The sequence below is a fragment of the Melozone crissalis genome, unplaced genomic scaffold, assembly GCF_028551555.1.
Source record: "Melozone crissalis strain CALT ecotype California unplaced genomic scaffold, PUWL_Pcris_2 ptg000023l_1, whole genome shotgun sequence".
Taxonomy (NCBI): Eukaryota; Metazoa; Chordata; class Aves; order Passeriformes; family Passerellidae; genus Melozone; species Melozone crissalis.
Window position 1 is genome coordinate 39,227,507 of NW_026535801.1, and position 576,716 is coordinate 39,804,222.

Here is a 576,716-nt window from a genome sequence, read left to right on the forward strand (position 1 = left end):
AAATCATAAAAAAAAAATTACGGACACTGGGTGAATTTAATGTTGGGAAGTGTTGGGACACGACAGAGAAACACCAAGGTTGTCTTTTGATTAAGAACTCAAGCAGACATCTCAAAGTAAAAAAACTGAACTAGATCCATTTCTTGGATCCTGGTGGATCACCAGATCTGTGAGTTGGAGCTTGGCAGTGTTGCTAATCTTTGACTTGGCTGTATATTCATATATGTGAAATACAGATAATTTTCCTTCCAGTCTAGTACCACCAACCATTCCCATCCCAAAAAACCCTCTTAGTCCATGCTACCAAACAGCTGGAAAAGGAATCTGGAAGCACTTAATGCCTATCTGGGCTTGGTGAACAGCATAACCAGTTCTCAGAGAACTTGGCACTTGTTGCTTGTGCAACCACAGGTCTTTATAGAACACAGAAATCAAAGGCCAGCACCAAGGCTCTTGTGCTTTCCCACATGGGTCTCCAGATCTAAGAGCCATGTCTTCCCTTTTATCCAGAAACAAATATGTATTTTATGGCACCCATTAAAAAAAAAAAAAAAAAAAAAAAAAGGTGTAAGGAGTGACACCAAACTCATGAAGGAGCAGAGGTAATTAATTAATTACCTGGACAGGACACACTGGGCAGCTGTTAATGGTGCATCTCACCTGGAGCTGAGGCCACAAACACACTCCAGGTGCCCCCAGCACCTGGGGGAGCCCACCAGAAGCACAGAGAGAACTGCTTAGAGTCACAGGGCAACTGGAATGGATTCCAGCTTAAAAGAGGGCAGGTTTCAATCAGATGGGATACTGGGAAGGAATCGGTCCCTGTGAGGGTGGGGAGGCCCCAGCACAGGGTGCCCAGAGAAGCTGGGGCTGTCCATGGATCCCTGGAAGTGTCCAAGGCCAGGCTGGACAGGGCTGGGAGCAGCCTGGGATGGTGGAAGGTGTCCCTGCACGTGGCAGGGGGTTGGAAATTAATGACTTTTAAAGGTCCTTTTCAACCCAGACCCTTCTGTGACTCTGATTCTGGGCTGCAGCAGCAGTGATGCTCCTGAGCAACGTGAGACCACCACAGCCGTAGCTCTCACCTGGACTACCCGCAGGACATTTTCAGGGACGTTTTTAGGCTGGGCTGGGGATGAGGCGGAAGACCAGGCCGACATTTGACCCCAGAGGCAGCGCCCCCAGCCCCACACCGTGGTGTACACGTTACACCGCTGCGACCCCTCCCAGCCAGGTCCCACCGCGTGGCTGCCGGCAGCGCTTTGCCTCCATCACCCGAGCCTGGGAGCACAGCACAGCCCCCCAACACCTCGAAGGAGCCCCCCGAAATTGAATTACGGACACCGTGGGGGGTCGGGGCGGAGCGGGGCGAGGGCGCCGGAGGGGCCGCGCCCTGAGGGGCGGGAAGGGCGGGCAGGAGCGCGCCCGTGAGGCGGCGCGCGCGGGCCGGGAGGGGCGGGGCCAGCGTGGGGGAGCGCGCTCCGCCCCGCCGCCGATAGGAGGGGCGAGCGGAGGTGGGCGGGGCTAAGAGGCCAAACCCGCCTTGTGATTGGATGGTGTGGCTGTCAATCCGGGGCGGCCGCCGCGGCCGTGGGGAAGGAGGGGGAGGCGGAGAGGAAACAAAAACAATCGCCCGGGCGCCGCCATCTTGGGCCGGTTCTCCACACGCCACACGGGTGAATGGGTAGATATGAGATTACCACGGGGGAGCAGCGGCAGCAGGGCACCGAGGGCTGTTCCGCGCTGCCAGCGACACTCGGCGGGCTCTAGGCACGGCCGCCGCCGCCCGGAGAGAATCCCCCGGCTCGGCCTTTTCGCCTCGCCAGCCCCTAAGCTGCACTGCTGGAGGGACAAAGTTGGGCTGAGCCGCGCTGCCTCCGCCGCCCGGGAGACCGGAGAGTTGAGCCGGGGTCAGAGTTAGGGGAGAGGGTGACGAGGGGATCGCTCCCCGCTCCGCCGTGTGGGAGGCGCGGGGAGAAGGCTCTGCCTCCCCGCCCCTGCCGTCTCCTGCTGCTCGCTCCTAGGAGGAAAAGAAAAAAGAGGAAAAAAAAAAAAGAAAAAGGCAAGAACTGGATTGAGCTCGGAGGAGTGGATTTGGTGGAATCTCCGTGTGAGCAGCGGCGGGGCGAGGAGGAGATGTGTCCGTGAGGAGGGAGAGGAGCGAGGATCCATCCAGGACCCGTGAGGAGCCGGAGGAGCCTGGATCCATCCAGCCCCAGCCCGCCGTGAGGCACAGCCGCCGCCTCCCTTCCAAAGAAACCTGGTTCTCCTGGAAGCACGGCGAGGATTTGCCACAAAGAATATATACCACCCTCCTCCCCAGCGCCTGGATACTGCATTTTAATTTTTAAATTTTTTTTCTTTTTTTTTTTTTTTTGGTACCCCCCCCCCCCCCTCCCCAGCCACTCTTGTGTGTTAAATACCAAATATAGCCTCTCGCGGGGGGAGGGGATGGAAATCTCCTAGAAGAATTGGAAATCTTGCTGGGATTCGGGAGTGCTGGTGCTGGAGAAGGGCGGCGAAGACTGGGGGGATGCACTGCTCTCGCTGCCTGCCCAAGGACTAGAGATTTGCCACTTCTCGGGGAGCCCGAAGGTTTGTTTGTCGCCAGACTGTTGTTTCCCCCCTTCCCCTCTCCTGGGCTACGCTGAACCCCTCAGCATTTATTAAAGAAAACCCACGTGTAGCTGGTGGCTGGTTTTTTAAAGGTAGTTTTTCATCGACAAACTGACAAAAAAAAAAAACCCAACAAAACTTCCTCTCTTCGCCTCGAGGTTTGGAACTGGAATGGAGCTGCTCTTCTCCCGAACACTACACGGGGTGTGAAGGGGGCAGGCAGGACGAAAACATCGCCTCGGACTGATCCCCATCCGACCCCCGACACTCGCACCCACCAGGGATGATCCTTCACGGCGCCTGATGTGGAAAACACTTGGAGACTCAGAGACTTCGTCGTGCTCAGCAGCTTGATCGTTGACTTATTTTGTTTTGGTTTTTGATTATTTTTTTTTTTAAGTGGATTCGTAGCATTACTTTTATGAGTTGAATTTTGCCACCGTTTGTACAGAAGCCAAATGACACGTGTGTTTTGAAACACGGTTCCAAATATATTTATCCCTCCCTCAACCCGGATTCTCTCTAGAAAGAGCCGGGGAGGTCGTCAGTGTCTAAACAAACCTGATTTTTAGTGTTTTATGAACACTACCTGCTGCAGAAATGTTGCTATAAATCGCTTTATAACGGTTCAGCAAGAAGGGAGATTTTTCCAGCTTGCGGGACCCAGAAAACTGGATACTTAAAGTCACTTAAATGTTTTAACAGCATTGGAAAATGGGAGCTGCTACTAAGTTGGCGTTCGCTGTTTTTCTTATCTCTTGCTCATCAGGTAAGTGAATGTTCCTGGATTTGTCACTTGGGCTTTGGGGTCAGCACTTGGGAACTTGGGCTGGCTCTGTATGAATGGGAAACGATTTATTTTTTTTTTTCAGGTGGCAAATGTTTGTGGATGGCAGCAACTGTAAAGGCAGAAGCTGCTTTCGTGTTTATTCTTAAAAATATATATATATAGCGTGAGCACTTGAAACGCTCCCAGCGCTTGGATTTCAGCTCAATTGTGCGGAATAAATGTGGAGACATAACCACCTAGTGTCACACAAGTAACCTGGCAGCGCAGTTACGGGTGTTGGATGCTGCTTTTAAATAAGAATTACCCAGCTGGAATTGCTCTTTGCTCCAGTTTGATGTCTCTTTCCCCGGACTGTTCACTGGCGAATAGCGACCTTGCTGAATGCTTCATTAATTTGGAAAAGGTGCCGCTCTGAAAGGCTGAGCTCGTCCTTTGCTGGTGGTGGCGAGGGGTGTGTGCGTGTGGAGATGTACCAACAGAATCGGGGTGAATTGGGCTTTGCGTTTCTAAAGAATCATTTGCAACCCTTTGCATTTTCCTAAAAAAAAAAAAAATCTACTGATTTTTCAGGGTTTGAGGTTCAAACGCCAGCTCTGGGAAGCGAGCGGGGTGTGAGGACTCCCCACGCTTCTCCAGCAGGAAAATTGTGATGGCAGCAACCAGTGGTTGGGCAGCTGTTGGTCCACTGGTGCTCGGGGCTCCATCAGTCTCACCAAAACCCTCTCGGGAGCTGTGCGAGGATCTCCTGCGAGTTCCCGAGCCCGCCTGGCGCTCCGTGCCCGTGTGTTGGGTGCTCTGTGCGGGTTTTTAGCATCCTTGCAGGGTGTGCTTGTTTACCAGGCTGAAAGCTCCCAGGCTGCCCGTGTGACCGGGAGAAGGGAGTAATGGCATCCCTGTAAGGATGCCTTTTACATTTCCAGCCTTAGGAGCGGCAGGGTTTTGCTGAAGAGGCCGTTTTGCTGTGGTTAGTAAATGGATAAGTCTCGTCTTGTGTCTGTAGTGCTATCGATCCGCGCTGGGTGCGCTAAATGTGCTGTGAAATGGCGAGCGCTGCCAGCAGAAACCCAAAATCCCTGCCTGTGCCCACCAGAGGGTTAAGGACAGCCAGATCCTTGTTCGGGATGTTTAATTTTTATTCTCCTTCCGAAACCCAACCTGATTTCTGACAGCTTTTGCCTTGCAGTAACGACGTGTGTGTCGGCTTTTCCCAAAGGCTGATTTTTCAGCTCAGCAGCATTCCCTCAATCCAGCAATGTGTTTGGTAGGGAAACTTTTCCCCCTCTCTGCAACAGTTTCTGAAAGAGTTGCTGCCATCTGCTCTCCGTGCCTCTCTTTCCACGTCCACCTCCAAGATCCTTTTGCCCAGAGCACAGAATAGTGGTTTTTGTTGACGTTACCTATCAGACTTCATAAAAAAGAACAGCTAAGCAATAAGGAACGTCTTTTCTTGAACGTTGCTCGCTCGGGTTGTCCTTGGTAAGGTGAAAAGAATGTTCCTCCTGCCTGTGAAGAATTAATCTTGGCTAAATGAGCAGGAAACTGCCTGCAATCCGGGCTGCTTCTCATGTTAATGACATTGTTTTGGTGGTTATTCCAGTATTGCACATTAAGTGTTCCGGTACTTAACAATTATTATACTATTTTCTACTCACACCAGGGCTGCAGACGCTCTACAATTTTAGGCGAGTCTAAAAATAAATAAATTCAACAGTAAACTGTTGGCTTTATGATCAGAACTACAAGATTATGTAAGATTTTAAGCTTGAAGTGCAGGCGTTTTTATGAGTAGTGTTTCTTAAGTGACTTATTTCAGTTTAAAACCCTACCTGATGGATTGATTCTAACGTCATCACCACCAGAATTTTCTTTTTTCCAGTCTTTTGTGTGAAAATCAGTTTGCCCAGGTCTTACATTTTGAAATATTGGCAGTGGTTGAGAAAATCCTGGAGCTCAGGTGTGGAGGTGCCTCTCTGTGTGCAGCTCCAGCTCCGCTCTTTCAGCAATTGGGGGTTTGCTTTGCTCTATTTGTTCATTTATTTTTAAATACAGCTATTTTCTGCAGATGTTTACATGGCCAATTAATACCGGGGTTCTTTTAATAGGTGAAAATGTTGTGGTTTTTTTTTCCTGCGTGGTGGGTGTGGAAGTGCTATTTAGGTTCAAAGCGATTTATTTTATTATCTGTAAACTGCACTATGAAATCCTGGAAATGTACTGCAAATGGACAGGAATTTCCAGTGAGTTTGTTAAGAGAGTGAAAATATTTCCCTGTTCTGACTAAGATATTTGAGAAAGAGCATCTGTGTTGTTATTGGGCTTTAAAATATTTGTGGATGCCTGGATGGAAGTGGGTGTAGGTTTGCACCCATCTGTAGGAGCCCCAGAGGCTGAGATGAATGCACATTAACTAAACAAGAAAGCAAAGTGCCCGGGTCAAGGTTCTCAATAAACTCCTGAGATAAACCTGTGGCCATGTTTCATTTCAGAGGAGCAGAAAATCCTGAATTAACAATAAAATATCTCAGAACGAGCTGCCTGTGCTGTAGGTGAGGCAAGACTGGAGGGAGCTTCACAGGAAAACTTGTGACTGAAGCAGCTTGTTCATCAAAGCCGGCTCTCTGCAGATACGATCTGGGTGCTCCCCTGCCCAGGGAAGTGTGCTTGTGTTCTGCTGCTTTTGTGATTGCAGGAGCAGAGAATGGGCACTTTCAGCATTTTCTGAGATTTATGAAACGTACACCCCGTGCAGCTCGAAGTGTGGGACATGCTGGAGGAGTTTTGAGGGTTTTCCTCACCCATAATCTTAGTTTAAAATCTCATCGTTCCTTTTGTTACTCATGAACTCCTCATTTCCCAGCCCATCATCTCACCGAGATACCTGCCCTGCCTTTGGTGCCGGGGTGGTCCCAAATCAGAGCAGCTCTGCAGTCTCCTACAGGGAGCAAGACCTGGAGTTTTTAGAACTGAAGCTAAAATCAAGCTCAAAATCACCTAAGCAGAAAGAACCTGAGCAAAATCACCTAAACAAAAGGAACCACATCAGAAAAGTGTTGATTCTCTATTTCCCCTAATGCCAGCTCACTCCCCTGCCCCCCAGATGATCTTGAGTAATTTAGCTGAAGGTACTGGCGTGTCAAAGACACCTCTGTAGTTCAAGTTGTCTTTTCACTGCATGGAGGGTGTTTTATTCTCTGATTTTTAATTAATCATTCTCTTCTGTCACAGCGATTATTACCTGAGAAATTATTTTTTAAATGGTATCTTTCCCCCCCTAAAAAAAATCTATTGAGAACTGTAAAACCTGCTTTGCATGGTGTGACTTTACAAGCTGAATGGTTGGGTGTCCTGAAGGAATTGAGGGGGAACATGAGACTTTTTCTTTGATTTTCTTGTGTAATGTCTCTTCTTTTACTGTCCTTTCATTATTCACTTGGTAACCCTTGAAAATCCTGCCACAGGTCTGGCAATGTTTGGAATTGTTTCTGCTGCTGTGTTCCCTGTGAGCTGTCCATGAGTGTGGTTGGACTCTAATCACTTTATTCACTTTATTGTGGGGTAATAAACTACTTCAGAATTAGTGCTGCTTTTAAAGTCAAGATTCCTTTATGTTATCAGTGTACAAGTTCTTTATTAAATGTATTACCACTGGGCACTCCTATTGTTGCTGTTAAGAGCAGGATTTGTTTCATTAAATAAAACTCTTTAATACTGTTTCCAACCATAGACTGAGTTATGGAGAGCTTGATGTTACAAATGACTACAGCTCAAAAATCTGTTAACTATTTCTAAGGAATCTGTTAATACTTAACAGTTTGAAAGCCCAAATCTCTCTGAGAAGAGCTGAAATTGTGCAAATGCAACATCAGAACATCGTTTGGTGGAGCTCTGCTTTCCAAACATTCCCGGAGAGATGCTGCTCTCATGAGTTTAATTGCATCTCTGCCCTGCACACACGAGAAGAAAAAGCTTCAATAAGTTTGTCTGCATGTGCTGGGTGTAAGTTGAGGGCAGGAAAAGATGATCTCTGCAAGAAGAGAATCGCTGTTTGCAGGAACAATAGTTTTCAGCTGGGTTTCATGGAGGATATTTGAATGGTTTTTGTATTTTTCCCATTCTCACCTTTCTGGAATTTGAGGGTAAAATTCCTTAGGTGATGAGTTTGGCTGATCAGCACACGAGGACAGACTCAGACTCAAAAAAACCCCTTTTTTCTTCTCTGTTTAACCACAGACATTAATTTTTGTCATACCATTACTTCTAGGGAAGGGGAAAAATGACAGCACCTCCAGTGGTTTTCATTACTAATGTTGTTCATTCATTCCACCTTTTCTTCCAACCTTCTCCACTTGTAGTTTTTCCAGGCTGTAAAAAGGGAGAGGTTGACAAGGAGTTTTATTGTGGAAGTGGTTTCTTGGTGTAGGAGAGATGCATTTCCACCACTTAATTAACTAAAATCAGCTTAATGCAAATGCCTGCTCGAGCTGGTTGGTAGCATCCATGAGCTGTTAGCTCTCTGATGTTCCTGAAAATGAAAACTCCCTAAAAAGATCAAGAAAATTACGGATTTTACAGCCAAGTTCTTGTGTGATGAAATCTTAATGTGTTTTTGTTGCCTTGGTGCTTCAAATTCGGCACATCTTATTTCCTGTTATTTCCATATGGGATTGAAGTGCTATTGGATGCCAGTGACTTTCTGTGGCATCTCTTGTCTTCTCTCCCTGCGCTGTCTGTGGTGGTGGAGGGGTTTTTTCTTAGAAACAGTTTGTGACTACAGTGCCAAACAGCAGAGCATATTTAGGTTTAATCCCACAGAAAATGAATATTTACTGCCATGTTGTTTACGTTGCATGTCTCTGCGGCCAGGAATCCCAAATGTGGGTTAGATACATCAAATCCTTCAGCTCTGGGTGCAAAGAGAGCAGGGAAGCGTTTTTCCATTGCATGGTTATCATCATGGTTTCACAATAATTTAATTCCTGATGAGGAAAGTCAACATTTATGGTTTTCTTCAAAATGTCCTAGTTAAAGCTGTAACTGGAAGCAAGAAAAGCAGACAATTCACATATTAACTGGAGCAATGAATCTTTGGTCTCACCCCAAATCCTGGGGACTTCACTGCGAGGCCCTATAGCAAGTAGGGAAATTCAGTGTTTCCAAATTCTAAAAACACCTTGTGAAAGGCTTGGTCATTTTGTGTTCTTGCTGGTGTTTCTGGTTAAAGTGGTGCAGGATGATCTGTTTGACTCAAAATGCAAAATTGTAATTAATGTTGGTGTTGTTCCTGAGTTGGCACAGTGCTGGTTGTGGCAACAGGGCCACAAGTTCTTCAATTAATCTAAATATCGCCTTTGGACGTTCCTCACTTTGTTAAAGCATAACTTCTTGTTTTAAAGGATTTCTATGGATGTGTAATGAGGTGGTAATTCAATACAAAATGCTGAAATGACAATGTAATTAAAAGCAAACCCCTATGTACTCTTAACTGTGATGGGCATGTAAGAAATGCCAAGATGCATTTCTCTGCTTTTATAACTCTTTAATTACATGAGGGAAACATTGTCTGCAGCTAGTGAATAGATAATGAAGATGAATGCAATATCTTGGCCAAAAAGAGTATTTCTCAAATTCTTTTGCTTTCTGAACTTTGAGATATCGATCTGCCTCATTAAAACTAAGAATTAAGATTGCATTTTGCATTTACAGCAAAATTGTGTATTGTAATTACAATTTAGGCGTTGCTGGCTGATCTGGTTTTGGGTTTTCCCTAAATGAGGCTGTTGTCACACTTGGGAAGATTTCCACTTTCTCCAATGATGGCAGCAAACGAGTTAAGTTTTGCTGGTTTAATTCTGAACATTGGCGCTGTTAAAGCTGATACCTGAAAAGTTACTGAGGATGTTTCATCTGAAGGTTCTGTTAGAAAGTATCTGTATCATTTTTTTGAAAATGCTAAGGATCTGTATAGCTCAGAATTGCGTTACTTTTTTAATAGCTTCGACTCTTCACGTGTAAATGGGATACACGTAAGAAAGCAAATTCGTTTTTCTAACAAATTGCAGAAGTTCTTGTGGCAGATTGACTTATAAAGTTGGAGGGAGACAGTGTTCAAAACCATTTAGGACATGACTTGTGTATTTTCTGAAAGATACAAAACTTCTTATGAGGGCAAAACATGCAGTTTTCATTTTGTTTCTGCTTGTTTGGTTTGGGATTTTCTTGTTTGTTTTTTCTGGGGGAAGAAGTGGACGTGGGTAAAGTAACTCGGTGTTGTTTAATTTTTGGTATGGTTGACTGTGGATGTGAAGAATGTTTTGGAGCAATCCGTGGCTGGTCTCTCTTGGCTGTTTCTGGAGTTGCCAGTGGAAGGAGGCTGCGGGGGGAGCGGCAGCCCCGAGAGTGCTGGAGCCGGTGCCAAGCGGTGTCTAATGAGGTGGCACAAAGCACGGCGTGAGGGCAGTGCCAGGAGGCAGCGCAGGCAGGGCTGAACCACAATTCCTGCAGCTTCAGAGCTCCCTCATCTCCTGCCCGAGAGCGTGGAGTGTGTGCCATCGGTGTGCTGCGACAACATTGGCATCATTTACTGCCTTCAGCTGGGAGCTGTCCCACTGAGAGAGCAGCAGCAGCCCCTGCTCCGGGACAGGGCAGCACTCCATGGGCCCTGGGCACAGAGCTGTGCTCTGGGGGCACTGGGGTGAGGGCTCTGAGGGCAGGCAGCAGCCCCTGGGCCAGCTGAGATCTGAAATCTAGATAAATACATTCCTTTCCTTCAATTATTGATTCAGTTTTTTCTTCAAGTTATCAATTTCGCAATTAAAGATGATTCCTGAGATGATCTATTTCATATTTAAGAGTGATTCCTGAGATGATCTATTTCATATTTAAGAGTGATTCCTGAGATTATCTATTTCATATTTAACAGTGATTCCTGAGATGATCCATTTCATATTTAAGAGTGATTCCTGAGATGATCCATTTCATGTTTAAAGGTGATTCCTGAGATGATCCATTTCATATTTAAGAGTGATTCCTGAGATGATCTACTTCATATTTAAAGGTGTTATTCCTGTCTGAGGTGAGCATTGGCACTTTGGATGCAGGCCCCATGCAGTTGATTTCTGTCATCTGCTCCCTGCCTGGTTTTAATGTCACTTCTTAAATGTCACCTCATCCTAACGGCTCTGAGTAGAAATGGTCATTTCCTCTTTGAAATCACCTTTTGTTGTGGTGCCCACCTGCAGGAATCCGTGGGTTTCTGGGCTTTAGACTCACCCACCAACCTCTAGGTTGTTTCCACACCCATCCTGGCAGTCCCCATTGCACTGTGCAGTGTCCCAGGGCTCAGGACACCACGTTTGTCCCTGTGCAGTTCCATGAAATCCCCGTGTGCCCACCCTGCAGTGCCACCCTGGCACTGAGTGCAGCCCCCTGAGCTGTTCCTCATTGCACTGTGCAGTGTCCCAGGGCTCAGGACCCCCGTGTGCCCACCCTGCAGTGCCACCCTGGCACTGAGTGCAGCCCCCTGAGCTGTCCCCACCTCAGCAGGGTCTGAGCCAGGGTGGCTCCAGGGCAGCCCTGGAGGGTCCCTGTGCTGCTCCTCATCCTCTCCCCGCCGAGCAGCTCTGTCCCATCCCATCCCAGGCTGCTTTATCTCCAGATCTCTCACTCACAGAGCTGATTTAGTGCTTTCAGCAGCTTCCTGCCTTTTGGTGCCTCACCAACTTGTGATTTAGAGGTGGCTTTTATTTGTAACTGAAGCCTGGCCTTATTTTTTCAGGTTGAGAGCTCTTATCTCACCTAGATAACACTAATCTCCATTCCTTAAATGCTGCCTAAAGATTGGAGTGGTCTTCATTCTTTCAGCTGGGTTTTGAATTCTTGGATTTCATTATCATCTCCTAAGTTCAAATTTGATCTGTTTTTCAAAGCTATTTTTAAATACGACCAATCAGTTTATCAAGCCTTCTAGCACGAAAAACTGTTTCCTTCTAGGAATTTCCACATAAACAGGGAAGTGGTTTAATTTTGTTGTTGAGTTACAGTGTTGAGTGTACAAGACAAAATTAAACTTTGCAGTAACTGTTAATTTTAGCAATTTTTGCTGGTGTTTGTCAGTAGAGGGTACAGATAGTTCTCTTTAGCTCACAGCAATTACACGATGGAAGAGTTTTCTTTAAATATTTCTGTGTTTCAGGGTTGAAAAACATTTAGGCTGTGAAAGTTGCACAATGGCACACAATTGTTTGAATTACTGTACTTTTTATAAAGGATTTGGTTATTTATTTGTCATCATTTGTTTATAAAGCTGCTTTAAAAGCAGCATAGAAAACACTACTAGTTAAATATTTTCATTTAAACTCTGATCTTAAATTTTGGAAAGGATCTGTTTTGCAAGTTGTCCCTGGGGATAAATGAATTTTTTAAAATTTACACAAAACCCGTCAAAAAGAAAAAGTGTAACAGCTTGGTTACATTTTATTTAACTTCAGACCCCAACGCGTGAGGGCTCCTCTGACCTCGCCCATTTGGGGTGATAGAGATCAGCAGAGAGCTCCTGGTGGGTTTTTGTGCTGTGCTTGTGCTAAAGCCCAGCTGTGAAACCCTGATTCATTTGTGAGGAGGTGATTTCAAACCACAAGATGCTTTTGCTTCCATTCCTGCCCCAAACTCAGCATTTAGCACTTCTCTGAGACAGCACCCATGAAACAGAGCTTTCAGGTGAAAGTTTTTTGCTGTTGAGCTGAAAAATTCTGACTCATCCTCTTGGGTAGAGGCTTGCAGGGAAGCCAGGAGAGCACAGATCCCACTTTCCATTCCAGTGGGAATGGACTGGATCCCTCCTGAAAAATCCTGATGCTCCAGAGTGCTGCTGGACTTTTCCAGTGGCTTGAAAGTATTCAGATGGATGGCAAATCAAGCAAAATTAATTTCCTAGAATCCCCTTTGCAAAAATATTGTTCTGAAATTTAATTATCCCAGAATTTTTCCTCTCAACGCTACAAATACTTTGGTGTTGGAAGCTCTTTCATTCAAAGTGAAGATGGGAGAGAGGAGGTAAATGATGAGTTCCTATTTCTCTCATGTGTAAAAAATGTGTTGAATTTGGTTTTGATGAATTGGAGATGTTTACATGCTGACACAGTGTGTTCTGAGGGATCTTCTGTTGCCCATCTGAGCTTTTCTCCCCATTGTCTTCCTTCTTTCTGAACCAGAGGTTCAGTAATGCAAAAATTTTAGAAGCAAGCCCTCAACATCCACAATTTTTAGTTGTTCCTCCAGCAATTCAGCCAGCTTCAAAAACCTCTTAATCACCTTCTACTTGTCCAAAAGGTTGTGTTGGTTGTGGGGTATTTGACAAAAACTGCTGGGAGAACAGAGAGAGGAGAGTTCCTCCTCTTTGTATCTGATTCCTCCCCCACACCCCCATTTTGTGCTGCTGTCACTCCCCGCTGGCTCAGCCCTCGTGGCTGCTGCCTTTGGGCTGGGCTGGTCCAATCTGCTACAGCAGCAGCAGTGACTGGAAAACAGCACAGAGATTTCTGCACTCAGGATCTGCTGGATTTGGGGTTTTTCTGACTCAGAGATGGGGTAACTCAGAGGTGTTCTAAAAACTTTTATTCCATTTTCAGTCTTATGAGAAGGATGAGATGATACAGATGTTAGAATTCACACCGTCACAATCAGAAGCCAAATATTTCCCAATTACAATACATTATAAGTGCTTCTTGGCCTATCAGCTTTTGCCACACCATGCTGTAAATGCTTAAAACAATTAATCTAAAATTACCCCTCGTGGCTTCTACTACAATTCATCTTTCACAGTTTTATTCCTCCAAAGTATCCAGTCCTATTTACAAAACCATCCTTTAAAACTTGTTTCTAGTTCCATTTCTCTCTCAGCAATGTCTCTCCTATTCCGTGACATTTCTAAGTCAGCATTTCTTATCTCAAACAGTTACACACAGATACACACTCTGTGAGCCTTCTGTCAAGCTTTAAGAACTTTCTACAAATCCATTTCCCACAAGGATCAGAGGCAGGGGCTGGGTGAGAGATGATGGAGCAGGGGATGGATGGATGGATGGATGGATGGATGGATGGATGGATGGATGGAATAAGGGCTGCCAGGGAGGCTGCCTGCATTGTCCTGGGAAGGGAATTGTCAAGGGAAAGCACCTCAGTGTTGGTGAGTGGAGCTGTTCTGTGGGTGGGAAAGGGAAAATGGCACAGTTCAGTATCATTTTTAATAACCTCCCTCTTCAGAAAGAATTTGCTTCTCTTTTTCAGGATCTCAGTTCAGGCCTCTTTTCACAGGGTTTTTTCCCTCTTCCCTTGCCTTTTAAATATCTCATATCAGATTTTTCTCCAGGGGCTCTAGACTCAAGATTTCCAGGCAGAGCAGCAGAGGGGCCTGGCACAGGTGCCCAGAGCAGCTGTGGCTGCCCCTGGATCCCTGGCAGTGCCCGAGGCCAGGCTGGAGCACCCTGGGATAGTGGGAGGTGTCCCTGCCCATGGAATGAGATGAGCTTTAAAGTCCTCTCTGACTCAAACTCTTCTGTGATTCTGTCATTCCAAGGAATAGGTGATAAAATTCACTCCTGTCTTGCAGGTTCTGTGGTAACAATGAGGTGGGAACTAAATAAAAGATTCAGACTGACACAATCACAGAAGGGGTGATACAGTGATCAGTGAAATCCAGTTACATCCCAGGTTTAAGAAAACTTTGGAAAGACTATTTGCAACATAATCTTAGCCGTATCTAATTTATGTTACTTGGATTTTGGCTGGAGATGTCCTTAAAAGTTTATTCTGAGCAGGTGGGCAGAAAACTTTGTGCTAAATCAGATCCAAGAAGAAAACAGCCAGCACTAACAGGTCTGGAAATGATGAGGGGAGAATGTCCTTTAAATGGGGATGTCCTTTAAATGTAGAACCCTAACTGGTAAGGCCTGAATGCACTGAATCAAAACTCAGCATCAGGAATCCCATGTCCAACCAGGGGCTGGTGAATTTTGGATATCAGCTGAGCAGCCATGAGACCTGAGGGGACTCAATCCCAGGAGCATCTTCAGTTGCCAGGGGAGTGTGGAAGAGCCAGGACACTTGTAAGCCATGCAGCAGGAATATCTTCAGCCAGCAGGGCACACTCCTGGAGAGAACAGCTGTGGGTGAGTTTGTGGTGCTGAGGGTTCAGCTGAGAGCCAGGTCCTTGGGGCAGCCCCTGAGCTCATCCCCTTTGTTGCCCTGCAGGGTGAGGCAGCCTCGGCTGTTGTTGGGCTCTCTGCAGACATCCTGTTACTGTTAATCTGCCCTGAAACTCTGCATGGGGACAACTGTGCTGAGATCCAGGCATGGGCACTGAAATGGAGATAAACTGGTCTCTGGTAGCTGTGGTTTGAAATGCTGCATGGAGCGTGACTGGAAATAAAATCAGTTTAAAAACACAGGGGAATCTTACCTGAGGTGTTATCCCAGCCATGGTCTCTCCCAGCTCAGCCTCCCTGGCAGGGAAGAGAGAAGCCAGTGTTCCATGGCCCAGGCTGCTCTTTCCATCATCATCTTCCTTTTTCACTTAGCTGTGATATTCAAGTTGCTTTTTACTTAAAGCAGGATTTTTAAACCCTTTTTTTGAAGTGGTGGCTTCTGTGGAGGTACAGTGCCACCACAGAAGTTAGGGTTCTACATTTAAAGGACATTCCCATTTAAAGGACATTCCCCCCTCATCATTTCCAGACCTGTTAGTGCTGGCTGTTTTCTTCTTCGATCTGATTTAGCACAAAGTTTTCTGCCCACCTGCTCAGAATAAACTTTTAAGGACATCTGCAGCTAAAATCCAAGTACCATAAATTAGATACTGCTAAGATTATGTTACAAATAGTCTTTCCAAAGTTTTCTTAAACCTGGGATGTAACTGGATTTCACTGATCACTGTATCAGGGGAGCAGAGGCCTGAATGTACATTGGTTTGTTGTGTGCCCACCTTCCCTCCAGCAAGGCTGATCATTCTTGGCATCCATGAGGATAATGTTCAATAAATGATTCTTGGCATCCTGGGAGGATCATGTTAAAGCTTTTCTGTGGAATTTCCAGCAGGTACCTTAAAAGATTCCTTAAAGTTATTGGTGATCTAAGCAGATGGCCTCAGTCCTGGGAAGGACTTGTATAGATAAGTAATGTAATAGTTGGCTCCCACAATTAAGAGGTAGATATTATATATCTGTATAGTAATATTGTTATAATATGTAATTCCAGAGTCCTCTTTCCCTTCCCCTGTAACTTTGAGAGGGCTAAGGGTATAAAAGGCAGAGCAACCATTTTATAGATGATCCACCTGGCTGGTAGTCACAGGGGACTCCCAGCACTGTAATTTTTCTTTATTTAGTCCTCTGTTGTAGTTTTGTTAAAGTTTAATAAAATTAAACTTTAACAGTTTGGCTTAAACTGTTAACATGAAACTTAAAATGAAACTTTAAAATGAAACACAGGCTCAATCCTGGGAAGGGGTTGTATAGATAAGTAATGTAATAGTTGGCTCCCACAATTAAGAGGTAGATATTATATAGATGTATAGTGATGTTATTAGAATATGTAATTCCAGAGTCCTCTTTCCCTCCCCCTGTAACTTTGAGGAGGGCTAAGGGTATAAAAGGCAGAGCATCCATTTTGTAGACGAGCCACCTCATAGGGGAGTCCCAGCGCTGTAATTTTTCTTTATTTAGTCCTCTGTTGTAGTTTTGTTAAAGTTTGATAAAATTAAACTGTAACAGTTGAGCTTAAACTGTTAACATGAAACTTAAAATGGAACTTTAGCAGTCATTTCTCACAGGCTGGAGGCATCGAGCCCAGCAGTGCTGTGGGCAGAGTTGGTGTGTGTGCTCTGTGCTCCCTGCTGGGGTGCCCAGGGCAGCTCTGTGGCCAGGAGTGCTGGATGGCAGAGTTCAGGGCATTGCAGCCTCGGTATCTGTGCATAAATAATGCTTAAATAAACATCCCAGGAGGAGAAGCTGCAGTGGGACACCCGCCTGAGCTGTGGGACACCCAGCTGAGCTGTGGGACACCCGCCTGAGCTGTGGGACACCCAGCTGAGCTGTGGGACACCCGCCTGAGCTGTGGGACACCCAGCTGAGCTGTGGGACACCCGCCTGAGCTGTGGGACACCCAGCTGAGCTGTGGGACACCCGCCTGAGCTGTGGGACACCCAGCTGAGCTGTGGGACACCCAGCTGAGCTGTGGGACACCCGCCTGAGCTGTGGGACACCCAGCTGAGCTGTGGGACACCCGCCTGAGCTGCGGGACACCCAGCTGAGCTGTGGGACACCCGCCTGAGCTGTGGGACACCCGCCTGAGCTGCGGGACACCCGCCTGAGCTGTGGGACACCCGCCTGAGCTGCGGGACACCCAGCTGAGCTGTGGGACACCCGCCTGAGCTGTGGGACACCCAGCTGAGCTGTGGGACACCCGCCTGAGCTGTGGGACACCCGCCTGAGCTGCGGGACACCCAGCTGAGCTGCGGGACACCCGCCTGAGCTGCGGGACACCCAGCTGAGCTGTGGCACACCCAGCTGAGCTGTGGGACACCCGCCTGAGCTGTGGGACACCCAGCTGAGCTGTGGGACACCCGCCTGAGCTGCGGGACACCCAGCTGAGCTGTGGGACACCCGCCTGAGCTGTGGGACACCCGCCTGAGCTGCGGGACACCCAGCTGAGCTGTGGGACACCCGCCTGAGCTGTGGGACACCCAGCTGAGCTGTGGGACACCCGCCTGAGCTGTGGGACACCCGCCTGAGCTGCGGGACACCCGCCTGAGCTGTGGGACACCCGCCTGAGCTGCGGGACACCCAGCTGAGCTGCGGGACACCCAGCTGAGCTGCGGGACACCCGCCTGAGCTGCGGGACACCCAGCTGAGCTGTGGCACACCCAGCTGAGCTGTGGGACACCCGCCTGAGCTGTGGGACACACTGACTGCTCCAGGCCCTGCCCCAGCCGGGTTCTCAAGGCAGGGAGCTCAGGAGGGCCTGGCATTCCTGCTGTGGGCTCCATGACCCCAGCTGCTCCTGATAGCACACAGTGAGCACTCCTGAGGCTGCCACACCGAAAGTTGAGTCATTGTTGCTGTTTGGTCAGTGATTTATTAAATATCTGTTCCTGTGCCGGCTGTCTGGAGGTAATCGTTGTCCTGGGGGAAAAACCCAAACAACAAAAGCCAGCCAAGCGAACAACAAACAAATCCAAGTGAAAAACCAGACAATTTTTCTTCTCCTTGCAAAGGGAAATTCTCCTTATTGATCTTGCTGATAGAAGTGTTTGTGTTCTCGTTCAAACGCTCATCGACTACCACAGGATAAACACCTGCAGAGGCAAGACAGCAGAATCCTCCCATAAATTTTTTTGTTGCGTTTGTGAAGCTTTGGTGTTCCTCTGGCCCGCCAGGAGGATTTATTGCTGAGTGAATTCCTCAGCTGTGACAGGAGGAACACCTGTTTCTGTGTGAGCACGAGCTCCATCAAACACAACATCTGGCACTGGGAGCCCTTAAACTTGTGCTTATGACTACTCCAAATACAACTGAGGAATTCTCTGGAGAAAGTCAGCAATCCCCATGACACCAATGCTTCCTATCTTAAGGAAAATAAACCTCTAAAAATATATTATTCTGTCCCTTAATACCTGGAAAATTTTCGTTTTGCTACTAATGAAATGCATTCTTTTGGATGTAGATATTTCTTTCTCCCCAATAGCTAAGAATAAAGGTTCCATATGAGCACATCTATAACTTAACTAAATATAAACAACTTGAAATCTGCTGAGTTATTTTCTGTTATAAAAATTCCCAGCACCAGACTTGAAGGATTTCCTTTTAACCATCATTCTGGTGAGAATTGGAAGTGAATAACCCAGATACTGCTAAATACCTGTAATTTCTCCATCCCAATCCATGCCAACATCCCACCTCTGTGTGATAACCATGCAAATGCATTTCAGCATGCTTTGGGGGCTGAGTCCTTTGCTAACTTGTCTTTTCTTCCTGCTCAGCCTGCTGGCCAGCTGCTTCACATCAAATCCACCCAAATGATTGATGAAGGTACTTTAAACAGAAAAAGTACATCTGCTAATGATGGGTAATTAAACTGGAGAACTCAGTGTTTCAGAACATGTGGAAATAAAAAATGATCTCACAGATGGACAAATTCAGGAAGGAATAGTTTGTTCAGAGGTGATTAAACTTGGGGCTGGATGGAATTTCCAGATCAAATAATTGCTGAACGCTGCTGCCAAAAGCCTTTAGTTCACCCTGCAGTTCGTATTGTCTGAGGCTTTCAAAATTCTCCCCAAAAGGAGAATCCACATTAAAATTAGGCCAACCTTCTGTTGTGCTTTGTGCGTTCGGATACATTTGTTTCCTCATCTCTTACAAGCTGCAAGTTGTAGCGTGAGTTTGTGCTGAGGAACTTTCCTGTGTCTTGAAGCAGTGTCTTGCTCTGGAGATTCCCTGCTCCCTCTCTGTCACTGGATTTCTGTGGAAGGGAGAGGTCCTTCCCCTCCCCGGGATTGTCCTTCCCCTCCCTGGGATGGTCCTTCCCCTCCCGGTCTGGTCCTTCCCCTCCCTGGATTGTCCTTCCCCTCCCTGGGATTGTCCTTCCCCTCCCTGGATTGTCCTTCCCCTCCCCGGGATTGTCCTTCCCCTCCCTGGATTGTCCTTCCCCTCCCGGTCTGGTCCTTCCCCTCCCTGGATTGTCCTTCCCCTCCCTGGATTGTCCTTCCCCTCCCTGGGATTGTCCTTTCCCTCCCTGGGATTGTCCTTCCCCTCCCTGGATTGTCCTTCCCCTCCCGGTCTGGTCCTTCCCCTCCCTGGATTGTCCTTCCCCTCCCTGGATTGTCCTTCCCCTCCCCGGGATTGTCCTTCCCCTCCCTGGGATGGTCCTTCCCCTCCCTGGATTGTCCTTCCCCTCCCTGGGATTGTCCTTCCCCTCCCTGGATTGTCCTTCCCCTCCCTGGGATTGTCCTTCCCCTCCCTGGATTGTCCTTTCCCTCCCCGGGATTGTCCTTCCCCTCCCTGGATTGTCCTTCCCCTCCCTGGGATTGTCCTTCCCCTCCCTGGATTGTCCTTTCCCTCCCCGGGATTGTCCTTCCCCTCCCTGGATTGTCCTTCCCCTCCCTGGGATTGTCCTTCCCCTCCCTGGATTGTCCTTCCCCTCCCGGTCTGGTCCTTCCCCTCCCTGGATTGTCCTTTCCCTCCCTGGGATTGTCCTTCCCCTCCCTGGGATTGTCCTTCCCCTCCCTGGATTGTCCTTCCCCTCCCTGGGATTGTCCTTCCCCTCCCTGGGATTGTCCTTCCCCTCCCTGGATTGTCCTTCCCCTCCCAGGGATTGTCCTTCCCCTCCCTGGGATTGTCCTTCCCCTCCCGGTCCGGTCCTTCCCCTCCCCGGTCCGGTCCTTCCCCTCCCCGGTCCGGTCCTTCCCCTCCCTGGATTGTCCTTCCCCTCCCGGTCCGGTCCTTCCCCTCCCCGGTGTTTTCCTGGGGCTGGAGCCGGTGTGGCAGCAGGGAGGGAGGGGTGGATCAGCCCTGCTGAGCCCGTGCAAAGTTCACTCAGCCCAGTCACCGTCTGTTCTGTGGGGTTCAGTCCTGTGTTTGTGGCATTCAGTGCTGGTGATTCCCTGCTCCTTCCCTGGGCACTGTCCTGGGGAGGCTCCTGCAGGGGTGAGCAGTGCTGTCTGTCTGTCTGTCTGTCTGGCAGTTTGTGAGATCCCTGCCAGCCTGGGCTCATGGCTGGGTTCCCTTCACTCTCAGCGAGCCCCAAACTCCGCTGTCAGCAGATTCAGTGGCTCTGGGTGACTTCAGGCACACTGAGACATTGCAGTGATAGGGGCTAATCCAAGCTGAGTGTCCTGGGCTCTGCTCTCTTGCTTTCATCTCTGTGCCTCTGCTTCTTTATCAGCACTGCTGCTTGAGCAAAACTGATCAAAATTACTTGATGTGATTTGGACTCCTGGACTCAAATCCAGGTTTATTTACCCTGGTGTTAACACTCATGCATTGATAACTTTGAAGGTAAAATTCTGAATTTCTAGTTTCCACACCCTGGCTTGAAAAGTTTCTTCATATTTTTATTCATTCTTCATCTTTTTACTTATTCTTCATTATTTTTGCTTATTCTTCATTTTTTTACTTAAGAACTCCTCAAATAGCTGCTTTCTCAAGCCTCGCTTAACACAGGCTACTCCAGGCTGCTCTGATCTTCCCAAACGCTGTGAAATCCCAAATTTATCGTGTTCAGTGAGTGTTAGCCCATGGGAGGTTCCATGCAGAGATCCTTCTTTGCCTCTCACTCACCTGCCTCCACGTGCAGTGGGTGGAATGCTATTTCTAGGGAATCCTGCATGCTGCAAGCACCACTGCACTTCTGGGGAATTCGTGCTTACCAGAGAATGGCATTCATAGACAGAATTGTAGCTGAAATGGCTTTTTTGTAATCTTTCATGCAGCATAGCTTCAAAATTGTCATTTTCTTCTCTCACTGATGTTCTGGTAATTTCCTAGGAGTGTTTTTGGAGATGTGTTAGCAGCTCACCTGTCTGGCAGGTCCCTCCCAAATAAACTCATGCAATATATCCACAACCATCTTTGTCCTCTTATCTTTGAGAGGCAGGAGAGATTCACCCATTGCCTCTGGGCACGGGAGTACCTTTAGAAAACGTGTTTAGGGAGCCCTCTTGAGCCTTTTATTGCTGTGGAACTTGGAGTTTCAATCAGCAAATTTAAGGCTGTTACTCTGTCAAAGTGTCAAGAGGCTTTAAATGGAGTAACAGCATTCATCTTCTGGCTTTGAATGTGTTCTTGAATAAGAACTAGAAGGTCAAAACCATATCCTAAAGTGCCTTCCAGATTTCAGGTCACTAGATAACATTTTCTTAATTGTTATCTAAATTTAGAAGACACATTATCTCGTAGCAGCAAGTGCAGCGCTTTTGCCCTAAAGCTTTTGTTTGTGGTGTTGTTTTCTGGGGTCACGTACCCTGATTCATCCCCGGACTTTGGAATTCTGCTTTCCTCTGAGAGTTCAGTGAGAGCTGTCAGAACCTGCCTTGCCTTTAAATAGCCACAGTGTTATTTCTCCTAGGCCATGTGGTTCAGTCCATGAGATGAGATAATAAAAATTGAAGTTCATCTCGCTGGAGTTAGGAGTGAAACTAAATTTTATTTGCCATTTTAAAAGCAGCTGTCTAGTTCTAGTTATTCTGTCAAATTTGCTTCATTAGAATTTTGCAGCCCAAACCAATCCCAGGGTTTTGAAGATAAATAGCCAAGCTCTGAGAAATCCTCTGCATTATCCTACAGCACTTTAAAATTTCCTGCTCTACCTGAATACTTGTAATTTGTTTTAACTTAAAGAATTGTGGTGGAATTGATCAGATAAGCAAATTAAAAATTGGCCAGAAAATAGATTGCCTTGGTGTGGCTCTATGAGGTGCTCAGTTAAATGAGAAAATAACACCAAGAAATGAACTTAAATATATATTATGTATATACCTCTCATAGTATATATTATATTATATAAATTAGTATATATATTATTATATATAGTATATATATTATATATACTATATATTTTATGTATTATATAATATATATTATATATACTATATATAATATAGTATATTATATATATACTATATATATTATATTATATTATATTATATTATATTATATTATATTTTATTATATTATATATATATAGTATATATATTATTATATATAGTATATATAGTATATATATTATTTATATTAGTATATATATATTATATAAATACCCCTCATAGCATATGAGGGTATTTCTCCAAGCATTCCAATTTCCACAGGTGTAGGAGTTTCAGAAGGTGTGCAGAGCCTCCCTTTGTTCAACTGCTTTTTGTGGGAGGTTAAAGTTACATTAAAAAATAAGAAAAGTGTTGTCAGTAGGCCTAAAGATAGGAAATTCTTAAAATAGCTGAGGCAGATGAACTCCAGCACTCCAGGAACGCTGCAGAGCTCCAGGAGATGCTGCAGCCTGAGCAGGGAGAACAACCCAGGTGCTTTTGCACAGAAATTCAGTGAAATCTCCTCTCCTCAGGGTGGGATGAGTGACTGGGGCTTTGCTGCTGCAAAACCTGAGAGCTGCACCAGACTGGGGAGGATTTGGGGAAAAAGGCATTCAGAATTCTCTCTTTGTCTATGAATTTGTGGGGACACCGAGGAATGTCACCCAGGAGCAGCAGCATGGCCAGCAGTGCCTGCAGGGAGATCTCCAGAAGGGAGCTGCAAAGGGATCTCCAGCTGAAAGGTATCAGTAGAAATCCTAAAACTCCTAAAAATCCTAAAAATCCCCTTTTTCAGTGAATGCTGCTGCAGGGGAGGCTGCACACTCTGCCTGCTCTGAGCTGAGGAATTTAACACCCAGGTTTTTGAGTAAGACTCATAAATTTTGGATTTGCTGCTGCGTTTCACGAGCTCTCCTGTGGGATGTGGGGCTGCTGGAGAAGCTGAGTTCAGTGCAGAAATTCCCAGTTTTGTTCTGTGCCTCTGTGGGTTTATAATGTTGTAAATTGTCACAGCTGTTGCCTCAGGGTTGGAAGATGATGGATTTTTTTTTTTGTGGATTTGTCTCTGCCAGGCTCTTGTTGAAGGGTAGATTGTATGAAAACCTTGGCAGAAGGGAAAACTTTAATGCAAGACACTTTAAATAAAATAAATTAAATTATTGCTAGTGAGTAGGCAAAATCATAAGGGAGAATGGACCAGAATATAAGCAAAATAAAGCAAGGTAAACAAGGAATAAATTGCTTTCGTATAGAAAGATGTGCATTATCACATAAACATTCTATATGTAGATATGCACCATCTCTCCAATTTTTAATTCCCCTCTAAAGTGCAGGAGCGAGATAAACTTTTTATAGAAAGAAAATTAAGGAAAGCTGATTATTTATATTCTCAAGTTATTTTCTAAAGCTAAAGAAAACTGTACAGAAAATCTTTCACTTTATTGCTGTCTGCTGAGTTATGGTCTGAAATGCAGAAGAGCAAATCAGAACTTAATCCAATATTTTGAGAATTCCCACTCTGTAGCAGTGATGTAAAATAATTGTTACTGTTCACCAGGCTTCCTTACCAATACTTTATTCCATTTTTTTGTCCGGGGAGCTCTGCAAATATATTTCAAATTACATCAGCTTATTTCAAAGTGCAGAGAACAGCTTTGTAATCAGTGATAAATATCTAATTTAAAGATAATTAAAAACGCTTGTCACATAGAAGCATATGACTTTTAAGTAAAAGTTGTTTCTGCTTGCTTGGGAGGTGATAAGATTGTGGACTAAATGTGATTAATGTTCTTTGCAGATGTTGCTTTATATGCTTAGGCTTTCAAAGTAAAGCAGTCTAGACTGTCTGTCTGCATTCTCCTGCAGCTTTGATCTTGATTAAAACTGGTTCTATTACATTTATCATCTTCCTTTCTCCAATGCCAGAAACTCTCTTAACTGCTTTTTTCTATCTGTATTTGTTTGGAGAGAAAAGGCTGAGTATCATCTCTAACTGCTGGAAAAATGGCACATTTGGATACCTTCAGCAAGAGCAGAAATGGGGATTTTCTATCTGGAAAGGCTTTAAGGAGTGCTTTGGGTTATTCAGATGCAGCAATGTGGTGCTGAGCAGGGAGGGAGCCAGGTGAGCCCTGGGTGGGTTTTCCTGCTCTGGATGCAGATCTGAGGGCAGGTGCTGCAGCTTTGATCTGATCTGTGGCGCTCTGGCACTGCTGATGTGCCGATATCGCTGCTCAGGGGAGATTTCTGTGCCCCATTTCCACCTGCCAGCCCTGGCCATGGAGCTGCATTGCTTCAGGCTCCTGGCCAGGGTCAAACACAGCCAAGTGCCCAAATAAAGCACATTTTCTGGGGTACAGTTTCAGTTCTGTGTGGCAGCAGAGGAGCTGAAGGGGGGGAGTTCCTCACATCTCTGTCAGGGGTTAAATCTGTGCCTGTGCCTTTAATGAAGTAAATTCTGTCAAATTTACTTCATTAAAATTTTGCAGCCCAAACCAGTCCCAGGGTTTTGAAGATAAATAGCAGATTTAACCCCTCACATCTCTGTCAGGGGTTAAATCTGTGCCTGCTCAGGGACGTGAGCTGCTCCTCATTTGTGTGCACCACTTACAGCTGATTTCTCCAAGAGCTGAAATATTCACATTTGTTCCCTTCTTTATTCATTAGGATTGTTTAGGGCCCATTTGAGATCTTGATGTAAAGTGTTTTCTTAAGAAGAACACCCAACATGGAAATTTAAACCATTTTTAAGTGCTTTAGGCAGGTAAGAGAAATAAACCCCACTGTCCTGGATTATTTTTGTATTGATTTGATTCTCATGTTAGGTCAGAGCTGATTTGTTTAAAGCAGCTGTTACAGGAGTGGCTGAATTTAATGTTTTAATGACAATAAATGTGCTGGGTGGCCAATATTTATGGGCAAGTTTGAAATGAAGGTAAACCTTTAATACCCAAACAATTTGTTGGTCGGTCAGTAAAACATTTTGGGTAGTTCTGTTAAATAAATATTCAAGCTGCATGGGGTTTGTTTTGTATTTCAATTCTTGTTGGTGCCTCCACTGAGTGCTTTATTCCAGTCTGTTGGTTAGATTTGAAAAAACATTTGTAGCTTCTAGACCACAGTGGTGTCTTAAATCCAAGTTTGGGAACATGAGCTCATCCAATACACAAAACAATGAAGAAGTAAGCAGACAATAAGTTAAATAATATTTAGCTGTCAAAAACCACTTGGAAATCCATTATAGGAGGCACTGAGTTGTGCATTGCTCTGTATTTGGTCATTACTTAATTTTTTCCCCTTGATCTTTATGAATTCTAAAATTGTTGTGGCTTTGTTGTGACTTAGCAGTGATTTAAAATTTATTTTTCTTCAGTTCTGTAGCAAAAAAATAATATTTCTGTGTTGCAGCAGGGTTATCATCGTGGAGATCTGTAATCTTGCCTGAGTGTTGATGCAGCATGGGGGGGAAATAATTTAAAAGAAAATATTTTAATGCAAGTCTCAGCCAGCAGATGTGGATTGCCCCTGATTTAAAAGCATCACCCAGTACAGAAGTGATGAACTGGTTAAACTGGAGCTGCTGTTCTAAACATAGATCCTGGTTGGGATCTGTGAGGGACTCCTGAAGTCATTCCTACCAAAATTCCTGTAAATGATCTCAATATTCCAAATCAGCAATTGGGAAGTTACCACTGCAGGGCTGGTACAAGGGGTTTGTAACAAATGGGGCTTTTTAGGGTTTCTTGCCAAGGGAAATGAAGCAGAACTGGCTCAGCTGAACACTCGGAGGCAAATTTTGTATTGAAACTGAAACAGTTTGGGATTATTGTGCTGTGTCAGGTGTGGGCTGTAGGATCAGGGGGTGTTTTACCAAAATTCAAATATCCAGTAACACTTTTTGGTTCTGGATACTTTTCCTAACAAACAGTGATGCTCTGTTGGCTTGCATTCCCCATAGCTTGTGTGAATGGTTCCTAAATGAATTTCATTTAATTAATTAATTTTTAAATGTTTAGATGCTTAAAACCTTTAAAATGTGACTCAATTTTTCATACTTAGAGATATTCCAGGAATAACCTTGAGTTTCTACAAGGTATTTTTGTGCTGTTTAATGAGATTGACATCAAATTTATTGTTACTCATAGAGAACTAGAAAGAAAAATATTTTGGTCTTTTTTCTTTAGTTGGATTTTTCCTTGATGTTAGTAGGTTATTAGATATTTCCTTGATGTTAGTAGGTTAATAATATATAAATTACTTGATGTTAGTAGGATATATATATGTGTGTATATATATATGTGTGTGTGTGTGTATACATATATATATATGCGTATATATGTGTGTATATATATGTATATACATATATATATATATAATTTTTTTAAGTCCTCTAAATTTGTATTTTAAGGAATAGGGAGATCATTTACAGATTGTTAGAATTGATTGAACTACAATTCTTTCTAATGAGATGTTTTCTTAAGAAGAACACCCAACATGGAAATTTAAACCATTTTTAAGTGCTTTAGGCAGGTAAGAGAAATAAACCCCACTGTCCTGGATTATTTTTGTATTGATTTGATTCTCATGTTAGGTCAGAGCTGATTTGTTTAAAGGAGCTGTTGCAGGAGTGGCTGAATTTAATGTTTTAATGACAATAAATGTGCTGGATGGCCAATATGTAGCACATTTTAAAGTCCCTACTACAGATTTATGCTCTGAAAAGAGTTTTAAAATGGTAATTTTAAATTTCTCCCCTTTCCAGTCACTTGTTCCTAAAGTTCTGATAAAAAATACAAAAAGAGTTAAGTTTTAATATTAATTTGTTGACTTCAATAACCTCTTTTTGATCTTGAAATGCTTCTTTTTTGGATTTGTTCTTTTGGGTGTCAATCTGGGTACAATTAGTATTAGTAGTAACATTACTATTAGTTTAGTAGTAACATTAGTATTAGTAGTAACATTAGTATTAGTTTAGTAGTAACATTTTTAAGAAGAGGATGAGTGGATAGCAAAATCAGCTTCATGAGAATCCATAAAGACTTGAGAAATTGAACAGAAAAATAGTTTTTTATTGAGGTGCATGAGGAACTTGCTTTGCCGTTCCATTGCTGTTTTCTTCTTCTGAATCTTAAATAAATTATATTTTCTCTAGTTTACTGGTCACTTAGATCCAAATTTGTTGTCTGTAAAACCAGTTCTGATAGTGACTTGTAGTGAAATCTGTCAGTTCTCATTCCTGAGGGGAGCTCACTTGGAGTGGCTTTGGAGCGTGGCAAGGTGATGATGGGGTTTAAAAATGCTGAATATTTAAATTAGGAGTGAAAACATTTGCTTAACGAAGCCTCCATAAGGAAGTTGCACTGAGTTTCCCTTAACCCATTGAAAACAAGTCCAGAATAAGAAACTTGAGGCAGAAAAGTCTCATTCCTGTTTTGTTCCCTCCTCAGGTGCCGGGAGCTGCTGCTGGGGCTGAGCCCTGAGCTGTGTTTGGAGGGGCTCTGAGGGGCTGTGCTGGCCGTGGCAGCAGGCTCTGCCTGTAAACAGGGCTGTGGCCACCTCCAGAAATGGGATTTTTCACTTAATCTGCAGATTACAGTCTGGCAAAATGAGGCAGCCTCAGAGGGGACAAAGAAAATCCATTTCAAGTGACAAGTGACAGCCACTTTAGCTGGAGGTAAAGAGGCAGTTGTGCTGGGTTCTTACATGTGATCAACACTGATTTCAGAGCATGAGGACACAAATTTTAAAACTCTTCCAGTGGAGACAAGGTTTGGAGTTTGATCTCAACAGGACTGGGCAGTAGAAATGGAATTAAACAGGCCCAGTGAAGTTTGGGGTTGTGTAGATGTTTTTACTTTAGGAGCAGAGCTCAGCAGTCACAAACAGATCAGTATTTTTGTGCTGATAGGTGTTTACTCACATGTGTAGTGCTGCAGCTGACATTTATTGAAGGAATTACTTGCACTCATTTGTGCCACTCCAGCTGTTTGAGGCTGCACAGCCCAGTTGGGTTTTTGGTTGTGCTGCAGCTCCAAATGCTTTTCAGACAGGGCTCGTGCACCAGGGCAGACACCACGAGCTGCCAGTGCCATCCTTTAGTGATGCAGTGATCCCAGAGTGCTTCTGTGGGAATGTTTCCCACAAACAAACCCAATATCCATCCTGAGAAATCCTTGGAAATGGCTGAGTCCTGCCTGGAGTTCTGGCCAAGCGTGAGCAGGATGAGCTTGGGAAGTCCTGGTGGGATGAGGTGGGGAAATGGAAATGAAAATGGAAATGGAAATACAAAACCCCCAGGACCATGGGCTGTGTGGAGTCAGGACTGAAGCTCAGTGGGACAGTTCTCCATCAATCATTTGGAGAGTTGGAAGAGGAGGGGTGAGCAAAGTTCCCAGCTCAGTGGAGCAGGAACATGGAAAGGTTGGAGTTTCCCAGCACTGAGTTCTGCCTTTTCCCCTGCACTTACCCTGTTTGCCTGCAGCTCCCAGGTAATCCCTGTGTGTGTTTACACAAATGTGGGACCTGTCTCTCCTCCTTTGAGCTGCCATCTGGACAAGGGCAGCTGGAGCTTGTCTGGCTGGGCACTGACCATCCAGCTCCTGCCCATGAGCTCAGCACTTGGGAAAAAGGAAAAACATACAGCTGATGCTTTAAAAAGTAAAAAAAACCAACAAAACAAACAACAAAACTGGTTGTAAGTATGTTTAGGCTGGGGTTTTGGTTGTAACCACAGAAAAAAAAGAGAAGTATAATGATGGCTAAAGAATTAAAATGTAAATAAGAAGCTTGATCAGCACATGGAGGAGAACTGGGTGGTGTTTTTGCTTGCAATAGCACCGAGTGGGACACGACACCCACAGAGAGATTTGCTGGAGAGCTGAGTTGAAGGCAGCATCACACTGGTCCTGTTGTCTTTTAAATAGTTACATAAGGTCCTGTAAGACAGAAAAAGAAGTGGGGGTTGGATATATCATGTGGAGGAAACATCAAATGTGGAGTTGGATGCTTGCCTCTTAGATGTCTTGACTGTGTTTTTGTTTGACTTGGTGTGTGGTTCTGTTTGCTTTGCAGTCAAACTGGTATATTTGCATTGTGCTTGGCTGATTTGGGAGGCAAAAGGTAGAATATTTTCTTGTAATTAGCCTGAATGAACTCTCCTGGGTGTGTCTTTGAGGGGTCAGGAGGGAGTCTGTGGAGAGGAGACTCCTTCTTTGTGTTTATAAATGCAGGTGAAATATTGACACTGATCCTGTTGAGCCCCTGGAAGGTGGGTGAAACAAACAGTGCATGAGGAGAGCTGGAGAAAATGTTATTTCCTGATCCTCTCTGTCAGCCTAAGCAGGGAATGAAATTTGAAGACAGCTAAAATTGACAGCTAAAATGAAGCTTTCCCAATGCTTTTAATGAAGTGATTAATATGTCCGAATTTCCCATCTCCATGAGGCTGCAGGAATTTCAACCCTCCATTGGAGAAAATTCCAAATGTTTCATAGCTCACAAGTTCTCAGGAAGTTTTGTAGCTCAGAGAAGAACCTCCACAAACAGCAACCCCAAAAAGGATCATTTTGATCCCAAACCCTTTGGGGTTCCCAGCTGGCTGTCACTGAGAGGAGCTCCCATCTCTGCTGAGCTGCAGGATCGTGTGGGACTCTCAGATCAGAGCACAGCTCTGACAGGTATCTGAGATCATTCCTGGGAAACTCCCTGGCAGCTCCCAAAATAGAACTGCTGCTCTTGCCACCAGCATGAGAGTCAGCCCTGGGAGGGATTCATCCTTCCTGATGCAGCCTGTGTGTCCCTGGGTGGTTTATTTAGTGCTTAATTGGTGCCTCTTTTTGGGTTTAATAACAGCATTCCAGGACTCTGGGTGGGAATGGTGGCACTCCTGGCTGCACTGGGACAGAATCCCTGGCTCCTTCCTGGGCAGGAGGAGGTGATCCCTCCTGGATAATCAGGGTGCAGGTTTTAATGTCAAATTAATCAAGGTTTCTCATTATTATTATTCTTTATGTTTGGGTTTTGCACTGAGGAGAGGAGGATAATCCAAACTGGGAACTGGGTATTTCTGTTCTGCCTGTTTGATTATTCTTAGTTTTTTAGAGATGGGGCAGCTGAGAGGCATTTTAAAAGATTTTATTCTATTATCAGATGAAGAGTGAGACATAAGAGATGTAAAACTCTGTGACAATGGTCACAAGGGTTGCAGGGTGAAGAGAGAGGCGAGAATGTTGACCTCATGTTCAGAAGGCTTGATTTATTATTTTAGGATATATATTACATTATAGCTATACTAAAAAGAAATAGGAAAAGTTCTCAGAAGCTGGCTAAGCTAAGAATAGAAAAGAATGAATAACCAAGGTTTGTGTCTCAGCAGAGAGTGAGAGCAGCTGTGCCATGAGTGGTCAGTAAATCCAAACATCCACATGAGCCCAGTCCCAGGTGCACCTGTAGCATCCCACAGCAGCAGATAACCATTGGTTACATCTTGTTCCTGAGGCCTCCCAGCTTCTCAGCAGGGAGAAAAATCCCAAGAAAGGAATTTTCACAAAAGATGTCTGTGACAAAACTCAATGCCATTCTATCAAAAGCCAACCTATTTCTTGGTTACTCTTTGTCCCTATTCTCTTTTTTCCACCATCTGAATCTTGTAAAATTTAAACTTTTCAGTTTTGAGCCCTGTGTTACTGATATTGGAATATTTTAACCATCTGGAAATCGTGCCAGGAAGGGGACATTGGCCCAGCAGTGACCAAAAGCCACCTGAGATGAGAGCAGCCCCAGGCTGTGCCTCAAAGCCAAGCATTTCTGGGAGTTTTGGAATATGAATCCCAATATTACCAGTTACATGGTGCCTGGGCCAGTCTGACCCTTGCTGCTGGGCCAAAGGCAGCAGCTGTGGTGTGTCACCCCAGAGATACCTTTGGCTTGCTGGAGATTGCAGCTGGGCACTGAACAAGTCCAGGCTTGGTAGGAACTCCGTTTACCTCAGGAGAGCTTCAGGCGAATGGTGAGGAGGAAAGGAGATGGATTCTGCTGGAGGGTTTAATGTCCAGAGGTTTATTCCATGGTCACAGAGGTCTGAACGTGGGCAACTGCTCCAACAGAATCGTGACTGCACGCTCTGATTCACCTTTTAAGCTCGGGGACAGGGGGAGGGGAGGGACAGCTGAGCACCAACCAGGTGAGAGGGGCAGGGTCTCAGGGGACGAGGGACACCCAGACAGGCCAATGACCCCCAGGCCTGAGGAGCATCCTTTGAACTTGACCAACCACACGACGCCTTGCTGGAATGTTCAGCCTGATTGACAGGACTCACTCAGCAAGGGGGGCGAGGGGGAAGAGGTACAGGCACACCTGGGAGGTGACCTGGAAGTCTAAAATGGGACATTACAACACACCGCAACGTGGGAGCTTTGGAGCTTTTCCCTGCAGAGCTCAGCAGGCAGTGGCTGGGAGGTGTTTGTGCTGTGCTGCTCACACCTCACTCTGACAGCAGCGGCGTGTTTGAACTTGAAAACATCAGCCTGTGTTTTGCTGTGTTCCCTTGAAGTCAGCGAGTGTGAGAAATAACACTTAACTCCAAGGCTCTGGAGATTCCCAAAGGATGGCAATCTTTATCTCAGGCTGACAGCTCTTGGTGGCGCTTTAATTTCTGCCTAAAGAACAGAGGTGGCCACTGAGGCTTTTTCTCCATTTTCTGCCACGTGCTTTGCTCTGAAAGCATCCTGGAAAACTTGGCCGCAGAGATCTGGGGGTTTCCCACTTCCTGAAATCCAGGCTTAAATAAGGTATTTGGAAGTAGAAGGCAGAAAATGGAAGTTCTTTACAAAACCCCATTACAGCATTATTAATTTCTTCTATCAGCGGCACAAACTGCTGGGAGGGAACAAATTGGAAAAATAATCCCAGCTTTTTTTTTTGTTTTTCCTTCAGCAAGAGCACCATGCAAATAAACCCAAGATATATCTATATATGTAAAATAACATCATCAAGTGGTTAGAGCAGCTGATTTACTTTCCATACTGTAAGTCCAGAAGACTCAGAGTAAAAAAAAATGTTGGTTTTTTTTGGTTACTGACCACCAAGCAAAGTGCAAGGGGTTTTTAACCATACAGATATTATTCCTCTCACCTTCCCCCTCCTCACTCTCAGTTCTGGTCCCTGTTTTAGGTGACATCATCCTCCATGGTTTCCACTCTGCTGTAGAGCCTTTGGCTTGATCATCCTTCAGTTTTCCAGCACTTTATTCTTCTCTCCTTCTTTTTCAGAAGTGTTATCTCAGCTACAGAATTTCATACTTCCATGGCAGGCTCATCCTTACAAATTTTCCATTTTGAAAAGGTGTGAACTGCAAAAAAAATTGAAATATTTTCCAAGTATATGATGAGATATCTTAGCAAATACAGATTTCCTGTTGCTCCCCCCACTCCAATCCTGCAGAAAAATGCAGCTCTTGCTATACAAAACTACACTAAAACTTACCAAGTTTTCCTTTGTTCAAGTTGCAAACTCATTTATTTTTAAGGACTATTTTAGAAAAAGAAAGCAGCTTTGTGGACCATCAGGTTAATCTTTAAATTTGGAATATTCCCGGGCAGGGTGGCAGCAGTGCAGGTGATTTGTTACCTCACTGCCTTGTTTATCTTTTTTGCAGTTCTTGCCTTGCCTGAGTTAATTGCTGCTGTGTTTGGATTTAATGAATGTACTTTGGCTCAGCTCATCTGAAGTACAGTCCTTGTGTGACCTGGGAGCATTGAGAACAGTGATAATGGCACTAATATTAGTCTAAAAATCAACAAAATCAGTTTGGGGACACCGTGGCATGGAAAAGGAGGACAGAATCCTTTCTCTTGGAACTCACTTTGCTTTATTAGGTTGGAAATAACTTCTTTCTTCTTCCTTTGAGAAACATTCCCCTGGGTGTTATCAGAAAAAATAAGGAATGATAAAACCCTGCTTCCTGCTGCAGGAACATCAAAGCTGGGCTTTTTTAGTCTATATTTGTAGTCTGTTCTTAGATATATTTGTGGGGCTAGGAAGTGTTTGAGATCACTGTGGAAACAAATAGAATAACACACATGGGCAAGCACTTGCAAAAGGTACCTGTGCAGCAGCGAAGGTTTTTTGTGTGAGGTGTTAATTCTATTTATGCTGCATTTTCTGTTCCTTTCTGCTCCTCTGGAACAGCGTGTTACAATGCTGGTATTTTGGTGAACGGGCCATTCTATCTATAAGCTACTCAGTCCCTGTGGTGCTCTGCTGGTTCATTCTAATAAACTGCTCCATTCCTTGTATTTCAGTACTTAAAGAGTTCAAATTCATCTCCAATATAACACAATTTAAGTAACCTTTTGTTACAGGCAGAGCTATCTGCCAGACTGAACCTCACCCTCCAGTTCTTTTATATATTGTACATTTTCTAGGGAATAGCAAAAAAAAAAAGTGTCCTTGGCACCATTAAACTAATCTTTGCAGGCTTTTCATCAATTTTCATGACTTCAGCTTGAAAATGTTGTTACATTTCATAAAGCAGTGAGAGATCACAGATTGAGCTCCCTTTGCCCTTTGTGTCTTTCCGTGGTGTCACCAACTAATCACGCAGCAGAGCAGGGTTTGGAGCGAGGGGAGGACGTGGGAAGTGTTGAAGTCTTCCCTGGGAAGGGAGGGACATGATCATTCTCACATCTCAGATGAAGACTCAGGAAACATTCCTGCAGCACAGACCATGGGCTTGTGCTGCTCAGTGTTGGGTTTGGTGGGTAAAGCTGGATGATGAACTCCCAGGAGGTTCTGTCCTGTTTTTGGGGATACCTGTAGGAGACAATTCCCATTCCATCCAGCCCCTTTTCCCAGTGATCCTTCCTGAATTAAGGCCGTGTCAGTCCGTAGGAGCTGTGCACTGTTTGCCCCTTTTTAATTAAAAACTGGTGGATTTTTTCAGTCATTCAGTCTCTCTGTTTGGGAAATGGCAGGCAGTGCTTCCAGCTCCTCCTGGGGTGAGGTTTTCCAGGCTGCTCTTGAGCTGTCTGATGGAATTGCTCCCAGTTCTGCTGTTTCCTGTATTAAGAGTGGTTCAGAAGTTCAAATGTTGGTTTTGTTCCCCCAGTGCAGCTGTGGTGGATGGACAGAGTGTGAGGGATGGAGCAGCACTGGGATGGGATTACACAGATACCCAGTGGGATCCAATGTGCCCAAACTAAACTCAATCCTGTATTTAATGCCCTTTGCTTTCCCAATGTGTTTTCCCCCCAAGCTTTCAGACCTCATGTTCCATCCCCTGCTGGAGTTTGGTTTCTTTCAGCAGCACCATTTTGCTTTTTGAGATTCAGGGATTGGTTTCTGAGGACCTGGCAGTTCCCTGTGCACTCAGAATGGACACAGCAGTTCCATTAGAGACCTGCTCTGCCTGATAAATTCACTTTATTGTAAATGCCAGCTGCCCTTGTCCCCTGGGAGCTCCATCCCTGTGGAGGGGGTGGCAGAGCTGCTGGGAAGCAGATGGGCTCAGGGCTGCCTTCTTTGTGTGCTTCCCCTTCTCCTCTTGCCTTTCTTCCCGCACATCCCTGCTTTTCTGCTTTGAAGGATTAATCCAGGACTGTCCTGCTCTGCCCAAGCCTGGCCAGACCCATTGCAGGTGCCTGCTCAGGTGAGAAACCCCAACCAGATCCAAGGTCATTAAACCAACGGTGACTGCTGCCAGTCACTGACTGCAGCATTAATGGATGAAAAAATAGATGGGTAAGAAAACCTGAAAGAAAGAAGACAGGAACAAAGAGAATATTTATGCAAAGTTAGTTTTACTGCAGTTGCTGAATTTTATAAATTTCAGCTTGTCTGTGGTCCTTCAAAGCTGGGCTTGGCAGCAGGAGAAAAGCAATGGCACGTGTGAGAGAAATCCAGGACTTCTGCTTTATTGCACTGACAGAACCAAATTGTTCAATCTGTTGCCTCATCTGTTTCTTGCCATAGCTGAGAGCTGTAAAGGTCAGGCCGTGGCAGCACAAGGAATTTAATGGTTCCCAGGCCGCCCCTCACGGCGTTCCCAGCTGGCTCCTGCCCCTCTCCCATTGATCCTCCAGCTCCTGCCTATTTTGGGAACACGGGCAGAGCAAGGTGGGGCGCTCAGGATGGGCAGTGCTGGGCTCAGCTCTGGCTCCCTGTGCTGCTCTCCCAAGGCTCAGGTGGGAATAATCCTCATTCTGCTCAGGGATGGCTGCTGGCTCACACTTGTTGTGGTGTAGGACGTAGTGAGTGATGCAATAAATACGTCAAAAACTGCTGAGGGAAACCTTTTCTCTCCAGTCTGGTCTTCAGTGTGCTGGGCAATTAATGTCTTAAAAATTCTGAGTGTACAGATAAATACAGGCAAAGTGCTGTGGCATCCTCCTGAGCCTTCCTCAGTGAACCCTCTGGTTCTCCAGCTCCTCCATCTCCGTGTTCCCATGGCTTTAATACATGTGAAGTGGTGGGGCTCCCATGGAGACTGATGGCACGCTCTGGGCAGTGTCTGACCAGAGAAAAAAACAGAAATAAAAGGCAGTTCTTACTCCCTGCCTCTCTTGCTTCCCAACAACCCTTCACCTTTACAGAAGCACCTAATGGGTGCTTCACATCCCATTAGCTCTGAAGGGATCCCCACCAGAATCCCAGAAAGTTCCTAGATGGACCCTAAATGCTCTTTAAGGTCCTTTCCAACCCACACCATTCTGGGATTCTGTACCACTTGCCCCCAAACTTTTCTTGGCTTTTTTGGGGTTTCAGAGATGAGCTCCCTGCTCTTTTGGCTCCTGTAACAAGATAAGAAGCACAAATGCCTTTTGGTGAATTTTCCTGGCTAAAGCTCCTGGTTTGGTGAATATTTTAATTAAATCTTCCCTGCTCAGCATTCTAAATTTTCTCTGCTATTGCTATTCAGGGAGAAGTATTGCCATGACTTGTTCTTCATTTCTGCAAATCTTGCTAAGTTATGCAAGTCACTGTTTGACTTCACAGAAGATCTTTGTTTTACGTTTCAACACTTGGAATGCTGCTGAACTTTTGCGTGTTTTCTCTCTTTATTAAAACGGGGGGAGAGAGGGCACATTGCTACGTGCAGTAAATGATATTTTTATACAACCTGTGCCTGATCCTGCAGAATTCCATTGAGTTGTGCTTCCCATCCCTCCAGGTGCCATCCTGGGCAGGTCAGAAACACAGGAGTGCATTTACTACAACGCTAACTGGGAGAAGGACAAGACCAACCGCAGCGGGATCGAGCCCTGCTATGGTGACAAAGATAAAAGGAGACACTGCTTTGCCACATGGAAAAATATTTCTGGATCAATTGAAATCGTGAAGCAAGGCTGCTGGCTGGATGACATCAATTGTTATGACAGGTGAGTTTTCCTAGGAATTTTTGCAATTGATTTGTCACTGTAAACTCTTTTGCCTCTCCATAATTTCTACGTCATCCCCTCCACAACCAGTGAGTCTGGGAATAATTATTTAATTTTCAGATGCTCAGTTGTATTTAAGGACCAGATTCCATGTGAGTACATTGTTTTGTGTGCAGAATAACATGTTTTACCTTTTTGAATGTACCCAGGTATTTCATTTATTCTTTTTTAGTCCATTAATAATAGATTCTGTAGTGCCTTGTTATTGCCAAACAGTGCAAATGTAATTATTGCAACCAGGATGCAAAATCCTCTCGTTGATTTTTCCAAAGTCTTTAGAGTTGGAAAGTCAGCACTTTGTGTCTGCAATTTACCAGATCATGGAAGTATTTTGGCAGTTTATTAATAAGCTCAATGGCAGCTCTAAGAATATTCTAAATTTCCAGTTATTTTGTTGATAACAGATGGTCCAGAAAGAACCCACAAGCAGTAACAGCAGGACTTGGGGTTTGTTAGATGCTGCCTGAATAAAGGTTATGACTCTCTTAAGCAATGGTGTTGCAGCTTTTTTAATACTCTACTGGGTTTTATTGGCCCAAAACATTTATTATTTGGGAAGGCAGAGAATTAAGAAATAGATCCATTAAAAAGTATTGAGGAATTATTTCAGTAATTTTTATAGAAGTCTTCTTTTGTATTTCTTTAAAGTTGAATTTTTAGAAGAAAGCCTTGCATTCCTTTCTCCCAAATCAAGTTGTCCCTCAGCCCAGGATGTTTTCTGCTTTAATGGCAGTTTAAAGCTCAGTCCCACAATCTAAAAAAAATCCTAAAATCATGAGAATAAATTCTCCCTTGAGCAAAGAAAAGAAATTGGAAGAAGAAATGAAGCGCAGGAAGGACAGTGAGGAAGGAGCTGGAAGCTGAGCGAGTCCTCATTAAGTGACTTGTGCTAATCACAGGCAGTGCTGTGTTTGTCCAGAGCAGCCCAAATCTTATCTCTGGGAGCTGTGGGGGTGACTGCAAACAGCAGCAGATTCAGCACATCAAAGAGAAAATGTTCCCTGGAAGTCACAGGGCAGGGTGGCAGCCAGGGCTGGCTCTGGGGAGTAACCCCAAGTTTTGAAGATGAGCCCAAAAGCTCCCTGACAATCTTCAGCTGTGTTTAAAATCCTGCAGTATTTCTTCAGCCTTTTCCAGTTCTGCTGTCAGGTCGGCTCCTGCTGTTTCTTTCCTGATGGGAATAGTTTCAGCTTGTTTGTTAGCAGAATATTAATGAAAGAGCCATTCCTGCAGTTAATTCAGGGAATGAAATAAGCCCTGTCCCTGAGCATAATGTAGGCAGAGGAGATTGTGAAAATTTTATCATTTCTTTCTACAAATACAATAAAATTTAGAAATTCTCCTTCTCACTTATCTCCAGCCTTGTTTGATCACTTGCCTGTCCTGTTTAAATCTAGATTGTGAACTGTTCCTCAATCTGTTGGTGGTGGTTTTCTTTAACTTTGTCTTTAAAATGACAAAAATGTGTTTCTGCTTTAATAAATTTTCATTGCAATGTCAAATATCAAAATTCAATTTATCTCATTAGGTTTAGCTGTTGCTTTGGTCACGGCCGATTTAACAAAGTTCACCTTGGAAATTTAAAAGCTGGGCACATTTTTTTTTTAAACAAAGATAACCTAGCGCAAAATAAATGAACTTTTCCCCCTTTTCTCCTGCAGGAATGACTGCATAGAGAAGAAGGACAGCCCTGAGGTGTTTTTCTGTTGCTGTGAGGGCAACATGTGCAACGAGCGCTTCTTCTACTTCCCGGAGATGGAGGTGACGCAGCGTAAGTTCCTCCTGACTGCAGTGTTCCACATCCTGCTGTTCCAGCAGCTCACACTGGCCAAAAGTGCTGCCTTTGCTGCCTTGCCACAGGGCTCTGGGAGAGCTCTGGGCAGTGCCACTGCATTTATTCCACTTGGAAAGGTGCTTTCCTGTAAATTCAATAAAATGTAAAAATATAAAATGGACTTCAGCTCTTTCCAAGGGTGGGAAGGAAGGATAATGTGAAATACTTGCCTGGTTTAAGATATAGAAGTTATTGTCAAATATTACCTTAATTACATGGTTAAGCTCCTTTAAGGGTGTAAATTTCTGGGCCAAAAGCTTTCTCATCCCTGTGCCATCCTTGGGATGCTCCTTTTCTTCAGAGAGGAGCATCTTTCCAAGGGTGGGAAGGAAGGATAATGTGAAATAATCGCTTGGTTTAAGATACAGAAGTTATTGTCAAATCTTAACCTTAATTACATCGTTAAGCTTCTTTAAGGATGTAAATTTTTGGGCCAAAAGCTTTCTTATCCCTGTATCCCTGTGCCAGCCTAGGGATGCTCCCTTTCTTCAAAAAAGAAGAAAAAGAACAGAAAAGGTTCCTTTTCTTTCTTGTCTGTATCCCAGCTGGACCTTTTGAATTTCTCTGTAAATGGACACAATAACCTCTAAAAAGGGGAAAAGAATTTCCTCCCAGATCACAGGATCCTTGTGGGTTCTTCCACTCAGCATATTCTGTGGTTCTGAAAGACAATCAAATCAGCCAGACTTAAGAAATAATTATTTTAAAAAACAACAGCTGAAAGGTGATTTGATTTTTCTTGCCCATCTTCTTCCAGTCAGGAATCTGCTGGAAAACCAAGGGATGTTAATAACTGAGCTGCAACCAGCAAATGTCTCATGTACCAAATAGCCAGAGGAAGTTGTTCATGAAATGAAAGAACATTTTCTGCAAGATGAAAACAGCCTTTGTTGACCCAGGAGATATTGTTGTCATTTGTGTCAGTGGTGCTGCTGAGGCAATAATTGACATTCCTCCCTCTCCTGAGCCCTCTCTTGCCCCAGGGGCTGTGGCTGCCTTGGGAGCAGCTCCTGCTCCTGCAGAGCCTTTTCCGAGCTCCTGTGGAAATGTCTTCACCTGGAGAGCTCCTCCCTGCAGCCAGGCACAGGAGTGCTGGAGTCTGTTGCCAAATCTCTGTATTGATTGGGTTTAGTTCATTAGGTGGTGAATTCCTGCAGTTCCTGGGAGTCCAAGCACCCTCTGTAAGCTACTGGAAGCCCAGAATTGCACCAGGATCTGAGCTATCCCCCTGCTCTCCAGAGTGCTGCCTTCTAACCAGGTGTTACTTTGTGCTGGCTGATCAGGTCCTGGCAGCAGCTGTTAGCAAACCAGGCTGCTGCACATTTCAAACACTGCCTGCTTTTGTTCCTTAAAAGCTTTGTCTTTTTGCTTTTCCCTTCAGCAACTTCCAATCCTGTCACCCCGAAGCCACCTCTGTTCAACACCTTGCTCTACTCCTTGGTGCCTATCATGGGGATTGCAGTGATCGTGCTCTTCTCCTTCTGGATGTACAGACACCACAAGCTGGCCTATCCTCCCGTGCTTGTTCCCACCCAGGTGAGCCCCTGCTGCAGGATTTGGGGTTTTTGAGGGGCCAAACCATTCCTGAAGGGGATCTGTCTCATGGCTGGTCTCTCTGTTCCCCTCCTGATTTCCAGGTCCTAACGCTTGCTCTCCCCCAAAGCAGAGAATTAAGCTTTACTTCAACAGCCTTATTAATTATTCTTTGGTGAATAGATGAGCAACTATATCGTAGGAAGGGGACCAGGACACCAGCTGGTTCATCACAGGTCCAGTTTATTGAAGAAAGCATCAAACACTTATACAGCAAATAATAAGCTTATGAATATTCTGTAAGCCAAGCAAACTATTGGTTAAACTATACCATGAACTCTTCCTCATTCCTTAGGGGTTACATCTCTCTTTTCTCAAGTCTCTTTCACTATTTGTTATTATACTACAGCTAGGCCCAAGGACACGCTATCTTTGCAGGTGTAGGATTTGGAATTAGCCACAGCTTTGTAATTTTCCAGTCTCTAGCAGCTAAATTCCCAACACAACTACTTCATGTTTTTATGCATCTCTTTGTTTGGGAGGAGAAAAACTGAACACACAGTGAAGGCATGCTGAGGGCTGAGCTGTAATGCTCAGCTGGAAACAAAAAAAGAGTTCCCAGTTCATCTTGGCCATTTGAGGGGTTCAGCAAACAGCAGCTAAGAGAGGATGAGCTGTTTTTAAGGAAAACTAGAACTGGGATACAGGTGTAGGGAATGTTAAGAAAACCTTCATAGCTCAGCTCATGCACTGTGATTCTTGTCATATTTTTCCTCTTGTTTGTGTATTTTCTGTTTTGTCTCGAAACATTTCAGTTTAGGGGTGTTTTTGTCAAAAGGATGAGGTTGTGGGCTCCACACCTGAGTGTAACCTGACCATTGTGCACCCAAACAAACCTTCTGGTGTTCTTGTGTGTGAGATTCCTGTTTTGTCCTGAAACATTTCAGTTTTAGGGGTGTTTTTGTCAAAAGGATGAGGTTGTGGGCTCCTCACTGAGTGTAACCTGGCCATTGTGCACCCAAACAAACCTTCTGGGGCTCTGTGTGTGATATTCCTGCTTTATCCTGAAACATTTCAGTTTTGGGGTGTTTGTGTTTCATGTCAATAGGATGAGGTTGTGGGCTCCACACTGAGTGTAACCTGACCATTGTGCACCCAAACAAACCTGGTGTTCTTGTGTGTATGGAATTCCTGCTTTATCCTGAAATGTTTCAGTTTTAGGGGTGTTTGTGTTTTATGTCACAGGATGAGGTTGTGGGCTCCACGCCTGAGTGTAACCTGACCATTGTGCACCCAGACCCTAACCTGCACCCAGACAAACCTTCTGGTGTTCTTGTGTGTGAGATTCCTGTTTTGTCCTGAAACATTTCAGTTTTAGGGGTGTTTTTGTCAAAAGGATGAGGTTGTGGGCTCCACACCCGAGTGTAACCTGGCTATTGCACCCAGACAAACCTTCTGGGACTCTGTGTGTGATATTCGTGCTTTGTCCTGAAATGTTTCAGTTTTAGGAGTGTTTGTGTTTCATTTCGAAAGGATGAGGTTGTGGGCTCCACACCTGAGTGTAACCTGGCCATTGTGCACCCAAACAAACCTTCTGGTGTTCTTGTGTGTGGGATTCCTGCTTTGTCCTGAAACATTTCAGTTTTAGGGGTGTTTTTGTTAAAAGGATGAGGTTGTGGGCTCCTCACCCGAGTGTAACCTGACCATTGTGCACCCAGACCTTCTGGGGCTCTGTGTGTGGGATTCCTGTTTTGTCCTGAAACATTTCAGTTTAGGGGTGTTTTTTGTCAAAAGGATGAGGTTGTGGGCTCCTCACCCGAGTGTAACCTGACCATTGTGCACCCAGACCTTCTGGGGCTCTGTGTGTGGGATTCCTGTTTTGTCCTGAAACATTTCAGTTTAGGGGTGTTTTTTGTCAAAAGGATGAGGTTGTGGGCTCCTCACCCGAGTGTAACCTGGCCATTGCACACAGACCTTCTGGGGCTCTGTGTGTGGGATTCCTGCTTTATCCTGAAACATTTCAGTTTTAGGGGTGTTTTTGTCAAAAGGATGAGGTTGTGGGCTCCTCACCTGAGTGTAACCTGGCCATTGTGCACCCAAACAAACCTTCTGGGGCTCTGTGTGTTGGATTCCTGCTTTATCCTGAAACATTTCAGTTTTGGGGTGTTTGTGTTTCATGTCAAAAGGATGAGGTTGTGGGCTCCACACTGAGTGTAACCTGACCATTGTGCACTCAAACAAACCTGGTGTTCTTGTGTGTGGAATTCCTGGTGTTGGGAGGCTCCAGCTGATCCTGGAGCTGTAATCGGTGCCGCCACTGGAACTCCTCTTCCTTCAGTTCTGTCTGGAGATCCAACTGAGATTAGGAGGCTTTTATGGAAAGAGTCAAAGCAGGAAATTCTAGAGACCAAAGCAGAAAAGATGGAGAAAATGTGGTTGTGGAAATGAAGAGAGAAATGATTTGGATTTTTGCAGTAGGATTAATTTGAGCTTCCAACTCAATGCAGTGACCACAATACACGACCTGTCCTACAGTGATGATATTGATGATAAAAATGAATTTTTTTATCCTGGGATTTTTCCAGTGCTGCTGCCTGACAGGAGGGTGCTGCAGGAAGCAGCTTTGCCTGGGGTTGATAGCTCAAGTGTTTTGGTTTCAGTTTCTCAGTAATAGATAAGAGGAATTTGGGGAGAGGCAGTGGCCATATGTTGTTGCCAAATGAAAAGAACATAATTTAGAGGAAAAAAGTCTGTTTGCTGTCCTTGCAGAGAGGATTGCAGCTCCTCAGACTCCCTGCAATCTGTCAGCATAATTAGTTCATCCAGCTCCCATTTTATGGGTTTGGGACTTTACATCGACCCAGTGGTCTTTGCTGGGAGATCAAATTCATAACTGCTAATTGTGGGGATAATTCCAGTGTGGGATTGACTTCCTGAAGAAATTAAGTCATGGATAAAGCTATGGAAAAGCAAGAGAATGTTAAATATGTGTGAGGTATCAAGAACTTGAATTCTGATTCTCTCCCTCCTTTTGCTGCAGTTTTTTCCTTGCATGGATTGTGTTTGGGGCAGGATTGCCACCTCAATTTTTAATAAATAGGATAATCAGCTGCTGTGTTCATGCTCAGATTGTATCTTTGGGATAAATGTACCTTGGTGCTTGTGGGGCAACAACATTTTCCTATCTTGTGGTGAGCAGGCATTAAGGCTCATGTGGAAAGTCAGGAAAAGCCACTTGTGCCTGAAAAACTCCCCAGAATTATTATGTAAATCCAATATAAACACTCTCCCTGATGCAGCAGAGCAGTGGTTCCCACTTGAAATTTAATTACAGCTGCTTGGAACAGGAGACAGGGGAAGCAGGAAGGGAGGGAAAGGATTGGGAACTTTATAACCACGAATAAACTCTGAAATATTTGTGCAATTAATCTGTTAATAGTGTATTTAATAATTGGGGCATGAGTGGAGTTTTAGGCAAATGGATTTGGTTTAATTCTTTGTGTAGCAGTGGTAGAATGGACAGGTTGGATGTACAGCAGGAAAAACAAAGATTGTTCCATTTGAGATCCAGATAAAAGTTATCCCTTTTTCCTTGCTTTAGTCCCAGAAACAATGGGAACACTGAGCTGGTACCAAACTTCCAGGAAAAAATGAAAGAATGGATGAGGAGTAAGCAAAAGATAAAAATGAAGAAAAATAAGCAAAAGATAAAAATGAAGAATGAGAAATGGTGGAAGAATTTGGTGATAAGTAAAAGATTAGAGAGCAAAGGGAAAGAAATAGTTTGGAATATTTAAAAAGGAAAAAAAAAAGGCAAGAAATACACAGTGAGAAATGTTTGAACCTGTGAAGAGACATAAAGGACAATTAGTCTTGGCTTGTTTGTGCTGCTCACTGTGCCTCAGTGCTGTGTGGGGAGGTATCCAGTGAAAGCTGTCCAATTCCATCAAATCTGTCACTGCTGTGCTCTGCACTGAGTTATCAACAATCCATGTTTGCTGAAGGCATCTGTGTGTATGGCAAACACTTAGGAACTGTTCTGTTCCTTATTTCTGTTTCCTTTAGCAAACATAAATTGATAAAATTCACCCAAAGAATCAGATTGCTGTTTGAAATGTTTGAATGTGTGCATTTTTCTGCAGGAAGAGGTGCTGGGACCTGGTTCCTTTTCACTGGGGGATGGAGTTGGGTGTGAGCAAACATTGCCAATCAATCTGGGCTGAGGCTGGCAGGGGCAGCTCTGTTGTGCTCTCTTGTGCTCCCTGGCTCCTGGCACACCAGAGCTGGCAGTGCAGGTTCTCCAAGGGGCTTTTGCCACCCTGCAGCTGATGGGTGCCACTGTCACCTCCCTCAGAGCTGCCACCATCCCCCTGAGCAGGGAACCATTCACCCCCTGGGTGCCCAGCTGGGCAGGTGTCACTGCATCACTGCTGCTTTTTGGGCTCTGGGTTGGTTCTCAGGTAATCATTGTGTTGAGAGGCTTGAGAAAAGGCTTTGCAGCTTCGCTTCTTTGTGTCTTTGTGACCTGTTTGGGGATTTCTTCTGAAATGGTTGAGCTCTCTGGGCTCAGAGATGCATCAGGGTTTGGATTTCTGACCACAGGAATTCCTAAATCTGCCTGAGGCATTTGAAATTTCTGGGATGATCTTTCCACCCAGTTTCCTGCTGGAGAATGAAGAACTAAATCAGCTGCTCGGGTTTTTCCCATTTTGGTCTTCCAAAATCCACATTTTTTGTTCTTGTTGTTGTTACAGATATTTTAGTAGAAACATTTCAACACTAGAAAAATGTAAGGGAGAGGTTTGGGTTTTTGGAGAGGTTTGGGTTTTTGGAGAGGTTTGGGTTTTTTTTTTTAAAGGATTGAATCCAAACCTGGGAAGATTAATGGCTACTTGAAAAACACACCCAGGGAGAAGCCAGGTGCTTGTAGAAAATAGGAAAAGAGATGGGAAAGTTACTACAAATCAAGATCCTTGAATGTGAGGATGCATCAGGGTTTGGATTTCTGACCACAGGAATTCCTAAATCTGCCTGAGGCATTTGAAATTTCTGGGATGATCTTTCCACCCAGTTTCCTGCTGGAGAATGAACTAAATCAGCAGCTCAGGTTTTTCCCATTTTGGTCTTCCAAAATCCACATTTTTTGTTCTTGTTGTTGTTACAGATATTTTAGTAGAAACATTTCAGCACTAGAAAAATGCAAGGGAGAGGTTTTGGTTTTTTTTTTTTTAAAGGATTGAATCCAAACCTGGGAAGATTAATGGCTACTTGAAAAACACACCCAGGGAGAAGACAGGTGCTTGTAGAAAATGGGAAAAGAGATGGGAAAGTTACTGCAAATCAAGATCCTTGAATGTGAGGAACTTGAAACTGGACCCTTTCTTTTTCCTAATAGAATCCATGGGCTGCTACAAGTTAAAATCTATAATAGAGGGAGAAATTTGTATGAAAACACCCAAAAGCCAAACGCAGCTTTTACAGATGAGGAAATGGTTGTGGGTAGCCCAAAATTTGGGAAAAACCCACACTGCTTAGGGTTTTATTGGTGTAATTGGTTCTAAATATTGTAATAGAGCCTTTAGAGTTGGTTTTTTAGCACAAAGAGCAGTGAGTGTGTTTGTGTACATTTGTGTGGGTGACAGGGGTTCTGAGGGGTTTAACTGCTCCCAGTTGTTGTTTATCAGAGCTCATTCCTGCCACCAATCTCACATTTGCATTTCTTTTGTAGCCTGATGCCCTTTAAGGGCTGGATTTCTGCTGGGAGCCCGGGGTGATGCTCTGTGGGCTGCAGGGGAGGACACTGGTTCATAACCCAGGGGTGTGAATGAGCACAAATCCACCCTGCAGAGTTTCCATGTGTGAGGAATTGGTCAGAGTTTGGGGGAGGCTGATCCCTCAGGGGAGGAGTGAGGGGTTTGGGACAGGGCTCACTCCTCAGAGCTTCATTTCTGCAGTTCCTCATTATGGTCAGAGCACAAAGGTTGAATTCATACATATTTCTGCTTATTGCTGAGGAATTTCCATCATTCTCCAGAGCTGGAGAACTTTAATAATGAATAAGCCTGGGAAAAAAAGGAGAATTTCAGCCCCTTGGGGTGGGTTTTGCTCTGCTCTGGATGGTGGAGGAGATTCTGGTGGATCCCAGTGCTCTGAGTTCTGTCACAGGTTTATGGAATGAATCCTCCTGGATTAATTCTTGGTGTTAATAATTCTTGGTGTTAATCTGGTATGAATTTGGAGAAAGGGAAGTGTGTGCTCATCACTGCCCAGGCACAGGGAAAGGCTCTGGTGGCTCCAGAGCATCCTGAGGCTGTGAAGGCTCAGGGGGAGAAGGGGCTTGAATCCCTCTCTTCCAACATCCATCCCATTATGAAGGACAAAGGAGATGGCTCAAGTGGAAGAGTCACAGAATTCTGGAATAGTTTGGGTTGGACTGAAACTCAAAACTCATCCCATCCATGGGCAGGGACACCTTCCACCACCTCAGGGACACTTGCACTGTCCCAGGCTGCTCCAAGGCTCATCCAGGCTGGCCTGGGACACTCCCAGGGATCCAGGGCAGCCCCAGCTGCTCTGGGAATGCTGTGCCAGGGCCTGCAGTCCAGAGTGCAGGAGGAGGAACAGAGGCATCTGCACCGGGGTTGTTCAGGAAAGGGATGAAAGCAGCACAAATGGGGGTCACTGAAATCCTGGGGTGTGCCTTTAGCCTGGGTTTTGTTCCACACTATGAACTCCTCCTGGGATTGTTGGAAGGAATCTTCACTATTGGGATTTATCAGTATCTGCTGCGTGCAGAGTGTGGGAGTTCCCCTCTGTTTGTGGATGTATTGATCAGGTTTGGTGCTGGAGCTCAGGTCCGAGGTGCCATTGGTTGATCAGGCCTGGTGGCGTGCATTGATCAGGCTTAGTTCTGTGCATTGATCAGGCCTGGTGCCGTGCATTGTTCGGGCTTGGTTCTATGCATTGATCAGGCCCGGTGCCATGCATTGATCAGGTTCAGTTCCGTTCACTGATCATGCCTGGTCCCATTGATTGATCAGGCCTGGTTCCATTCATTGGTCAGGCCCAGTGCCATTGATTGATCAGGTTCGATTCCCTTCATTGATCATGCCCGGTGCCATTGATTGATCAGGCCCGATCCCGTTCATTAATCAGGCCCGGTCCCATTCATTGATCAGATTCGATTCCATCGATCAGGTTCGATTCCATCGATCAGGTTCGATTCCATTGATCATTGCCGGTCCCAGCCGGATTTCCGTGGTGCGGCGCTGCCCCCTGGCGGACACCGGGAGCGCTGCAGGGAACAGGGCGGGTTCTTCTCCCGCCTCTGGAATTTCACCTTTGGAAGCTCCACGTGTCTCTGTGCTCTATACACCTCCAATGGACATTTCCCTATGTAATTAAAAAATTATCCTGTTCATTTTCTATAGAATAATCTTGTTTTCCTCATTTTCCTTTACTAACAACACTGGATTTCTTTGCTGTTTTAAATAACGTTCTGGTGTGGGAAAGTTTTGCTGTCCCCGTGAATATTCCTGTCATTAACTCACAAATAATTGACTTTGTCTCCTCTAAGCTGTTTTTGCATCCCATTCTGGTGTAAATAGTAATTTCTCTTGCCTGTGTTTTTTCCCTCTCTGCAAGCACGCCTTTCATATAATGATTGAGGTAAGAGGATGTTTGTTCCTGGCTCTGGGGCTTTCTGGGGATGTGGGAGACATTGTTTGCTCTGAATTGTGATTTCTCAGTATTTTGGACAAGCCATGTGTCAGCATGTGTGGTTTAAAATGCGGTTTTAGCCTGTGGTTTGTGGATCTCCTGACATTCCCTGGAGTTGCTGAGTGGGGTCAGGATGTGCAGGCTGGGATGGATCCTGGGCCAGAGGGCTCATCCCACCCACCTGTGCCCTGTCCCTGGCTCTCCCTTCCCATCTCCCCCTGTGACAAATCCATTGGAGCTCTGGGGTCTCCATGTGCTGATCTGGGATTTTGTGTGAGGCAGGAACTCCCAAAAATGGATCATCTGGAGAAAAATAAAAATACTCCTTCACCACTCAGTCTCTCCATTTTTCCCACTGACCACAAGATATTTATATTTGTTACAACTCCAAGTTACTGGAACCCCTTAATTCACAATTTGGGTCATTCCTGCTCAGCTTTTCAGTGGAATATTAAAACCATCAAGATTTGAGGTATAATAAAAATGCTCAATTCCTGTCATCATTAAAGTTCTCTAATTAACAGCTGAAATACCTTGGAAATACAGTTTAGGAGAAAATCTGATGGTTTCAGTGTATTAAAAATGTGAATATTTGAATATTTCCCTGACTGTGTGTCCATGAAGAGTTCCCAGAGTTGCTTGGAGCTCTGTCCATGTTTGGCCTCCTTATCCCAGGTCCTGCCTTCAGGGAGCTGCTGTCCATGGCTTTGGGTTCCACAGGGGCTGAGCAGCTCTCTGATCTCCAGACCCATTTTTGGGGACACCCAAGGAACCCCATTCCTGGAAGCCACCCTTCCCTAAGGAATATTTCCCCTGTGACTCACTTCTGTGGAAGGGCAGGAAAAGGGAATTGGGCCCTGGAGTTTTGGACATTTGGGAATTTGGGAGCCCTGCTGGCATTGTGGTCTTGGCACCACAGAGATCAGCCCAAAACCTCACAGGAACAATGGGGAACATTTCTGGAACATTAAACAATTTTCCTTGGAGCAGAGCGAGTTGGGAATATTGTCATGGAATGTTTCTGTGTAAAATCATCCCTGAGCTGCAGAGCCTGGAGTTAGATTGTAACCAAGGTGCTTAGAAAAAGTCAGAGGGGAAAAAAAAAAAGGAAAACTTTTATTTCCAGTGGTGTTAACAGCAGGAATTGTGGAATGGTGCTGGGAATGAGGTGAGGAGAGCCAGGGGTTTCTGGGAAATGGAATTTGGTGGATGGGAAGTGTTTGGACCAGTGGGGAATGAGGAAAGCACCAGCTTTGCCTGCCCACTTCCAGCTCCTGGCAGAGGGGCTGGAGCTGGGCTCAGCAAATCTTGGAGGTGTTTGGTTTTCCTGGTGCTTGGGACAGAATTCAGGCACCAAGGGCTTCCAAATGCCAGCAGTTATTGAGTTATTGGGAGGAGGCCGTGGGAAGGAAGGGGAGTCCAAGCCACCAGAGCAAAGGGGGATTTGGGATTATTTCCCACCAATTTCTCTGCTTCAGACAAGGCAGGAGGTTCTGAGCTGGAGCAGTTCATTCAATCAGGGTTGCCTTTGGGGGATAAATTCGAGCATCTTGTTCCCACTTCCTCTCCTAACGACAACAAACTGGATTTACAAATATTTATTTGGTACAGTTTGTATTTTACAAATTGAGGGCACTGCTTTCCCTGGTGCCTGCAATATTCCAAGAGGGCTCTGGCACGGAATGAAAGGCACCAGGGGAGGGAAATCTTTGCTCTCAAACTTGGTTTTCTGTGCTGCAAATGTTGATGTCACAACTCCAAGCTCCTGTCGCTGTCACACTGACAAAAGGATTTCCTCTTTTTGGGGACAGAGCTGCAGTGTGGCTCTGATTTGAATTTCAAATGCTGTTTATTCTTTGTCTTGTTATTAATTTGTGCAGTGGGGTTACTCTGCTCTGAATCTTTCTCTGGAACTTGTTCTTTTTAATTTATTTATTGTTGTAGAAGAAAGCAGAGAGGGGGTGTTGATTCCTGACACTACTCAGGACTTGCATTCTCAGCACTCGTCTCCATTCTCCCCTTAGCAAAGGGTTCTTAACCCCACAGTTGATCACAAAATGTGTCTTCAACCTGCACAGGATTTTGTGTTTTTGATGGAAGTTCTCAAACATTTAACTCTTTATTGAGCCCTCTCCTTTCTCTTGGAGAAGCAGCTCCTCTGGTGGTTTTCATTCTCTTGAAAACTGCTTTTCACTTTGGGGCAAACAGAGGAAAAGGGGGTGTTCTGGAGGGTTTTTAAAAACTTTGGGGTTGGCTGTTGGGGTTTTTATAGAGGGACAAGCTAATGCCACCTGGAGGGAGAGGCAGCCCAGAAGGAAGCAGAGCTTGGCAATAAAACTGAGAATCTGCTTGTTGTGTTCAGAGGATGTGGTGCAGCAAAGCAGAAAATGCAGGGTGGGCCATGAACTGTCCCTGCCCTGCATGGTCCCAGGGTGTAGTGTGGGATTGGGATTGGGGATGTGGGAATGGGGATGTGGGATTGGGGATGTGGGATTGGGGATTGGGAATGGGGATGTGGGATTGGAGATTTGGGAATGGGGATGTGGGATTGGGGATGTGGGAATGGGGATTTGGGGATGGGGATGTGGGATTGGGGATTGGGAATGGGGATGTGGGATTGGGGATGTGGGATTGGGGATCTGGGAATGGGGATGTGGGGTTGGAGATTTGGGAATGGGGATGTGGGATTGGGGATTGGGAATGGGGATGTGGGATTGGGGATGTGGGGATGGGGATGTGGGATTGGGGAACTGGGAATGGGGATGTGGGATTGGGGATTGGGAATGGGGATCTGGGATTGGGGATGTGGGATTGGGGATCTGGGATTGGGGATCTGGGAATGGGGATGTGGGGTTGGAGATTTGGGAATGGGGATCTGGGATTGGGGATGTGGGATTGGGGATGTGGGAATGGGGGTCTGGGAATGGGGATGTGGGATTGGGGATGTGGGAATGGGGATGTGGGATTGGGGATGTGGGGTTGTGGGTCCATGGAGTGCCCTGGGGGAGCTCTGTGTCACCTCCAGCTGTACCAACCCTGCAGGACAGGGCCAGATCCCCTCTGCAATGTGATCTCCTCATCTCTGGGAATTCAGGAGCTCCCTGGCAGAGCTGGGAGCAGGGAATGGGGCAGGAGGGGCTGGGCCAGGTGTGCATCTGCAGGGTTCAGAGATCCCACACTTCACATAAACACAGAAACCTTCAGTGCATCCCAGGGGCTCATTGCAATTCCAGCTTTAAAAATACAACAAGTAAAGCTTGATTATCTTTGGTCCTTAATTTCTGCTCTGCTTTCCCTCCTGGTTACAATATTCCTTAATTTTTGCTGAGCTTTCTTCCCACCTGATTAGACTCATCCTTAATTTCTGCTGTGCTTTCCCACCTCATTGCATTATTCCTTAATTTCTGCTGTGCTTTCCTAAGTAATCACATTATTCCTTAATTTTTGTCTTGCTTTTCCACCTGATTCTATTATTCCTTAATTTCAGCCTTGCTTTTCCACCTGATCACATTATTCCTCAATTTCTGCTGTCTTTTCCCACCTGATTTCATTATTCCTTAATTTCTGCTGTGCTTTCCTAAGTAGTCGCATTGTTCCTTAATTTCTGCCTTGCTTTTCCACCTGATTCCATTATTCCTTCATTTCTGCTGTGCTGTCCTAAGTAATCACATTATTCCCTAATTTCTGCTGTGCTTTCCTACCTGATTCCATTATTCCTTAATTTCTGCCTTGCTTTCCCACCTGATTCCATTATTCCCTAATTTCTTCTGTGCTTTCCCACCTGATTCCAGTATTCCTTAACTTCTGCCTTGCTTTCCCACCTGATTTCATTATTCCTTAATTTCTGCTGTGCTTTCCCACCTGATTCCATAATTCCCTAACCTCTGCTGTCCCTCCCTGCTGCTCAGGTGATTCCCTGGTTCCTGCTGTGCTGTCCCTGTTATCCAGGTGTGTCCCACCCTGCTGGGAATGTCTCAGTCCCATTTCCCACCCCTGCAGCAGGGCTGGGCTCTGTCCCTGCGTGTTTGGGATTTGCAGTGGGGCTTGGCTGGGTGGCCCCAGGCTCTCCCCAGCTGCCATCCTCTCTCTGTGGTGCTCTCAGGGGTGATGTGAATGGATGTCACTAATTAAAGCAGCATTAATTAATGGTCTCTCCTGATTGCAGGATCCTGGGCCTCCTCCACCATCTCCCCTGATGGGTCTGAAGCCGCTGCAGCTCCTGGAGATCAAGGCCAGGGGCAGGTTTGGGTGTGTGTGGAAAGCTCAGCTGCTCAATGAATACGTTGCAGTCAAAATATTCCCCATCCAGGTGAGCAGAACCCTTGGGGTCCTGGTTGTTCCTCACATTAAAGCAGCTTTTCTTGGCCCAATAATTCTGTAAATCCAAGTGGAAATGGACTTGAGGTGTAGAAGATACAGGCAGAATTTAGTGATTTAAAATAAGTGTTTTACTGCAGTAAACACATTACTGAAGCATAAACCCTGTGAAATGTGGGTTCCTAATCATAAAAATATTCAGCATTTGTAGTTTTAAGCAGCTCTAACCCATCTCTTGACCAGTTAATAATCAAATTAACTAGTGCTTAGAAGGAATGCCCTGAAATGCAGACCCTGGGGTGATTGTTCCAATTAACCATGCCTCAATTAATGCCACAGCACTCATTGCCCAGCAGGGCCCTCGCAGAGCCGTGGCTCTCATTAAAGGGACTGAGGAATTTGGAGAGCCCAGAGTGGGGCTGGATGCTGATGCTGGGATGGGTTTGCACTGATTGAAGCCCCCCTGCTGCTGGAGGTGCAGGGATTTGTTCCTCACACTGAGCCAGGGCTGCCTTGCACAGTCAGCGCTGCAGGCTCTCGTCATTGCACCAGAAACTGCAGGGATTTTCTGACAGAGCGTTCCCAAACCCTGCCAGAATTCAGGATGTCCCTCTGGCTGTCCTGGACTGCCAGGACCCTGCCAGGGGGCTCAGAGACCCTGGCACACAGCCCCAGGCCCCTGTGGTTTTGATTATGACCCATGGAGCAAATTACCAACCTTATATCAGCATCTGCAAAACACAAAAGTCTAAGTAGAATAATTGATTTGTCACAGGGTGAAAAACAGATTTTTTTGGGTTTTTAGAATGGGGGTTCAGGGGGCAAGATGGAGGAATCTGGGCGTGTCCAGCCTTTCTCCTTCTTTTTCTTGGCCTCCATCTCCTGCTGTGATGGTGGCACTTTGGGATTGGTTTAGAGCAGAAGCTCACTGTCTAACACGGGTGATGGGTATTGGGCAGTAATTGTAAATATTGCACACGTAGTTTTTAGTATAAAAAGATAACACATCCCCAGGGCAGACAGAGTGCCTTGGGCTGTCTTACTGAGGACAGGAGAAAGAATTTTATAGATAAGGAACAATGAACACCCTTGAGAGCGAGAACTGAAGAGCTCTGACTCCTTCTTGGAGCCAGGCTGGGAAAAGAGAATTTCTGACACCTCTGGGGGTCACTGTGAGCAGCAAAGCCCCAAGAGGTACCAAACTCCCCCAGGGCCAGCCCCTGCTGTGCCATGTTTTGGTGGCTAACCGTGTTTGGTGCTCTGTGCTCGCAGGACAAGCAGTCGTGGCAGAACGAGTACGAGATCTACAGCCTGCCCGGGATGAAGCACGACAACATCCTGCAGTTCATCGGCGCCGAGAAGCGCGGCTCCAGCATCGACGTGGACCTGTGGCTCATCACGGCCTTCCACGAGAAGGTGGGGCTGCCCAGGGAGGCTCACACACCTGGGCTGGGCCAGCACAGCAAGGAAACTGGGAGCAGCTTTCACTTTGCTGCTGCCTTTGCACTGGATGTGAATTGGTTGCAGTTGGTTTTCAGGCAGCTGAGAAAGTTGGCGTCGGGTTTTACTGACAGAGGAGTCGTTTTAGGAGACAAACAAAAATTGATTCTGCCTTTTTTTGGCTTTTTAGAAGATGTCTATTTTAACATCCCCACTCTAAACCTGCCTAAAATACATAACCTCCCATCTTGCAGAGATTTTTTTTGGGGGGTTATTTTTGGTTCACTTGTTGGTTGATAAGAATAAAGATGAAGTGATACAGATCGATTCTATTGTGACAGCAAAAGGAAAAAACACAAATACAATTAATAACACATTCCATTTTATGTTGGATCATTTTGATTTCTTTAGATTTGTTCAGAGTGTTTCACTCTGCAAACTCTTTAGATTTGTTCAGTTTCACTCTGAAACTGTGGTGTTGAATGATTTCATCTCTGTTTATTCAGAGTATTTCACTCTGAACCTGCTGTAGGTCCATAAGGAAGGACAAAGGTCCTACAGAAGTGAATTGCAGGCATTGCAGGTTTTTCCTGGAGCACTGAGGCTGAGCTGGGTGTGTTCCTGTTTTCTGCAGGGGTCCCTGACAGATTTCCTGAAGGCCAACGTGGTGTCGTGGAACGAGCTGTGCCACATTGCCCAGACCATGGCACGGGGCCTGGCCTACCTGCACGAGGACATCCCGGGGCTCAAGGATGGCCACAAGCCAGCCATCTCCCACAGGTACTGCCCTGGGCATGCAGGGACGTGGCAAAGCCAGCCATCTCCCACAGGTACTGCCCTGGGCATGCAGGCAAAGCCAGCCATCTCCCACAGGTACTGCCCTGGGCGTGCAGGGACGTGGCAATCCTGCAGGCAGCCCATCTCCCCCTCTTGGTCCTGCAGGATTCCTGCATCTCCCCTCCAAGGCACATTTTTTCCATTTTGTTCCGTTTCCGTTTCGTTTCCTGCTATTTAAACAAAGTTGCAGTCGCTGCACACTTGGATTGCAACATTCTCATTCCATCTCTATCCCACATGCATCATCCATATCTCCATATATCCCTACATCCCTATATCCATCATACATCTGTATTCATTTTAAAAACAAGAACAAAATTACAGTTCCCATTACTGTCTCATTTATTCCCATAAAAGTCTACAAGGGCACTCCGAGGTTTTATGATTATTATTTTGTTGTTTAACTTGCCTATTTCTTTATCATTTTCTTGCCTTTCATACCACAATGTTCCTGGTTTTATGCTCTTCCCTTTCCCTTAGTTCTTTGTGTATTTCATGTTCTAGATCTCTAATTTGTGTTTTTTTCTTGAACTCACAAGGGACATCAAAAGCAAGAACGTGCTGCTGAAAAACAACCTCACAGCTTGTATTGCTGATTTCGGTCTAGCTTTAAAGTTTGAGGCTGGAAAGTCTGCAGGAGACACCCATGGACAGGTAAATCCTGAGTTATTGCCAGGAATGATCCAGCTCTTACCTGGATGTGAATGGGAATCTCCCCTCAGGCTCTTTGCATGGCCTATCCCCCCTTTTATCCCGACTGGACAATTTGGACAAGAACTTTTGTAATATTTTATTAATTTACTTATTGTTCAGAAACTGAGGGATTAAACTTCCAAGATTTCGTCCTAAGGTGGGGGATTCTAGTTGTGGTTTCCCTGGGTCTGGATTGAAGGCACTTGGGACAGTAGTTCATGTTCACACTCAGGTGTTCATTATTTCTTATCACTAAAAGTCTCACTGCTGGGAGTTCAGCAGCTTTTCATTAGAAGGCACAAAATGGCCAAAAATCTCTTGGTACAAGGGCTTCTAAAGCTAAATTATCCAATTAAGAACTGACACATGGATTATTTTCCCTTTTAACCCAATAACTGATCCCAAAGAGGATCAATGGGGACTTTACTGTTCTGCCCAATTACAAAATGCCACCCAAACCCATGGAGAAGAAGGAGGAAGAAGAAACCCAGGACAACACCCTGTGCCCTCCATCTTGCTTCCATCCACAACAAACTAAAAATCCCAAAACCTAAATTTCTCACTTACACCTGCACTGCTCTCTATAATCTGTTTCACGCTTTCGTGGATTCTGGTCTATTCTGGAGTTTAGGAAACTTTCTCCATGGATGAGGGTGAAAGTCAGTGCTCTTCTGGGGGTCAGGGCACCCCAGAGCCGATGGAAAATGTTGTTGCATCGAGTTGTTCCATTGGGTTGTTCCATCCTTTGGTTGTTCCATCCTTAGGTTGTTCCATCCTTTGGTTGTTCCAACCGTGGCCGGTTTAACCTGGGACAGAGCAGGGGTTTCGTGTGGCAGCAGGGGGGGCAGTGCCCGTGCTGGGGGTGACTCTGGGCACAACCATGGGTGTTTTGTGCCCCTGCAGGTGGGCACCCGCAGGTACATGGCCCCCGAGGTGCTCGAAGGTGCTATCAACTTCCAGAGGGACGCGTTCCTGAGGATAGACATGTACGCCATGGGGCTGGTGCTCTGGGAGCTGGCCTCGCGCTGCACGGCCGCCGACGGTGAGAGAGGGACCTGCCCTGGGGGGGACTGCCCTGGGACTGCCCTGGGACTGCCCTGGGACTGCCCTGGGACTGCCCTGCTGCTGGGAGAGTGGGGCTGGGTGGGCTGGGAGCCCCTTCCAGCCCCAACCACTCCGGGTTCTGATTGCAGCCAACGTGGCAATCCTCCCTTTCCTGTGGCGGTGTCACAGCGGGCCCAGCACGAGGGAGGAGATGAGGATCTGACTCCATGTTTCAGCAGACTGATTGATTATTTAATTATATATATTATATTAAAACTATACTAAAAGAATAGAAGAAAGGATTTCATCAGAAGGCTTGCAAAGAATAGAATGATAACAAAAGCTCGTGACTGAGAGTCCAAGCTGACTGTGATTGTCCATTAATTAGAAGCAACCAACCTGGATCAATCCGAGATGCACCTGTTGCATTCCACAGCAGCAGATAATTATTGTTTTTCTTTTCCTTTGAGGCCTCTCAGCTTCTCAGGAGAAAAATCCTGGCAAAGGGATTTTTCAGAAAATATCATGGCTACGCTTTCCCTTTTCCCTTTCCCCTTTAACTGGAGTTTCCCCTGCAGGCCCTGTGGATGAGTACATGCTGCCTTTCGAGGAGGAGATTGGCCAGCACCCCTCCCTGGAGGACATGCAGGAGGTTGTGGTGCACAAAAAGAAGAGGCCTGTCCTAAGGGAGTGTTGGCAGAAACATTCTGTAAGTGTCACCCAACCGACTGAATGCCATGTTTTGTCCGTGCCGTGTTGTGTACATTGCACTGGGGTTTGGGAGGGGTTTCATAATTCCAGTAGGAGTTAAATGGGCTGTAAATGTTCCTCATCTTAGACTGCTTTTTCTTCAGAAAGTGAGGGATTTTTTGTTTTTTGGTGGAAGAAGAGATCCTGGAGTTACTTTGCAGTGAAATCCCAATTGGTGTGTGAGGGATTCGCCTTTTTAAAACACTGGGGGGCTCCAGCGGAGCAGGGAAGGATTTTCCCCCTGCAGTGCAGAGCAAAGCAGAGCTGAGGCCCCACGGGACGCTCCAGTTTCACACCAAACATGCTGTGGGACACAAAGGCTCCCATCTGGAGGTGTCCCTTGTCCCTTTTTGACGTGAGCCGTTTCCCCAGGGAATGGCGATGCTGTGCGAGACCATCGAGGAGTGCTGGGATCACGACGCCGAGGCGCGGCTGTCGGCGGGCTGCGTGGAGGAGAGGATCATCCAGATGCAAAAACTCACTAACATTATAACAACAGAGGACATCGTGACTGTGGTCACAATGGTGACAAACGTTGACTTTCCTCCCAAAGAATCCAGTCTATGATAGTTGCACTGGTCATGGAAGTGACCACAGGACTCTTCACTGGAGCTGCTACAGCGCACGGACTGCTGGCGTCACTGCTGTTCCGAGTGGCAAGAACGGATGGTAAGTCTCTCTGGAGCATCACCAAGAGGTGTTTTCCTTTGTTTTCCCCCTCCTCCTCCTCCCCAACGTGGATCCATGAGACTTTCTGCATTCCCTGCTTACACCTGAAGGACGTGACTGAGAACCCCTCACGTGCTGATAAGGAACTTACGATGAAGAATCCGGACCTGAACGGGCTAAGGAGCATTTTAAACACTGACATCCGATTTCTTAATCCCTGTCAGAAGAGACTAATTCCTTTAAATGAACTACTGTTATTTTTTTTAAATCAAAAACATTTCATTTCAGATTTAAAAACAACAAAAAAAAAAAGGGTAACTTGTTTTTATTGCATTCGTTGTTGTTTATAAAATGACTATTGTAATGCGACTACGACACAGCTTGTGAATGTTCCGTGTGCTGCTGTTCCGTGTACAGAAACAAGAGTAATCAATGGGATAGAGCAAAGAGGCTTCCAAGTATTACTTAACCTCCCTCAACCAGGTATACCTCAGTTCCACCTCGCTAAATTATGATTGACAACACTAATTGGAATAATAAACCGCTCCGTGTTTTGTAAATGATGTATTCCCAATTCCCTGTGTTATTTAAGAAGGGGAAAGCTTCATGCCCCCAGGAAGTGGCCATTCCTAGAGCCGTGTTTTTAGCCTTTTCTTGTACTCGCTTGTTGTGTATAAAAAAGAAAAAGTGCTGTTTATTGAAAGAAAATTTTCCCTCCTCTTTTAGTTGAAAGCTTTTCCCTCCATTTCCCAGAGTATCTCATCCATTTATTTAACTGAATACTATTTAGGTTTGCTGTGTCTGAGGAATATTTGAAACCTTAAGCATGACTTTTTTTTTCTTTTTTTTTTTTTTTTTAATTTCTCTGAGCTGTGACACTGGAAAGCTCTGAATTCTTGTTGTTTTTTTTTGAAAAAGAGTCTTTTTCCTATTTATGTTTGTGCCGAGGTCGCGGCGCGGTCCCCGTCCCGCCAGGCAGTGGGGGCTGTGTCGCTGTTTCAGGATCACCTCAGGAAGCTCAGTTCCCCCATTCCTCTCCCTCTGCTTGGAGATTTGCAGCTTCCCTCCACTCAAAGCTCGGTGCCATGGGAGGGGAGGGCAGCTCACTGCCTGTGAGCCACAGGTTGAGCCTGGAGTCACTCACAAAGTTCCAGCCACAGATTGCAGATCCTAAACGTTACAAATGTCAGGGATAACCCGGTTCTGCTCACAACATGCAATGACCATTCCGAGGTAACGAAAGGAATTTCGATGGCCAGAGCGCAGACTCACAGAAAACGAGGAAAACCATGGAAATTCCCAGCTCCAGCACTGGAGGTCAGGATGTCAGCCTTGTGCTGGAATTACAGTGACTGGGTGCCAAAGTGCTTCTCCCAAATGCTGTCCCACTGCATGGATTGGATCCTTCCCACCAAACTCCAAGGCCAATGAACGCTGGGAGCCCCTGGAGCAGAGGTGGCCGCGGTGTGCTGTGTGTCCGTGTGTCCGTGTGTCCCCCCCAGTGTCTCTGGAAGCAGCAGGTGGCAGCTCCTGAGGGCTGGGAGGAACCTGGATCTGGGAACTGCAGCCCTGGGAGCAGTGGGGTGTGAGGGATGAAGCAGAGCCAGCTCTGGGCAGGCAGGGAGTGAAGGGCTGATGTTCCAGCTGTGGCACTGCTGCTCACAGCTGTGCCCGAGGCTCCTGCTCCAAGGGGCCCGTGGAAAAGGGAAGGAAATGCAGTTTGGGGGGTCCTCTTGGCTGGACACTTCCCTTTGGCTTCCATTTCTGCTCCACTTTTAGTTCAACTTCACAGGGCAGGACTGGAGTTCTGAACAAATCCCAACCCTGGACGCTTTGGGGCTTTTGCTTGGAAATCCCGTGCAAGAACTGCAGCTAAATCCAAGTCCCTCCCACGCAGCTGCTGTGGGCTCGGGGCTGGCTCCTCCCTTTGGGAGATCCCTGCTCTGTTCAGTCCCAGCTTCCTGGCATTGCCAGCACCGTGTAGCTCCCTGAGGAAAGGCTGCTCCTCCCACAGCCTTCAATGGCTCAGAGTGATCTCCCCAGGCTGCTGTGCCCCAGGGCTTGGGAATGAATTCCTGTTTGACCTCAGAGCATTCAGTGAGAGCTGGGAGCAGCAGGGCAGGATCCAGGGGCACTAGGGAGAGCTCTGGCATTGTTTGGGCACTGCCCTTGGTCCCTTCCTGCCTGGCCTCACCAGCTGTGGCTGCTGAGGGTGACACGTTCCTGTCCCATGTCCCAGAGCTGCTGGAGGGGCTGAACCAGCACTGCCCTTCCTGGGGCATTCCCAAACTCTCCTGAGCATGGAATGAGCCAGGAACTGCAGGAGCGCAGTTCTCAAACCTCACCTGTACCCAGTGCTGATACTTGTCCTGCTCCATCAATACCCACAATCAGTCATCACCCCTCTCCTCTTTTCCAGCTTTTGTAACCTTTGTAAAGACATTTCTGTTGATCAGAACACTTGGTACAAAACACAGGAAGCTGCAATACACATCCCTGGGCAAAAGGACTCCAGTAGCATCCTTGATGGAACATCTGTTACCTCAGATACTCAACCAGCAGGACTGCTTTGCTTTCTCCCTCCAGTTTGTTTTTTTCAGTCCATCTCCTCTTCGTTACCTCTCGAGTTTGGTGAGCGATTACTTTAACTTTCCTCTTTGTATTTGTCAGTGTTTTGGGCACAGGTTGTTGTACTACTGTCAAAAGGCACTTGCTGCTTTTCTGCGAGTGCCACAAAACCAACCGACCCCCCCTCGCCCCCAATAAAGTGATTGTTAAATATTGTACAAATACAAATGTATACTCTGCCCTCTTCCCCAGTGGGAAAATAAAAAATGTGACTACTCTGACTTGCAAATGCTTCTTCAAAAACTTTATTTTAAAATAAACACATGGGGCTGGTCCTACAGCGGCTCTTGAGCCAAACTTCTGAGTTGCTCCAAAAAATTTGGTATGGAAAGATGTTACCTTGTACTTGGCACAAAACAGCCCTTGTGGCTGAAGCCTGTTGGATTAAACACTTAATGAAGTAAATTCGGTTGTGATTAAAGACTTAATTGGATAAATTTTCCATGTCAAGTCAGATTTGAGATGGAAAAGTGCAGTGTGAGCTGATGGGGCTGTAGAAGGGAGGCAGGAGGGCAGCATGGCCTGAGCCAGGACCAGAGCCCTCAGGCACAGGGAGAAACCCCAGAGCTTGGATTTGTCCAAGTGGGAAGCGAGTGTGAGAGCAGGAGTTGGCACCGAGCTGAGCTGAAGCACCTGGGAGTGAGTGAGGGAGTGAGTGAGGGAGTGAGGGAGGGAGGGAGTGAGGGAGTGAGGGAGGGAGGGAGTGAGGGAGGCAGGCACAGCTCTGGCTGCTGGGAGGGAACAGCAGCACCGCTCTCTAGAAAACCCCAAATGGCTCAGCAAAGAAATCTGACCCAAAACCTCACAGAGCTGAGCATGTTCCTGTGTGGGGTGGGGGGCTCAGAGCCAGCTCAGGGAGGAGGCTGCCCACTGCTTGACGTCCGTGGGGCAGTTGGGGTACACCTGCAGCGCGTCCATGATCTGGCTGCTGTCCAGCAGCAGCCGCAGCAGCAGGAACTCGCGCTGCGCCCGCGCCGACGGCCGCTCCAGCGGCTGCACCAGCTCCAGCTGCAGCAGGTGCTCAAAGGCCTTGGGGAGGAAAGGGGCACTGCAGGGGAGCAGCATCCCTGCCCCAAACACCCACTGACCACCCCCATCTGTGCTCAAAGGCCTTGGGGAGGAAAGGGCACTGCAGGGGAGCAGCATCCCTGCCCCAAACACCCACTGACCACCCCCATCTGTGCTCAAAGGCCTTGGGGAGGAAAGGGCACTGCATTCCTGCCCCAAACACCCGCTCCCTCCTAGGGCTCTGTCTGACCACCCCTGTCGCAGATATTTTTCACAGAAATCTTTTCTTGCAGATTTCTGCGTCTTCTGGGAGGCAGAGGCTCCAGAAGAGAATGTAAACAATTGTTATCAGCTGCTGTAGAATGCAATAAGATACACCTGTAATTAATTCGTGTTTCATGTGTACTATTAAGAGCCAATCCCAGAGCAAGCTCTCTAGAACACAAAAACAGAGAATTCTCTTATTTTTAAATTCTTTTCTATTCTTAGCTTAGCTTAGCAGCATCTACAATATCTCTCTTTATTCTATTTAGTATAGTTATAATGTATTATATATCATATATCAATAAATCCAACCTTCTAATCAAAAAACAAAATTCTCATCCTTCTCTCACCACCCCAGCGACCTCCTCAGGTCACTGTAATTCACCCCCATCTGTGCTCGGGAACTACAACCAAAGTACTTTATAACTCAAAAAAAACCAAATGCATTTCAGGCTCACCTTCATGACAACTGGCTTCTCAAAGTTGTACATAGAGTGTGCCTTCCTCTGGATGAACTTCTGGAATTCTGCAGCAGCAGGAGAAGAAAAGGGCAGTGAGAAGGAAGTGAGTGGGGCAGGGTTTGGGAAGCTCAGGCACTGCTCTCACCATTGTAAACCATCTGGAAGTTGAAGGGTTCTCCATCATAGACCTCATTCAGGTGTTTCATGGCTATGATGAGGCAGATCTCCAGCACAGACAGACCTGCAGGGAAAGACAGGAATCCTGAGTATTTCCCTTGAGCACATCACAGACACAGCCAGTTCACCCACTCTGTTTATTCCTCTATTTTAGATGCTCTGGGCCTCACACATTGGTGTTCTGTATCTTTGTTATGTAAAGAAATTCCAGAATTCCAAGTCTTAGAGAATTCACAGAATGACCAGGTTGGAAGAGACCTTCAAGATCATCGAGTCCAACCCAGCCCAAATACCTCAACTCACCCCTGGCACCCAGTGCCACATCCAGGCTTTGTTAAACACACGCAGGGATGGGGACTCCACCACCTCCCCAGGCAGCCATTCCAGAACTTTGTCACTCTTTCCATGAAAAACTTTTTCCTGATATCCAACCTATACTTCCCTTGACACAGCTTGAGACTGGAGAGGATTGGTAAGAGGACATTTGTTTGCTGTCTATTTGAAGCAGAAGCGTTCAGGATTGGGCTGTTCCCACCAAAAGGCAAGAACTGGAAGTATCCAAGTTGGCACTGCTGGACCCACGGGCAGGTGTGACCCGGAGCAGAGTCCCTGGGCAAGGCCTGTGCAGCTCAACAGGGAGCACTCCCTGCACCGCATCTCCTCCACCAGGAGAATTCCAGGGAGGGACTGGACACCCCCCTGCTTGCAGAGCAGCTCTGGGGAGCAGCTGGGCTTTACCGTGGACAATGTTGGCCTTGGAGTCGGTGCTGTGCTGCCTGCTGGCCTCCTGTAGGTCTGCAGCCGTCAGCAGGGGGTGGTGCACGGTCACGGCGCTGCTGGCCAGCATCTGTGAGAGAGAGAGAGAGAGAGATCACGGGGTGCCCTGCACAGAGCTCACGGTGTGCCTGCAGGGACAGGCACAGCTCACACACACACACAGAGCTCACGGTGTGCCTGCAGGGACAGGCACAGCTCACACACACACACAGAGCTCACGGTGTGCCTGCAGGGACAGGCACAGCTCACACACACAGGGCACAGCTCACACACACAGGGCACAGCTCACACACACACACACACACAGCTCACACACACACAGAGAGCTCATGGTGTGCCTGCTGGGATGGGCACAGCTCACACACACAGGGCACAGAGAGCTCACAGCTCACACACACACACAGAGAGCTCACTGCACTCCTGCTGGGATGGGCACAGCTCACACACACAGGGCACAGCTCACACACACACACACACACACACACACAGAGAGCTCACTGCACTCCTGCTGGGATGGGCACAGCTCACACACACAGGGCACAGCTCACACACACACACACACACACACACAGAGAGCTCACTGCACTCCTGCTGGGATGGGCACAGCTCACACACACAGGGCACAGCTCACACACACACACACACAGCTCACACACACACAGAGAGCTCATGGTGTGCCTGCTGGGATGGGCACAGCTCACACACACACACAGAGCACAGAGAGCTCACACCTCACACACACACAGGGCACAGAGAGCTCACAGCTCACACACACACACAGAGAGCTCACTGCACTCCTGCTGGGATGGGCACAGCTCACACACACAGGACACAGCTCACACACACACACACACACAGACACACACAGCTCACACACACACAGAGAGCTCATGGTGTGCCTGCTGGGATGGGCACAGCTCACACACACAGGGCACAGAGAGCTCACAGCTCACACACACACACAGAGAGCTCACTGCACTCCTGCTGGGATGGGCACAGCTCACACACACAGGACACAGAGAGCTCACAGCTCACACACACACACACACACAGAGAGCTCACGGTGTGCCTGCTGGGATGGGCACAGCTCACACACACAGGGCACAGCTCACACACACACACACACACAGAGAGCTCACGGTGTGCCTGCTGGGATGGGCACAGCTCACACACACAGGGCACAGCTCACACACACACACACACACACAGAGAGCTCATGGTGTGCCTGCTGGGATGGGCACAGCTCACACACACAGGGCACAGCTCACACACACACACACACACAGAGAGCTCACGGTGTGCCTGCTGGGATGGGCACAGCTCACACACACAGGGCACAGAGAGCTCACAGCTCACACACACACACACACAGAGCTCACTGCACTCCTGCTGGGATGGGCACAGCTCACACACACACACAGAGCACAGAGAGCTCACACCTCACACACACACAGGGCACAGAGAGCTCACTGTGTTCCTGCTGGGATGGGCACAGCTCACACACACTCACACACACACAGCTCCCTGCAGTGACTCTGCAAAGGGAATGGACAAACCCCACACACACACAGCTTCACACTGAAAACCCTGCAAATAGCTGGCATCTCAATGTCATCTTACCAGGAAGGTTTTCCAGGCTTAAAACCTCAAAGCCTCCTGATTCCAGGAGATAAATCCTCCTGAACCTGTTTATATCCATGTCAATGGATCAGCACCTCAGAGGCTGCTGCAGGAATGGCTTACAGCTGTTCTGCACCTGCTTTTGTGCCCAGGGACACCTCCCACTGCCCCAGGCTGCTCCAGCCTGGCCTTGGGCATTCCAGGGATCCAGGGGCAGCCCCAGCTGCTCTGGGAATCCCAGCCCAGCCAGGAATTCCCAATTCCCAATGTCCCATCCATCCCTGCCCTCTGCCATTCCCTGGCTCCTGTCCCTCCATCCCTTGTCCCCAGTCCCTCTCCAGCTCTCCTGGCTCCAAGGTCTCCCCAGATCCTTCTCTTCTCCACAGTTTGTCCAGGAACTCCTCACTCATCCCTCCAGCACCTGCATTATGTGCTTTTATTGGGAAGCTGACCTCAGAACAGGTCTCTTTCCAAAGGAAGAGCTCAGCACCTGCTGCAGACCACAAGGACAAAGCTGAGCCTCAGCTCTCACCTCTCTCAGGGAGGCTCTGGGCTGCCATCAGCTCCTTTCCTGATGGGGACAGATCTGGGTGCCCTGCACAGGAACCATCTGCAATCTTGTAACCAACTGCAGAGCCCAGAGCAGCACCAAGGGGGCTCTGCTGTGGCTCTCAGGGTGGCTCTGGGCCCTGCAGGAGGAGCTGGGAGCACTGCAGCCAGCCCAGCCCAGCCCAGCCCAGAGCAGGTCACACATCTGGGCTGGCACAGCCAGGGGGCTTTTCACACTGACACAAGCACAGGGGCACTTTAGGATGGTTAAATTACTGTTATTTAAATTGTTATTTATCCACTGTAAAAGTGTCAGTGCATTTGTATGAGCTCTGTTCCAAAGCAGAATTAGGGAGGCAGCTTAAATTTAAAAATGACCCTCCAAGAGAGCTGTAGCTCCTCTGTGGTGATGGAAGTTCAAGCAGAATAAACAAGTTTCAGTATGAGCAGATGTCAGGATTCACCAGGAAGCAAAAACAATCTCAGAAAGGAAAAAGGAGTTTCACAAGGTTTCACCTGCAGTTCTGCTTTATGAATGGAAAGGCTTGGAGCAAGTGAAATAGCAAAAGCTCAGCCCCACCTGAAGGGAACAGTCCATCCTCACAGGGTAACTGCTACAGACCTGACACAGCACAGGCTGACACAGCCTGCAGGGAGCTGAAGTTCAGTGAAATGCTGTTTCAGACAAAGCCCAGCTCAATGGCCTGAAAGCACCAGAGCTGCTCACAAATCACTGCAAGGAGGTTCCATAAACACCAAATACAGACCAGCAGCGAGTGCAGCGAGCGCAGGTCCTTGCTGTGCTGGAACAGGTTCTGCAGCACCCCCTGCACGGCTTTGTCCTCTGAGAGATGCTGCAAGAGACAGCACAGGGATGTTTCAGCCATCTCACATTAACTTTTAATCATTTCATACTCACCTGGAAAAATAACAGGGAAATGTGTTTTTTAAAGAGCTCAGCTTACACCTGACAATGATAGTGGAACCCTGGAAAAAGTTAAAGATAGAATCTAAAATGTTGGGCTTTGTGCTTTCCCAGATCAACTGCACCTGCGTAAGCAGTATGATAAATTATATAAGTGTTAGATGTGATGATTGTTTAGTAATTAAATGGAATTATTATATAACCATAAGAAGAATAGTGAGAAATTATGTTGGAAATTCAGAGAGGGGCTAAATTTATGTATACACTAGAACAATATAAGTTTAATAATTAACATGAAAGTTATGTAACGATAGAGTATAAAACATGATCATTTGGGATGTGTGGTCAGAGTCAGGTTTGGGTTGAATACACCCCGATTCCCAGAGCTCTTAATAAAAAGCACCGCATGTAATCCCCCGTGATTGTGTGGTTTTGAACACTAACACCAATACAATTTTCATGTCCAACCTCAAGTTTCTGATCTTTCCTGTGACAATTTTACCTTCAAATTTCAATAAGCAAAGATTCTCAATAATAATTTAATTTATTCCATGTCACACTCAGCCAGTGGAAGGAAATGCCAATCTTAGGTAAAAGCTTTACACACATATCCTTTACCAGTAAAAGTGTAAAGTAAACCAGCTTTACGTTGCTCTCACTTCAAAATTTTTCCTAAAATCAATTATAAAATGCTTTTAGTACCTGAACATTATTGTTCCATTTTTGTGCAAAAGACTCATCGGGAAATTCAGCAGGAAGAGAAAGCTGTTTCTTAAATATCTTCATGTATTGTTTAAAATCAAAGGAATTCATCAAATATATCTGTCTGTGGGAGAACCTTGACTTCACTCTCTTCTCCAAGAGCTCCAGGATATCCTTGATGAAAAAAAAAAAGGAAAAACAGTAATTAAAAAAACAGATGAATTTGGTGTGAGAAAAATCACTGAAGTGTGCTGAATAAAAAGAATTATTGAATTCTGAGGGTTAAAATGTTGTACCATAAGTTAAATGATGATTTGAATTGATGTGTCTGCAATGGCACCAAGCAGCCCAGGCCTCGTGGTGCTGCACACCAGCCAGGATCATTTGCTGCCAGGAAACCCAACAAAAAGTCTCCAGAGATTATTGGGAATATTTCAGCTCCTCAAGGCTGCATCAAACCCTGTAGCCTGTCAGGGCTCTGCACAAGCTGTGTGCTCACACTGGGGCTGTGCTTTCTGCCAGCCTGACAGAATACAGCTTCAAAATCCCAAAAAATACCTAAAAGCCAAAAAAACCCCTCAGAAACAGCAGCTGGCACTCTGGAGACACTTCCTTAACTCCACTCCAAGCTGGGGATAAAAGGTTCTCGATAATGGGTGAGGAGCACAGCAGACTCAGGACAGTGATGATGCAGAAGGAAACATTGTAATTTATTAAATCAACAAATTAACTTTTCTATTAACTTCCAGAAATTTGCCCAGCTAATCCCAGTCAAACCCAGAATCAGGCTTTGATAAGAAATTATAATTATTCTTCTTGTCACAACCCAACTGTCTCCAGCACCAACAGTTGTGAAAACAGAAGTTTTATCAAATTTCCATAGTTTTCCTCAGGAATTATTTCACAGAATTTGCCCACAATTCAACATAATGCAATTGTAAAATGAGAGCAAATTGAACAGGGATCCTGAACTCATTTTCTAGCAAAAGCTCACTTTTTCTAGAAAAGGGGATCCTGAACTCATTTTTTTTTAAGAAACCACCCTCCTGAAGTGGTTTCTTTAAAAAAAAAAAAGAGATTTAAACACATCTGTCCTTGCCAACTGCCAACCCAGAAATTCAGGAGCCCCTCCAAAGAGTGAACCACAGTCTAATATTGAATTTGTGTCCTTAGAAATGTTGGTTTGCTCCTTCAGCAGTGAGCCTGAAGGCTTTGGGCATCTTCAATTTGCTCTCAGCACAAATTATTTTTTTTTACATCCTCCTTCCCAATTCAAAAGTTAGAAAAATGGATAATTGAGCAAAGTCACTTAGGAAATGAAGGTTCCAGGGAAGGAGAAGTCATTCCAACTAAGACAAAAGTGACTTTGGAACAGCTGAAAAGGTGGAATGAGGAAATGGCATTTCTTACCTGCCTGCAGGTGAGCCCAATGACTGTCACTGGGGTCTGGGCAGACTGGGAGATGTCAAACAGGTTGTAGAGCAGGCTCTGATTCTTGTGGTGCACAAACAAATCAAACTCATCCAGGACAAACAGAACTGGGCAGCTGCTGGTTCTGTCTCCTGAGAGAAACGTGCAGAGTTAGCAGGGCCACTCCAGCATTAGAGATCCATTGCTGCAGCTTCCTTTATTAATGGGGATAAAAATGCACAATTTCCTTTCAGCTTTTCACTGAGCCCTCCCTTACAGGTGCAACAGCACAAAGGAAAATACATGGAAAAAATGGGAAGGTTTTGTAGTGTTCTTTCAAACAGCATTTCTGGCTGCAAGGAACACAGACTTGGCCAATTTTATTTTAAAAACAACATTTTTAATAGCATCAATCTGGATAAAAGAATCTGTCCTTCACAGCTAACATCACATGCAAGCCTTAGCAGTCCCAGCAGGTGTGTATATCAGTATCAGGTGTATACACTATATTCAGCGTAGTTATCAGTATTAACTATTCTTTACATTATTTTGTAACCATGACACATTTTTGGGCTAAGTTTCTTCATTCCACCTGTAAAGTAGAAGAAAAAACTCCACTTTCCAGCCAAGTGACCCAGAGTTTCACAACAGGGGTTTTAGTGTTTACCTTTCCTCAGAGCTTCAAGGAGGAAGGCAAGGTTCTCAGCAAAACTGCCCTAGACAGAATAAAGAAGTTTCAGAATGGATTTGCAGTGTCATTCTCAGAGCTGTTTAATTACAGCAAACTCAGAGATGCAATGGAGGCCATCAATTCCAAAACTCTGCTTTCAAAATGTCCACTGGTACTTCATGCTGTATAACCATAAACTCCTCAGGACAAGAACAAGGATGGATAACTCTGCATTCACCCACTTTTCCCAGTCTGAAATCCCCAAACTGCCCCAGACAGGCAACAATTAGTGATCAGAGAATGCTGCAATCAGCTAAACTCACAGGCAGCTCCATCCTTCCTGAAACAGCTGCTGCACCCTCCTTTTCCAGCCCCACACATGGAAAAAGTGGCACCCAAGTGTTCCACTGAGGGAGCAGGGTGCAGGGTTTCATTGGTAACTTTATTGAACAGATGGAAGCATCAAACACTCCTGAAAACAACACTGAGTGGCTCTGCCCACCCTGGTCCGGTTCCAGAACTCTCCCAGCCTGCAGCACCCCAGTGTGAGATGAGAAATAATGAACTGAAGAGCACCAGCCCTGTCAAAGGAGGCAGAAAAGCCGATTTAACCTCTGGATGTGAGTTACAGAAAATGAGGGAAATTCATTTGCAAGCACTTTGGTCACTCTCTTTAGGACTGTCCTCAGTACCCATGTAAATCAGTTTGTACAACTCTGTCCTTGCCAACTGCCAACCAAAAAGTTCAGAAGCCACTCCAAAGAGTGAACCACAGTCTAATATTTTAACAGAATATTTGAATATTTTAACAGAAAATTTTAAATTTTAATAGAAATATTTCAATAGAAATTGAATATTTTAACAGAAATTCCATGGAAAATGAGAGCTCTAGGAATCCTGCATAGGCTTCCTTTTTGGATAGACCAAAAAAGGGTTGATAATATATTAAAGATCCTGATTTTTGGTTGAATTCTTTGATTTGAAATGTTAAAAACAACATTTCCAAATTCCCCACATCTCTGAACAAAGTTTCTTTGGAACACTTCAGTTTGGAATACTATTAATAATAAATACTTAAGGAATACTATAAATACTTAATATTTTGGAATAACTTTGGAACACTTAAGTTTGGAATACTTAAGGACTACTATTAATAATAAACACTTAAGGAATACTAGAAATACTTTGGAAAAACTTAGGAATACTTAAGTTTGGAATACTATTAATAATTAATACTTAAGGAATACTATAAATACTTTGGAATACTTAAGTTTGGAATACTACTAATAATAAATACTTAAGGAATACTAGAAATACTTAATATTTTGGAATACTTAAAGAATAGTATTAATAATAAACACTTAAGGAATACTAGAAATACTTTGGAAAAACTGTGGAATACTTAAGTTTGGAATACTATTAATAATGAATACTTAAGGAATACTAGAAATACATAGTACTTTGGAATAACTTTGGAATACTGAAGTTTGGAATACTTAAGGAACACTATTGATAATAAATACTTAAGGAATACTATAAATATTTAATACTTTGGAAAAACTTTGGAATACTTTAAGTTTATTTTTCTGGGGCGTGTTAAGACAGATTTCCCTTTTTCCCTCCTGTAAGGCACAAGTTGGTGGGTGTTTAAAAAATGATAATTATGCATCAGTAGTGCTCCATCAGCAAAGGGAGCCCAAGCAGGCCCTGCAAGCCCCATCCCACACAGCCCCAGTGTCCCAGGACGGGGTTTGGAGGCTCAGTGAAGCCACTCACAAAAACTTTGTCCCCAACCGCATTTTCCAGCTGCAGCTGCCTGGTGATCTCCTTCAGGGCCACGTTGTCATTGGTCTGCAGAAGCCCTGAAGGAAAGAAAAGGGTTCTTCATGGAGAAGTGGCAGCTGTTCCTCACCCCCACTAAAACTCAACAGCAGCTCCTCTGCCTGGACAGCCTTGCAGAGCTTTTTGCATTTTCAAAAATCAGACTGGACAGGGGTTTCTGAACCTGACAAGTGATTAATTCTGTCACTAAGAGAACAGAAGTTCCCTTTATATAATAAATACAAAGAGAGGCATTTTGGAACTCACAGACAAACATGGCCATGATTTAGGCTGGACTGAATTGCTGAAAGCAAGAATTTCACTCAGTACATACAAATAGAGAAGTGAACATAACAGAACCCTGGATCAATGATGCTTTACTTGCCATTCAGGTGGACTTCCAAGAGGTTCTCTCTCACTTGTTCCATTTCCCTGAGGTCTTTTAAAACATGATTTAATAACTAGGAAAGAAAAAATACAGAATTTCTGTGAGAAGATTCATTTTTTATCAGCAAGGAACATGTTATTATAAGATAGGAAACTGTGTAAGGTTTCATCAGGGAACATGTTTGAGTAATTGCCAGACTAAATCCCTAAAATGACAACTTAGCATTCACCAGCCATGATTGTAGCATTGCATTTGCTCATTCTGCTGAACTGGGAGGGAAGGGAAAATAACTCTGCTATTTCAGTCACTTATTTTTGGGCTAATATCTGGGGCTTTTGCTTAATCAAAAAGCTTTATGAATTTGAGATGTGAGAGAATTTGACTCTTCAGTTGGTGCCATATTCAGTTTCATGGTTTCTTTGGCTGCTGTAGAAAGAAACTCTCTGCTTTAGATTGTAAAAGAAACTCTGCTTATTCTTTTCCTCTGGAAGACAAAATTAAAACTGCCCAATTACACCAACTGCTGCTTATAAAAGTCCCAAACTTGGTGTCCATCAAGAACTTGTTACTAGTAAAAACTTGTATTAGATATCTGTAAGTAGTGGAAATGTTAAATTTAAAAAGCCACTATTTGCTTTGGCTTCTTTAGAGAAGGATTTGTAGCTCCCACCTGTGTGCAAGTATAAATATATATAAATATATATAAAATATATAAAATATATATACTTTTCTATATTTTTCTATATATTTCTATATATAAATATATATAAAATATATAAAATATATAAATATACATATAAATATATATATTTCTATATATAAATATATATAAATATATACACACATTCTTTTCTTTACTCCAGCATCTTACACTTGATATATAAAAAGGAAGCAATTCATTCTGCATAGGTGATTTTGCTAAATTATATTCTGCCTGAAAGGACCACAAATTTTTCATCACATCTTTTACCGTAAATATTAAAGACTTGAGTGTCTGAATAATGTTGAAGTATTGAACATTCAATTTAGAGGTCATCTCTTCATGTGCCTCACTAAGGGGAATTCCCTTAAAATACAAAACCTACACTTATGAACCATAAGCACCAAAAATATTCTGCTCCACGGCAGGTAACAACATTCCTGACCATTCCCTGCACACACACCAATGGAGAAGCCATCAATTTTTATTGTTATCAATGACTTGAAAGTAAGAATAAAGTTGCAGGAGGCAGAATATGGTATAATTATAAAAAGGAGAAAAAGCAATTAAAATACATAAGAAATCACTGATCCAGGGATAACTCCTTGCAAGATGTGTTACACTTTTTAACCAGCAACTTTGGGAAAACAGGAGAATAAAGGTTTAAAAATAGCAAACAAACTAAGAAATAAAGGTTTAAAAAAACCAAACAAACTACAAACTGATTTGGCAGCTGCTGTCCTGCTGCTAAATAAAGTCACCTGGGTTCTGATTCACCCTACAAACTAGGAGATTTTTTAAAAAGCCTAAATGGATAAAAATAGATTGGCAATTTGGACGCCTTTTTGTCATTTTTACAGTGAGGCCCCAAAACCAGGTTAATTAAAGAGCAATCAGAACATGGCTTTAATTGCAAAGAGAAGTGTTAGGAGCAGATTTCTCCATGCTGTTCCTGAAGAGAATTTGCACAGAAAGTCCTGGATGGTTTGAATTTCTCTGCAAACCACTGGCAATTCTCTCTGCAAAGGCCCTGCTGGGCCCTCAGGGAGCTCCAGGGCTGCTCCTACCGCGGATTTCCCGGAGCCCCGGGGGCCGATCACCAGGGCGGAATTGCTCTCCCCGTGCACCGTGGTTCTCTTCAGCAGCTCCAGCAAATGTCTGTGTTGGAAACAGGAACAGGCTGAGACCCTCAAAGCTGACAGCATCCCCCAAACCCAGGGAAAACTCAAAGAATAAAATTCAATCCAGTTCAGCTCGCTCCGAGAGCCAACACTCAGGGCATGCAAAATGTAGTACAATAAAGTACAAAGGGCTCGGTGATCAGAGCTCTTAAAATACTTTAAAATATTAAAGCATGCTGAAGTTGAGAGTATCACTAATTCATAAAGCTCTGCAATTCTCAAGGACAGACCTCAATAATGATTTCTTTCTTTAAGAAATAGATTGCTTTCTGTGCTCCCACTGCTCCTCCCCAGCTGTGAATTACCTGCAGACAGACTCAGCACTTCAGACCACATTTACAGTGCTCACAGCAGCCAATGACACCTGCAATTCCCAAATGCCTGGGAAATGCTTACACCCCAATAATTCCCAACATTCCACATCAATAATGTGCTTTTGGAACATGGGATACTGACACCCTGCTGTTGCTTCTGAGGGGGTGAGGGAGCCAGCAGCACATCTGGGTTTGGTTCCTGTTGGAGAGCCAGCCCCAGCCAAGAGCCCTGGCACATCCTGGGAAGGGAAAATCAGAGCTGGGAGCTCACTGTGCTTTCCCTGCAGCATAATTCACTGCCAGGGGCACACTGAGCAGGACACAGCCTGGAAATTGCTTTTCAGAATTCCAGTATAAGTAGGGGAGGCTTGTTCTGTAAAGCTGACATGGCAGAAATGCATTTCCTCACAACAGCAATAAAATGCCCGTGTGAGCGCTGCAGGTACAGCACACTGTTCTCATAAATGGCTTTGTCCCTCTTGTAATGAAAACTTGTGCTCACATCAGGTGATTCCACTTACATAAAGTCAGCCTTGGAAAAATTAATTGTTTTAAACAAATTCTTAAAATACATGTTTGTTATCTGCAGAATCTGACCTGCATCTGAAAAATGATCAGTACTGGGACAGTGTTATTGTCCCACTAAATCCCTTATTCCTAACCCTAAATTTCCCCTCTGGATGGCTCCAGAGGTAGGTTTAAATTTGGATTTCTGCTTCAACAAACACAATGTTGGCACAGAAATGATAAGATTTACTTCTAACACAGTTCACCAACAAAGAGGAGAAAATCTGCAGTAAAAATGAAGTATCACAGCAAGAGAATTTAACTTCTTGCTTTGCCAGGCCACTACACAAAGTCTTAGGACATGCAGTGAGAGTATCAAAAAGAAAAGTGTTCCATGAATGAGAGATGCAGAACAAGGACAAGAAATCCAAAACTCAGAGCCTGACAAAACCAGAAGGGAACAGCTGAATAAAAACTGTCAAACTCTGAGACAAATAATTGTTAGAAGCACTGGGCTGGAAGTCATTTAAATCTGCATCATTTGGTAAAAGAGAGAGGCAGAAATTCTGACTGTAGCAGGTTATTTCACTGGTGCAGGTAAATCAGAAATCCCTGAACCCTGGAGCTGCTCCCTCACCTGTACTGCTGCTCCATCCCAAAGAGTTTCCCAGCAGCACAGTGGTGACAGAACCTTTCCCGAAGGATTTTCTGCACCTGTGGATGTAACACAGCACAGGAAAAATGTCTGGGGTGCAAACAGCAGAATTTACAATAATGTCACTACAGCAATCAAATAACAGCAAATTAGGCACTTCTGTGGTGTTACAAATATTCTATAATACATACATTTTTATTGTTATTAATGACTTGAAAGTAAGAATAAAGTTGCAGGAGGCAGAATATGGTATAAATATCATAAAAAGGAGAGCAAACAATTAAAACACATAAGAAATCATTGATCCAGTGTTAACTCCTTGCAAGATGAGTTGCAGTTTTTAACCAGCAATTTTGGGAAAACAGGAGAATAAAGGTTTAAAAATAGCAAACAAACTAAGAAATAAAGGTTTAAAAAAACCAAACAAACTACAAACTGATTTGGCAGCTGCTGTCCTGCTGCCAAAAAGAGTCACCTGGGTTCTGATTCACTCTACAAACTAGGAGATTAAAAAACTAAAATGGATAAAAATAGATTTGTGCAATTCTGGTGCTACAAACAGTTGCAAAAAGCATGAGACCATTCTTTAAATTTTTTACTACGTTATTACTGTAACATCTTTAGCAAGCAACAGGTGGGAAGCTGAAAGAAATACATATTCAAAAGCCATCTGGTGCCCTAACAATTGTATCCAGCATCTGTACAAGTTTTTCTAACTGGTCAAGGAAAAAAAAATACAATGACATGAATAAGGAGGGTGAAAAAGTTCCATAAGTTGAAAAGAATATAATAATAAAGGTGTAACTGACCTGGGAAATGCACTCAGCACTTTCTCCACTGCTCTCCCTCAGCTTTCGCTTGCTCATTGCAGAAGGTTTCATCTTTGGAGGAAATAAACATTTTATTAAATAGCATTGCTTTCCAAACAATCCCAATCAGAAACTGTACTTGGATGTTGGTTATTTTTAAGGACTGCAATGAACATCTGTTCTTAACTAATAAAGATGCAGCAGTCCATCTTCCTAGTAAAAAAGAGCCAAAACACTGAAATAATTTAAAATTTATTCCTGATAACATTAATGTTTACACACTTCTCCTAAACAGCACTGCCTTTAGGATGCCTTAGAGAGTTTAAAATTATGTCCTTATGTTTCTGCAGCTGCAACAAGCTACAAGCACACGATTAAGACAGGAATTAAGTTTTCACAGGAATAACTGGCCATCCTTATTTATAACAATAACCACGGCATCTCCCTGGACAAGTTGGTTCTGAAGGGGTCCTAAGGGGATTGGGGGGGTTTCTGAAGAGATTTGGGTAGATCCAGAGGGCGTTTGAGGGAAAACCTTTAGGGATTGGGTGACCTTGGGGGGAATCATGATTGAGAAGATTGAGTGGGTTCTGAGGGGGATTCAAGAGGGCCTGAGGGAGGCTCTAAGGGGAATTTGGGAGGAAATTACAGGTCTTGAGGGGGATTTAGGAGTGGTCCTGGGAAGGGTTTGGGGATGGTCCTGAAGGGTTTGGGGTGAAAAATTTATGGGGGCTAGGAGGGTCTGGGAATGCTGAAAAAGAACGGGGCACGGGTAAGTGTCTATTTGGCCAGGGATTTGGGGAAGGACTGTGGGAATGGGGAAGGTGGGGGGATTCATTTTTCGGGGCTGGGAGAGTCTGTGACAGATGAGGGAACGGAGAGGGCACAAAGAGTTCGGGAATGTCCATGAGGGGCTATGGGGATGCTGAGGGCGGGTTTTGGGAGGACCTTGAGAGGTTCCAGAAGGAAATGAGGGTGGGCTTACAGGGCTTGGAGAGTCTTAGGGTACTGTCCGGCCCCCCACCTCCCCTCACGACGTTTCCCGCCTCTTCTCCAACACCTGAGGGCGGCCACCGCCGCTCGCACGCTCCCCTCAGCCCTCACCTCACCCCGCACAGCACCCGCCACCCCTCCCAGCAGCCATTCCTCCCCTCAGGAACCGCTCCCCCGTTACCCTCCTCACAGGCTGCATCCGCGGCTCCCTCAGAGACGCCGGAGCCCGGGCAGATGAAGGGCGGGGAGGAGGGCGCATCCTCCGCAGCTGGGCACGTCCCTCCCGGCGGAGGCTGAGGCTGAAGCAGACACAAACACTGGCTCTCCCTCCGCCCGCCCCCGTCACCTGCCCGCGCTCCCCTCACGCCGCTTTCCCTCCCTCTCCTCCCACACCTGAGGGCGGGACCCGCCCCGCGCGCGCGCGCGCGCCCGCCCGCCCGCTCCCACCGGCCCCCGCGCGCACCGCCCCCTCACGTCACCGGGCGCTCCCCTCCCCGCCCCTTCCCCTTCCCTCCCCTCCGCTCCTCTCTCGTCACTTCCTCCCCGTCCATTTCCCCCCCTTCTTCCTCCCCCTCATCCACTTCCTTCCTCCCTGTCCCGGATCCGTTTCCGGGAGCGGCGCGCGCGGCGCTGTGGGAAGTCGTCGTCTCCCCCCCCCCCCCCCCCCCGTTTCCCCCCCCTTCCTCCCCGCGGCCTCCCGAGCTCCCCCGGGGCGCATGCGCGGTGGCGGCCGCCGCTGCTGCCTCCCCTCCTCTTCCTCCTCCTCCTCCTTCTCCTCCTCCTCCTCCTCCTCCTTCCCGACAGCGGCGGCGGCGATGAGGAGGAGCGCGGGGGGGGGCGGCGGCGGGACGGCCGGTTGTTCGCGCCGCTGAAGGGACACGAAGCAGCGCCGCGCCGAGGCGGGGGCGGGGGGCCCCGAGTCGCTGCCCCCCCCGCAGCCCCGCCGGGGAGTTTCTTCCACATCCCCCCTAAACACACCGAGAGCCCCCCTCGTCCCTCGGGGGCGGCCCCGCGGAGCGCCGCTCCCTCCTCCTCCTCCCCCTTTATTACCCTTTGTGTGCGTCTCCGCCTTCCTCCCTGCGCCCGGGGGCCCTGAGGTGAGTGCGGGGGGAGCGGCGGGGCGGGGGGGGCTGTTTGTTTACCCCGTGTTTACCCCCTGTTTACCCCGGGGGGGCACCGCCTGTCACTCCGGGCCCCTTCCCGGCGCCCCCCGCCCCAGCTTTGTTGTCGGGGGATGCTCCGGGGATGCTCCTTTGGGCCCCTCCGGAGCGGGAGGGGAGGCGGGTGACGGCGGCGGGGGCGCCGGGCAAAGTTCGGGGTGCTGCGGTGGGTGCCGAGCCCCGGCCGAGTGCCCCAAGTGTTGTTTTCCCGGGATATCAGGGAGCCCCGGCGTTGCCCCCCAGGTTCCAGGCCGTTGTTTGACTTATTGTTTGAGTTATTAAACCCCTGCGGTGGTGAAGGTACAAAGACCACTTGTACAAAGACCCTTTCCCGAGCTGAACTTCCAGGGGATAGACAGTCCAGGAGCTGGACTTGGTGTCTGCGGGTTGGGATGTGCTTTGGTGGCAGCCCCTGGTTTATCGGTGGTGCCCGGCTATATTTGGGCAATGGTTTGTTGGGATGTATATGTCGGGATGTGTTTTTCCATGGTTTCTGCTGGGAAGGCCAAGTGTCTCCATCCCCGCTCACCCTCTTGGCCAGGTGCTGCTGGTGGACTGGCCTGACCATGTTTGCTGCTGGTTCCAGGGAAACTTACGTGTTCAAACGTCTGAAATAGGTTAAAATGTAATGGCTTTAAATGTCAAACTAAATTGTGGACTCGAGGAAATATTGGGAGATGCCTCCTAGATGTTTGCAAGGATCCAGAAGGAAGAGTTGAGGTGTTAGCACCAAGTTGAGATGAGACAGTCCCCTACACAAGTAGGATGTTTATAGTGGAATTGCTGTTGTCTGCTTATTTCTGGAGCTTAATTATGTCCTCTGTAATTTCCAAAAGGCGGTTGGAGCGCTTTGGTTTATTCTGGGTTTATTATTTTTGGTTTATTAAGCGCTGGGTGCAGAACCATGGAGTAGGCCATGGGTGTGTGTTCCAGAGGGGCACCCCAGTTAAACGGTGAGCACAGAGTGTGTGTCACTGAAGGATGCCCACAAGAAAGAGCTCTCCTGGCATGCTGGGCTGTCTCCCATTCCTGGTTTGTATCTGGTGGGAAGCAGCAGGTTTGGGGTCGGGCTGGGATGAGTTTGTGAGAGCTGTAATTTGATGGAGTGGAAGGAACAGAAGAGCTTGATTGATACTGGACAATGTTGTGATGGAGAATTGGAGGCAGCAGCCATAACTGTAGCTCTTTCTCATAGTTTGCTGTTAGTTTTCTTTTTGCTTGTGATAACTTTGGGTTTAAACGTGTGGGGACAAAACCTCAATGGTGTCAATCCCCAAAATTACCAGATCTGTGTATAAACACCCATGATTTAAACATGCTTACCACAGGTGGGAGTTGGACAGCAAAAGCCTGTCCAGGAGGGAAGGACATAATTGGATTATTTTATTTCATGACACTGCTGCTTTTCTCAGCCTGAGATCCCATTGATCTGCATTGCTCTGTTATGGAAGCCTACAGTGGCTGCAGGATTACATTCCCCGTGTCTGTAGAGCTGCAGCTCTGCCCCCAACTTCCACATCCTCCAGTGGTGTGATACAGTGATTATTGCAGGGATTTCACCATCTCCTTGTGTTTGGGGCTTTGAAGTACCTATGGTTTGGTTTAATATGGTCACACAGTGAAATAGAACAGGATTCTGAAGCTGGGCAGAGTAAGTCAGGGTTTTTTCTTGCTGTAAACCCTAGAGATAAAATAACTGATAAACCTTCATTTCCATAGGCCTCCAGTCCTGCAGCCAGGTCTGTGCTGGAGGGAGAGCTGTGGGATTGGTGTGGGAAGGGCCCTCTGGAGGATTCTGGGTGGCAATTCCTGCATTTCTGCTTGGCACAAAGGGGTCTCAGGCTAATTTGGGCCTCCTGGCTGCCGTCACAACCTCCCTAGAGCTGAAGGAATTGAACCTTTCAACCTGTGCTGGGAAAGATTGGGAATTATCAACAGCTGTAACTGAAAGGCAACCCAGTTTCCTTTTAGTTGGGTTCCTAAGCTCTTTTTGTTGCTATTATTGAGATATTTACAGGTGCTGACTGCTTCTAGGAAAACTTGGTGTGGATTTTCCTGTTCTTTATCTTTGGGGACAGAATTAATAATTATTTTGCTGTATTCTGGGTCAGTGGCTTCTGGAGTTAGCAAGGAGCTGCCATGGCTGTGCTGAGCATGGAGATGCTGTTTAGGCCTGACTTTATTCATGTTTCTGTGGAGTTTCTGCCATCCCTTCCTTCCTCTGTGGCCAGATGAGTTGGTCTCTGTTTGGATTAGGGAGGCGGATGTTTGAGGAGAATCTTTATGATGCAATACCTTCAATAATTGAACTTTTCTTGCTGTCCTTTCATTGTTGGGCTGTGCAGGGATCAGTGTTTCTCCTTGTTCAAAGGCACAGGAGATCCTGGCATCATCACAGTCCTCTCCAGGATGCCTTGGGATTCAGCTGGGTCATTTAATTCGTTTTGTCAGTGGATTTATATTTTTTTTCCTGCTGTTCCTCGTGGTTGTTCCTTCTCTGTGGAAGATGAGTGTCTGGAATACCGTCTGTGAGCCCACCATGGGTTTGTGGCTGAGCAGGCAGTGCTCCCTGTGGAAAGCCCAGGCCAGGTGGGAGCCCCTGTGCCCATCTGGAGCCCCACTCATGTCCCAGGGTCTCTCCATGGGCTTAAGGGGCCACGGGCACAAAGCAGTTCAGGCTCAGCTGCTCATGGCCAGGGACGCTCAGTTTGAAAGTGGCCGAGCTCCCTTTGCAAAAATCCTGCCAGAACTTTGGGCAAGTGGGGAATTCTGTTTGTGCTTTCAGCCTTGTTGGGTTGTCTGAGGGTTTGGGTTTGTTTGGTTCTTGTTCTGTCCCAGTGAAATCAGAATTACCATTGATTTCAAAAATAAAAAGATACAGGATACATTTATTTCCTTTTTAATGCTCTTATGTCATTAAGGACCTGCTTATTCTTTTAAAGAGTTGCTTGAACGTTGGAAACCACAGGCTCTCATTGGCTTCTCTTTGTGTTTATTTTTGGAACTATTAGGTGCAATAATTCTGCTCAATCAGTTTCAAATGGGCCTGCACAGGAACCAGGGCTGGTATTAGGGATGAAATTTTGGGAGAGCATTGGAAATAGCTTTCAGGATGCTTTCATTTTTCTCTGTGTATCTGCAGCTAAACGAAGAGGGAATAAAACAAAAAGCAGCAGTTAAGAAATTGAGAAGTGCTGACTCTTCCCCTCTTTTGAATTCCAAGTTCTTTATTATAGCAATTTCTATTTCTTGATGAATCGTCTAGAAAGGAGTTCAGACTTGGTACTATTTTTAAATCAAGGTGAAATTTATCAAAATCACTTGGACTGCAATGTTCAAAAGTGTATGAGTACACATGCAAACGAGTCTAGCTGCGTACACAAATAGGTAAATATATAAATTAACATCTACAAGAAGCAGTAAAATCACTGATTGGAACTTTGCAGTGCTGCTTTGGGGTGCATTGCGAGCCCTGAGCTCCAGGCTGGCAGCAGCGATCACTGAGGGCCCTGCCATGGCTATTCACAGAGCTCTGTGCAATGGGCTGCTCAGCTGGGTTTGTGTGCAGCCTGACAGGTGTTCCCAGCCCCAGAATCCCCATCGCCTCCCATCCTTCCCCTGGGAGTGACCGAGGGACAAATCCTGCTCTGGGCTCCATTGGTGGTGGAGCTGGAGGTGCCCAAGATCCATTTCTTGTTTGTTTGAGGGTTTTTTTCTGAAATATTCTGTTTCGGGAGCTTTAAATGTGCTTTAAAATAAAGTGGTAAAGTGCTTGAAAATTCTTTTTATGTTTCTAAGCAAACCTTTATTCTTTCATTTATTATTCTAGTTAAATTAAATCTGCTGTTTATTTTGTATATTTTTATTTTCCAGAAAATGTTTTAAACTAAGCTAGCAATATTTTAAAAATTCTTATCTTGCCACAATATCTGATAACCAGATATTGATTATATATATAATATAACCAGAACACATAGAAGCAATATATTAATTCATTACTTTGCTATGAGGTAAAATTGAAAAAAAAAAAATTGTCATAATTTTTGCTTAGTGTACATTTTCAGTGGCATTAAATGCAGAATTATTTTGGTGTGTGAGCAATCTGAAATGTAAATAGCATGTGAAATATGAGGGCCCTTGCTCTGCAGCATCAGTGGCGTGGCCTCGCTCAGGAAAATTCCCAAGTGAGGGAAGCAGAACAGTTGTCAATTGTTTGCACAACAAATCCTGCTGGATCAAATGCTGATATTCCCAACGTTGAGATCAAGGAAGGCACGAGATAATGTTGCCTTGTACCCCCCTGCCAAAGGCAACAAACACAGCCTAAGGTAGGAGAAAATCTGGCCAGCTCCAACCTGGGCCTGCATATCACAAATACAGATAGGCACAATTTTCCATTCATGCTGCCTGATGGTGGAAAACATGGAAATTCAATTTCACTTGGCCAATTTTAGACTCGGTTTTAAGCTCTGGTAGATCATTGCCAATGTGTTATTTAGGATTATTTGTTGTGACAAATTAAAGGTTGATCAAAATCCGTGAAATGTTTGGGTTTGTCTTCATCCTTGAGGCTTTCACCTGTCTACCTCATGTATATTTATATATATCTCTATATATTTATATAGATATCTATGTATATTTTATATTGATATCTATATATATTTTATATATATCTATTATATATATTATATATGTATTATATATATTTTATATATTATATATTATATACTATATATTTATATAGATATCTGTATATATTTTATATACATCTATTATATATATATGTATTATGTATATTTTATATATTATATATTATATATATTTATATAGATATCTATATATATTTTATATATATCTATTATATATATTATATATGTATTATATATATTTTTTATATATCATATCTATTTTATATATATATATATAGAGGTGACTAGGCCCACCATAATGAGTACAAATTTCATATATTTTGCCAAGACTGACTCTGCAGCTCCCATCTAACCAAAACACATGAAATAATGAAAATAATAAACACAACTTTATATTTTTGGTCATGTTTCTCCCTAATCTATTTAATTTAATTTTTTTTGTTTTGAAGACTGCAATGAAGCTTTATGCATCTATTTAATTTTTTTATATAAGCACGCTGTCAATTTAAGGAGATAAATTTTATTTATTTTAACTGTGTGTAGAAGAGAAGCACAAAAAAAATATTGTGCTGGATCCTCTCATCCAAACTGTAGATAAGAAGAATTTTTTTAGTATCTGCTATTTTTGGAAGAAAACACTGCAAAAGTGAACAAATGAGATCATTGATTGAAGAAACAAAGTAATCAGGAATCTGTAGTGAGCTGGTTTTTTTAGAACAGAACTTCCTTTTGTCTTTTAGGGCTTGGGGGCAGGAGAGGGGTACGTTGTTCCCTGGTAATCTTTATGGGGAAGAGGCTTGGATCAGGTTTCAGAGGTGGATGTGTTGGTGATGCAATGTGCTGTTGTCTTGTTGTTCCTGAGCGTGCCTGCCTGGAATGGCAAATATTGTAAAGTTTGCTGGCTTTTGAGTTGTTTCTGGAAGGCTCATCCCATGTTTCTCAAGCAGCAGCTCCCTGTGAAAGCTCCGAAAATATGAATTTTCCCCATTTGTGCTATGCTAGGAAAGGTTTGGCTTTTGGAGGTGCTGTTTAAAATGACTTTTCCTCTGGATTTTGTCCCAAGGGGAGTGAATTGCTGGGTTGGGGAGCTGGAGGCAGGGGAAGGGTTTGGGGAAGGGTCTGTGGGAGTGTCTGTGGAAGGGTTTGTGGAAGGGCTTGGGGAAGGGTTTGGGGAAGGGCTTAGGGAAGGGCTTGGGGAAGGGTTTGGGGAAGGGTTTGGGGAAGGGTTTGTGGAAGGGCTTGGGGAAGGGCCTGTGGGAGGGTTTGGGGAAGGGTTTGGGGAAGGGCCTGGGGAAGGGCCTGTGGAAGGGTTTGTGGAAGGATTTGTGGAAGGGCTTGGGGAAGGGTTTGTTGGTGCTGATGGCATCAGAGCCCCAGTGAGAGCTGAACCTTGTGTGGCCTGAGACCAGCCTGGCCAGAGCTGCAGAGGGGATCACAGCCAAGCCCTGGCATCTCATTGCCCCCAGAAATTCCTCTCACTGCTCCCTTTCAAGTTCAAACTGGACACACTGGCATCTGGGTTTGGGATTGTGGCTCTCCAAGTGGAAGTTTTGTCCTAATTACCAGAGCAGGTACCAAAATCCTTTAGCACAACCCTTGAGTTGTCCAAACTCAATCAAAGTTGGCTTTTCCCTGCTAAGATTATTTAAACACTGAGGCTGGGAAATCCCACCTGCTCAGGGTAGCCAGAACAATAAAATAAACCAAAAAATAAACCCAAAATTCCATGTAATACCTGAAACTTGGGAATGATGTTGGAATTTAAGGACCATGTCCTTACAAACCTGTGAGTTTTGGAGCCTTTAAAAGCCACGTGGCTCCCTTGGAGCTGCCTGGGTGTTATTAAGTAATAAAGCAGGGCTGTGTCTGTGGGCCAGCTGAAGCAAACCATATCTGGGCTGGAGGCTATTGGTTCCTCACCTCTGGTTTAAAATTAGTGCAATCGTTTGCAGCGTGATTCATTTCTAAAAATGACTTGTCCATCTGTGCAGGGTGCCCTGGCTGGAGCCTGCCAGTGCTGCTGGGGCTCTGCTGGAACCTCTGTTACTCTCAGCACATCTTGGAGCTTTTGTAGCCCACTTTTCTTTGATAAATATGTTAATTCAGGCATTAAGCTGGGTATAAAAACTGTGGTGTGGGTGATTTAGATTTTTGGAAATATCTATCCAATGTTTCTACTCTTGAGACTCTACTAGTAAATATGTAGATATGAAATCTTCAAGGAAAAAAATATAATAATAATGTCTATTCTGTTTTCACTGCTAAAATGTTTATCATTTTAGCCCTAAATCTGAATTTTTATGAGTTGTAACTTCACAAAGGTATTGGGGAACAAAACTTGTAACCAAGTAATGCTTCCCCCAAAGTTGGGCAGCTCCTTCATCAGCTGCCCTGTGGGTTCCTGGGGGAATTCTGGGGGTTCCTGGGCTTTTCCCTGTGCTGCTTTCCCTAAAAACTGCACAGTTATAGATCAGTCCTTAATCATCTGCTGTAACTCAGCTCCTTGATGGAAGAGTCCTGCTAAGGGTCTGCAGGCATTGAGAATCTGCAGAATTTAGGAGCATGTCCCTGGAACTTAAAGTAAACAGAAAATCAAGACAATATTTGAAATTTTCATTTTTATGTTAAAGGAACTTACATGCCACTAAAATTATTCCCATGTGTAGGCAGCATCCTTTTTCTTAAATAATAATTATCAGACTAATAACTGTTGCTTTGTCAGAGAAGGAATATCTAAACTTTGCAGAGCCTGTTGTTACAGTTTTTTTAATTTTCAAAGAAAAAAAAATCAAAAAGAATTGATCAGTAGTTTCTCCAAGTATTGATCTATGCTAAATAAAACTAAGTTTAACTTTATTCAGGTTTTTTTTGATGTTACAGATGCAACAACCTGAGAGAGACTTATCCCATAGATGAACAGTTGGAAGTAGATTATTCTCATTTTTAATGTTATTGCAGTCAAAAAAACAGTAAAAAACTGTTAATATTTACCTTTTGCTAATTATTGCAAATAATTATAATACTTTGTGATGGTGTATGTGAGTCTGAAATGTTTCTGTGCAGTTATAGAAAAAATGAAATGCTTTTTAGTTTGTGTTTTGGTAGGTAGCAGTCAAAGGCATTTGTAATATAGGAAATGTTCAGTACAATGGTGGTGAATGTAAACTGAATTGTTGCTGATGGTGAACATTAAATTGAGGACATTTTAAGGCATTTCCAGTTGTTGTCTTGAAAGAAAATTCTTTATAGAGGTTTTATTGCCTGTCCCAGTGTTGGGAGTTGGTTGTCCTGTGCTCCAGAGGGCTTCACAGGCAGGTGGGATTTTGGGATTAGGCTCTGTGGACCTGGATGTTCATCAGAAATTCCCAAATAATTACTGTGTTTTTTTAATCTCTGCATTAATCCTGTCCAGTGTAATCCGTAATTATTCCGTCCTCAATTTGCACAGACTCTGCTGTTGTTTACTCCTGCTTTACTCACCTACTTTATTGAGCCCCAATAGACATTCCTGACAAGTTACTAACTCTGAGTTGCCTTGGGAATGGTCTATGTGTTTTTGGGGCAGCGAGTTTATCGCCCCACAAAAACCCCATCACACTTCAGGGAGTGCATCCAATAGGCTGAAATATTTTGATTTTTGTGCACAGGATGGTGAGGCTGCCTCGGGGCAGGGGCAGTTCCGTGGAGCTGCAAGGTGCAGCCTGTGGATAAAAGCCCTTCCTGCTGCTCTCTGTGGCTTTGGGGTTGGCTCCCCAAAAAGGAGCAGGGCTGTAACTGAAAGCTGCTGCAGGAGGAAGGAAGCGAGCGGGGAAACGCTCGGAACAGGCAGAGCCTGGGGAGGGGTTGGTGGTCAGGAGCTGTGAGGGGATGTGGGGGCAGCAGGGAGGGAAGGGGGTGAGGCACAGCTGGAGTTTGGGGCAGAGTTAGTCAGGGCTGTAAGGAAAATAGGGGAATGTGGGGAGCAGGGGCTGTGGGGGTGTGAGAATTGTTTGCCTTGACAGAGGGGAGCAGGTCAGAGAATCATGGAGTGGCTTGGTTGGAAGGGATCCCATCCCACCCCATTCCATGGTTGGGTCATCCAGCCTGGCCTTGGACTCTCCCAGGGATCCAGGGGCAGCCACAGCTGCTCTGGGAATTCCCAATTCCCAATGTCCCATCCATCCCTGCCCTCTGGCCCTGGGAGCCATTCCCTGGCTCCTGTCCCTCCATCCCTTGTCCCCAGTCCCTCTGCAGCTCTCCTGGAGCCCCTTCAGGCCCTGGAAAGGTCTCCTGGATCCTCCCTGGATCCTTCTCCTCTCCGGGTGAGCACCCTCAGCTCTCCCAGCCCTGGGATCCACAATATGATGGGAAGGGGAGCTGGTGACTCTTGATGGGAAAACCCCACCTGGCAGCCTGGCTGAAGCCACAAGTATCACGAATATTTTCACACAGTATCAACCAGAAAGTGCTGCTTAATCACAGCCTTTACATCCAGCAGCCTCAGAATGATTTGAAAAGGGAAGTAAACAGGCCTGTGAGTGTATAAATAATTCCATAATATTGCCACTGTTGCTGCCTCAACTTGGAAGAGCTGGGAGTTGCTGCTGAGCGGGCCTGGCTGCTCTCACACCAGTGGTGCCTTGTGGAGGCTGACCTGGAACAGAGACTTCACAGAGCTGAGGAATAAAGCAGGGATTCATTCACAGCATCTCCTCCATGGATCCACCTCGGGCAGCACCAGAGCCCAGCCAGGGCTGCACCCAAGATGAACCAAAATGGCCCCAAAATGCACGAGCGCTCCCGGGGTCTGTCCCTGGGATCAGTTCTGCTCCATTTGCACCTTGCAGTTCATTGTCCCATTCCAGCTTTAGCCCCTGCACTCCCACCCTGCTTGTTTTTCTCTCTCCAGCCCACGGGGTTTGTGCTCCTGGGCTGAGATTTGGGTCATTTGTCCTCGGTGCCCAGCTGGAGCAGGAATTGTTTTGTCTCCCTGCTCTGTGAAGAGAGCCCTAATATGAAGCCTAGACTTAGACACTAAAGCAGCACAGAATCTGAAAAATATAAAATCTAAACCTGAACCATCACCAGGAGCTGTACCAGTGCCCCAGAAATGCTTTCACACCTTGGAGGACGTTGGCCTGGCTGTTTGGGTTACAGGGGGGAAGTCTCCAGCAGTTCAGCCCATGCCTGGAGCTGGCTTCTCCTTTATCCCAGCTTGGTTCTGCTCTGCTCCAGCCCATCATCCATGGCTGATTTTTCCTAGGGAAGCATCCCAGAGTGGAGAGGGTGCCTGGAATGCTGTGCATGCCTTGCCTGTGTTGTGTTTACTTTGACTTTATTCTCCTTGCTCGTCCCCTGAGTAAACAATCCTGATCCAGTGCTGCACATCCAAGGCAGCTCTGTGGGTCTGTCACAGCCTCCCTGCCCGTCTGTGCCTCCTTTTGCCACCAAACTCACTATTCCTAGGCAGGGGAAACCTCTGATTTATATGGATTATTCTAATCCAACATCATGCAAGCAAAATCAAAAAATAGTTTGACTACCTAATGATTCAGAAATGCAGACGTGTTGCCAAAAATTTTAGCATTTGTTAGCTTTACACTTGAGCAAATGCATTCTGGTAGAGAATTGAACTTCTTTATTTTAACTCTTATCTGTGGAGTTTTAAGGCTTAGGAATTTATCCCACCAAAAAAAAATTATCGTTCTAACAAATACAAAAATTAGTCTTGAAATTTCTTGTATCTTCCTCTTTTTTGGAATAAATATTTCCGAATTTATTTCTGTATTCTAACAAATACAAAAATTAGTCTTGAAATTTCTTGTATCTTCCTCTTTTTTGGAATAAATATTTCCGAATTTATTTCTGTATTCTAACAAATACAAAAATTAGTCTTGAAATTTCTTGTCTCTTCCTCTTTTTTGGAAGAAATATTTCTGAATTTATTTCTGTATTTGTTCTAACAAATACAAAAATTAGTCTTGAAATTTCTTGTATCTTCCTCTTTTCTGGAAGAAATATTTCTGAATTTACAAATACGGGGACAAACATTTTTCCTTTAAATGCAGCCAGAAAAGTTTATTTTGTTGAACAGGAGCCCTAATATGATTTAGCATTTTCTACTTTGAGATAATGAGTTGAAGCAGGCCTTTAATGAAATAAATTCAGTGCAGCTTAGTGAGGAAAGGGGGTTTCTCTTGAATAACTCAGTTTCTTTCCAGTGCTTAAATATTTCAATAAAAACAGGAACTCAATTTTTGGAGGAATCCCAGCAGAAGAAGGAGCCAGATGTGTTGATTTTGTAAACATGAAACAATCTGCATTCTAAGAATTATTCTCTGATGCCTTTGAACTCAAGGAGTGACTGAAGGATTTTGTGTCTCTCTATTGGACATTGGTTTTTTTGTGCATTTGCCAGTCATAACCAGAGCCTTGATATTACTGTAATGTAGAAAATATCAGGAACAATGTGGGATTTTAATTTTTGTCACTGTCTTCTGGAAAAATTATTTTGGACCTAATACAGGAGGATAATTTTACATAGTTCCATGAAGAATAAAAAAATACAAGTGGTTATTTAGGACGAGCAGACTTCTTATCAGTGCAGAAACTTGATTTCTGAATTTAATTTCTATTGGATAATGTAAACTGAAAGTACTGATATTAATCTATGTTAGCTTCTGGTTAGCTGGAGCTTACTAAAAATTAACTTAATTTTAATGTTTTTTTTCCTGTTCTACCTGTAAACAAATCCAAAACCCAAACCTGTCCCAAAGTACTGGTTGATTTTCTTTAAATCACCCAGCTGTACATTTCAAATAAATATTGTCCTCTAGTTCTGTCACAGGCAAGGAAAAGGGATTTGTTCAATCAGCTGAAATGAAATTATCTGCAAACCAGTAATGATATTTCCTCGTGATTCACTGTCTGATGAAAAATATGTTAATATTTGTTATAATTTTTAAACCAGATTTGAGGGGATTTGGGGTTTTATTTAGGTTTTTATGTAGTAACACACAAGTCAGTTGAGCCTTTGACATCAGACAGACTGGAGGGACTTGGTTCAAGTGAAATTACCTGTTCAGAATCCTGCTCGTTAACAAGTTCTTCTCACTACTCTAAAACACTACATTTTAAATTTAAACTAAAATGTTTTGGATAAAAGTGAGGAAAAGAAAAAATTCCTGCAACATTCCAGCATACAATATTAAATGGGAAATTCATGGAGTTATTCAGTGTTTTAAAGAGCTGCTTTTGTTTTCACTCATAGCCAGGGAGCTTTGCATTACTTTTACATGATTTTTACTTTATTTTCCATTTTTATGTAGAAAAATGATAGTTTCTTTCATTTTTAAATATTTTGTTGTATTATTTTCCTGTGATTTGGTGCTGCCATAAATAATATTAAATATTTGGGTACATAATAATAATAATACTAATACTACTACTACTACTACTACTAATAATAATAATAATTTCATAAAATTAATTTTGTAATAATTTCATAATAATAATTTTATAATAATAATAAAATATAGTTAATTTTTTGGGTACAAAAAATTGTAATTAATGTCTGGGCAGAGCACTGTATATTTCTGGAGGGAAATATTTTCATGTTTAGGGGAGCAGTGACTTTTCCTGTGTGTTTTGTGGGGTTTTGGGGTTGTTGTCCCTGTGGGCTGGTGCCTCTCCCACAGGTCAGCTGCTGTTTCAGAGTGGATGTTTCACAGCAGATTTTTCTCTGTGCAATGTAAAAAAAAGAAATTTTATGACCTGAGCAAAACACTCTCCCCATTTCTGTAGAGACTTTTAGTGTCCAAAAGCTTTTCATAAATACAGCTATAGAATACCTAAGGCTATTCAATTCATCTTCTCAAGGGCAAAGGATTTTTTTTTTCCTTTTTTTGATTAAATTTTTGAGAGAAAGGAAGCTGTCAGAACAGACTTTATAGTTTTGCCTTTGTTGAATTGACACTCTATAAAATTTTATTTTAGCAGATTCGATACGAGGGGGAAGCAAAGGCTGGACTCCAGGTAGGGCAGGGAGGAAAGTTGTAGGTTATTAAATCTTTCCAAGGAGAAAAGGAAGCAGTTCAGTGTGCTCACAGAGGCTCCTGTGTCTGCACTTGGGGAGCCTGGCAGGGATTATCTCCAGCAGGCTGGGAAGGGGATGCTGAACTTCCAGCAAGAAGGAAATTGAGATATTTAACCTGGCTTTGCTTTAGATCTCGTTTTACTCTGCAGGCCTTGAGCTGCAGTGTGAGAGGGTTTGGAGCACGCAGGTTAAAATGGGAATTTCAGTGTGTTGAAGTAGACATCTTGATAGAATTGGTATTTTTTTTACAATGAATGTAGCATTAAGGAAAAATGATGGCAACACAGATAAATTGGAGTAATTTAACATTTAACACATTGAATGGGTTTTGGGGAGGGAGGGTTTCTATCCTGTCCTGCTCTCCATGGACATCCCCAGGGAAGGGTTTCCATCCCACCCTGCTCTCCATGGACATCCATCCATCCCCAGGGAAGGGTTTCCATCCCACCCTGCTCTCCATGGACATCCATCCATCCCCAGGGAAGGGTTTCCATCCCACCCTGCTCTTCATGGACATCCATCCATCCCCAGGGAAGGGTTTCCATCCCACCCTGCTCTCCATGGACATCCATCCATCCCCAGGGAAGGGTTTCCATCCCACCCTGCTCTCCATGGACATCCATCCATCCCCAGGGAAGGGTTTCCATCCCACCCTGCTCTCCATGGACATCCATCCATCCCCAGGGAAGGGTTTCCATCCCACCCTGCTCTCCATGGACATCCATCCATCCCCAGGGAAGGGTTTCCATCCCACCCTGCTCTCCATGGACATCCATCCATCCCCAGGGAAGGGTTTCCATCCCACCCTGCTCTCCATGGACATCCATCCATCCCCAGGGAAGGGTTTCCATCCCACCCTGCTCTCCATGGACATCCATCCATCCCCAGGGAAGGGTTTCCATCCCACCCTGCTCTCCATGGACACCCATGAAAGTTTTGCTGGGAGCTGCCCCTGTGCTAAGGACCCAGGCAGGATTGATGGGATTATTTTGGGGCAGGATTAATGGGATTATTTTGGGGTCCCTTGGCCCCGGGCTCCGTGCCACGCTGTGCCAGCTGAGTTGTGTGTTTGGGGTGAGCTCAGGGAGCCCCTGAGCTGCCTGTGTGCCCAGAGCCCAGCAGCATTCCCTCCAGCAGGACCCAGGGGCTGTGCTGCCATCCCTGGGGCTGGCACCGCCTCTGGAGCCGGCAGGGCGTGAGTGGAGGTGGGGCCAGGTGAGCCCTGGAGCTCTCGGAGCAGGAGCTGTCGTGTCCCTGCCCGTTGGGACTTGTGGGGGACTGGCAGGGATCAGCAGCACAGCCCTCACTGCAGGGTCATTCTACAGAAAACTGCTGCTGCTTTTAGGGCATTGGCCTGGCTTGACACTGTCTGGTAGGGAGGGGAAATCAGAGAGATAAAATCCTGGGGAAATGTTTGTATGGTCCTACATGGGACTGACTGGAGGATCCCTCCTGTCCTGTGTCGGGCAGGGCCATGAGGAATGTTCAGCAGGCTGACAGCAGGTGAATGCTATCCAGACTGCAGCATTTGGGAACCAGACCTTCTGTTTTGGGAAGTTGTCATTTCTGCAGTCATGGAGACGCTCATTAGACATCTCACATTCAATATGCAGCTTATTGAGCAGTTGGCTGAGAAATGATGAGCAGAACAATTGCATCTTGAGGGAAAGCTGCCTTTGGAGAGAATGGGCTTCCCTGACACATAATTGTTGAATTTTTTTAATTAATCTGAAGATGCTGCTGGATATGGATGCTTTTCTGATGGGATGGGGTCAGCCCAGGTGGTTTAGGGTCATGCTCTTGCTTTGTTTGAAGATCTAGAAGGAGCAAACCCAGTGTGGTGGCAAGGATGTGACCTGTAAGTTTATTTTTTATATGTTGGTGTTAGAAACCCTGAGACCCTTCAGTAATGAGGTGAGATGGGTGCAGTTCCCTGATTCTTCTTCCAAAACTTAAAATGACATTGCATTAAAACAGAAATGAATAACAAATCATGAAACAAAGCAGAAGTATACGGGATAACATTCTGGTTTCTTGTTCACTGATGAGTTCATAGTTAAAACAAGAAAAATTGATGTAAAATTGTACCCTTGGACACCTTCTGCTAAGGGTCTAGAATAGTCACTTTATGCACTGAGACTTCCACTAAATTCATATATTCTACAGCTTTCCTAGCACAGATAAAAGGGCCTGGATCAATGATATAATTTACCAATTTAGACCTTAGTTTCTATTTTTAAGTAAGTGACATCTAATATTTGGTAGGGGGTTGGGAGCATCCTGTGAAGAAACATTTATATCTCTAACCATTTTGGATTCTAAGGCCAGAATGAATATGGGAGAGGAAACCAAATTTACAAAATATCACTCTGAGCACAACAAAAGGACTGGGGCTTCTTTTCTTTGAGGTGGTTTTTTTTTTTGTTGTTTTTTTTTATCTCCTAACTGAAAAATACTCCAGATCTTCCCCACCCCCAAGTGAAAGAAGAACTGGGGAGAGAAGCAGAAAAGGTGAAAAGGCCCGAGCAGCAGGGCAGAGCAGAGGAGGCCATAAAGGGTTTGTTGTGTGGTGCACAGGTTGTTAATGCTGTTAATGATTGAGCTGTTTATGGGGGATTACAAAGGGATGGGAAACGACCGTGCTCAGGAATTCCACTGAACCCCAGAGACACCAACAAAAGTTTAGCAGGATGCTGCACTGGGACAGGCCTTTGCCAGCAGAAGCTCCAGAGCTGGTGAGGAGCACAAACACAAGTGGCTTCAGGGTCATCCTGCTTTAATGGGCCACCAGAGGTGTCCCCTGGGCTCCTGGGACACCGAGTGCCTGGCACTATTGAGTTACAGCATGGCAGGCTTACAGAGCTGGCAGTTCACACAAATATGCTGTCATACTTGCTAGACCTGTACGTCGAGTTTGGGGGTTGGGCATTTTGGGGGTTTGTTTTCTAGGGGGTTTTTATAAATGCAAACTTCCTAAACCCCACTGATAGGAAGATATTTGTTATTTACTCTGCTGGGAGTCCATTTTTGCTGTTAAAGATCAGGAACATGGTTTTACTGTTGGTTTTATGAATGCTTTGGACATCCAGCTTGTTTCCTCAGAAGTGCAATGTTATGGTTTATAAACTAGAAGTCCCTTCTCCTATTTTCCCACATCATAATCGAGTTTACAGCAGCTCTGGCTGGTTCTCTTCTGGTTGTGTTCCAGGCTCAATGACTCTTGGGCTGTGTCCCCACGGGTGGTGACCTTAGGGAGGCTCTGAGGAGTGCTGGGACTTGCCCTGTGTTGTGCTGAAATCATCCTGTGCTGCTCACAACCCATCCTGCAGAGTCTGATCACCAGGGCAGTGTTTAGAAATCCAGGAGGAGCCTTTCCAGCTCCTCGTAGCAGAGATGGGAAGAGGAGGAGCAGCCACTTTTCATTTCCCTGCAAAAGAGGCTCTCCAGCTTCCAGAAACATTTCTGGTGGTGTTGAGGGGTTTCATCAGCCTCTAGCTGTGTTTTCAGTAAAAAATTCATATTTTTGATGTTTCTCCCAAAGCCATAGACTTGTCTTTACCCTTATTAGTTCTTGGGCACGTTATGGTGATGGTTATAGATGGTGCAAAGTGCTGAAAATGCTCCTCTGAGCAGTGCCAGCTTTAGCATTAGAAGGTTCAGGGAATACTGAGCAGAGAGAAAAGCTGGAACATCCTGGCCATTGTAGTACTCTAACATATCAAATTCCACACACAACACCCCACTTGTGCAAAAATCATTAATCCAAACCACCTGTTTGTTGTACACAATTTTTACCTCACCTTTTGATGGTACCAGGTCTGAGCTGAGACAAAAATCATTAATCCAAACCACCTGTTTGTTGTACACAATTTTACCTCACCTTTTGATGGTACCAGGTCTGGGCTGAGACACCTGGGAGTGAAACTCCTGCCATATTCCAAAAGGGAATCCAGCTGTGAGCCATGGATCAGGTTAGCACCATTTACATGAATTAGCAAAAGCCATCAGCTGCCAGCCAAACTGTGCAAGCTGCACTTGTGGCTGGAGTTCAGTGCTCCTGGGGCTCAGCTGGGTGCAGCAGCTCGAGTGCAGTGGCTGCTGCAGCCGCTGGAGCTGGCTCTGCCTGGGATGGAAGGGGAGCACTGGCTTGCAAGGAAGCTCCAGTAATCCTTGGAAGTGTTTCCTGCAGCAAACTGTGACAGGGTTTGGTGTGCAGCCCCAGGAGCGCCGGCAGATTCACTGGGCAGGTCCCCTGGTCCTTCAGGCCCTGAGAGATCAGACTCCATTCCAGCATTGCTGGGAGGTGCAGAACTAGGTGAGGACACTTGTCCCGGTGCTGGGGCTCCTCCTGTTGCTGTTTCTGTTCCATCTCCAAGTGCTGATGGAGGGGAAAGTTCAGCAGGCACCACATCCCCGGTTTCTTCTGCTGGCTGCTCTCCAGTGTTGGTGAGGTCCTGCTGAGGGCTGACAGCTGAAGGACTTGTCTCCAAGTTGGGATTTCCACTCTCTGGGTTTTCTGCCTGTGCTACATCCCCTGCACTCTCAGCCCTCTGCACCAGACCAAGCCCTGGGCCAGTTTCACCTTCTGGAGAGGCTGGGGACAGACTGTCAGGGCCAGGGGCTGCAGGTGAGATGGGTTCTGCTTCATCACCCCTCTACACAGAAGGTCCTGTTGCCACATCACTGGGAGAGATAATACCAGATGGGGAACCAACACTGGGCACTTGATCCATCCCAGCTGCTGCTGCTCCACTGCCTGCAGTGGAGCTCAGGGATGGCTCAGACTCAATTCCACTGCCTGCTCCTTCCAGTGCTGGCTCTGCCATGCTGGCCCCTTGCTGTTCTGCTGCTGGCAGCCCCACATCTGTGCCAGGCTGGTCCCCAAGGCCAGGTGAGGGGGGTCCCACTGGTTCATGAGCTGCTGAGCTGGGGGTACCCTGCCATGCTGGCTCTTCACAACCTGTGAAATACAGAGTGCAGGAATCCATCACTTTGGGATAAATGTCACTGCTTTGGGGCTTTGCTCAGAAGTTGTGCAAAACTGGATGTAAAACGTTGCGTTAAAGCTTGGCAGGCAGCAATGTGCCGCTTTGCTATTTAAGTTTGGGTTCATCTGTGAAGGGGGTTTTGGAGAAATAATGCTCATCTTTTCCCTTCCTCCAGAGAAAACAGAAATGTGCTGCTAAAAAGCGGTGATTTTTTTCCAGCTGTTTTGGACACTGGGGAGGAGGGGCAGTGGATGTGTCTGAATTCTCTCTGGAGCGTTTCAGAGTATCATTTAGGAATATTTCACCGTTCAGTTGTGTTCTGCCAAAGTCACAGGATCCATACTCATAAATAATTTGTGCTTTTTGTGAAGTGCCCTCCTTTAGAGGCTGCTCTGCTCAGCAGCAAGTGCAGAATGAAGGCTCACGTGATGCACGTGGGTTCAGCAGGGATGAGCAGCTCATTAAAGGCTGCTCTGGGCTGGAGGGAGGTGCTGTGGAAGTGTGAGTGCAGGAAAACAGACCTTGGGCCACCCAAAACATCTCCTGCACTGCTGGGATGGAGCTGGAAAGGATTTCCCATTTGTCCCAGTCAAGGAATGAGTGATAGTATCACGTTTTCTATTTCATGTGTGGATTATTTACAGACAGATTATTCATCTCTGCCTTTTTCTCCCCAGTACAGGAAGTTTTGCTGGCATTTAAGTAGCTTGTCTCAATTCGGATTTTTTTTTGCTTCCTTCTAAAACCCAAAGCTTTTCATTGCAAAGAAACCTAAGGGAAAAGTTCTCTGAAACCAGGATGTGTGTGCAGAATGATGGCTGGGTGTCCACCCACAGATTAAAACATTCCTGCCAAGGGTAGCTCTGTTCAGATACAGCAGAATAGTTGTGTGGGGATTGCAAGTGGTAGAAAGTTGTTGTTGCCTGTTCTAAGAAAGTACAGAAGAGAACAAAAAGCTGACTTTAGTTTAGAACTTGAATTAAAAGCCACAGAGAAGCAGAGTGGAAATCCTGCAGCCTGCAGTGGCATTTATTGCCCAGGATAGAGATTTGTGTTATTGCCTTTAAGAAGCTCTGCAGGACTGTTTGTGTCTGAAGCTCTGTACCTGTTACAAGTTTTTGATGTTGCTGCTGGAGGATGAAGTGGGTTCTCCTGGAAGCTCCCAGCTGAAGCAGCCTGAGCTCTCCTTGGCACCTCCTGTGTCTGTCAGGCCTGGCAAAGGTGTTGGGAAAATCCTCTCAGCTGCAGGTTGGGAACTGCAGGCAGCTGCTGCTGGGCTGTGCTCCAGCAGAGGCAGGAGCAGGGCAGGGACTGTCACTGTGTGTGCCCTCAGGTGAGACCCCACCTGCAGAGCTGCCCCAGCGCAGCAGGGACCAGCTGGGAGCCCAGGTACAACCATGAGCTTCCAGCTCTGGGCTGTCCTGAGGGACCTGGAGCTGCTGGAGAGAGCCCAGAGGGATCCATGGAGCTGCTGCAGGGCTGGAGCCCCTCTGGAGCCAGGCTGGGAGAGCTGGGAATGTTCCCCTGGAGAAGGGAAGGCTCCAGGCAGAGCTCAGAGCCCCTGGCAGGGCCTGGAGGGGCTCCAGGAGAGCTGCAGAGGGGCTGGGGACAAGGGATGGAGGGACAGGAGCCAGGGAATGGCTCCCAGTGCCAGAGGGCAGGGATGGATGGGACATTGGGAACTGGGAATTCCCAGAGCAGCTGTGGCTGCCCCTGCATCCCTGGCAGTGCCCAAGATTGGAGCACCCTGGGGCAGTGGGAGATGTCCCTGCCCATGGCAGGGGGTGGATCTGGATGGGTTTAATGACCCTTCCAACCCAGAGCCCAACTTCCAACCCAGTTCCATGGCTTTTTACACCCTGGTGCTGCCCAGGGGCCTGCCCTTACCTGTGCAGGTGTCCCAGGGCTGGGGTGCAGCCTCCTCCTCCCCCCTCCCTTGGCCAGCAAAGCCCAGGTGCAGGAATGACACAGATTTTTTGAGGTTGGTGCAGAACCTGCCCTGTGAGCACCTCCAGTCAGAAATCAGTAATTCCTGGCAAGATCCATTTGGATCCTACCAAGACTTTTCGGTCACCAGTTGTGTGTTCAGTGCTCTGTAACACAGAAATGAGAATTTCTCACAACCCTCCAACAAATTGGGAAGGAAACAGACACTGCAGGTGTGTCAGGAAGCTGAGTTTGTAAACCCAGAGAAGCTTTGTGCCAGAACCTTTTCTGAAACTCAAGGTGTGGCAGCTGCTTTTTAATTCCTGGTGTGTCTGATCTGAAACCATCACCATACCATTAATTAAAGAACTAAAAAGGGGTGGTTGGTATCGTGTTGTAGTGCCTTTGGAAGCTGGAAAAGTGCCACTGGGTACAGGCTGGAGTCAGTGCAGCTGAGATGCAGAATCCCTGAGCAGGATGCTCTTGGCTCTGCAGTGGTGTCTCTGATGGACACAAGGGCTCATTTTGGGGTTTTTCAATTAAAATGACAGAACAAATAAACTGGGAGAGCTTTGTCCCAGTGATGTCTTCAGGAGCAGTGAAGTTTGCATTCTCAGTTTTCCCATATAAACTTCCCAAACTCTAAAGGGTGAAGAGTGTTTCATCCTTCCTTATCTTTCCCTCCCATTGCCTTTTCTGGCCCAGGAACTTTAATAAGAAAGGGCTTCAGCATTTTGGCATTTTTAAGGACACAATCCTTCAGTGGGAAATAGCACTTAGGTGTGGGAGCATTGCTGGGGATGGGAGAGGAGAAAATGAAGAAGCTGCCAGTCAGTTTGTGCTTTTCCATGGAGAGCAGAGCCAGGCCTCCAAAGGAAATGGGAAGAGAGGAGCTCTGCCTTGAGAAGAAGAAGAAAATGAAAAGAAGAAGAAAATGAGAAAGAAGAAGAAAGAAGAAGAAGAAAACGAAAAGAAGAAGAAAATGAAAAGAAGAAGAAAAAAGAAGAAGAAGCAAATGAAGAAGCTGCCAGAGACTTTGTGCTTTTCCATGGAGAGCAGAGCCAGGCCTCCAAAGGAAATGGGAAGAGAGGAGCTCTGCCATGAGAAGAAGAAGAAAATGAAAAGAAGAAGAAAATGAGAAAGAAGAAGAAAGACGAAGAAGAAAATGAAAATAAGAAGAAAATGAGAAAGAAGAAAAAAGAAGAAGCAAATGAAGAAGCTGCCAGTGACTTTGTGCTTTTCCATGGAGAGCAGAGCCAGGCCTCCAAAGGAAATGGGAGGAGAGGAGCTCTGCCATGAGAAGAAGAAGAAAATGAGAAGAAGAAGAAGATGAGAAAGAAGAAGCAAATGAAGAAGCTGCCAGAGACTTTGTGCTTTTCCATGGAGAGCAGAGCCAGGCCTCCAAAGGAAATGGGAGGAGAGGACTCTGCCTTGAGCCTTTAGGAGCCAGATCTCCTCATGTCAGTGCTCAGGTGGCTGTGCAAGGAGGGCTGGCCTGGAAATGGGCACAATTCACCTCAGCTGGGTTCCTGCAGTCTCTGGGGTTGCTGCAGTGTGCCTGGAGCAGGGTGAGGCACAGGGAGCCCCAGAGCTGTGCAGGGACAGGCTGGGATATGCTGCAGCCACTCTGGGGACAGGGAATCTGGGTCATGTCTGTCTGTGTCTGTCTGTCCATCCCTCACAACTGCAGCCTGGGCCCAGCCAGCCACACCTGGACAGAGAATTCCCTCCCCTGTCCCCCTGTTCTTCCCCAGCCACCCCAGAGCAGGGACGGCACAGGGGGACTCAGTGTTGAAGGCTCTTTGGCTGTGTTGGTAACACATGAGGGATTTATTGCTGTGCCTGCTCCTGACAGGCAGCACTTCCTGGGTTTAGGAACTGGAAAATGAGCGTGCACGCCTGTGTTCATCAAATATTTAATTACAGCATGCCATGGTGCCATTACCTGAGCACAGGTGAGTGTGTGAGAGCCTGAGCTGGGCTCTTTTCCGTGGCCAGCCCCTCACATCCCTGCCTGCCTCTCCCCACTGCAATTCCCAAGCAATTTCTCATGCCCACGTGTCTAATCCACAGTAATTCCAGCCTATGGTCACGATATCCTAAAAAGAGAAAACATTTCTAGCCCAAAATAACCAAGGTTTACTGAAGTCATTCATATTCACGCTGGCAAATATCCAAACATCTTTCTGTTTGCCTACTTCCTTTCCCATCCTCCAGCCTGCATGGGTGCTTCTCCTTAAAGAAAAGAAACTTTCACTTCTAGATTTCAATGCATTTTATTGCTGTAAATCTCAAAATAGGAAGGGAAAAGGCCTTCAGGTAAAAACCAGAATTTAAAAGCTAATTCTGTCCTGGCTGGGACATTCGTTCCTTATTTGTATCTTCAGTTTTAAATATGCAAATTTATTTATTTTTATCCTGCTGAAGCTGCTTCACAGAGGCAGTGTCAGAGTGGTGGTTTCTACCTGAAGAGGGGTTTTTGTGTGTGGAATTCCTGGAGCTGGGAGATATGCTGTAATCAGATAGGAATTTGGGAAATGTATAGGTCTTTCAGGAATGCATAGCTCATGTTGTCATCATTTTTCAGCTCTCCACCATCCAAACTTTGCTTTAGCTAATGCAAGCCAGATGGGTTATTGCTGTTTTATACACTAATATTTGTATTTAGGCTTTTTAAATGGTCTCTGCTAATAGTGCTGAGGCAGTAGGAATTGTATAATCATGATTAAGGAATTTTTTTTTACTTGAGTCGTTTTGTTTGTTTCTCGGTGCTGGTTATGGATCAGGTGTTGCAGAGATTTGATTATTTTATGTTTCACTAGGGGATAAAAAAGGTTGCTTAAAGATGGATTTCTGGTCTGCTTTGGGAGAAAGAACCAGAGTGGTTTATACAAATGCAATAAATAAATAAATAACTCTGGGAAAAAAAAAAAAACAACCCTGCTTGTGAGTACAATACTGCAGGAAACATGAGACAGCAGAAAAGCAGCCTTCCTTGCAGAAATACTTGATCAAGCATTCTTCTCCCCTCAAGTGAAATTCAGATTAATAATGGTGACAGTTGTCAACTTCAAACCACCATCAGTTTTAGAAGCTCAATTACAATCTATTTTCTTTGTAGATAATAATTCCAGATAAATATTGCTAAAAGCAAGCCCGAGCTGAGGAGACAAAGCAATTAAATCCCACATTAATTTGTTTACCAGTGTCACAGGGAATAAATCCACTGTAAGTTTTCCTCAATGATCTGGAGGTGCTGGGGAGAGATTTTTTGTGGAATATTGGAGAGGGGGAACGTGGATTCTTTGCTGGAGTCACGTGCTTAATTAGACATTATGTAAATGATACTTTACATGACAAAAATAATCTTGGCTGAGTTCTGTGGTGGTGCCAGGGCTGCCTTGGCCACGGGAAGGTAAAAAATGGGAGGAGGGAAGGAGACACAAGTGGGCAGAGCTCTGTGAACAGAATTTCAACGCCAGCACTTGCTCATTCTCTCTTTTTAAACAGTGCAACATCCGTGCAGGAGTACATTTTAGCTTGAAAAGATCAATTTTGAACTCTTTTGGTTTTAAAGATAACCTTTCAAATGTGTGCCAGAGCAGCCTGGAGTTCCAGGAATACAAACAGAATCAGTGCTTCTGCCTCCAACCTCCCTGAATGGCAAAGCAGCAGCAGGAAAAAAAAATTGTAAGGTTGTTTTTTTGGGTTTGATTTTCTTTTTTTTTCCTTCAGGCAATGTGAACATTAAGACAAACATCTCGATTTTTATACTGTTTGGAAAAAATCTGTGAGTAGGAAGGGAAGCTTCACTTCTGAATATCCTTAGGTTGTTATTCTTTGCTGTAATTATTTTATGATACCTTCAGAGTACCTGATTTGGTTTTTATCTTTTGTGGTACTTTGGTTTTTATTTTATTTTTTTCTTTAAATGGATTCAAGGCTATATGTATTGCTGTAGCCTCATTGTACTTAAGAGGCAAAGAAAAAAATATGTCATTTGCCAAGTGGCAGCTGAGAGAGAGATTAAATAACTTGCTCAAGTCAGTGGCAGAGTTGGGATTAGAAATCTGTTCCTGCTGTGGTCTCTGAAAATAAGATTATGTTACTTGTGCCCTGAATTATAGTGAAATAAAAGAGATTTTAGAGCCTTCTGTGGTAGGCATGTCCTGTTGCCATTTGTCATGTCTGGGTGATAAATAGGAACCTGTAGATGAATTTAGTGGGAATTTTGAAATGGATTCAGGAATAGCAGGATTATACCCATGCTGCTTTGTGGGTTCATCATATTTTTAAATCCTGGATGAAATGTTAAATTCACATGTGAAATTACTTGGTCAGAGCTAAAATTACAACCAGAGGTTGGTCTGATAAAGGGCAGGGGTATTATGATTTTAGGTAATAATTAAGCACCATCGTTATGCACATCACTGTAGTCATGAGAGGAATTAACAGCAAAAAATAATAAGGGAAACTTCTGCTGCCCTTTAGCATTTTTGTGCTACAATAGAGTAAGGAAGGACAATTCAGGAGACATTTTTAATGACTGGGATCTAAGTCTAAGGAAAAGACTTTGAAAGCAGAATGTTTTTCATGGTTGTCGCTATGCTGTCTAAATAATACCAGGTATCAACAGAGCATGAAAAAAATGAGTCTCAAATAAGATTATTTAGCATCTCTAGAAATTAATGTTTTAGTGAAAACTTGTTTGGTGCTCAGGATACTGAATTAGACTGATTTTTTTATTTTAATGTCTTTTAAATTTTGGTCTTTGAGTGAAAGTAAATTTTGGTCTTTGAGTGAAAGTAAAATACTTTGAGTGAAAGTATAGATATGTACAACTCAGTTTAAAGATGAAAATGGGAAGTCAACAGTCTCAAAATCCAGGTTTGTCAAAAAAATTGGCCTATATATCCCTTCACTTTTCCAATGGACAGAGAATTGGTAATTTTTTAGTGGACTTTGAGTTTGTCAGAAGAGTGAATGGTGCTCAGGTGAAGAATTTGAGTCGGCCCAGGTTTGAGAGCTAATTATTATCTTACAGGAGATCATAAAACACAGCTGGGCTTTAAAAAGGAAAAAAACTTATATTTTTCTGCCCCTTCTTCAAATCTTCAGTGTCAGCCCATCCTTTACAAATATCCCTTATTTGTGTTTCCCCTGGACAGATAACTATCATGCAATCTTATCTTAGTGTGAGAACAGCTTTTCTCAAAAAACAAAAAATCAGAATTTGTCATCAGAATCCTCAGTGCCTGTGCCTCACCTGGAGGGCTCTGGATCCCTGACACATCTCCAGGACTTTTTGAGAGTTGTGGAGCCTCTGGAGAAGGATGGAAGTTCTTTCTCTTTGTTTTTTATTATTTGCAAACAGCTTTTCCTTTCTTTTTGGTGCTTCCTGATGCCAGTGGGCAGGAGGAGTGAATGTTGGGGTCTCAGAGGAATGACTGGGAGAGATAAACCTGCAAACCCCTTCCCAGCATTGGAAAGAAGAAGAGGAACGTGGTAGAAGAACAGAATCAGGATCATTTAGGTTGGAAAACAGGATCAGGATCACTTAGGTTGGAAAACAGAATCAGGATCATTTGGGCTGGAAAACAGAATCAGGATCATTTAGGCTGGACTCAGACCATGAAGTCCAACCATTCTTTTTCTTTGTTTTTTATTATTTGCAAACATCTTTTCCTTTCTTTTTGGTGCTTCCTGATGCCATGAGCAGGAGGAGCTCTCTCAGAGGAATGACTGGGAGAGATAACCCTGCAAATCCCTTCCCAGCACTAGGAAGGTGAGGAACATGGTAGAAGAACATAATCAGGATCGTTTAGGTTGAAAAACAGGATCAGGATGAATTAGGTTGGAAAACAGAATCAGGATCATATGGGCTGGACTCAGACCATTCGAGTCCAACCATTCTTTGTCTGTGTTTTTATTATTTGCAAACATCTTTTCCTTTCTTTTTGGTGCTTCCTGATGCCAGTGAGCAGGAGGAGCGAATGTTGCAGTCTCAGAGGAATAATTGGGAGAGAAAACCCTGCAAATCCCTTTCCAGTATTGGGAAGATGAGGAAGAACACAGTAAAAGAACCGAATCAGGATCATTTAGATTGGAAAACAGAATCAGGATCATTTGGGCTGGAAAACAGAATCAGGATCATTTAGGCTGGACTCAGACCATCAAGTCCAGTCATTCTTTCTCTTTGTTTTTTTATTATTTGCAAACATCTTTTCCTTTCTTTTTGGTGCTTCCTGATGCCAGTGGGCAGGAGGAGCTCTCTCAGAAGAATGACTGGGAGAGATAACCCTGCACATCCCTTCCCAGCATTGGGAAGAAGAGGAAGAACATGGTAGAAGAACAGAACCCGGATCATTTAGGTTGGAAAACAGAATCAGGATCATTTAGGCTGGACTCAGACCATGGAGTTCTACCATTCCCAGCCAAAGCCATCCAGTGCCGCATCCCCACGGTTTTTAAATCCCACCAGGGTTGGGGCCTCCACCAGTGCCCTGGGCTGCTGTGCCAGGGCTGGATTGCTTTCAGTGGAGTTATTTTTGCTGATTCCCATTGCTGCTGCCCCGTGTTGGGGTGGCTGTGGCAGGAGTGGGAGCTGCCTTGGAGCTCACATTCCCCTTTCCCTCGGCGCGTCATTAACAGCACCGGGGGGCTGCGAGCCCCCTGCCACGTTTGCGTGGCTAATTGAAAAGAGGAGGTGTGTTTGGAGCAGTCTGGCTGCACAAAACGAGTGTGGGAAAAGGTTGTGTGCTTGTTAAGGACGTGTTGGGATGCCAGGGGAGCATATGGTCCGTGGTGAAAGGTCCGGGGCGCGCGCGGCTCAGCCGCGTTCCCAGCGCTCTCGCTTCCTTCCCCTGCGCTCCCCTCCCGAGCCCACCCTCCGCATCTGTGCCTGCAGGAGTGACTGATGGCAGCCCTGAATAGAATGTGAAATTTATTCCTGTTGGGAGAGGGCTCGGGATTACAGGAGCTGAGCACAGGCAGAGGCTGCGAGCGACTCTCCCTGACGAGGGTTTGTGGTGGTGTAATTTCCAAGCGGCTCGGTGAAATTTCAGCCATGTAAATGATGTCTGACTCACGCTCGCAAGGATTCAGAGTCAGCTTTTAAAAGACACTTTTTGAAGTTTTCAGTGTTGCAGACACACGGCTGAGGCAAAGAGCAGAACATGGGAGCAATAAACAGAAGATCAGCAGGCTCGGAGATTTCTTGGCACTTGGATAACACCAATATAAATTTGCATTCCTTTATTTTGTTTTGCTTTTAAGTGGCCTTTGCGTGATATCTTTACTTTTCCCATTTATAATGAGGAAAAAATTGACTGCTATCAGAGCTGAGACTTGCCAAAAAGGGTGGGAGCTTATCACTTGTGAACTTGCAGAATGATTTTCTGTCATACTCCCTGTGTATCACAGGAGTTCATCATTGCAAGTATTGAAAATGTCACAGGAGAAATTTCATGTTTGATTTTGTAATTAGAGAAGTTCCAACATGATTTGTTTGGGGTTTGTTGGGGCGGATTTTTTTTTTTTTAGATGAAAGGAAGACGAGGCTCAGCGCTACGTGCAGTGCCTTGTTTGACATGAACAGCTCAGATTTGTCTTCCAGCTCTGCATAACTTTGTAAGGAACAAAGTGTCTAAGTCATAGAATTATTGTAGGATCATGGGATGGTTTGGGTTGGAAGGGATCTTAGAGATCATCTTGTTCCAGCCCCCTCCAGGGATACTTTCCACTATCCCAGGTTGTTCCAAGCCCTGTCCAGCCTGGCCTTGGACATTCCAGGGATGGGGCAGCCATGGGCAGGGACCTGTGCCAGGAATTCCCAGTGTCCCATCCATCCCTGCCCTCTGGCTCCTGTCCCTCCATCCCTTGTCCCCAGTCCCTCTCAGCTCTCCTGGAGCCCCTTCAGGCCCTGCCAGGGGCTCTGAGCTCTGCCCGGAGCCTTCCCTTCTCCAGGGGAACATTCCCAGCTCTCCCAGCCTGGCTCCAGAGGGGCTCCAGCCCTGCAGCAGCTCCATGGATCCCTCTGGGCTCTCTCCAGCAGCTCCAGGTCCCTCAGGACAGCCCAGAGCTGGAAGCTCATGGTTGTACCTGGGCTCCCAGCTGGTCCCTGCTGCGCTGGGGCAGCTCTGCAGGTGGGGTCTCACCTGAGGGCACACACAGTGACAGTCCCTGCCCTGCTCCTGCCTCAGCTGGAGCACAGCCCAGCAGCAGCTGCCTGCAGTTCCCAACCTGCAGCTGAGAGGATTTTCCCAACACCTTTGCCAGGCCTGACAGACACAGGAGGTGCCAAGGAGAGCTCAGGCTGCTTCAGCTGGGAGCTTCCAGGAGAACCCACTTCATCCTCCAGCAGCAAAACTCCAGAGCAGAGGAGCTCCCCATGACCAGAGCCTGTGTCCCCTATCCTGGGAAGACCTCTGAGCCCAGCAGGGACATCCCTGTGCCCAGCACCCCCCTGTGTGCCCCTGGCCATGCCAGGTGGCCCCTGGCCCTGGTGACAGAGCCCAGGCCGGGCTGGCAGCCCCGGGGGCCGTTTGGTGCCGCGGCAGCAGCTGTGAGCAGAAAGGGCCTCGCTCGGGGCCATCTGGTTTGTGGGGACGGGGGTGCTGGGGGCTGGCAGCTGGTGGCAGCTCAGGGATTAATGCACAGCGCAGCTTTCACTGAATTCTCTGAGAAGCAGCGTGGAGAAAAACACGGCTGAGCCTTAAAAGTGACTGACCTGCCCAGGCAGCCCTGGTAGAGCACACAGGGAAATGCTCATTTCGACTTCCTTTCGTGCCATCTTGAAGAATTTTACTGCTGAATTTAAGGATTTTAGTGCTAAATTTAAGGATTTTAATGTTGTATTTAGAGATTTTAATGCCATATTTAGGCATTTTAATGCCATATTTAAGGATTTTAATACCATATTCAAGATTTCCCAGCGCTCGAACTTCTTCTCTAACTTAGCGTTCAGGACTTTGGCTAAGATGGCTCATTCTTGTTTTATATATTTTATATATATATATAAAATATATATATTTATATAAAATATATATTATATATTTTTATATAATAATGGATATTATATAAATATAGTGGTGGATTTAAAAAAAAAAGGAAAAACTAAGAATATCCTGAACTATGTGTTTGTAGTCAGCAATTGAGGAAATTGAGGAAAAACACTGAATTGAGAAAAAAACCCTTTTTTTTTCCTGATTTAAGAAACCAAACTACTACAGGTGAAAATATGTAGTAAAAAATGTTACACAATTAAGTGTGTAGCCCAAACAGTTATTTTTGTAGTTCTCTTTATCACTGATGATAAAGCATCATTAAAAATGGCTTTTTTTTCCCCTTCCATTTTGAGGCCACTCATCTTTCTATGCAGCTTTAATTGGGCAGCTCTAAAAGGGATGTGGGAATTTAGTATGGGAAATTGAAATGGGATCCTGTTTAGATTGAGTACAATTGGAACAGCTCTCAGAATTTAGAAAGCTTTTTTTCCTCTAATTAAGGGATAGATGATAAGTCAACATTCCCTAAAAAAAACCCCATCAGCTCTTCATGGAGGCAGCAGTTGTGGGACCAATACCAATTGAATGGTGTCTGGGATGGACCTCAAGTCTGAAACCAGATTTTTTCTATGATTTAAATTTTCAACCAACAGGATGGAGTAAAATAAAAATTACAGGGAGAGAGGAACAAAACACCCCCCAGTGGCATTGAGATGTTTTTTACTGTCATTTTTGCCCATGGTAAATGTAGAGACCCCACCCATCTCTGTGATGTGGTCCATAGCTGTGGAGCACAGGTTGAGTGATGGTTTTTGGGTTTTCACCTCCTCATTGTCCAGCAGGGAGTCCAGGATCGCTGTTGGGAAGGTGCTGCTGCAACCCAAAGGCAACAGCAGCAAAAATAATGTGCAAAAAATGATGTGCAGCCACTGGCCCTTCTTATCTTGAATTCTTCTTCCAGCTTCTCCCCAGCAAGCTTGGGCAAATTAAAATGGGGCATTTTCCAGGACTCCCTGATGATTTAATCCAACCTGTTGGGATCCACCTTCACAGGATGAGGATCCATCCCAGCTCAGGGCAGACAGCCCAGTCAGCACTCAGCAGGCCAAGAGAGATTTAGCCTACAGATATCACCTCAGTTCTGCTGCTCAACTGTCTGTTAAAAGTAATTAAAACACTCAGTGATAGAAGAAAAATCTGTGATTAAAATCCTAGGGTTTCATCCAGCCATCTCCAAGGCAGAGCCACTCGTGTCCTTCCATTGCCTCCTATAAAATCCTGTTCATTTGGGAGCAGGGAGTTCTGGACAGTGGTTGAGTTTTGACCCATAGTGTTGTGAGGGATAATTTTAGCTTCATCCTTTCCTAGATAAAAAATAAACTTTGAGATTTTGATGAAGGTTGCTCTGGTTCATAGAGCTGAATGATTTTAATTATGGTTTAATATCAAAATAAACGGTACATGATGCATCTGCATAAACATTTCCATTTTTATAGATCTGAATCAGTGTTTGGTGTCTAAAGTCAATGTGCCCTTAACTCCTCACATGGGATGACATTTGAAAAGTGGCAATGTTAGAGGATGTTGGAGCAATCTCATAAAAGGTGGGTGTTGGCCTCTCCTTCCAAGGAACGAGGGGGAATGGTCTTAAGTTGGTCCAGGGGAAGTTTAGGTTGGATAGTGAGGAGAATTCCTTCATGGAAGGGGTTGTCCAGCCCCATCCCTAGATTTAAAACCATGTGGATGTGGCACTTGGGGACATGGGGCAGTGGTGGCAGTGGTTGGACTGGATGATCTTTGAGCTCTTTTCCAACCCAAATAATTCTGGGATTATGCTCTCATGGCTTGGTCCATACTTTAAAAAATTATCAAAGCTCACAGAGCAAACAGGGAAACCCAACCCTTTCACTGCCAACTTTTGTATTCCAAACATTTGTGTTTGAAAGTTAAACTGAGTTTTGTGTTGATGGAATTGAAGGTGTGGTGGCGCAGAGCAGAGAATGTCCAGGGCAGCATCCTGCAAACTGACACCGTGTCTCAGTAGCTTTTGAAAAGAATTCCTGCAGAATGGAAATGAGGTTTTGCCAATCACAAATAGATTGCCAGATTTCAAATATTTGCTTAGAAGAAATCTAAGTTAATTTCATTAAATTTTTCATTGGCTAAAGTCAAGAATTCTTGGTTAACTGAAACATTTTTAGATTAATTTTTGAATTCTGCAATGTAATACTCTTTAGACACAAAGTAATTCCCAATATTGCATTATCTTTGCTGTTGGGCTACAGTGTGCTGATACAAATGAGTATATTCAGGTGTGAGAGGTTGCATTTAAATGAAGCACAATTTAAATCAAGTCCATCTGCTCTGGCTCTAGATTGACCTTCTCTCTCCCTTTATTTATCCCTCCACAAGTAAATGATGCCATGTGAGATTCCTGACAGATCCTTCAGAAACTCACCAGCAAATAAGGAATATTTGCTGAATATTACTATTATTAATCCTGAAATTTTTTTTAATGAAAATTTTCATATTTTTCTAAACAACTGCAGATTCTCAAGCTGCCTAGTTCAGGAATTCTGAGATGGTTTTGTGCAGGAAAAGGCTGAACTGGGAACAGTTGATGAGTGAGATTCTCCAGTGTCCTTCTGGAGGTGCCATTCCCAGCTGGGTGTTCCCTTTGTGCAGGGCTGGGTGAGGAGCTCAGCCTGGTTGGAGCTGTGATCATTAACCCCTCTGGCAGCCCTGATGTCTCCATGGGATCCCAACCATGGAATCTCCGGTGGCATCGCGGCCGCCCCGATGCGTTTGTGTCATCAGAGGGTCCCCAGTGGAAGCATCTCCACAACATCAAATTCCTCCTGTCCCATGAGCCATTCCTGGGGCTCTGCTGCATCCTTTGGGTGTCTCCTGCTGGAATGTCCATGGGGTGTGACCCAAGGATGGAACTCTCTGGAATGGTGGCAGAATAAATAATCTTATTTGATTTTCTTTTTGGTGCTTCCCGATGTCAGTGAGCAGGAGGAGCGAATGTTGTAGTCTCAGAGGAATGGCTGGGAGAGATAACCCTGCAAACCCCTTCCCAGAATTGGGAAGAAGAGGAAGAACATGGTAGAAGAACAGGATCAGGATCATTTAGGTTGGAAAACAGGATCAGGATCATTTAGGCTGCACTCAGACCATGGAGTCCAACCATTCCCAGCCAAAGCCACCAAGTGCCGTATCCCCACGGCTCCTGTCCCATGAGCCATTCCTGGGGCTCTGCTGCATCCTTTGGGTGTCTCCTGCTGGAATGTCCATGGGACCCAAGGATGGAACTCTCTGGAAGGGCAGCAGAAGTTGCGCGTTGTCATCTCTCGATGTTCTCCTTAAAGAAACTCCTTCCTGTGAGGTTGTTTGTCCCTGGAGCTCGTGGTTTGGAATTTCCTTAGTTCTTCTGAAGAACAATTCTGAGTTTTCAGCAGCTTTTTAGCAGCTGATGGATGACATGAATGATTGCTCAGGATTTAGGGAATGTTTGCCTTTTTTCTGGTGTTCCCTTTCCTGCCTCACCTGTTCTTGCAGCATTTTATGGAACTGCTTTGCTCACTTTGCTACAGTTTCTTCTTACTTAAAGCCCATTTTTGAGATACCTACAGAGAATCTGCTTTTAGTCTTTGGACCTTTTGTAAATATTCTAAATAGTTACTTTGTCTAGACTTGTAACTCATTTGGGTTTCTACTCTCAACTCAATATCCCTGCTAGATAATCTTTTTTGTTGCCTCTTTGTAACTTTTTCCTCATTTATTCAATGTCCTGCTCTCACTTTGTGCCCAAAGCCTTGACGTTGAACGCACTTGGCAATTTTTTCAACACTTCAGTTATTTTTACCTATTTTTTATATACCAATAAATATCTATTGTCTATATTTCCATTTATTTGCATGCACAAATTTACAATCTCCATATTCACATATTTTAAACAACCCTAAGATATATAATCACTCAAAATAGTAAATAATGCAATTATCAGTCCCCATAATTGCCCTAAAAGTTGTCACAAATAATTTCTTTGTCATCTTTAGACTTTATGGGCTCTAATTTATGTCTATACCAGACCTTACCTTAGGTTTACTACTCATGTTGATTTTGAATGCTCATGGAAAGGGAATTTCTTTTCCCAAATGCAGCAGCAGTTCGTGACTTCTTCAGCAAAGAAAACCCCAAAAAGAGGGATCGTGGAAATACTAAGTTTAAAATAGTCCCTGTGGGATCTAAACTTCATGTTGACTTTTCTCTGTTGTGCTTTGGGAATTTTTTTTTGTCCTCCTTAAAGGCTGTTGGAGTTTAACTGAGGACACAGTCCAGAATTTAAAATTTAGTGGGTCAAATACACTGAGGTTAAAGATTATGACTTCATCTCAAATCATGCTTTGAGTGAAACTTTGCAGAAGAATACTTTTGCCACACAAATATTTTACTTGAGTTGAATATTTTTTATGCTTCATACTTATACAATTGTAAAATTTAGATTGAACATTGTGTCCTGTTTGTTGCTCAGTTTCAGTGAGAGCCCAGTGCCTGTTTGATCCAAGCTTGCCCACAGTTCCATGGAAGGAAATAAATGTGCAGGAGTAGGGATGGAGCACATCTCAGCTTTTCCACCTGTGGCACAGCTGGGTCAGTGAGGGAAGATGAAAGCCAGAAGATCAAATCAGTTTGGGCAGGAGAGCTGGAGGTGCAGGAGGTCAGGAGGTTCCTCATGGGAGCAATTATTACCAGGCTAAAATGAGGGAGGTGTGTTTTTAGTTTGTAATATTCTTATTGACATAAATAAGAAAATAAGGGATGAGGAGAACTCACATTAATGGAGGGAATACAGAGGGGAAGATTATTGTGGTTTAATTTGGGGAATAAAGAAATTTCAGGAGCCCAAACTCTGGTCAGAGGGAAGAGATGGATTTGGGGCTGCAGAGCAAAGCTTGAAGAGGGAGGTGAGGGGGCGAAAAGTCAAAAAAATAAATTAATAAGACTTCAATTTTTAAAGATAAAAATCTGTCTCATGTTGTTGGGCTTTGTGTCTGGCACCTTCCACTATCCCAAGTTCTCCAAACCCTGTCCAGCCTGGCCTTGGACTCTTCCAGGGATGGGGAATCCACAACCACTCTGGGCAAGTCACTGAGGAAATACCTGATGGAAAAGGTTGGGAAAGGAGCTTGGGGGGGATTCAGAGAGCCTGGGTTATTCAGGGAGCCTGGAGTGGGTTATTCAGGGAGCCTGGAGTGGGTTATTCAGGAGCCTGGAGTGGGTTATTCAGGGAGCCTGGGGTGGGTTATTCAGGGAGCCTGGAGTGGGTTATTCAGGAGCCTGGAGTGGGTTATTCAGGGAGCCGGGAGTGGGTTATTCAAGAGCCTGGGTTATTCAGGGAGCCTGGGGTGGGTTATTCAGGAGCCTGGGGTGGGTTATTCAGGAGCCTGGAGTGGGTTATTCAGGGAGCCTGGGGGGGATTCAGGGAGCCTGGGGTGGGTTATTCAGGAGCCTGGAGTGGGTTATTCAGGAGCCTGGAGTGGGTTATTCAGGGAGCCTGGGGTGGGTTATTCAGGAGCCTGGGGTGGGTTATTCACGAGCCTGGAGTGGGTTATTCAGGAGCCTGGAGTGGGTTATTCAAGGAGCCTGGAGTGGGTTATTCAAGGAGCCTGGGGGGGATTCAGGGAGCCTGGGGTAGGTTATTCAGGAGCCTGGAGTGGGTTATTCAGGGAGCCTGGAGTGGGTTATTCAGGAGCCTGGAGTGGGTGTTTCAGGAGCCTGGAGTGGGTTATTCAGGAGCCTGGGTTATTCAGGAGCCTGGAGTGGGTTATTCAGGAGCCTGGGTTATTCAGGAGACTGGGGTGGGTTATTCAGGGAGCCTGGAGTGGGTTATTCAGGAGCCTGGGGTGGGTTATTCAGGAGCCTGGAGTGGGTTATTCAGGAGCCTGGGGTGGATTATTCAGGAGCCTGGGGTGGGTTATTCAGGAGCCTGGAGTGGGTTATTCAGGAGCCTGGAGTGGGTTATTCAGGGAGCCTGGAGTGGGTTATTCAGGGAGCCTGGGGTGGGTTATTCAGGAGCCTGGGTTATTCAGGAGCCTGGGGTGGGTTATTTAGGAGCCTGGAGTGGGTTATTCAGGGAGCCTGGGGTGGGTTATTCAGGAGCCTGGAGTGGGTGTTTCAGGAGCCTGGAGTGGGTTATTCAGGAGCCTGGGTTATTCAGGAGCCTGGGTTATTCAGGAGCCTGGAGTGGGTTATTCAGGAGCCTGGGTTATTCAGGAGCCTGGGGTGGGTTATTCAGGGAGCCTGGAGTGGGTTATTCAGGAGCCTGGGGTGGATTATTCAGGAGCCTGGGGTGGGTTATTCAGGAGCCTGGAGTGGGTTATTCAGGAGCCTGGGGTGGGTTATTCGGGAGCCTGGAGTGGGTTATTCAGGGAGCCTGCAGTGGGCTCAGTGCATGCTGGGGATGTGGAAGGAGGCAGCTGAGAGCAGCCAGGGAGACAGAGCAGAGATTTCCATCTTGGAGCTATTTTAGACTCCCTTGTTTTCCACGGGGAATTCCCATTCAGCAAGGAACAGTGCCATTCTTGTGGAGTAATTCAGTGAATCTTTGTGATAGAATCTTCCTTTAGAAACTTGTTAAACTGCAGAAAATACTCCAGGAATTATCCATCTCCTCAAAACTTTTAAAAATAAATGGATGTTGCAGAGAAGGGGAATTGTCCAGGTAGCACAAAGTTAACCCAGGAAGCAACTTTGCCTTCTAACCACATTAACCCCAAAGATGATGATGATTAAATTACAGCATTATTTATACTAAGTGATAGAATTCCTAAGAAATCCATGGAATCTGTGCCTTTTCCTAGCAGAAAGCAGTGACTCAACAACAAACTGACACTGTGACCTCAGCTGCCTAAAAGGACTCAACTCGCTTTGAAAAATATTTCCTTATGTTACAAAAGGAAGAAGGAAAATCTTGCTGAGGTATTAAGATTTGTTGGCAGTATCTCTTGCTCCTACAGTAGGCACAATTCAGAATATCTCAGGCCTTGACAACCAAGAAATGAAAAGTTATGGGACAAGAAAATCCAGATTTAAATCTTCCCCTGCTGAGCTGGCAGTTTGGCTGAAAATTGTTTGCATGCTAAGGTGGAGTTGCTGTGAGCAGGGGAAGGAGCAGTTGAAATGTCTAAATGGAGCTGTTGATTGGATTTAAGGAGATTTATTAAACTCCCCCTGCTCACCTCATGGACAGACTTTCTGCATGTTTATGTTTCATTTCCATGGTAAGTGGGGCCCGTTTTCTGTCAGGAAGATGAATGTGAGGGAGAGGTGTGGGTTTGGTGACACTCAGGGTACAGAGCTGCTTGTCATCCAGGGAGGGGCAATCACAAATTGCATTTCTTCCTGCAGGGTGTGGAGGAGGCAGGGACAGACCTGTCCTGGAGGTGCTCAGGGAGAGGCATGGGACAAAATGAGATTCCAGTTAGGCACAGGGAACATAAAAACTCTGCAGAAGATGTAAAATTGGTGTTTTTGTAGAATGTGAGACTGGATTGATAATGGCTTGCTCAAGGTGGACCTCCCTGCAGCAGGAGGTTGGGCAGGAGCCCTCCAGAGCTCCTTTCCAGCTGTGCATTCTGTCATCCCTGCCCATAGGAAATGAGATTTTCCATGGAATAAAGGAGTCACGAGGCTGTGGGGCAGGAGATCAGCACAGGGGGGTTGCTCTGGCCTGGGATCACTCCAGGGTTTACAGGGCCCCACCTCTGTCCTGCCTTTTGGCCTCGGTGTGTTAGCAAAATTAATTCAGGTTATATTAGTACAGCAAGAAAACAGGTGTAAGGCTCAGCTCCTGGTGAGGAGCAGGGCAGGAACAGGAGTGAAAATACACAAATCTGTGAAAATGCAAAAATCTGGGATCAGTTTCTAATCTATCATAAAGTTACATTTACTCTGTGCTAATTATTTTTTTCTTCATCTGACCATTGGATTTCTTGCCACCACACTGGTTTTGGATGGCAGGATTATCTGCAAACGCATAAACATTTATCTAGGTTGATTTCCTATGAAACCTTATCGTTCTGTATTAACTTTACACTGCAAAAAACATTTTAGACTTTCTGTGAAGAGGATTTTGAGATGAGATTTTTGTCCTGCTGATCTCCAATCTATATTTTCATATCTGATTATTCAGTGTCTATTCCTGCTTCCATTACTTGCTGTTCACAGGCTACCAAAATCAGAGATTTCAGGAAATACCTGGGTTTTTTCACAATTTCAGTACCAGAGGCTCATAGATCACAGGGTGAGTGCTGGACACACAAATATCCCATTTTAGGAGCTCAGTGCAGTGCCCTGGGAGGGATGTAACTGGTTTATGACTTATGGCCGTGTCTGCATGGACACTCACTCCAAGGGATTCCAGCCACATGATTTAGGATTCCTACTTCAGGGCTAAAATGCTGCTTTGCCTTATTTCTCAAAGCCACCTGAATGTGCTTTGTCTGGTCTCTTAAGGAATAATGGCATGGAAAGAGGAGGGGAGGGGAATTGCAGGACAAGGTTTAACAGCCTCCGTGGATCTGACATTGTAAACAGGGGGAGATATCAGGGAAATGCTCAGGCTGGAGAGCTGGAAATAAAGAGTGAAATGGAGAAAGGGAAGATTAAGACTAAATGTCATGGGAGAGCATTCAGCTGCACTCATGGCTTTTTAGGTGATTCTTCCAAGGAAGGCAAGGAGAAAACCCTTTTGGGACAAAGGCCCTTCTTTTTTCTTTTTTTCTTTTATTTGCTTTTTCATTTTTTCCTATTTCTTTCCTTCAGCTTAACCACTCAGTGTAAAAGAATCTCATCTGGGTATACAAAAGAATGCATCACATTTTTGAGGCGTGGCTGTGGATGTCAGCATCCCTGGGGTTGCTGTGCTGATGCCACTGAGCCAGTGGGGCTCTGGGGGTGTTGGACCTGCAGGAGCTCCAGGCTGGGGAGTTCCACAGGTATTGGTGCCTGGGGGACGTGTACAAATCACAAATGGGTCAGGAATGCTGAGGAACACATCTCAAGCTGTTTTATTTTTTAGTATCCTCTCATGACGTGGTGATGACAATGGGAAGGTGCCAGCACTCACATCCCAGGCTGCAGACAGAGAACTCAATGTTACAACTTACTCTAAAATTGTTTTTACCAATCACACAAAGGAAAAGCACATTGACAGTAGTTCTATTTAACTTAGAGTTCTGTTTTTGCTTGTATTAAGTATTGTTGTATTACAACAAGTTGTGAAAGTCTAGTGAGCTTAAAGGGCATAACTTACATTTGATAGCAATTACAAGTTATTGTTCGAAAAAGTCTCGCTGGTTTTAAGGTCTTAAGTCAAAATTTTAAAAGGATTGAATTGTGGGAGAATGAGGAATAGAAAAAATGTGATGGATTTGTAAGCCTTAAAAGGTTTGTAAACCTTTAAATACAATACACAAACCTCCATTAATTTGTAGTTCTGTTTTTGCCTGTATTAAGTCTTGTACAGTTGTACAATTTTAATGTTGTGAAAGTCTAGTGAGTTTAAAGGGCACAAATTCTGTTTGATAGCAATTACAAGTTATTGTCTGAAAAAAGTCTCACTGGTTTTAAGGTCTTAAGTCAAAATTTCAAAATGACTGAATTGTGGGAGTATGAGGAATATAAAAGATGTGATGGATTTGTAAACCTTAAAAATACAATACACAAACCTCCATTGACTTGTAGTTCTGTTTTTGCTTGCATTAAGTATTGTACAATTGTACAATTTTAATGTTGTGAAAGTCTAGTGAGTTTAAAGGACATAAGTTCTGTTTGATAGCAATTACAAGTTATTGTTCAAAAAACTCTCACTAGTTTTAAGGTCTTAAGTTAAAATTTCAAAATGACTGAATTGTGAGAGAATGAGGAATATGAAAGATGTGAGGGATTTGTAAACCTTAAAAGATTTGTAAACCTTTAAAGATTTCTAAACCTTAAAATACAATACACAAACCTCCATTATTAAGCTTAGAACTTATTGATATTTTGCCGAATATACTTTTCTGTAGCTTAGAGTTATTCTAAACAAATGTTAATACACAGACCAGTTTTCTAGTTGTCTTTACCTTTCTATTTCTTATATAATTTTTCTGTTAACAAATCATATGTTTAAGACTTAGCTCTAATCACGGTTCTGCTGTCTCTAAAGCTCTTACAGCTTTCTGAAAACTCTCTGATTTTAAATATTCCCACTCACAGGGAGGGATCTTAAATCCCACCCCATGCCATGGACACCTCCCACCGTTCCAGATTGCTCCAAGCCCATCCAGCCTGGCCTTGGCACTGCCAGGGATGCAGGGGCAGCCCCAGCCGCTCTGGGCACCTGTGCCAGGCCCTGCCCACCCTCCCGGGGAGGATTGATGTTCCAGAGTAAAGAATGCTGCTGGTTAATTCCCCATGGTAAAGAATTGTATTTATAGTGAAGAAATCTTTATTGTAGTGAAGAATTTCCTTCACTGATTTCAGTGGGACTTTGTAGGAACAGAGAGATTGGGGTAGTTCAGGGTTTAGTTTTAGATAAGTTGGGAAACATAAGAGTAGAAACTAAGCTGGGGTTGAGATGAAGAGAGGAAGATGGGAAGAAATGAAGCTTTTATATTTGTTTTTAATGCCTGTAAATGCTGATGCTTTATTTACCATGAGAAGGACCTGGATGACAACTCCAGCAGTGGAATTAATTAATTTGAGATTAGAATCATTCTGTAGGAGCAAAAAGAAGGTGTGTATTTATGGGTATATTTATTTACACCCAAACTTAAACTTTTAAATGGGTCAAATAGCTGAAAGTTTTGAACAATAACATTATTTTGACATGGATACTCCTTGGCTAAATTTTTGATGCCTTTCCTTGAAAACTTGTAGTATTATCTCAAAATTCTTGCAGATCAAAATTGCTTTGGTGTTTAAATGAGGAGTTAAGCTGGCCACACCTCCCTGAAAAGGATAATTTGGCTTTTTCTCCAGCAGCCAGACTGTTGGACAGAGTTCTGCCCACTTCCTCTTGCCCATTTATTCCCTCTCCACATCTCCTCTTTTTGTGGTGGTAAAAGATAAAAGAGATTTTTGTGTGTTTTTATTGGGAGGGATGATTTACATGGATTCTATAAAATCTCCAATAAGTTCAGGTTTTGGGGGAAGTTGTTTGTTTTGCATTTTTCTTTTTCCTACATGTACATTTCCAGTCTTCTACCTATCCCAAATAACCATTAGAAGCTAAAAGATTTTAAAACTAGAAGAACTTTGAAGAAACTTTTAAATTTAAACCACAATTTTATCTTTGGGCTCAAACTCCACCTTGCTGTCCTGAGATGTTTTATGGCAGTGCAGACACTCCAGATTTCCTTTTCTTGGAGAGCAGGCTGTGTTATCCATTAATTCCATAACCCAGCACTCACCCAAGCAGCTTTTCCACAAAAGAGGCAAAGTGGGAAGAGGCAAAAACTGGGAAGAGGCAAAAATCAGACAAATGCCCTGATCCATGAGGATCCTGAGGGAGCGAGGCCAGCACAGCCCTGCTGGTTCCTCCTGGTGACACAAACAGGGATGTGACAATTGTTGCTCTCCAGGGAAAAGCTGGAAAAATTAACAATGTCATTTTCTCCCCCCCAAAATAATTCCAGCCCTCATTTCAGGCAGGCAAGAGGGATTGTGCTGTTTTCTGCTGCTGCTTGAATTGTCCATGGGCTGTTGTGGAGATGCCTCAGTGGTGGTGGTGCCTCTCTGAGCCCCCAGAGGAGCAGGCAGTTCTCCTGCAGGGTTTTCTTTTTACTGAAGATAAGATGGAAAGAGTAATGATGGAGACAAAAGTGATGAGGGCAGGAATATCAGAAGGAATGGCAGAGTAAAGGCAGAGCTTTGAATGTGCCTTAAACAGGGATTGGTGCCACTGGGAATCCTGGTGGCTTCCTGAGCTTTGGAAAGCTCAGATTGCTGGGAAAGAAAATATGAAGTCCACCGGAATCATGTTTTTCCTTATTTTAATAAAAAATAAAGAGGGGCAAAAACCTATTTAGACTTTTTCTTTAATGTGCCTAAACCCTCTGCTTCTCCAGCAGGCAGCAGAGTGAGCTGTGAGGAAATGGGATTTTATCTTTATTTCACAAGGAAGGAATATGGGCATGGCTTCAAATAAATTTGCTATTAAGAAAAAGTCCATGATTGCATTTGAGGAGTGTTGTGAAGTTTCCAGGAGTGATTTGCAGGGGCTGATCTGTATGGGCTGCACATGCAGCTGAAAAGGGAGATAAATTCCTTTCTGCTAGTAACACAATCATCTCTCAAGGTATTTTTTGTTCAATTAGATTGGTGTAACTAAAGTGCTCCTGATGTCATTTGTGGATGCTCCTAAATCATCAGCTAAAGAGCAGCTGATCTAAGTTTGGCCAAAGGAAGGAATGAAGTTTTGCAAGATTATATTCCTTGTCTCTGATTTTAATCAATCAGAATTTGATATTTGTGTACGGGCTTGTTTTAAAAGCATTGTCATTATGGCACTGCTATAAATCTGATGTTAATGGAGAAGGAAAAATATTAAATGTGACCCAGACTTTAAACTTAAATATTCAGTGGCTGTTCCTTACAAAATGAGAATGAAGGGAGTAACAGGTCTGTGTGAATGTAGGCCTGGAAAAGTGGGATACATGGATTAAAAACATTTTAATCTTACATTAAGTCTTTTCCTAGATTTCAGTTTGATGCTGAACATGCCCTGATATATAAAGAAGTATTCCTCTGTTAAATCTTGGGGGATTTGGAGGCACTTATGAATTAATTTGTTTCCAGGAGTTCCATCAAAAGAGAAATCCTTTGTAAAACTGCAGGTGTTAAAATACACACCAAAAAACATTTCTTGCTCTGGGAAATTAGACACAGTTCTTACTGAATATTGAAATTAAAATGCAGAAAAGACCCCTGAATCTTATTAATTATTACTCTCAGATTTCAGAGAAATACTTTTCTAGAATTACTTTCAGGTTTATTCCCTTAAAAATAAACAAGATATTTGTGATTTCATGGAAACGCTTCCAATGACACCAAAATTTATTGTTTAAACATTGATAGCAATAAAATAAATTAAAATCTCCAGGAGAGGGAGCAGAGCAGGGGCAGCCCCAGCCATGGCAGTGCCCAAAACCAGGCAGAAACTGCTTGAAACGTGGTGTAAAACTCTGCATTTTGTGCTGAATAATTATAATTCAGTGAAAAGAACAGGAAAATACTGTTGAATGGAAATTGTCATAAGATCAGCCAATTAACACAATTTTTCTGTTGCATTTGATTGCCTTTTCTGTCCTTGGAAGAAGCCAGAAAATAAACCAAGAGATGTATCTGAAGAGATGCATTTTTTATTTTGGCTGCGTAACTACGGATTGATACATTCATAAATTTACAACATTTTGGGCTTCTGAATGTTTCTAATTTCATTTTGGAGGAGAAGAATATTTCTTCAAACAACTGAGGCTCAACACTGCCATTTCTTTTTTCGTGTTGAAAAGGAAGTCTCTGAAGAGATGTCAGTGTTTTATCTGCAGTGAAGTGTCCTCTTTTCAGGTTTTGATTCCATGTCGTCATTGCTGGTACCCAGTGTTGGAAAGCACAGGAGCATTAATTATTTTATAATAGTAAATGTCAGTGTGCAGTTGTCTCAAAACCCACCAAAACCAGAACTTTTAGCCCAACTTGCACCATCACTGCAGCTTTTAACCACATTTCCTGCTAGGAAATAACCATCCAGGAATGAAAGCTTTGCCTCCACAGTTGTTTAATTCATCCCCTTCAGTTTTGAGCTCTAAGTTTAGCAAAATGGGAGTGTGGCATCAGTTGCCTGTGCAGATTTGTTGCAGACACAGCCTGCCCTGGAGGCAGCGAACGCTGTCAGGGTGACAGCCACTGCCACAAACCAGAGGGGAATATTTTTGGAACCATCCAAACAGCAGAGGAAGAACATCCTGTTACAAACACACTGATACTAGCATGGCTGCAAAAATGTTATTCTCTTTTCTTCCTCAAACGCACAAAAAAATAAACAACAAGGGAGTGTTCTCACCCTTCCATTCATTTCTCTGGGTTTCACATTTTTGGGAGAAGCCTGGCTCTTGGAGCTGACAGGAATTTTGTGTTTCCCTTCCAAGTGTGTCACCAGCATAGCAGGGATCTGAGGAGGTCACCAAAACTCCGTGTGCCACCAGGGTTTTGTGGGAGTGGAGTGAGGCTCTGTCACCTCCACATGACTGGGGAGGAGAATTACTCTGGGGAGGAGAATTACTCTGGGGAGGAGAATTACTTTTGGGAGGAGAATTACTCTGGAGAGGAGAATTACTCTTGGGAGGAGAATTACTCTGGAGAGGAGAATTACTCTGGGAGGACAATTTACTCTGGGAGGACAATTTACTCTGGGGAGGAGAATTTACTCTGGGGAGGAGAATTACTTTTGGGAGGGTATTTTTGGATACAGAAGATGTTTGGGTGAGCAGCACTGGAGATGCAAAGGGGTTTTTTTTTATACCTAGAAATTATAAAAAGCCAAAATCCTTTTTTTTTATTTTTAATTTGGAGCTTGTTGAGTTTGCTGCTGTGTCCCTGAGGGGTGAGGGACGTGTGAGTGGTCACTCGGTGGTTATTTTAATGAGGCTGAGTGCAGAGAGCACTTGGGTGAAATATGAGTAAATCTCATTACTCTGACGGTGCTTGCCTGACTACAAAGAAAGTTTATATTTAGTAAACTACTCACTCCTGTGACCTAGTTTGCCGGGGATGATCATTTTCGTAGCGTGGCACTGAGCTGACTTTTCCCTGTTCAATTTCCATCAATGGGGGATTCTTCCATCTCTGCATTTCTCAGAGCAAGGAGGAGTCTGGGAAGTGAGATCAATCCAGGAACTCCTTCCCAAAATCCCACCCAAAGTGGCAGCCATTCCCTGGCTCCTGTCCCTCCATCCCTGTCCCAAATCCCTCTCCAGCTCTCCTGGAGCCCCTTTAGGTACTAGAAGGGTTCTGAGCTCTCCTGGAGCCTTCCCTTCTCCAGGGGAACATTCCCAACTCTCCCATTCCATGTGCTCCTTACTCTGTTCAGCTTTAAACAGAGATCAGCTGCTCAAAAAGCATTTAGGAGTGATGCAGAAAGGAAGGAAATTGGGATATTCATGTTTGGAAGATAAATGGGATTTCTTTCTAATGGCTCCTGTCCCTCCATCCCTTGTCCCCAGTCCCTCTGCAGCTCTCCTGGAGCCCCTTTAGGTCCTGGAAGGGCTCTGAGCTCTGCCTGGAGCCTTCCCTTCTCCTTTCTTCACCCCCAGCCCTCCATCACATGTGCTGCTTACTCTGTTCAGCTTTAAACAGAGATCAGCTCAAAAACCATTTAGGAGTGATGCAGAAAGGAAGGAAATGGAGATATCCATGTGTGGAAGATAAATGGGATTTCTTTCTAATGGAGTTTGTGTCTTGTTGAAGGCAGTGGCCGCCATTCCCTGGCTCCTGTCCCCCCATCCCTGTCCCAAATCCCTCTCCTGCTCTCCTGGAGCCCCTTCAGGCCCTGGAAGGGCTCTGTGAACTGTCTTGGATCCTTCCTTTCTCCAGGGGAACATCCCCAGCTCTTCCAGCCCATGTGCTGCTTACTCTGTTCAGCTTCAAAGAGAAATCAGCTGCTCAAAAAGCATTTAGGAGTGATGCAGAAAGGAAGGAAATGGAGATATTCATGTTTGGAAGATAAATGGGATTTCCTTCTAATGGCTCCTGTCCCTCCATCCCTGTCCCCAGCCCCTCTGCAGCTCTCCTGGAGCCCCTTTAGGTCCTGGAAGGGCTCTGAGCTCTCCTGGAGCCTTCCCTTCTCCAGGGGAACATTCCCATTCCATGTGCCCCTTACTCTGTTCAGCTTTAAACAGAGATCAGCTGCTCAAAAAGCATTTAGGAGTGATGCAGAAAGGAAGGAAATTGGGATATTCACGTTTGGAAGATAAATGGGATTTCTTTCTAATGGAGTTTGTGTCTTGTTGAAGGCTGGGGGATTTATTTCTTCCAGAAATATTTTGGTTCTCAGAAAGTTTGGTAGCGCTGGGATTTTGCCTGTAGTAAAAAAGAAAGTATCTGTTGTCTATTTACATGGAGAAAACAAAATTTTTTAAATTCTATATACTTACGTACGTATAATACTTATTTAGTATTATTTTGTGAGTTACACTTTTTTTTATTCTACATACTTATGTGCATATAATACCTATATATAATATGTGAGTTAGACATTTTTTAATACTTATATGTAATATGTGAGTTGGGCTTAAATTTATATGTGAAATTTTGGTAGTGCTGGGATTTTGCCTGAAGTAGAAAATTAAGTATCTGTTGTCTGTATACGTGGAGAAAACACATTTTTAAAAATTCTATGCACTTATACACATGTAATACTTACATGTAATATGTGAGTTAGACTTAAATATTAAATTTAATATATAAATTAGTAAATATATAAATATATATTGAGATGTATATATTTATATATATTTAATATATAAATTATATCTGTTGTCTATTTACAAGGAGAAAAGACATTTTTTTATTCTATACACTTATATACATATAATACTTATATATAATATGTGAGTTAGACATTTTTTTATTCTATATACTTATGTACATATAATACATATAATATGTCAGTTAGACTTAAATTTATTTATTAAATTTTGGTAGCACTGGGATTTTTCCTGTAGTAAAAATAAAATATCTGATTTCTATTTACATGGAGAAAACACATTTTTTTATTCTATATGCATATGTGCATATAATAATTAAACATAATATGTGAGTTAGACTTAGGTGGGATTTTGCCTGTAGTAGAAAATGAAGTATCTGTTGTCTGTTTACATGGAGAAAAAACATTTTTTTAAATTCTATATACTTATGTGCATATAATAGTTAAATATTATATGTGAGTTAGACTTAAATATTAAATTTATATATAAAATTTTGGTAGTGCTGGGATTTTGCTGTAGTAGAATGTTGTGTATTTACATGGAGAAAACACATTTTTTATTCTATATACTTATGTACATTGAATACTTACATATAATATGTAAGTTAGACTTAAATACTAAATTTATATATTAAATTTTGGTAGCACTGGGATTTTGCCTGTAGTAAAAATTAAAGTATCTGTTGTCTGTATACAGGGAGAAAACACATTTTTTATTCTATATACTCATGTACATATAATACTTAAACATTATATCTGAGTTAGACATTTTTATTCTATATACCTATGTACATATAATACTTAAATATAACATGTGAGTTACACTTAAGTATTAAATTTATATATTGAATTTTAGTAGCGCTGGGATTTTGCCTGTAGTAGAAAATAAACTATCTGTTGTCTATTTACATGGAGAAAACACATTTTTTTATTCTATATACTCATAGAATAAAATAGATATAATAATAATATATTATTATTATTATTAATATAATATATATAATACATATAATATGTGAGTTAGACTTAAATATTAAATTTATATATAAAATTTTGGTAGTGCTGGGATTTTGCTGTAGTAGAATGTTGTGTATTTACATGGAGAAAACACATTTTGTCTATTTACATGGAGAAAACACATTTTTTTATTCTATGTTCTTATGTACATATAATACTAACATATAATATGTGAGTTAGACTTAAATATGAAATATAGAGGCAAGTATCAAGTGTAGAGTACAGCACAGCACCCCCAATCTGCCCTTTACCAGAATACCATGAAATTTGTAAGATTAAAATTAAAATCCTACTTTCAGTTAAAATATCTTCTTGTTTCTAAAGTAATTAGGAAATTCCGTTCTCTTGGTGCCAGTAAATGGTAACTAACAGTGAAGAGCAGCGTGGAATTCTTCCTCAGGACAGTCCTGGAGCAGCCTCATGTGCCAGGTGATCTCATCTCTGACCAAACAATCTGACCTGCTTTATTTATTTCTCATTTCAGAGAAAGATTGGGGCAGCCTTTTCAGCCTGGCTGTGGAGTAAAAACGGGAACCACTGGTGTTTTGCTGCTGGTGCTCCTCCAGGGCTGCCCTTGGAGCTGAGCTGGGTTCTGAGCCCTGAGCAGAATCCAGCCCTGCCCATTGCTGCCTGCGCCTGCTCCCGTCCTGCTCCTCCTCAGGTGTGAAAATACAGAGATCCCTTCAGTGCTTTCCAATCTGCTGCTCCTTTGCATTTCCCACTGCAAAAAGAAAAAAGGAAATCTTTTCCTAACTGTGTGTGCAGATATTGTGTTATGCATCGAAAATTCTGCTGTTTCCTGCCTGCATTTATCGTGCTGTGGAATCATTTTCATGTGACTGGAAGGATTTTTTTTTGTCACAAACAAGAAAAACACCTCCCAGAGGCAACGACTGATGGAAATTGCAGAGGCTTTGGAGTGTTTCTGTGGTGGTGCATCCCAAATATTCCCTTATCTGACAGAAAATGATGTGAGATTTTGCACCTGTCTGAGCTGATGGGTTTCTTTTCGTTCCTAAACATCTCTGGGAAGCTCAGGCGTGTTTGTCACCCTGAGATTGAAGAATTCTCATGGAATCCTGGAATGGGTTGGGTTGGAAAGGGCTTTAAATCCCACCCAGTGCCACCCCTGCCATGGCAGGGACATTTCCACTGTCCCAGGTTGCTCCAAACCCTGTCCAGCCTGGCCTTGGACATTCCAGGGATCCAGGGGCAACCCCAGCTTCTCCATTCCAGCCCCTCTCCACCCTCCCAACCAGGAATTTCTAAATGAATTTTGATTTAGTAATGAATTTTTGAACATTTAATAATTCTTGTCACGTAATCAGACAGTTGAGCTTCTTCAAAGTTGTTGCATGGGAATAAATGAACAAAAATTTATAGGAAGTTTGATATCTCAGAAGATACTAAATGCTGAGTTGTATCTAAAGAAATGTTTTGTCCCCGGTCCAGGAAGAAATTTCAAAAAAAAAAAAAAAAAGAGAAATCAAAACAGTTTCTTCCATTTGAGCAGAGACATATGTTTGGTGGGTTGGCACCAGACTAGGATGCAGAATCCTGTAGAACCAACTCTTCATACTCTGGGATATTTAGAGCAACAACATTCAAAATAAAGTGCTGGAGAACAGAAGAAAAAGAGAAAAATTTAAAAAAAGAAGAACAGGGAGCACCTGAAGAGCAGCACAAAGGAATTCCAGGGTGTCCAGGGTCCACTGGGATCTGTTGGAGCACCCTGGGACAGTGGAGGTGCCCCTGCCCATGGCAGGGGTGGCACTGGATGGGCTTTGAGGTCCCTTCCAACCCAAACCATCCTGGGATTCCCTGTCTTCATTTGTGTATCAAATATCTTAGAGGAGTCAACACCATAAATCACAGAAAACATTTAATTCCATCCATAAATTCCCATTAATTGGAGGCGAGATCATAGTGACTCCTCCTGGTCTTGGGGTGATGGTCATAAAATCATATTTAAAAAAAAAAATGAAGCTCTGGGGTGTCATTCAGCCAAATGAACAAGTCCCAAGAAATTCAGCAGATTTCCCTTGAAAGATGTGGTTAAACACAGAAGAAATTTCTTCCCAGTGCTGTGATGCTCCAAGCCCTTGGAGAAGGCTTAGAGGTTTTGAGAACAAAATTAATGATACCCTTACAATTATTGCAGTTGTTCTGTTTGAGAGTGATGATTAAATCTGATCAGAAATAACATCTGCAGTGGGAGCAGAGTTTAAATATCTGGATTGTGGCTGTGCAGTTCACAAAGAAAACAGAAAATATCATCTATTAACACAAAAGGCAACGTGAGAATGATTTACTTGTCAGTGGAAAAAAATAAAATACAGATCTTTTCATGGCAATGGAAAAAATGTGGGGAGATTAAGAACTGAATGGGAAGTTTGAAGCACAGTTGATAGAAAACCTCAGCACCAAATTATGTGAACAAAGTCACTTAAAGGGAAGACTCAGAACCACTTTGGAGACTGCAAACAAAATCTGTTTAAAGTGGCACAATGAAACATTTCATCATCATCCCAGAGCTGCTCCGTGTTGTGTGTTCTTCCTTTAAAATGCCATTTTTCACTCCAATTCTCAATCCATTTCCCAGTTTTATGCATGTGGGCTTTCCTCTTTGGAGCCACTGATCCAAACTTCTGTTTGGAATCAGTTGTTGGGTCCTGCCTGGGCTTCTGTACCAGTTTATTCCTTGGACTTTGTTGGGTTGGGCTTAGGGATGGGATTGGGGTTGGGTTAGAGGCCAAACAAAGGACACCAAGCTGTCAAAAAGTGGTGCTGGTTGAACTTGGTGATCTCAGAGGCTTTTTCCAGCCTTAACTCCTCCTGATTCTGAGGGGTTGTAGGTTTTGGGTTTAAAGGTTTGGGTTTAGTGGATTTGGGGTTGGAAAAGCCCTCCAAGGTCATGGAATACAAACTTTGTCACCAGAGCCCTCAGTGCCACCTCCAGGCATTCCTGGCCCTCAGTGCACCAACATTTGGTGTCCAGGCTTGGGTTGTTCAGTGATGCTGAGCTCCTCACCAGATCCTTTTCACCTCCTGATTCACAGAAACTTTGTCATTTCCAGGTCCTCCCTGAGCCTTCAATTATGAGTAAAACCTTTCTCCATTCCTCTCCTGCCCCTCAGCCCCACCTTGAACCACATCTGGACGTTCCTCACTGATCTCTGGGTCATTCCAGGGCCTGCCCAGCAGCTCCTTCGGGGTTCATTTGGGGTCTGGGGTGTTCTCCCCAGGCTGTGGGTGCAGGCACAGCCAATTCCCGTCTCAGGTCTGCAGGGGAAGGAGAGGGAACAGAATTGTGGCAGTTTTATTCAGACACTGATGGGATTTATTTCCTCTGCGAGGATTTGGCATTTTTGGGAGCTCTAGAAGGAGCAGAGTGTCCATGTGGGGATTCCATAACTTGCTGGTTTGTGGCAGAAGTTCTGTTTGAGTGTGATGGTTAAATCTGATCAGAAACAACATCTGCAGTGGGAGCAGAGTTTAAATATTGGATTGAAAGGTGTTTTATCTCAGGAGGGTTTTCCTTTGCTCACACTTGGGTTCCTCCATGCTCTTAGAAGATCTAAACCAAGTGAAACTGAGTAAAAAACAAAAATTATTTACAAGACAAAAACTTTTGGGCCTGATGAGTTTTGTAGTGATTGAATTTTTTATATTTATCTTTCCATAGCTTCAGTGCTGAGATATGAGAGCAGCACTAACAAATTGTGCTCTGGGGTTATGTTGTTGAGTAATTTTATTTTTTAAAATCATAACTGGCATTTCTAGTGACCTTGTCTTAAAGTTACCTTTAATTTCAGCCTAGGGAGGTGGTTTAACTTTTCATAATCTATTAGTGCTTATAATATGTCACATTTCAATGCTGATTTGTAATTTTATTTAATTGAAATTTTAGCTCATGGGACTCTTGCTGTTGTTATTTTGGTATAAGAGTGAATTCCCCAACTGTTTTTTTAAATATATCAATGCAAAATAATCATCATATTCCTCAAGCAGACCAATCCCTTCCCATGTAGTGACTTTATTTTTAACAGGAGCTCCTAAATTCACGTGTTGCATGAAATTGTGCCTTTTGAATCAGTAAATGGAGCAGTGTTTAGCTCTCCTGGCTGATTTTGTGCTCTGGTGTTGCTGTGCAGATCCCTGCTGACGATGGTGGTCGCTGGAGGCAGCGCTGTTGAAGATTATATCATTTACAGACAAGATCTCTGAAATCTGTTTCCTTCACACAGCAAAGGTAACTCAAATAATCCACATTATGCATTTATCTCAAAGTAGTAAGTCTGGGTTTGACCTTCAAAATTGAACAGCAGCTGAAGTTTGGGGGTCTGGCCATTCTGCCAAGTTTTAACCCCTTTTTTAATAATGATTTTAATTTATTCTGAAGTGAAAAATCATAAATATCCATGGAAAGAGCTCAGTTTCTTTTCCTCCTTTAAGTTACAGGAATATCCATCCTTCCTTAGCTTCTCTTTTTTTCCTTCACTTAATATTTTTCTTTATTATTAATGTTTTCATTTATTCTTCTTTTCTCATGAGTGTTTTGACCTGCAGATCAGTTACAATAATTTTGTGGTATTGATGAGAACCAGCACTGTCTTAAAATCTAAAGAATAACTGAGGATGGGGCTTATGCTCAAAAAGACAAAACTTAGGTGAAAAAAGGGTAAAACAGTGGTAAATTTCTATAGAATTTTAAAAGTATAACTTCTTTAAATTCAATATCGAAAGCACAAATCTGATGTGTCCTGTGCCATTTATTTTCTCTGCTTGTGTTATTTATTATCAATAAATGATCCAAAGAAATGTGAGGGTATTCAGGAGAGTTTTGTTTATGGATCATTTTTTCCTATTTTGAAACTAACTCTCTATAAACACCATAGGTAATATGGGACTTTTTTTTTTCTATTATGGAAATAGAGCTAATTTTCCCACTCATTGTCTGCTGTTAATTTAATGTGTGGCAATATCTGAAATTTAGTGCTGATTATGGCAGTAGATTTTTGGTTAGCAGTACAGCTCATCTATGAGCAAACCAATTAAGACATCATTTCAGAATATAATTGAGCTCCTAATGGGGCACTTGAATTCACTGGGAATTTACATATTTGCTTTTCTTTGCTTTAGCAGAGAGGTCCAAAATGAGGCTCCAGCTTCAGTTTTGAACTTCTGGAGGCACCAACTCGAGCTGAGCCTTTTCAAAGTGAAGCCTCTAAAATGCTCTTGAGTAAGGGCAGGGATAAATTCATGGATAAGCTCCTTAATTCTGAATTCTGAACTTTGGGTGGCCCTGAGGAGGTGGGAATTTGAAGAACACAATTCAGCTGTTCTCAGGATGCTGAGGCCCAGGTGATGCTCTGGTGCAGCACAGTTAAAACTGATTTAAATACCAAGTTTGCTCAGTGTTTGTAATTAATTTGCTCCTTTTAGTCAAATCAGGATCTGCTGGGAAAGGGCTCATTCTGCAGAGCTTTAGAATACAGATCTTTCTATACATTTATAATATATACACATATATAATCTCTGTTTTGAAGCAGTATCAATAGAGAATTCTTGGAAGTGCTGTGTTAACCCACACAAATTAAGTGTGTCATTTATGGAGTCTTTGAAAATGAAGGGAAAAAATTAAGGCAGTTCTCTTCCCTTTTCATTTTCCCTTAGTTTGGGGATTTTTTTGACCCTCAGAAGGGCGATTTTTCCATTTAAAAGACAAGAGAGGTTATTTATGCCTCTGCCTCATTGAGGGGTTGATTTGTGTTGTTGTCACTGTTCCCTTCCAGGACAGACCTTTGCATGTTTCCATTTGTTCTAAAATGGGAATCCACACCATTTGGAAAACCAAATGTTTTGGGGGAATAATTACCAAAGTCTGTGTTTGGGTTCTGAAAAACCCTTTTTTTTTCTGTGTGAAAAACCAGGGCAGGGAAAGTAATTTTCTCTGTAAGGTTCATGTTGTACTGGTTATTTCCTGAAAGTTTTAATATGTACATGTGGATAAACCTCAGGATGCTCCAGTGAACTCCAAGAAAACATTTAGTTCTCAGTCTCAGCATCCTAACTTGTATTTTCTGCTCTTTTTTTTCCCCCACTAAAGTGCTCACAGCTGTGCAGGTACTGCAGCCACTGCTGCTGTTCCATTTGATCTATTTTTAAAGCAGGGGCTCTCTGGATGGAATCCACATTCCTGTGCAGTCCAATACTCCCAAACCTTCCTGACCCTGCCTCACCCACTCAGACCTCGTGCATTATCTTTAATTATATGATAACGTTGCAATTTTCCTCTATAGAAACCCTTCCATTAAATAAATGGAATTTAACCAGCAATCCGCTGCCTTTAATTGTTCAATCCTTCCTTCCTTCCTCACAAATGTTCAGGCCTTTCCCTGCAGATGGAATTCACAATTTTTGCTTTCTTGCACCTTTTAGCAACAGGTTTTGGAGAATCTCACACTGGTTTGGGTTGGAAGGGACATTAAAATTCATCCAGTTCTGTGGCAGGGACATTTCCACTGTCCCAGGGTGCTCCAGCCTGGCCTTGGGCACTGCCAGGGATCCAGGGACAGCCCCAGCTGCTCTGGGCACCTGTGCCAGGGCCTGCCCACCCTCCCAGCCAGGAATTCCCAATGTCCCATCCATCCCTGCCCTCTGGCACTGGGAGCCATTCCCTGGCTCCTGTCCCTCCATCCCTTGTCCCCAGTCCCTCTCAGCTCTCCTGGAGCCCCTTGAGGCCCTGCCAGGGGCTCTGAGCTCTGCCTGGAGCCTTCCCTTCTCCAGCCACCATCCACAATTCCATGTGCTGCTCTGGTCCAGCACCAGGATTTGGGAGGCACCATGGGGAGAAGGCAGGGAGGGGTAAGAAAAGGAGATTTTGAAACAATTATTTTGCTGCGTTTTGTCCCCAGAGAGAATCTCCAGTCCTTGGAGCATCTCTGTGGCCTCCTCAGGACTCGCTCCAGAGCTTCCCTGTGCCAGGGCCTGCCCACCCATCCCAGCCAGGAATTCCCAATTCCCAACAATTCCCAATGTCCCACCCATCCCTGCCCTCTGGCTCCTGTCCCTCCATCCCTTGTCCCCAGCCCCTCTCAGCTCTCCTGGAGCCCCTTCAGGCCCTGGAAAGGTCTCCTGGATCCTTCCCTTCTCCAGGTGAGCACCCCCAGCTCTCCCAGCCTGGCTGCAGAGGGGCTCCAGCCCTGCAGCAGCTCCATGGAACCCTCTGGGCTCTCCAGCAGCTCCAGGTTTTCCTTGTTTTGGGGCAAATCCATCATTAATAACTTGGAAACTGGCACTGGACACCTGTGAGGATGAGCAGGGTTTGCATCCGTCCATCTTTTCCGCATGGCACATTCCAGGTGGGACTGGGAGGAGCTGGTGCTGTGCTCTGAGTGACAGACCCTGCAGTGCCCTGTGCCCTCCCCAGCTCCAAACCTCTCTCTCTGTGGGCCTTTCCTGAGCCAGCTGCAGAATCCCTCCCCCTGCAGAGCCCTGGCTGTGCCCCCCTGCTCTGGGCAGGTTCTGCTCCCTCCTGTCCTCCCCAGGCTTTGGCCTTGGCTGATCTGAGCCAGCCGTGCTCCCACACTTCTCTGCTCAGCCCGTTTTTCCTGAATTGGCACTAAAAGCAGGAGCCCCCTTCCCTTTTCTGAAGGGCTGATGTTTTTCTGAGAACAATCAATTTTCTGTCTCGCTCTCTCTTCTTTCCATACGAAAGGCTTGGAGGTTTGTGAAATCCCAAGGTGCTCTCTCTAAAGCGAGGTATAAACGAGTTCTACCTTCTTAAATTTAATAAAAGGAGACCTACTTCATTTGAATGTTATTTTCTACTGAAATTATTTTAAGGGTTTGGGTTAAAAAAAAAGGCATTTTGCTAATGTTGCTCTTTAATATCACAACTTTTAGGAGCATTTTAGAGCCAAATTTTCAAAGTACATTTGAAATGGAATAGATTTGATAAGTTGTCCTCTGCCTTGGTAATTTTTGTACCACTTCTGCCAAGTTTTTGCAAGAAGTTTGTTTTTTCCATGATCCCCATTTCTCTTCCAGCGAGGTATAAACGAGTTCTACCTTCTTAAATTTAATAAAAGGAGACCTACTTCATTTGAATGTTATTTTCTACTGAAATTATTTTAAGGGTTTGGGTTAAAAAAAAGGCATTTTGCTAATGTTGCTCTTTAATATCACAACTTTTAGGAGCATTTTAGAGCCAAATTTTCAAAGTACATTTGAAATGGAATAGATTTGATAAGTTGTCCTCTGCCTTGGTAATTTTTGTACCACTTCTGCCAAGTTTTTGCAAGAAGTTTGTTTTTTCCATGATCCCCATTTCTCTTCCAGCGAGGTATAAACGAGTTCTACCTTCTTAAATTTAATAAAAGGAGACCTACTTCATTTGAATGTTATTTTCTACTGAAATTATTTTAAGGGTTTGGGTTAAAAAAAAGACATTTTGCTAATGCTGTTCTTTAATACCACAACTTTTAGGAGCATTTTAGAGCCAAATTTTCAAAGTACATTTGAAATGGAATAGATTTGATAAGTTGTCCTCTGCCGGAGCAGAAATTTTTGTGCCACTTCTGCCAAGTTTTTGCAAGAAGTTTGTTTTCCATGATCCCCATTTCTCTTCCAGCTGCTCCTTCTGAAACTGAATTATGGGCTGGCATTTGGAATTTTTCCTTACACAGATATTGTAAATAAAACTAACTACAAAGGCTTTTCATTTTGAAAAATCGGAGCAGCAGGCACCCTGAACAAAAGGAAATGTTCCCAACACTCCTTTTATTGTAACCAAATTAATCAAGCTCAGAGATTTGGTTGTAATTTCAAAGTTAAATGTTTAAGTAATGCAAAACTTTGTAGTCCTGCAGTGCCTCTCTCTTTAAAATTCATAACAAAATAGCAAAATTGTTACAGTTAACTTTTTTAATAGTTAATTTTTCTTAGCAAAGCTAAAAATTGGCTTCCTATAACCCCAGGAACCTGGATACCTCCAGAAAGTTTTGAGGTTTTTGGGATATCTCCAGAAAATGTTGAGGGTTTGGATTATTTCAGTCTGTGGTAGTAGAAAAAGTTACATCTCCATCCTTAGGTATTCCTGAAATATCACAAGAAATTTCTATGAAGTAAAAGTCACATCTTTTTGCTGCAAGGGCTACTGGTTTAAAATAATAGATAGGAGCTCCTGTCATTATTTATTAATTATAAATTATATTTAAAAGAAGAATGTATAGTGTAGTACTTAAGATAAACCAAATTATTCTTTTCTGTTGTACCACCAAACCAAACTCAGATCATTGATTTTTGTTTTAATAATTCCTTCTGAAAAAATAAAATAAAAAAAAGGAAGCTCAAGGGCAGCAAATTTAAAATGTAGCTGTTCATGAAAATCTAAAAAAAAGTTGATTTTTTTTACATGAAGGTGACCTGAAAGGTTGTGAAGGGATTCTTTTTTTCATTTGGTGTTTCAGTTTTGTTTTCTTTTCCCCTTTCTATCATTTCACATCCTTGGAGAGCCACAATCATGGTGAAAAATGTGTGGAAATGCTTTAGGAAGGCATCATCATTTCTGAGATTCTCAACTGGCCTTTTCCTAGAGGGATCCCAATCCAGGGAAATGCTCGAAAATTAAAACCAGGGATGCTTTCAAAATCAAACACAGCAAGTTTCTGAAGAAAGGAGCCTCTCTTCCTCTCCAGACCTGTGGTGATCCTCCAGAGCTGCACACAAAAAGGGTTATTTTCATTTTTTACCACATTCCTGAAAAATATTCCTGAGAGGGGAAGATTCTCACCAAGGTGGGGCAGGAATTGCCACAGTTGGTTTGGCTCAGCCTCCCAAGCTAAGTTGGGATCGCTTCAAAGGGTTCCTCACATTTCTTGGAGGTTTCATGTCAGAATCAGGGAAGCGTTTGGGTTGGAAAAGACCCCTAAGATCTAAGAGTCCAACCTTAACCAACCCAAATCCACCTTCAGTTTATTGGTGCATTCTGAGAGTGGGGGCAAAACAGCTCCCCCCACTCTCAGAATGGCCCAGAATTTAGGGCAGGGGAAGATGAGCTCAAGTTTCTGCTGAAAAACTCATCAAAAATTGAAATATCTCCTCTTCTTTGATCAGTCCTTAACCCAGGTACTAAAACTGTTCAGGACACAGACCCAGTGAATTTTCCAATCTATTTGAGCTGCTTGTTGTTTAGATGTTAGAAAACAAAATGCTCTTGTTTCTGTACTACATAAATAGGAGTTCACTGGTGAATCTCTGTGTGATTTGATAATAAAAAGTTCATCAGGAAGCAGCTCCAGGAGTGAATTCTTGGTTCATTCCTGTCCCAATGAGGAAACAGCAAAACCTGGTCACAGGTGCCCCTTCAATAAAAGGAAAATCATAAATATTATAGGTATTATAATGTATATTTAACCTCCTTAAGATAATTCCAACACCATTTCTTTATGCTGCTAATTTTTATTTGGAAGTTTTATACCTTTGCCAGTGCAGACATTTATGCTGGTTCAGACCCATATATATAAATTTATTATTTTTTCCCCCCTTAAGTTTTCTTTTTATCTGCAGCGCCATTTGAGCATTTGAGTGGCAGCAAGCGACATTTGCAGAGGACAGATCCTGCAGGCAAATGAGCAGGTGACAGGAGGCACAATGGCACTCAGGAATAGTCTGACACGTGGGTGTTGTGACTGGAGGATCCTCTTTGTGCTCCGTGGGGTTCTCATGGAGCAGCCTGCAGCTGATATTGTGTTCTCAGGGTACAGAATTCAATGGATCCCCAGCACACACAGCCTTCAGCTGGGATTCTCTACACCTTTCTGCATTATTATACCACCCAAAGTGCAGAAAGATGAGCAAACTGCCTCTGGTATGCACATGCCTTCATCAGGTTGATGTTTATTACTCGCTTGTGATCCTTGGAAAACAGTTCTTGGGAAGAAAGAGCTTTGTTCCTGTGAAGGGCACTTCAAAACTCACTGGAAACCACAAAACTTTTATCTTCCAGCGAAGCAAGTTAGCAAATCCCTGATTCAGGTGATTAAAAATTATTAATCAGGCTGCTTAAAACCAATAAAGTCAAATTATCAATATTTGGCAGATTTTTCCATGTCAGGAAATCATGTGAATAGCCCTGTTCTGCAGCCCTGCAGTCCTGTAAAATCCAATTCTTTTACAGAGTCTTCTCTTGGAAAGGATTGGGAGGGTTTAAAGGTGAGCCAGGCACCTTCCTGAGCGCCAGGGTATAAATTCTGGGGATTCCTACCAAATCTGTTTCCATAATTCAGTTGTTTTTTCTCTTTCTTAGTACTTAAAAGCCTTTTTTCTAATGCCTTTTCAGTGGAAATTATAATTATGACCTCGTCCACACATAAAACTGATTTTTCTGATTCGTCTTAAATTGCATTTCCTTGATGATCTAAAATCTAAAATACATTTCCAGCTTTTAAAAATAGACCAGAGAAGGGGACAAGTCCCTGCTTTGACACAGATGTTTCTGCAGGAGGGCAAATGCCCTCAGATTATCATGATGGTCCCATCTAAACATATTTAAAATACAAAATTGCACATTCTCCATGAATAGTTTTGATTTGGGCTGCAGGAATGTGGAGCTAAAATTCCACTTAAAGATGGTTTATAATTATGAAGGACCAGCCTGGCTGCAGCTGCAGGGACAGGGATAAGGACAGGCTGATGAGCCCAGAGCAGGAGATGGGGATCACAAACCTGATCCCTGGAAAAACACACTCTGGGAGCCCAGGTATAATTCCCAAAATTATAGTGATGCCTTGAGGCTGCCCTGGAGCAGGGGCTGGGCAGAGCCCCAGAATGAAGCAGGGATTCATTCACAGCATCTCCTCCATGGATCCACCTCGGGCAGCACCAGAGCCCAGCCAGGGCTGCACCCAAGATGAACCAAAATGGCCCCAAAATGCACGAGCGCTGCCGGGGTCTCTCCCTGGGATCAGTTCTGCTCCATTTGCACCTTGCAGTTCATTGTCCCATTCCAGCTTTAGCCCCTGCACTCCCACCCTGCTTGTTTTTCTCTCTGCAGCCCACGGGGTTTGTTGTAGTTGGGACAGAGACAGCACAAAGCAACACACTCCATTTTCAGAAAGCTTCAAACTGGTTTTATTATATATTTTTTATTGTTTGTATTTTATAATATATATTTTTATGCATGCTTTTTATACATTGTTACAAAGCTCCTAAGTTTACTCATTGGTCACAAGAAACAAACAAAGTGCCCATTGGAATAGGCAGCTGCAGGTTTCACTTATTTATCTTTCTTTCTTGGTTTCTGTGTCAAAGACCTTGGTAGAAAATTCTTTCAGGGGTAAAACTGGATCCTCTTCAAAATTCAAAATTCTCTGTGGCTCACAGAAGCTGCTGTAAAACCTCTTCCACACTTGTTTGTGCTCCTGGGCTGAGATTTGGGTCATTTGTCCTTGGTGCCCAGCTGGAGCAGGAATTGTTTTGTGTCCCTGCTCTGTGCACAGAGCTCAGCATCCCTTAAACATTATCCCTTTTACACTAAAGCAGCACAGAGCCTGAAATGTAGAAAAGCCAAACCTGAGGCATCAATGTTCAAGTACTTTTGTGAAGAGGGAGTGTGGCTCATCCATGAGGAAATCCTTCAAACCAGGAATACTTCTTGGGAAGCCTTTCCTGGAGTGAAGATGGGAGTGAGGGCATGGCTGGTGTGGTTGTGTCTGACATCTCTGGATCTGTTCCCTGCAGGATTTCATTTTCCTTTTGCTTCTCTAGGCATCCAGGGGAGAGTAAGGAAGGGCTCTGGGGTGACTTCCCAGTTCCTGAAGGGGCTCCAGGAGAGCTGCAGAGGGACTGGGGACAAGGGATGGAGGGACAGGAGCCAGGGAATGGCTCCCAGTGCCAGAGGGCAGGGATGGATGGGACATTGGGAACTGGGAATTCCTGGCTGGGAGGGAGGGCAGGCCCTGGCACAGGTGCCCAGAGCAGCTGGGGCTGCCCCTGGACCCCTGGCAGTGCCCAAGGCCAGGCTGGACAGGGCTTGGATCACCCTGGGGCAGTGGAAATGTCCCTGCCCATGGCAGGGGTGGCACTGGATGAGTTTCCAAGCCCATCCCCTGTGGGATTGTCTGAATTTCAGAAGCAGCCCAGTGGCTGTGCCCAGCCTCCTGCAGCTCCCAGGCTATCACCTTTCACAGGCCCTGCTCACAGCTCCCTGATCTTGTTTCAGACCTGGGACTGACACTGAGCTCAGCACGGCACCCACAAAACTGTTTCCATATTAATTACCCATAATAGCAACAAAATGCATTTTATATAAAATTCCTCCTCTTCTGCCTCTCATCTGGATGATCTTAGAAACTTTTCCAACTATAACCATTCTGTGATCTGGACTGAGGTATTTTCTGTGGTTTATACATACTAAATCCTGCCTAACTGTATTTTTGCTTCTTGTTGTTGCAGTTTATTATTCCTTGTGCCCCTCCCTCAGCTGTGCTTGTGCTTCAGCCTTTTCCTGCACTTCTTGCAGAAAGAAAAAACAAATCCAGTTGGGAAAAGTTTGTGCAAGGCATTTGTGTGGAAATGATCTCCCAACCAGGCAGGGGAGGAGCACAGCCCAGTGTCCTCCTGCTCTGGCTCTGTGGCATTAATTTGATTTATAAAGTGCTACGTTTGTAGCTGCACTCCTCATGTGCTTTAGTTTTTATCCCCCAAATTACTGACACACACCATGTGGTAGGTTTTAAACAGAGATTTTTTTTCAGAGGCTGAAACATTTGTTAAGGTGAGGCTTGTGCTGTCCCAAATCAATAGTTCCACACCGAATAGTGAGGCACATAAACGGCATTGCTGTGAATTCAGAGCCTGCACTCCAGGGACAGAATTCCAGCGCTGTCTGTGCTCTCCCACTGTGCAGAAATCCTGGAGGAAGAGCTAAAGCCATAAGTGATTTTTGGGTTCAGGTCAGGGGGATTACAGTGCAGGCTGGAAGGAAAGGAGGGTCTGGTTCCCCCTCTGTGATCAATCCTAAATCCAGGACGATGTAAGAAGCTGAAAGCAGTTTAGCCCCGCAGCCTGGGAAGGGAACTTGAAAAGTGGGATGAAGGAAAGGGAAGGGGGGCAAGGAGAGCTTGCAGGGATTACAGGCTCTCCCTTCTTGTTGGAATAGCAGGGCTGTGCTCCTGGCAGTAATTCTAGCTTAGATTCCAGCTCATGGAATGCCTACAATAATGGGAAATACTCTTGCTGTAGTTCCAAAAAGCTTCATGGATTAAGTTTTTTTTGAGTGTTACTCTTCAGGAGTGGGAAATTTTAAAAACTATTTTCAAAAGGGAGGAAAAAAACCCCAAACCACAACATACAAAAGATCTGCTGGACTGACACAATGGTAAATTATTTGTTTAGGTAGAAAAGGAATTTATAAAATATGAATCTAGGATTGAATTGTGTGTTCTAGCAGTCAACTAAATATGATTTAGTCATTATAAAAAAGTGATTTTAAAGCAGACACAGATTGAGGATTGTCCAGCTGGAATTACTCAATCCTGGAGTCCTGATTTTTGATGGCAGAGCTGAAAAAGCATTTCAGTTACATGCCCAAATGACAGAATCACAAACACAGCTCTGAAATGACTGAATTTCACAGTTCCATTCCTGAATTTCACTGTCCTATTCCTGAATTTCACAATTCCATTCCTGAATTTCAGCATTCTGTTCCTGGATTTCAGTGCTCCATTCCTGAATTTCACTGTCCTATTCCTGAATTTCAGTGTTCTATTCCTGAATTTCACTGTCCTGTTCCTGAATTTCAGTGCTCCATCCCTGAATTTCAGCATTCTATTCATGAATTTCATTGCTCCATCCCTGAATTTCATTGCTCCATCCCTGAATTTCAGAGCTCCATTCCTGAATTTCACTGTTCCATTCCTGAATTTGTGTTCCATTTCTGAATTTCAGTGTTCCATTCCTGAATTTGTGTTCCATCCCTGAATTTCACTGCTCCATCCCTGAATTTCAGTGTTCCATCCCTGAATTTGAATTCTATTCCTGAATTTGTGTTCCATCCCTGAATTTCACTGCTCCATCCCTGAATTTCAGCGTTCCATTCCTGCATTCTGGAAGGGCCTCTAATCCCAATACCTGTCCCTTCTTCTGCTTTTCAGACATTTAGGTAACCCTGCATCAGGTTTTGCAAGATGAGCTCTAGGACAGATTCCAAACCAGTTACATTTCTTCTTACCTGTCCTTGAACTCATCTAGAAACACTGTCAGTGCTGAAGCCATCCCTGCTGTTCATTTCCATGATTCTATAGCTCCAATAAAAGGTAAAAAAATAAGATTTTTAAGAAATATTGAAGGTGTTTCTGATGAGGTTTTCTTGTGAAGGTCTAGAGGAAATAAGCATGAATTCTTCTGTCAGTGAATATTGATGTAATATCTGCAACTTGATGATTTAAGTTGAATAAATTATCAAATTCAGGGTTTGGCCAACAAAAGTGAGTGGTGGCACAACCTGTGGCACATCTGGATTTCTCCAAATGGATCTGGAGTTTGTCCTTGTCCACAGCAGCTCAAAGCCTGACAGTGGAAGAAAACAGAATATTTCTAAAAGCTCAGAATGCTGAGTTGAGGCTTTCAAGACTAGAAAGTAAATAATACAGTAAACCCAAAACCTGATCCGTGCTTCTAAAGAAAATGCACTGAAACAGCTGAAAACCTCTGACACCTTCAAGGCACCCTTTGAACATTAGAAAAACTTGGATTTTATTTCCTTTTCACTCAAAGGTGTGGTTTGGTGTGGTTTAAATGCAGAGGTTGGTGATCTCCAGGGCCTGGATGCTTTTTCCTTTTGACCTTTCCTAAGCATCCAGGCCCTGGAGATCACCAACCTCTGCATCTGAAAATTAAATCACCCTAATTAGGCAGATCACCAACCTCTGCATCTGAAAATTAAATCACCCTAATTCTAATAAAGAGTGGGAGGGCCTGCTGGCTGCCTAATTAGGGTGATTTAATTTTTAAACAGCTTTCAGGAGGTGTCAGTATGGTACCTCAGGATGGATTCTGACAGGGGTACAGGACTGAAGGCTTTGGCTTTGCAGGAGCCAAACTCTCCTCAGCTTTCACCAGAACCAGTCCTAAAACAGCTTGAGGGATTTGGGATTTGGGAGCAGAGCTTTCCTCGTGTCCCTGACCTCCCTTGGGGTCACCCTGAGCTGTGCTGGTCCCTGGTGGCTCCCCAGGAGGTTTCCCTTCATGGGAAGTTCTCTGTGGATATTTGGGAGCAGGACACCAACCTGAGCTTTCACCATGGCCGCTGGCAGGGGGTGGGCAGGGATTCCCAAAGCTTCACATCCCACATTGTCATGGGATCGTGGCATGGGTTGGGATGGAAAGGACATTAAATGATCCCAATCCATGGGCAGGGACACCTTCCCCTGTCCCAGGGGGCTCCAGCCTGGCCTCGGGCACTGCCAGGGATCCAGGGGCAGCCCCAGCTGCTGTGGCAATCCCAGCCCAGCCCTTCCCCACCCTCCCAGGGAAGGTGCCCAGGCTCCCAACAGCTGATTTTCCAGGAGGAATCATCCCTGAGGGAATCACTCATTAGGTGGTTAAAAATTTGGATTTGCAGTGTGCCGAAAAACACTTCCAGAAAGAAGTTTAGTAGCTGATAATGTCACAATTCACATTGCAGAAAGTTCTCTGGCATCTCTGGGAATGCACCTGAGCAGCAGTATTACTTTTTGCCTAAAAAATAGAAGAATATGTTAAATTGTGTTTATGTTACACCAAAAATAAATGGAATGCTTGTTCCTTTGTGTCCCTTCCAAAAAACAAAAACTAAGCCTAGAGTTAAGTTCTATCCCTTGCACTTTATTAAATTTAAAAAGAGGAAAGAAGACACATTGGCCCTGTTAGATTTTCCAGTGGTTTGAGAAAGAAAAAGTCACTTTTTAATGGAAAGAGAAAATGAGCAGTGCTTTGAGTGCTGGAAGCCCAACAGTTAAAAGTACAAGAAATCTTTAAATCTTTTACTATTGCAAATCCTGCTCAGTTAAAGGGAACGTGGCAATTCTGAATCCTCTGTCCCAGGAAATCAGCGCTGGTTTGAAATGTGTACAAACTGAAAACAAGTCTATGCCAGAACTCCTTGTGCTAGTGCCAGCTAAAAGCAAGAAAGAAAGGGGGAAAAAAAATCAAATTGATGGGTTTCAAAGCTGATAATTGTGCTTGAGTGCTGTGGCTGTAAATCACTGAGTGCCTTTTCCTTGGATACAACAGTCACTGCATCACACATGGTGCCTTTGCAACAGCACAAAATACCTGAAATCCTCAATTCCAGTTATTAAAATACAACCTGATGCAACATTTCACCATTTGCCTTAACCTGAGATGGTTCCATGAATGACAAATACCATACTGCTGAGGGAAATCAAAATTCATGCACAACATGATGGCAGAATGTGTGACCTCAACTTGAGAGCAGCACAACGTGTTAAATTATCTTGCTGTAGTTCCAAAAAGCTTCATGGGTGAAGTTTTTTACAGTGTTACTCTTGAAGAGTGGTAAATTTTAAAAACAATTTTCAATTCTGTGTGAAGAGACTTTTCAGTTTGGCTCGGCTTCTCCAAAATCCTCTCTCAGGTCCCTGCCTGTGTGTGCAATCATTTTGGGCAGGGAAAATCATTGCAGGTGTGTTGGGTGCGTTCCTCAGGATGATCCACACCCTGGTTACATCCATGGCCCTTCCCAAGTCATCTCCTGGTGCTGATCTCACAAAAATTTGAAAGTAAATGTTAAAACAAGATTCTGTTCCTCTTCATTGGTTTAATGTCTTCTGTATTCAGAAAGAGCAGCTGGAAAATGAGCTACAAAAATGGATTTTTATCAAACTTACTGGCAGAATTCATCCAGAGGTGCAGAAATTGCACAGAAGTGTACAGAAATTTGTGGAATCACAGGATGGTTTGGGTTGGCAGGACCTTAAAGCTGATCCCAATCCATCCCAATTCTGGCAGGGACACCTTTCACTATCCCAGGTTACTCCAGGCCCCTTCCAGCCTGGCCTTGGGCACTGCCAGGGATCCAGGGAACCCTCACACCACTAATGGTGATTCTTTTGTTTCTTTTTAGTTAAGGTCGGGATTAAATAATATTATTAAATATATAATTATATTAAATAATTGGTGAGATGATATTTTTTGTTTGGACTCAGATGTTTATTAGTTCTTATTTATATTATTGTCTGTCAGAGTGTGAGTTCTACAGCACTTCACTCTAAGAAAGTAAAAATGGAGCTGTATTTCTCTCTCTCTCTCTAGAAAGACTTTTAAGGATAAACTGTTTAGTTAAGAAATTACACCTAAATTATTTTTACTTAATAACTAACTACTCATGTGTTGTGATGTGGATGTTTTTATCCAATTACACAAAACCACCTAAATCTAGAAAGAAGAAGGTGAAGAACAAGGACCAGCCTCCACCCCAAAACCTCCACCTTGCTCTATATCTATTCCTATATTCTAAACCCTTAAACTCTGAGTTTCCCCCCTGTGCTATCACACACTTCTATCCAACTCCACACCCACAATCCCAGTTCCATAATTCCATTCTGGAAGCTTCTGCAGAGCCTCAGGTCAATGCAGTGTTCTCCTGGGGGTCAGTGCCTGGCAGCACAGAAAGGCTGAAATTCCCAGCACAGAAAATCTGAAATTCTCAGCACAGAAAGTCTGGAATTCCCAGCACAGAAATCTGAAATTCCCAGCACAGAAAGTCTGGAATTCCCAGCACAGAAATCTGAAATTCCCAGCACAGAAAATCTGAAATTCCCAGCACAGAAAGTCTGGAATTCCCAGCACCCAGGGTTCCAGCACAGGGCAGCCTCAGCTGCTCTGGGCACCCTGTGCCAGGCTTTGAGACTTTTTTTGCAAAGCCCAGGCTGCCATTCATGGTGTGGTTGCAACAAATTTAGAGCTTGTTGTGGGTTTGGGGTTTGGAGCAAGACAATTAATTCAATTAATAAAGCAGAAGGGATGTTTGTGCTGTCACATTAATTGTGCCATAAATTGATGTGGTTCCATCGAGTGGGGAGCACCACTGATGTAAATATTTTGGTAAATAGGTACAATAATTCAATGATGGTAATTTGGAGAATGTGAGAGGACAGTGTTATTGCAGGTGAATTCATATTTTCTGTATTTAATGTTTCCTTGGACAAACAGACCAAAAGTCTGTTAGGGAAAAACCTTGGTTTAAGCTGCTCATTTTTATTTGCTGCCTAAAATACTTGAAGGTGCTGAGGAACTTTTTACCCTCCTGTGTTCACCATCATGTGCTCAGTTGGGCTGACCTGCAGCACTAAAAGCCAAATTATCAGGTGTGTCCATCCAAAACATTTCCATGTGTGTTTTAGGGGAAATTCTTGCCTTGAGTAAGTTTACACCACTTTGTAGTGAAGCCCTAGTATGCAAAATGAGCATCTGCCTGCACGAGCAGACTCATAATTCTGGTGGTTTTGCAGAGGACATGGTTATAGTTCAGAAAATAAATCATCTAGGAGCCTGTATCTGCCTTGTGTTGGCTCTTTGTAATCTTACTTGAGATTTACTACTTCAGTCCTTCCACTAGTAGCAGTTAACTGTTACCTGCAAGGACCTGGGCACTGTTATTTGAAGGTGCTAATGCAAAAAATATCAAGAAAATAATTATAATAACAACAATAATAACAATAACAATAATAATAATAATAATAATTTGTCTATAATATACTCTATTGTATTATATATGATGCATTTTATATCATATATATCATATATATGATATATATGTGTCACGTTATATGTTATATGTTTTATATTATTATATATTATATATTTTATATTATATATTATATATTATATATTATGTATTATATATTATATATTATATATTATATATTATATATTATATATTATATATTATATATTATATATTATATATTATATATTATGAGGCTGCTAAAAAGGATGGTGCCATGCAGCAGGAAGCTCACCTGATGTAAAATCTGATCATTAATGATGTTAAAAGAGCCCCAACAGGTGCACAGATCTCACTTCATGGAAAATTAAAGATGCTCTTTCTGGTTTTCAGGCTATCTTGAAATTAGGGAGAAATACTGAATTTTCAAGGAATAATTCATGTTGTCCAAACGAAATGTTTCCATCTGTTCTCTGCAACTGAGCAGGAGCTAAAATAGGCATTTTCTGTGCTCTGGTGCCATTTGCAGAATGGCTTCATTTTGTCTTTTTGCTCAAAACCACGTTTTGCTGGCATTCCCTGAGACTTTGGTTGCTCAAATGAAGGTCCTGCTCCTCACACTTGCTGATCACATTCTTCCAAAGCGGGGAGAAAAGTAGAATTCCAGTTTGAGGTTAAGTCCCAGTTTTGTTTGTGTTTGGGGGCCACTTTTGCACATTCACACATTCCAACAAAGCAGATTGAAGTTTTCTCCCCTGGCACAGCGCTGCCATCCCTTGGAAGGTGCTTCTAAAATCCCACCAAGTTCTTTGTCTAGGGAATTACTTTCAGCCTTGAACTTTTAGGAAGTGATGGGACCATTCAGATCCTTTAAATTTGGGCTTGGTTTGGATCTGCTCAAAAAACAGAGCCCAAAAATTCTGAAATACAGGAGAGGCTGATTGGAGGAGCAGCAGCTCCCAGGGGTCGTAAGGTAAAGAAAACGTTTCAGGGTGAAGCCATGTCCAGATGTTGTATTTCTGTTTTCTGGTGTGGAATACAGATCCCAATACAGATCCCAGTACAGATCCCAATATTTGGGTGACATTCCCAGTGCCAACCTGGCATTCCTGCCCCTCAAGGCAGATCACATCCAACCACCTGAACCTGGCATGTCCAACACTACATTTATCCCAAAGCCATTGAAAAAACTTCCAAAATTAAATAATAAAACTAAAATTACAAATATGTCATTTAAAAAGAAACATGTAATATCACATAGTACAAAACATAAAATTTAAAGTGTCAAAATATAGTAATATATGTATAAAAGAAAAGTTGTAAAACAAAAACTAGTCCCCCTTCATAAGTTTAAATGGTATTATATAATTAAATTTAAAAGTCCCCATTACAAACCACAAATAATTAATTATTAAGCTAAAATAAAAATATTTTAAGTACAATTTCTTAATTAAACAATTTATCCTTAAAAAACCTTATAAAAAAAATACAACTCCATTTTTTAGTTTGTTAATATAAAATACCATAGAACTCACAGTTTATGAAACTATAATAGAAATAAAAATTAATAAACATCTAAATCCAAACAAAAGATACAATCTCACACATTTAATCCCAACCCTAACAAAAAGAAAAAATAAAACTAAACATCAATTCTGGAGGAATTTCAAGTTTTTCTCCCTGTGTCAGCCTCTCCTTGGGAGATGGAGTCTCTCATCTGGAAGCTCCCTTTAACCCCTTCCTGCCAGGCCTTTGAATTAGGGAAGTTTGCAGGTACAGGAGAGGAAACAAAAGCTTCAGGGGTCAGAAACTTCAGTTTTTATTACACCTGAAGCCAGAAAGTGCAAAAAACAGGCTGAGAATGAAGGAACTGGGACACTTTAATTGTGGCTTCTGTGAAGGAGGAAAAATTCAGCCATTAAATTGACATTTTGCAGTTCCCTGTTCCTAGAGCCATACAAAATGGCAAGGCTGTAATGTTATTGCACTTATATTTTAATAATTATTGTTATTATAGTTATTAACCTAATATTTTAATTATTAAATTAATATTATTTAATTCTTAAGCTGACTTAAGCAAAGCAATTAAAATTGTTCAACTTCTTGTGTATTAGAAGTTCCTTTAGCTTGAAAGGGGAATTTTTTTGGTCATAGAGAAAACTTCATATAAAGTCATGAAGTAAAAAAGCAAATTTAGGTTTAGGTTGTCTGTTGACTGTCCTGAAAGTCTTGTTCTCAGATCCTTTTCTTCTGTGTGCTCTGCTGATGTGAAAATCCTTCAATTTAACTTAAAAAAATGGAATTTAGTTATTCCTGTTGTTGATTTGCTGTCAAACACTGACACCTTTAAATCCTTATTTTTACTGTGCTTTTCCCCAATGACATTTGGTACCTTTGTCATTAATAATATTTAATATTCCTCTTTGGCCTTAGTGCTGTTGTGATACATATTTCTAAAAATCAGAGGAATATTTGGTTATTTAGTTCCATACCCTAAAACCAGACTTTATAAAATCTCTGAAAGCTTTCTGAAAACTCTTTCAATCCTGGGTTAAATTTTGATCGAATTTTGAGCTCTATTTCTGAATAAATAAGAGAGATATTTTTAAAATGATCAAACAGATTGAAATAGTAGGGCATTTTCATATAAATATAGACTCAGGAGTGATCCAGTGTGAATTATATCAAACTCACTGGGGAACCATCCATTAACCTGAGCGAGAATAGAATCAGAATTCCGGAAACTGAATTCTGCTGTAGGAGCCCTGGGCCTGGGGATTGTTCAGATAATTTCCTGATACTCTTATCAATGCATTGGGCAATTAGTTGTGCTAATTAGCAGCATCACTTTGGAGGGAGTGGAGTGACAAGCACAGAGCAGGCAGGGATGGAACTGGGATGGAATTTATTCTTTGTGAAAATTCATTGTGAATTTTCTCAGCCTTTCCAGCTTCAGGATAGTTTCATTTGGAGCCTGAATCCAGAGCAGAGTTTCCTCTCCCTCCCATGGCAGCATCTGCCCTGCAAGAGAGTTTAAAATAATGAAGATTTGCCAGTTATGGAGATTTGTGCCAGGAATTTTGAAGTAAAAAGTAACAGAGTTTAGAGAAGTTTATGTTATTTTCTTTGGGGAGGATTTCATTTTAAACAATGGCATAATGTCGCGTCTAAAAGAAGACACTTTATTATGTGATGATAAAGTGTCATGAGGCAAAAATATAAACTGTTGGTGTGCTGGCTGCATGAAATTTCTTCTCTCCTAATGAGTTTGGAGTTCTGGAAGTGCAGGTATCCTTTTCTTCTCCTCATGTTCTGGGTGTGTTCATCCACATCTTGGTGTGTCACAAACACATTTTATGAAAATCCTTTTGTTAGGACTTTTTCTCCTGAGAAGCTGAGAGGCCTCAGGAACAAAATGCAAACAATGGTTATCTGCTGCTGTGAGATGCAACAGGTGCATCTGTGATTGGGCTCATGGAGTTGTTTCTAATTAATGGCCAATCACAGTCAGCTGGCTCAGACTCTCTGGTCAGTCACAAGATTTTATTATCATTCTTTCCTTTTCTATTCTTAGCCAGCCTTCTGATGAAATCCTTTCTTCTATTCTTTTAGTATAGTTTTAATATAATATATATCATAAAATAATAAATCAGCCTTCTGAAACATGGAATCAACATTCTCATCTCTTCCCTCGTCCTGGGACCCCTGTGAACAGCACCACATTGGTGGAGTTGTGTACCTTGTGGAGAAATGGGAAAAGTTCTGATCTTGGGGTCAACACAAATGTACTTATATGAAATACTCTGAGGTAGGAGACAGAAGTTAAGATATTTTGGTGGGTTGAGTTCACTTTTCCTATGGAGGAAGTGTTCCAGTGATGCCTCAAGTTTGGCTTTTCTGTATTTCAGGCTCTGTGCTGCTTTAGTGTAAAAGGGATAATGTTTAAGGGATGCCGAGCTCTGTGCACAGAGCAGGGACACAAAACAATTCCTGCTCCAGCTGGGCACCAAGGACAAATGACCCAAATCTCAGCCCAGGAGCACAAACCCCGTGGGCTGGAGAGAGAAAAACAAGCAGGGTGGGAGTGCAGGGGCTAAAGCTGGAATGGGACAATGAACTGCAAGGTGCAAATGGAGCAGAACTGATCCCAGGGAGAGACCCCGGCAGCGCTCGTGCATTTTGGGGCCATTTTGGTTCATCTTGGGCGCAGCCCTGGCTGGGCTCTGGTGCTGCCCGAGGTGGATCCATGGAGGAGATGCTGTGAATGAATCCCTGCTTCATTCTGGGGCTCTGCCCAGCCCCTGCTCCAGGGCAGCCTGGACAAGGCATCAGCAGCAGTGTGTGACAGGAGCAGCAGGAGGAAAGAGTGGACACTGGGCTGGGAGACAAATGTGACAACTGTTTCCCCTGTTTGGCTTGTTTTATCAAATATCTTCACTTTTAGGGGATATTTGTATTTTGTATGATCAGGCTGAGGTAGAAAACTCCTGAAGAGAGAACCTGAGCACCCTGGTCCATGGAAGGTGGCCCTGGGGAAGGGGATGGGGCTGGATGGGATTTCAGGTCTCTTCCAACCCAAACATTCTGTGGTTAAAAAAATCAATTATTTGTAATATGGAGTAGTAACAACTGACTTTTTACCAACTCATTCTTTTGTACTTTTAGCAACATAGGAGAAATAAAAGGAAAGACAAATTGGCATTACACAGACCTCAAATTCTTTGTTTATCTTCTCAGTTCTCATCAGTTTCTTGTTATCTCTATATTAAATTAAAGATCAGTGAAGGAGAAAAGTTGATTACATTTCCATTGTGAGCCAGAAACAGCAGTGCTTGTACACCAGGTATGCAAAGGGACTGAGGGAAACAAATCAAGTTTTCAAAGTGCTGTGATACAGATGAATGAAAATAATTTGTAAATTATTCATCAAAATTAATTCTTAGATGTTTTGAGAAAACCAAAATAAATGGGGACGTGTGATTGTTGGAGAGACCTTTATTCTCCAGCCTTTACAAGTTTAAATCTTGAGTATGAACTTCATAAAGATGTGGGCAATGTCCAAACCGCAGGGAGAGGTATCAGCCACTCAGGATTTATAGGATTGAAATATTGACTAAACTCATGTCTGATTTTTTTTCCTCTTGCAAATTAAAACTCCTTTTTTTAATTTTTTTTCCTGTAACTAGAGACACAAAAAAATAGATAATATCTATTCTTACACCTTGTGTGCTCAAAGCAACAACCACTCAAATGACAGCATTGCCAAACCTCTGAAAAACATTCCTTATATCTATATATCACATTTGGAAAATAAACATGTCAGTACCTTAGCCTTATGTACATATCACATACATCAAGGAAATACAGCAGTGTGTTATATTTATAACAATGGAGCACAGAATTCAGAGAAATGTGATAGTTTGTTGGCCTTCCAGCTGATTGCTGAATTAACGTCTCAGCAAGACCTGCCTGGTTTGGGTGTTTCTTTGAGCTCTCCTGTTGTTCACGTGGTCCATGGTGTTGTTAGGCAGTTACAGTTCATTTTTGATGTTCTGTTCATCTGGCCAACTTGTTGTCATACACAAGCCCAGGAAAGGCCATATGTTCCTGCAAAGGTAGCCTTGGAAGGTGGGGTAGCTGCTTCTCCTTTTCCTTCTGCCATCTGTTCTGCTTTAACTTCGTTTTCTCCACATTCCATGTCAAGCAAATACTCACATGATAGATGGGAATTCTAATCAGCATGGAAGCAGGGTTATTGTTGCCAACAATAGTCAGGTATTCAGATTTTTTTAGACATTTCTCTTGCTCTTTGGCATTGTAACAGTTACAATTTAGAATTAGGAAGCTGTAAATAAATAAACATTTTTTTTAAATTTAAACCACAAATACACTGAGATGTTCCCATGAACACAAAAGAGATTTTCAGAAATAAAAAGAGCAAACATCCTGGATTTGCCCAAGTGCCTGCTGCTCTTTCCTCTTGGAGTTTCTCCTTGCTGTCCATGTGCCACCCCTGGCTGCTCCAGCCCAAGCATTCCTGCAGCCACGGGGATTAGGGCAGGATCTGGGTTAAGGCTAATCCAGAGAAATACACAAATCCTGGCCTGATCCAGGAGGGACTCAGGGAGCGCAGCCGTGAGTTGTGCCCTCTGACAGAGTGAGGGACTGCACCTCAGGAATTCCTTCCTCAGGAGTTCCCTAAAACGCCAGGAAAATTGAGGAAAAATCTGAGTTTTCAGGCTTTGTGTTGAGCAGACAGCAGAGCCCTGATTTAGGCCCGACCTGGCTTGAGTCTGAATTAGGAAAACCTGAAAATCCTGTGAGCCCTGTGCTTACTCCAAGCATAATCATGTATATAATATGTATTTTCACCCACTTTTTATGCTGCTTATAGGAATAAAATTGAATACAAGGCCATGCGTAGACCAACATCATGATTTGCCATCACTCCTTCAAGTCACAGAATTCTGCTTAGTTTAGAGAAAACATCTACAAGGCATTTGGGGAAAAAAAAAAAGTCTACAAGTCTGTAACCTACTTTCAATGGCTCTAAACTACTTTGGGGGTTGTTATATTAATTTATAGAAATGTCCATGTGTGTGAGTGTATATAAAAAGGGATGTGTGTATAAATAAACAAAACTGGGCGTCTTTTTGCTATTTTAGTTCTCGGAAATTTTGTGGTGGATCTTCTCAAGAAAACCTCTTTTTAAAGTCCTTTTCTCCATTCTCCAGCTGTGTGGGCTCTGATTTTACAGCCCTAAATTCTCTACAAGTGTAAAGCAGGGGAGGATAGAGCCAGACCTGGACCCTACGTGGACTGTGGGGAATTCTTCTGGTTCTGTTTGGGCAGTGAAGTCAGAGATCATTCCAGAGGGAATTTAGGAACAATTTCCCTTTCTGCAAATCCCCCTTTAGTACAACATATATTTCATTGCAGGAAGAAGAGGCTTTATCACAACAAAACGGGCAAAAACCACAAAGACTTGAAGAAACAGCACTTCTCTAATTCTTCCCTAAAGTTCCCAGAAGCACCAAATCCTAAAGGATTACACCCACCAGTCTTCCTGATTTCAGGTGGGTGAATTCTCTCTTTGCTTTTCTTTCTGAATTTGGGGATTCCCATTCCCTGGAGTGTCCAAGGCTGGGCTGGACAGGGCTTGGAGCAGCCTGGGAAAGCAAAAGGTGTGGGATGGGATTTCTGTCCCTTCCTGTTGTTATTGTAGTCTTAGAGGGTGTGGGATTTTAGAGAAGTTGGTTATATATATATATATATTATATATAGTTAATATAGATATATATTGTATATTAAAATATATATAATTATACAAATATTATATATATATAATTATATATATATAATAGCTAATATAGGTATATATAATATATAGTTCATATAGGTTATTATTTAACTAAAAATAGTTAATAGTTAATATAATTACCTATATTAACTATTATAACTATTATAGTTATAATATATATTTATATTAACTATAAGTATATATTATGACTATAATATATACTTATATTAATTATACATATATGTATATAATAGTCCATAACTTTCTAGTTCAATGAGCAGTTGTTACAAGGTGTATTTTGTTTTTTTAACTTATTGCTTGTACTTATTTTTACTGCATTGTGGATATTTTTATTCCATATAATGAAATAAAATGGGTTCCATATGTATTCCATATAATGGGGTTTTGTTACTTTTGTACACATATATATATGTGTGTGTATAGAAACATATTATATATATATGTATATTAATATATGTATATATTATATTATATATTATATGTTATGTGTTATATATTATATGTTATATATTATATATTATATGTTATATATTATATATAAAAATAAATATAAATATATATATATATATATTAATATATATATATATTTACACACACATATCTATACTTCTCTTACAACTCCTAAACTCTTAGCTTACTTAATTGCAATTATAATTACTCTAATTGTCTATACAGCCACACCCCTACATTACAAACCCTTCACCATCTTATCAATACCTTTCACTTAAGGTATATTTTTTTTCTTACAACTATAGAAATAGAAGTTTATTATTTTTCTGCTTAATGTCTTTTATTGTATTTTTACATCAATCTAAGGTTGTAGATCAAAATTTCAGTGTCTCTGGAAGTTTCTGTTTTTCTGATTCCCACACATTCCCACCCAAACCAGTCTGGGGTTTTCTGATTTCTCTGAAATGAAAGACAATGCAATTAATAAATATAATTTTGTGTGACTTTTTCCCTTAACAAAAAAATAACAAACTCTGTAAAGAAAATCAGGCAGAACTGGATGCTCCCAAACAAAAGCTGCTGCTGTTATTTTCCAGCATGGAGCTCGTGGCTCTAATTTGGAATTAACTGGTTGGGAGGAGAGGTTTTCAGTTATGCCACAGAGTAAATGAGAAAAATAACACAAGAAACAGCCAATAATCAAGTTGTTTGATTTAGAAGAAATGCATTTAAAACCCAGCTGAAGTAAAAAGAGAACTGGCTGACTGCCACCCTCTTTTTTACTCATTTGTGACAGCACACAATTAAAAAGTTCAGTTTGTTGCTCTTACAGGAATAACAGATTTTGGTATTTTTTATGTTTACTCATAAAAAGTATCTTTAATTTTAGATCCTCCAAATACTGTAGTTGTAAGAATATTGTTTGTATCTGGAGAGATTAGATGGGGACAGGATTTTTTTAATCTGGTGGCGCAGATTTGTTATGTAAATAGGAAGCTCACAAAGCAAGGAGACAGCAAAAGGCTCTGAAAAAACAGATGTGTCTCCCCCAGAAATAAAGTCACCACTGGATTCCTGCAACTTTTTGGGAAGTTTATTGTTAGGGATGTGCATGGGAACAAAAAAAACCCAAATTCTGTAGTCACTGTGTAAGTCCATTTCCATACCCTCAGTACAGATCATTTTATCATTAATTTATTGTTGCTATTTAATTTTGATAAGTTCAAAATCAGATTATTCATTTCAATGAATTCTCATGATGCCTTGCTGTGGATTTCTCGAGCCCCTTTCCCTGCTGCTCCTCCAGCCCTTAGCGCTGGCCATGTGACCCAGATTTTTTAAGCCCTGCTATGACTTTGGGTTTTATTCTTGGGCTCTTTCATCCATCTCTTGGAATTGTTTCCAGTAAATTAGAGTTTTACTGTGCTTGCTGTGATTAGCATTCTGTGCTCATGGGGAATTCTTCATAAAAATGTCTCTGATCAATACCTTTCAATGTGTTTAAACATTAATGTATAATTTTATATGAAGAATGTTACATCCATAGTGGAATTATGATCTAAAATACATTTTTATGCAAATTCTTTAATGGTAGGTTATACCATCTTTCTATCTGTTTTTGTTACTGTGAAGATAAATTATAATTATATGAATAACCTGCATTAAATGTGTTTTGAAATACTTCCATTCAGTAATATCTCTATATTCAATAATATCTGTGGACTGAATGTTCCTTGTTAATACAGGGTATTAAAAGCAGGTAAACCCTCTACAGAGCCTAAACATTGACATTTTCTAATGCCCCAATGCTTAAGAAAATCTAAATATATCTTCATAATTTATAGGGTGTCATTTATGAAGTCATATTGGTTGGGGAAGGACTTCACAGAGTTAATCATTTTTATTTTAAGTAGTTTGCATGTGGAAAAAACCCATTCCTGAAAGGCTCTGCCAGGTTGGCATATGCAGTTTGGGACAACCAAGAGTCTTTAATGCCCACTTTTACAAAATGCTGGGCCCTAATTTTGCACTGAAATTGGGAAGATCAATTGTTTCACTTTCCAATTTTTGTTTTGTTCAATTTCTGGTTTTCAATTGAAAACTCAGTGAAACTGGGGATACTGGTGAAATCAGTGAAGCCAAACTGCAGGTTTTTCTTCTCAACTTCATTAAGATATTTAAATAATCATGGGAAATGCTATATTTAGTTTAATAGCCAGTGCACTTTGTGACTTTTGTGGTGTGCCAAAGCTCAGATTGTACCCAGGTAGGAATGCTTGGCTCCTCCCCTGGGCACAGCATCTCCCCATGGGATGATGGAATTGGATCAGCCATGCAGGGACACTCGCTGGCCATGGACAGAACATAACTAATAATTAATGGCCCATGGACAGAAGATAATTAATAATGAATGGCCCATGAACAGCAGATATCTCCTGGAGAGAGGATTGATGTGGAAGAGATAAAGAAAACTGCCCAATGAACAGAAGACAAAAATAAAATACACACCCCCAGCCTAAGACAAGCTTCTACCTCACCAAGGCCTTTTGCAGCATCACAGCTCCAAAACTCAGCTTTTTGTCTCTAGCTGGAGGTTTTTGTGTGGATCAGTTCAACTCAAAAGGCACCTTCAGTTCCAGTCAAACCCATTCCTTAGACACAAGCCTTGCTTTGTTTATGCTACAAAGCAATTGTGTAGGGGCTTACAAAGCAATCAGGACAAGTGGAATTAGAACTTCTGGCTCATAGTTTTAATTGGAGCCCTGTGATTATCTCAGCAGATGTAAGTGGGGTGCAGGAGCTCCTCACATGAGGGGTGGAGGGAGGCAAGGAGCTGACCCCAATGGACACAGCCCATCATCGAGTGTCTAGGGCAGAGCTCACAGTGCAGCAGCAATTCTAAAGAGCCTAAAAGATCCCCAGGATAACTTGAAGCAAGGCCATGAGAAGCAATGTAGGTGAGTATTCTAAGGAAGCTTTGGAATTTTTGGTTTTTTGGTAGCTCTGCGCTGCTGCGGCGAAATTTTAAGACAAAATATTTGAGGCAACATTAAAAAAACAAAAAGAAGATCAGGCATCTTCAACATTTTATGGTGCTGAAGTAGAAAAGTAAACAGCTCAGCAGTTCATGCCTTGGTGGAAGGTAGACAATGCACCCAAACATGGACTTTTAGATAAGAGAACAAAAAAAAAAACCTTTCCTGACCTCAATTTAAGAGGTTGTATCCAGCCAGCATGTGAGGCACAGCATTTTAATGGGGATAAACCACCATTTTGTGCTGCTGTGATTCAGATGGAGCATTAGTCATAATTGGGAGTAGTGTATTTTGACATACTCAAACAATAGAACTCCAGTTCTCTGATGGAAAATCTGCAGCACCGTTCCTGCCCTGGGTGCTGGTGGAGGAGCAAAGTGGAGCTGCCTGAGGTGGGGCCAAACCTCTCCAGCACAACATCAAATCAAATGCTCTCATTCTTCTGGATTTTCCTGATCCAAACACAAGGTTACACCATGTCAACAACCAGCAGATGGGAAAAGGAACGTCCTAGGAAGCTCAGAGAACACGCTTGGAAACGGAGCTATAAATACCAGGCTAATTCCATAGCTTTAAGATTTCTCCAAAGCTTTTTTAAATCCCTCCAGAAAAGGCTGAAGAGATCCCTAATCTGAAGTGGCCCAGTTGAAGGAATGTGTGTGGTTTTATTTTTAAATGAAGTTACATCTACAACAGCGTTGGGCATCTTAGTGAGTCACTGTGCAATATTTGTTGGATCAAAATAAGGATTTTAAACAGATTTTCATTCTTACCAGGACTTTTTTCTTCAGAGGAAATGTGGAATTCTGTCTGATTCCATCTGAACTGATGTGTGCAGCATTCCCACAGGATTACTGGTGGTCGCAACTCATTTGGAATTCCTTTTTTAAGAGCTGTCCCTGATTAGGGAGAGCTCTCACAAGAGCTCCTAAAATTCCTTGGTGGAATTTTATGTCAATCTCTTCTTCCCCGTGAGGGTGGCGAGGCCCTGGCACAGAATTCCCAAAGAAGTTGTGGATTCCTCATCCCTGGAAGTGTCCAAGGCCAGGATGGAGGAACCTGGGATAATGGAAGATATCCCTGCCCATGGGACACCTGGATGAGCTTTAAGGTCCCTCCAACCATTCTGGGATTCTCCTTCCATTGGAATCTCTTCATTCCTTAAAAATATCCCAGATTTTCTTGGTGTGTCTTTCCTTTTGGTGAGATCAAAGGCAAGAGGAGTTTTGCAATACTGAACCTACCCCTATAATTAAAAAAAAAAAACAAGCTATAAAATAATATTAAAAATATTTAAATTTTTATTATTTATTTATTTTAAAATACATTTTGATGTTTATTTATTAAATCTTAAGAAATAAATGTCATTTACATTGGTATTAGCCAGAGGAATGCAAAGCAGAACAAGCAGCCCGTGCCAGATTTAGAAATCAGGGCTCTTAAAGAACAGCTGAAAGGGTTGGGTTTGTTTATTGTAGGAAAAAAGGGAACACTGTAGGATGGGCAGAAAAAAGAGATAAGAGGGTTTTATCAAAGCACTGGTGGGGGTTGCTCTGTAGATTGAAAAAAACCCAAAATCTAAAAAGCAAGTTCAGGTGCACCAAGTGTAATTTGGGAGAGACAGAAAGAGAAAACAGGCCAAGGGGTTTTTTTGTTTTACCTCATATCTGACTGCAAATGCGGATGGAAAATCGGGATGTTTTACCTATCAGTGTCAGGAAACTTTAACAAACACACAAAGAAGGAGCTCCCAGAGAAAATGTCAGGAATTTTGACCTTCCCCACTGGCCATGGGCTGAGCATTTTGCTCTCCTGGGATCCCTCTTCATTCACATCCTCAGTTTAATTTTCACCTTAATTTTGGGATTCAGTTTGTCTCATTTCCCTGCAAACCTTTCCCATCCACCTTTTCCTTTCAGTTGCAGGTGTGCAGTAAAAATGAACCAAAGAACCTTTGTTTTCTTAAATAAAATGTTTTGAAAAGCTTTTATTTCAAACAGAGGGAAATTTGGGTTCAGCGGCCTTTGGAAGTTGGAGCCCAGGAGCTGCTGCAGAGGAAGATGAGAAATAAAATCCTGCAGCAGCAAAGTTAAATATGTTGTGATGAGGAGCTGCCCGAGTGCGTCTTTGCCCACATTCCCCAATAATTCACTTTTTGGAGCAGAACATCCTCAGTATCTGCGTGAGGCAATTCCAGAGCTGGTTTTGGGGCCCTGTCAGAGAATGAAGAAGTGTGTGAGTTGTGAGCTGGGATGTAGATTGTCCTTAGCTGGGATGAAGCAGTGCCTTTGCCAGGCTCTTATCTTTTTCTGGAGCTTTGTTCTCCACTCTTGGATGTGCTGCATCCTTACAGGCCACATGGTTTTAATTTCTGGGTGCCTTACTCTCATTTTTCTTTCCCCTGCTTTGAAGAGCTGGTGGAATTCTCTTACTCTTGACTGTGATTCACCCTTTTGTTCAGCTCCTTCAAACCTTTTCTGGCTGCTTTGGGGGTATTGCTCATGCAGGAAATTCAGATTTTTCAGAGCAAAGCCAGGGATACCTGGCAGGGCAGAGCTGAGCATCACCAGCAGGTACCACCTTGCTGAGCATGAAAAATAAATGTATGATGTTTGGATAAATAACATCAATAAATATACATATAAATATATAAATATATATATAATAAATGTATCGTGTTTGGATATATATGAAAAATGTATATATAAAATATATGTATATATTAAATATATGTATATATATAATAAATGTATCATGTTTGGATAAATAACATCAATAAATATACATATAGATATATGTATATATAAAATAAATGTGTCAGGTTTGGATAAATAACATCAATAAATATACATATAAATATATATAATAAATGTATGATGTTTGGATAAATAACACAAATAAATATACATATAAATATATATAAAATAAATGTATGATGTTTGGATAAATAACATCAATAAATATACATATAAATATATGCATATATAGAATAAATGTATGATGTTTGGATAAATAACATCAATAAATATACATATAAATATATGTACATATAGAATAAATGTGTCATGTTTGGATGAATAACATAAATAAATATACATATAGATATATGTATATATAAAATAAATGTATCATGTTTGGATAAATAACATCAATAAATATACATATAAATAGATGTATATATAAAATAAATGTGTCATGTTTGGATGAATAACATAAATAAATATACATATAGATATATGTATATATAAAATAAATGTATCATGTTTGGATATATATATATACACATATATGCAATTTATATACATATATGAAATATATGTATATATAAAATAAATATATCATGTTTTGATATATATATAAAATATATGTATATATAAAATAGATGTATATGTAAAAGAAAGGTATCATGTTTGGATATATATAAAATATGTGTATATATAAAATAAATGTTTCATGTTTGGCAAATCCCTTCCAAGGAATGTTTCACCTACTCTGAAGCAGGGAATGTTTTATCCTAAATCAGCTGGTTCATTTCCCGGCAGCCAGGCTCCACTCCTCATTTCATTGGCCAAGGGAATTTATCCTTATTAAGGTGATGGTGTGAACACATCTGATCATTGTTATGTGAGAATTCATCCCCAGAACACACAGACACCAACTTTGAGGCACTTTGCTCCTTTTAGTGGGCTAAAAATCCCTTGGCTTGCTGAAAAGTAAATGTGAGTGAAGGGCTTGGGGCAGCCAGACACTCCTGAAGCACAAGATTTTATTTAAAAGTAGGCAACAATGTTGGTCATTTGTGTTGCCAAAATTCAGATTAAATGGAGTAAGACTGATTTTGTAAAAAGAAATCATCCACTGGCAGTTTATTAAATATTAGGTTCTATTTTCCACGCTGTGATGTTTGATAGAAGTGAAATGTGTACACAACAAGAAGTGGAAAAAGTTATTCCATCATTTATCCTAAGAAACCTTTTCTAAGTGTTTATAAATATGAAGAAATAATTAAGAGTCATTTAATATTGGAATCTTAATGTCCTTAGAGGGGTGTGTTGCTCACTATTCTTATTTTGTGTTTTAACTGATTCTTTTCCAGCTTGGAGCGAACAAGATGAACAGAGCCACCTTCAATCTAATCCTTAATGAGGAAAAAGGTCAGGATTTTTTATTTTCATCTCAATCCCCTGTCCTGCTCTTAATTTATAAATTAAAAATTATTTTCTATGGGCCTTGGTGGTTTCAAAGGTTTTAAATAGCAAAACAAAGGTGATGTTTTGATGGCAGGGTGAGCAAGAATGTTTTTAAATCAAATGGGGAATTCAGGAAAGAGCTGACTCAGAGCAGCGTGAGTAGAAAAAGGGGCTGGGGAAGGAAAGGTCATGTATACAAATCTTCATCAAGATTGATTTAAAAATGATTAAACTCATAACTAATGAATCTCTGCTACAGCAAGAAGGAAACATTTGGCATTTAAAAGAATTAAAATCACTTTTTCTAAAAAAAAAAAAAACCTTGAACTTTTGCATCCTTTTTATTTTTTTCTTAGAAAACAGAGAAAACTCTCTCAAATAAAATAGCGAGGCCAAATCCTCCAAATACTTCTACATTCAATTAGTAAGTAATTATCTGCTAATGGAGAGATTAATCAGATTTTCAGGGTCCAGAGGCAGTCCAGACTCTCCAATATTATTCCATTTATGCCAAATAAGGCAGGAGGGTTTGCACTGAGCTGTCTGAAGAGCTGATTTTTATTGTTCCCATATATTTTTAATACCTTAAGTGTGTTTTCATCAGGGAATTTGCTGAGCAGAGCTCCGTAATTCAATAAACAGTTGAAAAAAGGGCACTTGGAGAAAAAATTCCAAGGGTCTAAAAATAGTACAGTCACATGATTACTACTTTGGCACAAAAGCATAATTTATGGGTTTAATTTGCAATCTTGCTACACTTCTGACATTCTCCTGCACAGGAACTCGGGCTGAATAATTCAAATTATTGAAATATTGCTCCATCCTCAGCTTCAGGTGTCTGATACAAAGGAGGTTGATGTTTTTTATTGAGACCTCTGCATTGAAAATATGGGAGCATGGGTTTCATTTTTGTCACTTATTGCTTCATTTTTGGTCTCAGAATTAATGGAGATTTGGGGCTATTCAAAAATTGTTATTCCAGTGCTCAGAGCCTTTTCCCAGATTTCCAAAAATCTTGAATTTTTTTTCCTGTTTTTTAATCTAATTGAATTTCCATGGTAATTTTTTAAGAGTTCTGTTCAAATATATTTTTTTCCTTTTAAATTCAATCTTTATTTTCCCAAATTTCCATTTCCCTGGTAACCTCTTGAGTCAATAATGTACAGCAGAGCTGAACACTGACAAATAGTTATTTCCTCCTCAATTTCTGCATCAGTTTATTTGATATTTTCTGAACATTCTCTAGCAAAGATTCTTGAAATTCATATAATCTTCATTTTAAAAGCATTGCAGAACTGTGCTGAATAATATCAGCTTTTTGCAAGGCTGAAATGTGAGAATTGAAAGAAAATCCCTCATTTCTTTATCCAAATTCCCCTAAAATAAAGTGGATGTGAAGTTTCTCCTTTCTCATTAACATATTCCTGATAATATTCCATTTAATGATATTCCCTAGGAAAGCCTGGGATAACAGTGACATCATTCTTAGCTGATTTTTGATGTACACCAAATATTAACCCTAATTTTGACCAAATCTGAGTGCTGCCATCGTGCTGACACAAAATAAATCTGGTTCATATGCACAGTTCTGATCTATTCCCCTTGGACAGAAAAAATTCCATGTGGTGAAAAGCCTGGAAGACCTTCCATGGGGTGAACCTAATAAATATGTTATTAAATTATAAATAAATATTAATAAATTCATAGTGAACAGCCAGAGGTGAGTGTGAAAAACAAATTCCTTTTATTTTGTTCTCTTTTTTTTGGCTTTTTCTGTGCAAAGCCTTTCAGGGGTCTCTGTATCTTTATCCATTCTTTCATTGGAGGTGACAGCCTCATTTGCTCCCAGCTTTGGGAATTGCACAGAAAAATGGGTTAAAAGAAGATTTTAGGGATTGGTGCTGTCCATGAAGGAATCCTGCTCCTCCCCAGCTCACCCATTGTCCATTGCCTTGGATGACTTTACTGGCACAATTAAATCCCCAAAATTCAGGATACTCTGATTCTTCCCTTCTTCCAGATTTATATCTGATTACTGATATCAGATTAATATTTGATTACTGATATCAGATTTATATCTGATTACTGATATCCAGTTTCTGATCACTGATATCAGATTTCTGTCTGATCACTTAACAGCACCACGATCCAAAATGCTCCAAGGACAGGGATTTCTGTGACATGTTCCTAAAGATCAGCTGGATTCCATGCAGATAAATCAGATTTTCTCTATGAAAATCATTTTCTTGTTGTTTTGTTAGTATAATGTAGTGTTTATAGTGAAGTGGCTGCTTTGGAAAATGAATTTCCCATCCCTGTTCTGGGAGCTGAGGAACATCCAGAGGGCTCCTGGCTCTGGAGAACAGGGCCAGCAATTCCAGGGGCCTGGAATCCTCGTGGATTTTTTATTTATGGATATTTATGGAGTTTGTTGTTTATGAACTCACCCAGATGGCTGCCAGGGACTCATCCAGGTTGGAAAAGGCTCCAAAGCTGAGTCCAGCCTGAGCCCAGTCCCCACCTTGTCACCAGCCCAGAGCGCTCAGTGCCGCACCCGGGTGATCCTTGGGCTCCTCCAGGGAATTGGTTTATAGAGGGGTTAAATTCCCATCCTAAAAAACTCCACAGCATCAAGAGGGGTATAAAATAAGAGAATATAAACCTTGTTATAGATAAAAACCTGCTTTAAAAGTTAGAAATAACATCAGAGCTGGTTGGATTTTGTGAAGTGAGCTGGCACTGGTGCAATTTAAAATGCTCATTTTAGTGAAGTCATTCAGTGCAGAGCAATTCTGTGGTTGTGGTGAAACATCCTTAATACTCTGTATTTACAAGTGAGATGTGTTTTCAAGATATATCACAACTATATGATGTTTATCATGAGTAAACCATGAGTAAATGTAGAGCTGTGCATGGCCCTGGACACCACCCCAAGGAAAAGGATCCTGAAGGATTCAAGGTTTCCTTCCTACTTCAGGCACTTTTGTTTGTTGACTCACTGGCCTAAAAATAGGCCCTCATAAAGTATTCACCACTGATCTAATTAGTCAGGAGAATGCTGCTTTTCAAACTGGGAAAGCATTCCCAAAAATGATGCAACATTTGTATCTAATTAGATGATACAGGAAAATCCTGGCTAATTGCTTTGATAGACTTAAACAGATTAATAATGTGCAAGTGGTGACTAAATAAAAACTCCTTTTCACTGAGTGCTTTGAAAGTGATGCTTTTTAAGAAGCTAAAATTCCTTATTAGTTCTGAAACCCCAGGACTGTCATTTGAGAGCATTTCTCATTTTTCAGTGCTAGAAAAGAAAATCTCAAAAATGAGATTGTAATTTGTGTCTCTGAGCAGTGTTTGGTGTTTTTTCTAAATTTCTGCAAAGACTTATATCCAAAATGTGGCCATTCCATAGGTGGGGACTGGGATTTGTGCCTCAGAGAGCCAGGCTGGGATTGTGGAGCCCCTTTGTCATCCATGGAGTTGTTGGGCACTTCAAATTCATGTCAGAAAAAAGGATTGGAGCACCAAAAGTATTTGGAGGACAAGGGAGAGATTTAGATGATATTTGAATAGGAAAAAAATTGTTTCTCAGAGAGTTGGAGCAACCTGGGATGGTTGAAAGTGACAAGGAACAAAATGGGCTTTAAGGTCTTTCCAACCCAAACCATTCCATGATTTACAATACCAACCTGTCACAATTTGTCTTAATTGGCTCAACATCCACTTACTAATAAAATAAATATTATTAATATCATATGTAACAGATTGGAATGCAGACAATTAATATCTAATTTAAATTTCTTTTTACATCCTATGGAGTTTTCTATTTTTCCCACTTGACTCAAAAATTGTTAAAGTAAATATTAGCAGCTGAGTGTGCAAAGAGGCTGCCTGAAATCCAACATTTCAGAAAAAGGGAGAGAGTCCCATTAAAAATTGAAACCACACTTGCAGCAGATGAAAATGAAGAAGTTTTCCATGTGGGGAAGGGGATGAGGGGGCTAAGGGGGGAAGGAATTCTGTGCAGTTTTGCATAGTTGTGCAGTGAAATCTTTTGAAGGATATCCTAATGGAACTGGACTGCAAAACAAATCTAAACATGATGTGCTGGCACGGGGCAGAGAGCAGTCACTGCCTTGGATGTGGGAAGCTGTGGTGAGATAACAGGGCTTGTCTGGAGCTGCCAGGAGATCACTGAGGAGAGGGATTTATTCCATGGCTGATGGAAATCAGCCCTTTGGATTCCTTCCAGTGTCCAGGGTCCTTTGGGCTTGGTCCAAAACCCAACTCCTTTGCATCCCAGTCCAAAATACTTCAGACAGTGCTGGGGAAGGGGCAAGTGGTGCATCAGGGGGTGAGGGGGCTCTGCAGTCACAGAATCCCAAATCCCTGAGGCTGGAAAAACCCTCCAGGACCATGGAAACCCAGCTGTGCCCATCCCCACCCTGTCCCCAGCCCAGAGCACTCAGTGCCACCTCCAGAATTCCTGGGACACCTCCAGGGCTGGGCACTGCAAACCTCCCTGGGCAGCCCTGCCAGGAGGAATATCCCCCCCAAAATGCAAAAATGGGACTTTAAGGGCTTCCAGGACTCCTTTTCTGTTGTTGGCCTGAGCACCCTTTCCAGGAAGAATTTCCCCCCCAAAATGCAAAAATGGGGCTCCTTTCAGGGCTCCTTTCTGTTGTTGGTGTGAGGGATTTGGGGCTGTGGGGAACACAAAATGCTCCATGCCAGAAGGGGCTGGGGCAGGGACAGCTCTGCTCCTGGGGTTGGATTGATGGACATTCCCTTCTGGGAAAAGCCTTGGGGATTCTGGTGCTCAGGATCCCAGAAATGAGGCTGGAAAAGAGCTCCAATGTCCCAAAGTCCCAGCTGTGCCCATCCTCACCCTGTCCCCAGCACAGAGCCCTGAGTGCCACCTCCAGAATCCCTGGGACACCTCCAGGGATGGGCACTGCAAACCTCCCTGGGCAGTTCCCATCCCTGAGCCCCCTTTCCGTGGGGAAATTCCTGCTGTGCCCACCCTGAGCTGCCCTGGGCCGGCCTGAGGCCGTTCCCTCTGCTCCTGTTGTTGTAAATCTCTGCTGCAGTAGAGCTTGGAGTTGTGTGGTGTTATTAAATTAATCAAATAACACCCAGGGACTTCCCATGTGTGGCTTATGTTGGAATTTCAGCATGGAAATTCTGGCCTGCTTTTGATGAAACCTCATCTGCTCCCTCCTTAATCAGGATAAAACCACTCAAACCCCCAAATTTCTGAACTGAAAACCTGAGTGAGCCCTGAACTGTTGCCAAGAGCTCTCCAAATCCTATTGCTGTGTGGCAGCCTGAGGGATTACAGGGTGGATTGTGACATGACAAGGTGTCCATGGGACATCCTGGGTGACCTTGGTGGGGCAGGAGCTCACCAGGCCCTGTCCCTTCCCCACCCTGGGCTGGCCAAGGGTTGCAGCCCTTGGGATGCTCGGGAACGTGGATCAGATCCTGCAGAGCAGGGCCAGCCCGCTCCAGCAGCCTCCAGCCTGCAGGAAAGCTGAAATCACACTCATCGAGGTTGGGAAAAGCCTCTAAATATGGGAATAAATCACACAGACCCCGTTTTCTGCATGGTGGAAAAGCCCATCCTTTATTCACACAACTCCTTTTTAAACATTCTACTGACCTTGTGTGGGACTCCAGTTGGTCAGGAGCTTCATTGCCAATTACTTTATTGGTAATTAACAAGTTATTATTCTGTACTGATTGGTCACTCAAACTCCTGATGCAGGAGCAGTTGTTGGTGAGAGATAGTTTTCATTTTTCTATCTAAGGTGTGAAGGCAGCTTATACAGGTGTAAGTTGATTTTAACCTAGGAATAAGCAAAACCAGTTTATATACAGGTGTAAGCTGACTTTCACCCAGCAATCTGTAAAAACAGTTTATGCACAGGTGTGAGTTGTTTTTCACCCAGCAATAACCAAAGATAGTTGATATACAGGTGTAAGTTGATTTTCATCTAGGAATGAGCAAAGCTAGTTTATATACAGGTGTAAGTTATTCTCACCCTGCAATTACTAAAAAAAAAAGTTATTTTTGCAATAAGCAAAACCACTTTATACAGGTGTAAGTTGTTTTTCCCTCAGGAATAAGCAAAAACAGTTTATAAAGGTGTAAATTGTTTTTAACCCAGGAATAGGCAAAACTAGTTGATATCCAGGTGTAAGTTGTTTCTCACCCAGCAATAAGCAAAACCAGTTTATAAAGGTGCAAGTTGTTTTTCACTCAGGAATAAGCAAAACCAGTTTTATAAAGGTGTAAGTTGATTTTAACCCAGGAATAAGCAAAACCACTTTATACAGGTGTAAGTTGTTTTTGACCCAGGAATAAGCAAAAACAGTTTATATACAGGTGTAAGTTGTTTTTCACCCAGCAATAAACAGAAACAGTTTCTACAGGTGTAAGTTGATTTTAACCCAGCAATAAGCAAAAACAGTTAACACAGGGATAAGTTGATTTTAACCCAGCAATCAGCACAACTAGTTTATATACAGGTGTAAGTTGGTTTTCACCCAGCAGTAATCAAAACCAGTTGATATACTGGTGTAAGTTGATTTTCATCTAGGAATAAGCAACACTAGGTTATATACAGGTGTAAGTTACTCTCACCCAGCAATAAGCAAAACCACTTTATACAGGTGTAAGTTGTTTTTGACCCAGGAATAAGCAAAAACAGTTTATATACAGGTGTAAGTTGTTTCTCACCCAGCAATAATCAAAGCCACTTTATACAGGTGTAAGTTGTTTTTCACTCAGGAATAAGCAAAGCCGGTTTATACAGGTGTAAGTTGTTTTCACCCAGCAATAGATTGTTGTGTTAAGGACCTGCTCACACCAGGATTGCTTTCACCTGGGAACCTGCAAAGTGCCAGCTTGCCCTGGAAGCAATGACAGGCCAGCTGCTGATATAACAGAGCAGGTTTGATTTTATAAAGCCTTTCTTTATGGTTTTTCAACCTTCCTGCACCATCCAAGATTCCAACCTTTGGCCAATTTAGATTCCAGCCCCTCAGTGGAGGGGGTCTGGCCAACCAGCTCCTTTTATCCACAGCCTGCTTGGAAATACCCTGGTGAGGTTTTTTTTTATTTTTGGAGCTTTTGGAACTTTACATTTCTAAGCAGCACTTCTAAAGGGAATGTTCTGCATGAGGGTACTTAAGGGAATATTTTCCAGGACTATATTTATGCCTCTGTAGTCTTCCTTTAGTGGTCTTGAAGGAAGGAGCTGTTATTACTGTTAAATATAGATGTAATGTGGTGTTATTGCAGAAATGTCTTTATGTTCCGTTTCTGGCTTTAAAAAAAAAACCCTTTTCTTATTAAAATCAGTCAGGTCTATAACATTTATTATGTTTTAACATGTTGGCATAATGTTAGTGTTGGGAATAAGGCAGGATTGACACCTGATTCCAAATAAACTCTCCTAATGAGGTTGCTACAGCAGTCATGCATGCCATCCTATATTTAAATTTAGGATTGTTGCTTTTCCTATATTTGAATTTAGGATTGTTGCCTTTTTCTGGTGTATTTACTATTTAAATCTCATATTCCACGTTTGTCTCACCTTAATAAAATGTCCAGTTTCAAGTGTTAAGTCTCACCTGGTCAGCTTGAAAAAACTATTTTGGGGGGAATGACTCAACTTCTGTCATGAGAGAAAATCTCTGAGGGGAATTATTCTTGAGGATGTTCAGATTGTTTCAAAGGTATTCAGGGATCAGTCACTGCTGCTGGCTTTTCCCTTTTTATTACCCAATTTTTTTGGTGGGATGATTATTTTAATTCAGTCGAAATGCAGGAGGTTTGCATTTTTATGGATATTACCAAAGCCTGGAAGCAGCTTCCCTCACATGAAATTCATTCAGTTTTCTAAACAATTTTTAAAGGGCATTAATTTAGTCATCTGTGATGGTTGTGAACAGAAGCATATGTGAAAATATTCAGTGAAAAGATGCATCCCTTAATTCACCCAAACTCCACATCAACTATTTAACAGCGCTTGCACTCTTGTAGCTTTTAAGATGTAGCTCAATTACATCCACGTATAAATAGAAAATGCTGGCAGGATTCTGTTTGCTCTGAGCCTTGTTTTGATGGTTCCATTGACATTTAAAACTTTGATTTGAAGCTCTGGAAATGGCTGCAGCTGTAAACATCTCCCTGAGTTGCTGCACTGGGCTGGAAGGCTGGAGAGGAGGGCTCACGTGTTTCCCACATCTTTATCTTTCAGGCTGTTTGATTGGAGCCAAGGAGTCAGCAAAGAACCTCAAGAAGACAACTTGGATCATGAGCAGAAGATAAAAAAAGAAAACAAAAAGAATGTGGCATATAAAGGGTGTAATACCTGGAGGTATTGGATCTGACTCATATTTATAAAAATGAGACGAGCTTTCACAAAACACAAGTTATCTTAGACAGTCATCAAGCTTGGAGCCATCATGCTGTTGAACTAGAAATTCTCCTTTTCCCCATTCTCCTTTCTGACAGGTAACAAAGGATTGGTGAATTATGATTTTCCCAAGTTGGAAGCACTAATTTTTATCTATATAGTTCATCCTTATGAATATATAAGGAGTTAAACATTGCATATTTAATGTGGATTATAATGGGAAAGTGACTCATTAACCAAAATGGCCACTTTTAAGGACTTGGTTTCAAACTGAGCTGGAGCCTCCCGATGCACTTTGTAGGATTTGGGGGAAGCTGTGCTGCAGGGCCTGCTTTGGGAGGCCAGGATGACATGTAGTAAAAGGATATCACCTTCCTGTTGATATCTCTGAAGACTCATAACCAGAAACAGGAAAATGAATGGTGGGAAGGAGTGTGACGGAGGGGACACGGATGGAGGGCCACCAGCAGTGCAAGTTCCCGTTGGTTGGCAGCGGAGGGTGGACCAAAGTGGAGTTCTCTACATCAGGTAAGGCCACCCCAGGGCTGGGCTGGGCTTTGGTGCACTTTGGCCAGGATGTGCAGGGAGTTCCTGACTCAGCTCCTTCCTTCTGCTCTGAAACATCCAGGAGTTGTTCCTCAAGCACAGGATGGTCTGGGAAGGTGAAGGAGGGGAGATGTAGGTGGGAGTTTGGGAAGGAATTCCTGCCTGGGAGGGTGGGGAGCGGCTGGGATGGGATTCCAAGAGAATCTGGGGCTGTCCATGGATCCCTGGAAGTGTCGCAGGCCAGGCTGGACATTGGGGCTTGGAGCAGCCTGGGATGGTGGGAGGTGTTCCTGGGCAAGAGTTTGAACTGGATGAGCTTTAGATCCCTCCCAACCCAAACCATTCCATGATTCTGTGATTCTTTTCCAAGTATATTTGGGCTGGGATGGGATTCCCAGAGCAGCTGTGGCCGTTCCTGGATCCCTGGAAGTGCCCCAGGCCAGGCTGGACATTGGGGCTTGGAGCAGCCTGGGACAGTGGGAGTGTCCCTGGGCACTGGTTGGAGCTGGATGAGCTTTAGATCCCCCAACCCAAACCATTCCATGATTTTGTGATTCTTTTCCAAGTATATTTGGGCTGGGCTGGGATTCCCAGAGAAGCTGGGGCTGCCCCTGGATCCCAGGAAATGTCCCAGGCCAGGTTGGACACTGGGGCTTAGAGCACCCTGGGATGGTGGGAGGTGTTCCTGGGCAGGGATTGGAGCTGGATGAGCTTTAGATCCCTCCCAACCCAAACCATTCCATGATTTTGTGTTCTTTTCCAAGTAAATTTAACTCGTGACCACTCAATAGCTCCAAACTCATTTTTATGCCCATAAAGGTTCTGTGTTCACTATCACTGACATTCTCCAGCTTTTATGGATCCCTCACATTTCTCATGTGGGGAAAAAACCCAAGAACATAAACCCAAATCCAAACTTTTAGCTGCTTAATTTATTTATTTTCTTAGCTTATTTGATTTTTTTTTTCTTTGCCCTGGAATGGTCACAGAGAAATGCATTGAAATTGCTATAAAATAAATGTGTTCAGACAAAGAGAGCCTAAATTAAATGTTATTGGAAAAAAGATCAAAGTTAGCTTTATAAAATGTGGGGACATTGGGTTTGCATCACACAAATTTGTGATTATCACTCAGTTATTTGCTTAAATTTCTCCCACTGTTGTGTGATTAAAATAACCACTTCTCCCAACATTTTGTGTATTACCAATACAAAAGTCTTTAACGAGCCAGAGCACACTCCAATTTTACACTGAGCTGCCTTGAAGGATCAGAAGCACTGCAGGATTTCTGGGTTGTGTTCTCCATGAGCAGAATGAACCCCAGCCCATGGCAGAGAAACCAGCCTGCCCTTGTGTTTCTCATTGCAGCTCCCATTCCCTGGGCCTCTGCCTCTCTTACAGGCCAATGGGAAAGGAAAACTTGTGGATTAGGGTTTTTTCCCCAATAATCTCTGTATCCAGACACCAGGAAAATAATGCTGTGATATTTTTGTGTACCTGATGACCCCACTCAGCTTTTGAACTTAATTTCCATGGCCCTAAAAAGTTGTAGATGACAGTTTTGGGGAAGGTCATGTCATTCCTGCCCTATTCTCAAGTTTTCCACTGTATTTTTTTCTTCTTTGAATTCCATGATTTTCTGGCAGTTTCTTACGATTTTCTGAATAATGAGTTTTCTGGTAGTTTATGTACCTGATGATCCCACTCAGCTTTTGAACTTCATTTCCAGAACCCTAAAAAGTTTTACACACCAGCATTACTGAAGCTCTTTACTGCCCATTTCCCAAGTTTTCCAATGGATTTTTTTATTCCCTCGTGAATTTTCTGGTGCTTTTATTTACCTGATGATCCCACTCAGCTTTTGAACTTCATTTCCACAGCCCTAACAAGTTTTACACAAGAGCTTTGGGGACGCCCATGTTATTCCTGCCCTCTTCCCAAGTTTTCCAATGTATTTTTTTATTCTTTAAATTCCATGATTTTGTAGCATTTTCTTACCAATTTCTGAATAGTGAATTTTCTGGTAGTTTATTTACCTGATGACCCCACTCAGGTTTTGAATTTCATTTTCCACAACCCTAAAAAGTTTTACACAACAGCTTTGGGGAACCTCACGTTATTCCTGCCCTCTTCGCAAGTTTTTCAATGTATTTTTTTATTCCTAGGTGAATTTTCTGGTACTTTTATCTACCTGATGATTTTTCCAATGTATTTTTCTATTCCTTGGTGAATTTTCTGGTGATGGGACCTGATGATCCCACTCAGCTTTTGCACTTTATTTTCCACAGCCCTTACAAATTTGACACAACAGCTTTGGAGAAGTAAATGTTATTCCTGCCATTTTCTAATGTATTTTTTTAGTCTTTGAATTCCATGATTCTATGGAATTTATTTTATAATATTATTTAATAATTTTTTTTCTTACAATTTTCTGAATAGTGAGTTTTCTGGTAGTTTATTTACCTGATAACCCCACTGAGCTTTTAAACTTAATTTTCTACAACCCTAAAAAGTTTTACACAACACCATTACTGGAGCTCTTTACTGCCTTCTTCCCTAGTTTTCCAATGGATTTTTCTGTTCCTTGGTGAATTTTCTGGTGCTTTTATTTACCTGGTGATCCCACTCAGCTTTTGAACTTCATTTCCACAGCCCTAACAAGTTTTGCACAAGAGCTTTGGGGACGCCCATGTTATTCCTGCCCTCTTCCCAAGTTTTCCAATGTATTTTTTTATTCTTTAAATTCCGTGATTTTGTAGCATTTTCTTACCAATTTCTGAATAGTGAATTTTCTGGTAGTTTATTTACCTGATGACCCCACTCAGGTTTTGAATTTCATTTTCCACAACCCTAAAAAGTTTTACACAACAGCTTTGGGGAACCTCACGTTATTCCTGCCCTCTTCGCAAGTTTTTCAATGTATTTTTTTATTCCTAGGTGAATTTTCTGGTACTTTTATCTACCTGATGATTTTTCCAATGTATTTTTCTATTCCTTGGTGAATTTTCTGGTGATGGGACCTGATGATCCCACTCAGCTTTTGAACTTTATTTTCCACAGCCCTTACAAATTTGACACAACAGCTTTGGAGAAGTAAATGTTATTCCTGCCATTTTCCAATGTATTTTTTTAGTCTTTGAATTCCATGATTCTATGGAATTTATTTTATAATATTATTTTATAATTTTTTTTTCTCACAATTTTCTGAACAGTGAGTTTTCTGGTAGTTTGTTTACCTGGTGACCCCACTCAGCTTTTGAATTTGATTTTCCACAACCCTAAAAAGTTCTACACAACAGCATTACTGAAGCTCTTTACTGCCCTCTTCCCAAGTTTTTCAGTGTATTTTTTTATTCCTTGGTGAGTTTTCTGGTGCTTTTATTTACCTGATGATCCCACTCAGCTTGTAAACTTCATTTCCCCCAGCCCTAACAAGTTTTACACAACAGCTTCAATGAAGTTCATTCCTGCCCTCTTCCCAAGTTTTCCAATGCATTTTTTTCAATGTATTTTTCTTTGAATTCCATGATTTTATGGCAGTTTCTTACAATTTTCTGAACAGTGAATTTTTCTGGTAGTTTATGTACCTGATGACCCCATTGAACTTTTGAATTTCATTTTCTACAGCCCTGACAAGTTTTACACAACAGCTTTGGGAAAACTCATGTCATTTCTGCCCCGTTCCCAAGTTTTCCAATGTATTTTTTTATTCCTTGGTGAATTTTCTGGTACTTTTATTTACCTGATGATTTTTCCAATGTGTTTTCTTATTCCTTGGTGAATTTTCTGGAGCTTTTATGTACCTGATGATCCCAGTCAGGTTTTAAACTTCATTTCCACAGCCCTAAAAAGTTTTACTCAACAGCTTTGGGGAAGCTCATGTTATTCCTACCCTCCTCCCAAGTTTTCAAATGAATTTTTTAATTCCTTGGTGAATTTTCTGATACTTTTATTTACCTGATTATCACACTCAGCTTTTAAACTTAATTTTTCACAGCCCTAAGAAGTTCTACACAACAACATTACTGAAGCTCTTTACTGCCCTCTTCCCAAGTTTTCCAATGCATTTTTCTATTCCTTGGTGAATTTTCTGGTCACTTTCTCAGAGTTTCTGATGAATAAAAGTGTTTTGCACTCCTGTGTGTGCAAGGCCCAGAGCAGGAGGTGTTGCTTGGGAAGGTGGGAGTGCAATAATCCAATCTCTGCCTGCCTTGGAGCATCCCCAGGGCTCTGAGGGCAGCTGAATCCCCCAGGACTGAGTTTCCACAAGCTCCTCTGTGCCCTGCCAGCGTGCACAGCCTTCCTGGAGGCAAGGAAAGGTCAAACAGTATTGACTCCACAGCTATCCCGGGGAAAAATTAGTGGATATATTAAGATCTGACATGATTCAAGTGGAATAGATGATCCCAGCTGAATAAAGACTCTGTGTTTGTGCCTCCTTGGAAAGCACGGATGCTTCCCTGTCAGCTGTCAGCAGTTGCTTTGGATTAAATCAAGATTAAATCCATTCATTAACTGGTTTTCATTACCTGCTAGAAGCACTGAGTTGGCTCTGAGGGTTTTTCTTAGCAAAACAGAGCTGCTAAGTGGGGCCTAAATCATCCCTGCAAGTGTCCAGGGCCAGGCTGGATGGGGAGCCTGGGATGGTGGGAGGTGATTCCAGGGCTGGAATCAGCTGAGCTTCAGCTCCTTCCCAAGCTAAAGAGTCTGCAATTCCGTGATTTTGTGGCAGTTTCCTGCAAAAGAAGCTTTGGGTTATCCTTTGTGTTGCAGAAGTGTCAATAACTGTGCACACACAAGAGACTTCGCAGTTACAGCTGTGCCCAGGATCAAGGCAGAAACAGGGGGAAAATGGCCCTTTTTAAAATTTATTTGTGTTTTGTGGATAAATAGCCCTGCCTGTGTGTGCAGTAGGAGTGCTGGATCCCACAGATTCAGGGATTGACCTTCCTTCCCTCTCCCTGACTGGCAGCACACTCCTTTTCACTCCAGCACCTCCTGGAGCGTGTGTGTGCCCAGGCAAACAGCACACCAGGGTTATTTAAAATCACTTTTTTCCAAAAATACCCCAGGAAAAGGAGCCTTTTTTAGCCAATGCAAATAAAACAGCATCCTCAGTGCAGAGCATATTCCCAGAAATGCCTTTCAACAGGAGGTTTTAAGGATCACAGGAAGTGTCTGGAGAGATTTTGGGTGTGGATGGGATGGTGCAGAGCAAATGGCAGGGTGGGATTCTCCCTTGGGAAGCTGTTCCATCCTCCAGGGTGGAGTTTGGGCTCAGCATGGTCAGGACAGGTGGGAACATCCCAAGGGATCAGCCAGGATCCTGCTGTAATGAAAATAAATCAAAGCAAAGAGCAGTTTCCCCCTGCTCCCCAAGGATTTCAGGCAGGGAGGGTTTGACTCCTGACCAGTCACCAGACCTGGACCTTTATTTTTAGATTGCTCTTTCATCTTCCTCACCCTCCAAGCTGTCACTGCTACACAGATTCAACCTGAGCACTTCTCCCAAAAATAACTATTTCAGGGCATGCCTGGCAAAGAAATGACTTATTTAAACTGTCAGCAGGACTTGAAATGTCACTTGCAGATGTTGCTTTAGATGTGACTCGTGCAGGATGAGGTGTTTATGGCTTGGATTCTAAGCACCAAAGTTCCTCACAGCTTGGAATTTTGAGTCAGGAGTGTTTTTGTGATCCAAACTATTCCACTTAAGCTGTTTTTGTTTGAATTAGGGCTATTTACAGCTGCCATTAATAACGAGTGTTTTATTCAGGATAAACAGTTCAGCTGGCCCAGCAATAAAGAGCAATCTGCAGGTTACAGGCTGGGGACACGAGAAGGATTTTTTATATTATGAATTAGTGATTTTGCCATAACAGAGTTCCCAGTGCCCTATTTTGGGAAGTGGAGATAATGATTTTCTGGTGGGAGTTGGAGAAATCCAAGTGCAGTTTGTCAGGAGCTGGCTGGCCTGGCTCCTTGGTGTAATATTTCTTACTTTCAGTGAGAAGGTCAAAATTTTAGCTGAATGAAACCAAACATTGTGCATCAAAGGGACCCAGCTGCAACAGTGTTATTTCCTTTAAAATATGTTTGGGGTTTTGTTGGTTTTTTTTTTTTTTTTGTAAGTATTATCTCAACTTTTGAATAAAAGCAAGAAGTGCTATGCGAAAAAAAAAAAAAAAAAGAAATGTGATTTTACCCACTGTCCTTGTGAGCAGATACAAGTCCTGACCCATCCAAGAGCTTGTATTCATAATTTCTGTTCCTTTGCAGTCCCAGTGGGTCTTTATTATCCTGCTTGGAGCAGGTGAAGACTTACTTGCTGACTGATGGAACGTGCAAGTGTGGCCTAGAATGTCCTCTTGTTCTTCCCAAGGTAAAGCACAGCATCGTTTTGGATCTGGGTGCAATAATATTTATCAGCTGCCCGTGCTGGTGACTCAAACTCTGTTCAGATCATCTCTAAAATAAGTGGTGTCCACTCAAAGTTAGACCTTAAAATAGAAAATTCAGCTCCCCTCTGCCTTAGCCCCTCTTGCAGAGGATCTGACTCAGTTATTATAAATATTTTCATTTTTTATTTGTTGTTTCCAAACATCCTGTCGGGGAATCCCTTGGGCAGTATAGGAGCAGTCAGGAGCAGAGGAGAATTCCTTTATAAAATATAAAATTCTTAATTTATGTGAATTTGCTGCCTGTAGTCATTCTTTTAAACACTGGAATTTTCACTGCCAGGTCTTTAATTTTGATCCTGGAGCTGCTGTGAAGCAGAGAACTGCTGAAGATGTTAAAGCGGACGAAGATGTCACCAAACTATGCATTCACAAAAGGAAAATTATTGCTGTGGCTACACTTCACAAAAGCATGGAAGCACCACATCCTTCACTGGTTCTAACTAGTCCTGGTGGTGGAACAAGTGAGTAAAATGAAATCATGGAATAATCTGATTTTTATACACATAATTACTGTGCAAAACCACCCCCAAAGTCTGACCACAAGTGCAAAAATAAGCAGATTGAAGGAATAAATAAAGGGAGTAGGCAGAGATGGAGGTAGATAGAAAATGAGCCTAAAAGCAGGTCAGACTAAGAGCATGATTTTCTTGGAAAAGATATCAGATTGTTCTAGACAAAGAAAATACATTAGCTCTCATCTTTTGGAACTGTAGTAATATGTCTGATATTCTGTCACATGGGAAATTAGAGGAGCAGAATAAAGTGATTATGAAGGGATTAGGATGTGGCTAAGGACTTGGCTAAATGGGAAATTGTAGTGTAAAGGAGAATAGACAGCAAGAGGAGATCTCCACTGTCATTTCTCAAGGATTATTTTTGGCCACCAACCTGGATTAGCATTTTAATTATCCCCATCAATAAAAAAAGTGAGGAAATTTGTTGGTGGCTGAAGTTGACAGGTACTCTCCAAACAAAAGTGTAAACCCAAGGGGGTTCCCTGAGGCCTGGAGTGAAAGCAGAGTTAGCACTGAAACAGCTCCAAACCCAGAAATTCACCCAAAATTGGGGACTTTGTCAGGATCACAGGAACAGGTTCTGAAGAGAATGACAAATCCCAGTGGGCAGGACAAAGGAGGGAAGGGGCTGAGTTTAAATTTTTGTACTCTGGGGTTGCAGCTCCTGGGAAAAGGCCTGAGCTCCCTCCACCCCTCATTGCTGTGAGAGCACCTGGCCAACTGCTCTTCCTGAAAAAATACAAGAAAACCAAGAAACAATAAATTTTAGAGAAGTGCCAATGCTAACAGACCCATGCTGTTCATAGTACTGATGTGCCCCTGCATTTTCACATTGAAATTTAGGATTTAAAATTTTTCTTGAAATTTTTTTTCAGTGTAATTTTGGTTTTAAGTGTCAGTGGAATTTCCCAAGTTTCTGTGCATTTCCCTGCTTAATTTTTTCAATGACTAGTAGTTAAATTACATTCCTGTTTTCAAAAAATCAGCAAAATGAAGGAGGTAATTTATACATTTCTGTGCTCTTACTTTCTCTGTCAGTCAGAATTTTGTGCATAAGCAAAGAAGAAAATTCCCCAATAAATCTCCCTGTAAGCAAAACTTTTGCACATTTATATATGACCATTTGCTTATTTCCAGCACTCAAGGTGAGGCCTCTCATAATTATTGTATTTTGCAGTTCAGCCTTTAGTTTTATCCCCTAAATGAGACTTTGGTTGTATTTTGGGACAGGGGAAATGTTTGTTTCTCTCACGTTGGAGCAAATAGGATGAAGGCAGGATTGTCAGTGCTGTCTGACCAGGCTGAAAGATGAGTACAGGAATTCCAAGGCACCTCTGGGTTCATTTGAACACGGAATTTTTAGCTCCCAATTCCAGCTGAATTTTGCACATCCAGAGGCTGCATGCCAAGCACTGCAAGCTGAATTGCAAATTCCCAGAGCTGCAAAACTGGCAGAAAGTCCCCCAGACTTGGAGCTGCTTGTGCTTCTACTCTGGAAGTAAAACATTGGTGAAAAATCTCTTTAAATAAAGATGGAAAGTGATCTTGTGTTTGTTGGAAGGTGTAGCCTCAAAAGTGGGATTTACAGGGAATTTTTCCATCATGTGCAAATATCCCCAAGGCTTCTGTCCTGAAAAGAAAGAGAAACATTCAGGATGCCTCATCAGGGGCAGCATTCGGGACAGGACCTTTTCTGTGGGAACTGAGTCTCAATCCTGGACAGGCTTTGTTCCTCCTGTCCTCAATAGATGGTGCCAGAGGCTCCTTTTCCCTGCCACAGCCATCCCTCTCCTCCTGCCAGAGGGGGGATGCTGGAGATGCAGGAGGCTTGCTTGGAAAAGGCAAAAGGCAAGGAACAAGGTTCCAAGTGGTCCATGTTTCTGTGGGATACGGAATTACAGCTGTGTCAATGGGACAGGACCGCTCCAGCTTGGAGACTGAGGGTTTATTTCTGCTGAAGCAAAAGTTTTGAGCTTTTTTGGGAACGTTTTCACCCTCAGCAGCTTTGCCCTGAAACGCGGCACACTGGATTTGCAACCAGTAGTAACTGTTGTGTGTTTCCCACGCCAGGTGCAACGCCAGTAGTTCCCACCCGAGCAGCAACTCCAAGGTCGATGAGGAATAAATCACATGAAGGAATTACAAATTCTGTGATGCCGGAATGTAAGACTCCTTTCAAGTTGATGATGGGGGCATCTAATGCCATGGGTAGGCTTTATGTGCAAGAAATGGCTGGAAGCCAGCAAGCAGAGCTCCATCCTGCCTATCCCAGGCAGAGATTGGGGAGCAATGAACTGGGGCAGAAGTCTCCGTACCGCGGCAGCCACGGGGGGATGCCCAGCCCGGCGTCCTCGGGGTCGCAGATCTACGGGGACGGCTCCATCTCGCCCAGGACCGACCCTCTCGGGAGCCCCGACGTCTTCACGAGGAACAATCCCAGTTTTCACGGAGCGCCCAACTCCAGTCCCATCCACATGACCAGGACGCCGCTGTCCCCGCCGTCAGTCATGCTCCACGGCTCTCCCATACAGTCATCCTGTGCAATGGCTGGAAGGACTAATATACCTCTTTCCCCCACCCTGACCACCAAGAGCCCAGTCATGAAAAAACCCCTGTGTAACTTTTCGGCCGGTATGGAAATACCACGAGCAATGTTCCACCATAAACCCCCCCAAGGCCCACCCCCGCCTCCTCCACCGCCTTCTTGTGCTCTTCAGAAAAAGCCATTAACGTCCGAGAAGGATCCGCTTGGCATTCTGGACCCCATTCCCAGCAAGCCGCCGAACCAGAACCCCGTGATCATGAACCCCACCACGTTCCACTCGAGTGTCCACTCTCAGGTACCCGTGATGAATGTAAGCATGCCCCCCGCCGTGGTGCCCCTGCCCAGCAACCTGCCCCTGCCCACCGTCAAACCCGCCCACATCAACCATGGCGCTCACGTCCAAAGGGTTCAGCACTCGGCGTCGACGTCGCTGTCCCCCTCGCCGGTGACGTCCCCCGTTCACGCCATGGCGCCCGGCATGGCGAGGATCGAGGCTTCTCCCCAAAGATCGCGTTCTTCTTCCACCTCGTCCGATCACGGAAACTTCCTGCTGCCTCCCGTGGGGTCGTCCTGTAGCGGTATCAAAGTCCCTCCCAGGTCCCCGAGGTCGACCATAGGGTCGCCGAGGCCATCCATGCCATCCAGCCCTTCCACCAAGCACGACGGACTCAGTCAGTACAAGGACATCCCCAACCCGTTAATTGCTGGAATGAGTAACGTGTTAAATCCTCCCAACAACGCCGTTTTTCCCGCTGCGTCGGCCGGAAGCGGTTCCTTGAAGAGTCAGCCTGGTTTGCTGGGAATGCCTTTAAATCAGATCTTGAACCAGCACAACGCTGCCTCTTTTCCAGCAAGCAGTTTACTCTCAGCAGCAGCCAAAGCACAGCTAGCAAATCAAAATAAACTTGCTGGTAACAACAATAACAGCAGTAGCAATTCTGGACCTGTTGCCAGCGGCGGCAGCACCGAAGGACACAGCACTTTAAATCCCATGTTCCCTCCTGCTGCCAACGTGCTCCTCCCCACCACGGAAGGGCAGAGCGGCCGGGCAGCACTGAGAGATAAATTGATGTCTCAGCAAAAGGATCCTCTGAGGAAAAGGAAGCAGCCCACCACCACGGTGCTGAGCTTGCTGAGACAGTCTCAGCTGGACAGCTCTGGCCTTCCCAAAGCCGGCTCCGATTTGATCAGAAAGCCGAGTCAAAGCTCCTTCCCCATCAGCTCCATGTCGCAGCTCCTGCAGTCCATGAGTTGTCAGAGCTCCCACGGGAGCAGCAATAGTTCCTCGGGCTGCGGGGGCTCCGGCGGCGCCCTGCCCTGCCCCGGCGCCCAGCTGCACCTGGCGGAGCCCGCGCTGCCCCCGGGGCTGCCCTGCCCCAACCCCAACCCCAGCCCCAGCTTCGGGCCCGGCGCCGGGGCCGCCCCCTCCAACCACCTGGCGGGGCTCCTCAACCAGATGCAGGCCGGGAGCTGCGGGATGCTCCCCCAGGCGGGAATGGCCTTGGGGAACTCCCTGCACCCCAGCCCGGCCCAGGCCAGGCTCCAGGCACCCTCCACGCCCGGCATCCCCAACAGCATCGGGAGCAGCTGCAATCAGAGCAGCCCTGAAGCAGGTACGTGGCTGTGCCAGCGGATTGTCACGGGTTTCTGTCCTTGGGAATCTTTCGTGGCTGGTTTTGGATGTTTGTCTGGGTTTGGAAAGGCAGGTGTCTGCTAAGGAAGGCAGAGCCTGCCCTGAAATGGGAAATGTAAACCTTCTCCCTCTGAATTGTTATAATTTCTGAGATTAAAAGGCTCTCAGGCTATGATATGGGAATAGCAATAACAGTTCTTTACTAGGAAAATTAAAAATATAAATGCAATAGTACTAGCAAAAAACAAACCACTGCCAGAGTCACTACATGCCCTGTCCCCTGTGTGTCAGGGCGGTGTCCCAGCCCCATCCCATGGGGGCTCAGCCCTCCTGCAGTGCCAGCTGTGGCTCTGCTGCAGCCGGGATCCTGCACAAGGGGGGAGTTTTCCTCTGCAGCTCCAGGGCTGCTGCAGATGGGCCTGGGCTCCTCTGGGAATGCAGGGCAGCACAAAGCTGCTCCTCTGGGAATGCAGGGGGCACAAAGCTGCTCCTCTGGGAATGCAGGGCAGCACAAAGCTGCTCCTCTGGGAATGCAGGGCAGCACAAAGCTGCTCCTCTGGGAATGCAGGGGGCACAAAGCTGCTCCTCTGGGAATGCAGGGCAGCACAAAGCTGCTCCTCTGGGAATGCAGGGGCCACAAAGCTGCTCCTCTGGGAATGCAGGGCAGCACAAAGCTGCTCCTCTGGGAATGCAGGGCAGCACAAAGCTGCTCCTCTGGCAATGCAGGGCAGCACAAAGCTGCTCCTCTGGGAATGCAGGGGGCACAAAGCTGCTCCTCTGGGAATGCAGGGCAGCACAAAGCTGCTCCTCTGGGAATGCAGGGGGCAGAGGCTGCTGTGCTGTCCCAAAGCTCAGATTGTACCCAGGTAGGAATGCTTGGCTCCTCCCCTGGGCACAGCATCTCCCCATGGGATGATGGAATTGGATCAGCCATGCAGGGACACTCACTGGCCATGGACAGAAGATAATTAATAATTAATGGCCCATGGACAGAAGATAATTAATAATTAATGGCCCATGAACAGCAGGGATCTTCTGAGGGACGATTGGTGTGGAAGAGATAAAGAAAACTTCCCAATGGACAGCAGAGAACTGCCCCACTTCTAACAGATGGGGAATAGAATACACACATATTTTACAGGACGTTATTCCGTGTTAAACTTGGGTTTATCCCGGTGAAAAGTGCACCTGGTTTGTGCTGAAAGCCACAAAATCAAAAATAAAACAGAAAGGAAAAAAAAAAAACAGCGGTAAACTACAACATATCTCCCTTTTTCTGGACAAAACTATCCTGGCCTGCTTCCTGTGACAGCTCTTCCCTCTGCTAACTTCCACACACTCTCCATGAACAAAATCCATTCACTTCTGGACATTCCCACACCTCTTAATCACTTCTCCACATAAATTGGAGTTTTTTTGCAGCCTGCCCTGCTCCAAGCCCAGAAGTTTGTGGCTCACCTGGCAGTGCATGTCCAGGTGATCCATGAGCTCTTTCCTGCTGGAATTAAAGGGGTGGTGTCAGAGATTGGAGCAGATCCTGGGAGCACCAAAATGTACAAAATCACCCTTTTCAGGGCCAGCAGGAGGGAATGCCAAGCCTGTGTTTGCTTTTATTGAGGTAATTTTACTAAGGTGGTAATTAAATGCTTGAATAAACTGTTGGAGGTGTGTAGGGAGAAATTTCCTGGTTTGTTCATGAGGGAAGATTTGGAGAGGAAATGGGTTTGCTGCTGTTATCAACTCTGGGGGGTTTACAGAGAAGAAGGAATCCGCTCAAAAATGTGAATTTTATTGAATGTTACTGGTTGAACAAAGTATTAAAAGATGGTAGTGGTGTAAATTTCTGAAGTGGAATGAAAACCCAGGTCTCACCAAAGTGTTCTAGTGGCCTCTCATTAAGCCATGCTAGAACCTGCTCTGCATTCCTCATCTTCTTCATTTAAAATGGAATGGAATTCTAGAAAAGCTGAATTATAGTCCAATTATGTTCTACTGTTGCTCTGGTCGTGGTTCCTGATGACTTTTAAGGGTTTCTCCCCATCCCTGTGATTAAAAAGTTTCATTTTCCTTGCCTGGAGTGGTCACAACAAGCAGCTCTCAGTCCTTTGTGGCTCTTTTCCCTTGTCACTTTGGCACAGGGACATTTCCTGCTGCAGCTCCTGGGACTTTGCACTGCACAAAGCTCTGGGGTGGCCCTGGGAATTCCCTTCCCTGTCCCACTGAGCACAGCACACGGCCCCTGGGGCAGGATCCCCTTGGATCCCACCTTGCCTGGGCTCTCCACCACTCCCAAAGGGGCTTCCATGGTGTTTCTGTGTCCATCACAGCCTCTGCTTGTACCTCCACCCAGCTCCAGGCTGAATTCCCCCCAGAAATACAAACAGAACAGAACAAATGGGTCAAAGCCTGGAGGAAAGTTCCAGCATTTCAGGAACTTTCCTCCAGGAAAAATCCTGAATCCTCCAGGAAATCATCCCTTCAGGAACAGGAATTGGGGCATGACCCCCCTGGGCACTGCTCCTGCCATTCCCCTCTCTGGGCACGGCTCAGGATTGGAGCCACAGAGTTCCAAAGCCTCAATGACACTTTTTTTCCTTACCTAAAAGATAAAAGATAATTCCATGTAGGCAAAGGCTGGAAAATTGGGAGATGTTCCATTCTCTGCTGCTGAAGGAGTTGTTCCTTCAGTTTGGTGCTTGCAGGACACACAGCCTGCATTCAGTTATTGAATATCTGTGGGGGAAATAGTAAAGGTAAAAAGGCTGAGATACATTCCTTACACTTTGCCACAACATCAGTCTCATTACATAGTTAAAACAATTAAAAATAACAACAACTCACTTCTTACCAGCAACAACCCAAGATTTCTTTGTTACAAAACATTTTAAAAACTTCCTAACCAATGGCATATTACTAAAACTTACAGATAGTTATTCTAGCCTATATTATATATTATATATTATATATAATACATAGTATATTATATATTATATATTATATATTATATATTATATATTATATATTCTTTTATATTAATATTATATAATTATTATATATTATTCTAGCCAATCACTATGAACACACATAACTTATTTCAAACAATACTGACTTACATACTTTCTATTAACAATATATAATACTCCATTATTGAACTGAAAACCTTCTACTATCTTACTAAACATATTTTTTAGTTTTAAAATCTGTCTTAACCAAACCTAAAACTATTATTTCATGTCCTTACTTACTGTACTATTGTAACTTTTCTATTTGAAACTTTACAACTACAACTAGGAATTCTTTGTAAAACCTACTTTCACAGCTTTGTAAAAATCTTTTTACCTTTACTATTTTCCCCCGAATATCTATTATAAAACCTGGAGAATGTGTTCTTTTTTAAGGAGGTTGTGTTATTTTTGTGTTATTTATATATGCAGTTTTTAAATCCCATGTTCACTGAGCCTCTTGCTGAGCCCTCCCAGCAGCACAGGGCTCAGGGCTGAGCTTAAATCCAGGAGGGGAATTCTCTTGGATTTCCAGGAGAATGGGAATGTTCTTTCCATGAGACTCATGTGAAATGTTGAGTGGTTTGTGGTATAATTATAATTATTTGAAATAAAAGTGAGTTTCCAGCCTGCATCCAGCTCTGTAACAAAACTGGAAGAGGAATATTGGGATTTCTGCTCTGTCAGTTTTGGGGCTGGAGCTGCTGAAAGCCCCTGTACACTGAATTTCCCGGAGCAGTTCAGCAGAGGAGGATGTCTAAAGGAACCTCTCATGTTCATATTTCACTTTGTGGCTTGGTTTTTTCCCTTTGTTTTGAGGTCTTTTAATTGCTAAATCTCTTTTCTGTGTCTGTGCCAGCAATTCAGAACATCTCCTCCTCAGAAATAGCTCCTGAGAGAAAAAACCCTGTGAATCCCCACAATTAGCTAATTATTGCCCAAGCTTTTAATTATATTTAACCACATGGACCAAGTTCTGGTATTCCAGCTCTTGTTTTCTTCTTCCACAGATAATATCTTTAATTCCCAGGTAATTTTCAGGGTGTGTGTGGTGGATTTTGCTCTTTTTGTAGGATGGAGCTGCATCAATGGGTGATGGATTTGATTGTAGGGTTTTATTTATTTACCTTTTTCTTGTGGTTCATGGGATAGGAAATGTGTGTTTGAGTGTTGAGCATTCAACATCCAAATCCTGCTAAGAAAGCAACTATAAATATCCATAAATATCCATATCCATAAATATCCATGTCCATCAATAATGGGGTGGATGGAAATGAGTGAAAAGATTTGGGAATAAAAGCTTTGGGCTGCTGAGAAGGGAAATGAAGGGAACCTCAATAACCACAGCAATTAAAGATATCAGTGGTGTCAAATATTAATATTATTAAATAGGAGAAAGTCTGGATCTAGAAGTTAAGTGACAAAGTTGATACATTTGTCAAAAAAAGGGCTCTAATTCCTTCCCTGAAATGGGAATTCTTCCTGATGAAATGCACAAAGTAAAAATAATAAAAATATAATTATAAAAATAATAAAATATAATTAAACAGGGAGGAGCACAATACCAAACAGTGAGGGTGAGGAGAAGAATTTGTTTTAATACAGCCAGGAAAATTAGGAATGGATCATGGTGCTGGAAAATAAAACCCCAAAAGAAGGGGTTGGGGGACTCTGATTTAATCACCTCAGTGCAAACTGTTGGAAATACAAATCAAACCAAACAAATTTTGGATTTGCTCCCCAAAATTACTTTCTATAACCTAGAATTACCAAATCAGAAGAACTTTTGGACGCCAGGGTGAAGAATATCTGACAATTTTTGGGACTTGTTGTGTCTGAGAAAAAATTTCTTATTAAACTGGAATCACCCCTAGACAGAATGGCAAAAACCTTCTCTTCTAATTATAAAGCAGATTTAAATATTCCATTATTTGAGGTTTATAGAAATATCCAGGGGCTCTTTGCTCTGCTTGGGAAAGATTTTAAGGAATCACTTACTTAAATTCATTACTTAAAATTAACTTAAATTAAATTTACTTCAATTTCCAGGTTCTTTTTCCCACTCTTGCTTCTAAGTAATAACTTATTTTCCCCCGTTATTATTTTGGGGAGAGCAAAGTGTTTTTTCTCTTGAGCTAAGAACTGTGAAGAATGAGGAAAATGTTCAGTGCTTGTTTGGGGTTTTCTGGTCTTGTTTTACCTCTTAAAATTTGAATTTGCCTACTATTTACAGTCTTTCAGTTACCTGGTTGGTGTTTTAACTGCCATGCAATTTTCTAGGATTTTATATTGATAAAAGTCAGGGAGTTTGCAAAAAACAATAACAAATTAATGTAGAAAGTTGAGTCTTATTAAAGATATTATTGCAGAGAAAACCTGAATTAATTCTGTGGGCTTCCCCACACACATTTAGCTGGAAATGGAACCAGTGGGCAGCTCCAGCTTTTGCTGGAGGGAGGAGAGGGGATTATTGGAGGAAATAATGCTTTTTATTGAATCTTTATCTCCCCAAATTCACAGTGGAGTGTTTTCCTTCATTTGCAATGCATCTGCCACAGCTGTGAGTGGGAAAATCCTGAATTCCTGCACTCATGTGCTGTTTCCTTGACTCTTTTCTACTCCAACACTGCTCTGCTGGCGGCTGAGCACATCACAACACTTCCCTCCAAGTCATTTCCACTCTAGCAGTGCTGGAGAAATGCAGAAATCACAGGAGGTGGGCAGAGAGAAGAGCCAAGACTGAAATTGGGACAGATACTAAATTCTAAAAATTACATTTAAAAAAACCCCTAATTTTATTACATTTTTAAAAACTCTAATTTTATTAAATTTTAAAAACTCTAATTTTATTAAATTTTTAGAAGCCTAATTTGATGGACTTCTGTTGTCCTGGGCTTTTTGCCCTTCCCTCTAAATTTTAGGGAAATTTTTCAGATTTCAAGGATTTCGGCTTTGTTGTACATGAAAACCCCCTGTGATCGTGGAGCGTGGTGCACAGGAATTTTGGGCAGGCAGGTGAATATTTCCCAGCAGAGCACATTCCATGGCCATGGAGTTGAGGGCAGTTGAGGATTTTTACTGGTTCTGATGGGGATATTTTTGATTTGTTGGGCCATTTTTGGTGATTTCTGGGCTGTCTCAGAAGGAGAATGAGTGACAGCAGTTTGTGCTTACCTGCTGAATTATGGATTTTTGGGACTGGAGGCAGCGTGATAAAGGAAATATCAGATAAGGATCTTCCATGTTTTCCATTCCAGAAGGAAAAGGGGGAATGGAGCTGTCAGAATGTGTAACTGCTGGTTCCAGGTGTGCGGGTGGGGGTGGAATGGGGAATTACAACAAGAACTCCTGCTCTGGGATCTTGCAGGACTCTGAGGCTGTGTTTTCCAAGGGAGAGCTCTGGAAATCCCTAATTGAACAATCTCCCCACTAATGCAAACTCGGAGGTTTTATCTCTAATTTGTGATTAATTCCAATGTCACCCCGGTGTGGCAGCAGCTCCGGGACACCTCGGGCGTGGCTGGGGGACCCCATGAGGTGTCACAAAACTCTATTTAACACGCTACTTCAGAGAATTAATACAGCATCGCTTTCTAACACAGCACATATAATATTCATTTTAATATTTATCAAAAACTAATCACAAAACATGCATTTTTCACAGTACCATTTATTTGTGCTCAGTTCTAAAAATGTTTCAGGTGGTAATGGCTGATGAGTAAGTTCTGCCCTTCCACTTCTCTCAGTGCTTCACACACCTGCTTTAGTGAGTATTTTTTCCCCACAAATTCCAGCACTGTGTTTTTGAGATTATTTAAATACTGAGATGTGTAATGGAGAGCTTCTCACAGGGAAAAGAGCTGTAAAATAGCACTTGAAATATTCTTCTCTAATTAATACACTCTGAGTGCAGTCCTTTTGGAAAATACATCCATGGTTAGGAAGAACAATTCTGAGATATTAATGATGAATATCTTCCACTCTGATTTCTTTATTTTAAGTGAATCTTCTTGAACACAAACTGATTCCATAATACCATTTATTTTATTGTCCTTGCTTAAGAACACCTGTCAAGCAATGCTTTAAGAAAAGGAACACAGCTAGAATGCACACAGGAAAATGAACCTGCTCTGAAAAGAAAGTAGAATTAAAAATGCTCATAAATAAAATCAGGAATAAATTTAAAAATTTATATGCTATTTATTTGCTCCCAGAGCATTTCTCTGACTCTGTAAGAAAACAACAGCTCTGCTTTTGCTGCATTCTAGATATTTCTTCTTTCCACCATGTTGCAAAGTTCATTTTTTCCCAACAAGTGGCAGAAGAACCTTTGGCAGAGTCTGTGCCTGGGTCTGCCCTGGGCTTTTATGGCTTTTAGTCTGGCTCATTCGTTTTTCACTCTGATTATTGAGGACTGTTGTTTGCTGAGCTCACACGTGCTTGGGTTCCCTGCATCCCAAACACCAGATTTTTGTGGAACTGGGAATTCCAGTTGGGATTTCCTTTTGGTGTTCAACTCCTGCTTGTATTTCTCATCCAAAGAGCCTGGAGGTGGCACAGAAAACGCTTGGGTGGTGGAGGTTTGGGGTTTTGGAGTTTGAGAGTTTTGGGGTTTTAGAGTTTTGAAATTTTAGGGGGTTTAGGGTTTTGGAGCTTTGGGGGTTAGATGTTTTTGGAGTTTTAGAGTTTTGCAGTTTTAGGGGTTTTGGGTTTTTGGAGCTTTGGAGGTTGGGTGTTTTTGGGGTTTCGGAGTTTTGGGGAGTTTGGGGATTTTGGAGTTGTGGAGTTTTAAGAGTTTTGAAGTTTTGGAGCTTTGGGAGTTGGGTGGTTTTGGAATTTTAGGAGTTTTGGGATTTGGAGGTTTTGGAGTTTCAGGGGTTTTGGAGTTTTGGGTTTTTGGAGTTTTAAGGGTTTTAAAGTTTTGGAGTTTTGGGGGTTTGGAGCTTTAGGGGTTTTGGAATTTTGGGTTTTTGGAGTTTTTTAAGGGTTGTGGAGTTTTGAAGGTTTTGGACTTTTGAGGGTTTTGGAGTTTTGGGGGTTTGGAGCTTTGGGGTTTTGGAGTTCTGGGGGTTTGGAGCTTTAGGAGTTTTGGAGTTTTGGGCGTTTGGTGTTTTGGGTTTTTGGAGTTTTAAGGATTTTGAAGTTTTGGAGTTTTGAGGGTTTTGGGGGTTCGGAGCTTTGGGGATTTTGGAGTTTTGGGGGTGTTGTCACCATTCTGTCCTTTGGTCTGGGGCCAGCCATTGGGAATGTCTCACAGCTCCATATCCCAGTGAAAATAACTTTGCATGGATGTCCTCATAATTGAATATTGACTTGTTGGGATGGTGTTTTGATCTCTGGTGCCACAGAGGAATTTGTCCCCAGCTGCAGCTGTAAATTCTGTAAATACACCCAGCCCAGGACTTCTGCAGCCCAGATCCTGCTGTGCAGGTTGGACAGAGGCTGGGGGGGACATTTATTGATGTTTTATTTTCCTGCTGAAGGCTGGCTGCTCATCCCTCTCTGACTCCCGACTTCTCCAATCTCTTTTGAAATAAGAACACATTTTCTGCCTCCTACTCAGTATCCATCAAGGCTTTTTTTTTTTTTTCCTCAGTAGCAATTATTTAATACTTAATTAATGTGGAGAAAAGGTGTTGAATGCACTTTGGACCTCTCAGAAGATGGGGGTGAGGAAACAGAGCCATTTCTCCCCAAAACCTGGCAGCAGCTTTCCAACTTTGAGATTTCCTGCACAGCAAATCCTCCTGCATGGGATTTGAGCAGAATGGGAAGCAGGAGCAGGAATAAATTACAAACAGAGATGAGGAAAATACCCAAACTAGATTTGGTATTCAGGAGGGCTCTCTGGAATAATTTCCTCATGCCTGAATTAAAAATCTCTCCATGTGCTCCCTAACACATCCAAGGGGAGCGGCACAGCTGATTCTTCCATTGGGAATTGCTTAAATCTGCAGGTTGGTCTTTGGGACTTCTCAGGATTTTTAAATCCTTGGGGCATTAGTTCTAAATACTGATTTTAGTTCTAAAAATAAATGAATAAAATTTGCTTCTTGTGAAGATGAAGGTTTTTGACCCACTCACCCAGAGTGGGATTTGCTCTGCTCTGCAATTGCACTTTGCTCTCACCTCACCTCACCTTTTGTTATTTTATTATTTAATTTCTGCTCTGAAGCGTGATCATGGCACTGGGAGAGAGGGGTGAGATTTGTTCTCTTGGGTTCAGGGCAGTGCAAAGTGTTCTGTGTTCATTTTGTACCTCTTGGAGCTGTCACAACATTACAGCACTTTAAAAATGGTAATTTTGGTTTAAAATGTTGTAAAGGTTTGGCTCAGTTCTTATCAGTTGAGTGTGCTGGCAAATCCCTTTTTAAAGCCTATTTGTTCAGAAAAATGGGAATTGTTATTTTGTGATCATTGATGCCTTTCATTCTCTCATCCTAAGAGCTAAATGAGTGACCACTGTCAATTCAAAACTGCCTTAAGTAAAAAATAATAATAATTTATATTTCAGCTTTGCTAAAGGGGTATAGAGATACCCAAATAAACATATTTACTCTTTCTTTGTAGCCTTCTCATGGTAAATTTTGCCCTTTCTTTTCATCCCAAGTGATGGATTTTACACCACCCCAATTCACATTTTTCCTTTACAAACTGTGAATTCCTGCTGACCTGGAACAGTCTCATCATACCATGTATTTTTTTAATTCAGTAACAATGTCTTAAATAATTATCTAAAGTCCAAAACCCCGTGAATGAATTAAAACAGGAAGAGGATCATGGACTCAGTGTTTCACCCAACATGATTTCTGTGATCCTTCTTCCTGGTGGTTAATTCCAGCCTGGTCCATGACTAACTCTGTTAAGTCATGCCTGGTTTTGGGTTTATGCTGAGAAATCTGTGATTTTATGAAAATCTGTGATTGTATGTGAATGAATGCTGTTAAAACCCCTCTCCAAGAACTTGAAGGGAAGTACAAGTGCACAGTGCCATAATCTCCAATGGGGCATGGCACAGGGAGCATTTCATGGCAGATCCATTCCTGTTTTTCCAGTGCTCCAGTTTGGATTCCCCAGCCCCTTTTCCCATGGCTGGTTGGGCTGATTCTGGTGCTGTGAGCCCTGGGGTGTCCCCGTAGGCAGCACCCCGTTAACATTCCTGCTCTTCCCGTTCCAGGGGGTTTGGGCCCGTCGTCATCGATCGCCATCGCTGGGGCCAGCCAAGCTGCCATCACCAAGACCACGTCAGTGCTCCAGGACGGTGTCATTGTCACCACCGCAGCTGGGACCCCTCTGCAGCAGGGCCAGCTGCCCATGGGGGGCGAGTTCCCCTTCGCCGGCCACGAACACTCGCTCCACTTCCCGCAGAACAGCTCTTCAAACAACAATCTGCCGCATCCTCTGAACCAGAACCTCCTCAGCTCCCTGCCTCTCTCTCTGCCGGTGAATCAGCAACATCTCCTGAACCAGAACCTCCTGAACATCCTCCAGCCTTCAGCAGGAGAAGGCAAGTCTGAGGTGAACCTCAACCCGTTGGGTTTCCTGAACCCGAACGTCAATGCTGCTTTAGCGTTCCTCTCCGGCGACGTGGACGGGCAGGTCCTGCAGCCCGTGCACTTCCAGCTGCTGGCGGCGCTGCTCCAGAACCAGGCCCAGGCGGCCGCCATGCTCCCCGTGCCATCCTTCAACGTCTCCATCTCGGAGCTGCTCCAGCAGCAGCAGCAGCAGCAGCAGCAGCAGCAGAGCGGCCCCGCGCCCCCCGAGCCGCTGCCCGAGCCCGGCCGTGTGGAGCCCCTGCTGCCCAACCCCATCCCCGGCTTCCCCGAGCCCGCCGCCGCCAACCCGCTGCTGCTGCCCGCCGCCCCCGGCGCCCCGGCGCTCGTGGCCCTCAACCCGCAGCTGGTGGGGGGCGTGCTGAGCTCGGGGGGCCACCCCGAGGTGGCCATTGCCACCTCCTCGCAGGCCACCACCGCCACCACCAGCACCACGTCGGCGGCGGTGGCGGCGCTGTCGGTGTCGGCGCTGGGCGGGGGCACGGCCGTGGTGTCCATGGCAGAAACGCTGCTCAACATCTCCGGTGGGGCACCCGGGCCCGCCAAGGTCAGCAACAGCTCCGTGGTGCCACAGCTCCTGAACCCTCTCCTGGGCACCGGCCTGCTGGGTGAGTGCAGCTTGGGGGAAACATCAGTGCTGAGCGGCTTTGGGGAGGGAGGATTCATCCGGCTGGGAGAGCCCCAACAGCTCAGCTAAACCCTGGCACCCAGTGCCACATCCAGGCTTTGTTAAACACACCCAGGGATGGGGACTCCACCACCTCCCCGGGCAGAACTTTAGAACTTTATCCATTCCAGAGCTTTATCACTTTTTCCTGCTCTCTTCCTTGAGGCTGTGTCCTCTGGTTCTCCAGTTCCTGCAGACAGAGCCCAGCCCCAGCTGAGCACAGGCGCCTTTCAGGAGCTGTGCAGAGTGATGGGGGCACCCCTGAGTCTCCTTTTCTCCAGGCTGAGCACCCCCAGCTCCCTCAGGGCTTCCTCTCAGGGTTTGTGTTCCCAGCCCCTCTCCAGCCTTGCTGCCTTCTCTGGACACACTCCAGCATTCCAAAATCCTTCCCAAACAGAGAGGAACTGGACACAATATTTTCAGATTCAGAATTTCAGATTCTGGTTCTATCTTCTTTTTTTTTTTTTTCTTGGTGTTGTTGGAGCTTGTTCGTTGAGCAATCATTCTTGTACGAAATTAAAATCACGTTCTGCTTTCATTCTTTAATGTTTAATATTAATCTTGGAAATTATTAATTCTGCCACCTAAACCTACTAAATCCACCTGGAAATTGTGTGAACAACTGGATTTATTTCATTGTTCAAGGAGTGGCAGCTGAGGAGCATCTCTGGGTGAGCTTGAGAGTGCCTGTGACAGCAGTAGTAGCTGTGCTGGAGATGGTAAAAACCAACATCCCAAAGCAAGTGATGAAAAACCCCTTAAATACAAAGTTTTTACCTCCTGGGTGATGATTTTTCAGTTATTTTTACCAAAAACATACAATAGAGTAGGTGTTCCTCTGTAATCTACTCCTGGTGGGAATTAAATAATAATTAAATATTGCCTCACCCCGACCTAAACAGCTACAGAGAACTCAACCTACTTGGCATTTTCCATACAAAATGCATCTAACAGTGACTTTTCAAGTGGAACTGTTAGGGAAAACACAAGATTTTAATTTTAGAAAAGAAACAACCAGAAAATTTATGTATTTTAAGCTTTGTTATTTCATAAATCCAGGTTCGACAGTCTGGGGGGTTTTCATGTAAAGTGAAATTTTCATGTAATAAAAAATGTTAATTCAACTTTTACTCTAAAACATAAAAAATTGTGTTGTTTAGGGATTTGTATGGCATGGCTGAGCCAAACAGCCTTTTCTCCTTTACAGCTGGTGAAAAACTCACTTTGTTTGGGGTTTAAATGTTTGTCTCATTCTCTCCCTCTCCCCTCCTCATGTCCTCACCACCCCAGCACAGTTTCAGTGAGATTCCAAGGCCTGGAATTCCACAGAAGCTCCTCCTGCCATCCCTGCTGTCCCAGGAATCAGCAGAGGTGACACAAAAGACCCAATATTGGGGAATTTAAGAGCAGCAGAGCCCCATGCCCAGGGGATGGAGGGAGCAGCGTTGTTTCCCAGAGGTTTTTTGGAGCGCAGGGAATTGCTGAGGGTGTTTGCCTGTGCTTGCCTTGCAGGGGAAATGTCATCTCTGAACACTACTCTGAACAACCATCAGCTCAGCCATCTCCAGTCACTCCTCAACAACAATCAGATGTTTCCTTCAAATCAGCAGCAGCAGCAGCAGCAGCAGCAGCAGCAGCAGCAGCAGCAGCAGCAGCACCTTCTCCAGGGCTACCAGAACGTGCAGGGCTTTCAGGGCCAGCCCCAAATCCCTGGCCCAGCCAACAACCCAAACCCCATGGCGTGTCTGTTCCAGAATTTCCAGGTAGAAAGCAAAAGTAAATCAATATTCAAGCACGTGTGCAGCTCTCAGGGGGTAAAATTCCATCCTCCAGAGTTTGGGGTTTCTTTGCTGATTAAGATAATACCATTTATATAATCACATGAATATAAATACATTTCTTACATACAGTATACCCTTTCAGTAGCTGATAGATTTTGCGAATCAGGAACATTTGTTATTGAAATTTTGTCCCTTTCGCCTTAGGAATTGGGTTTAGTTGCTTTGGGAAGAGTTATGCTGCATGTATTGAAAAAAAGTTCCTCTATATGCTGACAATCACTACACAATTTTAACAAAACTCTTCTCCATCCCATCCCATAAAAATGATCCTTTCTTTTAGGAATTCTGGTGGCTTTAGCCCAGTAATTTTTTGTGTCACATTTCCAGTTGTAGAAATAGTCACAGTAAGTAGTTAAAGGGCTTTTGGAATATTTTCCCTGTGGTTTTTACAGTTTTTGTTGGAGTGCTCTTGTTGATATTGTGTTCCCTGCCTGTGGATGTGACAAGGAGTAGGAAAAGCTCAGGTGGTTGAATCTGGAGGTGCCAATTTGCTGTGGCTTGGTTTTCTTAGTTTTATTTTTAAAATCTTTTAAAATATTTTATTCCATTATTACTCTCAATAAATAATAAAACACAAAAAATATAAAACTCAACACTATATTAAAAACCAACTTATTTTAAAAACCAACTTATTTCTTAGTTACAATACTTCATAAATATTTTTTAACTTATTCACTTTTACTACACAATATTACTATTATTTCTAACACTAATCATGTTCTTTTCCCACATAATCTTACTACAATGCATCTTTCACAATTCTAATTCTCTAAAATATCAAATCTTTTTACAAAAACATATATTACAACTTATTAAAACTTACTTCTAATTCAATCTTTCTTCCAACAATATCATCTCTATTCCATAGATAATGATCTTCTTAAACCAACACACCTTATCTCAATGTTTACATACAAATATACAAAACTATATAAACTTTCTATCAAATTTTAAAAATTCTTTATAAATCCATTTCTCCCAGCTTAGAGCACAGAGGTGTGGGATACTGGGGGCTGGGGATGCCACGGGGAAGGCACAGAGCAAAGGGGAAAATAGGATTGTGGAGCAATTGCAAAAGCACAGTGGTGGCATTCAGGAATTCCCTGAGGAGCACACAGGGACAGAGGCAATGCTGGGGTCTGGGAAGGAAGGAAGAGGAACTGAGAGCAGAACTCAGAGGCTTTGTTGTTAAGGTCTCTGCTCCTCTGGAGATGCACAGAGCCCACCTGGCTGTGATTGGATCAGCTCACCTGGAGAAGAGAAGGTTCCCAGGAGGCCTCAGAGCATCCTCCAGTGGCTGGAGGGGCAGTGGGGAGGCTGGAGAGGGACTGGAGGCACAGGACAAGGAGGGATGGGTTTAAACTGCCAGAGGGGAGATTTAGGTGGGATACTGAGAAGGAATTCCTGGCTGGTGGGGGGCAGGCCCTGGCACAGAGTGCCCAGAGAAGCTGTGGCTGCTCCTGGACCCCTGGCCACAGCCAGGTTGGACAGGGCTTGGAGCAACCTGGGACAGTGGGAGGTGTCCCTGCCATGGCAGGGGGTGGCACTGGGTGGGTTTGAGGTCCCTTCCCACCCAAACCATCCTGTGTCTCTGTATCAGGAATTCTGACCCTGGTGTTTAGGACTTGGGAGAAAGCAGGAGCCTGCTGACACAAAGCCTGACACAGTGGCTTTGTTTTCCTCTAAATAGGCTTTTAATTCTCTCTCTGCCTTGTTCAGTTTGTACCTGGTGTATAACAAAAGGAAATGTGCTGTAGTGAATGAGCACAGAGTTTATCTGCTGAAATCCAGCTGGAGCTCCAACATCCATTCCCACCCTGTCTCTCCTTTCCCCAGGTGAGGATGCAGGAAGACGCCGCCGCCCTCAACAAAAGGATGATCAGCCAGATGGGCATGGCGCCGCTTGCCGAGAGCTCCAACGCTCTCCTTCCTCCCTTCCAGGAGCCCCCCTGCGAGCTGCAGCAGAGACCTGACCCCTCCCTGGGCCAGCAGGCCAAGGACACCCCCGGCCCCGCCGCGGGCGACGCCTCGGTGGACGCCATCTACAAGGCGGTGGTGGACGCGGCCAGCAAGGGGGTGCCGGTGGTGATCACCACGGCCGGCTCCGGCGCCGCGCAGCCGAGCCCCATCCCCGCCCTGAGTGCCATGAGTGCCTTCACAGCCTCCATCGGGGACCCCCTGAACCTGAACCTGAACCCGTGCGGGGCCGCGCACGAGGGGCGCCCCCGGGGCGGCCGCGGCGCGCGGGGCCCCAAGAACGCGGCCGAGCACGGCAAGGGCCCCGGCGAGGGGGACGGCTACGAGTATTACAAAACGCCCAAAAAGCAGTGGGAAGGGGAGCAGAGCCCCGTGGGGGAGATGGGCAGGTGGAAATGCGAGGAGTTTCTGGAGCAGCACTCGGGCCACGTCCACGGCAGCCCGTGCCACGAGAGGCCCAACAACGCCTCGGCGCTGCTGCAGGGGGAGCAGCACCAGGCCCTGCTGGCGCCGCGGAACTGTCAGAGCGAGAAGGCGCTGGAGGAGAATTTCAGGTATAACAATTACAAAAGAACTATGATGAGCTTCAAGGAAAGGCTGGAGAACACTGTGGAACGATGTGCACACATCAACGGGAACCGCCCGCAGCCCAACAGGGCCTTCGGGGAGTTGCTCAACGCTTCCAAACAAGACCTGATCCTGGAAGAGCAATCCCCCAGCTCCTCCAATAGCTTGGAGAGTTCCTTAGTGAAAGACTACATCCATTACAATGGAGATTTTAATGCCAAAAGCATTAACGGGTGCGTGCCCAGCCCCTCGGATGCTAAGAGCATCAGCAGCGAGGAGGAGCTGCGGAACCCCGAGTCGCCCTCGTCCCACGAGCTCATCCACTACAGGCCCAGGACGTTTAACGTGGGCGACTTGGTCTGGGGCCAGATCAAAGGACTCGCCTCCTGGCCTGGCAAGCTTGGCAGAGAGGAAGAGGTTCACAATTCATGCCAACAGAACGCTGAGGAGGGGAAGGTATATTTATGTCTCTATGCACATCTCTCTCTCCCCTCCCCGCCAGCACACAAATCAAAATTTTGTCTTTATTTTGTCTCTTTTAATGGCTTTTTTTCCTAGCTGTAGCTTGTAGAGCTGAATTTCCCCTTCATTTCCTGCCAGGGCCATAAGACAGGTTAGGTTTGGGCTTTGCTAAATATTTTTTGGTGTTAACTAAAAGTGGTTCTCACTTATGTGGTGTGTTCAGACAAATTCCTGGCTGTGTCCAAAGCATCTGATACAGAAATACCTGAAAGTGCTGAAACTGCAAAAAGGAGAAGTGGCCTCATCAGATTGAGGAATCCTTAATGAGTGAAATCTTGCTGATTGACACACACTTCTCACAGGAAATGCACACACATTTCCAACTCTAAAGGAGGTTTTGATCATCATTCAGTAATAAGGAAAGCGTTCCAATTTGGTCTTTCATACTAAAATTCTTCTTTTGTGTTAACAAATCATGTGCTTGTTGGGGAATATACAGGAAATGCAGTTATCAAGGAGTTATTGGTAATTTTATTATGAAAAATTCTCCCAAATCTGGTCTCCACTGTTCGTGTAACATTTTATCTTTGTAGTTCTTACAAAATGCTGCACATCTTCCACCTATAAATATTAAAAGTTTTTAAAATGCATAAGCAGAAAGTGGAGATTTAAGGAAGTAGCGGTTTGTCAGTGACCAAAGAAATCAAATCACTTAAAACTGAGGAGAGTGGGTTGGACCAAAGTGTTCTTTCCCCAAAATTCAGTCAGGAGCAGATACCCAGAGGAGAGAAGGGACAGGGACTCATCCCATCCCACCCCTGCCATGGGCAGGGACACCTCCCACTGTCCCAGGCTGCTCCAAGCTCCCATGTCCAGCCTGGCCTGGGACATTCCAGGGATCCAGGGCAGCCCCAGCTGCTCTGGGAATTCCAGCCCAGTCCCTCCCCTCTGCAGCTGTAAATCCCGGGTGCTTTGAGCCACTGTGGTTTCACCCCCAGAGCAGGAGAGCTTCAGAGTCCCTTGGCAGGTGAGAGTGCTGAATATTCCAGAGCTTTCCATGGATTAATCCATCCCAGCCCAAACCAGGACAGGGTTTCAGAGCTCATCCCTCAGGAAGCTCAGAGCGCTGAGTTACAATCGGGTTAGGAACTGGAGGATCACAAACTTTCAGGGATGAAACAAAACTGCAAGAATTCCATGTTCAATATCCCTGTCTGTCAGGAGCACAGGAACAACATTCCCATTCCCAGTGTGCTTTTATGGATGAACAGAATTGGTGTGTCCAAATCTCTGTGAATGTTTCGTAGAAATGAAAGGTTTACTTGTGTAAAGAGGGAATTTTCTTACCTGCATTCCTGAGCAATTTCATGTTTCCTCCCTAATCTGTTGGTTCTGTGCAAACCTTTGCTGTTCTGGGGTTTCTGTGCATTGTATGGGAATTGTGGGATGTTAAAAATCCCATTTCATTGGGTACTGAACACAAAGCCAGGGAAGCAGATCCTTGAAATGCTCACAGCAAGGTGGAGACCAGTCCAAGTTCTCCATGAGGAATTCCCACATCATGGATCACCTCTGGCATCAGATCACCTTGAATTAATCATTTTAAATTTAAATATGGAAGAAATGTGTTTAATTCCTTCATCAAGAAGTGTGGGGTGAACAGTGGAAATGTGGTGGAAATGTGAATTCCAAAGGGCAGGAGCTGAGGGTGGAAGGTGGGATACAGGGAATAACCCACACCAGACCAGAAGGAATCACCTGGAAAACCACAAAGAAACACCTTGGAAACCACAAAGAAACACCCTTGGAAACCAAATATTCTTCAGGAATTCTGCACCAGCCCATGGTGGGAGTGACCTGCAGCACTTGGGAAAATTCCTTTTCCTTTGGAGCTTCCTGAAAACATCTTTAAAGTCTTTGTGTAACCAAATGTGACCCTCCTGTGTTACATTAATTTGCTGTTGGGATTTGTACATTCTCTGCTCTTTAGATTGTTTATTATAATTTGATTTTTGTTTCCATTTAAAAGACTTTGGGCATTCAGGTATTTAATGGGATAATGGATCTGTTTGGGGAATCCAGACAGGAAAAAGAGGAATTATGCACTTCCTTTCCTTGGTTTTTGGCTGCTGGAAATTAGAGGAGCCCAAGGAAAAGCAGCAGAAATTTCTGGGAAGAAAAGGAGCAAGCCTGAGTGTAATCCCAAACCAGAGGAGTTGTAGCTCATTAAGCAATTAATTTGATTATTCCCCACCTTGGTTATTATTCATCACCTAAACAGGACCAGAGCAATCAAAGCTTTTGTGGGAGCTTTTCATGGTGAATTTTACCAGGGCAAATCCTGTGTCAGTGTGACTTTCCAGGGTTAAACTGGGCTGGTTAAACTGGGCCGGCTAAACTGGGCTGGTTAAACTGGGCTGGTTAAACTGGGCTGGTTAAACTGAGCTGGCTAAACTGGACTGATTTAACTGGGCTGTGGTTAAACTGGACTGGCTAAACTGGGCTGTGGTTAAACTGGGCTGGCTAAACTGGGATCATTAAACTGGGCTGGTTAAACTGGACTGGTTAAACTGGGCTGGTTAAACTGGGCTGGCTAAACTGAGCTGGTTAAACTGAGCTGGTTAAACTGGGCAGGTTAAACTGGGCTGGTTAAACTGGGCTGTGGTTAAACTGGGCTGGTTAAACTGAGCTGGTTAAACTGAGCTGGTTAAACTGGGCTGGTTAAACTGGACTGGTTAAACAGGGCCAGCTAAACTGGGCTGGTTAAACTGGACTGATTTAACTGGGCTGTGGTTAAACTGGGCTGGCTAAACTGGGCAGGTTAAACTGGGCTGGTTAAGCTGGGCTGGTTAAACTGGGCAGGTTAAACTGAGCTGGTTAAACTGGGCTGGTTAAACTGGGCTGGTTAAGCTGGGCTGGCTAAACTGGACTGATTTAACTGTGCTGGTTAAACTGGGCTGGTTAAACTGGGCTGGTTAAACTGGGCTGGTTAAACTGAGCTGGCTAAACTGGGCTGGTTAAACTGGGCAGGTTAAACTGAGCTGGTTAAACTGGACTGGTTAAACTGAGCTGGTTAAACTGGGCTGGCTAAACTAGACTGATTTAACTGGGCTGTGGTTAAACTGGAGTGGTTAAACTGGGCTGGTTAAACTGAGCTGGTTAAACTGAGCTGGTTAAACTGGGCTGGTTAAACTGAGCTGGTTAAACTGGGCTAGTTAAACTGAGCTGGTTAAACTGGAGTGGTTAAACTGGAGTGGTTAAACTGGGCTGGTTAAACTGGACTGGTTAAACTGGGCTGGTTAAACTGGAGTGGTTAAACTGGAGTGGTTAAACTGGGCTGGTTAAACTGGGCTGGTTAAACTGGGCTGGCTAAACTGGGCTGGTTAAACTGGACTGGTTAAACTGGGCTGGTTAAACTGGGCTGTGGTTAAACTGGGCTGGTTAAACTGGGCTGGTTAAACTGGGCTGGTTAAACTGGACTGGTTAAACTGAGCTGGTTAAACTGGGCTGGCTAAACTGGGCTGGTTAAACTGGGCAGGTTAAACTGGGCTGGTTAAACTGGGCTGGTTAAACTGGGCTTTTCTGGTGCTGCAGGTAAAACAGGGAGGATTCCTCCCATCTCTGTGTGATCTGCTGTTGATATTGATGATTATTAATTGTTATTTCTGTTGGAGTTGCTTTCCATACCCTGTTTTGTAGCAATTTGATATTTCTTCCCAAAAAAAACCCCAAGTGTTTTTAATGTATAACCATCACAAAATGCCAATAATGAAGATTTTTTGTTACTTTAAGAGGTCCTTTGTTTCCCAAACATGATATTAATTCTTGATAACATTATTTACATGGAACTTTGCAATTTCTCTCCTGGCAGCCCTTGGCAGTTTGTTCCTTATGTGTTTGTTCCACATTTCTATCGTGGATAGGGATAATTCCTTTTCTCTCCTTAGAAAAGCTCCCAGGTTCTCAGTTTCTTCTGAATTTGTGTTCTTCCAAAATCCAGGGAGGGGAGGAGTTATTGGAAATATTTGCATTAAAAGTGAGCAGGTTTTAAGGGAAAAATGCCACAATTTGTGGCATAATTGAATTTATTTCATGAAAATTGAAATCTCAGCTCCCCCAGTGCAGCTTTCCCCATTAATGACTCCTGGAAATGCCTGGATCAGCACATTCCCAATTTCTTTAGCACAGGTGTGACTTCAAGACATGGAAATCTGGTCTGAATGTGTAAATTTGGGCCTTATTTCAAGAGATTTTGGCTACTGCTCACTCATTACCTCCACCTTGTCGTGTCCACACATCAGATCTGCAGTGAATATAAATTATATTTAGGAATTGGAGGGCTGAATTTGGAGGGAATTTGCATTCCCACTTCATTTCCAGGTTGTCTATAGGCACACACTCAATATACATTTGTATTTATGTAAAATGTCAAGTAAGATGTAGCAAAGAAACAAGAACTGAACCATTTATTTTCTTTAGGTTGATGTGTTCTAAATATCTGATTTTGTTGTTTTTACCAGCAGGAATGAGTGAGCCAGGTCAAAATAACAGAGAGATGTGGCTTCATGTTTTGAGATGCAAATGCTGAAATTACAGAGATGTTATGAATAATTTTCTGCTTGTATTGTTTACACTGGGACTGACTGGTGCCCACACAGTGGTTGAAATTGCTTCAATTTAAAATATTCAAGGTTTAAATTCCCAATTCTCTTGAGCATGTGCCCAAATTCATCTCTGATCGCTAAAGAAAAATAAGAATAATTAAAAGAACTGATTTTATGACAAACAGATACAGCTCTGGTGAAGATTCCTGGATTGAGAAGGCAAAGAAGGATTTCCTCGTGGAATGGGGATGGCTTTGGCCGTGCCATGAGTTGAGCACAGACCTGGAATTCCTCACCAGGAGCTGGTGCTGATGGGAACACTTTGGTGCCACAATGGGACCATCGTTCCCAGGCACTCAGAATTCCAGGTGTAAAATCCGTGTGGGAAAGGAGTGCAGAGTGAGACACTCCACCAGCACTGCCAAGAAAGGTCTTTGAAAGATTCTTCTCCTCAGTTTTGTGCCATAAATGTCCCAAATTTGTGTTTCTGTTGCCACTGTGAGAAATTCCAGCAGTGGATGAATGTGGGAGGGGAGGGGAGCTCCAGGTGTTGTTGCTGCCCTTGGGCTGGCAGAGCAGGAAAGGGGAATTTGCTGCTCTTTTAACGAGGTTTGGTGTCCGTCCTTCCCCAGGTGGAGCCCGAGAAGCTGAAGACACTAACGGAGGGGCTGGAGGCGTTCAGCCGCGCCAGGAAAAGGAACAGGAAGTGAGTCCATCCCGCCTTCCCCCAAATCCCACCCAGTCCCTTCCCCGGGCCCTCCTGGGCCTTCATCCCTTGGCATTCCTCATGGCTTTTTGGAATCTGAGGTGTTCCCAGTGCACCTCTGTGAAATATCCCCATGTGGGAGCTTCTGGTGGCATTCCTGAGCTCCAGCAGCAGAAATGTCATCCCATCAGAATTATCCTGCCCAAACCACACTTTCCAACCAGACCTGGCCTCCTTCCTTCTCAGGGTTGTTCTGAGAAATCCCTTTTACCCCACTGCTGAGCAGGGCTGCAGGATTTGTGGCCTCCCCACCAAATCCCACCCATTCCCTTCCCTGTGCCCTCCTGGGCCTTCATCCCTTGGCATTCCTCATGTTGGTTCTGGAATCTGAGGTGTTCCAAGTGCATCTCTGTGAAATCCCCATGTGGGAGCTTCTGGTGGCATTCCTGAGCTCCAGCAGCAAAAGTCATCCCTTATGCATTTTAAAACGTCAAAATTCTCCTGTCCAAACCACTTTCCAGCCAGACCTGGCCTCCTTCCTTCCCCAGGGTTGTTCTGAGAAATCCCCTTCATCCCACTGCTGGGCAGGGCTGCAGGATTTGTGGCTGAGCTCTGGCTCACACCTGGGTCAGCTGCTGGGCTTGATCCAGCTTTCACCTTTCGTGACAAACACCAGCACAGAAAATCTGTAAGCAGCAAATATTGGGGCATGAAGCATCAGGATGGGCAAAAAGAAGAAAATTATTGAATTTGGGGGAAAAAAAAACGCTCTGGACATCTTTTACTCTATGGCAGAGTAGGAACTGTGCTGTGATTGGGTTTGTTCTATGATGGTGCTTGTTTTCTGTCATAGGGAAAATACATTCTTAAACCTGTGAGAATGAAACTCAGCTCTGAATGACCACAGGCTGAAAGGGATTAAACAATTCCCCCTCTTCCCCTCCTTTTGAGGGGTGAGCTTTGCTTTTATTTCTGTGTCCCACGGGGCCAAAGAGAGGGAATTTTTACACCACTGAGACAGTGGTAGTGGCTGTTTTGTCCAACATCATCCCCAAAATACCTTCCTGGATGTTAAGGGAACTCAGGAGGGCTTCTGGTGACTTCCCAGCTATTTATTCACATCCCTGAAGTGAAATCAGTGACTCAAGGACAGCAGGAGCAGATTTAAAGTGCTTAGAGCTGACACAAACTGCTGCTTTACAGCCCTGACAGAGGTTTGTCTCCATATTTCAGCTTACTTCCCAGTTTGAGTCCTTTGCTGGACATTTCCTGGTTTCCCCATTCCTGCTGTGGATTTATCTGGCAAAGCTCATGGGTTTCTTTCTGGTTTGTGATGTATTACTGGATTTTTTATCCAGGTTTTTAAACATTTAGTGTTGAATACAATTGCTGCACCTACAGTGCTCATCACACAGGCCCAGGGTTGGGTCAGCAGAGCAGGATTGGTCTCCAAGCCCTTAAAGTGATGTTCACATTCCACAACAATTCATGGAATTGATGATTCCATCAATTCTTTGTGTCTCAGCTCCATGTCAGCCCTTCCTTTCCTGCTGGAGCCACATCCCTGCTTTGCTCCCCAGGCCATTGTTGACCCCAAAATGGGAATATTGAGCTTTGACTCTGTGATTTAGAAGGCTGAACAATTGCTTTATTAACTATAGTGTATTAATACTAAACTATACTAAAGAAAAACTCGTGATCCTTTCTAGACACAGCTTTGATTTAATTGGTGAATCAATCTGAGCAACCATCACCAGAGTCCAATTAACAAATCCCTGTTGGTAAACAACCTCCATAACACATTCCCCATGTGCCAAACAACAGGAGCAGCAAATAGAGATAAGAATTGTTTTCTCTCTCTGAGCTTTCTTGCTGCTTTCCCCAGGAAACATCCAGGGAGAGGGAATTCTGTCTCTCCCTGTTAAAGGAGTGTGTGAGTGCCACAGGCCATGGCTCAGCTTCCTCAGCTCTCCAGCTGTGCCCTGCTGTACTTGTGGGGTGCCCCATGGCAGGGAGGAATGGTGAATCTGACTCCATGTTCTCAGAAGGCTCATTTATTATTTTATAATACTATATAATATAACAGAATGCTATACTAAACGGTACTAAAGAATACAGAAAGGATTCTTACAGAAGGCTAAAAGATAACAATGAAAACTTCCTGACCTGTCTGTGCCATCACCTTCCCTCGTGACAGACGTGGTTCTGCTCATCCTCCATCTCCTCCTCCCATTTCCTCATCTCCAAGCAGGACCTGTCCCCATGTCCCAGTGGGAAAAGTCCTTCAGGACCAAAGAGACCCCACAGAATGGTCCCTGTGCAATGAAGTGGGCCTGGAGCTGCCCCATGACCTGGGGTAATTCGGGGTTGGAAGAAGGAAACTTCACCCCAGCTCTCCCTCAGTGGGGTGCTGCCATTCCAGGGTGAAATGGGATATTTGAGATAATTAATGCAGTTCATTGAAAGCTGGAAGGATATTTAACTTTTCTTCTGTAACCCCAGCACAAACCTTTCCTTTCCACAGTATTGTTACAGGTCTGACCTCGCTCCTGGTGCTCCCAGCCTGGGAGCTCCAGGGTCAGCACATCCCCAGTGAATTCCTGTGTTTGTTTTTCACTTCTCTCACCTTTTCTTTCTGTCCTTAAGAGTAACTGATGCCTTTCATCTTTTCTCCCCAGGAGTGGAAAGCTAAATAACCATTTAGAAGCTGCTATACACGAGGCCATGAGCGAACTAGACAAAATGTCTGGGAATGTAAGTTCCTTTTCCTTGGCAATATTCTGCTTTTCCATGTTTCTGCATGTGTGTCCATTGGAGGGAGGCTTGCTTTGGGTGGTGTTCTAACAAATCCTGGGTTTATTTTCTGGAATAATGAGGAATTTTCAATATTTGCCCTGCATTAAAAACTTTGCAGAGATCTGATGGCTCTGAAAAATGGGAGTTGTTGTAGGATTTTAGGTGCATTGGGAATTTTATTGCTTTTGACAAAAGAGATTTACACATCCAGCCTGATAATACTGGGATGAGTTCCAGTCCTGCTCCTGTTCCAGGGGCTCCTCTGGCCACTGCCACCAAATCAAACTCATTTCCTCCTCAGCTGGAGTAGCAGGGTAGTGAAACCACATTTGAAAGCACCTTTATTTTGAGTGCAAAACTTTTGGAATTCAAATTTCCCCATGAGAAACGAAAGATATTGTCATGAAAGGTAAGTTAAAAAAAAAAAAGAATATTTCTAATATACCCGAGAATGGTTTTTCCACACTAATTACAATTATTGTGTGTTTCCAATAACAAGTTTGGTCTATAAAATATCCTCATTTATATTTCTAAAACATGGCTGTAATTTCATTGCAGCCCACCTAAAAATAAAAAGTAAATCTATCACAGCACATGTAACCTCCCACATCTTCTATTTGATCATTAATTACTCAAATTATTAATTATAAAATGTTTGAACATGGGGAAAAAGGTTTTTTGCTGATATTCAGTGCTCAGGACTGAAGATGTGCAGGCTTGGAATTTACAGTAACTCTTTTGGAGCTTCTGGAGTATAAAAAAGGAAAAATATTTCTTTATATATTTGAAGAACTAAAGGCTTAGAGTTGACTTCAGACCCAACAAGAAATATTTAAAAAATTATTGAGTAGCTTTTAAGTAAGAACCCAACCAAATCTTTTGTTAAAACTGAATTTAGCAAACTGAAATTTGAGCTTTGATTTAAACCATCATTGTTGTGTTTCCCTCCTTTGGAAGGACAAGGAGAGCAGGAGGTGATTGTTGGTGTGTAATAAATAAATTTGGGATGGGTGTTTGGGGCTGGCCCATCCTGCTGCCACCTTTTCCCACCTATAAATCCAGGAATATCAAAAGTTGCCTGCTCTGGACACCTAACAAGAAATATTTTAAAAAATTATTGAGTAGCTTTTAAGTAAGAACCCAACCAAACCTTTCGTTAAAACTGAATTCAACAAACTGAGATTTGATTTAAAAGACTGTTGTTGTGTTTCCCTCCTTTGGAAGGACAAGGAGAGCAGGAGGTGATTGTTGGTGTGTAACAAATAAATTTGGGATGGGTGTTTGGGCTGGCCCATCCTGCTGCCGCCTTTTCCCAGGAATATCAGAAGCTGCCCGCTCTGGGCTTTGGGAGCAGCAGAAATCTCTTGGTTGGGTTTGCTGCTCTGGTTCTTCTGGCACCAAACTGGAGCTGCAGTGCCTTGATTGATCCTTTGATTCTGTGGGCACAGAATTTGGGGTCAGGGCTGCTTTCCATGGGGATTCTCATTCCTGGAAGCACTCCCAGGGAATCAGCAGCTCCTTTTGGTGCCCTGCAGCTCCGCCCAGGCGTGGTGAAGGATGTGCAGCAGGATCTCAGCTCCAGCAGGGAATTCTGGCACAGCTGTGGGGCAGCAGTGTCAGGGGATGGAGCTGAGCTTGGTTCTGTGCTGGGAGTGCAGCTGCTGCCGACAGATGGTGGTGGAATTCCACACCAGCTCAGCCTTCCTCCTCCTCCTCCTCCTCTCCCCTCCTGCTGCTCCCTGAGCAGCCAGCAGTGCCAGACTTGGGCTCTCAAATCCAACCATAGCTGGGAATTGAGTGTTTCCTTCTAAACACAGAATTTCCTGGACATCCCTCATTCCTAATAACAACCCTGAGCTGGCCTTCCCCAGTTTCCCATTTCCAGCATCTTCTCCCCACCTTTTATCACTCTGCTCACTAAAATGTGTGAAGGTTTGTCACTAAGTGTGCCATTATTGCAGTTTGGGATCAGTTAGGGGGGGTTCCAGTTAGGGGGTTTTAGTCCCTGATTTTGGGGGTTTCAGCCCCTGATTTTGGGGGCTTCAGTCCCTGATTTGGGGTTTTAGTCCCTGATTCAGGCGTTTCAGTCCCTGATTTGAAGGTTTCAGTCCCTGATGTGGGGGTTTCAGTGCCTGATTTTGGGGTTTCAGTCCTTGATTAGGGGGTTTCAGTCCCTGATTTGGGGGTTTCAGTGCCTGATTTGGAGGTTTCAGTCCCCAATTAGGGGGCTTCAGTCCCTGATTTGGAGGTTTCACTCCCTGATTTGAGGGTTTCAGTCCCTGATTTGGAGGTTTCAGTCCCCGATCAGGGGTTGTTCCCCAGCCACTGCAGCTGCTGCCCCTCTGCAGGGTTTGGGATGCACAGGTTATGGAATCAGCCTTTTCCTCTCTCAGAGCTGTTGAAGTCCCTTTATTCTGTGTAGCTGTGAAGTGCCCAGAGCTGGTTCCTGCCAGCCCCTCCTGCAGCCCCTGGATGTCTCTGACCAGTTCCTTTGCTAACCTGTGCATATACTTATTTCCAGGTCCACCAAATCCCGCAGGGAGACAGACAAGTGAAGCCTCCAAAACTCAAGAGGAGGAAGATCTCTAGATAACATTGAATGTCTTTGTTACTGGTCCAGTCCTTATCACAGTGAACGTGCACATGAGTCTATCTGTAGGTATTGATCCAGACTGGCTCTGTCAGTATTTCTGGGGAGACAGCTCGCTGCCATGGCAGGGCACCACGAGGAGCAGGGGTTCCACATTTGGGGTGCTTAGGAGGGGTAGAGGTTGCTGGATAAGCCAATCAGAAATCGTGAAAGGTTGCAGTAACAATGTCAGATGATTACTGAATTTTTTTTTTTCTATAATACTAAAAAATTGTGATTATAAGAAATAGTCCAAATGTTTCTGAGAAATTTTCATTGTGTATATAGATAATACAGAATTTCATGGTGATATCTGAACTGTAAATATTGTACAATATTGTCATGTACAAGCGTACCTAATGCACACTTTATCTTTTATTGTACAAAAAATAGTGTACAAAATTCTTTGGTTTCTATTGAGTACACATACAAGAGACTACCAGTGTAAAGTGATAAATAAAAATACAGCCTAAATGCTTTTATATGATAATGTAAAAGATGCTGTTTTTGTATTTAACAGCAGAGAGAAGGCATGATTATGTAATACCTTAATTATGACATCCACTTCACGCCACTGAGTGTTCATTGCTCTGTCTGTTTGGAATGAACCTTGCCTGGAAGTGCTGGACTCCAGTTCAGGCCTTTAGGAGAGCGCAGCCTCGCAGATTCCCAGCGGGATGTGGGATCACAGCTCTGATTAACAATTCCAAGGCTGCAACCCCTCGATTGCGTTTTTATTTACTTAGCTTTGAACGTAGAACGCTGTAGATTTGATTAAAAATCACAAAAAAAAAAGAGTAGAGGGACTATTTTAGTCAGCCATTTCTGTAGGAGAAGTTTCATAGCCACCTGAGGAACTAAAGAGTCGATCCCCCCTAACGTCGAGCCCCTCCAACCACCCCCTAGATTAATTAGCTTTGATTATCTATCGTCATTAACACGGTGTTTCCTCGGAAGGGGGCAGAGGCCCTGCTTCCAGGAGTGATCAGGATTGATTGCTGGTGATTACCTTCGGTTTGGCAGCAGGATGAAAGGGCAACGCTCCGCAGCGTCCGGGAAAAGCAATCCCAGGATCCATCTCACAGTATTAAAACAGAAAAAAAGTTAAGGGTGGCTTACAAAACTATTAGCAGCAGTAATTTTTATCAGTATTATGTAACATATCAGATTTATTTTATTTAAAAAGAATTATTTATACCATTAACAGATTCTTATATATATTAATGTGGCTGAAATGCGCAGGTTAAATCTATTAACCAAATTATTTATGTTATATTAAGTGAGAAATGTGAAACATATGTAGAAAAAAAAAAATTAATACACTACAGATTTAAAAGTCTAAAGCTATGAGCCATTATAAAATTAACGAACGGAAGTGTAGCACAACATTCTTTCCATTTGATTTCATTTTTCTTTTTCACACGGCCGGCGCCGATGGCGCCGAGGCTTCCCCAGAGAATCCCAGCCACATTCCCAGCCCTGGGGGAGCTTTTCCTCCACCGGGGCCGGGAGCAGCGCTTACCTCAGACCCCCTTGTCCCCAATCCCTGTGGCTCTGTGGCCAAGGACTGGCAGTGATCAGCACCCGGGCAGCGCAGGATCCCGGGATCCCCAGGATCTCAGGATCTCAGGATCCCCAGGATCTCAGGATCCCCGGGATCTCAGGATCTCAGGATACCCGGAATCTCAGGATCTCAGGATCCCCAGGATCTCAGGATCTCAGGATGCCCGGGATCTCAGGATCTCAGGATCCCCAGGATCTCAGGATCCCCAGGATCTCAGGATCTCAGGATCCCAGGATGGGGCTCCTTCCTTCCCCTGTGTGCCCAGGGCAGCGTTGGCCAGCGGGGTCGGTGCTGGGCACGCAGCTACCTCGGGGCTCCCGGGCTGGCTCCTGTCCCGGGCTCCCTTCCGCGGGCAGGTTCATTTGTCCTTCCTCCTCCTCCTCCTCCTCCTCCTCCTCCTCCTCCTCTCGGAGCTGTTCAGGGCTGCCAGCTCCCGTTTTCCCGTGGCTCTTCCCGTCCCATCCGCGCGTGGGCAGCGCTGGAGCCCCTCTCCCTCGGGATTCCCTTCGCCTCCTCCCTCTGCTTCGTGTCCCAGAGCTGAGTTTGTGTCTCCTTGGGCCCTTAGGTCTGTGCTCCCTCCCCGCTGTTTTACTTTACATCCCTAAGATTATGTAAAGTATTCTCGTGCACTTGATTTCCTCGGTTAATAATGGCATTGATGTGGGTGCTAGGAGTAGTTTGTTTCAGTCCATACCGATTTTTTTTTTTCTCTCTTTTAGAGTTTTTATGGTTTCATGTAAGCAGTTAATGTAAATATTGTGAGCATTATAGGTCATGCAGTGTTGTAACATTTTAAGAAATGTTGCACCGACTTTACGATTAAAAAACTGGTCACTCATACTTGAATTTTGCCCATAGAGCCATTTCTTTCTCTTTGCATTAAAGCATAATCTACTTTTTTGATGGAGGCCCAACCCTTCTTTCTACCTTATTATTTTTTGTTTAATAAATCTCTATTTTTTCTAATAGAAGACTTAAAAATGAAAATTTAAAAAAAAAAATACTTTTTGCCTACTTTCTAATTTAAGAGAGAATTCCTATATTTAAAAGGTGGAGAAAAAAAAAAAAAAGGACAAAAAACACACAAAAAAAAAATAATACTCCATTGTGGAAAGTGGAACACCACTGGATTTGTCATTAACATGGCACAATCACCCGAAAGTGGCTGAGTACAGCGAGCCCACGACGCCGATCAGGACCTCGGTAGATTTAGGGAACGCCGTGATTCCTTGAGGATGTAAAGTGTTGCATATTCTTGTCTATTTATTTATTTATTTATTATGCTTTCTTTTGCTTAAGTGGGTGACAATGTGGTTGAGTCATTCAGATGACATTCAAATTAAAGGAAATATTCCTCTTTCTATTATGGTGCGTTGTGTGAACGCCAGCAATGAAACGAAACAAAAATAATTTCGTTTCTTCTGATGGATTTCCTTCGTATTTTCAACTTCTTGGCTGGTATCAGCTGCAAACAAACAAAAAAAAAAAATATCCACATAGTTTAAAAATAATTTTAAAAAAAGAAAAAAAAAAAACAACCCACCCCACCTCTGATGTCCCAGGTCTGTTATCCTCGCAGTCTAAGGTTTTAGGGGTTAAGAGAAACTTCAAATTCCAAGGTCTTTCCGAAATCATCTTTGCAGAAGGTTTATAAGTCATGTGAAATCCTTTTGGAGTCCCTGAGTTTGATGGTCTAGAGATATTAGAGGGCTCGTGGTGGACTGAATTACCTTAGGACTGAATTACCTTTCTTAGCTACAGTTTGTATTTTGCTATGTAGGGTTGTAATGTGAGAATTCCAGAAGAGCCGTAGCATAAAAGTGCTTTTCTATTTTTTAAAAAAAACCCATTCTAGTCTTACTAAGAATTAGAGAATTTTTTTAATATCAGTTTTGTAATTTTTGATAAAGTTGTCAATATTACGATTAAATCACCAGAAAAAACAGTTCCTGTGCTGTTCTCTTCGGGGCAGGGACTTTGTCTTCCGACGGATTGCTCGGTGCCACGATGGGATGCCCACTCTTAAACGGGGCCACGGGCACCGCTGTGGAATTAAATACAGCCCACAGCTGTGAGGGTGAGTTAAATCCATGAGAGCCGAGGCAATTCCCAGCTCAGGCTGCAGCTCCCGCTGCCTGCCCGTGGTCCGTGTGCTCCTGGAAGGCGTCGGCGCCGCGTCCCACGGGTAAGTTCGGGGAGCTGGAGGAGGCTCCTGCTCACAGCAGCCAGGATCTCATCCCAGGCATTCCCATCCTCCCCATCCCACCCCTCTGAGCCAGCAGCTGCACCCCCGGGGGCCAGGATTGCCCCAAAACCCCCAGAGCTCCAAGCAGGATGTTCCAGCAATCCAAACACCAAACATTCCTTCAGTTCAGTACTCACCGTTCACACCGGGGTACAGTCAGTGATGGAAAACACTTGGAGGCTAAAAACCAAAAAAATCCTACAAAAATAAATTGTTCTATCCCCAGGTCACGATCCTGGGAGCTGCAGGGACTTCCAAGCCCACAGACACCCCACCAGGCACTCCTGCCCTGCTCCTGGTGTCTGGTGATCCTCGTGCTCCCAAGGATGAGGAGCAATTCCATGCTCTTGTGTCTCCTTAAACACTGCTCAGCCTCAGGCTGGGCTGGTGGTGATGCCATAAATGCCTGGACAGCTCCCAAAATTCCCACCAGCCTGGTGTGATCCTGCATTACAGCCTCTCCTTCAGCCTGGAGTGGTGACACTTTGTGTTGTGTAAAGCACTGGGAGCTCAGAGCCCTCATTTCCCTCTGCCAGGTCTTGGCTGTGAACACTTAAAAGCAATTTTTTGTTGTTCTGTTAAAAAAATAATAATTAAAAAATCCAAGATTTGATTTGGAATCCCCCCTGTGAAAGAAGATCCTGGAGAGATTCCATCTCCCACGTTTTCACCTGCTGTGAGATAAGGGCTGGTTTGTAATTGAGTGTCATCCCAAAGGGAGATAAGGATTTACAACTGGAAAAAATTATATGTAGAGCAGCACAGTCTGAAATTCCTGCTTTGGGAAAGATCTGGGAAGTGGGAAGGGTTTTGACTGACACTGGATGAAGCAGGGAAGGAAGAACAGGAGCATCCTCAGGAATTGCTGGGAGAAATCCCAGGAAAGCACTGGCACAGGCTGGCACAGGGTGAGGAGTTCCAAATTCCAGGCAGGAACTGATCCCAGTGAGTGATGCTGGGCCGAGCTATGGGGTGGTGACCAGGTACAAATGGGATGGACAGCAAAGGCTTTTCCAGCCAACCCACATCCATGGTGCAGGTAAGTGGTAAATCCTTCACTGATAATTCCCTAAATATCTGAGGAATCAATTCTTGGGGTCACAAACCCACAGAATTCCTGCCCAGCTGGTTTCTGCTTCACTTGGGCCCCCAGCAGGTGACAGGGGGGCTGCAGGGTCTGTGCTGAGAGGAGCCAGCTCTCCAGGCTCCAAACAGGACCAGGACAGATTCTCTGCATGCCGCTGCAGAAGCTCCTGTCTCATCAAACCACAATCATTTGAGGCCTTTTCGAAGGAGAAGCAATTCTGAACTCCCAGCAGAAATACAGCTCATTTCCACTTCCAGGAAAATAAGTTCTTGCTTCTCTCAATGATTTTTCTCTATAGAGAGAAAAAGTCATAAATATAACAACGTTTTTGGGGTTATCATTATCTGTTCTTAGTCATGGGATTGAGCTTTCTGCTTCTAAGGAAAAAGGGAAGAGTTACATCTGAAAAACAAAACCCTTTCCTTTCCTTCCCTTCCCTTCCCTTCCCTTCCCTTCCCTTCCCTTCCCTTCCCTTCCCTCCCCTTCCCCTTCCCCTTCCCTCCCCTTCCCCTTCCCCTTCCCTTTTCCTTTTCCTTTTCCTTTTCCTTTTTCTTTTCCTTTTCCTTTTCCTTTTCCTTTTCCTTTTCCTCATTTGTTTAATTGGTATCAAAGACAGAATCTTTAGTTCCCAGCCTTAAGAATTTCATTAATCAACAAACAGGAGATAACAAATGGGGTGTTGGGAAGGAATAAACCTTTGTCATTTACAACTTGGTTGTGACAACAATAAAAAATAGATAGCCAAGTGTTAGACAATGAATCAATAAATACAAAATCATTTTTTAAAATGTATTTTTAAATTTCGGAGAGGTACAAATGTGATTTTTGCCACCCTAAAACCAGCAAGGGGACAATGACTTTGATAGAATTGCCCATAAATTCCTGGTTTTGCAGCCACCTCGCCAAGTTTCTGTCCAGATGTGGGCTCCAGGTGTGCTCCCAACACCTTTCACCCTCGGATCAGGAGCGTCCTCAGCTGCATCCATCCCAAGGGGGAGGTGGAAGGAGTTTGTGCTGATGTGAGGCATGGAAACACATGTCCAGGGCACATGTGATCCTTGTTAAAATGCTTGGGATGCTTGTGGGGGAATTAGGCTGGAGCCTGGTAATGGTGCAAATCAAATCTGGGACAGGCAGGGAGTCCTGGCCAGGGCAGCTTTGGGAGGAACAACAAAATATCTGCATCTGCTGGAACGGATTGGCTTTGCTGAGAGCAGAGCTGGTATCACTGAGGAATAAAAGAAAGGCAACAAAGCCCAGCAAGCAGCAAATGATGAATTATTCAATGCAAATGTCAACTTTTAGTAGTGGCTGTGGCTGTAAATCTTTTTTTGCAAGGCTGAGCGTTGCCATTAAGCAACTCCATATGATGCTACATCTGTCAGATTTCTTTTGTATCATTTTATTTTTATGGATGCCAGGGAAAAGTATTGGGAATTTCCACGCTCAAATTTTATTAACATCATTTTCTCACTTTCTGTCATCCTCTGATTTAATGTTGGGTTGATTTTTCTGGCAAGGGTTAAATCCATGCCCACTTCTGTAACATCCCAGGCCGTGAGTCTTCAAATGAAAATCAGCTTTTGCTGAGAAATTTTAATTTTCCTGTGTGTTGAACCCGAGTTGAATTGCTGGGAAGAGGGGGAATGGTGAGGGAAGAGTGAGGAGGTGCCATCGCTGTGCCAGCGCCGGGGGATTCCTATCACATCCATATCATCAATCTGCCCAAGGATTTCTATGGCTCCCATTATCCCCCTGCCTCCAGGATAAGGAGCTGGCAACAATTGCCCATTGTCAGTTTATGAAGGAACTTTTTCATCTTGCTTCCCCAAAGACTCGATTCTTAATTAAGTAAATTAAAATTAATTATGGAATGTGTACAACAAGATGTTATCAGGGCTGTGCCCGAAGTGAGCTGTGTGTGCTGTGCCTGTGTCACGCCGGCAGGGAATGGCTCCAAACTGAGGCAGGGGTGGGATTTTGGGAAGGAATTCCTGCCTGGCAGGGTGGGCAGGGCTGGCACAGGTGCCCAGAGCAGCTGGGGCTGCCCCTGGGTCCCTGGCAGTGCCCAAGGCCAGGCTGGGCAGGGCTGGGAGCCCCTGGGACAGTGGAAATGTCCCTGCCATGGCAGGAACGTTCCCATCACTTGATCAGGCCTCAGCCTTGTGAAAACCTCTCTGTACATTGAAGACCAAGCTCTGTGCAACACTGTGGGAGATTAAAACACCTTCCAGCCCTGAGGCTGAAAGAGTTGCAGTTGTTAAAAGATAATTTAATGTTAAGCAATTCCTAAATATCCAAAGGGCAAAGGACGTTTCCTAACAAAGCCCAAAGCACCTCTGCAGGTTTAGTAATGATTTCTTGTTCTTTGTTAGGCAGAGCTTTGAGCTGAGCCACATTCCAAAGGATGGGAATGCTGCACTTCCATCCAGAAGAAGATGTTGACATTAGCTATTGACAGGGATCCTCTTATTAACTGCCTGATAAGGATGACTTCAGTGCCTCACAAAACCATGGATTAAACAGCAAGAGTGAGGGAAGTGTGGCCTGAGGATCATTGGTGCTGCAGCAAAATGAGCACAATTATTTACTGAATGAAAGTGGAATAGGTTATTGATTTGGATCCTAAAACTTTTAGGAGATGAAGATCTCAGACAAGTCAAGTGTTGTCTGAAGAGCAAATCCCTGTTCCAGGAGCTGTCAGAGCCAGGAGAGTCCTCAGTGTGAGCTGGGCCAGGCCAAGCAGGGACCATTCCCAGCCTGGGAAAAAGGGAAAGGGGAAGGGGGAAGGAAAGGAAAGGAAAGGAAAGGAAAGGAAAGGAAAGGAAAGGAAAGGAAAGGAAAGGAAAGGAAAGGAAAGGAAAGGAAAGGGAAAGGATGGGTTTTGTGCTCCCTTCCTTCAGCCCCACCAGTTCCCATTGACAGGAAATTTGGGTTACTCCTTCCTCCCAGACATCAGGGGAGGCTCCCTGAGTGCAGCTTTTCAGCTGCTCTGAATGAACAAATTCAGTGTTTTCCCAAATGTGGTTAATGACGGGTTACAGAGCTGTAACTGATTACATGGCCTTTAGTTATCATGTCCAGGGAGGGGATCATGGTCTTTTTTAATTATCCTTAAAAGATGGAATGAGACTTCTTAAAAATTTCCCTCAGTTAGAGACCTCCTAATTTCTAACTCTTAATCCTCAAAGAAATTTATTTCTACTTCTTTCTTCAATAAAACAAAGCCCTGGTAATGCACAGCTGATCAGAAGTTCATGTTCCCTTCTACATGTTTCTGGAACCAAAGAAAGAGCAAAGTGGCTCAAAGTTTCTGCTTCTGAGAAAAAGGAAAGTTAAAGAGCAAGGTTGTTTTCAATCAGCCGCTGGTGGTGCTGCAGAAGGGCATCAAGACCCCTCAAATCAGGTAAATAACCAGGAGCTGAAAGCTTGCTTGGCTCAGAAATTGCTGCTTTTAACTCCAGTTGCACGATCTGTTTTTTGTTGGAAATCTGAGAGCACTCTTCCTCCAGCCCTGCAGACAATTGCACCTATTCAACTTCTGGGAGAGTTCAGAAACACGGGGGTGTCTGGAAGCTTTTCTGGAGCATCTCCTCAGCAGAGTGAGAGAAGCACAGTCTGATCTCCAAACAAACCCGGCTAAATTTACCCTGCTCCCACCCACCCTGGCGAGCGCTCTTGCCACACTTCCCTGCTCACACGTCTGGGTCAGGGCTTCAATGCTCCGTGAAAATTGGATTGCCATTCCACAAAGCCTTCCAAAGACATTTGGAAATTTATTTCTCCCCTCAATCTCACTGCTCTGCTTTTCCCAATTGCTCCACAGCTCTGGCTCCCGGTGCCAGGAGGAAACCTTGTTTGTTTTCTGCATCACTGAGGCCAAAATGTTTTGCTTCAACCCAAAAATTCCAGCCCCAAAATAGTGCTGCAAAGCCTCTGCCTGTGGGGAAGCCTCAGCAGAGCATTGAATAATCCTTGGAAGATTTTTAGCTCCATCAGAGCATATTTGAGTTTTTCCTCCTGTTGTTCTGATTGGGATGTCACCCCACAGCAGCAATTGTCTGCTGGTTTCCAACCTCAGCTTTGGTTTTCATCTGCTCTGAGGGTTGTTCAGCCTCTCCCTCTTGATGTGTGAGCAGTGCTGCCTCTCCAACCAGCAACCTTCCCTCTCCAGCCTTCGTTCCATTGGAGCAGGCCAGGCATCCTCCTCTCCTCTCCTCTCCTCTCCTCTCCTCTCCTCTCCTCTCCTCTCCTCTCCTCTCCTCTCCTCTCCTCTCCTCTCCTCTCCTCTCCTCTCCTCTCCTCTCCTCTCCCTGTGATTTTTCCTGCAATCATTGCTCATTTGGGCAGCCAGACTGGGGGATTTTTTGCCCCTGGAGTTTGAGGAGCTGGATTTCACCTCTCAGTATCTCAGCAGGACGTGCCTGTTCCTCTCCTAAATCCCTTTACACCATCTGAGCCACACCTGGAGCTCGTGCTCCTGTTGGAATCCACTGAAGTGTGTAGATGTCTGTTGGTTGTTCCCAGTCAATCAGATTTGATTTTAGTTTCACAATGTTTATATTAAGAACTAGAATTAGTATGTGGCACTGGGTTTCAGAATAAAAAGTATTGACATGAAAGGAAGGAAGGTAAAATTAATGTTGCTGTACAAGAAGGCACGTAAGGTGTGTGCCCTGGTGGAGGAATGGCTGGATGGGGATTGACTTCCCTGAGCCATTCCAGGTGAGGAGTGTGCCCTCACTGAGGGTGGGACTTTGCCATGGAAGTCAGAGAAATGGATTTGCAGGCACAACTGCAAACAGCAGCTCCAGCTGAACAACCTGTGGGGGATGGAATAACAAGGCACATCCATGTCCTCACATTTCCCATCTCCTCAGGGCTCTGAGTCTCTTTTTGCTCTGAAAGCTTCTTTTCCACAGCACCCTGATCCATGGCTCAGAGCAGCTGTGCCCTGGATCCCTGAAGTGTCCCAGGCCAGGCTGGACAGGGTTTGGAGCCACCTGGGATGGTGGAAGGTGTCCCCATGGAGGGTGGGACTGGGATGGGATTTAAGGTCCCACTCTGCCATCCCAACAGGAGCTTTCCTGCCCTGCTTCCCCTAAAGCAGGAATTTCTGCTAATTGTGCTTGAACATCTCATAAACACCCATTCTGGTCCATCTGGCACTGAGGAACTCCCAGCAAACATCACACTCCACTTGTGCAAGGAAGAATCACAGAATCCCAGGATCACTGAGGCTGGAGGAGATCTCCAAGGCTGAGACCAACCTGTGGCTGATCCCCACCTTGCCAGATAATGGGATGACCCAGTGTCATTTTCCATTTCTCCTCTTTGTTTGCTTGTTAATTCACAGCTAAACCCTCTTTATAGTGGGAATCCTAATAATCTTCAGTTCTAGGGTATTATAAACTACTGGAGACGTGTAGGATGTCCTAAGGTGGCAGGATTTACAAACCCACAGAGGATTTTCTGGTCAATAAAAGAAATAAAAGCACAGAACTCTCTGGTTTTCTCATCTTCTGGCGTGCCAGTGTTGCAGTTCTGAATATCACATTAAAATATTGCCTAAATCCCTCTTTTAATTTCCAGAGGACCTCACATCTGGCAGCAACTTGCAAAACATTGCAGAACATTCTGGAAAAAAATGAAAGCCTGTCAAAGCTTCATCTTGTGCTAGGATGGGGCTTAGCAGAACCCTTCTGTAAGAGACTGAGTTATGTTTTCTTGGAGCAAGTAATTGCCTTCATGTCTCTCAATATGAACCCCTGCAAATGATGTTCCTCCCCTGGATCCAGAGGCTGCTCACATTTATATCCCAATAAGCTCCTCATGTTGAAGAAATGTGTCAGATTTCACATCCTGCATGGCAGCTGCAGCTCTCTCAATCATTGTTATTAAAGAATATTTGCACACATTGCCATCTCTGTCAGTTTAGACATTTTTTTTTTTTTGGCAATTTTGCAAAACAATTTCGCCGCCTGGGTCTCTGCACACGCTGGAAAGGCTCTGCTGATGGAGCTCAGCAAGTGGCACTTTTGGCCTGCCTGTTTCTCCTTGGTAAATCAGCCTGGGCAGGAGTTTCAGAGAAAATTAAAGGTTTTGTTTTGAGAAAGTTCATTGTTCCTGGAGCCCTGCTCTCCTTTATTTCAGACAAACAGACGCTCCCTGCTTTGCTGGGATCGATGAGTGAGGGGATATATTGGGAAGTGGTGTGGGTTTGAAGTGGGATTTGCTTTGATATTTCTGTGCAAATCCATGTGATGGCTCACTGACTCATGCAGCTGAAAATAGGTGGTGATATCAAGCCCAGAATTCTTTACAGATTTTTTCCCCCCTTTTTCTTGCTTAGCTAGCTGCTCTTCCAAAAAATTCAGGTCATTATTCAAATCTATGCTTAGATTAAAACTCCAGATAACATCACTCTTACTCATTGATGAATCACACTGGAGCAAATTTTGGTCCTACTGAACTCACTCTGTGTTGCCTTAGTCATAAGTTTGTTTGGCAAATCACATGTCATGCTCGAATTAAGCACTTGCTTAAATAAGATACTTTTAAAATACGTTCAGGAAAGTTTGCCCATAAGATTTATATAGATAGGATTTATATTGCAAACTTGTCAAAGCAAAACTAGAGAATGAAAAATTCTGTTAATTCTGAGTTAAAACATGAATTTGTGTTGTCAGCAACAGATCTAAAGGGATTGTTAGATATACACGGAATTAAACTTGTTTTCTAAAGTCTATTTATAAATTAATTTTAAATATTGGCTTTTGGGAGGCTTTGGAGTAGCAAACTCCCCCTGGATGTAGTGATGCCACCACCACCCACAGGGCTCAGTGTCACCACAGCCTCTGCTCTGCACTGCTGACACCAACTTGACCTTTACAAAGATTTTTTTACATTGCATGATCCCTACGCCAATATCAAATTTGCACTGAATCTTTTAAACTGACACCATATGGCCCTTTACATTAACAGGGCCATTTTTCCCTGAATGAGGAGAAGAGGAGTTTACTGAAATTATAATTTAAAATCTAAACACAAAATAGACAATATAAATAAAACACTTCCCAAAAATGGGCAGAAAAACACTTTCCAAAAATGGGCAGAAAATAAAAGGTGTGAAGTTATATTTAAAGGAAGAGCAGGAACTGAGGCGGGGATGGTTATGATAAATTATAGATTATCAATCTCATGGCAGATGGAAACAGGGTTTGGATGCATCCATAGCTCCAGCTCCTCCCTGCCTCATGTGAAATGAGCCCTGGAAGCCCTGACACGTTACAGGTACGGCTAAAAGACCAAAAAAAGGAATTTAATGTATTCCAAGCATGCTCTGAATGATGATGTGCCCGTGGGAATAGGCCACACGTGGAAATGAGGTTGGCAAGTTGCAATTTGGCAAACTGCAGCCAGACCAGAGCAGGACCCATGGGCAAAGTGATCCCGCACTCCCTGGTGCTCCGTCAGCCCAGGGCTCCCTCCCATCCCAGCTGAGATGGAAAAGCTCCAGAGGGGCTGCTCGAACACCACCGAGGCTCTCCCACAGAACTGAGAGCTGAGAGCTGAGAGCTGAGAGCTGAGAGCTGAGAGCTGCTCCTCAGGAACTCCCAGCTCCGTGGTGGCCTTGCTGGGGCTGTCCTGTCCCTGTCCTGAGCTGCTCCTCAGGAACTCCCAGCTCCATGGTGGCCTTGCTGGGGCTGTCCTGTCCCTGTCCTGAGCTGCTCCTCAGGAACTCCCAGCTCCATGGTGGCCTTGCTGGGGCTGTCCTGTCCCTGTCCTGAGCTGCTCCTCAGGAACTCCCAGCTCCATGGTGGCCTTGCTGGGGCTGTCCTGTCCCTGTCCTGAGCTGCTCCTCAGGCATTCCCAGCTCCATGGTGGCCTTGTTGGGGCTGTCCTGTCCCAAGGAGAACCTGCTCCCCCTGCAGCTGCTGATGGAGCAGAACACAAGCTGTTATTAAAGAGGTGCCAGCAGGAAAGGAAAGGAAAAAGGAAAGGAAAAAGGAAAGGAAAAAGGAAAGGAAAGGGGAAAGGAAACGGGAAGGGGAAGGGGAAGGGGAAGGAAAGGAAAGGAAAGGAAAGGAAAGGAAAGGAAAGGAAAGGAAAGGAAAGGAAAGGAAAGGAAAGGAAAGGAAAGGAAAGGAAAGGAAAGGAAAGGAAAAGGAAAGGAAAGGAAAGCTGGGCATGCAACCACAGCTTCCCAAGCTGCAATGTTTTAATGTGTCCCAGGTGATGTGAGGTCACTGCTTGCTTGGTCCCTTGCAAGTGGAGTTTGGATGGTGCAGGCAGGTTGGGATTACAGCTCCTCGCAGCTTTATGGATATTTTCCTCAAAAGGATTAACCTGTGACTTCAGGAAAAGCTCACAAAATACCTGTGTGTTTAAAATGCAGAGAATTGTGCAAAGAAATTAATTAACAACCAACCACGAAATACTTGGGAGAAGAGGGAATGGATTCATTTGGGATCCTTGAAAACCTACCTATTGAACTGGCTTTTGTTTCAATTGAAGAATGAAACTCTGATGCAATTTCCCTATTATATAATGGCATTATTTTCCACTCCTTTATTCCTCCTTTGTTTCCAAGAATGATTAATTAGTGACACAACTCAGGTACCTGCAGAAACATTACCAAACCCAGCCATTCTTTTGTCTTGGAAGGTTTTTTTCCTATAACCTGGAGTAGCCAGAAGCACCAATGTCCTCTTTTGTAATCTCACAGGATTATTTAGGATTTCAGGGTTAGAAATTCCCACCACGCCTGTGACATTCCCTTATTTTCCATGGGAAGTCTGTGCAGGTTCCACAGAAATGGTCCCACATGGTTTGGGCACCTCTTCAGATCTCTTTGAAGTTCCAGCTGCTCCTGCTCTTCTCTGCATTGGCTGTCCCATAAATCCTGCCCCTTCCCAAGGACCTGGCCTTCTGCAGGCTGGGTGTTTGCAGTGCCCTGAGAGCCACAAATATTCCACCAATATTCCAGAACCACACAATCAATTTGATTACAAAAGACTTCTGAGATCTTTGTGCCTAAGCTACGACTGACCGATCACCACCTTGTAAAATGTCACATCCAGTCATTCCTTAACACCTCCAGGGATGGGGACTCCAGACCTCCCTGGGCAGCCCCTTCCACTGCCCAACACCCTTTTTGTGAAGAAATTCCTCCTCATGTCCAGCTAAACCTTCCCTGGCACAGCTGAAAATTTTGTCCTCTCATCCTGTCACTACTTTGAGTAACCCATGATTTTCATTTTCAAGTTTCCAAGAACTTGAGAAGCTTGAAATACATGAGAACTGATTTAAAGGAATCTCCATTCCCCCACTTTCACCAGTGCCCTCTTGCCCCTCTTGCCCTGTCTGCTCTACCCCGTGGCCACAATTCAGTTCCCACTTTTCCCTCTTTTCTTCCTTTCTTTCTTAGGGAAGTTCAGAGGAATTTTATGAGCAGGTCTTGCTCTGGGACACAAGGAACACACAATTCCAGGGATGCAGGGGCAGCCACAGCTTCCCTGGGCAGTGTGTGCCAGGCCCTCCCCACCCTCACAGGGAACAATTCCTTCCCCACATCCCCATCCCTGCCCTCTGGCAGTGGGAAGCCATTCCCTGTGTCCTGCCACTCCAGGAGTGGCTTCCAAGCTCAAAGTCCTTTCCAGCTTCCAAATTAAACTCACTGCTGCCCCTTCCACTGAGGTTTTTACCCAAAAGCACAGGAGTGAAGTAGCTGGATGTGCCAAGGGCAAAGCTGTCCCCTCTTTCCTTGGAGCCTTTAGTCTTTATTTGAGAGGGAATTCCTGAGCTGAGCAGGGCTCCCAGAGGAAGCAGGAGCTGCTGTGAAGGTGAGACTCAGATAATTTGTGTGTTTATGGAGACCTGGCTGCACCTGGAGCAGCAGATCTCACTGAATGAAAGTGGGAATGCTGCATCAGCTTTGCTGTGACTGCTGTCTGCACACTAAAAGTGCCTTTTTTATGCTATTTTCTTTAAAAAACATTTGACAAGGAAGTACAGCAAAGTGAAGCTTGAATACATCTTTAAATCTGCATGTTGGTTGCATAACTCCCCAGGACAGCTCCAAACTTCCTTTTGTTATTACAAATGTGTGCACAGAGCACTGCAAACATTGTCTCCATTCCTCTCTGCCACAAAACACTTTCATTTTCCTTTTGACTCCTCTTGCAGCCCAGCAAATATTTGTGTTTCCTGATGCCCAGCAACGCTGTGAGAGATTCTGGTTTTGCTGTGGAGGCTCTCAGCCCCATTTTGCAGGAAATGGGGGAAATACAGAGCACAGGTGACGCTGATCCCACACCAGTGACAAGAAGCTTCCCTGTGATTTGCATCCCAGTCAGATAAAAGTAAAATCTTCCTTTTGAGGGAAACATCCCCTGACTCCAATTGGCACCAGGGAATTGTTTCCAGGAGTGAGACCTGGGTTGTTCCTGCACAGCAGGAAATGGTTCTCACCGTGGTTCTCCCCCAGCTGGGGAGAATTTTGGGGTTTTCAGGGTTTTCTCAAACATTCCCACTGCATTTATATCACACTGCCACTCCAGATCAGCACAAAGCAGAGACACCAACCTCAGGGGAAGGTGGGCAGGGAAAATGTTGCCATTGTGAATCAGGAAGGAAAATTGTTAAATCCAGGCCATTAATGCAGAAGACAGCAATTGTCAGGGGGGTTTGCTGGGGTTTTGCAGGTGAGCTTTGAGGTGGGTTTTATTTTTATGAAAAGCACACTTGGTGTATTTCCTAATTTCTTGATTTCATCTAGTGGAAGGTGCTCCAGCCCATGGAATGAGATGACCTTTAAGTCCCTTCCAACCCAAACCATTCTGGGATTCTGTGATTTTATGATTTTCCAGTTGTTTGAAAATTAATTTTTAGAAAGCAGCCCCACTCCTACCCTTGTGCTGAAACCAGAACTACAGAGCTCTGAGGAGGAAAGGGAGCATCTCTTACATCTGGGACAGAGTTTTCCAGAGTCCTCTTTATGGCAAGTCCTTCACTCTGGCTTCTGAAATGTGAATAAAAATAAAAAGTTTTCAATGCTCCATGGATGGAGGTTCCTGTAATGTTTTGATACAAGCTGGGGAGCTCCCAGCTCCTCAAAATGCATTGATTTAAAAAAAAGAAAAAAAAAAATAATTATCTTGTGTTTGCCTTCTGAGGTGTGAGATACTGGGATAAATTTGCATAAACTTGGTTTTCATGATTTTTCTCTGCTATGTTTTTCTAAGTAACAATTGAGTAAAGCTTTCTACTCTTATTTTCCAAAGTCAAAGGGCATAAATGCCATCCTTATTAGTTACTGATTTTAACAATATTTTTCTAGTTCCATTCATAATCATTGTTTTCCTCACTGGTCCCTGCTTTGTAAAGTTTCCTTTTTCCTGGTGGTAAAACCCCACATTTCTGGGGGTTTGAGCTGCACTCCTGCAGGTGCCCAATGGTTTCACTTAAGAATTCCACCCCAAATTCCTCTGGTTTCATATCTGGTAACTCACTTGTTGAATTGGGCTGTAAAAGAGCCCAGTCAAGAGTAGATTTATCTTTTGAGTCAGAATCCAAGATTTTAGAGCACAGGAAACAGCTGCAGCAGGTTCCTTTAGAGAGCTCCCGATGCCTGTGGTAACCTCCACGCACAAAGCACAATTCCCTTTCATTTTAAACCCATTTCTTGACACAAATAGTTTTGATATAAATCTCTCAAATCAGGAGCTTCCTGCTGCTTTTCATCACTGTCCCTTCCTGCTGTAATTTGGGGAATCTGCTATTTTCATAGCTGACTTTTTATTTCGTTTTATTTGGTGTCGGGCTTGAGATTTTCACTCCATTTTCAACTTTTATAATTTTCATTCAGAGCTTTAAATCTCCCAGGAAGCTGTTCTATACTGGATTTCAGGGTTTGGCTGATAGGTTTGGGTGACCTTCGAGGGGAAAACGCACAGGCTGCCACTTCCCTAAACCCTTGGAATAATTGGAAATAGAAATGGTTGGGAATGATACATTAACTCTGAGCATTAGGCACTAAGCATGCCTGCTGGCCACTTTGATCAAGCTCTTTTTTCCTGACAAAACCCCCTTTGAAATGAAGAGGACAGAGGTTCCTTTCACTTCAATCAGAGTTCTCAGACACAGGGAGAAAGAAGGACTTCATAACCTTTAAAAAGCCTCCCCTCGTCCATTCATGGATCTCCTGGAAAGCTCAGCACTTTCCCTTGTGCTGGAGTTACTAAGCCAGCTCCTGGGTAATTCCAGCCTTCCTTCGAGTGAGGATTTGCTTAAACATGAGATCAAACCCCTCTGTAAGGAGCTGCAATCTGGGATTTACAAATATTTGGTGGTGTGGATTGTCAGCATGGCTTTCCTGCTGGCACCTCCTGAGCCTGCACTTTGCAGGAGATGAATCTTTGTACACTTCATATCTTGATTATTTGTGTGCGTTTACAGAACACCTTAAAAATTCCAGTTCTCTTTTAACACCTTGAGTGAAGGTTTTGGATACCCAGCACCATGCCTTGGCAGGGGCCATTATCAATTCTGGAATCTGTTTCTGCACTCTTTGAGCTTTTAATTTATTTAATACTTTTTGTACTTAAAAGGTAACGCACAGAGTAAAGAAGTGGTACATGCTCCTCCTGCAATAATGTACACTGAGATAATCATCCAAAAGTGATGCTTCTGCTTGGAAAAGATAATTGCAGCGAGATATGAAGTATTAGGAAAAAAAAAAAAAACAAAATCAAACCAACAAATAAACAGGATAAATCTGCAAAAATCTGCAGAAACATGCCAGGCTTTGGGCAGCTACGGTGAGAACAAGGATTCCTTGTGTTCAATGTCACTATGGAGAAGCAGAAGCAAAAGCAAGGATGTGATAAAGCCCCCAAGCCTACACAGCTCTGACATTTCCACTGATATATATGTTTAAATTAAATTTGAGGATTTTTGGTCAACCCAGTGTTCAAATGTGCATATTCAATTCCATTATCTCAATGAAGATGAGTCAGAATTCAGGTATTGAACAAATAAATTTTGTTTGAGACATTGTTTCCTTGATTTGTGCATGAAAAGTAAATTATTTTATCTACAGGTGAGTTACAGCTCCTAATTTTCTTACAGCTGCAATTCTTCAGAAAGCCTATAATATTTTACAAGAGGAAGAGATCAGATTATGTGCCTAAAAGATGGATGGTTCTGGCTTAAAGCTAAACTAATGCAAGCTGAAACTTTAGTTCTGCCCATGTTCAGCTCTGTGCAATGGCTTTTTTGACTACATAAAAAACCCCTTCTGTACCCTACAGGGCATAATTTAAAAAAAAAATTGCATTGCTTGTAGAAATAAAATAATGGGATGAGTTTAGGACTAAGAGCCACCTGGAGGGTAAATATGTTCCATTTTTGTATTTTTTTTTTAATTTAAGTAGTGAAAAAGAGCAGAACATGCACACAAAGGGAAAAGGTTGTTATTATCTATTGTTCAGCTGTGCTGACTGAAAGGAGGAAAAGTCTTCCAGCAGTGTGTAAAATGCCAGGTTCTTGCAGAAGGAGCAAAGTCGTGGTGGCTTTTGAGTGCTGGAGGAGGAGCTGCCTGTCCCTGTGCCAGGGATGTCACCTGTGCCAGCTGATGGCATCCAGGTGGGAAATCCAGCTCACAACCACCCTGACATGCCAGCTCACCCCCAATTGCTTCAGGGCCACCAAACCCCTCTGGGGTCTGGGAACTTTGGCTGCTTCTAAAACGGTGCTGAATTACAAATCCTAAGCTAAACCATACCAATTTTCAATATTTACCTGTTAAATTTAATCCAAGGCAAGAATTGCCTGTCTTACAAAATAAAAACACTCTAAGGGAATTATAAATAAGTGCAGTCTATCACAGTTTTGTTCTCTGCTCCCTCTCTCATGTTTTTAAAGCTTCATTTGTTCACGTGACTGAACACTTACCTGATGCTTTCATAGCAGTAGTTAATACAATTTCCAGATCTCTTTCCCAAGCTAATTTGTGTCTGTGGCTGATGAACACAATGTTCTTGCTGCTTCTGTTTCCCTCCCGTGTATTCCTGTGCTTGTTTCATCTTCCTTCTCTCTCTCTCTCTCTAGCTGACACAATTCTTTATTCTTCATTTTGTAAATCATGTGTTTGTCACGAACAGCAGTTGTATTTGCTATACAAAACCATGTAAATAAAAAACACAGCAGCTAACTAAAAATAAAAGGCAATTCAGAGACTGAACCTGTTTTTTTTCAAATTAAAAAAAAATGGAAATTAGGTACAGTTGGCACAGTGATCCAAACAGTGAAGTTTTGAGTAAGAGTTTCAGTTTATTTCAGAAGGTAACACTGACAACTCCTGTGAGCACTAAGGTGGAGGTGAGAGAAGCAGCTGCTTGGTCTCAGGGTGTCAAAATTGAATGGAAGTGAGGAAATATTTGAGGTACTAAAGGTCTTTGATGGAGGGTTTTGCAGACTAATGCAGGAAGCTCTGGATGGGCAGAGGACTGAGGCTCTGTCCAGGTGAGAATTTGGGGTTACTCAGTTCCAAGTTGTAGGACATTGCTCTTGATGGAAAGAGTGATGAAGGAGTTTAGTAAACTAAAACATGAGGAGTTCACCTCAGAATGAGGGAGAATTTTTCATGAGGGTGGCAGAGGATGGGAACAGGTTCCTAGGGAGAGTGTGGTGCCTCCAGAGCCATCCCAAACCCACCTGCTCCAGGCGACCCTGGCTGCACTGGATGGTTTCCAGAGGTCCCTTCCAACCCTGAATATTCTGTGATTCTCTGGGAAAAATAAATTGCACAGGCATAAGTTTGTTTCTGAAGTGTTGGTTTGTGCCAATCCTCCTGATGTTTTCATGGCTGGAACTCTTTAAGCCCACATTGACCAACACGCTGAGGAGACAAACCCAATGGTTTGTCCAGAGAGTGGGGACACTGTGGGGACACAGTGGGGACAGTATGGGGAGACACTGGGGACTCTGTGAGGATTCTGTGAGGGCACAACAGGAACATTGTGTACACACGGTGTGGATACTGTAGGGGACACAGTGGGGACACTGTGGGGACACAGTAGGGACAATGTGGGGGATACAGGGTGGACACGGCAGGGACAATGTGGGACACTGTGGGGACATTGTGAGGGACACAGTAGGGACACTGTGGAGACACTATGGGGACACGGTAGGGACAATGTGGGACACTGTGGGGACACTGTGGGGACCATCGTGGGGAGACATTGGGAAGAGACTGTGGGGACAATACAGGGACACTGTGGAGAGACAGCGGGGACACCGCGGAGGCACTGCGGGGACACTGTAGGCACACTGTTAGCGCACCGCTGGAGCATCCTAGGCACACTGTGGGCACCGGGAGGGGGACACAGCAGGGACACGGCGGGCACGCTGCAGGGACACTGCGGGGACACTGTGGGCAGCCGGCGGGGACACGGCGGGCCGGCTCGGGACGCTCGGAGCGCTCCGCTCCTGCCCCGCTCCGGCTCCGCTCCCGCCGCCCCCCTCAGGCTCCCTGAGGCTCCCTCAGCCTCCCGCCCTCGGCTGCGCGCGCAGCGCCGCTCCCGCCGCGCGGGCTGCCGGGAGGGCCGAGCGGCTGTGGTTAATGTCCGCCATGTTTGCCATGGCGCAGGGAGCGGACCGAGCGAGCCCGGCGCGGATCTAGGGCTGCGGGGCGTGCGCTGCGGGCTACGGGCGGCCCCGCCGGGAGCTGCGGCGGGGCGGCGGGACCCTCCATGGTGGCGCGGGCGCGGCGCGGGAGCGGCTGGGAGGCGGCGGCGAGGCCGCACTGAAGGCCCCCCCCCCCCCCCCCCCCGCCCGCCCGCCCGCCCGGCCCCGGGGTGTTATTGTGAGGGGGAGACAATGAGCAAACTCTCCTTCCGCGCCCGGGCGCTAGACGCCGCCAAACCGCTGCCCATCTACCGCGGCAAGGACATGCCCGACCTCAACGACTGCGTCTCCATCAACCGGGCCGTGCCGCAGATGCCCACGGGGATGGAGAAGGAGGAAGAATCGGTAAGGGAGCGCGGCGCAGGGGGGGCACCATTGTTTACAGGCACCCCCCGCACGGGGAACCGGCCGCCGGTATTCACCAAGCGCGCTACGCTCGCTCCGCCGCGGGGCGCTCGGGGCGCTGCGCAAACGGCGCAGCGTAAGCCGCGGTCCGGCGCCGCGAGCGGGCCCTGCCGCCGTCCGCCATCTTCTGCTGCGCGTCCCGGGCGCGGGTGAGCGGGGGGGGCTCGGCGTGAGCGCGGCGGGACGGGACGGGCCGGCGGCGCGGAGTGCGGTGGCGGAGCGGCGGAGCGCGGTGTCAGAGCGGCGGAGCGCGGCGCCGGCCCGGCGGAGCGGGGCGCGCTGCCGGACAGGCTCCGGCTGCCGGAGCGGCTCGGGATGTCAGAGCGGCGGAGCGTGCGGCGCGGCGTGCCGGAGCCGGCTCGGGGTGTCAGCTCGGATTGTCAGCTCGGGTGCCGGAGCCCACTCGGGATGTCCGAGCGGCACAGCGGCTCGGCGTGCCGGAGCGGCAGCGTGCAGAGTGTCGGAGCCGGGCTGCCGGAGCGGCGGCTCGGGGATGCCGGAGCGGGCTCGGGTTGTGCCGGTGCGGGGTGCTCGGCATGCCGGGGCTGCTGCAGCGGGCTCGGGATGCCGGCCCTGTGGAGCGGCTCGGGGTGCTCGGCGCGTTGTGGACTAAAGCTGATACTACTCCTGCCAAGCCTGTAGTGAGTGGCTGTCAAGTCGCTCGGGCTGGGGAGGTGGTGGCGGCGTGAGAGTGCTGGGTGCTGCGCTGAGCCGCTCCACGGGGAACGAGCGGGTCCGGGCCAGCTTCTCCCTTCTCCCTCTCGTCCGGCCGGGTGTCACCGAGCCCGGCGGCAGCTCCGTGTCGCGGTTCGGGCCGCTGTCAGTCCGTGCGTTCGTGCACATGTGGGGCTGAGGGCACGGCGGTGTACACGCACACACACACAGTGCACATGTGGGACTGCAGGGACAGCGGAGCACAGCGGCTTTGGCTCCGGTGTGGGACAGTGTCTGTGTTCCTGCGGCCAGCCCCGGTGCTGCTCGGGGTTATTTAGCATCGCTGGTTTGTGCTGCTGCTCGGAGTTATTTAACACTGCTGGCTCGTGCTGCTGCTCGCTGTGCATCGCATGGCACAGGCTCAGCCGGACGCGTTGCGTGGAGCCTCGGAGCTTTAATGTTATTTCCAGTTCAGCCAGCCGGTGTTCAGCGTGGCTGGACGTGTGATGTGTGTTCTGCTCGTAGTGTTAAAGGATGGAAAAGCTTTTGTGCGCTGAGGTAAATAGAAGTTTGTGGGGGTTTTGGTGAGCAGCAGGACAGCTTTGAAAGCGCTTGCACGCAGCTCTGGTGTCCTTGGAACGGACTGGTTTGTGTTGCTGATCTTCAAACATTTTTCTGTAAGAGTAAGGTTTATTTTCTGCTCCTGGGACTTGTGTAAGCTCAGACAGAGGCTGTCGCCTGATGTGTCTGTACTTGCAGAGCCGATAGTAAATGCACCCTCCAGGATTTCCTCAATGAATCCGTGTCTCCGCCTCAGCCAAACCTCTGTGCCTGTGGATTGGCTTTTCTGAGGTTACAGCTGTCAAAGGAGGCTCCGCGCTTTCCTCGCTGCTCTTTCTCACCTGACTGTTGGTATTCAAAGGAATCCTCTGTCTTAGCATGCTGGGCTTTTATTTTTTAATTTACTGTGTATCAAAACTGCAGGAATTCCCCAGGAGTAACGCTGTTAGAAGCTGGGATTGTAGTTAAAAGGAACAACACTGGGGTACTAATGAAGCAATATTGGAGACTAATTTGGTTTGCTCAGCCTCGAGAATCTGTCTTACAGCGCTATGTTCGCATTTAATATTGAAATTAGTTCTTAAAAATGGCTGTTATTTTTGATAAATCATGTTTAGAATAAAGTTGTTAATGGAAAATTGCTGTAAGAGTTCAAACAAACAAGCTGCTTAAATGATTGAGAAGATTAGATTTATACTTCAATAAAACTACTTTAGTGTTGTCCTACAAAGTTGTTTTTCTGTGTGAGGTTTGTTTTCTCAGCCCTGACACGTGGCTCTGTTTGATATATTATGTAATAGTCTCAAAATGAAATGACTGAAGCAATATATAAACATAGTGCGAGATGCATCAGCCAGGCAAGATTATAAACTGCTATTCTTAGATTATTCAGATTATTGCCATGTGCTGATGGTTTCATTCATGGCTTGTTCTTCTCCCAGTGCACCACAGATAATTCTTAATTCATACTTTTTAAAAAAATTATATGAAACAATTTTTTAAATCTAGGAACAGCTGTTGTGGGTGGCAGTAGTTAAATATTTGGGAAATACCTAAACAGCTTTAATTCATAGCAAATACTGCCGTGATCGATTTGATGTATTTGGAAAGGGACTTTTGGAGGGAGAGGAAATCTCTGCACGCTCATTTCTGCCCCCTCATTTCTGGGCTCTGTTTCCCGAGTGGAAGTTGTTTGCAGGCTCAGGGTGGCTGCTGTTCTCCATCCTCTGTTCGTGCTCCTCTGGCACCACGAAGGTCTTGTGGCACAGGGTGTCCCGGGGTCAGACAGCACCTTCCGGGATATATTCCCCTGGAAATCAACATTATTTACAGATTTGCAGGATTTAAAACGCTCGGGTGACGTGTCTGCCCTGTTCTTTACAACCCAGCCTCGCTGGTGCAGCCGTGTGGTTTAATTAGCTGGTGATTGATCTTTCGTACATATAAAAGTGCAGATTTTGGTCCATTTATTCATGATGAATATTCTGGAACTGTTTCTGTATGAGTATCTCAGAGATTTATATCCACTCGCAGCTTTTCACAAATCAGCAGCTCATTTCTCTCACTTGGAGATTCCAGCTGTGAAAGAATTAGGTTTCTCTCGTGTAGCAATGTTTATGTTACAAATGTTTATCATTTACTCGAAATTAAACCTGAGGAGGAAAATGGTGCGGGTTTGTTTTTAAGCTCACTGAGAGAGCGATGCTGTTGAGCAGGAGCAGGGAAGTTCCTTTTGGGAGTTCAGAAACTGAGCAGGGACACTTGTGGCTTCGCTTTTTTCTCCTGATGAGTAAGACTCGTATTTCCTAATGCTAATGAATTGTTTTGACTGGAAAGGGAGAAAGTTGCAGGCTAGATAAGCCTTGGGTTTGTTTTTTAGCACATAGCTGTGTTTTTATGTGAATAGCTATTACTGAGGTTGCTGTGAGGTGGAATCGTGCTCGGTAATGAGGCGCATTCACACGGGAGGCCACGGGAAGTGAATTCACCGGAGGTGTGAGGAAGCTGAAAATGCGGCAGGAATGATCCCGGGATTGCCGGGTCGGAGCTATCTGAGCCTTCATCTCAGCCTTGTTTGCACATCCGTTCATTTACACTTGAGCTTGGCACGGCACCACAGCCCGAGGGGAGAGAGGAAAAGTGCAGGAATGGCAACTTAAGGACGCTTTGGCGCTGCAGGAATGCTGACACCGGACCCGTGGGAAGGGACTTTCCTTCCCAGCCCGTCAGGGATCACCGCGGGATGAGCCTTCTCTGATCATTAAATACAGCGTTCGCTTCTGATTATTTTGACTGGAAGTAGTTAACTTGAAATTCTTTTTTCTTTTTTTTTTTCCTTAGTTCATTCAGTTTCTTTTGTAATGCTGGAACTTGAAGTGCTCATCTTCTGGCTTTGAGGTGGTGATACTCCTGGAACAGCTTTTTCATTCTCCTTTCAAAGCAGGAAGCTTTTAGCTTAGCACAAGTCCTGGTTTTCCTGTTAAACTGTATCAGCAGAAATATCCATAATGAATATTTCCCTCTGCTCCAGGAAACTGGGAGAGTATCAAATGTGTGAGCATTTACTTGAGCTGCTGCTCAGAAGTACCTGCCTGCTGCTGTCTGCTGCACTCAGGTCTGGGTTTAAAAACACAAATACACATAAATCACTGCCCACACGGACAGAACCTGCTCTTAGCTGGATGTTTGTGTGTGGGCTGTGCACTCATAACCTGTGGTTGAACCCTCAGAGTTCCTACAAACGAGAGGCTTTGTGGAACAAAGAAGCTCAGACAGCAGTGAGAAAAACTGGAGGGCAACAGAGGATAACTTCAGCTCCAACCATGCAAATATTCTGTGGAACAGAAATCCCTCAGAAAGACTGCATGGGAATCTGTGTGAGAAACTCCCAGGGTTGCGTTTCCATGCAAAACCAGCTGAAATCAAGAGCATGCTTTGCTTAGGAGAAGAATTGGGTTTGTTTGGCTAAAATCAGCTGGGTTATCTGCTGGGGAAGTGAAATTCCCAGTGTAAGTTATTCCTCAGTTAGATTAAGCACCTGTATTTATTTACTTACTTGGGGAGTATTTGGAGCTGCTGAGATTACTGAAGTATGTTTGGCATTAGGCAGCAAAATGCTGGGCTGTGATTTTTATTCACAGAATTCTGAACTTCAGTTTTGTTTGAGATCTTTCCCTGCCTTCACCTCCTGTGCTTCTCTCCCTTCTCCAAGTCCCATTGCCCTGTGCAGTTCCTCCCAAGTGCCCATTTCAGTTCCATTTCCCAGGCGTCATTTCGGTTTCCAGCTCTGATGCTTTATCCTTGCTGTGCTGTCACCTGCAGCAGCTCAGGCCGTGTTTAATGTCCCGTTTGATAACGTGAATCAGAATTAACCTCGGCCAGCTGAGCTCTGGGGAGCTCTCAAACCGAGGAGCTCCAGTTTAATTTGTTGTGGCTGAAGTTACACACGACCGAGATTTGCTCTCGAGTCTCCACCTCACGAGCAGTTTATTAGGGCTTATCACATTAACACCTATCAGCAAACCTGTCACAAGTGCTGAGATATCAGCTCAACCTGGGATAAATGTCATTGATCCCCGAGTGAGCTGAGCCAGAGGGATCAACGCGCAGGTGGAGGGGACGTTCTGGTTTTGGTAAAGGGTGGTGATGGTGGATGGTGCATCATTTCATGGGGACAGGGATGGGACGGTGTCACGCTGAGGTGACAGCTCAGCCCTGTGTTAGCCCCTCACGGTGATTGAGATAAATCCGCGTTTGCTGCGGGCCGGAGGCAGCGCGGGTCAGCCGGAGGATGGCCCATCCTTTGATGAGAAGCCCGTGGGGACGGGGATGGGGCGGTGTCCCGCTGGGGTGACAGCTCAGCCCTGTGTTAGCCCCTCACGGTGGTTTAGATAAAGCCGCGTTTGCTGCGGGCCGGAGGCAGCGCGAGTCAGCCGGAGGATGGCCCATCCTTTGATGGGAAGCACTGGGGACAGGGATGGGGCGGTGTCCCGCCGAGGTGACAGCTCAGCCCTGTGTTAGCCCCTCACGGTGGTTTAGATAAAGCCGCGTTTGCTGCGGGGTCAGCGGGCAGCGCTGCCCGGGCGGGTCCTGCCCGGGGCCCTGCACACAATGGAGCTGTCACTGAGTCACACCTGGGGCATTGTGCCGCAACTTTCCCTGCTGGGAAGGGCTCCTCGGCGGGAGTGCGATTCCATGACAAAAGCTCGGGAGAGCGCTTGGGAATCGGCTCCCGAGCTCCGGGCCTCGGCCCTGGGGCGTCTGGGACGCAGGGAGCAGGCTTTGCTTTGCTTTTCCTGCAATCTAAGGAAACCTTGGGAAGAAATAGCTGGGGCTTGCTTGGATTCACAGAGTGCCAGACTTCACAGTGCTCCCGCTTGGCAAAACTGAGCAGGAAGCAGCTTGGTGCAATTTCTGTTTTGACTGAAACCGGTTGAAATGTCCTGCTCGAACAATTTGGATCAATAGACATTAAATCTGCTTCTAGTAACCTCTCCTCATAATTATTTTTCATAAGAAAGATCATTTTGACTGATGGTGGATGTTCAAAAGGTTATTTGTAATTTATTTTGCCAACAAGGCTAATAAACAATGCCTTGTTTATGCCATAGCATATTTAGCATTCTAACACTTCACCTTTTGGAAAGGTAAATGGCTCATTTAATATTTACATAAACCTTGGGTGTCCTAAAATGTAACTACGTGTTACATTATGTCCTAAAAGCCAGTGGAGGTGAAGATCAATTGTAGAACTAAAGTTTCTGTAACAAGTAAAGAAGAATGAATAGAACTGAATTCCTGTATATAAAAGGGTGTAAGAAGTAGGAAAAAATAATTTTGTGAGACTAAAAGTGTTGTCAGTATGGACTGTCATAATTTTGACATAATTTTGAAAGTACTGTTGACTAGTTTCGAGTCAAGGTATTAAAGTATTTGAGAATATACTATTTAAAGGCTTTGATTTTTGGTACATTTTGCATACTACTTAAAAGCTTTGATTTTTTTTGATGCATTTTGAAAATTCCTGCTTGTTAATGTACAATAATCCCAGTGTAGTGGGGCTGAAATGGATTAAAATACTCTCCCTGTCCGTGGCAGGTGAAGTGCTGCAAATGTAAGGGAGCAAAAAAATGAGACTTGTTCATTTCCCTGATTTCCTTTGTGCAGTTCTCATTGTGATTAACACATTTACACCTCTGGTCTCTCGAGTTTGGGTGCTCAGCACCTCCCCATTGTTAGAATTGTTCAGGGTGAGACTTTTTGTGTCATTTCCAGTGGCTCAGCTTCACTCGAGGCTCTCCCTCAGTGAGACCCCGTTTTCCCATCAGGTTTCTGTATCAGTGCCCTCCTCTGTGCTCCTGTCCCGTGGGACACAGAGAATTCACCCTGGGATCTGTTCCCAGCCCGCAGAACGCTCCCTGTCCTCCCCCTTGCTGTTGTTTACATTGGAATTTATCATTTGTTTTTCTCAGCTTTGTGCCGTTTCTGTGGCTGCAGCTCGCACTCGGTGGATCTCAGGCCGGTCTGTGTTGTACAAAACAAACTGGGATGGAAACAAACCCCTCTGTCTGCAGGGGCATCAGAGACTGGGTGATTTAGGGAGACACTGATACTGCAGAAAGTCACAAAAATAATAATTATTGTTCCTTGAGTTAAAGGTATTTGGTTTTAAATGGAGTTTTGTAGTTAAATTTTTAATAATTCCTGTGAATTTTTAATGATACCTGTCCATTACTCTACATGTGTTTTAATTTCTCTGAGTTGTCCAAACTGTAGTGCCAATCTCTGACGTTGTGTTTTATAAAATGAGGGATTTCTGTGCGGTTCCTCAGGTCTCCAGCACTCCAGGTAGCATCACTGGCAATGAAAACACCATTTGTTTAAAAACTCTGTAAAATGCAAATTCCCTGCTGTGGGTGTGTGTGCACCTCAGTTAAATACAAACTCTGGGTGTGAATGCTGGGGTGAAGGTGCTCCCCACAGGCTCCTCAGTAAATACAATTTTCTCTTCTAATACCACAAACAACTTTTCCAAAAGGATTTTAAAATAATTCAGTTTATTGTTCTAACAATAATTTGATTTTTAATAATCAGTTTATATTCATGTTTTGGTAGGCTGGGCACTTGTGTAAATAGTTGTAGCTTTAAAATCCAGAGTTTGAGTTGCTGTGGGGATTTTGACATTTCACAGACAGTGACAGTTGTGTGTCCATATGCTCATAAATAGTGAGTAATCATTATTTACAGGATGAGAGATTGCTCATGTTCTCAGCCACTACTGCTGTTGCACTTGGGGTGATATTTGGGATATCTCCCAGTTGTTTCATGTCCAATTTGACATGGAATGGCTGAAATAACATTGTTTCCTTTTCTGAATTAAAGTTATTTAGAGAAATATTTACTCCTTCTTTTCTGTTGGGTGCTGCAGAAAGAAACACAAAAATTAAAGCCCATCCAGTGCCACCCCTGCCCTGGCAGGGACACTTTCCATGGTCCTGGGTTGATCCCAGCCCTGTCCAGCCTGGCCTTGGCACTGCCAGGGATCCAGGGGCAGCCCCAGGGCCTGCCCACCTTTCCAGGACGGATTTCACCCATTCCAGTGTGAATTTTTAGGATGGAGCAGCCCCATTTGTGTCACTTTCCCCTCCCTCTCCTCCCTGAACCAACCCTTAGCGCATTTTTTGGCCTGCAGTCACAGTTCAGCAGTCTGGAAGGCAAGTGTGGGGCAGGGGGTTCTTGTGATTATTTATTTTTTAAGAAAGGTTGGGAAAACTTGATATGGCCAAAAGTGAAACAGAGAAGTGGTTCCAGAGCCCTTTCCACTGGTGCATCTTCTGTTTCTTGTGGGTTTCCTCCAGCTTCCTTTCCTTCCTTTCCTTCCTTTCCTTCCTTTCCTTCCTTTCCTTCCTTTCCTTCCTTTCCTTCCTTTCCTTCCTTTCCTTCCTTTCCTTCCTTTCCTTCCTTTCCTTCCTTTCCTTCCTTTCCTTCCTTTCCTTCCTTTCCTTCCTTTCCTTCCTTTCCTTCCTTTCCTTCCTTTCCTTCCTTTCCTTCCTTTCCTTCCTTTCCTTCCTTTCCTTCCTTTCCTTCCTTTCCTTCCTTTCCTTCCTTTCCTTCCTTTCCTTCCTTTCCTTCCTTTCCTTCCTTTCCTTCCTTTCCTTCCTTTCCTTCCTTTCCTTCCTTTCCTTCCTTTCCTTCCTTTCCTTCCTTTCCTTCCTTTCCTTCCTTTCCTTCCTTTCCTTCCTTTCCTTCCTTTCCTTCCTTTCCTTCCTTTCCTTCCTTTCCTTCCTTTCCTTCCTTTCCTTCCTTTCCTTCCTTTCCTTCCTTTCCTTCCTTTCCTTCCTTTCCTTCCTTTCCTTCCTTTCCTTCCTTTCCTTCCTTTCCTTCCTTTCCTTCCTTTCCTTCCTTTCCTTCCTTTCCTTCCTTTCCTTCCTTTCCTTCCTTTCCTTCCTTTCCTTCCTTTCCTTCCTTTCCTTCCTTTCCTTCCTTTCCTTCCTTTCCTTCCTTTCCTTCCTTTCCTTCCTTTCCTTCCTTTCCTTCCTTTCCTTCCTTTCCTTCCTTTCCTTCCTTCCCTTCCTTCCCTTCCTTCCCTTCCTTTCTTCCTTCCTCTGAGTGTTGGGAACTCCTTAGGGAAGCTGAGTGCAGTTGTCCTCAAAAGCTTTGCTTTGGGTGTGTTGGTTTCCACTCAATATTTGGATTTTTATGGTTTTCCCAGTGCCCTGCATTACTTGAGAATTAATCCAGTCTTTTAAAAGGACACTCTGTGCAAGAGAAGTCAGGAATCAGAGCTGTTTACATTAAGTCTTTATCAAGTCAGTAGAAAAATGCAATTACCAACTTTGCTAATGGCTGAAATGCTCGTTTTTCAGATTAAATTGGGAATGAAGCAGTGGGTGAATTTCAGCTCTCAGGGGTGGGAATTCTGGTGCTGCACACTCTGATTTCCTGCTCTGTGTGTGACTCCTCACTTCACCTGTCCTCTGTCCATCCCACAGCTCTGTGGGACTGAAAGGGTTAAGTGCACAAGAAAACAGAAGCTGCTGCTCGAGTTCACACTTTTGCTCTTGGGAATGTTGTCTAAAAAAAGTGTTTGTGTGCAGGGATGGGGCTGAGGCTTCCCAAGCAGGGAGGCTTCTGACCAAATTAGCTTTTGAGCCTTGTGCCACTTCTTCCTGCAAGTGCTGGCAGAGGTGTTACTCACTGAGCTGGAGGCTTTGCAAGATGAGTCTGCACATTTCCCACTACACTTCTGTACTTGCAGCTTCTGGGTCTCAATATTAAAGATAAAAAATCCTTTTTTTAAATGTCCCAATTCAAATATTCAAACATTTAACAAATGAAATATTTAGTACATTTAAATTGTTTTCTTAATTTTAATTCTATTCTTAGCACAGGTAGATTGGAAAGCTGACTTCAGGTTGGTCTAGAAATAGCTTGTTTTGAGTAGGAAAAATTGATAAATTCGTTGATAAGTTCATTGATAAATGGATCAATTTGTTGATAAATTGATCAATTTGTTGATAAATTCACTTTTTCATCCCACTTGTATGGAGAGCTCTGGGGTTAAAGCAGTGAGACAACCTAAAGAGGTGAAGCTTTGTTTGCCTGGTGTAGTTTAAGGAATGAAGACTGAACAGGGAAATTTAATCCTGAAGCTTTGTTGTCCTGGGGTTTGTATCCGATGTGGAATTGCTGACTGGAGTTTGGGATTTCAGATGAACTTTTCAGTGTAAGATGTGTAACTTTCATGGGCATCTCCAGCCTGCTCAACCAGAAAACTTGCAGTTATTCAAAGTTTGATAAATCTGTGTCTCAGAGATCACCTGGGGGTGGCAGCAGGGGATTTAAAGATGAAGGAAAAGCCAACCTGGTGTGTAGGGTGCAAGTGCTCTGGTTTGTGGGATAAAAGGAAATAGGAGCAGTTTGGGGCATCCCTGCTCATGGCAGGGGGCTGGAATGAGATTGAGATGATTTCAACCCAAACCATTCTGTGATTCCATGGTATGGATAAAAATTAGGTAAAATTATCATTCAGAATTGATCACTGTTTGCCTTAAAGCTTAACAAAAATAACTTCAGGGTAATAGGATCAATACCTGTTGGGTTTTTACTGATGTCTGCCTCTGTTTTGTAGTGCAGAAACTCCCAGAGAGGAAATTGAGGGGGACATGAAACCTGTGGGGGTTCAGGGAATGGCAGAGAAGGTGCCTTGCTCTGAGCTGGGCTTGGAGCCTGGCTCTGAATGTCCACAACCAAAACTGAGGGCTTTAGATACCAGGATTGCAGGAATTTTAAAGTTTTTCCCTCCTGAGGAGAAATGGAAGGAAGGATTGTGGTGTCCCAGAGGGGTTCAGAGCAGCTCTGGTCAATGTGTAAATGTATCAGAATTGCAGGAATTTGGGATTTTCCCCTCCTGAGGAAAGGTGGAAGGAAGGATTGTGGTGTCTCAGAAGGTTTCAGAGAGCAGCTCTGGTCAGTGTGTAAATGCACCAGAATTGCAGGAATTTGGGATTTTCCCCTCCTGAGGAAAGTGGAAGGAAGGATTGTGGTGTCCCAGAGGGGTTCAGAGCAGCTCTGGTTCAGTGTGTAAATGTATCAGAATTGCAAGAGTATTAGGGTTTTTCACTCCTGAGGAGAAATGGAAGGAAGGATTGTGGTGTCCCAGAGGGTTCAGAGAGCAGTTCAGTGTGTAAATGCACCAGGATTGCTGGAATTTTAGGATTTTTTTCCCTCCTGAGGAGAAATGGAAGGAAGGATTGTGTTGTCTCAGAAGGTTTCAGAGAGCAGCTCTGGTCAGTGTGTCAATGCACCAGGACTGCAGGAATTTTAGGGCTTTTTCCTCCTGAGGAAAGATGGAAGGAAGGATTGTGTTGTCTCAGGTTGAGAGCAGCTCTGGTCAGTGTGTAAATGTACAGAATTGCAGGAATTTCAGGGTTTTTCTCTCCTGAGGAGAAATGGAAGGAAGAATTGCAGTGTCTCAGGTTCAGAGCAGCTCTGCTCAGTGTGTAACTGTGCTCAGCAGCAGTGTGTTACACACACTAAACATTTACATCTCTCTAATGCTGCTGGTTGAAGAAACAGCCCAGTCTAAGCTGTGTTTGTTTGAAATTTTGTCTTCATGCTGGAGAGCAAGGTCTGGATGTGCTTTTTAAGGAATTAATGGGTAATCACTCTTTGTCAGGGGCTCCTTGTTATTCCCATGGCAGCACGTTCTGTTTGCTGTCATCACTGGCTCTCTAATGCTCCTTTACTTTGTGGGAGACCTTTTCATCTGCCCTGCTGCAGAGCAAAGTGTGGGCTTAAAATACTGTGTGTGTTTCAAAACCATCAGAAAAAAGTGAAAACTAGACCAAATGTTGTAGTAGTGTGAAAACACTACTTCAGGTTTAATAAATCCATTTAATTAGCCCAGCTTTTCTATAAAGATCTTCATGGTTGGTTTAAACAGAGTTGTTCCAGGAGTTCAAGTTTAAATTTTCCAGTACTGATGCTCAGCAGAAAGATTAGAGGTTTTCCCCCTAATTTGAAAATTTGCAAAGCTAATCTGTGTTTTGGAGCTGTGCTGTTTGAGGAGTGATGTCGCTGAAGGACACGAAAGAACACAAGCACACCACTGCTCTCAAGGTGAAGGAAAAAAGGGAAGTTTTATTCTCTGACTCCGATATTTATAGTTTTACAAAAGTGACAGTGGATTGGAAGGTGACAGTGGCACCTCTGCAATGACACTGGTTAAACCAACAGTCCATCAACTCTCTCCTCCTCCATAAAGGAATGCAAAACAATGAGTTATTTACAGAAAGTGTGTGAGAAAGTTCACTACAAGAATGTCAACATCAGAAGGCTTAGAAAATCTTAAAAAACCAGGGTGACAGAGTGACAGCAGCAGGGCTGAAATCTCTGTTTGAGAGCTGAGTTCTGCTCCAAGGCTTCTTATAGTGAAATGAGAGCTCACACCTATTGTCAGCCTTCCTTGGGAGCTCTGAGCCTGAATCACTCATCTCAATTCCCCTTCCCAAAGGTGCTCTGGGCACATCACACCCTCCCTGCAGCGGTGCTGGGCTGTTGGTGCCCAGCAATGAAACCATTTCTGTGGGCTTGAATTGCTCAGCACTGCCAAGCTCTCCAAGACACGTTGTAATGGTGGAGTGACAGATTTACTCAGTGTGGAGTAGGGGAAATGCAAAGGGTTTCTTTCCTCTCATCTCCATCATTAAAAACTTCCACAACTGTGTTCATTTGTTCAGGATTGTTAAAAAATTGTGATTTTCTTTTACGTTTGTGGGATCAGGCAAAGGTCAAGGCAACTGTGAAATTTATTTTTTAGTAGAAATTTATTTTTTTATATTTTAGAAGGTATTTTAGGATCATGAGGGCACTTTCATCAGCTCCTCAAGGTACAGAACTTCTGGGCTGCAGGGCTGGTCTGAGGATGATAAGCTGATAAGTTTCCCACAAACACCATTCCCACAGGAAAAAGACCTTCTGAATCCCAAGCAATTTTGGAACATCACCCAGGAGAAAGTATCACACAGCACAGATTCCAGAGCAGTAGTTTCAACCCCTGGGTTCTGAGAAACAGAATTTTTTCTGTGGAGAAATTCAGAAGAGCTTTTTCTTGCACTTTGGTTCACACGATGAGGAGCTGGAACCACGAGAGGGAAACACATGGGAACAAAAACCAAGGTGTGGACAACAGGGAGCAGGAGCAAACATCCATACCCATCTCTGCATGGTCAGGACCTCCACTTGTACCCAAAATATCTTCACAGGGCACCCTGAGAGCTGATTTTCAGGCAGATCCCAGCAGCTATTGGATTGCATGCTTGTCTTCATTCTAATAGCACTCACTTGGGAGCCTGATTGATTGAATGTTGCTTCAGCTGCTGCAGGAGATCCCCAGAGCTGCTCTGATCCTGCAGGAATTGCATTATTTGTGTTGCTGGAAATCTTAACATTCCAAAGGGGATCGTTCATTAACTGTCATTTACATATTTTAATGTTTTCTTTCACTCCCCCTTTTTAAAAACACCATTCTGTAGAATTAAAGAGGAGGAAATCTTGTTGTTGAGTGAATTTCCAAGTGGGTAGCAGAGTGTGTGAGTGCCAGACTGCCGTGTGTGCCAGGCTGCAGTGCCAGGCAGGCACTGGAATGCTGGCACCTTCCCGTTCCTGGTGTTGGTGCTGGCACCTTCCCGTTCCTGGTGTTGGTCCTGGCACCTTCCCATTCCTGGTGTTGGTCCTGCCCTTCAATGCTGGCACCTTCCCATTCCTGGTGTTGGTGCTGGCACCTTCCCGTTCCTGGTGTTGGTGCTGGCACCTTCCCATTCCTGGTGTTGGTCCTGGCACCTTCCCATTCCTGGTGTTGGTCCTGCCCTTCAATGCTGGCACCTTCCCATTCCTGGTGTTGGTGCTGGCACCTTCCCATTCCTGGTGTTGGTGCTGGCACCTTCCCGTTCCTGGTGTTGGTGCTGGCACCTTCCCATTCCTGGTGTTGGTGCTGGCACCTTCCCATTCCTGGTGTTGGTCCTGGCACCTTCCCATTCCTGGTGTTGGTCCTGCCCTTCAATGCTGGCACCTTCCCATTCCTGGTGTTGGTGCTGGCACCTTCCCATTCCTGGTGTTGGTGCTGGCGCACCTTCCCATTCCTGGTGTTGGTGCTGGCCTCTTGGGAGTGTTAACTGTGGGGAGGGGCACCCTGGAGAGCCAAAGGGAGCAGCAAATCCTTTTTCTGTGTGTGTGTGTGTGTGCTTTTCCCTGCTCAAACAAGTGCTGTTCCAGCAGTGGGATGTGTGGGAATGGCTGGGGACAGCCTGCAGCCCCTGGAACAAAGTGAGGTCCCATGGATCTGGGACAGAGCTGTGTTGGGAAATTTAGTTGAATAGAGACTGGAAAAGTACAAAGCCGTGGCTAATTCCAAATCCTGCACCTGTGAGATAGCGTGTCCTTGGGCCTAGCTGTAGTATAATAACAAATAGTGAAAGAGACTTGAGAAAAGAGAGATGTAACCCCTAAGGAATGAGGAAGAGTTCATGGTATAGTTTAACCAATAGTTTGCTTGGCTTACAGAATATTCATAAGCTTATTATTTGCTGTATAAGTGTTTGATGCTTTCTTCAATAAACTGGACCTGTGATGAACCACCTGGTGTCCTGGTCCCCTTCCTACAACAGAGCTGAGCTTGGATTTCCTGATGATGTTCTGCTCATCCTTCCTCCCCTCAAGTATTGATGAAGTTCATATTCTGCTCTCCCTCCCTCCCTTCAAATCTGGGAGACTTTGGGGAAGAACAGTAAAAGCAGAATGAAACCTTCACTCCGGGTTCATCTGCTGGGGGGCTGCACTTTTCTCAGTTTATACTGGGTTTGGAGAACTTGGTGCTTCACTTTTCCCAAGGGCTGTGGGGGTCTGAGGTCTGTCCTGGTGAGGAATGGCACTCCCTGGACACACAGAAGGCCTTGGTGTCCTCTGGGCACACAGAAGGGAACCTTGGTGTCCTCTGGACACACAGAAGGCCTTGGTGTCCTCTGGACACACAGAAGGCCTTGGTGTCCTCTGGGCACACAGAAGGGAACCTTGGTGTCTTTACCTGAGATATTTTTTAGTGGTTTAAGTTTTAACATGAAAAGTCTTTCAAGAGGGAAGTTACAGCTTAGCCCTGACTTGCAACAGTAGCTGGTTGTCGCTGAGTTAATTAATAAATTAACTAATAAAATTATGTGGGGGAAAAATCTTGGTGAACTGCTACATTTATTGTGATCTCTGTTTCAGCTGAGGTGATTCTGTGGGATTTGTGACTTGTGGCCCATAAGGATAAAATGAAGGGATGCCTGTTTGGGGAGCCCTTGCTGTTCAGGTGTTATTCTGTGAGAATTCTTCCTGTTGCTCTTAACTTGCTAAACTTCCAACAGCAGGCCAGTAGGGATTGCTGGGGAGACAGGAATGCTGAAATCTGCTATTCTTTTGACTTTAAAGGCCTGATCTTGCATACTTTTTTTTTTTCCTGACAGGTTTGGGTGGGTTTGGCTTTCCCCAGCCCTAATTTTCTGCTGAGGTTATTTTGTGAAGTTTGAATGTTTGCCTTTTTCCCAGTCTGGTGGAAGGTGTGGGCTGTGTCTGAACAAAGCTCTCTTCATCTGTTTGTAGTTCATTCAGTGCAGTTTGAAGATTCCCATCAGTCAGGAACCCTAAAAGAAGGAGAGCACAGCTGGGAACAAGGATCCTGCTACACCTGGGAACAAGGAAAAGCAAAGCCTCCACTCTGTTATCCTGTAGGAGAGCAGTGGGAGGAGAGGCTGGCTGTCTTTGTATGCACTTTGTGCAGATATTTCAATGACCTCTCCCATTTTCCCCTTGCAGGAACATCATTTGCAACGGGCCATCTCAGCACAGCAAGTGTTCAGAGAAAAGAAGGAGAGCATGGTCATCCCAGTCCCTGAGGCAGAGAGCAATGTCAACTACTACAACCGCCTGTACAAAGGGGAGTTCAAGCAGCCAAAGCAGTTCATCCACATCCAGCGTGAGTCCAGGCCCTGGCAGGGCTGTGGGGTCTGTCCAGCCCCTCCTGATTTCACCTGAGGGACCTTTGTCTTGAGCTCAGAGCTGCTGCAGTGGGAGCACTCAGAAATCCATTTATAGATGTAAATTCCAGTGTCTTGTTGAGTTCTGGAAGAATTGAGTTGCTGCTGGGTTTGGTGCTGAGGCTCTGTCCATGTGCAGCCTCATCCTGCCTCTGGGCTTGCATTATTCTTGAGCCAGCCTCACTTTGTGATTTGTCCCTCCTGGTCCTGAGAAGCTGCCTGAAGCTGCCTGGCTGCCTCCTGGGTGCTGGGGCTGCTGCAGGGAGCAGGGGGGAGCTTTTCCTGCTCACCTGTTCACTCCAGAGTGCTCTGAAAGTGCAGATCCACAAACCAGAAGAGTTTTGGGGTGCAATCAGCCTTTGTGCTGCTGCTCATAACAGAGCTCTGGCTGTGCTGCCCCTGGGGCTCAGGCTTCTTCTTCACTTCTGAGTTTGGCTAAAACTGAACAATTCCATTTCAGCAGGGAACTCTGAGTTTATTTTATAGATAAAACTAAATATTCTGCATGAGCTTAGCTTATGTCTTACAAGATTTCATTAATCTAAGCTTGTGGGCTGTGGATGAATTCTCCCATTTCTTTTGGTTGATGTTCTGTTGACAAGTGACACTTTTGCAGTTCAGTTGTTCCTTGGCACACAGTTCATGTTTGTTCTGTGCAGGATGTAGTTCAGGGGGTTATTTGGGCACTTGGATTCCTCCCAGCAGTTACCTTTGTAGCAAAGCCTTTGATTCAATTATTGCATCATTTCTCACTGTCCAATTTTTACTGTTTATTTACAAAATAGGAGATTTTGGAAATAATGAAATCTCTGTGATGCAACAGAGACCATAGAGGTGATGGAGAAAAATCAACTAAAAGGAATTATTTCTCTCCTTAATTAAAGAAACAAACTTGGAAGCAAGGCAGGCTGAGTGAACTGAAACCAAGCTGCTGTGGAGAAATGTATTTTATTCTGCTTTGTTGGACACTGCCAGAAACACTGTGAATACTGTTAATAAACATGTCTAAAAATGTTGAATATATTATGCCAAAGTTTTCTTTGTCTTGTGGAGACTCACAGTCTTTCTGGACAGAAGTACAGAAGGTATTTGAGCTGAAGATAAATATCAGATACTGCTCCAAGATAATTTTTCCCACATATTCTGGATGGACTAGGTGTGATACAAGGCAGCTTTATGCTGCATAAACTGCTTAGAAATTCTGTTTTAATCTTAAAGCACAAATAGCAGCAATCCCCACTTTGGCCAGGGGAGTTATGTAAACTGATGGGAAATGCCAGCAGGACACACACTGTAATCCATACTTACTTGAGGTATTTCTGGCAAATGATATTTTGCTGGGATTCTAGTAGACAAAGATTTTAATATCTTTTACATTCATTGTTTAGATCAGTGGTTCCAAGCAGAGAAAAGTTCATTTATTTGTAAAGGCTGGAATTTGAGAATAAGCAAAGTTCCAGGTATTAGTTGATCACAGTGGCACCAACACAGGTGATGCTGAGCTGAATGTGAAGAAAAAACCTTGAACTGTTAAATTTATTCCAGCATGCTTCATAATCTTCCAAGAATATTTGTAGCATCAATAAAATGGAGATGCATCTGAAGTTATTGGTAATTAGCAAAGAGATTGAGTTGGTAAACTTGGACCTAAATTAGAGCTAAGGGGATGGAAGATGAGTCAGAAACAATGAAACCATTTTCATTAAGTGGGGAATGAACTCAAGTCATCCTTGAAAGGAACTTTTTGGCAGGAAGTTTCATTTTGCTTGGGTGACCCTCAGTGTTTATCAGTTTGCTGCCCTGGCCCAGGCCTGGTGGCTGCTGTGGCACAGGGGTGGCAGGGCTGTGCTTTGTGGGGAGGGAGGGAGGGAGGGCAGCTCTGCTTTCAGGGCAACTCCTGCCTGTGGCAGCTTCACGAGTGGGCAGCCACAGCCTGGATTTAGTTAGCTAAATGAAACAGGTTCATTTAGTGAAGTTAAACCCAGCTCAGTGTAACTTCACTGAGAAACAAATTGCATTTGTGTGAGTTGGTGTAAATTGGGTCCCGGGGAGCTCAGGTAAACAAAATAGCAAATCCCTGGGGCTGGTACTCCTGGGAGTGGGTGGGAACTGGATGCTGTGTTTGCAGCAGCAGTGAGCAAATCCCGAGCATTCCTGGAGAAACTCCCCAGCTGGGATCACTGGGGTGCACCAGCAGCAAATCCTGAGCATTCCTGGAGAAACTCCTCAGTTAGGATCACTGGGATGCACCAGCAGCAAATCCTGAGCATTCCTGGAGAAACTTCCCAGGTGGGATCTTTGGGATGCACCAGCAGCAAATCCTGAGCATTCCTGGAGAAACTCCCCAGCTGGGATCACTGGGGTGCACCAGCAGCAAATCCTGAGCATTCCTGGAGAAACTTCCCAGGTGGGATCTTTGGGATGCACCAGCAGCAAATCCTGAGCATTCCTGGAGAACTCCCCAGGTGGGATCACTGGGGTGCACCAGCAGCAAATCCTGAGCATTCCTGGAGAACTCCCCAGGTGGGATCACTGGGGTGCTGTGTTTGCAGCAGCAGTGAGCAAACTCTTCTGAGCATTCCTGGAGAACTCCCCAGCTGGGATCACTGGGGTGCTGTGTTTGTAGCAGCAAATCCTGGAGGAACTCCCCAGGTGGGATCTGACAGTGCCCTGTAGAAGTGCAGGTGTTCTGGAGGAGAAGGTCTGGATTCACCCTAAATCAGAAGAATATCCCAGGATCTGGCAGGAGGTGTCCGTGTGGGCTGGAGCTCGGGGCTGGCTCTCCAGCAGCTCCCCCAGCTCCAAGGCAGGGCAGGAGCAGGAGTGGTGGTGGATGGTTCCATGGATCCATGGCACACAAACTCCTGGGTCTTGTGATGGCCTTGGGAGCCAGGGAGCTGCCATGCTGCAGGCCAGCTCCTGGGTGAAAAATGGCTTTTTCTGGAGCAACTGCAGTTCACTCAGTGCCTGGGGAAAGAAGAGAAGTGGTGATTAGGGATGTTGCTGAAATTGTTTTGAGGAGTGGTAAATGAACGCTGGGGAGGAGGACACTTCCATGGGACAGGCCAGCTTTGGGTTGATGAACTCCAAGGGAGAAGTGGCAACCCCACAATTCCTGAGCCCCTCACACCTCCATGGCTGCTGGGAGCTTGTGGCCATCCTGTGTGCACAGAAACACATCGTGCTGCCACCCCTGCAGTGTCACTAACCTGCACCCCCTGTGAACCCCCCATTGGAGAGGAGCTGCACTGGTAAATACAGGGCACAGCAAACAGCATTGCTGGTGGCAGGAAAGCATGAAAAGTGTGACAAGGCTGCTGCTGTTCTCACAGGAATGAGGGGGTTGTTTGAGAAAATGAGACTGGATTTGTTTGGTGATGGCAAGTACCTGTTGGATGCCTTTTATCTTATCTTGAATGTTTATCAAAGGAGTGAGCAGAAATAGGGAGGGACCCCCTGCTTCCAGCTGAGGAGCACCATGGGGTCACTCAGGGCTCCAGGAGTGACCTGTCCTCCCTCCTGGAGACCATCACTGATATCCACAGTGTGCTCCTGAGGGTGATTGGTGGTTTCAGGCACTTTTTGATTCAGTTGTGAGCTTTTGTTTTCTTTTTGGTCGTCTTGGTGTCTCCTGGTTGCCTCTCACTCTCACTGGTTTTATTCTGGATAGTTCAGGATTAGTGACTCTTTTAGTCACTCTTCTTTTTTAGTGACTCTTCTTTTCCCACTGTGGAAATGCAGGGAAGTTTCCTGGCACTGCTCACAATTTACAGGTGAACAACATCACATCTTCTGTCCCACATCCTCCTGCTCACTGATACTCTGGCTTGGAAAAACTGCCTGGAAACATTTTGTCCACAGGGGATTATTGAATTATCTACTGACAGGAAATAGGCTGACATCTTTTCTGATGTGAGACCAACATCTGCCTGAGGGCAAACAAGCTTTTTGTGGACTTGAATGGTTTGCAGCCCACATGTGAGCAGGGATGTGCTGCAGAGGCAGATGTGATGCTGAGAGCTGCAGTTGAAGCCTCATGCCCAGTGAATTGTTGGAGAGCTCTTGGTCACATGCCCAGTGACAGTGTCTTAAATGAACTTGCCATGCAACTTGTATTACTGAATTAATATTGCCAGCAGTCCTTGACACATGGTTACAGCCTGTTATTATTTTCTCCTCAAATAAATTGTTACAGTGTGTGGTAGGTCAGACAGCTCTTGTGGCCAAGTGCTGTTGGCACAGTTGGCACAGTTGGGCAGTCTCTCCTCTCAGAGGTACCAGCTTGAGCTGAAGATGCTGAGGAGCTGCTTTTGAGCCTTTCCCAGCTGCATCTGGCTGAGTTTCTGTGCCTGAATAAATCAATAAATAAACACTGGGAGTGGTTTAGCTCATTTATTGCACTGGTTCACAGGTCTTGGGCAGGGCTGAGGTGTGGAAGGACACTGCTGACCACCTGTCCATCTAAACTGGGATTTGTTTTAAAGACTTTTTTGGGTTTTCTTTTGCTCCTGGTTTTCCTAGTTTTTGTTTTAAGGTGCCCTCAAGCCACACAGGGCAGCTCAGCAGCAGAGGTTTATTAAATTAGCACTTGATAGCCACAAGTTAAGAGCATGGAGATAAGATAGTGCTGGTTGTCTGTTAAGAACAGAATATATTTCATCAGGCCTGTAACTGCTGTTACTGCAGTGCTGATGGAGTTACTGGGAGTGTTGTTCCTGCTGTGTCACCCCTTCAGGGTTTTATTAGGTGTACAGTTCATGTTTCTATTAACAGTTCTTACTGCCATGTGCAGTTTGCTCATATTTGTTGTAAAGTTTTATTTCTGTTGTGTTACCTGAATGGGAACTTCCTTCTGCTTTTAGTAGCACCAGGAATTTTGTCAAGTATGGAAACTAATTAGCACAATTAGTAATAAAGACATGAGAACTGACTGTTTGGAGTGCCTGAAGGAATTGTCAGGCTCTGCATCCACAGCTGAGGTGCTTTTGGAGAAGTAACAATTCCCATAGGATTGGTCTAGGATTTCCAGAGTCACATAAAACCAGAAAAAGTTTAGTCTGTTAAATACTTTAACACTTTAGGTTTGGTGTACTGTTCAAAAGTGGGCAACAGAAATTATATTGGGACTTCAGTGTAAATGCTTTTTCTCCAAATCTGGAATTTGATTGGAAATGGTCTCAGTTCTGAATATCCTACCATGATATTCTGGAGGAGCTGTATTATATCAGTACTATCAAGCATCTTTACTCTTGTTTTGCAAAGATACATCAAAGTTTCTGTGCCTACCACCCCTTCAAGTCACTTCAAATGAAACTTCTTGGACTCCTTCCATATTAGAAGTTGGAGACAAGCAACTTCTACCTGCTGTGCGTTACTTGGGGAAACTTTTCAGCATCAAAGTGTTCTGGCAGAGAAGTGCTGGACTTTGCTCAGTCATTTTTTGTTTCTGATCACAGATGTGTGCCCAGAGTGTGTTACTCACCCAGCATTTCAATTTCTTGTGTTGCAGCCTTTAATCTGGACAATGAGCAGCCAGATTATGATATGGACTCTGAGGATGAGACCCTTCTGAACAGGCTGAACAGGAAGATGGAAATCAAGCCACTGCAGTTTGAGATAATGGTTGACAGACTGGAAAAAGCCAGTTCCAGTCAGGTATGGTGGGAAGAAATCATAAAATGGAGCTTTTGCTTTCCTGGGGGGTGCTTGGTGTTATTTCCTGCTAACAGGAGAAGTGTGTTTGTGTGAGTGTGCAGTTTCACAGAAATCACTTTGCTGTCTCCTGTGTCAATATTGGTACCTTCACATCAAACAGGTGGGGGAGGAGCTTTTGGGATTGCAGGGATTGATTTTAAATTTTAATGCCTGGCCACAGTGTGTTAGACACACACAACTTGTTGTAGCACAGTTGGGATGGAATAAGCTTGTGATGATCAGGAGGTGCAGAAATGGCTACAAACATATGAAAATCCAAATTTACATATGTTACACTTGTTTCTGCTGGACATTGACACTGGTTGGTTTTGGGGGTTAGAAGCACAGAGAGAGAATTAACCTGTACCAGGTTAAATCAGATCTGAGGTGTTCCAGGAGGGAGGGCAGTGTCTGGAGAGGGGTCTTACAGCCCAAAATATTCACTGCAAAACTAAACCTGAGGGATCAGCTTGTGGAAATCAAGTTTGAGCAGGTGCAGTTATTGCCCAGTGAGGTGAGGCTTTGTGGGAGGGAAAAATCCATTGTGAGATCCATGGCTCTGCCTCAGTTCCTGAACCTGATTTAGTTCAGTGCTGTCTGTCAAAAGGCCAAAATATTGAATTTTTCTCCATCTTAGAGCAACTTCAGAAAGGCAGAGATTTTTTACTATGCTAAGAAAATGGGAATGAAGGGAAAAATAGGAAATACACTGGATGATACTTGTTGAACATGCACTTGGGCTTGTTGGAGCTTTGATGAATTCACCTCTGTTCTGACTCTCAGTTCAGGCCATTCTAGTGCTCACTTTTCATGATCAATATTCACCCCTCTAATGCTGGTTTCACCTGTCTTTGCTGGGGTAAGGAAGTTAAATTTAAGATTTGAAGCTGCTTTTCAAAAATAAAATGTCACAAGAGCACAGGTTTTTCTCTGTAGACACAAGCAACTCTTGCAGGTTATTGGGGCCTGGGCAGGGCAGTGGCTGGTGGGGTTTGCGTGCTGCTCCCAATTCCCAGGTGCCTGGAATATTAAACTTATAAATGCCTGATCCCTGGAATATTAAATTTAGGATGTTGCTGGGAATGGTTTTCCTGCCCAGGAGGGATTCCAGGCTTTCCTCCTGGGCATTTATACAAGGACTGTGCATCTGCAGGCAAACACAGGCTCAGCTTCACTTTCCCAGCTGGGCACTCAAGGCTGAGGTGATTTTGTAAAAAATTTTTATGTTTTTCATGTTTGCATTTTTAATTTTTTATTTATTTATTTATTTTATTATTATATTTTTATAAGAAATATGTTAATGGAAAAAATGGAGCAAAAGACAAAACTGAAATTATTTCTAAGCAACACTTTTCCCTTTTTTTAAAAAGAACAGTTCAGTGCCTTTTTAATTCTACCACAGATTGCAAAGGTTTTATTCTGCTTGGGCTGGAACTAGCACTTGCAGAGTAGCCATGGTTACACTCAGGATTTCCTTATTTTTCCAAAATGTGTTGTTTCCTTTTTTTGCTTCTCCTAACGTAGGGATGAGATTAAAGTTTGACACGTTGCAAAAGTGCAAATTAAGTTGTTCAGTTGTTATTTTTCAAATTAGGGGGCAGATGAAGTGCTGCCTGACTTTTTTTTTCAAGTAATACTAAGTGCTATTTTCTTTTTGTTTAATGAATGGGTTGAAGATGATATGAGCCTGTTTAACTAATGTACTTTTTAGTGATACTTTTGCATTTATTTAGAGTCTGATTTCCATATAAGAAGCTGAACACAGATTTAATTTTTATATTTAAGTGATCTGTGTAGAACTAGCACCTACTGAAATAACTTAGCAAACAAGTGAACATCCTTGTGTCTCCAGGCTGGAACGAACAGGGATGGGCATTGTCCTGTTCTATCACAAAGTAAACATTTGGGGGGAAATAATAAAGAAATAAATTGGCTTCTAGAGAATCAACATTCAACTGCAAAGAATTACACATTGGTAAAGGTTAACCAATAGGAAACTGTTTTTATTTGTGATTCCCAGATCATGACCTGCAGACTGCAGTAAGTTCTGTCTGTCTGTGCTTGTAGTTGTTTCTAAGTGTCGCAGACGTTTTTTCACAGAAATCCTTTCTTTGGGATTTGTGCATCTTCTGAGAAGCAAAGGCCCCAGAAGGAGAATGTAAACAATTGTTATCAGCTGCTGTGGGATGCAATAAGATGCACCTGTGATTAATTCATGTTCCATGTTTATAATTAAAAGCCAATCACAGGAGCAAGCTGGGGACAGAGTCCCTGGACACAGAACTTTGGTTTAGATTTTTTTTCTTTTCTATTCTTAGCAGCAGCCTCTGCAACTTCTCTCTGCATTGTCCTGTTCTATCACAAAGTAAACATTTGGGGGGACATAATAAAGAAATAAATTGGCTTCTAGAGAATCAACATTCAACTGCAAAGAATTACACATTGGTAAAGGTTAACCAATAAGAAACTGTTTTTATTTGTGATTCCCAGATCATGACCTGCAGACTGCAGTAAGTTCTGTCTGTCCTGTGCTTGTAGTTGTTTCTAAGTGTCGCAGACGTTTTTTCACAGAAATCCTTTCTTTGGGATTTGTGCATCTTCTGGGAAGCAAAGGCCCCAGAAGGAGAATGTAAACAATTGTTATCAGCTGCTGTGGAATGCAATAAGATGCACCTGTGATTAATTCATGTTCTATGTTTATAATTAAAAGCCAATCACAGGAGCAAGCTGGGGACAGAGTCCCTGGACACAGAACTTTGTTTTAGATTTTTTTTCTTTTCTATTCTTAGCAGCAGCCTCTGCAACTTCTCTCTGCATTGTCCTGTTCTATCACAAAGTAAACATTTGGGGGGACATAATAAAGAAATAAATTGGCTTCTAGAGAATCAACATTCAGCTGCAAAGAATTACACATTGGTAAAGGTTAACCAATAAGAAACTGTTTTTATTTGTGATTCCCAGATCATGACCTGCAGACTGCAGTAAGTTCTGTCTGTCTGTGCTTGTAGTTGTTTCTAAGTGTCGCAGACGTTTTTTCACAGAAATCCTTTCTTTGGGATTTGTGCATCTTCTGGGAAGCAAAGGCCCCAGAAGGAGAATGTAAACAATTGTTATCAGCTGCTGTGGAATGCAATGGGATGCACCTGGGATTGGTTCATGTTCCATGTTTATAATTAAAAGCCAATCACAGGAGCAAGCTCAGGGAAAGATTCTCTGGACACAGAACTTTGTTTTAGATTTTTTTCTATTCTATTCTTAGCAGCAGCCTCTGCAACTTCTCTCCTTATTCTTTTTAGTATAGTTATAATGTATTATATATCATATATCAATAAATCCAGCCTTCTGATCATCAAACAAGATTCTCGTCCTTCTCTCACCCCAGAGACCTCCTCAGGTCGCTGTAATATTTCTAAGTGTTCTCAGATTTCATGAAAGACTGATGGGATTCTAGACTGTTAGATGAAAGAGATGCTGCTGGTTCAGGAAAGTTGGGAACACTAACTTGGTGACTTCAATTTCCATGAATGTTTTTTCATCCCCTTACTCTGCTGCCGGAACATAACAAAGTTTATCCAGAAGGTGCACAAGTGGTGTGAGTGTGGTGGCTTTGCCTGCAGCCCCATCTGAACTGCTTGTCCCTGTTCCCCTGCAGCTTGTGACCCTGCAGGAGGCCAAACTGCTGCTCAACGAGGACGATTACCTGATCAAGGCTGTCTATGACTACTGGGTGAGGAAGCGCAAGAACTGCCGGGGGCCCTCGCTCATCCCCCAGATCAAGCAGGAGAAGAGGGATGGCTCCACCAACAACGACCCCTACGTGGCCTTCAGGAGGAGAACTGAGAAGATGCAGACCAGAAAGGTGACTTGGCAGGCTCTGCTGTTGGAATTGTACATTCCTCCCTTGGTAGGGATAATTGGGATCCCTGTCCAGCATCTTGCAGGGGACAAGTTACTGTCCATCCATTTTCTGAGCTGAAACCCAGAGCAATGCCTGGCACACAAACAACCTGCTGGGTTGGGAGCTTTCCTTTCTGTGGGCAACAATTCCCAGTTTTTTTATTTGTAGCATGGAATGATTTGAACCAGGAAATCTGTAATCACCCAGCATTCTCCTTTGTGCACATTCACAGCCTTACTCTGTGTGGAATCAAGGTGTAGGCTTGAATTCCTTGTTCTGACAAACTTCCACTGGCTTGATCACAAATCTGAGCAAAACATGCAAAGTTCTCAGCTCACTCTTCAAACTGGGTTTGTTTGCTTTTTGGGGCTTTGTTTGCCAAGTAGGATCTGCTTTAGGAAAAACTGCTTTGGAGTGTCCTCATGAGCCTCGTTTGCAGCAGCATTATGTAACTTTATTTTTGTAGTTTGTGCCTCACGGCTTTTGCTTTGGACTAAAAATTGGTTTCATCTCTCAACAGAACCGAAAGAACGATGAAGCATCTTATGAGAAGATGTTGAAATTAAGGAGGGAGTTTAGCAGAGCCATAACAATTTTGGAGATGATTAAGAGGAGAGAGAAAACAAAACGGGAGCTGTTGCATTTAACGTTGGAAGTTGTGGAGAAAAGGTAAAATTCCAGATTATAAAAACCAAGGTTTTAAATTTTCCTTAAATAGCTTTGAAATCATCTCTCATTATTTACTGTAGCAGCATAAACTTCAAAAATTAAAAGAGAAGGGGTTTGTGTAGGCAGTTGGAAGACACTGGTTTGTGTCTCTCAGACACTTCCCAGTGGAAATGCAGCCCTACAGTTTCAGTCCTGCTTTTTCAGGTACCATTTGGGTGATTATGGAGGTGAAATCCTCAATGAGGTGAAGCTGAACAGACCTGACAAAGAGCTGGGCACAACTCCATCATCTCTCCACAATGGCAACCACCACAAAGTTCAAGAATGTAAAGTTAAGGTGAGTTTTTTTCCCTGCCATGAGTCTCTTGTTCCTGGGATCATCATTCCTTTGGGATCATCATCCCCTTGGATGTGCTTTGAATTCAGACCTGTCTCTGTAGAAATAACCTGAAATATTAGGAGTTAAAATGCCTGGGGATGAGGCTGAGAGTTGAGGACCTCTGGAAATTTGTATTTAGCACCTGCGACACCTAGTGGTGCCAGAATTCCATACAGAGCCTGGAATTCCTCCAGGAATTTTGGCATTCCTCGTGTTCCTGCTCTGCTCCCCAAGCCCAGCTCCATTTCTGGAGTTAGTTTCAGTCAGGCTGTTATTGAAGAGTGTTAATCCAGGGTAAATTTCAACACTTTTAAAACTGCACTGGTGCTTCTCCTTCAAATGGAGAATTTTGCAAGTGAAATAATCTTTTCAAATGGGAGCTTTGAAGTTTAATAACATTTGTGTTCAAGTGGACAGTTCAGTATCGATGGAATAATTGCTCACTGCAGAGGGTTTATGTGAGAAAAATCTCAAGTAGCCAACCCAAATACCATCACATCTGTTCAAAAGTGTCAGCTCTGTGAGAAACAGGAAACAAATTAAATTGCTTCTTTTGAACATGTCCGAGCAGTTCAGAAAATTGAAAGTGCCAGGGAAAAATGAGATCTCAGAAAATAATTGGGAGAGGAATTTCAATGACAATGCACTGAGTGTAGTGCAGAGTGAGGAGCCTCTCTGGCAGTGCCATGGCTTGAGAGCTCTCTGATTATTAATAAATACCTGTAAAAACAATCCCAGGAAAGCTTCTGGGGTTTCATGTGTTCAGTACATTCTGCGTTACACGTCTCAAATACCTGCAGAGCCTTTGGAAGACAAACAGCCTGTCTTGAAGTAATGAAATTTGCTGATGCTCTGGTTTTTAGACTTTTCTGTTTGTTTTCCCTGAGCAGCACCCTCACCACTCCTCCCTGAAGGAGGAGGTGTCCGATGTGGTCCGGCAGAAGAAGAAGTACCTGAAGAAGCCCAAGCTGGAGTGTGTGGTGACCCCTCAGCCCCTGGCTGAGCCCTTGCCCGTGCTCAGCAAGAGTGACATCAAGCAGTACGACTTCCACAGCTCTGATGAGGATGAGTTCCCACAGGTAACCCCAAAATCTCAGTGTGCACAAGGCAGACATTCCTGTGAGCTGGCATTTGGCCAGTCTGGCTTGTCCCAGCTCTGACTAGATTTAAAAGCTCCTTGTGTAAACTGAGTTTTCCTTCCAAGCTGTGATGAACATGGCAGTTCTCATATATAAACACAAACTTTTATAATTAATACAATTATACAAATATGGCAATTGGGAGAATGACATTTTCTCATTACATAAACACAAACTTTTATAATAAATACAATTACCCAATTGTGGCAATTGGGAGAATGATGTTGTTTTCTGGTCCAGGTACCCTCACCAGTGTCAGAAGCAGAAGAAGAAAATGATCCTGATGGACCTTGTGCTTTCAGGAGAAGAGCAGGATGCCAGTATTATGCTGTAAGAACATGCAGTATTGTGCTGTGCTGTTGGGGTTTAGGGGTGGTTTCTTTACATCTAGGTTGGCACAGTGCCAGTGTTGGAGTTCTGTTCCCACTCTCACCACCAAGGCTTTGATGCTTTGCTGAGTCCAAAGACAATTGCAGGAGCATCCCCTTTTCTGCTTGGCTCTGAAGGCTCCAGGCTGAACCTCCCACTTGCTTAGAATTACCCTCCTTTCTTTTTTCCCTTAGCCTGTGAGTTGATTCCTTTGCCAAAAGATGTTGAGATAACTGAAAACTTTTATTTTCATTTCCTCCAACGTTACCATTGCTGTTAGATGCAGAGTATTTAACAGCCTAAATATTAGAGTTTATTAGAAGCTGTTATTGGTTAACTCAACACAAACCATGTGTATGATACCCAGCAGTGCCCTCACAGAGCACCCTTGGAGGATAAAATTGCCTTTTCTTTCTTCACAGCCTCGTTTGGACCAAACGAATTCTTCGTCCGAAGGCCCAGAATTGGCAGAGTTGGACAAGCTGAGGTTCAGGCATTGCCTTACAACCCTCACAATCCCAAGGAGATGTATAGGGTTTGCAAGGAGGAGGATTGGCAGGGGTGGAAGGTACAGTTGGGTCCTTTCTAATGAATTCTTCAAAGGATAAAAGTATTAAAGAGAGCTGCTGAAGCTAATGCTTCTCCTCCTCCTCTTTGCCCAGGGTGATCATGGACCGAATATCCACAGAGCACGATCCCGTCCTGAGGCAGATTGACCCGGAAATGCTGAGCAGTTTTTCAAGCTCTTCCCAGACTTTAGACTTTTCTTCTAATTTTTCACGGACCAATGCTTCCAATAAACCTTGTGAAAACAGACTGTCCCTTCCTGAAATCCTAAGCAATATCAGATCATGTCGACTGCAGTGTTTCCAGCCCAGGCTACTCAACCTCCAGGACAGCGATAGTGAAGAATGTACCTCAAGGAAAGCAGGGCAGACTGTGAATAATAAAAGAGTCTCTGCAGCATCTGTAGCTTTATTGAACACCAGCAAGAATGGCATATCAGGTAGGCAAGGATTTGGTTGTTTCTGGCATTTAAAATACTGAATTTTGGTTTTCTTTGTGGCTGGACTGGTGAGATCTTCAGCACTGGTGTGGACCTAACCACAGCTACAGCCTGACATACAGAAACTTCCCACAAACACTTCTTCCTCCTGCTTTGCTCCATTAGAATTTGGAGTGCTGGATTCAAACCTTATTCAAAGCAGGGATTCTGCTCATATGAAGCATTGTTTAGGTCTAATTAAATCTTAATGGCACTAATTGGCCTAACCTTGTTTAAGGGTAGAAGGATGCTCGTTATGAATGCAAAACAAATCTGGTGGTTTCTTGGGGAGGGTGGGTGGGGCTCATTTTTGTTGGGAGTTTTCATTTTTGACTCAGACAAACGTAGGAAGTTCCTAAGTGCCCTGAGCAGGCATGAAAATGGTAAAAATGTTGATAGTGGGAGATAAACTTGCTTTAAGCTTAAATTGAGCAGTGTTTGCATCACTTGCTTCATGAGCTAGAGTTGTAATGGCTCAAGTTTTAACACTGTCACTTCTTTATAGTTAGGAAAGAATCATAATCATTGATTCTTCAAAAATCTGAAAAATTGGAGATGCAGCAAATGAAATCTCCTACAACAACAAGCAGCTGAGTGTATCCCCACTCCATCCTGCTTTATAAACCAGGACAATTAAATAATAGAATAGACTCCCTCTGAATTCCATCATTTCTGTGGTTGTGGAATGTCCCATCTCTCTCAAAGAATGGGTATTTATTCTCCAATAATGTATCTCTAGAATTCCTGGGTGCTATTAAATTGCTCTGACAGAGGCACAGAATATTTATTCCAGTGTGGTCACTGTAACCTTCAGATTGTTCTGTGCCATGGAAAGATTGGCACAGGAGCATTTTCTTGCTGCATGAAAACCAGATATCATGTATTACATATTTTATATAGATATTTTTGGAAGACCTTGAAGGCCTGAGGGATCACAGCTGGGGCAGAAAGGGGCACTTCAGTGTGATGGGATTATTGATAAACACCAAGAGCTGGTAGAGAAATAGCTGAAAAATGAATGAAACCAAATCTGATGGATCCAACCCACTTTTTGGAGGAATAGTAATAAACTCGTGGTATAATTTTAGAAATCATCTGAGGAGTACATTTAAATTAAATGGAAATCCCTCAGTAGTTGAAGCACATTATGCATGGAATTTATGGCTGGGGAGGACCTTTTTTGTCACAGATTTAAATTCCAAACCAGATCCTGCAGTTCTGGAGCAGGATCAGACACAATAGGCAGCAGAATTCTTCCCCAAATAACTGAAGCAGCAAGAGGCACTGCTGCTGGATTTCCTCACTGGTAAATAGGGAATAAATTTTAAAGGGGCTGGTCAGAGTCTGGTTGTGCATTAAATGAGCACAGGCATCATCACTGATTTTATTGAAGTCATTCTCTTTGGGAAGTGGTTGTTGAAATCAGTGAATTTTACAGCTGATTTGATATTCTCTCCAGAGGAAATGGTAACAATACTTAAAATGATTATTTTTATTTTTTATTATTTTGTTTTAGAGAAAATTGGCGAGTTCCTTTGATTTTTGCTACACAAGAATATTTAAAATTACCTCTGGTTTATATTTTTTCTCTGTTCTAGTAAAGCAACTCTGGTATTTCCTCAAATGCATTGTACTGACAGAATGTTTTTTATTTGAAAAGCCTGGGACTAGACTTTTCTTCAAAATACCTAATGAGTGCATGAACCAATTTTGGAGCTGAATTATTCTCTTGCTCATGTTGTAAGCACTGCAAATGGGGAAAGGGTGTCCCTGGAGAGAGGTCAGCTGCCCATGATGCTGTTCCCAGCTGAAGGGTTTTGTTTGTGGCACAAAGTTTTACTTTTTGAGGTATTTTTCCCCAACCTTTAATGCCATGTGGGAGTAATTGAAGCAATGGCACTTTTGGGGCAGCCTGCAGAGGGTGATCTTTGGTTAAAGCCTTCAGGTCCTGAGAGAAGTGACAAAATCCAAACCTTGCAAGGAGAGAGGAGCCTGGAAGTGAAGGCTGAAGTGACTTTTCCCCTTTTGTGGTGCAGTTTTTCAGCCCAGTCAGCCTCTGATAAAATAAAAACCCCCTGAAGCTGCAGAGCTCTAACCCTGCTCACAGCTCTGCCGTGGGACATGGTCAGAGTTTGTTCTTTTTCCTCCAGGAGCCTCCAGGTGTTTGATTTGGCAGAAGGAAATGATATTTAATGTGCTAATGAACATCTGCTGGTTTATAACAAGGTGAACAGCTTGGCCACTGGATGAATACCTGAAATTCAGGCACATACAGGCAGAGCAAGGGAATATTGAATTCTGGGTTACCTTCCCTGTGGCCTGTAATAGAGTATTCCATGATTTTGTGGTCTCTGACAAACTGGGAAGGAGAGGAGATGGAAAACATGAAATCTCACCTTGTTCTTAAACAGCTTTCTGTAAAACAAAACACATTTTCTGGGATTTGTTACCTCAGAACTTAAAAATAGAAATATATGTAATATTCCATAGTGCTGTTCTTGGCCATGGTGCCTTCAGCAGTGCCATGTGTTTTGTGAGGGAATGTGGCAGGTTGAGCTGATTTAAATTGGAATTTAATTCTAGGTAACAATCTGTGAGAGGAACCAAGTAAAGCTAAATGCAAAATAAACTTAGGTTGGAAATAATAATATTGCTGGAGTTTAAGAGGAGTAATTTTTAAATAATTGGACTTCTAAGTGCTCTTCTTATATGGTTGAAACCTGCTTTAATAATGTAGCAGTAAAGAAGTTGTTTCAGTTCTAATTTCTAAGCCATCCTGCTTCTGGTATTTTTTCCCCAATGGAATTTTAGGAGAGCCCTGAGTACTAAAAGTGGAAATGGAAGAGCCAAACCCTGGATAAAAGGGATGGATGGATAAAACTCTTTGTTCTAGTGTTAGCTCAGTGTCCCTGGATGGGAGGGTATTCCTGAGAATCCAGGTGTCTGAGGTGCAGCACAGCTTCAGTCCTGCAGAAACAGAGTTGAGGATGAAGTGTTGAAATGTGTTCATGGCAACCTTTGGGAAGTGAATTCTCTCCTCACTTGCTCCCCAGAGCACTCAGTTCTTGGGTTAACTGCACACGGCTCAGCTTTTAGCACCAAACCCCTGCCAGTATTTTCATTTTGCCAAGTGTGCAGATTCTCCAGGGGGAGAATACTAAAACCAACTTTTCTAACTTCATTCCCTTCATGGAATGTTGGGCCTGGGAGATTCCTGAGGTGACATTAACCTGGTTCTCAAAAACTTACTGTGGCACCCCTGAACTCTTAGAGCATTTAAAAGAATAATTGACAGAGAAAACCCCCCATGCCAGATGTGTGCTTCCCTCAGGGCAAAGGGACAGCAAGGGAAGCTGGGGGAGAATATTAAAACCAGCTTTTCTAACTTCATTCCCTTCATGTGTTGGGCCTGGGAGATTCCTGGGGTGACATTAACCTGGTTCTCAAAAACTTACTGTGGCACCCCTGAACTCTTAGAGCATTTAAAAGAATAATTGGCAGAGAAAACCCCCCATGCCAGACGTGTGCTTCCCTCAGGGCAAAGGGACAGCAAGGGGCTGTGGGAAGGGGAATTGTCCAGGAATCCCTGCCAGTGTTCACTGGGGGAGAAGGCACCAGCCCAGCCCAGGGTGCTTTGTCCTCAGCTCTGATTTTTGGGCTGTGCTTCTTTCCTGCAAGCCAGGCAAATCATTTCTCTTGAGCTTTTGCCTAAAGCCACTGGGGATAAAACCACCAAAGACAGAAACTGCTTAAAAGCAACAAAAGCTCTGAATTCTTTTGTTAGAAGTGAACTTCATGAAAGCACAGCACAAACAAACACAGCCTGACCTCTCCTTTACATAATCTGTGAAGAGTTTGGGTGCAGCTGACATGATTTGTGTCATCCTCACCCTCCTGAGCTGCAGTTCTGGAGCAGGATCAGACACAATAGGCAGCAGAATTCTTCCCCAAATAACTGAAGCAGCAAGAGGCACTGCTGCTGGATTTCCTCACTGGTAAATAGGGAATAAATTTTAAAGGGGCTGGTCAGAGTCTGGTTGTGCATTAAATGAGCACAGGCATCATCACTGATTTTATTGAAGTCATTCTCTTTGGGAAGTGGTTGTTGAAATCAGTGAATTTTACAGCTGATTTGATATTCCCACCAGAGGAAACGGTGACAATACTTAAAATGATTATTTTTATTTTTTTATTATTTTATTTCAGAGAGAATTGAGGAGTTCTTTGATTTTTGCTACACAAGAATATTGAAAATTACCTCTGGTTTATATTTTTTCTCTGTTCTGGTAAAGCAACTCTGGTATTTCCTCAAATGCATTGTACTGACAGAATGTTTTTTATTTGAAAAGCCTGGGACTAGACTTTTCTTCAAAATACCTAATGAGTGCATGAACCAATTGTTGAGCTGAATTATTCTCTTGCTCATGTTGTAAGCACTGCAAATGGGGAAAGGGTGTCCCTGGAGAGAGGTCAGCTGCCCATGTTGCTGTTCCCAGCTGAAGGGTTTTGTTTGTGGCACAAAGTTTTACTTTTTGAGGTATTTTTCCCTAGCCTTTAATGCCATGTAGGAGTAATTGAAGCAATGGCACTTTTGGGGCAGCCTGCAGAGGGTGATCTTTGGTTGAAGCATTCAGGTCCTGAGAGAAGTGACAAAATCCAAACCTTGCAAGGAGAGAGGAGCTGGAAGTGAAGGCTTTCCATGAAAGCACAGCACTAACAAACACAGCCTGACCTCTCCTTTACATAATCTGTGAAGAGTTTGGGTGCAGCTGACATGATTTGTGTCATCCTCACCCAGCCGAGCTGCTCTCTTGCCTTTCCCACGTGTATTTGTGTAACTGTGGCTCCTTTCTTTCCCTCAGTCACAGGGGGCATCACAGAGGAGCAGTTCCAGACACACCAACAGCAGCTGGTGCAGATGCAGAGGCAGCAGCTGGCCCAGCTGCAGCAGAAGCAGCAATCTCAGCATTCCTCCCAACAGACACACCTGAAAGCACAGGTACTGCTCCCACCCTGCACGTGGCTTTTGTTCACAGGGCTGCTCGTCCCTCACAACCAGTGGGGCACCCCAGCAATGTGGGATGTGTCAGAGGGAATTTAAAACGCTTTGCTCAGGGGGTTTTTAACAAGTTGGCTGCATTTTACAAGGTGAGGAAGAGACTTGGTAGCTGAATGTGTTAACTGCATCCACAGAGTAAAAATACCAGTGTGTGCTCTCAACGCTTCCTGTTTTCACTGGTTTTGTCCTCCTGCCTCTGAAGAGACTTCATTAAAATGACCTTCAATGTAATGTGTTCTGTTATGAACAGATACTCAGTGAGCACTAAAAATTGGTACCTCTGAGAGGAAAAGGAGACCTTGCATATTTGCATATTCTGGCTTCTAAAAGAATCCCATTTTTCCTCTGAAACCCCTTGCAAGGGATTTTTGCAATGTATTTTTATATTTACATATGGATATACATGTTACATATTTTTCCATTGCACCTAGTTTTCTGTTAGCTTCTCCCCAATAACGTAGAAAAGCTGTTGCTGTTGTCTGTTACTAGGAAAATTATATATTACTTTAAGCATTTTATATCTAATTGCTTGTGCTGGTTGTCCCTTCCCCTCAGTGTTTTCTACTTCTATTAATCAGGGATTGTGTGTTGGCAGATACTGATGGCATTTTTTGTAAGTGTAAAGAAACAATGCCAAAATATTTAAACAAAACAAATGAATTTTGGATCTTTAAAACATTTCAAGCTTCTCTGCAAAGTCATTTTCTTAGTTAATATAAATTGGAATTGCAGAATTAATGTTCTTTCCAGTAAGAATGGTGAGCCTTTCCAGTAGGAGCTGGGCTAAGAGAGTGGGATTCCAGAATGTGCTGGGCAGTAGTGCTGTGGCACAAGTCGCAGAATGGAGGTACCACAGATCCTGAACATCCCTGAGGTGTGCAGCTGCCTGGAGACAGAACAGAGAAGGTTTAAGACGTGGTTGTTTTCTAGAGGAAGCATCTCCAAATGTGGGGAATCCTGTGTGGTTTGGGTTGGGAGGGACCTTAAAGCTCGTCCAGTTCTCCCAGGGACTCCTCTCATTATCCCAGGCTGCTCCAAACCCCATCCAGCCTGGCCTTGGGCACTGCCAGGGATCCAGGGCAGCCACAGCTGCTCTGGGAATTCCCAATTCCCAATGTCCCATCCATCCCTGCCCTCTGGCACTGGGAGCCATTCCCTGGCTCCTGTCCCTCCATCCCTTGTCCCCAGTCCCTCTGCAGCTCTCCTGGAGCCCCTTCAGGCCCTGCCAGGGGCTCTGAGCTCTGCCTGGAGCCTTTCCCTCTCCAGGCTGAGCAACACAGAACAGAAGTGATTTGTTGTGCTGAGGTCTGGCCTGGCTGCATTGGGCAGCACTTGTGTAACCCCCATTTGGACTCTGATTTCCAGCTCCTCATCACTCTGGTGCCACAGAAACATTCCACGTTGTGGTGCATTAGGACACACATGGAAGCTGTATTTATTTATTTGCTTTACCTGTGCACTCTAGCAATCCTAAGGCATATTTCCTTTTGTACTTGAGCGATTGAGAGCCACCTTTTCCTCTTCCTGCAGGGCTCCAGCACCTCTGACTGCATGTCCAAGACCCTGGATTCGGCCAGTGCCCACTTTGCTGCCTCTGCCGTGGTCAGCGCGCCGGGCCCCGGGCGCAGCGAGGGAGCCAAGGAGCAGAACACCAGCCACAACAATATCAACGGGGTTGTCCAGCCTTCAGGTGAGGAGGCCTTGAAAACCCCAGCCTGGAACGAGCTGGGAATGTCAGCTGCTCTTAACCATCAACTGGTCTTGGTGCTGATTTCTAAAATATTATTAAACAACAACAAAGAAAATCAAATCTCTTCATTGTGATCGTTTTAAGTGTTGTTCTCTGAAGTGCTTTGGATCAGTGGTTTGAATCATGGAGTATCCTGAGTTCATTTTGTTTCACAATTTGACTAGATGGACTTTTTGGTAAATACTTCAGTGACATTTCACTGTCAAATATGAAGTTCAAGGCAAAATAGTAAGGCATAATTTTCTATTACAATTTTCTATTACTGTCCCACAAGGATGATCAAAGTCCAACTCCTCAGGACAGCCCTGAGAATCCCACCCTGTGCCTGAGAGCCTTGTCCAGCAGATGTTGTTAAAATGGATCTAAAACCACCAAGTGCTCTTTACCTTGGAAGAGCATTGTTTGCTTCTCCTTTGGTAGTCTTTATCTTCTAATAACCTGTTCAGATCAAAAGTCTAAATGACAGCACTTTAAAACCGGTGTGAGTGTGTAATGAAAGAATAAATCAACTGCTTAAAACATTTTAAGTACTTTGAGAAGGAAATGGAGAAATTGATTCATTATTTGGTTGTTACCTCACTTGTATATTCAGCCAAAAATGGACTAACCAACCTTTCCTGGCATTTCTTCTGACATCACTGTTAGCCTCAAGTTTCACTGCATTTAGGATTTGTCCCAGAAAGTGTCCCCTGCCACCCTCCTGTGGTGCTGCTTGTGCTGGTGCCATCTCCCCAGTGCCAAGAGGCAAATGGGATTTGGGCTGCCAAGACAAAGAAGAGGCTTTTAAAGTAATTTGTTGTTTTAGCAGCTAATGATGTGATTAGTTTTATAGACCTTCTGCCAGGCTGGGTTAATGATAATATGAAATGAATAGAGGGAGAAAAAACACGACTGAATAAAATCAATAAACTGGAGCAGTTCCAGGATAGAGAGGGAGATCTGTGTGTAATTCTCTGAGTTCATAGCCAGGAGGGCAGTGCTCTGAGGGTGGAAGAGCAGACACGTGGTGCTGCCTTGGAGTGGCTGCCTGGAACAGAGGCTAGGCAAGATGAAGAGAATAAAAGTGGGTATTTATTAAAGGCCTTCAGTAGATGCACCTTGGGCAGTCAGAAGCCTCTGAGAGGCCACACACAAAATGGAAAATGATCACAAGTGTTTCAGATAATTATGAGTTTGGTCCATTTGCATATCAGGGGTTAATCCTCCAATTGCATTTCAGGTAATGAAGTCATACACCCTCAGTTCCTCCCCCTCCCAGCTCACTTTTGTTTACACTTTTTTGGGCCTGAGACAGTGAGGTGTCTGAGTTTCAGGCCTTGAGGGGTTGTCTGAATAAAACAGGAGAACAGCAGCTGACAGGCTGTGGAGTTTTAGAGTTATCCCCTAAAGCAGTACAGGATCTGAAAAATATAAAAGCTAAATCCTAAGGCATCAATGGCAGCGTGCCAAGCTGCCACTTCTGACTTTTACCATTTTGTGAGTCTGTAAAATCTGGACATCAATGACTTACACACTCAAAGCATTGCCCTTGAGGTTAATCTTTGCCTTTTCATCTAAGAAACATCACCTTTTTTTTTAACACCCACCATTTATTCTGCCTAACAGGAACCTCCAGAACTTTATACTCCACCAACATGGCTTTATCATCCAGCCCAGGGATCTCAACTGTACAGCTCGTAAGGACAGTTGGCCACAGCACCACAAACCACTTAATCCCAGCCTTGTGCACGAGCAGCCCTCAGGCTCTCCCCATGAACAATTCCTGCCTGCCCAGCGCCGTGCACCTCAACAACGTCAGCGTCGTGTCCCCAGTCAATGTTCACATCAACACACGGACTTCAGCGCCCTCGCCAACTGCCTTAAAACTTGCCACAGTTGCTGCCAGCATGGACAGAGTGCCAAAGGTAACTCCCAGCAGTGCCATCAGCAGTATAGCAAGGTGAGTGGGGACAGGGCTCCTGTTTCTGTGGGAGCTTGAATCGTGGGATTGTTTGGGATTATTCATTTTGTGCTTGAATCATGGAAGTGTTTGGGTAGGAATCACCAAAGTCAGAGTCTAACCCAGGACTCGTCAGAGCAGAGCGCTGAGTGCCACCTCAGCAGTGCCTCCCTCACCCCCCTGGGCAGTTCCAGTGCTTGACAGCCCTTTCCATGGAGAAATCCTTCTTTTTGTGGGAGCTTGAATCGTGGGATTGTTTGGGATTATTCATTTTGTGCTTGAATCATGGAAGTGTTTGGGTAGGAATCACCAAAGTCAGAGTCTAACCCAGGACTCGTCAGAGCAGAGCGCTGAGTGCCACCTCAGCAGTGCCTCCCTCACCCCTCTGGGCAGTTCCTGTGCCCATGGAGAAATCCTTCTTTTTGTGGAAGCTTGAATCATGGAATTATTTGGAATTACTACTTTTGTGCTTGAATGATGGAAGTGTTTGGGTTGGAATCACCAAAGTCAAAGTCCAACCCAGGACTCACCCTCCCCTCATCAGAGCAGAGCACTGAGTGCCACCTCAGCAGTGCCTCCCTCACTTCCCAGGGCAGTGCTTGGCAGCCCTTTCCATGGAGAAACCCTTCCTGATGTCCCACCTGACCCTGCCCTGGTGCAGCTTCAGCCTGTGCCCTCTCCATGGTCATGGCAGGCTCTGCTCTAGAGGGAATCTGTTCCACCTCTGAGAGGCTTCTCAGCACCTTCAGCATGGCCATGGCAAACCACAAGAGCTGATTTTGCAAATTAACCCCTCAAATAACCTGCCCTGCCTTTAGGCACCTGTACTTTTGGTCAGCTTCTACTGTGTTTGAATTTTAATCATTTCATTTGTCCCTTTTCATGCAGCATTTTCAGGTGGATTCTGTCAAATTATCCTCTTGTTCCCTCTAAATCGTTGTGTAATATTGTAAGGTACAGGCTGGCACATATATTTTTATATTTACATGTGGATACATGTGTTTTATATTTATGTAAAACAGACACCAGGAAAGTGGCAATCTTACATATAAAATCATAATTCATAATTGTTTAGGCTGGCAAAAACCTTTAAGATCATCAAATCCAACCATTAAGGTGTTTATTCTCATTGAACAGCAGCACTGTTATTTCAGAGTACTTAGATGATGTTTCACAGGGAATGGCAGGAGCATTGCAGTTGGCAGATTGTTCTGAAAATGGCAATATTTGGCATTTTTTGAAGTCTCTCCTGGATGATACGGTGTTTCAAAATAAAGTCATGTTTGTGAATTGGAAAAGTAAAAAATGGGTATTGGTAAACAAGTGGAAAATGAGTGGTAAAGCAGAATGGGAATTACACCACTTGGTGCATTAACAGAGTAATTGATGTTGAGTTATCATATCTTGGCTTTGTTCCTTCAGAAGAGCTTTTAGGGGTTTAATCCATAATTCAGGCTGGCAGTGGACAGTTAAATGCAATAATCTCACAGAAGGGACTGCGCTGTTGAGTAAGAGCAGTTGTTGAGTGCCAGTATTTACTCCAAACAAAGATTGCAGTGTGTGTGAAGGTGCAGCTACCAGCTGTGTGAAAATACGAAATCAATGAGTAGAAGTGTGTGGAAAATATGAAATCAGTGAGAGAAGTGTGTGGAAAATATGAAATCAGTGAGAGAAGTGTGTGGAAAATATGAAATCAATAAGTGTGTGGAAAATATGCAGTCAGTGAGTAGAAGAGTGTGGAAAATATGAAATCAGTGAGTAGAAGTGTGTGGAAATATGCAATCAGTGAGTAGAAGAGTGTGGAAAATATGAAATCAGTGAGTAGAAGAGTGTGGAAAATATGAAATCAGTGAGTAGAAGAGTGTGGAAAATATGAAATCAGTGAGTAGAATTGTGTGGAAAATACAAAATCGGTGAGTAGAAGTGTGTGGAAAATATTAAACCAGTGAGTAGAAGTGTGTGGAAAATATGAAATCAATGAGTAGAAATGTGTGAAAAAAAAGAGATCAGTGAGTAGAAGTGTGTGGAAAATACGAAATCAGTGAGTAGAAGAGTGTGGAAAATATGCAATCAGTGAGTAGAAGAGTGTGGAAAATATGAAACCAGTGAGTAGAAGTGTGTAGAAAATATGAAATCAGTGAGTAGAAGAGTGTGGAAAATATGCAGTCAGTGAATAGAAGAGTGTGGAAAATATGAAATCAATAAGTGTGTGGAAAATATGCAATCAGTGAGTAGAAGAGTGTGGAAGATATGAAACCAGTGAATAGAAGAGTGTGGAACATATGCAATCAGTGAGTAGAAGAGTGTGGAAAATATGAAATCAGTGAGTAGAAGAGTGTGGAAAATATGAAATCAGTGAGTAGAATTGTGTGGAAAATACAAAATCGGTGAGTAGAAGTGTGTGGAAAATATTAAACCAGTGAGTAGAAGTGTGTGGAAAATATGAAATCAATGAGTAGAAATGTGTGAAAAAAAAGAGATCAGTGAGTAGAAGTGTGTGGAAAATACGAAATCAGTGAGTAGAAGAGTGTGGAAAATATGCAATCAGTGAGTAGAAGAGTGTGGAAAATATGAAACCAGTGAGTAGAAGTGTGTAGAAAATATGAAATCAGTGAGTAGAAGAGTGTGGAAAATATGCAGTCAGTGAATAGAAGAGTGTGGAAAATATGAAATCAATAAGTGTGTGGAAAATATGCAATCAGTGAGTAGAAGAGTGTGGAAGATATGAAACCAGTGAATAGAAGAGTGTGGAACATATGCAATCAGTGAGTAGAAGTGTGTGGAACATATGCAATCAGTGAGTAGAAGAGTGTGAGCTGTGCTCTGACTGTGGCTGCTCCTTCCTTGCAGAGAGAACCACGAGCCAGAGCGCCTGGGCTTGAACGGCCTCGCCGAGACCACAGTGGCCATGGAGGTGACATAACCCCCCAGCTGTCCCTGCTGGGTCACGCTGTGCTCCTCCTGTTGCAGCTGAATGCAACCACAGCCCTCTGTGGGTCACAGAGAACTCGCCCAGACCCGAATGGACTCCCGTTATATCGTGTATTAAGTCGATATATAATGTAAATTTTGTAAAATTGGGAAAATCACTACCTTGTAAAATAGTTTATTTGTATCATCAATATTATTTCTGTTACTTGAATAGTAGATATTCATCATCATGCTTTTGCACTTGAATTTGCAACTGAATGGATTAAAAAATAATTCTTTAATGGGATCATGAGCATGACATGGGATCCTGCATCACTTGTTTAAACTATTTATTTTGCCATGTTTACATTTTGTATCTTGTACAAATAAATGCAACTTTGTGTCTAAAAAGAAAAAGTTAAAGATTCATAGCTAGGAAACAAAATTCTTGTAATTTTTTTCTAAAGGAAATGTAAAGTTTTCACTTGGTTCATTTTGTTTCACAATTTGACTAGATGGACTTTTTGGTAAATACTTTAGTGGCATTTCACTGTCAAATATGAAGTTCAAGGCAAAATAGTATTTTCTATTACTGTGCAGGGGAAAGGGATGGATCGATACATGCAAATTTAATGTAGTAACTCACTTTTCCATATATTTTGAATGTATATTTCTATTTATAATACCAGTTTATAAAAAATAATTACACAGGAGAGGGAAAAAAAAAACTGACTAGGAAAATTATGCATCTGGCACATGTGCAAATGTGCAGATCTGAGAAAATTTTCACCTTGATGCCATTTTATCCGAAGACTGCGTATTTTAACCGGCTTTCAAACTGTACCACACCACATTAAAGGATATTTTACCAGGTATGTATTGCATTCTATATCATTGCAATAATTCATCATTGGATGTCTAGCTATCGAGCCATCCCAGGTGGTGGGGGGGGGAGGGAGGGTTGTGGCAAGATTGTCTTTTCAATTTTGGAGAGTTTTCCTGTGGCTACAAGGCAAGTAACGGGTTGGAAAAAGTCTGACTGTAAGCGTTGGACACCTTGGTAGTGTAGTGTTTTAGTGACTTTTTTTATACGGTTCTTGTACATTAGATACGTGTAGTGGTGTTTCCGAATGTTTGTTTATGCACTAGTTCAGACAACTTTCCCTGTTACTTGTTCTTGATAAGTGAAAACTGCAGGGAAATAAAAATACATATCAAAACCTGCCCATGGTGCAGATGTGGTTATTTCACAGAGTGCAAGCAGGGGCAGCAGCGCTGCTCAGGGCTCTGACCCCAGCACATGCACAATTTCCAGAAGCCTGCAGGTGATGGGATAATCTGTGCTAGGGGAGGGCTGGGATGGTGTGGGGGTGATCACAGGGGTCCCAGGGTGAGGGAAGAGATGAGGATCTGACTATTTCAGAGGGCTGATTTATTATTATACATATTATATTAAAAGAAAATGATACATTAAAACTATACTAAAATAATAGAAGGATTTCATCAGAAGGCTTGCAAGGAATAGCAAATAATAGAGTGATAATAAAATCTTGTGACTGACCAGAGAGTCCGAGCCATCTGGACTGTGATTGGCCATTAATTAGAAATTACAACCCCATGAGCCCAATCCCAGATGCACCTGTTGCATCCCACAGCAGCAGATAACCATTGGTTACATTTTGTTCCTGAGGCCTCTCAGCTTCTCAGGAGGAAAAACCCTAAGGAAAGGATTTTTCATAAAATGTGTTTGTGACAGGATGAGACCTGGGCAAATGGGGAGTGGGAGTTTCTTGCCCTGCCAAAGAAATGGGCTGAATTTCTGCTGGTTTATTCTCCATATTTGGGTGTTTTGTATTACAAATCCTGAGATCACTGAGGTTGGAAGGAACCTGGAGATGTTTAGTCCAGGCTCACCCTCCCAGGAAAACTTTGTCTCTGTCATGCAGTCGGTGTATTTTCCATTTTAGCTTTCTATATAAAGAACTATTTTTAATTCAAGCTGTGTTCAAACCTGTTTTTGTCTTATGTTGTGTGAGTTAAAAGTCCTGGCAGCTAAAAACTTGCAGAGCTTTAAATCCTGGGAGCTCATCACAAACTCACATTGCTAAAATTACCTGGTCTTTGCTCAACTGATGCTCTATTTTTATTCCATGTGATGTCTGCAGGGAGAGGTGAGGATAGATTATTCCTGTTGGGAATAGAGGAACTCAGGATGCTGCCTTGCTCAGGTGAGGGGTGGTGGCAGCTTTGGGGGGCACTGGGACCTCACTGGGATTGCTGCTCCCTGAAAATTCCCCTTTATCTGATCCTTCCAGCCTTTCTGTAGAGCTGGGCTCATTTCAGGGAATGGCTGATAGTCTGAAGTATAAATTATTTTTTAAGACTTGTTGAAAATCTGAGTCTGTAAAAGAAAAAAAAAATATTCTCCTTGATATCTAGGAATAACCTTGCTTCACTACCATCCCCAAAACCCTTTGGAGGCTTAATGAAAATGAGAAGTAATTTCCTCTGCAGATGGAAAGCTGCACACTTAGCATGGCCCCTTCTCACTACAAAGATCATTTTCAGTGGATCATTTTCAGGGAAAATTGGCCAGAAGATGTCTCTGAGATTGCTGTGTATCTCTGATTTCATGGAGTCTAATCCTCATCTAATTACTTAAAAAACCTTTAGCTGGAGCTCCAAACTTTTAATGGATTCTGGGAAAATGTGAGGTGCAGAGAAGGATTCCATAAACTCCCAAGGCTCTGATGGTAAGTGCCAGCTGTGGAATGGCTTTCATTTAAAGGATTAGTGCTGATGAAACCTTCTGAGAACAGAACTGGAATAGTCCTTGCAGAATTTCTGTGTGCCTCGGGTGCAGGAGAAGGGAGGAGTGGTGGATGATGCTGCAGGCCCTGGAAATCTTCATTAAAAAGAAGAAAAAGAGAAAAGGGAGGGATTAGTGCTATAAAATCCTTTGTCCAGCTGGGATTGCCACTGGCTGAGGTGGTTTTGTGCTCTTTGAACATGTTGAGGATATGTTGTTCAATCTGAATTCCCTTTTTTGTGCATCTCTGCAGCAGGACTGGAATGGGGATTTCTGTTCTGTTGTGTGTTGGGAATATCTTTCAGGTAAGATTGTGGAATCCTGGTTTATCTAAGCAGTTTATGCTGGGCTTCATGTCAGGTGCAGAGTGTTAAATGTCAGGAATAGAAAATGCTGGTTCTTTCTCTAAAAGATTTCTATTTTATTTATGGGTTGACTGCAGTTTTGGTGTGTGTTTGTCATCCCAACAGGCCCCCTGGATTTGCCTGCAGAGAAACAGTTTCAAAGCTCACTTCCACGTTTCTGCTGCTTTGAGGGTTTGCAACATTCACCTTTTAATTGGAAAGACTGGGAATAACCTTGGTGAATTAAAGCCTTGGTAAATTAAAGAAGGAAGATGAGGGAGAGGGAGTTTTTCCTGGGTAAGTTGGGTGAGCTGTGAAGATCCAAGTGTTGCCATCTGAACAGAGGAACATGGCAGATAATTACTGCTGATCCAAGCAGCCAATTATGTAGGAAACATTGCAGGAGCCAGCAGCAGTGGGGGCTCTGCTCTGGTTGGGTTGTGCCATCCATCCTGCTGCAGTGACAGGGCCCAAAATGTCATTCCTGATGCGAGAACTGAGCAGAACATTTGTTCCTGAGGTGCCTCCCAGGAGGAAAAGGGAGTTTCAGGGTACATTCCCCGTTTTCTCAGTGACTTGTTTGTCCCCCAGTCACCTCCTCCATCTCTAAATGCAAGCTCTGTGTCCTTTAGACGGTTTTTAGTGGTTTAATCTCAAAAAAATTATTAAGCACACGTGTAAGTTGTATTTTGCTATGAATTTAACTCAGTTTATCAGTCTGTATTGTAACTTAGTAACTCCAGTTTAAATAAAAATAACTTATTGTAGCTGAAATAGGACTAAAATATGAAACTAACAAGGAGTAACAGTGAAGTAACCCAAATCACTTTTGGAATCCTTGGATCCCAGAATGGTTTGTGTTGAAAAGGACCTTAAAACTCACCTGTGCTTACAGACAGGGACACCTTCCATTATCCCAGGCTGCTCCCAGCCCATCCAGCCTGGCCTTGAGCACTTCCAGGGATCCAGGAGCTGCCACAGCTGCTCTGGGAATTCCATTCCAGCTCCTCCCCACCCTCCCAGCCTGACAGATTTCCTGAAGCTAGGATTGTTTCTAAGACTAAGAACAGTAAAATCTGTTTAGTCCAGGCTGCCTTCAACCCACAGAACTCTGGTTTAACTCCAGCACAAGTGCAGTTACCCAGGGAGGAGCAGAGGAAGGAGGGAGGCAATAACTGCGGCAGGTTACAGAGAATTTGTGACAGATAAGAAGATTCAGGCTGTTTATCTGGTGGGAGGCCACAGCCCTGGGCACGGCGGTGTCACTTTGGGCACGGCGGTGTCACTGTGTCAGTACAGATCACCGTGACGGGTGTGGCATCCCCGGGAGGGCAGGAGCAGCACATGGAGCGCCCAGGGCACGGCCCAGCTGCGCTTCCCAAAGCTTGGGCTCATCTGTGGCACAGCAGGAGCTGCCGTGTCCCCTCTGTGTCACTCGCCAGGGCAGGGGCTGGCTGTGCCACCAGGGCTGGGGACGCTCCTGCATCTCCGCGTGTGGATGCCAACAGCCCGGCCAGAGAGAGAAAGGCAGAGAAACTTTCCCAAGGATTTGAGAATGAATGAAAACCAATCTGCAGCTGGTGTTTTGAGCAGTTGTTTCTCACAATAAGGTGTTTGTTTACCAAAGGGTGGTTCCTAATTAACCAATGGGTGACAGGTGTCATTAAGAACCAATCGGGTTCTGGGTGAGCGATGTTGGTTATAAATATCGGGAGAGTGTGGTAAAGTCAGCCTTTAGTGCCTTCTGAAAGTCCATGGAGTGTGTCGCCTTTCTTCCCGTTCCTGACTCGATGGTGACACCCGCACTCCCTGAGAGCTGCCTGGGGGAAAGGACACTACAACAGCAGCGCTCCCTCCTCCTGATGGTGATTCCTGAACCTGATCCTGAATCCTGCCCTAGGGAAAGGACACTCCAAACAGCAGCGCTCCCCTTCTCCTGATGCTGATTCTGATCCTGAATCCTGAACCTGGGGCCAAGGACACCCCAAACAGCAGCGCTCCCTCCTCCTGATCCCGAGCCCTGCCCGGGGGGAAAGGACCCTGAAACCAGCAGCGTTCTCCTCCTGATGCTGAACCTCATCCTGAACCTCATCCTGAACCCTGCCCTGGGGGAAAGGACCCCAGAAAGAGCAGTGCTCCCCTTCTTCTGGTCCTGAATCCTGTCGTGGGGGCAAAGACACCACAAACAGCAGCGTTCTCCTTCTCCTGATCCTGATTCCTGAACTTGATCCCGATCTTGAATCCTGCCCTGAGGGAAAGGACCCCAAAATCAGCAGTGCTCCCCTGATGCTGATCCTGAATCCTGCCCTGGGGGAAAAGACGTGAAAACAGCAGCGCTCCCTCCTCCTGATGCTGATCCTGATCCTAATCCTGCCCTGAGGAAAGGACACCACAAACAGCAGCGCTCCCTCCTCCTGATGCTGATCCTGATCCTAATCCTGCCCTGAGGAAAGGACACCACAAACAGCAGCGCTCTCCTGCTCCTGATGCTGATCCTGATCCTAATCCTGCCCTGAGGAAAGGGCACCACAAACAGCAGCGCTCTCCTGCTCCTGATGCTGATCCGCCCCGACTCGGCGCAGGGGGGTTTAAATCAGCGCTGTAAGTGACACCAGAAGATGGCATCAGCTGCCTGCGATGCTGCTTAACTCTTTCTGCATCTCCACGGAGCCCATGTGCTTTGGGATTGGGTTATTTTAGTGCTTTCCTGCCCTTTCGGTGTTTTTATGGCTGCTTTAAAACTTCCTGTAATGTAAAGACAAGAGTTTTTTCCCGAGTTACAACCCTTTTATTTAGGTGATTTATTAACCCAAATGTAAAGATGGTAACTTGGAGGAAATGTTTTGTGTACTCAATAATGACCTGAAACGTTTTGCTATTTTATACAGCGGTAAAATCGATTTATTTATTTTGAGCAAACCCATTTTTTTAAGGTAGGTTAACACCAAGTACATGACTGTGCATAACGTGAATAATTTATGTGGAGATTGAGATTTATGTGTGTACTTTACCTTTTTTTAAGTAAGCATATATTGGAGTGTCTTGCAAATGAGAAACAATTCCTGCCAGCACAGCCCCAAGCACTTTCTCATGGAGTGCCAGTGCTCCACTTGCACATCCAAACTCCTGTGGAGGTCTGGGAAAGCAACCCCTGTGGCCCTGATCCCAAAGAAATCCTTATGTATCTGTCCAGGGAGATGTTTGGTCTGGGATATTCATCCTGAGCGTGTCAGTGCTGCAGAGCACAGTGCTGATCTCAAAGAAATCCTCACCTGGCTGTCCAGGGAGATGTTGGGTCTGGGATATTCATACTGAGTGTCAGTGCTGCAGAGTGCAGTGCTGATCCCAAAGAAATCCTTATCTATCTAGTCCAGGGAGATGTTGGGTCTGGGATATTCATCCTGAGAGTCAGGAGTGCAGAGTGCAGTGCTGATCCCAAAGACATCCTCACCTGTCTGGTCTAAGATGTTGGATCTGGGATATTCATCCTGAGAGTGTCAGTGCTGGAGGATGCAGTGCTGATCCCAAAGAAATCCTCACCTGTCTGGTCTAAAATGTTGGATCTGGGATATTCATCCTGAGAGTGTCAGTGCTGGAGGATGCAGTGCTGATCCCAAAGAAATCCTCCTCACCTGTCTGGTCTAAAATGTTGGATCTGGGATATTCATCCTGAGAGTGTCAGTGCTGGAGGATGCAGTGCTGATCCCAAAGAAATCCTCACCTGTCTGGTCTAAAATGTTGGATCTGGGATATTCATCCTGAGAGTGTCAGTGCTGGAGGATGCAGTGCTGATCCCAAAGAAATCCTCACCTGTCTGGTCTAAAATGTTGGATCTGGGATATTCATCCTGAGAGTGTCAGTGCTGGAGGATGCAGTGCTGATCCCAAAGAAATCCTCACCTGTCTGGTCTAAAATGTTGGATCTGGGATATTCATCCTGAGAGTGTCAGTGCTGCAGATCCTGCTCATTTTGCTGTGGAATTTTTCCCCTGCCTGGCCAAATGTCCCTGCACCCGGTCCCTCCTGAGCTGTGGATGTGTCCCCATGCCTTTGATGCTCCCTGGGGATGCAGAGCACATAATTCCTGACCCTCAGCTCCTCCTGGCTGCCTCCTCAGCACTCTCCAGCTCATTCCTGCCTGTTCTCCAGCCTGCCTATATTTATTTTTGCTCCTGCTAAACACGTTCACGCTCTGCCTTTGCCAACATCCCCTGGTGCGCTCTCAGTGTCTGCGGGACGTTAACTCCGGGTGACATTTAAAATCGCCTTTTGTCACGGGGATCCCACCCCTTTGGTCCCTCCTGGGAGAAATCCTTTAGCAGCCCCTTCCCCCGAGCCACATCTGAGCGCGGGTGGCGCCAGGAGCTCAGATTTCCTGCCCGGGATCAATGGGATGTGCATTAACGCTGCTCTCCTGCTGGCAGCTCCCGCCCCTGGCCAGCGCTGCCTCTCTGCTCCTTGCGCGGAATTGTTCAGCACAGCAGAAATTCAACCTTGTGCTTCCTCCTGCAGCTCCCTCCCAAACCCACAGCCTGTTCCTGGAGCCTGGCAGCAGAGAAAGGGAGCAGTGGGAATGCTGAAATGTTCCCCTGATGCCTCAGGTTTGGCTTTTCTGTGTTTCAGGCTCTGTGCTGCTTTAGTGTGCAACTCTGAGCTTCACATTCAGTGATGCTGAGCTCTGTGCACAGAGCAGGGAGACAAAACAATTCCTGCTCCAGCTGGGCACCAAGGACAAATGACCCAAATCTCAGCCCAGGAGCACAAACAGCTGTGGGAGAGGTTTTACAGCAGCTTCTGTGAGCCACAGAGAATTTTGAATTTTGAAGAGGATCCAGTTTTACCCCTGAAGGAATTTTCTACCAAGGTCTTTGACATAGAAACCAAGAAAGAAAGATAAATAAGTGAAACCTGCAGCTGCCTATTCCAATGGGCACTTTGCTTCTTGTGACCAATGAGTAAAGTGTAAACTTAGAAATTTTGTGAGAATGTATAAAAAGCACATTTGGAGCCTTCTGAAAATGGAGTGTGTTGCTTTGTGCCGTCTCTGCCTCAACTACAACAAACCCCGTGGGCTGGAGAGAGAAAAACAAGCAGGGTGGGAGTGCAGGGGCTAAAGCTGGAATGGGACAATGAACTGCAAGGTGCAAATGGAGCAGAACTGATCCCAGGGAGAGACCCCGGCAGCGCTCGTGCATTTTGGGGCCATTTTGGTTCATCTTGGGTGCAGCCCTGGCTGGGCTCTGGTGCTGCCCGAGGTGGATCCATGGAGGAGATGCTGTGAATGAATCCCTGCTTCATTCTGGGACTCTGCCCAGCCCCTGCTCCAGGGCAGCATTCACAAAGCATCACCCCCATTTCTGTGGGATCGCCTCTGTCACAATCCCTGCCCTGCTTTGTCACCTGTCCCCTCCCTGGTTTTCCTGCAGCCTCAACGCCTTGGTTCCTCTGCAGAGAAATGGAATTTTCTCATTCCTTTATGAATTCCCAGTCCTCAAGGAGGGGATTTGTTGTTCCTTTATTATTCCTATTCCTTATTCTGAAATCTTGGGGTATTTGCTGAGCTGAGGTTGGCTCAGTTCTTTCAGTTCTTCAGAAAAATCAGAACTTGCTGTCAGACCATATCTGATCTGCCAGGGTGAGCTGTACTGGGGAGCTGGAGAGCTGGGAAGGTGGGAAAAGGAGATAACATCCAGGTTCTCTTTTTGTGGAGCTGGTAGGAAGGCAATTTTCATATATTCAGGTGTAAGTAAGCTCAGAAAACCATATATCTAAGTGGATTTCTTGTAAGTGTACTGTGATGGTGGTCACAGGGGGTTTTGGATTGAGGGAAGAGACGAGGATCTGACTCCATGTTTCAGAAGGCTGATTGATTATTTTATGATATATATTACATTAAAACTATACTAAAAGAATAGAAGAAAGGATTTAATCAGAAGGCTGGCTAAGAATAGAATAGAATGGCAAAGAATTATAACAAAGGTTTGTGGCTTGGACTCTCTGTCCGAGCCAGCTGACTGTGATTGGCCATTAATTAGAAACAACCCCATGAGACCAATCCCAGATGCACCTGTTGCATCCCACAGCAGCAGATAACCATTGTTTGCATTTTGTTCCTGAGGCCTCTCAGCTTCTCAGGAGGAACAATCCTAAAGAAAGGATTTTCCATAAAAGATGTCTGTGACAGTGTACAGCTGGAAATGACACGGTTTGAGAGGTGACAGAAATGCTTGAAGGTTGAAACAATAAGGTGTTCTAGCTCTGCTTTTCTGTATTTTCATGGTTTTTATAAAGCAGGTTCCCACCAAAGGGTCCATCCCACCTCCAGGCACCCAGCCCAGCCTGGGAGAAGCTCACAGGCCCAGGGAGGTGCTGATCACTCCCAAATCTGCCCCAAAATTCACATTCCTGCCATGCTGCTCCACCTCATCTGGCACTGAGTAGTAAAACCAGCAGCAGCTGGGTGACAATTCAGTATTGTCTGCGCTCCAGACAATGTCACGTTGTTTGTGACAAAGCTGCTGAGGAGAGATGGCTCCCTGCATTCTTCCTGATGGCAGATTATACCTGCTCTAATAGAAAAATCGAGTTTTGCTTATCTCACTCCAAAATGAGCACTCCATAATGGAGGAAAATAAGGATTAATTCATCCAAAGACTCGTCTTTTATGACTAAGCCCCTGCTTGTCATGACTAACAAATTTGCTATTCAGGGTAAAAGCTTGAAACATAAGAGAAATAAAAGGGATAATTGGTAATCCAGGGGAATAAATCCCATTATGTAATAATGGCTTATCACATGCTGCACATTGCTAACTCTCCCCCATGGAATTGCTTTTAGGAAGGGTGGGAGAGGCTTTGTTGCCAGCCTGCTCCTCACATCCACCTCAGGTAATGGAAGGAAGGGAGATTTCCATCAAAACCCTGCAGGATTGTCCACCCTCCTCTGAATTGCACAGCTGAGGGCAATGGAATGGTGGAACTCTGGTGGAAATCAGGACCAGGAGCTGCTGGAGCTTCTGCAGCTCCCCAGAAAACATCATGCACGTCTGGATTCCTCTTTAAGCAGGAGATTCCTGTCGGGAGAAACTGAGGGAGGAGGAGGAGGAGGAGGAGGAGGAGGAGGAGCCTTCCTGTGGCGTTTCAGACTGTTTGGAATCATGTGGGTGCAGGGAAATAAACAAGCCAGGAGGGAGGGGATTTTAGCAGGTAAGGAAGGAGCATTTTTAGGGAAGGAGGACGAGGAGAGGCTCCCTGTGAGGAGGAGCAGGCTCCAGGCTGCTTTTCCCAGATGCTGATTCATGGGACAGAACTTGGAGCAAGGTCAGAGCCCAGAGGCACCACTGCTCCTGCTGCTCTAGGAAAAATATTCCAGGAAAAATATCCTTTAACCTGGTCACAGATCCAGCTGTGCCAGAGGGAGAAAAACACTGAGGGGAGATGCCAGGGGCAGATTTGAGCTTGGAGAGAGAGCAAATCCAGAGGATCACCACGGAGCTGGTGTGGAAACCAGAAACCAGAGCACCTTCCATGGAGACAGGCTGGGAATGCTGGGGGGAAGGTTTTGTGCAGAGCCCACAGCAGGCTTCCAGCATCTGGGAGAAGATAGAGAAAAACTGGGGGAAATTTAGTTTAGGTAGATGGAAGGACTCCTTTGCTGTGAGGATGGGGAGACCCTGGCATGGAAATATCCCAGGCCACGCTAGGATGGGTTTTGAGCAGCCTGGGAGAGTGTTAGGTGTCCCTGGGCAATGGAAGGTGCAGTGGAAGGTGTTCCTGGACAGTGAGAGGTGTCCTGGAAAAGCAAAAGGTGTCCGTGGGACAGTTCAAGGTGTCCCTGGGACAGTTCAAGGTGTCCCTGGGCAGTGGAAGGTGCAGTGGAAGGTGTCTCTGGGCTCTTCAAGATGTCCCAGGGCAGTATTAGGAGTCCCTGGGCAGTGGAAAGTGTCCCTGGGGCAGGGTTAGGTGTCCCTGGAAGAGTGGGATGTGTCCCTGGGTGATGGAAGGTGCAGTGTTAGGTGTCCCTGGGCAGTTCAAGGTGTCCCTGGGGCAGTTGAAGGTGCTGTTCAAGGTGTCCCTGGACAGATGGAAGGTGTAGTTCAAGGTGTCCCTGGGGCAGTGGAATATGTCCTTGGGCAGTATTAGGTGTCCCTGGACACTTCAAGGTGTCCCTGGGCAATGGAAGATGTGGTGTTAGGTGTCCCTGGACAGATAGAAGGTGTTCCTGGGCAGTTCAAGGTGTTCCTGGGGCAGTGGAAGGTGCAGTGAAAGGTGTCCCAGGGCAGTGTTAGGTGTCCCTGGGGCTGTGGAAAGTGTCCCTGGGCAGTTCAAGGTGTCCCTGGGTGGTGGAAGGTGCAGTGGAAGGTGTCCCTGGGACAGTTCAAGGTGTCCCTGGGCAGTGTTAGGTGTCCCTGGACAGATGGAAGGTGTCCCTGGGACAGTTCAAGGTGTCCTCGGCAGCCCCAGCCGCAGCACCGGTGTTTGCTCGGGTGTCCCCGGCGCTGTGCGGGGGAGGGGGGCGGTCCCGCGCAGCCGCGGGCGGCCGTGCCCGGTGCGGGGCGTGTGCGGGGCCGGTGCGGGGCGTGTCCCGGGCCGTGAGCGGGCTGTGAGCGGGGCGTGTCCCGGGCCGTGAGCGGGCTGTGAGCGGCTGCCCGGGCCCCGGCCCCGCCCGCCCGGCGGCCCCAGCGCCGCCGCTGCCGCACCTGCCCCGCTCGGCAGCGCCGGGCCCGCCGCCGCCATGGCGGACCCCGCCGAGTGCAGCATCAAGGTGATGTGCCGCTTCCGGCCCCTCAACGAGGCCGAGATCCTGCGCGGCGACAAATTCATCCCCAAATTCAAGGGCGACGAGACCGTGGTCATCGGGGTGAGTCTGCCGCAGCCCGCAGCCCGCATCCCGCTGCGGGCGGGGCGAGCATCCCTGGGTGCGGGGCGAGCATCCCTCCCTGCTCTGGGGGCGAGGATTCCTCCTCTCAGGGCGAGCATCCCTCTTGTCGGGGCGAGCATCCTTCCTCTCGGGGCGAGCATCCTCGGGTGCGGGGCGAGCATCCCTGCTCTCGAAGCGAGCATCCCTCTTGTCGGGGCTCGCATCCCTGCTCTCGGGGCTCGCATCCCTGCTCTCGGGGCTCGCATTCCCCCCGCTGCCCCCCGATCCCCCCGTCCCCTCCATTGTTCCCGCAGCCCTGGGGCGGGATGGGGGCGGCGGCGCTGCCCGCGCCCCCCCGGCCGGGCTGGCCCCGCCGCACCGGGCGAGCGGCGCGGGGGTGCCCGGGGGTGCGGGGGGTCCCGGGGGAGCCGGGGGGCGCGGGGGAGCCGCGGGCTCGGCGCTGATGTCATGCCGGGGACTGGGCATGCTCGGCTGGGGCGGCCGCCCGCGCTCCGCCGCGCCCCTGCGGCAGCGCCGGCACCGGAGCCAGCCCGGGAGCCCCGCGCCGCATCCCGGGGCCGGCACCGCATCCCGGGATCGCCGTGCCCAGCCGGGATCCCGGCACCGGCTCGGCGCTGAGCAGCGCTGCGGGATGCCGCCCGAGTTTGGGGGTGTGATGTCCGCGTTTAAAAGGGTGAAATTGAACCCAAATCGCCCCCCCGGGCCGGCCCTGCGCGCCCCCCGCGCTCTGCTGGGCTCGGCTGCTCCGCGGTTTAACGGGAACAAAGGGTCGGGATGCGGCTCCTTGCCAGCCCCGCAGCTTCCCTTCCCCTCTCCCTTCCCCCTTTCCCTTTTCCTTTTCCCTCTCCTTGTCCTTTTCTCTCTCCCTCTCCCGGTACTTCTCCTTTTCCCTTTCCCTTCTCCCTCTCCCTTTCCCTCTCCTTCTCCTTTCCCTCTCCCTTTCCGCTTTCCCACTCCCTCTCCTTTCTCTCTCCCTTTCCTTTTCCCTTTCCATCTCCCTCTCCTTTTCCCTCTCCCTCTCCTTTTCCCCTTTCCCCTTTCCCCTTTCCCTCTCCTTTTCCCTCTCCCTTTCCTTTTCCTTTTCTCTCTTCCTCTCCTTTTCCCTCTTCCTCTCCTTTTCCCTTTCCCTCTCCCTCTCCTTTTCCCTTTCCCTTTTCCCTCTCCCAGAGTAGGTCCCTCAGAGGGCAGCGCTCAGAAACCCCCAGTGTCTCTTTGAAAATCATTAGCAGATTTTTGGTTTAGTGTCCAACCAGCCTAGTCTATGGTGCTTTATTTAATATAAATATATGATATTATATATAAATATTTCATATACTGGTCATCTATAACATCTATTTCATATGCTGCTCGTCAATAACATGTTCCGTGCTGTGTGGTGATGAAGGGACCCTGAAATGAATTGTCAGCACAACTTGTTAAAATCCTTCCAATTTGTTAAAATCTTTCCAATTTGTTAAAATCATTACCAAAACCTTGAGGTCATCAGAAACTTTGCTGGTGAAAGTTGCAGAACAGCCTCGAGGGGGGAAAAAAAACCCAAAAAGGTGAATTATGAGCATGAACAGCTTGCGGTTGTTATTTTTTTTAAAACACAAAATGCCCTCTGTCCTGTCCAAATTAATTGTGTTTCTATGAAGGTTAAAGCTGTGGCACCCCCAGCAGCCTGTTAACAATAGAATAATCAAATTGGTGATCAATCCTGGGCAGCAGCAGCAGCACAGGGCTGCCTTTGGCCAGCAGATATTGGGAGGGAAAATGTGTCTGTGCCATTGTGGTGCTTGAGAAACAAATGTCAGCAAGTTCCCCTCCCCCTAAATGAATAAACCTTCAGACATATTAAAAGCAGATTAAAATGCAGCTCCTGTAAATCCTTTACAGGGCTGCGTGCTGAAGAGAATTGGAGTTTGGAATTCTCTTTTCCCACTCATAATGTGTCTTTGTCTATAAAGTGTCTGTTGGCTGGGAAAGCAGTGACTGTGATGCTTTGGAAAAGGGTTTTGTGGCTTGCAGGCAGAAAATAATTCCTTTGGTGAGGGTAAAAAAAGGAATAAAATAACAACAACTGGTAATTTCCTACCATGGAAGTTTAAAAAAATAGAGACAAGGAAAGTGCATGGATTTGTTGATGCAGATGTGTATTTTACATGGATATTCAGGTTGGGGGGTGATTTGCTATCTTGAACAAATCTAGTCAGCAGCTTGGAGTTTGCCTTTCCCTTCCTAAGGTAAAAACTGTAATTATTTAGGATTTTAATCAGCTCAGCTAATGCAGTGTGTGCTCAAACCCAGGCTGTGTGTGCGAGGAGGAGCCATCAGCTCTGCTCTGCTGGGCTGGAGGTGAGCACAGAAACCTCCCCTGATTCTTTGTCCTCTTTATTCGCAGCCCTGGGCTCTGCTGTAACTCGATCCCAGTGGATCCCACTGCAGCAGGACTGGGAAGTGCTGCTGGGTTTTTTTCATTATTATTATTATTTTTATTATTTCCTTGGTTTGGAGCGGCTGCTTTGCTCCAGCAAATAATGCCTGGCAGGGGCAAGGAATCCTGATCTGTGGAAAGGCAGGGCAGAGCAGAATTGCTTCCAGGAAAAGCAAAATTTCAGTCTTCAAAAGCTTCAAAAATTAACCAGGACCAACCACATTTTTTCTTTTTTTTTAAACTTTTTTTTTGTTTTACTATAGCATTTGCAAACACTGCAATGCAGCTTTCATTTTTGATCCGTGGATTGCAAAGAGAAGGGCTCTGTTAAAATTTAAAAAAACCAAACAAAACTACCAACTTCCCCTCAGAGGAATTATGTCATCGTGTAAGAAAAAAAATAAAATGTAACTGATTTAGGGGAAACATCTATTTTTTTTTTTTCCTGACTAGTAAGTCTGAACACATTTATTCCTTCCCAGTAAACACAGGGAAGAGCCTTTCTCCCTGAATTTCCCACTGTCATCTCCTGTTACACTTCCCTGGGGCCTTGGGCAAAAATAAAACTACAGATCATGACTTGGTGATTCTGGGGAGGAGCAGCAGGGAGGGAGAGTTGAACCACTTGGGCTGAGTTTGCTTGGGCTGGGCTGGGGCTGTGTGAGCAGGGCTGCCCCAGGGATGCCCCGAGTCCTTCCCAGCTGGAGAAATCCTGCGATTGGGATTCGACCCCTGGTTTTGGGGTTTGGGTTGATTTGGTTTGGGTTGGTTTGGTTTGGGTTGGTTTGGTTTGGGATTTGGCCCCGAGTTTTGGGGTTTTGGGTTGATTTGGGATTTGACTCTGAGTTTTGGGATTTGGGTCGATTTGGTTTGGGTTGATTTGGTTTGGGATTTGACCCCGAGTTTTGGGGTTTGGGTTTGTTTGGTTTGGGTTTATTTGGTTTGAGTTTATTTGGTTTGGGTTGATTTGGTTTGGAATCTGACTCCAAGTTTTGGGGTTTGGGTTGATTTGGTTTGGAATTTGACCCCAAGTCTTGAGGTTGGGTTGATTTGGTTTGGGTTGATTTGGTTTGGGATTTGACCCCAAGTTTTGGGGTTTGGGTTGATTTGGTTTGGGATTTGACCCCGAGTTTTGGGGTTTGGGTTGATTTGGTTTGGGATTTGACCCCAAGTTTTGGGGTTTGGGTTTGTTTGGTTTGGGTTTATTTGGTTTGAGTTTATTTGGTTTGGGTTGATTTGGTTTGGAATCTGACTCCAAGTTTTGGGGTTTGGGCTGATTTGGTTTGGGTTGATTTTTTTAGGGATTTGACCCCAAGTTTTGGGGTTTGGGTTGATTTTGTTTGAGTTGATTTGGTTTGGGATTTGACCCCGAGTTTTGGGGTGATTTGGTTTGGGTTGATTTGGTTTGGGATTTCACCCCAAGTTTTGGGTTTGGGTTGATTTTGTTTGAGTTGATTTGGTTTGGGTTGATTTGGTTTGGGATTTCACCCCAAGTTTTGGGGTTTGGGTTGATTTGGTTTGGGATTTGACCCTGAGTTTTGGGGTTTGGATTTGTTTGGTTTGGGTTTGTTTGGTTTGGGTTTGTTTGGTTTGGGTTGATTTGGTTTGGGATTTGACCCCAAGTTTTGGGATTTGGGTCGATTTGGTTTGGGATTTGACCCCAAGTTTTGGGGTTTGGGTTGATTTGGTTTGGGATTTGACCCCGAGTTTTGGGGTTTGGGTTTGTTTGGTTTGGGTTTGTTTGGTTTGGGTTTGTTTGGTTTGGGTTGATTTGGTTTGGAATCTGACTCCAAGTTTTGGGGTTTGGGTTGATTTGGTTTGGGATTTGACCCCAAGTCTTGAGGTTGGGTTGATTTGGTTTGGGTTGATTTGGTTTGGGATTTGACCCCAAGTTTTGGGGTTTGGGTTGATTTGGTTTGGGATTTGACCCCGAGTTTTGGGTTTTGTGTTGATTTGGTTTGGGATTTGACCCCGAGCTTTGGGGTTTGGGTTTGTTTGGTTTGGGTTTATTTGGTTTGAGTTGATTTGGTTTGGGTTGATTTGGTTTGGAATCTGACTCCAAGTTTTGGGGTTTGGGTTGATTTGGTTTGGGATTTGACCCCAAGTCTTGAGGTTGGGTTGATTTGGTTTGGGTTGATTTGGTTTGGGATTTGACCCCAAGTTTTGGGATTTGGGTTGATTTGGTTTGGGATTTGACCCCAAGTTTTGGGGTTTGGGTTGATTTGGTTTGGGATTTGACCCCAAGTTTTGGGGTTTGGGTTGATTTGGTTTGGGATTTGACCCCGAGTTTTGGGATTTGGGTCGATTTGGTTTGGGATTTGACCCCAAGTTTTGGGGTTTGGGTTTGTTTGGTTTGGGCTGATTTGGTGTCTCCTGTCCACCTCCATATGAATCATGGAGGGTGAAAACCTTTTCCCTTCAATTCCCCTCTGCTCCAACCGGACTAAAACTCCGTGTTTCCATCCTGCCAGCAAGCTGAAAGCCCAAAACCCTTTGGGGTGAGCGTGCCCTGAGAGCAGGGCAGGAAAAGGGGGTAAAGGGGATACACCCAGGGCTTCCCTGCGCGCTCAGCTCGCTGTGCTCCTCTGCAGCCTCAAGGTGACTCTGATGGATTCTTTGGCTGACAGAACTGAAAATGTGCCGCTCTGCTGGCTGGCAGAGCCCAGCAGCTCTGGCTGTGCCCTGCTCCTCCTCAGGTGCGTTAATCCCTCAGCACCTGGCAGGGAGGGATGCAGAGACCTCAGCATCCCCGGGATAATCCCTGCCCAGCTTTGGGGCTGGGGTTTGTCCTTCCGGCCAGATCTGGTGTCAAACAAATAAGAATTTACTTGTGGAGGGGGTGGTGTTTTCATGGTTTCAGCTCCTTTTTTCCAATGTAAAACAAATAAGAGTTTAGTTGCGCAGGGGGTGGTGATTTCATGTTTTCAGCTTGTTTTTCTCTATTGTAAAACAAATAAGAATTTACTTGTGGAGGGAGTGGTGTTTTCATGTTTTCACCTCCTTTTACTCTGATGTGAAATGAATAAGAATTTAGTTGTGATGGGGGAGGGTGGTGTTTCCATGATTTCACTTCCTTTTCCTCCGATGTAAAATAATTAACAATTTAATTGTGGATGGGAGGCTGGTGTTTTCATGTTTTCACCTCCTTTTCCTCTGATGTAAAACAAATAAGAATTTAGTTGTGGAGGGGGTGATGTTTTGATATTTTCAGCTCCTTTTTCTGATATAAAATAAGAATTTAGTTGGGGGGGTGTTTTTATGTTTTCAGCTCCTTTTTCTCTATTGTAAAACAAATAAGAACTTAGTTGTGGTGAGGGGTGGTGATTTGGTGTTTTCACCTCCTTTTTCTCTGATGTAAGATAAATAACTATTTAATTGTGATGGGGGGTGTTTTCATGTTTTCAGCTCTTTTTTCTCTGATGTAAAATAAATAAGAATTTACTTGTGGAGGGGGTGATATTTTAATGCTTTCACCTCCTTTTTCTCTATTGTAAAACACACAAGAATTTAGTTGTGGAGGGGGTGATATTTTCATGTTTTCAGCTCTTTTTCTCTGATGTAAAACCAATGAGAATTTAGTTGTGGAGGGAATGGTGTTTTCGGTGTTTTCATGTTTTCAGCTTCAGGAGGGGATAATGTTTTCATGTTTTCAGCTCCTTTTTCTCTATTGTACAATAAATAAGGATTTAGTTGTAGGGGGGTGCTGATTTCATGTTTTCAGCTCCTTTTTCTCTGATGTAAAATAACAATATAGTTGTGATGGGTGTGATATTTTCATGTTTCCAGCTCCCTTTCCCCCCTGGGTGTGCAGCATCCAGCTCAGGGCTGCTCCAGGGGTGTTTTCCATGCCAACCCCGCCTGGTGGGAAGCAGGGCACCCCAAAGCAGCTCGGGGGTGTTGTTGTTCCCAGGGAGGGATCAAAGGCTGCCCATTGTCCCTGTCAGCTGCTCGTGGCTCTGGGATGGGTTTGTAAAGCCGGGCTTAGCGGGAATGCTGAGCTCAGCAGGGCCCGGCTCAGGCTGAGCCTCCCCTTCCCTGTGTGCCCATCCCAGCCCTGGGAAATCCAGGAGAGCTCCGGGATCGGGGTCAGGATCCCCCTGGGCTGGGCTTTCTCCCATGGGGGGAATTCTGTGCTGTCAGGCATGAAATATTGTCCATAAATAAATAAATAAATCAGTGATGCGGCCCAGAGCACACAGAGCATCAGCAGGGCCCGGCTCAGGCTGAGCCTCCCCTTCCCTCTGTGCCCATCCCAGCCCTGGGAAATCCAGGAGAGCTCCGGGATCGGGGTCAGGATCCCCCTGGGCTGGGCTTTCTCCCAGGGGAGGAATTCTGTGCTGTCAGGCATGAAATATTGCCCATAAATAAATAAATAAATCAGTGATGTGGCCCAGAGCACACAGAGCATCAGCAGGGCCCGGCTCAGGCTGAGCCTCCCCTTCCCTCTGTGCCCATCCCAGCCCTGGGAAATCCAGGAGAGCTCCGGGATCGGGGTCAGGATCCCCCTGGGCTGGGCTTTCTCCCAGGGGAGGAATTCTGTGCTGTCAGAAATGCAATATTGCCCATAAATAAATAAATAAATAAATCAGTGATGCGGCCCAGAGCACACAGAGCATCAGCAGGGCCCGGCTCAGGCTGAGCCTCCCCTTCCCTCTGTGCCCATCCCAGCCCTGGGAAATCCAGGAGAGCTCCGGGATCGGGGTCAGGATCCCCCTGGGCTGGGCTTTCTCCCAGGGGAGGAATTCTGTGCTGTCAGAAATGCAATATTGCCCATAAATAAATAAATAAATAAATCAGTGATGCGGCCCAGAGCGCACAGAGCATCAGCTGGGCCTGCTCAGGGCCAGGGCAGGGGGGATTCCTGAGCTGGGATCAGCCCTGGGGGCCCTTCCAGCTGGGAATAGCCTGGGACAGAAAGGGAAACAGGGATTGGTGGCTGATTCCTCTTTGAGAAGGGTTGTGGATTTGGTTTATTTATTTATTTATTTATTTATTTAATTTTTTTTTTTTTTTTCATGCTTTCTGCTGTAAGTACTTTTTGGAATGCCTTGTGGAGAGGTTCTCGCTTATTTTCATCCCTAAAACATTTGGCTGTGCTTTATCTTTTATTCCATGTATATTCCTGTCTGAGCAGGGATGTGGTTTTGTTTTATTTATTTATTTATTTATTTATTTTAATGCCTTCTACTGTAAGTACTTTTTGGAATCTCTTGTGGAGAGGTTCTCGCTTAATTTCATCCCTAAAATATTTGGCTGTGCTTTGTCTTTTATTCCATGTATATTCCTGTCTGAGCAGGGTTGTGGTTTTGTTTTATTTATTTATATATATATATATATATTTTAATGCTTTCTACTGCAAATGCTTTCTGCTTGTGGAGAGGTTCTCGCTTATTTTCATCCCTAAAATATTTGGCTGTGCTTTGTCTTTTATTCCATGTATATTCCTGTCTGAGCAGGGTAGTGGTCTTGTTTTATTCTATTTTTTTAATTTTTCTTTTTTTTAATGCTTTCTACTCTAAGTACTTTTTGGAATGTCTTGTGGAGAGATTAGTCAGCAGAGTTTGTGCACGTTCTAAAACCCCTCAGAGATCTCTGGGTGCTGTTTGACACCTGTCACTCTGTGGGTAAAACAGACGTTAAAAAAAAATTATTGGGATAATAGATAAATGGCTAGTTTAAAAATTATTATTATTATTATTATTATTATTATTATTATTATTACTACTAGTACTAGTACATCACCATCATCATTATGGTTGTGATTTATTGTTATAATTTTTATTATTATATATAATTTTTATTTATCATTATTATTTATTTATAGTATTTATTATTTTTATTTATTAATATTATTATTATACCCCACATGGTCTTCCTGCAATGCATCTTTCACAGTTCTAATTCTCCAAAATCGTTTTTTTTTTCCCAATGCCATATTTATAAACTTGTTTCGGGTTCAATCTCTCTCTCACCCATCTCTATTCCATTCCTCCCTCAGCCAGCACACCTTGTGTCAGAGTTTGCACACAAACTTTATTTTTTTTTTTTATTTTTGTGCAAATTTTTTGCCCAAGGCTGTATGATCTCTCAGCCAGGCTTTGGGAATCCTTTACAAACCCATTTCCCACAAGGACTGAGCAGGGTTTGGTTTGAAGGGAAGAAGGATTGGTTTGGTTTGCTGAGAAGGAATTTTGGGATACAAACACCTTTTTTTTCCTCCAGAATCCTTTGGGAAAGAGCAAACACAGGATGGTCCCGCTGGCTCTGGGTCACTTTTTTATTTCCCTGCACAAAACCAATCCCATTTCCTGAACAATGGTGTGGCTGCTCAGGGAGCTGCTCCCAAATTTGATATTTAAAGCAATTCATGAGCTCCACATTTATTTTGTGTGCAAGATTACAGTCAGGGGCCTGGAGAGGTAACTGAGGAGGGGTTTGGTTCTGGTTTTGGTTGTTATTTTATTATTATTCTATTAAGAAATATATTAATTTCTTGTGGCAGGGAGACTCCCATGAAGTGCTGAAGCAAATGTGCCGTAGTGTCAATGGAAATAAATCTGTGCTGATAAGGATTTCTCCAAATATTCTCCTTTTCCACTGTGCCTGTATCCAACCCCAGGTTTTGGGGTGAATGGCAGAGTTCATCTCCTGGGATTCTGCAGGAACTGACCCAATTTTGGGAGCTGTTCCCAAGGCAGGGATACTCCCCAAACCACCAAAATCCTTTTATCTTGGCCCATTCTTGCTGGGTTTGAGGCATTTCTGTGGGGACAGCGTGATTTGGGGGGATTTGTTTGATTTTCCTTTGGCTCCTCAGCTGTTCTCCTGCTGGAATGGATATTCCCTGCTGGAATGGATATTTCCTGCTTTTATTCCTGCTTTTATTCCTGCTTTTGCAGGCTGGCTGTCAGTGCTGGGCTGGGATCAATGTGAGTTTTATGGATGCAGCTGCTCCTGTGTTTGCTTTTCTGCTCTCTGAAATAGTGCTGAGAACTCAGGTGTGCAAGTGGCTCCTGTTTATGGATGGAGCTGCAGGAAGGATGATTTACTCCACACTAAAAGCACAATTCCTCACCCAGGCAATTCCCCTTTTGTGTTTCCTCAGGGCTTTTTTATCCCCCCTGTTCCCAATCCCCTCAGGGCATCCTTCTCCAAACCCAGCCTGTCAAAAATATGGATTCTCACTTAAACCTTCAAAACTTAAAATACAGGTGATGCATTTCAACAAGCTGAATTGTCAAACCACAGGAAAACGGAATTTTAGGCCACCCTTTGTTGTCTTTTTTCCCCTCTGGTACCTCCTTTTTCTTTGGGATCAGGTTTAAACACTGAGCATCATTCCTGGGTAGCCCCAGTGCTTTTCCTTCCCTTGGGATGCCCAAATCAACCCCTGGGGCTTGGATTTGTTTTGCCAAGTGTCTTTTGAGCCTGGTGCAGTGAGATTTGGGGTTTTTGGGGTTATTTTGGGTGCTTTGTGCGCTCCCCTGGAGAGGATTCCCCCCAAGGCTCCCTGCCCCAGGGAAGCTCCTGTGTGTGCTCAGGGATTTAAATTGAGAATAAAAGGAGGGGAATTTTATTCTCTCTGCCAGGAGAATAAAAGCTGTTCAAAAAGAGAAAATCAGGGGTGCAATGCCATTCGTGAGGCTTTAATATTGACCTGCTTTTCTCTTTTCCGTAGGAGTTTCTGTGAGGAAACAGGCTTGGGAGTAAAGATGATTTAATTCTGATTTTTCTTGAGGGTTTTAACTCTGCTGCTGACACCCCTGGTATTATCCTGGGTGTCTCAAAATGCCTCCCTTGGGATTTGTTTTCTTCCAAAATTTCTTTTTCTGTGCTGCCTGAGGTGTCTCCAGGTATTCCCAGATATTCCTAAAACCCCACAGGATCCCATTTCCCCCTCAGTTTCCATGCCCTGGGGTGCTGAGGCATTTCTGGTTAAATTCTGGCTGCTTTAGTTGGATGCAGGAGTTTATTTGGAATTTGGAGTGAATCTTTTCCTCAAAAGATCCCTCCTGGACAGGGGGGTTACTTGTGGTTTGTTTTGTTTTTATTAACACCTCCAGGGATTTTGTTTTTGTTGGGTTCTTTGAGCTTGACATGCTTGATCTTAAAATCACCCAAACTTACCTCCCAGATATTCTCTTTATTCTGTATTTTTTGCTTGGTTTGGTGTTGCTGCAACCTTTTAAAGGCCAGAAAAGAGATTTGGAGCTGCCCAGGGATGGTTTGACACTCTGGGTTTGGCTGTGTTTGTTTTTCCAGCTCCCCTGTGGGATAATGCTGCTTGTGTGTGAACTGAAAAAAATGCCTTAATTCAGTTTTATTGGGTTCTGCAGTGTGAACACATTGCATAAATAATCCTGGCAAAACAAAGCAAACATAGCAGCAAAAACTTACCTCAAAATATCCAAAATGGGATCCCTCACAGCCTTAGAGGTGTGGGATTGCTGATGGATTTCTGGTTTTGTTCATCCATTTCTATATATTTCTATATATTTCTATATATTTCTATATATTTCTATATAAATATATAGAAATATGTTTCTATAAATTTCTATACATTTCTATATATTTCTGGCCTCCTTGGTTTTTAGATTTGAAAAAATCTTAAAGCTTAATTTTTTTCTGTTTTTATGGGAAATGGTTGTCATCAGATTGCTGTTAAAATATCAATAATTGGTGACAGGAGAGCTCCAGAAAATGTCGATTTTCCACCTGTGAGACAGAGCCATGACACCAGGAATGTGGAATTCTTTTTTTCCCCCATGAGAAATGAGTACCCAGAGACAAAACCTTGAATATTTCATAGTGTTCTTTGCTGAAAGTGATTCATTTTCCCTCCCTGTGCGGAGAGAATTCCCTTTTCAGTGCCTGGTTGTGATGATGGACAGGATGGTGTAAAAGCTCAGGGAATGGGGTGAACCTTGGATAACTGGGCTGCTTCTGAAGCTGCTGAGAACATTTCTCCTCCACCAGGAGGATTTGATACCAAAACCACCCTAAATCACCCCAAGACCTTCAAAACCTTTTTTGCAGCACCAAACATCCCCGCATTTCCAGAGATATTTTTCTATATCAGCATTTTCCAGTCAGCAAATTCTGGTTTTGGCAGCTCCTGAGCTGCAAACCTCTGGTTCCGAGGGGTGAAAGTTGAATTTCAAAGCCCCACAGGAATTACCCTGGCTGTGGATTATTCCCCAGTTTAGGAGAGGCTGAGCAGCAGAGTTCTCTGCATTGGGGGAACTGGGTTAGGGAGTATTTTTAGCCAGGCTGTTGCAGAAGTTGGCTGTTTCTGCAGCTGTAATCTCTTTTTTTTTATTATTTTTTTTTCCTTTTTTCCTGCCTGCACTGCTGCAATCCCTGCTGGATTTGGAGCAGGGGGATGGATGGGGGGATGCTGCAGCTCCTCCCAGGGCTGGGGGGGGCTCTCACCTCCTTCACTGGGGAGGATCTGCCAAAAACCCTCCCAAAAATCACCTGGGTTTTGGTTAATGCACCTCCAGTCACATCCATCCCCTGCTTCTCTCTCCCATGGCCTTTTAGCCCATCATCTCCTTTTATTTTGTATTTCTGTTCTCCCTCTCTCCTTTTCTATTACTTTTCCCCTCTCTCCTTTTCTATTATTTTCCCCCCTCTCCTTTTCTATTACTTTTCCTTTCTCTCCTTCTTTATTACTTTTGCCCCTCTCTCCTTTTCTATTATTTTCCCCTCTCCTTTTCTATTACATTTCCTCTCTCTCCTTTTTTAGTACTTTTCCCCTCTCCTTTTCTATTATTTTCCCCTCTCACTCCTTTTCTATTACTTTTCCCCTCTCCTTTTTTAGTACTTTTCTCCCTCTCTCCTTTTCTATTACTTTTCCTCTTTCTCCTTTTCTATTACTTTTCACCTCTCTCCTTTTCTGTTATTTTTCCCTTCTCTCCTTTTTTATTACTTTTCCTCTCTCCTTTTTTATTACTTTTCCTCTTTCTCCTTTTCTATTACTTTTCCCCCTCTCCTTTTCTGTTTTTTCCCTTCTTTCCTTTTGTATTACTTTCCCCTTTCTCTCCTTCTTTATTATTTTTCCCCTTTCTCTCCTTCTTTATTATTTTTCCCCTTCTCTCCTTTTCTATTACTTTTCCCCTCTTTCCTTTTCTATTACTTTTCCCCTCTCTCCTTTTCTTACTTTTCCTTTCTCTCCTTCTTTATTACTTCCCCCCCCCTCCTTTTCTCTTACTTTTCCTCTCTCTCCTTTTCTTACTTTTCACCTTTCTCCTTTTCACCTTCTCTCCTTCCATTACTTTTCATCTTCTCCTTTCTTCTCCTTTTTATCTTGCATTTTACCTGATTTTCTCCTCTCAGGACCTCACCCCATGCTTTTTTTGTATTTTTCCCCTTTTCTGGGCCACCCACAAATCCCCAGTGTGGAGCTGCTGTGGCTTGGTTTGATTTTTTGGTTTGATTATTTGTCCCTTCCTGGCATCTCTCACGATTTCACTTCAAAGCAGGAAGAGTTCAGCGCTGCAAACAGATCTGGGAAGCAGAATTAATCTCACTGCACAGGAGCACGTGGGGAAACATTCTCCTGGATGAAATAAAATGTTTGTTTGTGTTGGTGAAGGAGGATTTATTCCCTGTGTGGCTGGCTGTGTGTGCAGCCCAGATTTGCTGAGGATTATGGAGTAAATTCAGCCTTAAACTTCAAACTAAGCATGAAAAAAACCTTATTTCTGTGCCCTGTGTGTGTGGGAAGAAGGTGGGAATGCTGGGAGGAGCTGGGGGAAAATATGATATGATATAATATAATACATTATGATATACTATGATATAATAATATAATATAATATAATATAATATAATATAATATAATATAATGTAATGTAATATATGATATAAATATATAAATATATAAATATATAATATAAATATATAAATATATGATATAAATAGAAAATATATAATATAAATATATAAATATATAATATAAATATATAATATAAATATATAATATAAATATATAATATAAATATATAATATAAATATGGGGATGTTTGTGTTTTCCTTAAAATTAGCCATTATTTATTTTGTTTATAATACATATATTTATATATTATATACGTATATAGTTAGCAATATATATAATTATATGATAATATAATATATAATGTTATAAATATGTAATATATTGCGATTATAAGTATAAATATGAATATATAACATATAACATATATAATATAACATATATAATATATAATATAACATATATAATATAACATATATAATATATAATATAACATATATAATATATATAATATATGTAATATATAATATATGTAATATATAATATATATTATAATATAATAATAAATCAGCCTTCTGAGAACATGCAGTCAGATTCTTATCTCTCGTCCTGGGCACCTCCCAGATTCAAACCCCCACAGCTGTCCCTGCATTCCTTGGGGTGCTGGGCCAGGATTAACCATGGATTTGGGGTGCAGAGCTCAGCACTGCCATGGAGCTCTTGGCAGGGCTTGCTGTGACACAGGGCCACCAAAAGCGCAGGACTCATTGTGACACAGGGCCACCAAAAGTGCATCCCTGTGCTTTTAAAGGTGCTGCCGTTGTTCTTGTGCTGCTTGGGGCTTCAGGAATGATCAAATCTGGCTGGGACAAATCCACAGCCAGCACTGTGCTGCCCTGTCATTGTAGGAATGAAGGGTTGGGATGATTTTCAAGCTAAAAACGATTTATTGCTCAGATAAGCATCAATCCCAGGGGCTGTGAGATTTTAGAGGAGCAAGCAGTTAGTCACAGCTCAAGAGCAGCCACAAGTTTCTTCATTACAAGACAATATAGAACTTTCTAAATTAATAGGCAGTTGTCACAGGGTTTATTTTGCTTTTCTGACCTATCACTTTTACTTAATTTTGCTGCCCTGCGGACACTTTTGTCCAATGGCTTCTTACTTGCACAGAATGTTTCTGTTGAAACTTCTGAACTCTGTTTCTAGTATAACTTCTAAACTCTCATCTTACTCTCTACAACCCCACCCCTACTATAAACCCTTCACCATCTTGCTCATACAGTTTCTCACTCATTTAAAGCACATTCTTACAACTATAGAAGCAGAAGTTTATGATTTTTCTGTTTAGTGTCTGTGTGCTGTATTTTTACGTCAAATCTCCCAAGGCTGCAGATGAGCCTCTCCTGTGTCCGTGGGAGTTTCTGTTTTCCTGATCCCCACCCTTTGGAGCATCCCCTTTCCTGGGGGTGCTGCAGAGCCCCGGGTGCTGCCGCTGCCCTTTGCCATTCTGGGCTGCGGTTTCTGTTCCTGGGGTTTGCACCCGGAGCAGGGGAAGGTTCCTGTCACACCCCAGGCTTTGGGAATCTGCTGCAGCATCAGATCCCTGCACATTCCAGCCCTCAGCCCCTCAGGTTGGGGTGAGGAAGGGGAAGGAATTGTGAATTTAAGCTGCTGGCTCTGGTGACAGGAGCTCCAGCAGGAACCAGGGCATTTTTTGTCATTGTCCCCTGAGCTCTGCCTGCTGTGGTCCCTTGTGCAGGCTGGACAATGATGGGTGCTCTCCCTCTCTCCTGGAGTTGGGAATGGTCGGGATTTTCAGAGCTGGAGGGCAGAGGAGAATATTGTGAATAATCTGCAGGGGTTATTCAGATGATGGGGGGAGAGCAAAGCTCTCTGGGGAGGGGCCGTGTCCTTGTCCTGGTGTCCTGAGGGGTTCTGGCTCTGCACAGGGAAGGTTTTTGGGGCACAGGGGTGAGGATTGAGCCCCTCAGTCCTGAATTCTTCCCTTGGGATTCAGCCACACAATAAATGAGGCTGTGGATTAATCCCTGGATAATGCACCCCAGAGCAAATGTTGGAATCTGAAATGTGAGGAACTCCCAGAAGTTTGGGTTTGTGAGGTAAAGCTTAGAATTAAACTCATTATTTGGTCCGAAATTTAAAAAAAGGCTGATAAACGTAGGTGTTAGAAGTGACAATGTGAATTTATAGTTTAAAGTAGAAACACATATAGTGTTTCTATAGTGTATTTCTAATGTGTGTATCGTTTCTGTAGTGTATTTATTTTCTATATTGTATTTATAGGGAATGTATAGTTTCTATAGTAGATTTATAGTTTCTATAGTGTATTTCTAGTGTGTGTATAATTTTTATTTATTTTAATATTAGTTTCTTTTTATTTTTATAGTTTCTATTCTATTTCTATTTATTTTCTATTGTGTATTTATAGTATATGTATAATTTTTATAGTGTATTTCTAGTATATGTATAATTTCTATAGTGTATTTCTAGTATATGTATAATTTTTATAGTGTATTTATAGGGAATGTATAGTTTCTATAGTGTATTTATATTATATGTATAATTTTTATAGTGTATTTATAGTATATGTATAATTTCTATAGTGTATTTATAGTTTCTATAGTAGATTTATAGTTTCTATAGTGTATTTCTAGTGTGTGTATAGTTTCTATTTATTTATTTTAACATTATTGGTTTTTATTTATTATAGTTTCTATTTATTCTGTTTATTTATTTTCTATAATGTATTAATAGTATATGTATAATTTCTATAGTGTATTTCTAGTGTATGAATAGTTAATTTAGTGCATTTATTTTTTATAGTGTATTTATATTATATGTATGATTTCTATAGTGTATTTATAGTGTATGTATAGTTTCTAGAGTATATTTATTTTCTATAGTGGATTTATAGTGTATTTATAGTTTCTATAGTATATTTATAGTTTCTATAGTCTATTTCTAGTGTGTGTATATTTTCTGTAGTGTATTCATAGGGAATGTATAGTTTCTATGGTATATTTATAGTTTCTATAGTGTATTTCTAGTGTGTGTATAATTTCTATTTGTTTTAATATTATTAGTTTCTATTTATTTCTTTTTTATAGTTTCTATTTATTTCTATTTATTTTCTATAATGTATTTCTAGTGTATGTATAGTTTCTATAGTGTATTTCTAGTGTATGTATAATTTCTATAGTGTTTTCTAGTGCATATATAGTTTCCATAGGATATTTATTTTCTACAGTGTATTTCTAGGGTATGTATAGTTAATTTAGTGCATTTATTTTTTATAGTGTATTTATAGTATGTGTATGATTTCTATAGTGTATTTCTAGGGTATGTATAGTTTCTGTAGTATATTTATTTTCTATAGTGTATTTATAGTGTGTGTATAATTTCTACAGTGTATTTCTAGTTTCTATAGTGTATTTATTTTCTGTAGTGTATTTCTAGTGTATGTATAGTTTCTGTAGTGTATTTATTTTCTATAGCGTATTTATAGGGTATGGATAATTTCTGTAGTATATTTATTTTCTATAGTGTATTTATATTGTGTGTATAGTTTCTATAGTGTATTTCTAGTTCAAAGTAGAAACTAAGTAAAAGAAAGTTTAGAGTTTTAGAGTTTAAAACATATATAAAAAATGAAATAACTACAAAGGTAAACAAAGAAAGTAGAATGCAGTACTGTAACTTTGTGTGTCATGACTTAATTAGCTAAGAAAAATTACACTGTGGCATGAGTCCACAAGATGAAATATGTAAGAATTAAGTCAAAACCATAAATATCACCCCAGAGATCTGCCAGGGACAGGTTAACAAATATAAACATTAAGCCAGGGCACAGCTGGGCTCCTGGGGCTTCCCCCAAATCTGCTTTGTGTGGAAATTTATATATATATAAATAATCTTATAAATATATATACATATATTATATATTATATGAATAATCTTATAAATATATATAAATATATATATAAATTATATATATATATATATATATATATATATATATATATATATATTTTATAGAATTTATAAAATAGAAATGTATAGAGTTTATAAAAGAAATTCCCAAATTCTCTCCTCCCATTGCTGAAAGGGACTAGGTTGACTGAAATATGCTGGAGCATGGTAAAAACTGGAGGAAATTTGGATTATTTTGAGTCTGGCAGCGACTTGGTTGCACCAGTGCAGGTCAATAATGATGAGAGAGCTGCTGCTCTGAGTATTGCTGTGTCAGAACTGTGCAAAAATATTGCTCAAGAGGATTTTTCTTTTAATAGCTGCCTTTGTTTTGGGAGATCTTTAGCTTCCTTTCTGGAAGAGTCTTTTTTTTCCAGGTGGAAATAATAAAATAATTATTGAGAATAATTCCCAGGGTTTGATTTCCTGAATTGCAGTCCCACACCCAAACAAAGTGATGCTTTCTGAGGGCGAGATTTGCTGCAAGGAGTTAAAAGTTCCTTCTGCTGGCAGCAAGAAAAGCGGATCAGTGGCCACGAGCCAAACTCCAGCAGCTCCACAGAAAAATTCAGAAGGGAAATCAATAATTGAGCCCCCTCTCTGCACAAATAATGCTGGGTTGGACTCTGCTTGCTCTGCAGTGCCTGCTCATACAGGGCTGCTTGCTTTCATTTGTTTTCCAAATGAGGTTTAGGAATATTACCAAGATTTAGGGATTTTTGGGGTTTTTTTTTGACGCTTTGGTTTGATGCTTTTTTAAAAATGATGCTACTTGGTAGCAGATTCAGGTTATTCTGAATAAATTTCCTTATTCTTTTCCTTTCCTTGTTCTTTCTTTCCTTTTTCCTTTTCTTTTTCCTTATTCTCTCTCTTTCAGGGATTCTGAATTTTCAGGGATTCTGCATTGTCACCCCCCGGGTGATTTGCTGCTGTTCCAATATTTTCATGGGCTGGCACAGAATTGAGATTGGGATGGCAGCAGCAATTCCTGAGTCAGTACAGCTGAATTTTAATTTTGCTGGTTTTTCTGACCTGCTTTTATTTTCTCCATTTGTTTCCAGCCATGTTTTCAATTCCCAGCAGAGATAAATGGCTTTAGGAGAAGGGGATCCTGTTTATTTCTTGGGATTTGCAGCAGCAACAGCCTTGGAGCTGCAGCATCCCTGGGGGCTGTGGGGAAAAGAATTCCCTCCATTGTCACCGTGATATTTTCTGAAAAATCCATTTAGCAGGATTTTTCACCTGAGAAGCCTCAGAAAAGGAATGTAAACAATAATTATCTGATTGCTTAGGATGTGGTCTGGGGGTTGTTTACCAACAGGTGCATCTTGGATTGGTTCCATGTGAAATGTTTTTAATTAATTATCAATCGCAGCCAGCTGTGTCGGGACTCTGGTCAGTCACAGGTTTTTATTATTCATTCTTTTTTAGCCTTCTGATGTCTCCTTTCTCTTCCTTTAGTATGGTTTTAAAAAATATAATATAATATAATATAATATAATATAATATAATATAATATAATGCAATATAATGCAATATAATGCAATATAATAGAATGCAATAGAATGCAATGCAACATAATGCAATGCAACATAATGCAATATAATAAAATGCAATATAATGCAACATAATGCAATATAATAAAATGCAATATAATGCAATATAATAAAATGCAATATAATGAAATATAATGTAATATAATGCAACATAATGCAATATAATGCAATATAATAAAATGCAATATAATGAAATATAATGCAAGATAATATATAGTATAGTATAATATAATATAGAATATTATATTATACTATACTATATATTATCTTGCATTATATTGTATAGTGCAATATAATGTAATATAATTATAATATAAATATAATAATCAGCCTTCTGAGAACATGGAGTCAATTCTCATCTCTCACCCCATCCCGGGACCCTCACAATACCACACTCCATCTAAAAAATTCTCTGCAATTCCAGGGGAATTTGCAGCAATTTATCCCCCTTGGCAGTGGAGGGAGCCTTCAGCAAGTGTGGCCTGTCCCTTTTTTCCAAGGAAAAGGTTTTAATTCCTGCTCTGCAGCTGCAGGGAAGGAATGGGGTTTATTCCACCTCCATGGGATTCCTGTTCTCTGTGCCTGCACTCCCCAAAACCAAAGCTGGAGAGCTTGCTTTGAACAATTCCATCCTCCAGGCCTGCACTTTCCCATCTTTTATTTACGAACCCTCTCCTGCAAGAGAACTTGGGGTGCTGGGAGCTATCTGGGAAATCATTCTCATTAATGAATATTAATTAATCCGCTCCACCTCAGGCGGCTCCGTTACCTGGCCACCAGTTTGGGGTGTGAGGTGCCCCAAATCCCCATAAATCCCCATAAATCTGGGATCATCCCAGCTGCATCCATCAGCCTCCCTGGCCTGAGCACAGAGCCCTGGGTCATTGAATTTTTGGGGTTTTTTTTGTTAAGGTTGGGATTAAATGTGTGAGATAGAATTTTTTGTTCAGGCTCAGATGTTGATTAGTTTTTATTCATATTACAGTCTTTACAAACAGCGAGATTTACAGCACTTTCTTCTAACAAGGAAAAAATGGAGCTTTGTCTTTCTATAAGGCTTTTTAATGATAAACTGTCTAATTAAGAAATGACATTTAAATTATTTTTATTTTTAACTTAATAACTGACTACTTGTGTTCTGTAAAGTGGACTTTTAAATTTAATTACACAATATTACTTAAACTTATGAAGAAGAAGGTGAAGAAGAAGGAGCAGTCTCTGCTTTAAAACTTCTATCTTGCTTTATATATATTACTATATTGTAAAACATTAAACTCTCAGAATGGGTGACAATGACACAGCACCCAAGGGAGTCAGGCTGAGCTGGAGGATTTGGTTTGTGCAGCTTCCCTGAGTGATTGCACAGCTCTGCCAGGGGATCCAGGATTTAAATAATATTTTTAAAAGAATAATTAATAGAAAAATATATATTAACTAATAAATAATAACATAATATTTATCATTAATTATATAATAATATAGTATAATGTTCTCATAATTATATATATAAGTATAATATAATTATATAGAAGTATATAATTATATAGAAGTGTAATTATATAATAATATAGTCTAATATAATATATACTGTTATATCAATTAATATAAGATATAATATAACATAATATAATATAATATAATATAATATAATATATATAATATAATATAATATAATATAATATAATATAATATAATATAATATACAGTATGTAATATAAAATATTAACATAATATATACAATATATAGTATATACAATATATAGTGTAATAACACAATCCATTATATTAATATGTTATAGTAATATTCACATATAATTATGCGTTAATATTATATATAAATATATAATGATATTTAAAATAATTTAATAATGTTTTTATTTATCATTGAAGGGGATGCAGAGAGGGGGTAAAGAGCCCTCCTGCTGCCTTCCCAGGGCTCCAGGGGCAGCCTCAGCTTCCCTGGAAGCTCCTCAGGGTCCCCTCCTGCCTCTGTGCTTTGGTGCTCCTGGGAGCATCTCCGATTTTGGTTTCAGGCTAAAATCCCTCACCACACTCCCCAAAAATCAAACAGATCCGGCTTTTTGTTGTCTGTCTGCTCCCTTTCTTCTCCAGCAGCTGGGAATTCTGTTGTGAGCCATCCCACCTTGCCCGTGGCTTTTGTAAGGGTTTATTCTGTGGGGTCAGTGCCTGCAGGGGAGGTGTCACCTCCCTGCCCCTCCCAGGCTGGGGGTCACGGAATTCATCCTGGAATTGATCCTGGAATTCATTCTGGAATTCATTCTGGAATTCATCCTGGAATTGATCCTGGAATTGATCCTGGAATTCATTCTGGAATTCATTCTGGAATTGATCCCGGAATTGATCCCGGAATTGATCCTGGAATTCATCCTGGAATTCATCCTGGAATCCATCCTGGAATGAATTCATCCCGCAATTCCAGCAGGTTTTCCCACCCCCAGCACTGAGCTCTCCTCATTTCCTCTCCTTGGGCAGTTCTGGGGAGCTCAGGTTGATTTATTTATTGATCAGACCAGGAGATGTGTTTGGTTATTTTGAATTTCTTTAACTGAGGCTGCATCAGCTCCAGGTGACAGCGCTGCTCTGGGTTATTGCCAGGGTAAATTTCGTGTTTATGGTGAAAATCCCTTTTTGTGCTTGTGAAATCCTCTTTGTTTTATTATATTTTAATGCCTTTAAACCAATAGGAGACCAAAGAAGTGGGATGATAAATGTCAATATGCCTGAGCAGAATTGCTGGTGGCATCCAGAGCAGCATCTCTGGCTGTGGCTGCAATTCAGCAGGAATTGTGTGGGTGGCTCAGAGCACTCATCCCAGCCATTATGCAGCACAAGCTAATGGCACAGATTGGCAGGGAGGCTGCTGCAAGGAAGGGAAATGTGATTTATGAGGTGGCAGATAATGCACTGCATGTCTGAGAAACTTGGGAAATAATTCATGGAGGTGCGCAAAAAACGTTTTCTTTCTGGCTGCTTGTTTGCTTGAATTGCTGCCTGATTTTGGTGTTTAATGCAGGATGGGTTACATTTGAAACAAAAAAAAAGAAAAAAATTAAATCACTTGTGTCACTTGTGACGGTGACAATGGGAGAAAAGGGCTGAAAATCGGGATTTTCATGGTTGCTCGTTCTCCCTTCTGCTTTGGGGCAAATTCCTTGGATCTGGAGGGTGTTGCCTTTGTAGGGTGGATGTGGCTTTTGTTGCCTTTGAGGAAAACCTGTCAGGAAGGAGGAGATGACAAAAAATAACCCAAACAACCCTATAAATCCGGGTGGATGTGGCTGCGAGGAGCTGGGGCGCAGAAGGAAGGCTCAGGGAGATCCCAACATTTTCTTCCAACATCACAGACCCAGCCGGGAACTCCTGGACACAAAAATGAGGATTAATGTGGGTTTGAAGCACAAAAACCCCTCCCCAAACCCCCCAGCTGCTCTCATTGTGTGCAGGCAGTGAAGATGCTCTGTGATCCCCCCACATTCCTTATTTCCTTCAGATTTTTCCAGCCTTTCAGCTTCCAAAAAATACCTCACAAAAACCTGACCTGTGGAGCACATTTATGGGCTGCTGTTTTACATTTGCAGCTTTTCAGCCTGGGCGGATAAATCCCTTTGCAGGCAGTGCCTCTCCCAGCTGTGTGGGGCGCAATTAGGATAAAATTGCTTTTTTTTTTGAGGCTCTCTGACATTCCAGGTGTGGGATGCTCTGGTAACAGAAAATAAATGGATGTTTGAGGTTGTGTGTTAGTGAGATTTTTGGCCTGGAGCTTGGGATGAGCAAAATGGCTGGTAAAGAGGTAAAATTATGAAAATTTGGGAAGTTGTTGTGGAATATGCAGAGCTTTGGCTGGCTGGGAGCATCCCAGTGTGGGAAGCTGTGGAGAGACAGAATTGGGGTGGGTGCTGGCTGCTCCCCCACTTTCCTGGCAATGGAATCAGGAGTCACCTCTTGTGTCCTACAGGGTGACCCCAACCTGGAGTTATCTCCTGAATTGCTTGTAAACCCCCTCCTCATCCTGGAACTCCAGACCTGAGGCTGAAACAGGGTCACACATCACAGGCTCACCCCTCCCCTGCCTCCTTTTCCCTCAAGCTGGAGGAGCAGGAGCTCCTGGTGGGATCTCTGGAAGTTGAATCAAAATGTGACAAAAATGGTGAATTGAGCAGAGCCTCAGCTGGAATCGGGTTCCAGCCACCTCCTCAGCTCTGAAGGGGTTAATTTGTCTTGGTTTTTGTGGTTCGTGGTGCCTTGGCAAAAGGGGAACAGCAGGAGCTGTGATGGGAGATGAAGAGGATGCTGTACATCCATGTTGGATAAAGGATTTGTGATTTAAATGGAAATTTCGTGCTGGGTCTGAGGGATTGATCAGCCTTTGAGGTGCCACAAAAATCTGATTTTAGGGGTGCGTGTGCCTTGTGAGCAGTGACAGCTGTGGCAAGGAAGGATCAAGGTTTTCTTGTGTATCCGTGTGGGAATGTCACTTGGGAATCAGGGAGCTCAGGGCTTGGGGTGACAGCAGCCCCCCCAAAATGTCACTGTGGGGCTTGGGGTGACAACAGCCCCCTAAAATGTCATTGTGGGGCTTGGGGTGACAACAGCTCCCCCAAAATGTCATTGTGGGGCTTGGGGTGACACCAGCCCCTCAAAATGTCCTTGTGGGGCTTGGGGTGACACCAGGCCCTCCAAATGTCATTGTGGGGCTTGGGGTGACACCAGGCCCCCAAAATGTCACTGTGGGGCTTGGGGTGACACCAGGCCCCTAAAATGTCCTTGTGGGGCTTGGGGTGACACCAGGCCCTCAAAATGTCACTGTGGGGCTTGGGGTGACACCAGGCCCTCCAAAATGTCACTGTGGGGCTTGGGGTGACACCAGGCCCTCAAAATGTCCTTGTGGGGCTTGGGTGACAGCAGCCCCCCCAAAATGTCACTGTGGGGCTTGGGGTGACACCAGGCCCCTAAAATGTCATTGTGGAATCCTTTCCACAATGTGGGAAGTGATTTGTTGGTGCTGGGGATGAAAATCCCAGCAATTCCTGGATAAAATCAGCAATTCCTGGTTATAAATCCCAGCAATCCCTGAATAAAATCCCAGTAATTCCTGAATAAAATCCCAGCAATTCCTGGATGAAATCAGCAATTCCTGAATATAATCCCAGCAATTCCTGAATATAATCCCAGCAATCCCTGGTTAAAATCCCAGCAATTCCTGGTTAAAATCAGCAATTGCTGAATGTAATCCCAGCAATTCCTGAATATAATCCCAGCAATTCCTGGATAAAATCCCAGCAATTCCTGGATAAAATCAGCAATTGCTGAATATAATCCCAGCAATTTTTGAATATAATCCCAGCAATTCCTGGATAAAATCCCAGCAATCCCTGGTTAAAATCCCAGCAATTCCTGAATTAAATCAGCAATTCCTGAATAAATTCCCAGTTCAGGATGCTGTGGCTGGGCTGGGCTCCTGGTTTGGGTCCGAGCTGTGCTTTTGGTGGCACATTTGTGTTTCCAGCAGGGAAATGAAACCAGTGGGGAGCTGGGACAGCTCGGGGTCACCTTGGGCTCAGCAGAACTCGGGACAGCAAATTTCATTTTCTCTCGGCTCTGGGCTGTTCTTACAGCACAGCTTTCACTGGTTTGTAGGAGTGAACAGCAAAACCTCTGTAAATATTTACAGGGTTATTGCCCCAATATTTGCATGGCTAGTCCCCCAATATTTACTGGGCTAATCCCTTGATATTTACAGGATTATTCCCTTTCTATTTACAGGGTTACTGCCCCAATATTTACAGGATTATTCTCCCAATATTTACTGGATTAATACCTTGATATTTACAGGGTTATTGCCCCAATATTTACTGGGTTTTTCCTCTAATATTTACAGGATTGTTCCCCCAATATTTACAGGACTATTCTCCTATTTACATGGCTATTTCTCCAATATTACATAACTATTCCCACAATATTTACAGGGTTATTTCCCCAGTATTTACAGGGTTATTACCCCAATATTTACATAACTATTCCCCCAATATTTGCAGGATTATTCCCCCAATATTCACAGGATTATTCCCCTGATATTTACACTGTTATTCCCCAAATAGTTACATTATAATCTCCTCAATATTTACGTGGCTATTTCCCTGATATTCACAGGATTATTCCCCCAATATTTACATAACTATTCCCCCAATATTAACAGGATTATTTCTCTGATATTTACGCGGTTATTCCCTTGATATTTACATGTCTATTCCCCCAATGTTTACTGGATTATTCCTCCAGTATTTACAGGGTTATTGCCCCAATATTTACATGGATATTCCCTCAGTATTTACTGGATTATTCCCCCAATATTTTCAGGGTTATAGTCCAAATATTTACAGGGTTTTTCCTTTAATATTTACAGCATTATTTCCCCAAAATTTACATGGCTATTTCCCCAATATTTACAGGGTTACTGTCCCAATATTTACAGGATTATTGCCCCAATATTTACAGGTTGATTGCCTCAATATTTACAGGATTATTACCCCAATATTTATGGGTTTATTCCCCCAATATTTGCAGGTTGATTCCCCCAAAATTTACATGGCTATTTCCCCAATTTACAGGATTATTCCCTCAATATTTACCTGGCTATTCCCCCAGTATTTACGGGATTATTCCCCCAATATTTACATGGCTATTCCCCCAATATTTACAGCGTTATTCCCCAGTATTTACCTGGCTATTCCCCTGATTTTTACAGGTTTATTCCCCAATATTTACAGGGTTATCCCTTAATATTTACAGGATTATTCCCCAGTATATACCTGGCTATTTGCCAATATTTACAGGTTTATTCCCCCAGTATTTACAGGGCTATTCCCCCAATATTTACATGGCTATTTCCCCAATGTTTATATTTAACTAATGGCTATTCCCCCTGAATTCCCAGGAGGGGAAGGAAATACCCAGCTCCTGCAGTTCCAGCTGATGTGTGTCCCACATCCATGGCTGTGACCCCAGTGTGAGCACTCAGGGAACATCTGCCACCTTTTATTTACCAGCCACAGGAAAAAAAATGGCTTTGGAGCACCCAAGATGTCCCATCTGTTCACAAAATATCCCTCTGTGCAGTGCCCTGCCCATTTTCCAGTGGGAAATCCTGCATTCCAGGCTGGGAAAGTGCAAGAAATGTTCTTTATCTCATGGAATTTCTCTTTTTTTTTTTTTTTTGTTTTGCAGCAAGGGAAGCCCTATGTCTTTGACAGGGTGTTACCTCCCAACACAACCCCAGGAACAAGTTTATAATGCCTGTGCCAAGCAGATTGTCAAAGGTAGGTGTTGTCCTTGCTCATTGTCCCTCCTTGGGGCAGGGAAAGGGATGTTTCTGTGCCCTCCAGCTGTTTAAACTCTGGATAATGAATTTTGGAGAGTTTGGCATCAGTAATTCCAAGTATTCCCTTTTTTTAAGGGGTTGTCTGGGTGAAAAAAAAAAAACAAACAATGGAATGAGCTAAAGGAATTGCAGCAGTTGTTCTGTGTTCTCTCCTTGTTATTCCACACAAAATCTGATTTTTGGGATATAAGGGGCAAAAAGTGGGGGTTGTGGTGCAGTTCAGTGCAGGATGAGCGTGGAATTTCTGTAAAATTGAGGGTATGTAAAATTAGAGTGGGTATGTGAAATGAGTGGATGTAAAAGCGAGTGGGGCCACGGAAGGGCTGGTTTGGGAGTTGCTCTGCATGCAGAGAGTTTGGATTTCAAACTGAATGAGAGCACAGGTACCTCGTGGAAAACACCCTGTTCTTGGAACAAAACCTCCATAAACTGTGGAAATTTCAAGGTTTTCACTTGACAATCCAATTTTTTTGGGGTGCATTTTAATCACAGGCCGTACTCCCCCATAATTCAAAAAATATACAGTATTTTATATAATAATCTAAATAATATTTGATGTAATATTTATATAATAATGTAAAAATAATAATCACCCTCCCACTTGTTTCTGGTGCTGGATGATCCATGCTTGGTGATACTGATAAAACTACCAACATCAAACTATCAAGGTGAAGATGCTGAGCTGTAGGGCGTCTTCTTTTTTGCAGTTTTAAGAAAAAAAAAATGCAACTTTGTGGTCTCATTTTTTAAAATTTCTTAAATTTATTATGTATTTCCATATATACGTATGTATGTAATAAATATATTAAATTAATCAAATGGGACTTAAAAAAAAAAAAAAAAGCAGTCCAGCTCCTGGCGCTGCACAGGACACCCCAAAAATCCCAACAGGAGGTTTTTCTTATTTTTATTTTCTGAGGTTTGGATGTGTGACCCCCCTGCATCCCCCAATATTGGGTTATGAGCAGAGCCTTGTGGGGTGTCCCAAAGTCCCGCCCTTGGTTTTTATTCTGCTTTTTTGGGCTCCTGCTCCAAACCCTGTGCAGGAAATTCTTTGGCTCACCCAGATCAGCTCGAGGATCCCACCCTGGGGTAGCCCAGGTGATGGGGGGAAGGACCAGAGAGGAAATTATTTGGTGTCGGAGAGCAGAAATGAGCAGAATTCTTCTCAGAGGGGTCTGATTCCAGCAGCTCTGCCCCCAGATGGGAGAGCCTTGAATAAAAACTGCGTTTGTGCAGCTCAGGGATCATCAGTGCAGGTTGGTGACACAGCCCTGGGGGTTTGGGGAGCTGTTCCAGCCCTCCAGGGTGCGCTGCTGGTGGATTTCTGGGGGTTTTATATCCCTGTGGAAGCTGCTTGCTGGCTTGCTCTCACTTGGGAGCTGAGTGACTTTTCTGGTTGCAAATTGGGTTTCAAAATGCTGAGTTGTAGAACTGGGGAGATGAGGGGTGAAGAAGAGAAATACAGGGACAAAAACCTGGCCATGCCCACCCAGGAAAAAAAGGCAGCAGAGAAAAATTTTGTGGAAAAACTGAAAATCCCTGAGAGGAGAGTTGGAACTGAGAAAAACACTTGGACTTCTTATTTCTTTTTTTCTGGAAATGATGTTAAAACCCCACCTGATCTTGCCTCGGTGTCTGTTTTAATCTGATTTTTTCCTCCTCTCCCTCTGGAGTTTTGTGCAGGTTTTTTGTCTGGGTTTTTTTCCTTCTGGGTTCAGTGCACAGATGGTCTGTAAGTGACTAAAGGTGGAAAATCTTCCACCAAAAATAACCTCAAAGCTGACACTTCTGACTTGTTTTCACTGCAGGTGATGCAGAGGGCTGCTGGGGTTTTTTGGTTTTTTGGGGTTTTTTGAAGAGGATAAGGTGGGTTTTGCTAATTGGGAAGGTAAATCTCTGTTCCTCCAGCAAAATGCAAATATTGATGCAAATTCTGAGCAATTTTCTTACATAACAGTTCATTAATCAGGTTATTTCCCCCTGGCTATGAGCCCAGCTGGTGCCTTGCATTCACCTGCACATAACAACCCTTTATTCCCCTTTTCCCCCCATTTTGTCCCCTCTTTTTCCCCCTTTTTTTTCCTCCTTTTTCTCCTTTTTCACCCTCCCCCCTCAATTCTTTTTCCTGTATTTTCCCCCCATTTTTCACCTTTTCCTCCCTATTTTTCCCCTATTTCCCCCCATTATTATTTCCCCCCCATTATTATTTTCCCCCGTTATTATTTTCCCCTTATTTTTATTTTCCCCCTATTTTTATTTTCCCCCTATTTTTCATTTCCCTATTATTTTCCCCTACTTTTTCCCTCTTTTTTCCCTTATATTTCCCCTTATTCCCAGCTTTTTCCTCCTTTCCCCCTTATTTATTTTTCCCCTTATTTTTCCTTTTTCCCCCTTTACACCCCTTTATTCCCACCTTTCCCCCCATCTCTCTTTTCTCACCTTTCTTCTCCCACGTTTCCCCACTTTTTTCCATTTTTGCTTTTAATTCAAGCGAATTTTTTTAAATTTAACCATATTTGGCACAAAGATGAAATATTAGTAACAATCCCATATGGAATACTACAACGGGATTTTTTTTAATCCATTCAAATATTATTTATTATCAAGTATTTTAAACTTTATTTCTATAATGCATGGATAAGCAGTGTCTCTGTTTCTGTGAGCAGATGATGATGCTAAATTAATTAAAAATGAATTGTTAATTCCAGAAGGGCAGTAATTATGGCCTCCAAATATGGCATTCCCTTTGAGTTCAAGATTACTTTTATATTTTTCTGATGTATTTTATTTCACCTTCCTTCCTGTCTGGAACACCTCCAAGGAGATGCAAATAAGGAGATTATTTGTGTAATTTATGTAAACAATCTAATTTAGTTACTATAAAATAGAATATATAACACAATACAATTTAATATATTATATATATAATATAAACTATAATTTAATATCATGTCTAATATATATTGTATAATATAATTTAATTATTTTTATTTAGTAGATATGTAATGTATTTTACATATATTACATATACTATACATAATAGATGTAATATCTTATGTAATACATTATATAATATATGTAATATATAATGTAATATATAATATATACTTATATAATTTATATTATAGAATATATAATTATATAATATTATTACATATTTTAATTATTAATATATTTTATTATTTATAATATATATTATATATGATATATACTAAATATGACATGATATAATATGTTATATAAAATAATAATGTATGTAATATAATGTAATATAATGTAATAATGTAATATAATATAATATAATATAATGTAATATAATAATAATTTTTTTTTTGCTTGGAAACCTCTTTTAATTGCGATCCAGAGCATGGGAAACACCCCAAAATACAATTTTCATCCCTCTGAGATTGCTGGAATTGGGCATTAACCCCTGCAAAATCAATATTTTTCCCTCTGAACCCAATATCAAATTATTCATTCTGCCCTGAGAGAAGCTGATTTTCCAATTCCTTTCTCCTTCCTTTGCAGAGGCTTTGAAATTAATGAGGCCGTGAACTGGGGTAGAGAAGTGGAAAATAGAATATGGAGTTTATAATAAGGAATATGTTATTTGATTTTGTTGAATTTTCTCCAGGTTTAAATGTAGTCCAGCTTCGGTTTTAAATACTGGTTTTAAATCCAGCTTTTTCTTCCCCATATTCCACAGATATATTGGCTGATATTTGATGTCCTGAGATATTTTCCTCCCAGTAAGGCAGACATATTCCAAAAATCCTGTAATTCTCAAATTTAGATTTTATTGTGATTTTTTAGCCTAAAATTAGCTCAATATTTCAGATTTTCCCCATTTTTATTGCACAAACTGCTTCCCATTTCAGCCTCTGCACTGTAAAATGCAGATTATTCAGCTTGAGGGTGTCATTAAAGAGTTTTAATTGTTTTCCTTCCTCTTGCAGATGTTCTGGAGGGCTACAATGGCACCATCTTTGCCTATGGCCAGACCTCATCAGGAAAAACACACACCATGGAGGTACTGGGAAAATGAAATCGAAATGAAATCCGTTGGGTGGGAAGGAGCTAAACAAATCAAAATGTATCTCAATAAATAACAAATGTATCTAAATAACCACCAAATTATCTAAATCAAAGTTAGTCTAAATAAACCACACATGTATCTCAATAAACCACACATGTATCTCAGTAAATCAGAAATTTATCTAAACCACAATATATAATTCTATTTAATAACAAAATATAATAATAAAATATAATGCTAATACTACTGCTATTAATAAATTATTATTTCATAACAAAAAATAATAATAAAATATAATACTAATACTACTGCTAATAATAAATTATTATTTTAAATAAAAATTCCACAGAAGTTTCTGCTGATTTTAAATACTGGCACCTGTGGCTGAGTTTCCCTCACACTTCAGATTTTACCCCTGGATTTCCTTAAATACAGTCTAAAATATAGATTTTTAAAAATATATATATACATATACATGTTAAAAATATATATAATAAAAATAACCATAATTTCATATATAATATATAAAATTAATATATTATACATTATATAAGATATTAAAGATTATATAACTTATATAATTATATATAATAAAATATTATAACAAATAACAGCAATAGTAATAACAATAACAATAATAATAATAATAATAGTAATAATAATAATAATAATAATAATAATAATAATAGTACATAGAAATTTCTATTATTTTAATCAGTGGCAGCTGAGGCTGTGTGTCCCTCACACTTCAGGATTTACAACTGGATTTCCTTAAATACAGTCTAAAATATTGATTTTTTAAATATATACATACATACAAACATATATATGAAATAAAAATAACAATAATAATACATAATATATAAAAATAGACAATAATAATAATAAATAAAAATCCACTGAAATTTCTACTGATTTAAGCAGTAGCAGCTGTGCCTGAGTGTCCCTTACACTTCAGCTTTTACACCTTGAATTTCCTTAAAAATAGTCCAAAATATAGATTTGTATATATACACATGCATATAAATAAAAATAGAAAATAAAATTAAAAAAAAAAAATTATTTTTAATAAAAATCCACAGAAATTTCTGCTGGTTTTAATAATGGCAGCTGTGGCTGTGTGTCCCTTACACTTTAGGTTTTACACCTGGATTTCCTTAAATTAAGGCCAAAATATAGATTTTTATATATATAATTATATATATACATACATAGATACATATACATATATATATATATATATATATATATATATATATATACACAGATACACATATGTACACATATATACATATATATACACATATATATACATATATATCTACATATGTATTTTGATTTTTATATATATATATATAACCCAGTAAAATTATTTTAAATATTATAACATTCAAATATTATTTAAATATTTTAAATATAAAAATCAACAGAAATTTCTACTGGTTTTAAACAGTGCTAGCTGTGGCTGAGTGCCCCTCACACTGCAGGATTTTCACCTGGATTTCCTTAAATTAAGGCCAAAATATAGATTTTTATATATATACATACATAGATACATATACATATATATATATATACACAGATACACATATGTACACATATGTACACATATATACCTATATATACACATATATATACAATATATCTACATATGTATTTTGATTTTTATAGTATATATATATAACCCAGTAAAATTATTTTAAATATTATAACATTCAAATATTATTTAAATATTTTAAATATAAAAATCAACAGAAATTTCTACTGGTTTTAAACAGTGCTAGCTGTGCTGAGTGCCCCTCACACTGCAGGATTTCACCTGGATTTCCTTAAATTAAGGCCAAAATATAGATTTTTATATATATACATACATAGATACATATACATATATATATATATACACAGATACACATATGTACACAATATGTACCATATATACATATATATACACATATATATACATATATATCTACATATGTATTTTGATTTTTATATATATATATATAACCCAGTAAAATTATTTTAAATATTATAACATTCAAATATTATTTAAATATTTTAATATAAAAATCAACAGAAATTTCTACTGGTTTTAAACAGTGCTAGCTGTGGCTGAGTGCCCCTCACACTGCAGGATTTTCACCTGGATTTCCTTAAATTAAGGCCAAAATATAGATTTTTATATATATACATACATAGATACATATACATATATATATATATACACAGATACACATATGTACACATATATACATATATATACACATATATATACATATATATCTACATATGTATTTTGATTTTTATATATATATATATAAAACCCAGTAAAATTATTTTAAATATTATAACATTCAAATATTATTTAAATATTTTAATATAAAATTCAACAGAAATTTCTACTACTGGTTTTAAACAGTGCTAGCTGTGGCTGAGTGCCCCTCACACTGCAGGATTTTCACCTGGATTTCCTTAAATTAAGGCCAAAATATAGATTTTTATATATATACATACATAGATACATATACATATATATATATATACACAGATACACATATGTACACATATGTACACATATATACATATATATACACATATATATACATTATATATCTACATATGTATTTTGATTTTTATATATATATATATAAAACCCAGTAAAATTATTTTAAATATTATAACATTCAAATATTATTTAAATATTTAAAATATAAAAATCAACAGAAATTTCTACTGGTTTTAAACAGTGCTAGCTGTGGCTGAGTGCCCCTCACACTGCAGGATTTTCACCTGGATTTCCTTAAATACAGTCTAAAATACAGAGTTTATATCTATAAAATCAACAAGCCCCTCCCATATACCCCCTGTCCACAATGCAACAATAAAACGAGGCAGCAGCGGGATTCCTGTGTCACTTTGGGGTTGTGTCCCCAGGGAAAGCTCCACGACCCTCAGCTGATGGGAATCATCCCCAGGATCGCCACGACATCTTCGACCACATCTACTCCATGGATGAGAACCTGGAGTTCCACATCAAGGTACATTCCTGTGCAATGTTTGGGTGCAATTTAGATGGAGTCACCCCTTGGTTGGGACAATTCCATGGGAAATCTGCCTTGGGACCTTCTGTGTTGTTTTGGTTTGTTTTTTTTTCCCCTCCTCCGTCCCTTTTACAACACAATTTTCAAGATTTATTACTGGTGTTGCTTCTGGATTTATTTTTTTTTTTTCTGGAGGGTGTGTCCAGCTCGGGTTTGCAGGAACCTAAAATTGATTTCCTGCAGCTTCTCCAGAGGTTGGACTCTGCTGGTTCTGACCATAAATAGCAGGGAGATTTGGGAAAATCCTGACATGCTGTGTCCGGGATGTGGGATGGAAGGAGATGGGCACGCCATGGAATTTTTGAATTCCTTCTGATGGTGGTGCAGGGGTTTTTTTTGTGTCCTTTCCTTGATCCCAGCCACGTGAGCTCCCAAATTTTTGGGAGAAGAATTGAATTCCCCCTGCCCATGTGGGGTCCTGGGGAGCTCTGGGGTCAGGCTGAGCTTCTGTCCCAGCAGACACCAGTAAAATGGGATTTTCAGTGAAATAATTGCCATGGATTGCAGGGAAAAGGAGTTTTCTGTGTCAAAATCAAGCCAGACCTAAAATCTGCAGTAGCTGAGCCCAGGTGGGTGTGAAGCCACTGTCCCTTCTCCTGCTGCTCACTGAGAGTGGAGCTTTTTGTACCTAAAAGTTAGATTTACTAACTTTAAATTAACTGAAAGTTCATTTACTTTTTAATGCTGTTTGCACTAAATCCCTTGAAGTGCCCCTGGGGAAATATTTGTAAAGCTAATCAGTGTGAGGACATAATTATTGGCAAAAGTTAATCAATGTGAAAGCACAATTATTTGTAAAAGTTAGTCAGTGTGAGGGCACAATTATTTGTAAAAGTTCATCAATGTGAAGGCACAATTATTTGTAAAAGTTAGTCAGTGTGAGGACACAATTATTTGTAAAAGTTAGTCAGTGTGAGGGCACAATTATTTGTAAAAGTTCATCAGTGTAATGACAGAATTATTTGTGAAAGTTCATCAGTCTGAGGGCACAATTATTTGTAAAAGTTCATCAGTGTGAGGACACAATTATTTGTAACAGTTAACCAATATGAGGACACAATTATTTGTAAAAGTTAATCAGTGTGAGGACAGAAATGTCTGTCTATAAATTATTAGGATTATTTGAATCATCTTGGACCTCTGAACCAGCTTCTGGAAGGGCTTGGTTGGGTATTGGGAACGAAAAAATATTCCAAATTGGAATTGAAAATATTCCAAATAAACCATGAAATACTTGCAGAGACCTTGGATTGTAAAATATGGAGAGACCCCCATGAATTTCCCTCCTCTGGAAATCTCTCCTGCCTGCTGCAATTCCACAGAGAGCCCAAGCTGGAGGGAATTCCTGTCCCATTGGAAATGCCACAATTTTCCCAAAGGTTTCCCAGCAGAGCTGATGAATCTCTCCCAAAAAAAGCTGCCTGAGCTGTCCGGGGGAGAAATGTTCTGTCAGCCTGGGTTTAACCAAACTGTGCCCCTCTCCTCATAACTGAACTAATAATCATGGAATAATTGAAGATCTGAAAATTAATGGCATTTTTCCCTCCCCCTCTCTAATGGGAATCCATTTAGAATTTGGTCTCTCTCTGTAGGAATGAGGGTTCTCAACGTGCAATATTAAGTCTGGCCTAACTGGAGGGCTTTAAAAGGGGAAGTAAAGGCATAAATTCAAAATCTATTTGTGTTTAATACCAGTTTCACGTGGAAAGTTCAGCTCATCTCTGTGAAAAGCCCAGACATTATTTTTCAGATGACAGAAAATGACATTTTATGAAATGCCAGGGGTTTATTGATACCTAGAATGCAGCCATGTGGTGTTCCAGCTAAATAATCTGGACAAACCTTAATTAGAGAAGGGTTAGGCCCTACTCCCCTCACACATTTCTGTTTCCTTCTGTGAATCAAATCCCCTTTTATTAAAAAACTCATTCATTCAATCATTCTCCTCTCTCTTTTTTCCCTTTTTTTTTGAGGACAATTGTCTCTCTTTGTTACAGCAAAGCTCATTTTCATTTTCTCCTTTGGATTTGATTCAAGGCAGAAGCACCACATGTGCTTCATTTAAAAGTTTAATTTAATGTATAGTGCTGAGATTTATGGAAATGGGATGGTGAAGGTGCTCTCTGTTTTCTGGGGGGTGAAAATCAATGTACAATTTTTACAATCCTCAAACCTGCAGCTGTACAGATATGGCAGGAGCTGGGTTGGTTTGATATTTTTGTCAATTTTGCCTATGTTACAAAAATAAAAAAAAAAAAGAAGAAGAGAAGGTTTGCCTGCAGGTTTTTTTGTGTACTTTTCCATTGATAAATGGAGGAAGATCAATGGCTTGTAAATCATTCAAGGTACAAATGTGTTCCCATCAAAGATGGAACTCCAGCTGTGTGGGAGGTGGGGTTTTATTTTTAGTTTGGTGCTTTGACAGGGATGGAAACACAGAGGCAGCAAGGCATTAAATCAGCGACGTTTAAATCTGTGGTGTTTGTGATTATTTAATTAGGTTTCCTACTTTGAGATCTATTTGGACAAAATCAGGGACCTGCTTGATGGTAAGTTCTGAGTTTTATTTGAGTGCCTTGGCTCCATCCATGCACCAAAGCCTGGGGGGGAGCAGTGACTTTATCTGGGGGGGGGGATTAAATTTAAACTGGAGAATTTGGCAGTTTGAGGCACCTGATGCTGTGCACCTGCCTCTGCAGAGCACGAGCTCTGCTGTGAATCACAGAGCTCTGAGATCCCACAGCCTGCCAGGCAGGGCTTGGCCAGGGCTGCTCTTCAAGGGAAAATTAGAGAAAAAATTAAATTCACAATGCAGGGAGTGGTTTGGAGTGATCCCCTGCTTCTGGCAGGGAGGGTGGTGGGGAGCATCTGCCTCTCTCACAGCTCGTGTCTCTGCAGGTTGTGTGGTGATAAAAGTGAGGTTTGCTCATCAGTGTGGGGACAGAAAGGGCTTTAAATGTGGAAATATATGTAAATATTGAAATGTTTCTAAAGGTAGAAATGGCTGTATAGGTAGAAATGGCTGTAAACAGAAATATGTGTAAAGGTAGAAATGTTTGTAAAGGTAGAAATGTTTGTAAAGGTAGAAATGGCTGTATAGGTAGAAATGGCTGTAAACAGAAATGTTTGTAAAGGTAGAAATGTTTGTAAAGGTGGAAATGTTTGTAAAGGTAGAAATGGCTGAATAGGTAGAAATGGCTTCAAAGGTAAAAATGGCTGTAAAGGCAGAAATATGTGTAAAGGTAGAAATATGTGTAAATATAGAAATGGCTGTATAGGTAGAAATGGCTGTAAACATAGAAATATGTGTAAAGTGAGACACATGTGTAAAGGTAGAAATTTTTGTAAATGTAGAAATGTCTGCAAATGTAGAAATGTCTGCAAATGTAGCTCTGAGCTGCTCTGAATTCCAGGCTGCTCTCCTGTCTCCTTTGCTTTGCCAAAGCCCAGCCTAGTCTGGGTTTATTTAATTCACCCAAGCAATAAACAAAAGATTTTGTGCCCCAAAGTTAAATTTAAATGAGCAGGTACAAGATTGACAGAGCAGGAAATTATTCCTGTGTGTTGGAAATATTGGAGGTTCATTAGGAGTGGGGAATTTCTGTGGGTTTTTTTTTGAATGCAGATCTCAAATACAGATTCCCATCCCCAAAATGTGTCTGTCAAGCCTGGAGCTGACACTTTATTTATTGATTTATTGATTTATTTATTTATTACTTCTGGAATATTCCTGATGATCTCCACGTCTCTCTCCAGTGTCCAAGACAAACCTTGCTGTACATGAAGATAAAAACAGAGTCCCCTATGTTAAGGTAAAAGAATAATTTAACCCCCAGCCTTTCATTCTTTCCCACAAATGCATTTATTTGCACATTTGCATTTGCACCCAGTGTTATTTGCTGAAATCATTCAACTCCCGTTTGAAGCCTTGAATGTTCAAGTCGTGTTGGCTCCTGGGTTTAAACAAGTTTCCTGAAATATTAATGGGCTTGAATCATGTTTGTTTCATTCTCCTGACTTTGAACATTGCCATTTTGTTAGGATGCTGTTAAATTTTAAGCATTCGGATTCCCCTTTCATGTCAGATATGAAAGAGAACAACTTGAGGAATTTTGTTCTTTAATATTTTGCTGCATGGGCGCTGTAATCTCTCAATATTTCAGAACAGATTGGTTGGGTTAGGAATTTGTTTGATGACTTTCTGGGCCCTCACTCGAATGCAATATGCTTCATGTGAACATATGTGAGCCTAAATTATATATATAAAATATTTTTCTGTTTATGCTCAGCTCGAGGAGAAAAAAGGAATTGATCAAATAATTTATTCAGTAATATTGCATGGAGAGAGAAGGACTTTGTTGTATTGTAGTTTGAGGGAGAAAGATTAACTTGGGTTTGATTAAATTAAATTAACTTGGGTATGAAATCTAAATATTCCCAAATTAGGAATATGTGTTGTTATTGAAATTTTTCATGGAATAACATGGAACACCATGTTTTCTGTGGAAAATTTCATGCTGTTCGGTCTGGATTTCACTGAGTCTTTAACCCTGTGGGAGGAAATTGGCTCCCAAGTTTCTTTGGAAGTCACCCCGAGGCGGGGTTGGGTCTGTGGGATCCTGGGGGCTGCTGATGCTTCTCCTAATTACCGTGCTCATTAGTGCTAAACGAACACTGCTGACTGCCCCTCCTGTCCCCAGGGCTGTACAGAGAGGTTTGTGTCCAGCCCTGAGGAAGTTCTGGACGTCATCGACGAGGGGAAGGCCAACAGGCACGTGGCTGTGACAAGTGAGTGTCCCCAGGGGGTTCAGGGGGTTCAGGGGGTTCAGGGATCCTCCTTGGAGGCTCTGAGCTCGCCGCTGAACGTTGGTTCTTGGCGTTGTTGTTTCTGTCAAGGTTGGGACTGAAGGTGTTTGAGATGGTGTTTTGTGGTTAGACTCGTATGTTTATTTTTGAATATGTTTTATTTTCAAATACAATTAAATTTCTATTTTAAATTTATTTGATTTGTATGATTTATATGTTTACATTTTAGATATATAAAATATATTCGCATATTTATATAATAGATATTCTATATTTATTTATTTATATTAATAGATACACTGTAGATATATAGATATACTATATATATACTATATATATAGATATACTATATATATACTATAGATATACTATAGATATACTATATATATACTATAGATATACTATAGATATATTATAGATATATAATATAGATATAATATAGATATAGATATATTATTATATATATATGTGTGTATATATATATACTATAGATATAATATAGATATATTAATAGATATACTATTGCAGTTATATATATTGCAGTTTCCCAGGCTGTGAGTTCTACAGCTGAGAGCTGCTGAGTTCTACAGCAAATATAATTAAGTCTTAATTTAAAAAATATTTTTATTTATATGTAATATATATTATATATTTTATATACAAAATGTATTTTTATGTTTTTATATATTTAAATATAAAATATATTCATATATTTAAATAATAGATATTTTATAGTTATGTATTTATATTAAAATATATACCATATATATTTTTATATTGCAGTTTCCCAAGCTGTGCGTTCTACAGTAAAATAAAAAAACCCTAAGTAAAATACTGTATACTAATAAAGTATATAAATAAATAAATAAATATTGTATATTATTAAAGAAACAATTATATAAATAAACTATATAAATAAAATAAACTCCAGCTGTGAATTCTACAATATTTTACTAATAAGTAAAATACTGTATAATAATAAAGTATCTAAATAAATAAAACAAATATAGTATATTATCAAACTATATAAATAAAATTTTAAAATCTGTATAATTACTTGCCAATAAGTCGTAAAAATGATTTCGTATCCATCTGTACAAGGTTTTTGAAGGAAAAACTATCAAATTAAGAAATGACACTTGAATTATTTTTATTTGTAACTTAATAGCTAATTATTTGTGTCTGGCATTGCGGATTTTTTTGCTTAATTATAAAATATACTACCCACACCTATGAAGAAGAAGGTGAAGGGAAGAATTAGCTACTGCTTTCAAACTTTTCTCTTAGTTTTATATATATAACTGTATTCTGAAACCTTAAACTCTAAATTTTCTACTGTGTGGTATTACACACTTCTAGTCAAACTCCACATCCGTAATTTCAGTGTTTTTTATCAATTTTGGAAGCTTTCTCTACATCCTCAGATCAAAAATAGTGTTTTTTTCAAGGTTTGTGCTTAAAATCACAGAAAGTCTAAAAATAGCATCCAGGGTTCTCCTGCCCACCAAGGCCTGGGAGTGACTTTGTGGATGATTTAATTGCTGAAATTATAGCGCTCTCAGTTAATTGAGTGTATTGAGCGTGCCTTTGTACAGGAGCTCCGTGACTTTCAGCTCTGCACTGGGAATTCCAGGCCTGGCATTGACTGGAATTGCTCCATAAACCATCCCAGCAGGGACTGGTGCTGGGAGTGGGGACAGTTTGGAATTAGAAAGAGCAGAAATGCTGGAGTTACGTTTTCCTTCGAGCTGTAATTCCCTGCTCAAACAGCAACCAAGGAGCGCAGGGCACTTTTCAAACCCTGCCTGTTTATCCCAGCAAAGCAGGGCCTTGGGTTGGGTTCCAGGGATGGCAAAACACACAAACCAGAGCACACAGCCTCGAGCTGTGCCAAGGGAAGCTTAGGTTGGATATCAGGAAAAAGTGATAAAGCTCTGGAATGGATAAAGTTCTAAAGTTCTGCCCGGGGAGGTGGTGGAGTCCCCATGCCTGGGTGTGTTTAACAAAGCCTGGATGTGGCACTGGGGGCCAGGGTTTGGCTGAGGTGCTGGGGCCGGGTTGGACTCCATGGTCTTGAAGGTCTCTCCCAACCTGATGATTCTCTGAATCCTGTGAGTTACACCAGGACCTGCCCATCTCCCCTGGGATTTGGGAGTTCAGAGGGGATGGAATCCCCTGCCAGGTCTGGAAGGCATTTTTAGCAGGAGCTGTGCCCTGTGATTCCAGACATGAACGAGCACAGCTCGAGGAGCCACAGCATCTTCCTCATCAACATCAAGCAGGAGAACGTGGAAACGGAGAAGAAGCTCAGTGGGAAGCTCTACCTGGTGGACTTGGCTGGCAGTGAGAAGGTAAATTCTCCTTTTTCCTCCACTGGGACCCCACTCTGAGGATGGGAGGGTTTCTCACAGAGCTCTCACCTTAGGTTATCATTAAAAAGGCTATTTTAATTTTTATTTTTGAATACGGGATGGAGAAAAGGAGCAGATCAGAGTTATTGGCATGAAAGACAACTCTCCCAAAATCTGAATTTATAATGGAGTGAGTTGAACCAGTGTGTTGTTATATGCCTTCGCATTTACATCTGTGTAGCTGAAAAAAAAAAAGTATTTTTAATATAATTTTATAATAATAAAAAATATTATTGTAATTATAATAATTATAATTGTATTGCATTATTATTATTATTATTATTATTATTATTATTATTATTATTATTATTATTTAAAATGTCTATCTTTTGATATAGAAAGAATTTTAATATAAGTTAAATATATCTATCTATTTATATAAAATATTTATATTTAAATATATGTATAAAATTTAAATAAAATTTATCAAATTAGACATATTTTAACTTGCTTATATTGTCATGTCCCATTTCCAGGTTTTTTTGTATTTGTTCCACAAATTAAATTAATTAAATACCAGCAGTTAATGCTATTTTCAAGTCTACTCAAAGCTCCCTGAATCTTGATTGTGGTGATTATTTCTGCTTTCCAATGTAGAAAAATAAACCCCAGAAAATGACTTTTATCTATTTTCCAAAAGAATAATGGTTTAGAACAATGCTGAAATGCAAAAATGTTTCCAGATTTTCACTGTGATTTCTTTTGGAGTGTTCAAAATCAGCTTTATTGGGATTTTGAGTTGCTCATTGGGACACGTTAATTGATAACCCATGGGTAAAATGCAGAAGTGATCTGTCAGAGTAATTAATTATGTTAATGTCTACGATTGCATAGATTTGTTAAATTAAATCTCCTTATGATGTTTACAAAATAAGGGCCTGGGCAGGCACTCCTCTCCTCTGGAAAATCAACTTTTGTGGTTTGTTTTGGTACAGAAAACCTGAAATATGAATTTCTTGGGTAGGTTGTCTTCTTAAAAGACACAACTGCTTTTCCTTCATGTCATGGGGCATTTTTAGGTGAAAGTAGAGATAGTTTTAATGTAGAGAAAAATATATGGATTTATCCTGTATTTGGATACATTAGAAAATCCAAATTTTGTTTTATTTGTGTAGTAGCAGAAAGGAAAAATACCAGCAAGTTAGGACTGTGTAAAACAAAATTTAGCAGTGTAGAACACAATACATTTGTCTGGCTGTGAAAATTGGGTTGTTTTCCACCACATCTTGTTTTTGGCCTGCAAAAGGAGGCAGTGGCCATGAACAAAATCTATGATTTTTGATTTTTTTTTTGGTCCATAAAAAGGCAAGATGCTCATTTTGGGGCCACTGAGGTGGTGCTCCCTGTCTGTATGGACAACTTGGGCTTGGGAGTGGTTCCCAAACATCCTCAGGTGAGCACAGACTTCTGAATTCTCCCTGAATTAAAATAAAATTACAGCTTGCTCTTGGAATGGGAGAAAAGTGGAATTATTCCAGTCTTACACTACCAAAAAAGTTATAACAGTTGATATAAAATTGGGATGTAAAAAGTTGATGTAAAATTCTCCCGGCCCACGCTGAGCTGAGCCGGGTTTTGCTCCTCCAGGAGCCTCTTTAGGCGCAGCTTTGCAGGGCTGGAGCTTTGGGCTGGAGCAGAACCCGACTCCTTCCTGCTCTCTTTGCAGGTCAGCAAAACTGGAGCAGAGGGGGCAGTTCTGGATGAAGCTAAAAATATCAATAAGTCTTTGTCTGCTCTGGGCAATGTGATCTCGGCCTTGGCAGAGGGAACTGTAAGTAATCCTGGCTGGGGGTGAGGAGGGGATTTTGTTTATTTACCTGCTTCTTTGCCATCTACAGATGAAAAAAAAGAAAGGAGTAAAAGGAGCTAACATTTCAGCTCTGAAGGGAGAAAATACTGGCTGTTAATTAAATATTAACAAACAAAATGTTGTCACAAACCAGTGGCACTTTGGCTGCTCTGCCCGAGATGAGGAATTAATTCTCAGTGATGGCACTGGAGCAGCTCCCAAATCCGGGCACTATCACAACAAATTGTGACTCTTGCCAGCGTGGACTCACCTCCTGGTCAGTTTGGAAAGGCAGGTGCCTGCTAAGGAAGGCAAGAGCCTCCCCTGAAATGGAGAAAATTAATCCCCCACTCTGAATTGCTATAAATTTGAAATTAAGGGCCTCTCAGGCAAAAAATATGGGAGCAGGAAATAACAGTTCTTTACTAGGGAAGAAAATAAAAGGATAAAATAAACAATGCAGTAACCTAAAACACTGACAGAGTCAGAGCACAGCCAGACACCCTGTGGGTCAGGGTGGTGGCAGCAGTCCCATTGGAATTGTGGCTGCAGAGCTCCTGCAGTGTCAGGGGTGGCTCTGCTGCAGCAGGGATCCTGGAGAATCCCATTGGAATTGTGGCTGCAGAGCTCCTGCAGTGTCAGGGGTGGCTCTGCTGCAGCAGGGATCCTGGAGAATCCCATTGGAATTGTGGCTGCAGAGCTCCTGCAGTGTCAGGGGTGGCTCTGCTGCAGCAGGGATCCTGCAGAAAGGTGCAGTGTCCCTCTGAAGATCCAGGGGAAGAAGAGGCAGCTGCTGTTCCTCTGGGCAATCCAGTGCAGAAGCTGTGCTGGTGTTCCAGAATCTCCAGATTATATCCAGGCAGGAATGCTTGGCTGGTGTTCCAGAATCTCCAGATTATATCCAGGCAGGAATGCTTGGCTGGTGTTCCAGAATCTCCAGATTATATCCAGGTAGGAATGCTTGGCTCCTCCCTCTGGGCTCACATCTCCCAGTGGGATGCTGCAGTTCTTATCAGCCATGCAGGGACATTCAATGGTCTGTTATCAGCAGATGTTTTATCAGCCCTGCAGTGACATTCAGTGGCTGTTATCAGCAGATGTCCCCCCAGAGGGAGGAGTGATTGTGGAAGAGATAAGGAAAATGCCCACTTGACAGAAGACAACTGCCATACAGATGGCAATGGAACACATCTTGCCTTGCAATCTGGGGCACCTCCTCTCTGGTTGAACCAATTGTTCTTGTCTTTTGCTTGTGTTTGGATCAGAAAACCCACGTTCCCTACCGAGACAGCAAAATGACCAGGATCCTGCAGGATTCCCTGGGGGGGAACTGCAGGACCACCATCGTCATCTGCTGCTCCCCCTCCGTCTTCAACGAGGCCGAGACCAAATCCACCCTGATGTTTGGCCAGAGGTGAGTCCCATGGGATCAGCCTGCGTGCATCCCTCCTCCCTTGGAATCCAGAGCTTTCGTTGGTAAAAAAAATCTGGAGAGCTTCAGAGAGCTGGCTCTTTATTCCCACTGATTCCTGAAAAATCCTCCAGGAAAATCGAGGTTAATGTTTGGAGCAGCTGCTCTGCTTGGGAGCAGAGTGGGGTTGAAAAGTGGGGAAGGATTGGGCAATCCATTAAGAAAGTCTTGAATTCCTTCCTGGTTGATTTTCCTGCAGAAAAGTTAAGATGTTATCTTAATTCCTTGAAATTTTATGGAAAAGATAAAATCACTGCGCAGTTTCCTGTTGAAAAATTCAGTCTTGCTTTATTGGAGAATTCAGAAAATCCAAATTTTGTTTTATTTGTCTAGTAGCAGAAAGGAAAAAAAAACACCAGCAAGTTAGGACTGTGCAAAATAAAATTTAGCAGTTGTAGAACACAATAGATTTGTCTGGCTGTAAAAATGGGTTGTTTTCCACCACATTTCTTTTTTGGCCTGCTAAGAAATGTAAAGGCACTGGGCAATTTTCTGTGGAAAAATTCAGTTTTGCTTTGTCTAACAGTGCTGTTGATGCTTTTAAGAGTTGTCTTCTCCTTCAATTCCACCTCAGGGATCATTGTTACGGTTGTAAAAATATCTCTGAAAATTAGGAAAATTAAAGAGAGTGGGCTCTGTGATATTGACAGCTTTGAGAGCTTGCCATGGTAGCTCATGGACCTGATGTTTGGAAGATCTGGACAATTTAGGAACAAAAATTATGGAAGGATCCAGAGGGAAATTTCTCTTCCTTGTGTGTTTATTGACAAGAGTGATATGAAATGCATTGGGAAGGTTTGCAGAAATAGGTCAGGCTCATTATGTAATTACTGCTTTTGTGGTAATTGAGGAGAACTGGGATCCTTTGGAAAATTACTTGTTTTGTTTGATTTGTGTAGTAGCAGAAAGGAAAAATACTGGCAAGTTAGGAGTGTTTAAAGAGAGGTGAACAGTTTGAGGATACAGTAGCCTTGTATTTGTTTAAAATTGGGTTGTTTTCCACCATGTGGAGCTTCTGGACTGCAAAAAGAGGCAGTGGCCATGAGCAAAATCAGGTTAAAGAGTTGCTTTGTAGATTTTTTTCCCCATTGTGAGCTGAACATGGTTTTTAGCTACTGAAGATCCAAACTTGTACTGATCAGATCATGTGTTGAGCAAAACCAAGCATCCTGAGATGCAGGAATGAAACCAAGAGCATGAACAACTCTGAACTGCAGCTTCCAAGTTCAGTTTCAGTTTACATTCCCCCTGGTTTCATTCCTCTTTCCATAATGAGTAAAATTTGCCCTTTTTTTGGGGCAAGGCAGTTTTCTGACTGGCTCTGCACATCCTGGCTGAATATTCAACAGTTTCCTGGGAGCAGGAACATTGTGGGGCTGATCCTCACTGAGGACCAGGATGGCAGTGCAAGAACTGGGGAAACAGGGAAATATTTGTGAGGAGTTCCTCAAGTTCAGCAACTGAATTTCCAGGAATTCTGAATTGTCAGGAAGGAAATAATTTGTATTTCCCTGGGAGGACTGGTGCTCTGTGCAGAGCAGCCCATGGGTTATCCATGCACAACTTTCTCTGGCAGGATTTTGGGTGGGAATGGTGGAAATGGGTTTTTTTCCCAGGCTCTTGGGTTGTTGTGTCTCATTTTTCTGATGTGACACCACTGAGGAGCTGTTGGCATTAAAGGGAAGGTCCATGACTCGTGGCCGATTGCTGATTTTTCCTGGGAAAAGAAAGAGTTATGTCACCATTAAAATAAATGTCAGGGATGAAATCCATCTTCAGAGGAGCTCTTGTACCAATCAAACTGTACAAGTGCTCCTTTGATAGTAGTGAATCAGCTTTTTCTTTTTCTACTCCATCTTTCCTCGTGTTTTTATCTCATTTTTAATTGTGGTTGTCAGTAAGGGCTTCATCCATCATCAAGAGAACCTTCCTGGTGTGGTGGGGATTTTTTATCCCTGGTACAGTTAAATGAGTGGAAACTTGAGCTGTGCTTTTAGCAGAGACAAAATGTAAACCCTGACCATCAGGAAATTATTTTAAAAGCACAAGATTATTTAAAAAATACTTTTATGGTAATAAAAGTCCTGCTTGCCACAGAGTGCAAATCTCTGGAGCTTTATAAACTGCTGAGGGTTCATCTGTTATCCTTTTCCTTATCTGCTTTATTCAACAACACTGGAGGCATTTGAAGGGACTCAGTCTGAACAGTGAAGGGCAAAGATCTGAGGCTTTCTTAATTCATAGTGATTGGTTTGGTTTCCCTTTTCAGGGTGGATTTGCTGGAGTAGGTGCTGGGCATTGTTTTCTGCTTGCTTTGCATTTCCTGGCACAATTGGTTGGGTTGGGTTGGGTTGGAGCTGAGCACTTTCAGAATAATAAAGTGGTGCTGGTTGTTAGGAGGCTTGAAATTTGGGATATTTTTGCCTAGGGAGGCAGGAACTTCTTTCTTTCCTTCTTCTTTCCTTCTTCTTTCCTTCTTCTTTCCTTCTTCTTTCCTTCTTCTTCCCTTCTTCTTTCCTTCTTCTTTCCTTCTTTCCCTTTCCCCTTTTTTGCCTTTTCCCCTTTTTTGCCTTTTTCCCTTTTTTGCCTTTTCCCCTTTTCTTCCTTTTCCCATTTTTTCCCTTTTTTCCTTTTTCCCTTTTTTCCTTTTTCGCTTTTTTCCTTTTTCCCTTTTTTTCCTTCTTTTCTTTTTCCCTTTTTTCCCTTTTTTCCCTTTTCCCCTTTATTTTCTTTTTCCCTTTTTTCCTTTTCCCTTTATTTTCCTTTTCCCTTTTTTCCTTTTTTCCTTTTTTCCTTTTTTCCTTTTTTCCTTTTTTCCTTTTTTCCTTTTCCCTTTTTCCCTTTTTCCCCTTTTTCCCCTTTTTCCCCTTTTTCCCCTTTTCCCCCTTTTTCCCCTTTTTTCCCTTTCCCTTTCCCTTTCCCTTTTCCTCTTTCCTTTTCCTCTTCCCTCTTTCCTCTTTCCTCTTCCTTTTCTTCTTTCCTTTCCTTTCTTCCTTTCCTCTCCCCTCCCCACCCTGGGCACTTGCAGGGATGGGAAATCCACAATTTCCCCGCTCATTCCCCTCTGTATGATGGAAAAACCCCCAATCCTTGCTGTTGCACTGGGATGGAAACCCCAAAGCAGCTGCCCTGGGATTTGTTTGCAGGGCCAAGACCATCAAGAACACGGTGTCTGTGAACCTGGAGCTGACAGCAGAGGAGTGGAAGAAGAAGTACGAGAAGGAGAAGGACAAAAACAAGAGTTTAAAGAATGTCATCCAGCACCTGGAGCTGGAGCTGAACAGGTGGAGGAATGGTAGGTGCCAAAAACCGGGGGCTGGATGTGTCTGTGTTGAATTCTTGCCCTAAATCACAATTTTTATTAATTGTGTCTGGCCACTGCATCTAAACTCACATTATAACTCACTGTTCATAGTAATAATGGAAGGTGAATAAGCAAAAACCAGGCAAACCAGCAGCCATTTGTGGGAGAAACCAGTGAAAATGCCAAAATTGGTGATTTCGCGGCAGAGAACACAGGAGGAATCGCTAATGTTAATGTTGTTAATGATAGTAATAAAAAAAGGAAAAATGTCATTATATTTGGGGTGTTTTTTTTAAATAACTCTGCTCCTCAGGCATGAGAATCATTGTGCTTTAAGGTAATTGGACCTTGGGTTTGGGGATTTTTTTTAATTGAATTTCACATTAGACTAATTAGTCCTTTAGTACGATGACAGGGAGTGGCATATGCTTAGAAGAATCACCATTTGTCTGCTCCTGTGACTGCTACATGAAAATTTTTGTTGAGATCAGCCAATTTTCTGATTAGAAACGTGGGGAATTGCTGTTCAGGGCAGGTTGTGACATCAGCTGTAGGATGGTACAGGAGGTAGAATATGGATTCACACAAGTGAAAGAATTTTTATTGAAAATCAAATTTTAAAAATGTAATTTAATCTGGAACACTGGCAGACAATTTTAGCAAACCAGCCTTAGCTTGAATTGTTTATTTTACATTTTAAAAAATCAACCAACAACAAAAAACCCAATCCAAAGCTTATTTTTTTTTTTTACAAAAGCCTGGATGGATCCTTTTGTTTAAATATCCTTCTCCTCTCCTGAGTGCTGCTGTTACCCAGCAATGCATTCACAAGATTATTGATTTCTTGTCTGACCTCCCATCCTCTGGAAGGATGGAGGCTTTTAACAAAGGGAACTGTCCCAGCAATCCCATCTTAGACAATATTCCAGCAGTTTATTTATTTCAGGAATTAAGGATTTATTCTGCAAAAGAAAAGGGTGGCAGGGAGTGGGTGAGCTGAGCATTTCACCTTCCAAATACCCAATTTTTTTGTGTTGTACAGGCAGGAGGCTCTCATCCAATGAATAAGAAATTAAACATTCTTTTTGGGAATGTTTAATCCCAAAATGTTTATCCTGGTGGATTCTCCACAGCCTGAGGAACATTTTTTTGTGTACAAGGCTCTGCATTCCAACCAAACCCACCTTTCCTTCCCTGCTCTAAGAGCAAAAAATCAATTCCCATTTCCCTCATTAATAATAGAAAATACCATCAAGCTTCCAGAAATAGGCCAGGAAACATTTGGAGTCAGGTACCTTGAGGGAGGTGATGCTGCTTGATTTCAAATTCCACTTTTTCCATGCTTTCAGCAGGGAAAAAAAAAATCATCCTGTGCTTTTTCTTGCCCTTTTTGTTTTGCTCTGGGGCCTCACTCGTCCTTTCTGGGCTCTGATCTATTGGTCCTGTTCCCCTGCCAGTGAGATAAACTGGCAAGAGGAATGGCTGGTAAAGCTTTCAGGAGATAAAATATTGGAGATTTTTCCTGGAAAAGGAATAAAACTGTAACTTTGCCACCCCCTGAGCAATGTGTGCAGCATCCAGGGGCTTCCCCAGCCTCTGGTGAGGGTGGATTTAATTTCTGCCATGAGCAGCTCACCCATCCCTCATCTCTGAGCCTGTAATTGTAGCCCAGGGCTGTTCCTGAAGGAAATATTCCTTGGGGATGGGGATTTTGTAGGAATTGTGTCTGCTGTGCACAGGCAACCTCTGGAAGTTGGTGTTTGTGCTGGAATGTGCAAGGTGAAAGTTGAATATTGTTTTAAACATGGCTGTGCTGGTCCATTCTGGAGGAAGAGATATTTAAATGCCAGCAGATTTTAGGCTGGAATTTGGGGGGTTTCCCTGCTTTTTTGCCCCTCTGTTTATCCACGGAGCTAATCCTGACTATCAAGGGAGTGAAAGGAGAGCCAGGGGTTCTGTGCTTTCAGTGTTCAACCTGCTGCTGGATTTTATGGGATCATCAAGGTTGGAAAAGAGCTCACAGAGTCCCTGTGATGCTTTGTCCAGGCTGCCCTGGAGCAGGGGCTGGGCAGAGCCCCAGAATGAAGCAGGGATTCATTCACAGCATCTCCTCCATGGATCCACCTCGGGCAGCACCAGAGCCCAGCCAGGGCTGCGCCCAAGATGAACCAAAATGGCCCCAAAATGCACGAGCGCTGCCGGGGTCTCTCCCTGGGATCAGTTCTGCTCCATTTGCACCTTGCAGTTCATTGTCCCATTCCAGCTTTAGCCCCTGCACTCCCACCCTGCTTGTTTTTCTCTCTGCAGCCCACGGGGTTTGTTGTAGTTGGGACAGAGACAGCACAAAGCAACACACTCCATTTTCAGAAGGCTTTTAGCTGGTTTTATTCTAGCATGAGTGCTTTTTATGCATTCTTACAAAACCCCCAAGTTTACACTTTACTCATTGGTCACGAGAAACAAACAAAATGCTCATTGGAAGAGGCAGCTGCAGGTTTCTCTTATTTATCCTTCTTCCTTTCTTGGTTTCTGTGTCAAAGACCTTGGTAGAAAATTCTTTCAGGGGTAAAAATGGATCCTCTTGTCAAACTTCTCTGCCGCTCACAGAAGCTGCTGTAAAACCTCTCCCACAGTTGGTTGTGCTTTTGGGAGCACAAACCTGAGATTTGGGTCATTTGTCCTCGGTGCCCAGCTGGAGCAGGAATTGTTTTGTCTCCCTGCTCTGTGCACAGAGCTCAGCAACGCTGAATGTGAAGCTCAGAGCTGCTCACTAAAGCAGCACAGGGGCTGAAAACTATAAAATCTAAACCCTGAGGTATCACATGGAGTTTGCATTCCCATGGGATCATCACCCTCACGAGGGTGGCCACCTCCCCACAGCTTTTCCTCGTCATTTGTATCCCTGGAAGTGGCACAAAGCCCTTCCTTGACCAGGAACGCCCATCCTGGAGAATCCCTGGATTTGGGATTGCAGGATTTCCATGAGCTGTGTCCCTGCAGGAGAAGCTGTGCCCGAGGAGGAGCAGATCAGTGCCAAGGACCAGAAGAACCTGGAGCCTTGTGATAACACCCCGATCATTGATAACATCACCCCCGTGGTCGCCAGCATCTCCACGGAGGAGAAGCAGAAATACGACGAGGAGATCGCCAGCCTCTACAGGCAGCTGGATGATAAGGTGGGAATGCTGGATCCCAGGGTGGACATGTTGGATTCCAGGTGGGAATGTTGGATACCAGTATGGAATGTTGGATTCCACGGGGGAATGTTGGATTCCAGGTGGGAATGTTGAATTCCAGGTGGGAATGTTGGATTCCAGGTGGGAAACGTTGGATTCCAGGTGGGAATGTTGGATTCCAGGATAGGAATGTTGGATACCGGGTGAGAATGTTGGATTCCAGTATGGAATGTTGGATTCCATGGGGGAATGTTGGATCCCAGGTGGGAATGTTGGATTAATGTTGGATCCCAGGTGGGAATGTTGGATTCTATGGGGGAATGTTGGATTCCATGGGGGAATGTTGGATTCCAGGTGGGAATGTTGGATTCTATGGGGGAACGTTGGGATTCCAGGTGGGAATGTTGGATTCCAGGTGGGAATGTTGGGATCCCAGGTGGGAATGTTGGATTCTATGGGGGAATGTTGGATCCCAGGTGGGAATGTTGGGATTCCATGGGGGAATGTTGGATACCGGGTGAGAATGTTGGATTCCAGGTGGAAGTGTTGGATTCCATGGGGCAATGTTGGATACCAGGTGGAAATGTTGGATAGCAGGGGGGAATGTTGGATTCCAGGTGGAAATGGAGAATTCTTGCAATGATTTTTGTATTTTTGCTCTATTTTTTTTTTCTTTATTTGTGTATTTTTGCTTCTCTTTCTATTGTGAGCTGGAAAACATTGGAAAATTCCAAATACTGCATAAAAGCAGATCCTGTAGGCTTTCCACCCCTTTTCCCTGTGCAGACAATGTTTGGGATCACTCTCCAGGAAATCAGAGCCCAGTTTTCTGATAGTTTTAAGTCCAGACTTTCCCTTTTTTTCAGTGATTTGTGTAAAATCCCTCAGCAAACTGTAATGCCATCATGGAATCACCAGGGGAAAAAAATTCCTAGAATTTAAAGGAAAATACACCCCCATCCCCTTTTGTTTGTGTTGTTGGAGCTGCCTCCACAGCCCAGAGGGCTCATTTATCTGTTTATTTCTTTGCACAGCTTGAGGGACACCAGTGGCACTTAAAGCTCTCAGCAATTCCCTTCTCCAGCCATTAAGAGCTTTGGCTTGTGGGAAGATGAAAAGTGGAGGGGAAAAATAAAGGCCCAGAAAAAGCCCATTCACCACCCTGGATGAGAGCAGCAGAAAAAAAGGGGCAGCTCTCATCGTGAATCAATAGTCAATTTTAAAATTCAGTTGTAATTAGCAGGAAAATGGCAGCAAAAAGCCCAGTGTGTCCTTGCCTGGTAATATTGAGGTTTGGCTGTTTGTGGACACAGAAAAATTGAGTTTAAATCTGAATTTTGGTCTCCCTGCACTGTCTGGTGGCACTGAAAAGAGCAGTTTTCTGTAAGAAATGACATTTTTTCTCTGATTGCACTCTCCAGCTTTTCCATATTGATCAGGAAAAGGAAAAAAAAAAATCAGTCATTGTTTCACTTTCCTCATCCAAAGCAGCAAAGCCCTGTAAATTATTCCAGAGGGAATTGGAGCAGGTTTGAGTTTTTCCCTAGAAAAAATGGGAAGCATAATTTGAGACAGGACTGCAGGAAATGAGAAAATATTTGATCCCAAACAAAGGAATTTCCACCCCAAAATATCACCATTTATACCAGTGTTAACAGCTTTTACAGCAGAGCTCTGTGTATATTTATTTATTTTATTTCTGGTATATATATATATATTTGTGTATATTTATTTATGTATATTTATTTTTCTCTGCCCTCATACCACTCAAACATCCACAGAATTTTATTCCCCTTTCTTTCCTAGAAAGAGGAAATAAAAAGTGATCGAATGAGAGCTGTGAAAAGGAATTAAAAATCTCCACCCCTGTTTCATTGCAGGATGATGAAATCAACCAGCAGAGCCAGTTGGCTGAAAAATTAAAGCAGCAAATGTTGGATCAAGAGGAGGTAAGGAACTAAAATAAATAAACCAGCCTAAAAAAATCCCTTTACATTTTTCTCCTGAGCCCCTTGTTTGGTGGTTCTGTCCCAGCTGTTCATATTAACTGGCTGAAATTCAAGTGGAAAAGGTGTCAGCCAGGCTTCAACTTGAAATTTCATAATATTCTCATTAAGCCTTGATAAAAGTCCTTGAAATAACAATTCCCCCTGCTGGGAAGTGATGCTGGAGGTCCAGGGTAGGAGTGGGGCCAGGATTTTTCTCTCCAAATGTGATTTTTGATGTGTGTGTGCCCATTCAGGTACCCAGGCACGACGGACCACAGGCACTTAGAGATTTCCTGATATTAAATCACTAATTATCATTATTTTGGCCATGAGAGACAGCAATCTGTGAGATGGAAAAACCTGATAATTGGTGCTGCCCCAGATTTGCTGTAAAATCTTGGATTGCTCACTTCTAACATTTGATTGCATCGTTTCTGTCCCTGAAATGAATTTTTGTCGGGTTTGGGATGGAGAATGTGAGCACTAAACTCAGCCAAGCCATTCCCTTCTGTGAGCAGTTCTGAGGATGCAAAATGAGGCAATAACACCAAATTCCCCAAGTGTTGCTGTGATATTTCTTAGGAATTGCTTTTTTTGTGTATCCAGGCCCTCAGAAAGGGTTTCCAAGGTGTTATTAGAGAAAAAAAAAACAATTTATGAACGTATCTGCTATTCATCACTCAGGGTTCACCTGCCCCCTCTGGGGACTTGTCCTGGCTGGGGGAATCTCCATTTTTATTTTTATTTAATTTTATTTTATTTATTTTATTTTATTTTATTTTATTTTACTTTAATTTTTTAAAATTTTATTTTATGATCAAGCTCCTAATTCTCTTGCCTCAGCTTGATTTGATTGCCCTGTGCTGGGGCTACACTACCATTATTATTATTATTATTACTATTATTATTATTATTATTATTATTATTATTATTATTATTATTATTATTATTTTAAAGTGCGTAATAATAATAGTGCACTTGAAGTACATTATTATTACATTTTTTAAAATATAGTAAATATAAATTATATAGACTATAATAGTTATTGGTATAAAATAACAATAATATATATTATTTTATTATCATGTTATAATATATTATTACATTATAATATATTATTATAATTTATTTCCTGATGTGTATTATGAATTTATTTGTGTCACCTCACTTCTCCCATCTTTTTGACATCCCTTTTCTCACCTGAGGCTGACTTTCCCCCCCAGCTGTGCCTTGCTTTTGGGGTGATGTGCATCCCTCCTGAATTATTCCTCCCCCTCCCTGTTCCAGTGCCACCTCTGGAGGATCAATCAGCTTTTCAGTGCCCATTTTCCCCTTTTTTTTTTGCACATTCCTAGTCCAGCTTTGCTAAATTCCAAAACCTCTGCAGCTGGTGCTGCTCAGAGCCTTTTTCTGCCCGGTCCCAGCTCTTGTGCAGCGCTTACCTTGGGAGGAGAAGGTGACATTTTAATATTCAGAGGTGATATTTTAATATTCAAAGGTGATATTTTATTATTCAAGGTGGTTTTCCCCACATCAGCTGTCCCTGGAGAGGTGATGAGCTCGCTGATCCACCAGCAGCTGCCTCACTCTGCTCCCCCTAATTAACCAGCCCTCATTTCTGCTTGATTAAGCCAGCAGGTTAATTATAAACCTGCTGCAAATGAGGCTGATTTTAGGGGGGTTTTTGGTGCCTTTTCACCTCTGGGTGTTGCTTCAGGTGGGTGTTTTGGGGGATTTGGGATATTCCATCCCCAGGTGGAACAGATCCATGGAGTGCTGCAGCCATAGGCCTTTTCCCTTATTTACAGCTCATCTTTATCATGTTTTTTTGGTGCCTTTTGAGAAGCTTGCTCCATTTTTCCACACCACATCACCCAGAATCTCCTTGTTTATGCTGCAGGTGATGCCCACCGCTCCTTGAAGCCACGCAGAAAATTTCTGCAGTAAATGTAAATAATATCTCCATCTGTGTTTAGCAGGAAGATGATTTGAAGCTATTTTGTTGTTTAAATATTTACATGCCATCTGGCTCTGGCAATGCAATGGCTTTTTCCATAACGTGAGTGCACTTGTGAGGATGCAGCATTACCAGGGAGATAAATTTCCCTCACATCTGAGTCCTCCCTGGGCACGTGCCAGCCTCCAGAGCTGCCTGCCTGCTTTCCCATTTTCCACAGGCACTCTGAGCCAAAAAGAAAAAGCCATTTCTTCTGGGACATTCTGCTTTTTGGGTGGTCTGCTTGACAGAAATGTGGTTTTTTTTGTTTCTGGGGGTGTCATCTGCTGGGTTGGCAGGTCAGGAGAAATCCACCCAAAACACTTCAGCAGGGAAGGTTTTATTCCACTGTCTGCAATATCATACCACTCCATACTCCATATTTCTTGGGAAGGAGTGAATTCTGTGAATGAACGCCCAAACTTTGCTGTTAGGGTGAGCATGAGGCATTCCCACATCTCCTGCACTGCTTTCATCTGTTGTAATTCCCTCTCTGATGTTTTCATGCCATGTCAAGCCCTGGTTTTGTTATCATCCTTGAAAGTGCAGTATTAGCAATAAATGCTGGGTGTCACTTTTATTTATTTTCACATCACCCTGCAGTGCAGGGCTGCTGGTGGGGCTGGGGTTGTGCTGAGGACACCACAGCTGAATTCTCAAAGCTTTAACATCTCACTGAGCATTGCTTCAAGGGCAAGGGACAGTGACCTCCCATCACCACCGAAACCTCAGCAGCAGAATTTACTCAGTGCAAAGAGTCAATTTAAGAAGTTTTCCAGCTTGGAAACACTCTCTAAAGTGTGTGTGTGTGTGTGAAGTCAGTATTTTCTTCTGAGATTAATATTTTCCCTCAGCAAACAGGAGCAGCTAATCTGTCCTCAGCATCATCCTGCAGATGATAAGTGAGAATAATCGTCTTAGGTTTATCAAAATATTTCTGTGAAGCCACGAGGTCTTTGAGGCTGCCTCAGAGAGCCCTTTTCCCCCAGCTCAGCTCAGAGCCCTGAGCCTCTGGTGGAACATTTTACTTTGTGGGATTTTTCCTTTGCTCTGAGCTGCAGCACTGGATTGAGGGCAGAAAATGTCTTTGGAGCTCTGATACTGCCTAGAGTCACTTTCTCTGCCTCAGCCTTGGGTCATAATAGGATTTGATGAAGATTTCTCTCGTTGAAGTTCAGAGCTTTTTTTTTGTGCTTGCTTCAAATGCTTTTATGCTGGAACTGCTGCTGCTTTCAGGATTTCTCCCCTGCTGCACGCACGATTTGTGCTCACTCTTTCCCCCCCCCTTCTTTTGTAATTTCTCCTTTTCAATATTGCCTTTTGAAGGAGTTTTTGGGTCACTCAGTGCTGCTGTGGTATTCCTCCCCAGCTCTTGGCCTCCACCAGGAGGGATTATGAGAAGATCCAGGAGGAGCTGACCCGGCTGCAGATCGAGAATGAGGCGGCCAAGGATGAGGTGAAGGAGGTGCTCCAAGCCCTGGAGGAGCTGGCTGTCAACTATGACCAGAAATCCCAGGAGGTGGAGGACAAAACCAGGACCAACGAGCAGCTGGCAGATGAGCTGGCACAGAAAAGTGTAAGAGCAACTTCTTCATCCTCCTGGTTCTCTCTTTGCTCCCTAAACATCCCCAAAAACCTGCGGGTGTCACCCTCTCTTCCCTGCCTTAATTAAACAACGAAATTAAGGGGATTCAGAAGCTGCTCTGTGGAAGTTGGTGGCAGATTGTGGCTCTTGCAGCAAGGGACTGCATGTGAGAAGTGGCCATCCTGTGTTTTGGATATTTAAAAGCTGTATTTTGCCAAGAGAGCTGTGAAAATCTGCCTCGTGCAAATGGCAGCGTTTTTGTGGTTTTTCTGGACGCTGTGCTGTGGAGCTGGGATTTTACAGGGAGCCAGGGGATCTCAAGGAAGGAATCAGGAAAAAAAAAATTAATCGGCTTTTTCAGCTCGGATGTGTCCTGAATCTTAAGCGAAAAATGGGATCTGAGGAAAATCAAGATTGGTTTAGTAGCTTAAAGCATCCTTTTCCCCTTAATTCATTACACCAACTTAAGGAGCTGTTGTTAACAGATCTGTTTCATTAAAGACTTTGTTATCTCCCCCAGTAAACCAGATTACCACGAAATCCATTGGAAAAAATTGAATTTTCTATCCCTCCCTACCTATTTCCCTGCGATTAACCTCCTTTGATGTATTATGCAAATCAGATTCTTAACGGATTTGTTACATTTAATAGATCTAAAGTAGCCTTTGGTGGCAATGAGTTGTGAAAGTGGATTATGCCAAGGTGGAACTGCATGTGTCACTACATTGTGCCAGCAGGCACGAGGAAAATACCCCCTGAAAACTGCCCAGCCTGCGGTGGGGAGGGTAATTCTTGTTTTTGAACCTTTCCAGAGCGCCCTGACGGCCACGCAGAGGGAGCTGGGCCAGTTGCAGGAGCTCAGCAACCACCAGAAGAAGAGAGCCACAGAAATCCTGAACCTGCTGCTGAAGGACCTGGGGGAGATCGGGGGAATCATCGGCACCAACGACGTCAAAACCGTGCGTGGGCTTTGTGCTCTTTTGTGCTTTGTGCTCTTTTGTGCTTTGTGTTTTGTGCTTCCCCAGCTCCTCCTGCAGGGAAACACCCCAGCAAAGCAGGGAATCCCACCGGGGCTTGCCTTGTGGGACTTACAGCTCTTCTGGTTCCAAATCTCTGCCTGGGACGGGGACATCTCCCACCATCCCAGGTTGTTCCAGCCTGGCCTTAGGCACTGCCAGGGATGCAGGGGCAGCCACAGCTGCTCTGGGAATTCCCAATTCCCAATGTCCCATCCATGCCTGCCCTCTGGCACTGGGAGCCATTCCCTGGCTCCTGTCCCTCCATCCCTTGTCCCCAGTCCCTCTCCAGCTCTCCTGGAGCCCCTTAAGGCCCTGCCAGGGGCTCTGAGGTTTTTCTGCATCCTTCCCTTCTCCAGGGGAACATTCTCAGCTCTCCCAGCTTGGCTCCAGCCCTTCAGGGAGCATCACAGGTGTGGGATGTGTGGATCCAGCAGTCCTTGTGCCAGGACACTCTGTGTAAATCCTGGCTGAGCACACAGGAGGACACTGCAGAGCTCTTTGTCTGCCTGGGAGTGATGCCTTCTGAAGGCTGACCTAGAACAGAGACTAAACAGAGCTAAAGAATAAAGCAGGGATTTATCAAGAGGCCAGCTCAGTAAATACCCCAAGATTTCAGAATAAGGAATAGGAATAATAAAGGAATAGCAAATCCCCTCCTTGAGGACTGGGAATTCATAAAGGAATGAGAAAATTCCATTTCTCTGCAGTGGAGCCAAGGTGTTGAGGCTGCAGGAAAACCAGGGAGGGGACAGGTGACAAAGCAGGGCAGGGATTGTGACAGAGGCGATCCCACAGAAATGGGGGTGATGCTTTGTGAATGCTGCCCTGGAGCAGAGGCTGGGCAGAGTCCCAGAATGAAGCAGGGATTCATTCACAGCATCTCCTCCATGGATCCACCTTGGGCAGCACCAGAGCCCAGCCAGGGCTGCACCCAAGATGAACCAAAATGGCCCCAAAATGCACGAGCGCTGCCGGGGTCTCTCCCTGGGATCAGTTCTGCTCCATTTGCTCCTTGCAGTTCATTGTCCCATTCCAGCTTTAGCCCCTGCACTCCCACCCTGCTTGTTTTTCTCTCTCCAGCCCACGGGGTTTGTGCTCCTGGGCTGAGATTTGGGTCATTTGTCCTCGGTGCCCAGCTGGAGCAGGAATTGTTTTGTGTCCCTGCTCTGTGCACAGAGCTCAGCAGCACTGAATGTGAAGCTCAGAGCTGCACACTAAAGCAGCACAGAGTCTGAAAAATATAAAAGCTTAACCTGAGGCATCAGGAGAGGCTCAGTGTCTGGGCTCACAGCTCCCACAGTTATTTCCAGCTCAGTTTTTGGGGCCAGAGCCCATCCGGGAGTCACTGAACTGGTTAATGAGGGGTCTGAATTCCCCCAAAACAATCCACACATAGCCCAACTCCTTCCCTAGCTGACATGACTCAGAATTCCCAGAATATGAAAATATGAAAATACTGGCTTCTGAGGTGGCCAATTTTTGATCTGGAGTTTGGTGCACGTTTTGGTCAGCCCTGCTTTGAGGTTTGCCATTGTGTGGCTCTGTGTGCTTTGGGGATGCAGCAGAGGAGCTGGCTGCTCACTTTGTCACATTTGTAGAAGAACAAAATGCTGATTTCAGAGAAAATATTTGTATGGTCATTGCTAAATGGCAGCAATGGAAACTTTTCATGGCCTGGAAAAATCTCCTTGGTGGTGTTAATGCCATCCTTGTCTATTTGACACCCCATGAAAAATAGCAGTGGGTGAAAGTGGCTAAGTCCATTTTTGAGGTGGATGAAAACTCCTTGCAATACATTTTTATTACTTTCAGTTCACTTTTTGCTGATGTCCCTGCCAAGGCTCTCTTAGGCCAGCAGGAGCTCCAGCCTGTCCTGCTGCAGGGGACACAGTCCCTGCTGTCCCTGTGTGCTGCAGATGGCAGGATTGCAGCCTTTGGAGATGTCACAGCAGCCTCTGGTGGCCGCAGGAGCCAGGCTGGGACAGGAAATCTTTGCAAATGGAGGCAGAGGCAGTTTGTTACAAGTTCTTGTAGGAACTGAGATGTCAGCACTTCAGGGGACAGCTGCCAGTGGAAATCAGGCCAGACTGAGGAGCTTTTAGAGAATAATTTCAAATTTGCTGGCAATTAGCATATTTTCCAAATGTGCCTCATCTCAGAGCAGACCGAAAATTTTGGAAGAAGTGTCATTTTTCAGGATTTTTGGGACAAGAAGCAGCACATGTTCCCTTCCCCTTGGCAGTGCTGGGGAAAAAAGTGAAGCAGGTGAGGTTGAGCTGGGTTACTGCTCAGGGAGAGCCTACACAGATCCTCAGTGGAATATCCAGAGTTTGAAGGGACCCACAGGATCATGGATCCAGCTCCTGGTCCTGCACAGACACCCCAAAACCCCACTCTGGGCACCCCTAGGAGTGCTCTCCAAACTCTACTGGAGCTCTTGGGAATGTGCCCATTCCCTGGGGAGCCTGGGCAGTGCCCAGCACCCTTTGGGGAAGAGCCTTGCCCTGATATCCATCCTAATACCTGGAAACGATATCCCTACATGATATCCATTCACACAAATGTGAAATATCCAAGATAAATAAAAATAAAATAAACAACATAAAAGGACAAATCAAATCAAAAATTCTGAAGGAAGGTATCTCCTTAATGTAACAAGCACTCATTGCTTTGTGAAAAGATCCCAATTCTGATTTTTTTTGTCCTCCAAATATGAGTTTTAAGTTTTCAGAAGTAACTTATGCTCTTCTGCCCTGCTCCAAACTCTCTTTCTGAAATGACGCCTTGCCTGTGCAACCATCCCAAAGCCCAGACCCAGGCTCCAGGCTGGTTCCCAGGGCTGGGAAAAAAGGGGAAACGGATGAGGCTGAGCTGTGTTACTGCTCAGGGACAACCTGCACAGATCCTCAGTGGAATATCCTGAGCTGGAAAAGATTCACAGGATCATGGGTTCAGCTCCTGGTCCTGCACAGACACCCCAAAACCCCACCCTGGGCATCCCTGGGAGTGCTCCCCAAACCCTCCTGGAGCTGTTGGGAATGTGCCCATTCCCTGGGGAGCCCAGCACCCTCTGGGGGAAGAGCCTTTCTCTGAAATCCATCATAGTCCCTGCATGTGATATCCTTTCACACAAATGTGAAATATCTAAGATAGATAAAACTAAAATAAACAAGATAAAAGGACAAATCAAACCAAAAATTCTCAAGGAAGATGTCTCCTTAGTGTAATAAGCACTCAGTGCTTTGTGCAAAGATCCCAATTCTGATTTTTTTTATCCTCCAAATCTGAGTTTTAAGTTTTCAGAAGTAACTTATGCTCTTCTCCCCTGCTCCAAACTCTCTTTCTAAAACGACCCCTGGCCTGTGAAGCCATCCCAGACCCCAGCCCCAGGCTGCAGGCTGGTTCCCAGAGCAGGAGCAGCTCTGGGTCTGAGCTGCCATCCCTGTGTGTGCTCAGTTGGCAGATGTGAACGGGGTCATCGAGGAGGAGTTCACCATGGCCAGGCTGTACATCAGCAAGATGAAGTCGGAGGTGAAGTCCCTGGTGAACAGGAGCAAGCAGCTGGAGAGCGCCCAGATGGACTCCAACAGGAAGATGAACGCCAGCGAGAGGGAGCTGGCGGCCTGCCAGCTCCTCATCTCCCAGGTGGGTCTGCCCCTGCCTCTCCAGCCTTGGGGATCTCCAGCTGGGCTGGGGGAGGGCGTTGGGATGGGGTGAGAGACGGGAATTTGACTTGGAGTGTTCAGGAAGTTGATTTATGATTTTATGATATTATATGATATGGTATAGCATATCACATTATTATATCACATTATTATATCATATTGCACTATATTGCACTATATTGCACTATATTACACTATATTATATGAAATTATATTATACTATGTTATACTATGTTATACTGGGTTATACTAAGTTATACTGTGTTATACTAGGTTATACTATGTTACATGATATTACAGTATAGTATAGTATACTATCATTATAGTGTACTATATTTTATTTATCATTTTATGTTTTAATATTATATTATAGCATATATATATGATTTTTATATGCATATATATGATTTTTATATGCATAGCATAGCATATCACATTATATTATATTATATTATATTATATTATATTATATTATATTATATTATATTATATTATATTAAATTATATGAAATTATATTATATGAAATGATATGATGTATCATATCGTATTATATTATTTTACATTATATTACATTATACTATATTATACCACATTGTATTACAGTATATTATAGCATAGAATATTGTAGTGTATTGTATTATATTATATTATAGTATACTATATTTTATTTATCATTTTATGTTTTAATATTATATTATAGCATATATATATGATTTTTATATGCATATATATGATTTTTATATGCATAGCATAGCATATCACATTATATTATATTATATTATATTATATTATATTATATGAAATTATATGAAATTATATGAAATTATATCACATTACATTATATCATACCATATCATATTATATCATATTATATTATATTATATTATATTATATTATATTATATGGTATATCATATTGTATTATATTATTTTACATTATATTACATTATATTATATTATACCACATTGTATTATAGTATATTATAGTATACTATAGCATAGACTATTATAGTGTATTGTATTATATTACATTACACTACATTATAGTGTATTATTATAGTGTATGCCAGTATAGTATATTATATATGTATAATATACTATACCATATATATTATGTATATATAATATACTACACCGGTATAGTATGGTATAGTATAGTATAGTATAGTAAATTATGGTATAGTATATGTACTATATTATAGTATAGTAAATTATAGTACAGTATAGACTCTCTCTTAGCTCCTTCCCAGCCGTTCTGCTGTACCCCCAGACATCCCTTCTGTATTTGGTGGAATAGCACTGGATGTGAAAATTCCCCTCTGGGTGTGGAAATTCTCTGTTCCCTCTCCCTTCCATGGGCCCGTTGTCCCTGAACTCCCAGGGCAGGGCTGTGCTCCTCCCCTCTCACTGCTGTTCCTTGTCTTTGAAGCACGAGGCCAAGATCAAATCCCTGACAGACTACATGCAGAACATGGAGCAGAAGAGGAGGCAGCTGGAGGAGTCCCAGGACTCCCTCAACGAGGAGCTGGCCAAGTTACGTGCTCAAGGTACAGCTCTGGGTCTCGTAATTTCCGTTTTAGGAGACTCAATTTTGTGTCTTAATGATGTGAGAAACCATAAAACCCCCACACAGATCCTTTACCAAGCAGCACCAATCAGTCTTGCTGAATATTCTGTAAAATTCTGGATTTCTGAATTTTAGCTTTCTCATATTTTATTCTAAAGTTCTGCATTTCTGAATTTTAATATTCTAATATTCTGTGAAATAAGGATTTAGCTAAATTTCAGTTGTCCCTCTGCAACATCCCTGCCTCATTCCCTGCTTCCCTCAGATGTGCACATGTAGTGTCTTTCCCAGCTGACTTCATTTTTAAGGCTTGCTTCGTTTTCCCCTTCCAACTGAATGTGGCAAATGTGTAGGTATCAAAAGAAGCTCTTGTAGTTTTTCTAAGCTCCTGAGTTATATAAATTTAAAACCTTGCAGCCTTAAAATCATTCTGGATTTCTGCACAAGGGAGCAGCAGGTGGGGACAAGACTTAAAAAAAAAATTATCATCTCCTGCATTGTTAGAACAGAATCTTTATTCAATTTCCTGGAATAAATTAAATTTACTTTAAAATCCACAATTTAAAATTAAAACTGTTTTCACCTTTAAACAGAAAAAATGCACGAAGTCAGCTTCAAGGACAAGGAGAAGGAGCACCTGACACGACTCCAGGATGCAGAGGAGATGAAGGTAGCTTGGCACAGTGGAAATTTTGAGGGAATTTCCTGGTGAGATTGTTCATTGGGGTGGAATTTTGTCTTCCTGTTCACATGGCCAAAAATTACATTGATTCACTTCTGTGTTACACTAATTTTTTGCTGCTGGAGCTCTGCTGGAAGTCAATTTGCTCAGTAGTGAATGAGGCTGCTGGGGTTAATATCATTTAGGTACTTATAAATTTGATTTTAAAAGAGGCTGCTTCCCCAAAGTTCTGCTGGAATTCTGATTATCTCCTGAAAATAAGAATAAAATATGTAAACTCATTTTCTGGTATTTTTCCTTTGGAATGCCAGGAAATGTTTGCAATAATGAGTTGTTCTGATGGGGTTGCACATTGCAGACAAGGGAAAAGACACTTTTACAAGGGCAGTGATGAGATTTGTCAGCTGCAGAACTTTTCCCTCCATCATAAAAATTTTAAGTGATGAAAGCAGTTGTAAAGTGATTAAAGCAGCTGTGATTAAAGTGCTTGTACCTTACAGCTCTGAGGGAAAAAGCAAAGTTTGTGTTAGCAGTCTAAAGACATAAATTGAGTTTCTCGTGTTGCTTGAGGCCTGTTTACTCATAGAATTTGAATTTAAATGACAATTTCAATAGCAGGGCTGTGCATAAACAATTCTCAGAGGTTTGGGTTTCATTTCTGTCACAGGTAGAGCTGTACAAGTATTTCTGGGTGAATAAACAGGGGAAATAAGAGAGGATTGGTGTAAAATCAGTGAATTTGAGGCCAAGCCCTGCGTTTTCATGGGGCACTTTTTGCAAGAAAATGAGTCAAAATTGTTGCACATCTGTTGCTAAAAATGGAATTAAACTGTTGGATGAGCAGGGACGGAGCTCAGTGATGCCAGAAGGAAACGGCAGGCAGGTTCCTGGATGGATTTGGTGTTTCCCCTCAAACGCCGAGGCTGGGTGAGGGGGAGCTGTGTGTCCCTGGGCTGCTCTGATTCCCACCCTGTGTCTGCAGAAGGCGCTGGAGCAGCAGATGGAGAGCCACAGGGAAGCCCACCAGAAGCAGCTGTCCAGGCTGAGGGATGAGATCGAAGAGAAGCAGAAAATAATCGATGAAATCAGGGAGTGAGTTCACCCTCTGCACCCCTCCTGTGTTCTGGGATGCTTTGGGCTTGCTTTTCTTAGCTTTGGTTGATGTTTCTTTGCAAGTTCTGCCCTTACACGCAGCACCCAACCCTGTAATTATTGTGCAGGGTGGATTACAGTGCCTAATTCTTTATTGGGGAGCTTTAACAAGGCCATAAAATCACAGGGAGTTTATAAAAAAGGGTGATGTTGCACCTGCAGGTCAGGAGGTGAGAGGAGCTTGGAGGAGAGCAGGTTTTAAAGGATCATGGAATCATTTGGGTTGGAAAATCCTTTAAGTTATTGAGTTCAGCCACCACTGAAGGTTTTGAGATTCTCACAGCATCCAGTCCTGCCCCAGACCTTCTGAGAGTCTGGCTGACTCCAACAGCTCCCATTTTCACACATTTTTATATTTTTTCCTCACATGCCAATGTGACTCTGTTATGCTTTGCTCCTGTGTTCTTATTTTTCTAAAATCTAGGCATTCTTTGATCATATTTATTGTGTATGGCCAAAGATTAATTGTAGGGAAATGAGGCAGCAAGGCAGAAAGATGCCAACAACAATTTGGGTCCTCCTTTAAGGCAAACAAACCAAACCACTGAATTTAGCCCTACAATATTTTAAAATATTGTCCTCTGGGTTCTTTATGCTTCATTTCTTCCAGAGTTTTTCAGTAGAGAGTTACAGCTTTACTTTTCCTCTGCCCAATCCCATTTTGTTCGTGGAGATTTTCCCTCCCTTCCTCCTGAGCTGGGCTGACTTTTCCTTTCACATTTCCAGCATGAACCAGAAGCTGCAGCTGGAACAGGAGAAGCTGAGTGCTGATTATGATAAATTAAAAATTGAGGACCAGGAAAGAGAAATGAAACTGGAAAAGCTCATGTAAGTGCACAGTTTGGTATCCCTGAACCTCATTATGTTGAAAAATATGCTAGAGAGAGGGATTTCTGCTGGAATATTCACACCGAAAATATGATTTTAGTAGGAAAGTCAGCAGGACCTACTAATAAATAATTACTCATTACTCTCTATTTTTATACCACAAGCTTTTCAATAGTGGCTTTGATAACTACCAAAAAGAATTCATTAGAGCTCTGATTTTATAAAATATCCCAGCAAGACTCAAATCTCTCATTCCTTAATACACAGCAAAACAAGCATGAAAGAAATTGGGAATTTTTGGTGGGGTTTGATGATTTTTTAGGGGGTTTTAAATTTGTCTGAGTAAAAGCCTTTCCTGGAAACGAGAGAGAAAAATCCCATGTGTGGACACAAAGATGGAGGTGGTGACTCAGCCCTTCCAGGTGATAAAATTGGATGTTTGGGGCAATCAAAAGCACAATTAGAGATGTGCAATTTGCTGCCACTGCAGATGTGCAGCTCCAGGTGGATGCTGTTGATTCTCCTCAGTTGGATTGATTTGTGTTCCATGTTGTGATCTTTCCAGACTCCTTAATGATAAAAGGGAACAAGCAAGAGAAGACCTTAAAGGGCTGGAGGAAACAGTGGTAGGTCTTAATTACACTTTATTCAGCTTTTCCCCCTATATCTGTATACCCTGATACGTATTTTAATTTTTGAGTAAACAGCTTTGAACTACCTAAATTAAAATGGGTTATCAATTTAACAATTTATTTTGGATAAATTGTTCTCTTCAGTTTGGTTTTGGGGCTGGCTGGGGTTTGTTTTGTGCATTCAGAGTGATTCCCGGAGAGAAAATCCAGAGTTCTTTTCTCCTCTTACCAACTCAAATCCAAGGAGAACTTTTACACTAGAGCATCTACTATATCCTAGTCATTTGTGCTTTTTAAAACAATTATTGTTTTGTTGTTTTTATTCCAGGCAAGGGAGCTTCAGACTCTTCACAATCTGCGCAAGCTGTTTGTCCAGGATCTTACCACCCGTGTTAAAAAAGTAAAACTCTGCTCTTTTAAACCCCAATCTTCTCCTTTATGTGCAGTATTCTTGTGATTTGCTGGAAGCCTTTAGTGCATGCATTTACAAAATGGGATAATATCTTTTTTAGTAGCAGTGAGAAACAAGATTAAAGCTGTTCTGATGTTTATCAGCTTTTATTTGGTCCTAATTAGATAAGGAAAATGTTGGTGGGTGAGGGAAGTGAATTTATCCAGTGCAGTTCAGCTACAAAATTCTCAAAGATGATGAGCTTTAGAAATTATTTAGTACAACTTGATTTTCCTATTCAGGATTCCCCCATAATTGTTCAGTAAAAATAGCTTGGTTTTTTGTGTAAGGGGAAATGTGATTTCTCAAAATCAAACAAAGAGTTAAAATAATTTCTCTTAAATTTGGAACTCAGTAAGACTTTTCCACCTTTGGGGAGCCCAAATTTGCCAAAGAGCTGATTTTCCCCTTGAGTTTGTGCCTGGCTTTGCTGAGTGCTGCAACTTTGTGTGCAGAGTGTTGAACTGGATAGTGATGATGGAGGTGGAAGCGCTGCGCAGAAGCAGAAAATTTCCTTTCTTGAGAACAACCTGGAACAACTTACAAAGGTTCACAAACAGGTAAAGGCTCCTTTTCCTTCCTTTTTTTCCTTCCTTTTTTTCCTTCCTTTTTTTCCTTCCTTTTTTTCCTTCCTTTTTTTCCTTCCTTTTTTTCCTCCTTTTTTTCCTCCTTTTATTCCTCCTTTTATTCCTCCTTTTTTCCCTCCTTTCTTCCCTCCTTTCTTCCCTCTTTTTTTCCCCTCTTTTTTCCCTTCTTTCCTCCTTCCTTTCTCTCCTTCCCTCCTCTGCCCTTTGCCCCCTTTCCCTCCTATCCCTCCTGCCCTTCTTCCTCATTTCCCTTCTTCCCTCCTTTCCTTCCCTCCCTGCATCAAAACTTGCACTTTTTGCATATTTACAAGCGTAATTTTGGAAGCTAACCTGTGCTGTCTGAGGAAAAGGTGCCACTAAACTCCTTGGAATTGGGAGTTAGAGCTGCTCTTCCCACTCTCTGTACTTCTAGGAATGTGGTAAATAAGGAATTTTTTTTCCTCTGAAAGTAGAGCTGTTTTGGCAGTAGGAAATACATAAAAATAGCTGTTTTCTGGATGGATTGTGCATCCCCAATTTGACTCCTGGCCTGAAGCTGCTCAGAGGCACCTTGGAGGTGGTTGGAGTGGATTCAACCAGCAGAGTTTTCAATGAAAACAATGGAATTGGGGTTTTCTGTGCAGCTGAAGGGCTGGTGCCTCCCTGGAGTGCTGAGGTTGGTAATTTTTGGGCCTGTGCATTTGTGTGTCCTCCCTCCTTCATGGAATTCCAGTTTCATACAATCCCTGATGTGGAATTAAAGCCCTGCCATCTCCCACACCTTCCATAATCCCAGGCTGCTCCAAGCCTGGCCTTGGACCCTTCCAGGGATCCAGGGCAGCCCCAGCTGCTCTGGGCACCCTGTGCCAGGCCCTCCCCACCTTCACAGGAATAATTTCCCCCTAAAATCTCCTCTCCCACTATGCTGGAGCTGTGTGCCACTCTTCAGGTGCGCACCACAAAGCACTAAAGCTGTTTTGATTTCTTTTTTGAGCAGAGCCATAACTCTGTGCACTGCACTCTCCTGAGCTGTATTAGTGACCCACACTCCCAGATCTGCTTTAATTACTCCTGTGGAAGTGCCCAAAGAGCAGGAAGTGCTGGACTGTGATAAGTGTCTGCTAAGGTTTGGGGTTTTCAGATTCCCAGGGAACAGATGGTTTCAAGACCTACTTTCTAAATGTGGAAACTGGGACATGTTCAGAGTGGATTTTCTTTTACCATTTTGCCTTTTTTTTGCACTCTTTTCATGCATCTGCTGGGTTTCAAATATGGATTTTTATAGCTCTCATTAGTGTGTATTTACTCAAAATCAACTTGGAATCCACATCTTGTAGGAAACTTCCAGAGAAAAGTGACATTGGACTTGATACCATCCTGCTTGGATTTTGTATCACAACTATTTCACACAACAAGGGTTCAGCACTTGCAGGAAAAGCACATTGTGGCAATGTTTTTTTAGCTTGTTTGTGTTTTTCTCCAGCACTAAGCCTGGCCCAGCAGGTGTAAAATGCTCTGATTGTTAAACAACGTGTGAATGTCAGGACATGCTGTTGCTTTGCTGCATTATTAATGTGGTTGTTAATCCAATTTTCTCTCCAGAAGAGGGAGAGTCACTCCTTTGGAGCAGGTTTCTGTTGCCTTCCAGCAGTGGTGTAATCTGTTCAGTGGAAATTGGGCTGGATTTTCTGCCCGTTTGCATCAGTTTTGTGTTTATTAAAAATCAATCCTCTCTTGGCTGTTGCTGCATGGGAGGTCAGATGTGATTTGTATAATTGATAGACCTCGCTCAGGTTCATGTTAGACTGAGGAAGTGCACCAATTCAAAGTTGCATATAATCATTATATTTGTAGTTACAGGCCTAAAAGTGATTTCTCAATGAAGTTCCCAGTTTTCCCACATGGCTGAGTAGGGAACACACAGGTGAACACATCAGAACCATTGGAAATGATGAATTTGGGGTGATCCCTGGTGATGTCTGTAAGACATATTCAGGCATTATTATTTTAAAATAATGAGGTGATAAAGGATTTGCACAATCCTGGAGATTTCTGTGTGCTGAGGAAATGTAGAGTTTCTGCTGCAGTTTTTGATATGTAGAGAAACTAAGATTTTTACATTAATTTCTAGAAGAAATCTGTTTAATTTTACTACTCCTGGCATGGAGAGCAAGAAGTGGCATTTCCTCTCTCCTCGTGAGGGGACTTCTCCCACCATTTCTCTGAGGAGATTTTTGCCACTTTCTTTTGACCTTGTGGGTCTATTCCAGCTCAGGACATTCTAAATTTCTCTTTAACCTAAGCTTTTCACATTAATTTTTGGAATAAATCTGTTTAATTTTAGCACATGACACATGGAGAGCATGGTGGCATTTTCTCTTTGTGGAGCGACTTTTCCTGCCATTTCTCTGAGGAGATTTTTACCGCTTTCTTTTTGACCTTATGGGTCCATTCCAGCTCATGACATTCTAAATTTCTCTTTAAACTAGGATTTTCACATCAATTTCTGGGAGAAATCTGTTTAATTTTAGTACACGAGGAGTGTAAAGCAACCAGTGGCATTTCCTCTCTCCTCGTGTGGGGACTTTTCCCGTCATTTCTCTGTGGAGATTTTTGCCACTTTCTTTAGACTTTGTGGGTCCATTCCAGCTCAGGACAATCTACATTTCTCTTTAAACTAAGATTTTACATTAATTTCTAGAAGAAATCAGTTTAATTTTAGTACATGACACACGGAGAACATGGCGGCGTTTTCTCTCTGTGAGGGGACTTTTCCCGCCATTTCTCTGAGGAGATTTTCGCCCCTTTCTTTTTACCTCCATTAATTTTGCATGGCTTTCCCCACAGCTGGTACGTGATAATGCAGATCTTCGTTGCGAGCTTCCTAAGCTGGAGAAACGCCTTCGAGCTACGGCAGAGAGAGTTAAGGCCCTGGAGAGTGCACTGAAGGAGGCCAAGGAGAACGCCATGCGCGACCGCAAGCGCTACCAGCAGGAGGTGGATCGCATTAAGGAGGCCGTGAGAGCCAAAAACATGGCCCGGAGAGCACACTCTGCCCAAATTGGTGAGGACATGGAGCTAAAGGGGCTGCCCACGTGCTTCAGGCTCGGGCTGGTTGCTGGGGGTTGAGTGGAGGGAGTAAAACATAAAACAAGAGGGGCTGCTTCTCCTCTGCTGCGCAGGAATCTTCAAAGGCCTTGTTTTTTCATGGAATTTGCCCCACCTCGAGTTTAAAGAGGCTCTGCAGTTCCACTGGGTAAATGAAGGGCATAATGGGTCTTGTGTGCCCTTCTAGTGACCTGAAAACTTGTCTCCTTAAATTAGTCGCTCACTTTCTTCCTCCTCCTCCCCCTACACGCTTTCTCTCTGCTTTCATTCTTTCTTTGCCTTTCTGGACCTTGTCCATTTCTCTTTTTTCTCCCTGATTACTCCTCCATGTGATTTAATTCCAAAAAATCTTCCTTTGTACTTCAGATATTGATATATCTCCGAGGCACAATGCAGTGTGTGCACACAACAGAGGAATGGGGCAATTCTTGGCATGATTTGTTGGGATTAAAATGGATAATGGTTTAGATGGAGATGACAATAGTGGGGTATTAAATCCTGAGGGAGAATCACACAGCACAAAGTGTCACCTGAATGCTTTCTCTTGTTGGAAGCCATCCAAGCTTTGTCTTGACATCTTCTGGAGTGGTGTAAATTGGACATAAAAAGTGCCTCACTGCCCAGCAAGTCACTTCCCTCTGTTGTTGGACAGTCCAGAATCTTTGCAGATCCAATGCATGGGAAGGTGGAAGGGCTCTGCCAGCAGGAAAAGAAAATGGATCTGCTAGAAGGAAAAGGGATCTGCCAGCAGGAAAATAGGTGTATTTGTTGTTGGCCAAGTCAGGGAGTGCTGTGTTCTTCACAGCTGGATCAGAAACCACTGAGTTGGGAAGCAATTGGGTTTCCCTTGGAGGAGAAGGGGAGGTGGGAAGCTAAAATGGGAAAGCTAACATGTCCTGTTTGTCCCTTCTTGCCCTGTGCAGCCAAGCCCATCCGCCCTGGTCACTACCCAGCGTCTTCTCCGACGGCCGTCCACGCCATCCGAGGGGGAGGCATGTCCAACTCCAGCTACTACCACAACACCAAATAAACGAGAGGTAAGGCCACAGTAACTCGCTCACCTCTTCTCCCACCGATCACTCAGTTCCCTTATATTTCATCTTGCTTTTAGGAGACTGACAGTAATTGTTTTTCTATTTTTAGTAGTTGTTTGCTGATAATTACAATACTTGTTAATTGAGTGCCTGTTAAGAGGCTTTGCCAGCTGCTGAGGAGAGGTTTTATTTTAATGACTTAGCACTTTTAAGTTTTTTAAAAACTGCTCTGGTAAATCTGGACTGAAATTCACACATAGAGGTATGAAACTCATGTAGTTTCATACCTCAGAGGTTCCTTCTGCCAGCATCACCTTCTGCTTTCTGTGCCATGGATGTGTTTCCATGTTGGGATATTCCAGCCTGGGATAGGGGTAGGGCAGCTTTCAGTGGCAGCAAGAGACATCTCCAAATTTGAGTGTCACCATTTGGCACATTTGGAACTCTTAGTTCTCTTCATGAAAATTAAAAAACCTTAAATATTTTACTTTAATTGCCAGGGCTTGAAAGTTTCTCCTAAGCCAAAGATGAGCAGCATACTCCCAGGAGTCTGTTCCATGGACTCCATCCTGCCATTTCTTTCTTTAAATGCTCATTGGGAGAGATTTTATAAATGTAATAGATATATTATAACATAAATCAATGCTTATTGGAGAGATTTTATATCTGCATTATTTTAGATGATCAGTTTATGCCACAGACATGCCAAGAGCTGGATGGCAGCGAGTGGCTGTGAAAAGCAGCCTGGGGACAGCAAACTTGTCCCTCCAAGTGTGGCTTTTTGCCTTCCTTGAGGATTAATTCTGTCTCACATCTCTCTTCATGGTCTGTGGTCTCCTTGAGGCATTCTTGGGTGTTTTTAGCTTTTTTTTGGGGAATGTTTCATGTCAGGCTTGCATGCCAAGCATCCATCACGCCACACTCAGGCTGTTATTGTGCTGGGGGATTGTTCCTGCTCATTGTGTTTGCCATGAGCTTCCAGCAACAAATATTTCCTCTGTGGATAAATTAGGGCAAGGCCTTGCTGGGAGGTTTTGTCCATTCTGGTCTGAAATTGGCTTTTCCACCTCAGGAGTGAGGTGCCTCTGTCCATCTGCTTCATTGCATTCCCACCTCTGTGACCTGGCAAAGAGTGGGGTACAGAGCCTTGTCAAAGATTTCTAAACATTTCTTCGAACAGCTGCTCTGAGGGGAAAAAGCTGCCACCTGCCTCAAACAAATGCACCTTTAATTTACCAGCTGCAGTGAAATGAAGAGTGAGACTCAAACAGGCCACAGTTGTCAAGTGAACAACTGTAGATTAATAAAAGGCACTAATAAAATACTTCCTACTAGGTGGGTTTGTAATCTCAAGGCAGGATTGTGGAAGTCGAGAAAAAGCAATCAGGAGGCATAAAATACTCACCAGGTATTTCAGATGCTGAGGTTTAGGTTTGAGGGCTGTGGAGATGAGCAGGTTCAGGCCATGTTGCAGAGGAGCACCAGGGAAAATGAAGCTGGAGAAAAAGAAGATGGAAGATCTCAGGAGAAACTGGATAAAGTTACAGACTTAGGGTTTCTGGAAAAGAATTAGGAAAAAAATCTGAAAACCAAATGGCAGCCCTAGACGTTGGAATGAAACCATTTACACAGTGTGTTCTTGGTTTTTTGCTCACATCCAGAAATAGGTGTGGAAGGTGTAGTCCAGGAAGGCTGGGAAGTGAGTGGAGAAGGTCAGTTCTCCTCAGTTTTGGTCCTTTGGTTAAGAATTTTATTGGCAAATTTCAGCTATTTGCCTGCCAAAATTGGGAGTATCTGGGTAGCCTGAATTCTGAGCTGGGATGGAAACCCAGGGGTCTGAGTAAGGGTGTTAGTAAAGGTGCTGCCAGTGCAGGGAGAGCTTAATCCAGATTATTTCTGATTATTGCTGAGACATTCCTAGGCTCTGCAGAAAGTGATTTGGAATGGGGCAGATCTACCCAGCTGGCACCAGAACAAAACTCTCTTTTATAGTCATTTAACAGCAGAGATATAAAATTGAGGTTCCTATTTCCATATTTGCTGAGGAGAGATTTATCTTGTGTTCATTCATTATTCACCATAAAGATAAAAGACACTTAGTGCTGTTAGACTGGTCAGGGGTTATGATTGATTAACCCAGCAGATGGAAGAGAAAGAAATGTGGGTTTTAATAAAATGTGCTTGTATAATGTGCATATATAAAATTATAGAGTATATTCTTATAATATTATACTGATATTATATATAAAATATTTCAGGTGTTTCTGTAAACACTTATATATGTGTATATATATCAGGAAAATATCTGTCAGGAGACAGAGAACAGAAGGATTGATTTTAATTTGTATTTTTTCATCCTTTTGATTTTATAATTTTCAGATTCTGCTGCTGTTACTTTCCCCCACCTTATTACATGAGATAAACACACACCAGCTCTTCAGCACATCCAATGAGCCATGAGAAAAATCCCATTAAAGGAACAGAAAATTAAAGGGGAAAAAAGTTAGACCTTTAGATAGTGTTTGTGGGAAATGGATTTGTAGAAAATTCTTAAAACTCGATAGAAGGCTCACACAGCGAGTATCAGTATGATAACTTTGAGTGTGTGTCTGTATGTAAACTTTGAGATAAGAAATGTTGACTTAGAAATACCATGGAATAGGACAGACATTGTTGAGAGAGAAATTGAACTAGAAATAAGTTTCAAAGGACGGTTTTGTAAAAAAAGATTAGATACTTTGGAGAAATAGAGCTATGCAAGATGTATTCTAGTAGAACTCATGAGGGGTAATTTTAGATGATTGGCTTTAAGGCATTTACAGCATGGTGTGGAAAAGCTGATAGGCTAAGAAACATTTATAGTGTATTGTAATTAGGAAATAGTTGGGTTTTGGATTGTGAGGGTGTGAACTGTAATACTTGTTGAGAATTTTCTACAAATCCATTTCCCGCAGTGTTTGGGTGAGACATAATTCCAGGTGGCAGAGAGTGAATCCCATCAGGAGAACTGGCTCATTTTGTGAGACCCAAACTCCATCATTTTTTAATCGTGACTGCAGATCTTTGCTTGCTGCCCATCCCGTATGGGCGCTCTGCTTTCTAATCCCCCAGATCCACTAATTTCCCTTTTCTTTCTCTCTCTCCCTGGCAGGTCAGTTCCACTTAGCATGTTAAGGACTGTCATTAAGTCACATTAGTTTCTTTTTTGCCCCTCTCCGACCCGGTCCACGTCCTGTCCATGCTGCGCTTCCCACGGCGACGCCCCGCTGCAGGTACTCCGAGCTTCGTAGGATCTCCACGTGTCCAGAAGTGTCCAGCTCAGCTCCTCCAGACCCTTGTACGGTGTCTGGAACATCCCCACCTCAGTAAGGATGAGAGGGAGTCTGCCACTCCGAATTCCACGACCCCTTGGCGCTGCTTAGGTTGGGGCTTCTCCACTCCGAGTGATGATTTTTATTTTTTCTTTCCTCCGAGCCCTCCGTTGGCATCGGTAATTCCCGACTTCTGGCATCAAGGAATTAATTATTCAATGACCAAGTGCCATCAAAGGCAGGTGATTGTGCTCTGTCATGACTGATTTCCTGTATAATATACATATTATTTTATATTTTTAGGGGATGAAAATGTGCTGCTATGTGGTTTAATTTTACTGCTTAACATTTTCGGAAGGAAATTTCCCCAAAGAACCATTTGTAATATCCTGATTTAAAGAAAAAAAAAATCTTTGGACTGTATAAAATAACCTTTATTGCAGTACCTGGTAAAGAACAAACGGGATGCAGAGAAATCTGTTAGTATAGACGTAGGATTTGAAGTTTGGTAGTTCCATGAATTTATCTGTGTGACCTGTTTTGAAATTAAGCTCCTATTCCCTTGTAGTTCTCCCTACAGTGGTGGGTTTTCCTGGAGTGGGATGGCTTAGCCACGTGTTTGTAAGAGTTGCTCCCTAGGAATTTTTGAAGGATTTCAGAATGCTGTGGAAATCTTGCCTTGGAAAAGCTGACAAGCATCTCCCCCCTCCCTCCCCCTTTCCCCAGACAAGCCCTGATGTGTTCACACCGGAATTCAGATCCCGGAGGGAACAGTCCCCTACCAGAACAAAGGAAAATAAAATCCCCCAAACCCTTCCTTAAAAAAAAATCCTAAAGGAGGTGAGAGTTGTACACTCCAGCTGTCCTTTGCAGAACAAATCTGGGAATTTTTTTGCTGGGATGTGAGGAGCATATTTCCATGGGAAGGGAACGTCTTTCTAAGCCGCTATATCCTCTCATCCTGTGGAAGGTCCAGAGGGAAGGAAAAGCCTTCCCTGGATCTCTCAGACAGCAAATTTCCATCTTCCCAGCAAGGGGGCATTGGAATTGCTCTGGGAAGGTTCTGCTGGCAGGCAGAAGGTGCTCCTCCTCCTCCTCCTCCTCCTCCTCCCCATCTCCTGGGGCAGGTGGGACTCCAGGAAGCCGGGATTCCAGGAAGGCTCCAGGAAGCTGGAATCCCAGGAAGGCTCCAGCTGAGCGTAGCCCTCTGGTCTTCTTTTGCAGACGTTTGCTCTTCTTTAATTTGAGATGGATTGGGATTTATTTTTTTTTTAATTTCTGAATGTGTAGGTGTAGAACTCTTCCGTTCCGTAGAGCGTTTTGGAAGATAGTGAGTTGACTTTAGATATTTTTTTCTACTGAAATTAGGGTGTTGCAAAGTAAGTTGAACTTAATTTAACTGTTTTTTTGGTTTTTGTTTGTGTTTTTTTTTAATGTTGCACTATTTTGGGGAGGCATTTTGCTAAACATATTTAATGAAGTTGCAGATTTGCATGTATTTAATTTATTTTGTATTTTCCAAAGTTTTATATTTTCTTTCGTTACGTGCATGTGCACTGCCAGAAGAATGAACTGTGAACTTGCCATATGCAATCTTTAATAAAATCACTAACTCAGAACTACTCTGTGCTATCTTACCAGCTGGTCAGAGCTGAGCTTTCTACTAGGAATTAATAATCCTCTTGTTTTGGTTCTAGGAAAAGATCCCAAGCTTATTTGCTGTCGGAGATTTTTGTACTGTAGGCAAACTTTTTGTTGTGTCTCTCAGCGCTTGGTACGGAATTCCATTGTAAATGCAGCATTCATGACAACACAAAGGTCTGGATTGCTCAAGGCATCCCCAGGAATTTTTTGGGGACACTTCTGCCAGCTCCCTGCAGCTTGAGGCAGAAGTGAACTTGGACATCTCTTCCTCGTGCTGGTGCTGATCAGGCAGTCAGTGCCACCAGCAGCGAAACGATGGAAGCTTCTCCAAGTTCCCTTCCACACCAACACTGCAGGAGGACTTTCAGCAACGCCCCAAAGATGCCTTAGGCTAAAATCCTCAAAATTAAATACCTGAGATATCTAATGGTTGGAAATTACGAATTCTCAGTTGAACATGCTCTGCTTGTATCAATTTTTATTTTTGAAGCCTATTTTCATTAGGCAACTTCAGTTTGTACTGCGTGTTGTATATTCAACTTTTGTACCATTTCTAAGGCTTTCTCACATTTTATATCTGGAAAGGAAAACCACACATCTGCTCTGCAGAGGTCAGAACCTGTCTCTTGCTGTTTCCTGAACCCTATCTTCCTTTCTTTGCTCTTTCAGTGTTGTGTTCTATTTATTCCAGGCTCATTTTTAAAGTTGTGGTTTGTACAGCGCAAATGAAATTTCACGTCTAAAAAATGTCATGCATGGGACAAATTGGGGTGGAAATACCATTCCCAAATGGAAAACGGATTTCAGATGGAACTAAAGTGCATATTGTTCTTTTTGCTAGTAATTGAAAAGTATTTCTGGCTCACTTGAGCTTCTCTTATTGATACGTTCAAATATCTTGTGTTTGTCCTTGAGTTCACGTTTCATCGACTTGTTTTCTGGAAAGCAAGGAAAGTTTTAAGCTTGGAAAGACCTTGGCTGATGCATTCTTAAGTTTTGTATTAAACTCAACAAGGGTGAGAGTTGGATTATCCTGAAGATAGCGAAAACTTAAGAATAAGTCACCAAAAAAATTCTGCTACAATTCCTGCCCACAGAGCCTTGAGTAGCTTTTCAAATTCATTTTATAAAGCCTAATGGACTAAGATGCACATTTGTCTGAAATCTTTATAAATCATGGAATGGTTTGGTTGGAAGGGAATTTAAGGATCAGCTGATTCTACCCCCCTGCCATGGCAGGGACACCTTCCACTGTCCCAGGCTGCTCCAAGCCCTGTCCAACCTGGCCTGGGACATTTCCAGGGATCCAGGGACAACCACAGCTTCTCTGTGCACCCTGTGCCAGGGCCTGCCCACCCTCACTTCCAAATATCCCATCTAACCTTGCCCTAAGGCTTGAAACTAAACAAAATCAAGAATTTTAATTTGAACACTGTTTTATTCTAAGAACTGTTTAAATAACAGCGACGAAGGTCCGAAAGCAAAGGGCTCACCAGACTCCCCTCGCTGGAGGAGAAATACCTCACCTAACCACGACGGAAGTGCTCCTCCACGGGGGAAAAGAGAGGGAAAGAAAAGGGCAGGATAATCCGAATCTCCCCTTGCTCTGGTTGCGTCCCGCAGGAGCCGCGCCGTGCGCCATCCGCTGTGCGGGATGGAGCCGCGGGCTGAGGCACGCTGTAGATTTACCCCTGTCTAGTTTGTAAAGTGTGTAACGTGTACTGCAGATGTGTATTCTCTGGGCTCTATGTATCTTTACAGTAGTGTTCAATTTAGGAGGGAAAAAAAAAAAAAAAGAGAGAAAAACAAAACAAAACAAAAAAAAAGATTAATAAATGGTGGACACGTTTTGCTGGTAAAAAGGGGAAATTTTTTTTTTCTTTTTGCCATTGCATCAGGTGATGCTGAACTGCATTAAACTCTTGATAGCAGACCTGAACCCTCCTCCTCCTCCCCCCCAGCCCGTGGAGAGCAGTCTTTTATCTTCGTGCTGAAGTTCTGTCGGAGATGGATGGATACACTGGCAGACTGCATGATGTATCATTCGAAATCCGTTACAGTGGAAAATAAAACTGAACTGAACTCTGCCGTGTGGGCCTGGTGTGACACGGGACAGGGCGCTCCCTGCAGCACGGACAGCTCCCGGTGACAGGGACAGCACCGAGGGGATGGCTGGGCATGTTTGGGGTGGGATATCAGGGAAAGGCTCTTCCCCAGAGGGTGCTGGCACTGCCCAGGCTGCCCAGGGAATGGGCACATTCCCAACAGCTCCAGGAGCACTGGGACAGCACCCCAGGGATGCTCAGGGTGGGATTTTGGGGTGTCTGTGCAGGACCAGGAGCTGAACCCATGATCCTGTAGCTCCCTTCCCACTCGGGGTATTCCCCGATTCCCACTCAGTGGAACCCCACTCCAAAGCAGGCCGAGTCCACGCTCTGGATTTCAGCTTTCCTTCTGAACCTCTAGAAAGTAATTCCCAAAATGATAAAATCCCAGCCTGGTTTGGGTTGGAAGGGACCTTAAAGCTCATGCCATGCCACCCCTGCCTGGGCAGGGACACCTTCCACTGTCCCAGGTTGCTCCAAGCCCTGTCCAGCCTGGATTTGGGCACTGCCAGGGATCCAGGGGCACCCATTAAAAGATTTGGGTGACTGGGGAATGAACACAGCAGAGTTTTAAATCTTTTTAATAAATAATTTCATCATCTCTACTACCTCTCCATAGATATATTCCTTCTTCCTCCTCTTTTTCATTAGCCTGAGGATGACAGGGAGACTCTTCCAGTTCCCTTCTGCATGCATTTCCATTTTTATAGGAATATTACACTCACTTTATGTAAAAGTTCATGTATCCTTGCCACTTCCCTAAAGTCATACTGGGGACCTTTAGAAACAGCTTATTTCCAGTAATTATTACTCTGAGCATTTCACAATTAAATCATTACTTTTCTCCTCAGCAATGCAAATTCCGGGTGCTCCAAGGTTTCTGTAGGAATGGATTGCTCTCTTTTTTTGCTGCTGAGTAGACTCCTCATGAGGATTATGTGGTTTTTGCACCATAAAAACAAGCGCAGACTTAGAAATTAGTCCAGTAAAATTTGGAGTCCATTGTTAAAAATGATGAATAAATTTTGGATTGTGATAAATTTTGGTTTTGGTGCATAAGAGGCATTTCCTCACTCTCTGGGAAGCTCCTGCAGGATGAGGATGGCTCCACCCGGGAAGAGGAGGCTTTCCAGTGGAGATGGTTTATGTTAAGGACAGCAGGTGGGAAGTCCAAACATTCCCCAAAAGTCCTGCAGAGGAAGGCAAACACCGCAGGGTGCCAGAGCTCTTTCCATGAGTCAAAAAACACTCACCCTTCAAGATCTGCTCGATAAAGCTCATGCCTGGAGGATGAACTCAATTAGAGAGCAGACTGTTTGCAGGAATTGTATCCCTACAATTTCGTTTTCGGAATGTGGGATTGCAGCAGTTAATTAACTCTTATAAAAACAGCACAAATTACCGTATCCATTTCCAAGAGCCACCTTTCGCAAGAGCGCGGGGAAAACAAAGGAATGGGACTCGCGTCCCTAGAAAAAGACCCACCGCAGGGCTGCCGCTATCGATTCAAACATTGCTTAAACTGAAACTTCCAGCAGAGCTGATCCCAAGGGAGGCTGTATTTATACTAAAATGAGGATATTCGGTAGCTCGGCATCCAGATCCCTGATGATGGGATCCGTGATTTTTTGATGGAAAACCGATGCGTGGGTCCCGGGGCAGGGGGTATCGGGGCGGTTCCCGTTCCAAGGATCCCGGGGGAGGTTCGGGAGCCGCCCCCTGTCCCCGCAGGTGTCCGGGTCCCGCCCTGCCCGCAGGTGCCACCGCCCCGGGGGCGGGCACGGCGAGTCCGAGCCGCCCGCTCCGCCCCGGCCCCGGCGCCTCCTCCGCCGGCTCCGCCCGCACGGCCCGGGGCGAATATCCCGTGTCCCGCTGTCCTGCTGCTCCCGTGTCCTGCTGTCCTGCTGCTCCCGTGTCCCGCTGTCCCGCTGTCCCGTGTCTCGGTGTCCCGTGTCCTGCTGTCCCCGTGTCTCGGTGTCCCGGCACGCAGGGTGAGTGCGGGGAAGGGGCCCGGGAGGGAGCGCGGAGCGGGGCGGGCTCGGGGCTGCGGGTCCCGCTCCGCCGCCCCAGCTGATGCTGAGCCGCGTCCCAGCCCCGGCGGCAGCGAGGTGGCACCGGAATCTGGGTGTCCCCAGCTCCCCACGGGGACAGCGAGGTGGCACCGGAATCAGGGTGTCCCCAGCCCCACGGGGACAGCGAGGTGGCACCGGAATCTGGGTGTCCCCAGCTCCCCACGGGGACAGCGAGGTGGCACCGGAATCAGGGTGTCCCCAGCCCCACGGGGACAGCGAGGTGGCACCGGAATCTGGGTGTCCCCAGCCCCACGGGGACAGCGAGGTGGCACCGGAATCAGGGTGTCCCCAGCCCCACGGGGACAGCGAGGTGGCACCGGAATCTGGGTGTCCCCAGCCCCACGGGGACAGCGAGGTGGCACCGGAATCAGGGTGTCCCCAGCCCCACGGGGACAGCGAGGTGGCACCGGAATCTGGGTGTCCCCAGCCCCACGGGGACAGCGAGGTGGCACCGGAATCTGGGTGTCCCCAGCTCCCCACGGGGACAGCGAGGTGGCACCGGAATCTGGGTGTCCCCAGCCCCACTGGAGCACGAAGTGGCACTGAAACCTGGATGTCCCCAGCTCCACCGGAGGGTGAAGCGGCACTGGAATCTGCGTGTCCCCAGCTCCCCATGGGGAGTGGGAGGTGGCACCGGAATCTGGGTGTCCCCAGCCCCACGGGGACAGTGAGGTCGCACCGGAATCTGTGTGTCCCCAGCTCCACTGGAGCACGAAGTGGCACCAAAATCTGCGTGTCCCCAGCCCCAGCGGAGGGTGAAGTGGCACTGAAACTTGGGTGTCCTCAGCCCCACGGGCACAGCGAGGTGGCACAGAAATCTGGGTGTCCCCAGCCCCAGCGGAGGGTGAAGTGGCACTGAAACCTGTGTCCCCTCAGCTCCTGGGGAGTGGGAGGTGGCACTGGAATCAGGGTGTTTCCAGCCCCCTCGGGGAGCGAGAAGTAGCACCAAAGTCTGGGTGTCCTGAGCCCCACCAGAGGGTGAAATGGCACCAAAATCTGGGTGTCCTCAGCCTTACCGGAGCACAAAATGGCACCAAAATCTGTGTGTCCCCAGCCCCACGAGGAGTTGGAAGTGGCACCAAAATCTGTGTGTCCCCAGCTCCACTGGAGCACAAAGTGGCACCGGAATCTGGGTGTCCCCAGCCCCACGGGAACTGGGAGGTGGCACTGGAATCAGGGTGCCCCCAGCCCCACCGGAGCACAAAGTGGCCCTGAAATCTGGGTGTCCCCAGCTCCAGGGGAGTGGAAAGTATCAGGATGAAATCAGGATGTCTCCAGCCCCACCTGTTCAGGGGAGTGGGGGGTGACACCAAAAGGGGGTGTCCCCACACCTGCTGGTTTTGGGGAACAGGAGGGAGCACCAAAATCAGCGTGCCAGCAGCTCTGGGGGTTGTGGGGAGAAGGAGGTGGCACTGCAAACAGGTGTCTCCAACCCTGGCAGTCGTGGGGAGCAGAACGCGGCACTTAAATCAAGGTGTCCCCAGCCACCCAGCACGCAGGAGGTGTCACCAGCAGCAGGGTGTCCCCAGCAGCCGTGGCAGTGGCAGGAAGGAGCCAGGCTGTGGGAAGCGCTGGGTGTGCAGCGTCAAGTGCCTGGGACCCAGCTCACAGCCTGTGTTTAACAGGTCCCTTGTAAAAGTGCAGTTATTACACATCCCCTGATGATTATAGAGCTGTAAAAAGAGCTGGGCTCCGTGTTCCGCAGGTGTGGACGCCAACCTCGGGCTCTTCAGCAGTGGGGCTTCACCGTAGGAAGTGACAGAGCACCATAAAAATGTACTTAGTGCAGCAAAAACTGTGAGTGAAAAATACAAGCTGCCCACCCTGAAGGCTGCAAGGGGATTTTGGATAAGGGCCTGGAGTGGCAGGATGAGGGGGAATGGCTTTCATTGCTAGAGGGCAGGGATGGATGGGATTTTGGGAAGAAATGGGCAGGATGGATGGGATATTGGGAAGGAATTCCTGGCTAGGAGGGTGCCCAGAGAAGCTGTGGCTGCCCCTGGATCCCTGGGAGGGTCCAAGGCCAGGCTGGATGAGGCTTGAAGCAGCCTGGGATAGTGGAAGGTGGACTGGGATGTGTTTAAGATCCCCCCCAACCCAAACCATCCTGTGATCCTATAGAAGCAAATGGGCAGGGTGACTCTGGCAGGTTGGAAAAGCGTTGCCTTTAGCGTGGTGTTTTTCTTCAGAATGGACACAGGATTCTGGTCCCTATTCCCCAAATCCATGTGCATATCCTGGTGCAGAATCAGGCTGTAAATCCTTGGAACAGCACCCAGCAGTGGTGTGGGGACTGTGGGGATGGTGGGCACCAAGGGCTCAGTTCTGCACAATGCCCTGGGTGCTCTGCTGATGCAGGGAGTGAAAACACCCCTGGGGCTGAGCAGCGCACGTGGCTCACTCAGATAGAGCTGGTTTGCAAGACCCAGCTGGTTGGTTCCTGAGGGCAGTGTCAGGAAAACGGGATTGTGTGATTTCCCATCTGTCAGAGGGCAAGGCAGCGAGCCGCCAGGGCAGGGATCAGAGCCATGTGCTGCAGCAATGCCGTGCTGCTAATCCCAGATGCTCAGAGAATGAGTCAAGTTTCTCTCCCTCAATCAACATGTTTTTGTTTAAAATCGTAAAATACAAAGTGTAGAGATCGCTGTTTCTCAGGTCAGATTTGAAGCTCTGAGTTTTCAAGCTTCCTCCGTGGCTTCGAACCTCCCCATTGTCACACCTCTGTGCTTGGATGAGTTTCTGAGAAAAGGACAAAAATATTAAAATGTTTGTGGTGACAGAGAATAAAGTGTGAGAACACAAAGATCAGCTCAGAGGAGGAGAATTCAGAGCTGACTCTGTTTTGTGTGTCTGTGTCCCCTTGCCCAGCCAGGCCCTGTACCTGCAGCGCAGGTGAATTCCAGAGGTAATTGCAGAGGGATGTTTTATGGCAGGGAGCAGGGGAGTTGTCCAGGTTGTTCCACAGCTTGGTGATTCATCAGCCTTTGCATGGTGATATTTTACCCTTCAGTCAGCCCACAATTAACTCGTTTAGCAGAGCTCCCCCTCTTCCCGCCGTGCCTTGCTTGCTTTAAGTCAATTAGTGCTTCCCAGCGTGATAATTGCTCTGCTCCCGGCCAGCCAGCCCCATCCTCTCAGTGACATCCCTTCCACAGGGATAATCTGCAGCCCATGGCTCTGCAGGGCCCTCTCTGAGGTTTGACATCTGGGTGATGCTCGCTGTCAGGAGCGGGACATCCCATAATCGGCTTACACGGGATGGATCCCGCCTGCTGATCCTCTCGGGGTGAATTCCCTTTGTCTGGCAGGAGGAGGAGAGGGAGGAGGGAAAGCACGGCCAAGGTGGGGGAGATGCAGTCTCTAGGTCAGGGAGGTGATTGCCATTGGCAGCCTGAGGTGCTGCAAGGACAAAAATCCATTTTTAACCTTTCCCTGCGCCCTTGGGAGCTCCGTAGGAGAGACACCTGTGCCTTGTTAACTCAAGGTTGAGGCAGGTTATCCCAATCTCTTCCTGCCTGGTTTTGCATTTTCCCAAGTTTCAACTGTGGGAGAAGAAAGAGGGAGTATTTCCTTTTATCCTGTTTATATGGTTGTGCTAATTACATGGGAGAACCATGCAGAATCAGGAGTTACAAACTCAGAAATCAGCAAGTGGAAGATTCCCAACCCATGGAAGATTCCCTGCCTGTGGAAGATTCCCTTCCCATGGCAGGGGCTTGCAACAAGATGAGCTTTAAGCTCCCTTCCAACCCAAACCCATTCTATGATTAAAAATTCTAAAAAATAATAATTCTGCTGCATGAAGTCTGCTACTTCTGAAAACTCCCCTCTTTTATTTTTTTTCCCACTCAAGTCTGTGTTCCTCAATACTTTAATTCCTTTGCTCAGATCTATTGGCTGGATCTTGTGGACTCAAAGGAAAGGAATGCTTCGGTTATTGCCGTGTGTGCCTCAGAGGCCTCCTGGATGAGGGGCATGTCCAACAGCTCAGGAGTGGTGAAAAGGCACCTTTGATAGTTCCCTGCCAATAAACTTCAGAAGGAATTCCAGGTGGCAGCTTTCCTGAGGGATTGAGGCGGACTGAGTGATGCATGAGATGCTGGCAGGGATTTTTCCAGCAATTGCTGGGAGAATCTTTCAGCCTAAATAAGGAGGTTTCAGCCGGGCTTTGCACGTGACTTCTGTGATTTCTGCAGGTGTTGGATCACCAGGATGGTCATTCCAAGGGCCAGGTGCTGAAGGCTGGCTTGGACAGGGCTTGGAGCAGCCTGGGACAGTGGAAGGTGTCCCTGTCCATGGCACAGGGGGCAATGGGATTAATTTAAGGTCCCTCCCAACCCAAACCATCCTGGGGTTCCGTGATTTTCAGTGAAGGCTCAGGAAAACCGTTGGCATTCCCCGTTTTCTTGCTGTGCCCATGCTATGATCCAACAAAACGAGATTGGGATTTCTTGCCTGGAGCCTGGGGCTTTTTGATGTGCCTGGGTTGAACTACAGGCTTTGGCTTGGGACCAAACTGGGGGTAAAATGGTTTTTATTTGGGTTTTGCTTTGATGTTCAAACAAATCTGAGCTGTTGTATGAAACCTGCTTGGACTAAACTTACAAACCCCACTGGTCATATCATCTTATAGGTCTGGAAGCAGGGCAGTAAAGGATCAGAACCTGAGGGTTTGTGTTAAAAAAGCCCCAAGGAATCATCCTGGAATGGTTTGGGTTGGAAGGGCACTAAAATCTCATCCCATTCCCAGCAATTCTCCTGAGGTCTGTACAGGTGGCAGGGGTAGAACCCAGTCCTGCCCTCACTGCTCTGCAGGGAAAATTGTGGTTTCTTAAATTTAATGTTTCAACTCCCCAGCTCTCAATATAGGGGAAGGCCCACTCCATCCTCAATTTTAATCCTTCATTATCCTGCATTTTTTACACGTTAAAAAACAAAGTGGGAAGAGATCCTTGCAACAATGGCGTGAAAAATCAGGTGTATAAATAGATTGGACATTCTGCTTCTTCAGAATGGTGAAATAGAGTTGTTCTCACGCCCATAAATTAGTGTGCTTGTGAGAACAATTGTCTTTCCTATGTCAAAATTCCTGTGTTTTCCTGTAAAGAAATGTGGTTTTCTTCCTTGTAGCCCAGTTGCATGATTATTTCTAAACATTAGGGAAGCTAAGACTGAAATCCTTCAGCCTGCCTTGGTTTATATGGATGGAGAGTTAACAAATTGTTGGAGCAGCCTTGCCTTAGGTTTAAGTGCAAGATATTGCAATTTTTGTCTGTTCCTTCAAATTTATCAGGCAAAAAACCTGCATGAAACACCATCTTTAGTGGGATCATAACAATTCCTTCCCTGGTGGCCCCATGGAACTTTTCACCCCTTCAATCCCTGCCCCAGAGTGCAGGATTGATGTTGGAATTATGGTTACTGTGAATTTTAGATTTTTTGTTGATAGGTATTGATTTTTAAGAGAATATTTGATTTGAGGTTGTAGAAAAACCAGTATAGAGGAAACTTTTTAAAATACATGTATGTGTTAATTATCATCATAGTTACCATAGTATTTATACCTTGTCTACTTCAGTATACCCAACAGATTTTTAACAAAGTTGACAAAACAGTGTTCATAATTCAAATAGGAGGGAGAGATGTTGGATTCCTGGTTGCTGAGAATTCCAGATTTTCTGTGCTGAGAATTTCAGATTTTCTGTGCTGGGAATTTCAGATTTTCTGTGCTGGCAGGCACTGAGCCCCAGGAGAACACTGCATTGACCTGAGGCCGTGGAGAAGCTTCCAGAATGGAATGATGGAACTGGGATTGTGGGTGTGGAGTTTGGATAGAAGTGTGTGATAGCACAGGCTGGGAAACTCAGAGTTTAAGGGTTTAGAATACAGTAATGTGTATAGAGCAAGGTGGAGGGTTTAGGGTGGAGGCTGGTCCTCCTTGTCCTTCTCCTTCTTCTTCTCCTTCTTCTTCTCCTTCTTCTTCTCCTTCTTCTCCTCCTTCTTCTCCTTCTTCTTCTCCTTCTTCTTCTCCTTCTTCTCCTTCTTCTTCTCCTTCTTCTTCTCCTTCTTCTTCTCCTTCTTCTTCTCCTTCTTCTTCTCCTTCTCCTCCTTCTTCTCCTCCTTCTCCTTCTTTTGCTTCTTCTCCTTGTCCTTGTCCTTCTCCTCTTCCTCCTTCTTTCTTCTACTCCTTTCTTCTCCTTGTTTCCTCTCCTACTTCTTTCCTCTCCTTTCTTCTTCCCCTTCTTCTCCTCCATGGGTTTGGGTGGTTTTGTGTAATTGGATAAAAAGTCCCCATTGCAGGACATGAGCGATTGGTTTTTGGGTTAAACTGAAAATAATTGAGGTGTCATTTCTTAATTGGACAGTTTATCCTTGAAAGGCCTTGTAGAGAGAGACACAGCTCCATTTTTAGTGTGTCAGAGTGAAGTGCTGCAGAACTCAGGGTTTGTGAGACTGTGACAGAGATAAGAACCGATAAACACCTGAGTCCCAACAAGAAATCCCATCTCACACATTTCATCCTGACCTTACCAAAAAACCCCCAAAGAATCGACTCAGGCCGAGGCTGTTTGGGGTTGGAAGGAGCTGCCATCCCAGCCTGGCTCCCCCAGGAGCTGCCTCTGGCCCTGGTGCGTTCCTGGTGCTCCAGGGCGCTTTTCCACCCTCCCTTCCTCACCTCGCCACGTCAGGAGCAGCACGGCAGACACCAGCTCATCTCCCCAGCCCTGGGGATGTGCCCTGGAGGGTGATTACCTGCTCAGGAGTCTAAACACGCAGATGGGAGCGCTTAGCACTTAGCGTCATCTAATCCCTTCTTATTTTTTTGGGAAAAATGCTGCCCCGGTTTTGTCCTGATGTGAAGAAACCTGTTGTGGCAAATTGCACTAATTCAGAGCTCAGCTTAGAGCCTGAAATTGAGCTAAAAGCTTTGGGAGAAGCGCAGCCAGGGGCCTCGTGTGCCTCCTGAGTGCCTCGAACCTCATTTTCAGGAGCTGGTTCGGTTTAGATGTCATTTAAGGCTTGAGGCGTTTCGGTGCTTGGGATGTGAAGAGTTTTCATGTGTTAGATGTGGGGGCTTGGACAGTGTGGCTGTTCCTTCTTTCAGCTGGCAGCTAAGAAAATCCATTTTATGGAATATCCAGAGCTGGAAGGGACCCACAGGATCATGGATCCAACCCCTGTCCCTGCACACATGCCCCAAAATCCCACCCTGGGCACTCCTGGCTGTCCAAATGCTCCTGGAGCTCTTGGGATTGTGCCCATTCCCTGGGGAGCCTGGGCAGTGCCAGCACCCTCTGAGGGAAGAATTTTGCCCTAAAATCCATCCCAATTTTGCCCTAAAATCCATCCAACCAGCTCCAGGTGTTCCCTGGGTCACAGAGATGGGAGCTGCCCCCCAGGAGAAGGCTCCAGGCTGGGATCAGTCTCCTTCCCCTCACTCTTTTCCCCAGGCTGGACACACCAAAGTCGCTTTGTGGCTTGTCTGATAACATTCCAAATCCACAGCACAGAAGGGAAAAATTCTTTGTGTTTCAGGAAGGGCTTTTGCTGTGGGTTTTTATGTTTTATGGATTTTCCTTGGCTTTTACTTTCAAAGCATCAGGTGCACGCTCAGGTCCCAGCACCGTTCTCTGGCTGGGATCATCGTTTTTCCCTTGGAAGTTCACTGTCTCCATCTGTTGTGCCTGGCTGGAGAAATGCACAGTGTTTAAAATAAAAACACATTCCCAGGCTCATCCTTGTTCCTGTAATTCCCACCTTGGCCTCTGTGGGATAATTCATCCCCTGCTTGGCTGTTTCATCAGCAGCTGCTGGGTCCCAGCTGTCCAGGAAAACGTGGCTGCTCCAAAACTGGAGTTTGCTCCTGTGCCCATCCTTTAAAACCAAGCCTACACATCAAAAACCCCAAAATTAAGATTACAGTGGTACCTCCCTCTTTGGGAAGGTTCAGGGCAGCTCGTCTGCCTCACGTGTGTGTAGAGTCAAATCTGAGGGTGTTTATAGAAATATATAAAAATGAATTTCATGTTTTTTAATAAGACCCAACAGAAGTCAAGGAAGCAGAATGTCCAAGCAAACCCAGGAGATGCTGGCACTGCAGCTGCTCCTCTGGGATATCAGGTTTTGGAGCACCATGTGGGTGTAAGGGCTGGGGAATCTCCCCATGCAGAGCTAATTCCAGCCTGGGGCTGCTTTCTGTTCCTCATAATTATTTTATTTTTCTGAGATTATTGCGACACTGCCTGATATCAATCTTGTCTGATAACACTGAAAATCCTCAGCACAGAAGGGAAAAATTCTTTCTGTTTCAGGAAGGACTTTTGGGCTTTTTATGTTTTATTTTCTTGTTTCTTTATTTCAGGCTTTATTTATTTGTGTATATATATATATATGTGTGTGTGTATACATACTTATAGATACATATATACACATACATACATATATATATACATACATATACATATATATAAACTGTCTCTATAACATTTCAGAATTTACTATAACATTTCAGAATTTACTATTTGGCTTCATTTCTTCAAATGGAGTAACAGAAATTTCTTCAAATTGAAGAAATTTGAAGAAATGAAGAAACAGAAATTCCTATCTTTCTTTCCCTGTAATAATGCTCACATTTGGAGAGATTTGTGAAACCATGACTAAAAATTTGAAGAAACGAAGAAACAGGAATTCCTGTCTTTCCTTTCTTTTCCTGTAATAATTCTCACATTTGGAGAGATTTGTGAAACCATGGCTAAAAAATTGACGCTGGCACCAATGATCTCTAGTGGGGAAAACCTTAAAATTGGTGTTTATAATATTCATGAGGTATCAAAGAGCTGCAGATTTACAGCTGATGTGCACAGACTTGAAAATCTCTTTTCTGTGAAGCAATAAGTGAAGTTAATAATTACAGCCCAATTAGACCAGGAGAGTGATGTGTGGAGCCAGGTAGGATTTCTCCTTCGCTGGTTACAGGAAATGAGAGATTTGGGGTGCAGGGCTGTGAGTGTCCTTTGACCTGCACTCTCTGCTGCAGCTGGATGAAATACTCAGAGCAGTGAGGTTTTGGTTGAAGCATCCTGCTAATTTAGCTAAAATCTGCATTTTTTGTCCTTTAGGAGGCAGAGATGCAGGGCTGTCATTGCCTCCCTGAGTGCCCCAGGCTCTGTGAACTCTGTGCTAAATCAAACTGGAATTTGGGGCATTCATCACCCAGGAGAGGCCTGGGCTGGAATGGACCTTAAAGATGATCCCATCCCACCCCTGCCATGGGCAGGGACGCCTTCTGATGCATCAGGTTTAGCTTTTATTTAATTTTTCAGGCTCTGTGCTGCTTTAGTGTGCAGCTCTGAGCTTCACATTCAGCGTTGCTGAGCTCTGTGCACAGAGCAGGGAGACAAAACAATTCCTGCTCCAGCTGGGCACCGAGGACAAATGAGCCAAATCTCAGCCCAGGAGCACAAACCCCGTGGGCTGGAGAGAGAAAAACAAGCAGGGTGGGAGTGCAGGGGCTAAAGCTGGAATGGGACAATGAACTGCAAGGTGCAAATGGAGCAGAACTGATCCCAGGGAGAGACCCCGGCAGCGCTCGTGCATTTTGGGGCCATTTTGGTTCATCGTGGGTGCAGCCCTGGCTGGGCTCTGGTGCTGCCCAAGGTGCATCCATGGAGGAGATGCTGTGAATGAATCCCTGCTTCATTCTGGGGCTCTGTGTAATCTCTGCTCTAGGGCAGCCTTCTCAGGGCATCACTTCCAATGTCTCAGGCTGCTCCAACCTGGCCTTGGACCCTTCCAGCTTCCCTGGGAATCCCAGCCCAGCCAGGAGTTCCCAGTTCCCAATGTCCCATCTATCCCTGCCCTCTGTTAGTGGGAGCCATTCCCAGTGTCCTGTCCCTCCATCCCATGGAAATCTCTCTCCATCTTTCCTGCAGTGAGGTCGCCCCAAAGCTTCTCCTCTCCAGGCTCAGCATTCCCAACTCCCTCAGCCTTTCCCCGTGGGAGAGGTGCAGGATGGTCCTTGTGTGTCCCTTCCAACTCAGGATATTGTAACCAAACAGATTTATTTTTCAAAATCAGGACATAGCAGTTTATATTATTTATGGATTTGTCTTGTAGAGAATCAAACCACAGCTCCTTTGTTTTTATTGGTTTTTTTCCCCTTTGTGTCCCTCCTTGCCAGCTGCAATCACTCCTGGCTGCGCAATGATCGTTTTGAACCAGCTCCTCACATTTATTTATCCCTCCCACCCACCTGCCTGGACTGGGAGCCTCAGTTCCTGAGCTGTTGTGAATTCCCCAGGGAAGGCTGGAGTAGCCTTGACTCCCTTTCCTGACCAGCCCTGACTCAGGAATGCCCTGGTGCTTTGACAAATGGTGGTTGGCTGCTGACAGAGTATTGTTTGCTGTGGTTTGAAGCCACATTTCAGAGGCAGAGAAAAATATATCACTTAAAATTCCCAGGAGAGGAGGGAAAGGCCTTTGTTCACTTATTTCAGTGCCCCAGGATTTATTTTTCCCTGGCAGAACTTAGTGAGCCCACCAAGGCCAAGCTCTAAAAAAGGACAATGATGAAATGTGGATTTTTGACACAGAGAAGTTTCTTTCCTCTTCTTCTTTTTACCAAAAGGCAAATGGGGTAACTGAAGTCACATCAGATACTTTAAATGCATTTTTGCTGGGTTATATAACATCTGAAAGGAGCAGAATTTGTCTTTCTGCATCAGAATTTGGTTCTGTGCATCGACTGGAGCCAGCTGGGACAGCAGATCTGACCTGATCAAAGGCATTTTCCACTTCATTTCCATACCTTATCATGTCTTCCTCAGCAATAAAACCTGAGGATTTGGTCTTTCCAGAGAGAGTTTTTACTCAGGGAATGGTCAGGCATTGATGTGCTGGTGGGAGAGGATGAGTGATTGCCTTTGCTTCACTTATTAAACTGCCTTTGCTTTTTTTTATTCTAAATAATTTTTAAAGGGCATTCTGCAATGGAATATTATTATCCCATAATAACTGATCACCCAAACCTCTTGCTTTGTATTTAGGCTACTCTTGGGTTTTCAAACCTCAAATTCTCACCCCTTCCTTGCAAAAAGCCTTCCAAGCCTTCAGGAATTGCAGCTGTGGGGTGGGACTGTGCCTCCCCAAAAGCTGGATGACAGAACAGCCCTGGGATTGAAAGGAGCTGTGTTTTCCCTTCTCTTTCAAAAAGCCCAGGGCAAACAGCAGCTCCTCTGATGCCTGAATTCCATAAAAAATACCCCAGGAGCTGCAGGGTGGCTCAGGTTTTAACCTCAGGTCAGCAGCTGAAGTCAGAGCTCTGTAAAATCCGTGCAGGAATATCACAGGAGTGGGAGCAGAGAGCCAGGAAGGACCAGGGACGCCTGGAGCTGCTTTTAGGGGTTGTTCTGCATTGGGAAAAACCTGTCCTGTGGTGTCCAAAGGCCAGAAAATGTCCTTGGAAACGTGAATTTATTGATGAGCACCCTTTGTGTGCCAGGGGAAGCACAATCAGGGACAACCCTGGGATTTGAAGGATTTGGTGTCAGTGATGGAGACAGGGAAGACTGATTGGTGATCAAAATCCAAATTTATTGTGGTCTACTGATACACTGTTTTGGGAGACTAGTAATGGTTACTGCAATGATTAGCTTAAAATCACATTCACAAATTTAGGCATTTTAAACATCTCTTGTTTGCAGAGTTTAATGAAGTTTCCTGGTAAACCAGTCTGGTTTAATCTTCTTGCAATCTTGATTTAATTCTCAAAGTTCTGTTTGCTCTTGCCAAGGCACTTTGTCTCTCAAATCTCTTATGTTAACCAGGTCCAAAGTCCATCGTCTGTCTTGTGTCCCAATAGCCCAACAGAGTGAACAGATTTTACACTCAATTTTTACATGGATTTTGAACAATTTTTCCATCTATGGACACAGACATATATTTACACTTGGAGCTGGTTTTCAGGGTTGTTCTGCCATGGAAAAAAACCCTGTCATGTGGTGTCCAAACCCCAGAAAATGTCCTTGGACTTGTGAATTTGGGAATGAGGGTCAAAATTGGGTTTGGGGTTGACCCCAGGGCCTGGGGGTCCTGGGAAGGATGAGCTGTGGGCTTGTTCCAGTTGGTTATCAGGTTGTGTTTAACCCCAAAATCCAAGACATTTCAGGCTCTATTTGGGTAATCATTTAGACTTGTTGTACATAATATTGCCAATCTGCTTTTTTCTGATTTTATGAATGGTCTGAATACCCACCTGGGTATTTTAATTATGGAATTCTGTGGATGCTTGGCGACTTTTCAAAATAGATAATGTAATTTCTAGGGTTTGGGGATTTTAAACCCATAGCCCAATTTTCTTTAATATTGCCAAAAATGTGTCGTTGCCTCTGTGAGGATGAGAAAGTCCAGTTTGTAGTTTCTTACCACAGAAAGTTTCCTTTATTCTGTGTGGATAGAAACCAACTCTTTTCTTCTCAGTTAATACCCAGCTAAGTGCAAAGTATATATTTATTAAATCAGAAAAATTATATAAAGTATAAAAAGCATGATATATAATATATAATGTATAATGTATAATATATAATGTATAATATAATATATATTATATATAATATATATTATACATAATATATTATATTATATATTATATATTATACATTATACATTATATAGTCTATATTCTATATTATATATTATATAGAATATATATATCGTATATTATATAGAATATAGAATACATAATATAATTTATTATCTAATACATTATATAATTTATTTTATATTATATTACATTGTATTGCATTACATTACATTATAGGCAATATATATTATATAATAGACAATATTATGTATTGTTCATATATATAAAATATTTATTTATTAGTAAATAATATATATATTTATTTAAAATATATTTTTCTGCGTGGCTTTGTGAGTAGTTTAACCACCACAGTGAAGCAATTACATGATAAACTCTTTCAAAAAGAACATTTCATTGCCAAAGGAATTTTTACTTGTGTGCTTAGCTGCCAAAAATAAAGGGAGCTGAATTGTCAGGATTGTCTTAACTGGTGAAACCCATGTTTACAACCTTGCCTGTGGTTAACCACCCCTAGATAAGATCATGGACTGTCTCCCTGTGCTGTAACAGGTGAGGGGTTGATGCTGCAATTCACATTTAAATCGCTTTGTGCTTTATTTATTTATTTTTTTCTCTGCCTTTGAGAGGGGTTTGCTGTGCCTGAGGAATGTTATCAGCTGATGAAGTGTTTCCCCCGATAATCCACTGTGGCTGGGGAGGGACTGCTTTGCCTTCCCTGCCACTGCGCTGCCCCGTTTTATCCCGAGGTGCTTCCATAAAAAAAAGGCTGCAGTGGTTGAGGATAATGTGCTAAACCACATGTCCGGGCACATGCGGGAGGTGAAACCTGAAACTTGGCACTTCAGACACTTTTAAAGTCAACACAGCTAAAAGCAGCCACAACTCTTTAACTGTTCCTTAGTTATACAGAAAAGCAGGGGGAAAAAAGTCTTTCAAGCACTGCTTTCAGCCCAGGTGTTGCTGTCAGGCTGCTTCAGTTTTCTCTGGAGTTTATCAGGTAAAAGTGAGATTTGAGCTGGAGCATTTGGGCTTTGCCACCGGGGTTTGTGTTTTAGTGCTGCTGGTTTTACACCTGAGCAATCACTGAACTCATTCCCCAGTTCTCCTCTCAGGGCTGCTCCAAGCAAGGAAAGGAGAGGAAACTCTTCCTTCCCTCTCTGTGCTGCCAAAAATCATCTGCTGATTGTCCACAGTGCATCCACCAGCCTCCAAAATCCCAGGGCTGTCCCTAATTGTGCTTCCCCTGGCACACAAAGGGTGCTCATCAATAAATTCACATGTCCAGTGACATTTTCTGGGGTTTGGACACCACAGGACAGGTTTTTTCCAAGGCAGAACAACCCTGAAAACCAGCTCCAAGTGTAAATAGATGTCTGTGTCTATAGGTTGAAAAATTGCTCAAAATTCATGTAAAAATTTAGTATAAAATCTGTTAAACGTTAATTATCAGCAGTCTGATTAGGTAGGCAAGGAAAGGAGAGGAAACTTTCCTCCTCCCTCTGTGCTGCCACAAATCATCTGCTGGGCACCTCTGGGTTGTCTGTTCAGCCTTCAGAATCCCAGGGTTGTCCCTGATTGTGCTTCCCCTGCACATAAAAGATGCTCATCAATAAATTCCTGTGTCCAAGGACATTTTCTGGGGTTTGGACACCTCAGGACAGGTTTTTTCCAAGGCAGAAAAAAAAGCCAGTTCCAAGTGTAAATAGATGTATGTGTCTATAGATTGAAAAATTGTTAAACATTTATGTAGAAATTGAATATAAAATCTGTTAAAAATTAATTACCAGCAGCCAGATTAGGTAGGCAGATGAGGAGTTTGTCCTCCACCAGAATGGAGCTCATTGCAGGTTGTTCTGCAGAAGAAATCTGAAAAATAATAAACTTTGCAACCGTGGAGTAAAGCTCTGATGTATTTCCATTTGAAACTAGCATTTAAATCAAGGATTTTGTTCTGAGCACCTGCAGGATTTGATTTGATTATCCCCCCAAACAAAGGCAGGAATTGGAATTGTGTGGATTTTGGCAAGTGTCTTTCACTTTTATCCCTCCCTCCACTTGTTTGTAGCTTTTTGATGTTTTCTTCATGTACTTTGCCAGATAATTTGATTCAGGATTTACATTTCTTTGGTCAGCCTCAGCACCTGATTTCTAGACAGAGGAGGAACAGCTGGACTGGGATCTGTTCCAAAATCCCCGGATGGAGAATGCTCCCTCCATGGGATGGGGGATGATCTTGGGATTGTCTTTGTTTTTAAAGGTGCTGTCCCATTGGAAACTCAAGGTTCAGACCTGCAGAAAATTTACTTATTTGGAGCTACTGAAGGAGGAGGTTCAGCTCTCCTGGCTGAAGCAAAATCTATTTATTTCTGTATTAATATGGGATAAAGCAATCCAAAAAGCACAGATCTTGTGAGGAGCAGATGGGAGAGCTGGGAAGGGGCTGAGCAATACCTGAGGGATCTGGGAAGGGGCTTAGCCTGGAGAAAAGGAGGATCCAGAAGGGAAAAGCTCATCAGCAGAGCCTTCCTCAGAGTCCTCTCACTTTTTTCCCCCCTCATGTTTTCTCCCACTTTTTGATTTTCCCCTCATGGCAATGGGGACACCCTGAGGGGCTGGAGCTGGGCCAGGGAAGGGAACAGAGTTGGGAAGGAGGTGCAGAATCCCTGAGGGAGCCGGGCAGGGGCTGCAGAATCCCTGAGGGAGCCGGGCAGGGGCTGCAGAATCCCTGAGGGAGCCGGGCAGGGGCTGCAGAATCCCTGAGGGAGCCGGGCAGGGCTCACCTGGAGCACAGGAGGATCCCCAGGGATCTTTTCCCTCTCTGGAATTCCCTGCCAGGAGGGCACAGCCGGGGGGTCGGGCTCTGCTCCCAGGGAACAGGGACAGGAGCAGAGGGAACGGCCTCAGGCCGGCCCAGGGCAGCTCAGGGGGGATTTTGGGGCAATTCCTGCAGGAAAAGGTGCTCAGGTGGAGCCCCCATCCCTGCAGGGATTCCACAGCCCTGTGGATGAGGGGCATGGGGCAGTGCTAGGAATGGTTGGACTCAATAGTCTGAGAGGGATTTTCCATCCTTGACAATTCCAATTTTTATTCCACATCACTAAAATGAGCCTGGATTTCCTGGAGCACCATTCCCTCGGTGGCTTCTCTGCTGTGCCTTATTCCCATCGTGTTTTATCTCTCTCCATGGTGGATTTGGACCCAGTCCTTGTGGGGTTTGGCTCCCAGCTGGGAGGATTCCTGATGGGAGATGCCTGGCAAAATTCCCAGCTCCTGCTGTTCCCACAGCCAGCCTGGAAATGGGTGGGGCAGAGCAGAGGAGGAGCACCAAACGTACAAAACTGAGATTGCCTGCTGGAATGGCAGCTCATCAAAGGGAAATCCATAAAATGAGCAATAAAGTTCCTTTGAAAGCTTCAGGTTCACTCATTTTACTACTGCAGGGAGATGTAATGTAGATCCACGTAAAACGTGGGTTTGTGTGGGGAATATGGGATTTATTCTGTGGAAAAGGAGATGAGGGGAAATCCCTTCAGGATTTTTCTGACAACTCTGCTCCTTCAAATGGTTTATTATCTTCTGGGAGAATGTTAAACTCTTGTTTATTTGGGTTTCTTTACCTGAGTTGTTTCCTTTCTGCACCAAGGATAAGTAGTTAATCAACTTCTGAGTCTGATTGGAGGAGGGTTAATTGTTAATCAGAGCCAGAAGTGCCTGAACTCATTTGGTGAAATGCATTTTCCCTGCATGTCTTCAACAGTCTGCTCGGATAGACATTGATTATCCAGCTCTGAACCCATGAAATCTCTGACACATTTGGAAAGCAGCCCTTAAACAGCAGTGAAATCCAGGAAAGGCCACGTGGGACCCTAAAATCAGTGTTTGGGATTCTTTAGTGATAGCAGGGAATTCACAGCAGCTGCCAGGGGCCTCCTCCTACCTGTGGGAAGCTGCCTGGGGCTGTGGAGAGGGAGGAGAGGGAAACCACCTTTAAACACCTCTCTCTCTGGAAATAGGGAGCTTTATTCTGCTTTACCAGGGCCTTGGTGCTCCCTGGGAATGCAGATGTTTTATATGGCACAGCCACTGGATAAAAGAGTGGGTAAAGGGAAGCAAAGCCTGGAATGCAGGTCCTCCTCCCTCTCCCAGGTGATGCTGGGCTCTCTGTGGAGTGTGGAGGCTTTTTGTGTCAATGTGGGGTTTTTCTCTGTGTGTGGAGCTTTTCTGCGTGGCTGTGATTTTTGTGTGTCTTTCTGTGTCATCGTGAGTGTAGGATCTGTGTGTAGTCTGTGTGAGTGTAGAATATTTTGGGGGGAGTGTGGAGCCTTTTCCTGTGTGATTTCTGTGCGTGTGTGTGATTTCTGTGTGTGTCCTTCTGTGTGCGTAGAATCTGTGTGTAGTCTGTGTGAGTGTAGAATATTTTGGGGGGGGTTGTGGAGCTTTTCTCTGTGTGATTTCTGTGTGTAATCTATGTGAGTGTAGAATATTTTTGGGGGAGTGTCGAGCCTTTTCCCGTGTGTTTCTGTGTGGGTGTGATTTTTGTGGGTGCCTTTCTGTGTGTGTCATTGTGAGTGTAGAATCTTTTTGGGGGTGTGTGGAGCTTTTGTCTGTGTGATTTCTGGGTGTGTGTGATTTCTGGGTGTGATTTCTGTGTGGGTCTTTCTGTGTGTAGTCTGTTTAAGTGCAGAATATTTTGGGGGGTGTGTGGAGTTTTTCTCTGTGTGTGGAGAATCTGTGTGTAGTCTGTGTGAGTGTGGAATATTTTTTGGGGTGCGTGGAGCCTTTCTGTATAAGTTTCTCTGTGGGTGTGATTTTTGTGTGTGTAGAATCTGTGTGCAGTCTGTGGAATCTTTTTGGGGGTCTGTGGAGCCTTTTCCTGTGTGTTTTCTCTTTGTGGGTGTGATTTTTGTGTGTGTCTTTCTGGGAGTCCTTCTGTGTGTGTGTGAGTGTGGAGCCTTTTTGGGGTGTGTGAGGTCTGTGTCTGTGTGTGTGTTTGAGTGTGAATCTTTCATAGTTTTTGTGTGTGTGTGTGTCTGTGTGGGTGTCTTTCTGTGTGATGGGGTCATTTTGTGTGTCTTGCTCTGTGCTTCTGTGTGTGTTTCTGTATGATTTCTTTGAGTGTGTGTTTCTCTGTGTGATTTCTGTGTGTGTGTGTGTGATTGCTGTATGTATGTTTCTGTATGTAATTTCTCTGTGTGTCTTGTTCTGTTAGTGTGTGTGAGTGTTTGTGTCTGATTGTGTTTGTGTGTGTGATTTCTGTGTGAGTTTCTCTGCGTGTGTGAGTCAGAGTTGAGTGTCATTCTCTGAGTCTGTGTATGAGTGAGAGGTTTTCTGTGTGAATCCTTGGGTGTGTGTGAGTCCTTTGAGTGTCTGTCTGTGCCTTTGTGTGTTTTCCTCTCTTTCTCTGTGTGTTTTTTCTCAGTGGGGTTTTGTGTGGATCAGTGCTGGGAATGGTTGGACTCAATCTGAGAGGGATTTTCCATCCTTAACAATTCCAATCTTTATTCCCCATCACTAAGATTATCCTGGGTTTCCTGCAGCACCATTCCCTTGGTGGCTTCTCTGCTGTACCTTATTCCCATCTGTATATGTGACTTTCTCTGTGTTTTTCTGTGTGTATATTTTGGTGTATCTTTTGGCTTTCTGTGGGTGTCTTTTTGCACTAATTTTTCTCTGTGATTCTCTCTGTGTTTCTGGACCCTTCCTGTCTGCAGGATGGATGTTTGGTTGTTTCCTACAAGTTGTCTCAGCTTCCCTAAATAAATTCCTATAATTATATTATTTATTTATAGTCCTATAAATAGGAATTTATTCCATGGTGTTTGATAGAACACGTCCTTGGAGAAACCATGTAAATCCAGCAGGAATTCCCTCACATCTCTCACACCTGAGTGTTGTTAAACACCTTTGAGTGGAGCACCCAGGAGGGGCAGAGCCCCTTCACCAGTTATTTCCTCCTCTCCTGATGCCTCAGGTTTTGGTTTTTATATTTTTCAGGTTCTCTGCTGCTTTAGAGAAAAGGGATAATGTTTGAGGGATGGTGAGCTCTGTGCACAGAGCAGGGAGACAAAACAATTCCTGCTCCAGCTGGGCACCAAGGACAAATGACCCAAATCTCAGCCCAGGAGCACAAACCCCGTGGGCTGGAGAGAGAAAAACAAGCAGGGTGGGAGTGCAGGGGCTAAAGCTGGAATGGGACAATGAACTGCAAGGTGCAAATGGAGCAGAACTGATCCCAGGGAGAGACCCCGGCAGCGCTCGTGCATTTTGGGGCCATTTTGGTTCATCGTGGGTGCAGCCCTGGCTGGGCTCTGGTGCTGCCCAAGGGGGATCCATGGAGGAGATGCTGTGAATGAATCCCTGCTTCATTCTGGGACTCTGCCCAGCCTCTGCTCTGGTTCAGCCTCCCAGGCCTCTCTCCAGGCTGGCTCTGTCCCGGGGCCATCGGGATCAGCCCCTCCATGGAGCCTGGAAGGGCCTGTGAGCACAGGCAGGGCTGGGCTGGGAGAGGGGTGGGAGCTGCTCAGACCTGCCAGCTCTGGGTGTGCCTGGGATCTGAATTCCGTGTGGTTGCAGCATGGAAAGCTTCGAGGTGCCTGGGGAATCTTGGTAGCAGCTGAGAGGGTGAATGTGAAGTTTGCATTATTCATTGCTCTGATGTTTTTTCCCTATTTTTTTTTAAAACATAAATTCCTTTTGTGGATATAAAGTCAGGTGCTTGAAAAGAATTGCTGTTTAATATTTGTAACAAAAGCATCATGTCATTGTGGGTCACTCAGTTGAGAGCTGGGCTTGATGATCCTGGTGGGTCCCTTCCAACTCAGAATATTCTGTGATCTCAAGACCAGCTCCACTCCAAGGTGCCATCCCAGCAGTAATTTCTGCTGGTGGGTTGGTGTGCAGGAATGCCATGGAGTTCATGACTCGTGTCAGCAGTGGTTCCACTGGAACTTCGGGGATTTTTCAGCCTCTCTGTTGGTGGGCAAGGACTGGAATGGGAAGGATTGGCTTGGCTGGCTGCATTTTGCCATCCTGGCTGTGCATGAAACCCCCAAACCCCTTTCCCTGCCAGAGGACTGACCTGTCCCTGCAGTGTCCAGTGCTTTAGAGAGCTGGAATTGTTATTTTCTGTTTTCATGGGAAACCCTGAGGCTGTGAATATTCATTGTGCAGTGCAATCCCCCAAGTGCAGCAGGCAGAGAAAATTCCTGGTGCCTGTAGCTATATCAGGATGTTAAATGCCAGGGTTATTAATCTTTCCTCACCTCAGCAACTCTTAGGCCACGCATTAATGTGTTTTTTTGTGTGAGATTTAATTGCTCAGGCTTGTAACAACTCAAAGCCTTAAGATCCTGTTTCCCCCTGTGACTTCAGTGCTGAGAAATTGGCTCTCTGGAAAAGCAGCAGAATGGTTGTTTGGATTGAATTCCATTTTCCATGGCATATGGAGGCTCATCTGTGGGTTATGGATCAGTGGAGAGCAGGGCTCAGGCTGGGGCAGGGATTTGCCAAAAGTAAACAGGAGCAGCCAGGAGTGATGCTGGGAAGGGAATTCCAAAGTCAGGGCTTGCTGCCCTCAACTTGAATTGTGTCAGCTCCGTGTTTGCTGTCTTGGAGAAATCACCACAATGAAACACCTGAATGTTTACATTAACTTAATAAAAAAAGGTGTTTCTATAAATAAAATCTGATTAGACCCATGAAATAAGAAACAAGAGTTGCTAAATAAACCTCAGCTGAAGGCCAATTGTCTTTTTTATTCCAGGGCTTTGGCTTTCACATTGCATAAGCTCCAAGCAGCCAAGCTTATTTTTAAGAGTTGAAAAAAAAATTAAATAGTTGGGAAAAAAATGTAAAAGGTCTTGACATCCAATCTGTCATCGTTGTCTTCTCAAGAATGTTCAACGAAAAAGGCAAAAGGTTTTGTTGAATGACATTGATCTTTGGAGTTCTTGTTTGGCTTTCTGCTCATTAAGCTCCTGACATGGAAACAGACTTGAAAAGGCCAAGAACTGTGACACTGGATGCAGATTTTAGCATGTCAGCAGGAATGGGAATGAAATACACCCTGAAATTGATTTTATTACCTTTTCTTTTAACAGCAGGAACCAATATTTGGAAATGATAGACCTGAGTGCAGTGATTGGAGAGACAGAACAGGAGACATAAATCAAACCCTGTGTATTTTCCTGTTTAAAAAGGGGCATTTTTGGAAGTATTTGGAGATTTTATATGTGAATTCCAGGCCTTAATTTCTGTTATGGCAGGGGAACAAATTGGGGCAATTAAAATATTTTAAATGTGCACCTGCTTGTTTTTCTGTAGGGCAGGGAAAAACCCCAAACCAAACCAACACCACAAGCTTTTCTTTGTTTGGAAAAACTGGAAAATTTTTGCCAGAAATGAAATTCTAGGAGATTTTTGTTCTGTTATAGAATGAGACCCAGCCAATGTGTTTGCAGTGAAATCTATTTCAAAGCAAAGGAGGGACCAGGAGAATTCCCTGGAAGCTGCCAAGGGTAAAGGGGCCTCAGCAAATGCCTGGATGGAGACTGGGAAATCAGAAGAGAAATCTGAGAATATGAGAGGTTTAAACCTTTTTTTTAAAATTAACTTGTACCAAGTGTGAGGCTTCTGCCCATGTTTGAATTAGAGTTTTGGTTTTGGATATAAATCCAAGTGAAAATCCTGGAAAAAAAAGCCAGAGCAGTTCCAGCACAATCCTGTTTGAATCTGCTGATGCTTTCTTTTAGGTTTTTGTTAATCTCAACACATTTTCCCCTCTGCTTTCATCACTTTAAACCCCAACCCAAACACGTGTTCTTTTTGCTGGGTACCACTGCTTTGAGAAAAGGCTTTTTTATTGATCTCCTTCACTTCAAAACATGGCTCCACATTTGAAACCCAAAGCAATCTTTCCCCAGGGATTAGCTCTCCTCCAAAGACTTTTCACATTCTTTAATCTGCAGTTTCTACTCTCTTGAAGTGGCAGGAATTGATGTGGAGCATGGGCTTGTTTATTGTCTCTGTCATCAAGAAATAGAGAAGTTGTTTATTTTTAATGTGTGGGGTTTTCTCCAGGCTAGGCCCAAGCAGTTGTTTGCCTGAAGTGAGCATTAAACCCAGATTTACTTCACATTAAACCCTGAAGTGAGCATTAAACCCAGTTTTACTTCACCTAAAACCCCAAAGTGAGCATTAAACCCTGTTTTACTTCACCTGAAACCCCAAAGTGAGCATTAAACCCAGTTTTACTTCACCTGAAACCCCAAAGTGAGCATTAAACCCAGTTTTACTCCGCCTAAAACCCCAAAGTGAGCATTAAACCCTGTTTTACTTCACATTAAACCCTGAAGTGAGCATTAAACCCAGTTTTACTTCACCTGAAACCCCAAAGTGAGCATTAAACCCAGTTTTACTCCACCTAAAACCCCAAAGTGAGCATTAAACCCAGTTTTACTCTACCTGAAACCCCAAAGTGAGCATTAAACCCAGTTTTACTCCACATTAAACAACTCTGTGGTGTCTTCCACTGCACAGAAGGAAACAATTCTTCTTGAATTCTCATTATATCCTCCTTGTTTCTAAATAAACCCCACACACTTGTCTGGAATGATCCCCAATTAAAAACTGGGCTTCAAAGGGGCTGGGATTTGTGTGAGAAATGGGAAAAGCGGGGCTCCATGTGCCGAGTGGTGACCTCCAGGTGTGGGATCCTCAGTAATTCCCTTGGCTGCAGGCCATGGAATCAGGGCTGGGAAAATTGCAAATGCCAGCTTTGTGTCTCCTTGGCACTCAGGGGTTTCTCAGGAATTGATTCTGAGGGGATTCCAGACAGAGTCCCTTTGTTTGCCCCCAAACCGTGCCAGGAGCTGCTGTGGAGTTAATGAGCCCCCTTCTCTTGGGGGTGCTGCCGACAATTCTGGGCTTTCATCCTGTGGTAGCCCCCTCAAAGGAGGAGAAAACTCCATTTTTAATGGTTTTGATTGTTGTATGGGAGTCATTAACTGGAATTTGGTGTGGGGCAGGTGATGATTTCTCACCCTCAGTGTTGCGTTTCCCAGGTGTTGTGGCTTTCTCTGCCTCCAGCAGTGCAGGGATGAACTTGGTAAGAAAACCGATCCAGTTAAAAAATCAGGAAAAAATATAGCAAAAGTAAGATGCTTAAATTTTTCCCCAGGTTTCTCTCTTCCATGATTTTCTGGGATTTAGCTCTTAATTCCTCTCTGCTTAATTTTCGTTTCAGCCTCAACGAGATGGTTTAATTATTAACTTTTTTAGTAATTCATGTGGAAATTCTCCTTTTATTTTTTTTTCACATGGTGCAAGACTGATCAGGAGTCCTCAGGGTGCCAGGGTCAGTTCCAGGCACTGGAGCAGGAGCCAGTGAGTGGCTCTTGGGTCAGACTAAAACCACATCAAAATGGTTGGTGGTGCAAGAGGAAATTATGTGAGTGATGTCTCCACTTAGAGAGAGAGACTGAGAACAAAAGGAGGTAAAATGAGTTGGAGAGGATGATGGGAGTTTTCAAATGAGTCAGACCTGAAAATATGTTATAGGTTATATATTTTATATGTTAGATGTGACGCATTGTGCATTATACATTATGTATTATACATTATATATAATGTATCTTATATATGTTATGTACTATCTATAATATATACTATATTATAAATAGTATATAATACTTATGTAACAATTATCAAATATAATTATATATTATGTTATATACTATACATAATGTATTATACATTATATGTAATCTATCTTGTATGTTATATATAATATATAATATATAATATATATAATATATAATATATAATATATAATATATCTAGTATGTAATTATTATATAGTGATTATTATATGTAATTGTATATTATGTTATATATTATGCATTATATATATAATATATGTTATATACTATCTATAATATATAAGATATACTATATTATATATAGTATATAAATATTACATAATAATTACAGTATATAATTGTGCATTATATGTTATGTATTGTGTATATGATGTATTGTACATTATATATAAGGTATCATATACATTGTTTATAATGTATCTTACATGTTATATAAGATCAATAATATAGATCTATCTATAAAAGATCTATAATATAGAGCTATCTATAATATATATTATGTATACTATAGTATATATATGATATAATAATATTTAATACATAATTATAATTTATAATATATAATTATAATATATATTAACCATATAATAAATATAAAATATATAATGTTTTATATATTATTTTATTATATATTGTACATTATATATTATCGATGTGCAGCCAGGATTTTGAGAGGCTCATTTGGGTGTGTTTTCTTGTGCATGAAGATTCAAGTGCAGGATTTCACCTCCAGCTTCCAGATGGGCAACTCTGCCTTCACCTTCTAACTAATCCCACCAAAAAAAAAAATTAAGGAAGCAAGGAAAGAGGTTATGGAACCCCAGGAAAAGGTTTGGAAAAGCCCTCCCAGCCCATGGAGTCCCAGCTGTGCCCATCCCCCCCCGTCCCCAGCCCAGAGCACTCAGTGCCACCTCCAGAATTCCTGGGGCAGCTCCAGGGATGGGCACTGCAAACCTCCCTAGGGCCCTTCCAAGGCCTTTTCCTGGATTAAATCCACATTAAAAAGTGAATTATGGTAAATGTGAGTGCCCAGGGTGGGAATGTCAGAATTCCTTATTCCTAGCAGTGCTCCAGGCCTGGTTCTTCCCGAATTCCCTTCTCCTGAGGCACAGCTTTTCCTCTTAGATTTTCTCTTTTCATATGGATTGCTTTTCCAAATCTGAGTTCCTGACCTGTTTGATTGCTCTGTTCCTCACCAGTTTCTACTTTTTCTTTGCCTGAAGAGAATTATGGAATCCCAGCCAGGTTTGGATTGGGAAGGGCCTTAAATCCCATCCCAATCCAGCCCTGCCATGGCAGGGACACCTTCCCCATCCCAGGCTGTTCCAGCCTGGCCTTGGGCACTGCCAGGGATCCAGGGCAGCCACAGCTGCTCTGGGAATTCCCAATTCCCAATGTCCCACCCATCCCTGCCCTCTGGCACTGGGAGCCATTCCCTGGCTCCTGTCCCTCCATCCCTTGTCCCCAGTCCCTGGAGTGCCACCAGCACGCCCAGGTCAAACCCAGCAGCTTGTGCCTCCCAAAATTGGGGGGTTTTTGGGACAGTCCCCGCCTTTCCCTGGCTCTGCTGCCAGAACCCCTCAGGCTTTGCCTGCAGCAGGGGCTGGGTTTTGGGATTTCAGGTGAGCCAGCCCCAAAACACGTCAGGAATGCGAGGCAGCTCCCCAGGAAGGGCTGGGAGTGGCAGGGAAAGGCCAGCCTTGGGTTTGGGGCAAACTGGAGTTCAGTTCTGTGACAGCACAAAGCCTGAGCTACTCCTGAGTTCCTGCTCTATGTGTGAGACATTTATACAGCTGGGGGAAAATGGGGCTGGAAAAGTGGGATTTCATGGGATTTGTGTCACCTGGCGCTGCCACGCTCCTGCTGCCTCCTCCCCAAAGCCTCTTCCCACTCCTCACACCCCCAGCTCCTCCTGGCCCTGTCCCAAGGCTTTTGGGGATGCTGGGTTGCTGGATCAGTGCTTCAGTTCTGCCCTAAATAATTCCCCATCCTGCCACTTTTTAGGCAAGAATTCATTGTGCAGATCTTTAGGAATTTGTGTGCAATTCATGCTGTGGGTGAAGCTTGGGGTTTTGCCCTTGCACTGTACAAATGTTGTTAAAAATGTGGTGGAAGGACAGAGATTTTGGATTTGGTTTTTCTTTGTCTTCTTCCTAAATCATGGAGGAATTTGGGTTAAAAGGGACCTTGTGAATTCTCTGATTTGTGCCCCCTATCCCAGGGTGCTCCAACCTGGCCCGGGACACTCCAGGGATCCAGGGCCAGCCACAGCCTCTCTGGGCAGCTCCCTCACATTAAATAATTCCCTGGGTTTATATTGGAATTCGTTAGGAAATGCAACACAAGAAGCATTTGGTGTTTATTAAGACACATTGGTTAAAAAGTAAAATCCCAAAGGGAAAAGTGTGATGATGTTTGTGGGATGATTGTAGAAGATTTTTGAAAAGTAAAATCCCAAAGAGAAAAATGTTACATTTGTGGGATTGTAGGGGATTTCTGAAAAGTAAAATCCCAAACAGAAAATTGTGATGATTTTTGTGGCAATGTAGAGGATTTCTGAAAAGTAAAATCCCAAACAGAAAATTGTGATGATGTTTGTGGGATTGTAGAGGATTTCTAAGAACTAAAATCCCAAACAGAAAAATGTGACATTTGTGGGAATGTAGAGGATTTCTGAAAAGTAAAATCCCAAAGGGAGAAGTGTGATGATGTTTGTGGGATTATAGAGGATTTCTAAGAACTAAAATCCCAAACAGAAAAATGTGACAACATGTAGAGGGTTTCTAAAAGTAAAATCCTAAACAGAAAAGTGTGATGATGTTTGTGGGAATGTAGAGGATTCCTAAAAAGTAAAATCCCAAACAAAAAAGTGTGACAACATTTGTGGGATTGTAGAAGATTTCTAAAAAGTAACATACCCAACAGAAAAGTGTGACTATATTTGTGGGAGTGTAGAGGCTTTCTAAGTAGTAAAATCCCAAATAGGTAAGTGTGACAACATTTGTGGGAATGTCGGGGATTTCTAAGAAGTAAAATCTCAAAGAAAAAAGTGTGACTATATTTGTGGGAGTGTAGAGGATTTTTAGAAAGTAAAATCCCAAACAGAAAAGTGTGACAACATGTAGAGGATTTCTAAAGAGTAAAATCCCAAACAGAAAAGTGTGATGATGTTTGTGGGATTGTAGTGGATCCCTAAGAAGTAAAATCCCAAACAGGAAAGTCTGACAACTAACAAAAAATAACAAAAAATGGAGCAGAATTCAGTGTAAGAGTTCAGAGTGAATATATTTCTGCTGGGATTTGTGCTCTCTCAAGGCTCATCTTAGGTTTTCCTTCTCTTTCACCCCTCATTTCTGCTCCTTCCTGTCCCTGTTTCTTAAAGGGGGGACAAAACATTCAGATTTCCCAGGAATAATGAGGAGAGCAAGGAGAATAAAGAGAAATAATGGATGAGCCCAAACCCCACAAATCAAGTAAGAAAAGGAGAAAATTTTGGGGGCATTGGGAGGACACAGCCACGCCTCCATCTCCCTGCCTTGTCCCAGCCCCAGAACCTCCAACCTGGAGCAAAATAACAAAAAATTGAGGAAAATAACAAAAAAAAAAAAAAAAAAAAGGAGCAGAATAACAAAAATAACAAAAAATGGAGCAGAATTCAGTGTAAGCATTCAGTGTAAGGACATTTCTGCTGGGATTTGTGCTCTCTCAAGGCTCGTCTTGGGTTTTCCTTCTCTTCCACCCCTGATTTCTGCTCCTTCTTCTGACTGTTTCTTAAGGAGGGGGTAAAACATTCAGATATGACAGAAATAAAGAATAAAGATAAATAATGGGATGAGCCCAAAAACCACAAATCAAGTAAGAAAATGAGGAATTTTTCTTTTGGGCATTGGGAGAACACAGCCACCCCTCCATCTCCCTGCCTTGTCCCAGCCCCAGAACCTCCAACCTGGAGCAAAATAACCAAAAATAACCAAAAAATGGAGCAAAAGAACCAAAAATAACAAAAAATGGAGCAGAATTCAGTGTAAGAGTTCAGTGTAAGGACATTTCTGCTGGGATTTGTGCTCTCTCAAGGCTCGTCTTGGGTTTTCCTTCTCTTCCACCCCTCATTTCTGCTCCTTCCTGTCCCTGTTTCTTAAAGGAGGGAGTAAAACATTTACATTTCCCAGAAATAAAGAATAAAGAGAAGAATAAAGAATAAAGATAACTCCAAAAACCACAAACCAAGTAAGAAAAGGAGGAAATTTTTGGAGCACTGGGAGAACACAGCCATGCCTCCATCTCCCTGCCTTGTCCCAGCCCCAGAACCTCCAACCTGGAGCAAAATAACAAAAAAAAAAAAACCCAAAAAAATAAGAAAAAATGGAGCAAAATACCCAAAATCTCCCCCAGCAGGGTGAGGAGGAGCATCCCAGGTGCTCCTGGTGCCAGGATTGCTGTCCCAGCTTTCCAGGCCCGGGGGTACCTGTGGCGCAAAGCAGGAGGATCTCACCTGGATGGGATCCTGCAGCTCTGCTCATCATTAAATCGGGATTATTTTATTTCAGTTTCCACCCCACCCCGTTCTCCCCAGCCTTTGAAGAGAGGCCAGAAGGCTGCAGAGGCTGTCAGAGTTCTGGCTCTGGGGCCATTCCAGGCTCAGGGAATTCTCTCAGTTCAGAGGAATTTAGCAAATAGGGGCAGGAGAGGATCCCAGCAACAAAACTGCTGCTCCTTGGGGCGGAGCGAGCTTGTGGATATAACATTTATTTTCTAAAGATTTTTTATTCAGAATGGTCGTAAAGATGGAGAAAGAGGCTGGTTTTGGCTCCCGGCTCTACACCAGGTTTGCACCTGGGTGTAAATCCAGCCCTAACTGGGTTGAATTCATCCTGGTTTATTAATAAAGGTCCTTGTGGTCATCACCTGGAGGCTTTTCCTTCTGCTCTGCAGGAATTCCTGTGGATCTCCATTTTTCATGGACAAAATGTTCCTTTATCCCTTAATTTCAGCCCTGGTTGGGTAAATCCTGGTGGTTTCTGTTCTTTAGGAATTGACATAATCCCACTAAATGATATATTGGATTTAGAAATCCAATATATAATTTATATATATTTTTAAAAATTCAATATAATATAATAAAATATAACATAACATAACATAACATAACATAGCATAACATAACATAACATAATATATTATGATATAATATAATATAATATAATATAATGTAATATAATGTAATATAATATAGTATAATATAATATGGTATAATACAATATAGTATAATACAATATAGTATAATATAATATAGTATAATACAGTATAATGTAATACAATATAGTATAATACAATATAGTATAATGTTTACTATACTATGTTTTACTGTATTCTACTATATTCTATTATATTATTGTTATAGTCTATTATACTATTATATTCCATTATATATTGTTATTGTTTTATATTTTGTTATTATATTCTAGTATATTAGTTATATATTCTATTTAAAATATCTATTTAAATAGAAATATACATTTATACGTTTACATATTACAGTTTTATTTATATATTTATATATTATGCTTTAATTATATTTCTAAAAAATCAAATAAATTTATTTATAAATATATATATTGGGCATATATATATTTTTGGGGACTGGTACTGAAGATTTGACTTTTTTCCCACCAAATCTGCTTCTTTTGAGGGTATTAATTGTAAAATTCCATGTGTATCTATAAAACACAACATTTCTAGCTGCCTGCAAATACCTCCCAGTCTGGCAAGGATTAAATAATATTTAAGGTGTGAAATAATTCCTTAATATTGGAAAAATGGGAAGGCTGGGGAGTTCCCTTGCATGGGAGAGGTTTGCAGGTTGCAAATTTGACCCTTCCAAGTATTAACCTAATAAATTGATACTTTAATGTCAATTTATTAGGTTTTATTAGGTTTTATTTATTATATGTCTTATTTATCAGATTTTGCTTATTATATGTCTTATTTGTTAGGTTTTATTTAATATATATCTTATTTATTAGGTTTTATTTATTATATGCCTTAACATAATAAATTGACATTTTCCCTTCCTTGATATTGACTTCTTGGGGAGCACTTAAACCTTATTATGAATAATGCTAATTACTCATTTGGAATCATTTCCCTGGAGGCTCATCCAGCAGTTAATTAACTTTCTTGAGCCTGGCTATTGATTATTGAGATTATTTCCATTTATCTGCTCCTGGTCCAGCCCTTTCCGTATCTCCTCTCTTGTCTTTGCCTCACTTCTCACAGTGCCCCTTTTTCCTCTCCAAATTTGGCTTTATTTAAAGTTCTTAAGCCATAAAACCCTGCCTGGGTCAACTTTCTGACCCCATTTTTGATAACAGCAGCTGGAGAACTTTATCTTTGCCCAGCACTTTGTGCTGTTTCTGCAGTGTCTGATAAGAGCTGGAGGAATTCTGCTCCTGATCCAGCATCTCCTCACTCTGGTCCAGGCAAAATTCATATTTTTATGCTTAAATGGCTGCAGAAAGCAAAATATCCTCATTCTGGTCCAGGAAAAAATATTATTTTTTATGCTTAGATGGCTGCAAAAAGCAAAATGTACATGAAATTTTTAATTCTAAATTCATTCCTTGTCCTGAGGAAAAGTAGAATTCCTGAGAATTTCCTGAGGAAAAGTAGAAATTTTTATTCTCTTCTTGGACAGCGAGTTTCTTTCTTGACCTAAAAATCCTTCCTGCCATAATTGTTTATAAATTATTTTTGTGATTTGCGTTCTTTGGAATAAGCTGATGAAAATTTTAATGGGATTTTTGCTTTCAGGACTGTTCTCAATCCGTCAGAGGAGCACCAGCCCCCTAATAGGTCTCATCTATATAGATTTTATATTATTGTATTATATTATATTATATTGTATTATATTACATTATATTATATTAATATATTAAAATATCTATATAATGATATAATGTTATATTTTATATAATAAAATCTATATATTATATAACATATAGATTTTATTATATAAAATATAATATTATATAATTATATATATTTTATATATTAATATAATATATAGATATATTAATATATTAATATATAAAATATCTATATAATTATATAATATTATATTTTATATAATAAAATCTCATCCTATAGATTTCATTGCTCATCCTGCTGTAGGTTTTTACAGGGAGAACTGAAGGGTGGATGTGGAGATGGTGGGGCAGTAATTGCTGGGTTCTCATGGTTGAGTTTTGGAAATTCAGTTTTTCCTTCTGCATAGAAAAGCTGTGGTTTTGAAGGGAATATTAAAATTTTGTTATTACTAATCATATATTCAATTTCCTTTTGTTAACTCTATACATTTTCATTAATTTCACTCATTATCCCCAGGTCAGAAATAAATGACCTTAAGCAGCCAAGGATTTTGGGATGATGAGGGAGACAGGGCAGGGTGAATGAATATCTTCAATTATATGAATATATATCTATATTATATATATATGAATATATTACATTCTTTTAAAAGATGGAATTTATATATATAATATTATATATAATTATATATGTATTAATAGATTATATTCTTTGAAAAGATGTAATGAATCTCTGTATTATATATATTTATATGTATATGAATATATACATTTTAAAAATTGAATTAATATATACTATTTATGTTATTATATATGTATTAATATATTATATTCTTTTAAAAGGTTGAAGGAATATATGTATTATATATATAATATATGAATATATATAAAACCACATATATTCATTCATTTATTGTTATTAATGTATTCTTTTCAGAGATGGAATGAATATATATATTATATATATAATTATATATGTATGAATTTAGTATAATTTTTTTAAGGTTGAAGGAATATATGTATTATATATATAATATATGAAAATATATATATAAATACATATATTCATTCTTTTATTATATTCTTTTAAAAGGTTGAAGGAATATACGTATTATATATATAATATATGAATATATATATATAAATACATATATTCATTCTTTTATTATATTCTTTTAAAAGGTTGAAGGAATATATATTATATATAATATATGAATATATTTATATAAATACATATATTCATTCTTTTATTATTATTCATTTATTATGTTTTAAAAGGTTGAATGGATATATGTATTATATATATATATAATAATATATTAATATATATTTAAAATACATATATTCATTCAATCTTTTTAAAAAATATATTCATATATATATATATATATATAAAATACAGATGGAATTCTTTTTTATCAGGGCATAGGAAGGGACCAGATGCACGATTTTCCCAGCAGTTCCCATCAACTTCTGCACCCATTTTTTGTAGGTATGACAATATTCAGAACATTTTAAGGCATTTCCTGCGGGCACTGAGGAGGTTTTTTGGAGCAGCATCCCTTGATCCTGACCATTGCACATCCCCTGAATTCCCAGGAACGTTGGCTCTGCTGTTTTCCCTTTTCAGCCCCCAAAGCCCTTTCGTGGTGGGTGAGTGAGCGCCCGGAATTGCAGCACAAACGTCTCTTATTTCAAAGGTTGTTGAACCTTTTTTCCCCTCTGTAATAAAGTTTATTGCTTCCTCTGTCTTTCCCTGGCATTGCGGAAGGGGCTGATTTCCCCTGGTTGGGTAATTCTGTTCTGTGGAATCCTCCAGGCTTAAAAAAAAAACCCTAAAAAAGGGAAATTGGATTTACAAAATTCAGCCGTGAGAACACAGCTTTTTTATGCAGAAAGAAAAATTCAATTTACGAAACTCAACCCTGAAAACACTGGTTTTTTTAATGCAGAAGGAAAACATCAATTTGCAAAATTCAACCATAAAAACGCAGCTTCTTTATGCAGAAAGAAAAAATTCAATTTCCAAAATTCAACCATGAAATCACAGCTTTCTTATGGAGAAGGAAAAATTCAATTTACAAAACTCAACCACGAGAACACATCAATTATTGCCCCACCAATTCCACACCCACCCTTCAGTTCTCCCTGTAAAAACCTACAGCAGGATGAGCAATATTATATTATTTTAATTATATTTTATAAAAATATTTTATATTATTTTTTATTTTTATAAGATATATTATTTTAACAAAAATATATTATTTTGAAAGATTTAATGAATATATGTATTATATATATTTTATATATATGTGAATATATCATATTCTTTTAAAAGAATATTTTTTAAAAGAATATATTCTTTTTAAAAAATATATATTCTTTTCATCTATAGGATGAAACCTATTTGGGGGCTGTACATTTAATTTTGTGGAACCAAGTCTCAAGAAAAAAAAAAAAAAAGAAAAAGCTGCTTATTCCTGTAATCCTTTTTCTCCAGAGCCATATTAAATTCCAGTTTCCAGCCTTGCACAGGTGAGGGGGAGATTTAAACCAGCTGCAGGTGATGTATGAAAGTGAGTTTGTGTTCCAAACTCAGCTTTTGGCTTTGGCAAAACCCAGTTCTTTGAGCAAATGGAAAACTGGCAGAAATTTAATCTCATTAATGGGTTTTTAGACAAAATGAATTATTTTCCACATGGGGAAAATCCATCCCTGCACCATGGGGCGTGCTGGATTTGAAGCTGAAGTTGCCTGACATTAACTGAGTGTCATTTTGAGCTGTGAAAGGAATAATTCGCTTTTCACTCCCTGTTTTCAGCTCACAAATCCCTCACTGCATTGGTGCTCCCCGGGTTTATTGTGTTCATCGGGGATTATTTTCTTTCTGAAATCATCTCAGTGTTTGGTGCAGACACCTCCCATGCCAACATCCTGCCCCTGGCTACAACCGTGTTGTGCTGCACTTTTACAAGATCCCAGATAAAGAGCTCGGTAATTTCTGGTAATTAAAGCCGAATTTCAGTTCCAAGAGGGGCTCTGGGTGCAGCCAAGGGAAATTGTGGTGGTTGGAGATCCGGTGGGTGAGTTCACTCGGATTCTGTCACTGCTGCTCCTTGCAGATGTCTGTCAGTGCCATGTGAATCCCATTTTTCTGGGGCGTGTTGTGCTAATAATAACGTGCTGTGAGGCAAAAAGTGAAAAAATACAGACTTAACTCAGCAGGGGGGGAAAAAAAAAGATAAAACTTCCATAGCAAAGAGTTTTCAATTTTCAGATCCGCAATAATTTTTGGGGTGCTTTAATTATTAATCTGTATTCAGTTAAGTCAAAATATTCACTTTCCCCCCCACCTTTTCATTTTAAATGTGTCTGCATGTTTCCTAAAGAGGATTTTGGGGTTTTTAAAAAATTAGTTGTGCCACTTGTTCCCTGGCTGAGTTTTTCAGGAATTAAATGCTCTCCAGAGGAGAATATAAGACTGGGGTATATTCTTGCTCTTTTTGCCTTTCAGCCAAGCTGGGTTTCCTCTGTGCCCTTTGGGATTTGTGGCAGGGCCTCGTCAGCTGTTGGGTTTTACCTTTCGAGCCCCAAACAGAAAATTCCTTTCTGCCTGCGGAGCTCCCCGTGTCCTGAAGTGCAATTTAAGGAGCTCAGCAGAAGCGTTTGCAATTATCTAACAGCGCCTGAAAATTGCTTACTGAGTGACAGCAGGAAGTTTCATTTGCATTCCATATCTGATGTTCAGTCTGCTAATCCTCCGCTGAGCCTGCCAGGAAAAACAGGCTGGGGTTTTATTAAAATCAGGAAGCAGGGATGCTGCTTCCCACTTTTCCACCACAGCCTGCAAAAGGTCCCAGCCCCCTGGAATATTTTAATTATTTCATTCCCACTTTTCCATCGCACCCTGCAAAAGGTCCCAGCCCCCTGGAATATTTTAATTATTTCATTCCCACTTTTCCACTGCACCCTGCAAAAGGTCCCAGCCCCCTGGAATATTTTAATTATTTCAGGCATTGTGTTCCTGGCTGTTTGCTTGAAATGGGTTTTAGTCACAGGGGTTTTTATAGCACCTTCCCTTTTGGGTTGTCTTCCCTCCCCCAGGAAAGCTGGAGCTCCCTGGTTGCTCCTGTTTATATAAGTTAATCTTCCATGTTGTGACATTTTCCCGTCTCCCCTCGTTAATGAGAGCTCCTAATTGGGCCTAATGAAACATTTACTCACCCTGCTAGATAATATTATCTGCCAGCTCCACAGAGATAAGGCTCTGGGAAGAAAATAAGCTTCTGAGAGATCCTGGGTGAGATATGAAAGCCATTTTTGGGGCCAATATTTTCTTATTTGACTGGAGAACGCCCTGGTGGTGCAGCTGTGTAACCAAGCCATGGCAAACAGCATCCATTATTTATTGGCAAACAAGGACACCTTTGACTGCGCCAGGTTGGGAGGTCGCTTTGCTGAGCCTTGCCCCCGGCCAGAGTCGCTTTTTTTTGTGTTTATATTCCCTCAGATTTTCCATTTGGCACGAGGGAGAGCCAGGGGAGCAGGGGGGGTGTGCAGCAAACTGGCACAAGTGGAATTGTGCCTTTTATTTCTGCCCAGGTGCTTCAGATCCAGTTACAGCCCAGAAAGGCAGAGTTTCCTTCACCAGCAGGACAAGGGGAGAAGCCCTGGAAATGTTGGAATGATTCAGTCCCCCTCCCTTCCTGCAGAAATCATTTAAAAATGCTTGAAGTACGCTGTAATTTTGTCAAATTCTTGATCAAAACTGGATTGCTTAAGTTATTCCAAGTATATAATAAGGATATTGTAAGGATTTAAGTGTCCCAGGCCAGGCTGGAAGGGCTTGGAGCAAGCTGGGGGTGTGGAAGTGGAAGGGAGGTGCAACTGGATGAGCTTTAAATTCCCTTCCATCTTGGAATTCCAGGATAAACAATTATTTGCAAGGGACCCAGGAAGGAGAGCGAGGACTCGAGGCACTTTTCATGTAGTTACCGACATCCCTCAAGCATTTTGAAGGTTTGGAGCCTTCTTGGAGTCAGGAAATCTGCATCCCTGATGGTGCAGGGGCACAAGGATGAGGTGATTGGGATCGGAAATGTGGCTCTGGAAATTGCAGCCTTGGAATGACTTGGAATTCCAGGAGTTGGATCAGCTCAACACATTGGGAGGAACTGTTTGTTCATTTGCCTTCCCTCCCTCAGGTTCCCTTGCTGCTGTTCTGGGCAGAATTCCTGGGGAAAGTTGGGAAATCTGTGGAACGAGAATGTTCCCTGGTGTGGTCCCACCCAGGCCATCCCCTCAGCAGTGGTTATCCTGGAGGAATCTCATCCTCAGGGGTGGGCTGAGCCCCATTCCTTCACTTTTTGTCTTTTATTTGTCTTTTATGGCAATGGAATATCCCAGGAAGGAGGAAATTTCAATTTCTGCAGTGCCACAGCGCTCAGCGAGAGCCATATTGTGTAGTTCAAATGTTTCTGCAAATATTTCATTATAAAATCCTGCTTTTTATCTTAATTTATTGCTAATTGGTGCCTTGAAAACAGAATTTTGATGATCTGTTGCTGTTTCTTCTCCACAGATTCTTCTGCTTAATCCTCCAGATCCTGGGCTGCAGCCAGAGGAAATCTGGGCCATCCTATGGGAAAGAGAGTTGGAAGTGCACAGGGAGCAGAGGTAGGCTGGGACTTTGGAATTTCTCCTGAAATATATCCATAAAGCCCAGGTTTAATTAAGCAGATCTCAAGCAGTACGGTTAAATTCACAGTAAAATTCACAATTCCTGGAATTCTGCTGTTTGCTTGCTTGGCAAAACCATCTCCACTGGAAAAGGAAAAACCCAAACCAGTCCAAAAAAGGGAAATTCCTGGAATTCTCTGCTGAGCACCATTTCCAGCCTGGCCGGGGTGTGCCTGGAAGTTTGGAGGGAATGCCTTTGGCTCTGGTTTGGCAGGAGCCTCCACTCCAGCTTGTTTGTCCTGCTGGGAATTTGCATGGGAGGAGCGAGGCTGTGATTTGTGATATCTGAACCGGGCTCCAGGGTCGCTGGAGTTTGCCACAATTCCCTGGGTTTGTCTGGAGGTGTGGAAATCTAAATACAAAATGCTCAGTTCTTCTCTCTAAAGCCTTGACAGAGCACCCAGGGGGCCCCAAATAAATGGATTTTTGGGATGAGTGAACTTCCAGCCTCCCCTTGTCCAAAACATCTGTGCCATCTTCCTTAGCATTCCCTTGGCATGCGCTTAAAAAGAAATAAATTGAATTCACACTTACAAATTTTAATGGTGTGACAGTGCAAAGTGCACTTAAAATTCAGATTGTGCAGCGTGTCTGAAGTGAAATTTATTTATCCCAGGCAAGGGATTGGTTGTTGGTGTTAAAATTGAGATTTCTCTGCATTTGGTGCTGTTCATTCCACACTGTTTCAAGTTGGATCTAAAGGACCTCAATCCTGTTGATTTTTAGGAGTCCTTTTAGGGAATTTTTAGGGCAAATAGATGAAAGGATTGACGTGAACTTGAGTTTATTTTGCCCGTCCCAGCCCTGCGTGAGGGGCTCTGGCCAGCAGAAGGCACCACCAGCTCAGCTTTGTGCCGCTCGCCGGCGTTCCCGGCTGCATCTCCGCGCTCCCGGCAGGGTTTGGCAGGAAATTCACCATCCCACAGCTCAGATCCTCGCAATTCCCACTAAATAACAATAATAACAATGTGTTCCCTTGCTGTTCCAGGCCTAAGGGCTGGGGGTTTCCCTGTGCAGTGATGCCCGGGATGGGAGCGTTGCGGCGCGCACTGGCCGCGGCCGTTCTCCCCTTCCTCATCCTCTCAGGACACTGGGCTGCAGCTGAGAACATCAACTTCCACAACATCAGGCCTCCACTGGACCGTAAGTAGCTTTTTTTTGTGGAATTCTGGCCTTTTCTGTACAGAATTCTAGCTTAAAATTGTCATTATTTGCCTGCCAGCCCTTTGCGTTTCGTCTCCACAGAAACTTTAAAATAAACATTCTGCCTCCCACCCCACAGCACTTTGTCCCTAATGTTTGACAAGTTGACTAAATGAAAATAAATCAAATCGTTGCCAAATTAAAGAGTGCACGAGGAGTTTGGCATTTTAAGGGCTTTTCTTGTATTGTTTCTGTCTCCCTGCAGAGGAAACTGTGCGGCGGTTTCCTTGTAAATAATCCAGAACAGGTGGTTTTGGTCTTTTATCTTGTTGGGGGCTTTGTAAGGGGAGGAATAGGTGTTGCTGCATGCAATTAATTCGCTCTGAAGGTAATTAAAAACCTCGTGGGACCTGTGAAGCCAGTTGGCACTAATGGAATAATTTATTTATTTAATTTTTTTTTGCCTCTTATCTGGCATCACCAGTGTTCCATCCCTTCATTTGCATTATCTGCATCGTTAAAGCAGCCAGGATATAATAGCTGCAAATAATACCTGCCCCTGATGAACCCTGCGCCTTCCAATAATTCATTGAAATCATGGAAATGAGATTTTAAAAGACCTTTTGTTAAAAGGATCCAGCTTCTCTTTCCGAGTGGGAGTTCAAGAAATGGAAATGCAGTTTTTCCATCAAAGGAAAATGTAGATTTATGTTTGCTGTGCAAACCTCCACGAGGAGGGTGATAAACTCTTCCCTCTTCCCTGCTTTCCCCACCACTGCCTCATTTTGGATTATAAGAGTGAAAACATGAGGATATACTTTGAGTTCAAGCCTAGAGAGAAAACAAAAATCTTTCTGCCAAACTTGTTTTATTTGTCTAACAGTGAAAAGATGTAAATATATCTAATTTATTTCTGTAAATACATGCGTGTACAAGCATAATTTTGAATATTTTAATTTTTTTCTCTCAATGCTTCCCAACTGACTGCATTCTAATGCTTTTTTAACCCTTTCCAAGCCACTCCATTCCCAAACAGTTTCAAGTGCTTCACCTGTGACAACGCTGTGGACAACTACAACTGCAACCGATGGGCTGAGGACAGGTGGTGTCCTGAAAGTGAGTAAGGCTGGATAAGGAAATATTAAATATTTGTGATATTCAAACCTGATTTTCCCTGACTCACCCCCTTGGAGAAGTCTGGCTCATGCATGGCATTGATGTGCCAGCAGGTTTGGTGTTGGTAATGCTGAGTCAGGGATTTTCTGCTGAGGTGACAATTTTGGCCATTCCGGAGCATAAAGCAACAGGGAAAAGTTATTAATCTCCATCGCTCTCATTCTTAAATAATATATAATAAAAATATTAATATACAGTCATTTAAAATAAGATACCAATATTGAATAAAATATTAATATTGAAGTTAATATTAATATTCTAATATAACATTATTAAAATGGGTTTCATATTTTTATAATATATCTGTATTAATGACCTATTATTAATATGTTATTTAAATATAATATAATACCATATATTATATGTATATTTCCCTGTGTATATATAATTATGTGCTTCCCAAGAGTTAATTTAAATATGTTGTTTAAAAAACCTGAAGAATTTCCTGTGTAGATTTATTCTCTTCAGAGTGCAAAGCAACAGTGAAAAATTATTTATCTCCATCTCTCTCAGTTTTATATAATATATAACAAAAATATTAATATACAGATTTTTTAATATTACATCAATATTAATTAACTACATAGGTTTCTCTGTTTATATATATAATGATGTGCTTCCCAAGAGTTAATTTTAATCTTGTTTAAAACACCTGAAGAATTTCCTCTGTAGCTTTATTTTCTTCAGGGTTGTAAAGCAACAGTGAAAAATTATTTATCTCCATCTCTCTCAGTTTTATATAATATATAACAATAAAATATTAATTTACAAACAGATTTCTGACTAATATATCAAGATTAATTACCTGTGTATATTTCCCTGTGTACATATATAATGATGTGCCTCCCAAGAGTTAATTTTAATCTTTTTTAGAACACCTGAAGAATTTCCTCTGTAGCTTCATTTTCTTCAGGGTTCTAAAGCAGCAATGAAAAATTATTTATGTCCATCTCTCCCAGTTTTATATAACAAAAAAAATAATATTCAAGCAGCTTTTTAATAATACATCCATATTAATTACTTATGTGTATATACACATAATTATGTGCTTCCCAAGAGTTACTTTAAAGATGTTGTTTAAAAAACCTGAAGAATTTCCTCTGTAGCTTCATTCCCTTCCCTTTGGATGCCATCCCAAAAGTTCCTGTTCTTGGTGAGCAGCAGGACCTGCCTGACCTGTGCTGGGGAGGATGGAGCTCACAACAGAATGGAAATGTTTCCTCATTTTTCACCCGGTGACATTCAGGGAACGGTGGGAAAGGGGAAGAGGCAGAGCAGAGGAATGAGGAAACAAACCCGAAACCTTTTGGTTTTGAGACGAACCTCTTTGGCAGGAACCTGCTGCCAGAAAGGGGAGAGAGACAAAAATAAACGTGTGGGTGATGGTGCTGATTAGTAACTCCAATCCAAGCAGCCTTGCTGGAGGTTGGAAGGGTCAGCTGAGATTTCACAGGAATTAATTTCTTGCTAAATGCTCTTTTCATCAAGCTGCAGATGATTCTGCAGAGCCATTTTCTGGGGATGATTTGCTGAGCCGTGTGTGGATGTGAGAGGCTGTTCTGAGGGATCAGTGATGGGAATCAAACTCCAGAATTCCTTTTGATGATGGGAATCAAACTCCAGATTGTTTTTAATTATGGGAATCAAACTCCAGAAATGTTTGTAATGATGGGAATCAAACTCCAGAATTTCTTTTAATGATGGGAATCAAACTCCACAATTCCTTTTAATGATGGCAAACTCCAGATTACTTTTAATGATGGGAATCAAACTCCAGAATTCCTTTTAATGATGGCAGTCAAATTCCAGAATTCCTCTTAATGATGGCAGTCAAACTCCAGAAATGTTTTTAATTATGGCAGTCAAACTCCAGAATTCCTTTTAATGATGGGAATCAAACTGCAGATTGTTTTTAATGCTGTGAATCAAACTCTGCAATTCCTTTTAATGATGGAAGTCGAACTCCAGATTCCTTTTAATGATGGCAAACTCCAAAATTGCTTTTAACGATGGCAATCAAACTCCAGAAGTGTTTTTAATGGAGTGAATCAAACTCCAGATTTGTGTTTAATGCTGTGAATCAAGCCGTGTATCGCTGTTGCAGGCACGCGGTACTGCCTGACCGCGCACCTGTTCACGGCGCACGGGGAGAGCACCTCGGTCACCAAGCGATGCGCCACGGGCGAGGAGTGTCACCTGGTGGGCTGCCACCGCCGCGGGGACAGCGGCCACACGGTCAGCGCTGCCTGCTTGTACCCTGCTCTTGCTCTGCTCGTACCCTGCTCCACTCATACCCTGCTCCTGCTCTGCTCCTGCTCTGCTCCTGCTCTGCTCGTACCCTGCTCCTGCTCTACTCATACCCTGCTCCTGCTCTCCTCCTGCTCTGCTCGTACCCTGCTCCACTCATACCCTGCTCCTGCTCTATTCCTTCGCTACTCCTGCTCTGCTTTGCCCTGCTCGTGTTCTATTTGTACCCTGCTCCTGCTCTGCTCATGCTCACTTCTACCCTGCTCGTGTTCTACTCCTGCTCTACTCCTGCTTTACTCATGCTCTACTCGTACCCTGCTCGTGTTCTACTCCTGCTCTGCTCTGCCCTGCTCGTGTTCTGCTCGTGTTCTACTCCTGATCTGCTCCTGCTCTGCTTTGCCCTGCTTGTGTTCTGCTCGTGTCCTGCTCCTGCTCTACTCCTGCTTTACTCATGCTCTACTTGTACCCTGCTCCTGCTCTGCTCATGCTCTACTCCTGCTCTGCTTTGCCCTGCTTGTGTTCTGCTCGTGTCCTGCTCCCGCTCTACTCCTGCTTTACTCATGCTCTGCTCGTACCCTGCTCCTGCTGTACTCCTGCTCTGCTCTGCCCTGCTCATGTTCTGCATGTGTTCTGCTCCTGCTCTGCTCTGCCCTGCTTGTGTTCTATTAATACCCTGCTCCTGCTCTACTCCTGCTCTGCTTTGCCCTGCTCGTGTTCTATTTGTACCGTGTTCCTGCTCTACTCGTGCCCTGCTCCTGCTCTACTCATGCTCTACTCCTGCTCTGCACTGCCTGGTTATGTTCTGCTCATGTCCTGCTTGTACCCTGCTCCTGCCCTATTCCTGCTCTACTCATACCCTACTCCTACTCTGCTCTGCCCTGCTCCTGCCCTATTCCTGCTCTACTCATACCCTACTCCTGCTCTGCTCTGCCTGTATGTGCACTCCTGCTCTGCTCTGCCTGCTTGTGTTCTACTCCTGCTCTGCTCCTGCTCTACTCCTGTTCCTGCCCTGCCTGCTCATGTCCTGCTCGTACCCTGTTCCTGCTCTACTTGTGCCCTGCTCCTGCCCCATTCATTCCTGTCTTACTCCTGCTCTGCTCTGCCCTGCTCCTGCCCTATTCCTGCCCTACTCCTGGGTCTGGAGGTGGCCATTCCAGGGCTGGTTTTTCCAGTAGAATGTGCCAGGAGCTGCTCTGCAATGGGAGCAGTGGGATTTCTGCATGCTCTGCAATGGGAACAATGGGATTCATGCACAAAACCTAGAGGGGAAAATTGAGTGGGAACAAAGTTTTTGGAGTCAGAATTTTGCAGCTTGAAAACAGCTGAAACCGGAAAGGTTGCAGAGCAGATTTTGAGTGGATGTGTTAGGAAGGGAAGCTCTGTTTTCTGCAGTGCCAGTGCGGCTCTGTGACGTCCCACCTCAGCCTGGGGACAGTGACTCCAGGAAAATGTGCACTCCTGATTTAGAGAATTGATTCATGGATAAATTGGATTTTAGGATGGTTTTTAGCATATCTGCTCCACCTTCTGCCCTGGCCAGGATGGGTCTGTTGAGCTCAGCTTCGCGACACCAAATGCGCGTTTCTCCCTTAAAACCGCCCTGAATTAATCACCTCGAATTAATCCCCCTGAATTAATCACCCCGAGCTAATTACCGCGAGTTAACGACCCTTTTGTCCCGGCAGGAGTGTGTTTCGTGCTGTGAAGGCATGATCTGCAACGTGGAGATCCCCACCAACGCCACCAACGCGGTGTTCGCCGTGCTGCAGGCGCGCAGGGCGGCCGCGGGCAGCCGCGCCCTGCCCAGCCTGGGGACACTGCTGCCACTGGTGACACCGCTGGTGACAATGGCACTGTCCTGACACAGCACCCCCAGACAGAGCTGCTGGGACACCCCCCGGGCCAGGAACCTGCAGGGTCTCTCCAAGGAGAAGCCGCTGATTCCACCCCAGCAGATTTACGGAAAGGCGCGTCCTGAACTCCGTGCGTGTTTCAGTGGGAATCCTTCCCCGACAGTATTGGAAATAAACCCCACAAAACCCCCCCAGTGGGGAGGATTCAAGTTTTAAATACCTGTTTTCTGAGGAAAATGCACATTTTTTTTGGTTTTTGGGACAGGACTGTGACAATCACAATCAAAAGTCAAAAAAAAATCACAATCGTGAGGCGGATGAGGGAAAATTTGGACAGACTCTCACAAGGAGCTTTGGGTGGATGACATGGAAAGGTGGGAACTGGATTTAAACCTTTAATGTGCATAAACAACTCAGAGTTTCTTATCAGGGTGTGTCTGAGCTTATCTTGATTTCATAGAGAACACCTCTGGTTTCATAGAGAACAAATACGAGCTTGGTTTTTTTTCTGCTTGATCAGAGATCTTATTTCTCCTGGCAATAATACAAAATTAAATCTTTTCTTTCTATAAAATGCCTCATCCTCCTCCTGTTTTAAAGCTATGGAAAATGTAGAATTCCTATCCCAAATTCTGTTGGAGCAGCCAGAGCAGAATTCCTGATCTTGCAAAGCAAAGGGATTATTCCTTTGCAATTGGGTGTCCCCGCAGAATATCACAAAAATATTATTTTCTAAATTTTAAATTTTTTATTTAAAGTTTTTTTATTTTAAAATATTATTTTTGTGATCTTGGGATATCACCACTTCAAAATCACAGCTATGGTCAAGCAGCTTCATTATCCTAAAAATTCCAAGTGAGCATTTGGAATAAATAAGGAAGGAAGTCTGCTGTGTTCTCTCTTGGTTTGCACAGGTTTTTCCCAGGAATTTTACTGTCCTGATGGATGTTTTTAGGAAGGATGGATCACTTAAACTGACTCAAAAAAGAGATTTGGAGCTGCTCCCTGAAAAATTTGAGTAGCTACAAATTTGGCTTCTTTTACATCAATATTGCCTTAATTATTTGCTGGTTTGTGTCAGTAATTATATTTAGTTGTAAAAAAGATTTTGGAGTATTTCCAGGCTTCTGACATTCTGAAATTTCCTGCATAATATTCTTAGAATGCAGAAAGGTGTCTGAATTCAGTGTGTGGCTCCTGGATGGGCGATTGTGCAGCCACAAAATTTGGATGGAAAAGCTTTTTCCTTGCCAAAGGAAAACGGTTCTTGATGTCTGAGTCGAGGTTTCCCAGGATCTGGATTCTCATGGATCTCTCATTTCTCAAGACCTGGATTCTCTCTTTCCTTATCTGGATTCTGTGCCATTCAGAAGGGGTGGAGTTCTGCTCTGGAGCCGGGCTGGCAGAGCTGGGAATGTTCCCCTGGAGAAGAGAAGGGTCCAGCAAAGGCTTCCAGCAATTTCCAGGGCCTGAAGGGGCTCCAGGAGAGCTGAGAGGGACTGGGGACAAGGGATGGAGGCACAGGAGCCAGGGAATGGCTCCCACTGGGAAAGGGGAGATTGGAGTGGGATATTGAGAAGGAATTCCTGGCTGGGAAGGTGGGGAGGGGCTGGGATGGAATTCCCAGAGCAGCTGTGGCTGCCCCTGGATCCCTGGAAGTGCTCAATGTCAGGTTGGACGCAGCCTGGGACAAGGCTTGGGAAGGCTGGGCACAGTCCCAGAATGAAGCAGGGATTCATTCACAGCATCTCCTCCATGGATCCCCCTTGGGCAGCACCAGAGCCCAGCCAGGGCTGCACCCAAGATGAACCAAAATGGCCCCAAAATGCACGAGGGGCACAGGGTCTGTCCCTGGGATCAGTTCTGCTCCATTTGCACCTTGCAGTTCATTGTCCCATTCCAGCTTTAGCCCCTGCACTCCCACCCTGCTTGTTTTTCTCTCTCCAGCCCACGGGGTTTGTGCTCCTGGGCTGAGATTTGGCTCATTTGTCCTTGGTGCCCAGCTGGAGCAGGAATTGTTTTGTCTCCCTGCTCTGTGCACAGAGCTCAGCATCCCTTTAACATTATCCCTTTTCTCTACAGCAGCACAGAGCCTGAAAAATAGAAAATCCAAACCTGAGGCATCGTTGGGATTGGGGAAGGTGTCCCTGGATGATCTGGGTGGGCTTTGAGGCCCTTCCCAACCCAAACCATTCCAGGATTCTGTGATGGTCCCATAATTACCTCCCTCCTTCTGCTCCATGAAGGATTTTTCCAGATGAAATTTTTTTTTTTTCTTTCTGGTGGAAAAACCATTCCAGGTTTCTCTCTGCTCCACGGGGAATTCCTCCAAGTGGAAGTTGGCTTCCACATTTTGGGTCATTGCATTTTTCCTGCACAGATTGCTCCTAAATTCAGTTTTTGGGATTAACTCTTGCAGTCCCAATGAGTCCTCCCAGAGCTCTGTGGTCTTGTAGGAGTCGCTGCCAATAATTTACAATAATCTCAGTACTGAGGGGTTTTCTATCGTGGAAATGCCATTCCAGAGCTTTTGGGAATGGCATGGAGACCCTAAAAATCTGCTGCAACAACAAAAAATGACATTTCAGGAGGGAAAATCTTTGGGTGTTTTTGCTTGGATGAATGATTTCTTTCCCCCTCACTGCAAAGTGAAGAAATTCTGAAATTAAGGTTTTAAACCTCATAAAATGCCTCTGCTTTTGGGAAAGAATTGTTTGGGATAAACCCCAGTAAATCAGCTGAAGGTTCAAGGATGCAACTTGGACATGTGAGGGGATTTGATCTCGGATTTTATGTTTTAAAATCGGAATTTTAGAATTCCAAGAGTGGAGGATATTAATGATGAGTTGTAATTGTTTGGATGCACCAATCTCTGTGTTATGGCAAAGTTTGGGATTATTTTTAATGGGGAATTGAATATGCAAATGCTCTTAATGCAATGCAAAGAGGCACCTGGTAGAAGAAATGTGGAATTTAAGAGGGAATTTCAGTTTTTCCCTTTGCTTCATCTTTTTCTTATGGAAAACCCTGCTTGGATTTGATGCTAAATGCTGATTTTGTAGGAAAAATGTGCTGAGAAAAGATTCTTAAAATTCACCATATTTTTAGCAGGATTAATGACTGTACAGAAATCCGACCTTAATTTATGGCAGAATTTTTATATTAAATATTTTCAGGTATCAGAATTTTCAGATCTCTCTCTGAAGAACTTAAAAAAGTATTACTGGATTTGATAAAACCAATTTTCAGTGATGTCCTTGTCTCAGTTTGGGTTCAGATGTTGTAATTTAAATTACAGATGTTGTAATTAAAATATATTCAACTTTTCATTTGATAAAACCAATTTTCAGTGATGTCTTTATCTCACTTTGGGTTCACAGATGTTGTAATTTAAATATGTTCCAATTTTCTTTTGATAAAATCAAATTTCAATCATGCCTTTATCTCAGTTTGGGTTCACAGATGTAATAATTTAAATATATTCAATTTTTCATTGCCTAAATCCACCCCTAAACTTTGGGAATGGTATTTCTGTAAATCCATAAATTTTTGAACCCGAAAATAATTCAGAAGTAATGGCAAATCCATCCATTTGTGCAGCTAAATGTATTTTTATGATATATATATATATATGTGTGTGTGTAATATGGTTTTTATTTACTTTGCACTGGACAGCCTATAGAAGGTTTATTTTTAAAACTTAAATCTGATAAATTCTTCATTATTCAGTGTTTGGATGTTTTCTTATTGCTGTGTAACTGCTTTAAATCCTCTCCAGAAATGGCACTTTTAATAAAAAATTTTCAAATATTTTCTGGTGGAGAACTTTTCTGGTGACAAATATTGCTCGGTAAAATCTTAATTTAAATTGAATTCTGCCCTAATTCAGCATAATTTGAATGTTGTTTTCTTTGATGATGATTTTCTTTGATTCCAGGATTATTTTTAGGAATATTTACCCTCCCTTTTTAGGGTAATTTATCCTCTTAGAGCCCAGAAAGCTTGAAGAAAACTTAATTTTATTTGCATTTTTTCAAAACAATGATCGCTAGAATCATGGCTAAAATAATTTTAATTGTAGTTTTTTATTGTTTTAATGAAAATAAAAAGAAATCTCATTTATTTTGCTGTTGGCATCAAGGAGAGGCAGAAAAAGCAGCTGCAGGTTGGGGGGAGAGAGGGGGAAAACAGAAAAGAAAAAATATATTGAATATTCATAATTATTTTTGAATTTTTAGCAGGGAAATTATTTAAGGGTTTAAAGATCACCTCAGAAAGTTCATTTGGGGTAATTTGTCCCAATTTTAGTGAGGGTTGTTGGGGTTTTTATTTTTGAATTTTGCGAGGGGCGTTGGGATCTTTGTCTTTTTTTAGTTTTTTAAAAATATATATATTTTTTATGGACTATATAGTAATTTGGGGCTTTTATAATTTCTGTTTATCTTGGAGAATTTTAAAGTTTGTTGTTTGTTTTTTTTTTTTCTTTTTGTAGTTTTTAATTTTTTGTGGGTGATTTTCAAGTTCTTTGTTTTTTGTACCTCAGTTTTTTTACTGTTATTTTTTGGTGGCTTTTGAACATTTTTTAATCTTTTTTCTTTTTCTTTCTTCTCCTTTTTTAATCTCTTTTAAAATTTCAGTTACTGCTTCTTTTTCCTTTTTCTCTTTCCCCTTTTCCCCCCTTTTTGTGTTAGTTTTAACCTCATTTTCTGATTTAACAGCACAGTGAGGAGCAGTGCGGATGTCCAATATCCATAAATATTCTGGAAATAAAAAATGACATGGAAAACACAAAAACCTCTGGAGGAAAGAGGATAATAATAATAATAATAATAATACTTTGTTTCCTATAATTAATATTACTATCTTAATATATTAATAATATAAAATATTAATAATAAGTACAGATAAATATTAAATTAATTCTAATTAATTAATTATTATTATCATAGTATTAACCTATGGATTTTTATTTTTATTTATATTTATATTTCTTTATTTATTGAATTGTTTGGTTTTTTGGGACAGTTCCTGGCAATTTTTTGTTTAGCATTTTGTGGGGTTTTGTGCCTGTGTTTTTTTCTATGGAAGGAATTTTTGACACTGACGGAGAAAGTGGGACATGAATGGAAAGAGATGACAGAAATTAAATTAAATCCTGTTCATGCTTCACTTCCTTCTTGTTAATGGTGTTGGGATATATTTGGGACAAGAAGAAGAGGGGAGAATTTCTGAAAAAAGCAAATTAAATGTGGAAAAAATTGGGATAGATTTTTAGATAAGATACCAAAGTCAGAAATGAAAGATGGAATATAATTAATGTTTTGTTTTACAGCAGGAAAGCCAGTTTTAGGGTTGTGGGTCACTTCTCACCTTTCAAATTTGTGGGGTCAGGATTAATTATTGCCTTAATTAATTTATCCTTAATTAATCCCTGCCTGGGTTGGGATAATGCAAATCCCAGCCTGATTTTTGGGATCATTTGGGGATCAAGGCCGTCTCCTGTCTTTGCCTTGGCACTTCCTCAAATTTAGTTAAAAAATTCAAAATCCTGGTGAAAAAGCACGTGTTGTTAGTGAGTTTTGGTCACCATGGCTGAGCAGCTTTAATTTGATTTTTTCATTATCTCTGAGGAAATGCTCTGCTGCTTTCCACTCGAGAAAAGGGAAAGAATAAACTGTTTTGTTTTTTTTTTTTTTTTTGAAATTGTGAATTCCCACAACCCCACCAGGGTATCAGGGCCTACTCCAGGTTTAAAAATTTGACACATCCAAGACTAAAAGTTTGGCTAATCCAGGTTTAAAAGTTTAACAAATCCAAGTGGGACCTGAAAGTGTGGCTGGGACAGGGAGAGAAGGGCTTTGGGAAGGGGAGAGGTTGTAGGGCCCAGCTGTGACTGGGAGCTGGGTTTGCACATCCCAGTTTGGGATCTGGGTTTGCCCATCCCAGTTTGGGATCTGGGTTTGCACATCCCAGTTTGGGATCTGGGTTTGCCCATCCCAGTTTGGGATCTGGGTTTGCACATCCCAGTTTGGGATCTGGGTTTGCCCATCCCAGTTTGGGATCTGGGTTTGCACATCCCAGTTTGGGATCTGGGTTTGCACATCCCAGTGTGTGACTGATTTGAGTTTTTAGGTCCCATTTGTGACTGGGATCTGAATTTGGATATCCCAGTTTGGGATCTGGGTTTGCCCATCCCAGTTTGGGATCTGGGTTTGCACATCCCAGTTTGGGATCTGGGTTTGCACATCCCAGTGTGTGACTGATTTGAGTTTTTAGGTCCCATTTGTGACTGGGATCTGAATTTGGATATCCCAGTTTGGGATCTGGGTTTGCACATCCCAGTTTGGGATCTGGGTTTGCACATCCCAGTGTGTGACTGATTTGAGTTTTTAGGTCCCATTTGTGACTGGGATCTGAATTTGGATATCCCAGTTTGGGATCTGGGTTTGCACATCCCAGTTTGGGATCTCAGTTTACACATCCCAGTTGTGACTGATCTGAGTTTGGGATCTGAGTTTGGACATCCCAGTTTGGGATCTGAATTTGCACATCCCAGCTGTGTCTGGGATCTGAGTTTGCACATCCCAGTTTGGGATCTGGGTTTGTAGGTCCCAGTTATGACTGGGATATGAATTTGGATATCCCAGTTTGGGATTTGAGTTTGCACATCCCAGTTTGGGATCTCAGTTTGCACATCCCAGTTGTGACTGGGGTCTGGGTTTGCACATCCTAGTTTGGGATCTGAGTTTGCACATCCCAGTTTGGCTTTGCACATCCCAGTTTGGGATCTGGGTTTGCACATCCCAGTTTGGGATCTGGGTTTGTATATCCCAGCTGTGACTGGGATCTGGGTTTGCACATCCCAGTTTGGGTTTGCACATCCCAGTTTGGGATCTGAGTTTGCACATCCCAGTTTTTGACTGATCTGAGTTTGTAGGTCCCAGTTGTGACTGGGATTTGGGTTTGCACATCCCAGTTTGGGATCTGAGTGTATAGGTCCCAGCTATGCCTGGGATCTGAGTTTGCACATCCCAGCTGTAACTGGGATCTGGGTTTGCACATCCCACTTTGGGTTTGCACATCCCAGTTTGAGTTTGCACATCCCAGTTTGGGATCTGGGATTGCACATCCCAGTTTGGGATCTGCGTTTGCATATCCCAGTTTGGGATCTGTGTTTTCTCCTCCCAGTCTGGGATCCCAGAGGAGCCGAGTGCAGCTGCTGCCCCTTCCAGAAACACCCTAATTCCCGAAATTGCTGGTGCAGGGGAATTCCTGCTGGCAGCAGGTGCTGGCACAGGCAGCAGGACAATCCCCATCTGTCAGCAGCCCTTCCATGGCTGTCATTGCCCCCAGCTCCTGCAGCTGCTCTGGAATGTGCTGTCCTAGGGCCAGGAATTTCAGAGCTCCCCCGTGTGACCCCCGGCCCTGGCTGCCGTCAGTCCTGTAAATATCTCTGCCCTCAATCCAGATGAATTTGGAGATAGTAAAAGTGCCTGGATTTCAGTGGGTTTGGGGCTTTTTTTGTTATTTTACTGTTGAAAAATAAAGTAAAAATTAGGTGAAGAGTAACTGTTTGGAGAAGGGTATCAGTGGTGAGGATAAAAGGATGATCTGATGGATTAAAAAAAAGGAAAAAGCTTCCATAAATATGCAGAGTGATGCTGAAATGGAGCCTAGACACCATTCCAGGCATCTCTGGGTCCATCTGGGTGCCTCATCCCAGAGCAGCTCCATCCCCCTCATGATGGAGGCTCCAGAACTTTCCTTGTCTCCTTTCCCTTCGTTTCTGTGCCTCATTCCCATGTGATGATTGATTATTCCAATTTTTTATCTTTTGTTGTTGTCGTGATGGGGCCGAAGGCACCTTTGAAACCCAACAGAAATCCTTGCAGGCTCTTTTTGGGCGCTTTTTGGGATCTTTTTGGGCTGTTTTCGAGCTCTTTTCGGGCCCTACTCAGGCCCTTTTCACTCCCTTTTTAGATCTTTTCCAAGTTGTTTTTATGACCTTCTCAGGCACTTTTTAGGCCATTTCTAGGCTCTTTTCACTCCCTTTTTAGACTTTCTCCAAGTTCTTTTTAAGCTCTTTTCAGGCCCTTTTCAAGGTCTTTTCAAGCTCTTTTTTTGCCCTGTTCAGGCCTTTTTAGGGCCCTTTTTAAAGCCCTAAAATGGGCTCTTTCCAAGCTCTTTTTAGGCTCTTTTCAGGCTCTTTTTATGCCTTTTTTTAGGCTTTTTTCAGCCTCTTTCTAGACTAATTTCTGGTTCCTTTCAGGCCCTTTTAAGGCTTTTTTTAGGCTCTTTTTGGACTTCTTTCAGACCATTTTTAGGCCTTTCTCAGGCTCTTTTTAGGCTCTTTTTGGGCTCTTTTTAGGTTCTCTTTGGGCTGTCTAGGCTCTTTTTAAGCCATTTTTAGGGCCGTTTTAGGGCCCTTTTCAGGCTCTTTTTAGGCTGTTTTCAGGCTCTTTTTGGGCTCTTTTTAGGCTCATTTCAGGCCCTTTTCAGTTTCTTTTTAGGCCCTTTTCAGGCCCTTTCCAGACTCTTTCCAGGCCTCTTTTTTGGCTGTTTTTAGGCCCTTTTAAGGCCCTTTTTAGGTTCTTTTTGGGTTCTGTGGGCTGTATTTCCCAGACCCCAAGCCATACATGCAACGAGGACACGTGGCCTTTATCCTGCTTTTTTCCCTGGCCAAGAGCTGGAGGCCAACATCTCTCAAAAAGGGAAGAATTAATGTGGGGCCTCAGGCTAAAACCTCTCAGGTTTCCTTCTCCCTTGCTAAGTGAAGCAAAAGGATCCATCTGCCAAAAAACCCCCCAAACTTCGCAACATAAACTGGGAGAGTTGTAATGAAAACCACTTTGGAGGGGGGAAAAATTCTATTTTTGTTTTATTCTCTTTATGGTTTGCTTTGGTTTTTCACCAGCAAATGCCTCTGCAGGGAAAATGATAAATTAAAATAGAATATTTTAAAAAATGTTTGTTTATCGACTACAAGTCCTGGTGTTGTTTTGTACCTCTTTTATGGGATTTTATTCGGGATTTTTGGTCCAATTTATCAGATTTCACCAGAGTTAAAAACATCAAACCTTATCTTGCCCTGGTGTCCAGATCCAGCTTTTTAAATCCCTGATACTCCCAAGGATTAAGCAGTAATTGAACCTCTGGAAAAGCTTCTCCTCATAAAGGTTTTGTGGAAAAAACCCTAAAATGAGAGGTTTGAATGCTTGGGAAATTCTAATTTTTCTCCTGCAGTAATTATCTCTATATTTGCTCTCTCTAAAGTAATATTTGTGTGTCAGAAGGGATATATTCAAAGGCAATGAGCCTGCTTTAATTAACAATTAATAAATGTATTTTTTTGTTATAAATGTTAACAGTGTTAAAAATGTTCATAAAGAATAACGTTAAAATGTTAATAATATAGATCATAATTAAGCAAGAAGATAAATATAAGACATCTTGTAGATCTAAGAACATAAATAACTGTAATAGGTATAAAATAGATAATTATATATGATAGGGATAAAATAGAGAATAATATATAATAGGTATAAAATAGATAATAATATATAAATACAATATAGAAATAATTTATAAATAAATATAAAATAATTAATACAATTTTAAATGTTAAGATAATTAGGCCAGGGGCTAAGCTGGACATATTTGTCATCCCAGCCAGTTTTGTGTAACCCCTGGCATTGAAATTTTTAATTTTGGGACATTAAAGGACCAAAATGTCATTTATGAACTAGAGAAGGGAGGGGGTGACTGAAATTCTCCCCACTTTCATCACCAAACAGGGTTGAATTTTGAAGTTGCTGCAGTTTATATTTTACAGCAACCTTAAAAAACCCCCCAAAATACCAAATCCACATTTCCAGGCTGGCCCATGGGCTGTAAATCAGGAGGAAAATCAGAAATTTTGCCCAGAGAGAATAAAAGCCATCATGATTTCTGTTAATCCGAATGGTTTTGTTGCTGGAGCTGTCAGAGGTGCATTGGGAGCAGATTTTGGAGGGGTTGGAGCTGATGACTGATCCTGCCTGGGTTCAAAGGGGAGCAGCCAGCAGGAGCACGGAATTCCTGCCAGACAAACCCAGAGCAATTTGTCTCACGTGAAAAGCTTGGCTGGCTCCGTCCTCCCGCCCCTGATTGTCCCCAGCCCCCATGCAACAACACCAGCTTCGCCCAAAAATCCTGCAAAAACTACCAAGAAGGGGAGGAATTTGAATTTTTTTGGATTTTATTTTGATATTTTCAGTTGCAATCCAAGGTCAGGGGTATTGAAGTGAAGGGAGACGACCCATGTTTGTTGACCAGCATCGACTCCCGTCTATTGATCAAATCAGCCACCTTTTATAACAGTGTTAATTAACTTCATGCATATCGCAAAATTCGAGCTCACCATAGGTCAGAGATTACGCATCAACCCCTCCTTTTGTTTTCAGTACCAAGATTTGTGTTCTCAAAACTTACTTTTACTTTCCCGAACCAGCCAAAGGTAGAATGTTCACCTGTTATGAGAAAACTGCCTGAGAGCCCTGGTGTGAAAGGTTCTCAAGGCCTCCATGTTTGTCACTTTTGCTGTCCCATACTATTGAAGTGAAGGGGAGAGGCGACCATCCGATTGATGCGTCGAACTCCGATTTATTGATCAATCAGCCACTTTATATAACAGTGTTAATTAACTTCGTGCATATTGCAAAATCCAAGCTCATGATAGGCTAACAGAGAAAACGCTAACCACTCCTTTTGTTTTACAATACCTCTGATTGTTTATTAAAAACAGAACCAGCGTTCCCACTGTGATATGAAAGATTCCCAAAACTTCCATATCTGTTCCCAGGGAGCCAGCTTTTCCCAGACAGAGTGTTTTGCTTGTTATGGGAGGACTGTCTGATAACCTTATTTTTTATAAAGTGATGCTTGAGAGAACCTAATTATTTATAGAATCAAGCCTGGGAACTGCTTTAGGAACTGCTTTACAACTACCTTTTACTTTTCTCTCAACTGTATACCTTCATGGCCTTTTTCTTTAAGCCATGCTTGAACTAAACTCTCCACACCATACCTTATCCAAGGACAAGATATTTACTTGTTACTAAAAACAACCTGAGAACTTCTGCTGTTTACATAAACGTGCCTGAGAACTCCTGTTGTTTACAGGAACAGGCTGTGAGAATTAGCTGCTCACAGCAGCCTTTTACTTTTCCATCAGCTGGATATTTTCATGGCCTTTTTCCTTCAAGCCATGTCTGAGCAAAAATGTCCAACACAGGGGGTGGATGTCACCCTGCTCCCGGGGACAGGCACCTGCCTGCAACAGGAGCTGCACAGTGCACGGCAATTACACCAAATTTGCTCAACTTTTCCCCGTATCTGCTGAAATCTAAGAGCAGGAATGGGCTCGGGGAGGTGGGACCTCAATGGCTCTGTGTCCCTGCCCGGTTCCTCAGTGTCCCCATTGTTAGGTGGGACCTCAATGGCTCTGTGTCCCTGCCCGGTCCCTCAGTGTCCCCGTTGTTAGGTGGGACCTCAATGGCTCTGTGTCCCTGCCCGGTCCCGCAGTGTCCCCGTTGTTGGCCTGAGCTCCAGGACCCCAGCAGGTTTGGTAGTGTTCAAAACCACATAATCACGGGGGATTATTGATCAAATTATATTACATGCGGTGCTTTTTATTAAGAGCTCTGGGAATCGGGGTGTATTCAACCCAAATCTGACTCTGACCACACATCCCAAATGATCATGTTTTATACTCTATCGTTACATAACTTTCATGTTAATTATTAAACTTATATTGTTCTAGTGTATACATAAATTTAGCCCCTCTCTGAGTTTCTAACATAGTTTCTCACTATTCTTCTTATGGTTATATAATAATTCCATTTAATTACTAAACAATCATCACATCTAACAATTATATAATTTATCATACTGCTTACGCAGGTGCAGTTGATCTGGGAAAGCACAAAGCCCAACATTTCAGATTCCGTCTTTAACTTTTTCCAGGGTTCCACTATCAGGTTCAGCCCATGGCAGGGGGGTTGTGTGCAGGGAATTGCGCTTTCCCTCCTGCCCAGCCACTCCAGATCTGTGGTTTTGGTTCAAATTAGAGGTTCAATAATTTTTCTTTATATTATATGTGATCCTATTTCTGTTTTATTATATAATAATATAAATAATTACAGATAAATAATTAAAAATAATAAATAAACATTATAGAAATTATATAAAAAGAAATCAATATTATAAATAAAGTACAGATATAAACAACACATAATACTTTTTATTTATATAATTAATATATTGTGCTTTTCCTCCTGCCCAGCCATTCCAAATCTGCATTTTTAGTTCTAATTAGAGATTAAATAATTTTTCTTTATAGTATATATTATTTTATTTATATATTATTATCTAATAGTAGAAATAATTATAATAAATATAAACAACGCATAATATTTAATTTGAATTTATATGTTGATATAATTTATATATAATTTATATATTGTGTTATTCCTCCTGCCCAGCCACTCCTAATCTGCATTTTTAGTTCTAATTAGAGGTTCAATAATTTTTCTTTATATTATATATATTCTTTTATTTATATATTATTATATAATAATATAAATAATTGCATTTTTCATTGCAGGGAAGCAAGATCCACTGCTGGCTGTTTAAGCCATTTCCTAAGTGAAAATCAGACACATTAAATATATTTTATAGAATCAGGTACATAAATATATTATATGTAATGTAAATGTATTGCATTGAATATATTTCAAGTATTTAATAATATGCTGGACCAATAGATGTTGGTGTTTGCAGCCATTATATTTTCTGAAAAATCCTTTCCTTAGGATTTTTCTCCTGAGAAGCTGAGAGGCCTCAGAGGAAAATTAAAACAATAATTATCTGCTGCTGTGGGATGCAACAGGTGCATCTGTGATTGGTCCATGTCGGTTGTTTTTAATTAATGGCCAATCACAGTCTGCTGGCTCGGACTCTCTGGTCAGTCACAAGATTTTATTGTCATTCCATTTTCTTTTCCTTTGCTTGCAAACTTTCTGATGAAATCCTTTCTTCTATTATTTTAGTTTTAACATAGCGTTTTCTTTTAATATAATATATATATGATAAAATAATCAATCAGCCTTCTGAACATGGAGTCAAGGTTCTCATCTCTTCTCATGTCAGGGCTGCCTGCAAATTCCCACAGGTGTTCATCCTCTGTGCTTCCAAGCAGATTTTCCCTGCACCCCGTCCCGTTTGGGATCTGATTTTGGGGATGTCACTGAGCCCAAGCTCCTGATTTCCCTCTGGATGGTGGCACCACCTCTGCCTTCCCTCTCCCTGGGAAATCCCGGCTGCATCCCGAAGGTATGAGCCCCAAAATCCCATGGGAACGAGGATTTCCTTTCTGTTTGCAGGTTTGGGGCTCTCACACCTGCAGGAGGGAGAGGAACATTTTCCCCATGGAATTCCTTACCACGGGAATTTTGTGTTCAGTCAAAACCAGCTTTGCTAAGCACAGGCTCTTGCAGAGATGTGGTTTGGTTGGAACCTAATTTACAATTTAAAGGGAGGAATTACACCCCCTCTGTGACAGTTTCCAGGGGATTTTTGGAGTGAAGGGTTTTCAACACCAAAACCTTCACCTATAAATCAGCTCAGGCTGAGGGAAGGATTTTTTGATTTGCAGGTGCTGCGAACGTGAGCAGTGTTTGATTATGGGACAACCTCTCCCTCTCTTAAAATTCCCCCCAACTTGGTCCAGAAAAATAGGATTGACTCCTAAATCTTGCTAGAACAGCTCCATAAATTCCCCCACTGATATAATATCAGCCATAAATCATATTGCATGAGCAAATTGCTCTCGAAGGTATTTTGTTTCATGCTCCCCTTCCCCCCTCTCCAGTTTCTGCCATCAATCTTTGAGACAGTGATCTCTTTCCAGCCTTTCAGATTAACAAGATAAATTATTCACTAATGTGTTGGAAAAACAAGTCAGAACTCCCAAACACTGCTTGGAGTGTCCTGCACCCCTAAAAAAGGGCTGGGACTGCTGATCCTTGTCAGGTTGATCCCAAAGTCTGGTTTGGGGAGTTTTTGGTGTGTCCAGGGCTGGGCTGGATGGGGTTTGGAGGTGGAATGGTGGAAGGTGAGAAAATGGGATGAGGTTCAAGGTCCTTTCCAACCCGACCCATTCCATGAATGGGCAATTTCCAGAATGAAATCTGTTCTGCCCAGGTGGAATTGATTGTCCCTTTAAGGGGGACAACCTTTGAGGAGCCTTCCAGCCTTGAGGGAGCTTTGATTCTGGCAGGAAATGTCCGTATCCATGAGCAGCTCCCACCCTTGGACCTCTCTCTCTTTGGTGTTGTGAGGTTTGAGCTCTGCTCTTTCTCCTCCCTCTGGTGTTTTCCCTTCTCTGCTGGCTTTGTCTCTCCCTCTTTCCCACCCTAAATAATCCATGGATTGGGAGGATGGGGGTGGCTGCAGGGCAGAAGGCTCTGGGGAGCGGGACAGGAGGAGAAACAGGGAAAAGCAGAGGAGGAATGTGAGGCTGAAGGACTTGGGGAGGATCAGGATCACCAGAGCTTTTGTCCCTTTCCAATGAATCCGTTCACGTTGAACGGGATTGAATCCCAATCCAAACCATGCTGGGAACACGGAATGGGTTGGAATGGACCTTAAAGCTCATCCCATCCCACCCGTGCCATGGCAGGGACATTTCCACTGTCCCAGGCTGCTCCCAGCCCTGTCCAACCTGTCCTGGGACATTTCCATGAGACCTGAGGAGCTTCATCTCATTCCCAATCCTGATTAAAACCCTTTCCTCTCCCATTCCTGAGCCACAGCTCCTGCTGTCTGCCGGAGCATTCACGATCCCTGAACAGGGAATTATTTTTTCAGCCTTTCTGTTTTTCATGCAGTGAAGTCATCCCGGTGATGAAAGTTTTTTTCTGGGATGAAAATAGTCCGGAGAAAATGAGTTTCCACTGTGCTATTTTAGGAACAGGATCATTCAAGTGGCAGCTAATGAGCTTGAAAACGTGCCAAAAAAAATTATCAGCAGGAAAAAGTGAGAAAAGGGGGTTGGCTCCCACAGGTTTCCACTTCCAAGGAAGCAATAAATCATATTCACCGTTTGAGACTCGTAGTGAAGATTCGAAAAAAAATAATTAAATCTGATTTTTTTTTTTTCATTTTGCAGGAAGAACCACAAAGGCACATTTAGGATTCTTTTAAGATATCTGTGCATTCCAAGAGGGAAAAAAGAAACGGGGAAAGCAGCGCTTTTGCAAATGCTCTGCAGGGCAGGGGCTGGATTTCAGCGGATGGGGCAGGCCGTGTGTTGCCCAGTTACTATCGGGGAGCGTTTGTGGGAGATCTCATCTCGCATTCCTCCTGCTCCCGGGGATCCCTGCTGCTCCCAGCTGAGGATTTATCTCTGCCCTGGTGCAATTTTCCAGCTCCTCTGGTTTCTGCGAGGAGCAGACAGCTCGGCTCCGCGCCTGGGACACGAAAGGGTCCTGGGGAGGGAGCAGCGAGCAGAAATTGTGTTTATAGAAGAGAAATTGTGTTTATTCTTCATTAGAAATCCTCCCAAGTATTGCCTGCTCACCTGGTAGATGAGAGGATTCCTTGGGACAGCTGCAATGCCACAGCTCTCGTTTGAAATTCCCTGGAAGTTGCTATTCATTTAGAGGGGAAAAAAAAGTGAAGTTGTTGTTATAAATATAGTTTATGTGTTATATAATATTGTAAATATAAAAGAGAGGGAGGGACAGGAGCCAGGGAATGGCTCCCAGTGCCAGAGGGCAGGGATGGATGGGACATTGGGAACTGGGAATTCCTGGCTGGGCTGGGATTGCCAGAGCAGCTGGGGCTGCCCCTGGATCCCTGGCAGTGCCCAAGGCCAGGCTGGAGCCCCCTGGGACAGTGGAGGTGTCCCATGGCAGGGGGATGGAATGGGGTGGGTTTTAAGACCCCTGTGCCTTCGATTCGGCCCTTGGAAAAAACAATTACCAACCTTACATAAAGATCTGCAAGCCACAACAGTTTAAGTAGAATGATAGTGAATTTATCACAGGGTGAAAAAAGAGATTTTTTGGGGTTTTTAGAATGGGGGTTCAGGGGGCAAGATGGAGGAATCTGGGTGTGTCCAGCCTTTCTCCTTCTTCTTCTTGGCCTCCATCTCCTGCTGTGACAGTGTTCACAAGGGTCCCTGGAAGAGGGAAGAGATGAGGATCTGACTCCATGTTTCAGAAGGCTGATTGATTATTTTATGATATATATTATATTAAAACTATACTAAAAGGATAAAAGAAAGGATTTAATCAGAAGGCTTGCAAGCAAAGGAGTGGAATGGAATGATAACAAAAACTCCTGACTCTCAGAGTCAGAGCCAGCTGACTGTGATTGGCCATTAATTAGAAACAACCCCATGAGCCCAATCCCAGATGCACCTGTTGCATCCCACAGCAGCAGATAACCATTGTTTGCATTTTGTTCCTGAGGCCTCCCAGCTTCTCAGGAGGAACAATCCCAAGGAAAGGATTTTTCATAAAATGTGTCTGTGACAATCTCCTGCTGTGATGGTGGCACTTTGGGATTGGTTTAGAGCAGAAGCTCACTGTCTAACACAGGTGATGGGCCTTGGGCAGTAATTGTAAATATTGCACACGTAGTTTTTAGTATAAAAAGATAACACAGCCCTGGGGGCAGGCAGAGTGCCTCTGTCTGTGCTGCTGAGCAGAGCTGGGCTGGACAGGAGAAAGAATTTTATAGATAAGGAGCAATGAACAACCTTGAGAGCGAGAACTGAAGAGCTCTGACTCCTTCTTGAAGCGCCGGGCTGGGAAAAGAGAATTTCTGACACATCTTGGGGTCACTGTGAGCAGCAGAGATCCCAAAACCACGGGGACAGCTCAGCACTGAGCTTGGCACTGGGAACAACGTTGGACACGTCCTGGATCCCAGGCGTGAGTGAGGAAAAGGGAATCTGGAAGCTGCTGGCAGGAGCTCAGCCTGGATTGCACCACTTCAGTCACAGAATCTTCCAGGCTGGAAAAGCCCTCTGAGATCACAGAGCCCAGCACTGCCAAGGCCACCACTCGTGTCCCCAAGGGCCACATGCACGTGGGTTTGAGATCCCTGCAGCGATGGGGACTCCAGCACTCCTGGATCACTGAAGCCCATCCCATTGAATCCCATCCCATTGAATCCCACCATTTGTATCCCAGGAACTCTCTGCTCATCCCAAATTGATGCTGGAGCAGCAGGAAGGAAGCACAGCTGGGCTCTCAGGGCTCTGTCACAGTCAGTTCCCACCACAAGAGTGAAATAACTGCATCAAATCTGCCCAGGCCATCTCTGCCCTCAAATTCCCAGAGTTTATCTCATCCTCTCCCACAAAGATTCCTTTTCGGCCAGCTTGGGAGCAGCTTAGAGGAAAATGAAGGAAACAAAGATGCGATCTTGGGGTAACATCTCTTAATGAGACCTCTGGAGCTTTCTCATCAACCCACAGCAAATGCAGACGTCCAAAATTGCACCAAGATTTTCTCCCCAGCCCATAAATAGTCTGTGCTTGGGGTCCCTCACTTTGTCTCCATCTTCTTGGCCCCTTCCCAAAGCAGCTCCTTTTGGCACGCTGGAGCTGCTGGGAATGAGCTTGTAGGAAGAACAAAGTGCAATTTTTTCCCAAAGGAAATAATAAATCTGCTGTGGGCTTTCAAAGCCAGCTGATTATCATCAGCAAGGGAGGCTTTTTATGTCTTTTGAGAATGTAGGAAGAGCACAGATGTCTCTCCCAATTTTCCCCCATTTTTTTCTGATTTTCCCCCCAATATTTCCCATTCCTTTCCCCTGGGTGTCCCCAGTGCTTTCCCTGGCTGGCCCTGGGCAAATCCAGGAAAGGAAAGGAAAGGAAAGGGGAAAGGAAAGGGGAAAGGAAAAAGGAAAAAGGGGAAAGGAAAGGAAAGGGGAAGAAAGGATGGATGGATGGATGGATGGATGGATGGATGGATGGATGGATGGATGGATGCCAGTTTGGACCATTCACATCTTAACTCTAAAGAGGTGCGAAGGATTTCCCAATGGATTTTCCTCTTTCTTTTGTTTATTTTCTTTTTTAAAAATTAATCTCAAAAAAATTGTCGATGGAATTTAATTATAGGGGGAAAATGAGATATACTTATTTTATTTCCACAGAATCCCAGGATGGTTTGGGGTGGAAGGGAAGTTAAAGCTGATCCCATTCTACCCCTGCCATGGGCAGGAGCACCTTCCTCTATCCCAGGTTGCTCCAAGCCCCATCCAGCCTGGCCTTGGAGACACTTCCAGGGCTGGAGCATCCACAGCTGTGGGTGATGCTGATTGAATTTTATTGCTGGAGTGCTTAAATTCCAGATGGAAAGAGGAAAACCAGGAAAAATCCTCAAAAGTTGTCCAAAACTTAGGAACTTTCCGGTTGTGTACATTTTTCTGCCAACCTGAGAGGAAGAGTGGCTGGAATACAGAGCCATTGTATTCCAAATTTTCCGCCAGAAATTCCATAGAGCCTCCACCCCCACCTCTCCTTAGGCTCCTTCTTGGTTTCCACTCCAGGAATTGAAGCCCTGGTGCTCCTGGCAGGCAATCAGAGGCAAGCAGGGTCTCTTGCATTCCTGTCATTTGTCTTCCTTCTTTGGCAAAAAAAAAAAAATATAATATTGTGGGGGAAAAAAATTAACCCCTTTTTGCACCATTAATTATATATATATATATATATATATATATTTTTTTTTTTTTTTTTTTATTCTTCATTCCATGCTTTTTCCAGCTGCTGCTGCTCCAGGATTTCTCCTTCTGTGGAGCATTTTCCATCCAGGAAAAGCTCTCACAGCTGGAGTTTCTCCACTCAGTCCCTGCCTCTGGAATTTTCTTCCTGGCCCAGCAAAGCCTGGCAGAGCAGGAAAAACACCCTGGGAGTTGTTGGCTGGAATCTCGCTCTCCTTGGGTGCATTAAGAGTGGAGTTTGGAAATTGTGGGGTGTTGTTCAAACAGACCACACACCTCAAAACCTCCAGCTCCCATCCTCGAACGTTTCCACGTTCCCACACCTTCTTTGGGCAGCCTGGAATTGTTTCTCCCTGTTTTGTTGCCCCTGTACCCTTGAAATATTCCTGTTTTCCACCTCCAAATTTCCTTCACCTGCCCATCTTTCTTACCTCGCTCTTCCCTGGAATATTTCCTTGTTTATTTGAGGGGTTTTTTTTTGTTTTGTTTTGTTTTGTTGTTTTTTTAATTGAACTAGAGATGTTCAAAGTTTTGTTCTATCACCCAGTTTCTCTCACAGGGATGTCCAAGAGGAATTGGTTTTGGGAATTATCATGGAAATTGAAGGGATGTGCTGAATTCCTTTTATTTTTGAAGTGCTTTGCTGGGGTGTTAAACTGGATGGAATTAGAATTCATAATTATCAGATTTTTTCCTCTGTTCAAATGATTCTTAAACCAGGAAGTGGAATGAGGGAGACAGGAATTCCCAGTTTATCCCCTTCTTCCTAAAATGCTGGGATTTAATAACACATTCCCAGTTTTACCGCTGGGAAATCATTGAAATGCTGGAGACCAGCAACACCACGGATTTTTATTTTTATTCCTTCTGCAGGACTGGAAAATGCAGTCTTTAAACCGCTCCTTCTGGCTGTGAGTATCTGTGGAAGGTTATGTAATGTTGTTAATTATGTCACTAATTCCAGGTGGAACCCAGGACTGTTCGGGCATGCAGGAGCCTCAACCCCACGTTTGCAATTTCCCTGTAAAGCACCAGAAGCTTGGGATTCACCTCCATTCCACGTTGTGGTGGGACCTTCTCCCAAAGGACTTCCTTTGGTGGAGTTTTGGTGGGGAATTTGGAGCTCCAAGTGTCCGAACTCAGTATTTTGATGGCGTTTCTTGGGTGTAAATTTTAATATTTTGATGTCGGTTTTGGGCTCTTTCTTGCTGGGTCTTGGTGATGCTCCCTGGGGTCAGCCCACAAACACCTCGGTTCCTGAGGTTTGCAGGAATCAGGGGATGCCTGGAGGGCCATAATTTGGAAAATCTCGGGATGCAGCTCAGGGATTTCTGGGATGCCATTAGCACATAGGGCTGGGTCATATCCATCCTCTTATCCACCAAATCCTCCTCCTCGGGGCTGCTCCAACACCCAGCCCCAGTTCTCCCAGCCCAAAGGTGCTTTGTGCTCCAAAATCTTGGTCTAAATCCAAAAGTTTATAGAAAATCATTCCCCCTTCAGGGACTACCTGAAATAACCAAACTGTTTTTCCAGAAACACCAAATCCTGGGTGCTCTGTGCTTCAGCAGAGGTTTAAATGGGATTAAAAGGGACAGAAGGCTTTTAAAAACGGGGATACAGCAAAATTTCATTTAGTCTGATGTTCTGTTTGATGCAGATAGTGGAGAGCTGTAAATAGTAATAAAAAGTTCTACTTAACAGCAGAATTACTGATCTGAGACACAGATAAATCTGAGACACAGATAAAGCCCAGCTTTGTGCTAGACTGGACTAAGTCTGGCGAAAACAGAATGAAATTATTACAGTCCCAGTTTAGCACTTTCCCCAGCGTTTATGGGGAATTTGAGGCATCATTTCCAGCAGCTGATTGCGCTAAAAAAAAAATCAGCTTTGATCTCGCTGAGCCATGAGCTGAGCATTCATGAGCCACGCCGAGCCAGAAATGAATGAATGAATGCAAACCATTGAAGGCTGGCCCAGCAGCCAAGGGCTGAGCTGCACATCCTGGGGGACGCTGGGGAAGTTCATTCCTGCCCAGTTAGGGAGCGTCTGGAGAGGTGTGAAATGAAAATCTGTTTTTGCTGAGAGCCCACAGCCCCCAGAGCCGTTCCTGGAGGAGCAGATGTCCCTCAGCAGCAGGACAACGCCAGGGTTTGTCATCGGCAGAGCTGGGGTTGCCCTCTCCGAGCACTCGTTCCTTCGTGTGATATTTTTAAATTAATGAGTTCATAATTGCTGTTAATAACTGGATTTTGATGCTGCAGGATTTCCCAGTTTCACCCCAGCACTTACTTGTGGAATCTTTGCTTCTTTTTTCTGCCTAGGTCAGGATGAAATGTGTGAGATGGGATTTCTTGTTGGGACTCAGGTGTTTATCCGTTCTTATCTCTGTCACAATCTCACAAACCCTGAGTTCTGCAGCATTTCACTCTGACACACTAAAAATGGAGCTGTGTCTCTCTCTACAAGGCCTTTTAAGGATAAACTGTCCAACTAAGAAATGACACCTCAATTATTTTCAATATAACCCAATAACCAATCACTCATATCCTGCAATGGGGACTTTTTATCCAATTACACAAAACCACCCAAACCCATGGAGGAGGAGGAGAAGGTGAAGAAGGAGAAGGTGAAGAAGGTGAAGAAGGTGAAGAAGAAGAAGAAGAAGGAGAAGGAGAAGAAGGAGAAGGAGGAGAAGAAGAAGAAGGAGAAGAAGAAGAAGAAGAAGAAGAAGAAAGAAGAAAAAGAAGAAGAAGAAGAAAAAGAAGAAGAAAGAACCAGCCTCTACCCTAAACCCTCCACCTTGCTCTATATCTATTCCTATATTCTAAACCCTTAAACTCTGAGTTTCCCCCCTGTGCTATCACACACTTCTATCCAAACTCCACACCCACAATCCCAGTTCCATCATCCCATTTTGGAAGCTTCTCCACGGCCTCAGGTCAATGCAGTGTTCTCCTGGGGGTCAGTGCCTGCCAGCACAGAAAGGCTGAAATTCCCAGCACAGAAATCTGAAATTCCCAGCACAGAAATCTGAAATTCCCAGCACAGAAAGGCTGAAATTCCCAGCACAGAGAGTCTGAAATTCCCAGCACAGAAAGGCTGAAATTCCCAGCACAGAAAATCTGAAATTCCCAGCACAGAGAGTCTGAAATTCCCAGCACAGAAAGGCTGAAATTCCCAGCACAGAAAGTCTGGAATTCCCAGCACAGAAAGTCTGAAATTCTCAGCACAGAGTCTGAAATTCCCAGCACAGAAAGGCTGAAATTCCCAGCAGGAGCCAGGGTTCCAGCCCTTCCTGGGCTGTTCTGTAAATGCCACCCCAAACACCTCAAATCAGGGCTCAGACTCAGCCTGTGGGGCCTGGCTGCTCCTCAGGAGGAGAGAGAATTCTCTTTCCCAAAGAATCACCCAGCTTTTTGTTTTTCTAGTGCCTGACATCAATTACTCCTTTAATCCTCCCCTCTGTACGGGAGTCTTAAAAGGATTCACAATTTATTCCGTGACTGACGTGACTTTATGAGCTCTTTTCACAACGGGGCTTCCCACAAAGGTTTGAAATCTCTGTGCATGCACACCCAGGCAGGGAGGGGCTCACTCCTGTGGATCCTGGTGGGATAAATTGATCCATCTAAACCCCTTCTCAATGAGACGTTTTGACTTCCTCATCTCCCTGCAGGACCACAAGGCTTTTGTAGCCTTCCCCAAAATTTGCAGCCCTTCTAATCCTGATTCTGGTCTGGGATTTCTTGATTCCTGTCAAACTTTTCATCCTTCTGATGCTGTCTCACTGCTCCTTTTCACTAAATCTCCTTGTTTTGTCCTGATTGATTCATGGGGATGATTCACAAGCTCTGAGAGCAGCAGACAGGTTGTTCTGTTTCTATTCATGGGGATAAATATGGAGATAATTAGGGTGTGTTATTAAATCCTGAGCATCAGGTGAGAGGTTTGGGTCTCATGGATGGGTCTGAACCTTCTCAATGAGACATTCTGACCTCCTCATCTCCCTGCAGGACCACGAGGCTTTTGTAGCCTTTCCCCAAGACTTGCAGCCTTTCTAATCCCGATTCTGGGTTGGGATTTTGTAATTCCTGTTGAAGTTTTCATCTTCCTGATGCTGTCTCACTGCTCCTTCTCACTAAATCTCCTTGTTTTGTCCTGATTGATTCATGGGGATGATTCACAAGCTCTGGGAGCAGCAGACAGGTTGTTCTCTTTCTATTCATGGGGATAAATATGGAGATAATTAGGGTGTGTTATTAAATCCTGAGCATCAGGTGAGAGGTTTGGGCCTGAACCTTCTCAATGGGACATTTTGACCTCCTCATCTCCCTGCAGGACCACAAGGCTTTTGTAGATTTTCCCTAGATTTACAGCCTTTATAATCCCGATTCTGGGTTGGGATTTTGTAATTCCTGTCAAACTTTTCATCCTTCTGATGGTGTCTCTGCTCCTTTTCTCTAAATGTTGTTTTGTTCTGATTGATTTGTGGGGATGATTCACAGGCACTGAGAGCAGCAGACAGATTGTTCTGCTCTATTCATGGGATCTGTGGGGATAAATACAGAGGTAATTAGGGTGTGTTAATAAACCCCACGCGTCAGGTGAGGGTTTTGGGTCTGATGGGTGATCTGAGCTGAGTCAGGAGGGTCTCCACCCTCTGCTAGCAATGCTCAGGGTCTGTCCCACTCTTCTAATCTCTGAAAGGAGATTCCTTTCCCTGCCCATCTATTTTTGGGATGGCTTGGCTGCCTCCTCCCTCTGCAGGGAACCACTGAATATTTGCTGTGCCTCAGCCGCTTCCACAGCTGCCTCCTGATAACATCCAGGGAGATGCTTCCTCTGACTAAGAGAGGGGAGATTAAATTGGGCTTTAGGAAGGAATTCTTCCCTGTGAGGGTGGGCAGGCCCTGGCACAGGTGCCCAGAGCAGCTGGGGCTGCCCCTGGGTCCCTGGCAGTGCCCAAGGCCAGGCTGGAGCACCCTGGGACAGTGGAAATGTCCCTGCCATGGCAGGGCTGCAATGGGATTCAGGGTTTCTTCCAGCCCAACCCAGTGTGCAGTCTGGAATTCCTGGCCCAAGCACTGCCCTGTCTCTGCGTCTGCTGTTCCTTCTTTCCCACAGGGAATTCCCAGCTCTGCCCTCTCCATCCCAGCGCCTGCTCAGCACTGAGCTCTGGCCCCCACGCCCAGCCCTGACTCAGTCCTGACACCCAGATCTGCATTTAAACCTCCTGCCCCAGCAGTTCCTGCTCCAAACCACCCCAGCCCTGCTCCTGCAGCAGGGCAGGGACAGGGATCCTTCCCTGCCCTCACAGAGATTTGTTCCTCACTCCCTTTTCCCAAACCTCTTGATTCATTGCCTCTTCTTCTAGGCCTCATTCCTGTAATTTTTCTTTTGGGACATGGTGGTCTGAGGATGGCTGTCCTTGACTCTGACTCAGTGCTCAATTCCACAGCAATTCTCATGCAAAAGCCTAAAAAAGGGAATTTTTAAAATTAATTTTTATGCCTTATCAACCCAAAGAGGAAAACATGGGCATCTCCGAGATGCGATGTGGGTAAATAATAAGTGATTAATTCATTAATTTTGTAATTAATTAAGTTATTAATATGCTTAATTAAGCAATTAATTGTGATTAATTAATTAATTTTCCGGCTCACAGGTTTGAGTCAGACTTTGCAGCTTTTTCAGGGAGTGATCGATGTTTAGTCCAACAGAGCAAATTTTAGGAAAATGATTTTCCTCCAGGGGGTTGAGGGGCACTGGAATTGCTCCTCATGGAATGGGCAAAGCCCCAGGGCTGCCAGAGCTCCAGGAACGATTGGACAACGCTCTCAGGAAGGATTTTTGGGATATCCTGTGCTGGGCCAGGGGCTGGACTGGATGATCCTGGTGGATCCCTTCCAGCTCAGGATATCTGGGGATTCTGGGATGATAAACGAAATTATGGAGGAGAGGAGAGGAGAGGAGAAGAGAGGAGAGGAGAGGAGAGGAGAGGAGAGGAGAGGAGCATCTCAGACCTGTCTGAGTTGGTCAGAATGGTCTCAGACCTGTGTGAGGGAGGTTCCATTTTGGAGATGCTCTTCCCACAAACGCTGGAAGAGGAAGCAGGAGCAGCAGGGGAGCAGGAAAGACCGGTGGTGCCCCCTGATTTGTGTGCTGGGAGTGAGAGACAGGAGCTGCAGCTTCTCCCAAGAGCGTTCCTGCCTTTCTGAGCAGCTCTGCAGCCAGGGCTGATTTCATAGTAATGCCTTTTTTATGAATCGGTGCTTGGGCTGGTTTGAATATTTACTTTCTGGTTTGAATATTTACTTTCTGGTTTGAATACTCGGTGTTTTGAATACTCGGTGTTTTGAATACTTTCTGCATGACTAATTAATGCCCCGAAATGAGTTAAGCTGCGCTGTTAAACCTCACCCCGTGTGTGCAAACTGCCCTTCTTGGACGTTTTTATCTCGGAATTCTCGGGGAGGGGGCATCGCCTGTTATCTGGAAGCCACTTAGCCGAGCTGGGATGTGATGTCACGCTCTGGAAAATACGTGTGGGGGTTTTTAGCTCAGCCTGCCGGGACACGGACGTGACTCCGCCGCGATAAACCTCATTAAAAACCTGCGAGCAGCAGCGATAGCGAGCCTGGCTGGCAGCAGCTGAATCCCCGCGGGCTGGCGGCCGCGCTTTGGCTCGGGTGAGGCTTTGGGAGCGCTGGGCTGGGATCGGCCGCTGGCTCAGCCCAAGGGAGGCGCTCCCGGCCGGAGCAGGAGCCGCAGCTCCCGGCACCATCGGCAGCAGCACAGCAGAACCGGGAAAAAAGATTTAAAAAATGGAATAAGGTTTTTTTTAACATTCCACAGGCTGGAATGCTGTTGCTTCACTCCGGGATGGTGCTCGCTCCCGGCTCGCAGGATTCTCAGCTCCTAGCTCCCCGTGCTTTTGAACTCATCCTCTGCCATCCATAGGGGTTTTTTTTCCTTCCCTGCTGGAGCAAAGCCGAGCAGCATAACCCGCTGCTTGTTTGATCCGTCCGCGCCAGCCCGAAATAAAATCTCGTTTTTAATGAAGCGCCAAGGAAAGCCGGAGCTCAGCACAATTCCCTGCCCGCCGGAGATCCCAATCTCGCCTTGCCGGCAGAGCGGAGCGGGCGCTGCCGCTCCATGAGCCGGCATTCCCGGCAGGGAGGCGAGCGCAGCCTGCTCCCGCAGCCCTGGCTCCGGCATTCCCGGACACAGCATCCCTGGATACAGCATTCCCGGATCCCGCATCCCTGGATCAAGTATTCCCGGCTCCAGCGTGTCTGGATCCAGCAGTCCCGGCTCCCGCATTCCCGGATCCCGAATTCCCAGATCACGCACACCCGGATCCCTCATTCCCTGCTCCATCATTCCCGGATCTCCCACTCCCAGATCCAGCATTCCCGGATCCCTCATTCCCTGCCCCAGCATTCCCGAATCCCGCACTCCCAGATCCCTCATTCCCAGCTCCATCATTCCCGGATCCTTCATTCCCTGCTCCATCATTCCCAGATCCCTCATTCCCAGCTCCATCATTCCCGGATCCCGCATTCCCGGCTCCAGCATTCCCGGCTCCCGGGCTGCCCCGGCCGCCGAGGGAGCGATGGAAAATCCCTGAGCCAGCGCCTGGAAAATCCGTGCGGCAAAGGTGCGTCCCTGTCTCTGTTTAACCCCCCGAACCCCTCCTTTCTACCCCCTTTCCCTATTATTTTCTCTCCTGTTTTCCCTATTCCTTTCTCTATTGTTTTCCCCATTGTTACAGCGGAAAAAGCGATTATTATATTTTTTTTAGCCGGGAAGTCGCTCGGGTTGACACGTGCTTAGCAAAACAAACCCGTGCCTGTGTGGGGTTCCAGGGGAAAAATGTGCATTTTCCCTTGGCTCAGCCCCGGCTCGGCGATTCCAGCGGGGTTTGGGGACCCCTCGCTCCCCTCCAGGAGCAGAACCGGCTCCCCATGGGATGGATCCCGGGATGAGCTCCAGGGGGATCCGGAGGGGTTTTCTGGGAGCCCCCCGTGTTTGGAACCCTCCTTTCCATTCCAAACACCCCCTTTTCCCCCCAAATTCCCGGTTTTCGCTCAGCCCTGGCCCGGCCGGATTTGGGGACCCCTCGCTCCCCTCCAGGAGCAGAACGGGCTCATCCCTCTGGATAAACCCCGAGATGAGCCCCGGGATGAGCTCCAGGGGGATCCCGAGGGGTTTTCTGGGAGCCCCCCGTGTTTGGAACCCTCCTTTCCATTCCAAACTCCCCGTTCTCCCCCCAAATTCCCGGTTTTTGGGGTCCCAGCCACAGGATGGGGTTCTCTGGGTGATGGAGGCGCTCCTGGGCTGGTCCTGCCCCGCTTGGGTTTGGCAGGAGGCTGGGACTGTGGTTATCACTATTTTTAATTTTTAATTTTAATTCTGAGAGCCTCTTTATGGAAATGGGGCTCTTGACGAGTTGTTTTCCGAATGAAAGCAAAGGGAATAATTCTATTTGTTGGGAGTAAAAGAGAGTCACGGTGCTGCTGCTGCTGCTAAAGAGCTTCCTGATCTTCTTCCCTGTTAATTAAAAATGCTGCTCTCAAAAAAATCATGGAATGTTTTGGGTTGGAAGGGATCATAAAGCTCGTCCTATTCCAAACCCTGATGTGGGCAGGGACACGTTCCACTGGTTGCTCCAAGCCCCACCCAGCCTAGCTTTGGATTAAATTAAATTAAAAATTAAATTAATTTCATAGATAAATAATTGTGTTTCCTGTTGTAGCCAGTCTATGTGCTCTTTCCTGCTTCAGTGGAGGAAATATTACCAATGTCTTAATAATTATTGCATTCCATTCCTAAACATCACCTGCCAATACAATGAGCTGGATAATTCTTTTCTATATCCACATAATTTCTCCTGTATTTTGGGAATTTTTACTTGGCAATGGACAGGGGCATGTATGAAAACCTGCCCAAACTGTGGGAGTCCCTACGGGAATATCCATCATTTTGGTTGATTTTTCCAGTGACAGGAGCCCAGGCTGCGGTTCATTTTTTAAAATCACTTCAAGGTTCATTTTCAGGCCCCACCAGCTGCTGGGCTGATGGATTGAGAACTTCCAGTGGGCCGAACTGGCACAATAAATGCATTTTCTATATAAAAAATAATTATTCTGTTGCTTCAGAGAGCTCGTTCAGTGGGAATTGTTGCAAACCACAGAGATCCCAGTGGGAAGCGGGTGGAAATCCCCAGTGTGACTATTAGCACACCTTCAGAACAACCTGTGCAGGATTTTTCCCTGCTTTTATTGCTGTGGAAAAGCTGTTTGTCAGTGAGATGGGAGACCTGGCTGGCTCAGAGCTGGCGCTGGTAGTGTCAGGAGGTCAGGCTGGCTCCGAGCTCCTGGAATCCCACGGATCCCAGAGCCGTGCGTTATTTTCCTGCTGTGGAAACCCAGTGGTGCCGTTCCAGGTCTGGAAGCAGCACAGGAAAATACAAATTTTGATATTTTTGCCTGGTTGTGGTCAGTGGTGAGCTTGCAGGGTCCAGCTCTGAGGGGGACGAGGGATGGGGATGAGGTTTCTCCACCAGGTCCGTGTTGTCTCAGCGGCGGAACGAGCAGAAAACAAATCCTGGGTGAGACAGACCATCCCAAAATGATTTAGCTCATTAGGACGGCTGGGATAAAATGATTCCCAACACCCTCTCATCGGTTATGCAAACACCAAGGACGGGGTTTAACCAGCCTTGCCCTCGGGCCTAACCCCGCTGCCTCCCTCCGGCCCCAGGAGGTGCCAGCAGGGAGGGAATCCAACCCTTCCCATTCCCACTGGATTTATTTTTTAGGCCAGTGCTGACATAAAAACATCTGAAGAACCCTCCTGGCCGCGTTACAGTGGGAGGCTTGTTCCCTGTAAATCTAAAACTTTATTTATGCATCAGCGATCCGCTGCTTCCATTATTGGGCGCTCGCGTGTCTGATCTCCGGGCTGATTTCCTGCCACTCTCTGGTGTAAAACTGAAGGATAAGTTACAACAGAGCCTGGAAACTGAATAAATTATTTGCTTTCAGCTCTGCTCGTCAGCAGGGCTGCGGTTTTCCAATGGAAACCCAAGTTGCATCCCACGATTTGTTGATTAATCCAGTTTCTCATGGCCTGGATGAAAAAAGGGGTTTAAGGAGCACTAAAAATAAACGCTGGACGTCCCTCAAGGTGATTTTTAGGAGCTGAGGGCAGGAAGTTCTGACCCCCCTCCTTTTCCTTCTCCTTTTGTCAGTCAGATTGATGTGATGGGATGGGCAGAGCAAATCCTTGGGGTCAAGGGATCCAAGGGCTGAGCTGGGCCCTGGAGAGCCCTGGGGAGAGCTGAAGTGTCTGCTGGAGCTGCTGATGCTCTGGCTCCACAAAACTGACTCGGGGAGACCTATTTAGTGGAAATGAACTCATTTAGCTCGAAAACAAACTGTTATTTCAGCCCTGGGGCGGGCCCTGGGTGAGAGGTGCCGCGTCTGCCCTGCTGATTGGGATCTGCCTCTGGAAAGAGATGCTGGCTCACTGGGAACACTAAAGGCAGGTGGCAAGGTAGGATTTCTGGTGGCTCTTTGCCACTCCGGAGAGATTTTTACCTCAGACAATCCCTCCTTGTGGTGTAATGGGAGAGCAAAGGCAAAAGCACAAATAAACCCCATGATTATACCACTATTTTTTAAAAACGATTTTGAGTTCCATGATTTTTATTTTGGTAGTTTGGATTTCCAGCAAGTCTTGTCATTCATATTTTTTCCTACAAAGTGAATAATTCCTCATTTTTTTTCCTGTCCTAGACTCATTTTGCCCCTGGTGAGTTTTCTGTGTTTTTTGTGGCGTGGTGTGACCTACTCAGAGAGGAGCAGAGCCCTTATCCCTCCGTGGCCATATGTTCCCAGAAATAATCATCATTTTCCACCAGGGCTGCTATGTGGGCTCTTCCCTGTCCGCTCTGTTGGCCCGGGTTGAGTTTTTATCAATCTGCTGTGGAAATTTGATGGGCTTCACAGCAGAAATGTGTGTCTGGAGGCAGGACTCCTTCCCCACCAACAATAAAGTATTGTCAACCCCATAAAAATCTATTTTGGACATCTGTACGCCCAATAAACCCACGGTTTATCCCTTGACACGTGTTAAAACGGGGACAAATCCAGTATAAATGGCCGTTTGTTCATTGCCCAGTGGTGCCTACGTGATCCCAGCTCAGCCCCTGCTCCAGAGATTCCCTGTGAATCCACAATATTCCCATTTATGGGGTGCCAGCAGTGCCAGGGCAGGGAGTTAAGAGTGGGGCTCTCTCCCAGGGGATGCTGCAGATGCTCTCAGCAGGAGCTGCGCCTCCTCCCAGGGTTTGGCTTCGCTGGAAAACTCAGGAGAGCCTCAAAGTTGGGATGGATTTGGGATGATGACATAAAATATCCCTCCTGCTGCTCCATCGGTGGGTATTCCTGAGTAATTTTTCCAGGGGCTTCCTAATTTTACATAAATTGCTAAATATTCTCTATGAGTTGCTAATTATTCTATATGATCTGCTAAATATGCCATAGAAATAGCTAAATATTCTATAGAAATAGCTAAATATTCTATGCAAATTGCTAAAAATTCTATGCAAATTGCTAAATATTCTATATAAATTGCTAAATATTCTATATACTCTGCTAAGTATGCCATATAAATAGCCAAATACTCTTTATAATTTGCTAAATGTTCTATATAAATTGCTAACTATTCTATATAATCTGCTAAATATGCTATAGAAATAGCTAAACATTCTATATAAATTGCTAAATATTCTCTATGAGTTGCTAATTATTCTATATAATCTGCTAAATATGCCATATAAATGGCTAAATACTCTATAGAAATAGTTAAATATTCCATATAAGCTGCTAAATATTCTATATAAACTAAGCATTCTATATAAATATTCTATATATATAAATATTCTATATAAATATTTTATATAAACTATATAAGTATTCTCTATAAACTGCTAAATATTCTACATGAACTGCTAAATATGATAGGAAAAGGTGAGAGGAATTACCTCACTTATAATTAAAATTTTATCATGTTTTCCTTTTACGTCTTTTATTGGTTTAATGCCAATTACTCCTGTATTTTATCAAATTTAGGGTAGTTTTTTTTTGCATTCTCCTCCTCTACAAGTGCCTTGAATAGAATAACATAAATTCCTCTCATGGAATTCTGCCTGCAATTATTTCCTATCAGTCTCCCCGAGCTTTTGTGTGGCTCTGCTTTCATCTCCTGAGCTGCTGCGCAGACAAATTCCGGCTCTCAGGCAGGTGCCTGGCTCGCTGTGGGATGATCCCTGTGGATACTGCAGGGATTTGCCTGGAAAAATGGAAATATTTCAGCATCAGGCACGTTGCAGAATTCCTGGGGTTTGTCCCGAGGAGGGAGTTAAGTGCTAAAAGAAAAAAAAATTAAAATGAACAGAGGAAATTATTGGGATTCAGGATTGGTTTGCAATGCAGGGAATAAAAGGGCTCTGGAAAAAGGGAAGTCATGGAAGGAGAGTGTTTTCCTGGTGGTTTATGTCCAGAAATGCTGAAGGCTGCACACTCCTAATCTTGCCTCATTTGGAGCTTATTAATTGTGGGGTTTAAATGCCCTGGGGCTGTTTTTAGGAAGTCCTCAAAATTTTGTTTTCTCAGGAAATTTCGTGAACGGCTGCTGTTAGTCCTAAGTAATTAATTAATTAATTTACTTACTGATTACTTTTTTCTCTGAAATAGTTGGAAATTTTAAAGTCAGCCCCTGTTCCCTTTCATTGTTACCGTTCCTTGGTCCAGGCAGAGATTCCCGGCTGGAATCACCTCTCAGGGTGAGTGCAGTGTTTGCCAGCTCTGCTCCTGGACTGCAGCTGGGGTGATTTCAGCTCACTGTCCTTCTGTGCCACAAAATTCACACTCCTGTTACAGAAATCAGGAATTTTGGGGTCTGGCTGGTGGAGGGAAGGGCTCGACAAGCTCATTTTTGGTGATTAATCACCTGCAGGATGGATTTTTAATGTAAATATTGTGTGTCTGGAGGAGAAGGTGAATTTATGCCACAAATACATAACACAAAAAAGCCACCTGAAAATGAGGTTGGTAGGAAGGAGAAGAACAAACAAACCAAAATATTTTCCATTAAACCCCTGGATTCCACTTTGCCAGCTCCTGCAGATTTTAATTTATTTATTGTTTCACGTCAACAAACACAATTTTTGAATAAACAAAGCAAATTCCATCAGGTTGCCCTTCAGACGTTATTTTTGAGGAATTGAATAAAACTCTTTAAAAAAAACTTGAAAAAACGCTTATTAAAATTTATTAATGAAATAAATCTGGGCAGATGTGCTTCAGCAGTGTTCCCAAAGAGCCCTGGTGGCACAGGGAACAATGGCTCTTGTCCCCCGAAGAATGGGAGCCCTTGACGAGATGTCAGCATCTCCAGACCTCGCTCTGTGCATCTGCTGCTCAAGTCATGGGGTCTCGTGGGCCCTCCTGGCCGGAATCCCAAACGGCAGCGCTTTAATTCCACAGCCCAAATATTGATTTAATGGGGGCTCTGCACGTGCAGTTTATTTACAGTTGATTTGTGTGTTTGTAGAAATGAAATTTGTTTGAGTGTCCCCACATAAGGCTTGTGGTAAATCTAAATATATAAAGTAAAATAGACCATTTTAACTTTTAGGTTTTTAATTTTTTTTATATTACTCTGTTTTTATACAAATTTGGCCAAATTTTTTGTGTTATTATCTATATTTAAATATTTAATGGGGTTGAATTTATTTTTGCACATTTTATTTTCTCTACACCTACCAAGCTCTTTGTTTTTGTGCACAACCAGCCTTTCCCAACCTTCAATATTTCACCACAGGGCGTTTGTTTTCCTGGGATCCTTGTGCTCCTGTAACAAGATTCTAAAGGCAAACCAGTGCAGGGCTGGATTTCACAGAAATCCCGCCTGCTTTTCGGGCTCTCCTTCTTCCCAGACGTACATTTGGGGCTAAACTGCCGGGGAAGCAGATGCCAGTCTGCAGATATTAGGAGTTCAAATCTCTTGAGATGTCTTCATGCTCTTAAGGAGCTTCCAGCCCTCTCCAGGGAGATCCAAGGGGCGGCGAGGGCGGCGCCGGCGCGGGAGGAGAGGGTGAGCGCGGGGTTGGGATCCAGCGTTGGGAACCATCCGTAAATCCCAAATCTGGGCCCTTGGGATGCCCGCTGGGATTTTGTGGAGGTGTTTTCCAAGGAGGTTGTTTGGTGGTTAAGAGGTTTTTGGGGTGTCCATGGAGGTAGGGATGAGGGGAGGTTTGTGGGGAGTGAAAATGTTGCGGGTCTGTCACGTCCCAAGGAAAGGTTAAGCGGCCTTGTCGTCCTCATTTTACCTCCTGTCTCTGCTGGGTGTGTCCATCCATAGATAAAAATACAAAAATTACATCTAAAGTATCTATTTTATCCATCTAAAATATCTGTTTTATCCATCTAAAATATCTGTTTTCTATAGCTCTGTAAAACCTGTACACAAATACAGACGTCTCCATATTGGTCAGCTGGCCTTCAAGGATGGAGAAGGCTTTAAAGTTGTTTTGTTTTTTTTTTTAAGGATGGAAAAAAAAAGTTTCACTGCTATTAAGTTGTTTTCAGCTTGTATCTGCCAAGCTATGCTCTGCTTAAACATATAATAGGGTACAAAGCATCTTTGGGGCATTTAACAATGTTTTAAAAATTAATATCACCATCTTCTTATTTTTTCCAGATAACAGATATTTTAAACAGCTTTTACCTTGGGTTTAGATCTAATATTCAAGTGGGAAAATGGAAAGAGGTGGTTTTTCAGTGTTTTTTTCCTTGGGAATGTTTTTCTGTGGAATTGCTTTATGGAGAAAATTTTAATTGAGGCAACCAAGAGTGTTTTTAATGAATGAATATTTATCTGCTTTGAGTTTTATATCCACTAAAATATTTTATCTGGAAATGACATTTGGTGTTGTTTGGTTTGGTGCTCAGAGAAGGCCTTGGATTTTTAGAACTGGCAAAATAAAAATCTTGAGCATGACCCAGTTTAACAGCAAATTCCCAGCAACATTCCTGGCTCCAAGAACACCACAAAGTCTGAGGAAGTTGATTTTTACAACTTTGGGTCTTATACTGGTTTGTAATTCCATTTTTTTTCCATGGTTGGGACACTTAAGAGTTTTCTCTGTTCCTTTCTCTGTTGGATTTGGGGATTTTTGGGTTTTTTGGTGTCTAGTGAGGTACTGATGGGAGTGCAGGGTTTCCTTGGCTGAGGTGGCTGGAGGATGTTCCCATCACAAAATGTTCATTGACTTCCCAACCTTCCCTTCCTTTCCAGCCTGGCCAAATGCCCTGATGGATCCAAGTGAGAAGTTGCGTAACTTGACAAAATCCTCTTTTCCCTAGGGAACCATACTGAAAATGGGATCTGAAGGATGAAAAGGGGAAAATAAGCAACACCACAGGCTGGATCCAGTTGGTTTTTTCCCTGTCTGCAGTGAAAGGGCACTGGGGGAACCATGGCGTGGGATTTGGTGGTGGGATTTGAGGTGGGAACCCCCCATGGATGGAGCTGGGCCCTGTTTCTCCCCTCACCTTGAAAGTCTGCTCGCAGCAAAACTTTTTAGCACTTCTAATAATTGAAAAGTCCTGATTTCCTCACTGGAATTAAATGCCTTTTAGTGGATTAGTTTGAACCACATCCACTAAGAGCTTGATCATCTGCCAGCCCCGAGAGTTGGGCCAAAGCTTTGTAAATTAATGAGCTCAAGGTGATTAGGACAGGTTGGGTGCTTTGGGCCCTGCACCAAATTGTCCCCGTGCAAGGTGTGGAGCTCGGGGCGTCTGTCACTTCTTTTTCCCATTTTCATTTGGGTTCCTGGACTGGGAGGGGATTTTGGGAAGGGATTTTCCTGACTTGGCTGCCAAAACCATGAAGTGAACCGTGTGATGCCACATGAAAACTATATGGAGGTCCCAAAAGTAGAAGCAACATCATAACCACACTTGTTGCTGGGGTAATTCCAATTCCAGTCTCAATCCAAGGATATTTATCCTTGTATCAATCCACAGAATGTTTTATGGGAAGATTAAGCACCTGAAACCTCTGCGGGAAGGGGATTTTAACTCTTGCAGCCACGTTTTTGTGTGAATGGAAAAAAGTCTTGGGACAAATATGCTGGTACATCTTTATTTAAAATGTGGGATTTCCGCAGAGTTTCGTGGATAGTGGAGCATCTTCCCCATGGATTCTTGGCTCAGAGTCAAGGAGAGGAACTGAGCTTTTATTACCCAGCAGGGCAAGTTGTGGGGATGGCTTTAGCACACCCTTCATCTGTAATTTCTTTCTAAAAATGTGGTGACTTGCAGGAAAATGTGGCTTTCCCTGGAGGCAGGGAAGACTCTGGTGTTTCCTAAACTCTCAGGTGATGGAGTCTGATTTCCCACTGGTGTTTGTGGTCCCAAGGACAGTTTGATGGATTTGAGGGTGAATGCCTCATTCCCAAGGCTGATCCCACACCTGCCTGCTGCTTTGCATCCTGTATCTTCAGGAAATGAGAGCAATTCCAAAGCACCGAGTTTAGTTTAAACTCAGTTTAGTTTTTTTGTTTAAAATTCCTGATAATTGTGTTCATTGATGCCAGTGTTTATCTTCAGTTTTTCCTTCTGATCAACATCCACAGAGGAGGGCTGGAATTAGAGAATTCTCTCCAGTCCAAACCATTCCATAATTCGTATTATCATTGCTTTTCCAAGGAAATTTTTCCTCACAGCCCTTCCCATGTTTCTCTGAGCACGGTTTGTGCTGTTGGGTATCAGAAGCTTTCTGGAGGGAGGATTATTTTCAAGGTGATCTGTCCTGAAAAGATTCCCTGTGCTTCCAGCAGCTGTCAGCAGGATCTGGCAGGGCTGGGCCGGTGCCCTTGGGTCGGTCTGAGCTCTGTTTGTTGGATTTCTCATGTTATTTTGAAGTGTTTTGGGTAAGAATTTAAAATCTTCTTGTTCTTTTCAAATCCAACATTCCTGCAGCTCACCTGGCTGGATAATACAGCACTTCCTGAGCTGGCTTTGGGTCTCTGATGTGTAAAATTGAGCACTGAGGTTGCTTCTAGAAAACATCTCCGTCACCAGGTCTTGGCTGCTGGTGATGAGAGAGAAATCTCCTGAGTCCAGACCTTCATGGGTGGAACCTTCTGTGGCAAATCCTGGGGAGAGAATTTGGAAATACTCCCTCAGGTGATTCTGAGGGAGAACTCCCCCTTGGAATTATCCCTCAGGTGAGACCCCACCTGCAGAGCTACCTCAAGCTCTGGGGTGGAGATGTTGGTTCTGATGTTGGTTCTCCAACATCAGAAGGTACTGGAGCAGATCCAGAGGAGGTCCTGGAGCTGCTGCAGGGCTGGAGCCCCTCTGGAGCCAGGCTGGGAGGGCTGGGAATGTTCCCCTGGAGAAGGGAAGGCTCCAGGCAGAGCTCAGAGCCTCTGGCAGGGCCTGAAGGGGCTCCAGGAGAGCTGGAGAGGGACTGGGGACAAGGGATGGAGGGACAGGAGCCAGGGAATGGCTCCCAGTGCCAGAGGGCAGGGATGGATGGGACATTGGGAATTGGGAATTCCCAGAGCAGCTGTGGCTGCCCCTGGATCCCTGGCAGTGCCCAAGGCAGCAGCCTGGGATGGTGGGAGGTGTCCAGGTTGGAAGTGGATGATCCCCAGGTCCCTTCCCACCCAAACCATCCCACTGTGGCTGGAGGCTTCATCTCCCACCCCATTCCATGTGCTCCAGGTGTGGGAATCGAGCAGCTCCTTGGGAATGGCTGGGCTGGGAGCTCCTGCCAGAACCTCTCTGTGTCCGTGCCCTGATTTAAACACATCCCAAAAGAGCCCCCACTGGGTTTCTGCTCCGAAACTGATGGGGTGATAAGGTGGGAGCTGATGGGGTGATAAGGTGGGAGCTGTGCCTGGAGCTGGACATTGAGGTTCCTATGAACCCTCAGGAAAAATGCTCTTTTGTTCTCAGTTTTGCACAGGAAGCTCATTTTGGCTTCTTTTAGTATCACAGCTCAATCTGGCAGGGAGTCAGAGCTCCGGCTCCATGAGCTCATATCTCTGGCACAGAGCTCCACAAAGCAGCCCCTGATAATAAATGAAAAATGTGAAGTATCTGCAAGGCTGTCATAACAGGAGAAGGTTGTACAGCACATTTTTTATTTATTCTTTTCCCCTTCGAGGTGAAAAATGAATTTTTCTGAGCTGTGATCAGGATTCCAGAGGATGAGCAAAACCAGGGGGGGAGTTCTGGGTTTTCCTCTGTCCCCTCTGTGGCTGTTGGGGCTGAAAATCCCCCTGATCTGAAAAATCCACCCATTCTGAAAATCCAGAGTGGTGCCTTCACCTCCACATTTATCAGGGAATTGGAGCCATGAGGGGTTCATGGATGGATATTTTCATATTTATGTCCATATTTATGGCTGCCTGCCATAAATTTAGGAAGGGATCTTAAAGCTCATCCCATTCCACCCCCTGCCACAGGCACCTTCCGCTATCCCAGGTTGCTCCAAGCCCTGTCCAACCTGGCCTTGCAATTTTACTTTATTTTTATTATTTTCCTTCTGGTATTTTAAAATTATAATTTACTGAAAAACTCTAAAACAAAGACTTAAAACATTGATTATTTCCTATTCTGAGGCAAACAATTTTCATAGCCAGGCTGGGTGAAATTTTAGGATTTAAGGTGTGGAAGAAACAAATTCCCAGTGGAGGGATGAGACTTTTCCTGCTTATCTGTTAATTCTGTTGCATAGAGGAGAAGGCCTGGATTATAAACACAAAACCAAACTGTTCAAACTTCTCTTTGTTATTTTTATTTTTTTTTAATTTATTTCTCTGACATTTTGACCTGGAGCAATGTTTTTGGTCAGGTGATTCTGGCTAACAAAGAGCACACACTTGAGTAGAGGTGGGAAATTGTTCCCTAATTAATCAATTAATCCCTAATTAATTCCTGGTGCTCCTCCCACTGCTGGGTGACTTTAAAGGAGCTCAGGGAGCTCTTGGTCCCTGGTTTGGTCCTGCTCACCTTATCCTGCTGCTCTGGAGCCCTTTGGGGCCCTGTCCTCTACAGAAAGGTAACTTTTAAAATAAGTTTTTGATTTGTGAAGCGTTTTTATGGCAAAGATGAGGGACCTAAATGATAAAGGAGGAGCTGGGACTGCTCTGGTTGGGCTCCAGTGCTTGGGAGCCCAAATTAATTAATTTAGGAATTCTGGTGCTCAGAGCTCAGCTATGAGTTTATGTGTAGAGCTGCACTGGGGGTAGGAGGGGCCAAGACTTTGGGTGGATTTCAAGATTTCTGCAGGATCTGGGTCCTGTGGGAGCTGCTCCCTCTCAGGCTTTGCAGGAGGATGCTCCTCCCCCTGAATCCTCAGGTTTAGCTTTTATATTTTTCAGAGTTTGTAGCTTTAGTGTGCAACTCTGAGCTTCACATTCAGCGTTACTGAGCTCTGTGCACAGAGCAGGGAGACAAAACAATTCCTGCTCCAGCTGGGCACCAAGGACAAATGACCCAAATCTCAGCCCAGGAGCACAAACCCCGTGGGCTGGAGAGAGAAAAACAAGCAGGGTGGGAGTGCAGGGGCTAAAGCTGGAATGGGACAATGAACTGCAAGGTGCAAATGGAGCAGAACTGATCCCAGGGAGAGACCCCGGCAGCGCTCGTGCATTTTGGGGCCATTTTGGTTCATCTTGGGTGCAGCCCTGGCTGGGCTCTGGTGCTGCCCGAGGTGGATCCATGGAGGAGATGCTGTGAATGAATCCCTGCTTCATTCTGGGGCTCTGCCCAGCCCCTGCTCCAGGGCAGTCTGAACAAGGCATCATCACCGCTCAAGGCCTCAGTATCCCGCTGGGGTTTGAGGCCAGTGGGATTTCCTGCTAATTTCAAGAAAAACAGAGCAGCTGAAGTGTCTACTCATGAGAATTTCTGGTTTCCACCTGGTTTTGGAGTCATTTATTATGGAATATATTAGCAAATCTTCCTGACTTCCTGGCTTCTGCTTCTTTTGCATCTTGCCGTTCATCGTCCTGGGCCTGGGCAGCCCAGGCCAAGGCCTCACCACCCTCACAGGGGAGGACTTTTCCCAATGTCTCGTCCAATCCTCCTCTCTCACAGTTTAAAGCCAAAAGCTGTGGCTGCCCCTGGATCCCTGGCAGTGCCCAAGACCAGGCTGGATGGGGTTTGGAGCCCCCTGGGACTGTGGAAGGTGTCCCTGCCATGGCAGGGGTGAATTGGGATGAATTTTAAGTCCCTTCCAACCCAAACATTCCATGATTCCTTGATTTTATATTATAATATGAATCATGATATTAAAGTACAGGATAATCACAATAATATGCAATCAGATGTAACAATAAATTATAATATTTTCATATATAATCATTGCAACCAGCCCTGACACACTGGCACTGCCAACTGCAGGCCTTCATTTCCAACTGTGACCAGAGTTGGCTGGAAGTGCTCACAGAAAGAAGAATATTTCTTTTTCTAAATATCTTTTTTCCATCATTAGTTTGAGATATTTACATAATTAGACATCATGGAAGTTAAAGCAGTGTTTCAGTGCCAAAAACTCTGTCTGCTGGTGAGCCTGGTCATTGTATTAGCAAGTAATCTATATTTTTATCTAGAATATCCTTGGAAAGGCCATCATTCCCTAAAGGAATCCTGACCTGATTGATTTTTTCCATGAGGCCTCAGTGACGTATAACAAAAACTAATTAAAATAGTGGCACAAAAACTAATTTGGAATTCCTTATATCACACCTGTTTCCATGTATCCTCTGGACTAGTGGGACTTTTGAATTTCCAGCCCATTTTCTAGTTAATCTGTTGGCTTTAGGGAGCAAATTTTTATCATGCTTTAATCTAGGCTGTTTTAATTTAGTTTTTTTTTCTTTTCTGTAGTGTTGGGGACTGGCCAGGTTGTGCTCTCTTCTCTGTCTTGCATAGTCTGTGTTGATTCAGGGGCAATCCTTTGGTATTCCCAAGATTCCTACACCCTTCTGGAGGTGGTTTCTCCATGATTAGGGAGCTAAAAAATAAATATAGTAAAATATAATTATGTCAGCATATTGCTTGAGTTGGGAAACAAAACCATACAAAGCTTTGGTTCAAATATTTTAAATTTAAATGGGTTTATTTTGTCCTAAATATTCCTTTGTGTTTATTGAGGTAAAACATTGAAGTCTTGTGGAATGACTTTCTTGGAAACCTCTTTTCTCTCAAGGAAAAGCAGGAAGAGGTGCCCTTGGAGGGTCATTATTTCCAGTGGAATTTGTTACTCTCAGAATGGAAATAATTGGCAGAAAAGGTCAATTTGTGAGAAATCAGCAGCTGAAAAATCTGGATATTTTCAACATTTCCCTGGTCAGGCATGAATTCCTGCAGGATCAGAGCAGAGATCAGATCTGATGGAAACCAATAAATCACGGGGAACACGTCAGCGGTGACAGAGGGAAAGTGGCCTGTGGAATTCCAGGTGATTCATGAGGGAAAATGAAGCCATGCTGAAATCAGGGGGGCACATTTTGGGAAGCTTTTATGCTTTTAGTTTGTTCTGGAGGTGAGTGTTTGAGGCAGATGAGTTGGAACACGATCTTGAGGGATTCTTCATATAGGATAACATCTCTGAGCTGGCAGACTCCTGAATTCCTGGTGATGTTCCAATAAAACCTTGGGAAAGTGGACTTGGTCATGCCAAGGGGATGAGACATTCAGATCTAGCACGGGGCTGGGCAGATGAGGAGAGGTTTAAAGTTTAATTAACATGAAGAAGGGGTTCGGTTTTTAATTGATGTGCCACAAAATGCTTCTGTTGTCCTCATTTGGTTATGGGGTGAAGTGGAAAGAGATGTGGGGGCCTAAAAGGGCAACAGGAGAAGGAATTTGGACAAGGGATGGAGGGACACCGGGAATGGCTCCCACTGCCAGCGGGCAGGGATGGATGGGAGATTGGGAATTGGGAATTCCTGGTGGGGAAGGGCTGAGCTGGAATTTCCAGGGAAGCTGTGGCTGTCCCTGGATCCCTGGAAGTGTCCAAGAACAGGTTGGAGCAGCCTGGGATGCTGGAAGGTGTCCCTGCCATGGCAGGGGATGGAAGGTGGAATTGATGCCTGGAGAAGGCTGCCCAAGAACAGAGCTAAAGAATAAAGCAGGGATTTATTGACAGGATCTCCTCCATGGATCCACCTTGGGCAGCACCAGAGCCCAGCCAGGGCTGCACCCAAGATGAACCAAAATGGCCCCAAAATGCACGAGCGCTCCCGGGGTCTGTCCCTGGGATCAGTTCTGCTCCATTTGCACCTTGCAGTTCATTGTCCCATTCCAGCTTTAGCCCCTGCACTCCCACCCTGCTTGTTTTTCTCTCTCCAGCCCACGGGGTTTGTGCTCCTGGGCTGAGATTTGGCTCATTTGTCCTCGGTGCCCAGCTGGAGCAGGAATTGTTTTGTCTCCCTGCTCTGTGCACAGAGCTCAGCATCCCTCAAACATTATCCCTTTTCTCTAAAGCAGCACAGAGCCTGAAACATAGAAAAGCTAAACCTGAGGCATCAGAAAGGGATCGCCTTTAAAGTCCTTCCAACCCAAACCAGTCTGGGATTCCATCAAAATTGTTCCAAGCACTTGAGTTTGTCTCCACCCTGGACATCCCATCCCCTTCCCAGCTCAGCTCCTGCTCCATTTCCCTGCTGACCTCAGGCAGTGTCCAGCCCTTTGTCCTGGCTCCTGGCCATGTTTATTTTCCTTCACTCCCCTGTTTTTTATGTCTATTTTCATTTTTTATTTTTATATTACCCAAACCAGGGTTTTCCATTCTCATGGGGACTGAGTGTTGTCCTCGTGACCCTCAGAATTTATCTCATGAGCATTCCTGGAAAATCCTCAGTTATTTTCCCATCCCTTTTTTTCTGAGCCCATTTTTAGGAAGCTGTATTCAAGCCAGCATGATTTCTGCCACAAAACAGAAATATTCTGCTTATTGTGAATAAAATGCTGTTATTTTGGAAAAGTTTCTGTTATCCAGGCACTGTAATTTCTGGGAAATTCACTTTTTCTATACTTGGGCACTGTTGTTATTTGCAGTTAACCCTGAATAAACACAGCAATTAATCCATGAGCTCCAGGGATTTTTTTTTTCTGGTGGGTTGAAGCAACAATATGATGAAAAAAAATAAATAAATAACACCCCAAAAAACCTTAAAACCACCAAAATAACTGAAAAAACAACAACAAAGTAATCCTTTTCTGACATTGCTTAAAAATTTTAAGGGTTTTTTGAAGTGAAATCCATGAGGATGAGAGCCTGATTCTCTGCCGGCAGAACTGTTGAGTAGCTTCATTTATTGCATTTATTAAATAAAGATTAAAGTATCTATTTACTCTTACTAAAAATAAATTTATGCCTCAGCTTTCTGACTTGCTGGCAGACAATTAGGGATCACAGGAATATTTTCCTGTTTAGTTGTGGAACATAAAATGATTTTTCATTATAATATTGTGATGTGCCCATACTTTTCATTATGTGATAAATACACATTAAAATTTATTGACAGTGTTTATCTACAAAGGAAATGCAGGAAGGGTAATGAACTTGTGTGAAAATGGAATTAAAAATTAAATATACAAAGAAATGGATGCTGAGGGAGTGAAGTGTCCCTGCTGTATTCCTGGAATTTTCTGCAGTTAATGCCCTTTATAAATAGTTTCCTCCAAACTGAACTTGCAACAGCAAAATTCTTCATTTTAGCATCAGAAAAATAAGTTAAAATTAATTCAGTTATTCAGAGCATTTTGTCCATTTGTACATTGTAATGACATAAATCAAAAGGAGTGACTTTCTGCACAAGGGTAAAGAATTTTCTGTGGGAAGGCACCAGGATTCAGCTTTCCAGGTCATTTATGTGATAAAAACCAGGGAGAAATCCAAAATTTCCATCTCAGGAATATCCACTGAGACCCCTCATTGTGGTGTTGGAAGCTTGAAACCATCCTGGGAGCTAAAATGGGGATGGAGTTTTACAGCTTCCCATTGTGCTAGGGAAGAGTTTTCTCTTAATTAGACTTTTTTTCATCATCAAGTTGGAAAAATAAAGGAATCAAATGGCTTTTTCTGTAAGGAAAAGTGGCAATTGGAATTCAAATAACACTGGAAATTCTTATGGAGCACAGGGTTTGTTTTGGGTTCAGCTGGGTTTTGTTTTTCTGGAAAAACTAATGAAAATCGTCATGAATTAAGGATTTGTTTACTCCATGGATTAACTAGACAGCTGAAAGTACATTAATTAGTCAGTTCTCGTTTGGGTTTATTGCATATTATTTGATGATATGTAGCTTTTCTAATTGATACCAAAATAAAGCATACATTAAAACTGGAGTAGGATAACTTTGAGTAAAGCTTTTGGAGGAAAAGATCTGAAATTTGGTGTCAGAGGAAAGAAAACAAAAAATCAGATGAGTTTTGCTCTTTAAATGTAAGTAATGATGGCAATTTCTGCAAAGAGATTTATGACAAAATCTGTTACTGTCCTTATGGAGCAAAGAGTGGCAGCAGAAATGATAAAATAGAGCAAGAAACACTTATTTATTTGGATTCACAGAAACATGAACTACTTTATCAAGAGAAAATGAGAATGAGGTACTTATCTAAAGGATCCTTGTACGAGGCTCGGGTCCTTGGTCATTAGATTTTACGGAGATGTTGGAATTGTACAACTGGGAATGGCCAAACCATTCCCAATTCCCAGTTATTTCCCTGAGGGTTGCCGTGGCATCTTCTCCAGCCTGGTTTGCGATCTTTGGAAATGTGGAAAGCAGAGGTGTTGTCCTCCTAAGTGTCCTCTCCTTTTGTGGCTTCCCTGGAGTTTTGGTGCCTTGTGCCAACGGGAATTCACGCGCGGGTCGGGAAATAAAAAATGGGATGAACTCTGGGTGAACTGCCAGGGGAAGGGAGCCCTTCCATGGCCTCATCCCTGTGTTTCCAGGGCTGGAAAAATGACACATGGTGTTTGTTAACTGCTCTGTGCATATGATAAATTATTTGGGGGAAAAACACGGCGTTACAGCGGGAATAGGGAAAACCGGGATTCGTTAAAATATCGCGGAATTGAGGAGAGGCAAGGAATAATAACAGTGCAATCAGTGATGGGTCAAAACACTCCTCAGAGGGGAAAAGGCTGAAATTTTGGCTGTGTTCATAACAATGAAGCCTCGTTTGCGTGAGGTGACGTTGGCGGGGCCGAGCCGTGGCGCCGCACAGAGCTCGCTCCGGGCGCGGCTGCGGCTCGGTGCCTAATCTAGCATGGCAAATGTGCGAGGTGATGTCCCAGAGGAACTGTCACAAATCCCGCCGGAGAGGCATCGGGAGAGCGGGGACACAATGGTGCAGATTGATGTCTGGCTTTATTAAAGCACAGTTTGGCGCAGGAGGGACAGACTCCCCCTTTCATGTGCCCGTCAGCCTCTAATCAAAGAGTTTCTTATCAATACTTCTGGCGCAAAGATACTGAATGCAGAATTGCAGGGAAATGGGGGGGGAAAGAAAATATCTTTTGGAAGTGCCCTTTTCACCAATTAGATCTGGAGATGTCACTGGGCTGGGGTTTAATTTGGCCCGAGCACGCTTGGTTAATTGGGTAGAACTCATTTTTGTAATAATCAGGAGGGTTCGGAGCTTTGGTGCTCTGCTTTGGCCTCCCCCCAATTATTCCCTGTAACAGTCTCACAGCCAGAGCCAGAATCCTGCCTGCTGGAAAACGATGGGATTGTTTGGAGACCTATTTTCCCCATCATCCCAATGACCCTCCCTTGTCGTTTTTTACTACTTGAAATATTTGTTGCTGTAGCAGAAGTAAAATGCTCCAGGAGTTTACCCAGGATGACTTTGGACTCAGGAGCTGTTCCTCTGATCCTTTAAAATTACTGAGGATCCTCCTGCTCCCAAGGTTGTCACAATTTTCTTGACTTAGTAAAAATTAAACCTTAAAACTTCATCCCATTCTATTTAAAATGCTACAAGCTGAAACATGGACTAGAAAAGTGTTTTCTTGATGGGGCTCATGTCTTGGTTGCAGCTTAGATGATTTTCCAGCTCTTGTCATAAAAAATGGAGTACATTCTCCTGGTTTTTATTTTTTTATTTCCCTTGTTTCTTTGGCATTGTTTTGGCTGCATTTTATTTGCTCACACCGCAATATTCTTTCCCTTTTCCCCAGTAATGGAGATGCTCTTGCTTGGGTTAAGTAGGAAAGATGGTCCAGGATGATCCCAATTGCTGTTTCCACATGGAGCAAAATTCAATTTTGTGTGTTCCCCTTCCTCCTTTTGCCATGAGAGTTTCCTGAGGAGGAGGAAGGCAACGTGTGATCCACAGAAATATCATCCCTGCCTTGGGAAGAGGAGCCCTTTCAGCTGCCCCACTGAACTCAAATATTTATTTAGTGAATAATTTAGCTGCTCCCCTCTCCTTGACTGCTGGAACTCAGCTACTGGGGGTTTTTGCTTCTTATTAGCAGGAAAATCCCAGGATTTCAGTGCTCACGCATGGTTTCCTTATCCTGTCTGCGTGGAGCCGGGCTGTCTGGGGGTTCTCCATGCTCTGAGGTCAGCCTGTGTGCTGAGGGGCTTCCAAAATTCCCAAAGTGAGCAAAATCCTGATCCCCCACATCCCTCCGGGCTTTCTGCCCTTTTTGCCTCATGCAAAAACTGGGAATAGGTCTTGAAATGATTTGTTGGATCATCCATTCCCTTTTCCTGCTGATTCAGAGATGTTCATGGTCATGTGTTTGAATATTCCACGTAATTTAAAGGAAGGAAAAGTGGTGTCCCTGCACCACACTCATGGAGTAAAATGGGAATTAATTATGTCTAACTTGGAATATTTCACCTGCTCAAATTGACAATTAATTTGCAGAAATTATATTTTCTTATATCCTGGCTGAATTTTAAGTTCACTTTCCCCCCCTGTCCTGAATCCCAAATATTAAGCGTCTTAGATATTCCAGTAAAATATATTTATTCCATCCCTGTGTTTTTCTGAAGCCTAACTATCTTGAGGATGAATGGAAGTGACATTTTACCCCAAATCATTAAAAGGTGGAAGGATTTAAGTAAAGTTTCACTGGTGGGACTGAAATTATGAGTGATTCAGGATGAAAACAGAAGCCAAGTGCTGGCTGTAAAATAACCTTGGAATCACATCCTGTGAAAGATTAAATTGCATCCGAGGGAAGGCGGCGTGAGAGGGAACATATTGTCCCCCCCTTCACTTCCCCAGGTCCGGGGCTTTTAGCTCAATGAACTCCAGGCTTTGTAATTAGCAGCCAAGGCGATTAGATGGGCCACGTTCCTGGGAGTAATTAGTGCACTAATTGTGTTTGATTGTTTAATTACTCTTGCTCGCTGTAATTGAGGAGAGGCAGCGAACCCCTCTGCGAGAGCTCTGAGAGGTTCCTTGGATACAAGAGCTTTACCATGTCCCATTTTATGGGGAGGGGGATGCACATTTAACCATTCCTGGGGTGAAACTGCCAAGAAAATCCCCTAAACAGCACGTGGAAAAAAGCTGGATTTGGAGGCAATTCATAAAAATTCCAGGTTTTTTTCATAACCTTTTGACGTGTGTGGTGGGAACCAAAAGAAATAAATAGAATAGACATAAAAAGGCTGAGCAGGATAAAGGGGAAGGGGGAAAAAGGCAATTAGAGCTGGAGAAGTTGCAAATAGTCCTTAGGATTGTTGTCTGGGATCCGGCACAGCTGCCAGATGGAAAATGTTCCATTGCCATTCCGATTTGTCTTTGGACAGTGATGACACAGGCAGAGAGCTGGGCTTGGATTTGGAGGCTGGAGGGAGATGAAAACTAACCCAAATATTGTAAATTCAGTCATGAAAAGTCCAACCTGTAGCTTTGTGTGACCTGGAAGAAAGGCAGGAGGAAAATCTGCAGAGTTATTTAGGAAAGTCATATTGGGATGTGCAGGAGGGAATTCCTGGAGGGAAGACTCTGCCTCCAGGAACAGCTCTTCCAGGTTCATCAGGCTGCTCAGAGTTCCCATGGCTTCGTTTCCCACTGAGGAATGATCACCCTAGGGCAGAGGAAGGATGGCCCAGCAGAACAGAAACAGCCTCGGTGGCTTCTCACAGATGGCACTGCCTGTCCATGCTGTGATTGCTGCTTTAGGCCTCAGAAAGCCTCCTGCACACTGACAGGGAACTTTTCCTGGCTTTTACTGGCTTGTTTCATTCAAGGAAGAGTTGATTTAGGGAGCTCTGAGATGGAGGCCCTTCCAAGGGGAAGGATAAGAGGAAATGTCAGGATGAAATTAGTTGGAACCTTGTAGGAACTTGGAGGTGTGGCCCAGACAGCAAGGAGGAGATGAGGAGGAAGGTTGGGATGAGCTGTCAGCAGGATCATCAACCTCCTCCTGTGAGGGACAATCATCAGCCTCCCACCAACCAGGCAATTTCCCACTGCCCTGGAAATCCAGGGAGAGCAGGGAAATGCTCCATCTCCCCCTGGAGCAAGGTGGAGGGCCCTGAACACCACAACCTGTGCCATGCTTGTGTGAGGAGAACCACAGAAATACCCGTGAGTCAGGAATTCCTTCCTGCCTGGCTTTGGCTGAGTGTATGGTGTCTGACTCCCTTTTTTTATCCTTCCTGGAATGGTTTTTTTACTGCAAACTTGCAGCAGGCCCAGCTCGGGGGTTGGCCATGGTCAGCCAGCTGAGCCTGAGGAGGGCAGAAGGGACAAAGCCATCCTTTAAAATAACTGTCCCCTCCATCAACACTTCTCCCCTAAACCCAGAGCCCTGATATCCGGCCTCCTCTCCGGGGAGGGTTGGGACCTTCCATTGTCCCCAGCGCCGGTGCCAGCGAGGCCGAGATGTCCCCTCCCTAATGAGAGCTGACAAGTGGGCAACTGGGCTGCTGCTCAGGGCCTCCCATGGCTCATTTGCACCGTGGTGGGGCAAAGGCCAGGCTGGAATAATCCAAAATGGGAGCTGTAGGAAAGGCATTTTGTGCTGTTCTTGTGAGCCAGCAAGGCCTCCTGAAGATAAAGGAAAGCCCCATATCTCTGCTGAGGAAGACACCAAGGTTGTCACCATTGTGAGAGGTGATGAAGGAGAGAAAGTTAAAGATATGGACTCCAGCTGGCTCCAGAATGGCATGGCTCCTTGGTCACCCACTGAGAACTTTGTTCCTCTCTAACCAATGGGCAGTGAATGTGTCTGTTAAGTAAATGTAAATATCTTGAAAAACTATAAAAGCAACACGTTGCTGTAACAAATCCCTCTCTCTTGCACCCTTCTGATGGAGTCTTGGTGCTTTGCACTGTGTCACACTCAGGGAATGGCCTTCCCACCTCTGAGGTGCTGCTGGAGCAGGGCAGAGGGAGTTGACAGGGATGGGATTTCTGTGTCAGCACCCAGGCCCTCTCACACACTGATTGCATGATCCAAATGATCCAAACCCAAATGTGGGACTTGTTCTTGGATTCTCTGCTGCTCACAGTGACCCCCAGATGTGTCAGAAATTCTCTTTTCCCAGCCCGGTGCTCGAAGAAGGAGTCAGAGCTCTTCAGTTCTCGCTCTCAAGGTTATTTATTGTTCCTTATCTATAAAATTCTTTCTCTTGTCCAGTTGAAGTCTGTTCAGCAAGACAGCCCAAGGCACTCTGCCTGCCCCAGGGATGGTGTCATCATTTTATACTAAAAACTACGTGTGCAATATTTACAATTACTGCCCAATGCGCATCACCTGTGTTAGACAGTGAGCTTCTGCTCTAAACCAATCCCAAAGTGCCACCATCACAGCAGGAGATGGAGGCCAAGAAGAAGAAGGAGAAAGGCTGGACACGCCCAGATTCCTCCATCTTGCCCCCTGAACCCCCATTCTAAAAACCCCAAAATCCATGTGAGGAGCCGAGGGAATTCTGAGGGAAAAACTATCTGCCCATGCCTCATATCTGCTCTACCAGCAGAGGTTTAGCCCTGGAATAGGTGGTACACCACCAATAATTCTTGAAAATAAAATTTTTGTACAAAATTTGGCTGTTTTGGCTGAAAGTCCTGAATAAAAGGGGCTTGGGAGTGAATGAAAAACCCTTTACGCCCTTGGTGAAGTTTCTCAGGGCTTATAGCATTCCTAAAGAGAATCCATTGCAGAAAATTAGAATTTTGTAGGATTTTGGGAACCAAACCAAATTTTTACAGGTTTTAAGACCGTGTATTCATATTTATATATCTATATTTGTACAGATACCTTTCTTACATTTTATTTTTATGTGTGAGTGTAACACTAGAGAAAATGAGTGTGCTGAACATTGAATTAATATATAATTAATTGAATAGTTAATATATAATTATTGGCTATTGAATTCTTAAGTATTTAATATTACTTTAATGCTAAATATTTTTTGCCACTCCACTCTCTGTGAAATATCATCATTACCTTAAATGTCACCAAATATTTGCCCCCCATGAAACACAGAACTATGTGTACGCCATCTGTTCATACTCAAAATATTCATGGAATATTAAATATTTAGGTTTTTGGCACTGGGTATTTCCATGTTTGTAGAAATTCCTGGTTTTACCCAACCTGTGTGTGTATGGAATGAGCAGGTGGAATATGGTCATGGTGACAGTAATGGCGGCAGCTTCTTGCCACATGAGGACTTCCCTAAATTACATGGTTTGAAATTTTGGCCCTGCTTGCCTTGCTCTGGACAATTTTCTGTCCCAGAGGATGTTAAAATTGCAATTCTTTGCCTGTGATTAAACCTGTTTCAAACAGAAAACGGAGGTGGGGCAGTGAATTCTCTCTGTTCATTTACGGTTTCTTGCCACTCATTAGGAGCTGGCAATTAAGGCCCTTGCAATTAGCAGAGGAAGGATGTGGATGTTTTTAGGGAGCAGCTGGAGGCTTTCTGACACCAGCCACTTTTCCAAACTGATGGCTGAGTGCTGCCACAGAGGATTTGGAGAGGGGCTGGGTGAGCAGTTGGTCCCACAAAAGGGACACTGGGAAAAAGCAACGTCCCCAACTGCAAGGCTTTGATCAGTTCTGCAAAAACAAAAGAGTTTTGTGCTTCGGATGAGCAAACCCAACAAATTCCTGTCTCTCTGGGAGGAATTCCTGCCGTTATTTCAACCTTGCTGTGCTTTAGCTTAAAATATCACTATAAAGTTTGCATGTGATGATATTGGAAGTCTTTTCCAACCTTGATTCCATGACTGTCTGTCCTTTGTGTTGATAATTTGTTAATTATTGATGAGAGTTGGAGTTGACCTGTGATGAGCTCCTCTTTTTGGGATGTGAATCTTCATTTTTTGGTGCTGTAGCTCAGGATCAAATCCTCATTTTTTGCTCCTGATGGTCTCACTGCAAACTGCTGATGTCTTAAAATGAAGAGTGAGGCTTGTGAAACCTTCCTGGTGTTGTTTGGGATAAAAAAAAAACAGTCCCAAATTCCAAATTCTGCCTCCAGATCCTACATGCACCCATTTCTTTCATCTTCCACGTGGTTGGGAGAGGTTTGTTTTATTTCCTGTCTGCTTCTAATCAGGATTTCATTCTCCCCTGGCTGTGAGGGATCAATGGAGTAAATCCAAAATTCCCTCTTCATAAGGTTAAAGCACCAGGCTGTGTGTTATCTTTTTTCCTCATATTATTTATGGATTTCATATTATTTATGTGTTTTAATAAAAAAACTGTTTGTAGACAACAGCAGGGACAATGACAACCTTTGTGCTGCTGGTCCTGGGTGGATTTCTGCTGCGGGACAAACATTTGGAGGTGACATGCCCAACCCCATCATATCTTTCCTGAAAAAAAAAAATCAACAAAAAATAAAATTTATTACATAATAACCACCACATATTCAGAGCTGCTCAGCAATTATCTGGGTGTTGCAGATCTTTTGGTTGATCAGGATGGAAAAACTCATCCCAGCTCTGTGTGTTCTGGATGGATTCCAAAGGAAACCATCGGCTCCAGCCGGGCTCAGCAGCCGCATCCTTTCAGGATTTTCCTGTCATGTTTGATTTTTGAGGCACTTTCATAATTTTTTGAGGGTATCTAATAATCTGAGCTGTATATTTAATGATTTTTTAGCCTTGTCTGCCCCTGGGTGGCTCCCCACAGCCTGGGATTGGGATGGTCTCAGCCATGGTACCACAGTGGGTGTTGGGTTCTGCTTTAATTAGTTCCCTTCAGTCAGGGACTTGGGAAGAATGCACCGAATTATTTATTAATGGCATAATAAAGGGAATAAACCCCTTTGGAGCATGGACGAGGAAAATCCAATGATGACTTTGTAGATCTGAGATGGAGGCTTTTCCAAGAGAAAATGCCAAGATATAATCAGTAGGAGCCTCACAGGATCATGGAGATGTGGCCCAGCCAGTGAGAAGTCAGGAGGAAGGTGGAGATGAGGTGTCCTGTGGGACCAGCCAGCTTCCCCCTTGCACTGCAAGGAATCCAGGGAGATCCTTTCTCCACCTTTTCCACCAACCTAAATGTGCTGTGTGGGACGCGGTTTTACAAATCAGAACCAACACACTGACACTGACAGGAAAATCTGGAGAAATTTGGATCCAAAGAGAAAAAACATTGCTGTTTCCTCCTGAAAAGCAGCGTGGAATCAGATTAACGGGGTCATTTTGACTCCATAGTATCCATTCCTTTTAATTCCATATTATCCATTCAACTCCATATTATCTATTCCCTTTAACTCCATATTATCCATTCCCTTTAACTCCATATTTTCAATTCCTTTTAACTCTATATTATCCATTCCTTTTAACTCCATATTCCCCATTCCTTTCAGCCACACCGTATCCTCATAGATTTAAGTGTTTCACCTGTGAAAAGGCCTCAGATAATTATGATTTTGGTGTTTATTGATGCCAAATTAACCAGAGGAGTTGGAGGCTCCGGGGTTGGGTTATGGGGAGAAGGTGGTGGCCAAGTCTTTCTGCTTTTTCTCTGCTCATCCCTGCTCCAGCCAGAAAAGAGGGATTGGCCATGGGAATGGCTGCCCAGGGAGGTGCTGGAGTCACCATCCCTGGAGGTTTGGAAGGACAGCCTGGATGTGGCCCTCAGTGCCGTGGTTCAATATTTGGCTTCTGAGGAGATTGCAGCACCTTGAGCAGGGATTGAAACTGCCCCAGAAGTGCTGCCAGGCGAGCAATTAAGGAATTAGGCCTGGTTTGGTGAGATAAATTAGGACAGAGGCTGCTGTTGAGAGCTGGAGGTTCAGCAGAGTGGTTTTGTTCCCTCTGGGGCTGTGGAACAGGAGCAGCTCTTTGCCTCCGTGGGACAAGGGGGTGTTGGGCACGGGTTGGACCCAATGATCTCAGAGGTGCTTTCCAGCCTGGATAACTCTGGCATTCTGTGACTCTGCCCAGGTGGGGATCTCGGCCGCCGCATGAGCAGGTGCTGGCCGGGCCATGGCCTGGCCACCAAGGCTGCTCCTGCTCCTGCTGCTCCTGCTGCCCGGCCGCGCTCCGGCCGCGCGGAGCCGCGACTTCACCGCCAAGGACATCGTCTACCTCCACCCCTCCAGTAAGTCACCTCCCCCTGACACCCTAAATTGTTGTGAGGGTCCCCAGGACGAGGTGAGAGATGGGAATTGACCCCAAGTTCTCAGAAGGCTGATTTATTATATTATTATGTTATATTATACTGAAAGAAGTTGTATACTAGAACTATACTAAAGGAAGAGAAAGGAGACATCAGAAGGTGTCACAGACACGTTTTATAAAAAATCCTTTCCTTAGGGTCTTTTCTCCGGAGAATCTGAGAGGCTTCAGAAACGAAATGTAAACAATGGTTATCTGCTGCTGTGGAATGCAACAGGTGCATCTGTGATTGGTCTCACGTGTTTGTTTTTAATTAATGGCCAATCACAGTCCAGCTGGCTCAGACTCTCAGGTCAGTCACAAGATTTTATTATCATTCTTTCTGTTCCTTGCTAGCTTTGATGAAGCCCTTCCTTCTATTCTTTTATATAGTTTTAATATATCATTTTCTTTTAATATAATATATATCATAAAATAATAAATCAGCCCTCTGAAACATGGAGTCAAGATTCTTGTCTCTTCCCTTGTCAGGACTGCCTGCAAATTCCCCATTTGGTGAGCCCCAAGTGAGGAACATTGCCACAAGAAGGCTCAATGAGAATGAATAATAAAAACCCATGACAGACTCAGAGTCCGACACAGCTGTCTGTGATTGGATGTTGAATTAAAACAATTCACCTGCTGGGTAAACAATTCTCCAAATCACATTCCAGAGGAGCACAACGTGGAGAAGCTGAGGCTTCTCATCCTGCCAGGGGAGGAGGTGATGAGGAGGAGGGTGAAGATGTGGCCCTTGGGGCTGTCGAGGTTCAAAGTGCTGATAAATGTGACCCGTTCACCATTTGGCTTCTGAGGAGGTGGCAGCACCTTGAGCAGGGATTGAAACTGCCCCAGAAGTGCTGCCAGGAGAGCAATTAAGGAATTAGGCCTGGTTTGGTGAGATAAATTAGGACAGAGGCTGCTGTTGAGAGCTGGAGGTTCAGCACAGTGGTTTTGTTCCCTGTGGGGCCGTGGAACAGGAGCAGCTCTTTGCCTCGGTGGGACAATTCCCAGAGTGTTTCAATCCACCTGATATTTTGTTATCAGCACTGATAAAGCCGCAGTGCTGGATGTGAGCTCTGATTCCTGGGGAATGAGCCCTCCCAGCTCCCATTAGCTCCCTTTGAAGTCAGCACTGGGCACTTTGGCTGGGTAAACACAGCTGGAACGAGTCCACAGCGACCTAAATGTGCTGTGGGGGTCGGGGTTTTACAAATCAGGACCAACCCGCTGACACTGGCATGAAAATCTGGAGTAATTCAGATTTAAGGAGAAAAAATATTGCTGTTTTCTCCCAAAAAGCAGCATAGAACCAGATTAACGGGGTCATTTTAACTCCATTATCATTCCTATGAATTCAACATTTTCCACTCCTTTCAGCCACACCATATCCTCATGGATTTAAGTGTTTCTCCCGAAAAGCAGTGTAGAGCCAGATTAGTGGGGTCATTTTAACTCCATTTTCCATTCTTATTAACTCCATATTTTGCATTCTTTTCAGCCACGCCGTATCCTCATGGATTTAAGTCTTTCTCCCAAAAAGCAGTGTAGAACCAGATTAATGGGGTCATTTTAACTTCATTATCATTCCTATTAATTCCATATTTTCCATTCCTTTCAGCCACGCCATATCCTCATGGATTTAAGTGTTTCACCTGCGAAAAGGCCTCGGATAATTACGAGTGCAACCGCTGGGCTCCGGATGTTTACTGCCCCCGAGGTAACCAGCCCCATCCCAACCCAACGGAGCCCCCTTATTCCCAGAAATGTGGAATATGGCATTCTGGGGTTCACCCTTAAGCTTTTCTGTCTCCATGCAGTGGATGAGGTTGAGCACTTGGAGCTATTCCCTGTTTTCCTCTGGCTCAGCTGGAGGATTCAATCAGGCTGGTGTTGCTTTCCCAAAATTCCAGACTGGTTTGGATGGGAAGGGACCTTAAAGCTCATCCCATTCCATGGGCAAGGACACCTTCCACGATCCCAGGGTGCTTCGGGCATCCAACCTGGCCTTGCACGCTTCCAAGGCCTTGGACTCTTCCAATCCAGCATTTCCTTCCTATTTCTCCTGCTGGTTGAATCTCAGGAATCCGGGAGCTTCCCTGAGAATTCCATCCCAATCCCTCCCACCCTCACAGGGAAGGATTTTTTAAAGAGTTTTATTGTTTTTAAGAGTTTTATTTCTCTTACTGGTGAATACAGGACCAGTTTCTGGCTGTGTTCACCTCCCTCTCCTATGGCACAAATCCACATTCAGGGCAGCCACAGCTGGAATTTTGGTATTTTATTTGATCCCATAAATCCCCTTGGAGTCTGAAATTGGGAACAGCTCAGAAAAACCCTTTAATAAAATACTCAAATATCGGATCTGAGCTGCCCAGATCCTCCCTTCCTTCAGTTCTCTTCTGAGGCAAAGAGAAACAAAAACATCACAGAACATCGAGATTATCCACAGCTCCAGTGAATCCCATTTAGCTGGGCTGTTTTGGGATTTTGCCTTTGGGAAATGTTTATTTTGGAAGGAGATGACCCTGCTGTGTTTGCAGCCTATGTCAGGCCCGTTATCAGCCCAGAATTTGCTTCCTTTGAGCTCAAATCAGCAGCAATAAAACCCCCAGGCTGGCTGGCATGGCACCAGCCCAACATTCCCAGATAAATCCTTGTTTGGACAGGAGAAAGGGGCAATAGGGAACTGGGCATGTAAATATTTCTATGTTTTTTTTGGGGACAAGGTGCTGCTTCAGACAGCACACGATATACAATAAATACATCAAAAATTGGTATTTTTTTAAAGATCCCATGATTGGAAAAAAAATCCAGCATTTCTTTCCTATTTCTCCTGCTGGTGGACTCTCAGAGAAAGGGAATTAGGCAGATAAATATTTCTCATGCTTTTTAGAGACAAGGTGCTGCTTCAGCCAGCCGTATTGATATACAATAAATACATTAAAAATGGTATTTTTGAAAAAATTCCCTGATTTGATAAAAATCCAGGTCTTCTTTTCTATTTCTCCTGCTGGTGGAATCTCAGAGAAAGGGAATTGGGCAGATAAAGATTGTCCCATGTTTTTTAGGGACAAGGTACTGCTTCAGCCAGAACATGATCTACAATAAATACATCCAAAATCGGTATTTTTTTAAAGGTCCCATGACTGGATAAAAATCCAGCATTTCTTTCCTATTTTGCCTGCTGGTGGACTCTTAGGGAAAAGGAATTAGGCAGATAAATATTTCTCATTTTTTAGGGACAAGGTGCTGCTTCAGCCAGCACATGATATACAATAAATACATTAAAAGTGGTATTTTTGAAAAAATGCCCTGATTTGATAAAAAGATAAGATTTCTTTCCTACTTTTCCTGCTGGAGGACTCTCAGGGAATGGGAATTAGGCAGGTAAATATTTCTCATGTTTTTAGGGACAAGGTACTGATTCAGCCAGCACATGATCTACAAGAAATACACCCAAAATTGGTATTTTTGAAGAAATCCTTTATTTTATAAAAATATAAGATTTGTTTCCTATTTCTCCTGCTGGAATCGGGCAGCTAAAGACTTTTCCATGTTTTTTTAGGGACAAGGTACTGCTTCAGCCAGCACATGATGAGGGCCAGCGGGGAGAGCGTGTCTGTCACCAAGCGCTGCGTGGCCCTGGAGGAGTGTCTGAGCACGGGCTGCACCTACATCAGGCACGAGGAGTACAAGGTGGGAGAAACAGAGAAAAATTATAGAATTAGGGGTTGTTTTGTAAATATAGTATGTGCAGATATAGAGAAAATTGAAAAAAAAATATAATGTAATATAATGTAATAAAATATTTATGACACTATTATATGCTACATATTATATATAGTAGATATTCCAAATATTATTATTATATAACGTTCAGTGATATATTTTAATTTTCTATGTATATAATATAATATAATATAATATAATATAATATAATACAATATATATGATAATATATAATATATAATATATAATATATAATATATAATATATAATATATAATATATAATATATAATAGTGTTATGTATAATATATACTGTATGTAATATATGTACAATGTCTATATAATGTATAAATTATACATATTCTATATCTAATATATACCATATATTGTAATATTTTAGATATAATGTAATCTATAATAATATACAGTATGTATTTGATATATTAGCAGGTAATATATAATGTGTGCTATATATATAATGTAATGTATATTATATATTCCTAATAGAGACAATATTTTAGATATAATATAATAGCAAATATAGAAATATAGGATAATATATAAGACAAAATATAATATAAAATATATATGAAATATATAATAATGCTATCTAAAATATATAATAGATAGAAATATTATATAAAAGATATAGTATATAAAATACAATAGATATAGTATAGTATGCAATTTATATTGTACATTATATATAATATACAATATATTTCACATATATACAAAATATTGTGAATACAATATGTAACAATATATAATAGTATACAATACATGATATATAGTATATAATGTACATGGTACAATATATGCAATATATGCAATATATTCTCTCTATATTGTAAATATATTTATACATATAATAAATTTATATGTAATATATAAAACGAATTATCTATATATTGAAGTACATATACAATATACTATATAATACCCTTATATATCCTTAATATATCAATATAAATATCAATATATCAATCAATACGGCCTATTAGATGTAATATAAAAAAATATACAACTATATTTAATAACACATAATATATTTCATATGTTACCTTATATAATATCATGTTATATTTTAATATTATATATAATATCTACTATATACAATATGTTCAGTGTATATATAATACTTAAATTATATGTATATAGTATATAATTGATTTTGTATATTATATATTATATGTATTATATGATATGTATATTATGCATATATACTTATATATAATATTTATTCATAATATATATAATATTATTGATAGAAATTATAATTTATGGAGTAATTGGAGTGTGCCAGAAGTCTGGCTGGGTCAGTGGGTAAACTCAGCATCGGCTGAAATCGAATTTCCCTTGGAAATTATTAAAAAGGGAGGGGGAAAAGGGAAAGAAAAAGAAGAGAGAAAATCATGTTCTCTCAATAGACGGATTTTTTTAAAAGTGGCAGGAGAGGGAAAAAGAGAAGGAAAAATCTCAGGGAGCTCCTTTGCTAATGTACCGTTATTTTCCCTTCGTTTTCCTCCCCGGAATCCCTCATTCCCTGTTTTCCCTGGAATTCCCCATTCCCTGCTTTTCCCTCTGGAATCCCTCATTCCCTGTCCGTCCGTCTGTCTGTCCGTGCAGGTGTGCACGTCGTGCTGCGAGGGCAGCATCTGTAACCTGCCGCTGCCGCGGAACGCCTCGGACGCCGTGTTCGCCACGCTGTCCCCGCTCAGCGCCACCGCGGGCCCGGCCCCGCTCGGCCCCGCCGCGCTCGGGCTGGCGCTGCTGGCACAGCGCTGGCTCACGGCCGCGGGACACTGACCGCGACAGCGACCGCGACAGGGACAGAGACAGCCACAGGGACCGCGACAGCGACAGGGACCCGACAGTGACAGGGACAGAGACAGCCACAGGGACCTGACAGTGACAGAGACAGCCACAGGGACCGCGACAGCGACAGGGACCCGACAGTGACAGGGGCCGAGACAGCCACAGGGACCTGACAGTGACAGAGACAGCCACAGGGACCGCGACAGCGACAGGGACCCGACAGTGACAGAGACAGCCACAGGGACCGCGACAGCGACAGGGACCCGACAGTGACAGGGACCGAGACAGCCACAGGGACCTGACAGTGACAGCGACAGGGACAGAGACCGGGCAGTGACGGCGACAGGGACTGCGACAGGACAGCGACAGAGACAACGAGAGCTTCAGCGACAGAGACCGGACAGTGACCACGACAGGGGCAGAGACCGCGACAGTGACCACGACAAGGACAGCGAGAGTGACAGAGACAGCGACAGAGACCGGACAGCGAGAGAGACGGCAGCAGCAAAAGGACAGCGACAGGGATCGGGACAGGGACCGCGACAGTGACAGAGACAGAGACCAGACAGTGACAGCGACAGGGACAGAGACAGCGAGAGCGACGGGACAGTGGCGGTGATAGGGACGGTAACAACGACAGCGACAGGACAGTGACGATGACAACCACAGTGACAACGACAGTGACACAGACGGTGAAGGACAGAGACAGTGACAATGACAGTGACAGAGACTGCGACAGGATAGGGACGGTAACAATGACAACGACAGCGACAGAGACCGGACAGTGACCGCGACAGTGACAGAGACAGCGACCGCGACAGGAAGGGGATGGTGTTAGGGATGGTAACAATGACAACGACAGGACAGTGATGGGGACAACGACAGTGACAGAGACCGCGACAGGACAGGGACGGTGATAGGGACGGTAACAATGACAACGACAGGACGGTGACGGTGACAACGACAGGACAAGGAGGGGACAGCGATGGTGACAACGACAGTGCCAAGGACAGGACAGGGACAGGACGGTGACAAGACGGGGTAGGGATGGTGACCGGACAGCGACAGCGCCACGCTGGCCCAGCGGAGCCAGCCCTGCACTCCCGCCCGGTTCTGGCTGGTCCCGGGTTTGGGACCGCGCTTAGGAGCGGAATTCCCGCTCTGTCCCCGCTCGCTGCAGGAACTCTGGGGACAATCCCGGGACCATTCTGGAAACACCTCTGAGCCTGGAAAGGCACCAAGCCCGGCCTAACCTGGGCAAAGCCCGGCCTAACTCGGGTAAAGCCCGGCTTATCCCGGCCAAGGACCGGCACTGAAGCGTTCCCGTGTCCGTGCTCCCCTCGGGAACAGCCCGCTGGCACTCCCAGCTCATTAACCCCCGGCTCATTAACACGCCGTAATTAACACAGGACGGGGCTGCAGCGTTCCCGCAGCTCCGGCTCCTCTGGGATGGGCAGCGAGGAAGCAAAGGAGGAGATGCCATCACCCGGAAAACAGCTGGAATTCCTGAATTCTGCCAGAGAAATCCCTAAAAATCCTCATTTCCAGGGGAAAACTACAGGAATTCCCAAATTCAACCAGAGAAATCCCTAAAAATCCTCATTTCCAGGGAAAAACTACTGGAATTCCCAAACTCCACCAGATAAATCCCTACAAATTTGTGTTTCCAGGGGAAAACTGCTGGAATTCCTAAATTCCACCAGAGAAGTCCCTAAAAGTCCTCATTCCCAGCAGAAAACCATGGAATTCCTAAATTCAACCACAGAAATCCCCAAAAATCCACATTTCCAGCAGAAAACAGCTGCAATTCCCAAATTCAACAAGAGAAATCCCTAAAATCCCCATTTCCATTGGAAAATAGCTGGAATTCCCAAACTCCAGCAGAAAAATCCCTAAAAAATTCTAATTTCCAGCGGAAAACTGCTGTAATTTCCAACCCCCATCAGAAAAAATCCCTAAAAATCCTCATTTCCAGCAGGAAACAGCTGGAATTCCCAAACTCCAGCAGAGAAATCCCTACAAGTCCACATTTCCAGCAGAAAACTACCGGAATTCCTAAATTGAACCAGAGAAATCCCTAAAAATCCTCTTTTCCAGCAGGAAATCGCAGGATTTTCACCACAGAAATCCCTAAAAATCTTCTTTTCCATTGGAACGCCACTGGAATTCCCAAACTCAGCCAGAAAAATTCCTAAAAAATTCGAATTTCCAGTGGAAAACCGCTGGAATTTCCAACCCCCAGCAGAGAACTCCCTAAAATTCCTCATTTCCAGCAGAGAAATGCTGGGATTCAGAAATTCAACCAGAGAAATCCCCCAAATTCCTCATTTCCATGCACACCCCTCAGCAGGAGGATGAAGAGCTGCTGCTCCCCCACTGGTTCAGGGGAATATTTCCAATATTTTCCCATTTTAACCCCAAAGCCCAGAACCTGACAGAGAGGAAATTTACCCCAAATACCTCCTGGGATTTTTATTCCATGGGATTTTTATTCCACGGGATTTTTATTCCACGAGATTTTTATTCCCATGGGATTTTTATTCCATGAGATTTTTATTCCACGGGATTTTTATTCCACGAGATTTTTATTCCCACGAGATTTTTATTCCACGGGATTTTTATTCCACGAGATTTTTATTCCACGGGATTTTTATTCCATGGGATTTTTATTCCACGGGATTTTTATTCCATGAATTCTGGGCTGTTTGGGTGACCCGTGGTGCTCGTTTTGCTGGGAAATCACGGATGCAATATTTATTTTTGGAGGTCAAGGAGGGTTTGGAAATGCTGGAAAAAAATTCCAAAATCCGCTGATCTTGCCAGGAAAAAAGGGATGGTTTGCAAGTCAGTGAGCCTGTAATATAGAAATGATCAAAAATAAATGATCAAAAATAGATATAAATATAAATATATATATTTAAAATGGTTTACATCACTTTTATAAAAGAACCAATTTTGTATTGCAAAGTCAGTAATAAAAGCAGGGTGTCATGGACTTGCTTTAAACTGTTTTTTAATTAATTTTTTTAAAAATAATCATTAATTATTCTTTCAGGAGCGAAGTTTTTCCTATTCCTGCTCCAAGGTAATGAGCTCTATCAAATTCTGGTGTTTTTAAGGCTTAAAATGCTTTTTTGGGGGGGAATTACAGGGAAATGGAGATTCCTGGAGAATCCATGTGGGATATTCTGGAAAATCAGGAATCTCCTGAATTTTGTGGCCTTGGGATTGAATTTCCAGGGAGATTTCCTGGAGGTTCAGGAGCAGTTCTTGCTCTCCATTTAATTTAATTCCAGGGGATTTCTCCAGGCAAGGAAAAGCTCAGTGTGTTTCACAGGGGATGTTATTAAAAAAAATTTATATTTTATATATAAATTATAGATGTACATCTTTATAAAAATCGACCTTCGCTGCTGTTTGTTTTCAATGATTTTAATATAAAATCAACTTTTTTTTGGTCTCCCCCCCAGCCAAACTTGCAATTTCGCTCTCCATCTCTGGTTTTAAGAGTTTTATTCTCTTTTTCTATGCAAATTCCACCTGGAGATTCCCAAAAAATTCCAAGCCCGTCCCTCCTGTGGCGTCTCCCTGGATTTTCCTTTTAAAGAAAATGAAATTAAAGTGTCTGAACCCCCTGCAGCAATTTGGGGTTCCCTGAGCTCCTGGGGGGTTCCAGACCCCCCCAATGCTGAGCTGCTCCGTATTTATTTTATAGGGACCTTGCTTTGAAATGTTGAATTGTTTTTAACAGGTGTAAATTGTTGTACATTTGTATAAATAAAAGGGTTCCATTTAAATAATTCACTGTGAGGTGTCTGATAAAATTCCAGCCGTGGAATCAGAGGGGGAACGTCAGGAAAAAAAACCCCAGGGCAGGAAAAATGGGACAAAATGATGGAAAATGTGGAATTTTACCAGAACAGAGAGGGAAACAGAACCCAGGAATTCCAAAATATAAAGGAATTGTGTCCATTACAAAAAAAATTTATCCCAAATTGTCCAAAGCAGAGAGGAAAAAACAGAATCCAGGGAGCCCAAAATTAACAGGAATTTCTCAGATCTGTGTCCTGTATAAAACAATTTATACCAAAATTTACCAATACCAATTTATACAATTTAATAAATAATAATTATTTTAATAATAAAATAATAATTTATACAATTTATACCTGGAGCTCAACAGGAGGAAAATATGGGAATGATCCATTATTTACAGGGGGAATTTAAATAAAATTCCCCGAACACAGCTCAGTTTTGGGGACTTTTTTTGGCCTTTACAGGACAAAACTTAAAGAACATAAAGTCAGAAATGAACATCCCAAGTTTAACTGGAATTACAGGAAGCCAGCTGAAGATACAACATCAAATCTTCAAGATATTTACAATTTATGTCAAGAATTCGACAATTTTTCCAAGAAAATTCCCCCAAGTGTCCAGTGAGAGCCCTGTGATGTGGATTTTGCAAACAGACACAACACACTGCAGTTCTCAACTTCTTTAATCCTCTTGAGAAGGAAAAAAAAATAGGAATAAAATCCTCGGATAACAGATTTCATGGAGGGCAGAGGGGAGGGACGGGCTCTGGAATCCCAGCACAAACCCCGGGGCAAAGGGATCAGCGCTGCCCCAGTGCAGGGGCGGCATTTGGGAACGGAGCTTTGGGAACAGCCCCAGCTCGGGGCGCAGCCAGGGCTGTGCAGGGGGACAGGGACACAGGCACCGGGGCCAGGAGCTGCTCCCAAGCCAGGAGAGCTTTGGTGGGGCTGGCTCGGGGCCTGAGGAGGGACACGAGAGCCTGGGCAGCTCTGGGACCCACGGGGGTGGGGGTGGGAAACACTGGGGAACAGCAAAGGTCCAGGTGAAATCCCTGGATCCTCACTCACATTGAGCTGGAATAAAGCCTGCAGGATTCCCACTGCAAAATGGCTCCAAAACTGCCTGGGATAACAGCAAAGATCAGGTTAAAATCCCTGGGTCCTCACCCAGACTGAGCTGGAATAAAGCCTGCAGGATTCCCACTGCAAAATGGCTCCAAACTGCCTGAGGTAACACCAAAAGTCAAGGTAAAATCCCTGGATCCTCACCCAGACTGAGCTGGAATAAAGCCTGCAGGATTCCCATTGCAAAAAGGCTCCAAAACTGCCTGGGATAACAGCAAAGGTCGGGGTGAAATCCCTGGATCCTCACTCACATTGAGCTGGAATAAAGCCTGCAGGATTCCCATTGCAAAATGGCTCCAAAACTGCCTGGGATAACAGCAAAGGTCGAGGTGAAATCCCTGGATCCTCACCCAGACTGAACTGGAATGAAGCCTGAAGGATTCCCATTGTTCCATAAAAATAGCCCCAAACTGCCTGGGATAACAGCAAAGAGCAAGGTAAAATCCCTGGATCCTCACCCAGACTGAGCTGCAACAGATTCCCGTGGAATAAATCCTGCAGGATTCCCAGAGCTCCATGAAAAAGGCTACAAAACTGCCTGGGAAAACAGCAAAGAGCAAGGTAAAATCCCTGGATCCTCACCCAGACTGAGCTGGAATAAAGCCTGAAGGATTCCCACTGCAAAAGGGTCCCAAAACTGCCTGAGGTAACACCAAAAGTCAAGGTAAAATCCCTGGGTCCTCAGCTAGGCTGAGCTGGAATAAAGCCTGCAGGATTCCCACTGTTCCATGAAAAAAGGCTCCAAAACTGTTATCCCAGCATAACACCAAAGGTCAAGGTAAAATCCCTGGATCTTCAGTCAGACCAAGCTGCTACAGATTCCCATAGAATAAATCCTGAAGGATTCCCAGTGCTCCATCAAAATGGCTCCAAACTCACTGGGATAACTGCAAAGGTCAGGTTAAAATCCCTGGATCCTCACCCAGACTGAGCTGGAAAAAAGCCTGAAGGATTCCCATTGCAAAATGGCCCCAAACTGCCTGGGATAACCCCAAAGATCAGGTTAAAATCTCTGGATCCTCACCCAGACTGAGCTGCAATAAAGCCTGAAGGATTCCCATTGCTCCATGAAAAATGGCTCCAAACTGCCTGGGATAACAGCAAAGGTCAAGGTAAAATCTCTGGATCCTCACCCACACTGAGCTGCAGCACATTGCTGTGGAACAAAGCCTGCAGGATTCCCATTTTTCCAGGAAAACAGCCCCAAAACCGCCTGGGATAACAGCAAAGAGAAAGGTAAAATCTCTGGATTCTCACCCACACTGAGCTGCAATAAAGCCTGAAGGATTCCCATTGCTCCATGAAAAACAGCCCCAAACTGCCTGGGATAACAGCAAGAATCAAGGTAAAATCCCTGGATCCTCACCCAGACCAGGCTGCTGCACATAACCATGCAATAAATCCTGCAGGATTCCCATTGCTACATAAAAATGGCTCCAAAACTGTTATCCCAGGATAACACCAAAGGTCAGGTTAAAATCCCTGAATCCTCACCCAGACTGAGCTGGAAAAAAGCCTGAAGGATTCCCATTGCAAAATGGCCCCAAACTGCCTGGGATAACAGCAAAAGTCAAGGTAAAATCCCTGGATCCTCACCCAGACTGAGCTGCTGCACATAACCATGGAACAAAGCCTGCAGGATTCCCAGAGCTCCATGAAAATGGCCCCAAACTGACTGGGATAACAGCAAGAATCAAGGTAAAATCTCTGGATCCTCACTAGACTGAGCTGGAATAAAGCCTGAAGGATTCCCATTGCTCCATAAAAATGGCTCCAAACTGCCTGGGATAACAGCAAAGAGCAAGGTAAAATCCCTGGATCCTCACCCAGACCAGGCTGCAGCACATTCCTGAAGAATAAAGCCTGAAGGATTCCCATTGCTCCATGAAACATGGCTCCAAAACTGTTATCCCAGGCAATTTGGGGCTGTTTTCCTGGAAAAATGGGAATCCTGTAGGATTTATTGCATGGTTATGTGCAGCAGCCTGGTCTGGCTGAGGATCCAGGGATTTTACCTTGATTCTTGGTGTTATCCCAGGCAGTTTGGAGCCATTTTTATGGAGAATAAAGAATTTTATGAAGAATAAAGCCTGAAGGATTCCCATTTTTCCAGGAAAACAGCCCCAAACTGCCTGGGCTGAGACCCAAATCTGCTTTATTGCTTCAGCCCAGAGCCAAAGTGCAAGGCTCTGAAATTCCAGGTGTTCCAGGAGCCTTGGCATTCCTGCCCTGCTGCTCCCCCACTCATTGATTGAGTGTTTCTGGAGCCTGGAACCTTCCTGTTGAAACATCTCTCTAATTGCAATAATTGATCCTAATTGCTCTCTGCATTTCCAAATTCCAGAGGCAAGTCTAGATTGCATCCAAGTCCAGGAAAACAATGATGAGATCCAAGCACTGCCCCATTATCTCTCTTTTTTGGTATTTAATGACCTAAGAAAGTTACAAAAGCAACTTTAAATTACATTTAGGTATATAAACTAATTAAATATATTTAGCTAATACTGAGAAAATAAATCCCAAGCACCATGAAAGATAAAAAACAATAAGAGATGAGTAATTCCAGGGTAATTAAGGACTTTTTATGGAGTCTCTGGATGAGCTGGAGAGCACTGGAAGTTGACCTCATTCTCATTTTCCAACAGCAAATGAGTGATTAGCCCAGATTTTATTAAGTTCTGCATTCTGGGAGAACAATTTTATGACTCATTCCATATTTTTTTTGCCAGTTCCTAATTTCAGGAATGGCAGATTTGTTGGGAATTTCAGTGGCATTTTCAGAGGATTCTGAGCATTAAATTGAGCAATGAAAGTTGGGAATTTCAGTGGCATTTTCAGAGGATTCTGAGCGTTAAATTGAGCAACGAAAGTTGGGAATTTCAGTGGCATTTTCAGAGGATTCTGAGCATTAAATTGAGCAACAAAAGTTGGGAATTTCAGTGGCATTTTCAGAGGATTCTGAGCGTTAAATTGAGCAACGAAAGTTGGGAATTTCAGTGGCATTTTCAGAGGATTCTGAGCATTAAATTGAGCAACGAAAGTTGGGAATTTCAGTGGCATTTTCAGAGGATTCTGAGCATTAAACTGAGCAACGAAAGAATTGTCGAGGTGAGAGAAAATGGAGAATTTAAAAAGGAAACGATCACTCCTCTGGTTCTCAAGGCTGCCAAGCCACATGTGGTGAACACACATTCCCAACAGACCAGAAATAAATCCCAGCTACTTTTATTCTCTAAGAACACTCAGAGTGAGGAAGCCCTGAGGATCACCCACGAGCTGAAGGATCCCTGGGGGGGACAGCAGCAGCAGGGAGGGCTCAGTGGCCGCTGAGCTTCCTCACGATGGGGCTGTCGGGCTCGGCGTTGGTGCAGATGGTGCCCACCAGCACGTGGGTGCCCCACAGGTTGTGCCTGATCACTTTGCAGCAGCCCAGGTCGTCCACGGCAAAGCCCAGGTGCCGGTAGCGCTCGTCCGTCTCCAGCAGGGGGTTGTTGCTGTAAGGCCCGAAAAACTGCAGGGAAAGAATCATAAATGAAAGGTTTTCTGCCGCAGACATTTTTTCATAGAAATCTTTCTTTCAGATTTGTTTATCTTCTGGGAAGCTGAGGCCGAAGAGAGAGAATGTAAACAATAATTATCAGCTGCTGTGGGATGCAATGGGATGCACCTGGGATTGGTTCATGTTCCATGTGTACAATTAAGAGCCAATCACAGGGCAAGCTCTCTGGAACACAGAGAATTCTCTTTTTTGGGCCTTTACAGGACAAAACTTAAAGAACCTAAAGTCAAAAATGAGCATCCCAATCTTAACTGGAATTACAGGAAGCCAGCTGAAGATACAACATCAAATCTTCAAGATATTTACAATTTATGTCAAGAATTCGACAATTTTTAGATTGTCGAATTTTAGATTCTATTCTGATTCTTGGCTTAGCTTAAAAGCTTCTGCAGCTTCTCTCTTTATTCTTTTTAGTATAGTTCTAATGTATTATATATCATATATCAATAAATCCAGCCTTCTGACCAAGAAACAAGATTCTCGTCCTTCTCTCACCCCAGAGACCTCCTCAGGTCGCTGTAAGAGTTTTCCACGTGGATTTCCAGTTCTGATGGATGGGGGAAAGGTAAGATTGGGTTTAGCTGTGGGGAGAAGCTTTATGTGGAGTTTGAAAGGTTTCTCTTTCAAATCCCAACCCCACCTTTGTGAGGAATCAAGGGCAGAGCCCTGCCTGAAACAGCACAGACAGGACAGGGACTAAGGAGAGAAAATTCCTTGGAAATTGTAAAAATTAACAACTCCAATTTGCAATAAATCCCGAAAGAAAGTTGGTCAGAGGAGCAAAAATGTGATTCAATTGTGAACAGGTATTTAAATTAAACTGGAATTTAAGTATTTAAATTAAACTGGTAATTCAGTTGCAGGCAGGTATTTAAATTAAACTGATATTTCAATTAAACTGATATTTAAGTATTTAAACTGATATTTAAGTTGCAAACAGGTATTTCAATTAAACTGATATTTAAATTAAATTGATATTTAAGTTGCAAACAGGTATTTATATTAAACTGGTATTGAAATATTTAAACTGATATTTGAGTTGAAAGCAGGTATTTAAATGAAACTGATATTTCAATGAAACTGATATTACAATTAAACTGATATTTAAGTTGCAGACAGGTATTTCAATTAAACTGATACTTCAATTAAACTGATATTTAGGTTGAAAACAGGTACTTAAATTAAACTGATATTTAACTCTTTAACCTGATGTTTAAGTTGCAGACAGGTACTTAAACTGATATTTCAATTAAACTGATATTTAAGTTGCAAACAGGTATTTCAATTAAACTGATATTTAAGTATTTAAACTGATATTTAAGTTACAAACAGGTATTTAAATTAAACAGATATTTCAATTAAACTGATATTTAAGTTGCAGACAGGTATTTAAATGAAACTGATATTTCAATTAAACTGATATTTAAATGAAACTGACATTTAAGTTGCAAACAGGTATTTAAATTAAACTGGTATTGAAGTATTTAAATTGATATTTAAGTTGCAAGCAGGTATTTCAATGAAACTGATATTTCAATTAAACTGATATTTAAGTTGCAGACAGGTATTTCAATTAAACTGATACTTCAATTAAACTGATATTTAGGTTAAAACAGGTACTTAAATTAAACGGATATTTAAGTCTTTAAATGGATGTTTAAGTTGCAGACAGGTACTTAAACTGATATTTCAATTAAACTGATATTTAAGTTGCAAACAGGTATTTCAATTAAACTGGTATTTAAATTAAATTGATATTTAAGTTGCAAACAGGTATTTATATTAAACAGGTATTGAAATATTTAAACTGATATTTAAGTTGCAGACAGGTATTTAAATGAAACTGATATTTCAATTAAACTGATATGTAAGTTGCAAGCAGGTATTTAAATAAAACTGATATTTAAATTAAACTGATATTTAAGTTGCAAAGCGGTATTTATATTAAACTGGTATTGAGGTATTTAAACTGATATTTGAGTTGAAAGCAGGTATTTAAATGAAACTGGAATGTAAATTAAAGTGATATTTAAGTTGCAAACAGGTATTTAAATTAAACTGGTATTTAAGTTTTTAAGTTAAACTGGTATTTAAGTTTTTTAATTGAACTGGTATTTAAGTATTTAAATTAAACGGGTATTTAAGTTTTTAAATTGAACTGATATTTAAGTTTTTAAATTGAACTGGTATTTAGGTTTTTTAATTAAACTGGTATTTAAGTGTTAAATGAAACTGGTATTTAAGTTTTACATTGACCTGCTATTTAAGTTGCACACAGATATCTCAGCTCTCTGTCTCAGGAGAAGCTGCTGAGTCCAAGCCCACTCCAGATCCTGGGCTGGGATGTGGCTGCTCGAGTCTGCAGACAAAACCCCACTTCCATCACCCCCAAATTCTTTAAAGACATGGAATTCTGGGGAGCTTTTCCAGCCCTGAGCTGCCTGTTCTGCCTCCCAAACAAGCCCTGTGTGCCTCTGTTGGCACAATAAATCAATCCCAGCTTTGCCACCATCCCCTGAACTGTGACAGGGTTTTAGCAGAGCTCAGACTAAAACTCATCTCCCACTGAAAGCTCCCAGTGTTCACAGAACAAAAAGTTCATTTTTGGGACAAAGGGATATCTTAGTGCTCTACCTCAGGAGAAGCTGCTGACTCCAAGCCCACTCCAGATCCTGGGCTGGGATGTGGCTGCTCGAGTCTGCAGACAAAACCCCACTTCCATCACCCCCAAATTCTTTAAAGACATGGAATTCTGGGGAGCTTTTCCAGCCCTGAGCTGCCTGTTCTGCATTACAAACAAGCCCTGTGTGCCTCTGTTGGCACAATAAATAAATCAATCCCTGCTTTTGGGAGTGTTTTTAAATAAATCCCCACCAAGCTGAGCTTTGCCACCATCCCCTGAACTGTGACAGGGTTTTAGCAGAGCTCAGACTAAAACTCATCTCCCACTGAAAGCTCCCAGTGTTCACAGAACAAAAAGTTCATTTTTGGGACAAAGGGATATCTCAGTTCTCTATCTCAGGAGAAGCTGCTGAGTCCAAGCCCACTCCAGATCCTGGGCTGGGATGTGGCTGCTCGAGTCTGCAGACAAAACCCCACTTCCATCACCCCCAAATTCTTTAAAGACATGGAATTCTGGGGAGCTTTTCCAGCCCTGAGCTGCCTGTTCTGCCTCCCAAACAAGCCCTGTGTGCCTCTGTTGGCACAATAAATAAATCAATCCCTGCTTTTGGAGTGTTTTTAAATAAATCCCCACCAAGCTGAGCTTTGCCACCATCCCCTGAACTGTGACAGGGTTTTAGCAGAGCTCAGAGCAAACCTCATCTCCCACTGAAAGCTCCCAGTGTTCACAGAACAAAAAGTTCATTTTTGGGGACAAAGGGATCATGAACAGGTGCAAAGAGGTTTTTTAAAGCCTTCACCTGCACAGGTGTCAGGGCTCCCAAGTTACCTGGGCAGGGCACAAAGTGCCCAAGGGATTTGGGACATAAAACTTCTCCATTTCCTGAAATCCAATTTCATTTCCTGACAGTGCTGGCCCTGCACTCAGAGCTGACACAGCTGAGCTCATAAATCTTCATTTATTCACAGAATTATCCTGAAAAAGTTGGATTTAATCCAAATTTTACTGCAAGAAAGAACTTACAGCCAGTCCTGAGGAGGGATCAATGAAATCAGCCCAGTAGCCCTCAGAAGAAATTGCATAGCAGATTTCCTTGGCACCATTGATGAACTGGAAGGGGAAAATTGGGAAAAGAAAGGCATCACATGAAGTTATCACATAAAAAGAATTATTTCTAACTTTGTTATAAATAATATAATTTATTTACTTACAGTTGTAAAAATTGGATTTTCTCTGCAATTAGTGCTCTAAGAAGCTCAAGGTTCCAAATTTAGAAAAATATTATTTATTCAGCTTCAGTCCCTTAACAGGTCCAAAATAAGGGAAATTTATCCTTTACAGCAAATTCTGTGTTAGTTTAAAATAAGGGAATTTAACCCTTTACAGTAAATTCTCTATTAGTTCAAAATGAGAGATTTTTACCATTTACAGTAAATTCTCTATTAGTTCAAAATAAGGAAAATTTATCCTTTACAATAAATTCTGTATTAATTCAAAATAAGGGAATTCTACCCTTTACAGTAAATTCTGTGTTAGTTCAAAATAAGGAAAATTTATCCTTTACAATACAAAATGAGGGAATTTTATCCTTTACATTAAGTTCTATGTTAGTTCAAAATAAGGAAAATTTATCACTTACAATAAATTCTGTATTAATTTAAAATAAGGGAATTTTATCCTTATTCTGAATTAATTTTAATAAGGAAAATTTACAGTACATTCTCTGTTAGTTCAAAATAAGGAAAATGTATCTTTTACAATAAATTCTGTATTAATTCAAAATAAGGAAAATTTACCCTTATTTTGAACTAATATTAATAAGGGAAAATTACAGTATATTCTAAATTAGTTCAAAATGAAGGAATTTTCCCCTTTACAGTAAATTCTCTATTAGTTCAAAATGAGGAAAATTTATCTTTTTCAATAAAAAATGAGGGAATTTTACCCTTTACAGTAAATTCTGTATTAATTCAAAATAAGGAAAATTTACCCTTATTTTGAATTTGCATTAATAGGGATATATACAGTACATTCTGTATTAGTTCTAAATAAGGAAAATTTATCCTTATTTTGAATTAATATTAATAGGGGAAATTTACAGTACATTCTGTGTTAGTTCAAAATAAGGAAAATTTATCCTTTACAAAAAATTCTGTATTAGTTCAAAATAAGGAAACTTTATCCTTTACAATAAATTCTGTATTAATTCAAAACTAGGGAATTTTACCCTTATTTTGGATTAATATTAATAAGGGGAAATTACATTCTGTGTTAGTTCAAAATAAGGAAAATGTATCTTTTAAAATAAATTCTGCATTAGTTCAAAATAAGGAAAATTTATCCTTTACAGCAAATCCTGTATTAGTTCAAAATGAGGGATTTTTACCCCTTATAGTAAATTTCTATTAGTTCAAAATAAGGAAAATTTCCCCCAGTAAATTCTGTATTTTGAAGTCTGATTGCTCTGATGATTAATCATGTCCAAATTGTAAATTAAATCCCAAATATCCCAATTTTAGGCAGAACATTTCTGATGCAGGATCTCTCCAGGGTGAGGTTAATGAACACTTGAGCTGGATTAATGCAAATATTTGGATTTGGCTGCAAAATCTCATTTTTTAGCCCCTGACATGAGGATTTTTCAGGTGAATTCTGCAAGCAAACCAACATTTCCCTGTGAATTTTTGGTTTTAACCCCTCAGTGACTGGATCAGACCTGACAGGGAGGTGCCTGAGGAGGAAAGATGCCAATTAACACATAATTAGAGCAGATTAAAACACTAAAGAGCAAGAGGGCAGAAATAATCCACAGAGAAGAACACACTGAAATAAAGGGAATTTTAATTTCTGTGTCATTTTGTGTTGATTCCTTTTTTTGTGGTTGATTAATACAGCCCATATTTGTGTTTTAGGGCATTCCCAGATTAATTTCAGGCATAAATATGATTTATTTCCAGGTGAAATGCTGGGTTTGGGGATATTTTATAAAGAATAGGCAGAAATGTTCTTTTATTGAGGGGCTAAGGGCAGTGCACAGCGACACTTGGTGGGGAAATGGTTAAATTGTGGAAAATGGGAAATAAAGGGATTTTCAGAGCCCTCTAGAGGTAAAAGAACAAGACAAAGTTAAGATGAAATAACACAACTGAAATTCGGGGTTAAAAGAATTAAAAACATCCATTAAAGTGAAAAAAACCCCAGAATAATTGGGGATTTTTACATTTTTTTACATTTTAGAAATTCAGGGTTCAAAGAATTAAAAACATTCATTGAAGTGAAAAAAACCCAGAGAATTGGTGATTTTTACATTTTTGACCAGTAGAAAGTGTAGTGGAATCATAATTAAATGAATTAAACAGTAAATGATAATTAATAATGAAGAACTATAATAGAAGTGTATTATAAATAATATTAAAGATTAAAATGTAATATATTACATTTAATAATGTAACAGAGATCTATATTATATACAGATCTATATTATATAGATCTCTATATATAGATTATACATCTATATTATATGAATCTCTCTATATACAGAAAAAGGTCTATACTATATATCTCTCTCTCTATAAAATATGGATCTATATTAAATATATTAAATATAGAACTATACCATATATATAAAACATGGATCTATATTATATATATATAAAATATTGATTTATATTATATATGTATATATATATAATAAAGATCTATGTTATATATATCTACATATATATAAAACAGATCTATATTATATATACCTCTAGACATATGAAATATGGATCTATATTATAAATATATATAAAATATGGATCTATATTATATATCTATATATAGAACATAGATTTAGATTATATATATCACTATACATATAATGAGGATCTATATATCTCTCTCTATATAATATGGATCTGAATTATATACATCTCTTTATATATAAAATATGGATATATATTATATATATAAAATACGGATCTGTACTATATATCTATATATAGAATATAGATTTAGATTATATATATCACTATATATAAGTACCTATATTATATATATCGCTAAGTATAGAATATGGATCTAAATTATATATATCTCTATATATAAAATATGGATCTGTACTACATATGTATATATAGAATATGGATCTATATTATATATATCTATATATAAAATATAGATCTATATTATATATACCTCTCTCTATATAGAATATGGATCTGTGCTATATATCTGTATATAGAATATAGATTTATATATATGTCACCATACATATAATAAGGATCTATATTATATATCTCTCTCTATTTAATATGGATCTAAATGATATATATCTATATATATAAAATATGGTTCCATATTATATATATATATATAAAGTACAGATCTGTATTATATATCTATATATAGAATATAGATTTATATTATTTATATCAATATCTATAATAAGGATGTATATTATATATCTCTATATAAAAATACGGATCAGTATTATATATCTATACATAGAATATGGATCAATATTATATATATGAATTTGTATTATATATCTATATATAGAATATAGATCGATATTTTATATATACAGATATATTTTATATATCACTATATATAGAATATGGATCTACATTATATAGAATATGGATCTATATTATATCTATCTCTCTATATACAGAATATGGATCTATATCATATATCTCTATCTATAGAATATGGATCTATATTACATCTATCTCTGTATATATAGAATATGGATCTATATCATACATATCTCTATGGGATGTAACAGGGTGTGAATTGGGGTTTGGTGTGGGATGTACCAGATGTGAATTGGGGTTTGGTGTGGGGTGTACCAGGATGTGAATTGGGGTTTGGTGTGTGGGGTGTACCAGATGTGAATTGGGGTTTGGTGTGGGATGTACCAGATGTGAATTGGGGTTTGGTGTGTGGGAATGTACCAGATGTGAATTGGGGTTTGGTGTGTGGGAATGTAACAGATGTGAATTGGGGTTTGGTGTGGGGTGTACCAGATGTGAACTGGGGTTTGGTGTGTGGGATGTACCAGATGTGAATTGGGGTTTGGTGTGGGGTGTACCAGATGTGAATTGGGGTTTGGTGTGTGGGGTGTACCAGATGTGAATTGGGGTTTGGTGTGTGGGATGTACCAGATGTGAATTTGGGTTTGGTGTGTGGGATGTAAGAGGATGTGAATTGGGGTTTGGTGTGTGGGATGTACCAGATGTGAATTGGGGTTTGGTGTGTGGGGTGTACCAGATGTGAATTGGGGTTTGGTGTGTGGGGTGTACCAGATGTGAATTGGGGTTTGGTGTGTGGGATGTACCAGATGTGAATTGGGGTTTGGTGTGTGGGGTGTACCAGATGTGAATTGGGGTTTGGTGTGGGGTGTACCAGATGTGAATTGGGGTTTGGTGTGTGGGATGTACCAGATGTGAACTGGGGTTTGGTGTGTGGGGTGTACCAGATGTGAATTGGGGTTTGGTGTGTGGGAATGTAACAGATGTGAATTGGGGTTTGGTGTGGGATGTACCAGGATGTGAATTGGGGTTTGGTGTGTGGGGTGTACCAGATGTGAATTGGGGTTTGGTGTGGGGTGTACCAGGATGTGAATTGGGGTTTGGTGTGTGGGGTGTACCAGATGTGAATTGGGGTTTGGTGTGTGGGGTGTACCAGATGTGAATTGGGGTTTGGTGTGGGGTGTACCAGATGTGAATTGGGGTTTGGTGTGGGATGTACCAGGATGTGAATTGGGGTTTGGTGTGTGGGGTGTACCAGATGTGAATTGGGGTTTGGTGTGTGGGGTGTACCAGATGTGAATTGGGGTTTGGTGTGGGATGTACCAGGATGTGAATTGGGGTTTGGTGTGTGGGGTGTACCAGATGTGAATTGGGGTTTGGTGTGGGGTGTACCAGATGTGAATTGGGGTTTGGTGTGTGGGGTGTACCAGATGTGAATTGGGGTTTGGTGTGGGGTGTACCAGATGTGAATTGGGGTTTGGTGTGGGGTGTACCAGATGTGAATTGGGGTTTGGTGTGGGGTGTACCAGATGTGAACTGGGGTTTGCTGTTGGCACTGACCTTTTCCAGCAGCACCTCCCTCTCCTGCTCCACCTCGTGGCTCCACACGCTCATGTCGTGCCGGCTCCTCTGGGTCACCGTGAGCACCGTCAGGCGCTTGGGGTTCACCTCGGGGAACAGCGCCTGGAAATCTGAAATTGGGAAATGCAGAGTTTGTCCTGCTCTGCCAGGGCAGCCTGCCCTCCCACACACACCAACAGTCCCTTTATAAATTGCTTTATTTCATTGGTTTTATTTTAATTTTTATTATTATTACAATTAATATATAATAAATATAAATGTGGGGAAAATGCAGAGTTTGTCCTGCTCTGCCAGGGCAGCCTTCCCTCCTACACACACCAACAGTCCCTTTTTAAATTGCTTTATTTAATTGGTTTTCTTTTAATTTTTATTATTATTACAATTAATATTTAATACAGAGTTTGTTCTGCTCTGCCAGGGCAGCCTTCCCTCCCAGCCACACCAATATTTCAGTCATATTTCCCTTTTCAAATTACTTTATTTAATGTGGTTTCTTTTAATTTTTATTATTATTAAAATTAATATATAATAAATATAAATATAATTAGATTTAATTTAATTTATAAATATGCATATACTGACATATATACATATATTTATATTATTTATATAAATGTATACTAATATAATTTATATATTAAATGGTAACAATTTATAGATTAAATTATATACTAAATTATATAAATAATTTATATATGAAGTTTTATATATTTCATATATAATATGTATATTAAATTATATAAATATATTTTATTATTATAAATTAAGTATTATTATTACTATTTACTTTGAATATTTTTACTTTTTATTTAATTCAGTTGCTCCCATTTAATCTCCTACTTGGTTATTATTTTTATTTTTTATTTAATTTAATTATTCCCATGTAATTTCCTATTTGGTTATTATTTTACTTTTTATTTAACCCAATTGTTCCCCATTTACTTTCCTATTTGGTTATTAGTTTTACTTTTTATATAACTTAATTATTCCCATTTAATTTCCTATTTGGTTATTATTTTTACTTTTTATATAATTAAATGGTTCCCATTTAATGAAATATAATTTAATTTAATAATTAATTAAATTCAATTAAATACACTTGAGCAGTTTCAGGTGATTTGCACTCCCACTTCACACTCTTCATCTTAAATATTGAAATAATAATATTATGAACAATATTGAAAATTACTAAAAGTTGTTTCAAATCTGAAAATATATTGAAAGATATTAAATGGTTCTCAATTAATTTTGGGAATTTTCTTCCTGAATAAATTAAAAACACAAATTCAGAAGTTTCCTGATTCCCATTTGTTGTTTTTTAGCAATTCCAAAGGATTTGGTAAATGGATTTTAGATAAGGAATTAACTCCAGAATTTCCCAGTCAAACAACAACTAAAAATTACATTTTAAATGAAATAGTAAAGACTGTCAACAGCAAATATTTAAAAAATTAATTTAAATTTTAAATTTTTACATTAAAAATTGCCAACATTTCCATTCTATCCACAGGGATTTTTGTACTGATTAACTGAATTAACCTTTCCCGCAGCACATTCTGTGTGGAGCATTGACATTCACTGGTTTTGCATTTAAAAGTTGGAATTTTTTGGCTGGAAATAAAACCGAACCTTTTCTCAGCAGCTCAGGACAGGCTTGCACTGCACATTCCACCTTGGCATTTTCAAAGTAGGTTTCAGCATTATTGATCTGCTGCTTCTGGGGAGCATCAGAACCCTAAAAAGCACAAAAATTCAAATTTTCAGTTAATATCAAACAGGAATAACTCTGTACATCAAAATAGGGTTTAGGGATCAGATAAACTCGAGCAGTTTCAGGTGGTTTCCAGTGGCACTTCACATTTTTCTTATTAAATATTGAAATAATAAAATCATTAACAATACTGAAAGTCACTAAAAGTTATTTAAAATCTGAAAAGATATAAAAAGATAGATAATTTTTAGAACTAAACATTGCCTAAACTCTGCAAATCCAAAATACTGAAGGGAAATTCCAATTTTACTGGGTGTATTCATACTGATGAATCTGCAACACTGCCAGAATCCTCTCATAATGAGAGGGGAGATTATTAAAAATTGGAGGATTTCTAAAAAGCAGAAAAATTCAAATTTTCAGTTAATATCAAACAGGAATAACTCTGTACATCAAAATAGGGTTTAGGGATCAGATAAACTCGAGCAGTTTCAGTGATTTCCAGTGGCACTTCACATTTTTCTTATTAAATATTGAAATAATAAAATTATTAACAACATTGAAAGTCACTAAAAGTTATTCCAAATCTGAAAAGACATAAAAATATATAAAAAGATAGATAATTTTTAGAACTAAACATTGCCTAAACTCTGCAAATCCAAAATACTGAAGGAAAATTCCAATTTTACTGGGTGTATTCATACTGATAAATCTGCAACACTGCCAGAATCTTCTCACAATGAGAGGGGGGATTTATTATAAATTGGGGGATTTCTGGGTGAATTCCATGGGTTTCAGAAGTAAACATTGCCCAAGCTTTGCAAATCCAGATCCATGAAATAAAATACTGAAGGAAATTTCAATTTTGAATTGAAATGATGAATTACAAGGATGAATCTCTCATTGAGCTTGGGGGATTCCTCTGTTAATTTTGGGGTTTTCAGAACTAAACACTGCCCAAGCTTTGCAAATCCAGATCCATGAAATAAAAAACCGAAGGAAAATTCCAATTTTACTGGGTGTATTTAAAATGATGATTCTCTCATTATGAGCTTGGGGGATTCCTGGGTGAATTCCATGACTTTTAGAACTAAATATTGCCCAAAATTTGCAAATCCAGATCCATCCAATAAAATACTGATGGAAATTTCAATTTTGAATTGAAATTATGAATGACAACGATGAATCTCTCGTTATGAGCTTGAGGGATTTCTGGGTGAATTTCATGGTTTTTAGAACTAAACATTGCCCAAACTTTGCAAATCCAAATCCATGAAATAAAATACTGAAGGGAATTTCAATTTTACTGAGTATATTCACAATGATGAATCTCTCATTGTGAGCTTGGGGGATTCCTCTGTGAATTCCATTGATATAGAACTAAACATTGCCCAGACTTTGCAAATCCAGATCCATTCAATAAAATACTGAAGGAAATTTCAATTTTACAGGGTAAAAGGTGGTGAGACTCGGCCAACAGCAAGTTTGTACACTGAAATCCTGCCAATAATCACTCCTGAAATGCTGTTTCAAAACAGCCTGAAATCTTTTTCTCCTAAAAATGAACCACCTTGAGGCAGTTTCTGTGGCAGAAGATGGGGCAGAAAATCCTTTTTGAGGAAGAGTTGTGCTTGTCCCATGTGCAGGGGGTTGCTGGGGAAGGGGAAAGGAAAGGAAAGGAAAGGAAAGGAAAGGAAAGGAAAGGAAAGGAAAGGAAAGGAAAGGAAAGGAAAGGAAAGGAAAGGAAAAAGGGGAAAGGAAAAAGGGGGAAAGGAAAAGGGGAAAGGAAAAGGGGGAAAGGAAAAGGGGAAAAGGAAAAGGGGAAAAGGAAAAGGGGAAAGGAGGGAGTGGCTGAAAGAAAGGAAGGAAAGGAAGGATGAATCTTACTCCAGGTTCTCAAAGGCTAATTCATTACTTTAAGATACTATATTACATTAAAGAATACTAAAGAATACAGAACAGATACAGAGAGAAGGCTAAAAAGATAATAATGAAAACTCCTGACTCTTTCCAGAGCCTCAACACAGCTTGGCACTGACTGGCCAAAGAGAGAAAACAATTGACATGAAACCCATGAAACAATCTCCAACCACATTCCAAATGATCAAAACCCAGGAGAAGCAAATAAGAATTAAGAATAAATAATTTACAAGAATTTTTCCTTTTTCCCTGAGGCCTCTCAGCTCCCCAGGAGCAAACCCTGGGTGAGTGTGGGATCTCAGCACATCAGCCCTGATGTGCAGAGTCACCGAGACAACCCTTGGGGTGCTCGGAGGTCCTGGACGTTGCCAGCAGTGTCTGGTGGCTGGGCTGTGATCCTGCACGGGAGACGACACCTGTGTGAGGATGGGAGGGTCACACTGGGATAAATGGTGAAGGGATGGGTTAATTACAGTGTGAAACACAGATCCACCTCAAGGGTTGGGAGTGACCATGGAGATCCACCTGAAGGGTTGGAAATGACCATGGAGGGATGGGTTAATTATAGTGTGAAACACAGGGTTTAGAATTTCAGTACAGGGGGGTCTGGAGAAACAAAATGGAGGAATTGGGGCGTGTCCTGTCCTTCTTCTTCTTCTTCTTGGCCTCCATCTTCTGTGGTGGTGGTGGCACTTTGGGATTGGTTCTTACTAAAAGTGCCCCTGTGTGGGATCTCAGCACATCAGCCCTGATGTGCAGAGTCACCGAGACAACCCTTGGGGGGCTCGGAGGTCCTGGACGTTGCCAGCAGTGTCTGGTGGCTGGGCTGTGATCCTGCACGGGAGACGACACCTGTGTGAGGATGGGAGGATCTCACGGGGATAAATGGTGAAGGGATAGGTTAATTACAGTGTGAAACACAGGGTTTAGAATTTCGGTACAGGGGGGTCTGGAGAAACAAGATGGAGGAATTGGGGCGTGTCCTGTCCTCCTTCTTCTTCTTCTTCTTCGTGGCCTCCATCTTGTGTGGTGGTGGTGGCACTTTGGGATTGGTTCTTACTAAAAGTGCACTTGTCAATAAGGGTGAAAGGCATTGGGGAAAATAGGTAAATGTCTTATAGGTAGTTTTGGGTATAAAGAGTGCTCTCAGTGTGCTCATGGCTGACGTGCTGTGCTCTGTGGGGCCGAGAGAAAATCTTGTAGATAAAAACTGATAAACCCTGAAGGCCGAGAAAAAACCTGAAGACTCCTTTCGTCCTTTGGAGCGCGGGCTGTCCCAGGGCCATCCCGAGCCTTTCCAGGCCATCCAAAACAGCCGAGAACGGGACAGTGGTGGTGGCACTTTGGGATTGGTTCTCACTAGAAGTGCACTTGTCAATAAGGGTGAAAAGCATTGGGGAAAATAGGTAAATATCTTACAGGTAGTTTAGGGTATAAAGATCAGTGACCGCCCTGAAGGCAGTCAGTGTGTCCATGGCCGACGTGCTGTGCAGACCTCTGTCGGGTTGAGAGAAAATCTTGTAGATAAAAATTAATAAACCCTGAAGGCCGAGAAAAAACCTGAAGCCTCCTTTCGTCCTTTGGAGCGCGGGCTGTCCCAGGGCCATCCCGAGCCTTTCCAGGCCATCCAAAACAGCCGAGAACGGGACAGGCAAGGGAATTTCCCGGGGGTTTCCCTCACCTGGAACTCGTTGATGCACTGGGCCATGACAAACTCGTGCCTGTCGCTGGCCGAGGGCTCTGCCAGGAGGTCGGGCAGGCTGGGGGCGGGCCGGGCTCTCTGGCTGGCAGTGCCATGCAGGTGGCACCCGAAGCCGATGTTCCCTGGCAGCTGGAAGCGCTGGTCCTGCGGCCCAAAGGGACCCATCAGCTCGTCCGGCCACACCGTCCTGGGACCTGCGGGGTGGGGAAACCCAAAAACCATCAGGGAAACACAAAAACAGCCAGGAAAACCCCCAAAAATGGTCAGGAAACCCCAAAGACAGCAGGGAAATCCCAAAGACAGAAGGGAAACCCAAAAGCGGCCAGGAAATCCCAAAAGGGAATCCCAAAAATGGCCAAGAAACCCGAAACTGGTCAGGGGAAGCCAAAAACCAGCAGGGAAACCCCAAAAATGGTCAGGAAACCCCAAAGACAGCAGGGAAATCCCAAAGCAGCCAGGAAATCCCAAACCAGTGAGGAAAGCACAAAAACAGTCAGGAAATCACAAAACCAGCAGGGAATCCCAAAGATGGTCAGGAAATCCCAAAGACAGCAGGGAAACCCAAAAGCGGCAGGGGAAACCCCAAAAATGGCGGGGAAATCCCAAAACTGGTCGGGAAATCCCAAAAGTAGCCAGGAAACACCAAAAGCGGCTAGGAAATCCCAAAAACGGTCAGGGAAAGCCCAAACTGGCAGGGAAATCCCAAAAACTGGCAGGGAAATCCCAAAAACGGTCAGGGAAAGCCCAAACTGGCAGGGAAATCCCAAAACCGGCAGGGAAATCCCAAAACCGGCAGGGAAATCCGAAAACCAGCAGGGAAATCCCAAAACCAGCAGGGAAATCCCAAGAACTGGTCAGGGAATCCCAAAACGGTCAGGGAAACCCCAAAGACAGCCAGGAAACGTTAAAGCAGTCAGGGAAACCCAAAAACAGCAGGGAAATCCTAAAAACGGTCAGGGAAACCCAAAGATGGTCAGGGAATCCCAAAGATGGTCAGGGGAACCCAAAAATGGCCAGGGAAGCCCAAAACCAGCCAGGAAACCCCAAAGACAGCAGGGAAATCCCAAAGACGGTCAGGAAACCCAAAACCGGTCAGAGGAACCCAAAAGTCAGCAGGGAAAACCAAAACCAGCAGGGAAATCCCAAAACCAGCAGGGAAATCCCAAAAACAGTCAGGAAATCCCAAAGACAGCAGGGAAACCCAAAACCAGCAGGGAAATCCCAAAACCAGCAGGAAAATCCCAAGAACTGGTCAGGGAATCCCAAAACGGTCAGGGAAACCCCAAAGACAGCCAGGAAACGTTAAAGCAGTCAGGGAAACCCAAAAACAGCCAGGAAATCCCAAAGACAGAAGGGAAACCCCAAAGACAGAAGGGAAACCCAAAACTGGTCAGGAAATCCCAAAAGGGAATCCCAAAAATGGCCAAGAAACCTGAAACTGGTCAGGGGAAGCCAAAAACCAGCAGGGAAACCCCAAAAATGGTCAGGAAACCCCCGAAATGGTCAGGAAACCCCAAAGACAGCAGGGAAATCCCAAAGACAGCAGGGAAACCCAAAACTGGTCAGGAAATCCCAAAGCAGTGAGGAAAGCACAAAAACAGTCAGGAAATCACAAAACCCGCAGGGAATCCCAAAGATGGTCAGGGAAATCCTTTTTCCTAAATGTGCTTTTTCTCCTTAAATTTGCTTTTCTACCGAGTCAAAAATCCCAATTCCAAATCTGGATTTCAAAGGAATAAATTTGCTTTTTCTTTTTCCTAAATGTGCTTTTTTAATAAATTTGCTTTTCTACTCAGTCAAAAATCTCATTTCCAAATTGGGATTGCAAGGGAATAAATCTGCTTTTTTCCTAAATGTGCTTTTTCTACTTAGATTTGTTTTTTGTTCTAAAATTCGCTTTTTCGCTTCTACCAAATCAAAAATCCCAAGTCTAAATTCATATTTCAAAGGAATAAATTTATTTTTTCCTTTTTCTAAATGTGCTTTTTTAATGAATTTGCTTTTCTGCCAAGCCAAAAATCTCACTTCTAAATTTGCATTTTTAGGGAGTAAATTTGCTTCTTCTTCTTCTTCTTCAATTTGCTTTTACTGCTCTACCAAGACAAAAATCCCAATTCTAAATTCTAATTTCAAGGGAATAAATTTGCTTTTTCTTTTTCCTAAATGTGCTTGTTTTTTCTTAAATTTGCTTTTTCTTCATAAATTTGATTTTTTCTCTTCTACCAAGTCAAGAACCCCAGTTCCAAATTGGGATTTTCAGGGGAATAAATTTGCTTTTTTTCATAATGTGCTTCTTCTTTTCTACCAAGTCAAAAATCCCACTTCCAAATTCTGATTTCAAGGGAATAAATTTGCTTTTTCCTTTTTCTAAATGTGCTTTTCCTTCATAAATTTGCTTTTCTACCAAGTCAAAAATCTCATTTCCAAATTGGGATTTCAAGGGAAAAAAATTTGCTTTTTCTCTTCTACCAAGTCAAAGATCCCACTTCTAAATTCAGATTTCAAGGGAATAAATTTGCTTTTTCTTTTTTCTAAATGTGCTTTTCCTTCATAAATTTGCTTTTCTACCAAGTCAAAAATCCCAGTTCCAAATTGGGATTTCCAGGGGATAAATTTGATTTCTCTTTTTCCTAAATGTGTTTTTTTCCCCTAAACTTGCTTTTTCTCCATAAATTTTATTTTTATCTTCTACCAAGTCAAGAACCCCAGTTCCAAATTGGGATTTTCAGGGGAATAAATTTGCTTTTTCTTTTTCCTAAATGTGCTTGTTTTTTCTTAAATTTGCTTTTTCTTCATAAATTTGATTTTTTCTCTTCTACCAAGTCAAGAACCCCAGTTCCAAACTGGGATTTTCAGGGGAATAAATTTGCTTTTTCTTTTTCCTAAATGTGCTTTTTTCCCTTAAACTTGTTTTTTCTTCATAAATTTGATTTTTCTCTTCTACCAAATCAAGAGCCCCAGTTCCAAATTCAGATTTTCCAGGGAATAAATGTGTTTTTCCTTACACAAATCAGGGGGTGCAGCAGCCACGTGGGGCTCATCGGAGCCCGAGGATCCTGCAGTGGAAAAAGCTTTGGCATTTCCAACCCTGCTGAGCAAGGAGTAAAAACCTGGCAGGTAGGAGACCAACCTTGCTCTGCTGCAGAGCACCTGAGGAGGGAAAAACAATAAAAAGAATAAATTAGTAATAAAATAAAATCATAATTTCATAATAAAAACCCAAAGAATCATTTAAACGCAGCTCCGTGAAAAATCCTCCCTCAATAATTCTGTTAAAATTTGAATTATGGCCAGTTGGAACATCAAGTTGTGGAAATATTTTATTGTTGTTTTGATATTTTGTTGTTCCAAGCAAAGAAAAAGCCTTAAAGTGGTTTTAAAACTTTATTTCATAAGAAAAATCCTCCCCCAATAATTATATTAAAATTCGAATTATGGCCAGTTGGAACATCAAATTGTAAAAATATTTTATTGTTGTTTTGATATTTTGTTGTTCCAAGCAAAGAAAAAGCCTTAAAGTGGTTTTAAAACTTTCTTTCGTAAGAAAAATCCTCCCCCAATAATTCTGTTAAAATTTGAATTATGGCCAGTTGGAACATCAAACTGTAGAAATATTTGTTATTTTAATTTTTATATTTTGTATATTTTTATACTCTTCTTTCCAAGCAAAGAAAAAGCCTTAAAGTGGTTTTAAAACTTTCTTTCATAAGCAAAATCCTCCCCCAATAATTATATTAAAATTTGAATTATGGCCAGCTGTAACATCAAACTGTAAAAATATTTTATTGTTATTTTGATATTTTGTTGTTCCAAGCAAAGAAAAAGCCTTAAAGTGGTTTTAGTGTTGGTTAAAGCCCTGAAAATTTAAAATTTCCGTGAAATTATGGACAGGGGTTGTCCCCATGGTTATCTCCTGGAAAACACTTTTTGGAAAATCCAACTTTTCAGGTGAGGAATAACAATTCTTTTGAGAAAATCACATCAAAGGACTTTCCTCAAGTGCTGTAGCTTTGATTCTATAAAAATTTATGCACTTTTACATCAAAAGAGGCACTTTCAGAAGTAATTTACTTTTAAAAGAGAATAAATGGTGCTATTTGGATGTTGAATATAAAAATTGTATTTAAAGCATCAGCACCTAAGGCAGTTTTTCATCCAGCACTCCTCTGTAAATATAAAATAATTTCTACCAATTTATAAAACCTCTAAATGCTTCAAAACACATTTAATTTATAACTTAAATCAATTATTTCCAGTTCAAGCCTGGAGCTGTCTCCTTTTAAAGAGCTTCAAAAGGTTCCTGTATCTGATTCCTCTCAAATTTTTTTTCTTTATCGTGTCAAATCTCTATTAAAATCAATTTTTGCATGCTGTAAACAGATGTAAACAATTACAGCCAACGTGTAATTAGCAGAAAAGAGAATTTTTCCTCATTATCAGCCTCACTTAGCACGGAGATGTCACTAATTGCAAATATTTACACACCTGGCGTTGCACAAGCAGCAGCGAGGGAATAAATGAATTATTCATATTATTATTGTTCATCCCCACGGCGGCAGCGATAAAAACAATCAATAACAGGAAAAACAATCAACAAAAGGCGTTTTATTGCTTCAAATCAGCTGAGCGCTCCAAAACACGCGCCTGAGCCCAGGATGACAGAAAAAGCACAGGAAAAAATTGATTTAATCCTTAATTTTGTCATTATTCCTGGGATATTTAAACTAGAGAGCTGGATTGGGATTTTAGGGAGAAATTCTTCCCTCTGAGGGTGCTGAGGTTCAACAAGTGTCCAAGCGCACTGGAATTTGTCCCTTCTCACGGCACGGAGTTGGAATTAAAGGATTTTTAAGGTTTTTTTCCCCACCCAAACCTGTTTGTAATTGCATTTAATCCTCAATTCCGGGCTATCCGCAAGGCCGGGCGTCACTCACTCACATTGGCCATGGCAGACGCTGCTCCCCCCGCAATGACAGCCCCGGACACCCCTGCAAAAGAGAAGGGAAAGGGCAGAGAACGGAAAGGGAACGAGGAAAAGGAAGAAAAAGGAAAAAGGGAAAAGGGAAAAGGAAAAAGGGAAAAGGAAAAAAAGGCGCTGAACTCCCCAGCCCCAGAGCCCCCTCACACCTCGCCCGGCCTCCCCGCGTCCCAGCAGCGGCGCTGCCGCGGACAGGCAGCAACAGCTGACGGGAAGGGAGCAAAAAACGGGAAAATGGAAGAAAGAAATGGGAAAAGGAAATGGGAGAAAAGAGAAGGAAACGGGAAAAGAGGAAAAGCAAAGGAGCCCCCGGCCGCCCTCACCTCTTCCTGCAAAATGGCGGCGCCCACCCGCCCCCGCCGCGCCCTCGCCGCGCGCCCCCAGGCTGAGCCAGACGATCTGCCGACACCTCGATGGGTGCGGCGCGGCACCGTGCGGAATCCGCCGCTCGGCGTTCTGTTGCTCAGGGCTGCGGGAGGGGCGGTGGAGGCCGTGAGGGGAGGCGGTGATGGCGGCGGGGCCGGCGGGGCTGGGGAGGTTCCTGTGGGAGCGACGGGGCCGGGATCGGTGGTGGCGGGGCCGGATCGGTGATGGCGGGGCCGGATCGGTGGCGGCGGGCCGGGATCGGTGGTGGCGGGGCCGGATCGGTGGTGGCGGGGCTGGGGTGTCCTCTCTGTGCTCCCAAGGCGGTGTTGCCCCGTGTGAGGGGCGGAGAAGGGCGGCCGTGGGTGCTGTTCCCATGCGGGGCACCAGGGGGCAGTCACGGACCGTCAGCCGCCCTCATCGCCTTCATGATTCCTGGGGATCCAAAAAAGGAAAAATGGGGAGAAAAAGAGGGAAAATGGAGATAAAATGGGGAAAAGGATTTTGTTGAAGGGACTTGAAAGGAGGAGAGGGTGTTTCCTCTAAGGAAAAGTGCAAAGCCAGGTGTTCGCTGGGAATGGGGAGCATTAGTGGCACTTCTGCCACAAAACTGACTTCAAGGGTGATACCTCAAATAACTTCTACAAAATAATAATAAAAATATTTAAAACCTGCTTCAATGACTTCCTTCCCTGTTGTTTTTTCTATGGAAGAGCTCTGGACAGGCTCCCCAGAGAATGGTCACAACCCCAAGGATTAAAGTTTTCTTTCTCATTTTTTGCCATTTCTTCACTATCTGTTCCAAGCAGCGTTGCTGGTGAAGAAAAAGGAATTTTAATCTCTCCCAAATAAAAGTTTGGGCGTTCCCATCCCTCAGTGACTTTGCACAAGGCCTTGAATTTATTTTCCTTCTAAACCAGAGGTTTCTGGACATTTATTTTGCTTTGTCACTGGTTTATTAGCAGAAATTTATTAACATAAACCAGTGCCAGAGGTTTCCATGGTTCAAAACCAGAGCAGGACTTTGGGTTTGTGGCCAGGGTAATAATATTCAGCCTTACAACGTTCTTACTGCATTTAATAAAGTCTTGGCTTTGTTTTATCAGGATCAAGAGGAAATTGTGATATCAGTTCCTAAACAATGTGATGTATTAAGTACATCTAATGTTGCAATTTTGATTTTTGGGCTTTTTCGTGAGCACATTTGCTCACTATTGGATGCCACTCAACTCTTTTATTAATTCAATGTTAGCACACTTAATTCTCGTTTGCTTTTGAATTAAATATTCATGTGGAATCTCTGAACTTCAGCAAAAAAAAAAAGAGAAATCAGAGAAATTTAAGTTTAACTCTTTACAGAATGTAATTTCTGCCCTCTAATTGGAAGCACTGTGGATTAAATCCAGCCTGTATTGACTTGTCCTTAGGCAATCCCAATTTATCTCCTCTCCAGGGCTGCCACTTCCAGATACTCCAATCAATCCTTGAGTTATCAGCCCCTCAACTTTGTGCCTTTGAATTAATAAAGATTCATTTCAATAAAGTTCCTATTCAAAGGAGACTGCGGAATCAAACGATCCAATTACAGATTTATCAAATATTAATAAGGAAAAATCTTCCAGATCTTTTGGATGCCAACATCCTTCTCCCCTGGTGTCAGGAAAGTAATTAGCAGCTGGCTTTGATTAAATTCTTCCCTCGGAGATCGCTGCTCTCAGTTTGAGGGAGAGGAAGAAATGCACACGACAGGATTTCCTAATTCCTGCTTGGAAAGCCTTTTTGGAAAGATCCTCGTGCCTTCAGTTCAGGGAAACTCCTCGGTGTCCAAAACATGGAGCTGAAAGCTGAAGTTCATGCCCAGGTCTTGCTGTTGTTACTGAGATGATTTTTTTCCTCGGGGATCCCCTTTTTCCTCAGGGATCTCCAGCATGGAAAGGACCTGGAGCTGCTGGAGAGTCCAGAGGAGACCATGGAGATCAGAGGGAAAGGCTGGAAGAGCTGGGAATGTTCCCCTGGAGAAGGGAAGGCCCCAGGAGACCTTTCCAGGGCCTGAAGGGGCTCCAGGAGAGCTGGAGAGGGGCTGGGGACAAGGGATGGAGGGACAGGAGCCAGGGATGGATGGGACATTGGGAACTGGGAATTCCTGGCTGCCCCTGGATCCCTGGCAGTGCCCAAGGCCAGGCTGGAGCACCCTGGGACAGTGGGAAGATGTCCCTGCCATGGCAGGGATGGGACGAGCTTTAAGCTCCTTTCCAACCCAAACCACTCCATGATTCCAGAATTATTCTCTCTTTCTTTGGAACAGGAATTTTGGACCTTTCCCATTCACCAGCACCCCCTGCCTGAAACCTGAACTCCAGACCTCACCTGGGATTCTCCTTACAGATTCCCTGCTGGATTCGCTGCTCTGGAAGCAGAGGAGCCAGAGGTGCCCCTGAGGAGCTGCTTTGGTGCCCAAGGCAAGCAGAAAGTGAATTTTCAGCTGTTTCCTCTCAGCTCTTCCAGAAGCCCAGAGAAGCTGCGCAAACTCCATCCTTGCGGTCTTCAAAACTCTGGGATGAGGTCCTGGAGTTAGCCTGGAAGCCCCAAACCAGGGTTTCATCTTCAGTGTGGGTATTTGCTGGTTTTATTCCCATTTCCACCCTGGGAACTGTGGGAAATAATAAAAGTAAGAAGATTTTCAGAAAGCTGGGAAAGCAGAAACAGAAAGAGCCGAAAACTCAGAGCTGGCTGCAGCTGCCAAGTCTGAAAGCAGAAAAAGTTACAATAGTACAGCAAGTAGGGACATGCAACAATAGCCTAAATTTCAGGAATTTTCCCTGGTGGTTTTCCCTTTGGATCCAGAAGATGCTGGTGAAGAAGTGCTAGAAAACCCCAAGATATTCTTTATTCCCATTTTCCGTGTATCCGTGCAATGATGAATTGTGCTGGTGCTCCCAGTTTTCCTAATGGCACCCATTAAACTTCATTAGGACCGTGTTAAACCCGAGTTGCAATCGTTGCCATTGATTTTGCATCTCTAAAAGCTGCAGGAGCATTCCCAGCCACGTTCCCAAGGGCAGCAGAGGGATGGGATCCCGGCCTGTGGTGCAGGGGATATTCGGGATCACCCCACAGAGCTGGCAGCTCCCAGCCATGCTCTGGCACTGCCCCAGCCAGGGAATTTTCAGCCTCCACGCCCCAGCTCAGCTATTTTGTTTATCCATTCCATTCCCTGGATTTATTTTTCCTCACGTTTTCCTTCACTGGGGCTCCCCCCTTCCCCTGACCTGCTAAACCTGGGGAATGAGGAATGAGGAATCCCTGAGTGCCGGGGGTGCAGGAGAAGGGAGGAAAGGTTTTAACGCGCTCTTTGCCACAAAATAAACATCCTCTGGCTGTAGGAACAGTAAGCTTCCCCTGGAAATGGATGTGTTTATATGAACAATCCCTTTCTTCTGGCATTTCCAGAGATTTGCTGGCCACCACTGGGAAAAGAGGCTTTTAGGGGAGCAGATAAGTCTTTGCACGATTTGTTTTCTTTTTGGCAAGACATTCCCCCCTGGATGGATTGCTGTGAACCTGAAAGGGATTTCCTCCTTTATCTCCTGCGTGTCCCTGCCCTCTGGAATGTCCACCAAAAGGACAGGGAGGAAAAGGGCATTTCCCACAAAGCTGCTTGGCTTGGGCTCTGCTTTACTGGGGGTTTACTGGGAATGCTTTCCCAGCACAGCCTGGTTCTGTAATCTCCCAGTTTTTCACCAAAGAGAGAATTTTATCAATTTTCCTAAACTGGGATGTCCAGGGACTTCCTTCCAACAGGAGCCCTGGTGCGGGATTATCCAGATGGATCTGAGGTTGAGGCAGACACTAATTCACCTCAGTTTGGTTTAAAACAGAGAAATCAGCTTTTAAAAGCTTTATAATTTGCTTAAACAGAAATATTTTTAATATAATTTAATATAATAATTTAATATGTAATATAACATAACATAACATAACAAAACATAACATAATATAATATAATATAATATAATACAATATAATATAATATAATACAATATAATATAATATAATATAATATAATATAATATAATGTAATATAATATATAATCATAGTATATATTTATATTATATCTTTATATTTATATTGTATAAAATATATATTGTTATATAAATTATATATTATCTATTATAATATGTATTTTATATATCTTTATATTTATATTATATTTATATTATATGTATATTATATTTATATATATTTATATTTTTATATTTATATCTTTCTATATCTCAACTTTTATATTTTAAATATTAAATGATATTAAAATATATAATATATAAAAATAAATAAATATATTTTATATATTACGTATTTTAAATATAATTTTATTAAACAGGAATATTTTTAATATAATTTAATACAGTAATGTAAAATAGAATAGAATATATAATTACATTATATAATTATATGATAATTTTAATATATTTTACTATTATTTAATATTTTAAAATATGATTTGATTAAACAGGAATATTTTTCCTGGGAAGCATGAGCTGCTCCTTGTTGCCCTCATGGGGTGAATGAGGAGATTCCCAACTCCTTTTCCCCAGGTCCCTTCCAGCAGCACCTTGGGGATGCTGCACATCCAACACAGCCACATCCAACAGGGAATGATTGCAGGTTGGGTGTTTTGGGAGATGTTTCTATTGACCACTGGTCCCACTCCAAATTTATGGAATTTAGGTATCAATAATTTAGTGCTGAGGCTGTCACCAAAGCTGGAGGACAGAAATAGTCTGGATTGGGTTTAATGGGACCTGAATTTGGTGGCAAATCTGGGAATTTGTGGCATTCAGGTGTCAATAATTTAGTGCTGAGGCTGTCACCAAAGCTGGAGGACAGAAATAGTCTGGATTAAGTTTAATTGGCCTGAATTTGGTGGCAAATCTGGGAATTGATGGAATTCAGGTGTCAATAATTTTATGCTGAGGCTGTTACCAAAACTGGAAGCCAGAAATAGTCTGGATTAAGTTTAATTGGCCTGAATTTGGTGGCAAATCTGGGAATTGATGGAATTCAGGTGTCAATAATTTAATGCTGAGGCCGTCACCAAAGCTGAAAAAAGGAAGATCAGAGGGGTTAATCTGTGGGATAAATTCCCTGAAATTTCCAGCCAGGAGGTTTGGTTAAAGCCCATAAATCTGGCAAGAAAGGGCCTCCGAGTGTCCTGCCTCACACGTCAGGAGAGCCGTTTTATCACAACATCCATCAGCTCCTCCGATGGGGAGCTCTGTGATTTCTGCTCTCACATTGTGCCAGATGCTGGGCTCTTTCATGGCCTGCCAGACAGGAACAGCCTCATCACTCACCGGCAGCCCCCATGCCGTAAACCTCTCTGTGAGCCACGCTTCCCATCCGTGGGCGTCGCAAAATGCAAAATACGACCCCATCTATTTAAAAAAAAACACCAATAAATGAGGAATCTGGTGGGATAAGTAGCCCGTTAGGCATGGCACTGGGTTTAGCTGGAATTCTGCCTCCTCAGGGTTTCTAACACTTCCCAGATGGATAAAGATTGACCAGAAATAGAAGCAGCCTATAAAAAGGTGACTTTGATGCAGTTCTGAGGGGAACCTTTCTCCTCACCTGGCACCCAGAGCCTGCAGTGGCACATTCCGGAGCAGATTCCAGAGGGCTCAGGATCACCCGGAGCATTCCTGGCTGCCGGGCCTGGTGTCTGTGCCACCAGCAGGTCCCAAGAGAGAGCTCCACGTCCTCCTGCTCCTCCTGGATCTCTGCATCCAAGAGTTGTGAGCTCAGGAAAATGCAAACCTGACACAAACCAGTCCTGTTCCCAGTTCAGCTGCAGTGTGGACCAAATTCAGGTCCCATGAAATTTAATCCCGATTATTTCTGGCCTCCAGCTTTGGTGACGGCCTCAGCACTAAATTATTGACACCTGAATTCCATCAATTCTCAGATTTGCCACCAAATTCAGGTCCCATTAAATTTAATCCAGACTATTTCTGGCGTCCAGCTTTGGTGACAGCCTCAGCACTAAATTACTGACACCTAAAGTACATAAATTCCCAGATTTGGAACCAAATTCAGGCCACATTAACCTCAATCCAGACTATTTCTGGCCTCCAGCTTTGCTGACAGCCTCAGCATTAAATTATTGAGACCTAAATTCCATCAATTCCCAGATTTGGAACCAAATTGTGCAGCATGCTGCCATGCCATGGATGCTGAAAATCCCTGAATATTCCTCTTTTGCCCAATGTTTTAGGAGGAAATCTTAGCTCTGTGAAAAGGGCTTCAGAAGCCCCAGAATTTCAGGACACAGTACAGAAAATCTTCTTGCAAATCCTCTTCAGGATTCTCCTTACCCACATCCCGAGCTCAGTGAAGTTTATGGAACATTTTCCAATGCCTTTAGTGAAAACTGGGATACAAATTCTCATTGGGAGATATTCCATATTAGGAATCCCCAGATATTTTCCCCTCTGAGACACTGAGGGAGGCAAAATCCAGGTGTGAACTCCCTCTCTGGGCTTTCCACCATTAATTTTGTACTTGGGGGTAAAATCATTGCTGTGGAGAGGCCTTGGGTGGACTCATGAGGTAAATAATTATTCCAATTTCTGCATTTTGCTCTGTCAGATATTTAAATTAAACCTCTTAACTCATGAGCATTTTTACTGTGAAGAACAAAACCCTTCTGCTGACAAACCTGTTTAGGTGCTGTTACCTAATTCTGTCACCTAACAGAATTTGTTAATTCTGTCCCCAAACTCTTGCTCCTAATTTGCTTTTTTTGCTGGTTTACCTCATTCCATGGCACAACACTTCAGGAAGAATAAGGAACAGTGGAATTTTCAGAACACGTTCCTGGTGGGTTTAATATTCTCTTTTTCACCAGTTCAAGAATAACAAACAACCTCCTGACTTGTCACTGACAGATTCTTTTTTTTTCTGCGCTGGAATGACTCAAACAAAGGAGTGAAAACTCCATTTTGCATGTGCCAACCTCCTCCTTTCTAAAGGTACCTTAAAATAAAGGCTCTTCACTTTCTCACATCGACTTCAGAAGGAAACATCAGACATTCCTCTTCAGAAGTTCTGATAGGAACAGATGAGACCTGTGAGATGATCAAAGGCAGAGGGAATTTTGCTGAGGATCCCTGTCTGTGTGATGGAGCCATGAAATGCTCTGGGTTCCCATCCTGCACGTCAGATTTCAGCCTGCAAAAGCTGCCAAAAGCTTGTTTGGTGCCCCTTGTTTGCATTTTCAGTTGTCAGGGCCTTCCAAACAGCTAAATCAGAGGGGTTAATCTGCGGGATAAATCAGTATTTTCCTCTGGGATAAATAAATACTGATCAGGAGAAATGGGATCAATCCTGGTCCATTTTGCTGAATTTTTTTTTTATATTTTAAATGTCAATTACCTCCCAGACTGATGCACAACTTTGACAGCACCACGATCATTTAGTTGGAATCGAATTAATTTTCTTGAATTATTTCCTTCCAACTTGCAGATGAACCACAAAAACCCAGACATGCAGCAATGCGCACACGGATTTTCTTGAATTTTTAGTTTTGTTTTTTTTTTTTTTTTTTCAACTCCACACAGCAGACCCAACATTTTGTGCTGTCTCCCAAATCTTAACTCTGACAGAAGGTACAAATCAGTGTCTGCTGCGTCTAACAAAAGGCAGCATCAACACATCTCTGTGTACTTGAATATTCAAATCCACATCTTTATTCATCTCCTTCCAAAGTCACTGGAGCTGGGAGCTCAGGAGAGGTTTCTCAGCCCCGAGGTGATGGTGAGAGCATCATTTCATCACCCCAAACCTCAGCATCCCCTGGGAGCAGCCCCAGCTCAGCTGCTCCCAGCCAAGCCTGGATAGAAAGGAAAGAGGATCCTCCGTCCTTTCTGCCCTGAATAAAACAACTCTTGGAGTGAATCAGTCTGAGGGAAGAAAGCCTCGGGGCTGAATGTTTAGCTGAGTGAATCAGTTTGGTGTGGAAAAGCAGCAGAAGGGCTGAATCTCTTTTGAAACTTTTATTTTTCTGTCGTGCTCACTTTTTTCACCAGGGAGAAGCTGCCTTCAGGGGACCCAGTTTGGGCTCTGGTTATACCAGTGGCTGCAGCCATTTCTCTGTTCCTTTGGGAGGGAGTGAACTTGTGGAAAAATTGCCATTTCTCCTTAGTGTGGGCTCTGGCTACACCAATGGCTGCAGCCATTTCCCTGTTCCTTTGGGAGTGAATGAATTTGTGGAAAAATTGGCATTTCTCCTTAGTTTGGGCTCTGGCTACACCAATGGCTGCAGCTATTCCCAGTTCCTTTGGGAGTGAGTGAACTTGTGGAAAAATTGCCATTTCTCCTTAGTTTGGGCTCTGCTACACCAATGGCTGCAGCCATTTCCCTGTTCCTTAAAAATTGGCATTTCTGGTTAATTTGGGCTCTGGCTACACCAGTGGCTGCAGCCATTTCGCTGTTCCTTTGGGAGTGAGTGAACTTGTGGAAAAATCGGCATTTCTCCTTAGTTTGGGCTCTGGCTACACCAGTAGCTGCAGCCATTTCTCTGTTCCCTTGGGAGACTTTTGGGAGTGAGTGAACTTGTGGAAAAATCGGCATTTCTCCTGAGTTTGGGCTCAGGCTACACCAATGGCTGCAGCCATTTCCCTGTTCCTTTGGGAGTGAATGAATTTGAGGAAAATTTGGCATTTCTCCTTAGTTTGGGCTCTGGCTACACCTGCAGTGTAGCTGCAGTTATTTCCCCGCTCCTTTGGGAGCATTTTGGGAGTGAGGGAACTTGTGGAAAAATTGCCATTTCTGGTTAATTTGGGCTCTGGCTACACCAGTGGCTGCAGCCATTTCCCTGTTCCTTTGGGAGTGAATGAACTTGTGGAAAAATCGGCATTTCTCCTTAGTTTGGGCTCTGGCTACACCTGCAGTGTAGCTGCAGTTATTTCCCTATTCCTTTGCAACCCTTTTGGGGGTGAATGAACTTGTGGAAAAATTGGCATTTCTTGTTAGTCTGGGCTCTGGCTACACCAGTGGCTGCAGCTATTCCCCATTCCTTTGGGAGTGCATGAACTTGTGGAAAAGCTGGCACTTCTGGTTAATTTGGGCTGAGGCTACACCAGTGGCTGCAGCCATTTCCCGTTCCTTTGGGAGTGAATGAACTTGTGGAAAAATTGGCATTTCTCCTTAGTCTGGGCTCTGCAGAGCTGCTGGAGCGAGCGGATTTGGAAAGGTCACCGAGGCAGGGTGGCTGTGGGCTGTGCACTCTCTTTTGTAGCACATCACTGCCTGCTGTCCCTCCAGACTTCCCGAGGATGTCGGGGCAGTGTCCTGGCTCCGGAGCTGTCACCCTGCCAGCGACAGGGCAGAGGAAATGAAGGCACAGCTCCCTGGGGCACCTCCTGAATATTTATGGTGGCAGGGAAGGATTTCATGGAGCTGCTCAGCCCGGGGGGGGGTCTGGAGCTGATTTTGCTCTTGCTGTTTGATTTGCAAGCTGCCAGGAACCATCCTAAAAGCCAGATGAGATCCCTGGGTGCACAGCAGTGACGGGGCTGTGACAGCCACCCCAGCCAAGGCCACACGTCCCTCACTGGGCTGTGACAGCTGTAGCCCTAAAGAGCTCTGGGGCTGGGGACAGCAGGGCAGAGCTGAGCATAACTCACTGATCATCCCAAAAACATCCCAGGGACGAGAAAAACAGGGAAAGAATCAGCTCAGATCATCCAAAGAGCTGCTTGGCCAAGCCTGAACTGTGGTGGTGTTTGCAGGGGTCCCATGACCAGGGAAGAAATGAGAATCTTGACTCCATGTTTCAGAAGGCTGATTGATTATTTTATGATACATATTATATTAAAACTATACTAAAAGAATAGAAGAAAGGATTTCATCAGAAGGCCTGAAAGGAAAGGAATGGAATTATAACAAAAGCTTGTGAATCTGAGAGTCTGAGACAGCCAGACCATGATTGGCCATTAATTAGAAACAACCAACATGGACCAATCACAGATGCACCTGTTGCATTCCACAGCAGCAGATAATTATTGTTTTTCTTTTCCTCTGAGGCTTCTCACCTTCTCAGGAGAAAAAATCCTAACAAAAGGGATTCTTCATAAAATATCATGGCTGCACTGAACTCTTAGGAGAGTGCCAGCTGTGGCACAGAATGCCCAGAGCACCTGGGGCTGTCCCTGGATCCTTGGAAGTGTCCAAATCCAGGTTGGAGCAGCCTGTGGAAGGTGTCCCTGCCCTTAAATGGACTTTAAGATGCCAACCAAACCATCTGATGGCTTTGTGCCCCCTCTGCTGCCTGTGCCCCTCTCTGGCCCTTCCAGCCCCTCTCCCTGGCCGTGCAGTGATTTAAACCCTGGCCTGCATTAGGCTGAGCCCAGCAGCCCAGAGCAGCACAGAAGCCCTGGCTGTGTGTCTGTGCACTGACTGCTGATTGCCTGGGTCCCAGAAAAGTGGGTTACACTCAGATTATTGCCTTTGTCCACGTCCCTGACCTTTTGCCCCACATATTGCATGGCCCGCGGGTGGAGGAAGGAGGATTAAAGGTTAAGAAGCCTCTCTTGAAAGGGTTAGGATGCCTAAATGTTTAAAATGTTTCCTTTCCCCAGTAATTCCAATCTATATTAAAGCTAAAACCCTTCTGAGAGGTAATAAAACAGAGCAGTGGAGGAGATCATTGGGAAGATTAGGAAGAAGAGACTTAAGGGCTTACTCTTGATGCTTCTGGGTTTATACTTTGTTCTTGTTTTACTCTGTCAATCTCTTCTAGTGTTTCTCCCAGTGATTTTATTGTGTTTTTATGGAGCAGGGATGGTGCTGCAAACTACCAGGGAAAAGCTTGTTGTCGCTGAGGGGAGGGTGTAGAACCTTCCTTTGCACATTTTTCTGTGTTCCTGTTATATCTCAAATTTAGAAAGTAACAAGAAGCAGCATCCAGTTTTCATTAATGCTTCAAGGTTTGGGGTTTTTTTGTTGTTTTTTTTTTTTTTTTTTGGCACATATGTTTTCGTTTCCAAAGGAGAAGATGAAATTCCTCCCTCCCAGCCAGCACTGGAGGACACCAGGACCAGCAGATTCCCTGGATTTTGGTGCCAGGTAGGAGCCTGGTAACCTCCTTTGTCCTAAACCCAGCAGAGTGGGAAGTGCAGTGATGTTTTTTTGGGACAAAGGGTCGTGCTGTGACTGCTTCCCTTATGTGAACATTCCTCTTGACACAGCCTGGCTGCTGGCCCACGTTAATTTGGCTCCAAAAAAAAAAAAAAAAAGGGAAAAAATACATGATATTCACGTTCTTGGAGGAGTTGTGTGTTCCATCTGGATACTGCAAACCTGTGAATCCTGTCCAAATAACTCCTGTGTTCTCCTTGCTGGGTTTTTTGTGCATCTTGTCGGTTAAATATATCCGAGAGCTCCCAGGCAGGAGCGTGAGGGCGGCTCGTGCCCATCACAGCCCAGGAATGCCCCTGGGAGCTGCTCCCACGGAGCATTTGCTCCCTGATGAAATCTCAGCAGTGGAATTCTGTCTGGGATGGTCGGTGGTGGCAGGAATTCCGTGGAACTCCCACGGAAATGTGTTTTATCAGCCGGGGTGTGAGCAGGCCCCGGAGCTGTGGGCCTGGGGGCACTGGGGGGTGCTGGAAGGCTCCTCTCCCTCCTCATTTTGGTGTTTCTATGGAAACAGCTCCCCAACAGGAATCCTGCTTCCCTGCTTTGTCTCATCCTTTGCTTTGTCAGTGGGGAAAGTGAAATTTGGGATGAAAGCCAGGGCGGGCAGCAGTGGGTGTTGCTGTGGGAGCAGGACCAGGCCCTTGCTGCTCACGCTCCTCTTCACTTCCAAATCAAACCTCGTGGAAATAGGGACTCCAAAAGCTTCGGTTCTTACCTGGGAGAGGATTTCTGAGTTTTATTCCAAAAGTGACTTGTGTGACTTCAGGCAGGGCATTGCCATAGGCTGGAAGGGAAGGAAGATGCAGGGTTTGCCAGGTTTCTCCTAACCCTGACCTGGAGCACCTCCAGCTTGGATTTCAGGAACAAAAACCCAAACTTTGAGCACTGTGAAATTATGAGAATAAAATACTCATTTTGGGAAAGAGAATTTGGATGAAAAGAGTTTGAGGCCTGGCTTGTGTTTGTCAGGGAGATGAAAACCAGCAGCTTTTTTGCTGTCTGAGGCATTTGGGTCTTGACTCCATCACCACCAGAAGTGCAGGATAAGGAGGTGCAAGCTGGGGCTGAAATCCCTCTACAAGTCATCAGTGAAGCAGCTCCTTGGCAATAAAACCTTCAGGAATTGTTTTCCCTAAACTTGGGAGTCTGGATGTTGAGTGCTTGGCTGGACAGGGACCTGGACCTCTGGTGGTGGCAGGACCTGGTGCATCCAATGGGTTTGGTGCTTCTGAGGTATTTCTAAAGCTCCTGGTGGCTGTCACTCAGTGTCACAGCAGGGTCACAGGTTCCACTGGGCTCCAGGTGTTCCTTGTCCTTACTCCAAGGTGTCTCCACTAACAGATCATGTTTTTTTTCACACCTGTCTTGATGAATCCTTCAGGCCCAGCTATCCCAGCACCTGGCAAAAATGAGGAATAACTCAAATAATTCAGGTTGTTACTGGTCAAACTGGGCTGAACCTCTGGCTGCATCCAGAGGGGACAGAGTGAAAAGGGAAGGGAGGATGGTGAGCACGTGGACAGGTTCAATCTCAAACCAAACAGGGGAGTTTCTCAAAGGCTGGCTTGGGAATAATTCCATTTCTGGGAGATTACTCCTCTCTGTGGTGTCAGAGCTCAGAAAGATGATCTGTCCTGATATCTGTGACAGGAGGGAAAGCTGGCCTTGCCCTGCTTGTCATCCTAAGAAAGGAAAGCAGAACTGTCCAAAGATTTTGAGGCTTTTCCTAAATATCCCCATCCAGAGCCCTGGATGGGATCTAAGCTGGGTGTGAGCTTCAGCACCTTGTCATGCTCTTTTTGAGCAGCCAGCTCTGCTCTGTGTCCCTGCTCCCATCCTCTCAGATCTAAGGGAGACTTCACTGAAAAAATCTCCGCTGCTTTATTCACACAGAAAAGAAAGAGTTAAACTTTTTTTCCCCTTTTTTCTTGAGGGCCTGCCTTGCTGTAAGTTTTGGTATTTAAAATTAATGAAGAAAATGAGAAAATAATGTGGCTCGGATTACTCCTCCTCAGCTGTTTTGCTTTTTCTGGCAAATTGCTGCTTGTAGACGTCTGGCATTTTATTTCTTTTTGGAATTTTTTTTTTTTTTAAGCACTGACATCTCTCATCATGCTCTATATAACTCTTTCTTGGGAATTATGTGACGGGTGGATGGCCCCTCATTCCTGGTCCTGCTCCTCAGGGCATCCTTTTGCAAAGCCCTTCTCCCCCTCTTCCTTCCCTCCTCCAACCTGTGGGCGTCTGACTCAGAGAGCTGGAGACTCATTCTGGAGTTTTCACGTGCAACTTCTCATTAATTAACTTCTGACTCAACATGTTCACACTAGAAAGGATGGAATTTGCAGGCTTGCTTTTGCTTTCCTTGTTTTTGATGCCTCACGGGTGCATGGTAGAATTCCTCTGGAGATGGTAACATTTGTGGGACAGATGGAGTTGTGGTTGCCCCACTCCTGGAAATGTTCCAGATCAGGTGTGGAGCAACCTGGTCTAGTGGGAGGTGTCCCTGCCCATGGCAGGGGCTGGAATGGGATGGATTTAAGGTCCCTTGCCACCCAAACCTGTCTGGAATTCACACTGTAGGGCTAAAGAAGGTTCTGGCACTGAACGCAGGCTTGAAAGGAAAAGATCTGGAAGCAGCGAGGTTCTTGCATGAGTGCAGCTGCAGTGGTGGGAACCCCTCTGCCCACATTGCCCTGCTCAGTGGGGCTGGCCGTGCCCCCCAAATTCTCCAGGTCGAAATCCCGGTGCTGAGCTGGCTGTGCCAGCATGGCTGGGTTGGGCATCTTCCATCACGTTGGGTTGGGTGTTTTCCATCAGTTGCGTGTCTTCCATCATGTTGGTTTGGGTGTCTTCCATTGCTTTGGGTTGGCCACCTTCCATTGTGTTGTATCGGGCATCTTCCATCACTTTGGGCATCTTCCACCATGTTGGACTGGGTGGCTTCCATCACGTTGTGTGTCTTCCATCATATTGGATTGGGTATCTTCTGTCACATTGGGTTGGGTGTCTCCCATCACATTGGGTGTCTTCCATCACGCTAGGTCAGGCATCTTCCAGCACGTTGGGTTGGGTATCTTCCAGCACGTTGTGTGTCTTCCATCATGTTGGGTTGGGCATCTTCCATTGCATTGGGTTGAGCACATTGGGTTGGGTGTCTCCCATTACATTGGGTGTCTTCTGTCATGTTGGGTTGGATGTCTTCCATCACTCTGTGTGTCTTCCATCATGTTGGGTTGGGCGTCTTCCATTGCATTAGGTTGGGCACCTTCCATTGTGTTGGACTGGGCATCTTCCATCACTTCGGGCATCTTCCACCATGTTGGGTTGAGTGTCTTCCATCCTGCTGGGCTGGATCTTCCATCACGTTGGGTTGGGCGTCTTCCATCAGCAACAGGTCCAAATTCCCACATGTCCCACGTGCAGAAGGTCCAGCCCCTCCAGCTGCCAGACTTGCAAATGAGGAGGTGTTAACGAGCATGAGGGCTCCTGGCAGCAGCTCCTCAGTTCTCCTGAGATTTGGTAAGTGCTGAGTGCCCTGACACTGCCTCAATCGGAGCAGGGTGATGGTGACCATTCCAGAAGGAGATTTGGACTTGTCCAAAACAGTTTGGAATTCAAAATTCCAAATTTGGATTTTTTCCAATGGATTTGTCCCGTTCCTACATCCACACTTGACCTCCTCAGAGGGTACCTCCCTCCTCATGAACTTTAAATGTTCATAAACCCCCCAGGTTTCTCTTTCTTCCCCTTTGCACTTTAGGAACCGTTGGAAAACTGAAGGAAAAATTGTTAAACCAAAGCAATTGAGTTTAGCATCCAACTGCAAGCCCAGGGCCAAACCTCTAGCAGTAAAAACAACTCCAAACTGTCCTGCACCCAAATAAATCCAATAAAAGCTCCAAAGTTAATCTTTAACTTGAGCTGACAGGATCAGGGTCATTAAAGTTATTAAAATCCAGTTGTTGGAGGGCTGGGGGACTCCATAAAGGAATCTGTGGTTCAAGGAGGAATTCTGCCCGGGAGGATTTCCTGGTTAATGCAGCTGTTGACTGGCAAATTGCTTTGCTGGCTGGGCAAGTGCTGGGATGCTTCCATATGGAATTGCTGTTGCTGCTGGAGGTGAAGTCTGAGAGTGGGAAAAACTCCCAGTAATTCAACCCCTGTGTGTGATTCAGGCTCCTGGTGCACTGTCCCAGCTATAAATATTAAACCTGAATTTGGGATGGGATTTCAGCGTGGGTGCTGGCTCCTCTTCCCGACCTCATCCATCTCCAAGGCGGAGGGGTGGGCTGCAGGATGCTGCTCTCCTCTCCTTATCCATTTTCCTCTCTTATCCATATTTCCTCTCCTTCCATTAATCACTCTAATGGCAAACTGGGGGAAAAGAAGTTTAAAAATCCCTATTTATCTGTAGGAACAGTCAGAACCAGAGCCAGCTCTGCCCCAGAATACCTGGGGGGGTGGAAAAGCTCTGGATTTCGGGATCTGGGGGATGAAAGATCCCCCACCACTCCGTGTCTGCAGGGAGGTGACTTTGCAGGGTCACAGAGTGTGGGTTTATTGCTCTGAGGGCCCTGAACCCTCTTTGCAAGGGGCACGTTTGAGTTACGAGTTGCAGCCCCGCCGAGTCCCCACGTCTGGGCAGAAACGATCCCCCAGCTCATTGTAAATGCAGGCAGGCCTGCAGTAAATGGGATTCAATTAGCAGGGAAAAGCTCGGAAAACCAGAGGTTCCTTGCAGTTAGGAAGGCTGGAGGAGAGGGGAGAGGGCAAGCCTGGGGTTGCTGAGCCAGACCTGGTGCCTGATTCGTGCTGCACTGGGGAATTTGCTCTGGTTTGCATTAAATTTTGGATTATGGAAGGTTGGAACTGAGTCTGACTGATTTAAGTTGTACCAGGCAGAATTTCAAGCCCCAGCTCTGATAACTTTAAACATTTCTTGCCAGGCTGCCAAGCACTCTCCTGTTAGACAGGAGATATCACCTGGTAATCTTTCCCTTCATGAGAAAATCCATCAATTAAACCCAAGTTTTTTACTATAAAAATGTATTTAATGTTATTTTTTGAGTGGGCAACAAGTTTTTTCTACCTGCCTGCCACTGGTGTGGCTGCCTCATCCCTGGAAGTGTCCAAGGCTGGGTTGGACAGGGCTTAGACAGTCTGGGATAGTGGAAGATGCTCCTGCCCATGGCAGGGGTGGAATTGAATGGGCTTTGAGGTTTCTTCCACCCCAAACCATTCCATGATTCTATGATTTGGAGTTTTCACTGAAAACACAAACACTTTTTATAAACCCCAAAGTCACTTCATTTATTGGAAGGCCTTTTCGGAGAGGGGGGAAAAAAAACATTGGAAGAGCTTTGCTGGCTAAACTGAGAAAAAGTCAGGTTTATGTTACTTAATTCCCTTGCAGAAATGTGTTTAGTTCCACAAATGCAAATGTGCCGGCTCTGCAGGTGTGTGAGGGGGTGATAAGTGCTGTTCACACACTTAGTGAAGCAACGTGGAAATAAATGACCACATTCCCGATGATTTGGATCTCCTGACGGATTCCTTATGGAGGGGAAACAGCCAGTCCAAACAGACCCAGCCCTGAGCTCGTGTTTAATGGATGGAGCTCCGCGAGGCGCTCGGAAAACGCAAAATCCCACGCGTTCGAACGGAAAAGTCACAACTTTGCAGCCAGGAATTCTAGCAATCATTGCACAGGGCTGCTCTCCTTCCTCTTCCCATCCTGTCCAGGCTGCTGTGATGGATGCACCTCATTCCCAGGCGGAGAGCATCTCCAGCAAGAGTGAGATCCCCCCAGCTTTGGCAGAGCGCAATCATTAGGCTGATTTTGCTCCATAATGAGGTGTTGTGGAGCAGAGCTCCATTGAAAAGCCTTTAAATAATGTTAGCATTGAATATAATAACCTTCCAGGGAAATCAAATCCCTCGCCGCCTCTGGTTCTGCCTCTGAAAGGGAATCAATTTTCTTTGCCTGATAGCTTTCCCCAGCACTTAACACGGATGGGGGAAGGCACTCATTGTGAGGGTTGCCCAGGAATTGGCTCCTGAAGGTCAGATCTTGGGGGGAAAAAAATGAAGGAGAAGAAAAGAAAACAAGGTTTGGTGACCCCTATTCTGATGGGAAGGACCTGCTGCAGCTGCTTGAGCGGGGAGAGCGGCCGGAACGCTCATGGTGGGGTTTGTTTGTGGGTTTTAATTATAGATACAATGGGTCTGTGTGTGTGTATCTTCCTTAAAATTCCAATCAGGAAGGCAATCCCAGCCTGGGTTTGGGCTCGGTGGCTGTTTGGGTGTCCCCGGTTTCGCTGCTGCCTCCTTGGCTTGCACGGTCCGAGCCAGCTGGAGCATCCAACACGTCGCTTCCCTGGCTTGGGAGACAAAGCAAGGCAAGGAATAAATCCAAAAATCCCACATTCCTGGCTGGCTGCTCCCTCCGTGGCTTTGCAGGGAAATTCCCAGCAAAGTGCAAAATCAGGGAGCCTTTTAATAATAACACACTGAATTCCCCTCCTTGTGGAGCATCCATGTGGCTGCTCCCTGGGTTTGCTCCTCCATGCAGCTGTGAAAACCAGGAATGAGCATTTTAGGGTGAAACCAGGAGTGTTCGGGCCTCTCTCAATTCCTGTAGCACAAACCCCAGGAGGTCAGGATGGATGAGCTTCCAGGGATGACAGGATTTGGCCCAGGGTGGATCCTCTGCAGAATGCAAATCCCAGGGATTGTGCAGGACAGGGAATGGAATGGAATGGAATGGAATGGCAGAGTGAGGTTCAGAACACTGCCCAGGAAAATCCCAGGGATTGTGCAGCACGGGGAATGGAACGGTAAAGTGGGGGCTCAGCTACTGAGGGGGAACACTGGCCAGGAAAATCCCAGGGATTGAGCAGGACAGGGAATGGAATGGAATGGAATGGAATAGAATGGAATGGAATGGAATGGAATGGAATGGCAGAGTGAGGTTCAGAACACTGCCCAGGAAAATCCCAGGGATTGTGCAGCACGGGGAATGGAACGGTAAAGTGGGGGCTCAGCTACTGAGGGGGAACACTGGCCAGGAAAATCCCAGGGATTGAGCAGGACAGGGAATGGAATGGAATGGAATGGAATAGAATGGAATGGAATGGAATGGAATGGCAGAGTGAGGTTCAGAACACTGCTCAGGAAAATCCCAGGGATTGGGCAACACAAGGAATGGAATGGCAGAGTGGAGGTTTGGAACACTGGCCAGGAAAATCCCAGGGACTGAGCAGCACAGGGAATGCAATGACAGACGGGGGGTTCAGGTACTGAGGGGGAACATTGCCCAGGAAAATCCCAGGGATTCAGCAGGATAGGGAATGGAATGGCAGAGCAGGGATTCAGGTACTGATGGGGAACATAGCTCAGGAAAATCCCACTTGGAAATCGTTTTCCCCGTAAAATCCCAACTGCAGAGTGTCACCATAATGCGCCCTAATGACAGGGGGTGGTGGGGGGAGTTTTAGAAAGTGGTTTTAAAAAAGCTCAGGAATCCATCTGGATTCTCTTAGGAACAAGGAAAACCTCATCAGGGACCACTTCAAAGCCCATTTCCTCCTGCTTAAATTATCTCATGCGCGCCTGCTGCTGCATGGACATTGCTCCATTAGGGATGATTTTTGACTCTGCCTAATCTGAACAAACTGCACAATATTCCAGGAGTGATTTCCAGTTTGTTGGGAGCCCTGGTTCCTGTCGGCAGTCCTTCCCAAAGGCTTTGGAAAATGGAATTAATTGGGGTATTTTAGGAAGTATGAGACTGTTATATTTATAATAATGTGAGTTGTTTTAATCATGTTGAGCTTCCAATTATATTTATATTTATATTTATATTTATATTTATATTTATATTTATATTTATATCTATATCTATATCTATATCTATATCTATATCTATATCTATATCTATAATTATATATGTATGTGTGTATATATATATGTATCTATATATATATATGTATCTATATTTCCATAAACAGTGTATATGTATGTATTTTATCTATGTGCCATAAAAATTGATAAATGGGGGGTTTATACCCCCAAAACTTTGTTAGACCATAAAAATTCATGTTGTGTGGATGCTTAAAGAAATTAGAGTTTCAGGGAGCTGAAGTTTGCTCCTACTGGAAATAAAGTAAAGCTTGGTGGATAATGAATTTTTAAAGCAATTAATGGGCCAAACTGAAGGTGGATTCAAATGAAATATTTTTTTTTTCTTTAGTGTCAACCTAAATAATTTCCTTATATCCTAGAAGAGCTCTGGAGGGGAATTTTGGGGTTGGTTAATCCTATTGATGTTCAGCGTCTTTTTTTTTTGTTTCCAACTGGATCAATTTTGCCATCAGGGAACGAAGCATCAAGAGGAAACATACTGATTCTGCTAAATTCAGAATTCACATCTCATCCCTTCCCAAAACACTGCTCTGCTAATTTTAAATTAATCCCTAAATTTATGCTCCACAGAAGGGAAACAAGTGGTAGGAACAGACTTGAATTTTTGGCTGAGAATTTGGAGATGCAGCCCTGGGGAGGAGCTGGAAGATGCTGATGGGAGCACCAGAGGTGGCACCTGGGACGTCTTGGAGAGGTTTTGCACATTCCCTGCCCCTTTCCCACACAGATTCAACCTCTCTCCTTGTCCAAACCCCATTTGGGAAAACAAAGAAAATAAAAACACAGCAGCACAAAGCCTGTCTTGAAATCCACACAGTGATGAGGCCATCCCTTGAAATAATCTGAAGTAATCCACTGAAAAATTCCTGAATTTTCAATAAGGTGTTTCAGGTGTTGTTTCAGACCTGGATTTTTGCTAATTCTGTGCAGACAGAAAAAAAAAAAAAAGCCAAAAAAACAAAGCAGGGATGAGATTTTCCACAGCTCTTTTTGCTCAGTGAAGGGAATCGAAGATGAAGCGTTCACGACGTGCCACAAATCAATATCAGCCGGGCAAGGCTTTGACACGTTTGTACCTTTTAAGAAGGAGTAAAGAGGATGGAAAATACATGGAAAAACAATATTCCAGAGCACAGACACCTCTGTGTGTGATCTGATGGGCAGTGAGGGATGAACCCCAGCTGGGAACACGCCAAACACGACCTGAAAACAAAGAATTCCGAGCTCAGATGAACCAACTCCCGGTGGGCTCCCTTTTATTAAAACAAATGATATTCGTGTTTTATGAAGTTCATTTAATCTACAGCTGAGGAGTGAGGTGGTTTTTATTCTCTGGCTTGAGAATACAGTTTTATTTAAGTGTCTGAATGGCCAAACCATGGTGAGGGCACGTAGCAAAGCCTCCCATATCCAGGATTTTCCGTGGGCACAGCTGGGTGCAGAGTGTGACGCCAGGAAAAGGCCAAGGGACCGTGGCAATAAATAAAATGTGGGGGGGTTTTAGAACATGTCGCTTAAAACATAACTCTTGCTCCACTGGTTTGCTGTAAAAAATGTGGTTTTCCACAGTTTGAAATCAGACAGGGTTTTCACAAGGGTTGGGAGGGAATTTTGGCAAATTGCTGGTGAGGTTTAACAAGGCTTTGACAAAGAACCAAGGGAAAAGCCTGGATGTGGCACTGGGTGCCAGGGTTTATGTGAGGTGTTGGGGCTGGGTTGGACTCGGTGGTCTTTGAGGTCTCTTCCAACCCAGTGATTCTGTGAATTCTGTGAAAATCAGTGGGTTTGGCTCAGATCTGGATTTGCACAGAGAGCAAGGACACACAAAGACAAGGACATTTTGGCAAGAGCCAAATCCCTGCTCTTTTGGCCCCCTGTAAACCTCAGATGGGAGCTGCTGACCACGAAGCACCTTTTGGAAATGATGAAGAGGAGGGAGCAGATCCCGCTGTGCTTGATGGAGGAAGGCAGGGAAGGAGAGCTGTTGGCAGGGTCTCAAATGCTCCTCAGTGTCCCATAAACTCTGCTAATATTTAATTAATCCATGAAGGATAATTATTTAATTAATTTAGGAAGGATTTCTACCCTGGGAGGGTGGGGAAGCCCTGGCACAGGGTGCCCAGAGAAGCTGTGGCTGCCCCTGGATCCCTGGAAGTGCCCAAGGCCAGGCTGGAATAACCTGGGAGAGTGGAAGGTGTCCCTGCCCATGGCAGGGATGGGCTTTAAGGTCCTTCCCTTCCCAAACCATCTGGGATTCTGTGATCCTATAATATAATGGAAAAGGTTGGAAACCATTGCAAAGTTCGATGGAGCTGTCCCGTGCCTGCTTTTCCCTTGGGATTTTAATTCAGGGGATTCTGGGTCTTACACAACTGGTTTGGTGTTTTAAAGCACAGAGAATTCAGGTGGCTGTGGTGTGTGCTGGGAATTTCCAGCATCCCTCACCTCCCTGCTGTGACATGAGTGATGCACTCATTTAAATAAAACCACGATGGAAAACGTGATTCTTAGGGAAAGCAGGATCTGCGTGGATGGCATCAAACCCCTCTGATTTACCCACATTACTTACAGAAAAATGGAGTCTGAAGAGCCCAGGAGAAAATGAAGGTGTGATTTCCTCAGCTGCCACTCCTGGGCTTCTCCTCTATAATTTCAAAAGGCACAAAACCACTTCAGATTCTCCCACAATCGCCCGTCTTTGTCTGCTCTCGGAGCCGCCTGCGGCTCGTCACGCTCCATCCTCCTGCTTTCCCTGCAATCTTTGGGCTGTTTAGCCCTGGAATAATGTAATCCAATTTTCTTTGTTGTCATAAAGGCCTTAATTACAGCTTCACAGGATATTGTAATCAGAACACGTCAGGTTTTTTCATGTGTCAAGGTTCCAGATCCATCAGTGTCCTTGTGCTGTTGGAAGCGCTCGGAAAGGCTGGAGGTCGTGAGTTGTTGGAACCCTGGGTGCTGGGAATTTCAGATTTTCTGTGCTGGGAATTTCAGATTTTCTTCTGTGCTGGCAGGCACTGACCCCCAGGAGAACACTGCGTTGACCTGAGGCCATGGAGAATGGAGAAGCTTCCAAAACGGAATGATGGAACTGGGATTGTGGGTGTGGAGTTGGATAGAAGTGTGTGATAGCACAGGGGGGAAACTCAGAGTTTGGGGTTTTAGAATATAGGAATAGATATAGAGCAAGATGGAAGGTTTGGGGCAGAGGCTGCTCCTTCTTCTTCACCTTCTCCTTCTCCTTCTCCTTCTCCTTCTCCTTCTCCTACTCCTTTCCCTTCCCCTTCTCTCCTTCTTCTCCTCCATGGGTTTGGGTGGTTTTGTGTAATTGGATAAAAAGTCCCCATTGCAGGACATGAGCGATTGGTTTTTGGGTTAAACTGAAAATAATTGAGGTGTCATTTCTTAATTGGACAGTTTATCCTTAAAAGGCCTTGTAGAGAGAGACACAGCTCCATTTTTAGTGTGTCAGAGTGAAATGCTGCAGAACTCAGGGTTTGTGAGATTGTGACAGAGATAAGAACTGATAAACACCTGAGTCCCAACAAGAAATCCCATCTCACACATTTCATCCTGACCTAGGCAGAAAAAAGAAGCAAAGAATCCACAATGTGTGGGATGAATTTATCCAGCACCAGTTTTCCTCCAGCAACACAAACTATCAGCAGGCTTGGAACTTCTGCCTTTGTGTCCAGGTGATTGCTGCAGGAATGTGATGATCTCTCATCTGTGGCAGCATTGATAACGTCATTCCCACGTGGATTTTTCCCATCTGCATTTACAGGAAGAGTTTTCATTTTGCCCAACCCTGTGTGATCGGTGACCTCAAAGTGAGCAGGGGCCACTGGGGTGTGGCAAAAGTCACCCTGGTCACTCACAGCTTTGCCTTATTAACACTGGGCCTGTGTCTGAAGCAAAAAAAAAAAAAAGAAAGAAAAAAAATAAAAAAGAAAATAACATTTTTGGATGTTACCTTGGGAAATTTGAATTTTCCAGGGAAATTTTTATCAGAAATATATTTTTTTATTGCAAAGCTGCTGTTTGCTGGTGTCCTTGTGTGATTCCAAGTCACCTCCCCAGGAGTGGAGGGGATGGGGATGGAGCCAGGATTTGGAGGTACCTGCAGCCTCTGGCATTTTTGGGATCAGGAGGATTTCTGGCCCTAGTGAATCATGGAATCAGAGCATCAAGGAATGGTTTAAGTTGGAAAGACCTTAAAGCCCATCCCATTCCACCCCCTTCCATGGGCAGGGAACCTTCCACCATCCCAGGTAGTTCCAACATGGCCTGGAGATGGATCCAATGCCAAATGTTTTCCTTATGGCTGTGGATTTGTGTGAATTCCCAGCATTTTGTGTCCAGCCTGGCTGAAGGCAGGAAGCAGGAATGTGCAGGGAATGCTGTCCCAGGAAGCAGGAGTGTGCAGGGAATGCTGTCCTGGGGTGTCCTCCTGCTCCACCTGAACATTGCCAAGCTCTGCTGGGGTTGGGAGCTCTGGGCTGGTTTCTCTGCTGGAAAAGCAAATTAAATCTCCTCTGTTATTGGATCATTCCCAACATTTCTTTCCAGTGTGGCTTCCACAGACAAAGAACCTGAGCTTATTCCACCCATCCAACCTCCAGTCTGCCCAGGCTGGCTGAAGGTGGGATTTATCCTCCTGTGAAATGCTCCTGTGAGATTTCCCAAAAGGGTTTCCAATGCAGCCCCTTTTAAAATAAAAGCCGAGCATAGATTATAGCTCTTTCCCAGTTTTAATCCCTAAATTTATCGGGAATTATTTTATTTTCCCAGAAATACCATTTGCCTGGTGTGTGGATGACCCCGGGGAGCCCTTTTAGGAGTGTCCTTCACAAAGGGAATCCAGCTGGGTGTGAAATGAGCCCTTTTGTCCGTCAGAAATGCGGGATGGGGGTCGGGATCGATGCATCCCTGCCTCTGGAACAGCCTGGCCTCAGACCTGGCAACAATGGGGAAAGCGGTTCAAAAAATTCCTGCTGGATGCAGCCCAGTGGCAAATAATAATCACCATTTTAGCAGGAGATTAAATTGCTCGTGTTTTAGTGCTTCAGCTGCAGCCCTGAGTGGGAATGGTGCCCTTGGATGTCGTTCCTCTTATCCTTGTCCTCACAATAAATATCCTAAAACCTCCATGCAAACTCCAAATTCCAAACCTTTGGAATCTCTGTGAGCAAGGCTCTTCCATGGCCCCGAGTGCTGTTATCCATCCTGGGAATAACCAGGGCAAAGCAGCCCCTCGTGGCTGGGGGCTGCTCACTGCCCTCAGATCTTTTTGTCATTCCAAATTCATTAATCCACGTTTCTCCAACTCCTAATTCCATGTTCTGGAGCTGCTGTTCATTTTCCTGCAGTTTCTCCTGTTTGCCAGCATTTATGGCCCAGTGCAGGAAAGGCAGAGCTCTGTCTCCAGCAGGGAAAACACTCAGTGTTATTTGCATATATGCAAATTGAGTGACTTTGCAGAAATTTCGAGAATGGGAACGATTTTTGGGGCTGGAAAACTCAGTGTCAGTGGGGGAAAAACAGGCTGGGATCTCCTTTGCTCCACATCTCCTCTCCATTTGGGAGCCAATCCATATAAAAGCTGCCATAACTGTTTCCTCTGCAAAAAAAAATTAAAATAAAATAAAGGAGGTTGAATTGTGGCGTTTGTGCTGTTTGTTTTTCCCTGAACGTGGCATTTATTTCCCCATTTTATTGCCTTGCAGATGGAGAAAGTCTCTTTGCACAGAGCGTTCACTCGGCTCCGAACCACAGCCTTTGTGCCTTCCCAAGTGGAACTGCATGAAATTCCTTCATCAAATATTCCCAGAAAATGTAAAAATGCAAAACCTGCGCCATCACTGTTATTTCTCTACTTGCACAAGTGTTTTTTGGAGGCTGGAAAGCAGCCTGGAAAGTTCACTGCAGCATTACCAGATTCCATGATTCTGATGTTTGGGTTGGATCCTGAAATGCCATCGAGCAGTCGTGCTGGAGCTGCTTCATTTTCTCAGGAAAAAATTTCATTTAGCAATGAAAATGGGTGAATGTGAAAGGGTTTTTCCCCTCCCTGTTTTTTCAGACTGACAGGAAGATGAGAGCCCAGCCCTTCCCAGAGCTCCAGCCCTTCCCAGAGCTCCATCCCAGCAGTGTCAGGGAACATAAATCCCACTCAGCCTCATATGGATGTTGCCCCCTCCCTGCTTTATGGTGGATATAATTTAAACCTTCCCAGCCTGAATATTCCCAGTTAATTCTCATTCCTGCCTTTCTCTCTCATTCCTACTTGTTGGAAATGCATCCCTGCTCCTGGCAGCTGTGCCATCCCTGTACCTCAGGTTATCTTCATGAAGGATTTTCCAATTGAATTTTGATTTGGAAGCTGCCAGCTGAGAGCTTTGCGTTGAAGAACTCAGCTTTTGGGAAACATTCCCATCAAAGCATCCCGAATTTCCTTGGCTTTGTTTCTCCCACGGGCTCCCAGGGTTGTTTACTGGGATCCTTTTTGCTTTGGTGTCATGACCCTGCCCTTTCCTTCCTCCTTCCGCGTGCTCTGCTCGTCGTTAAATCTCCAGATTATGACACAAAGTCATTTCTGCTCCGTGCCTCGTTCCCTCAGCTCCTCTCCTCGGGGATAAGGGATCTATCCAAGGACTGCACATCTCTTAAATAACACTTAGGGTAATACTTAAAGAGAGCCATAAATGGAAGTGCAGCCGTCAGCTCTGGAATGTGCCGCGAGTTCCTGCTCTGATGGGGTGCTCACAGCCACAGCTTCCCGATATTCCTATCTTGATTAGTTTTCACATTTATTTCATGGAATTCTGTGGTTTAAGGGGTGTTCCCACCCTGATGCGGTGTTCACAGCCACAGCTTCCTAATAATCCTTTCCTGGATGGGTTTTTACTTTATTTCATGGAATTCCAGTGTTGGAATGGATGTTCCCACTTCCATGGGGTGTTCACAGCCACAGCTTCCTAATATTCCTTTCCTGGGCTGATTTTTACATTTATTCATGGAATTCCAGGGTTGGAATGGATGTTCTGCTCCAATGGGGTGCTCACAGCCACAGCTTCCCAATATTCCTCTCCTGGATTGATTTTTACATTTATTTCATGGAATTCCAACATAGGAAGTGATGTTCCTGCTACCATGGGGTGCTCACAGCCACAGCTTTCCAATATTTCTTTCCTGGATTAGTTTTCACATTTATTTCATAGAATTCCAGGATTGGAAGGGACATTCCCGCTCTGATGGGGTGCTCACAGCTACAGCTTCCCATTATTCCTATCCTGGATTGGTTTTTACATTTATTTCATGAAATTCCAGGGTTTAAAGAGATGCTCCTGCTTCCATGGGGTGCTCACAGCCACATTTCCAATATTCCCAATATTCCTTTCCTTAATTGGTTTTTACACTTATTTCATGGAATTCCAGGGTTGGAAGGGGTGTTCCCGCTCCGATGGGGTGCTCACAGCCACAGCTTCCCAATATTCCTTTCCTGGGTTGGTCTTCACTTTTATTTCATGGAATTATGGGGCTCTAATGGATGTTCTCTCCCTGATGGGGTACTCACAGCCACATTCCCAATATTCCTTTCCTGGGTTGGTTTTTACATTTATTTCATGGAATTCCATGAAATATTGGAAAGATTGGAAGGGACCTTAGGCTGATCTAGTTCCAAGGGATTCCTTGGCAGGGACACCTTCCACAATCCCTGGCCTTGGACGATTCCAGGGATGCAGACGGGATGTGCAAGGTGGATTCTTTCCCCTCTAAATGGTGGATTGGGCATGCAAGGAGGCAGCCTCTGAAAGATTAATGGAGCTATTGATCCCAGCAGTGCTGTAACAACTCGGCATTGCTCAGACATCTGAGGGCTGCCAGCATTCCCAGAGATAAAAGCTGGAGCAGGAATGTTCATCTGTCTCCGTGACATCGTTCCTTGTGGGGTTTTATTTTTTTTTTAAATCCCTTTTTATTTTCCCTCCTCTTCTGCCTATGTAAAATAAAGGAAGAGGAGAATAATGAGGGTCAGGTGGCAGGGTTGTTATTTAGGCTGAACCCCCTTGCAGGCTTCCAAATAATTTCCAGAGTTATTGGGTAATCAAAGGCAGGAATAAAAATGGGAAGATCAAATAAATAACGTGGAGCTAATGAAGCTCCATCCACGTGCCAGTGAATGTCAGGGAAAAAAGGGTTGGACATGCAAATTCCTCTTCATCCTGCTCCCCAGGGAAAAGTTCAGACAGACTGAAGGTCATCTCAGACGTCGTGATGTAGGCATAAAGTGGGGCTGGAAGAAAGAATCCCAATGGGAATCTTTCCCTTGTTTGCAGGATTTGTTCCCCAAGGAAGCCTCAAATCTGAAATGAGCCAGGACAGAATTGGGGCAGAAATTCCCAGTTCTGAGCTGGAAACTGGAGGGTGCCCACATCCACTGGGGGTGAACTGGTGGGAGTGGCAGCACCCCAAATATATCAATAAAATGACATTGTATCAATAAAAATGACATTATATCAATAAATATGACATTACATCAACATATATGATATTATATCAATAAATATTATATCAGATCAATAAATATGAAGGGAGAACTCCTCCTTTATTCTAGACATCCCAAACCAGGATCTAGGATATCCTCACATACAGCCCAAATTAATTGTATTATTTAATTAGGCACTCTCAAAAATACAAGGAGCAATTCAGGCCTGACAGAGGGATGAATTAGATGACCTAATTCCCTAAAATATGATGGTTTGGAATCCTGAATCATCTCCATGTCCTAAGGCAGGATTTTCCTATCTCACCCTATCATACTCTGAGTTTTTCTGAGGCTCCCTGTGTTGTTTGGTGTCCAACAGGAATATTTTCCTCTCCAATTTCCACCTGGAACTCTGGAAATGCACCTGCATTCTTCTTCTTCTACTACTATTACTATTATTATTATTATTATTATTATTATTATTACTACTACTACTACTACTACTACTACTACTACATCAAAACATCTTTGATGAACACCTTGAGTAACAAATGTATAAAACTTTAAATTCTCTTATTTATACTCAGAGAAACATTGATGGAAAATGTGTAAGATGGGACTTAAACAAATGAATATCACATTTAACAAAGTGTCTGCACAAATAATAATGAATTTCTTGTTGGAAACATGTAAAGTTCTATGTATAAGAAGGAAATATGGATTGCAGAGGCATCCAAGTTTATTGAGAAAAAATATGTTGGTGACCATTATTTAAGTCTGAGGGATCTGACGAGATTTGTGAGGATCAGTTCTCCTCCCTCTAACTAATGCAATTGGAAGGACTGGGAGGAATTCCTTCAGCTGGAATTGGGAGACTGGGGGAGCTCTTTTCTGTTTGTTCCATTTTAAAACCACATTTTCCCTTCCTGAAGCAGCTCCAGTCTCTTCCTTGTGGGAGAACCATCAAATCATGGAATCATCAAGGCTGGAAAAGCCCTCCGAGGTTGAGTCCAACAATTCCCCTGCACTGCTGAGGCCACCAAGTGCCACCTCCACATTTTAAGTTGCCTTTTCAATCCTTCCAGGGATGGGGATTCCTCCCTGGGCCAGGGCTGAGCCACCCTTTCCGTGAAGGAATTTTCCTGATATCCACCCTGAGCCTCGCCTGGCACAGCCTGAGGCCATTTCCTCCCATCCTGTCCCTGTCCCTGGGATCACAGCCCAGTCCCCACCCTCGTTTTCCTGACCTGAAGGACTCTGTTCATGGTTGAACTCCATGATTTTAAGAGGTCTTTTCCAACCTTGATGATTCCATGATCCTGTGCCTGGTCGCTTCCCTGTGCTTCCCATCCTTCCAGCACCATTCCTGCTGCCTGGGGATGGCTCTCCTTGGATTTAGCTGCACTGGGGATGAACAACTGGCCAGGTCTGGGGGTTGGAAAAGCCAAACCTGTCCCCTTAACTCATGGAGAAGGGCTGGAGCTCCAGGGATTTCCCAGGAATTAATTGTGTCCCCTTTAGCCCATGGAGCCCCAGGGACACCCAGGAAGAAATCGTGTCCCCTTTAGCTCATGGAGCCCCATGGATTTCCCAGGAAGGAATTGTGTCCCCTTTAACTCATGGAGAAGGGCTGGAGCTCCATGGATTTCCCAGGAAAGAATTGTATCTTCTTTAGCTCATAGAGCCCCAGGGATTTTCTGAGAAGGACTCATATCCCCTTTAGCCCATGGAGAAGGGCTGGAGTTCCATGGATTTCCCAGGAAAGAATTGTATCTTCTTTAGCTCATGGAGCCCCAGGGATTTTCTGAGAAGGAATCATATCCCCTTTAGCCCATGGAGAAGGGCTGGATCTCCATGGATTTCCCAGGAAGGAATTGTGTCCCCTTTAGCCCCATGGAGCTCCATGGGCTTCCTGGGAAGGAATTGTGTCCCCTTTAGCTCATGGAGAAGGGCTGGAGCCCTGGGATTTCCCAGGAAGGAATTGTGTCCCCTTTAGCCCATGGAGCCCCAGGGATTTCCCAGGAAGGAGTCGTGTCCCCTTTAACTCATGGAGCAGGGCTGGAACTCCAGGGATTTCCTGGGAAGGAATCATGTCCCCTTTAGCTCATGGAGAAGGGCTGGAGCTCCATGGATTTCCCAGGAAAGAATTGTATCTTCTTTAGCTCACAGAGCCCCAGGGATTTTCTGAGAAGGACTCATATCCCCTTTAGCCCATGGAGAAGGGCTGGGTCTCCATGGATTTCCCAGGCAGGAATTGTGTCCCCTTTAGCTCATGGAGCTCCAGGGACACCGAGGAAGGAATCCTGTCCCCTTTAGCTCCATGGAGCTCCATGGGTTTCCTGGGAAGGAATTGTGTCCCCTTTAGCCCATGGAGCCCAAGGGACACCCCAGGAAGAAATCCTATTTCAACACGGATTCCTTACCCACTTAAGCCACCTCTTGGCTGCTCTCCAAAACACAAACAGACTTCAGGGCTGGGACCTGGGGAGCCATTTCAGATGTGTTAGCTCGGATGCTGGGAATTTGGGACTCCTGAAGCCCTGGGCCTAACAGGAACATTGTTTTCCCTCTCATTAGTCCTTTTGCTGAACTCCAGCCACAGCCTCCCTGGATTTTCCCACCAGTATCCCTTTATCTGATGGGGCTGAGAAGGAAAACCTGTTGTAAGCATTAAATATTTTCTGATGGCTCATCTGCTTAATTGTGGCTCTGCAGGATCAGATTTCTGGGATTCAGAGCAATTCCAAGTGTTTCTCATATTACAGCCCGGGCTCTGAGGATGCTGCCAGCTGTGGAGGTGACTGCCTGGGGACACACCAGGGGAGTTTTCCAGGGAAAACTTTCCTTCCCATGCTGCCAGCAGGTGATTTCTCCTGGTGGAGGAACATTTATGGAACAGGGATTGTCAGCTGCACTTTGGGAAAAAGCAGCACTGAGGTCTCTGCAGGAGGGGCTGGGGAGGAGTTTGGTGTCCCTGCCTGCATGGCCATGTGCTTTTCCTGCCAAAATTCAGATTTCAATATCAATATTTGTCAGGGATCTCTGGGATCTTTGGCCATTCCCACTGAGCTTGGAGCAAGGACTGTGCTGCCCACGAGGACTCTGGGCCTTGGGGAAAAACCCTTCAGACATGGCTGGGAGTAGGTAAAACCTCCTCCAGCACAGAGCCAAATTCCCATTTTGAATCTTTTGGAAGAATCTGCCTCCAGCAGTGGAAATCCAGGTGTAACAACCCCATGGCAGGATCTGCAGCAGGGATGTGCAGCACCACGGGTGTGAAGGAAATGTTCTCCAGGTGTGGATTGTCCTCCTGCTCTGTGTTTTGGGAATTCTGTGAGGATAGAGGGTGAAAGATGGAGGATGAAGGGAGGAGGATGGAGAATGGGAGGTGGAGGGTGAAGGGTGAAGGGTGAAGAGTGGAGGATGGAGATGGAAGATGAGGATGGAGGATAGAGGGTAGAAAACAAAGGAAGGAGGGTGGAAAATGGAGGATTGAGGGCAAAGGGGGAAGAGGGGAGGATGAAGGATGAAGGATGGAGATTGGGAGATGGAGGGTGGAGGATGGGAGATAGAAGATGAAGAATTGAGGATGGAGAGTGGGAGGATGGAGGTCAAACGATGGACGGTGGAAGATAAAGGAGAAAGGGTGGAGAAGGCAGGATTGAGGACAAAGTCTGGAGAGTGGAGGATGGAGGATAGGAAGTGAAAGGTGGAAAATGGACGATGAAGGATGGGAAGTGGAGGGTGGAAAATGGGGGGTTGAGGATGTAGGGTGAAGGATGGAGGATGGCAAACCAAGGGTCGGGGCTGGAGACCGGAGGGTTGAGGACAAAGGGAGAAGAGGGGAGGATGAAGGAGGGAGATTGGGAGATGGAGGGTGGAAGATGGGAGATGGAAGATGAAGGATTGAAAATGAAGAGTGGAGGATGGAGGTTGAACAATGCACAAGATTGAAGGTGGAGAAGGCAGGATTGAGGGTGGAGGATGGAAAGTGGAAGGTGGAAAATGGAGGATGAAGTATGGGAAACAGAGGGTGGAAAACGAAGGATGTAGGATGGGAAGTGGAAGGTGGAAAATGGGGGGTTGAGGATGTAGGGTGAAGGATGGAGGATGGAAAACAAAGGATTGAGGTTGGAGACCAGAGGGTTGAGGATGAAAGGTGGAGAGGGGAGAATGGAGGATGGAGATTTGGGGATGGAGACTGGAGGATAGGAGAATGGGAGGATGGGAAGATGAAGGATCAAGAATGGAGGGCAAGAGGATGGAGGTTGAATGATGGACGGTGGAAGATAAAGGATTGGAGGGTGGAGAAGGGAGGATTGAGGACAAAGGGTGGAGAGTGGAAGGTGGAGGATGCAAGATGGGAAGTGGAGGGTGGAGAATGAAAGATGAAGGATGGGAAGTGGAGGGTGGAAAATGGTTGAGGATGTAGGGTGAATAATGGAGGATGGCAAACAAAGGGTCGGGGTTGGAGACTGGAGGGTTGAAGACAAAAGGTGGAGAGGGGAGAATGGAGGATGGAGGATGGAGATTAGGAGATGGAGGGTGGAGGATGGGAGATGGAAGATGAAGGATCAAGAATGGAGAGTGTGAGGATGGAGGTTGAATGGTGGATGGTGGAAGATAAAGGATTGGAGGGTGGAGAAGGGAGGATTGAGGACAAAGAGCGGAGAGTGGAAGGTGGAAAATGAAGGGTGGAGGATGAAGGATGGGAAGTGGAAGGTAGAAAATGAAGGATAAGGATGGGAAATAGCGGGTGGAAAATGGAGGATGCAGGATGGGAAGTGAAAGGTAGAAAATGGGGAGTTGAGGATGTAGGGTGAAGGATGGGAGATTCAGGATGTAGGGTGAAGGATGGAGGATGGCAAACAAAGAGTCGGGATTGGAGACAGGAGGGTTGAGGATAAAGGGTGAAGAGGGGAGGATGGAGGGAGGAGGGTGGAAGCTGGGGAAGCGCCCGCGGGATTTCGGGCTGGATTTTCCCTGCAGTTTTCCAGAGCCATCCTAAGGTGGCAGAGTTGCCGTCTGCGCGGGGCTGCTCTGCGATGCGAGGGGAGGAAAGGTGTTCCAGGGAAACGATCATTTGTCTTGCAAAGCAGCCTGAGCTGTGCAGGAGAGAAAGATCTGAGAGCAAATTAGCGAGCACTAATTACCAATGTGCCCGCGCCGGAATATTCAGGTCATTACAAATTTGTGACTCGCTTTGAATCGCTCTGCGGCAGCGGATGAGCAGATGGCGAGGGATCCTGGCAGCCGGTGTCCCACCCTGCCGGGAAAACGGGGCTGGAATTGTGCCCTGCCCGGGCCAGGTGCCACCCCAGGGCATTCCCAGCTCCTGGGGGACACCGATGTGCCACCTCCTCCCGGGCCCCAGCAATCCATGCAAAATCCACGGCATTAAAGGCTGGAGGGAGGGATGTGATTCCACACAGCATCCCTGTGATCTGGGAGCTGGGAGTGGAGTCAGAAGGGATGGAAATGGCAGCTGAGCTGAGTGTGGGTCACTGGTACCTGCCAGGGCACTTCCAATCCCTTCCCAACCTTCCCCGTGTTGCCAGAGCATGAGGGATGCCTGAATCTGGGAACATTTTGTGTCCTCGAGGGGAAAAATGAGGTGGAATCGCTTGAGTTGTGCTGTTGTTATCACTGGAATTTTAATTTCAAATAGCTGGAGCCATTTCCATTAATTTTCTGCATTTCTGTGCTTGTAACATTTAGGATAAAAATTAATCCAGTGGGAGATTATCCTTGGCACTTCTGTGGAGCTTTTGATGGATGGACATGGGAGGTGGCCTGGTTTTGGAGGAGGGCAGAGTCACACCAGGACATGGAGAAGATCTTCATCTGCTCCTCCTGGTTTATGCAGCCCATGGAAGGGAACATTGCCTGGACATGCCTGGCTCAGCCTTTGGAGCGGGAAGTTAAGCAGAAAAAAGCTGCTCCTAAGGAAAATTTTACCCCATAAGGAGCAAAAATGAGGAATAACTATGCTTGAGTAATGATTCCTCCTCCCCACTCCCTGGGAAACAACACGGACACATCCATTGCTGCTGCAGCAACCCCAATTTCCCCCTTCTGAAAAATTGGTCGTAATCCTTGAATCCCACCTGGAGAAATCCCAAGGAGGCAGGCACAGATCTCCAAATGAAACGCAAAATGGGAAATCCCTCTGGAAGCTGTGCTCCTTGAAAGATGCCACCAGCTGCTCCTGGGGCTGTGGGAATGCTGCCAGGACAGCATTCCTGGATTTTAGGAAGTGGGGAGAGCTCCAGGAGAGCTCCAGGAGGCAGAGGCCTGGCTCACCCTTTGGAGCGGGAAGTTAGGCAGGGCCAAAGCTGCTCCTAAGGAAAATTTTACCCCATAAAGAGCAAAAATGAGGAATAACTCTGTTTGAGTAATGATTCCTGCTCTCCACTCTCTGGGAAGCATCACGGATGTATCCATTGCTGCTGCAGCAACCCCAATTTCCCCCTTCTGGAAAACTTGGTCCTAGTCCTTGAATCCCACCTGGAGAAATCCCAAGGAGGCAGGCATGGATCTCCAAATGAAATGCAAAATGGAAGATGCCACCAACTGCTTGGAAGATGCCACCAACTGCTCCTGGGGCTGTGGGAATGCTGCCAGGACAGCATTCCTGGATTTTAGGAAGTGGGGAGAGCTCCAGGAAGCAGAGGGCAGGGATTCCATCCTCTCCATGGGTGTATCCCACCCAGCTCCAGCACTGGGAGGAGGAAAGCCAGCCTGGCTTTGCAGGCTGCGGCACGAAGGGAATTTCCTCCTCAACGTGTAACAGCTGCAAGACAAAATGAATTAAATAATTTGGGGGCCGTGTCTTATCTGCTGTGACGATTTGCTGTGCTCAATAAGCCGTGAAATTCCTCATTTCTCAGCAGGGATGCAGTGGCTGCCTGGAAAACACCCCTGGCTCCTGCTCTGAGCAGGGAGAAACCAGGGAGTGAGGAGCCTGGATTCACAGGATGAAGAGGAAAACGTGGATTTGGTCCTCAGGGGGTTCTGGGCTGCTCCGGGGCCTTCCTACATCACAAATATCTGATCCCACGTGGAGGAAGGAAGGCTGGGGAGTGACCCCTGTCCTGAGGGTACAAATTCCCTGGAAAAAGGGCACTGGACAATTGTTTATGGATTTAGGACAATTGTTTATGGATTTAGTTGTGGTTACTTTGCTGTGGTGGGCGGTGCTGCAGCAGCAGTGGGAGCACAGGTTATTCTGTGGGATATCCACATCTCCAGGGTGTTTAGGTCCAGCTCTGATCATGCAGAGAGCCAGAACCAGCCAAATATCCTAAATTCTAACTTTGTGCTGTTCCTGATCTCCCCTGCCCTGGGATAACCTCTCCTACTCCTCATTTCATTAGCAGTGCCCTCTGGAGAACACATCCAAATCCTTTCTGTGGAGGCAGCTGAGGTGCAAATACCCAAAAAACCTGGAGCAGGAGGGATGGGGCATCCCAGTCCTGATGTCTGCTGAAAACCTGGAGCAGGAGGGATGGAGCATCCCAGTCCTGATCCCTCCTCAAAACCTGGAACAAGGGGGACTGGAGCATCCCATCCCTGTTCCCTCCTCAATACCTGGAGCAGGAGGGATGGGGGATCCCAGCCCTGATCTCTCCTCAAAACCTGGAGCAGGAGGGATGTGGCATCCCTGTTCTGATCTCTCCTCAAAACCTGGAACAAGGGAAACTGGAGCATCCTGGCCCTGATCTCTCCTCAAAATCTGGAGCAGGAGGTATGGGGCATCCCATTCGTACTCCCTCCTCAAAACCTGGAGCAGGAGGGATGGAGCATCCTGGCCCTGATCTCTCCTCAAAACCTGGAGCAGGAGGGATGGGGGATCCCAGTTCTGACCTCTCCTCAAAACCTGGAGCAGGAGGGATGGGGCATCCCGGCCCTGCTCCCTCCTCATTATGCATTTCCAGTGGCTTTGGAGCAATCAGGCATCCCATTCTCAAGGACATTGACGGATTAGCCTCATCAGTCCCCCGCTGTGGCCGCCAACTTTGCCCATATTAATCAGAAAAAACAGCTCCCTGATTGCCATTTAAATCGCACAAAAGATATATTTGTCTTGGGGAGGTCGGTGGCATTTCAGCGCGCCTCGAAGGAGCTTTGCTTCCCGAGGGGTTGGAAAAGCAGGAACGAAATGTTTTGCTCCATCCCGATGGTCTCCTGCGGGAGTTTGAAAATGCAGCAGCTCATTGAGGTTGTCCTGGGGAGATTTTGCTGGGTGATATCAAACATAAACACTCCTTGCTGTGGCTGGGGCCTGGTTCAGGCTCTCCACGGCCTCCTGCTTCAGCCGAGGGTGCTGGGCCTCATTTTTCCCTCTGAGGAGGGGAGGAAAGTCTCGGGTTTCTGTGGTTGAAATGACCCCCCAGGTATTAAAAAGGCTTTTTTCTCCCAGCCCCACCACCAAGAAGTCGAGATTCGTCTGTTCTGCTTCTATTTATTATTGTTTCTTTTTCCTTATCTGTTACATTCTTTCTCTGACCTGCTGAGATCTGTCCAGCAGGTTGGGTTGTGGCACAGTCCCTGCCCTTGGGGTGGTGTTAGCTTTTTATACTAAGAACTACACGTACTTCATTTACAATAATTTTCCAATACTTATCACCTATGTTAGACAGTCTATCTCTACCCTAAACCAATCCAGAAGTGTCACCATCACAGCAGAAGATGGAGGACAAGAAGAAAAAGAAGACATCTCCCAGCAGGATTCCGGTATCCCCACTCACCCTGAGGATGCCAGGCAGGGCGATTTTGCTTTTCCAGGGCGTTTTCACAGCCTTCCAGCCTATTTAAAGCTGCAAAGCTAAAAAAAGCCCTGTTACTCTCCAGCACATGGTGTGTGTGTATCACCTCCTGCCAAGCAAGGCCTGTGCTCCCCTCAGGCGAGGCTGAGAGAGGAATTCCAGCCCAGATCCAGGGATGTGTCCTTAGAAATGATTCGTTCAGGGAAGTGATGCCTTGTTCAGGCTGCCCTGAAGCAGAGGCTGCACAGAGTCAGTCCCAGAATAAAGCAGGGATTCATTCACAGCATCTCCTCCATGGATCCCCCTTGGGCAGCACCAGAGCCCAGCCAGGGCTGCACCCAAGATGAACCAAAATGGCCCCAAAATGCACGAGCGCTGCCGGGGTCTGTCCCTGGGATCAGTTCTGCTCCATTTGCACCTTGCAGTTCATTGTCCCATTCCAGCTTTAGCCCCTGCACTCCCACCCTGCTTGTTTTTCTCTCTGCAGCCCACGGGGTTTGTTGTAGTTGAGACAGAGACAATACAAAGCAGCACACTCCATTTTCAGAAGGCTTCAAACTGTTTTTATTATATATATTCTATTGTTTGCGTTTTATTATATATATTTTTATGTGTGCTTTTTATACATTCTTACAAATCTCCTAAGTTTACTCACTGTTCACAAGAAACAAACAAAGTGCTCATTGGAAGAGGCAGCTGCAGGTTTCTCTTATTTATCCTTCTTCCTTTCTTGGTTTCTATGTCAAAGACCTTGGTAGAAAATTCTTTCAGGGCTAAAAATGGACCCTCTTGTCAAACTTCTCTGTGGCTCACAGAAGCTGCTGTAAAACCTCTTCCACAGTTGTTTGTGCTTTTGGTCTGAGATTTGGGTCATTTGTCCTTGGTGCCCAGCTGGAGCAGGAATTGTTTTGTCTCCCTGCTCTGTGCACAGAGCTCAGCAACGCTGAATGTGAAGCTCAGAGCTGCTCACTAAAGCAGCACAGGGGCTGAAAAATATAAATGCTAAAACTTAAGGCATCAAAATGCACCTCCAGGAGCACAGCGTTAATTACTGCGCCAGGTAACGAGCTGCTCAGCATAAATGGCTCTGGCAGCTCAGCTTTTCCCAGCTCTTTTCCCAGATATTTATTCCAGCTGTTTGTCCTGCCCCGAAGCTGATTTGCACTAGTCAAGGAGCTGCCCCGTGCCAATTTTCTCTGTGTGTAAATGTGAGTAATTTTGGAGGTGTCTATAAGAGGCTGATGGAGTTTTCCAAGCCCCTGTGATCCCCCCATTCCCATTTCTCTCCCTGCTTCTCCCACGACTCTGGGAATCCTGGTTTCAGCCCTTCAGGAATTTATTTTCCCTCCTTTCTCACTGATATTTGCTTTCTTTATTAGGTGCTGATCTGCTCTCATCTTGTTCAGGCACTGACCTCGCAGCCTCCCATCCTCTCCAGGAGATTACAACCTGATTTCTATCAAAGATCTCCCTCAGAATGTTCAAATTATGCATTAGACCCAGATAGAGCACGAGAACATTTATTTTCAGAGAGAAAATAAAGCCCTCAGCAGACCGTGGAGTGATGTGAGAGGAGAGGAAAGATCTGTTTCCATGGAATTTTCTTTCTTTCTTTTGCATAAAATTTGACAGGAAGCTGAAATTGATTTTCATTTTCTTGGACAAATAATCATAAATCATAAAATGGTTTGTGTTGAAAGAGACCTTTAAATGCCATCTAATTCCAATCCCTGCACAAGCAGGGACACCTGCCTCTACCCCAGGTTGCTCCAAATTCTGTCCTTGGGCATTTTCAGGGATGGGACAGCCGCAGTTTCTCTGGGAATTCCATTCCAGGGCCTCCCCAGCCTCACTGCAAAATCTCCTTCCTTAAATCCAATCCAAATCCAGAAAAATCCTTCATTTTAAAAAACATTCCCTTTGTCCTGTCACAGCAGCCCTGCACAGAGTCTGTCCCCATTTTTCTCATCCCTCCTCTTCCAGGATTGTCTCCTTTTCCTTCTGGGATTTTTTTCTGTGGTGATTTAGAGAAATTTGTGATGATTTAAGGGATTTTCCATTTTTTTTTTGGTAGAAAGATGTAAAGCCATATCAAGGATTAGGATGCCCACCTTCCCCAGTGTGGGATTTCTGCACATTTAGCTCTGGCCAAGAATTCCCGCCTCAGATTCCATCCTCTTTATCCCAAATTTCTCCTGCTGGACACAACCAGCCCGTGACAACCCCTCTGCTTTCCCCAGAAATTCTGTTTAAAGCTCCTCTGTGGGCCCTGCTTGCTTTAGGAAATGCTCTCCCCGTGGCTGCCAGACAAAAATCAGAGATAAGAAATGGATTGAGCCCAGCAGAAAGTGCGGAAAGCTAAAATTAGTTAAAATTTTAGTGCAGAAATTTAAAGTATTATGGATTTTTCCCCTGTTTTCTGTTTCCCCCAAGCCTGCAGTGTTGCCTGGAGCCCCCAGGGTGATGGGTGTGCTGGAGCAGGGGATGGTGGAGCTCCGGGGGCAGCTGGAATTGGGAATTGCTGGGGGATGCAGAGGGAGCCCCCGGAATGCGTGAAGCTGTGTTAAATGGACGGGCTGCACTCCCAGCACGTTGGGAATTCCTGGAGCTGCTGCTCCCACAGCAGCCAAACCCCACTCTTGTGAAAGAAACCAGAGAATCCAGTGAAAAGTGGGATCCCAAAAAATTGAGGGGCTCAAAGGAGAAAATTCCTCGGGAAATTTCCCCAGGAGTGACCTCCAGCGTGGATTTAGAATCGTGTAATATTTTGGGTTGGAAGGCATGATAAAAAGTCACCTCACCCCCTCCTACCTGGGGAACATCCCCCACCAATCTCAATTTTAAAAATAATTTTATATTTGCTGCAGATAATTCCAAGGACATGAAATAAATGGGGCTGTTTGCTTCTTTATTTTTATTTTTTGGATTAAATATTCCCCAGTGCCCACACCTTTTAATAACCTGACTGAAATGAAAACAGGGATTCTAAAAACGTTGGAATTGAGTGCTTAATGGGTTTGTGTGAACACAGTTATTATTGGCCTCGGAAAATAACACTGAGGATGTGAAAAGCTTGGGATCATCACGGAGCATCACCCTGCCCACGCATCTTCAAACCTGATTTGGTTTTACCAGGAAAATCTTCTGCCTTCTATTGAATGGGTTTTTCCCAAGCTGGAGAATTGACCACTGGATTTTAAAGGAGAAAATGGGCTGGAAAATACTGTCAGGGCTGTTGGGGGCTGTGTATGTGTCCATCCTGAGAGGAATTCAAGATTTCAGCTTTGTGGGAAGTTATTTTGGTCCATATACTGCTATATTTATATTTATATTTATATTTATATTTATATTTATATTTTGTATATATCTATTGAATATATTTGATATATTTAATATACTTAATGTATTTAACATTATATTAATATAATATTAATACATCCAATTGATATATTAATATATTAATTTAATATTACAATATATAATTATATTATTATACATATATCACGTTTTATTACATATTATTATATATTAATTATATGTTTAATCTATTGGTAAAATTAATATTAAGGTACTTAATATATATTAAAAATAAATGTATTTATTGAATTTTTATATTCATATTTCTGCCCAGAGAAGCTGTGGCTGCCCCATCCCTGGAAGTATCCAAGGCCGGGCTGGATGGGGTTTGGAGCAACCTGGGATAGTGGAAAGTGCCCCATGGCAGGGATTGGAATTAAATGGGCTTTAAGATCCTTTCCAACCCAAACCATTCCATGATTCTGTGATTCTATGACTATTCCATTGAGGCACGTTGGAATTAGTCACAAACACACCTCCAAAACAATTAAATACAAGGTCAACATTACAATGGAAGACACCAGAAAGGCAAGGAAATGTTTGAAGGATATATTAAAAAATTAATCTGATTAAAATCGCTTGCTGTTGATCTCTGCTCCGTTTTTTCCTGAGCCACTCCTCTAATTTAATTAGAACTCTTAACAACAGCACAAAACTAAGGGTGATTTTCCAAGAGCTATTTTGGCTTGCTGGGTACCATTTCCAGCTGTTTATTTTTCAGAAGAGGAATTTACCTCTCTGGAGGAACAAGGGAAGAACCAGGTCTCCATCAGCAATGCCGGGCTGGAAAGTCATTCCCGTTCCTCACCTGGAATTTGGGGTTTTTTTGGACACACAACCCTGCAGGAGCCCCTGTGATGCTCCTGGTGCTGTCAGAACTTGGATAAAACAATTTTCCAGCAGCAGCAGCTCCTCATTAGGAACCCGAGCAGCTCCAGCATCTCCCCTGCCCTTGCAAACTGTTATGCAAATAACTCTTGCTGACAGCACAAATACACTCATTTGGGTGTCGCACTAATTGATTTTCGCTCATTAGGAGTGCTTTCGCCCTAATTTGATAAGGAAGTGTGAAACTCTTTCTCCCGGCAGCAGGATTGGTATTTGTGGAGGTATTAAGGAGGTGTTAATTAGCCCCGGCTCTCCTGTCACGTTGATGGTTTGGGGAACAGTCCCGGCGCCTGTTGCTCGTCGGGCTCGGGCTAATTAAGTTAATTAGTATGGATGTGTGGCACAGGCAGCGGCGTGGCTGCTGTCCCTGTCTGAGGTGGATTTGGGAAGCTGGAAGGACAAAATTTGGTGGGATCCATCCCTGAGTGCCCTCGGAGCGAGGTTTCCTTCCTTCAGTTGTCCCACTGGAATCTCCTTCCCGGAAACTCATCCAACGTCTGATTCCTCGGGTTAAGGAGAAACTTTCCTCTGTATTCATCTCCTGAATGAGAAGCAGTGGTGTGGCTTCTGTCCCTGTTTTAGGTGGGTTTGGGAATCTGGAAGTTCTTGGGATCCATCCCATGGAGTAAAGTCTCCTTCCTTCGATCCTTCCACTGGAATCTCCCTTCCCCGAAACTGATCCAACATTTGATTCCTCAACTTAAGGAGAGACTTTCCTCTATACTTATCTTCTCTGTATTTATGTCCTGAATCAGAAGCAGCAGAGTGGCTTCCTTCCCTGTTTTAGGTGGATTTAGGAAGCTGGAAGTCATCGGGATCCATCCCTGAGCACTCTTGGAGCGAGGTCTCCTCCTCTTCAATTGTCCCACTGGAATCTCCCTGAAACTGATCCAACATTTGATTCCTCAAGTAAAGGAAAGACTTTCCTCTATATTTATCTCCTCTGTGCTTATCTCCTGAATCAGAAGCAGCAGAGTGGCTTCTGTCCCTGTTTTAGGTGGATTTAGGAAGCTGAAAGTTGTTGGGATCCATCCCTGAATGTCCTTGGAGCAAGGTCTCCTTCGATTCCTCCCACGGGAATCTCCCTTCTCTGAAACTCATCCAACATCTGATTCCTAAAGTGCGGGAGAGACTTTCCTCTGTATTCATCTCCTGAATCAGAAGCAGCAGCATGGATTCTGTCCCTGTTTTAGGTGGATTTGGAAAGCTGGAAGCACAAAATTAGGTGGGATCCATCCCTGAGCACTCTTGGGGCAAAGTTTCCTTCCTTCAGTTGTCCCACTGGAATCTCCCTTCCCTGAAATTCATCCAATATTCCATTCCTCAAGTGGAGGAGATACTTTCTTCTATACTTATCTCCTTTGTATTTTTTTTCCTGAATCAGAAGCAGCAGAGTGGGTTCTGTCCCTATTTTAGGTGGGTTTGGGAAGATGAAAGTTGTTGGGATCCATCCCTGAACACTCTTGGAGCAAGGTCTCCTTCTCTCAGTTGTCCCACGGGAATCTCCCTTCCCCAAAACTCATCCAACATTTGATTCCTCAAGTGCAGGAGAGACTTTCCTCTGTATTCATCTCCTGAATCAGGAGCAGCAGCATGGATTCTGTCCCTGTTTTAGGTGGATTTAGGAAGCTGGAAGCACAAAATTCGGTGGGATCCATCCCTGAGCACCTATGGAGCGAGGTCTCCTTCCTTTGATCCTCCCACTGGAATCCCCCTTCCCTGAAACTCATCCAACATTCCATTCCTCAACTTAAGGAGAATCTTTCCTCTATATTCATTTCCCATTATATTGGTGCTTAGAGCCTAAAATCCTGGGCAAAACAGGGCTGGAACTGATGGATCCATTGTTTGCACACACAGAACAACCCCCGTGCTTTGGGAAACCAAGAGAGGTCCCAAAATTCCTCCTTTTTTTTTGCCACTGGAATGGCAAAACAGCTGCTCGGTGTCTCCAGGGTGGGTTGTCCCAAGTGTTCCTAAGGATTTTCTGGATCCAGAGCTGTGTGGAGGCTGGAATGTCTGTTTTACTGTAAATCTGGACGTTTCAAAAGCTGGTTTTATTGCACTTGAACTCGAGCCAAATATTTTCAGCCTGACACGAGCAACGACACTCTTTAAAACAAGAGTTTCAAAAGCATTGTTTTCCTTCCAAAAGACAGAACTTCCCCCAAAAAATTTATTTGTTTTATTTTATTTTTTATCCTTAGCAAATGTCATGAACATGCTTTTTTTTTTTAATGGAGAAACGATTACCATATGTGAAGAAAAAAAATGGAAGAATTAAAAATGTGGCATAATTTGGGCATTTGTGGCAGAGTTTTTTTCAATATAAACCATGGAAAAAAGCCATAGGTGTGGTTTGGTGGCACTTGGATGGTGCAGGAAGATACACAGGGACATCTTGGGCACTCATGAATCCAAATGAATTCCAATTTTCAAGGAATGCCCTAAAAAGAATTTCTGCTGTGGCTGAGAACGAAGATTGCTCCCAGATGGAGACAGAAGCAGTGGTGGGACATGGACTAATCAAGGTGAAATAATGGGAAAATAATGCAAAATCTCCATGAAGTTGGGGAAAAGTTGATTGAGCTTTTGGCCAGACATCAGGTTGGGGACAAAATGCAGATTTTTTTAATGCCATGCCATTTTTTATGCCATTTAAAACCCTAACTTTCTCCTCTAGATGTTCCTTTTGTTCCTTTGTCAGCTGTTTTGTTTTTATTTAATTCTGCTGAACTTTATATTTAGGTACAAAAAAAAAAAAAAAATAAAATTGGAGGGCTCCATCCTTCCTGTCCAAATCCCTCATCCCAGCCTGTGGAGTGATCCGTGCTGGGCCATAAATCCACGTTGCAGGCTCATGTTGGAGCTAACCAGGTGTGACAGCTCCTGCAGCTCAGGCTTCTCTCTGAAATCGTTTGTTTGGGATTCTTTGCTCCAAACAGTTTTTGTTCCGGGCTGTTTGAAGGGTCTGGAGGCACAGATGGGCTGATCCTGATCTCAGGAGGGTCTGGATTGAGTTTTTATTTCTGATCACTCGCAGGTGAGGGCTCTGACTCATGAAAAACCCAAATTTCACTGATGGTGTGCCAGGAGGCTGAGCCAGGTGTGGGTCACGGCCTTGCACGGCGTGAGGGGATGGAATTGTCATGGAATCGTCATGGAGCTATCATGGAATCATCATGGAATCGTCACAGAGTCATAATGGAATTGTCGTGGAATCGTCATGGAACCATCATGGAGCTGTCATGGAATTGTCACAGAGTTATAATGGAATCATCATGGAGTCATCATGGAATTCTCATGGAATCGTCATGGAATCCTAATAGAGCTGTTACGGAATTGTCATGGAATCATCATGGAGCTGCTATGGAATTATCATGGAATTGTCATGGAGTCATCATGGGATAGTCATGGAATTGTAATGGAATAGTCATGGAATTGTCATGGAATCGTTATGGAGCTGTTATGGAATAGTCATGGAACCAACATGGAGCTGTTATGGAGTCATCATTGAGTCATCATGGAATCATCATGGAGCTGTTATGGAATCATCATAGAATCATCATGGAATCATCAAGGAATTGTCTTGGAATCATCATGGAATCATCGTGGAATCGTCATGGAATCATCATGGAGCGTTATGAAATCATCATGGAATTGTCATGGAATCATCACGGAATTTTCATGGAGTCATTATGGAATCATCATGGAATTTTCTTAGAGCTGTTATGGAATCATCATGGAATAGCCTTGGAATTGCCTTGGAATTATCATAGAGTCATCATGGAATCATCATGGAGTGATCATGGAATCATCATGGAGTTATCATGGAATTCTCATGGAATCATCATGGAATCAAGGAATGGATTTGGGTGGAAGGGACATGAAAGATCTCTCAGTTCATGGGCAGGGACACCTTCCACCACCCCAGGGTGCTCCAAGGATCCCAGGCTGCTCCAAGCCCCATCCATCCAGCCTTGGAACCTTCCAGGGATCCAGGAGCAGCCCCAGCCTCTCTGGAAAAGCTGAGCTTTGCTTCATCTGGGACTCAGCCTTGATTTTCCAGCTTAAAAATCTGTTTTCCACCACCCAAGAATAATAAATAAATATTTAACACCAGCAGCAGCTCCTTCAGCTCTGTTTTTTACCAGACTCCAAAAACCAGGAGGTTTTTAATCAAATTTCCTATGAATTACCTCATTTTATCTGAAATTACTTGAATGAATCATGGATCTGTTTGGGTTTGAAGAGATATTTAAAGGTCTGAAATATTTAAATTTACCCCTGCCATGGTGGGAGCACCTTCCCCTCTCTCAGGTTGCTCCAAGCCCCATCCAACCTGACCATGAATATTTGCACATCCAGGGATCCAAATCCATTTTAAAAACTTCATTTTCAGCCCAGATTTAATAAAATCTCCATCTTCAGCAGGAGGAGCCTGCCCAGAACACAGCCTTGCAGCCTGAGCTTGTGCTCACAAACTCTGACTCATCCCTGCTGCACAACAACCACAAAGTTTAAATAAATTCAGGGGGTTTTGTGTTGTAAAGCGCTGGAATGTTTAAAATCTTTGTCAGTCAATATTTTGGGAAGTCTTTACCAAGAGTGTGTGCAGAACACAGGCCATGGCTCAGAACCCAAGTGTTGCTTTCAGGGTTGAATTCTTCTTCCAGTTGCTGTGGCTGTGACAGGAGAGTTTGGCATTGGAAACTTCCAGCACATTTTTGGCTAAAATCCACCCTTTTTGGTGTTTAACCTCCCCAGTCATGACAGGGAGGATCCAAGCCAAAGCTGATCTGAGCTCACCCCAAAAATGAGAATAATCCTTTAACAAGAGCAAAGCCTTCACCAGAGAGAGAGAATTGTAAATGTATCATCCCTGAAATGTGAAATTCCTGAATGTGTTGGGGTTTTCTCTAACTGAGAGCTTAAACCCCATTTTTTTCCCAGACTGGATATTCCTCCTGTTTCTGCAGTGCTGATCCAAAGGCTTGGAAAGCCCCCAGCCATCCTTGCCCCACTTTCCTCTCAGAATATTTATTTGTTCTAGAGAATATTCCATCAACATATTGATCTTAAATCTTATTATGAGGTGCAGCAGGTCCAGCCACATCTCAGAAATTAATTTGCACCTTCTCCTTGCTTGATTTTTTTTAAATTCATTTTTCTGCATCCGATTAAATCTAAAAATAAACGCTGTGTAAATACCTCTCTGTACCCACATATAAAATCATATATTTGTGTTTGAACTGAAACAAAGTGAAAGCCTGGGTTCAACGTGGCTCCCAAGATAATTCCATCTGGGACAAGAGGCTGCTGCTGCCTTTCCCCCTGAAGGTGGATTTAGCTGCTGTGAGGGTGAAATCCTCTTTTTTGCACAGCCTGAGGAGAGGTTGCACTGCTGGAATTTGGAGCACAGAGCTCTGCTCCAGGGAGGAGATGCCCTAAATCCCAGAGAATTCAGTCCTGTGACATAAATACACCCCGGTGCATCATTGTCCCAAAAAACCTCCTGGCCCTGCTCGAGAAATTCATTTAATCTCAACTTTTCAGGGCTTGTGAGCACGGAGCAGATGGAACAGATTTGCCCTGGTTTTGTGGCTGATGCCAAAAAGGTGATAACAATTCACTCTGTGCTCTGCCATCAGTGAGCCTGACCCAGGGCAAGAGGCTCTGTGTCCTCATCATTGCAGGGACAGGCTGGGATGGGAATGGTGCTGGGAATTGGGGATGTGCCAGGGGGAAATTCAGCTCCTTTCCCTGTGGGATGCAGATGGAAGAGCCAAGGCTGAGCCTCCCATTGCCTGAATTTTTTGCAGACATCAACACCTCTTAAAAAACTCAAGGGTTGGGATCCTCTCCTCTCCAGGGCTGGGATACTCCCTCTCTTTCTTATTTGCTGTCTTAAAATTTTATTTCTTCATGTTTTTAATGACTTTCATCAGAACTCAGGCATTTGTCTAGCCCCTTCCTAAGCACTTTACTCCAGTGGCTTTTCCAGCTAAAAATCCCACTAACCTGAGCTTGATGGCATTAAATTGGGACAGGATGATCCCCCGGATCCAATCCCATCCTGCTGCACCCCTGAGTCCTCCCAGTCAGGAATAGCAACCCTCACGCACAGCCACAGTCACCAACCCACCAAATTGTCCCATAAATGGAGAACCCCTTTTTAGGTCTTGTTTCATCTGAGATGTCACTTCCTAAAGATTGGGCATTAGGAAAAATATTCTTTGGGTTGGAAAGGAAAGGAATAGAAAGGGTTGTCCAGTGAGCGAGTCCCCATTCCTGGAGGAATTGAAAATCCGTGTGGATGTGGCACTTGGGGACATGGTTGGACTCAATTATTTGGAGTTTTTTCTCCAGCTTTATTGGTTCTATAATTCCATTATTCTATTCCTGGATCAAAAGCAGCCTGAGACCACAATTATCCCTTCCAGACAGCACAATCAGGGATAAAAAGAATATAATAACTAAATAACATCCTTTTTCCTTTCCTTTCCTTTCCTTTCCTTTCCTTTCCTTTCCTTTCCTTTCCTTTCCTTTCCCTTTCCCTTTCCCTTTCCCTTTCCCTTTCCCTAAATCCACCATGGAGATGGAAAACAGAGATGGAAAATAGAGGTGAAAATGGGAAATGTTCCCAGGGAAGATGCAGGGAAGAAGGACAAATTTTCCAGGATTGTTGGGAAATGTGGTGTTTGGTGCTTTAGAAAGATTGATCCTTTTGGGTGGAACAGCCCTAAAAACACCCCCTGCCTGTGGGGTGTTCCCTTAAACCTGCTGTGCCCTCAAGGACATTGGGAATTCACGGCCATCAGGAATTGTACATCACTAATTTCGTGACATAAATCTTGGGAAATGGGCATCTCATCCCAAACCAAAAAAAAAAACCAAAAAACAAAAAAAAAAAAAACCAGGACTGAGGAGAGGCAAGCATTAAAAAAATTATCATCAAACCCCCTGAACGCTGCCCCTGTCCGTCCCCATCTCCGTGTTTCCCTTCAGAAGGGGCTGGGGATGATAAAAACATGATAAAAACCATGGATTAAAACGTGATAAAATCTCTGGGTGACCTATTCCAAATGACAAGGTTAATGCTCTCCCTATCCATCACCATCCATCCCCCGGCTGCAGGAGGGATTTGCGCATCCATCACCAGGGAGGCAAAGGCTGTTCCCCCTCCTGGCTGGGCCATCTGGGTCTCATCTCCAGCTCCTTCCTGCCCCCCATCCCTGCAGCCTTCCCCTCAATAATGCGTCTCTGGGGATTTTAAAGCGCTGGAAATTCTGGATTTTCCCTCTGGAGCCTGGTGTGGGTTGTTCCTTTGGCAAGCTGTGCTTGGACAGGACTGGGATAGGACTGGGACAGTACTGAAATATTTACTTATTTCAGTAGATATGAAATATGGAGCCCAGCAGAGCAGGAATTTAAGGATATAATCCCACATGGCTAAAAACCCTTGGGCATTAGCCATGAAAATTCCTCACCACTGGAGAGAAGGATTTGGGTCCCAGCTCTGTTTCCTCCATGCCAGACTTAAGGAAAAGAGGAAATGAGCTCAAGTTGCACCAGGAGAGGTTTAGGTTGGATCTGAGGGAAAATTTCGTCCCCAAAAAGTGCTTAAGCCCTGGAACAACTTAAATCCATCCATGATGGAGTCCCCATCCCTGCAGGGATTTAAAGCCCTGTGGATGTGGCACCTGGGGACAGGGGGCAGTGGTGGCCTGGGCAGTGCTGGGAATGGTTGGACTTCATAAACTTCAAGGGTTTGCATCCTAAATTTCTCTATGAGTGCCACAGACATATTTTATGAAAAATCCTTTTGTTAGGATTGTTCCTCCTGAGAAGCTGGGAGGCCTCAGGAACAAAATGTAAACATTGATTTATCTGCTGCTGTGGAATGCAACAGGTGCATCTGTGATTGGTCTCATGGGGTTGTTTCTAATTAATGGCCAGTCACAGTCAGCTGGCTCGGACTCTCTGGTCAGTCACAAGATTTTTATTATCGTTCCATTCTTTTCTATTCTTAGGCAGCCTTCTGATGAAACCCTTTCTTCTATTCTTTTAGTGTAGTTTCAATATAATATATATCATAAAATAATCAATCAGCCTTCTGGAACATGGAGTCAGATCCTCATCTCTCCCCTCATCCTGGGACCCTGTGAACTCCTCCACATGTGGTGACTCCCCAGGAAGGGCTGGGAATTCTCTCCTGCTGGGGCCACATGGGGTCCATGACTCCCAAGGGTTTCTGTGGCTCTGAGAAATTCCCATGGGAGGTTGGACCAGATCATAGAACAGATGGAATCTGACCAGAGGTGGATCCCCAGAACCCCACAAACCAAAATCCCAGAAGAGTTTGGTTGGAAGGCACCTTAAATCCCATCCCATCCCACCCCTGCCAAGGGCAGGGACACCTTTCACTGTCCCAGGTTGCTCCAAACCCCATCCAACCTTTAAAAGTCCTTTCCAATCATTCCCTCCATGATCCTACAACGCTCTGGAGAAGTTTGGGACAGCCCTGCTGGAGCCTTTCCCTCCTGCAGCAGGGAATAAAGGGAGACGAGACTCCTAAAATCCAATTTTACAATTCTGAGCTCCCCAGCCCACACCCCATGGATCAGACCCTGCAATCCCAGCAGGAATAACGAGGAGATGGGACACGTCCTGACCTCCGTGCCTGTGTGCCAGCCAAGCCAGGGGGAAAATGGGGTGAGACACCTCCAGCAGCTCTGGGGGTGCAGGATTCCTGATGGATGAGGGGATTGGCAGAGTTAATCGCTGTCCCCTGGATTGTGTATGAATCCATGGAATTTTCATGGATGAAAACGCCCAAATGGGGTGAGGATCTGTGGCAGGGGGGACATGGAGACAACAGCTTCCCTCCCAAGGTGCCCAGAGATGTCCCAGGGGACACATCAGCACTGAATTATCCTGTGTTTATCCCTCAGCCAGCAGCTTCTAGCAGTTCATTATTGTTTATTCTCTTTTTAACCCTTATTGTGTATTTTGGGCCCAAAGTAGTGCTGGAGGGCGGTGTGTGCCCAAAGCTGATGGATTCATTTCTATATAAAACCAAAATATTATCGTGTGGCAGAGATTTCTGCCTTTATAGGCATGCAGGGTGCCACAAATGCCCCAAAACCAGGGAGCTGCAAGAAGATGGGATGTGAGGTTTGGGGGGATGCATCCGGGGTCAGCTCCTTGAAATGAAACCAAAAAATGAAATTTTTATTGCAAGAAGAAGCAGAATTTCAATCATTATCTGCTTTAAATGAAAATAGAGAGTGAATGCTTTAAATGAAAATAGAGTGTGAATGCTTTAAATGAAAATAGAGAGTGCTCTAAATGAAAATAGAGAGTGACTGCTTGCCGGGGACTCCGTGCCCCAGCCTTGATCCCCCTCTAATTAAGGTGATGTGTGCACAGTTAAACACACGCACCTCGAGCCAGATGTTCCGGCACGAATTCAGGCCGGGACTAAAAGCCATTATGCTGATTTTTGTAAGGCGATGCCCTTTAATATCTGCTCGTCTGTGCAGAAGCACCCGCCGCTGATCAAGGCTTTGATTGCCCGAGGAAATTCCCGGTAATTACCGGGGAATCAAACAGGGGCGGGATCCAGATGGGCACAAAGGTGGCGTTTCGCAGGAATTCAGTGGTGAAACAGAACTGAAATGAGAATTGTCATGGATTTTCACACCGAGGACGGGGAGGTTCTGTGGCTCCACCATCCCTGGAAGCATCCAAAGCCAGGTTGGAGTTTGCATCCCTGGATCCCTCCCAGAAAACTGGGGAAAAAATCTGTAATATTTGAATTTTCTGCACTAAAAATGCTCTGCTGGGCTCAGTCAAGAGCTCCTAAGACAGGAAGGGGACTTGGAGAACGTGCAGAGTTCCAGGAGGATGCAGGGAATGCAGGAATGTGGGCTGTGTGCATGTGACAAGGAGGTTGCAGTATTCTTTAATTCTAAATAACACAATAATAAATAGCACAATCCTGCTGGGAATGTGAAAACATCCCTGATTTCCTCCCCCTGAAAAAGACAGAAAAGAGGCAAAAGCTGGGAAATAAACACAAGGAGACACACAGACCATTTGCCTCTTTTAACTTAAATTAAAGGAACTTAAATTAATGGAATTAAGGTTGGAAAAGACCTTAAACACCCTCAAGCCCGAGCTCTGATGTTGATAAACCTTTGTGGGTTGGGATGGACTGAAATTATAAAAGATAACTACTATAAAAGATAACTCTAAACTTACTCCAGCTAATATCAGTAAAGCTACAATGGGATGACACAAAGTATTAAAAATCCCATTGCAGTTGGTGATTATCTAAAGATTACATCCCACCACTGATGGTCTGCTTCTTGTTTTATTCTTTGCAGAACTCTGTTTATCTCTTTTGCACCATGATGGACAGTAATTTGAGTTTTCTCTCTATTTTTTTATGGATTTCCTTCGAAATTTCAATTAGGTGTTGGTGTTTAATTAATTGTCTTATAGGAGTAGGTGATAATTTTCCCAGTTTCCTGGGAAAGGCTGCTTTGGTTTGATGGCTCAAATAAGGCCCAATTCCCTTTTCCTCACCACAAAACCTGCGAATAATCTGGCAGGGTGGAATGCCTTCATATGCAAGAATTTGAATTTCACCTGAACCTTAATTTTTTTTAAAAAATAATCCTGGAAACCTTCCTTTCTGGCTGAATTTGTGGATTGTTTTGATTCTGGTCCTACGAGGCCTCGCTGATGTCAGGATGAAAGTGGAATTGGGGTGCTTTGTGTGGGTTTAACGTCCCTTTTCCTTTTATCTCCCCTCAGAAGGGAATGAAAGATGAGGCCCCGGTGTTATTCCCAAGGGAAAGCATCCAGGGAAGCAAGAGGCAGAGAAATGAAAATCCAACCCTTTGGTGCTGGATTTGAAGTGAAAGAGTAGGGAGCCAAGCCTGGGGAGATGTGAGGAGCCAGGGAGGGACAACAGAGAGGCAGGAAAGGGAAATGGAGAGCTGGGAATGGGAATGAGGCAATTAAAGGCAGGTGGGGTCAGGCAGGACCCGCTCCTTCATCCCTGCCCATGGAAAATGCCCTGGAAGGGGTCCCTGTCCCCCTGTGCCACCAGCACTTCCAGAGCCCTGTCAGGATTTTTCCCTCAGCAATATTCCCATCTCTCCATTGGGATTTACCCCTCAGTAGCATTCCCAGCTCCCTGTCAGGATTTTCGATTTTCCCCTCAGTAGCATTCCCAGTTCCATTCAGGACTTCCCCTCAGCAGCATTCCCAGCTCCCTGTCAGGATTTTGCCCTCAGCAGCATTCCTGGCTCCCTGTTGGGATTTTCCCTGAGCAGCATCCCCATCTCCCTGTCAGGATTTTTCCCTCAGCAGCATTCCCAGCTCTCTGTAGGGATCTTTCCCTCAGTAGCATTCCCAGTTCCATTCAGGATTTCCCCTCAGCAGCACTCCCATCTCCTGTCAGGATTTTGCCCTCACTGTCAGGATTGTGCCCTCAGCATCATTCCCAGCTCCCTGTCAGGATTTTCAATTTTCCCCTCAGCAGCATTCCCAGCTCTCTGTCATGATTTTCCCCTCAGCAGCATTCCCAGTTCTCTGTCAGGATTTTCGATTTTCTCCTCAGCAGCATTCCCAGCTCTTGTTGGGATTTTCCCCTCAGCAGCATTCCCAGCACCCTGTCAGGAATTTGCCCTCAGCAGCATTCCCAGTTTGATGTTGGGATTTTCCCCTCAGCAGCACTCCCAGCTCCCTGCAGGGATTTTCCATCTGCATCATTCCCAGCTCCTTTCAGGATTTTCAATTTTCCCCTCCGCAGCATTCCCAGCTCCTGTCAGGATTTTGCCCTCAGCAGCATTCCCAGTTTGATGTTGGGATTTTCCCCTCAGCAGCATTCCCAGCTTTTGCCTCTTTTCCCTCTTTTTCAGGGGGAGGAAATCAGGGATGTTTTCACATTCCCAGCAGGATTTGCCAGCCAGGGGACACAGATCCCTCCCTGAGCAGCCTCACCCTGCAGAGATGAGCTCCTGTAACACCCCTGGGACACAGCTCAGAATTCCTCTCAGGACAGGGAAAATTCCTGCTGGGAAGCTGTTACAGACCTCATCCCTAATTTAATGCGATTCCCACCAGTTTAGCTCAGAAACATCTGTGGTCCAAAGCTGGGAGCAAGGAAATGTGGTTTCCCTGAACTTTTTGGGAGGAAGGAAAGCAAAACCAAGTGGGGAAATGCATTTGCCTTGGAAAAGCACAGCAGCAGTTTCATTTTCCTCATGGATCTCCCCTCTCTGCCATCCCTTTCCTCTCCTTGGAAATAAACCCAAATACACACACAGACCATTTGCCTCAAATTAAAGGAACTTAAATTAATGGAATTAAGGTTGGAAAAGACCTTTAACATCATCAAGCCCGAGCTCTGATGTTGATAAACCTTCGTGGGTTGGGATGGACTGAAATTATCTGGGTTAAGAAAAACCAGGAATTTCCTTCCCCCGGGGAAGGATGGTGAATGTTAAATATTTCCTGCATTTCCCAGTCCTGACAGGAATGTCGTTCCCCCCACAAATTCCAGGCTGTTTGTGGGATTCTCAGCTGCCTTTGTGCTCAGGGGGCAGAGCTGACAGACAAAACATGGAAAATGAAGTGGTTCAGGGGAACTCCTGGAAGATATTTCTGAGCTTTCTCATCAAACGTGGCGATGTTTTAATCCCTTGCTTAATGTTTACACAGTTTTATCTCCATTTTCCATTCTTCAGCAGCTCCTGCTGCGTGGGGCTGGTTGTTATTAGAGCACATCCCAGGGCCTGAGGCACTTCTTTATCCACAGAAAATAGGAAAAATCACCTTCCTTTGCCACCAAGGGGAGAGGAGGTGCTGCACACAGCGGGTTTGACAAAGCAGAGGTTGTAGAAGCATCTCCTGGCTGGCTGGAGCTGCTTTTGAGGTCCTCATGAGACGGGGGAAAAGTGCTGTTGAGCATTAAGAATCTCCCTGGAAAGCCCATCTCGTTTTCACCCCTCCTTGGAAAGGCTCAGTCACTAAAAATAGTTTGTCTTGTTTAAGGAATGGCGTGCAAAAAGCCCTGAAATTCCCTGGCCGTTTGAAAACGCGGAGATAAAACACCGGGAATTATGAGCAGACAATATGAATGGTCTGGTGGAGCAATTCATCAGCCCCTCTTGCCCGGCTGTTCCCAGTGTGAGCTCACATTTCCATCAGGGCTGACAGCAGAGCGGGAGAGGAGGGACCCTCACAAATCTCCCTGCTCTCCTGTCCTTCCCTGCGCTGACAGATCCACCACCAGGGATGAGCGATCCCCACATCCCCTTGATTTACACCCCAGCTGGAAAAATGAAAATAGGGCTCCTAGGAGCTCCTCCTGATAAATCCCAGCCTTATCACCCCGGCCCCAGCGAGGTCACTCCTATTTTATTTACTGGAGATTGGCAAGGGCCAAGGAGATGTTCAGTGGGCCAGGATATTTATGGGAATAAATGATGAGGATTAAAGGGGGAAAACTTGGGGAACGACAGAAAAAAAGGCAACCTTTGGAATCCTTTCAGTAAGAAATTAGTGGTGATAAAGCCAGCCTGATGCAGGGAGGGAGGGGAGGGGAGGGAAGGGGGGAAATGCTCCGGCGTTTCCCTTGGCGAAGCAAAGGCGCTGGAATACCGAGGGCAACGTTTGGGGACAACAGGAGTCAGCCAACACAATGCTCTGGTTTCCAGGGAAACCCAACCTTGGCCTTTGGTCCCATATTTCAGCGGGTTTCATTATCCTCCCTGGGTTTGGGATAATGAATTGGCTGTTGATGGATGCTGCTGCCTCTGAGCCACCCTCCCTCGCCCGGGTTTCCGCTCTTCCCCAGCCCAGCCGGGATTTTGGGATCGCTGGAGGAGGACTGGGGGCACCAAAGGCAGGGCTGTCCCCTTGGAGGGGTTTCCTCTCCATCCAAATTGGGGAAATTTTGCAAGAATTAGTTGAGTTTTTTATTTTGTTCTCTGCATAAATAAGACAGGCTGGGAGAGAGAGGTGGGAATGTGCCCCTGGATTGGGAAAGGATGCAGGGAGAGCTCAGAGCTCCTTGCAGGGTCTGAAGGAGCTTCAGGAGAGCTGGAGAGGGGCCAGGGACAAGGGATGGAGTGAGAGAACAAGGGGGAATGGCTTCGCCTGGTTTAGATGGGATACTAGGAAGGAATCCCGGGCTGTGGGTGGACAAAGGAGCCCAGGAGAGGATGGAAACACATTCCCCTCCCCAAAATCCCTGTCTGCTCCTCCCTGGCCTCAAAAAGGCCGCTCATCCTTTAAATCTTGGCCACCTCCTCTGCTCTTTTCCTTGCCTTCCTTCCAAACAGCCTCAGGCAGTTTTTTCCCTGAGTCACTTGGCAGCTGGGCCAAGCTTTGACAAGTGACTCATCACTCCGAGTGCTGAGGCCACGAAATGTTATTTTAGAAATTAAACACCCGACACGTTCGCAAAACAGATCTCTTTAAGGTGTCTCCCAGAGCGGCTCCTAAAAGGAAAATGTTTGCAATTAAGTCACCTCCCAAAAATGTCGCCTTCTGCGCTGAGTGGCTGAGCTGCTTTCATCTTCCCTTTGTAAATATCGGGAAACTGGAGAAAATTTCCCCATTTCACCTCATAAGTGAGCTGACAATGGAACAATTTGCTGGAAATTTGGTTCTATTTTCCCTGTTAATTACGTGGCTTGTGGTGGTTTGAATAATCCATAAAATCCCAAAGAATCCCGGATCAAATCCGGGCTGGGCTTGGATGGGGATGATTGGGGTCTGTGCAATTATGGGAATCCTCGAGCCCACAATTTACTCTTCAGGCTGGTTCTTTTATGCTTCCCACGTGTGTTTAATTTTGTGAGCCACACATTCCCGTTTTTCCCTGATTTTTGTATCCTTTTCTTCTAAACCCAGCAAGATAACGTCATTATTAAAGAGATTCTCATGTGATGCCTTCATTCTGAAACAAACCCAAGGGGACAAAGTTCAGAGCAACCCAGAACTGCTCTTGATTTACTGCAAATATGATTAAAATTTTATCTGAGGGCTTTTTTTCCGTGTTTTTTTTTCCTTCCCTCTGTACTTTGCTGCTCTGTGTTTTCATCCAGCACATAAAAGAGGCTTTTTGGGGTTTGTTTTTTTCTTTTTTTCCCAGCAGTTTAGCAGTGCAAAGGTGCTCGTGGAGGATTTAAATTCTCTGCGAGCTTCCCCTCAGTTAATCACGATTTTTATCATCTTAAAAGCAAAGCAGAGAGGGTAATAAAGGGCAAGAAATGCAAAGTGCAGCACGTTTTAAGGGTCACCCTGTGGAATTGGGATAAATTACAGCCAATTCCTCCCCGCTGGGACACCCTGGCTTTTCCAAGGGGAATGTGCCAGGTTTATTTGGATTTGTAGCCACTCCAGGTTCCAGGATAAAGCCCTTTTTCCCTCACATTTTCATTCCCTGACTCCTTTCCTTGTGCACCACCGCTGTCCTTGGGAAAGGGAGGTTTATAAACGTATGGAGGGAGCTGTTGTTTCATCTAAACCCCGCTGTAAATGTCATGTAAACAGAGGTAAAATAACAAACAGCCCTGGAAATCACTTAACGAGGTTTCTGCAGCTCGTGGCTGCTCTTCCTGGGAATTTCAAGTTCCTTTAAATGAAACTTAACAGCAAGAAGCCTTTTATTTTCCTAATGCTTCCAACAGCTCTGGATGTGGATTCATCCTTCATGGAGGGCTTTTACATCCCTGGCATGATGATCCCCTCATAGAAATGATAATATCCTGGCTTTTATGGGCAATTCCAGCTGACTGAATCCTGGTTTTTAACCATTCTTCTCTCATGGAGAAGGAAGTTGGTCAAGAATCGAGCTTGGGCAATCCTGATGATGTTCAGTTTTGGGACAGCTGTTTGTGACACATGGAATTTCAACCCAGAGTTGTGTTTTCCACCCTGGGAAGGTGCAGTGGATCAGGTGTTTAATACTAATACTAATACTAATACTAATACTACTACTACTACTACTACTACTACTACTACTAAAATAAATAATAATAAAAATAATAAATAAATAATAATAATAATAATAATAATAAAAATACAACAACAATAGTAACGAAAGTATTGGCACATTTGGATTCCAGCATCTCCTAACTAAGCATTCTCAAGCTCTCCCAAAAAATGGATTCCATCCCACACAGGCCCCTTGAGGGGAATATTTCCATGCCAGAACTATGGACACTTGGGAAGCTGACAATAAACTCTGGAATTGGGTCCTGGCTGGGATATTTGGAGCCTGGCAGGTGGGAGAAGGGGAGGAAAGGGATGGCAGAGAGGGGAGCTCCATGAGGAAAATGGAGCAGCTGCTGTGCTTTTCCAAGGGAAAAATGCATTTCCCCATTTGGTTTTGCTTTCCTTCCTCCCAAAAAGTTGAGGGAAACCACATTTCCTTGTTCCCAGTTTTGGATCGCAGATGTTTCTGAGCTAAACTGGTGGGAATTGCATTAAATTAGGTCTGTTACAGCTTTTGCATCCTGGTGCTTCTGCAGGGAAGCTCGTTTTCCCTTGGAAATGCTCATATTCCCTTGGAAATGTCCATATTTCCTGGAATCAGTGATCCACGAGTTGCTGGTGCTCCAGCTGCAGCTGGCAGCCCTCGGGAGAGCCACAAATCCATGGGGATCCCCACAGCCAGAGGAAAGTTTGCATCACAAACCCAAGGAAGACTGGGACAGTCCCAAACTCAGCATTCCGGTGCAGATCCCAGCATGGGGAGCTGGGATAAAGCAGGAAGCCACTCAGACTGCAGCAAACTCATTATTCTTTTGGGGGAAGGGGATTAATTAGCTGCCTATGGGATAAGCTGCGTGAGGAGCAGCTTCCACATGGAATGGGTCATCCCAAGGCTGTTTCCAGCAGGGCAGGGCTGTAACCTGGGGTTCCACGGAGCAATCCAGGTTGTCACCTCTAGGAATTTGGATTTCAGGGCTCAGGAGTAATTCCTGCCTTGCTGGAGCAATGGGCTGGCTGGCCATGGGTGATCCAGCGGGATTGGGGATCCTCGGGGCTGAGAGTTGGCTGTGCTGTTCCATTCCCGTCTGCACGCCCTGCTAGAGGATCCTAATGATTATTCATTAATTATTAAGGGCTGTCCATGCATTTCCCAGCGCCTGGGGAGCTGGAAATTGTGCTGCCAGCAAAACTCCTTCCTTTCCCAAACGTGGAGAGAAGATCTTGGAAGGAAAACCGTGGGAGGCTGCTCCGGGGGTGGATTCCTGAGCGAAGCACTTCCATGCCAAATAAAAAACTGGGAAGAAGCATCTCCTCTCAAGGAGATCCAGGGAATGGGCTGTGACTCAGGAGTCCTGAGTGGAAAAGCTGGGGCCATCTGGCTCCATCTCAGCACCCTGCCTGAGCCAGCCTGCCACGGATGCAGCGGTGCCAAGGGAAGGGTGGCATCACCTGGCACGTTCCTAACAGGACACCCCACCTGCCATTCCCACTTGGATGGGGAATGCAGAGGGCTCAGGAGGGCTGGAAAGGCCCTGGGAAGCTCAGGAAGGTGGCACTGCCCCTGGAAGTGGCATGTGGGGCATGATCTGTGTCCTCCTTTGTCATCCATCCTTTTCCCAACAGGCTGAGGTGCATTCTGCTCCCAGTTAGCCACGGAAATAAACTGGGAAAACACACAAAGGATGTGCAGAAATGTCAGGGTTAATGAAACTGAATTCCAGGCTTCCAGACGAATCCAACATTTGCATTTTTCTAACTTTAGCAATTTCCCAGACTTTGGATCTGGCTTCAATGAGCACATAATTCCTTGTTTTCCTGACGAGGAGTGTGGATTTCAAAAAGCTCCCTCCATGCAGTGAATTCAAGGGGAAATGCTTTTTCTTCATATCAATCAAGCTCTTTTAAACAACTCAAGTTCATTTCACGCTTTTCTCCTTGATTTCTGTACCTCGTGATCAGCAGCAAAAGCAAAGCTCAGAAATAAAACCGAGCCTGTTCGGCAAAAAAATAGAATTTGCAGGAGCAAAATGGAATTTTAAAGCTGGTACCTCCCTTTGTCCTGGTTTTTGGGCAGGACTAGGCAGGAGAGGGATGAAATGGGGAGGATTTTATCCTGCTAATCCAGGTGCCCACTTGAAATGCCACTTCCAGGTGTCCTGGGTGCTCTTTTCCCCTCCAAAAGGCAAAGCCCATCCAATATTTTGGCCAGCAGGAGGAAATGTTTAGCTCCCTGGTGAGTTTGGGGTGCCTGGCCCCAAAACTTTGGCATCTCCAGGAACTGGTTAAAGCTGATTGGATTTCTCATGGAGATTGGTGAACCTGGGGGTGGATTCCAGAAGAGCGTGGAATTACAGATCCATTGAGATTGGAAAAACCTCCAAGCATCTTCCATCCCGTATATTTGCTGAAGGTGAGGATCAAGGGACAACATTCCTTTAATCGTCTCACTGGTGTCAACCGCGAATTATAGAATATTCCCTGCATCCACTCCCACTGAGAGTGTCAGGAGCTGCTTTCCAACATAAAAATCTTTAATTCCACTGGATCCTGCCATTGGGAAGGCAGATTTGGACTAGGAAGAAGGGGGAAAAGAAAGAAAAATACAGGGAGGAAAGTATACATAAGAATAGTCTATGGAATGGTGCAAAGGGCCTGAGCGCCCATGGTCATCCCAAAAATCTGCACTCTGATATTGTTGCATTTTGGAGAAACAAGGAAAGCATCTCAGACCTTTGGATAAAAAGCTTCTGCTGTCTGTGCTGTCTCCTCCACAAATTAAAGTCTGTCTTTTTTTTTTTTTTTTTTTTTTCTGGGAAAAGCTCACTTTGCACGCTGGAAAATAGGATGCATTTCCTGTTTTCCTGTCTTTATTTATCTCGGCACAATTCTAATTGTTCCCATAAACCCCGATTCCCAGAGGGCACTGAAACCAAAGGGACTCTTTCCAATTCCAAACCAACGCTCCTTAAATCTCTTTCTTAGCCACTGTTTCAGAAACCTGCCACCCTTTTCTTTGGCATTCCCGCTTATTGCTCATGAAAGCAGGAAGGAGAGGCTGCTCCTCTCCCTTTCTCCCTTCTCCAGGACACAAAATGAGCATCCTCCTTCCCGGCTTTTGTCGATGATCACCGGCTGCCATCTCCTATCAAAGCCCTTCCAGGAGTGACAGAGCGGAAAAAATAGGAAAGGACCAGGAGAGGAGCATCCCATTCAGCACGGAGCACTCAGCACCCACGCCTGGCTGCCCCAGAGGCAGCCCTGCTCCCGGGAAGAGCCGCCAAAAACAAAGGGAAGCGGCAGGAACGCCGCGTGGGCCCGAACGCTGCTCACTTCAGCAGCGCCGGGATAATGGTTGCGCTCATCCCAAATGGACCACATTTGGTGGTTGGGATGCACACGGGCCAGGGAGCACCGGTGCAGGGCAATTTCCCTCCTTCCTTAATGGATTGGTGCTTTTCCTTGTGGGCAGCAAAGTGTCCTGATGTTTTCCTGGCGGGATCCGTCTCGCCGTGGGGTCATGGCGGGGACCCTCGCAGCGCTGAAGAGCAAATTCTTCACGGGCCAGATGCTGCCACCTTTATCCTCTCTAAGTGGTGCCTCTCCCGGCCCCATCCAAGGGGAATGGGCACGGCAGGGATGCGGGAGCCCGCGGCCTCTCTCGGTTGCTCATTTTAATGGGGATTTATTTGTAGCAAACCGAGGAATTTCTCCTCTTCCCTTGAGCAAAGAAGAAAAAGACAGCGACACAATAACAGCAGTTTCTTCCTAAATTCATGGATATTTTCATGTAGGATTTTTGGGCAATTATGGCGTGAAAGAGCAGCTAAAAGTCCCTTTCCAAAGTCTTTCCGCATCCTTCCCCAAATTCATTAACTCCCTTTATCTCAACATTTAGGCGGAACTCATTTTAATCTGCCATTTAAAATTTTTTTTTTCTAGCTTGCTAGAAAAAAAAAATTTAAAATGGCAGATTAAAATGCTTAAATTGCTTAAAATATTCACCTTGAAATGTGTCCCTACTTCTCATTGCCCTTTTCCAAAGTCTTCCCACAGCCTTTCCCATAGAAATTCTTAAAAAAAAATTAAGTCAGTGTTTTTTTAACCCTCTGCCCGGAATAAATTCCAGCAAAAAAAGGAAAACAGCAGGAAAGTCTCACTTTTCCAGTGATGCTGTGGAATATTACCAAAAAGTTGAGTGGAAAATCATCAGATTTCCATTTATTTCCTCATCTACCAGGAATCAGGGGGATCATTCCCGTCTCAGGTACAATATGGATGTAAATGATGGAGGAATCCAAGGGATTTCAGGAAATCTTGAAGATCCACCTCATTAGGTGAATTGAGTTATTACAGTTTCTGCAAAGTGGGAAGGAAATATGGAAAAATCATGGAAAATCCATGGAATGGGTGCTTTTTCTCTGTGTTATTTACACGACTTTGAGGATTGATAAGGGAATCAAGGAAAGAGGGAAAAATGGGAAAAAAACCAGCCAGCTCATGGAAAAGCCAAGGGCTTGGTCAAGGACCCATCCTTTACTTTTGTCATAAAAGGAGATGCTAAATACCTTTATCCCAGGTTGAGGGCAACATTTAGGGAAAACCCTTTTATTCTGCCATTTTCTTCCCCTTTTTTTAGTAAATTTTTGGCAGAATTTTGGATATTCACCTTGCAGTTGGGCTGCACTTCAATTTTCTGCTTGCCTTGTACTCCAAAGAGACTTGAAATCAGAGTTGGGTAGAGTTTGCAAAGTTATGAAAAAAATTATGGAATTTTTTGCTTTAAAATGAACTCTCTTAAAGTTATCCCAATCCAAGGGGAAAGAAAGGACATTTTGGGAAGCAGGACATTGGGTGTCTTTGTGGCTATGTCATTGCCACAGCAGATGTTCAGAGCCCTGCTATATTTAATAAAATAATAATCACAGAGTGTTCCAAGTTGGAAGGGGCCAACAAAGACCATCAAGTCCAGCTCTGGGATGGATCCCGCAGCTTTGGCCATTTTATATCCAACCAACTGAGCTCATGGGGGATGATGGCCAAAAAAAGAGGGAAAGTGGAGCTGACTGCCCTTTCCAAGCCATTTTTCATGTCCCCAGATATTTTTGTGCTGGTTGCCTGTCCCGTGTTCCCGCTCCCCGCGTTGCCTTTGGGCCCTCCCCTCAACGGGAACGTTTTCCATGTCTGTCACGGGCCTGCTCTCCCGGAGATTGCCTGGAGGCTGAACTTTTGTGTAATAGATTTTGACACCCCAGATGGCCCTCGCGGCTCTCCGCGGCACGAGCCGCAATCCCGCTCGCGTCGCTGGCAACTCGGAATATCTGGGAGCAGCCTGGCTTTTCCCCTTCCACGGCGAAATCCGCGTTTGGGGAGATTAATGTGCTGATCAGGCGCTGGCAGGGAGCTGCAGTAAATGACCTAATAGGCCTTTCCATCCCTAATTCCCGTGTTTTATGGAGAGGGACTCTTTGTGGCGGCGGCGCTGATTTGTCGGAGCTGTCACCGCCGAGGGGAGGCGGGAGAGGTGGCACTAACGGTGTCATCTAAATCCATCTTTTTTTTTGGCACCTCTGCCCCTGTGAATCACGAGGACCATCTGGAGAGCGGGCACGCTGCCACGCCGGCAGATGGGCAGGGGTGTATCGAGCTACGGGCCCGTGGATGATTATCAAACGCGCTGTTGGGCGAGCGTTTCCAGCAGGAATATCCAACCAACTTCCTGGAATGAGCCCCTGGATCCGTAGGTAGAAATGAAGCGTTTAGCTCCCAAAAAATCCCATCCAAAACTCCATCCCTGGGCTGAGAGGTGACAGGGACAGTAGAGGAGGAAAAGCAGGGATTCTCCCCGGCTGTTCTGGTTGGTGCCGGTGGTTTGGCACCACCACGGGATCCTCCTGCAGCCACAACCCACATCCCAAGGTTTTAACACCCAACAATTTCACACACAGATGGGGAAAAAGGCTCATAATTCTATATAATTTTATATACATAAAAAATATAGAATATATCTAATTATAATTCCTAATTATCATCGCTTCGTTCCATCCCAACGGGAGCATTTGCCTCCAGGCCTCGTTCGTGCAGCTGGGACACAAACACAGACAAGGCACAATTTGCTGCCACGGAATATTTTTAGCAGGTCATCCATTACTCCAGAATTTCTGCTTTCCCACGAGGGGTGAAAAGCTGTTTTTCCCCTCACATCCAATTTATTTCTTTGGAATTCAGAGCAAGCCAAGCGCTCTCCAGCTGGGGACAGCGTGAGTGTCACTAGAGGTGGGTGGGGACACTGGGGGTCATTTTTTCCTTCTCTTCACACCCAGCCCCTTTTGTTCAACTGAATTTTGCGGATTTAGCTCCAAGGCACAGGTGCAGGAAGTCCTGACTGCCCGTCCAATTTGGAATTGTGGCAGGGAAAACAGTGAGGATGCTGCTGGTGCTGCACTCATCCAAGGGGGGTCATTAGCATGGGCTCCCTGCCATCCCAAAGCTCCTGGATTTATCCTGGATCCAAGCTGGAGGTGAGCTGGCTCAGCTCTGCCCATGCCATGCTGGGCCTGGCCTAATGAGCTTGGCCTAACGAGCTTGGCCTAACAAGCCCGGGCAGCGCTCGCTCCACATGGAGCCAGTCCCGCTCTGCAGGGCAGGATGCAATTCCCAGGAATCCCATCCCAGTGGAAATTCACTGCAATGGCGTTTTTAATATGCAACCAAGTGCTCAGAGTTTGGATACTGATTAAATAGGAGGTGCAGCAGGAAAATCGAGTTATTCCCGCTGACCTGGAGCTCCTGGAGCCCTCCTGGGATACGGATCTGGGTGTGTGGGGAGAAGCAGAGCTCTGATCCTTGGAAAATGGGGAAAAGTCTTGAAAAAGAGCTTTATTTTCTTCTGGAATACCTGAGCAGAGCTGGATTGACAAGGAAATGACAGTTCTCACTTCAGGGCAGAAACAAGAGGGATGGATCCATGTGGGATGGACGGCATCCTGTGTGTGATTGGAAGTTCTTAATGAATTCCTGATTGACTTTCCCAACTAAATCTCCTCCATCCTGTTTGATTTTAATTCCAGATCTCAATTACAGCTTAGTCCAAGGTAATTGGAAAAAAAAATCTGGGATGTGGAATTAAATGGGAGCTGCCCACACATCTCCAGACTTCAGTGGAGCCCTCGGTGTGGAGATGGTTTTTCACCACAAGCTGGGCAGATTTGCTCCTGTTTTTATCAGGACTAATTCTCCCAGAGCCCTTGGCCACAAGCAGAGAGTTTAATTATAATAAACCCCCCTGGAACATCCCACTCCGAAGGCATTTGGAATTAGGGAAGCCAAGGAAGTGGCTGTTCGTAAATCAGAGGGAGAAGCTGCTGGGACCCTCCTCATTTTCCCAGTCCCAGCACTGACCTGTGGGATTTGGCACTTTTGGGAAGTGGGATAGCACATCCTGATTCCATGACTCCTAAATCCATGCTTTTAGACATAACAGCAAACAGCCTGGAGTGAAAGAGCTGGATAACCCCATGTGAAGTAACTTATTAACAAAAGTCCTTCCTCTGGAATTTCTTTAAATTCTGTGTGGCTTTTTCTGCTGCCAAATTCACTTTGTGCGGTTGAAAATGAATTTTAATTTTTTTTCCCCCCTTATCAAGATTGTTATTTTCCACTTGGCAAACCCTGAGGTTTATCCATTATTCCTAATGGAGCCTGAAATTATTATGGGGTTGTTTATTATGGGGTTGTTTATTTATCTCGGATGTTCATCATGATTAAAAAATCAGCTCATTCCTTAGGTCAGGATGATTTTGGGGAACATTGACATGGAGCTGATGGGCTCGTTGAGCTGCCCAAGGCCCAGAGCTCTTCTCTGCTGTCACCTTCTCTTTCCATGGAAAAGAAATCATGGAATGGTTTGGGCTGGACCTTAAGGATCACCCAGCAGGCAGATTTTGGATTGAGTTGGACCAAAGGGTTCCTGGGCATCCTTCAGACCTTGGAATGATGCTCATGGAGGCCCCACATTATCCCACATGGGATAATTTGTCCTTGGGATTTGGGAAAACACTCCTCCTGCTCTCCTAAAGCTCCAGCTCCATCCGTTTTCCCTATAAAACCTGGAGCTGGGATTTTCGGGCACTTCCCTGCTCCCAGCCCTGGCTCCAGCTCTTGGAGCAGCCACATTCCTGGAGCATTTCCATGGACAAACAGCCAGCTTTCAGCACCTCTCTGTAATTTTTATAAGGACTGATTCAGAAACTTAGGGATAAACCCCAGCATTCCTGGTGGGACAGATCCCTGCCTCCAGCCCCGTGCCCTGGGCAGGATCCACTGCAGACACATCCTGTGGCAATGGATAACGCAGACACCTTTTATGGAAAATCCTTTCCTTAGGATTTTTCCTCCTGAGAAGCTGGGAGGCCTCAGGAACAAAATGCAAACAATGGTTATCTGCTGCTGTGGGATGCAACAGGTGCATCTGGGATTGGGCTCATGTGGTTGTTTCTAATTAATGGCCAATCACAGTCAGCTGGCTCGGACTCTCTGTCTGAGACAGAAGCTTTTGTTATCATTCTTTCTATTCTATTCTTAGCCAGCCTTCTGATGAAACCTTTTCTTCTATTCTTTTATTATTCTTTTAATGTAATATATATCATAAAATAATAAATCAACCTTCTGAAACATGGAGTCAGATCCTCGTCTCTTCGCTCATCCAAGAACCCCTGTGAACACCATCACAAATGGATTTTCTGGGAGCAGGATCTGGGCTTTAAACCATTTCCCTTCCCTTCACCATAAATGATTCCAGTAATTTTATCCATATTATCCCTCATGGAGGGCTTTGCTCTTGGCACCCCACTCCATAAGGATTTCCCTCCTAAAAAATCTTGAAGAAATGGATAAAGCCCTAATTAAAACTGTGTCCCTGCTCCAATTTCCCTGGAAAACTTTTAGGAGGCCTAAGGCAGGCCATGCCCAGAGACACCTGTGGTGCCCAGGACAGTTGGTGTTGGCTGCTTCCCATGCCAAGGAATCTCTGGAAAGGAGGGCAGAGCCTGGAGCACCCATAGGAATCCTCAGCAGCTGAACTGAACTGACTTCCATGAGCAGCAGCCCAGGGAATTCAGCCAGGAATCACCAAATCATCCTTGCAGGGTGATTTGCAAGCCTGGGATGATCCAAGGGAAGTGGAATTCCCAGGATTTCTCTGTAGAAATGCTGGGATTCATCCTGCACCTCTGCAAGGTGAGTGGTTACCAGATATATAATTGTGATTTATTTGAGGGATTCTCCCCATGTCCTTGATCCACCTGGATCATTTCCCCCATTCCATCGGTGCCCACACCTGAGGAAATCTCAATTTTCTGGAAGCTCCAACAGCTCCTTCATTCCAAGACACCTGGGAGAAGCACAAAGCCAAGGGCTGGGATGGACTGGGGGCACAGGGAGGGGCTTTCCCCGCTGGGAGCTGCATCCCAGGGGTTGTGAGGGATCCCAGATCCCATCCATAGGGCAGCTCTGGATTTTCCTGGATCCCATCTGGATTTTCCTGGATCCCTGCTGGATTTTCCTGGATCCCTGCTGGATGCTCCCAGGTCACTCCAGACAGAGCAAGGGATGCTCTGACCGTCTCTGCAGGGATTTCCTGACACAAGGCTCATTTCCCTGGGTGGAAAAAAAGTAATTTGGAGAGTACACAAATCCATCTATTCCTTTAGGGAATGAGTCACGGAGCGGGAATTGCTCTGTATCCCATGCAGAGCCCTTTGCTGCCTCACCCCCACCATCCCACGGCCAACCAGGCTCCTGGTCCTTAATCAAAGACCCCAAAAAGCTGGAGTCATGTCTCATGAATTCCCTTTGATCCTCAAAAAACGGATTCACGCTCTTTCAGCCCATGTTTGGTGGATTTTTATTCTTCCTTCTCCTCAGAAAATCCTTTTTAGCTGAAATTTTCCCCTGCTTGTAAAGTGTCCCATTATAGCACTCCAGGCAGGAGGAGATTAATGTCAGCTCCCATTTATGCTCCCTATGGATCAGAAGAGCCCTTTGTAATTCCCTGTTCTTTTGGGGGGAGTGGGATTAAAAAAATTCTAAAAAAATCCCCCACTGTCGCTTCTCGGGTTATGGCTTTTAGGGAAATTCCCTCTGCCATAAAAAGTGATTTATTTTCCTTGGCCTGCTGCGAGGCAGCTGAAGTGGCTGAGCCCTGCCAGACTCCTGAAACGATTCCCAAAGTTGATGATGGAGGACTTCACGTTGTGGTTATAAAAGCAGGAGTTTTGGGATGTGCTGGAAAAGCCTCGCTCCCCAGGCTGAGGGAAGCTCCAGCAGGACCCATGTGCAAGCAATAAGGAGAGGAATGCTCTTGGAAAAGGCAGCTTGGAGCATTCTGGCATCCTTTGGGTGGCCTGGGAAGGGTGGGAAGCTCCTGGGGAGTGCCAGGCGTGGGGCTCTGGGAAAGGGAATTTTTGTGGTTGGTACCAGGACACTCCGGCTCCTTCCCACCCCTTGGATGCTGCTGGAGGAAAACATCCAGCTCCTCATTCCCTCTGGAATGGGAATGAGCAGTGGGACAGCTCTGTGCAAACCTTCCTCTTGGGATAATACTTCTGGCTCCTCACTCTCACTCCCACTGCAGCTCTGCCTCAGGACCAGTGCTGGGATCAGCTGGAAAACTGCTGCCAGCACCTCCTGTTTCCCACCCCTCTGGATGCTGCTGGAGGGAAACATCCCCCATTCTCTCCTAGCCAATGTTCCATGCGCTGGGAATGTGCAGTGGGACATCCCTCCTGGGAATCCTTCACTTGGGAAAACCCTGCTGGCTCTCCAGTCCCATTCCAGCTCTGCCTCAGGACCAATCCTTGGGATTGTCACAGCTGGAAAATTGCTGCCAGCACCTCCTGTTTTCCCAGCAGACTGGTAACTGGAGGATCAGGGCTGCAAAATCTCCTGGATTTGGAGATGGGCTTGGAAAAGATGCTCCAGAGGGGGAACGAAAGAGAGAAGGAGAAGGAAGAAGAGGAGGAAGAGGAGGAGAAGGAGAAGGAGGAGGAGGAGGAGGAGGAGGAGGAGGAGGAGGAGGAGGAGGAGGAGGAGAAGAACTCCCAGAGATGCCTGGGCAGTGAGGGCTCTCCTTCCTCCTCCCCCATGACAATTCCCAGATCTCTCCCCAGCCCCTGGAGGAGCTGAATTCCCCCTCTGGATGCATCCACCTGGGAATTGGCACAGTGGGGCACAAGGGAGATTCAGGGACTGTCACAACCCCAGCCCTTGATGGGGACCTGCCTTTGATTTCTTCCTCCAGGGATTTTGTGTCCTCAAATGAGAGGGAAGTGAGGCTTGGTTGTTTTGGGAAGAGGGACTTGGGAACAAAGCTTGGACTCATCCCTGTGTAGGGAACACTCCATAATGAGCAGAGATAGGAAAATTCAGCCCCAGCCTGGTCATGGAATGGCTCTGGTTGCTTTTCCTCTCTTTTATTTTTTCGGTCCTTTTAAAATTGCAAATCTCTCCAATCCTGAACCTTCAAACAATTCCGTGTTGGGGGAAAAGAAGGAGACCCCTCACTGGACAGACATATCTGGGAGTTCCCTTCTCCTTTTTCTCCTTTTTCCTTTTTCTCTTCCTCCTTCTCCCTTTTTTCATTCTCAACTTCCTCCTTCTCCTCCTCCTTCTCTTTCTCCTTCTCCTCTTCCTCCTCCTCCTCCTCCTCCTTCTCTTTCTCCTTCCTGCTCTGGAACATCCTTTCCAAACCCACCTCCAACTCCCTGCATAAAGAACACTCCATAATGAGCATAGATCAGAAAAATCAGCCCCAGCCTGGCCATGGAATGGCTCTGGTTTCTTTTCCTCTCCTTTTTTTGGGTCCTTTTTCAAATTGCAAATCTCTCCAGTCCTGAACCTTCAAACAATTCCACCTCTCCCTCCATCTTTTTACGTATTTCAGTGGAGTAATTTGTATATTTGGAGGTGGGAGCTGGGATTTCAGCAGGGCACAGTTGGGACTTGCAGTGAAACTGGCACCCCCTTATCACCCAGCCATCAATACCTCTGCAAATATCAAATAAAAACTAAGAGAAAAATAAAGATTCTAACTCCAAAATACAGCAAATTCCTTGATTGCAGCCTCCCTACAATTCCTCTGGGGTGAATTCCTCGTGGTGTTTGAATTTCATGTAATAACGTTGTGGAAAAGGCTCCGATTGAAAAATTGGGGGGAGGAAAAAAAAAGGAAAAATGGCAAGAAATCATCGACACAAATTGTTCTCCTGAGCTATTTTCCAAATGCTGCTCGGGATGTGATTACCTTGGCTGACATTAGGAACACTCACTGCTCACTTGAAAGCCAGGAGGAGAATTGCAGTTGTTAACAGCCATCTCCAAAAAGATATTTCAAATTATCCCAAATTACTCGGCTGACAGAGAAATCCGAGGATATTTCCTTTAATACCAGAGCTGCGGGAGGAGCCCATTCCCAGTTTCTACCCCCCACTGGAAAAATGAGGAAAATACAAATTGAGCCCACATTTATTGAAGCCACTTCCCACCGCCTTCCCCTTGGTTCCTTGGATCCCTTTTCCCGCTCACCAGAGGGTCTGGGAGGGCTCAGCCTGGAGAAAATGAGGACCAGGGGGATCTATCCCTCTTTCCTGGTGATTCCAAGCAGGGAATCACCAGGAAAGAGGGATAGATCCCCCTGATCCTCCAAAAACCCAAGGAGAACATGAATGAAACTCAACATTAATGCCCATCATGCTGTGAATCCATGGAAAATTCATCCCTCATCTCCTTAACCCACTAGAAAAAACTCACAGGGGTTTGGGACAGAAGGATCTGAAGGAATGGGATATTTTCATGTGAAAAGGAAGAATCCCAAGGCCAGGGTAAAAAGGAACAGTCTGGAGTTTCTCCAGAAGTCTCCAGCTCAGCTTGGAGAAAAGGAGGATCAAGGGGATCTTTCCTCGTGTTTCTAAGAATACTGATCCCCAAAAACCCAAGGAGAACATAAATGAAATTCAACATTAATGCCCATCATGCCATGAATCCATGGAAAATTCATCCCTCATCTCCTTAAGCCCCTGGAAAAAACTGTCACAGAGGTTTGGGACAGAAGGATCTGAAGGAATGGGATATTTTCATGTGAAAAGGAAGAATCTCAAGGCAGATCCCAAGGATCAGAAGGAATGGAATAGTTTCATGGGGAAAGGGAAGAATCCCAAGGATCTGAAGGAATGGAATGTTTTCATGTGGAAAAGGAAGAATCCCAAGGCCAGATCCCAAGGATCTGAAGGAATGGGATATTTTCATGTGGAAAATGGAAGAATCCCAAGGCCAGGGGAAAAAGGAAAAGTCAGGATTTTCCCCAGAACTCTCCATTCTCATCTTGGAGAAAAGGAGGATCAGGGGGATCTCATCCCTCTTTCCTGGTCTTTCCAAGCAAACTGATCCCCAAAAGCCCGAGGGGAACATGAATGAAACTCAACATTACCGCACATCATGCTGTGAATCCATGGAAAATTCATCCCTCATCTCCTTAAACCACTGGAAAAAAACTGTCACAGGGGTTTGGGACAGAAGGATCTGAAGAAATAGAATGATTTCATGTGGAAAGGGAAGAATCCCAAGGCCAGGGAAAAAAGGAAAATCAGGAGTTTCTCCAGAATTCTCCAGCTCAGCCTGGAGAAAAGGAGGATCAGGGGGATCTTTCCTGGTGTTTCCAAGAAAATTGATCCCCAAAAACCCAATGAGAACATGAATGAAATTCAACATTAATGCCCATCATGCCGTGAATCCATGGAAAATTCACCCCTCGTGTCCTTAGCCCATTGGAAAAAACTCTCAGGGGTTTGGGACAGAAGGATCTGAAGGAATGGGATGTTTTCATGTGAAGAATCCCAAGGCCAGATCCCAAGGATCTGAAGGAATGGAATGTTTTCATGTGGAAAGGGAAGAATCCCAAGGCCAGAGGAAAAAAGGAAAAGTCGGGGGGACGACACAGGGAACAGCTCATTATGGAAGCGTTGCAGAGTCATTATTTTAAATAAGTGCATCTCATTCCAGAGGCTGGGATGGATTCTGGATTTGCATTATTATTTATTCATGACTTTTAAAAGGATCATTATTTCTGACGGACAGCTGCTGTCAAAAGATTTCTGGAGGGGAGCTCGTGTTTGCCCATAATAATTGTTAATCAATAAACACCGGGCAGGGCGCTGGGAATTCCGTGTTCAGGGTACATGGATACCTCTAATTAGGAATTTCCATTTGGGAAAGCATTTTCCCATTCCTTCTAATTGCAGGCAAGCTGAAGGGCACGTGAGCACCCACTGTGGCTTTATCCCAAAAAAATGAGATCTTTGGAAGTGCCCAAGGCCAGGTTTGGAGCAAGCTGGGATAGTGGAAGGGTGGATTTGTCCATGGAGGTCATTTGTGATTTCTTTTCCCAATAATTCCTTCTGTAATTCCCCAAATTCAGGCTTGCAAGGCCCCAGGTGGAAATGGCCGCAGGGATTTGGAGCCCATCCTTTCTCTCCTGTCCCAAATTCCTTCTCCTTGCCCAGGGGTGGCCAGGGATTCCCAGCTGTGCCAGGATGCCCTGTTTTCCCTGGGCATCCAGGAATTGTTCCACAAATCTTGCTTTTCTTGCTCCCCTCAGCACATCCCTGGTCCCAATTTCCTGAGGGATTTCCCAGGTGAAGACTTCCCTCCAAACCTCACTTTTCACCCATGAAATTTCACCCTAAATTATAAATTTAATTTGATTTTTTAGTACCAGATGGATTTGGGATTCTCCTTGTCTGTGCAATCCAGCTTTGGAGCTAAGAGGAAAGAGCAAGGAATCCAAGTTAGGCAGGCAATGCATCCCAAACCCCATGGTGGGGAAAAAAAATCCTCAAAACCATTCCCAAACACATTCCCAAAAATCCTCAAAACCATTCCCAAACATGCTGCAGAAAAATTCCCTCCAAATTTCCCAAGGTCACTCTTCCCTGGCTGCCCCCACCTTATCCAGGAGGGAGATGTGGCAGGGAAGGGAATTTCACAGAGCTTTTGCAATGGATTTGGAATTGAAATGTTAAACACTCCAGGACAATTTCATTTCTAGTAAATTTACACCCCGAATTGCTGCCTTCTCTAACAATAAATGGTATTTTCCGTGGTGCCACGAGCGTTTTTGATGTTCCAGCCTAAAATCCAGAGGAATTGTGCCGGCAGGAAGAGCAGCCCGGAGTCACCAAAGCTCCAGCTCTTTGAAAGGGATGCTAAACTCTGATCATGAAAGTCTCCTTTGGAAAAAATATGTAAAAGAATCCCGAAATTCCGCTCAAATGAGCTGCCTGGAATATTTGATGCCCTGACAACTGCACGGCCTCAAAGGCAGGCAGAGAATGGCCCTGAAATGCTCATTAAAATCCCAGTGAAGCCAGGCTTTAGGAAAAGAGGCTCTTTTCTCCCCAGCACCATGGGAGAGAGTGGAAATTCCCATTTTTTCACATCCTCCCCTCGCTCCACTTCCAATCCCTTCCTTGGGTTTAACCAAGCTAAAAATGGGAATTTTTCCCAGCATTTTTTAACCTCGGGCACAAACCCTTGGGAGGTGGGAATGTGCTGCCTCCATCCCTGATTTTTGGCATTCCAGAGGCCATGGAGGGATCCATGGAACACCAAAATGGGATTTTGGTGTTATCCTGCTTTTCTCCAGGAGCCTCCCGAGGCTCTTCCCTGTGCATGCGGAGCCACCTGAGCATCCCCAGGTGCGCCGGGAATGATCCTCCGGTATCATTAAAGCTGCTGCCATCAAAGCCTGGCTCGGAGCCCCAGATTTAATCCCGGGATTAAAGGCAGCACGCGTGGGTCCTGCTGGGAACATCCGCGTTTTCTGAGTGAGCGCCTCCCGCTCCCGGCTAATTAGGAGCAGGTTGATTGCAGCATCTGTCACCTGGAGCTCGCAGATTTATCCCGCGGAGCTGTCAGAAAGCTGGGAAAGGGGCAGGGTGCTGGAAAAGGGCTGGGAAATCCCCTCTGGAAAAGTGGGGAGAGCGAGCTGGAAGAAATCCAGGCAATTAGAGGTATTGTGGTGGCCTAATTGCCTTGTTTGGCCGCGGTTTTGGGGAGATATCCATGGAAACGGAGGGATGCTGGGGATGGAGACACCGGGATGCCTTTTCCCCTTGGATAAAGCATTTCCATCCTTTTTCAGCCTTTTTTTTTTCATCCTTTTCCAGCTTTCTTCCTGCAGGAATATCCTGGTTTAGAGCACTGTGAGCTCCGGCAGGGCTGCATCCAGGGAATGCCTGGGAAGGACTGGGATTGCTCTTCCTCAGGCTTTGAATTCCACACCAGAAACTTCCAGAAGATAAAAATCCATGCAGGGTGTTATTTGCAATATTACATATATATATACATTTATATAAAATAAATGTACTATATATTTATAATATACACTATATATTTTTATATTATATATCTATTATCTATAATAGATATCTCTATATAAAATAGATATATCTATATATATTTTATATCTTATTATAAATGTATATAATATATATTTATAAATATATAAATATATATAAATGATATAAATATATTATAAATATATTTTTATAGATTTATAATATATTTTAAAATATATAAAATATATTCATATATAATATATAAGATATATACAATAAATATATATATTTATTGCATATATCTTATATATTATATATATAAAATATATTTTATATATATTAAAATATATAAATATATTTATATTTTATATATAGATATATCTATATCTAAATATATAGATATATCCATCTCTATTTATTATATATATCATATATTGTATCTATAATATATAAAATTATATATTAAATATATAAATATATAAATATGTATATTTTTATATAGAAATATATCTATGTTATATATAGATATATAATATAATAATATATAATATATAGCGCATATAATGTATAGCGCATATAATGTATATATTTTAATATATTTATATAATATATTTATATATTTATTGTATATCTCTATATTTATATTTATATTCTTATTATATTTATATTATATATTAAAATAACCCACCTATAACCAAATAAAAACAAAAAAACCACACTTAATTTTAAAGCATATTTAAATATTTTTCATATTTATATTTTTCATATTTATATTCACATTTACAATTTATATTGTTGCATTCAATTTATATTATATCTTCAACAATAAATATATTATGTTATAATATTATATTTATATTAATTAATATAATAAACAATTTATTGGGAGAGCTTGAAATAATCACAGGACAGAATTACAGCAGCTTTTTTCTCCAACACTGAGGCAGATGAGGTGGGGAAAACTGGGATTTAGGAGGGTGCCAGTCTATGGGGTTTGTTGGGAGCCCCTAAAGCTGCTCCAGGTCCTGTTTTGGGGGGCTCTGGGTGTCAAATCCCGTTTTCCCTGTGCCCCATTCCTTTCCTCCCCCTCCTCCTCTGGCTGCTGTTCCTGACTCTCCCAGGCAGATAAATATTCTGATATTTTATTTATTTTCATGTGGTTCCCTGCCAGCTTTTATGTTCCCCCTTCCAATTCCTGGGATTTGGGATCCAGGCCTGGCGCAGGGTGGATTTTCCTGCCCCATAAATTCCTGGGGGTTTTCTCCTCGTCCCACCCTTCCACGGGGTGTTAAATCTGAGGAATTATCTCCACGTGCATGCAGCATCATTATCCCGACACTTGGCTATCCTCAGGAGATGCAAGGAGCACTTGTAGGCATCTCATTAAAATAAATCAGCCTCAAATGGCACCACAAATGTTTCCATCTTTTATCCAGCCCGGAATCTTTCAAATTGAGCCAGGTTTAAAATGCCAATATTGATTTTGGTGCTGGCTGATGGAAGGGGCCGGGTGAAGTTTGGGAAACAGGACGTGCTTTTAATTTAATTTAATTTCGTTTTATTTCATTTCCTCTGGGCTAGGACAGCACCTTGCCATCAGCATTTTCTTTTATTTGCACATCTGGAAGCAGGCAGGGAGCACAGCTGGGAAGAGCTGCTGGCCATTCATTCCCAAAGCTCTGCTTGCCTCTGGAGAGCTGGGAAAAGCACCCTCACCGAGGAGTAATTAAGCAGGAGAGTTAATAAATCCACGCTGGAGATGAAATGAGAATCGTGACAGCAACAGCCCTGAGCATATGGAAAGATTTGGGGATTTATTGGGTTTTCAACAGCTGAGCCATTCGTGGGGAGGTGTTTTTAGGGGAAAAGCTGTGGCAGGTACAGGTGGGAGCAGAGGAACATTCCCATGCTGGATTTCCCAGGGCTCAGCATCATCCCATTAAATTCAGAAAATTAAATTTTTAAGAACCCAACACAAGTGGGCAGAAAACCCAGGATTTCAACCTGTGGAGATTTCTCCAGGTGCTGAGGGAGGCAGGAGGAGCTGGGCAATGCTCTCAGCTTTAATTTGAATTTGTGGTTCTGGGACAGGGACACAAGGAGCTCGTGGAGATGGGTTTTGGCCATAAATAAAAGTGGAATTGCTGCATTTTTAGTGAGGTTTTACCCACCCCAGAGGTTCAAGGCTTGGCTTCCAACTAAGCAAATATTGGATAAAAAATGGGGAAAATCTCCTTTCTTAACATCAGTTTAGGGCCTGAGACTCAGCGACAGCATTGAAGCACTGCAAATGTTGGGGTTTTGTCCCTGGCTAAGCCAAGTCAGGGTTTAAGCAGGGCTCAGTAAGGACAGAGCTCAGTAAAGCACAGCTGGGAGATGCTGAGCAGTTTTCCAGGATTTCTCAGAATAAGGATGTGGGTTCTGTGAGAATTAAGTTCCCCGTAAATCCCATCCATGGGACACCTTCCCCATCCCAGGCTGCTCCAACCTGGCCTTGGACATTCCCAGGGATCCAGGGGCAGCCACAGCTTCTCTGGGAATCCCAGCCCAGCCAGGAATTCCTTCCCAACATCCCATCCATCCCCATCCTCTACGTTCTTCTCATATTTTCCCTTCTCATGTTCCCCCCTTGTCCTATTCAAGCATCCCACTCCCATCAGGTCCTGCCTCACCTCACCTTGGAATGCCGTGCAGAAATTCCAGGATTTCTCCTCATCAGGAGCATTGGGCAGATCCAGGGTCTTTAAGCCTCACATTTGCAGTGCAGCAAAATCTGGTAAATATTGTCAAATAAATCAATGCTTGTTTGTGCAGGGAGTTTTCCCTCAGGGCAGAGCCACAGAAATGCCTGGACGAGGAAAAGCCTCCGGGCAGAATTGAACTCACATGGAAAATAATCCCACAATAAACCAACACAATAGCTGGGCAAATAAAAGGGGAGGGAAAGTGGAGTTAAAATACAGCTCTATAAACCAGGAGCTGTAAAACAGAAATCCCCGGAAAAGGAGATTTTCCATGTATTTTTTCTGCTTTGTGCAGTCGGAGGTCACCTTAAATAAAGTGACCACGCTGGTGGAGGGGCAGAATCCTCATCATTCTGCCTTCCTGGGATCAGCCAAAACCTTGGGAAAACCCAGCCAGGTGGGCTCTGAAGGCTGGCACGGGGATTCAGAACCTGTTTTATGGGAATTTGGGAAGCAGAGACCCAAATTTCATAGGAAGGAGCTGCTCCTTCATCCATGGTTCCCCAGATTTCACCTGTGCTGCAGCCAGAGGCACATCCCTGGAATTCCAACGGAGCACAGGGATTCAAGCAGGATTAAGGAACTCAGCTAATTAATTTGAAGACTGCTTTAGATTAATTCCCAGTGCTGATTAATTCCCACCAGCACACGGACACGGAAGGATGGGAAAGGCCCTCTCTAGGTGGGAATAAATCCCAAGGAAGGGAGGGAAAGCAGCAGGGACTGCCTGGAAGCATCTCTGGGGCTGCCATCACTTTTCCATCGGCAAATCTCCAGGTCTGCCCTGAATTCCTGGCTGGATGCAAAGCCGTAGGATTGCTGGAAGCGTTTCCATCCCCATTCCTCAACAGCTCCTCACCACTAATAACCCATTCCCTAATTAATCCCCTAATTAACCTCTGCCCTCTGCTTTTCCAGGTGTGAAATGGTGGAAGGTAAGTAGGAATGGAATAGGAATAGGATTATGAATAGAAGGAATAGGAATAGGAATAGGATTAGGAATAGAAAGAATAGGGATAGGAATAGGAATAGGAATAGGAATAGGAATAGGAATAAGATTAGGAATAGAAAGAATAGGAATAGGAATAGGAATAGGAAGAATAGGAATAGGAATAAGATTAAGAATAGAAAGAATAGGAGTAGGAATAGGAGTAGGAATAGGAATAGGAATAGGAATAGGAATAGGAATAGGAATAGGAATAGCTGTGGGGCCATCAGATCCCTCCAGGACCAGGATTTGTGTGCCAGTAATGAAAACACCCATAAATAAATAAACTAAGTCAATAAATATTCCCCCTCAGCCTGCACTCGGGGAAAATAAACAACAATTCCTGCCAGCTGGGAGGGCTCATAATTCACCTCCAGCTCTTGCCAATCCCTCAGGGATTTCTTGCCTCCCTGAGCCAGGTGATCCCATTCAGGCAGCAGCTCCATTCATCCAACGTGGGAATTCCCCCTGAGGAAGGTGGAAACAATTCCCCTAAGGACAAAGTTCTTCCAGGTGGGAATAATCTCCCTCAGGACAAAGTTCTTCCAGGTGGGAATAATCTCCCTCAGGACAAAGTTCTTGCAGGTGGGAACAATTCCCCTGAGGAGAATGTTCTTGCAGGTGGGAACAATCCCCCCTGAGGACAATGTTCTTCCCTGCCCAGCCACTCCAGGATGTTTGCTGCCAGGAGTTATTTTAGCCCTCCGTGGTGGGAATGCTGTCATTTCCTTTCCTGTGAGGTTTTCCAGCTTTTGGGCCACGTTCTATTGTTTGCCAGAGCCACCCAGGTGTGCAGAGACCCCCAAACACAAACTGGGATCATGGAGTTGGAAGGGATCCACAAGGATCATCCGGTCCCACTCGTGGGACGGCACAGGACATCCCCAAAACATCAATCCCTGTTCCTGAGAGAGTTGTGGGGCAGCTGCCAGGGCTGGGACTCCAAAGCCACGCCTGGCCTGGCAGTGGGACCTCCAATTTCTCATTCCTGGGAGAAAAAGGAGAACATTCCCACTTTGCCAAGCACATCCATGATCCCTGTGCACAATCCCATCCTCCTGCCCACCTGGATGTGCTGGTGGCACCAGGGATGAGGTCTGGGGGAAATCTCACAGAATTCCAGAATCCCAAAAGGTTTGGGTTGGGAAGGACATTAAGGATTATCCTGTTCCACTCCTCTGGGCAGGGACACCTTTCACTGTTCCAGGGTGCTCCAAACCCCTTCCAACCCGGCCTTGGGCACTTCCAGGGATGGGACAGCCACGGTTTCTCTGGAAATTCCATTCCCATCCCTCCCCACCTTCCCAGGGAAGGATTTTCCCCTCAAATCTCCTCATAATTCACAGCAGGATGGGGACTCTCCACTTGTATCCCTGTAAGGAACTCAGATCCTGCCTTCCCCAACCCCTGTGACATTTTTTTCCCCTCACATAAAAGAGAGGGAAGATCCCAGATCAAAACCCCAAATGTTTTTCTTCCTGCAGCTCCCAGCGAAGAGCTGCTGTATAAATCATCCCAGATAAACACAGACAACCCAATGTTTGCTTGCAGATCCTGTGCAGGCTCTGATATCCCAGAATTTCTTCACCCTGAGCCAACAAATCCTGCTTGGTGCAACCCAGAGCCTGCCAAGAAAATCCCTTCAGGCCCGGGCTGCTTTCAGCAGAGGGGATGGGAACAAGGCTGCACAAATATTCCACTTTTTGGCCACTTTTCCTGCTCTTTCACAAAGGCAAGCAAGTTTCCTCTTGGAGAGGCGAGCAGCAGACCCCAGGCCTGGATGGGTTTTGGTGTGATGGGATCCCACAGCCCCATCCCACTGCTGGGTTCGTTGTTTTCCATGGGAACAAACACCGGGGATTTTTTTTCCCTGAGGGTGAGGGAAATGAGCATTTCTTGGGGCTGCCACCTGGAAAAAGCAGCACTTGCTCCAGGAAATGTCCCACAGCAGCTGAGCTGGGGCTTTCCAGGGATTTCTGCATTCCATGGGGCCCTGATTTTGTGGGAAATTGGGGCTGTGAAGCAGAAGCTTTGCTGAGGATTCCCAAATGAATGTAAATCCTGGTGGATCATGAAAGAGAAGATGGTGGATCATGAAGGAGGCCCGAGCGAGCCTAAAGGATTTTCCTGATGTCCCAAACCCCATCACAGCCCAGGTTTGGAGGCAGAATTGGTGGGATGAAGCGCAATAAATCCCATATTCCTCATGGCTCCTCTGCCATCCCAGCTTCCCAGAATCCCAGACTGGTTTGGGGTGGAAGGGACCCTAAATTCATCCCATTCCATGGGCAGGGACACCTCCCACCATCCCAGGCTGCTCCAAACCTGATCCTTTTGTGATGTGGGGTGAATGAAAGTGAATGATCTCTTAAAAATTAGGCAAAAAAGTACTCAATTCCCAATTTCTGTTTTTTATTAGTGATGCCTCATCCGAAAATAAAAGCAAATAATGTTGGAAAGGGCAGTTGTTCCTGCTGGAATGCTGAAAGGAGCAAGGCAGGGTGGGTGCAACAAAACCCAGGTTTATAAACCAGCACATCCCAACCTGCAACCCCTTGGAAAAACAGGGATTAGAGCCAGTGGGCTCCAAAAATTCCCAAAATACATAGGAAAAAAGGATTTTAGGTTCCTCTTGCAGTTCTATTTTCACTGTGTTTTGACATCTTTCTCTTTGTTGGTTGTTTTGGGCTGGCAAAATCTTCAGGGGTTGAGAGGGCAATCCATGAATTTATCATTATTTAGAGCCCTTGGGTTTTGGTGTCCCTTTGGACAACTCCAAATCCAGGGAATGCAGAGAGCTGGGGCTGCTCTGCTCTTACAAAATTGAGGCAAAAAAGTGCTCCAGCCCAAATTCCTGATTTTTCTTCGGAATGAAAATAAAAGAAAACCATGTTGGAAATGGCTGCAGTGCCCAGCGAGGCTGGAAAAGCTCCGAGGTGCCAAGGAAATTGTGTCCTGCTAAGGAAACGTGGGATTAGGGAAATGCAATGGATGTGCAATTTCCTTTATCAAGTTTCCTTCCTTAAGAACTATCTTAGTAAAGGTTTATTATATTTGGTAAATATATTATTAAGTTATTAAATATATTAAATATAATTTCTATATTTATAAACTGATGTTTAATAAATTTATATATTATTTATATTTTTATATAAAGATATATATCTTATATAAATATATAAGTATATATTTATAGATATTTTGATATAAATAGATATTTATAGATATTTTTATATCTATAAATTCTTTCCACCTCTGGAAAATATATAAAAATATGTCTATATATATATTTATATATTTATATATTTATATATATTTTATATAAATATATATTTATAGATATTTTTACATTTATATATTTATTTATAAATTTATATTTAAATTTATATAAAATATAATATACTAACTATAAAATAATTAAATATAAATTATTGAATATATTATTAAATATTATTTAGTGTGAATATTTAGTAATAGATTTGATATTTTATTTAATGAAAAATTATTAAATATATTATTAAATAGATTTATAATATATTATAAATATATTTTTATATATTTATATATTATATAATATATTATTTATATATTATATATATTGTATAATATATTATAACTATATTTATACTATATTATATATTTATATTTATAGAATATATTATATATTTATAACATATAATATATATAGTAAATAGTAGATAGTAAATAGTAAATATAAAATTTACTAAAATTAGTAAATAAGTTTCTTTCCTTAATTCCCATTCTGGAGGTGGCCAGGCCCTTCATTCAGATAAAGCCCTTGCAGCTGCTCCCTGGTGGAAATGCTCTCTGCAATGAGCCTGAAGGGGCTCCTGGCTGCAGCGAGTCCCTGCTCCCTCAGATCATTTTTAATCTAAGCCTGGCTCAGCTGGGAAGGGCTGATAAACCCCTGTGCCCCTGACAAACAGGGCTTTAATCCCTCTTTTCCCATCTCTCTTCTCCATTTGTCTCCCGACGACCCCAATGGATTAACAATGATCCATCCCGGAGCTGGAGCTTTGCTCCGAGACTCCCCCAAATCCTGCTGTGAGCCTGGGCCCCCAGGAAAGGTCAGCAGCTCCCTCCCACCGCTTCCTAAAGCCTGGGATTGTCGGGGATTTGATTTCCTGGCCGCCCGTTCCCAAGGAAATCCTCTGCTGGGAGGGGGCTCTGGGGTTCGGGAGGGAGGGAGGGACACTGGGAATCCCTGCTGAGCAGGGCTGGGAGCAGGAACAGCAAAATCTGATGGCTGGATTTGGGATCTGGGCACGTTCTGCTGGCACTTCCCTTCAATCATGGGACCCTGGTTTAATTATCCTGTGATTTTGGCCTGGTTTTGCTCTAAAGGAGAGGGTTTAGCCCAAATTTAAGCTGAATTTGCCTTTCCCACTCTCCACCTGAGTGAGAGAACCATACTCTCCATCCCTTCCACCTCTGGAAAATCCCACTGGCAAACCAGTTTTGTGATTTTCCTGGGAAGATGAGGCTCCTCTGACCCACAACTCCCAAAGAGAACCTTTATTCCTCTCACTTTCCCACATTTTATCCCGTGGCTAAAGCATGAAGGAGCTCAGGGCTGCTCTGGCTGGGGTTCACAGACCTCCCAAAATATTCCAAATTGCAGGGGAAGCCTGGGGGGTCCCGGTGGAAAAGGCCACCCCGTGGTGGGACCTCCCATGGTGGCAGTTGCTCCATGTCCAGCCACGGCTTCTGGGATAAGGGACAAGCAAAGACATCACAGCTAATCAATCCCTAATGAGCTGGAGCAGGAGGAGTGGGGAAGGATGTGGGAACAGAGCTGGACTTCCTCGGAAAAGCTGCTGCCTGCTGCTGGTGACTGGAAACGGGAGTGTGAGGAAAAGGGGTGTCACAGCCTGAGCCAAAACTTTGTTAAATCGCATTTTTCCCTGGAATAAACCACCCAGGCTGGGCCAAGAGGGATGAAAAAGAGCCTTTACACAGCCCCAAGTAGAGAAAACACCCTCAGCTCTGCAGGCAGAGCCTTCCCCAGGGTGCCCCGCTCTGTTTGGAATTGTTTTTTTGGGAATAAAGGTGTCTGGCACTCCCAAACCCTCAGCAAACAGAGACAGACGTGTGGCTGCTCCCAGGAATTCCCAGCCCTTGCTTGCCCTCAGTCCAGCTGAGCTTCCAAACTCCCAAATCACCGGGATCTGCTGGAGACTCCTTCAGCAGCACAAAGGCTCCAATCCGAGGAGACAATCCAAGGAAATGTTCCTTTCTTGAAACATTTCTTTCTCTCCCAGCCCTGTTTGCTCAGGGAGATTGATCCATTCACGGAATGCTGATAAGGGAGGATGTCTCCACATCAGCACCTCCCATTTTAAATTCCAGCCTTCAAATCCTTGGGTTTTGCTGTTTGTTTGGTTTTTTCTCTTTTTTCCCCCCCGGTGTGTTTTCAGCTGGAGTTGGTTTCTAACAAGGAGATGACGCCTGTGCCCTGCTCACAATTAAAGGATTTGTCCTTGAGGAGAGGAGTTGGGATCACAGGGATGGAGAGGAGGGAAAAACAAAGCTCTTCACCAGGGCAGCATCAACGCCTCAGGATCAATCCCTCCTGCTCGCTGAATATTTCTGCATCCTTCACCCTCTCTTTAAAAACAAAACATCTCTGGAGGTCGCTGCTGCAGCTCCAGGGCAGGTGGGAACCAATTCTCTGCTAAAAATGGAAATATTCCTGCTCCTCAGGAAGGCTTTGGGATGAAGGATTTCATCTCTTTTTCCCGAGCAAGGCTCCAATTTGTGCTGATTGAACAGCACTTGAGAGGAGGAGGCCAAGGAAAAGCTCATTCCAGGTGGAAATCACGGCAGAGCTGCAAATGTGTATTTAAATATAAAAATGGGATAAAATGATGGAGGAAAAATATCAGGGAATAGAAAACAAACATTTCCACTTGAAGGCAAAAACGGAATAAAAGCGTTTCACAAAAATAAATCAACTCTGCTTAACCACAGCAATGTTAGCTGACAATTCCTTTCGTTTAGGTGCTCTTCTTACATCCATAAATCCAGAATTCTTCTCAGCAGCAGCAGAAATATTCCCCCAAATTCTCTCCCAGGTAATGAACAGGTTGGAACAAGCTGACAAAAATAATTCCAGCCTTCCCACAGGGATAATGTGCCCTGATAACACCGTGCAGGGCCCTGCAATTCTGCACAGGGAGAAATCTCTGCTGAGGAAAACTGAATTTATCTCTGGTGGTGGCTTTCCTGTGGTGGTCCTGACAGAAAAGGGATGGGTTTGGGGCAAAAACTTTGGATTTTTATAAAAATCCAAATATAAATATATAAATAAATATATTTAAATACATATATATTTAAAAATGTATAAGATATATATAGCATATATACTATATATACTATATACACTATATATAGTATATATATAGTATAATTTTAAAATATTTTTATATATATTAAAAATATAAAATTCAAAAAAAATATTCTAATTAAACACCTCTATCTCTGGCTTAATTGCTGTTAAACTTGACTTGAGGTGTATTTAAACAGCAAAGCCAGTGCAATTTGACTACAGCAAAGTTCAGATTTATTTTCAATGATAATTATAAACATATTAATTATGGATTCAATTCCTGGTGGAATTCCTAATTCCAGTTCCTGCACTTCTCCGGGTCAAGAATTGAGTTATCCTGGGAAAGCTGCAGAAGATCCTTGAACACTTTTAAATGGGAATTCTGGTGGTTTGCAGGAGAAAAAAAATCCCTGAATTTTTCCAAAGCAGAATGCCAAAATTCCCAGGTGTTTTCAGCCAGCACGGCTCCAAATTTGGGATTAAATCCTTTGCTGTTCCTGTTGGAGTTTTTCTAATTTAAGGGTTATTTTTAAATATTAACAGTTGTAAATTGGAGCTGGGAAATAGAGGAGAGCAGGAATACAATCCCAATAATCTGTTATCCTGATCTGTGGGGTTTTGGTTTGGTTATAGGATGGCTGAAAGGATCCAAGCAGCAGGAGCATGAGGATGTGCATGGTGGCACCATCAAGCTGGAAAAGAAAATGGATTTTCCTCGATTTAATCTCATTTTCCAATATCTGAACACTGAGGGTCAGGGGTTTTTCCTCACACAGAGGAAAATCCGTGGGTTTGGACCATTTCCAGTGTCCCCAGAAGATTCCTGCAGGTTCAAGGCTGGGTTTGCTCCCGTGCTTCCAGGGCACATCCGGGGATGTCACCAGGATGGGAATGGCATGATTCAGCCCAGGCCGGGATTGACTTTTCCCTGCAGAAAAGCCAAAGTTCAGGGCTGAGTCAGGCAGCCTCTCCCTGGCCATACAGGAGCAAGGTTTGCCCTTTGCCCATGGAGAACCAGACTGGGAAAGTGCAAATCCCTTCAGCTTTCCCCAGCAATGACGAAATCTTGGAATTTATTGGCTCTTTATGCAAAACTCTTATTTTTTTTTTTCTTCCTAGAAGTCAAAAACAAGAGGAAAAATGAGATTTTTTCCTGCGAGCAGTGAAACTCCAGCCCTAAGGGGTCACCCAGGAGTGCCTTTTCCTGGGAGAGTGGATGATTTTAGCCTGTGCTGTTCCCATGAATGTTTTGCCTGCTCTGGTTTTCCCAAGTGGGGAGGATTTGCTGGAGCTCTGGCATGGCTCACTCCCTGCTCTGGCTCCTGTCCTTGCTGCCAGCCCAGCTCTAATCCCCGGCTCTGGGAGGGATTATTCCATTTAGGCAGGAGTGAAATCAAGAGGGAAGACAAACAATCCCCACTGAAAGGAGCAGAGGGGCTCGCCAGGCTCTGCTGGCTCCCAGAGGGATTTGGAGGCGCTGGGAATCACAGGGGGATTGTGGACAGAGGGGGAAGGTTTTGGGACTAAAAGAGGAGAAGTTTAGGTGGGAGATTGGATTAGGAAGGAATTCTTCCCTGGGAAGGTGGGGAGGGGCAGGGATGGGATTCCCAGAGAAGCTGTGGCTGCCCCATCCCTGGAATGTCCAAGGCTTGGAGCAATTTGGGATAGCAGGAGGTGTCCCCTACAGTCTGTTCCAACCCCAATGGAAAACAGACCCATGGAAAATCCAAAGTCTATAGTTTCTAAGTGCCTATTTTATTCCCATTCTACCTTTCCTGCTGGTTCTGTTGGATGGAATGATGGATACCTGTGAGAAAACAGGGAATGTGCTCCTGGCACCATCCTGGAGCCGCTCCAAGCGCTGGAACCAGAGGAACTCTCAGGAGAAACCCCACAGCACATCCCCCAAACCAATCAACCCCTGCCCCCGCAATCACAATCTGTTTGTTTGTTTGTTTGCTTTGAAAATCCAATTAAAACATCCCAGGCAATTATTAATTATTCCCAGGCATTTCCTCCCGGAATGGCTTTGCCTGGTGGGAAAGTGCAAGGAGGGAAGAGTCTTTGACTCTGCCCTTGCTCCAAGATTCCCCTTTCATTAGGCCTGGCTTAATGAGGCTGGGCTTAAAGCAGGTGCTAAGTGCAATCAGAGCTGAATTGTCTGGGGCCCTGCTCAGTTAACCTTTGCCTGCGTGCACGACTTGGCTGATTAATTAATTAATCAGCGATTGATAACGACCTTTGATAACGACCTTCAGCTCCCAAAGATGAAGGCAGAGCATCAGCACCTTCTCCTTTTAGGCACCCGCACAATCAGCGCCGGCAAGGAGCTCATTTCCTGGTGCTAAACTGGGATTTGGGATGGGGATACTTGTGTTTAACTGAGATGAATATTGATGACTCAATCTTTCAAAGGATGTGTGGGGAATTTATAGACGCTCCGTGTGTCTATAAAAGTGAAAATGTGGAAGGAGAGAATGGCCTTGAGTTGCTCATGGGGAGGTTTAGGTGGGATAATGGGAGGAATTTCTACTTGGAAAAGGTAGAGCTGCTCAGGGCAGTGGTGGAAGGGATTTAAAATATTGAAATTCGTGTGGATGTGGCACTTGGGGAAACGGGGCAGTGGTAGCCTGGGCAGTGCTGGGGAATGGTTGGAATTGAAGATCCAGGAGAGTTTTTCCAACCTTAAGGATCCTGGGATTTTTGGGAGCCACTTTGAGAGAGGGAGATGTGAATATTTGTGTTTAACGGGGATGAATATTGAGGATTCAATTTCAGTCCTCTCCAGGAGCTCAGGCCGGGTGGGAATCGCCAAGAAAAGGTCATTTCCAAGGAAATCCTTTAAAAACCACTTGGGTATTTCCTGACCACTTGTACACATCAACATCCAGGTGTGAACATCCATGTGTCAACATCCATGTCAACATCCACATAAATATCCATGTCAACATCCATGTGAACATTCACGTGAACATCCATGTCGACATCCATGTCTTCCCTGCCCAGAGTGTATCCATGGAGTTTGGGAGGTACCTGGAGGACTCCTTGCACTCCAGCAGCAGAAGGACATCAAAAGCATTTTTTTCTTTTTAGAAAACTTCTTTTCTCCCTGTTTTCCCCCCTCCCAGGCCAGCTGCTGCCCATCCATCAGTGGCAGGGTTTCTGTGGTATGATTGAGGATGATGGATGTGGCTCCCTGTTGTCATTCCAGCTTGGATTGGGCTTGGATCAGCCTGGGCTGGTGGAAATGTCACTGCCTGTGGCACTGAATGACATTGAAAGGTCCCTTTCACCCAAACCATCCTCTGATCCTCTGTGAAGGGATTAAAGATGGATCCCGGCTGGAAGGGAGATCCAAAGTCGCTGCTGGGCCCCTTCCCAGAGCCACAGGAAACCATCTCATGAATTTCCCCCAAATCCAGGTTCTTGGCTTGATTTTAAGCTGCAGAGCCAGGCCAGGCTCCAACCCAGGCCCAGCCCATCCCAACAGCCCAACCTTGCTAATCCAGGCCCTCAGCGTTATCTTGGAATAAAGGATAGCAGAGGGGAAAACCTGCATTCCCTCCTGGAGACGTGTCTGGCTGCCCCACAGAGCTGGTGGCACTGATTTCATTGTCCTGCCTCACCAGGAGATGGATTTATCCTGGTTTTCCACAGGGATGCTCCTGTGGGCCGTGCCAGGTGGGAGCAGGCAGGGAAAAGCCTCCTCCAGCATTGCTAATGGAGGAGTTGGAAGTAAATTAAGTCTGGAAGGGTTTTTTTTTCCCCCTCACTGCATCATCCCCTCGTGTCCCTGAAGGTCTGGAATGACTCTGGGAGGCTGCTGGGAGCAGAGCCCCAGCTCCTCTGCTGATTTACAAGCAGATTGTGCCTGGGAAGGGGATGTTTAAGGAAAAGCATGGATGGGGTAGGTCTGGTTTTCCCAAATGCATCAGTGGCTGCAGGAACACGGCCACACACAGCAAAGCCAGGCCTGGGGGGTGGGATGAAGGCACCCAGGCTGCCCCAGAAATGTTGATTTTGGTATGAGCTGTGAGTAAACACAGAGATAAAAATGATCTACACGTCCCTGGGAAATGCAGCCCACCAGGAAATCCAGCTGGAGCAGCTCCTTCCTACCTGTGCTGGGGAAAAGGAGCAGAAAAATGGGAAGGGAAAACCCACCCTGCCGGCAGAGCAGCATCAATCAGCTCTTAATTTCAGCTGCTCATTAGTTCATTTATTAGTCCATTGACTGAGCCCAATGGTGTGGCACTCCTCACCCTCCCAGGAATACAAATTGGGACCCCTGTTAGGCCAGGGATGTGGACACCACCTCTCGCAGCAGGAACGTGGCTTTTCCGTGCTCTGGAGCTAAAATAAATCAGGATTAATTCCTTTTGGAGCTTCCAGAGCCAGATGCATCCTGGCCATGCCCGTGCCTGACATCTGCCCATTAAAGTTGTGCAGAGATGCAGATCTGTAAATGTAATTACACAGCTCAGCTCTAATTTCCAGCTCTCATTTAACAACTGACTTAGCAGCATCCAAACAGTTCCAGTGCCATGGTTAATTCATGAGGATGCACAGCTCCAAAATAAACTCAAAATCCTCAGAGCTTCCCCTGATGAATTGGGGAAAATTCCTAAGGGAATGTGGAGTCAGGGGGTGCTGCTCCAGGGGCTGAGCCTGGCTTGGAGCTGCTGTCCCAAATAAAATCCCAGCCTGGGATGTGCTGCTTTGGCCACCACGTCCTTGTTTTGGGAGGCCTGGGCAGTGAATTCCTGGAGATTCACTTCTCTGGAGATTTTAGGATTATGAACCCAGCGAGATGTGTTTGTTTTACCATCAAACACAAATCCTGGCTGTGATTGGGTTTATTCCTGATCCTGCCTGATGGGAAACTGCCCTTTGATCCCTGGGATCCAGCTCTGGAAAAGAAGCCAGTTTCAGACCTCTGAGGCTGAAACACCTTTATAAATCCTCCTTATCTTCTGCATCACAGGAAAAAAAGAGTTTTTTGGTGCTGTTAGAATAGAATCCCAGGATGGTTTGGGATGGAAGGGATTTAAAACCCATCTCATTGATGGGCAGGAAGACCTTCCATAAACCAGCAGGACCCAAACCCCCCCCCTGAGGTGCAGATCCATTCATTTATTTCCCATTCAACACACCGATGTATTTTTCCACGTTAATGCATTTCCCTTAAGAACACATCAACTATTTCCATTTTTCTCATTTAATGCATTCTCCTGCTTCAAATCCCTCTCGTATTTCAGTGCCTCCTCCCATTCCAATGAATTTCCAGCCTCCTAGAGAGGCTTCCCCGGAGCTCCTGCTGCATCCAGGACGAGTGGCCACCCCGGTGCTGCTTTTTCCAGCATCCATCCATCCCTGCCCTGCCCGGGGACTTGTCCCGCATCTGCTGCCGGTCCCACCCATCCCTGTTTAATCTCTGCGAGCTGACTCACGGGGAAACGCCGGCCTCATCTGCCGGGAATGTTAAACAGAGCCTTTTTAAACAAGGCATGGAAGAAAGCGACCATCTGGCCGCAGGGAAACGTGCTGCTTCCCTGTTTCTGCGGGGACAGGGACACAGGGACCGGGGCCAAGCCGGGGCTCCCCCAGGTTTTGTCTCCAAAGCCACTCCAGCTCTGATGGAGGGGTTGTCATGGCAATAACCCCGGGATCCTCAAACAATCCCGGGGAGTTTGATGGGGATTAAAGCCCCAGAGTCTGGAGAAGTGAGCCAAGAGGTGCCCTGGGAGCCGCTGGCACCTGCTGCTGCCACATCCCAGCCTGGACTGAGCCTCCCCTCATGCCTCAGGTTCGGCTTTTATTTAATTTTTCAGGCTCTGTGCTGCTTTAGTGAGCAGCTCTGAGCTTCACATTCAGCGTTGCTGAGCTCTGTGCACAGAGCAGGGAGACAAAACAATTCCTGCTCCAGCTGGGCACCAAGGACAAATGACCCAAATCTCAGGTTTGTGCTCCCAAGAGCACAATCAACTGTGGAAGAGGTTTTACAGCAGCTTCTGTGAGCCACAGAGAAGTTTGACAAGAGGATCCATTTTTACCCCTGAAAGAATTTTCTGCTAAGGTCTTTGACACAGAAACCAAGAAAGGAAGAAGGATAAATAAGAGAAACCTGCAGCTGCCTATTCCAATGAGCATTTTGTTTGTTTCTCGTGACCAATGAGTAAAGTGTAAACTTATGAGCTTTGTAGGAATGTGTAAAAAGCACGCATAAAAATATATATAATAAAATGCAAACAAAATATATATAATAAAACCATTTGAAGCCTTCTGAAAATGGAGTTTGTTGCTTTGTGCTGTCTCTGTCTCAACTACGACAAACCCCGTGGGCTGGAGAGAGAAAAACAAGCAGGGTGGGAGTGCAGGGGCTAAAGCTGGAATGGGACAATGAACTGCAAGGTGCAAATGGAGCAGAACTGATCCCAGGGACAGACCCCGGCAGCGCTCGTGCATTTTGGGGCCATTTTGGTTCATCTTGGGTGCAGCCCTGGCTGGGCTCTGGTGCTGCCCGAGGTGGATCCATGGAGGAGATGCTGTGAATGAATCCCTGCTTCATTCTGGGACTCTGCCCAGCCCCTGCTCCAGGGCAGCCTGGACAAGGTGCCACCCCCATTCCTGGGGCAATTCCTGGCTGCCCAGTGGGTCAGGACGAGGATTTGCTCACTCACCCCAAGCTCTGTTTTAGGGTTAAAGCCAGGCCTCGCTTTTCCTTTTTGCTCCCTCAGCAGAAATGTAAAAACGGGAAAGAGCTGCTGAAAAATCCCAAATGCTGGATTGGGGAGCAGCCATTGCACAGAATCAGCTTTTCTTTCTGATTATTCTGAAATTATCTGTCTGCTGGGATCAGGGACTGAGGAAAAGCCCCATCTCAGCAGCTCCTAAAACCAGATTACAGAGGGAGTGGGGGAACTGGCTCTGATTTATCTCTGTGCTCACTCAGCCCATCCCAAATCCCAAACCACCACTCCAGCTCTCCCACCTTTCCTAGCAGGGACCTGCCCAACCTGCCCTTCCCTTATTTATCCCACAGGCATTGCTGACTTCCCTGCGATGCTACAAATCCACAGGGAAAACACCCAGGGCTGTCAATAAATCCTGGAGAAATCAGAAGGGCCTCTGTAAAATGCTGGGAAAAATAAATCCCTGTTTTTCCTCGTGCTGCCAGGGTGCCACAAGGAGCTTGGGACAGGGGAAGAAGCTGCTTTTGCACGGGCTGTTAAAATTCCCAGCACAAGTGCAGAGTAGACTGAAG

At 43.8% G+C, this 576,716-nt stretch overlaps 8 protein-coding genes across 9 annotated transcripts; 6 read left to right on the plus strand and 2 right to left on the minus strand.

Moving 5' to 3' along the window:
- The first annotated feature begins 1,626 nt into the window (after positions 1–1,626).
- Positions 1,627–57,814, plus strand: ACVR2A (activin A receptor type 2A). Of its 2 annotated transcripts, XM_054277855.1 has the most exons (12): positions 1,627–3,385; positions 36,148–36,355; positions 38,077–38,186; positions 39,631–39,785; positions 47,427–47,450; positions 51,667–51,810; positions 53,091–53,234; positions 53,893–54,038; positions 54,635–54,749; positions 55,692–55,830; positions 56,411–56,541; positions 56,955–57,814. In XM_054277855.1, exons 1-12 carry the CDS (start codon positions 3,331–3,333, stop codon positions 57,147–57,149), a joined length of 1,566 nt encoding a protein of 521 aa, XP_054133830.1. In that variant the 5' UTR covers positions 1,627–3,330; the 3' UTR covers positions 57,150–57,814. The 2 variants fall into 2 exon arrangements, with proteins under 2 accessions (XP_054133830.1, XP_054133831.1); XM_054277856.1 differs by lacking the exon at positions 47,427–47,450.
- Positions 57,815–60,719: 2,905 nt separating this feature from the next.
- ORC4 (origin recognition complex subunit 4) lies at positions 60,720–76,140 on the minus strand. Its single transcript, XM_054277908.1, has 14 exons — positions 75,992–76,140; positions 74,818–74,889; positions 73,991–74,067; positions 72,419–72,509; positions 70,649–70,724; positions 70,219–70,304; positions 68,440–68,488; positions 67,773–67,924; positions 66,363–66,536; positions 65,503–65,589; positions 62,528–62,636; positions 61,758–61,853; positions 61,610–61,677; positions 60,720–60,908 (listed from the first exon to the last, which is right to left on the minus strand). Exons 1-14 carry the CDS (start codon positions 76,067–76,069, stop codon positions 60,720–60,722), a joined length of 1,404 nt encoding a protein of 467 aa, XP_054133883.1. The 5' UTR covers positions 76,070–76,140.
- Positions 76,141–76,802: 662 nt separating this feature from the next.
- On the plus strand, positions 76,803–206,417 carry MBD5 (methyl-CpG binding domain protein 5). The gene is made up of 15 exons (XM_054277994.1): positions 76,803–76,907; positions 127,315–127,412; positions 149,832–149,968; positions 157,795–157,852; positions 166,159–166,278; positions 166,711–166,845; positions 173,142–173,244; positions 173,604–173,784; positions 175,909–177,996; positions 188,196–189,179; positions 190,751–191,001; positions 192,916–194,079; positions 199,322–199,395; positions 202,074–202,149; positions 204,713–206,417. Exons 6-15 carry the CDS (start codon positions 166,733–166,735, stop codon positions 204,782–204,784), a joined length of 5,106 nt encoding a protein of 1,701 aa, XP_054133969.1. The 5' UTR covers positions 76,803–76,907; positions 127,315–127,412; positions 149,832–149,968; positions 157,795–157,852; positions 166,159–166,278; positions 166,711–166,732; the 3' UTR covers positions 204,785–206,417.
- A 19,159-nt stretch (positions 206,418–225,576) lies between these two features.
- EPC2 (enhancer of polycomb homolog 2) lies at positions 225,577–267,669 on the plus strand. The gene is made up of 14 exons (XM_054278356.1): positions 225,577–225,751; positions 241,379–241,538; positions 247,109–247,254; positions 250,946–251,152; positions 251,712–251,860; positions 252,065–252,197; positions 253,130–253,318; positions 253,619–253,708; positions 254,170–254,315; positions 254,410–254,753; positions 259,655–259,791; positions 261,382–261,541; positions 263,207–263,540; positions 266,391–267,669. The coding sequence occupies exons 1-14, from the start codon at positions 225,599–225,601 to the stop codon at positions 266,461–266,463; spliced, it is 2,421 nt and encodes an 806-aa protein (XP_054134331.1). The 5' UTR covers positions 225,577–225,598; the 3' UTR covers positions 266,464–267,669.
- Positions 267,670–278,284: 10,615 nt separating this feature from the next.
- Positions 278,285–356,030, plus strand: KIF5C (kinesin family member 5C). The gene is given in 28 exon segments (XM_054278544.1): positions 278,285–278,461; positions 304,470–304,517; positions 304,519–304,561; positions 308,583–308,656; positions 311,597–311,642; positions 311,645–311,700; positions 314,264–314,312; positions 315,520–315,575; positions 316,464–316,551; positions 318,796–318,920; positions 320,647–320,751; positions 322,035–322,183; positions 325,387–325,535; positions 328,545–328,720; positions 330,601–330,669; positions 334,074–334,280; positions 335,102–335,248; positions 338,765–338,953; positions 340,403–340,520; positions 341,134–341,210; positions 342,205–342,314; positions 343,101–343,202; positions 343,768–343,828; positions 344,163–344,234; positions 344,741–344,845; positions 347,699–347,915; positions 348,883–348,996; positions 352,145–356,030. Coding segments are annotated over 27 exon segments (2,871 nt in total). The 5' UTR covers positions 278,285–278,335; the 3' UTR covers positions 348,990–348,996; positions 352,145–356,030.
- A 37,318-nt stretch (positions 356,031–393,348) lies between these two features.
- LYPD6B (LY6/PLAUR domain containing 6B) lies at positions 393,349–400,417 on the plus strand. Its single transcript, XM_054278406.1, is given in 8 exon segments — positions 393,349–393,426; positions 393,543–393,581; positions 393,583–393,696; positions 393,832–393,926; positions 394,978–395,132; positions 396,150–396,248; positions 398,413–398,543; positions 400,241–400,417. Coding segments are annotated over 8 exon segments (888 nt in total).
- Positions 400,418–430,551: 30,134 nt separating this feature from the next.
- On the plus strand, positions 430,552–459,058 carry LYPD6 (LY6/PLAUR domain containing 6). Its single transcript, XM_054278407.1, has 6 exons — positions 430,552–430,634; positions 452,678–452,834; positions 454,512–454,610; positions 456,459–456,589; positions 458,251–458,415; positions 458,798–459,058. The coding sequence occupies exons 2-6, from the start codon at positions 452,720–452,722 to the stop codon at positions 459,056–459,058; spliced, it is 771 nt and encodes a 256-aa protein (XP_054134382.1). The 5' UTR covers positions 430,552–430,634; positions 452,678–452,719.
- A 7,587-nt stretch (positions 459,059–466,645) lies between these two features.
- Positions 466,646–486,314, minus strand: MMADHC (metabolism of cobalamin associated D). Its single transcript, XM_054278545.1, has 8 exons — positions 486,294–486,314; positions 485,931–485,980; positions 483,998–484,142; positions 480,972–481,186; positions 477,289–477,394; positions 475,639–475,769; positions 470,585–470,671; positions 466,646–466,890 (listed from the first exon to the last, which is right to left on the minus strand). The coding sequence occupies exons 2-8, from the start codon at positions 485,937–485,939 to the stop codon at positions 466,696–466,698; spliced, it is 888 nt and encodes a 295-aa protein (XP_054134520.1). The 5' UTR covers positions 485,940–485,980; positions 486,294–486,314; the 3' UTR covers positions 466,646–466,695.
- Between the last annotated feature and the right edge of the window lie 90,402 nt (positions 486,315–576,716).

Excerpts from the sequence above, each read along its gene's own strand:
- ACVR2A (XM_054277855.1), top strand. The coding sequence starts at position 3,331 with ATGGGAGCTGCTACTAAGTTGGCGTTCGCTGTTTTTCTTATCTCTTGC. Across the intron at positions 36,356-38,076 it reads GACATCAATTGTTATGACAG|GAATGACTGCATAGAGAAGA; the intron begins GTGAGTTTTCCT and ends TTTCTCCTGCAG. Across the intron at positions 51,811-53,090 it reads TCAAAATATTCCCCATCCAG|GACAAGCAGTCGTGGCAGAA; the intron begins GTGAGCAGAACC and ends CTGTGCTCGCAG.
- ORC4 (XM_054277908.1), bottom strand. The coding sequence starts at position 76,069 with ATGCGCCCTCCTCCCCGCCCTTCATCTGCCCGGGCTCCGGCGTCTCTG. Across the intron at positions 61,854-62,527 it reads CAAGGCCAACATTGTCCACG|GTCTGTCTGTGCTGGAGATC; the intron begins GTAAAGCCCAGC and ends CTTTCCCTGCAG. Across the intron at positions 60,909-61,609 it reads AGAAGCCAGTTGTCATGAAG|GCCTTTGAGCACCTGCTGCA; the intron begins GTGAGCCTGAAA and ends TTCCTCCCCAAG.
- MBD5 (XM_054277994.1), top strand. The coding sequence starts at position 166,733 with ATGAATGGTGGGAAGGAGTGTGACGGAGGGGACACGGATGGAGGGCCA. Across the intron at positions 191,002-192,915 it reads GTCTGTTCCAGAATTTCCAG|GTGAGGATGCAGGAAGACGC; the intron begins GTAGAAAGCAAA and ends TCCTTTCCCCAG. Across the intron at positions 199,396-202,073 it reads GCCAGGAAAAGGAACAGGAA|GAGTGGAAAGCTAAATAACC; the intron begins GTGAGTCCATCC and ends TTTTCTCCCCAG.
- EPC2 (XM_054278356.1), top strand. The coding sequence starts at position 225,599 with ATGAGCAAACTCTCCTTCCGCGCCCGGGCGCTAGACGCCGCCAAACCG. Across the intron at positions 247,255-250,945 it reads AAAAAGCCAGTTCCAGTCAG|CTTGTGACCCTGCAGGAGGC; the intron begins GTATGGTGGGAA and ends GTTCCCCTGCAG. Across the intron at positions 261,542-263,206 it reads CGGGGTTGTCCAGCCTTCAG|GAACCTCCAGAACTTTATAC; the intron begins GTGAGGAGGCCT and ends TCTGCCTAACAG.
- LYPD6 (XM_054278407.1), top strand. The coding sequence starts at position 452,720 with ATGGCCTGGCCACCAAGGCTGCTCCTGCTCCTGCTGCTCCTGCTGCCC. Across the intron at positions 454,611-456,458 it reads GGATGTTTACTGCCCCCGAG|GGACAAGGTACTGCTTCAGC; the intron begins GTAACCAGCCCC and ends ATGTTTTTTTAG. Across the intron at positions 458,416-458,797 it reads TGGCACAGCGCTGGCTCACG|GACAGCGACAGAGACAACGA; the intron begins GCCGCGGGACAC and ends GGACTGCGACAG.
- MMADHC (XM_054278545.1), bottom strand. Across the intron at positions 477,395-480,971 it reads AGTGCATCAACGAGTTCCAG|GGTTCTGATGCTCCCCAGAA; the intron begins GTGAGGGAAACC and ends TGTGCTTTTTAG. Across the intron at positions 466,891-470,584 it reads ATCCCTCCTCAGGACTGGCT|TTTTTCGGGCCTTACAGCAA; the intron begins GTAAGTTCTTTC and ends CTTTCCCTGCAG.